This window comes from Homo sapiens, chromosome 14, assembly GCF_000001405.40.
Source record: "Homo sapiens chromosome 14, GRCh38.p14 Primary Assembly".
Lineage (NCBI taxonomy): Eukaryota > Metazoa > Chordata > Mammalia > Primates > Hominidae > Homo > Homo sapiens.
The window spans coordinates 76,092,668-76,667,630 of record NC_000014.9 but is presented as its reverse complement, the minus strand read 5'-3'; the positions used below and the strand labels follow the sequence as shown (position 1 = coordinate 76,667,630).

The window sequence follows — 574,963 nt, the reverse complement described above, 5'->3', positions numbered from 1 at the left end:
TAGATGGCAGAGCATGAATTCAAATCCAGTCCTCTCCCCTACTGACTCTACCTGCTTAACTCTCTGTGTACCTCCACTTCTGGGATGAACTGGGAGTATTCAGAGAAACATGCAACATTGAACAGGAATGCAAGTAATTTGGCCACTATAGGGCTGGTGCTTTACAAACAATATCCCACTCAATTCTTAGAACAACCCTTTGAGGTAGGAGTCGTCTCCCATTTTAGAGATGAGGAAATGGGAGAGTGATCTAATAACCTTCCCCAAGTCTCACAGTTAGCAAGTGACATAGCCAAGCCTAAAACTCAGGAGTTTCTGACTCCAAAGCACATACTTCTCTCATTAGCCCTTGAGGGCTTTATTACCAGCTTGTCTAAGTCTATTTGTGTTGCTATATAGTAGGAATACCTGAGGCTGGGTAATTTATTAAAAAAAAGAATTTATTTGGCTCACAGTTCTCGTGTCTAAAAGATTGGGTATCTGGTGAAAGCCTCAGGCTGCTTCCACTCGTGACAGCAGGTGAAGGGGAGCTGGCATGTGCAGAGATCACATGGTGAGAGAGGAAGCAAGAGAGAGAGGGGAGGCGCTAGGCTCTTTTCAGCAACCAGCTCCTACAAGAACAAACAGAGTGAGAACTCACTTATCCCCCACCCAGGGAGGGCATTAATCTATTCATGAAGGATTAACCCCTGTGACTAAAATGGCTCCCGTTAGGCCCCATCTCCAACACTGTGGATCAGATTTCAGCACGATATTTGGAGGAGACAAACATCCAAACTACACCACAACCATACGCAGCAGCAGTGTGACATTCTTTACAGGGATGGAGTCTTCAAGAATTTGTCCTCTCAGGGCACACTCCTGCTCACAGCCCCACATGCTAGATGAACCAGATGTTTCACCTGCCTGAGGGAGGGGCTGTGTGACCTTCCCAGCCCCTGATGAGGGACCCAGATGTTTGCACCAGGACTTTAGTTTCTGGGTCTTAGAAGAGGTGGGTGACAGCAGTTGCACAATCATATTCTCCATCCCCTATTAACAAAAGTTTGTTTGTGAAATTGTGAACTCTATGTGTTTTGTTTTTCTTTTCTCCGAGACACAGTCTTGCTGTCACCCAGGCTGGAGTGCAGTGGTGCAATCTTGGCTTGGTGCCAGCTCCGCCTCCCAGGTTCATGCCATTCTCCTGCCTCAGCCTCCCGAGTAGCTGGGACTACAGGCGCCCGCCACCACGCTCGGCTATTCTTTTTGTATTTTTTTAGTAGAGCCAGGGTTTCACCATGTTAGCCAGGATGGTCTCAATCTCCTGACCTTGTGATCCGGCTGCCTCAGCCTCCCAAAGTGCTGGGATTACAGGCGTGAGCCACCGTGCCCGGCCGTGAACTCTATGTGTTCTATGTGTATCCATTGATGATCATTTTTAGCGAGCAGTGTCAACAACTGTGTAGTCAATGACTGTGGGATCCCCCAACACAGCGAAGGTGGGACCCAACTGGCCCTCGGATTTCTGGAATTCGTTGCTGTTACTATTTAGGATCCTCTATGACTTGTTCTTTTTTTCTGCAAAAGATCAAATGGAGGCTGTTAATTAAGGCTGTTGCTTAACTAAGATGACAAAGTAAGCCCTTGGGAGGCAGGGCCATTTTACCCTTTGGGCAGGGATAATGATCAAGAGACTTATCTGGTAAGCACAGACCCTGACCAATTAAAATGGATACCAGAGGTAAACAAAAAGTACAATTATACTAGGGTGCACCAGCTGACCATTTGCTCTGTCTTTGGGTTCAAAGTTTTACAAGGTCCTATGAAAATGCCTAAGACTCAACAAAACAAAAGGAAATATGAATGTTAATAATGTTTTAATTAAATGTCTGTAAATCACAACATGTCAACTAGCTAATTGCAACTAAACTCAAGTAGTTAGGTATAAATTTGACTTAATGTAGGATAAGTGAGTCTTTGAATATGGTTGCTAGGCAGTGGAGTGGGGTGAGAATGCCTCGGGCTTGCAAAGACCCACAATCTGCCACGGAGGAGGGTCGAATGATTAAACAGTCACTCTCGAGTCAAAGCTCTCCTTTGGAATTCTGTTCTGCTTCTTCTGTTTTTCTTCGCATTGGTCCCCTTGCTGTTATCAGCAGGTAAGTAAATTCCCCATTTTCTGAATAGGGATGAGGGTACGTCAGTGGGGGTCGTAAGAGGGACACTGGACTGCAGTGAGAGATCTGGCTTCCTTCCCTGGATCAATCGATTCCTTCTCTGGATCATTTATGCTGCACGTGTTTTCTGAGCCATGCTCTGAGCTAGACCCTGGTGATATCACTAACCAACTGTGTGGCCAGAAAGGTTGTTTGACCTATTTAGACGTCAGTTTCTCCGCCTGTAAGATGAGGGACTAGGTGGTATTTCTGATTCTTCTTAGCTGATGTTGCCCAGAACTAGAATTCACGTAGGGGGCTATAGTGGAAACCACTGCACATTCTTATATTTTCAGGAAAGTAGATCACTCTTTGTATGGACAGCTGGGCCCAGGTGCTTAAGAGCTGCAGACCCAGGGACTGGGCCTAAGGATTTCCATTTGAGGGTAGTGGGTTGCTGAGGGCTCTTTGCTTTGCCTCTGCCAAGAGACTGCCACATCTTGCCTGATCAGGGGCCCTTTTCCCTTGGGAAGACACCTCCTCGGTCGCAGGGGAATGAGGGCTGATACTAAGGAAGGAGAAGTGTGGCACTGGGAGCCCGGCCTAACACAGCCATCCTGACTGTATCAGGAAATGGCCAGTGGGGAGTAGGGTGTGGCAGGACCTAAAGTGAACATTTATAATTTGAGAATCCTGGGAAGCCTTTCCTGAGGCTTATGAAACATGTGAAATTAACCTTTTTTTTTCTTTTTTTGGAGACAGAGTCTTGCTTTGTTGCCCAGGGTAGGGTACAGTGGTGCAGTCTTCACTCAGCAACTTCTGCCTCCTGGGTTCGAGTGATTCTTGTGCCTCAGCCTCTGGAGTAGCTGGGACTGCAGCCTCATACCACCATGCTTGGCTAATTTTTGTATTTTTAGTAGAGAAAAGATTTTACCATGTTGGCCAGGCTGGTCTTGAACTCCTGATTCCAGGTGATCCACTGGCCTAGGCCCCCCAAAGTGCCGAGATTACAGGCATGAGCCGACACACCCATCCTGAAATAGGTGAAATTAACTTTAATCATATATTTTTTGTAACTCAATATATCCAAATAATTATCATTTCAACTTGTAATCATATAAAATTATTGAAATATTTTTACATTCTTTACTTTTTCAAATGAAGTCTTTGAAATGTAGCTTGTATTTTATGTCTATGGTAAATCTCCATCCTGAGTAGCCGCATTTCAAGGGCCCAGTAGCCACAAGTAGCTTGTAGCCATCATCTTGGATAGGGCAGCTCTAAAGAATCCTTGGGGAAGCTTCAGGGAGGTTGTGAACACCTTGAAATTGGTGGCAAGTTTTTGTTTCTATGTGCATTGTGTGTGTGTGTGTGTGTGTGTGTGTGTGTGTGTGTGTGTGTGTAGCTTTATTAGATTTTCAAAGGCATCAGTGACCCCCCAAGGATTAAGATCCACTGATTGAATGGAAAAATTTCAAATTTCTCAGTGCCAAATCTTGTGATATCCCAAACTTGACCTTGCTGTGCTGGGTGGGGTACCCTGTTCACCAATTTCCAATACTCCTGGCTGGCTCTGAGTATGGAGTATGTACTTTGTGTACGAACACAGGGGTTTTCTAACCCCTGTGTGTGTGGGTCAGAAAACACGGTTTCCAGAAGAATGGGAAGGACATCCCAGGAGTTACTGGAATGCAAGGAAAGCCATCGCAGGCGAGAGGGGACATTTCTTGCCATTGGCAGACCAATATCATTCCGATAATCTGTTTTTTTTTTGTTGTTTTTTTTTTTGACAAGGTCTCACTCTGTCACCTAGGCTGGAGTGCAGTGGCACGATCTTGGCTCACTGCAACCTCTGCCTCCTGGGCTTAAGTGATCTTGCCGCCTGGGCCTCCCAAGTAGCTAGGACTACAGGCTCACGCCACCATGCCCGGCTAAGTTGTGTATTTTTAGTAGAGATGGGGTTTCACTCATGTTGCCCAGGCTGGTCTTGAACTCCTGAGCTCAAGCAATCCAACCACCTTGGCCTCCCCAAGTGCTGGGATTACAGGTGTGAGCCACCGTGCCTAGCCAGATCTGTGATTTAAGATGATTTTCCAGATCACCAAGGACATAGAAATAATGTTAAATTCAACATTATGAAAGATAGATGTAAAGGGAAGAACGTAGCTGGTTGAGAATGGTATGCAGGTGGGTTTCAAACCTCACTTGTTCTCTCTCTTAGACCCCCTCCCTCCAAACATAAACCTCAGCTTTTGAATCACATGAGATGACTTGAAAACAAAGTGACTTCTGAGTGGCCTTGACTCTCCTCATCCCTCGAGGGTGAGTTATTCCCAGAAGTTCTCTCAGAGAGAGGGTACACCTTCTACACCAGGGTTCTGAAACTGCTGTCCATGAATGGGCTTCATAGCATGTCGGCAGTGTTGCTGGCGGTGTACATGTCTGCAAGAAATTTTCTGGGGACAGAATTCTGAGATTTAATACATTGCCAAAGAGGTCTGTGACCCTTCATAGGGTCCAACCATCTGTCCACATCCTACAAGCAGGGAAGGTTAGCACAGTGTGTCTGGGTCTCCATTTCCCCTCTGTTGCCGGAGGGTCTCATGCAACTTCCCCAGGAGACCTTTTCTCCATGGAGAGCCAGGAAGAGAAGCCATCTGCCTGTCACCTGTGTGCTCAGTGAAATCATAAGAGCCTGTGAGCTCAGAACCCAGGCTGGAGCAAGAGAATGGCCTGCAGAGTCATCTCCAAACTCCTTATCCCGGTCTCCTGGGCCACTGGCCTTGTGTAATCCATATATATATATATATATATATTTTTTTTTTTTTTTTTTTAAAGAGAGAGTCTCACTAGGTTGCCCAGGCTGGAGTACAGTGGCGCAATCTCGGCTCACTGCAACCTCTGCCTCCCAGGTTCAAGAGATTCTCCTGCCTCAGCCTCCCAAGTAGCTGGGATTACAAGTGAGTGCCACCACACCCGACTAACTTTTGTATTTTTAGTAGAGATGGGGTTTCACCATGTTGACCAGGCTGGTTTTGAATTCCTAACCTCAAGGGATCCACCTGCCTCAGCTTCCCAAAGTGCTAGGATTACAGGCGTGAGCCACTGTGCCCAGCCTGTGATTGATAATCTTGATGCGGCTCCAATCTGGGGCTCTGTGGCCCACTAGCTCCACTATGCCTACTTGTTTTTAGCCTTGGGGCTTCCTGGGTGCCTGATATGAGCCCTTGTTCCAAGCAAAAGCATGAGGATAATGAAATTTTTTGTCAGCCCTTTCAGATGCAGATACAGAAAATGGGGACTTTGAACTCAGTTGTTCCCATTCTCTCATGTTACAGATGGGAAAACAGGCTGGAGTGGTGAAGGGACTTACCCAAGGACACACAGACGTTAAGCAGAATTCAGCTCTTCCCACGGCCCAATACTGCCTCTCCTGCTCTTTCAGCCCACAGTCTACCTGGTCCCCAGTGTCCTCAGATGGCTCAGGCAGGGTCATGCCTGATTAAGAACACTAGAGTGTAACAGACCTAGGCCCAAATCTCAGCTCAGCCATTCACTACTTGTGAGATCCTAGACAAATTATTTTTACTCCGAGCCTCAGTTTTCTCAGTCTGTAAAATGGGGATAATCAGACCTATGTCCTGAGCTTATTCTAAGGACTAGATTAGATAATGTATTAGAGCATTTGGCACAGGGCCTAGTGTGTAATAAGTGCTGAGTAGATTGTAGTTATTATTTAGGCCTCTCCTCCCCCATCCCCCAGCAAAATCCCTAAGGCATTGATCCTCTGAAAATGTCCACATTTATCTATCCTGGGTTTTATTCAGGGAAGACCTTGCTAGGTGACTGGCTGATGAGCACTGGGGGTCTATGGCTTGCCTGCTGTGTGTATCTTTCACTAGAGTGTGGGCTTGGGGAGGACACACATCACTCTTGTTTCCACTATGTGTCTCCAGAGACCAGCTCAGTGCCTGGCATAGAATAGATACCCAGTGGATGTCTGTTGAATGGACAAATATTCAACTGGTGGCCTTCAGTGTTGCAGTGGGCTGAATAAGGGGTCCCAAAGACATCAGGTCCTGATTTCTAAAACCTGTAAATGTTATCTCATAAAGAAAAGGGGTCTTTGCAGATGTGATGAGCGTTAAGGATCTTGAGACAGGGAGGTTATCCTGGATTATCTGGATGAACCTTCAGTGCAATCGTGTATCCTTATAAGAGGGAAGCAGAGGGAGACTGGAATACATGTGAGAGGAAAAGGTGATCTGAAGACAGAGCTGAGAGAAATTTGAAGACGCTGGCCTTCAAGCAATAGAGTGATGTGACTATAAGCCAAGGAGTGCTGACAGCCACCAGAAGTTGGATTCTCCCCTAGAGTCTCTGGAGGGATCATGGCCCTACTGACACCTTGACTTCATACTTTTGGTTTCCAGGGCAGTGGGAGGATACACTTCTGTTATTTTAAGCCACCAAGTTTCTGGTAATTTGTTACAGCAGCCCTAAAAAACTAATGCAAGTGTCTTTACCCAAAGAAGTTAGTAACATGGGAATTCCAGGGACTAGAGAGCCTTACATTTTCGAGGGTAGAACCAAGGAAGCTCAAAAATTCTTTAATTCTATGTTTCATTTTTTTCTCCTAGAGATAGTGCCCTCCCTCTGGGAAGCTGCTGACAAAGTCCAACAATATGGCTCAAATAAGAATCCAGAGGGCATGGATAGTTGAAGTGGACTCTCTCTCATGCATTAAAGAGAAACAACCAGATGACTTGTTAACTAAAGGGGAGGGTGATACTTAAATTAAGAAAGCTGAGCTGCATGAATTGATTTATTCATTCAACTGATATTTATTGAATACCTACTATGTGCCGGGCACTGTTCTAGGCCTCGAGGATGCAGAAGTGAGCAAGACGGGGGAAGAAGAGCTCCTGACATATGGAGCTTACATCCTAGTTGGGAGAGACAGGCACACACAAGCAAAACGAATGTTCACCCGTGACAGTGGCAGCTTGGGCAGCAGCAGTTCTCCCTATGAGATCTCTTTTGCCTCCAAAAGCTTCACCCATGGACAAGACACAAGCAATTTTCAACCGATGATCAATGCTCTTACCAAATGGCTGTTTCCCAGCATAGAGTCCACCCCACCAGGGCTCTGAAGGCATCCTCCTACACATAAACATCATTCTTCCCTCCCTCTCTTTCCTCCTGCCTCATCAGAATTGTTTGCAAACTTGTTTCTAGACCCTCTGATGAAGTTGAGAGAAACTGAGGCAAAATCCCCCATCACTAACTTTTTCAAGGATCCCTTAAAAAGTGAGGGGCAGAAACAGGAAGACTTTTGGGATTAAGGTATTTCTTTCCCAACTGGCATTTTGAAGTTTGTGAAATGTTTAGTATATTCAAAGCTATCAGAAAAGGCATTCAGAAAGAGGGGCTCTGGTTTTGTGTTTCTGGAAATTGACCTGAGAAATGTGAAGGGGTGATATATGGGAGAGGATACTCAGTGTTAGGACTGGGATACCAATGGTTAGAAGTGACAGAGTGACAGAAAGGCAGAGTCCAGTTCAATTTGAGAAAGAACTCCCTGACTGTCAGAGCAGTCGAATAATGGAATGCAGAGCTCAAACATGGCTAATGGCCGCTTGAGGGATTGTTAGACAGCAGTGAAGCTTCTGAAGGAGGAATTAACTAAGTGACCTTTATGGTCTCTTGCAACCCTGAGGAGGCTATGATTTAACTAAGCATTCCAGAAAATTGTAATATACTCAAGTTGAATGTGATATACTTGAAACTTCATGTGCCAAACAATATAGTATTAACATGTGAAGAAACTGACAGAAACAACAGTAGTGGGAAACTTTACCACATTTCTTTTTCTATAAAAGCAAATGAGAACATAACTATAATTGAGAAAATTTCTATACATTCTTAAAGGTTGAAATACAACAGACTACATCTTCTGTCCACAATGTAATAAACCCAGACATAAATAAGAAAAACTAAACAGTAGTGGATACCTTTTCATGTGTCCAATCTGTTCACAATAACGAATCCCTGTCCCTTCTCTTTCATAACTCCTCCCACATTTTGGTTTTCAGCAACAACTTAGTACAATATGATCGCACTTCCCTGGCCTTGACTGATTGACTTAAGATTGGACACCTGATCCAGATGGGCCAGACCTCCTTCCCTGAAAATCTGGAATTTGAGGCACAGAGATAGGAATATCATCTCTCAGGTGGCTGGACCTACAATATACAAATTTGAGAACTATCAGTGATTGTGATCTGCCATGTGAATTCAAGAAAGAAGAAACTGGTTGGCAAAAAACAAAACAAAACCCCAAACCACTATAGAAACAATGAAATAGGCCAGGCATGGTGGCTCACATCTGTAATCCCAGCACTTTGGGAGGCTGAGGCGCGTGGATCACCTAAGGTCAGGAGTTCAAGACCAGCCTGGCCAACATGGTGAAACCCTGTCTCTACTAAAAATAGAAAAATTGGCCGGGCTTGGTGGCGGGCACCTGTAGCTCCTGCTACTTGGGAGGCTGAGGCAGGAGAATCGCTTGAACCCGGGAGGTGGAGGTTGCAGTGAGCCAAGATCATGCCACTGCGCTGCAGCTTGGGTGACAGAGCTCGACTCCATCTCAAACAAACAAACAAACCCAGAAACAATGATTTAGATATGTAGGAGCGAGCAGAGATCAGAGAGAAGCTCCCAATGATTTACCAGTTGCTGATTTATGCCCTTTTAAGAGTCTCAATGCATTTTTGCTCTTGGAGTACACAAGGTCCTTATATCCTTATAACAATTCCCATCTTTCACTTAAGTCAATTGGGGTTATTTTCCTTGCAATCAGAGAATTCTGACTCATAAGACTAAACAAACTTCAAACCATTTGAAGATTTTAAAATTCTCTTTTAAACAACCCTTAGGTCAAGAATTAAGTCAAAGCTGAAGTTACAGAATGTTTAGAAAATCATTAACATGAAAGTAGTACAAACTGCAAACTAAGGGATGTAGTCAAAGCTATATTAAGAGGAAAATTCATAGCCTTAAAAACTTAGAGCATGGAGCTCTGGATCCAGATGACCTGTGTTAACATTCCTTTTCTATTAATTAAAAAATTATAATATATAATATGATAAAACATGAATACTGAAGCCATCTTTGAGGGATGGGCAGGATTGGGCTGCCTCAGGGCATTTTGGGGTTCTCAGGTTACACTGTAGAATAGAGACGGTGTATCCCAAGCACTTGACTGCCTTCTACTCTCTCCACAGACAGAGCTGTTCCTGGCTTGGGCTAATGGCAGGATGAGGTCTGGGTACCATCTGAGTATCTCAGTGCTAGTGCAGGACAGGAAAGCATAAGGCTACCTTGGTGTGGGGAGTGACTGCCTCCTCACTTGACTGAGGGGTTAATGAGGCAGGGGAAGGATTTCTGTGAGTTTTATTGGCTTGTGAGGCTAGAGGTTAAGAAAAGGAGACCACTAGACCTGAAACTATACCCCTTGCTTACTGATATCCCACATTCCCTGATCAGAAGGCAAATCATTTTTCTTTGCTGACTTCTGGGTTAACAGGGCTCCACACCTGAGGGTGTCAGTTACTTTCTTATTTTTGTAGGTGGAAGATGGATTGCTAACAACATGTGATTCTCAGATGGTGAGTGGGAGAAAAGGGCAACCATGTGGTCTGATAAGTTGTGGAATCCTTGTGAGGGGATGGGATCCCAGGAAGTGTGCATCTCATCACGGAGAGAATCAGTTATCTGGTAAGAACAGGAGGCAGGAAGGAGCACCTTGATCAGGCCTGGGCTCCTCTGAGGTCTGCCAGGTTCCTGCATTTTATTTTATATTTTATTTTATTTATTTTATTTTTTTTTTTATTTTTTAATTTAATTTAAATTAATTTAATTTTATATATTTTTTTTGGGTTAAACAGTGGAAAGTTTATTAGACAGTCTTTCTCTCTCCTTGCCAGAGAGAGAGAGAGAGAGAGAGAGAGAGAAAGGTCTGCAAAGGAAAAGGCAGTGTGTGCCAGGGCAGACTTTATAGGCAGGCTGGAGAAGGCAGTGTCTGATTTATGTTGGGCTCACAGATTGGTTCGATCAGGTATGACGTTTATATAGCACACGGGGAAGGCAAGTTGCCCCATCCTAATCTTACTATGCAAGTGGGCTTTCCAGTTGATCGCCACCATCTTGTTTGCTCTTTACACGTGGCTGACAGAGAAGGGAAGGTGGGGCCACCATCTTGAACATGTCTAGTTCCTAGTTCTTGCTGGCATTCACCTGTGCAAGCTCCCAGCTATGTCTGCAGCTAGACTTTACAGGCGGTTCTTTGTTAGAAAATGGTTTGCAGCTGCTTTTCATTAAATAGAAAAGCGTTACTGAGGACTCACATACCCTTACTATTTGCCTAAGTGATTTCTTCTTAACTCCTATATCATTCCTCCCTCTGGAGTGGTAACACTAACTGGTGTTAGGGGGTGTTCGGTGATGACTCTTCCTGGCTACTTCCTACTGAAAAGGGGCGTAATGTGGGGAACAGCACTTAGGGCTCCTCCTGGGGTTGATCTAAGGGTCCTCGGAAGAAAGGCGTGTTCATGCGTGGTTTGGTCTGCAGCACTGTTTGGAGTTTGATTGCTGTCAGCCATTCCAATGGGTTGTAACACTGGTTTGCCTCCACCAGATGTTGCATCACTTTTTGTTTCTTCCAAGCTGCAGCTCACCACTTGATTCACAGGAACAAGAACGGTGAGTAGATGGTTTCCAAATTCTGGAGGAACCAGGTAGAGAGAAACAAACATGCTCCAAATTTTGTTCACAGGAGTATACCTTACTCAATTATTAAAGGCCATAATTAGTTCAAAATAAGTTTCCTTGACTCACACCAATGATTCTACCTTCCATTCTCATCTCGATCCCTGATGAGAACACCCAACTGAAACAGCTACATTGTCTGGGGTATATACCATGGGGATCGTAGTCTCTTGCCAAGAAAGAATTCAGAACTTGGACAGATGTGGGTGGGTTAAGGAGCGGAAAGTTTAATAGACAGAAAAAAGGAGAGAGGAGAGCAGTTCCTTGCAAGAGAGAGACGACCAAAACCGGTGCCTGCATTTTAGCCTGTTGACCTTGAATTGGAAGGGGATGTTGTCCTGCTCTTTTCCCTCAGGAGCCAGGTGTGCTGTGCTCTGCAGAGTGTTTGGTTTTGTGAAGTTGAAAATCCAATACACTCAGAACAGTGTTGCCATGTCTAGATTCAGGATGTGTAATCTCCTCCTGGGTCCCATGGCAGCCATCTGGGTTGCCTGTCACCCTATCCTCTGTGGTATATTTTGGTCCTAACCACTATTAATCCATAATATCTTAATAGCAAACAAATTCATTCTTATCAATCATCTACCAAGTGCCAGGTGCTGAGGACACAGTGGTGAGCAAAGCAAAGTCCCTGCCTGTGTGGAATTTACATTTCTGTGTGGGAGGCAGGCAAGACAAGAGGACAAGCACAAACAATATTTCAGAGAGTGGTAAGTGCTCTAAATTTCAAAGCAGGGTAGGAGGCAGAGAATGATAGAGGAGGGGACAGTTTTAGGTCAGATGGGGACACTTGAGCGGAGACCTGAACAATCTGGAGAGAGCTTTGGAAGATCTGAGAGGAGTGTTCACCTCAAGGGGACAGCAAGTGCCAAGGTCCCAGGGCGGGAACTAGCTTTGCACAATGGTAAGAAAAGTGAATGAAGGGCAGAGAGGGAGTTGACACGGTCAGACTCTAACAGAACAGATCTGATAGAACTGGCTTTCAGTAAGGTAGGGAATGGATGTGCTTCCTTCACTTAACTATGTGGTTCTTAGCACTATAAACCCAGTGGACCAATTTAACCAAACGGCATTCTGAGATGAGCACTGGACTGAGTCAAGAAACTGACAGTCTAGTCTAGTTCAGCCACTATTTTGCTGTGTGACCTCAGGCAAGTCCCTTAACCTCTCTGTGCCTTAATTCCTCATCTATAATATTAGAAAAGCAGGGTCCCCTTGAGTTCCAAATCTCTGGAGTTTACAACCAGGTACTGTATTTCAAATGCAGACAACTAGGCAGTTGTTTGAGAGAGAAGTAGAAGAATAACCAGGAGGAGGGAGAGGAAAAGGAGGAGGAGGTAGAGACCCTTCCAGACTCTAACTTCCTTGCCTCTACAGACACCTGGTGGAATGTGGCATGTGAGAATATCTGCCAAGATACCAAAGGAGGCATTTTATAGAGAAGAGGTGAGGGTGCATTCCCTTACTGATCCCAGTGCCACACAGCAGTGCCAACAAGTCATTTGGGAAATAAGTAGAGTCTGAAACCCATGTCGTCATGAGGGCTTCCAGGAATAAATGAAAGAAATAATAAAAGAGCCAACCAGGAGAGACTTGGACATGCTCAGGGAAGAAGCTCTGGGAATTACATGTCTTTTAGGGCTTGGGATATTTTTTGCCAAATAACGAGAAAAGTGGAGAGGAGAAGCAAACAGGAAGATGGGCGAAAGTCCTGAGAGTGGGAGGAAAGCTTCCAGCAAGACCCCGCCCATGAAGGGAGCCAGCTGGAATGACTGTCGTCGAGGGCTAACGGGAAGCACATCCGGCAGGCTCAGGTCTAGCTCTCCTAGGTAAATGGCCCTCTTTGCCTCTTCTCATGAGACTGGCAATGCGTGCTTCAGCTGGTGATTTGTGGGCACAGCAACATTCCAGGGACAGCACAGGTGTGAGCCATTCTTTGGAGTTAAACACACCCAGGTCTGAATGGTAGCTCACCTGTGTGACCTTGGGCAAGTCATTTAACCCACTACATGGGGAAATACGGGATGCTGTTACTCACCTCTGGAGTTGGTATAGGAATTACGTTATAGGGAGTCAAAAGATAGTACCACCCTTCCCCACCTGGGTCTGAACCAATTCTTGAATAAGATAAAAGAGCCAGCATATGGAGGTCCCAAATCACCTTCCTTACAACAAAGGCCAGGTTGTATAACACGTAGCTTACCTCTACAGGCCAGGGGATTCCCTGACGTGTAGCCCCAGAGTTCACAGACCTACCTGGCCGCCAGGATCCCTGGATCTTCACAGCCCCTGTAAAGCTCATAGAGTGAGACAGTGAAGCCCCCAAAGGGGAGGAGGTGGTGGGAACAGGGAGGGCCGTGCATGCCCAGTTTCTCCTCCCAATTCCCCACTCAGATGCTTCTCCCTCTAAAGATGTACTGAGGTGAAGAGCCGGGAGTGTCTCAGCAGGCTGAGCTCGCTCCCCATGGAAGGAAACCACAGAAGCCGGGGAGTGAATTAAAAGATCATGTGAGGAAATCTAAATGATGTGCTCACCCCAGGGCCTGGTATCTGATAAGGACACAGTAAACAGTAGCTTTAAACATCTTCAGCCTGGCTTGGTTTACTCAATGCTTTCATGCAAATATTTATTGAGTGTGCACTTTGTGCAGAGTTTGTGCCAGCTACTAGAGAGGATACAGGAAAGCAGCCGATTCCAAGCTCTTAACTACCCCTACCATTCTGTTGCTGCTGTGACCATTGCTGCTCAAACTATTTCTTACTCCTGGCTAATGTTTATTAGTTGGATCCTACACATCAGGAACTCATGTCTGCTGCTTCTGTATATTATCTCATTTAATCCTCAAAATGACGCTAAGGAGTGGTTATGATTAGAATCTTACTTTGGGAGGCCGAGGTGGGCGGATCACGTGAGATCAGGAGTTCGAGACCAGCCTGGCCAACATGGTGAAACCCCGTCTCTACTAAAAAAAAAAAAAAAAAATTAGCCGGGTGTGGTGGCACACGCCTGTAATCCCAGCTACTTGGGAGGCTGAGGTACGAGAATTGCATGAGCCTGGGAGGCAGAGGTTGCAGTAAGCGGTGATCATGCCACTGCACTCCAGCCCGGGCAACAAAAGCAAAACTCCATCTCAAAAAAAAAAAAAAAAGAATCCTACTTTGCACTTGCAGAATGTGAGACTTTAGCAGTTGAGGTGTCTTGCTCACGGACTCGTTGAGGGTAAGTGCAGGGCAGGCCTGGAGCCGATGGATTATATAGCAAAGCAGGTCGATGTGAGGTGACCAGATTTGTCCCTTGGCAATTTCCTTAAGTGTCCACCGCACATCATAGGCAACAAGGGCTCAGAGGTTCCCAGGGGTGGCTTTGGAGTCCTGCAGCCTGGCTGCGAGCACGAGAGCCATGCAGGTGAGGTGGCAGATATTCAGCTCTTCAGGACATTTCCCCAACCATTTGGATGTGGCTTCACTTCCCCATGAAGGGCATAAACTTGGAAGACATAAAACAGCTCTAGGGGTGGGAATGAAAGTAAATTAGGCACAAATTCGAGAGGCAAAGGACCATTGCAGCAGTTTGGCAGGCCGAGGTAGGAGGATTGCTTGAGCCTAGGAGTTTGAGACCAGCCTGAGCAACACAGCGAAACCCCATCTCGACAAAAAAATTAGCTGGGCATGGTGGTGTGCGCCTGTAGTCCCAGCCACTCAGGAGTCTGAGGTGGGAGGATCGCTTGAGTCCGGCAGGCAGAGGTTGCAGGGAGATGAGATTGCACCACTGCACTCCAGCCTGGGTGACAGAGCCATACCCTTTCTCAAACAAAAACAAAAACAAAAACAAAAAAACAGGCAAAGGACCAGCTTTGAAACCAGCACTGCCTAAATGCAGCTGTGCTGTTCATTGTGAACTATGGGTTTTGGGTTGCACAGTTGCTTGATTGTCCCTTTAGTTAGTAGTGCTTTGGTTCCTTTCTCAAGGGCAGGGCCCTCATCCTCTTCTGATGTTCTCCCAAGCCAGCTTCTAGCCCTGCTGTGTTCAGGAGGGACTATTTGGGCAGTACAGCTCTGTTGCTTATGTGAGGTCAGACAGAGGCCTCCCCAAACATAGCTCTCTGAGCTTCCTGGGACCTGCACGTCCCTTTTGCTGTTGTACCACAAGGATCCACTCTTCTTCCTGGCTGGTGGGGGCTGGGGGTGGGGGAGTTTCTCAGTCCCAAAGCAGAAATGGCAGTGCCTGCATTGTCTGGGAAAGAATCACCTCCTGTTTGTGAGGTTTCCTGGGCTGCCCTCCCTACCCAATTTTCAATAATGTTGCTAACGAGCCAGAGAGAGGAACCAACATAATTCACAGTACACAGTTATTAAAATGAGCAGACCTGCACAAGAAGACACACACATAATGGGCGCTCTAGGTTGAAAAAAAACATACAAACTAACCAGGGCACAGAAGTAAGGGGGTCACAGTTCACTGTTCACTGTGTGTCTTAGATTCAGCTTCCTGAGGAGCAACTCAGAGACAGGGATTTGTAAGCAAATGGTTTAACTGGGAAATGGTCCCAGAGAGCACCATAGAGAGTGGTGAGCTTGAGAGAGAAGGAAAGGAAGCTGGTTACCACTGTAGGAAACTGGAGTTTAATCCTACTGGGGAACTCTGTAAACAGTGCAGAACATGAGTCTCAGCTCTGTCTCTCCAAAGAGTGAGGTAGCTGCGTGTTTATACACCAACTCCCACCAGCCACTGGTGGAGGGCCCCAGGCTGCCTTGAGTTTGTCTCGTGATGGGAGGTTCTGGTGTGCTTTCATGGCCAGAAAAACTTGTGGAAAGGGAGATACAGATGCTGGCTGGTGGAGGTCAGGCCAGCCTGCTCAGAAACAGTACATAGCCAAAGGGTATGGTTGGGGCACTGACAGCTTCTGCTAAATTGTGGGAACTGGTACCTTCCAGATGGTGAGTCATTCAATCCTCATTATAAGCTGATGAGGCAGGTGATGTCCACACTATAGAGATAGGGGAGCCAAGGGGCATACAGTTCTCATGTTTCTTGACTAGAGCATTGTTCTCTAGAGCATAGGATGTTTTTAGCATCCTGGACTTCTTCCGCTAAATGCCAGTGGCACCTTCCCATTCCTCAGTCATTGTGATAACTAATTAGCCATCCAAATTGAATAAAAAAATCCTCTCCCCTCCCAAATGCTGAGTGGAAAGGATCTTCTGTAAGGCAGGTGTTCCATTTAAATCACTTTACATTCTACCCTAGGGTCATGTTTATTGGTTAGATTGAGAATGAGCTAATCTGCAGCAACATAATTGTTGGAGCACCCTTTCCATGTTCTGTGGAATGGGAATTCTTAAACTGAACTCATGGGAGTGTCTGAGGACTGAGTAACAAACGTGTTTAGCACAGTGCCTGGGAGAAAGTAAGTGCTCAGACAACCTCAGCTGTTATTATTGGCTGAAGAGAGCTCTTTTTTTCAACAGCAATGCATTTCTTACCTGTTCCTCATTTCCTCCCCGCTCTCTCTTTTTCCCTGTGTTCCCTGCCCCCATGATACCCCTGTCCAAACTCCTTGAGACCTCTGGGCAGAAGAAGGAACTGATGCTTGCGTCTCTGTTTTCACAAAACAAAGCTGTAGTTATCAGGCCAGAATCATCTCTCAGCTGAGGCTGGAGCAGTCCAGAGAGGAAAAAAGGCCACATGTTGGGTAGAGATGCCATGCTGACAGCTGGGATTCAGCCCTGAGTGTTAGCGAGTGTTGTGTGGGTGCGTTCAGGGGAGCTGGAAGCTCAGTGTGCACAACATGTGCATGCCAGGCCATCCATCTGCACACTCATGAACAGCAATGTCTAAGTAGATGCAGCCTTCACAATCTTTTACCCAGACTTTTGTTTTCTTTGCTGCAAAGCCAGGTCTTTTATAAGCCTTTGGCCATGTTTGGCAATATTCATGTCATGCCTCTTCTAGAACCTGTTCAAGCCCATCACAACGTGTGCTGCCTCTCACTCCAATTTCCCTCTCCCCAAGCATCTTCACCCAGATGGGTTTAGGTTAAAATTGGTAACACTCCTGTGGTGTGTGGGGAAGGGGAAGACATGTGACCAGGGGAGGCCTGGGGCATAACGGCTACTTAAATTCTGCTAATGGAGTGATGGAAGTCCAGCAAGGATGGTGACTGCTTTCTTCCTCACCATAATCCCCATAAGTGTGCACTTTCTTGGGTACTGCATGGCGTGTAGTTGATGGAAGACTCAGCCCTGTAACTTTTGCCTGGGTCAGGCCTGAGTGCATGGGTGGAGGGGAGGGGTCAAGTTTATGAGTTGATTATGAACTGATTATAAGTAGAGCAGCCTCAGCCTGTTTTAGTGCTAGTGGCAACTCCAGGGTCATTCTCAACACTACACCAACGTCCATATCCTCAGGATAGATGAAAGGAGGTGCAAGACCACTATTAGCAGAATTGCTTTTGTGTGTAGGATGGTGGGAGCTAAGAGTGAGTGCATTTGATCTTTTCAAAGTGACACTGTCAAGCTCCTTAGTAGAATCCATAGTCCCAGAAGATGAGGCTTTATTTTGTTGTGCATCTTAGCATGAGAGCAATAACTAGAGTAATAGTAGGATTGAACATGGACTCACCATGTGGCAGGTGCCAAGAACACAGTATTCTGTTCTTCACCACGTATCCACAATATGAATAGCGCTGGTACTCATGTTCCCATTTTACAGATAAGGAAACAAACTCAGGGAAATCAAGGATTTGGCTGATAAGGCCACAGAACTATTAAGAAACACAGCAGGGATTAGAATCATCTTTTGGAAATACAGTTAGATCATAAAAATAAGACCTAGTATTCCATAGTACGGTAGGGAAATTATAGTTAACACTAATTTATTGTATTTTCAAAATGGCTAGAATAATTGCAATGTCCCTAACAAAAAAGATGAATGTTTGAGGTAATAGCTCAATTACTCTGATTTGACCATTACATTGTGTACATGTGTCAAAATATCACATGTACTTCCAAAATTTGCACAACTATTATGTAACAGTTTAAAAAGTTATAAAAGAATGATCTTTTAGACACCTAAGGCTCAGCACTGTTGATATTTGGGGATAGATCATTTTCTGTTTTGGGGGGTGTCCTGGGCATTGTAGGATGTTTAACCACAACCATGTCCCCCATCTGCTAGATGCCAGGATTACTTTCCCTATACCCACCAATTGCGAAAACCAGAGATGTCTCTCTCCAGACATTGCCTGGGTTGAGAACCACTAACCTAGTCCTTTCCATCTCACACTTCTAAAAAGAGCACGGTTGGAGAGTGGCCTTCAGCCTCTACCTCTGGGTCACATGCAAGGCCCAGTCTACTGGTTTCCCTTTCAGCCTCTCCTGACTCCACTCTTCACTAGGCCTGTGTCAATTAATTCATTCATTCATTCACTCATTTATTCAATGACTACTTATTAAGCATCTGTGCTGCACCAGGAGATAGAAATAAACCATAGAAGCTCCTGCCCTCCTGGAGCCTATATTCCAGTGAATATATAAACAGTTCATAATCAACTCATACACTTGACCCCCTCCCCTCCAACCTGTGCACTCAAGCCTGACTCAGGCAAAAGTTACAGAAAGTACCTAATAGATATTAATGTAGCTATGCTAACTCATGTCATTCTCACAGCAACCATTGTTATTTGCTTTTTTTTTTTTTTGAGACAGAGTCTTTCTGTCACTCAGCCTGGAGTGCAATGGCATGATCTCCGCTCCCTGCAACCTCCGTCTCCTGGATTCAAGTGATTCTCCAGCCTTAGCCTGCTGAGTAGCTGGGGCTTTAGGTGTGTGCCTCCATAACTAGCTAATTTTTGTATTTTTAGTAGAGACGGGGTTTCACCATGTTGGCCAGGCTGGTCTCGAACTCCTGACCTCAAGTGATCTACCCACCTCAGCCTCCCAAAGTGCTGGGGTTACAGGCATGAGCCACCACACCCGGCCCTGTTATTTGCATTTTATAGGTGACCAGTCCAAGACACAGAGAGGTTAAACAACTTGCTGGAGGTCACACAGCTGGGAAGCAGTGAAGTTGAGAGTGAAACCCGCGCTGTTGGGCCCCACACCCATGCACCTGACCACTGTACTCTCCTGCCTTTCCAAACCTGGGTCTTCATTCCACAGCCCCTTCCAACTGCTTTGGATATTGTCCCACATCTGTCCCAGTGACATTTTAGACTCATAGGTAAATCTAAACTTGCCATCTTTTACCTCAAATAGCTGTCCACCTTATCTCTCCCCATGGAATCATCATTGTTCCTGTCAACCAGGCTCAAAATCTTGGTGCCATCTAGAAATCATAACCTCCATTCCCCGTAACATCTCCATTCCCAGGCCCTGCTGGTTTTTAATACGAATCTCTCGTCTTCATCCCAATGACCCAGTGAGGCAAGACTATTGTATCTTCTCTTTGTAGATGAAGAAATGGAGGATGAAAGAGGTCACGCGCCTTGCCCAAGATCACACAACTACTAAAGGTTAGAACTTAACCATGTCCTCTGATCACGAAATTTGAACAAGGAACTAATTATTTCGTGTAAAAAAATCTTGTCTCTGCACCTACCTCAAGAGCTCCTAGAAGCAAAGGCCATGACAGTGCTACATCTGCATCTCTTATGTAGAGTCTAGCATTTGTGTTGACTGGAAGAACCAGAGCTATGAAGGCCAAAGTTAGAAAGATGTAACCCAAGATGTAACCCAGACTCAGCGTCCTAAGAGTTGATGCTCTGGAAGTCCACTAGGTGGCAATGTTTCCTCCATGTAGGAGGCCATCCCAAAGCCAAAGTGCAGGGTGCTACTGAGAGGCTAGGTTGAAAGTGACCACAGCATTTGGATTTGAGGTGGTTTCCAATGAGACACACACACACCATGTTTAGAATCTTGCTGGGCATTCAAACACTGATGAAATCTTGGGGACTGTTATTAGGCAGTGGTAGAGCATAGACAAGATTTGTTTTCTAGTCTAATCCTTGACATTACCGAACAAGATGACCCTCAGGGAGTCTCAAGCTCTCTCAGCTTTTATTTTTATCATCTGCAAAGTAGGGATAAGAATATATGCTTGCTTTCGGCTAGGCACGGTGTCTCACGCCTGTAATCCCAGCAATTTGGGAGGCCAAGGCAGGTGGATCACTTGAGGTCAGGAGTTCGAGACCAGCCTGGCCAACATGGCGAAACCTCGTCTCTACTAAAAACACAAAAAAATTAGCTGGGCATGGTGGCGCACACCAGTAGTCCCAACTACTCAGGAGGCTGAGACAGGAGAATCGCTTGAATCTGGGAGGCAGAGGTTGCAATGAGCCAAGATCACACCACTGCACTCCAGCCTGGTGACAGAGTGAGACTCCATCTCAAACAAAAACCCCAAAAAACCCCCAAAACACAAAAATTAGCCGGGTGTGGTGGCAGGCACCTGTAGTCCCAGCTACTCAGAAGCAGGAGAATCGCTTGAACCTGGGAGGTGGAGGCAGTAGTGAACCGAGATCACGCCACTGCATTCCAGCCTGGGTGACAGAATGAGACTCCATCTCAAAAAAAAAAAAAAAAAAAAAAAAAAAAATCTGCTTGCTTTCACTCACAGACAGGGCCATTATGAGGCTTAAGTTGAATACATGTGAAACTAGAGATGGCTTTACAGATGTAGTTTATTATAATTATGGATGTTATGAAATTAACTTACCCATTAGTTCAATAATTTATTTTGTAGAAAAGCATTACCTAAAATCTTGCTATTCAAAGTGTGGTCCACAGACCAGCAGAACTGGCATCACCCCAGAACTGGTTAGAGCTATAGAATGAGTCTGCTGTGGACTGAAAGTTTGTGCCCCGCCTCCAGCCAGGATTTCTATGTTGAAGCCTGAATCCCCAATATGATGGTGTTTGAAGTTGGGGTCTTTGGGAGGTGATTAGGTCATGAGGGTGGGATCCTCAGAATGGGATTAGTTCCCTTATAAGAGGAGACATGAGAGAGATGATCTCTGTTCTCTGCCACATGAGGATACAGCAAGAGGGTGGCTGCCTATAAGCCAGGAAGCAGGCCCTCTCCAGATATGGAATCTGCTAGCACCTTGATCTTGGACTTCCCAGCTTCCAGAACCATTAGAAATAAGTGTTGTTTCAGCCACACAGTCTGTGGTATCTGTTATAGTAGCCCAAACTGACTAAGGCAGAACCTCATCCTAGACCTTCTGAATTGTAACACTGTGCATTTTAACAAGATCTCGAGGTAATTTGTATGCACAGTAAAGTCTGATATTAGTTAGAAAATGATTAGTTTTAGCGAATTAATAAAATAGCAAGAAAAACAAGCTCTGGAGTTGCTTGGGTGTTAATACTGATTTTGTTCAATTCAGTGACCCCCATAATATGAAAAGTGGCTGCTATGATGAGCCTGAATCTTGTTAAGCAAATTGTTTGCAAAGCTTAAAAAATGTGTCTGTATCCAAGTTAGGTTCTAGCGGGTGACTTGAAGTTGAAACAAAACATTCCCATATTTCAATCAGTCAGGATAGACTAGGTTATGCTGCAGTAACAACCAACCTGGCATTTCAGAGGCTTTAAAAGCCCCGGGTGTGTGTGCATCACAGGTGGGTAGGCGGATTCTACTCAGTCCCTCAGGGGTCCAGGCTAGTAGAGCAGCCACCACCCCAAATACTGCAGCGAAGAGAGCTCTGGGGTGGGGGGTCTTGCACTGGCAATTACAGTTCAGCTCGTATTTAACACACAGCACTTCTCCCACAAGCCATTGGTCAAAACTAGTCCCTTGACCCCATCTGCCCACAGCAGGGCAGGAAGCGCAATCGTATCCTGTGCTTAGAAGGTAAAGAGATAGAGCTATTCGGTGAACAGCACTAATAACTGCTACAAAGGTTATCACTGAGTTGGTTGGAACAGCAGCTCCCAGAACTGGGTGTACAGAAAAATTGACTAGGGCTAGCTTGTAAAATGTACAATTCCAGAGCCCCACCGTAGGGACTCTGAATCAGAATCAAGGAATCAAGTGCACCAGGTGGTTCTGATGCACTCTCTCCACAGACCAGGCTTTGGAAGCCCCTGGCTTTGAGTCCTCCTATCCCTTGATCCCATATTGAAGTTTCCTAGCACGCCATAACAAATGACCCCAAACCTAGTGCCTTCAAACAGCAGATATGTCTTCTCTCCCAGCCTCTTTTGGCTGCCGGGGCCTCGGCACTCCTTGGCTTGTAGCTGTGTAACTCCCTTTTCTGCCTATCTTCACGTGGACTTCTGCTCTGTATGTCTGTGGCTTTTCTTTTTCTGTGGATTATAAGGGGCAATTGTCATTGGATTTAGGGCCCACCTGGGTAATCCAGGATGCTCTCATTTTACGATCCTTAATTACATCTGCAAAGGCCCTTTTTCCAGATAAGGTCACATTGGGGGAACATACCTTTTGAGGGGTGTCATTCAATCCACGACAAGCACTCACAGTCACAATGAATCCAGTCTTTGCCCCTTCTGTCTGAACAGCAAGGAGCGGGCTTTGAGAGCCTCACACCACAAGGGGTCAGGCAAGCCTCATGTTTCTGCGGCTTGGGGCCCTCGGCGCCCCGCAGTCCTTTCCCTGTTGGGAAATGCTCCATGCTCCCCTGGTGGGGGTCAGTCTGGGTGAGCTGCCAGCTGGGATCCCGGACCCAACAGCCGATTTTCTCCTCATCTTCCCACAAGAAATAGAGAGATTGCTTGCTAAGAAAGCACCTCCATTTGAGCAGCATGCTCTGAAATCATTGCAGGAACTTAGATATTTCAGCAGCCTCCGACCCATCCAGGACCTGTGTGCTGATGGCCTCCCCTGCCTCAGCTGTGAGGGCTGTGTTCTTGAAAGCTCCCAAGGTTGGAGAATTCCAGGTGGATGGTCATAAGACATTAGGAGGAAAATAGGTGTGGGCATTCAGGTAATCAGACGAACGCTTATTTTCATGTTCTCTAAAAGATGATAGTAATGACCACACATTAAATAGAACACTTCAATGTCATTTGACACATCTTGAATAATAATAATGGCTCCTCAACAATTATTTTTCATTTAAGTAATTCCTGTGCTCTTCAGAAACATTTTAGCGCGTTCAATGAGAGTTTAGACACGGATCTTGCTTGGCTTTTGAGATTAGGCCAAGGAAGGGGGACAGTGTTTTGTGTGTGTGCTTTGGCATTCAGGACCAAAGTGCTTGACATTTTACAACAAGGAGTCCCCAAGTCACCGTCCCTAGGTCATCACCTGGCACACCTGCGGTTTCTCTGCACGGATGGTTGCCGAGAGGCACGTGGAAGTGCGTCGGAGGGGACTCGAGTTTTTCTTGAGCATATTCGCAACAGAAGGGTGGGCTTGCTAGGAGCTTGGACCATCAGACCCTGGCCTTCTGGTCACACTGGCCCCATTGCCACAAGCTGTCAGCCGTGTAGTCACGTCCTCAGAGAGCCCAGCCCAAACAGCCACAGCCTGCATCTCCTTTTCATTGCACTCACTGTGAGGTCCCTCCGTGGCTAGATGGTTGTTTCAGTGTTTCCTTGGTTTCACGTTTGGCATTTTCCCTCCTGGGATGTTCCCGGGGGAACAGTGCCTTTTATATGCAACCCTCTGAGGGTGAGGCCTTGCCCATCCTCCTCTCTGCAGCTTCCCTGGTGCTTTGTAATGTCTAGCACTGAGTAGGTCTTTGATAAATGTTCTTAGGAAAAATGAGTGTCCGCTTGGTTGTGCCTGGAGCTGACCTTCAGGGAGACCTGCTTCTGTTTGTGCAGAAACATTTCCCTCTGGGAAAAGGAAATCTTCTGTTTATTACTGTGAAAGTTTCTTTTTGACCTGGGGACTTTTCAGAGCCTTCAATATGCAGGATGTGAATTATAATGGCCACGAGGGGAATTTAGCGTGGGAATATCAACCTTCTGTCTTCCCGGCTTGGAGCTGTTTTCCCAGAGAAGACCCAAGGCAGGCCCAGGTTCCATCCCCCTGTCTGGTTGTACTGGCCAGCGAGGGCTCCCCACTGGCTGGGGGACCCTTGTCTCTGCCCTGCCAAAGAGAAGTGGCATGAATTCTGGCAGAGCCCTGAACTCTGTGTTGCAGTGGCCATCTCCAAGCTGTGTCACGGTGAGCAAGTCACCTGGGCTCTTTGGGCCTGGGTTTCCTCACTTATTTCATTTAATCAACACATGTTTATTGAGTGCCTGTTAGGTGCTTGGCACGCCACTAGGAACTGGGGCTAAAATAGTGAGCAACGAAGACAGTCCTTCCTTCATGGAGCTCTCAGTGTGGTCAGGAAGAAAGACGCTTCCAAACAGCCCATGTACCAGTCTAAAGATGCAACCATGACGAGCTCCATGGAGAAGTCACAAATGGCATCTGAGATCCTGGGATGGGAAGAGTTGACCTAATGAGGGTGGAGAGCCATGTCAGGGAAGGCTGCTGGAGCTGGAATCCGAAGGCAGGGAAGAGCCACCCATGCACAGGAAACTGCACGGGAACTTCATGGGCTCAGGCAGTTTGGTGGGCGTGACTGTGGCAAAAGGATGCCAGTGGGTCTGGGGCAGAGACAGTGAGGAGGTGGGGAGCAGCAGAAGCCAGAGAGGAGGGCAGGAGAAGGCAAAGGAGGACCTTGTGGGCCACATTAGGGGGATGAGGCTTTACCCTGAATCTGTGGAAAGCCATTGATGTGTCTGATGTCTGTGCATGCAGGGGTGGGTGGCACAAAGCTGACACATGACCAGATTTGCATTTTGAGAAAGCACCGTTCTGGGCAATGGATTGAAGATGAACCAGAGTAGGCAGCAGTAGGCCAGACAGGAGGCTAGTGCTATCATTCAGACGGGAGAAGGTGGTCATGCAGAATCAGTCCTCGAATCTTTATTGAGCATCTACTACATGCCAGGTTTAGTGAGAAGGGAGATAGACAGTAAGTATAATAAATAAGTAAATACATTGCAAAGTATTATGTGCAATGGAAAAAGAAAAAGAAATTGAAGAGGGTAAGCAAGATTGGGAATCGGGATGGCTTGATGGCAGAGATCCTTAGAAGATAAAAATGGCGGTGCTCTATGAAGAAGGATCAGGTTGGGGGGATTAAGTGAGAGACAGTTGTCAAGGCCAATTCCTAGGTTTTTGGTTTGTGCAATTGAGGAATGGTTTAAAAAGAGTTGCCCAGGCGTGGTGGCTCATGCCTATAATCCTAGCACTTTGGGAGGTCGAGGCGGGCAGATTGCCTGAGGTCAGAAGTTTGAGACCAGCCTGGCCAACATGGTGAAACCCTGTCTCTACTAAAAATGCAAAAAAATTTAGCCAGGCATGGTGGCGGGCATCTGTAATCCCAGCTACTCGGGAGGCTGAGGCATGAGAATCACTTGAACCTGGGAGGCAGAGGTTGCAGTGAGTCGAGATCAGCCACTGCACTCCATCCAGCCTGGACAACAAGAATGAAAGTCTGTCCCAAAAAAAAAAAAAAAAAAAGAAAAGAAAAGAAAAGAAAGAAAAAGCATATTAGACCAAACATTACTCTTCTTTCTGATTCTGTAGTCCCATGGGCTCTGAGACAGTGACCCCATCACCTCACCTCAGCTGTTGCAGATGGGTCTGTAATCTTATCTCCACAACCCCAGAGGACTTCCTGCTTTGGAAGCCCCTGTCCTGGATTTGCCACATAAGGATGCGGGCGCTGTTGCTGTCTGCGTGTGGCAGGTCCACTCTGTGGTCCACTGGAGTTCCTGTTGTATCTCCATCAAACTCTCTCCCTGGGGTTGGTCACATTTGCCCCAGGAGAGTGCTTACTGATTAGGGCTCAATTAACATTCAGTATTGGTGCTACTCATTGCTGCCAGCATCCTCCGTGTAGCCCAGCCCTTACCACATCCTCCAGCCTACTCGGTGTCATCTGTCTCCTGAAGCAATTCTACCTTGACCCTCCTGGCTGGTGACCAAAGAATAAGGTGCTGCGGGGTAGGTTTCTTGAGTTGGGCTGGGAGGAGGGAGCAGGAGCTTTAGTAGCTGAACTCTAAGATCTGCCTATTTCCAGGGTCCTGGGCCACCTGGCAGGACTTCCCACAGCTGGCGATTTCCAGTAGAATCCCAGTGACAAGAGAGAGATGGGGTTGGCTGACCCCGAGACTTGAGTCTGAGTAGTCCCTGCTGTGCCCTCACTATAGAAAGGCTGAGGCTTCCTGTCAGGCTCCACCTTGGCACATGCCTGGCGTGGACAAAGAGATATGACAGAATAAAACCATAATTAACATGTATTAAATGCTTCCTATGTGCTGAAGAGCTTTCCATGGATTACTTCATTTAAACCTCAGAGCAACTCTGTGAGGTAAGTGCTATTAACATCATCTTTCTCATTTTAGAGGTGATGTAATCAGGCTTGTATAAGCTGCCCAAGGTCACAGAGCTAGCAAAGTACAGAGCTAGATTCACACCCAGGCCAGCTCTGCTCTGAACCACTGTGCTCCAGCAACTGATGGCTCAGCCTGGAGGTTACCCGACAGGGGATCCCAGTGTTTGGACTCAGTCCTGACTTTGCATTGCTTTATGCAGCAATTTGGAGCAAGTCCATCTGTTCATTCATTGATTCACCAAATATTGATTTAAGGCCTTCTATGCAAGGGCTGGGGGCAGTGAAATGATGTCATCTTGGAAGAGCTCCCAGTCTGGCTACTGAGACAGACACACAAGCACATCATCAGGGTTGTAGAGGGACAGGTGCTTTATGGAGCAGGAGAGGAGAAGGTGACAATGCTTGTCTGGTATGGGAGTGGGAGGTCTGGGAAGAGGACACGACTTTTGCAGAGGAGAAAGGCGTTTTCCAAGGCTTTCCAGGCAGACAGAACAGGGAGCGCAGAGCACTGGCCCTCGCTGGCCAGTACCCATGATGTTTCAGGGACTTCAGGCTGGCTCTGCGATTACAGCAGAATTTCCCAAAGTGTGGACCTTGGGCCACCTACATTAGAACGATTTGGGGTGTGGGAACATTGCAGGCTTCACCCCAGACCCACTGAATCAGAATCTCTAGCTGCTGGGGCCCAGAAATCTGCATTTCCTCAGTCCCTTCAGGGGATGCTAATGTGTAGGGAAGTCTGGGGTACGCAAGGAGAAGCAGGACAGCAGCCACTTCTGGGTTCATAACAGGGTTGGCAAGCTTTTGCTGGACAGGACCAGACAGTAAAGATTTTAGGCTTTGTGTACAAAGAGGAGAGTTGAAGATACATGCTAAACATAACCACTTACAAAAACAGGTGGTGGAGGGGGCTGGACTTGGCCCATTTTAGTTTGACCTTAACCTGCCCGCTCATGGTTTAGAAAGTTAACCATGTTAACTGGTGTGGGTGCAAGTGAAGACAGGGACATGAATGTCACACCTAGGGAAGCAACGGAAAGGTCTCAAGGGCCATAAAGCCCTAAGAGGGGCAGAGAAGGCTGAGAAATATGTCAGTGGAAGGAAGGACAGCGCTGGTCAAGAGCTTGGCAGGAAGGGGGCGGGCAGAGGAAGGAGGTAGCAACTTGTGCCTTGAGCACTTGAGTGGATGGGGATATTACTAGCTTACTATAGTAGCCTATGTAATAATTTATAAATGAGCTGTGTAATAACCCATATATAAACATAGTCAAGTGCTGAGCAGAGGCCCCATGGATTGAGAACTGGAAGGAAGCCATTGTATTTGGCCCTGTGAGGTAATTAATGACCTTTGTGGGAATAGTTTTTGGAAAGAAGTGAGAGCCAGATGTTGGTGGGTTCAAGAGGAACAGGCAGAGAAGAAATGGAACAGGTCAACCCAATGGGTCTCCCAAGTTCTGGCCTGGTGAGTCCGGCTCCGGTTTCCTTTGGCAGATAGTCACACGAGCCAACAGAAACCACACGATGTGGTCAGTGCTCTATTAAAGGCAGCTGCAAAGAAGTCCAATGAGGTAAATTACAGAACTGTGGATACTATTGTAAAATGCCACTGCCTTTAATCCTGAGCTTCCCAGCAACCATGGTAAAGAGGAAAACATGTTCCTATTGTCCAATATGTTATTCCTAAACTTCCATCATTCTTGAACAACTGTAACATTTTTGCCTTTCCTGTGGTTCTAGCAAAATTGTTACTTACTTGACATTTTAAAAAATCAATACAATTATTCAATTTAATTTAAAAATCTTAAAAACTTGATATTTTTGTAAACGGAAAACCACCATCACTAACCACAAATAGAGGATAATGACACAGATAAGTACATATCATTAAAATTAAGAATTCTTGTCTGTTAATATCACTAAAATAACTAAAATTAGTCTATAGGCTACTTACAATATGCCAGTTACATAGTGGGATAATAAAATAATGCATATAAGGTCAATTGAAGACCATCTTATTTGCTGGCATAAAATTCAAGGAAACATTTATTGCAAAAGACACAGAAATTCCAATCAAATGGATGTTTCTTATGAACCCCTGTAAAAGTTAAGGACATAAGATTTAATCTTAACACACTGAATACTTTTCTGTGGGCAGCTAAGAGAACAGCAGACAAGTATGTTTCTTCTGATGATCTAACCCAGGAGTCTGCAAACTTTTTCTGTTAAAGGGCCAGATATTAAGTAATTTATCCTTTGCAGGCCATATGGTCTTAGTTGCAACAACTCTATTCTGACTATATCGGGAAAGCAGCCATAGGCAATACATAAACAAATGGGTAGGGCTTTCTTTTTGTCTGAGATGGAGTCTCACTCTTGTCATCCAGGCTGGAGTGCAGTGGTGTGATCTCGACTCACTGCAACCTCTGTCTCCCGGGTTCAAATGATTCTCCTGCCTCAGCCTCCCGAGTAGCTAGGATTACAGCTGCCCACCACCACACCTGGCTAATTTTTGTATTTTTAGTAGAGACGGGGTTTCACCATGTTGGCCAGGTTGGTCTCAAACTCCTGACCTCAGATGATCCGCCCATCTCTGCCTCCCAAAGTGCTGAGATTACAGGCGTGAGCCACCGCGCCTGGCCTGTGTTTCAATAAAACTTAATTTATGGACGATGACATTGGAATTTCATATAATTTTCACAGTACAAAATATTATTCTCTTTTGATATTTTCAACCATTTAATAATGTAAAAACCAGCTTTAGCTCGTGGACTTTGCACAAACAGGTAGCGGGCTGCCTTTGGCCCCTGGGCCAGATGTTACTGAATCCTCAGTCAGGACTCGGAGAAGCTAGTGGAATGGAGAATGAATGTGTTCTTAACACTGTTCTCCTCTCTCCATCCCCAGTGCTGAAGGGCTTATACAGACTGGTGGCAAGGCCATATAAGCGATTGGCAGCAGAGTTAGGACTAGAACTCAGAATTTTCTTTTTTGGATTCTGTGCTCTTCCTTGTCTAGATGCTGTCTCCCAGGTAGAGGAAGCCTTTACTCTGTGCCTGGCTGATGTAGATAGAACCTCACTTAATCTCTTTGTAAATAGAACCTCACTTAATCTCCTGGCATCCTTTGTGTGGCATATGATCCCATTTTGCAAATGAGGAAACAGAGGTTTAAAGAGGTTAGGAATCAAAAACTTGCTAAGTCATGGAGCCAGAATTTATACCCAGATCTGTCTGATTGCAGAGACTTACTGTCTGCATTATAATTGTGTAGTCCCTTCCTGTTTCTTTGGGCACTTGGTCACATTGGAACAATGACTGCTAAGGAATTGCCTTGGCCAGGCGTGGTGCCTCATGCCTGTAATCTCAGCACTTTGAGAGGCTGAGGCAGGAAGACTGCTTGAGCCCAGGAGTTTAAGACCAGCCTAGGCAACATAGCGAGACCCCTGTCTCTCTCCATACACGCACACATAAAATTAGCTGGGCGTGGTGGCATGTACCTGTGGTGCCAACTATTCAGGAGGCTGAGGTGGGAGGATCACTGGAGCCCGGAGTGAACCACTGCACTCCAGTCTGGGTGACAGAACAAGACCCTGTCTCAAAAAAAAAAAAAAAAAAAAAGAATTGCCTTGACTTTGATGATGACTCTTTTGCCAGTCTTCTTCCTCTCACCCAGCTGAGCTCATCCCCCACAAGACTGCTTTTTATAAGTGAATGGCTTGTGGGAGAAGAAAGCATAGCTCCTACTTTTCAGAAGCAGATGGGCTCTGTGAAAGATGAGGAGAGGGCAGGGAACACACAAGGGAAGAAAGGCACTGCTTTTCCCCTGGATTCCATTTTTTTTTTTTGAAACGGAGCCTCGCTCTGTTGCCCAGGCTGGAGTGCAGTGGTGCAGTCTTGGCTCACTGCAACCTCTGCCTCCCAGGTTCAAGCAATTCTCTGCCTCAGCCTCCTGAGTAGCTGGGATTGCAGGCACCCGCCACCACACCTGGCTAATTTTTGTATTTTTAGTGGTGACGGGGTTTGACCATCTTGGCCAGGCTGGTCTTGAACTCCTGACCTCGTGATCCACTTGCCTTGGCCTCCCAAAGTGCTGGGATTACAGGCATGAGCCACAGCACCTGTCCTGGATTCCTTTTTAAAAAGAGGATTTTATTGAGGTATAATTGACATACAAAAATAACACATTTAAAATGTACAATTTGACAAGTTTTGACATATTTAAACACCACAATCTAGATAATAAACATATGCATTGTCACCCCCTAGTGCCCCTTTGTAATCACTCCTCACCCATTCCCCTCCTCACTCCATCTCCTGGCAACTGTTCATCTGCTTCTCATCACTAAATACTAGTTTGCCTTTTCCAGAATTTTTTGATCATTGAAATCATACCATACATATTCTTTTTTGTCTTATTCTTTCATCCAGCATAATTACTTTGTGATTCATCTTAGTATGCATCAATAACCAATTCCTTTTCATTGCTGTGTGGTATTCCACTATATGGATATACCAAATGTTTATCAATTCACCTGTTGATGACATTTGGGGATTTTGCAGTTTTTGGTTATTACAAATAAAGTGTCTATGAGCATTCACATATACATTTTGGTATTAACACATGTTTTTATTTCTTTTGTGCAAATATCTAGGAGTAGAATGGCTGGATCATTTATCAAGTATTTTTTTTTGTTTTTTATTTTAGAAAGTGCCAAACTGTTTTTCAAACTGGTTCTACCATTATATATGCCCACCAACAGTGTGTGGGAGTTCCACTTGTTCCACACTTGTTCCACATTTTTGTGAACATTTGATGTGCTCAGCCCTTCACATTTAGATATTCTAATACATACGTGGCTTTAACTTGCATTTTCTGATGACTGATAATGTTAAGCATCTTTTCATGTGTTTATTTGCCATTTTTATATCTTCTTTACTGAAACATCTGTTCAAATCTTTTGCCCATTTGAAAAATTGTGTTCTTTGTTTTCTTTTTATTGAGCTTTGAAAGGTCTTTGTTCTAGATACGTATCCTTTCTTTAATCTGTGGTTTTCTTTTTAATTATCTTAAGCTTATGATCACACATAATTTTAAAATTTGTGTGTATCTCCTCTACTTTAATCCTTTTAAGTTGGCAAAAGCACCACTTCCAATCACAAATATACAGCAGTTCTACAGTTTTATGTTTCTGAATGGGTGCGGTGGCTCATGCCTGTAATCTCAGCACTTTGGGAGGCCAAGGTGGGTGGATCACCTGAGGTCGGGAATTCAAGACCAGCCTGACCAACCTGCAGAAACCCCATCTCTACTAAAAATACAAAATTAGCTTGGCATGGTGGCATATGCTTGTAATTCCAGCTACTCAGGAGTCTGAGGCAGGAGAATAGTTTGAATCCAGGAGGTGGAGGTTGCAGTGAGCCGAGGTCGTGCCATTGCACTCCAGCCTGGGCAGCAAGAGCAAAACTCTGTCTCAAAAACAAAAACAAATAAAAAAACCCCCCCGACAATCCTAAATTATAACTTAGTTTGGCTTAGATTGTAAAAAATTAAAGAGTGAAGTTTCCTTTCCGTGCTACCTGCAGAGGGATCCATACGGCGTTGTTCTGGATTCCCGTCATAACTTAAAGGGAAACTTTCACAATGTCCGGAGCCCTTGATGTCCTGCAGATGAAGGAGGAGGATGTCCTTAAGTTCCTTGCAGCAGGAACCCACTTAGGTAGCACCAATCTTGACTTCCAGATGGAACAGTACATCTATAAAAGGAAAAGTGATGGCATCTATATCATAAATCTGAAGAGGACCTGGGAGAAGCTTCTCTGGCAGCTTGTGCTGTTGTTGCCATTGAAAACCCTGCTCATGTCAGTGTTAAATCCTCCAGGAATACTGGCCAGAGGGCTGTGCTGAAGTTTGCTGCTGCCACTGGAGCCACTCCAATTGCTGGCCGCTTCACTCCTGGAACCTTCACTAACGAGATCCAGGCAGCCTTCTGGGAGCCACGGCTTCTTGTGGTTACTGATCCCAGGGCTGACCACCAGCCTCTCACAGAGGCATCTTAAGTTAACCTACCTACCATTGCTCTGTGTAACACAGATTCTCCTCTGTGCTATGTGGACATTGCCATCCCATGCAACAGCAAGGGAGCTCACTCAGTGGGTTTGATGTGGTGGATGCTGGCTTGGGAAGTTCTGCGCATGCATGGCACCATTTCCCGTGAACACCCATGGGAGGTCATGCCTGATCTCTACTTCTACAGAGATCCTGGAGAGATTGAAAAAGAAGAGTAGGCTGCTGCTGAAAAGGCAGTGACCGAGGAGGAATTTCAGGGTGAATGGACTGCTCCAGCTCCTGAGTTCACTGCTACTCGGCCTGAGGTTGCAGACTGGTCTGAAGGTGTGCAGGTGCCCTCTGTGCCTATTCAGCAGTTCCCTACTGAAGACTGGAGCGCTCAGCCTGCCATAGAAGACTGGTCTGCAGCTCCCACTGCTCAGGCCACTGAATGGGTAGGAGCAACCACTGAATGGTCTTAAGCTGTTCTTGCATAGGCTCTTAAGCAACATGGAAAAATGGTTAATGGAAAATAAACATCAGTTTCTAAAAAAAAAAAAAAAAAAAAGAGTGAAGTTTAACTTGCTACTATTTTAAAAGCATGTGACCTTGTAGAGCATCTATAAAATGTGAGAAGTGTTAAATAATCTTTGATATTACACATAAACCACACTAAAATGCCTTTCAATAAGTAAAAAGAACCATTTTAAATACAGAGAATTCTAATTAGATTGGCACAGTTAAGGCCAAAAATATAAAGTAGACATTGCTCCCTTATTTATCTTCAACTCTTGCCTTTAAGAGGCAAATGAACACAAAACACAGGTGAATCTTGCTTGGTTCTGAGACAGTGAAGGAATTTCCCCAGTATTTAAATATATTCACATAACCAGTTATAGAAATCTAAATATAAAACCAATCTCCAGTGAGTTTTAAGATGGCATTCACCATCTTTGTGAAAAGTTGAACACTACTAATGAAGTCTAATCATATCTTTAGAAGGGGTAAACAGTGATAGCATTTACTGAATTGGAATTACTATTAACATTCAAAAACTGAACATACTCATTTAACCACAAGCCAGCCTTAGTTTTAAGTCAGGACTGCCCAACAGAATATTCTGTCAGTCATTCATGATCTGAATTCTGGTGTATGAGATCTATTATAGTCCACATAAAAAAGTCATGAAACATTTCTGTTTTGTAATTAATAAGGCAGTGACCCATTATTACTCAATAGTAGCTTTTTTGAGATAAGCTATCAAGTCTGCCCTTTCTGTCTTCTTCTTAATGCCGGCAAAGATCACTTTTGTTCCAGGGATGTACTTCTTGGGAGTCTCCAAATACTCCATCAGGGTATCCTCTCCCCACGTGATGCCTTTGTTCTTACTGGCATCTGTGTAAGAGAATACAGCAGCCTGACCTGTCTTCCGCCCGAAGAGACCATGGAGATTAGGCCTAGTCTTGTGCTGGCCTCACTTTTCCACAGTGTGGCACTGGGCACACTTCTGAACAAAAATCTTGCCTTTCTCAGCATCACTCATATTTAATTCTCTGTTTCATCGCTGGGGCAACGAAGGTTCCCATTCTGAAGCCGGACGTCCCACTCTCTAGATACATATCTTTTATCAGATATTAAGATCACAAATATTTTTTCCCAGCATGTGGCTTGCCTCTTCACTCTCTTAAAAGACTTTCATATGTAACTAACCTGCACATTGTGCACATGTACCCTAAAACTTAAAGTATAATAATTAAAAAAAAAAAAAGACTTTCAAAGACCAGAATTTTTTTTTTTTTTTTTTTTTTTTTTTTGAGATGGAGTCTCGCTCTCTTGCCCAGGCTGGATGCAGTGGTGTGATCTGGGCTCACTGCAGGCTCCGCCTCCCAGGTTCATGCCATTCTCCTGCCTCACCCTCCTGAGTAGCTGGGACCACAGGCGCCCGCCACTACTCCCGGTTAATTTTTTGTATTTTTTAGTAGAGACGGGGTTTCACCGTGTTCACCAGGATGGTCTCGATCTCCTGACCTTGTGATCCACCCACCTCGGCCTCCCAAAGTGCTGGGATTATAGGCATGAGCCATGGCGCCCGGCCCAGAAGTTTTAAATTTTGACAGATTCCAACATAATCTTTTATGGATTGTGCTTTTAATGTCTTACCTAAAAAATCTTTGCCTAACCCAAGATCACAAAAGCTTTTCACTTATGCGTTCTTTTAAAGTTTTATAGATTTAGGTTTAACATTTCATTCTATGATCAATTTTGAGTTTGTTTTTGTATATGGTGTAAGGTATATGTCGAAGTTCAACTTTTTCCATATGAATATTCAGTTGTTCCAGCAGCATTTGTTGAAAAGACTATACTCTTTCCGCTGAATTGCCTTTACGTCTTTTTCAAAAATCAGTTGATCATGTGTGTGGGTCTATTTCTGGATTCTCTATTCTATTTCGCAAATTTATTTGTCTATATTGATGCCAATATCATACTATTCTGATTACTGTAGCTTTATGATGAGCTATGAGATCAGGCTGTGTTAGTCCTCCAACTTTGTTCTGAAAGACTCCTCCAACCTTCCCTCTCCTCAGAAAACAAAGCTAGAGTTGATGTGAAGAGTTCTGGTTTTCCTTTTTTTTTTTTTTTGAGACGGAGTCTCACTCTGTCGCTCAGGCTGGAGTGCAGTGGCACGATCTCGGCTCACTGGAAGCTCCGCATCCTGGGTTCAAGCAATACTGTGCCTCAGTCTCCCGAGTAGCTGGGATTACAGGCGCCTGCCACCACAGGTGGCTAATTTTTTGTATTTTTAGTAGAGACGGGGTTTCACCATCTTGGCCAGGATGGTCTTGAACTCCTGACCGCGTGATCCACCTGCCTCAGCCTCCCAAAGTGCTGGGATTACAGGCATGAGCCACTGTGCCCGGCTTGGTCTTCCTTCTTTGCTTGGGCATTGAGTTGAGAGATTTTTTTAGGAGCAATCTTCCTCCATCCTCGACCATCTCTGCTAAGCTCCACTGGCTGTATTGGAGACACCTGAAACTCTAAGTTCTTGCCATACCACAGTCTCAGTCTATCTGAATGAAGTGGCCATGTCTTGTGCCTTGAGACCAAGGATCAGTTTCCAAGGAAAAGAAGACAAGTATACAGTGATCACAAGAGGGGCCCAGGAGGTAGCCTGGCACATGGCTGCCCTGCTCCGTGTTGGAATGTAGGAAACTGACTCAATTAGAATCTCTTTTGTGGAGTAAAAATGTGAGATAAAGACAGAATGAGGTCAGATGGCCATTTCTGAGAGGAAGCTGGATAGCCTGGTTATTTGAACTGTTCTGTCTGAAACATGCTGTGGTTCCCATTCTTTTCTCCCCAAATCTGCTCTTTGCTCAGAGGCCTCTGTTAAAGCCACCATCATACTTTTGCTGTACGAGCCAGAGTCATCATGGACACCTCTTACTCCTCCACTCCCATCACCAAGTTGGTCCCCAAGTGCTGTCACTTCAACCTTCTAACTTTCTCCCCAACCCATCCTCTTCTCTCTGTCTCCTTGGTAACCACCTGGCCTACCTGCTATTATCTTGCCCATGAATGACTTCAATGGCACCAACTGGTCTCTCAGCTTCCTCTCCGTTTACCACATGGCTCCCAGAGGAAATTTTTTTAATTAAACTTTTTATTTTGAGATAATTGTAGATTCACATGCAGTTGTGAGAAATGATACAAAGAGCTCCCATGTACCCTTCACCCTGTTTCCCTCAATAGTAACATCTTGCAAAACTACAGTATAATATCACTACCAGGATATCAACATTGATAAAATAAAAAACAGTTCTGGTGGCACATCGGTCCTTTGTTGTATGAGTTTTCTAGGCCTGCTGTAAGAAATGACCGTAAACGTGGTGGCTTAAGACAATAAGACATTTATTCTCACCGTTTTGGAGGCCAGAAGTCTGAAATCAAAGTGTTGGCAGGGCCATCCTCTCTCTGAAGGCTCTCGGGGAGAACCTTTCCTATCCCTTCCAGCTTTGGGTGGCTCCCGGCATTCCTTTGTTCATACCAGCATAACTCCAATCTCTGCCGGCATCTCCACCTCCTTTCTTCTCCCTGTCTCTCTGTGCATGTTCCCTTCTCTTTCTATAAGGATATCAGTCATTGGATTTAGGGCTCATCTTAATCTAGAAAGATCTCATCTTGAGATCCTTGTGTTAACTACATCTGCAAGCAAGGTCATATCTGAGGTTCTAGGTGGATGTGAATTTTGGGAGGATACTATTCAACCCATGACACTAGTATATTTGTTGGCCCGGGCTGCCATAACAAAATACCACAGACTGAGTGTCTTAAACAGTAGATATTTATTTCTCATAGTTCTGGAGGCTAGGAGTTCAAGTTCAGGGTGCTGGCTAATTCAGTTCCTGGTGAGGACCCTTTTCTGGCTCGCAGATGGCCACCTTCTCGCTGTGTTCTCACATGATGGAGAGGGAGAACGCTGGTGTGTCTTCCTCTTTAATAAAGGCACCAGCCCCATTGGATTAGGGCCCCACTATTATGACCCCTTTTAACCTTTGTCACCTACTCACAGACCCTGTCTCCAATAGAGGCATATTGGGGGTTAGGGCTTCTGCATATGAATTTCGGGGGTGGGGGGCACAAGCATTCAGTCCATAACAGCTCATGCTGCCCTTTTATAAGCCAAACTCTTCTCCTTCTATCTCACCCCATCTTTGACCACGGCAACCACTAATCTGTTCTCCATTTCTGTAATTTTGTCACTTGAAGAATGTTATATAAATGGAATCATACAGTATGGAATCTTTGGGGACTGGCTTTTTTTGCTAGCATAATTCCCAGAGGGATCTTTTTAAGATGCAAACCTGAGCACGTCACACCTCTGCTTCCAACCCTTTATTGCCCCTTGCTGTCCCTCTGCCCGGACCACACCCCCTCACCCAGCCCCTCACTCTTCCTCCTCTAGTCTCAGGTTAATGTCACCGAGGCTTCCTCTAGACATGCCGAAGACCACTGTCTTGTCCTCTCCCTTCCTAATGCCTGTAGTATTGGTAAATAGTTACTCAGTGTTGTCTTACTTTCCAGGAGGGAACCTGTCTTTCTTGTTCAGATTTTAATTCCTAGAGCTGAACGCTTGGTGTATAAAAGATATTTAATGAATGTGTGAATGAATACATGAATCAATAATGTAAGGTATCTAGCGTAGAAAATTATACCTAGGAGGTGCCCATGGTATGGCTAATGGAAGGATGGAAGGAAAGAAGGAAGGAAGACAGAAAGGGAGGCAGGGAGAGAGGGAGGGAAAGAGACATCTCCTGTATTCTGTAGCTTTAGAAACTCTGAGACTCAGAATAATAATATGGCCACAGAGATGCCACCCAAGCTGCGCTCTGTGAACTTTCCATGAACTCACCACAGAACGTTCTATTGGACAGCATTAATCTAGAGGGAATCATTCCTCTCCCATTCTCAGTTCACATGCTTGATGGTGTTGACTGCCCAAAGATGCATGGATGAACATGTGACCTGCAACCTGCCAATCAGGCCATTGCATGTGACTCAAGTCACAATCAGAAAAAACGTTGGGACTTTTGCTTACATGACCACAAAAAGACATTCTCTTTCCACTGATATGAACTGGGGTAGGGAGGTGGGGGAATTTAGGCGGGAGCTCTTGGCAGCCATTTTGTTCTGATACAGAACCAGAGAATGAAGCCGATAAAGAGGAAAGTGGAGCTGAGAATTAGGTCTTGATGATACTTCTCGAATCTTTAGATTGAAATTGTGCCTGAGGAGAGACAGTTAAATTCAGTGCACCAAATAAATTCCTTTTTTGTTTAAGACTTTTTTTTTTCCTACTTGAACTGACAGAACACTGATTAAACACACAGAGTAACCATTGTCAGTCACTTCCTCTTTTACCCTCAGGTTCCCTGTCTGAGAAGAGAGGAGGTTGAAATAAGTGGCTCACTTTAGTTTTTTTTTTTTTTTGAGACAGAGTGTCACTCTGTCACCCAGGCTGGAGTGCAGTGGCGCGATCTCGGCTCATTGCAACCTCCGCCTCCCAGGTTCAAGCGATTCTCCTGCCTCCTGAGTAGCAGGGACTACAGGCATGGGCCACAACGTGCAGCTAATTTTTGTATTTTTAGTAGAGATGGGGTTTCACCATGTTGGCCAGGCTGGTCTCAAACTCCTGACCTCGTGACCCACCAGCCTCTGCCTCCCAAAGTGCTGGGATTACAGGCGTGAGCCACCGCGCTTGGCTCACTTTAGTTCTTCAAACATATATTGAGCGTGCATTGCCAGGTATTTGTGCTTCGTACAGAATGGTGAATTAGATCCTGTCCTTCCCCTGTAAGAATTCACGAGTATAAACCTAATAGTAATATGCCATGAGAATTGCTTATGATTGACATGGAACCACAGAGGACATGCTTCATTCAGCCTTGGAGAAGAATTTACTGAGAAGGTCTCATGAAGCCTGGGTTTTGAAAAATGTAGGGTTTTTCCTAACAGAAAAATCAAGGGAAGGCATTTTAGTTAAGAAGAAAGTATGAGCAAAACTCCAAATTAAGAAAGCTCATGATCTGCTTGGAAAATAGTAGTTCTTTATTCTCAGAGCTGACATTATAAGAGTAGAAAGGATGGGCTACACCCTAGGAGAGGCTGGTGGGGCCTGGGTGCCATGGCCGTGCTTAAATGCCATGCTGGGGACTTTAGGCTTTCTCCTGTAGGAGAAATGCAAGCGGGGTAGTATGATGATCAGACTTGCATTTGGAAAGATTACCCTTGTGAGCAAGGAAGACAGATTGTGGGTGGAGAGAGACTGGAGGCAGAGTGGCTGGTTAGGAAGTTATTGCAATTGTTGCAGTGAACAATGACACAACTAAACTGTGCATTCCAGAGTAATTTGCAAAGTATTAGGTGCAGAATGGTAGATGCTCAAAACATGTTTGTGGAATAAACATTGATGAGTGATGGGGAGCATGTTATGGAAGAGGATGTCTTGATCATCTGAAGGTCATGAGTAGGGTGATGGATGGAGAGGGTAAAGAAGGGAATTGGAGGTGTCAAAGCCCACAGAGTCCAAATTAGGACACCACTGATATTTGCAAGTGCACTTCTAGTAGAGTGGAAGGGTGGGGATCTGAAGCAGTGCACTGGTTAGCAATGACAGCCAATGCAGTGGCTCTTAAAGGAGGGTGGGGGTTAGGAGAAGGAGAGAGGGCAGTAGAGGGAGTAGAAGAAAGTGGAGTGGTACAGCTGTTTCTTGTCTTCCAAGCCCCTGTTCTCTCACTTCTTACTTCCTAACAGAACCCCAGTTTTGTTAAGGTTTTTGTCCCACTCCAATGAAACCTTTTTGACTCAGAGTTGCCGGGATGGATGCTGATTAAGCCAATCTCAGCAATTCTATGCCTCTTTGCCATTGATTGGCTTAGGAACACTGGCTTAGGTCCATCAGTGCGGGGTGTTCCCCTGGCCACTGATTTATTGTCCAGGAATGGGCACTTGACTTCATGGTCCAATCAGACTGATCGAGGGAACAGTTTTTCTGAATAAGGAAATGTGTGGCCGTGATGCTGCTGGCCACCGTATAACCATCACGAGGGAAGCCATGTGAGGACAGAGTGCTGACCCTGCTCCTGACAGCCACTGGAGACTGCCTGAGACCCAGGCTTCTCACTAATGAGAGATAATACAGTTTACGATTGTTTAAAGCATTTTGGTTGGGTTTTTTGTTACACGCAGCTGTGGATTTTATTTTAGGGATGATGGATACTCAGGGTTAAGGGGGGAGATTCCAGAGAAGAGAAAGAGATTAAAGACACAAAATGGACAAAGAGGAGAAACAGGAGAGTTGATGGATCCAATTCCGAAAAGTGGGAGGCTGGGTGTGGTGGCTCATGCCTGTAATCCCAGCACTTTGGGAGGCCAAGGTGGCTGGATGACTTGAGGTCAGGAGTTCGAGATCAGCTGGGCCAGCATGGCAAAACCCTGTCTTTACTAAAAATAAAAAAATTAGCCGGGCATGGTGTGAGGCACCTGTAATTCCAGCTACTCAGGAGGCTGAGGCAGGAGAGGCAGAGGTTGCAGTGAGCCGAGATCGCACCACTGCACTCCAGCCTGGGCAACAGAGCTATATATCTATCTATCTATCTATATATATATAGATATATATATAGCTATTGCTACATATTAATAGATATATATAGCTATTGCTATATATTAAATAGCAGTACATATACAATACAAATAGCTATTGCTGTTTTTTTGTTTTTGAGATGGAGTCTTGCTCTGTTGCCCAGGCTGGAGTGCAGTGGTGTGATCTCTGCTCACTGCAATCTCTGCCTCCCAGGGTCAAGTGATTCTCCTGCCTCAGCCTTCCGATTAGCTGGGATTACCAATGCCCACCACCACACCAGGCTAATTTTTTGTATTTTGAGTAGAGATGGGGTTTCACCATGTCGGCCAGGCTGGTGTCGAAATCCCGACCTCAAGTGACCCTCCCACCTCGGCCTCCCAAAGTACTGAGATTACAGGTGTGAGCCACTGTGCCTGGCTGCTATTGCTGTTTTTGTTACATATTATTGTCGTTATCATTTTCCTCATCGTGAAGTGGATATCACAGGACGCCAGGAGACAAAACGAGTTCCGGGGTCTCACCCACTCCCTCTCTGTTCCCTTTGAGGTGCAATGCCAAGGGTTGCTGCTCAGGAATGACGGTCTGCAGCCCTGTGTCTGAAGGTGGGTTGTTGAGCTGTCTGAAGGGGGGTCCTGGGTCGGGAGCTGGACTGGCTCATTCAGTGATGGGTACATGCGGAAAAGTTTTTTGCACAGCCAAGCTCTTCAAGAACAACCGGGAAACCACTCAGTGTTAGGGCTGGAGAGGAAGGTGGGGAGTGGTTGCTCTGACCCTCTGTGTGTGGGGGAGGGGCAGGACAGGGTTGGGAGCTTGTGGTGTCATCCAGTCACTCCTCTTACCTCGTTTGGGACATGAGGGGCATGATTCTATTTATTCTTTTACAGAAACATAAAAAGATGTGAACATGAATCTAAAGAAAGTGGGGCTTTTAGCAGGAGATGTTTAGATACGCTTTCTCCTTCGTTGCCAATATTCAGCCCATCTCTGGGAAGGTACCCTTAGATCTTAGTGTGACTCTTATCTGCTTCTAGTGAAAAGAGAAAATCATTCCATAGCGGTGTCAGGTGGTCCCAGGCCCAGAATAGGATTCTCCCCAGGGATTTTCCTAAGAGCTTCTCCACCTGAGCACTGTGCCTGCAGAGGTGTGTAACTGTGGGCCACCCTGCTGCCTGGGGAGCATTTGAAGTAGCACAGAAGAGGCTCCAAGGGCCTAGATTTCCTAGAATTCAAAATTCTGAGGATGAGCCCAGGTCATCTGTGAGATGTCAGATGTCCTGCGTTGGGGAGACATTGTACTCCTTTGAATGGACTTCCGATTGAGCAACTCAGCCGCTGGAGGCGAGGGAACCACTTGCATGTGGTGGAAGCTACCACAGCTTGAGAATAATCCAGGGTGAAAATAAGGAGCCCCGGGGCACCATGGGAGTTCCTGGTTACTTGGGGTTGAGGCAATGGAAATCCCATTGTCCTAGGAGTTAGGAGACCCGGGTCTGTCTGGAAGAGACCCCGGATAAGCCACTTCACCTTTGTGGGATCTCGGTGATTTTGCTCAGTGGCCAACACACAATAGGTGCTCAGTTATGTTTGCAAAACCTCACTGATCTGTAAATAATGTCTGTCTGCTTATCTAAGAGTTTCGGTGGAATGATATATATATGGAAATGCTTAGAAATAAAAAGCACTGTGGAATCTTAAGGTGTTAGCCTAGTCATATCGGGGGAAGAAGGAAGGAAGGAACATTTCCTGGGGATCCACCGTGGTGCTGGGGCAGGTATTCCTACAGAGTGTTTCTCTGAATTCTTCCAGCAGTTATTCAAACTCAGGATGATTATTCCCATTCCTGCAGGTGGGTCCACTGAGCCTCAAAGGTAAAATAATTCTCTCCAGGTTTCATATCCTGTGAGGGGTCAGAGCTGGGGTTTGAGTCATTCTGCTTTAGGACATGCGGCTATTTCCAAGAGCCTGGCTTCAAGAGGGAGACGATATAGCCATTGGAGATAGAGATCACCCAGGCAGCGATATCAAGAATTCGAAGGCTGCCTGAGGCAGGGTGCGGTAGCTTACACCTATAATCCCAGCACTTTGGGAGACCGAGGTGGGTGGATCACTTGAGGTCAGGAGTTCCAGACCAGTCTGGGCAACATGGTGAAACCCATTTCTACAAAAAAAATTCAAAAATTAGCTGGACATGGTGGCGCATGCCTATAGTCCTAGCTACTTGGGAGGCTGAGTTGGGAGGGTCACCTGAGCCTGGGAGTTTGAGGGTGCAGTGAGCTATCATCACACCACTGCACTCCAGCCTGGGCTACAGAGTGAGACCCTGTCTTAGAAGGGTAAAAAAAAAAAAAAAAGAATTCAAAGCTAGGTGTAGGGGTGTGTGCCTATAATCCTAGCTACTCAGGAAGCCAAGGCAGGAGGATTGCTTGAGCCCAGGAGTTTGAGATCTGCGTGGGCAACATAGGAGAGGGCTGGGTACTGTGGTGTGTGCCAGCAATCCCAGCTGTATGGGAGGATTGCTTGAGCCCAGGAGTTCAAGAATAGCCTGTGCAACCTAGAGAGACCTCTTCTCTAAAAAAAATTAATAATTCAGAACCTGGGGGTGCCTAGAAAGGAGCTGGGCAGGCCCCAGAAAAGTGCAAGGACTGGTTGTAACTAGACAAGAGTGGCACAAACACTGAACACCTCCTCAGAGGCAGTTTATCCAGGCTACTGCCCACATCTTCCACCAGCCCAGAGCTGGGCTGGGCTGGACTGGGCTGGCTGCCCAAAGCCCTGCCCTCCTCACCTCTGCACTTGCCACCCCCAACCTGGCCTTTCTGATCACCTCCTCCTGCCTTTACCACTCCTGCTGAGTTCTGTCATTTGAGTCCCCTAATTTAATAGGTTTGTCTCATTATTTTGATTAATCATATTAACTCATGTTAATTAAGAGAGAGATTTAAGCATTGACAGAGGTTAATGGAATCAGCCCCTGTTCTTCTCTGGCTTTTGTTGGGGGTGCTGACAGGCGTTGGAGGAAGAAGAGGGACAAATGGGAAATGGAGCACCGGCAGGGAAAAGTCCGGGAAAATCCAGGGATTTTGCAGAGAATGAGAGGGAGAGAAAGGTATTGAGGAAATGATCAGTTACCAATCAGAGTTTCCTTCTAATTGAATGTCTGATTTTATTAATGATAGAATTTATAAAGGTCCTTAAGAAAAGAAAAGAATTTAGTCAGTTCAGCAGTTAACTGTGAAAATTAATGCAGAGGATATAAGTTAAAATGGCCATTTTATTTGTCTTCCTTTTTTTTTTTTCCTGGTGGTGGGGGATGAACCTGGGCCCATCACCTCTGAGGTCTTTTGCATTTCTGGGCTCTCTTTATTTGGCTCAGAAGAAGCAGGTAGATGGTTCCAGGGCCTCAACTTGACACTATTAAGGACAAAAACCACACCTATCTCTGTGAGGTCCTCTTTCCAGAGGAGGAAGCTGAGGCTCAGAGATGTTTGGTCACTTGTCCCAGGCTTCACAGCTTGAGAGCCGTGGCTCCAGGATTCCCACCAGGCCCCGACTCCCATGTCAGTGAGGTTGGTAATGACCGTGAGCCTTTTCTCCCAACTCTGGAAGCCAGTGTCCCCGCAATTGGCTTGTACGGTTGGGAGAAAACTTTGAGACCAGGAGTCACCTCTATCTGATCACAATGCCATCGGTTCTAGAGAAGAACTGTGACATCCTGGCATGGGACCCATTGGAAAGGACCTTCATGTGGAGAAGAAGGGAGGAGGGAGCAGCCGACGTGGCAGCACAGCTCTTGCCAGGTTGAGGTTTCCAGAGCTGGCCTCACCCCAGTGACGAGTGCCTCTCTCCTCATCTTCCAAGTTGTCTTGGGGATGAGAATTCCTGCTGTTGTGGGTTGAATTGTGTTCTTCCAAAAAGATATGCTGAAGTCCTAACCCCTGGTACCTGTGTGACTTTATCTGAAAACAGGGTCTTTGCAGGTGTAATCAAGTTAAAGTCATACTGAATTAGAGTGGCCCTAATCCAGTATGACTGGTGTCCTTATAAGAAGAGGAGAAAAGGCCGGGCTCGGTGGCTTATGCCTGTAATCCCAGCATTTTGGGAGGCTGAGATGAGCAGATCACCTGAGGTCGGGAATTCAAGACCAGCCTGGCCAATATGGTGAAACCCCGTCTCTACTAAAAATACAAGAAATTACCCAGGTGTGGTGGTGGGTGCCTGTAATCCCAGCTACTCGGGAGACTGAGGCAGAAGAATTGCTTGAACCCGGGAGGCAGAGGTTACAGTAAGCCAAGATCGTGCCACTGCACTCCAGCCTGGGCAACAGAGGGAAGACAACCATGTGAAGAGGGAGGCAGAGATTGGAGTGATGATGCTACAAGCCAAGCCAAGGAATGCCTGGGGCTACAAGAAGCTGGAAGAGATAAGAGAAGGCTCCCTTACTAGAGAGTTCAAAGAGCATAGCCCTACTGACACCTTGATTTTGGACTTCTAGCTTCTGGAAGTGTGAGAGGATACATTGCTGTCATTTTAAGCCACTTGGTTTGTGGTACTTTGTTACAGGAGCCCTAGGAAACGAATACACCTGCAAAGGCTTCACTGGGTCTGAAACTCCTTTACTTGCTGACTGGTGCTTCTTTAGCTTAGGTTTTGATCCCTATTAAAATGCAGCAAACAACTGGACATGGGGGCTCACGCCTGTTATCCCAGCACTCTGGGAGTCCGAGGCAGGAGGTTCACTTGAGGCCAGGAGTTTGAGACCAGTCTGGGCACCATAGTGAGACCACATCTCTACAAAAAATGAAAAATTAGCCAGGTATGATGGCATGTGCCTGTGGTCCCAGCCACTCAGGAGGCTGAGGCAGGAGGATTGCTTGAGCCCAGGAGGTCAAGGCTACAGTGAGCTATGATTGTGTCCCTGCACTACAACCTGGCCCACAGAGTCAGACCCTGTCTCTTCTTTTAAAAAAGCAGAAAATGTACTTTAGGTTGTTGTCTGTTCTTTACAGATAATTGGAAAGAGAGTGTGAGGTGCCTGGCATGTCTTGAGTGAGTGCCAACCTTGATCCAAGCTTGCCTTGGACAGTGTGTCCTGCACCCCTGACCCTATTGCTTGAACATCTAGATCCCAAACCTGTGAGTCTTTTTCCTGGGCCAATAATTTCAGAGTCCTATCTACTTTTTTCTTAGACCCTTGGGATGTACATAAATTCTCTATGGCTTGTAAACTAATTCTTACTAAGGTATCAGTGGCTCCCTGAGTCTACCATTACATATGAGAAGCTGCAGAGTTTACTTTAGGGGTTCTACTCCTTTCCCCTGCCACACTCATGGCAGACATCACTAAGAGGTCTCACAAGCTTTCTGTTAAGCCTGTGAGTGGCCTCAAAGTTCTGGACGCTAATTGATTAGTGTTAGTACTTCAAGATTCATTCATTCACTCAGTAAATGTTTGGGGAGTGATTACTAGTGACAACCTTGGTGCCAGGCACCGGAGATATAGTGGTGAACAACACAGATCACCCTGTAGTCTGGAGTAAACTTTTTGGGCCATTCCTGACTTAGTGAGAAGACCACTTACCTGGAATCAGAAATTCCACTGCCTGGACAATGCACTTGTCTGGTGTCAGTTTCATCATCTGTAAAATGAGGTTGAGCTAGATTACTTCCCATGTTTCTTTCCATATCTAAATTCAAAACTCTACATCTGAAAAGCAGACTGAAGACCTAGTATCTCAACCAACACCCACATCTCTGCTGGTTAGAGCTATAGGCAGATAGTGGTCATTTCGGAACAGCAGAGGCTTTTGGCAAAAACCTTCAACTGCATCCAGACAAAGCAGTGACTTCTCCACCTGGGGATGAGCTCCCTGAATCAGGCAGGCAGCCCCTTTCCTCAGAGGTGAGGGATAGGCACACAAGAGGGAACTCTGTGTATGAGGTGAACTTGGGGACAAATTAGTTCTCAGCTTCAACAAAATCAACTGAGCAGGTAGAACCAGAGAAGATACAATTTAGCAAAACCTTATGTGAAAAACATTTAGGGGCTGCTGCAATATGAAGCCATTAAGATCTTAACCTGCACTAACAGAAACAGTGTCCTAGATGAAGAAAGTGAGGGTCATTTGATCTCCTATGCAGTTCCTAGAATATTATCTTCATTTCTGAATCTCAGGTTTTAAAAGAAAAGGGTGGGCTGTGAGTTAACAATTAGGTGTCTTAATACAAGTATTTGTCACTTAACAGCCATTATTTCATTTTAATCCTAACAACAATGCAATAACCTAAGACAATTATCCCTTCACCCCTCCCCATTTCAAAGATGGGGAAATTGAAATTAAGCTAGTCCTCAAGGTCTCTTACCTATTTGGTGGTGGAGGCCGGACTGGAATTCAGGTTCATCTGACTCCAGAGCCCATGGTCTTTCTGTAGATAATCATGGCCTTGGGAATGTGAACAAGGAGGGATGTCAGACTTCAGCCTGGTCTTAAAGGCGAGAAAAGACAGAAAAAAGTGTGTGGGGTGAGGGTGGGGAGTGGGGAGGAGCAGGACATAGCAGGGAGAAAGGAAAGTGAGTAGAGGCTTAGAGATAAGAATCTAGGGCCAGGTGTGGTGGCTCACACCTATAATCCCAGCATTTTGGGAGGCTGAGGCAGGCAGATCATGAAGTCAGGGGTTTGAGACCAGCCTGACCAACATGGAGAAATCCTGTCTCTACTAAAGATACAAAAAATTAGCTGGGTGTGGTAGCACCCACCTGTAATCCCAGCTACTCGGGAGGCCGAGACAGGAGAATTGCTTGAACCCGGGTAGTGGAGGTTGCAGTGAGCAGAGATCACGCCATTGCACTCCAGCCTGGGTGACAGGGCAAGACTCCATCTCAAATTAAAAAAAAAAAAAGAATCTAGGAGGAGGTAAGAAGACTCACATTATTTGTGCATGGTAGAGGCAGTAGATAAGGGTGGGCAAGTTTTTGGTTTTGTTTTTTGAGATAGAGTATTGCTCTGTCACCCAGGCTGAAGTGCAGTGGTGTGATCTTGGCTCACTGAAACCTCAACCTCTCAGGCTCAAGTGATCTTCCCACCTCAGCCTCCTGAGTAGCTGGGACCACAGGTGTGCACCACCATACCTGGCTAAGTTTTTTTTAGAGACGGGGTTTTGCCATGTTGCCTAGGTTGGTCTCTACCTCCTGGGCTCAAGTGATCCACCTGACTCAGTCTCCCAAAGTGCTGGGATTATAGGCGTGAGCCACTGTGTCCGTCCAGTGGGTGGGTTTAGTCCAGATTACAGTAGGCTTAGAATGCTGGGTTAGGGACTATAGACTTTACCACATATATAATGGGAAGGTTGTAAAGATTGAATACTGCTTGGGGTTGGAGTGTCATAGTGAGGGCTGAGCTTCAGGAAGATTATTTATTGATCACATCTGTGGTGGGTAGGTAGGAGCAAAGAAGGGTACTACCCAGTAGGCTACGATAAGCAGAAAGTAATATGACAGAAATAAAAGAGATGGTTAAATTGCCCGTGCTTGCAATATTTCCTCCTCTCTTCATTTTCCAAGCAGGAATTATTCTTCCTGTAAACCATTAATTGTCTATTAAATAAATAAAACAGCTTTATATTTACCTAAATACCTACCATTTCCAGCAATCTTCAATTTCTCTCTATAGTTCTGAGTTTCCTTCTGGTATCATTTTCCTTTAGCCTGTAAAATTCCTTTGACTGTCCTTGCAGTGTAGGTAAGCTTTGTTTGGCTGAAAAAAATCTTTATTTGTTCTTTGTTTTTGAAAGCTATTTTCACTGGATGTAGAATTTGAACTCTAGGCTGGCAATTTTTGTTTTCTTTCAGCACTTAAATATGTCACACCATTGTCTTCTGACTTGCAGTGTTTTAAACAGGAAGTCTATCATCATTCTTATCTTTGTCCTCCTGTATGTAATAGATCTTTTTTGTCTGGCTGCTTTTAACATTTTTCTCTTTACTCCTGATTTTCAGATATTTGATTATAATGTGCTTTAGTGCTATTCATTGTGCTGTTCATTGTGTTTGCCCCACTTGGGGTTTACTTAGCTTCTTGGATTTGTGGGCATATAATTTCCATCACATTTGGAAATTTTCTTCAAATATGTTTTCCCCTCCCAATTTCTGGGATTTCAAGTATTTGCATATTAGACTGTAGCTGGTATTTTCCCACAGATCATTAAACTCTGTATGTGTATGTGTGTGTGTGTATATATATATTATATATAAAATGTATATTAGGACTTTTATTCTTTTTTAATTCTTAAATTTATTTACTTATTTATTTTTCGAAATGGAGTCTCACTCTGTCGCTTAGGCTGGAGTGCAGTAGCATGATCTTGGCTTACTGCAACCTCTGCCTCCTGAGTTCAAGTGATTCTTCTGCCTCAGGCTACGGCATAGCTGGGATTACAGGCACACATCACCATACCCGGCAAATTTTTGTATTTTTTAGTAGAGATGGGGTTTTACCATGTTGACCAGGCTGGTCTTGAACTCCTGACCTCAGGTGATCTGCCTGCCTCCTGAGTTCACGCCCAGGAGACATGTGAAACATACCTCCTACAACATGATGCCGCAGAACAGCTACTCTGATTTAGTATCTTTTTTGACTGAGTTACAGAGCACAGTTTCCAGGGTTGGGGATGTTAATCCTGCCTCCCTGCTTTGTCTCTGAGCCACTCATGATGCCTCCTGTGGGTTGAGGCATGAATAAGCCTTTTGCCAGGAAACTCAGGATGGTAAGGAAGCTGGTTGCCACCTTCCCCTCACGTTTCCAATGTAGAAACCATGATTTGGGGAAGATTTTTCACAGGCTTAGTGCCACACAGAATGTGGGGAGGGGCATCAAGATATGGAAAATTCCATTCTCTTACAGTCTGCTCTGAGTTTTTTTTTCACTTCTCTGTAGCCCCCCAGAAATGACTCATAATTCTGGGATATTGCTGGTAATAATCTCAGCACTGTATATTTGTTTCGGTTTTTCTGTTGTGGGGAGTGAAGTCAGCCTGTGTCTACACTGCCATTTTAGAACCAGAAGTCTCTAGAACCTTTATTCTTTATCTGCTTCAATTTGTGTAGTTTCTAATGCTATATGTTTAATTACTTAATTGCTATATATTTTCAATTTTTTATTTTTCAGTGTCTAATATGCTAAAAAGCCATTCAATAGATTTTTTATTTCAAATATTATATTTTTTAGTTCTAAATGTTCCATTTAATTCTTTTTCATATCTTTCATTTCTCTTCTCATTATATTCATGTTTTCCTTTAAATATTTGAGGATATTTATAATATATGTTTTTAGCTGTTTAAACGTTAAAGGTTTTGTCTGTTAATGGTTTGTTTCTTCATTTCTTTGTCTCTTTCTCTTGACTTTTTCTCTCCTTCCGGTTATTGGTCTCATTCTTGCTTCATTGAATGTCTTGTAATTTTTGGATGGGTGCTAGGCATTTTCGATGTTACATTATTGAATGTCTAGATTTTGTTGTCTTCCTTTAAAGAGAAAAAAAGTTTGTTTTAGTTGATTGTCACGTTTCTTTGAATCAACTTGATCCTTTTTAGGCTTCTTTTTAAGCTTTGTTAGGATGGGTGTAGAGTAGCCTTTACTTGAGACTGGTTTACCCATATTATTAAGGGATTACCCCATAGGGTCTTTAGGGAGACACTGAGGTCTCCCTGTTCTGGCTAGCTGGGAATTGACAACTCCCTGTACTATGTGATGAACAGTCTCAAGGAGGACTCTAAAGCATATTTCTGGAGTTCTTTCTCTGCATATTCCCTTATCTTTGATACTCTGCCCTTCAAATTCCAGCCACCTCAGCCTCCTTAAACTCAAATCTCAGTTTCCTGAATTCAGCAATATTGTTCTTTTTTGCTTGGATACTCTGTCTCTGCACTACGATCTGGAAAATAAATCCAAGCAGAAAACTGGAGTGATTGTTTTCTTTCTCATTCCTGTGAGTGTGTTATCTAAAGCCTGAAATTAGCTATTTCATATATTTTTAATTTTTTAACTGGTTTTTGGCAAGAGGATAAGTTGCATATAAGTTAATTCATTGTGGTCATCTAAGTCACTGAACCTACTTTTGTCATCTGTAAAATGGGTATAATGATCACCACTGACTTTGGAGAGTTGTTGTGAAGCTTAGAACCCCCTCTATGAACAATTGCTACATGAATGCTCTTTAACCTCATGACTTCCTAAAGCTGTCCATAGTTAGCCCCACATCTCTAGCTCTGCTTCTTCAGGGACTGGAAGTGAGAAACTTGCAATGTGGCAGAAAGCATTGTAGTTTCCATGAGGACTTTTGAGGGCCTCAACTTGGGCTCTAATGCAGAAATGTCTCTTAAACTTCAGGGTCCACATTGCTTCAGTTGACAAGAGATTACATGACCCATCTGTCTACTCTATCCAAATTTCCAGTTACTGCTAAGGGAATATAAAAGGAAAGCTGGGAAGAAAGACACTGCCTCATATGAAATGTCTTGTTATCATCTGTGCTACTGTGCTATAATAAGAAATATATATTTCTGTCTTTGTCTCTGGTTCCTGGTGCAGAGTTCCTAAGTGATAGAGGTAAGAGGAATGTCTTTTGTTTTCATAATAAGACCCTTTCAATCATGTTGAGTTTATGCTAATGAGGTGACTGTGTTGGAGGATGAGGACTGGTTGCCAGGGGAACCAACCGTGTGATTAAAGGGCTGGAACTTTCAGGTCCACTCCGTTGACCTCCAGGGAGAAGAGAGGGGCTGAAGATTGATAATCACCAATTATCAATGATTTAATCAATCATTCCTATATAATAAGGCCTCCATAAAAACCCTGAATAATGGGGTTCAGAGAACTTCCATGTTGCTGAAGTGAGATGCTGGGAGGATGGCATGCCTGGAGAGGGCATGGAAGCTCTGTGCCCCTTCCCCATGCCTTGCCCTATGCATCTCTTCCATTAGGCTGTTCCTGAGTTGTATCCTTTATACTAAACTGGTACTAAGTAGTGTTTCCCTGAATCCTGTGAGCTGTTACAGCAAATTATCAAATGTGAGGAGAGGATCATGGGAACCCCTGATTTATATTCAACTTAGGCAGAAGTGTGGGAACCCTGAAGACTTGCTGCTTGCAATTAGCCTTTGAAGTGGAGGCAGTCTTGTGGGACTGAGCCCTTGCCTGTGAGGTCTGTGCTAACTCCAGGTAGTTAGTGTAAGAATAGAGTTAAATTGTAGGATACCCAGTTGGTGTCTGCAAAGAACTGGAGAATTGCTTGGTGTAGATAACTCATACATTTGGTGTCAGAAGTGTTGACAGTGTAGAAAAACAGTGTTTTCCTTTATCATCCATTGCAGAAACAGAAGTGTGGTACTATTGTTTTATAGTCCTTGCCACTTCAAAGGACGAGTCTGTCTGGAAGACCCTCACAGCAGCCCCTAAGACAGTATTCGAGAATTCTTCCTCTATATGATACGTTTTAGGGCACAGATTTAGCCTCTTTCTTCCATCATAGTATCTGACTCCAAGTAGACGGTCAGAAAATGCCTGTGGAATTATGAATCATGCTTCTGCAGCTCTCTCAAGTGTCCCCACCCTTGCCTACTTTATCTTAAAGATGACTGTGTTCTCATGGACACAGGAAGGGGAACATCACACACCGGGGTGTGTCGTGGGGCGGGGGGAGGGGGGAGGGATAGCATTAGGAGATATACCTAATGCTAAATGACGAGTTAATGGGTGCAGCACACCAACATGGCACATGTATACGTATGTAACAAACCTGCACGTTGTGCACATGTACCCTAAAACTTAAAGTATAATAATAATAAAATAAAATAAAATAAAAAGATGACTGTGTTCTAAAACTTTCTGCCCACATCATAGCCTTTTACAGATAGTATGAAAGCATCTCCACATTGAAGAAAACCAGCACCAGCACATGGCAAAGTGCTTGCGAAGGATGGGGCAGAAGAAAGGAGCTGGTGACATTTTCAGTGGTTTCGTTTGCATCCATCAAGTGAAGACATGTGACTAGGTGTTGTTGCAGTCTGGTTTAATAGTTAGGAATATGAACCCAGAGGAGGCACTGAAGGTCTTTCGGCCCCGGCTGGACTTGTCATTGCATGTGTTGCTCTCCACTTTCCCTTCGTAGCACTTTTCAGTTTGTAATTGTAGCAGGATGATGTTCTCTTCTCCTGTACCTCTTCATCCCTGTGAGTATTAGCATTCATCCCATCCTCACTTGTGAGTATTAGCAAGAGAAAGCTCTGTCTTATAGTTGATTCACACTGAAGACTCTAAAAGGCAAACGCTCTGTCTTATAGTTGATTCACACTGAAGACTGTAAAAGGCAAATTCATCTCCTGTTGTGAGGTTCCACTTTCGCCTTCCAGATGGAGCAAGGAACTCTGGTGGGAAGTGATGGGGTGGAGTGGATAAGACAAGGGAACAAAGACAGGAGCCAGGAATAAGAGACACCCAGGGGCCCATCTAAGGTAGAGTTTGTGTGAGATGAAAGACAAGCTAATGGGGAAAGGGAATAAACATTTGGCAGCATTCTCTGAGTGTGTGTTTGGAATTAGTTAAATCAGTGGTTCTCAACCTTGATCATACATTTAATTCACCTGGGTATCTTTTATAAAATACTGATATCCTCCAAATATTCTGATTTGTTGGTCTGAGATGGAGCTTTGGCATCCATATTTTAAAAAACACCCAGGTGATTCTAAATGTAGCCATTATTGAGAATCACTGCACTAAATAGTAACATGGTTTTCTTTTGTCGCTATGGATTCCGAAAATCAGTCACGACTGGACCTTAGTGGCAAAATGTAGATTTTTGAGTGGAGGAGGGTGACTTGCAAATCACGAATGAGTGGAAAGAAGGCATATTTATGGCTGAGGTACCCCAAACTCCTGGGTTTACATTCCTGCCAAGAGCTTAGCACAGGGGGACCCGGGTTGAAGTCTTAGCTCTTTCACTTGTCAGCTGTGTAGCCTGGTCAAGTCACTTAATCTCTCTGAGCTTTACTTTCAGCATCAAAGAGAGAATAAAGGAATGGTCCAGCCAAGGAGGCAAGAGGGTGTGGATTCTGTAGCCAGGTTGTCCTGACACTTATAAGCCATGTAACCTGGGCAAATCCCTTAACCACTCTGAGACTATGTTTTTCTCACCTGTGAAATGAGGATAATAATACTCAAAGTGTTGTCATAGGAGTAAGTAGATTACTTTACGTAAAGCACTTAGAATAGTAACTGGCACATATCAGATGTTAGCCAGACAGTCAGTCATAATTTCCTGATTCCTGCTAGAACTACCCGGATGCATCTCCCTCCCTCTATGTCCCAACATGTTTGGGTAGAGAGCACTTCCTTTCTCTGGATTCCAGTAATTTATTTGTCTAGTTTTTCAAATAGGCAATTAATATATATTTACAAATTAAAAGTTATGGCTATGGAAATACTTGCTCAGTTGGCCTTGGAAGATCACCACATATTCTCAGAGTATTGGTTGTTTTGCCTTAATAGTGACGGTGGTGAACAAACAGCCTGCCATCTGAGAATGGGTGCTGCCAACCCTGGAGGCATTTTGTAGGTGTTTCCCTTCAAATGCGCTTCCCAACAAATGCACCTCTTCATTTTCTCTTTCATATGGGGAAGCTGAAGAGGATGCTACAGGGGAAGAATACTAGGAGCTACCTAAAAGCTACAAGGATGACAGCTCTGATGAATCCAGTGTTATAAAGGATGAGTACAAGAGAGACAGAGACGAGTGTTGTCATGGGATTGGTTACAGTTGCTTTCCTGAATACTTCCTCCATTATTCTGGTAACAACACCCTGATTTTCCTCTGGAAAACCACCCCCACCCCCGACCCCAGCTCCAGAGGAAGGAGACATGAATAAACCACAATTGGTAATCAGAATATTTCATCTTGCCTATCACAGTGACTGGCTCAAGGGTGGGCACATGACTCAAGTTCATCCAAGGAAACTCATTTTCATTTGGTTTAGTTTGGTTTGTAAGAACCTCTCTTGCCCCAGTGGTTGCTGTGCTGGTTTAATGTAAACCTGAACTCCCGGTGGCCATTTTTGCCACAACGTGGGGAAAGTCAGCTGTAAAAATACAGTCAACACAGGGAAACCAGAGGAAAGATTTGAAAATGGATGGGCAGAATGCTGACGATGAGGCTACAGTCCCGGATCCAGCTGTGCCTGAATGCTTTGTCGATAAGCCAATAAATTTCCTTTGGGCTTGAACTGCTTGAGTTGGATTTCTGTCATTTGCAACTGAAAGAGTTGTGATTACTAAGGTACCTCACAAAGGAAGAGCTATGGTGGGTGATTGGAAAGTGCACACAAATAGGGTCCAGAAGGCTGAAGACCAGGAAGGGATGAAGCTGATAGAAAACTAAATGCAACCCTTGTTTGTTCATTTAGCAATTGTGTTTTTAGGCCCTCATTCGGCAACAAGCAACAGAAACTCACTCAAATTTTCTTGAGAGAGAGAGAGCCCTGAGAGAATACAATGCAATTTCACAACACCTAAGCCCTTTTCTGCCACAGAGCCTTTGCATTTACTGTTTGCTTTGCCTAGAAGACTTTTCCTGCCAGCTCTTGACATAACTGACTCATTCTTACCGCTAATGTCCCAGGAAAAATTGTCTTCTTTTCAGTGAGTACCCTAACCCCTATCCAATGCAGGCCATCCTCATGCCCGCCTCTGATTACTCACCATCACATTTCCCTGTTTCTTTTCTTTTTATCACTTCTCATGATCTAAAATGACCTAGTCCATTTATTTTGTACCTATCAGTGGTCTGTCTTACACATTGGAACATAACCTCATGTGATGGCAACCTTGTCTCTTTGTGTCTGCTACTTTGTCTCCCTCATCCAGTACACTGCCCGGCACGTAGTGGGTCCTCAATAAATATTTGTGGAATGAACTAATGAACCAACAGCAGGGAGTGCAGCTGGACCTTCTGAGATACTGGAGCTGGCAAGTAGAATGCTGATGGGAATCAAAGCAGCCATGTTCTCTAGAGATTCTACACACACACACACACACACACACACACACACACACACACACACACTCACTCTCTCTCTCTCTCTCTCTCTCTGCTTCCTTCTTAGTGCTAATTCTTTTTCCTCTCCCTGCAGCCCAGCATTTTCCACGTCTCCCCATGCACAGTACCGTACACAGTAGAATCAGCCTCCCTAGGCAGCCTGACTTCACCTCTCCATTCTGGCATCCAGTTCGGCGTCTGAGCGGTGGCCGTGCCCCTTGCTTCTTTCCTCTCCTTAGCTGCTGTGCAGGGACGCACCGTTCAGATCTGGGGACTAGGGGAGTTTGCTCCACAAAACCTCGCTGGCCACCCAGGCTTGGCTAGTCACTGGGGCAAGTGGGAAGACTTCTCTGTAGACGTCTGGGAGATTCATGTGTGTTACCCAAGGGTGCATTCATGTGTGTTTCCCAACCCTTCCTGGAAGAGCTCCTCCTAGGAAGAGGACGAATAGGGGCTACCTCTGCTGGGCACCTCGTCTGAGGCAGACACTGCAGAGGAGCTGTGTTCTCACTTCTGTCCCCGTTCATCCTCGTAGTGATCCCACAGCCATGCCTGCTTAGCCCCACCGTATAGATGGTTGGTGTGAGGCTTTTTATGTTTTTGAGGGTGGTTTTTTAATGCAGGAAATAGTTATTTAGGGTTTTCAGTATTAATGTGCCATAAACCAACATTGTACTTTAAAAGTTATAATTTTTTGTAGGATTTTTTTCATTAAAAAAATTGTCCTTAAAAAAACGCCCACACAATCCATTTACCATCCTAACCATTTTCAAGTGTGCAGTTCAGTAGTGTTAAGCATATTCACATCGTCGTGCAGCAAAACACCAGCACTTTTTTATTTTGCAAAACTGCAACCCTGCACCCACTCAACTGCAACCCCGACCCATTCAACTCCCAGTTCTTCTTCCCTCCAGCTTCTGCTAACCACCATTCTACTTTCTGCCTCTATGAATCTGACTACCTTAGAGATGTCATTGAAGTGGAATCATCCAGTCTTTGTCTTTTTGTGACTGGCTTATTTCACTTAATGTAATGTCCTCAGTGTTCATCCATGTCATAACGTGTTGGAATCTTTTGGTAGGCTTTTAAGATCAGCTTACATTATTCTATTTGTAAGTCAGTTGATAAATCTTGTTACCCTCATTTTAGCAATGATTTTAAGGAGCCCTTGAATTCTATTTTGTCCCACTTAAAAATTCAGCTCATTAAATACTTTCAGGTATTTTAAACTCTATTTATAAATGTAACATATTTTATTTCCTTAAGTACTTTGATATCCTGACTTAATAAATAAAACCTTTTCAAGTACTGAAATAATTATCAAAAATTTATGAAATTAAAGTAATAAAGTGAGCATAAAGTTCTCTTAAATGTTCCAACACCATACAATGTAAAATCCCAAATCTTAATTCTTTAATTTCACATTGCAAATTAGAGTTGAAAGCTATTACTCTTAAAGGCCAAAATCCTTTAAACTTTCCAAGTATGTAGCACTTCAAAATTTTACAGATTCAGGCTGGGTGCAGTGGCTCATGCCTGTAATCCTAGCACTTTGGGAGGCTGAGGTGGGCGGATCACTTGAGGTCAGGAGTTCAAGACCAGCCTGGCCAACATGGTGAAACCCCATCTCTACTACAAATACAAAGATTAGCTAGGCACACTGGCATGTGCCTGTAATCCCAGCTACTCAGTAGGCTGAGGCAGGAGAATCGTTTGAACCCAGGAGGCAGAGGTTGCAGTGAGCCGAGATCACGCCATTGCACTCCAGCCTCAGGGACAAGGGTGAAACTCCATCTCAAAACAAAACAAAATTTTACAGATTCATTAATGCAAAAATATAGTTTTGATTCCCTTAAATGTGTCTCTATTTAATTGTAAATTTTCCTGTAGTTGAACAATGTATCTCTTGGAAGGCAATGACATCCAGTTAGCTAAGGTTACTGACAATGAAGTTATCACCAGGTCCATGCCCTTTTTGGGATACACTAAATCTTTTGATGGTTGCTATAATGTTTATGCTTCCGCAATTCAAAAGGGTTGGTGATGAAGTCTGTTACCTGTATATCCCCATCACGTGGATTCCAGGGAAACCTGCAGCTTCCAATTACGTGTTACAGGATTGCACCTTCTTTTCTTTCAAGTTTTGTGTATATCTTCTTTCCTAGGCAAGAACTTAATGTAATTCTGTATTCATTTTATATCCTTCCTCTCTCACTCTCTTTTTTATATATATATATATTTTATATATATTTATATGTATTTATATATATTTATATATATTTATATATATATTATATATATTTATATATATATTATATATATTTATATATGTTTTATATATATTTATATATATAAGTTCTAGGGTACATGTGCACAACATGCAGGTTTGTTACATATGTATACATGTGCCATGTTGGTGTGCTGTACCCGTTAACTCATCATTTACATTAGGTATTTCTCCTAATGCTATCCCTCCCCCGCCACCCACCCCGCAACAGGCCCCGGTGTGTGATGCTCCCCTTCCTGTGTCCAAGTGTTCTCATTGTTCAGTTCCCACCTATGAGTGAGAACATGCGATTTTTGGTTTTTTGTCCTTGCGATAGTTTGCTGAGAATGATGGTTTCCAGCTTCATCCATGTCCCTACAAAGGACATGAACTCATCATTTTTTATGGCTGCATAGTATTCCATGTTGTATATGTGCCACATTTTCTTAATCCACTCTATCATTGTTGGACATTTGGGTTGGTTTCAAGTCTTTGCTATTGTGAGTAGTGCCGCAGTAAACATACGTGTGCATGTGTCTTTTTAGCAGCATGATTTATATTCCTTTGGGTATATACCCAGTAATGGGATGGCTGGGTCAAATGGTATTTCTAGTTCTAGATCCCATATAGACCAATGGAACAGAACAGAGCCCTCAGAAATAATACCACACATCTACAACTATCTGATCTTTGACAAACCTGACAAAACCAAGAAATTGGGAAAGGATTCCCTATTTAACAAATGGTGCTGGGAAAACTGGCTAGCCATATGTAGAAAGCTGAAACTGGATCCTTTCCTTACACCTTATACAAAAATTAATTCAAGATGGATTAAAGACTTAAATGTTAGACCTAAAACCATAAAAACCCTAGAAGAAAACCTAGGCAATACCATTCAGGACATAGGCATGGGCAAGGTCATGTTTTTTTTTGTTTTGTTTTGTTTTTTTTCCAGACGGGGTCTTACTCTGTCACCCAGGCTGGAGTGCAGTGGTAAGATCATAGCTTATTCTAGCCCTGACTTCCTGGGCTCAAGTGATCCTCCCACTTCAGCCTCCTGAGAAGCTAGCACTACAGGCATGCCACCACACCTGGCTAATTTATTTAGTTATTTTTTGTTGAGATGGGGTCTCCTTGTGTTGCTGAGGTTAGTCTTGAACTCCTGGCCTCAAGAGATTCTCCTACCCTCAGCTCCTGAATAGTTGGGACTACAGGCACACACCACCATGCTCAGCTAATTTTTTAATTTTTTTAATTTTTTTTTTTTGTAGAGATGGGGGTCTCCCTATGTTGCCCTGGCTGGTCTCAAACTCCTGGCCTCAAACAGTCCTCCTGCCTTGACCTCCCAAAGTGCTAGGATTACAGGCGTGAGTCACTGTGTCTAGCGTCACATTTCTTGAGCCTCTACTAAGTGCCAGATGTTATGCCAAGGGCTGGTTACAATCAGAAGCAGATACAAAGTGTTCCCTGTCCACCTGGAGACTAAGGCAAGGCCTTGATGAGATGGTTATTCAAATCCCTCTACTAAAGAGTTCAGTTAAAGGGTATTTTTGTTTGTTTGTTTCACTGTCTACTCTCCTACTGAACTTAAATACACATACACTTGTACTCATTTCCTGCATCAAATGTGACTCTTCGACCCAAAATGCTCCTTAAGAAGTTTTTTCTTATAAAGTTCCTATGTATTATACCCTCAGATTTTAAGGGCTCATTCGTCAGATAGATAAACACGCACATGAAAGCATGCATGTGTATTCAAAAGGTCTCTTCATGGAAAATAAATGAGGAAGAAATGTCAAGGGAGCCGATCAAACTGGGTATCTTAGTATCTTTAGAGAGAATCCCAGCCACTGACTGCAGATAGATAAGGGAAGAGAAACGTAATGATAAAATAGAAAAGCCTGCAATATTTTACTCTGCTTAAAGCCAGGTGGTGAGTGTGGAATTCCTTTCTGGGGTGAAATTCCTTTATTCCATTTACAAGCCTCTCCACCCTGACATGTGTGTGCACACGTGTACCCAGCTTTGTGTGCGGGTGTCCTTGGTCCCTGGCGTGCACGTGGCTAGTCCTGTCGGCACGCAGCCTCCTGTTGATGTGGGCAGCATCTGCGATCTTCCTAGCCCATCCATATGCATGTGTGTCTATATCCCAGCAGCGGTCGGCATCATTCATTTCCAAAACCAGCATGCATTCATTTTCATAACTTTTTGTTCCATTACAATATTAATGGGACTATCAATGGGAAAGGACAAGAGAAGCATTTTTAATGTTTATCTGACAGTTGCAAATTTCACTTGAGGTTGTTTACTGGGATCTGATTGTTGGCAGAGAGGAGCAGGAGAGGCGGCAAGATTAATGGGATCACAGGAAGAGGAGATGTATTTATGGGCCTTCTGAACACCATCTAAGAGTAATAAAAAGTCCTGCCGCACCCTTCCCCAAGTGAGACTTAAGAAGTTTTAAAGGCTGAGAAATGAGGGATTGTTTTAATTAACTTCCATCTAATCCAAGTGGCCTGTTCAAAGTGAATCGTGCTGCATTTATGTCTCAGTCTATTAAAAATTAGATGGCCCCAGGGGCCAGGCGCGGTGGCTCACGCCTGTAATCCCAGCACTTTGGGAGGCCGAGGCGGGTGGATCACGAGGTCAGGAATTTGAGACCAGCCTGACCAACATGGTGAAACCCCATCTCTACTAAAAATACAAAAATTAGCCGGGTGTGGTGGTGCACGCCTGTAATCCCAGCTACTCAGGAGGCTGAGGCAGGAGAATCTCTTGAACCGGGGAGGCGGAGGTTGCAGTGAGCTGAGATCGTGCCATTGCTCTCCAGCCTGGGCAACAGAGCGAGACTGTCTCCAAAAAAAAAAAAATTAGACGGCTCTCTCCCATCTCCCATCTCTCCCCGCTCTCTCTCTCTCCCCCAGCCTCCACCCCCAAACCCCTGACCCTAGATTTCTATCACTTTGGCTTGCCCTATTTTTTCCCTCTTCCTTAAACAACTCCTGTGCAATCTCAGGGAGAGAGAATCTATCGATGGGGCCATCCATGGGGAGGATGGGAGAAAGGAGAAGCGGATGCCAGAGGTTGCTAGGGGAAGGGAGATGGGCACTAAACCTTGGACAGGAGAGAGGGGATTTGTGCTTCCCCTGAGGCCTTCCCTCTGCTCTTGTCTGCTTAGGCCTATACGTAACAGAGTAGTGGGTCCCAAGAACCCCTGAGAACTTATGGGGGAATAAAGGGATAGAGACGCATGGGTGGACCCATCCCCTTGCCTCCCAGGAAGAGATCTGGCTGTGGGAAGAGACCTTCCCAGGGACACTGGCTTCTCCCGAAAGCTATGGTATCCACTTGACCTCTGAGTCCTCCATCTGCCTAAAAAAGGGTTTCCAGTTAAAATACAGGATATCCAGTTACATTTCAATTTCAGGTCAGCAATGAATAGATACTTGTATAAATATGTCCCAAATATTGCATGGAACTTACTTATACTAAAAAAAATTCTTCATAGTTGATTTGAAATTAAAGTTTAACGGAGTGTCCTGTAGTTTTATTTGCTAAATTTGGCAACTCTATCCGAGAGAAAGTCCTCACCCACTGTAGTTATTATGATTCCAGATTCCGGCATTGCTTTGCCTATGCTTAGATCTTGAGCTACTAGTTACCATTACCTCTCCGACCTCAGTTTCTTCATCTCTTAAATGGGGATAACAATAGTAACAATATTACCTACTTCTAGGAATATGATGAGGATTAAATAAAATTAAATGCACCAAGTCCTTAGAACAGGGGTCATGGTGCCTGTTGCAACTACTTAACTCTGCCAAAGTTAGTGGGACAGTAGCTGGAGACAAAATGTAAACCAGTGAGTGTGGTTGTGTCCCAGCGAAACTCAAATTACAAACACAGGCAGCAGGCCTTATTTGCCCCCAGGCTGAAATTTGCTAAGCCTTGGCTTGAACACAGCATATCATTAAGTGCTTCTTAAGCATTGATCATTATTATTATTCTACATACTTGGGACTCTCCTGACCAGGGCTGGTAGGTAGCATTAATTGAGCAGCAACAAAAAGCTCTTCTTGCTTCTTAAAATACAGGTGTCATCTGCTTACTGATTCCTGAAATTTCACAGTTAGAGATTCAGTCTTGTGTCTACACAGCTCTGGAAGAAGTCACTCCTTAGGCTTTATCCCTTGGCGTGAGGACTATCAGGAGCACAGAGCAGGGTTTAGAGAGCGCTTAAGCTCGGCCAGCCCCACGGACGCAGAATCTGTCACTCATCCTCACATTCATTCCTGGAGGGGCTTGCTGGGATTATGTACATTTTACACCTGAGCAGGCTGGGGTTCCAGAGCATGAGTAACTCCTCCCGGGCCACCCAGGCAGTCAGGGCCAAAGCCGGCCACTGGCTCCTGCCCACAGTTCCTGGGCTTTGCAGGTCAGAGCCAGGCAGGGTCTGCACTCTCCTCGTTTTACCATTTACCAATGTGAAGATGGCTGCTTCTGATTTCTCGGGGACAGGGCTGCAGCATTAACGGTAGAATAAGTCCAAGGTCAGCAGGAAGGGATGAGAGAGATGCGGCCCGAGCAAGAAAATGGTCTTAGAAGAGGGGATAGAAAAATGGGAGGAAAAAAATTCAGAGAATTCTGCTTCACCCAGAGCTGTGCCACTCTCCAGCCTGTCTTCCTTGAACCAGGTGGTGCAGGGAGCGATTGTTTCACCACTTACCTTCCACCTCCAGGCACTGTCTGGAGGGCCAGGGCCCAGCACTGCCAGGTTCTTCTCCAGTCTACACCGCTGGAGCTGGGACAGGTGCACCCAGGTGTTCTACCTCTGCTCACCTCTCCCCAAATCATACTTGCCCAAAATTAAATGCGCCATCTGAAACTGCTGGTGCACACAAGAGGTCTGTGTGCTCCCTACTCCTCCCAAGCCGCACCTCCCACCCAAGCCCCATCTGAACTGGGAGAAGAAGGAGTCTTGATGTCCCCAAAGACATGGCTCCAGAGTCAGACTGGGCTGCCAGTGCCCAAACCAGCTGCAGGACCATGGGTGGACCTCTCCTTGCCTTGGCTTCTTCCTTTGTAAAACAAGGGTGAGAAAACATAATTCTGGAGCTACTGCAGGTTTTAAATAAGAGGATTGAGGCGGAGCCGGGTGGTGAACACATCAAGATGCTGGAAGGGTGGTGTGCCTGGAGAGGGCACGGATGCTTCGTGCACCATCTCCTCCTCCCTATACCTTGCTCTACACATCTCTTCCATGTGGCTGTTCCTGAGTTGTATCTTTTATAATAAACTAGTAAATGTAAGTAAGAGAGAGAGGTAAAGGAATTAACCTACTGCTGAGCACACAGCAGGAGCTGTAGGGCTGGTTCCATGCCCTTTCCTCTTTCACTATAGATGCCACCAGGGCAAGGACCTTACGCTAGGCATCTCCAAGCTTGCCGGCCAGATGCCTTAGCCCCCTGACTTGTTTCCCCACCCAGTAACCCAGCGGAACAAGAAGAGAGGGGTGGGAAAATCTTGTGGGCAGTTCTCCTCTCTGTCACTAATTAGCTATGTGGTCATAGTGATCACTCACTTTCCACCTCAGGTTTTCATCTTTCAAATGGTCATTAAAATATGTTCTCATTTAACAGTGACTCTCTGGAGTCGTTATGGAAGTTCCAACCAAAGCAGAGAGGGGTGAGCAAGTGAGAAATCTAGAATCAGACCTCAAGGTCACACCCACCTCCATCACAGTCCACACTGTGTGCCTCAGCAGCCTCCCGGGAGACACGGCTATAAAAACAGTGCCTAACTCTCAGCACCATGGCAAGGGTGACGCAATGTGTGCAGACAACTTGGTGCAGTGCCTACGAGGGCACTCTCTATGCTGTGTATGGTAGCTGTTATCACGGTTTCATTCATTCAGTTCCTGCCTGGAGACACTTACCACCGGCCAAGCTGTGAGCCAAGTGCATGGTTGTGAACAGAGCCAAGGCAATATCCAGGAGAGGCCCATGCTGTGCAGCTCTCAGACCTACCACCTTTGCATTGCATCTGCTTCAGCTGCCCACGCATCCTCACTGTTGCTTTCAAGCTAGTCCCTTCTCAGTCAGCTCTGGCCTGGACTCCTCAGCAGGAATCACCTCCCTCAAGACCCAGTCTCCTCTCTTGAAAGACTCCTTTGGTGACCAGTGGGTCACAGTCCTGTTTAGGAGAGGAATCCTCAGTGGGAGGTTCCTTTTTACCAAGCACCGCACTCTCCCTGGTAAACCTTCTTCATACCTTAACATCAGCAAGGACACCCACATCCCATTTTTCCTACACACTTCCCTACATCTGCAGTGCTTCACAGGTCATCTCTTGAAACCTTAGTCCCTCCACATCCCCTCAAACGCTGCCACCCCCGTCAATTTCTCCTTTGCCCAGATGCTAATAACATCAAGGGCAGAGTTCTAGTCCTGGCCAGTATCATCTCAGAAGAGAACAGATGGGGGCACGTTGGCTTTCCTTAATTTCTGTGTAAAGTCATGCACATAGGCATGCAATCAGGTTAAGAACAAAACCATCAGCTTAGGTGTAAACAATCTTCTAAATATATATGTGGGGTACTTAGCCCCAAATATACATAGGATCAAAAATTTCAGAGTTGGAAGGGACCTTAAGGATAGTCCTGGTCCCGCGCAATGGCTCAGGCCTGTAATCCCAGCACTTCGGGAGGCCAAGGCAAGTGGATCAGCTGAGGTCAGGAGTTCAAGTCTGGCCAACATGGTGAAACCCTGTCTCTACTAAAAATGCAAAAATTAGCTGGGCATCGTGTTGCATGCCTGTAATCCCAGCTACTCCGGAGGCTGAAGCAGGAGAATCACTCGAACCCTGGAGGCGGAGGTTGCAGTGAGCCAAGATTGCACCATTGCACTCCAGTCTGGGTGACAAGAGTGAAACTCTGTCTCAAAAAAAGAAAAAAAAAAAAAAGGGTAGTCCTGGTCCATTCTGCCCACCCAAAAAAATAAGGATATTGTCTGTAGTGCCCATCATGATCCCAGGACTTCTTCCAGCTTCCAGACCAACACACACAGAGCAGAGTACCTTGTGTTTGTCACTCAGTGCTGTTTACTTGGTGATTTTGGTGGGTCATTTGTCCTGCCTCATCATTAGAGGGTAATGTGCTTAGGGCAGGGTCTGGCCATTGACTCTCCCAAGACACTTAGGCCAGGCATTTTCCAAGGACAGGTGCTTACTTACCCTCTGACTGAGGCATAGATGGGCTAGAGGGGCTTGCAGGGCATGGGCCACTTCCACACCCCAGAGCCCTGCCTCTCAGCTGGAAATTGACCACAATGTATCCTCAGTGTCTGATATGGGTCTGTTAAGTTACTTCAATGGGCTAAGGAAGGATGGATGTTTCCTATGGAAAAAAATAAAAATAGGCCAAACTGAGCTACAAGTTTGGATCAACTTTGAGATAAAGAATAACATTTATTTGGCCAGGCACGGTGGCTCACGCCTGTAAATCCCAGAATTTGGGAGGCCAAGGCAGGTGGCTCACTTGAGGCCAGGAGTTCGGGACCAGCCTGGTCAACATGATGAAACCTCTTCTCTACAAAAAATACAAAAATTAGCTGGGTGTGGTGGCATGCACCTGTAATCCCAGCTACTCAGGAGACTGAGGCAGGAGAATTGCTTGAACCCAGGAGGCAGAGGTTGCAGTGAGCTGAGATGACACCACTGCACTGTAGCCTGGGTGACAGAGTGAGACTCCATCTCAAACAAATATATATATATTTTTCTTATAAAATGTACACATAAAAAGTGTTTAATAATAATAAAATAATAAAATGAACACCCCTGTATCTACTACCTGGCTTAAGAAATAGAATCACTATTATCATTAAAAACACCTCCCACCCCTACCTGTGTATGTGACATTCCTGATGTCATCTGAGCATCTCCACCTTGTGGATGTTTGTCTTAATCATTGATATGGTTTGGATCTGTGTCCCTGCCCAAATCTCATTGAAATTGTAATTCCCAGTGTTGGAGGTGGGGCCTGGTGGAAGATAACTGGATCCTGGGGACAGATTTTCTCCTTCGTACCATTCTCATGATAGTGAGTGAGTTCTCGTGAGATTTGATTGTTTAAAAGTATGTGACACCTCCCCCTTCTCTCTCTCCCTCCGCTCCTCCTCCTCCAGCCATGTAAGATATGCCTGCTTCCCCTTTGCCTTCTGCCGTGATTGAAAGCTTCCTGAGGCCTCCCCAGAAGGCAAGCAGATGCCAACATCATGCTTCCTGTACAGCCTGTGGAACTGTGAGTCAATTCAACCTTTTTTCTTTATAAATTACCCAGTCTCAGGTATTTCTTTACAGCAATGCCAGAATGGACTAATATAATTATTCCCTGATTTTTTTTTTACAATTTTATCACATATGTATGCATCCCAGAACAATATGTTGTTACTCATGCATGTTTTCAAACTTTATATAAGTAGCACCCTATTCATTGTATTTTTTCATAATTTGCTGTTTTTACTCAACATTACACTTTTGAGTTTTATCTACACTGATGTATGTAGCTATTGTTTCTTTGGATGTATAGTTGTATGGTTTTCATTATATGATTACAGCAACATTTATTTATCCATGTTGCTGCTGATAGACATTTGGATTTCCAGTTTTTGCTATTACGATCAATGTTGCTATGAAGATTCCTATTGTGTGCATCTCTAGGCACATATGCAAGTCTCTTTTCCATATGTACTGAGTAAAAGCGCTGGATAGTAAAGTGTGCATGTGTTCAGCCTTAGTAGGTATCACGGGATGGCTTTTCCAAAGTCATTATACCAAGTTATACATCTGCCAGCATCAATATCCTCATAATACTTCATGTTGTCGGACTTAAGTTTTTGCCAATTTCATGTATGTGAAATGGCATCTCCTTCTGGTTGTAATTTGCGTTTTGTTGATTATTTTTTTTTCTCTTATGCTTATTGACCATTTCGTGTTTCCTTTAATGTGTTTCCTTGGCCAATTGTTTTACTGGGTTGTTTTTTTCCTAAAGATTCATAGACCTTCTTTATGTACTCTGGATATCAATCCTCTATTAGTTGCCCATGTTAGGAATATCTTCTAGTTTGTGGCTTGTCTTCTCTTTCTCCCTGTGGTATCTTTTGGGGAACAAAAGATCTTGATTTTATTGGAGGCAAATGTATCAGTCATTTTCTTTATGGGTTCCACTCCTGTGTCTTAAGAAATCATTCCTTACATTGGGGTCATGTCGATAGTCTCCTATTTCCTCTATATTCTTCACTCTGGATGCCATCTTCTTGTAGGAAGATGTCCCTAAGGTCCCATCTCAGCCAGCGTAGCTCCTTCTCAGCTCCTCCCATTCTCAACTGCAGTGGTCGGTTGATTTGCATTCGCCCCGCTGGGCCAGGAACAGGGACTATATATCATTGAGTTCTAACTTTGCGACTCTTGCAATGCCTGGCACACAGTAGTCTATCCTCTCTATGGCTTCTTCATTTTTTGCCTTCTTAAAATCTCCTTTTGCTTTGGCTCTGCAGCAATGGATTCTCAACCATAGCTGCACAACTTGCCAGATCCCACCCCCAGACTTTCTGATTTAATCGTTTTGGGTGGGGCATCAATGTGTTTAAAAAGGCCTTAAGGGGATCTTGCATGCTGTCAGGGTTGAGAGCCGCTGCTCTGTAGTTTTGTGAAAAAGCCAGGCTCCAGCATCTGTCCTCTGAAGCAACTCACTTCTCATGCTCCCCTGGTCTCTTACCTCAGTCCCAATTCCAAATAACAAGCCAGGAGGGTAGGCTGCAGTAGCGGACAGCAGGCCTTAAAAGTCCCCAGAAGGTGACCTGCCAAGAGTCTGTGAGCCTCCAGCCATCGAGACCGCCATACTGGCGGTTTCAGTTGCCACTAACGGGAAATAGACGAATGGGAGGGCATGGGGAGGTTTGGAAAGGGGCGAGAAGGGAAAGGTGCCATCTGTGAGAAAGGCAGAGGGATAGAGGGAGAGGCAAAAGAAACACATTCTGGAAAGCGCCAAAGTTTGTGACAGGAATCTGCCTCCTTCCCCCTCCCTTTCCCATCTGTTTTGGAGAAATGTAAATGCTCCCGTGTTCCCAGGTGACTGGCCGGCGGGGAGCCTCTTTGGAATTCTGCAAACTGGCCATCTGTCATCCTGTAATAAATGATAGCTATAAAAGAAAGTGATTATGGGGCCGATAGGGGGAGAGGCATTTGTTTATATTCTTATAATATGTATCAGATTGAATAGAAATTATCACTTAAAATTGACAAATGGAGAGCAAGGTTCCTTGGAGAGGGAATCAGGGACACAGTGGCAGTGATGGGACCATGGGCGAACTTTATTTGACCAGGTGTCAGGGACCAGCTCAGCCCCAGAGGTTCACATGGTACGCCGGGCCCCTGAGGGTGGGGATCCAGCTTCCAGCCTTCTCCAAAGGTCTTGGGTGTGCACCTGGCAAATGTGGCTTGGCTGGTGCATAGGAGGGTCTTATGTCCCCTCCTGCCTGGGGAGGAAGCAGGGTCGCTCTAGGAGATCAGCACAAAGCTGGGTTTGTTTCAGTGGGGCTACTTGACCCTGCATCTCCTATGTATGGCCCCCCAACAAATAACTACCTTCTGTTTGATTTTTTCCCTTCCAGCTATGCTTTTCCAGTTTCTGGTGTGATGCCCACCAGCTGGGCCTCCCATCTTCTGACTTTGCCTTTCTTGCATCGCATTCTTGGCCCCTAGCTCACCTTGTTCCCTGCCCTTCTGGAGCAGCACGTTTGCTTTGAGAGTCCCGGGGGGCTCGCTTCCCTAACGTGTCCCCTGTATTTCCGTATTTCTGATGCTGCCTGGTTGCCTCCTTCACAGCCCAGGCCAGGGAGCATTCAGGGCTGACATCTTCCTAAGAAGCAGCAAAAGGCTTGAGGAGCTCAGCTGTCCCTTCACCTTATCCTTCTCACATGCCTTGGCTAAAACCTCTAGTCTCCTCTGCTCTAAAATAGGATACTTTTTCCTAGGTCTCAAAATAATAAAACTTGATGTTTATAGAGTCCTGATCAGGTTTTCATACCCCACAGGCTAGGCACAGAAGATCTTATTCTGTCTATCTTACAGCTGGAATAACTGAGCACCCGAGAGGAAAAGTCACATTTCCATGGTCGCACATTAGGGAGTGACAGAGTCACCTGCTGTTCATTCCTTGCAGTATCCTTTACTATTGACTAATGCCTCTAAGGCAATAAGCACGCTTATTTCAAATACTTTTCACATTCTCCCTCCATGTTGATTATTTGACTGTATTTTTAATATTTAAGCACAAAACACCTTTGTATATTAAGCAGATCTTTATGTATTAAATACATTTATATATATGCAATACTCAGCATTAGTCTTTTTTTTTTTTTTTTTTTTTTTTTTTTTAAGATAGAGTCTTGCCCTGTATCCCAGGCTGGAGTGCAGTGGCAAGATCTCAGCTCACTGCAACCTCTGCCTTGCAGGTTCAAGCGATTCTCCTGCCTCAGCCTCCTGAGTAGCTGAGATTACAGGTGTCTGCCATCATGCCTAGCTAATTTTTGTATTCTTAGTAGAGATGGGGTTTCACCATGTTGGCCAGGCTGGTCTCTTAACTCCTGACCAGGCAGGTGATCTGCCTGCCTCGGCCTCCCAAAGTGCTGGGATTACAGATATGTGCCACTGCACCTGGCCTCGCACTAGTCTTAATTGACGTCACTCCACTCATTTCAATTGTCTTAGTTAATTTCTAGTGGATTCCTCAGGAGGGATTCGTAAGGGTTTCTTACACGTTCAAAAGTTTGTCTGCAGCCTTTGTACTTGACTCAATTTGTGTGGATATAAAATCCTTCACTCGTTTCCTGGAATAGCTTTAATTTATTATTAAAAAAAATTTTTTTTTTTTGCAGAAAGCATTGCTGTTGAAAAATCTGATGACAATTTAATTTTCTTTCCGTAGGGGATTTTGTGGCAATCCTTTCCAGTCCCTCCTGTTTCAGAGAGGTGTGTGTTCCTGTACTGTCAGGAAGGGAATATGGGCAAGATGTCCTTGCTAGCTTTCTGCCCAAGACCTTGCTCTTTTGTTGTTTTTCTTGAGGGATACAAAATATGGGCTTTCACTTTCAGAGGCCTCTGTTTCCCTTCTCATATGACATGGTTTGGATCACTGTCCTGGCCCGAATCCCAGGTCATATTGTAATCCCTAGTGTTGGAAGTGGGGCCTGGTGGAAGATGATTGGATCATGGGCACAGTTTCTCCTGAATGGTTTAGCACCATTCCCTTCGTGCTATTCTCCTTGGTGCTGTTTTCATGATCATGAGTGAGTTCTCGTGAGATCTGGTTGTTTAAAAATGTATAGCACAGCCAGGTGCTGTGGCTCATGCCTGTAATCCCAGCACTTTGGGAGGCCGAGGTGGGCAGATTACTTGAGGCCAGGAGTTCAAGACCAGCCTGGCCAACATGGTGAAACCTTGTCTCTACTAAAAATACAAAAATTAGCTGAGCGTGGTGGCACACGTCTGTAATCCCAGCTACTCGGAGGGCTGAGGCAGGAGAATTGCTTGAACCTGGGCCGGAGGTTGCAGTGAGCCGAAATGGCATCACTGCACTCCAGCCTGGGTGACAGAGCGAGACTCTGTCTCAAAAAAAAAAAAAAAAAAAAAAGGAGCACCTCCCCTCTCTCTTCCTCCTGCACCAGCACCAGCCATCCTCCCCAGAACCTGAGCAGATGTCAGAATCATGCTTCCTGTACAGACTACAGAACCGTGAGCCAATTAAACCTCTTTTCTTCATAAATTACTCAGTCTCAGATATGTATTTATAGCAAGGCAAGAATGGACTAATACACTGTGTAACTTCAGCACTGTCCGACAGAACTCTGTGATAATGGGTTTGTTCTACATCTGCACGGTCCAGTGCAGCCACCATACAGCAGAAGCTAGTAGCCAAGCATTTGAAATGTGGCTGATGCAACTAAGAGACTCCATTTTAAAATGCAATTTTATTTTGTATTTATTTATTTATTTTTGACACAGAGTCTCGCTCTGTCACCCAGGAGTGCAGTGGCACCATCCCAACTCACTGCAACCTCCGCCTCCAGGGTTCAAGTAATTCTCCTGCCTCAGCCTCTTGAGTAGCTGGGATGACAGGCATGTGCCACCATGCCTGGCTAATTTTTTTATTTTTAGTAGAGATAGGGTTTTGCCATGTTGGCTAGGCTGGTCTCGAACTCCTGACCTCAGGTGATCTACCCACCTCAGCCTCCCAAAGTGCTGAGATTACAGGTGTGAACCACCCTGCCTGCCCTTAAAATTCAATTTTACTTTGGGAGGCCGAGACAGGCGGATCATGAGGTCAGGAGATCAAGACCATCCCGGCTAACACAATGAAACCCCATCTCTACTAAAAATACAAAAAAATTAGCCGGGCATAGTGATGGGCACCTGTAGTCCCAGCTACTTGGGAGGCTGAGGCAGGAGAATGGTGTGAACCCAGGAGGCGGAGCTTGCAGTGAGCCGAGATCGTGCCACTGCACTCCAGCCTGGCCGACAGAGTGAGACTCCGTCTCAAAACAAACAAACAAACAAAGATTCCATTTTAGTGAGGGCCATTGTTAGGTAGCCATATCTGGCCAGTGGCGGGGGGTGGGGGGCGGGGTGGGGCAGGGTTCCATATTGAGCAGTAGGGAGTTCTAGGTCTTTCTCTCCTTTGCTGTTACTCTCCCAGTCTGCAGTCTGAAGCCTTAGTTTGTAGTTCCTCCTCTGTGTGGGGTTTGTCCTGGAAAGAAGCCCTCACTGGTTAGTTTCAGGAGCTATCAGGTCCAGACTGCCTAGGGTGTCCTAACCTCAACTCTGGGTCTGCCGAGACCCCTCCCAGCTTCTCTGCTCCTCTTACGTTTTAGCCTGTCATGGTTCCAGTCAGCACTTCTGGGTGGTTTTGAGGGTCTCTGGGCTACTTCACCCACTCATATTTGGGGGTTCATGGGATTCCTCCTTCTGATTTTGTTGTACATAAGGATATTTTGTTTTTCTACCCTAGTTGCTCTGCCCATTTTCCTAGAAGGAAGATTCAAAGTCTATGGTGCCATTGGCGCCACTGTCCTATTTTTATTTTGAAGACCCTGCTGGTGTGTAGATCTCAGAAGTACAGGCATTCTTGTGGATTCTCTGCTGCTTAAGTTTCAGCACAAAAAGTCACATGTTACGAAGTGCTAAGTACGTGGGAGGCACCAAAAATATGTGTTAAATGAATGAAGGTTCTTAACCACATACAGTCAACGTTAGACATCTGAGCAGATTCTAATAGTGTAGCAGACACTCTGGCACACTGAGCAAAATTGGCAGAAATAGATCTCTTGTGCAATGATAATTCAATGGCCAGATCCACGTGGCAAGACAAGGGGATGGACTCCAGCTAGCTCTGTGCTGCCATTGGGCCTCCTCTATGCAGGTCAATGTACAGAAGAGCAACAATCCTCATAAAGCTGATTAACGGACCCCCAGCAATGGGGAGGAGGCAATGAATTTAGAACTTAGCCCTGGAAGAAAGTGAAAGGTATGATTTCAAGGGAAATATTTATTATGTGCATAACACAACAATGAAATTGTAGACTGAATAAGTGATTGATGAAATGAATAAGTCAAAGACTTGGGTAACATCTCTTGATGAGAAGGCAAGCTCTTGAACATGCTGGATATGGCTGTAGTCACCCTGACACTTCTCAGATTACTCTCTGGAATAGAAATAAACTCAGGGGCTCTTCTGGGCATTGACCCCCCAAATCTTATCCCTCTGAAGAAGTTTTCTCTATGCCTTCATCCTGAGCCTACTCAGTTTTGATCCCTCCTTGATGCCTTCTGCAGAGATAATGTTCTGTTTGTTTTGCCCTTCTATTAAAGAACTTTCTTTTATACGAAGAGCTTGTGGCTCTTCATATAAGAAAGAAAATATAAAAGAAAGTGGGGTTTTCCCTCTTCCCTTGGTTCTGGGGCTCTACCCAGCTCTGGAATCAAAGTGTCCTGCCAGAGAGTCAGATGCTTATTTTTCATTTTCAAATATCCTTGACTCAATGTCAACTAAAAAATCACTTTCAAAAAAATGTGCTTATGTTCCAGAGACCCAAAGAATGCACAGGGAAGTCGGGAGGCAGCAAAGTCTCCACCTCCACTGCCGGGGAGCCAGGACCCTCTTTGAGCTGGTGTCTGGAGGACCCTCTGCTGCCCTGGCCCAGTGCTTGCCTTTATTTGCCCCTCTGCCTTAGGCCCTGGCTCATCAGTAGGAAATCTCAGTGCTACCTGCTTTCCATCTGGTGTCCTTCCTTCAAGCACAGACACAGGCAGCTTCTGCTCAGCAGACCCCAGACCTAAGTCTTAGCAGGGAAAAGCCTCTTGGTGCCTCTCCTAGCTCCATGCCCTTTTCCTCTCATCTATTTCAAAAAGTCGGGATTGGGGAAGCAGTGAAGGAATCAGCTGCTTCTACTCTCAAGAAGAAAATAGCCTCACCCCATCTCCTGCAAAAGGAGTACTATCCAGCCTGTAATATTCAGGGTCCTCCGGAGAGTCAGAGCTGATAGGACATATACACAGAGAGAGAGAGAGAGAGATGAGAGGAGACTTACAAGCTGAATTAGCTTATGAAATTATGGAGGCTGATGAGCCCCACAACTGGCCGTCTGTGAGCTGGAGAACCAGGGAAGCCAGTTGCATGGCTCAGTCCAAGTACAAAGGCCAGAGACCCAGGGATGCCAATAGGGTAACTCTCAGTCCAGGGCCAAAGTGCTGAGAACCCAGGGGCCACTGGTAGAAGTCCCCAAATCCAAAGGCCAGAGAATCTGGAAGTGGGATGTTCAAGGGCAGGCAAAGAAAGGTGTCCCATCTCCAGACGAGAGAGAGAGTAAATTCTCATGTCCTCTGCCTTTTTGTTCCATCTCAGCCCTCAGCTGATTGGATGGTGTTTGTCTATATTGGGTGAGGGTGAATCTTCCTTACTTGGGCCACTGATTCAAATGCCAGTCTCTTCCAAAAACACCCTCATAGACATACCCAGAAATAAGGTCTTGCCAGCTATCTGGCTGTCCCTTAATCCAGGCAAGTTGATACCTAAAATGAACCATCACACAGCCCAAAGAGCAGACCATGAAGAGGTGAGAGCCCCACCCTCACTCTGAGCTTCACCAGCATGGCATACACACTGCATCCCAAGGGTCATGAGACATTCTGCTGGACACAGACCCATAGGAGACTTGTGGAGTTTGGGGATGAGAGTTGTTCCAGGGCCCTCCTTCAGCCTCATCCCGACCCAAAAGTGGCCATTCAACACTCCCCGAGGGACTTCTGTGTGGGCCAGGAGCATTTTGCCACCTTCAGAAGCATGAATCAAGCCTTGCAGGTGGGTGATACCAATATCCACCCACGTGACTGCGTGCTGCTGGTAGCCCTGGTTCTGATGGGTTTCTGGGGGCTTCTCTCTCTTAGACACAAAGGGACTTTGATGTCCAGGGGCGTTTGTCCTGAACTGGTTTCTAGAAGGCCTTTGTTCCCATTGCTTTGATGAGGACAATAAGACAATCACTGGCTGACTGGACTCACAGACAACCTGGTCAGGGGACAGGTTACGGGACCTAGGAGGTGACTCGGTGCCTTTCACACATGCTCCCATGACACCCCACCTTCCATAAGTCACCCATTTTGTGTGTTTTTCTTTTTTTTTTTTTTGAGACAGAGTTTCATTCTGTCACCCAGGCTGGAGTGCAGTGGTGTGATCTTGGCTCACTGCAACCACCATCTCCAGGGTTCAAGCAATTCCCATGCTTCCGCCTCCCGCGTAGCTGGGATTACAGGTGCATGCCACCACGCCCGGCTAATTTCTATATTTTTTAGTAGAGACGGGCTTTCACCATGTTGCCCAGGCTGGTGTCAAACTCCTGACCGCAAGTAATCTCCCCTCCTTGGCCTCCCAAAGTGCTGGGATTACAGGCATGAGCCACCATGCCCGGCCAAGTCACTCTTTTGGATCTACCAGTATACATTTCTCTAACTCTTCTAGAATCTATTTAACTTTAAAATTTGTGTCAGCTATATTTAGTTTGGCAGCAATTAATAGAAACTTGGAGCTATAGCAGTTTAAATAAGTTAATGGTTTGCTTTTCTCTCAGGCAAAACACTCGTGGAGACAGGAGGTCCAGGGCTTTTTGACAGCCCCACGATGTGGTTAGCGCCTCAGGCTCCTTCTGCCTTTCTGTTCTACCATTCTTAGTGCATGTGTCTGTCCTCAAGGGAAACTCAGGGCTGCAAGATGGCTGCTGCCGCTACAGTCATCATGCCCACCTTCCTGTCTTGAAGAAGAAAAGAAAGGAAGAGCTTGCCAGAGGAGTCAGACCCTTTTAAAAAGATTTCCTGAAGCCCCCCCAACAATAACTTCCTCTTACATCTCAGGAGCTGCCGCAACTGCAAAGAAGGCTAGGAAATGAACCGGGAGTATCGCCATCCTCAACAACATAGGGATTTTGTTGGCAAAGAATTATCTCATGGCACCTAAGCCTTACTGAGCACTTAGCTGACGTTGGATACTCTAAGCACCCCATATGCGTGACCTCATGGAACCCTCACAACAATGCCATGATGTGGGAACTATGATTACCCTATTTTTCATAACAGGAAGCCGAGCCATAAGGGTTTCAATCATGTTTCTAAATGACAGAGCCAGGATTTGGCTCTGAGCATGAGTTTTTCCCACACTCGGGCTATCTTCCACTTGAGCCCCATGCCCTCAGCCATCAGCTGACTGCTTAAATTCAGGTCCCCTGAACTGCCCCCATGGTCCCCAGCCCCCAACCTTGTCACTGTGGTGAAAGAGCTTGGTCTTTCAGCTCGGAGGTCCCCATTCAGAACCGTCCTTTGAGACCTGGGTGATTCCCCACCTCTGAGGCTCACCACCACCAGTGGTGCCTGGCACTTGTGAATTCCTGGTCCCCTAACCTGTCCCCTCCTATCTCTCTTCCATATGTCCCTGTCCCTCTTTCTATTATTCTGTTTTTCTCTTCCTCCCTCTCTTCTTTTCTTTCACAACATCCCTTTATCCTTTCTTTAAAATAAAAGAAACACAGTCTTCCGGCCAGGGCTTAGTTCTTATACTCTCACTTTCCTTCTGCCCCTCCCCTTCGCCACCCTTCTCCTTCTCTGGCCTCCCATTCCCCACACGGAGGCACCTCCCCCAACCCCCACTGACACACAGCCACCCCCGTGAGCACACGCTGTGGAGCAGGCCCAGAGGAAACCGCCAAGCCAGGGACATAAACATAATGGAGCTGGCACGGGCCCCTCTCCAGGGCTCGGCTTGGGAGTCACTCACTGTCACTAACAGGCCTACGTCCCCAACTGCCTTCATGATGCTTGGGAGGAGAGAGCCCAGAGTGAAGGGGACTTTTACTATCCTCAGAGGGAGCTTTGTTCCTGCTACAATCTTTTCTGCTCTGCTCTAGGCCGGCCAGCAGCTTGAAAGAGGTTTTGGTTTAAATGGGTCTCTCTCCTTCACTCAGCAAACATCAATTAATTAACCAGAATAGTCAACAGTACCAATAAAGAGCTTGCAGGACTGGCCTGTGGGGTGGAGGTGGCATCTTAGAAAACCATGCAGGGCAGCCCATTCTGCAATGGATGGGCTGAAGCCCCAGGGCTTGGTTTCCTGTCTCCCTCCCAACCCCCTCCTCTGCCTCTGACCCTTAGGCTGTGACTTTGGTGTAAAAGGAACTTGCTCTGTTACCAAACACATTTATGTAGCTGATCTTATTCATCTTCAGAACAACTCCAGTTTACCGATGAGGCAGTGCCCAAGTTCAAACAGCCATGAGCAGTGGAGCCACACTCCTGGATGATGAGGCCGTCCTGGTTTGCACAGACAACCTGCTTGTTTCAACAGGACCATGGAGGAGAGTAGAGGCCACCAGCCATATGCAGGGACCGTGCTCCGTTCCAGCTCTGCCATGGGAAGCTGTATGACCTTGCATGGCTGCCCAAAGCTCCTTTTGTCTTGCCCTGCCTCCCTCTATAAGTATGGAACGCGGCCGGGCGTGGCGGCTCACGCCTGTAATCCCAGCACTTTGGGAGGCCGAGGCAGGAGGCCGAGGCAGGAGATCAAGACCATCCTGGCCAACATGGTGAAACCCCGTCTCTACTAAGATACAAAAAATTATCCGGGCATGGTGGCATGCGGCTGTAGTCCCAGCTACTGGGCTGAGGCAGGGGAATTGCTTGAACCCGGGAGGTGAAGGTTGCAGTGAGCTGAGATTGCACCACTGCACTCCAGCCTGGTGACAGGGCAAGACTCCATCTTAAAAAAAAAAAATGGAATGCTGCACATTCACTTCCTCAGTCAGAGATGGCCCCATAACCCAGATGTCCCCAGTGGCAGGCAAAAGGTTTTTGTTTGGTTGGTTGGCTGGTTGGTTTTGGTTTTGGTTTTTTTTGAGATGAAGTCTCATTTTGTTGCCCAGGCTGGAGTGCAGTGGCGTGATCTCGGCTCTCTGCAACCTCCATCTCTTGGTTCAAGTGATTCTTGTGCCTTAGCCTCCTGAGTAGCTGGGATTACAGGTGTGCGCTGCCATGCCGCGTTAATTTTTGTATTTTTAGGCTGGGCATGGTGGCTCACGCCTGTAATCCCAGTACTTTGGGAGGCTGATGTGGGTGGATCACTGAGGTCAGGAGTTCGAGACCAGCCTGGCCAACATGATGAAACTCCGTCTCTTCTAAAAATACAAAAGTTAGCTGGGCATGGTGGCAGGCACCCATAATCCCAGCTATTGCAAGGGCTGAGGCAGGAGAATCACTTGAACCTGGAAGGCAGAGGTTCCAGTGAGCCGAGATCGCACCACTGCACTCCAGCCTGGGCAATAAGAGCAAAACTTTGTCTCAAAAAAAAAAAAAGAAAAAGATTTGTATTTTTAGTAGTTTAGGGGTTTCACCATGTTGGCCAGGCTGGTCTCGAACTCCTGGCCTCAAGTGATCCACCCACCTCAGCCTCCCAAAATGCTGGGATTACAGGTGTGAGCCACTGCACCCAGCCAAAAAGAAGTTTTTAGAAGTCCCCAGTGAAGGTTTGTTGTCCGGGATTTAAAAGGAGGGCTTTTTTGCCTATCCCCTTCTCTCCTGCTTTGCGTCATGGTATGAAGATATGACACTGGGAGCTGAGGCAGCCATCGTGTGAGCATGAGGTGGCGAGCTTGAGGACTGAAGCCAACATATTAGAGCACGTGAAGAGCCTGAGTCATGGAACCCTGCCTCCAGCTATCAGCTCCCCCTTCAGACTTCTTATTATGGGAGGAAAATACACCTTTACTTGTTGAAGTTTTTACAATGGGCAGAATGATGTCACCATTCCCAGAGATGTTCATGTTTTAATCCCTGGAATCTATGACTATGTTAGGTTATTTGGCAACAGGAAATAGTGGTAGCAGATACAATTAAGGTTGCTAATCAGCTGGATTTAAAATGAGGAGATTATCCTGGAGTGTCTGAATGGACCTATATAGATGTATCCCTCAAGACATATATATCTCTCAGAGAGAGAGAAAATTTATATTATTTTTTATTTTTTTATTTTTTTTGAGACGGAGTCTCACTCTGTCGCCCAGGCTGGAGTGCAGTGGTGTGATCTCGACTCACTGCAACCTCCTGGGTTGGAGCAATTCTCCTGCCTCAGCCTCCCGAGTAGCTGGGATTACAGGCACCTGCCACCATGCCTAGCTAATTTTTGTATTTTTAGTAGAGATGGGGTTTCACTACGTTGGCCAGGCTGGTCTTGAACTCCTAACCTCAGGTGATCCACCCACCTCGGCCTCCCAGAGTGCTCGGATTACAGGTGTGAACCACTGCATCAGGCCAAGAAAAATTTATTTTAAGGAATTGGCCCATGAGCCTGAAATTTGTAAAGCAGTCTGGCAGGCTGGAAATTCAGGGAATAGTCAATGTTGAAGTCTTGAGTGCAAAGTCTGCAGGCTGAAAATTCAGGCAGAAATTCTATATTGCAGTCTTGAGGCAGAACTGCTCCTACTTTGAAACCTCAGTCTTTTCTCAGCCTTCAACTGACTGCATCAAGACTCTCAGGTAATAGAGGGTCACCTGCTTTACTGAAAGTCTACTGATCTGAGGTGAGTGCAGTGGCACATGCCTGTAATAGAAGCTACTCGGGAGGCTAAAGCGGGAGGGTTGCTTGAGGCCAGGAGTTCGAGGCCACAGCGAGCCATGATCATACCACTACACACCAGCTGGGGCAACGGAGCAAGACTCTGACTCAAAAAAAAAAAAAGTTTAATTTAAGTGTTAATCACATCTAAAAACTACTTTTATAGCAACAGGCCAGGTGGGGTGGCTCATGCCTGTAATCCAGCACTTTGGAAGGCTGAGGGAGGTGAATCATTTGACACCAGGAGTTTGAGACCAGCCTGGCCAACATGGTGAAACCCCCCCCGCCCTACAAAAGATTAAAAAACCGGGCATGGTGGCCTGTCCCTGTGGTTCTAGCTACTTGGGAGGCTGAGACAGGAGGATCACCTGAGCTCAGGTGGCCAAGGCTGCAGTAAGCTGTGATCACACCACTGCACTCCAGCCTGGGCTACAGAGCGAGACTCTGTCTCAAGAATAAATAAATAAATAAATAAATAAATAAATAAATATTTTAAAAGCTACTTTATAGCAATAGCTAGACTAGTGTTTGACCAAACAACTAGGCACCATAGCCTTGCCACGTTGACACATAAAAGTAACCATCACAAGGGTCCCCAAACGTACAAGAGGGAGGCAAAAGAGTCAGTGTCACAGTGATTCTATGTGGCAAAGACTCGACCGGCATTGCAGGCTTTGAAGATGGAATGGGGCCATGAGCCAAGGAATGCAGGACACCACTAACAGCTGGAAAAGGAAAGAAAATGGTTTTCCCCTAGAGCTTCTAGAAAGCAACAAGCCCTGCTGATGCCTTGATTTTAGCCTTGTAAGACCTATTTGGACTTCTGACCTCCAGAACAGTAAGATGATAAATATGTGTTGTTTTAAGCCTCTAAACTTTATTATAGCAGCACAAGGAAATGAATACAGCCACTGTTTGTTCAGATTTTTTTCATGCACTTACAGCCAAAAGCATACCTAACATTCACTTGGTAATGTCACTTTATCTCTCTGAACTTTCAGTTCATCTCTGATGAATGGTAGGGGGTGAGGGGAGAGACTGAAGTTCTCTAGGCCTGTTTCTACCCTGCCTATGTCGGATCTAAATCTACCTGACTCAAGGGTGGTCTATTACTCCCTTACCAAGGTCCTCCTCTGCAGAACTGTATAAGTGGCACTCCAGGATGTTGGCCCTTCTTGCTAGCCATGGCCTTTGAGGCTCCCCAGACACATGCTAAGCACTTTAAGGAAAGGGGCCATGTCTTCTCTTTGTATCTTCTCACAGCAACCACTGCATGAATCAACTTTCTAGCATTCTCCTGTCACTAGCTGTGTGGCCTGGGACACATTACTTAACCTCTCTGGGCTGCAGGCTATTTGTCTCTAATAAGCAGATAATAGAAGTACCTGCCTCATAGGCTTATTATATAAGGAATAATTGAGATAATGAACGTGAAACATTTAGCACAGTACCTGACAACACACACTAAATAAATATTACTTTTAATGGTGATATTATTCACCACAATAAATATATTGAAAAGGCATTATTCTTGCCATTTTGCTATTAAGAAAACATATATTCAAAGAGGTCAGTTAATTTGCATGAGATTATGGAGCTCAAGAGGGCAAAGTTAGACTTGGAACCTAAATCTACCTGGTAAAATTAAAGGTAATAACACATGTAAAGTGCCTAGAACAGTGCCTGGCACATACCAGGCTCTCAGTAATGATAACTGTTATCGTATTTCTACTCCCTTAATTTATCTCTATTTATTCAATCGACACTTATTGCATGCCAACTACATATGTGTCAAATCCTGAACTAAGCAGGACGACTGCAAAGATAAAAGACAGAGACCCTGAGCTCAAGGCTATAACTACTGAGCTTGATATTCCTATAAATTACTGGCAAGAGTGCAGGACACCCACAAGGACAAGGATGGGGACAGCGGGGACCCCGTACTCTCTTCCCTCTCGTTACCCATCAGGGCTACTTTTCATTCCTTGCAATGGATTTTTCCCTTCCCATCTCCAGGCCTTGCTCACTTCCACTTCCTCACTGACCCCAGGAAGGCACCCACTCCTTCTCCCCTTGTCCGTTTCTGCTTTGGAAATCCCATCCACCCTTCAAAGCCCAACTTGAATCCCTGCCCAACCATAGCGGCTTCCTGGATGATCCTACCCAATTTTCCTTTGAACAACTCAGGGTGCACTATCCAGGGTGATCATCTAAGTATGTGATAATCAGCTGTCATGGGCGCTGGCTGGTCAGAATGAGCCCAGCTGCAAAGACCCATAAGGCTCCACCAGGCTCACCAGCTGCATGGCCACCCTTTGAGGCCACTCAGCTGACACTAGATGTTTGTGGCCTTGAACGAGAGGCATTTTTAAATTTTTTCATCTTTTTGTTCTTTATAACTAGATTGTAAGCTTCTTTGAGTTCCTCATAGCATCCGCCTTTATCATATGTATCTGTCAGGAATACTTGTAGATGCAAATAACAGAAAAATTATCAATGTTTTAGAAAAATAGAATGCTATTTTTCCCCAAAACAAGAATGCTGGGAGTAGATGACTTCTAGGGATTGTTCTGTGGCCCAGTGGCATCAGGACCAGCATTTCTGTGTGTCTCTTGGCCTTTCCCTCATGTTCAAAAACAGCTGCCAAAACTCCAAATAGAAGGAAAGAAACCGCGTTACCCATAGTGTCTGTCCCTTTAATTTGACTTCCCTCTTATCGTATTGCCTGCTTCAGCGTCACGGGACCAGCCCAGCCTCCACGGAGGTTGGTGTAATAGAACAAATGTTTATGTCCCCTCCAAACTCATATGTTGAAATTTTCACCCCTAAAGTGATGACATTAGGAGGCGGGGCCTTTTGGAGGTGACTGGGTCATGGGGGAGGAGCCCTCATGAGTGGGATTAGTGCCTTTGTAGGAGACCCCGGAGAGATCCCTCTCCCCTCCCACTGTGTGAGGATGCCATGGCCGTCTAGCGAGCGGACCCTCACCAGACACTGAATCCACTGGTGCCTTGATCTTGGACTTCCAGCCTTCGGACTGTGAGAAATAAACTCCTGTTGTTTATAAGCCCTGTTGTTTATAAGCCACTCAGTTTATAGTATTGTTTTAGCAGCCTGAATAAAACAAGAAAGTTGGAAATAGAAGTGTTTCCCTTTTCCAGTCTCTGAGGTGGTGGCAGGCTAGGAATGATGGGGCTGGGAGTGGGCATTATGTCAGGTGGCCAGCCAGCAGCGTCTGCCACACCACACCTGAATGAATGAATGAAGGAAGAAAGGAAGGCAGCAACCAATGAATGAATCAATGAATGAGTCCATCAATCAGCCTAAGAGAGGGTTCCACTTGGACAAGTCTAGGGTAGGAAGGAACCCAGGGATGTGGTCTTCAGAGCTCTATGTGGCCACTGGGTCCGGCCTGCACAGAGTTTCTCCCAAATCTCCCCCCAGCCCTCCTTCTTTCCCTTCTCCCAGCCCCTTTGTGGGCTTCCCTTAAGAGTGGAACCCCAATACAGCTGTTTACGGCCCTGAAGAGACAAGCAGGGCTCTGTCCCTCCTCTAGTTCCTGCCCCCATCCTGTCCATACAAGATTGATAATGAAACCAATACCTTTTACCAGCGTAATTTTCATATTTAATGAGCGTGACTCAAAAACTATTACATTAATTAGTCAAATCCCACAAACCGTTAATGGTGCACGCAGTAATTAATATTGTATTCAATTAAAAAATGACCTGTTTCGGGGGCTTCTCCCAGGTTGGGAGCATGGGGGCTGGGGTGTTTGCAGGCGTGCAGGGGCCTGTTTGCAGGCAGAAGCCCTCTGGTCCTGCTGCCCTTTCATTTCCCTTTCCTCTTCCCAGTGATACCTGGAGTGAGAATGCACCAGGAGAACGTGGGTGCTTCCCACCCGCCACCCTGGCCAGCCACTGGCTTCCCCTCTGTTTTGCCGCACTCCCCTCCACCTCTTCCCCCTCTGCTGAGCCGACAGCCTACTTGCTGTGATTTATGGGAGGGCCTGGCACAGGGCTCACGAACTGGAAAATTTCCAGTTTACACAAGAATTCCCTGAAAAATGAGCTTGCTTAATTTATTTCTTTCATTAACGAGTTCGAACTGTGAGATCATCTTTCTGAGGGCCCCTCCGGTGCCACCCGGCATTGTTCATACATCCTGACAAGCTGCTCCCTGGCCTCCCCTCCTGCCTGCTGGGCCAGTGGCCAGGGCCCCAGGGAGGGATGAGGGGCTGACCTCAGTTGGTGTCTGCCTGGTGGCCCAACCACTGGGACTGGGGCCTTTGGCCAATCAGGGATCCACTTTCCTTCCACCCTGTTAATAACTGGGATTGAAGCTCAAAGCTAAACCAACAGGAGCCAGAGGCTTGATGTTGGCTGGATGCACTTACAGAGGGCACGGCACTTTGCTAGGCCTGGGTGGCAGCAGCCAGGAGGAGTTTAAGTCAAAGTGCTCATCAACCGGGGACGTAAGATCCAAGGATGGAGACAGCACCGATAATCAGGACACAACTGGAGGACAAGGCCTAGGCCCTGCCCTCATGTGTGGCCTGGAACGAGAGTGTCCAGGGGCCCTCAACCCGCAGCTCTCCCACATCCCTCCCAACAGGACACCTAGCTCTCACCCTACACTTTGGCTCCCTCTCCCAAACAGCTGCCTCTGGGCCACCCATCAGGCCTGGGATGAGCTTGACCCACCTCCCAAGGGAAGGGCCAGGAAGGAGGCCCACATAAATTCTGGAAGCCACTTAGGGCCAAGTATACAGGGAATTCTGAGGATGTGGAATAGGGTCTACAGAAGAACACAGGCTTGGTTCCGGGAATCCTTGTGCCACAGGGAGGAGCTCTGCTATAGAAGAGGGACAGTGGAGATCCAGGGCAGAGGCTCCCTTGCCTGGGTTAAGGGCAGACCTTATGAGATTACGGTGGAAACAATTTGAAACAGCTGAAAGCCAATGGGGCAGCATGTCGTGTGGTTGGAGTACCTGGGCTTTGGAGCAGGACCACCTGGTTGGAATCCTGACTCTGCCATGTTCTTGCTGTGGAACTTTGGGCAAATTACCTACCCTCTCTATTCTCAGGGTCTTGATTTTAGGAGGAGGATAAAAAAAATTGATTCTTCATAGGGCTATTGAGAAGTTAAATATGTAGTGCACAGAGCCCTCTATCTGACACAGAGTAGGAATTAAATTAGTGTAAGTGATGACTACTGTATCAATGGCAGCATTATTAGATGATGTAATGACAGTGCTTTGCAAACATCCAGCCTTGTGATTGATGTTACAGACTCGGGGCACTTGGCTCTACCATTTGCTTGCTGTGGGATCTTGGGCAAAGCACATAACCTGCCTGAACCTCAATTTCCTCAACTGCAAAATAGAGATTATTATAACCACCTCATAGGATGTTGTGCAAATAGAGTGGAATAATGCATGTTAAGGGTCTAGCACATGGTAAGTCTTTAGACCAAGTCAGTTATTATTATCTATTAACAACTATTACCCCATCTAAATGTTTGGGATTCATCATGATTATCACCCTCCAAACAGATATTTTAGTGCTTCCTTTTCCACTCTAAAATAAAATCCATAATAATATAACCTGAGTAAATGCATAATTTAAAAATAATACTACAGATTCTAAATACAATATGAAGAAAAATAAAATAAGAGTAATTTACTTAAAAAACAATATGACTTTAAGTGTAACACTAAAAAAGTAATTTCTAACAAAACAATTTGTATTTTAACCTATAAATGATCAGGTATGATGGCACTAGAAGGCATAAAGGAGGAGTCTGTTGGTGAAATCTGAGTGAGGTCTATAGTCTAGTTAATTGCACTGCACCAATCAATTTCCTGATTTTGATAATGAGCTATAGGTATATAAGATACTTCCACTGGGGGAAGCTGGGTTATGAGTACATGGTACCTCCCTGTACTACTTTTGCAGCTTCTTGTGAGTCTATAATTATTTCATAATTTATAAGTGGATTTCTTAGCTACAAATGCAGACTAATATATACTGCCAAATGAGCAGCCAAATACGATGAATAGTGTTTCCATTGTGATTTCATTTTCTGAAATAGTGAACAATTCTTGGCAAGGTCATGAACAAAACAAAGTTCAGTTTTACCTTGATTTACAAGAGTTGAATTGCTGGAAAATTTGGTGATATTAAAACTCTACAAAAAACTGCTTTGTATTTTTATGTAAAAAAAGTGTTAAGCCAGACTCAGATCCCTCAGGTCAAGTTTGTCATACATATTAATGTCCAGTGAACATCCAAAATTCACATGAGCATTGGTGGTATAGTGGTGAGCATAGCTGCCTTCCAAAATTCACAAGAGACATGAAAGAACCTTTGTCATGTAGGATTATCCTGTGTGTTTGCCATCCTCCCTGGACACGCCCACTAAATGCTGTGGGGAAACACAATCACTGAAATTGCCCACCTCCCTGTCCCCCTTCTCAGAGGGAAGAAACTTCCACTGAGAGCCATTAATATATAGAGGGTTCTAGTCATCCTTCTCATTCCTAACATGGTGGGCACATTTAACACTCACTGTCTTGAATTTGGGCCCATAGTGGTAGGCTTCCCTTGTCCCTACCACTCTAGGAAATAGCTCTCATCCCTTCTTTCTGCAGAGCCTTCCTCAACTCTGTATTCCTTTAGCCTTGACCATGTCAGCATCACCCTTATAAATGAGCCTTTTGAAGCCAGGTGCCTGTAGCTGAACGCCTGGAGGCAGCCACCATCTTCCCAAGAGAGGACTGACTCATTCTCTCTGCCAGGTGCCAAGAGAGAGATGAGGCCTATCCACATTTCCAAGGGCCTTCCCTGTGAAGCCCAGTCCTGCACCTGCACCACACTGCTGCTCTTCAGCCAGCTCTCTAGAATTTGAAACCTGGGTAGGAGTTCCCACCATCCTACCCCCAACTAGTACATCTTCAAAGAATAAACTGCCCAATCAGCCTTCACATCTTCTTACTAATAAAAGGAAAACATGGAGCTAAAAAAATAATGACCCTTGGCAAACTGATATCAAACATAACCAAAAATGCTTAGTAGCTGTGTGAACTTGAACAAATCACGTAATCTCTCTGAGCCTTAATGTCCTCAAACTGTATAAGGGTCATGTAGAATAGTTTATATGAAAGAGCTCCGTAAAATGTAAAGATTATATTAATATGATTAATTGCTATCACTGTTATTGTTATTTGAGCCAGTTCAAATATTCATTTAAATATGCCAATGGATAAAAGAGCAGTGGGCGGGAACCCCAAGTTATAGGAACATAGAATGCATGCACTCTTCAAAACCATCATCTAGATCAGAGGTTGGCAAACCACAGCCTGTGGGAAAATCTGGCCCACAGTCTGTTTTTGTAAATAAAGTTTTATTGGAACACAGCCATACTCATTTGGCTACATATTGCCTAGGGGTGCTGCAACAGGAGAGTTCAGTAGTGTAACAGAGAGCATATGGCAGGCAAAGCCTAAAATATGTGTTACCTAGCCCTTTACAGAAAAAGTTTGGGGACCCCTGGTCTGCACAGTCAACAGAAGGATCTGTCTAAAAGCTCCAACCATGTTACAATCCACCTCTTCAACAGTACCCTGTTCAACAAGGAACATAGGCCAGGCTTCAGCCCACCCAGCCAGCCTCATCTTCCTGTTACAGACTTCATGCTTTAGAAAACCAAGCTTCTTTCTTGCAGTTTCCTTGCTCAGTGTTGTTTCTCATCCCATGCCTTTGCCAAGGACGTGAGGCTGGCTTGGGATGGTTCTGGCAGGTTGAGACCTAAGCTCCTTTTCTAGCCTCTGCTTGGATCTCTTAGCCCCATCCCAGGAGCCTTCAGCCCCTCTGTCCTTGAAACAGGAATACAGCATGAGGGTCCACTGCCTCCTCTTAGCCTGGGAAGGCCTGAAGGCGTGAGCATCACTCAGGAACTTGGCTCTGGAGTGTGTAAAGCCCCAGTTCCATGCCTGTCACCCAGGAAGCAGCAATAAATAGTCACTATTATTATCGCTTAGCACCCACTTTTGGGTCCTGCCAAGTTTCAGAGTGCTCCAACTTTCATGGGGCCCTTGACCTGCTGTGAGAATTTAAGGACCTGCTGTGAGAATTAACCATCTACCTGCTGCTCCAACCCATTCTCTCCTCTCTGGGAGAGGCAGGGATTTTTCTAAGGCAGGTGACACTATAATTTCAAGTGCTCTGTAATGACTTCTTAGTTACACAGACACTTAATAGAATTTCCTGAGATAGAGGTTGAGTCCACAGTAATTCTAGACCTCCTATTGACTTGAGTGTAATTGCTGCTAATAGACAAAGAGGTAATTACTGTGTGACCTGCCTTCTGGTTTGGAAGCAAACAGTCACACATGTTGTGCTGTTGGGGGCATCTGACAAGTGTTACTCTTGTGCCCAATTGTGCCCGACCGAGTCTCTGCCCTACTTGAAAAGACCCAGTGATCCAATCAATCACAGGACCGCTGAATCTCTGGCTGGCAAGGGATATTGAGGTCCTGTGGTAGGCAGGCTAAGGGTGCCTGAAGATGTTCATGTCCTAATCCCCTGAACCTGGGAATATGTTATGTTATATGAAAAAAGGGAATTAAGGTTGCAGATGGAATTAAGAATGTCAGTCAGCCGACCTTCAAATAGGAAGATTGTCTTGGGTCATCTGGGTGGGCCTAATATAATCATGAATGCGAAAGAGGGAGGCAGAAGAGGTCAGAATGATATGATATGAGAAGAACTAGACCCACCACTGCTGGCTTCGAAGGTGGAGAAAAGATCCACACGCCACAAAACGGGGTGGCCCCTATAAGCTGGAAAAGGAAAGAAAATGGATTCTCCCTGCGAGCTTCCACAAAGGACCACAGCCCTGCCACACCTTGATTTTAGTCCTGTGAACCTGATGTTGCATTTCTTTTTCCTTTTTTTTTTTTTTTTTTGAGATGGAGTCTCGCTCTGTTGCCCAGGCTGGAGTGCAGTGGCATGATCTTGGCTCACTGCAACCTCTGCCTCCTGGGTTCAAGTGATTCTCGTGCCTCAGCCTTCTGAGTAGCTGGGATCACAGGCGTGCGCCACCATGTCCGGCTAATTTTTGTATTTTCAGTAGAGACGGGGTTTTACCATATTGGTCTCAAACTTCTGGCCTCAAGTGATATATCCGCCTCGGCCTCCCAAAGTGCTGGGATTACAGGTGTGAGCCACCATGCTGGGTCTGATGATGCATTTCTAATTTACAGAACTATAAGGTAATAACCTGTGCCATTGGAAGCCACTGAGTTCATGGTCACTTGTTACAGCAGTTGTTGAGTACGATTGTCGGCCCCTCGTCTATTCCAGCCCCTTTTACCTGATACAGAAACCCCTCTGCAGTAAGCCTGATTTATGGCCATTTTCCAGCCTCTGCTTGAGGACTTCTGGTATGAGGAGCTCACTGCTCAGGACACAGCCTATCCGATATTGGTCGGATATCATTGTTGGAAAAGACTCCCCTTGTGGGTTCAAAATTCATCTCCCATAACTTTGAATCATTTGTTCTAGTTCTTCCTTGGGGACGCACAGACTTACACACTCACGTACATACACAAGTGCATTGAAGTTTCCCATGATGGCTCTTCACATATATGAAGAACTCCCCAGAGCCTGGCATGAAGAAAGCACCATAAACATTTGCTGATGGACAAATGAAAAAATGCAGCTCCTGCAGCTCCCCTGTGACAGTGTCATGAACTGGAGCTGACCTCTGTTATTTTTGTCCCCAGCTGTAGCGTCTACTCTCCCCTTTCTCCGCTAGCAACACCCAGATTCTCCTTGGGAAATGCCCTCCTTAGCTCTTCATTTGGCTTGGCTGACAAAGCATTGCACCCCTGTCCCGCCTCTGGCCACAGTGATGGATTCAGGGGTGGCACACAACTCAATCCCGGAAACTGGAACTGATGAGACTCAGTTCTTGGACTTTGGTGGGGAGAGGACCATTGAGAAAAGGGCCTGGCCGGGTGCAGTGGCTCACGCCTGTAATCCCAGCTCTCAGGGAGGCAGAGGCGGGAGGATAGCTTGAGCCCAGGAGTTCTAGACCTGCCTGGGCAATATAGAGAGACCCCGTTCTCCACAAAAAGGAAGAAAAAAAAAAAGACGAGAAAGGGGCCCTGTTCTAATGAGAGGCCCAGGAATCTGACTTTTAATAAGTACAAGTACTCCAGTTTCTTGTTTTGCACATCCTGCGGGTCGCATTTTGAGAAACATTGCATGGGGGTTGTTTATCTGGAATCTTAATCTGAACTCCACAAATGTAGACTCAAATACCAACCCTGAAGGTGGATTTTAACTCAGGACTTTATCAGGGCAAGAAGAGGATTATTGGAGAAGACCTAAACCCATATGAGAATAAACCATGGATAGGTTTGTTAAACATAAAACTATAGTGAATTAATCACCTCAACTTTTTTCAGTTCACCCTTTCACTTGGGGTCTGGTGAACCTGCTAAACAGTCAGGCCCACTCATGTGCTCGCTCTCTCTCTCTCTCTCTCTCGTTCTCTCTTTCTCTCTCTCTCTTAGCCCATGTGGACACCCAGATTACGGAGAACAAAGAGAAGCCTAATCTGAGGTTCCCTCCATTGCCTCACCCCCTTCCAGACTCAGAATAAGTGAAAGCCTTGTTCCCATGAATGCTCAGGGCCAAGGGGCTCTGGGGAGTCTCTTGGGGCACAGGCACTCTATCCTCACTGGAGAGGCCTGAGTGTTAGCAACCAGGCCTTTGGAAGTTCCCCAGGGTTCTGTGCCCTCTGAGGCCCAATCCAGATACCAGCCATTCTCTCTTCTGGTCTGAAGGACAAATGGGGAGCTGCCTCCAGAGGCTTGATTATAGTCTATAGTTTGGGACTGCCCTATGATCTCCTGGGATGTGTAGTTGGAATTAGCGGTGCTGTCCAGGCCCCTGCAGCCACCTCTCTAACAGAGCCAGGGCTTGGCACACAATTGGCTCTTAGAAATATATGTTGGATGTACGATTGAATGAGAGCAGATAGAGAGGGGGAGAGGGAAAATGGGAAGAGAACAGTTCTTTCAACTCCCACTTGGCTAGAATAAGGAGCTACTTTAATAAACTTCCCATCAAAATGGCATTGCTTGCATGATAACCAAGAAAGCAGAAACAATCCAAATGCCCATGAAATTCCCATGGATAAGTGGATGAACAAAATGTGGTATATCCACACCATGGAATATTATGCAGCCATAAAAAGGAATGAAGTTCTGATATGAGCTACAGTGTGGATGAACCTCAAAATGCTGGGTGGCAGAAGCCAGACACAAAAGGTCACCTGTTGCATGATTCCATTTATATGAAATATCTAGAATAGGTAAATCCATAGAGACAGCAGATTAGTGGTTGCCAGGGGAAGGCGGGGAGGGAGTAATGACAGTGAATGCTTAATGATCACGGGGTGTCCCTTGAAGGTGATAAAAATACTTGAAACTAGATAGAGATGATGGTGGCACAACATCGTGAATATACTAAGTGCCATTGAATTTTGTATACTTTCAAATGGTTAGTTTTATGATATGTGCATTTCACTTCAGTTTTTTTTATATTGCATGATATATTAATCTTGTCGCAGGGCTATCTGGCAGCCTTAATGCTATTTGGCATCCCATCCTCCAGCTGTGAGGGCTATTTCATTCTCAAGGACTCATTTTGCAGTTTGGGGGTCATTCCAGCACTGTACCCTCCCATGACCTTCCCCTCCACTTCTCCCCTGGTCTAAGGCATTGCTAGAATTTCACTTCCTGGTGGTTTCTCATTTGGGCTTCCTCCACCAGGCTATTGCTATCTCTGCTTCCCTGTTCCCTGCTCCTTTCAGTGGCCAAGCCTCAGTGGCCACCTGTCCTTTTCCCTGAGCCAGTCTCCATCCAGCACGGTTTCCTATGAACCTAGGAAGGTCAGGGGCTAACTGCCAATTCCATTCTGCTAGGGTTTTGGTGACGTCTGTAGCCAGGAATGGCTAGAATTTTGTTTTTGATTTCCTCTTCTGGCTGTCATCCAATTCCACTTCAAGTGTCAGCCATGGCTACTACAGTTTACCGGGTGCTGGTAGGGTGGGTCATTTCCCATTCAGAGGACTTATAACTATTCTAGAAGAGCTCTCAGCTCCTGCCTCTGCTGCTCCCATCACTGGGTCTCTCAGGTTATAAGCCTCTGCCGTTCGACTTTGTGGACTCCTTTTCCCAAGCTCCTCTCCTCTGCTCTTCTCTCTGATATCACACAGATGTGTGCAGAGATGGGCAGGCTGGCGTGGGCTCCTGCGCATGCACACAAGCTCCTCTGCAAAACCTCCCAACTGCAGCTCCACCTCCATGGCGTCAGGGGGTGTTGAGTGTAGTCTGGAGGACTCTCCCCCTCTACTCCAGAAGACAAAGCAGCTGTCCCTAGGGCTGGGGCTCAAACACAAGCTTGTCTTTTTTCAAATCACTTTAAATCACTGTGCCTCTATGTTATGGGTTGAATTGCATCCCCTAAAAAGATATGTTTAAGTCTCAATTCCTGGTCCCTGTGAATGAGAACTGATTTGAAAATTAGGGACCTTGCAGATGTAATAAAGTTAAGACGAGGTCATTAGGGCCGGGGGTGGTGGCTCACACCTGCAATCTCAGCACTTTGGGAGGCCGAAGCAGGGAGACCACTCGAGGTCAGGAGTTCGAGACCAGCCTGGCCAACATGGTGAAATCCCATCTCTACTAAAAATACAAAAATTAGCTGGGTGTGATGGCACATGCCTGTACTCCAGCTACTCAGGAGACTGAGGCAGGAGAATCACTTGAACCTGGGAGGCAAAGGTTACGGTGAGCCATGATCCAGCCACTGTACTTCAGCCTGGGTGACAGAGCCAGACTCCATCTCAAAAAAAAAAAAAAAAAAAAAAAAAAAAAAGATGAGGTCATTAGGGTGGGTCCTAAATCCAATCTGACCTGTGTCCTTGTAAGAAGAAGAAAATTTGGGTACAGATGCAACGAGAGAAGCAGAAATTGGAGTTAGGCTGCCACAAACCCAGGTCTACCTGGGGCTGCCGGAAGCCGGGAGAGGCAAGGAAGGATCCTCCCCTAGAGCTTCTGGAGGGAGTGTGGCCGCAGCTGCCTCACCTTGATTCAGAATTTTGGCCTCCAGAACTATGAGAGAACAGATTTCTGTTGTTTTAAGTCACTCGGTTTGTGACATTTCGTAACGACAGCCCTAGGAAACTAACATACTCCGCCTCCATAGAGAGCAGTAATAGACATGTTTTGAACACGGAAAATCCCTGCACACATGTCAGGGTAGAGTTGTTGAGGATCAGGAAGGTAAAGCCTGTGAAAGAAAAAGATTTGAAGTGTTAAGCACCGGTCACACATTATTATGAAATCATTATTCTATTATTGAGAAAACAGAACCAACTTCTGAGCATCCCACCTCCCCTCTGACTTGCGTGCACCTGATAATTTCTTAACCATTTGCATTCCTCCTTTTGTCAGTTCCCTTCTCCTGCTTCCCCTTTAATACCTTGCAAACATGAAGAAGAAACCGTCCCTGACAGCCCAGTTAGGGACAAGGGATAGGTTAGCCCAGCTCCGAGGCACGCTGCACACAGTTAATTTCCCCCGCCGGGGCTGGGAACCCCAGTCTCCGTCCCGGGCGTGCGTGTGCGCTCATGTGTGCCCCCGGAGCATAGGGAGAGAATCCAGTGATATTTCACACAAATGAGAAATGTTATTCTGCAGATTAAAGCCTCGCTGAGCCTGGTTTTGTCTTTATTTATGCTTTTCCATTTCCCTCTGTGCTGACATGGGTGCCCACGCCAGGGAGCACTGAAGGACGTAATTGGCGTGGTGAAGGATTGTTGAGTGGCCTGGACGCTCCCTTGCAGGGATGCCCCCCTTCTCTCCCCCATCTGTCACCATCTAATGTGACAAAGTTTTTATCGGGCATTGAGGCACAGGAGATTAAAAGTAAATACTGCAATCAGGAGGCAGCTGGGGAGAAAATGCAGCGCATTTCACAGTAAGCTGCACAGCTCATCAGGGTAGCCTTGTGGCTCCGTGAGGCGGGGGGTGGGGAGATGGGGGGATGGAGAACTCCAGGTTGGGGTGAATGCGGGGAGACACAGGCCTAAGCCGCTGTGCGTTCACTTTTTGGTAAGTAATAATAAAATCATGGCAGCTGCCATATATCAAATGCCTACTATGTGCCAGGCATTTGGACCAGGTGGTTTTTGAACATTTCCTGATGTAATCCTCAGGATGATAACTTACAGTTGGAATAACCTCCTCCTTTAATAGATGAAGAACCTGAAGGCCAGAGAGGTTAAGGAACATGTCCAAGGTCACACAGCTGATGAGCTGCCCAGGAAGCCCTCTCTCCTTCTCCTTTCTGCTCTCTTCTTCCCTGAACAGATACTGGGGTTTGGGTTTGCAAGATAAATTGCCACTGGAGAAACTGTGTTTTGTTGCATTTTCATTGCTATGTTGTACTAAACGACAAGCATCCTCCACTAATGAATTAATTCCATCTTATATTCATTCATTTGGCATACATGGTTTATGTTCTGCTTGCTTTTTCTATTCAGTATCTCTAGCACCCAGAGCATTGTCTAGTACATAGTAAGTGCTCAATAAATATTTGTTGAATGGCTGATTGATTTATTGAATAAATAAATATTAGTCAGGACCTCCTATGCCATTGGTACTCAAGTGTGGTCCCTAGACCAGCAGCATTGACATCCCTTGAGAGCTTGTTAGAAATGCAGAATCTCGGGTGACACCCTAGATCTGCTGAATCACATTCCCAGGTGATTCATGTGATGCTGAAGTTTGAGGAACACTGGCATGTATATAAGACCCCTTGTCCTGACGGCCCAAGCTTTCCTGCTTCGTGGGTGAAGGAGGTTGAATTTCACTTACCTCTGAGATAGTGCTTTATGCCACACATCATTAAATCCTATTGCTAAAATAACCAGCTTTAGATGGTTTTTCAGTGTAGACTGAATCAGCCATGGGTGGGCCCCTGCAAATCCTTCTCCTTTGGTCTCCCTTCCCCTTTCCTTTTTCTCCCTCTGCCCTCCCTACAGGTCTGGGTCTATGGTCCTGGCTGATAGCAGATCTTTGAATTCTTCAGACGGGGCTCTGTCCTTAGCTACTATGTTCTCTCTCGAAGACTTTGATCTCTTCTCATTGCAGAACCAGGTGGCCTTGGACTGACCCAGTTCTCCCCCCATTCCCCACAGTTTCTTGCTTGTAGTTCTCAAGAATAACTATGGCCGGGCGCAGTGGCTCACGCCTGTAATCCCAGTGCTTTGGAAGGCTGGGGTGGGTGAATCATGAGGTCAGGAGTTCGAGACCAGCCTGGCCAACATGGTGAAACCCCATCTCTACTAAAAATACAAAAAATTAGCTGGGTGTAGTTGTGGGCTCCTGTAATCCCAGCTACTCAGGAGGCTGAGGCAGGAGAATTGCTCGAACCCAGGAGGCAGAAGTTGCAGTGAGCTGAAATCGCGCCACTGCACGCCAGCCTGGGCAACAGAGTGAGACTCTGTTTCAAAAAAAAAAAAAAAAAAGAATAACTACAATGTGTTAGGAATGCAACATCCTGAGACACAGAGGGACTGCCCCACACAGGCTTTGAACCTCTCTCTCCTGTGGAAGCAGGATGTTCTCAATGCTTTAGTTCAGTGGGTGACATGACCCCAAGGTATATAACCCAGGGAGTAAAGACTCCATCCCCTGCAAGCCTTGTGTGGTGATGCATGCCTGCAGTCCCAAATACTGGAAGAGATGGGGATGGGGAGGCTGAGGTGGGAGGACTGCTTGAGCCCAGGAGTTCAAGGCTGCAGTGAGCTATGATAAAGCCACTGCACACCAGCCTGGGCAACAAACGAGACCCGGTCTCTAAAAGGAAAAAAAAAAAGACTCCATCCACCCCAGCCAGCTCTCTTGAGCCTTGGGAAGCTGGCTCACAATGGATCCTAGGCTGCTTCTGTCTCCTGCTGCCTATCTGTAAGCAATAAACCCACTTCACAGAACATGTTGGCTGTGAGTGTGTTCTTTCTCACCGGACTCAGGCATTGAAACTCTGCAGCCCAGGATGCAGTGGACAGAAGTGTTTGACTCCTACTCCCATTAATTGGCATAATGAGGATCTTGGCTGTGCCCCACACAGGGGAGGGCCTTGCTTGGGATTTGTTATTAATGAATCTGCTTCACACTCATGGGCAGGGACCAAGGGCGTGAAAAAGAAAGAAAACTTCATCCTCCCAAACAATGAGCCAAATAAGCCCTTACTTCTGTGGCCCATAGAAAAACAGATTCATGTTTTTATTTTAACTTCCATTGTCTAGCTAGGGAAATTGAGGCCCAGGAAGGAGAAGAATCCCCACATAGGCTGATGACACCAAACACTGAGTAGTATTCGGTCCTTAATAAGAAGATGCAGGCTGGGAGCAGTGGCTCAAATCTGTAATCCCAGCACTTTGGGAAACCGAGGTGGGAGAATCACTGGAGGCCAGGTGTTTGTGACCAGCCTGGGCAACATAGTGAGACCCCATTTCTACAAAAATAAAAAAATTAGCCAGGTGTGGTGGCGCACTGCTATAGCTATTTAGGAAGCTGAGGTGGGAGAATTGCTTGAGTATGGGAGGTCGAGGCTGCCGTGAACCATGATTGTGCTGTTGCATTTCAGCTTGGGTGACAGAGCAAGAATGGCATCTGTCTCAAAAAAAAAAAAAAAAGCAACCACTGAGCCAGATAATGCTTATAAGCTTACATGATAAGAGAACAGTTCCCCCATGTTGAGCCTGTGTGTTGTTCCTTACTTCCCACTTCAGATTTGTGTAGCCCCACTGCCTTGGGGACAAACAGACTTGGCTGTGATGCTAATCTCATTCTCTAGCCTGTAACATTGCCAGTCTCCATCTGCCAGCCTGGACAGAGGCTGCAAACTTGCATGATCCAGGAATTAGAGCAGGGGTGTCCAATCTTTTGGCCTTCCTGGGCCACACTGGAAAAAGAAGAATTGTCTTGGGCCACACATAAAATACATTAACACTAAGGATAGCTGATGAACTAAAAAAAAAAGAAAAGAAAAATATCACACACACAAAAAATCTCATAATGGTTTAAGAAAGTTTAAATTCATGTTGGGTTGCATTCAAAGCCTTGCTGGGCCACATGTGGCCCGCAGGCCACAGGTTGGACAAGCTTGATTGAGTCATACATAAAGCATTCAGTCGGCTACTTAGTAGCATTCATTATTACATTACCGCAATTATTTTATCATGAACTATAAATCTAAGTATACTTTTCTTATTTTAATATTTGCAAATTCAGAGTGCAACTTATAATACAATAAACACATTTGATAAATTGCATTTTTTTTTTTTTTTTTTTTTTTTTTTTTTTTTTTTTTGGAGATGAAGTCTCGCTCTTCTCCCCCAGGCTGGAGTGCGATGGTGAGATCTTGGCTCACTGCAACCTCCGCCTCCTGGGTTCAGGTGGTTCTCCTGCCTCAGCCTCCCGAGGAGCTGGGATTTTAGATGCCCGCCACCACGCCTGGCTAATTTTTGTATTTTTAGTAGAAACGGGGTTTCATCATGTTGGCCAGGCTGGTCTTGAACTCCTGACCTCAGGTGATCCACTGGTCTTGACCTCCCAAAGTGCTGGGATTACAGGCGTGAGCCACTGCGCCAGGCCCATTTATTTCTTTTAAACTTTCATTAGATTGATGGTGTGTGTTACAATTTGTGGCCTCTTAGAATTGAGGGAATATGACATTAAGGCTCTAACAGAATGGGACATGGCACAAGTACATTTTTGTTTGTTTGTTTGTTTTTTGGAGACCAAGTCTTGCTCTGTTGCCCAGGGTGGAGTGCAGTGGTGTGATCTCAACTCATTGCAACCTCCACCTCCCAGGTTCATGCAAATCTTGTGTCTCCGCCTCCCTAGTAGCTGGGATTACAGGCGCCCACCACCATGCCCGGCTAATTTTTTTATTTTTAGTGGAGAAGTGGTTTCTCCATGTTGGCCAGGCTGGTCTTGAACTCCTGACCTCAAGTGATCCACTCACCTTGGCCTCCCAAAGCACTGGGATTACAGGCATGAGCCACTGCACCCGGCCCACAGGTACATTTTGATAGATGATAGGAGGCTTAGGAAAAGTGGAAATGAGGATAAATAAATAATCACTGGGATAATAATAAATACTACTTATTGGGTGCTTATTTTATGCCAGTTATAAGTTTTCTCTAACTATTGAATAAGCTCACAAGGAAGATAACATGACTTTAGGCCGGGTGCGGTGGCTCACGCCTGTAATCCCAGCACTTCAGGAGGTCGAGGTGGGCAGATCACAAGGTCAGGAGATCGAGACCATCCTGGCCAACATGGCAAGACCCCGTCTTTACTAAAAATACAAAAATTAGCTGGGCGTGGTAGTGCGTGCCTGTAATCCCAGCTATTCAGGAGGCTGAGGCAGGAGAATTGCTTGAACCCAAGAGGGAGAGATTGCAGTGAGCCAAGATAGCATTGCTGCACTCCAGCCTGGGCAACAGAGGACAGAGCAAGACTCCGTCTCAAAAAAAAAAAAAGATAATGTGACTTTAATAATTTTAAACATTTGTATATTACAGTCTTCATCTTATGGCCTTTTTATTTAATAAACACTTTATTGAGATATAATCCCTATGCCATAAAATTCATTCTTTTAAAGAGTACAATTTAGCGGATTTTAGTATATTCACAGTTGTATCTATAGCCTTTTTAAATGTGAACTTCTTGTGGATCTGATCTTACTGCCTCTTATATCTGCCAACTTTCACTCATGGTGAATTATTTCCTTGTGGGTTTTGTAATTTTAGATTGTGAGTTCATCTTCAGTAAGGCTTTGCATGTGGAAATCCTACATCAATTGGATAGAAAATGTGTTCCTCTAGAGGGAGTATTGTATTTGCCCTTAGGTATAACTGGCCCTAGACTTCCTTTTGCTGTTGTTGTTGTTGTTAGTTGATTGGATTAGAGCTCCAAAACCACGGGAGTAGAGTAAATTTGAATTCCAAACCTATGGGAGGGAGACAGGGGTCATGGTTAGGAATTCCCAAAGACATTTTCCTGCACAGAGCCCAGGCCTGGATCAGGATTTCTCAATGACATTTTGTGCATTATTGACATCCTGGGCTGGGCATCTCTTTGTTGTGAGGAGCTGCCCCCTACATGGCAGGATGTTTAGCAGCATCTTTGGCCTCTACCCATTAGATGCCAGCAGTACCCTTCCCCTAAGTTGTGACAATCAGGTGTCTCTCTGCCCCCTAAGGGACATTGCCGAATGTCCCCTGTGGGGCAAAATTGCCCCTGGTTGAGAACCTCTGGTCTAGACAAACAAGCTTCCTCAATATTATGGAAAAAGAAAGAGACCTCAGCACGTTTCCATGCCATCAACCTGTGGCAGCCAGAGGATGTTTTCCTTATTTTCCCAGTTTTGCTAAGGTTGTAGCCTTTTAGGGGTTATGGATTTATGGGGTCTCAGTTCCAATTGCCCTCCCCTCACCTGGGGCCAGGGTCCTTAGGCAGGGGCTGGGGTAGGATGGGGAACATAGGGACAGCTCTTGTGCTTTGTGGTCCTGTTTCTGGTTTTCCTTTTTTATTTTTAGCTCCTATGGGTTTCTCTTACTTTCTTGGAAATTTGTTTATACATTTTTTGTTGTTGTTGAGATAGGGTCTCACTCTGTCACCCAAGCTGGAATGCAGTGGGATGACTGTAGCTCACTGCAGCCTTGAACTCCTAGGCTCAAGTGATCCTAATCCTCCTGTCTCAGCCACCTGAGTGTCTAGGACTATAACTGTAAGCCACCACACCTGGCTAATTTTTTTATTTTTATTTTTTGTAGATATGGAATCCTGTCATGTTGCCCAGGCTGGTCTTGAACTCCTGGCCTCAAGCATTCCTCCCATCTAGGCCTCTCAAAGTGCTAGAATTACAGGCATGAGCCATTGTGCCTGTCAGTTTATACATTTGGAAGACTGCCAGGTTACATTAAGCATTTCTGGGTATTTTGTAACAAGATGAATTTTAGGTCATCAAGTCTATAATATTGCTAGAATTGTGGATCCCTAGGTAGATATCATTATTGCCATACGGACATGAAGAAACTAAGACCAAAAGAGGTTGAGTGATTCAAAGACCACACAGCTGATAGGTGGCAAAGCTTGGATTTGAACCTAGGTCTGTCTGGTTTAAAAGTTAAGAGCTATGTAGAATCCAGTGGTTTGGGAATTGGAAGGCACATCCTATTACTGCTCTAACAAGACAAATTACCAAGAATGTAGTGGCTTAAGAAGTCTGCAAGGGGTTGGCAGGGCAGCATTCCTTCTGAAGGCTCTAAGGGAGAACCCATTGTCTTGCCTTTTCCAGCTTCTAGTGGCTGCCTGTAGTCATGGTTCCATGGTCCCTTCCTCGCTTCAACTTCTGCTGCTTCTGTTATTCTATCTTCTTCTCCAACTCTGACCCTCCTGCCTTTCTCTTATAAGGATGCTTGTGATCATACTGAATCCACTCAGATAATCCAGGATAATCTCTGTATCTCAAGACCCTTGATTTAATCACAACTCTGAAAACCCCTCTGCAATGTAGAGTGAGATATTTACAGCTTCTGGGGATTAAGACATGAACATTTGTAGGGGGGCGTCATTCAGCCTATCACAGAAAGGATCTAACAAATACAAATGTTCTTTAACTTACAATGCGGCATCAGAAATTGAAAATATTGGCCAGGCGCAGTGGCTCACGCCTGTAATCCCAGCACTTTGGGAGGCCAAGGCTGGGGGATCACAAGGTCAGGAGTTTGAGACCAGCCTGGCCAAAATTGTGAAACCCTGTCTCTACTAAAAATACAAAAATTAGCCTGGCGTGGTGGCACACACCTGTAATCCCAGCTACTCGGGAGGCTGAGGCAGGAGAATTGCTTGAGCCTGGGAGGCAGAGGTTGCAGTGAGCAGAGATGGCTCCACCACACTATAGCCTGGGTGACAGAGTGAGACTCCATCTAAAAAAAAAAAAAAGAAAAACAAGAAATGGAAAATACTGTAAGTTGAAAATGCATTTAATACACCTAACTTACCAAACATGTGAGGGTAAACGCTTAGGGACACACACACACACACACACACACACACACACACACACACACAGAGTCAAGCTGATTGTCCCAAGTTTATTAGCACAGAGACAACTTGGGGATTGTGTACGAGGGCCACCACATTTTCAGATCCCCTAGACGAGGATGAAGCCCCTGTGAACACAGACACTGCGACTGACCCACTGGCCACTGCCAAGAACACAAAGCCCCGCCCCCACATGCTGAGGCACCTGGGTCCATAGGTGCTCCTGTGGGCCGTGGGACCTGGGTGTCCTCACTTGGCTTCCTTTGACCAAGGGGAGAGACAAGCTTGTGACCACTGCAGAGACTCTGTGTGGACGTGTGCACAGCAGTTGGTGTGAATAAATGGTCAACGGTTCTCATTTCAACCAAAGTTCACTAACCTCCAGCTCTTTGCCAGGGAGTGGAGATGAATACATTCATTAATTGTTCAAGAAGTCCTTATTGGCTGGGCACAGTGGCTCACGCCTGTAATCCCAGCACTTTTGGAGGCCGAGGTGGGAGGATTGCTTGAGCCCAGGAGTTCAAGACCAGCCTGCGCAACACAGGGAGACTCTGTCTCTACAAAAAATACAAAAATTAGCCAGACATGGTGGCACTCACCTCCCCTGCATTCACCTCCCCTACGCTCACCTCCCCTGCACTTACCTCCCCTGCACTCACCTCCCCTGCACTCACCTCCCCTGCACTCACCTTCCCTGCACTCACTTTCCCTGCACTCACCTCCCCTGCACTCACTTTCCCTACACTCACTCTTTAGGTACTTACTGAAGAAGCCCTGACTCTGACGGAGGGCTGCTGGCTAGGAAGCAGGCTTGGTCTGCACAACGGTTAGGCTAGAAGTGCCAGGGAGCTCATGCCCCTGGGAGCAACCCTCAACTAATGTCCAGTGGGAACTTAAGATAATGCCTCAGCTCCTCTGTCCTCAGGCAGGAGTAGGACAATACTGGGACTTGTTCTGCACACTCTCCCAGGGTCCCCAGCATGACTGCACCCCAGGTGCCCACAGGGTGAGTTGCTCCCTGACATTCACTGCATCGCCTTCCTTCCCTTCCCTGTTTTCACTGTCCCGTGCCCCTTCAGGAGCTTCCTGTCCCAGAAACCACCTCATTCACATCCTCACTCAGGCTCTGCTTCTGGGGAACCCAGCCTAAGACAATCACTGAGTGGGGAGAAAGATGCCTGGTTCTTAGCCAAATGAGGATTTCTTTTTTAATATTTTAAAAAATTCATTTATTTATTTTTGGAGATAGGATCTTGCTCTATTGCCCAGGCTGGAGTTCAGTGTCACCATCATGGCTCACTGCAGGCTTGAACTCCTGGACTCAAGGGATCCTCCTGCTTCAGCCTCCCAAGTAGCTAGGACTACAGGTGCGACCACCACGCCTGGCTAATTTTTGTATTTTTTGTAGAGACAGAGTCTCCCTGTGTTGCGCAGGCTGGTCTTGAACTCCTGGGCTCAAGCAATCCTCCCACCTCGGCCTCCAAAGGTGCTGGGATTACAGGCGTGAGCCACTGTGCCCAGCCAGTAAGGACTTCTTGAACAATTAATGAATGTATTCATCTCCACTCCCTGGCAAAGAGCTGGAGGTTAGTGAACTTTGGTTGAAATGAGAACCGTTGACCATTTATTCACACCAACTGCTGTGCACACGTCCACACAGAGTCTCTGCAGTGGTCACAAGCTTGTCTCTCCCCTTGGTCAAAGGAAGCCAAGTGAGGACACCCAGGTCCCACGGCCCACAGGAGCACCTATGGACCCAGGTGCCTCAGCATGTGGGGGCGGGGCTTTGTGTTCTTGGCAGTGGCCAGTGGGTCAGTCCCAGTGTCTGTGTTCACAGGGGCTTCATCCTCGTCTAGGGGATCTGAAAATGTGGTGGCCCTCGTACACAATCCCCAAGTTGTCTCTGTGCTAATAAACTTGGGACAATCAGCTTGACTCTGTGTGTGTGTGTGTGTGTGTGTGTCCCTAAGCGTTTGTATGCTCGTATCTCGCACTTAGTGTCTGGTGTGTATATGTGTACCCGTGTTTTGTGCTTCAGTGTGTATTTGTGTGTGCGCAGTGGCTGCCTGTCATTATGCCGCTAATGGAAATACGGCCACGGATCGCAACTCTCAATTAGCTCCCGGGGCGATCTCTGTGACAGCCAGTTACCGAACAGCAAGGCCTAACGGAATGAATTAATTTGTAGTACACGGCAGTTAGAGTCACTGTGTTAGCCACAGGGACTCAACAGTCAGAGACCCTGATTAGAGGGGCTCGGACCATTTGGCAACAGAAGGTACCTGGGAGGCCTCTCCCCTGAGTTCCTGACCTAGGAAGGGGATCAGAGGAACATCAGGGACCTTAGCTGAGCTCAGGACCATGCAGCCATCAACCACTCCAGCCGGAGGGCTCTGGCTGGCACTTGGCCAGGCCAAAGGCCCAGGGTGTCAGGAGCTTGGGAGGTTGGTGAAGCCTTGTTCTCTCTCTCTCTCTCTCTCTCTCTCTCCTCTCTCTCTCTCTCCTCTCTCTCTCTCTCTCTCTCTCCTCTCTCTCTCTCTCCTCTCTCTCTCTCTCCTCTCTCTCTCCTCCTCTCTCTCTCTCTCCTCTCTCTCTCTCTCTCTCTCCTCTCTCTCTCTCTCTCCTCTCTCTCTCTCTCTCTCCTCTCTCTCTGTCTTCAAACTGAAACTTTGATTGGTTCATTTTGTTTGGAGTGGGGCCAGATCTCTTCAAGAATGGAGTCTTCAGGGGTCAGCTAGGGGGAGCCCTAGGGCGCCAGGGAAAGACAGAAGTCAACCATTTCTCCATGTATTTGTTAGGACTCTTTCTTTATTTTGAATTGAACTGCAATTCACATAACATGCAACTAACCATTCCGTGTACCATTCAGTGACATTTGATGCATTCACAATGTGGGCAACCACCACCTCTCTAGTTCCAAAACTTTTCCCTCACCCCAGAAGAACACACTGTACCCTTTGAGTGATCATTCCCCATTCCTCCTCCTCCCCCAGTCCCTCTGACACAACCACTCATCTACTTTCTGACTCTATGGATTTGCCTGTCCTGAAGTTGGTGTGTCAGTGTGGCTAGGCTTCAGTCCCCAGTTATTCAGCCAAGCACTAACTGAAAATGTGGTGGCCCTGGCAGCAAATCTCCCAGTTGTCTCTATGCAAACAAACTTGGGCAAATCAGCTTGAGTGTGTGTGTGAGTGTGTGTGTGTGTGTCTGAGCATTTGTGTGCACATGTGCACACGCTTAGTGTTATCACGAAGGTATTTTGTAAACATGCGTAAAGCCCACAATCCATTGACTTTAGGGGAGACAATTCTTGAAAATCTAGGTGGACCTGATTCAATCGGTTGAAAGATCTTAAAAGCAGAGCCAAAGCTTCCGTAAAGAAGAGATTTCTGCCTGTGGACAGCAGCGTCAGCCCACGCCTGAGAGTTCCAGCCCACCCTTTCTGATGCCTGCTCTGTGGATTCGAATTTGCCCTGCCAGCCCCACAATCACATACCCCAAGCCCTTCAATCTATCTATTTAACATAACTAGCTATCTGCCCACCTATTCTCTATCTATCTAACTACCTATCTATCTATATATAGAGAGATAAGAGATGGAGATATCATCCCCTATCTTGCTTGGAGCCCTACAAACTAACTGGCTCCTCTTTGTGCTCCTTCCCCCAAATGCAAGTACTTCCCAAAGTCCTTCCTTTGTTTGTTTCCTTCCTTGTAATAATACCATCCAGGCAGCTGGGCGTGGTGGCTCATGCCCGTAATCCCAGCACTATGGGAGGCCAAGCCGGGTGGATTACTTTAGGCCAGAGTTCGAGACGAGCCTGGCCAACATGGTGAAACCCTGTCTCTACTAAAAATTCAAAAATTAGCCAGGTGTGGTGGCAGGTGCCTGTAGTCCCAGCTACTTGGGAGGCTGAGGTGGAAGAATCGCTTGAGCCCAGGAGGCAGAGGTTGCAGTGGCCCGAGATCGTGCCACTGCACTCCAGCCTGGGCGACAGGGCAAGACTCCATCTCAAAAAAAGAAAAAAAAAATACCATCCAGGCACATAGCCCAGTAAATATTTAGCTGTCATTGTCATCATTGCTATCACCATTACAGAGTGCAAATGTTAAAGGAACACAGAATTCCATACTAATGAAAAGATTTATGCTTGACCAACAGAGTTCTGGGTGGGAGAGGGGCGAGACTGAATTGTTTCTTGTCACTGCCTGACAGGAGTTTGCCCCTGTTCTTCTGCTTTCAGTGGTGATAACACCATTGTTTTCTTCTCTAGGCAATAGAAGCATCACCTCTTTGTCCAGAATCCAGAAGGCTGGTAATTAAGTGTCGCATGTGAGTAATAAAATACAAGGAGACATTGGCCACACGGACCCCACTCTCATGCCCACGGGCAGATGACAGCTGTGTAGGTACAGGCAGCACGGGTAGCTCTGCTTGGCTGCCCTGGGTGAAGGTGTGTCTGTCCTCGGGCAGACTCAGAGGAGCAAGGAGGGGATCTGCCATGGCATCAAAGAGAATGACAACATCCCTCGGTCCCATTTTCTTCAGGTTTTGCTTTCTCACCTTCTTCCTTTATAATACCACCTAGCTTCTCCAAAGGGCAACATTTACCTGGTGCCTCCATTTCCTCCTTCCGGTCTGGCTTCCCCTCTCCTGCTTTACTGAGTCAAATTCTAAGACATTAACTAGAACCCAACAGCCACATCCAAGGGCTGCACCCAGTTTCTCAGCAGCCTTCACACCTCTCGGCCATGCCTGGCTCCTCCTTGGTGATACTTCTCTCCTGGGGCCTCTATGGCACTGTGCCCTCCTGGCTCTCCTTCTTCCTTGATCACTCTTGCCTCCTTCGCTGGCTCCTCTTTCTGCTCCTGCGCCCCAGTGCAGGCACTTCCCCAAGTTCCTTCTTTGTTTGTTTCCATCCCTTTCTACTGCCTCCTTTTGATGAGTCCACTGGCTCCCATAGCCTCAAAGAGTTCCTCAAGGCAGATGAATCTTCTGTATCCATCTCTATTTCCCCAGTTCCAGCTATGCAAAAATGTGTGTTGAACTGTGAATGGGACACTCATTGCCCCTGTATTGGTTGGGGTTCTCTAGAGGGACAGAACTAATAGGATAGATGTATATATGAAGGGGAGTTAATTAAGGAGTATTGACTGACACGATCACAAGGTGAAGTCCCACAATAGGCCGTCTGCAAGCTGTGGAGCTAGGAAGCCAGTCTGAGTCCCAAAACCTCAAAAGTAGGGAAGCCAACAGTGCAGCCTTCAGTCTGTGGCTTAAGGCCCGAGAGTCCTTGGCAAATCACTGCCATAAGTCCAAGAGTCCAAAAGCAGAAGAACTTGCAGTCTGATGTTCAAGGTCAGGAAGCATCTAACACCATAGAAAAATGGGGCCGGAAGACTCTGTGGGTCTGAGACAGGAGAATAGTGTCTGGAGGCAGGGAATCTATGGCTGATTCACGCTGACTGCCCAGAACTAAATCAAAGGAAAAAACTCAACTTTCCAAACCTAAGTAACAAAAGGACCAGAAGCTATTCCCTTTGCAAACCCTCCCCACATCTTTCTGCATGGCAGGTGGAAAATCGAAAGTATTTATGATTGGTTGCTTTCTGCAACCAATCAGACTGATTACGGGTCACTACTTCATTTGCATGGGGTGTACACCAAGTGGCCAGTGGGGAACCTCTAGGGGGTATTTGGACCCCAGAAGATTCTGTCTCGGGGCTCTGGAGCCGCTGCTCAGCCCACTCCCACCCTATGGAGTGTACTTTCGTTTTCAATAAATCTCTGCTCTTGTTGCTTCATTCTTTCCTTGCTTTGTTTGTGCCTTTTGTCCAATTCTTTGTTCAAGAAGCCAAGAAACTGGACACCCTCCACTATTAACACGTCTGCTCTTTCCAACTTCTTCTGGCCTGCTTTATTCTAGCTGTGCTGCCAGCTGATTAGATGGTGCCCACCTAGACTGAGTGTGGGTCTGCCTCTCCCAGTCCACTGACTCAAATGTTAATCTCCTTTGGCAACACCCTCACAGACACACCCAAGAACAGTACTTTGCATCCTTCAATCCAGTCAAGTTGACACTCAATTATTAACCATCACAGCCTTCTTCCCTCCTTTTACAAATATCCTCCAATTCCAGGTGTTGTTCTTGCTTTTCCAACCTAAACGTGCAGCCGGGATCCTCCTCCCTATGTTCACCTCTATGTCGCTTTCTTACTCAACAGCTCTCAATGAATGGTTGCCCTTTGCCCCATCAGCAAAATTAACACACTTTACTATGATATTTAGTGTCCTTGGTAATCTGAATATAACTACCTTTTCAGTCTTATTTTTCCACTACTCATTTGCCATAACTTGGATATATTCTAAGCCCCCAAACCACTACTCGCATATCCCACCTTTATAATTTTGTTCATTCCACCTGAAATGCCCTTCTCCTAAACTTAAAAAAAAATACCTTTTTTTTTTTTTTTTTTGCAGCTGGGTGCGATGGCTCACGCCTGTAATCCCAGCACTTTGGGAGGCCAAGGCGGGTGGATCACGAGGTCAAGAGATTGAGACCATCCTGGCCAACATGGTGAAACCCCGTCTCTACTAAAAATACAAAAAATTAGCCAGGCGTGGTGGCGGGTGCCTGTAGTCCCAGCTACTCGGGAGGCTGAGGCAGGAGAATCGCTTGAACCAGGGAGGCGGAGGTTGCAGTGAGCCGCAATTGCGCCATTGCACTCCAGCCTGGGCGACAGAGTGAGACTCTGTCTCAAAAAGAAAAAAAAGGAACTTTAAGACAGAGTCTCGCTCTGTCACCCAGGCTGGAGTGCCGTGGCACGATCTCACTGAAACCTCCTCTGCCTCCCGATTCAAGTGATTCTTGTGCCTCACTCGAGTAGCTGGGATTGCAGGTATGCGCCACCATGCTCGGCTAATTTTCGTGTTTTTGGTAGAGACGGGGTTTTGCCATGTTGTCCAGGCTGGTCTCACTCCTGGCCTCAAGTGATCCGCCTGCCTCGGCCTCCCAAAGTGCTGGGATTACAGGCATGAGTCACTGTGCCCGGCCAAAAAAGTAATTTTTTTCTGATGATACAATATATTGAAATGAAAATAAATAGACATAGCAGAGGTATCAGGGGCCAGGGGAAGAAAATAAATAGATGAGAAAATCTGTGGGCCTACTAATTCAGGGCAGGCTATTAGCCAGAAGATGCCCCCACCTTCTAGAATTCATACATATGGGGAAACCCAACTTTGGCTTGTAAGGCATTTCTTCATGTTACCAGAACCAATTTTCTTTTAACCCCAAATACTTCACTGTTTTTCCAAAGGACAAGGACATTCTCTTATGTAACCTTAGTATAGTTATCAAAATCAGAACATTTAATGTTAACAATTGGCTGGATGCAGTGGCTCATGCCTGTAATCCCAGCACTTTGGGAGGTCAAGATAAAAGAGGCCAAGATAGGTGGATCACTTGAGGTCAGGGGTTTGAGACCAGCCTGGACAACATGGTGAAACCCCATCTCTATTAAAAATACAAAACTTAGCCAGGCGCGGTGGCGGTCACCTGTAAGCCCAGCTACTCGGGAACCTGAGGCAAGTGAATTGCTTGAACCCAGGAGGTGGAAGTTGCAGTGAGCCAAGATCATGCCATTGCACTCCAGCTTGGGTGACAGAGCAAGACTCTGTCTCAAAACAAAAACAAAAATAAACTATTATTTAATCTGTAATCTATATTCAAATTTCATCAATGGTCCCTAAAGCAAGTTTCTTTTATAGCTGGTTTTCCTCTTCAGTCCAGGGTCCAATCCAGGATAACCTGGGGGCATTCAGCTGTCATGCTTCTTTTGGTCTTCTTTGATCTGGACAGCTCTCCAGCTTTCCCTTGCATTTCTTGACCTTCACATTACCGTTTAAGAGAGCAGACCAGTTATTTTGTAGAACATCCCTCAGTTTGGGCTTGTCTGATGTTTTTCCATGATGAGATTCAGTTTGTGCATTTGGATAGGGACACTGTTCTTCTCAGTGCCTCACGTCAGGAGGCACAAGATGCCAATTTAACCCAATATTGGTGATATTAACTTTAATCATTTGGTAAAAGTAATATGTGCCAGATTTCTGCATTGTAAAGTTACTATGCTTCCCTCTGTGATGAATACATAATTTGTGTTAAGGTACTCTAAAACTGAAAATAGCCTGTTCCTCATCAAACTTTAACCCACTGGTTTTAGCATCCATTGATGATTTTTGAACTCCATCATTCCATCTGTCTATACTACTTGGCATTCAGCTGTAAGGAAGAACCATCCCTTTTCCCCTGTCTACTTATTTACTTATTTATTTATATCAGTATGGATTTGGGGATTCTTATTTTATTCAGTGAGTTATTATTCTTTACTATTATTACTCACTTTGATGCTCATATTCCCCAGATTTGGCCAAAGGGACTCCTTCAAGTGGATCCCTGTGTCCCTCATGCTTTGAGCACAACTTCCTGTCTGGCACAACCAGAGGTTTTGGCCTCCTCTTTGACTTTTCTTTTCCCAGACCTGGAATCAGCTTTTTCTCCAAGAAGCCTTCTGGAACTTATTTGATTTCTGTTTTCTGGAGAGCAGTGGAGGTCCCCGAAAGGACAGCTGCCATGTCTATCCTCCTCATCATGTGGCCTAGTTGGCATGCACTTCAAGTTCTCTCAGGGCCTATATAGTTTTATAATTTACAGTAATAATAATCTTACTTGTTATCTACATCATCTCCATGTTTACCTTCTTGTATTTACTTCTTTTTCATTAAAGATTCAACAATACATAGGCACATGCACAGTTATATATATATGTGTATATATGTATATAAATATATATATATTTAATTTTTTTTGAGACAGAGCCTCACTCTGTCACCCAGCAGGCTGGAATGCAGTGGCATGATCTCAGCTCACTGCAGCCTCCTCCTCCTGGGTTCAAGCGATTCCCCTGCCTCAGCCTCCTGAGTAGCTGGGATTACAGGTACAGGCCACCACGCCAGGCTAGTTTTTGTATTTTGGGTAGAGACAGGGTTTCACCATGTTGGCCAGGCTGGTCTCAAACTCCTGACCTCAGGTGATCTGCCTGCCTCGGCCTCCCAAAGTGCTGGGATTACAGGCGTGAGCCACCAAACCCAGCCACAGTTATAGAAAGTAAAAACTACAGACCATAATACTGGAAGAATGGACACCACAGGCTTAGCCAAGGCTTTCCCCAGAGAGCCAGATGAAGAAGCAGTCCAGAAGGGGTCAGGGTCTTGCTGCAACCTCCAACTCTATGCTCAAGCAATCCTCCTGCCTCAGCCTCCTGAGTAGCTGGGACTACAAGCATGCACTGCCACACCTGGCCTTTTTTTTTTTTAGTAGAGATGGGGGTCTTTCTATGTTGACCAGGGTAGTCTTGAACTCCTGGTCTCAAGCTATCCTCCCACCTCGGCCTTCCAAAGCGCTGGGATTATATGCGTGAGCTACCATACCCAGCCTACCACTCTCTTGTTTTTGCAAATAAAGCTTTCTTGAAATACAACCACACCTTTGGTTTACTTATTATGGCTGGTTGCTTTCACCCTGCAAAAGGAGAGGTGAGTAGTTGTAACAGAGATCATGTGGCCCACAAAACCTAAAATATTTACTATCTGGAGTTATATGGTAAAAGTTTGCCAATTTCTGGTTTAGATGAACAGATGCTGAGAACGCAAATTTATAAGGGGAGCTAAACAGTAATGAAATAAATGAGAAATGAGAAACCTGGTGCCTGTTAATTCTGGCTCCCACATACTATTTAGAATAGCCTTGCTCCTCACATGAGGTGAGTTTATAGAGTCGACAGGTAAAGCAAAAATCACACACACACACACATGCATTCTAGAAAGTCTCCTGAAAAGTTAGCATGTTAGAGACTGATATACCATTTCTCACCGAGATTCCTGCACAGTCAGTTTTAGCAGCATCTACAAATCTGTGTTGAGGGTTTCGACAATGTACACATGCTACTACTATAGGCAGCATCACCGCTCCTGAAAACAGCAGGCTCTAATCTGCTGTGTAATCAACTGCAATTTTGAAACCAAATCACATATGGGCTAGCAGTGTTTACAGGGGATAAATTATTAAAAACCCTAGAATAGCATTTTCCAGAAGCTCTCTCATTTGGAAAATTGCAGAAGAAAATTGAAGTGGGAAATGTTTTGCCAACATGAAAGCTAGAGGGAAAAAGACACCCAACTTTTAAACCTATTCAACATAGAGATATATAGAGATTTTATATATCTATATTCTTGGGAACTACCTCAATTATTAGTGAGTGCCATAAGTACCACCCAACTATGAGTGGTTAAAGAACTGATTGGAAAGACTGCTCCAAATGTACTTGACATGCTCTCCTGTAATGAATACAGCGATGAGGCACCATTTCATACCCACTAGATCGGCAAAAACCATAAGTTGGACAACACCCAGTGATGATCAGGATATGGAGACTTGAGAACGCTTACACATTGCTGGTGGGAGGGAAGTTGATAAAACCACTTTGAAGAGCAATTTGAGAGGGACTAGTAAAGGTAAAATGCGCCCACCCCACCACCCAGTAATTTAGCTTCTGTTTAGCTAACCTAGAACAGCAATTCTGAACATGTGACCCCCAACCCCAGGAGGATTTCTGAGATGCTTCCAAGGACACCTGCAAGGTCAAAACTATTTTCAGAACAAAACTAGGAAACCAAGTGTGCTGGCTCACACCTGTAATCCCAGCACTTTGGGAAGCTGTGGCAGGAAGAGGATTGCTTGAGGTCAGGAGTTCGAGACCAGCCTAGCCAACATAGCGAGACCCCTGTCTCTCTCTATATAAATAAATAAATAAAAGAACAAACACTAAGATGTTATTTGTCTTTTCTGCTGTGACAACATTTGCACTGATGACGTTCAAGTGATAGTGCCTTAGCATGCAGCAAGGCAGTGGCCTTAACCTGCACCAATTGTCACTGTCATGCCCTTCAGTAAACAAAACAAAGACAAAAACCAGTTTTACTGAAGGATGTTCTTGATGGAGCAGTAGAATTTTTAAAATGTAGAAATCTCGACCCTGGTTACTTATTTTGAATGTTCTGCATGAGGAAATGGGAATTGCACGTAAACCCCTTCTGCTGAATACTCAAGAGGAAAGCACACGGGGGAATGTGTGTGTTGAAAGATGAACTAGCCCAGCGCGCTGGCTCACGCCTGCAATCCCAGCAATTTGGGAGGCCGAGGCAGGTGGATCACGAGGTCAAAAGTTCGAGACCAGCCTGGCCAACATGGTGAAACCTGGTCTTTACTAAAAATACAAAACTTAGCTGGGCATGATGGCACCCACCCGTAGTCCTAGCTACTCGGGAAGCTGAGGCAGGAGAATCACTTGAGCCTGGAAATCGGAGGTTGCAGTGAGCCAAGATCGTGCCACTGCACTCCAGCCTGGCGACAGAACGAGACTCTGTCTCAAAAAATAAAAAAAAGAAAGATGAACTGGCCACTTTTTTCACAGAACGTTATTTTTTCTTGAAAGAACAATGGACATACCGTGGTTATTCAAATTGGGGTATTTGGGAGATATTTTCTGAGAAAGGAAGAGAGCTTGTCAATTCAATGACAAAATTTGAGCTTTCAAATTGTGGGAAACTTGGACCTGCTGCCTCGTGAGCTTGACAGCTTCTCAATAGCTAAAGTTCTCCTGATAAAATCAAAGGTGCTATCAGGTAAGGCTGGCATGGTGGCTCACATCTGCAATCCCAGCACTCTGGGAGGCCAAGGCAGACCAGCCTGGGCAAAATGGTGAAACCCGTCTCTACTAAAAATACAAAAAATTAGCTGGGTGTGGTGGTGCACACCTGTGGTCCCAGCTACTTGGGAGGCTGAGGCAGGAGAATCGCTTGAGCCAGGAGGTGGAGGTTGCAGTGAGCTGAGATCCCGCCACTGAACTCCAGCCTAGGTGACAGAGTGAAACTCTGTCTTAAAAAAAATTAAAATTTTTTTTAAAAGGTGATGTTAGTGAATGCATTTTTTGTGTGTGTGATATTGTGTAGTAAAGTGTGCCAGCATCTGACAGATTTGCAGGACTGGGTGAACTAATATTTTCCAAATGATCAATGTAGGATGTTACAAAAATCACAGGTAAAAGATCTTTTCAAGGTACAAGATAGATCAATGCCTTTTAACGTAATAGAGCACAAAATGAGCACTAATATGGTTTCACATGTTACACTGCAACCAATCTTTAAGAAACTACCACTTGTTAAGTGAGTATTATCAAAAAATATCCACAATGATCTGAAAAGACTCTTAAGTTGCTTCTCTCCTTTCCAACTATGTAGCTTTGTGAGGCCAAATTTTCTTCATAGGCTTCGGCCAAAACAACATAGCACAGTAAACAGAGAGCTTTGTGAAAATGAAGAACAACACTGCTACCACTTATCTTACTAAATTTTTTTATTTTAAAGAAGTTACTTTTCATAACAATATGTTATTTATATTGACATGAAATAGATGTGTTGTTATTTCAAATAAATGAATAAAATTTTTAAAATTCTCAGTTGTAATTTCTAAACTGTTAACTATGGTATTTGTTGATAGATATAACTCCCTTCAACGAAAGTTCTTTGTGGCCTTCATTAATTGTTAAGAGTGTAAGGGAAGACCAGGTGTGGTGGCTCACACCTATAATCCCAGCACTTTGGGAGCCCAAGGCAGGCGGATCACCTGAGGTCAGGAGTTCAAGACCAACCTGGGCAACATGGCGAAACCCCATCTCTACTAAAAATACAAAAAATTAGCTAGATGTGGTGGAGGGCATTTGTAATCCCAGCTACTCCGGAGGTTGAGGCAGGAGAATGGATTGAACCCGGGAGGCAGAGGTTGCAGTGAGCTGAGATAGCATTCCAGCCTGGGCAACAAGAGTGAACTCGGTCTCAAAAAAAAAAAAAGAATGTAAAGGAATCCTGACATCAAAAGGTTTGATGAGTGCTGCCATAGAAATCAAACTCTCCCACAAATTCACAGGGAGATCTGCAGGAAACTCACCAGGACATTGTTTGAAATAATGGAAAAATGAGAGTAGAACTGTCCTGCAGTAGAAGAAAGGATTGATAAGCTGTAATTTAGTCATATAATGTCATAATAATTCACAACTGAAATAAATAAATCTATATGCATAAATATAAATAAATTTTTAAAAATCACAAGATTTAAAAAGTAAATTGCAAGAGACTATAATTTGATGCTATTTATATTAATATTAATTAATAAATTCATTTAATTGCATGACTGAAATTATTTATGGATATATGCACATATAATAAATATATTAAAACATGCCTGGAAATGATTGTTAACACCTTCAAGATAGTGATTTCTTTTTTTTTTTTTTTTTGAGACAGAGTCTCACTCTGTCATGCAGGCCGGAGTGCAGTGGTGTGATCTCGGCTCACTGTAACGTCTGCCTCCTGGGTTCAAGCGATTCTCCTGCCTCAGTCTCCCGAGTAGCTGAGATTACAGGCACCCACCACCACACCCAGCAAATTTTTCTATTTTTAATGGACACGAGGTTTCACCATGTTGGCCAGGCTGGTCACAACTCCTGACCTCAAGTGATCTGCCCGCCTCAGCCTCCCAAATTGCTGGGATTATAGGCGTGAGCCACCGCGCCTGGCAGATAGTGATTTCTTTCAGGACAAGTAGGCAAGAAAAATGTAAGAGAATATGGCTTAGACTATTTAAGTAGATTTACAACATTTCTTTTCTTTTCTTTTTTTTTTTTTTTTTTTTGAGACAGGGTCTAGCTCTGTTGCCCAGGCTGGAGTGCAGTGGTGCCATCATGGCTCACTGCAGTTGAACCTTCTCGGGCTCAAGCAATCCTCCCAGCTCAGTCTCTGAGTACCTGGGACTACAGGTACGTGGCACCACGCCCAGCTAATTTTTAATTTTTCATAGGGACGGGGTTTCACCATGTTGCCCGGACTGGTCTCAAACTTCTGGGCTCAAGCAATCCTCTTGTCTCAGCCTCCCAAAGTGCTGGAATTACAGGCATGAGCCACTGCACCCGGCCCCACAACATTTCTTAAAAACTAAACACCTAAAGTAAGTTAACGTAGGTACATAGGAATTTGTTTATATTGTTTTCTATAACCTTCCATATATTTCAATTATTTTGTAATTGAAAACAAAACATCTTCAGTGCTTGCTTATAAATTGCTTATTTTGAAACAGAGGATATACTGTTTTTGTTTTTGTTCAGTAAGTATCAGTTTCTCTCCACTCCCAATAAAGAAATATTGAATGTGTGCTTGAAGAATACCAGTGTAACCTGTTAATTCTTACTCTGCCTGGGATGCCCCGACATTTTCCTCTGGCCTTGTGATTAGGAAGTAGAATGTAGAGGAAGAATTTCAGTTTCTCTGTATTGTTTTAGTTTTTTTAGTACAATAAGTTTTATTCAGGAAAAAAAATTAACTAAGTGTCCATTGTGAAAATAGCAAAAAGTTATGTTCTTTTGCTTTCACATTTAGATAATGTTGGGACCACACTCTTCATCCCGCCATGTAAGCTGTTTTTTTCATATAACCTTTATTTTTCAATGTCATTAGTTAATCTTTGATACTGCTATTTTCATGGCTGCCTAAATCCCATTTTACAAGGTGCCATAAGTGCTAACAAATCTTTCTTTTATTTTTAGTCGCTTTGGCTGCTTCTAGTTTGGTCGTTTTGTTGTTATAAACAAAACTGTGATGAACGTCTTTGTACATCGTCTTCATCTTCACTTTTTACTATTTCCTGAAATCTTATTGTTACTCCCCTTGGGCAAAGAATTCAGCCTTCCTGAGCCCCAGGCAGGACCAAAGTGTTTCTTAGCAAGGGGTGATATATATTCCCCCAGGACACTTGGCAATGTCTGGAGACATTTTGGGTTGTCACACTGGAGGATGGAGGGGCAGGTGTTACTACTGGCATGCAGTGGATAGAGTCCAGAGATGCTGCTAAACATCCTACCATACACAGGACCTCCCAGAACAAAGAATTATCTGACCCAGAATGGCAACAGTACTGAGGTTGACAAATCCTGCAATAGAATCATCACTAAAGTTCCTTCCTGCCCTGGAAATTACCGGGGACTTCTGGAAGTACTCATTGTCTGAAAGGGGATGGAGGATGTGTCCTCACCAAGGATTAAGAGCTCTTGAGGTACATGGGCCTGGGGCATTTCCCAAACCGCTCTGACTCCTGCAGTCACCTCGGGCCTTTGTTAAACAAAAACTCTCCCTGGAGTGTCTGGGTTGTGGTGGCTCACATGCCTGTAATCCTAGCACTTTGGGAGGCCCAGGAGGGTGGATTGCCTGAGCTCGGGAGTTGGAGACCAGTCTGGGCAACATGGTGAAACCCTGTCTCTATTAAAAATATAAAAATTAGCCAGGAGTGGTGGCACCTGCCTGTAATCCCAGCTACTGGGGAGGCTGAGGCATGAGAATCACTTGAACCTGGGAGGTGGAGGTTGCGGTGAGCCAAGATCGAGCCACTGCACTCCAGCCTGGGCAACAGAGTAAGACTCTGTCTCAAATAAATAAATAAATAAATATAAAATAAAAAATAAAAATTCAGGATGGTATCCCAGGATTCTGTGCCTTTACCAAGTGCCCCAGGTGAATCTAAGGCAGGCCCTGGTTAGCGCTATGGCTCCCACTTGCCTGATCTTCAAAATCTCTTGGGAGCGGGGGTATTTCTAAAGCAAGGTTTGGAGTGACGTAAAAGAATCTGCATTGTTTTATTTTGGTTTGTTGGTTTGTTTTAAGCTCCAAAGGTGATTCTGATGAATCCAGCTTAGAAGCTTACATCAGCTTTGGAGGAGATCTGTGGGAGTTACCTGGGCGCCCCATTCACTCATTCATTCCTTCATTTATTTACAAGGTGATAGGATTAAAGAGATGACTTAGACATAGTGTCTGCTGTCAAGGACTCAAGATCTAATGGAGACATGGACCCATTAGCAGCTCGTTTACAATTCAACTGCCTGTGACAAAAGCAGGAACAAAATTTTTTGAGAGCACAGAGGAGGGAGGGGCCCACTGTTTCTGAGGGCTTCATGGAGGAGGCTGATCTTTGCAGTGGGTCTTAAAGGAACAAAAGGGAGATTTGAGGAGGAATCCTGTATTCTTGAGGGCAGAAACAGTGGAAAGAGGCCACAGGGCCACAAAAGCAGGGGAGAGAACTTGGCCCCTCTCGCACAGTTGGCATTTTCAAGAGAATCTGAAACTGGACAATGCAAATGGTAGGAAGTCTCACTTGTGCAAAAGTTTTGAAAGGAGGCAGATCCTACTTTATATCTATTCCTGGGGGAAAACTTGTCATGAATTCTGTGAGTTTGAAATTAGAAGCAGTTTGCAAGAATGCGGCACTCACATAAAAACGGGCCTGCCCAGAACTGAGCACCTACTGCATGCCAGGACCTGTGCTCTGGGATCCGAGGAGGCATAAGGCCCAGCCCCACCCTGGTGAGCTCACAGCCAGGTGGACATACATCCCCTGTCCTCCTCCTTTCCCACTCCTGCCTCTGATCTGAGTCAGGCTGGGAAAAGGGCAGCAGGAGGAAACCACCAGGAGTCTACCAAAGAGAGGCAGGAATGGGGTAGGCTGGACTGGGGCTAGATGGAGAGTGTGGTTTACCCAGGGACTTACAGTATCTTACAGCATCTGAAAGAGGGGTGGAGCTCCCTAGGGCAGAGGAGCTACAGTAGCCTGCTGCTGGAAGGCACAATTGTTCATTTCCTGTCCAAGGCTTGGCAATACCATTGCTCTTGTCCTCTGAGCACCACCTTTTTGTTGCTTAATTCAGTCAGTAGATAACTTTTTGAGCAGCTACTACACAGAGCCCTGTTCTATGCACAAGGGCCATATCAGTGAACAAAAGAGGTCCAAATCCCTGCCCTCAAGAACTTATATTTGTGTAGGAGGAGTTAGACCATAAAGAAAATAAATAGGTATAAAAGAATTAATTGGGCCAGGCGTGGTGACTCATGTCTGTAATCCCAGCACTTTGGGAGGCTGAGGTGGGCGGATCACCTGAGGTCAGGAGTTTGAGACCAGCCTGGCCAACATGATAAAACTCCATCTCTACTAAAAATACAACAATTAGCTGCGTGTGGTGGTGGGCGCCTGTAATCCCAGCTACTTGGGAGGCTTAGGCAGGAGAATCGCTTGAACCCAGGAGGCGGAGGTTGCAGTGAGCCAAGATCACACCACTGCACTCCAGCCTGGTTGACAGAGCAAGACTCCATCTCAAAAAAAAAAAAAAAAGAAAAAAGGAAAAAAAGAATCAATTGGGAGGCCATTAGGCTGAGATAGCTCCAAAGTGCCTTGGGTTCCTAAGTAAACAACTGAAACCCAACTCAAAGGGCCATAGCCCAAGAAAACACAAGTGAATAGACTAGGTACAGTGGCTCATGCCAGTAATCCTAGCACTCTGGGAGGCTGAGGCAGGAGGATCTTCTGAGGCCAGTTCAGGACCAGCCTGGACAACATAGTGAGACCCAGTCTCTACAAAAAAATAAAAATAAAAAATTTAAACATTAATAAAAAGAAAACACAAGCTTAACCAATCAGAAACTGCCAACAAACCTCTAACTAGAGAGTTTCACAATCAGAAACCAACTAATCTCTGAGATTTTCCACTTTAGTCATTCAAATCTTTTCTGTCCTGCTTCTGCAAATACTTTATAAAAGTTTTCACCTGGCTGGGCGCGATGGCTCACGCCTGTAATCCCAGCACTTTGGGAGGCTGAGGCGGGCAGATTATGAGGTCAGGAGTTCAACACCAGCCTGACCAACAAGGTGAAACCCCTTCTCTACTAAAAATACAAAATTAGCTGGGTGTGATGGCGGGCACCTGTAATCCCAGCTACTCAGGAGGCTGAGACAGGAGAATTGCTTGAACCTGGGAGGCAGAGGGTGCAGTGAGCCGAGATCACGCCACTGTACTCCAGCCTGGGTAACAGAGTGAGTCTCTGTCTCAAAAAAAAAAAAAAAAAAAAAAAACACAAAAGTTTTCACCTTGCACCCCCTCAGTGGAGCCCTGAACCACTTGGGGTCTAACGCAGACTGACTCATGAATCGCTGTTTGCTTCAATAAACTCTTTAAAATTGTAATGTGCCTGTTTGTCTTTTAGTACAGGCAGTTTCTACAGTGTAGTAGAAGGAGAAAAAGAAAGCCCAGGTGGGACAGGGGATGCTGGCTGGGGTGTGTGTGTGTGTGTGTGTGTGTGTGTGTGTGTGTGTGTGTATATACTTAGCTGCACAAATTAGGGAAAGCCTCACTCAGAAGATGACACTTGAGGATTTCTTTAAATCTCATGCAACTGTCTCCAGTCATATTTACACGTGTATGTTTGCATGAAGAGTTTTTTTGTTTTTGTTTTTGTTTTTGAGACAGAGTCTCACTTTGTCACCCCAGGTGGAGTGCAGTGGCACGATCTCAGCTTACTACAACCTCTGCCTCCTGGGTTCAAGCGATTCTCCTGCCGAGGCCTCCCAAGCAGCTGGCACTATAGGCATGTGCCAGAATGCCCGGCTAATTTTTGTATTTTTAGTAGAGACGGGGTTTCACCACGTTGACCAGGCTGGTTTCAAACTCCTGACCTCAGGTGATCCATCCGCCTCGGCCTCCCAAAGTGCTGGGATTACAGGTGTGAGTCACCATGCCTGGCCTGAAAGAGTATTTTCTCAGCAAGATTAGAAACTCCTCTAGAGGCAGAAACCATCTTGCCTGCCTCTTCCATTGTGTAGCAGAGTTGGGCTCCTCGTGAATATTTAAAAACATTTTCTGGATGAATGAATGAAAAAGAAATGAATGAATAAATAAAAATGGAATGAATGAAGAAAAAAAAAGTCTTGCCATCTTGAAATTGGGTGTCTCATCCCGCTGTTCCAGAATCTTTGCATTCGCTGCCCTGGCCCAGCCAGAGACCCTCCCTTTTACAGTGGGAAAAAACAAATGCATCTTGGGAAGAGGAAAACCCAGGGTGGGATGGGGCAGGAAGGGTTGGGCAGGGAGGGGAGGGGTGAGGTGGAGGACGTAGAGAGGAGAAGGAAGAGCAAGAAGAACCAGAAGGGGAGAAAACAAAAGATCAATAAGACCAGCCAGGAGGTGACAGCAGCCAGCCAGGGAGCACTCGTCCCTTGATTAGAATTCATGAACTCCCTTCTTACATTAAGTCTTTATATGACACCTGGCCTTTGATGCAAAGCTGGCTGCGAACATTAAAAATTAAAAGCCGAAGGTAGGCTACATCCATCTCTGATAGCTCAGCTCCCCTCCTATCTGAGGCCTGCACAAAGCTATTACACATTGATAAATTATTTTGGGTAATAGCCGAGATATTACATTGTTTCTGAGTGAAGCTAAAATCTCTCCCTGACACGGGCATTTATCAGGAGTGCCTTTCATCCTATTTATTATGGGCCAGATGAGCGTGGGGCTGTGGCCGGCTGGGGTGCTGGGCTGGGACCGTTTTCCCCCATCCCCTCCCTCTCCCTCTATCACTCCCTTGATGGGGTATTGATGGGGTTTGTGACAAGTTAATTATTAGCTAAAGATACGCAGATCACCGTAAAAGGGTCGGGCACCTGGGGAAGAGAGAAGTTCGGTTATTGAACAGTCAGATCCCTTCCAGGCCTGTTGTGCAGAAGCCTTAGTTCCAGGCCTGGGCCTGGTCCCACTTGGTAACCCTGAGTCCAGCCAATCAGAATTGCTGAAAGCCAGGCAGCCAGGCCCCACTCCGTGGTGTGTGCCTGTAATTCTGTAATCCCAGGTACTCAGGAGGCTGAGGTAAGAGGGTCGCTTGAACCCAGGAGTTTGAGACCAGTTGGGGCAACATAGTGAGACTCCATCTCTAAAAAAAAAAAAAAAAAAAAAAAAAAAAAAAAAAAATTATTTATAAAAAATGTCATTCGAGTTGATAAAAAAAGAATTGCTGAATATTTGTTCCATAAAAGGGTAGGGGTTAGGGGGCTTGGAGGGCTTAACCGCGCATACCAGCAACACACCCAGCAAAGGTGCATCCAGATCCTTAGTCTGCACTAGAAGCACGGCCTCCTGCTGCAGAGCCCAACACTGGTAATGTCTGCTCCTTCTGCCCTTCCTTCTCCTTCTCCAGCCTGCACACAATCACCCCAAACTCCGTGACAGTGTCCTCTGTACTGATGGTGTAAGGGAAAGAGGCAGCCTTTGGAACCTGGGTGTGCTCATTGGCTACTCGCTGAAACTGTCTCCATTTCCTCTTCATGTGATGGGGTGTGATGATAATGTCAGCCTCTAGGGGTCGCTGTTATAAAGTGTTTCCTCAGGATTGGCTGGGCATCCCTGTGGAGGCTCCTGGGTGGAGTGGGAGACTGGATTGACACGTGTGCACAGATGGAATGCCATGGAGTAGTAGCAGCTGTCAGGATTGGCTGCTTGGCGTGGGCTACTCAGGGGTCATCCATCCACAATCCCTTTTGGAAGAAGCATTCCTTCCAGAAATATTACAGACTGCCTTCTATCTTCTAGGCATGGTGCTAAGGGCTGAGTAGAGAATAATGAACGTAACAGATCTGGTTCCTGTTCCCCACCTGGGCACAGTCTAATGGAATGGGCCTCCTGTCCCCAAAAGAGAATCAAGTGCTCTGTATGATTTTTGTCCCCGGGGGTAGGTTCACTCATGGTAGGTCCAGCCCCGGATCTGAGTCATCTCCCACTCCCATGGAGTATTTGGCACATAGTGGGTGTCAACTAATATTTTTGGAATGAATGGATGGATGTTGGAATTAGGCAGTGTTGAGCCGCAGGTGGACAGGTGTATGCTTGCTGAGCCTCACGGAGGCTGGAGGTATGATTAGGGCCTTCTTTCTAGGAAAGAAAGGCTGTTGGCTTAGCTTGGGGGAACTGTCCATCTCCAAGCTCCAGCCAGGTAAAGAGACAACCCAGCAAAAAGGAAAGAAGTGTCCATTGTCACTGGATGTAAGCTAGGCAATGAAGTTCCCCATTGTTGCTGGCAGAGCCAGAGTGACTGTTCTCTTTTCTGGCATTTTTGCTTAATGACCAGACATCTGCAGAACCTGCCAACCAGCAGGAGGTGGAGGGGAAGGTCACCCCAGAGCATACCCCAACCCCGGACCCAGCTTCCTACTCTATGTGGGAGGTGGCCCAGAGTGGAGGGCAGGCAGGTGCTGGAGGAATCCTGGGAAGGGTTGGGCTCAGGTGTCATGCAGTCATGCTACATAAATCTGGCTGGCCATGTCTCTAGTCTGCACCCCTCTAGGGGCCCTCCCGAACTTGGGTGGGGCCTACTGCCTCTCAATTCTGGCTTCAGCCTTGGCTGCTGTCTTTCTAGTCTCCCGACTGCATCTCTGCCAACCAGGACCAGCCCTGCCCCACCCTGTCCCCAACCCTGCTTCCCAACGCCCAGCAAGGACGTCTGGACCTTGATGATGGGCATGGGACTTGGGCATCTCTGAGAGTGCCGGCCCCTGATTGGCTATGTTGTGGATTCAGCTGTCGGGCTGACTCAGCTCCTTCTTGATGGAGTGTTTTCTTGTTAAAAGAAGCATGAGTCTAAAACAGTAATTCCCAGACTCTGTGTGGGCTGTTCCCTTCTCCAGCCATCGCTGTCCACTGCTGAGAGTGGGCCTTGTTCAGCAAGTGTGATGAGGCAGATTAAAGACCAAGACCCTACTTTAAAAAGTTCAATATATACCCAGGAAGCAGAAGTTGCAGTGAGCCGAGATCGCACCATTGCACCCCTGCCTGGGCAACAGAGCAAGACTCCATCTCAATAAATAAATACATACGTACATACATACATTTTTAAAAAAAGTTTAATATATAAAACAAAATGAAAGGCCAACCGGGAAAGACCTTCTAGGATTAGCTCAATGACAGAGTGGTACACAATAATGATGACGATGATGATGATGACGATAGCAGCTAACACCTACTGAGTGTTCGCCATGTGCCAGGTACTATAATAAGCAATTTGTATTCAGTCTTGCATTTAATCCTCATAAAAACCCAGGAAGTTGGTATTACAGAGGCTCAGAGAGATCCGCAGTGAGGGTAGAGATGGGATTTGACCCTGGGTCTAACTCTACACCAAATGCTCTTAACTATTCACTGGAAAGGATATTTGTTGTTATTGTTGTTGTTGCTGTTTTTGAGATGTCACCCAGGCTGGAGTGCAGTGGTGCGATCTTGGCTCACTGCAACCTCTGCCTCCCAGGTTCAAGCGATTCTCCTGTCTCAGCCTCCTGAGTAGCTGGGGCTACAGGTGCACGCCGCCACGCCTGGCTAATTTTTTGTATTTTAGTAGAGGTGGGGTTTCACCGTGTTGCCCAGACTGATTTTGAATTCTTGAGCTCAGGCAATCCACCCATCTCGGCCTCCCAAAGTGCTAGGATTACAGGCGTGAGCAACCACGCTTGGCCTGTTGTTGTTGTTTTTGAGACGGAGTCTCGCTCTGTTGCCCTGGCTGGACTGCAGTGGTGCCATCTCTGTTCACTGCAACCTCCGCCTCCTGGGTTCAAGAAATTCTCGTGCCTCAGCCTCCCGAGTAGCTGGGATTACAGGCTCCTGCCACCATACCCGGCTGATTTTTGAGATTCTAGTAGAGAGGGGGTTTCACCATGTTGGCTAGGCTGGCCTTGAGCTCCTAACCTCAAGTGATCCGCCTGTCTCCACCTCCCAAAGTGCTGGGACTACAGGCATGAACCACCACACCTGGCCACTGGAAAGGATCTTAGTGACCAGCCACTCTATCTCTTCATTTTCTGTAGGAGGAAACTGAGGTCCAAAGAGGGAAACCTGTCACCTAGAATCAGTGGCAAAGCTGCAACTGGGTTCTAAGTGTCCTAATTCCAAATCTAAAGCTTTTCTCTGTGAACTAGAAACACAGCTCTCCTTTCCTCCCTCCTGTCCCTCCAAGGCCGAGGGAGATCATAAAGGCAGGGAGAAAGGGAACCCAGGGCCAGAAGAGCCGGGATCTGGATGTGAGCGAAACGATGCCAAACACATAGGCATAGGCTTGAGCCCCAGGGAGCTCAGGGGGGCTGGTTTTAAAGATAGGAGCAGGGGTCCGGAGCCAGCAGAGCAGCTGGAGATGGGGCACATGCAGGTTCCTGAGGGTCATGGTGGGTCAGGATCCAGAAAAGCAACGAAGACCACAACTAGGGGGCCTTGGTGTTTAGAAAACTTTGAAAAGAAGCTGAAGAACCAGGCATCTGCGGAGGCAGGAAAGACCCCAGGGCCTGAGACAGAGCCACCCAAGGAATGCAAGAGACCTAGGCAGGTGCTGGCAGCAAGCAAACAGAAATCGAGGGGGCATCGTGAGGCCCAGGGGTGAGATGAGTGTCCTTATGACCGACAGCAGAAAAAAATAGAGGCAGCCAAGCTGGAGGGACGGGGGCACTAACAAGACATGAGGACCTGGGGCCACTGCCTTGCACAACCTGCCCGAGTGTCTGCAGCAACCTGACTGAGAGCCAGCGGCCTGCCCTGGGGTGGTTTCTTGGTTCAGAGTTGATGGTGGGGGAAGGAAACAGAGGTCAAGAGTATCTTAGAAGTTTTTTCCAAGCATTTAATAAATATTTTTCCTTTGTGATAGTCACAAGTAACTTCTGTGAATATTTAAATTGTTTTAATAACTTTTTTTTTTTTTTTTGAGATGGAGTCTTGCTCTGTTGCCCAGGCTGGAGTGCAGTGGCATAATCTCGGCTCACTGCAACCTCTGCCTCCTGGGTTCAAGTGACTCTCATGTCTCAGCCTCCGAGTAGCTGGGATTATAGGCATGTGACACCATGCCTGCCTAATTTTTGCATTTTAGTAGAGACGGGGTTTCGTCATGTTGGTCAGGCTGGTCTCAAACTTGCCTCGGCCTTCCAGACTGCTGGGATTATAGGCATAAACCACCGTGCCCGGCCTGTTTTAATCACTTTTTCATCAGCCTTCTTCTTAAGGGAAATTTGTGTTGAGACCCGCGTGGGAGCTGGAATGTTTGAGGTTGTATTTTTAATAAAATACATAATAACAAAATAACAATAACAAAAATGTAAATAACAAAACAACAAAAATACATAATAAAAGGTAGAAATAATAAAAGGATGTAATATTTGTATACCTACACCTATGCCTAGTATTGCTCCCTTTCTGCACATTATAAATTTTTTTTTTTGAGATGGAGTCTCGCTCTGTCGGCTGGGCTGGAGTATAGTGGCTCACTGCAAGCTCCGCGTCCTGGGTTCACGCCATTCTCCTGCCTCAGCCTCCCAAGTAGCTGGGACTACAGGCGCCTACCACTGCGAGCAGCTAATTTTTTTGTATTTTTTTAGTAGAGATGGGGTTTCACCCTGTTAACCAGGATGGTCTCGATCTCCTGACCTCGTGATCTGCCAGCCTTGGCCTCCCAAAGTGCTGGGATTACAGGTGTGAGCCACCGCACCCGGCCTATACATTTGTTTATTTATTTTTATTTTTTATAGAGATGGGGTCTCTACATATGGGGTTTCTCTATGTTGCCCAGGCTGGTCTTGAACTCCTGGCTTCACGTGCTCTTCCTGCCTTGGCCTTTCAAAGTGCTAGCCATCATGCCCGGCCATTTATATTATAAATTTAAAACTAATATTTAAAAAATGTTGGTAAGGAGCGCTATATGGTATAGAAAGAACATGTTTACCTTGAATTTCCCTCTCATCGGGGCTTGCCAGCATCCTCAGAGGTCTTTCCACCTTTGGAAGGAATGCTGCACCCAGCTAGGAAGGGGTGTGTGTTCTCTACTTCACAGTGGTAGACAGCCCTGGAAAGACACTTCCCACATCAGATCGGCAAAGGAATTGTAATCATTTGGGATGCATAAGCAGGCCATGTTGCATCTAAAGTCTTCAATAATTCTGCACATTCCTAATCTGTGCAATATTTCAAGTGGCTGGGTTTTAGACTTGGCTATTTAGAGTTAATGCTGCTACGGGGGTGGGGCAGGGTGGGGGAGAGGGGGAAGTAAGGAGGAGGGGTGACGAATTTCTACAAACCCAGTGCCTCTGCACCCAGAACCTGGTAAGGGGGCAGTGGTCAGAGGGAAACAGAGAGAAAGATATCAAGTGTAGTAATCAGTATGAAAAATGGAGCCGCGGTTACTTTAAACAAGAGCTAATTCATCACAAGAACGAGTGGATAAGTAGCTGAGTTTCAGGCGTTCAGTAAGTTCCCCGTTCTGCTCCAAAAATTATTCCGCCCCTGTCTGCACGCTCCCATAAATCATCCCTTCTTCACATCAGCTCCGATTACCAATTACTCCTGCCTGTAACATGCATTCCTTGCCCAACCCCATCTGATGGGGCCCTGCCTTTTAATTTTACAAATGCTTTTTTTCCCCCACTTTACTTTCTTCTTTCTCCTTCAGTCCTTCCCCTCCCCCAGCCTTCCATTCTCTGGCTGTCTTCTCTTTTTCTGTCTTTGTCATCTCTCCTTTGCACAATGCCCCTCCTCTCTTTGCTTCAGCCCCTGGCCAACCTGGCCATTCGCAGTGGTGCTTTGGGAAGCGGAGTGAGGAACTGCCTTGGGCAGTGGTGGCACCTGGAGCACCTGGGAAAGATGTGAGAAGGGTGTACAGCTCTCCCCTTCCAAACTTGAGAGACATTTGTCCCCAGCCTGCTTCTTGGTCTGTAGGCTTGGACACAGTTTGAGTCTGGGGTTCTCCTAACCTGTTAGAAAGGGCATCCCATTCTCCCCAGAGGAAAGATTTCCACTCCCCCTGGCTCCTGGCATGACAACAATGGTCATAATAAATACTTATCATGAGAAGTACTGGCTGCTGACAATGTTTGAAGGACAAAGGTAGACAGTCTCTGCAGGGCTCTAAAAACTCCTTTAGAAGAGGCCCTGCCTTCCAGCCCAGCTTCTGCTGCTGACATAGAATCACTCAAACTTCAGTCGTTATTGTATCACTTGCACAATTATTGCCACATTTTGGTACCGTATTTTCTTAAAATCAACTTTAAATTAGCTCAGCTCTCAAAAACTTAACTTTGTTCTATGCAAAAATTCATGAACTCATGTGCTTAAACGGATAGTTACATTTTCCCCCATACCTATGGAAATAAATGCTGAGTTACTATACCAGTGAACTTAACTTTATACCAACTGAAATTGTCTTGAGATCTTCTATCGCACGTGTGTCATGCTTTGGCTAAAGCATCAGTCCCTCCTGCACACTCAGAGATGTGGCATGATGGGGACATGGGACCAAGATTCAGAAAGTGTCAGCAGCTCAGACTTGTGCAGACTTCACTGTGCCCTAGAAGCCCCAGGAGCCTGATAAGATGCCAGTTCCAGCCCTACCTTCAGGAACTCCGATTTGGGAGTTCTAGGATATGGCCCACGCCCGGAAACCTGGAGTTGGACACATACCCCCAGGTGTCTCTGACCATGCTTTGAGAAATACTGGTCTATCCTGGGCTTCAAACCTAATTTACTTGGTGACCTTAGGAAAATCACTTATTTTTCCATTTTGTAATTGCTTAAACTGGGAGAACCTTAACTGTTCTTCCTACCTCATAGAGGTCAGAGAAGGTCAAAACTTGACAAGCTAAGTAGCGGATGGATTTTGACAGGTGCCCAGTTCTGTTGAGATGGGACGCACAGGTGTGGCTTGTTTCCTTCAGCATCTGCGGGACAGAGATCCAGCTCCACCCATGGGTATTTGCATACTAGCCTTGCATCAGTACAGCCCATTGTTTTTTGTTTGTTTGTTTTAGACAGAGTCTTGCACTGTTGCCCAGGCTGGAATGCAGTGGCACGATCTCAGCTCACTGCAGCCTTTGCCTCCTGGGTTCAAGCAATTCTCATGCCTCAGCCTCCCGAGTAGCTGGGAGTATAGGAGTGCGCCACCATGCCTGGCTAATTTTTTTGTATTTTTAGTAGAGATGGGTTTGCACCATGTTGTCCAGGCTGGTCTTGAACTCCTGACTTCAGGTGATCCACCTGCCTCGGCCTCCCAAAGTGCTGGGATGATAGGTATGAGCCATCATGCCCAGCCCAGCCCCTTGTTTTGATTGGATTTGAAAATTAGATTCCTGCAGGTTTGAGAACCCCAAAGTGGATTCTAAGCCAGTTTCATGATTGCCATTTGCTATGGTTTGAATGTTTTTGCCCTCTCCAAAATTCATGTTGAAACTTGATCCCCAGTGCAACTGTATTGGAAAGTGTGGCCTTTGGGAAGTGATTGAGTCATGAAGGCTCTGCCCTCATGGATGAGATTGGGTGACCTTATGAAAGGGCTTGACAGAGGGAGTTAGCCTTTTCTTGCCCTTCTATCTTTCACGGTGTGAGGACAGTGTTCCTCCATTCTGGAGGATGCAGCATTCAAGGCACCATCTTAGAAGCAGAGACCAGACTCTCACTAGTCTACCTGCTGGTGCCGTGATGTTGGACTTCCCATTCTCCAGAACTGTGAGAAATAAATTTCTGTTCTTTATAAATGACCCAGTCTCGGGTACTTTGTTATGGCACCACTAACAAAACAGACTGAGACACCATTTAAATAGTGTGGGGGGTATAGATACATAAAAAGTCACCCAGAAGTCCAGGGTGGGAACTAGGGCACTGCAAGCAAAATATTTAGGGTGCAAAACTTAAGGATGCACTTCCTGTCGGAGGCTGGCCATGCACTTGCACAATCCTGAGAGTGAGGACCTCCTTAAATGTCATGGATGGGGTGTCTTGATCCTCTCAGTCCTGGCTCTGCAAAAGCCATAGCGTTGTTGGATCTAAATCCTCATAAGGCAAGGTGAAGGCAAGAGAAAGAACCAAGAGTCAACTGAACATCCAAAAGGAATGGCACTGTGCCCTGTGGGGCACACAGATGCCATATCTGGCAGTCTCACAAGCACCTGCAATGGAAACAGCATCAATATCAGTTTATACCTGAGGACATCCAGGCTTATAGAGGTTAGGAAAGAAGAGGAAAGGAAAAAATAAAGAAAGGAAAGGAAAAAAGAAAGGAAAGGAAAGGGGAAAGGGAAGTGAAGGGAAGGGGAAAGGGAAGGAAAGGAAAGGAAGGGAAAAGGGAAGGGGAGGGAAAAGGGAAGGGGAGGGGAGGGGAGGCAAAGGGAAGGGAAGGGAGGGGGAGGGGAAGGGAGGGAAGGCAAAGGGGAGGGGAGGGGAAGGGAGGGAAGGCAAAGGGTAGGGGAGGGAAGGAAAGGGAAGGAAAGGGGGAGGGAGGGGAGGGGAGGAAAGTGGAGGGAATGGCAGGGAAGGAAAAGGGAATGGAAAGAAAGGGAAGGGAAGGAAAAGGGAAGGGAGGGGAGGGGAGGGGAGAGAAGGGAAGGAAAAGGGAAGGGAGGGGAGGGGAGGGGAGAGAAGGGAAGGAAAAGGGAAGGGAGGGGAGGGGAGGGGAGAGAAGGGAAGGGAAAGGAAGGGAGGGGGAAGGGAGGGGAGGGGAGGGAAGGGAAGGGAAGGGAGGTTCTTTTTTTTCCACCAAGTAGTAGCATTGATTCCACTTCATGAATGAGGTCAGTGGAACCCAGAGCCTTTATATGTTTCCCATATATTTAATAATTTATTATTTTTAAATCACTCCTTGACAAAAAAATACTTTAGATCACGTATTCACTTAGATGACTACATCCATCCTTCAAACATGACTGAGTAGGCATCCAGTCAGGCACAGCAAAGAGTCAGATTTCTTTCTGGAATCATAGAAGCCAGTGGGAGAAAAGATTAGCTGGTGGCATGAATGAGATGGAGTAAGTAAAGAAAGGAGCGTCTGCTGCATGATCAAGGGGAGCGGGAATTATGCCAGAAAGCTTAAGCTGAAGGTGATTGTCAAAACTTCACAGGATTTAGCCCTGAGCTTCCCTGGTAAATACAGTAGCTGCCATCAACCAATAAAAAGCATCCCCGCCTGTGACCTGTCGGATGAGAGATGATCTCCCCAGCACTAAACTGAAAGCACACTTTGGTGCTGAGAATCTTTACATAAGGGGCACCGACAGCAGCAGTGCCAAGGAGAATAACGTAGTAATGAGAATAGCTGCCGTTTATTGCATAGGCACTTTCAAATGCTAATGTAATGCTCTCAAGTATACCACAAAGCAAGTCTTATTCTAACCTTCATTTTTTTTTAGAGTGGGAAACTGAGACTCAGAGACAGCAAGCAGCTTGGCCACAATCCCAGTCATTAAATGCCCGGTCTGATTGAAAGCAGATTTTCCCAAAGTGGCCAGTATCCCTTGGCTGCTCCATTTACAAGACCAGTGCCGCCGGTCACAGGATGAAAATCACCTCTTACTACTGACAGGATATATTAAATAAGTGACACAGACATTCCAGTTAATTAACTATGTTGCCCCCTGCCCTTTCATTCCATAATCAACCCTGTTATCTGGGGCCAAGTTTCCTAGTGTCTCCTATTTTATTAAAGTCCTTGCTTCCTGTATCTACAGAATCTCTATAGAGCTCTAGAGAGGCCTCCAACAAGGGAGGGGATACGGACTAGGAAGAGACATCATATCTGGGTGCCATGAGCACCCAGATTGAGTGAGACCTGGGTGAAACTGTCAGGAGCAGAAGTTCTCAAAGTGTGGTCCCATAGCGGCAGCAGCACCTGGTACCTCATTAGATATGCAATCCTCTGACCCTGTAGAAGTGGGTAAAACTATCCCAGACCTATTGAATTAGAAACTTGAGTAGGCCAGCAATTTCAGGTTTAACCAGCCCTCCAAGTGACTCTGATACATGCCAAAGCTTGATTACCGCTGGTTTAAGTTAGTAGTTTTCAACTGTGGCTGCACATTGGCGTCACCTGGGAAGCTTTAAGAACTACCAATGCCCAGGTCTTACCCCCAAAAATTGACATTATTATTGTTATTATTATTTAGACAGGGTCTCGCTCTGTCACCCAGGCTGGAGTGCAGTGGTAGGATCATGCCTCATTGTAGCCTCGACCTCTCAGGCTCCTGTTCTGTAGATCCTCCCACCTTAGCCTCCTAAATAGCTGGAACTGAGAGGTGACAGCGTGCTGGCAGTCCTCAGAGCCCTCGCTTGCTTTCGGCACCTCCTCTGCCTGGGCTCTCACTTTGGCAGCATTTGAGGAGCCCTTCAGCCCACCACTGCACTGTGGGAGCCCCTTTCTGGGCTGGCCAAGGCTGGAGCCCACTCCCTCAGCTTGCTGGGAGGTGTGGAGGGAGAGGCGCGAGCGGGAACCGGGGCTGCATGCAGCGCTTGTGGGCCAGCTGGAGTTCCGGGTGGGCGTGGGCTTGGCGGGCCCCGCACTCGGAGCAGCCGGCCAGCCCTGCTGGCCCCGGGCAATGAGGGACTTAGCATCTGGGCCAGCGGCTGCGGAGGGTGTACTGGGTCCCCCAGCAGTACCGGCCCACCTGCGCTGTGCTCGATTTCTCGCCGGGCCTTAGCTGCCTTCCCGCGGGGCAGCCCTCGGGACTGAAGCCTGCCATGCCTGAGCCTTCCCCCGCCTCCGTGGGTTCCTGTGCAGCCCGAGCCTCCCCGACGAGCGCCGCCCCCTGCTCCATGGCGCCCAGTCCCATCGACCGCCCAGGGGCTGGGGAGTGTGGGTGTAGGGCACCGGGACTGGCAGGCAGCTCCACCTGCAGCCCCGGTGCGGGATCCACTGGGTGAAGCCACTTGGGCTCCTGAGTCTGGGGGGGCCTTGGAGAACCTTTATGTCTAGCTCAGGGATTGTAAATACACCAATCGGTACTCTGTATCTAGCTCAAGGTTTGTAAACACACCAATCAACACCCTGTGTCTAGCTCAAGGTTTGTGAGTGCACCAATCGACACTCTGTATTTAGCTGCTCTGATGGGGCCTTGGAGAACCTTTGTGTAGATACTCTCTATCTAACTAATCTGATGGGGACGTGGAGAACCTTTATATCTAGCTCAGGGATTGTAAACGCACCAATCAGCACCCTGTCAAAACAGACCACTTGGCTCTACCAATCAGCAGGATGTGGGTGTGGCCAGATAAGAGAATAAAAGCAGGCTGCCCGAGCTAGCAGTGGCAACATGCTCTGGTACCGTTCCACGCTGTGGAAGCTTTGTTCTTTTGCTCTTTGCAATAGATCTTGCTGCTGCTCAGTCTTTCGGTCCACGCTGCTTTTATGAGCTTGTAACGCTCACCGCCAAGGTCTGTAGCTTCACTCCTGAGCCAGCGAGACCACGAACCCACCAGAGGAAGAAACTCGGAACACAAGTGAACATCAGAAGGGACAAACTCCAGACGCGCCACCTTAAGAACTGTAACACTCGCCGCGAGGGTCCGCGTCTTCATTCTTGAAGTCAGTGAGACCAAGAACCCACCAATTCCGGACACAGAACCACAGGCATGCGCCATCACTCCTGGCTAATTAAAAAAAAAAAATCGTCTGTAGAGATGGCGTCTCCCTGTGTTGCCCAGGCTGGAAGAATCTACTTTAGTGGGTTTGGGATATGACTCAGGCATTGGGATGTTTTTTAAAATTTCTTGGCTGATTCTAGACTGTAGCCAAGGTTGAGAAGCCCTGGTTTAGAAGCTCAGAGAACTCTAGACCTGACCCCAGCTCAGTCCCCCTGAGTGATAGGTGCCCCAGAATGGGCTCCCATGGGCTCAAGAGTTCAAAGTTGTCACTTTGCCCCTGAAATTCTTCTTGTTTTGAAGGCTTAGAATTAAGGCACTGGACATTGGGAAGTGCTGTGCAACCAAGGAAGAAACATGGAATTGGAAAGACTTTTTTTTTTTTTTTTTTTTTTTTTTTGAGACGGAGTTTCACTCTTTCGCCCAGGCTGGAGTGCAGTAGCATGATTTCGGCTCATTTCTTGAATGATTTATTCAACAGCCTCCCATAGTATCACCTCACTGCTAGATATTTACTGAGTGCTCACACCCCGACTCTGTTCCATGAGCTTTATATGTGTCTACTAGTTTAATCCTTACAAAATCCTTATGAGGCATTTGCATTTTACAGATGAGGAAACTGAGGCCAAGAGAGTAAATAATTTGCTCAGGATTTCATAGCTGCATGCAGCAGATTCAAATTCAAGCTGTCTGGCTTTGGAGCTTAATTTTTAACCACTCTACAAACCTCCTCCAACCAGTGTTCATGTCCACCAGAGGTACCTTCCTGCGGCACCCTCGGAATGGGGTTTGGCAGACACTGATTGTTGTTCACCTGGTGTCTATTCTCCATTTCCTCCCAACTAACAACACTGATTTTATTTAGGACTCCAATTTATCCCATTAAAAATACCTTCATACCTCTCTGTACCTAGAGTGACCATGTGAACTAGTTTTTTAGTTTCGCTCTTGTTGCCCAAGCTGGAGTGCAGTGGCGAAATCTCGGCTCATTGCAACCTCCGCCTCCTGGGTTCAAGCGATTGTGCTGCCTCAGCCTCCCAAGTAGCTGGGATTACAGGCGTGTGCCACCACACCCGGCTAATTTTTTGTATTTTTAGTAGAGACGGGGTTTCACCACGTTGGCCAGGCTGGTCTGAACTCCTGATGTCAGGTGATCCACCCACCTCAGCCTCCCAAAGTGCTGGGATTATGAGTGCCCGGCTGTGAACTAGTTTTAATTAAGGAGAAATAAGCTACAGGATGGTGCTTCCAGGGAGATTCCTTTTTTTTTTTTTTTTTTTTTTGAGACAGAGTATCACTCTGTCACCCAGGCTAGAGTGCAGTGGTGCAATCTCAGCTCACTGTAATCTCTGCCTCCCCGGTTAAGGCAATTCTTGTGCTTCAGCCTCTTGAGTAGCTGAGACTACAGGCACACACCACCATCCCCAGCTAATTTTTGTATTTTTAGTAGAGACAGGGTTTCACCATGTTGGCCAGGCTGGTCTTGAACTCCTGACCTGAAGTGATCCGCCTGCCTTGGCCTCCCAAAGTGCTGGGATTACAGGCATGAGCACCGCGCCTAGCCCAGGGAGACTACTATCCAGGAGGATTTCCAGCAAGTATAAATGGGAACAGGGTCAGCTAGCATGAGCCATTCTCTCTTTGCTGTTCCCTCATTCTTTCTGCCTGTAGCATGGTAGCAAAACCTGGAGGTGCAGCAGCCATCCTATAGACATGAGAATGAAGGTCGCCTGCTGAGAGAGTTAGACAGAGCCTGGGTTTCGATGACTTCCTCGAGTTGTTGCACCAGCTCTGGACGACTGTCCTCAGGACTCTTGGTACAAAAGGAAACTAAGCCTATAATTGGTTCAGTGACTGCATTTGGATTTCCATTAAATGCAGCCAAATGTCATATCTAATAAACACAGGGGATCACGCATTCTTCAAAGTTTGTGTTAATGGTCAGTCTCATAGCCCACCACTAGCAACAGCAGTGTCCTTAAACTTGGGTATAAATGGGAATCAGACAGGGCTTGGGGGCCCTGTACACAGTGACTAGGACCCACCTTCAGAGCTTTTGATTCAGTAGGACTGGGGCAGGACCTGGGAATTTGCTTTCATATTCTAGCAAGCTCCCAGGGGATGCTGATGTAGCTGGTGCAGGGACCACACTTTGAAAAAGACTGCCCTACAGCACGGGGCTCAAACAACTACTGACCCAAAGTGCATTTTCAGCCCTTTCCCTGATTCCCCTGACTCATTTCCCCAAGACACTATTCTCCAGCCACACCAGGCTGGAGGATGCCCCAAATACCCAACGTGCCCACACCTCCAAGGCTTTGCCCAGGTCAGTCCCTCACCTTGCAATGCTCATTCTTCCTGTTTTTCTGCAACCCAAACCCCATTTGTCCTTTAAAACTCAGGCTTCTTTTTCATGACATTTTCTCCAATGCCTCCGGAGAATGAAACTTTCTTCCTGCTGAGTCTCCCTGAGCTTTGCTTTTTATCTGTTCAAGCATCTCTTTCATTCTGCTTGGAATTATAGGCAGTTGTTTGCTTGGCTATCTCTCACCAGGATGAGAGCTCCATGTGGGCAGAGACCAGGTAATAGTATTCAGCTCTGTAATCATCCCCTCTTCAACCTGGCCCAATGCTATAAACATACAAGTTGCTCATAAATTAATGAATTACATGAGAACATTTAGATAGAAAAAAGTTTCTCCCCCAAATAAGCATAGTTAACATTTACTAAGTACTTCCTGTGTGCCAGAACCTAGTCTATATGCCGTGTCTCACTGCCATGAGGTTTTAAAGGAGGTTCTATTATCCTCCTATAGATGAGGAAACTAAGGCACAGGGAGTTTAAGTAACATCATATGTCTAAGAAGTGGTGAAGGTTGCTGAGCATGGTGGTTCATGCCTGTAATCCCAGCACTTTGGGAGGCCAAGGTGGGTGGATCACGAGGTCAGGAGTTCAAGACCAGCCTGGCCAACATGGTGAAACCCCATCTCTACTAAAAATACAAAAATTAGCCAGGCGTGGTGGCACATGCCTGTAATCCCAGCTACTCCAGAGGCTGAGGCAGGAGAATCGCTTGAACCTGGGAGGCGGAGGTTGCAGTGAGCCGAGATCACACCACTGCACTCCAGCCTGGGCAACAGACAAGACCCTGTCTTGGGTAAAAAAACAAAAAGTGGTGAAGGCAGGATTTGAACTGGAGCCCATGCATTTAGCCATGCATCAGCCTGCCCCTCAAGCACAGAATCCAGACCTGTCAGGTCAGGGACAAAGAAATATTAGCAAGAAAGGTGATCTATTCCTGAGTGACCAGGAGGCTAGTAAAATTAATCAGGGTCTTTAAGTGGCTGAGAAATGAACTACCTATTAAAACCTGTCTTTAATAAGAAAAATAAAGTTAGGAAATGGGTGCAATTAGTAAGTCATAATAAAAAACAGGTAAAGGGTCACTTAGAAAAATTAAATGCTAGAGAGATACATAAATCAAGGGGCCCTATGGCATGCAAACCGAAAGGTCTTGGCAGAATTAGCTAATGAACTTAAGAAACTCTTGACACCTACTTTCAAAAAGCGACGGCAAACAGGGAGATGGCTAGAGAGGGAAAAACGTGGGACTCAAAAAACAAGAAGAAAACCGATTCCAGCAATTTCCCTCCAGGGAAGCCGTAAGTTCCGTTTGTAGGCAAGCCATAGAACAAATTTTATGATTAAAAATTTACGATAAATTTTACAAGTAGAAAATCCAGTAAGCAGCTGGAGGGCAACAGAGACCTGAGCCATAAACGGAACTGGCAGGTTTACACAGAAGTCATGCCGGGAAACCATAATGCTTTTTTATTCTAACTAACTTGTAATATTAGTGGGAAGAGGGTCCACTGAAGATTTAGTGCTTTTTGATTTTAGAAAAGCCTTTGATTCAGTGTCTCATGAAATCTGACTGGCAAAATTAATTTAAATTGGCACAGACAGGGACCGTCTCAGGGATGGGGCTCGGCTGAAAGGCTATAAACACAGGCGTGATGAATGGGAGACGCAGACCAGAGGGGCAAGGGGGCAGGCCCGGGCCTGCTGCTGGGCGAGGTGAGATCAGCAGAAGCGGAAACCCGATCACATCGTCGGTCTCCATGAAGGTGAGGTTCATGGCTGGTCAATGAAATCTGCGTGTGTCATTTAGCCAGGGTGACACAAGGAGGAGAGGGTGGGAAACCCAAGAGATAATTATCGCCAGAAATTAGTGTGTGCTGTACGGCAGATGCCTGTGACCTGAAGAACCAGTCTACCGGACAAGAAAGCTAAGTCCAGGTTAGTGTACAGAAAAATACTGAAGAGATGGGGAGATACACAGGTGGCCAAAGCTGGAAGCAGGTGTAACAGAAAACCTGCTTTGAACAACTTATCTCACACGTAGGAATTAGACAGGTGGGGTTAGCTTCAGGCACAGAATGATCAAGGCCCTGGCTTAATCTCTTTGCCATTTTTTTGACCCTGTCCTCTCCGTCATGTTAGTACCTTCCCAAGGCTGGCTTTCCTCAAGATTGCCACCTTGTAGTGAGTTGAATGGTGGCCACCAAAAGATAGGCCCATGCCCTGGAACCTGTGAACTTGATCTTATTTGAAAAAAAGTGTCTTTGCAGCTGTATTAAGGATTTTGAGATGAGATCATCCTAGATTGACTGGGTGGGCCCTACATCCAATGGTAAGTGTCACTGTAACAGACAGGAGACACAGGCGCAGAGGAGAAGGCTGCAGGAAGACAGAGGCAGAGGAGGAAGTGATGCCTCCACAACTGAGGATTGCCTGGAGCCAGCAGAAGGTGGAAGGGAAGGAAGGAGTCACCCCTTGGGCCTTCAGAGGGAGCACAGCCCTGCCAGGACTTCGATGTTGGACTTCTGGTCTCCAGGACTGTAAGAGAATACATTTCTGTTATTTTAAGCCACCCAGTCTGTGGCAATTTGTTACAGAAGTCTCAGGAAACAAATACATGCCTGCTAGTGTGCTTCCTGTGGGTGAGCCGGCTGGCTTTGTGTGGTTCTCTGGTTAAGACTGAAGAAGTCAGGCCGGGCGTGGCGACTCGCACCTGTAATCCCAGCACTTTGGGAGACCGAGGCAGGCAGATCACCTGAGGTCAGGAGTTCGAGACCAGCCTGACCAACATGGAGAAACCCCATCTCTACTAAAAATACAAAATTAGCCAGGCATGGTGGCACATGCCTGTAACCCCAGCTACTCGGGAGGCTGAGACAGGAGAATTGCTTGAACCTGGGAGGTGGAGGTTGCGGTGAGCTGAGATCGCACCATTGCACTCCAGCCTGGGCAACAAGAGTGAAACTCCATCTCAAAAAAAAAAAAAAAAAAAGGGTGAAGAAGTCACTTTTCCGTAAGCCCCAAGCAAGCCACTCTCACAGCTCTCTGGCTAACATGGGCCCAGCCTGGTCCTTGAACCAGTCATGGACAAGGGATTCAGACCATAACACATGGCTTCCACTCCTCTTTCCGGTGGAATGGACAGTGCTCACTGGCTACCTTCTAGATAGGGAGCCTCCTAGCCTGTATCTCCCTGGAGGATGAGCTAGAGCAGAGACCCACCCAACCTGTGCCACCATACACGACGCACGGGTACTGTAAGGGAGAAAGGAACCTTCCTGTTTAAGCCACTGCGATTTGGGGCTTGTGACTCTAGTCTACATAACTAATGTGAGGGGAAGATCACTGGAGCTATCTGGAGGGACTGGCAGAATTTGACAGGAAGATATGCAAGATATTCCAGGTGGGCAGAACTGTAGGAGCAGGAAGGGGACAGGATGTTCAGGGAAAGGCGGTGGCTGCCCCTGCCGAAACAAGTGTCAGAAAGGAAGAGCCAGGCCAGCAAAGGAGGGGCCAAAGCACCCGAGGACAGAATCTGGATGTGAAGAGGAGGAAGGACGGGGGAGAAGAGAAATTTAGAAAGCTTTTGTCAAAATCCAAGCAAGGGCAGTGTGTGTGGTGGCTCACACCTGTAATCCCAGCACTCTGGGAGGCCGAGGCGGGTGGATCACTTGAGGTCAGGAGTTCAAGACCAGCCTGGCCAACATGGTGAAACCCCATCTCTACTAAAAATACAAAAATTAGCTGGGTGTGGTGGCGGGCGCCTGTAATCCCAGCTACTCTGGAGTCTGAGGCAGGAGAATCGCTTAAATCCGGGAGGTGTAGGTTGCAATGAGCCGAGATTGTGCCACTGCTCTCCAGCCTGGGCAATAGAGGGAGACTCTGCTAAAACAACAACAACAGCAAAACAAACAACAACAACAACAACAAAACTAGCAAGAATGACGAGGACCTGACCCCAAAGAGGGGCAGCGAAAACAATGATACTGGTGGTAGTGAGCACAGTAGTATAGTAATAGGTACCATTGATTAAAGCCTCGTTATGTGCCAAGGACTGTGCTGACTGCTTTATCTTCATATCCTAGTAGAAAGGAGAGATCAGGGCTAAGGCGCAGTGAACCAACATAGGCACAACTTAGGTGAGCACCGAACACCGAGGCCCAGGGCTTGGCTGGAGCACCTCTACTTTGCCTCAGTAGGTTTCCCACTGCACGCCGTGGCCTGCAGAGGAGGAGAGCTGCCCTAAACTCTAGTGATTTAGGCAGATCTAGTGTTCACTAGGCCGGTGACCCACTGGGGAGGAGATGGGTTCATTGTGGGGCAGGCCCAGACCCACAGGATCACAGTCCAGGCTGGTCACCCTCCTCTGTCCTGATAGGAGGTGGACAGCTCAGAGATGATGAGGAAGTGTACGCATCTCTGTCAAAGGGACTGGTGATCTGGTTGTGGCTCTGTTATACCAAACCTCCTTGGAAGCTCTAGACCCGGGGAGGTGGCACAAAAACTTCCTGGTCATCCTTCAAAGAACATTATTCCAGCTGGGCATGGTGGCTCATCTCTGTAATCCCAGTACTTTGGGAGGCAGAGGCAGGAGGATCACTTGAGCTCAGGAGTTCAAGACCAGCCTAGGCAAAGTAACAAGACCCTGTTTCGGCCGGGCACAGTGGCTCACACCTGTAGTCCCAGCACTTTGGGAGGCCAAGGCAGATGGATCACCTGAGGTCAGGAGTTCGAGACCAGCCTGGCCAATATGGCAAAACCCCGTCTCTACTAAAAATACAAAAATTAGCTGGGCGTGGTGGCACACGCCTGTAATCCCAGCTACTTGGGAGGCTGCTGAGGCAGAAGAATTGCTTGAACTTGGGAGGCAGAGGTTGCAGTGAGCCGAGATTGCGCCACTGCATTACAGCCTGAGCGACAGAGTGAGACTCCGTCTCAAAAACAACAACAAAAACAACAAAAAAAAACCCTGTTTTTACTAAAAATTAAAAAAAAATAACCAGGCATGATGGCACGTGCCCATAGTCCCAGCTACTCAGGAGGCTGAGGCAGGAGGATTGCTCGAACCCAGGAGATCAAGATCAAGGCTGCAGTGGGCTATGATCATGCCACTGCACCCCAGCCTGGTGACAGAGCAAGACTCTGTCTCAAAAAAAAAAAAAGTCCATTATTTCACGGAGATGGGAATGTATGGTTCCAGTGAGAGGCATAATTGTGAGCAAAAAAGGGGCTTTATTGGCTTCTGTCACTGGGAGGTCCTGGGCAGGTATGGGTTCAGGCTGAGCTAAGATTCTGATGTCGGAAATCCATCCCTCCCACCCTCTCTCAGTCCTTCCTGGTTTTGGTCTTTCCCTACTTGGTGGCAAGGCTGACCCTGGTAATTCCAGGCCTTCGTGGATTTTGCAGCCAGTGATCCCAGTGAAAAAGACTGTGCCACTTTCCCAGCAGTTTCAGCAAAAGTCCCAGTGATGACCCTCATTGGCACAGGTTGGGTCAGTGTCCATCTCAAGGACTGGGAGTAGGATCAGACCCACCAAAGGGCATGGTGAGAAAGTGGTATATTTTGGGTACTACCCAAAGACAGACACTGAGACAGGGTTTGAGGCCAACAGTTTCTTCGGGAGGTGATGCCAGAAAGCATCGGCAGAAGTAAGGAAGTGGAATGGGGAAGGGAGGGGAACAACAGAGGGTGAATTCATGAGCAGGTTATAATTTGGGCAACTGCCACTCAACTCCACTGAGGCCCCAAGGCCCTGGGACTTCGTGAAGAAGCAGCCTTGGAGCATTCAGTCACCAACAGTCCAATTTCCCTTTGGTTGAAAACTCCTCCTGCAGGCATTGGCTCTCCCTGCTTCTCACCTGCCCCACGCCTGTGGGCTGAGCATGCTTCCCTGGCCAGAGAGAGCCTTCAGGCAGGACCTTGCAGTAAGAGGTCATCAGGGTGTGTGGAAACCAAGTGCTGGAAGAAAATGGGCAGGCCACGGTGGTCCCCAAGGGAAAATAGGAGGCTGTTGTCAAAAGAATGGGACAGGACCGTAAGGCAGGCACAAAGAGCAGACATCCGCTTAAGCCACGCTCCTGACAGCATGCAGGATGGGGAAGCTGAACTCTGAACCTCACCCCCAAATTGGTGCATGTTTCTGGACAGCACAGCCATAAATTGCAACAGTTTTCCAACAAGGTCTGGTCTGATTTCAGGAATATTAGGAGCCATTTCTTTAAGGAATAACTTGATAAGACTGAAGATAACATCATCCCAAAGGATTAATACTAATGAAGGATGATCATAGATCCCGAAAAGTACATCACTAATGGTAGAATTTCAGGCTCCACAAGAGTTGTTCACTGGGGAGAGATTCTTGGGAAGAGGAGCCCCATCTAGCACTGATACCACACAGGGAGTCATCCTCTATGGCCAATTAGATGTCAAATGAAGGTCCACTGCTAATAATAACTATTACCGACCTCACCTGGGCCTTGTAATAATCCGTGAGGCAGGAAGAATAAGTATTATTCCCACTTTAGAGAAGAGAAAACAGAGGGTCAAAGAGGCTGCATGACAGAGGAAGGCTAATCTGCTTTATCTAACTCCAGTCAGACTCCCTGTTGCTGTCTCAGTGTGACCAAAGGCACTGGAAGGAAAGTAAGTCCTGGCTTGTGGAACTTAATCCCTCCAACTCATTCCTTTATTTTTGTTTTTAGTTTTTTATTTGTTTGTTTGTTTTGAGGCAGAATCTCTCTCTGTCACCCAGGCTGGAGTGCAGTTGTACAATCTGGGTTCACCGCAACCTCCACTTCCTGGGTTCAAGCGATTCTCCTGCCTCAGCCTCCCAAGTAGCTGGGACTATAGGTGTGTGCCAGCATGCCTGGCTAATTTTTGTATTTTTAGTAGAGATGGGGTTTCACCATGTTGGTCAGGCTGGTCTCGAACTCCTGGCCTCAAGTGATCTGCCCCCCTCAGTCTCCCAAAGTGTTGGGATTACAGGTGTGAGCCACGGTACCTGGCCCAACTCATTCCTTTAATACTTTCCCCGTGGTCCTAAACCTTCCCCCAAGTCCAGACCCCACACCTGGGCTGCTGTCAGAATGATAAGGGCAAGTGGTAAGGGTAAGTGGGAGGAGAACACAGGGCTTCTGGGAAGCACAGAAAAGACCCAAAAGAGCACTAAATAGTAATAATGACAACCCAGGCACTATGAAGGCAGAACGATGTCTCACAGAGGGGTGTGTGTGTGTGTGTGTGTGTGTGTGTGTGTGTGTGTGTGTGTGGTGTTTTTGTTTTTTTGAGACAAGGTCTCACTGTCACCCAGGCTGGAGCTGGAGTGCAGTGGCACAATCATGGCTCACTGCAGCCTTGATCGCCGGGGCTCAAGCCATCTTCCCACCTCAGCCTCCTGAGTAGCTGGGATTACAGGCATGCACTACCAGGCCCAGCTAATTTTTTTTTTTTTTTTTTTGGTAGAGACAAGCTCTTGCTATGTTGCCCAGGCTGGTGGCCAGCCTTCAGTGGCTGCTCACGAGCTGTCAGGAATCAGTCAGCTGCCTAAGTTAGATCTCTCGCTCCTGGCTGCTCTGATTCTGCCCTTGGGTGGGTTGCTATGATGTTCAATGTCCTCAGAAAAGAGCCCCAGGTTCCTGAGTTTTGTTAATGGGAGAAGAGATCAAAGAGGTTCCCTCAAAAGTTTGCAGTCAGATGATCCAGAGATGGTGGTGATGCCATGGAGAGGAGAACCAAGTGGAGAAAGAAGCCAGAGGCAAGAAAAGCAAAGTTCCCATACATTACAGTTTGTCAAGGCCTTGCTCTGCCTGGCACCTTCCTTCTCAGGTGCCCAGACTCAGCCTTGCCAGGTTTCATAGAGAAAACATCCCTGGGCCCCAGGATCCATGTGGTCCAGGCTGGTCTCCTATCAGTCAACTACTCCTGCCACTGCTCTGTCTCTCCTGGCCAGTCCTCTGCTCCCCGTCCTACTCAGACACCCCTCCCCAGCTTTCCCAGCCCCTGATCAGAATGCAGCATCACAATGGGCTGTTTTTAATCCTTGCTAGATCTCTTTTATTTTTTTTCTCCTTTGCTGGGCTTCCTGGGCTGTAATTTTTCCCTCTGTGTCATCCATCACAGACACAACGTTGCTTGTGCAAATTAAAATGCACCTCAGAATAATAGAAAAGGGGCTTTCTTTCCCCCCTCCTTTTCCTTCCCAGCAGCAACTCTTCAATACAAAACATTTGTCTCTGGGCAAGAGCAGGAGCATTAATTAACCCCATGTGTGCCACTGCCAGGCCCATATAGTCCCTGCAGCCACGTGCAGCCAGTGATCAGGGCTAGGGGGCAGCTGGAGAATGGCAGAGAATTGCATCCAGGGAATAAATTCTCCAGACTTTTCTTATCATGGGTCTGGAACTGTTTATCCATTGCCTCTTTAGTCCTCACTACAACCCTATGGGGCAGGGACTATTATTATCTTTATTTTTTAAATGCAGAAACTGCTGGTGGTTTAGTGACTTGCCCAGTTAGTCGATTTGCACACTGACTCCAAAATCCATACCCTACTTTTGCTACTCAAAGTGTGGTTACATGGACATAGCATCAGACCTACTGAATCAGAATCTGCATTTTAACAAAATACACAGGTGATTCATGTGTACATGTATACGTTCAAGTTTAAGATCTGCTCCCCATTCCCACCACCCTGATGTCCCCATCTTTACTGGTCAAGAAAGGTTCTTTCAGAAGCTACAGTGGGCTCAGCTCAAGCATCTCCTCCTCCATGAAGCCAGGCCCCAAAGAGACTTGACCAGGCCTTTTCTAGGTTGCTGTCTTCTCAAACTTCAAGTTTAGGGTACACGAGGCAAAATCATGGTAAGCATAATAGTATTACACTTATTTACCTACGTACTTGCTTCATCTGTCCATGCTGAGCTCCTTGGACCCTGAGATGTGCCTTATTTTGTCCTGTCTCTGCAGTGCCAGGACAGTGCCTGTCACCTAACCAAAAGGCTGGCACTGAACCTTTATGTTCCTGTATGTTAATGCTCCTAAAAATACACACACACACACACACACACACACACACACATATATACTCACACTTTTTTTCTAATTATAAAAGTCATGCAGTAGGACTTCTGCTTCTGGGAAGATGGAATAGACATACTTTTTTCTATTACTGCCAGTAAGTATAACTAGAAGGTCTGGAAAACAATCATAAGAAGAGGTGGAAAGAAGGAGGCAGATGGGCTAGAGATGTCAGGTCCCAAGGAACAACATGGAGGTGAGTTTTCTGGGTTCTCATTTTGCCTTGTATACCCTAAACTTGAAGCTTGAGAAGACAGCAACCCAGAAATATTGAGTGAAGATTTTATAAACCCCAAACAAAAGCCTGCTGTCTCTAGCCAAAGGATTGGGAAAGGGCAAATCTAGCAAGACGGAAAACTTAGATTATAACTGCTCTACTCCAGCCAAATACCACATGAAAAAAAATCTGAGTTTATATCCTCACCACCACCATCAAAGGCCAAGTGGGGAGCCTAGAGTTCCATTTTTGCTGGGTTATAAGGAGGCAGCCTAACCCCACCACCAGGGTGGTATCCAAGAAGACCGTGTAGGGAGCCAGGACTTTCATCCTCACCAGTTGGTAATGAGTTGGCAATGAGGCCCCTAACTCTATGGTGTCACTGGAGGCCACATAGAGAGTAGTAAGGAGGCACTCCTACTCTTCCAGCCAGAGATACCTGATACTTTCCAGAGAGGTATCAGGGGAGGCCCAATGAGAGGCAGAATTCCCACCCCCACTCAGAAGTAATGAGGAGTACTGTCTTGTACTCTCACCTGGCAGTAACAACAGAGTACTCCCTCTTCCCCTGCCAGAGGGGTGTCAGAAAAAAGTAGAAAAGATTTAAATGAGATCCAAAGTCTCCTAATATTTTGCCCACAATATCCAGATTTTAATAAAAAGTTATTATATCAAGATCCAAGAAGATTTAAAACTGAATAGAAAAAGACAATCAATAGTTGCCAATACCAAGATGACAGATGTTAGTACTAGCTGACAAAGACTTTAAAGCAACCATCATAAAAATGCTTCAACAAGCAACAGACACACTTGAAACAAATAAAAAAATAGGAAGCATCAGCTAAGAAATAGAAAATATCAGTAAAGTAATAGAAGATATAAAGAAGAACAAAGTGGAAATGTTAGAACTGACAAGTACAATAACAACAAAAACAACAACAACAAAACCCTCAATGGATGTGCTCAGTAGCAGAATAGAGAGGCCAGAGGAAATAATCAGTAAACTTGAAAATAGAACAATAGAAATAACCCAGTCATCACCCAATTTGAACAACAGAGAATAAAAAAACCTCAAAAAGATAAAGAGTATCAGGGACCTTGGGTCTATAACAAAAGAGCTAACATTTGTATCATGAGAATTCTAGAAGGAGAAAAGAAGGACGGCAAGGCTGAAAAAGTACTTGAAAAAATCATGGCTGGAAATTTCACAAATTTGGCAAAAGTCATAAACTTGCAGATTCAAAAAATTGAGCAAAGCTTAAACAGAATGAACCTAAAGAAATCTATATCAATATACAACATAGTCAAACTTCTGAAAACTAAAGATAGATAAAAAATTCTTGACAACAATAAGAGATCAATGACACCATATCTATAGGGGAAAACAATTTACATCACAGCAGATCTCTCATCAGAAACCAGTGTCACAACAGTTTTAAAGTGCTCAGAGAAAAGAACCATCAATCAAGAATCCGATACCCCCAACAACAAGAACAACCAAAAACCCTTCAGGAATGAAGGGGGGAAATGAAATCAAGACATTCTAAGATGGAAGGAAACTAAGATAATCTGTTGCCGTCAGACCTATCCTAAAAGAATGGCTAAAGGAAATTCTGTGAACAGAAAGAAGACAATAAAAGCAGAAACTCTGAAACATCAGGAAGAAAGAACACAGCAAGCAAAATTATGAGTAATACAATAGATGTTCCTTCTCCTCTTGGATTTTTCTAAATTATGAAGCAAAAATTATAACCCTGTCTAAATGGAGGTCTAAACATGTGCAGGAGAAATATTTAAGACTTGTTGGGTGCAATGGCTCATGCTTGTAATCTCTTCACTTTGGGAGGCTGAGGCAGGAAGATCACTTGAGCCCAGAAATTCAAGACTAGCCTGGGCAACATAGCGAGACCTTGTCTCTAATAATTAAAAAAGGAAATAAAATGGAAATATTGAAGACTATTACATAATAAAAAACGGAGGGTAAAGGAACATAAAGAGAGGTAAGGTTTCTACTCTTCATTTGAACAGATAAAATCATGACAGCAGAAGACTGTGATAGGTTATGCATATATAATGTAATGCCTACAGCAACCACTAACAAAACTACACAAAGTAATACACTAAAAAAATAGATAAATAAAAATGTCTAGCTAGGCATGGTGGCTCACGCCTATAATCTCTGCACTCTGGGAGGCTGAGGTGGGTGGATCACCTGAAGTCAGGAGTTCGAGACCAGCCTGACCAACCTAGTAAAACCCCATCTCTACTAAAAATGCAAAATTAGCTGGGCTTGGTGGTGCATGCCTGTAATCCCGGCTACTCAGGAGGTTGAGGCAGCAGAATCACTTGAACCCAGGAGGCAGCGGTCACAGTGAGCTGAGCTCGTGCCATTGCATGCCAGCCTGGGCAACAAGAGCAAAACTCCATCTCAAAAAAAAAAAAAAAAAAATTCTAAATGCTAAAAAGTATTCAGGTAACTCAGACAAAGTCAGGAAAGATAAATCAGAGAAACAAAGCACAGAGAGAACAAGCAGAAAACAAAAACTGAACCCCTATCATATCAATAATTACATTAAATATAGGTGGCCTACAGCACCACTTAAAAGACAGAGATTAGATAAGTGGATAAGAAAACATGACCCAACTATATGCTAGCTACAAGAAACTCACCTTAAATATAGTGATTTAAATAGGTTGAAAGTAAAAGGATGAAAAAGGTATGCCTTACAAATACTAATCTGAAGAAAGTAGAAGTGTGTCTGTATCAATATCAGATAAAGCAGGTTTCAGAGCAAAGAAAATTACCAGAGACAGAGAGGTATATTACATAATGATAAAAGAGTCAATTCTCCAAGAAGATATGGCAATTCTAAAAGTGTATGCATCAAATAACAGAGTTGCAAACTATGTAAAGCAAAAACTGATAAAACTGAAAAGAGAAATAGGGAAATTCATAATTATAGTTAAAAACTTTAATACCCAGGCTGGGCGTGGTGGCTTACACTTATAACCCCAGCACTTTGGGAGGCCAAGGTAGGAAGATTGCTTGAGGCCAGGAGTTTGAGACCAGCCTGGGCAACATAACAAGACCCAATCTCTACAATAAAATAAACAAAACAAACAAACTAAAACCTTCAATATCCCTCTCTCAATTGAACAACTAAACAGAAAACCAGCAAGGGTATGGAAGAACCCCACCATAAATCAACATACTCATATCAACCTTTATAGAACACATCACCTCACAAAGCAGAATACATATTATTTTCTTTTTTAAATTTTTTGTATTGTTTTTATTTTTATATTTTTAGAGATGGAGTCTCACTCTGTAGCCCAGGCTGGGGGTGCAGTGACATGACCATAGCTTGCTGTAACCTCTAACTCTTGGGCTCAAGTGATCCTTCCACCTCAGCCTCCTGAGTAGCTAGGACCACAGGTGTGTACCACCACTCCCAGCTAATTTTAAAAACTGTTTTTGTAGAGCTGGCATCTTACTACATTGCCCAATATGGTCTTGAACTCCTGGACTCAAGCAATCCTCCCACCTTGCACTGTGATTACAGACATGAGCCACCGCACCTGGCCACGTTATTTTCAAATGTCCAATGAACATATGTCAAGATAGATCATATCCTGAGACACAAATTAAATCTCAACAAATTTAAAAGAGTTTCAGAGTATGTTATCTGACTAAAATATAATCAAACTGGAAATCAATAAAAGAAAGATAATGGCAAAATTTCCAACTACTTGGAAACAAAGAAATATAATTCCAAATAATCCATGGATCAAAGAGGAAAGACTCCAGGCAGAAAATTGATCTGAATGAAAGTGAAACTACAGCATATTAAATTTTGTGGTATGTAGCTAAAGTCATGCTGAGAAGGAAACATAGAACATTAAATGCTTAGATTAGAAAAGAGGAAAAGTTTTCAATAATAATCTAAGTTTTCACCTTAAGATCCTAGAAAAATAAGATAAAAATAATCCCAAAGCAAGCAGAAAGAAGGAAATAATACAGATAAGAACAGAAATCAGTGAAATTAAAAACAGAAAAAAAATTAAATCAGTGAAAAAAGGAGCTGCCTCTTTGAAAATAATGAATAATATCAACAAACTGGGTGGGCATGGTGGCTCATGGCTGTAATCCCCCCCAGCACCTTAGGAGGTAGAGGCAGGAGGATCCCTTGAGGCCAGGAGTTTGAGATCAACCTGGGCAGCATAACGAGACCCTGTCTCTATTAAAAAAAACAAAAGCCTCTTTTGCCTCAAAAGAAGGAACAAGAAAACAAAAATAAGAAAGAAAAAAAAGAAAACAACTGACAATAAAAAATTATTGTACCAAGACTGACAGAAAAAAATCAGAAAAAAAATACAAATTACCAATATCAGGAGTGAAACAGGGTATGATACCATAACAGATGCTGCAGACCTCAAGAGAATGAGAATACTATGTACAACTCTACATACATAAATTTGACCCCTTAGATGAAATGAATCCATTCCTCAAAAAACACCAGCTACCACAATTAACCCAATATAAAATAATATGAATAGCCCTATAACTTTTGAGGAAATTGAATTTACAACTTAAAAACTCTCGAAATAGAAAACTCATGAAAGAAGGAAATAGAACCTTAATTTCCTCATCTGTAAAATAGGAATGATAGTTATAATATCATTTACCCTGCGGGGTTGCTCCTAAGATTAAATGAGCAAATGTCCAGGAGAGCACAATGTGTAAACCACATAAAAATTACTCTCCTCCTCTCTGATCTGTCCCCATCCCCACTGGCAACATTTGATGCCATGTTCTGGAACTGGCATGGAGAATCCAGTGACAAAATTGCCAGAGTGGTGTGGCCGTCATGGTCATCACCCAGCCAAGGTCTTCCCAGCCCCAGGGAAGGGAATAAAGTCAAGCACAACACCTTGAAGAAGCAAACGTAGCTTTTGTGTGGGAGGAAAGAAAAAATACAAGAGGAAAAGAGAAATGGAAATCACCATTATTCTTAATAATTACATGGAGCATTAGAATAATATGATTATTCAGTGGCATTCCAATTAGGCTTAATGAAGAATAATGGGAGTGAGAAAAGACCTGGAACATACAGTTTTATGTGGTATGCATCCCCCACCAGGCAGAGAAACACAAGGACCCCGGGGCTCAGAGACTGGAACAAGATGCACCCTGGGCTGGCTGGCGTTCACTCATAACTCCTGGCATCCACCTGTGACTCCTGGCGTGTGTTTGATGGGATTGGTTATCTAGGAAGCCATGCAGACACCCCTTGGCAAGGTTGTGGTGGGGATTAGCAGAGAGTACATTTTGTGAACTGTGAGTGGTATGGACCGTTGCTGTGGAAGGGAGGCTGGCAGGTGGCCCAGGTGTGGCATTGTGTGAGGTGTGACTCCCTCCCCACATGGGGTATATATACCTACCTACCTATATAAGGTATCTTGGAACACACAAATTAGGAATAAAGCAAGGGGTAAGAGGGGTCGGATTTAGTTGGTAAAGGCCTTGCAAGTTTTAGAAGTCCCAAATAACTGGTTCTATAGAAGACAGAGAGGAAAAAATACCTAGTCCCCCACCCTCCCCCCGGGTCCCACCACACTTTGCTGTCTGAGGGAGGGCTGGTTTGCCTTCATGGTGGTGAACTTACTATGAATTTCGTGGTTCTTGAAAGCATTTCTCTAGTGACTATTGACTGGACAGTGTTCCTGGTTACTGGTGTGATGGCCTCCCTCCCAACTCCCTCCCTCCCTCCCCCTTCCTTCCTTCCTTCCTTCATCCCTCCTTTCATCCCTCCCTCCCTCCCTCACTCGCTTCCTTCTTCCCTCGCTCCCTCCCTCCCTGCCTTATTTCTTCTGGGTGGGAGGAGAACTTGTCAGGTTGGGGTCAGCATGGGCAGTGAACTGAACCAGAATGAGGGAAAAGAAATAGAATATAATTTAGACTAAGCACTTGGAACCCTATGGACTGGGTGGGTGTGTCAGTTGAGACAGCCTAGGTTGTACTAGTTAAGAATCAGAGGCTTATTATAACAGGGTTTATTTCTCATTTATCCTAAATGTCATTCACTGGCAAGCTGGAGGCTCTACTAAGTGTTGTTGTCACTCTAAGACCCCATTTGACTGAGCTTCCACCATCTGGATTCTCGCACGTTGTGAAAGCAGAGGGACAGAGCGGGACAGAGAGCTCTGGTAATTAATTAAATGCTTCAGCCTCGAAGTGACACTTGCTACATCCACTCATAACTCAGTGACCAGAACGACCACATTGTCCCACCCAACCACAGGGTGTCCAGGGCAGGCAGTCCTACCACATGCCCACCAGGTGAGAAGTTAGAAATATTTTGAACAGCACTAATGAGGTTAAGAGTTTCCACAGGAGGCCCCCAAGCCCATTTGTCATGAGCTTTCCCAAGCCTGTAGCCATCGGCTACTCAATTGTCAAACACTTGCTAGGGGCCTATAGTTAGTTTGTCACTGGGTTGGGTACTGGAGAACAAAGATCAACAAGCTATAGCCCCTGGCCCTAAAGAGCTTAAGGATTCATGTAGCAGGTAGACGAGTAAACAAACAATTGGGATCCATCATTGTAAGTGCCATGACTAAGCAAAAGCAGGTGCTATGGGAACAACTGAGAAGTCTGGTCCAGCTTCTTGGAGGTGGTGATGCTTGAATGGATCCTGGGGATTGAGGAGGAGTGAGGCAGAAGAAGAAAGGGATGGGCATTCCAAGCAGAGAGAATGACATGTGCAAAGGCATGGAGGCAAGATACTTTCAGAAAAGAATAAAACATGGCTGGCATGCAGGATGGGGAATGCAATTGCTAAGAGAGGATGCTGGAGAGGTAGGAAGAGGCTAGGTCACAAAAGGCCTTACCTGTCATTCTAAAGACTGTGTTTGCAGTGGGAAGCCATCAGGGGCTTGAGCCACATTTTGGAAGCCACCCATTGGCTGTTGCATGAAAAAAAAATCACTTAGATGGGGCAAGACTGGAGATGGGGAGAACAGTTAGTAGATTGTGGCAGACAGTAATTCAGGTGAGAGATATCTGTGGTCTGACCCAGGCAGGGCAATGGCGAGGAATGCCAGTAGACAGAGGGGGTGGTATTAAGCTACCTATCAAGTAGACAGATTGATCCGTTGGACAGGATGAGCATGTTGTGAAAGACAGGCCTGAACTTGTGTCATGCTTTGTTTCTGTGCAAGTCAGCTCCATGTTGACTGCTTTAATTATTTTCTAGAACAAGGCAGGGCATAAAGCTATCATTCAAGCTGTCAGTACTTCCTATTTGCTGGCTCTGCATTAGACACAGAGGATTCAACACAAACAAAACCCAGCCCGTGCCTGGAGGAGCTCATAGTCTCAAGACATGTTCCTCACCTCAGTATACTGAAGAAGGACCAAGTGGCTGGGGGGAGGGTGGGGAGGACCTCTAGGTTTCTCTTACACAAGTGCTACTCAACTTCACTTATTCCAGCCTCACAGTCATGAAGTTCACCAATTCCGTGTCTCACCTGTATTGTTATTTATGTAATATCTTTCTTTAAACGAACTCACTTTTTTTTTTTTTTATTGAGACGGAGTCTCACTCTGTCACCCAGGCTGGAGTGCATGGCACGATCTCTAAACGAACTCACTTTTTAACCTTATGTGCCTACTTTAATCTCTTCCTAAGCAAAATAACTGATATCATATATTTGAATATGTTAGGGAATTTTTTTTTTTTTTTGAGTTGGAATCTTGCTCTGTCACCCCGGCTGAAGTACAGTGGCGCGATCACTGCAACCTCTGCCTCATGAGTTCAAGTAATTCTTCTGCCTCAACCTCCTGAGTAGCTGAGACTACAGGTGTGTGCCACCACGCCCAGCTAATTTTTGTATTTTTGGTAGAGACGGGGTTTCACCATATTGGCCAGGTTGGTCTCCTGACCTCGTGATCCACCCGCCTCAGCCTCCCAAAGTGCTGGGATTATGGGCATGAGCCACTGCGCCCAGCCCCTCCCTTCATCATTTTTATACCCAAATCCTTTTAGCACAGGTAAAGCCCTGACCTCCTGTCTTGTTCAAGTTCTTTTATTACCAGCTCCCCAAGGGTACAGACATTCAACAACACACTCGTTAAGGGTCCCTTGTGGACAAGGGCTGCTATATAAGCCCATGGAGGGCACCCAATGGCTATATCCTTACTGACTTGTTAAATACTGTTGGACAAACAGCGTTGGATCACGGGCAGTTACGGAGGTTATGTGAACTGCGGACCTATCTGCCTGCTGCTCCCCACGCTGGGATGGGGAGCATCATTCAGGTTACAGGTGCCTCACATGTCTGGGCGTGGGCACAGAGGAATTCACTTGGTGTGAAATGCTGGGAATCGCTGACGTACATGGCATGTTCTCAGGGGACCTCAGGGTTCTCAGAATTCTCCAAGGGATCCCCACTCTCTGGACACGTGTCTTTTTCTCACAGAAAACAGGCAGTGAAGCTCCACCATACTAGTCCCTGTTTTTCTACTAAAAGCCTCCCAGCTGGGAGGTAGCTTGGCCGACAAGCCTCTCGCATTGTCTAGAGACACTTTCTGGATTCACGATGCTAACAGAAAGCTATCAAGGTCATTAATGACAAGCACCAGGCATTCATGCTGGAGGAAAGGGGATTTTATTAGAGAGATGAACAATTTGACCTTAGAAAGGGCAGGAACCTGGGTAGCTAGGTAGCCAGAACCACAGCAGGTCCTTTAAGGAGCTGCCATCATGTGACCCTCTTCCTGAGTCTGTTTGGCAGAGTTTGCGTCCTAGCCCCACCCCATGTGTGTGGGGAGCAGCATGATTGGCAGCCTCTTTGCCACCAAGTGGAAAGGGAAGAGAGAAGTGAGTGCTGTTATCCTAAGGAAGGAAAGGGATGCTGCCCTCAGGAAAACCACAGATGTACATGCTGAGTTGCATAAAGAATAAGAGTGGGCCGAGCACCGTGGCTCAGGCCTGTAATCCCAGCATTTTGGGAGGCGGAGGCAGGCGGATCACTTGAGCTCAGGAATTCGAGACCTGCCTGGCCAACATGGCGAAACCCCGTCTCTACTAAAAATACAAAAATTAGCTGGGCCTGGTGGCTCATGCCTGTAAGCTCAGCTACTCGGGAGGCTGAGGCAGGAGGATCGTTTGAACCTGGGAGGTGGAGGTTGCAGTGAGACGACAGAGTGAGACTCACTCTCAAAAAAAAAAGAAATAACAGAGTGAAAAAATTAGAAGGTAACTTGAAGTCTATTTGGTCAACCCATTAAGTTAGGGATTAGGACATTCCTAACATTAAGTTAGGGATTAGGACCCAGAGAGGTTAAGTGACTGACTTGGCTCCTTGCCTCTTCAGTGGCAAAGCAGAGCCCCAAATTCAGGCGGGTTCCCTGACTCTCAGAGCAGGGCTTCTTCTTCATGCTCTATCTGCATTCAAAGCCAGAAATTATGCAACAGCTAAGTCTCTGTGATCTTCTCAGCACCCCCTGCCGGTGTGTTTCAGTTTGCTTCCTCTTAGAGCAGCATTAATATTTGAGTGCTCTATGAAAGAGGGTGGGACAAAACCTGCTAAATGTACATGGAAGCCAGCCCTGTCTGGTTGACCCGGGACACAGAAGGGACCCAGGGAGTCACACAAGACCACTGTTGGCCCAGAGAGGGGACGTTGAGAAGGACAGCTGGCTCATGTTGACTCCCCTCCCTCTAGCCAACCCCAGGGTACCATCTACCCACAGTTTCAGGAGACACCCCAAGGAAGATGAATTGTGCTGTTCACTGAGAGCAGAAGGGGACTAAGAACCCAAGCCTTTTCCAAAAGTAAGGCACTGTCTGGGGCCCATGACTTGCAATGTGCTGGCTTCATTGCTCTGACAACATGAAGGATGTTTGGTTTTGTTCCCAGCGCTGTTATCATTTATCTTCCTCTTGTAAGAGCTGGCACCCTCCGCCTGTTCCCTCTTCCTTCTCACTCTCTCCCAACTCCCACATTCAATCCAATCTCCCTATTTTCCTGATCCCCCTGCCACTGAGAGGAGCCCTCTTGTGTGTACCCCAGAGGAAACTCTCCCCTATTGGTTCCCAGAAGCCCAAGGGATACCCCTGTTGAACTCAACTCTTAAACATTTGCTGAGCAGTTCATCTGGGCAAAGTACTGTGCTTGAGGCTTTGGGTGGTAAAACAAACAAAAAAAAACATCAATAAGACAAGTTCTTGCCTTCAAGGAACCTGTCTTCCAGCAAAGAAACAACTATAGTGTCCTAGGCAGAGGGCATAAAACACAAAACAGAGTCACGCCCAGAGAGAACCGCACGTCAGGAAAGGCTGGGAAAGGGAGCGTAGAGGGCCTTTGAAAGAGCAGGGCAGCTGGGTGGAGGATGGAGGAAGACAGAGGCCTGGATGAGGAGTGAGTGGGGAAGAAGACAACAGAAACAACAAATATCTTGGGGAAAAAAAAACATGGCTGAGGACAGAAAGAGAGGAAGTCACAGCTGGAAGAGGAGCTACTGTATTTGAGCTGGTTTGAAGGTGAGAGGGAAGGAGCCAGTGGAATGGCAAGGCTGGAGCTACAAGAGAGAGGAAGTCACAGTGGAGCAAAGCTGGGGCCGGGATGGGTGAGGCAGGGTCGAGACAGAGGGAGGGCTGCCCCTGATGGACAGGGTTTGCCCAGAGCTCCGTACTGAGGCAGCCAAGACTGTGTCAATAGAGGTTTTGTAGCAATCATAGGCTGAGATAGAGTTGGCAGAGCAAGAATTTTATTGGAGTTGGGAGTCGGGGGTAGGGGGTTAACCAGTGAATGGTAAAAGGGAAGAAGCAGAATTGACCTGGGAAAGACTGGGCCACAGCCTGACACTCTCCCTGTCCAATCTGCTTTTGCAGGCGTTACTTCCTGTGTTCGCTTCCCAGGGCTTTGTAACAAATTACCACACCCTGAGTGGTTTCAAATCATAGAATAGAAACCTATTCTCTCACAGTTCAGGAGGCCAGAAGTTCAAAATCAAAATGTTGACAAGATTGGTTCCTTCTGGAGGTTCGGAAGCAGAATTGATTCCATGCTTCTTGCCTAGCTTCTTGAAATGGCTGGTGATCCTTGGCTTGGAGCTGTATCACTCCAGTCTCTGCCTCCATCTTCACATCTCCTTCTCTGTGTGTCTCTCCGTGTCTTCTCTTCTTACAAGGACACTAGTCCTGGGATTTAGAAATGTACCCTCGCCTGCAGCTGTGCCTTTGAAGGCAGCTCCATGTGGATGATTTAAATCTAGGATGACTTCATCTTGAGATCTTTAATCAATTATACCTGCAAAGACTCTATTTCCAAATAAAGTTACATTAGAAATTCTGGGTGGATGTGAATTTTGGGGGACATTATTCAACCCACTACACCCTCCCCCAATAAACGTCTTCCTAACTCCATCTCAGCATCTGCCTACCGGAGGGCCCAAACTGAACCCCTGGCAGACTGAGAACTGTAGGAATAAAAGCAGGTTTTTCCGCTGCTGGTATGGCCAAGAAATGGAAAGAGACAGGAGGTTTACTGATCTATTCATTTGATCAGCATGCATTTATTCCATATGGAAGATTCCAGAGTTGTGGTCTTGGTGGTAAAGTCTTAGGTGGCACTGAGGGTGTGAGGGCTGATGCAATAAACTGGAGTGGGCTATTGAGGGATTGGGGGAGCAGAAGAAGGGCTGAGGTGGGTCAGCAGCATGGCCCCCTCCAGAGGACACTCGGGACTTACCTGGTGGCCTGCACTCTTCTTGGCAGGTCTTGAGGAACCATGACTGGCCACCTCTGGGCTCTGTCTATTTCCCTCCTTGACCGTCGAGGAGAAGTAGACATTGTGTTGAGAGCAATCACCATCACCGTGATCAACAAACATACCAAAAGTATAAAACTTGGAAAGATGGGATAACAGATCAAAATAAAGGAAACTGGTAAACAAAGTCTCATCTTTGTACGTCCTCAGGAAATTGGGAACCTACCATGTACTGGAATAACTGCGGGGAACACGGCGAACTATGTGGCCACTATCCCTGGAAAGGCAAGACCTACACCTGAAACACAAGAGAATGCTGATGAGAAAACCCTTCCTTACCCCACTGGCATTTGGCTCCTTATATATTTTGATGCATGAAGTTATCCGTATTGTAAATGGATGGAGCCCTTAAAATTTGTGTCTGCAACTGAGAATTGCTTGAAAATTATCTTCTTCCTATTGGTTGGGTTATTAATTCATTACTGGGGAGAGGTAGCAATTTCCATGTAAGTTGCGACTGGTGGCTTAATATGGTCTTCAGAGACGTACCCTCACCTGCAGCTGTGCCTTTGAAGGCAGCTCCATGCCGATGCTTAGCACACTGAAGACGTCCCCACAGCTACTTCTGTGGAGACGGCTGCACAGAGCTTAGGAGAAGGTTCTGCGGGCTACCTGAAAATCAGGACCGCACTCACCTGTACTCTGGGTTGGCAGAAGACCTAATCGTGGATCGGTACTCAAGTGCAAAAAGCACTGTTCTGCCTAATTAATTCCTCTGCATTGACATTTTGTAGCATTCATGGAACTTTCTGGCATGTCCTGGTTCTGTAGAATGACAACTCTCTTGAAGTCCGGGTGATTTCTGTTCTTTGAGTGTGAAGTGAATTTGCAATTGAGGCAAAATAAAATATATAGGTGGTAAGGTTTTCAATCTTCTTCTATGCCCTCCAACCCACATTCTCTGCTAAAGAGGAGATTTTACTGACAGGATTAGCTTCTAGTCCTTCATGACATTTTCCAGTCAAGTCCTAGAAAATTATAGGTGTGTTTGGCAGGGATGGGTGGGTGTGGGTGGGGTGGTTGTGAGCATGTTGTATTGGCCCACCCTAAGCGCCCCTCACCACCAAAGATGTAGCCTCTGGAAGAGATTACTACCTGACTTGCCAAGTTATTCAATTCTGTCTCAGGCTCATGAATCCAACCTAAAGTTGATACACAGGAAGCAACCAGAGGACAGTTTGAGAGCTCAGAATCAGAGAACCTGCGAGTAGCTGAGAGTCTGTTTCCATTCCCAAAGAGTTGTGGGTAGAAGGGTACAGCTTGCCTCATATGGCCCAGAAAGCAGGACCAGGATGGAGGATGGAGTAAGATGGGAAGATATGAAAGGCAGAGAAGTGGACCCAATCCATTTTTTGATGATTAGACATATACAAAAAAATGGGAATGGATTGATCAGGGTGTATTGTTGGCCAGATTTAGCAAAAAACAAAACAAAACAAAAAAACAGGACACTCAGTTAAATTTGAATTTCAGATAAACAATAAATCATCCCATACTATATTTGGGACATATTTATACTAAAACATTATTCATTGTTTATCTGAAATTCAAATTTAACTGGGCATCTTGTATTTTATCTGGACACCCTCCCAGGACAATGAGTTTTTGTCACTGAAGGTGTCCAAGCCGAGTCTGGGACACAGGTGGAAGGCTGTTGCATGGGGATGAGTTGAGATCTCAAATAGCAGCTTGGGTTGAAGAGCCCCACTCCCAGTCAGGCAATCGATTTCACCTTTTTCCCAGTTGCAGAGTGTTCAGGTAAGGGGCATCCTCCTGCTCAGGGGAAGGGCTGTTAATTCACTGTCCATTTGAGTGTGAAGTGAATTTGCAACTGAGGCAACTAGGTCTATCAGCAACTTGTTTAGAGCTCTGTCCTCAGTCACCTACAGCAGCAGCTGGCATCCTGCATCCAAGAGCTGCTAGCCTGGGGATGATGCAGGTGTGGACCCCCCCAGGGCTGGACTCCCTCCCGCTTCAGCCCTTATCAAGCCTCTCTTGGGTGGTGAGCTGTTGCCTGCCCCTAGGCCGCTGGCTCCCTTGGCCTGTCATCACCCACACACACTCCATTAGGGGACTGGAGTGACTTACAGGGGCTCCTCTCCCCCAGGATCAGCATTTGCATAGGGTGATGGATGCTGAGATGTCATCAAAACACATTCGCACTTTGCATTTTAAACAAAGCAATTTCCAGAGGAAGCTGGGGGAGCTTTGTCTCCTTCCAGGAACAGTTCCTCTGAATCACATTGTCTTTCCTTTTGGCCAGCAGTTTCCACATCTGCCCTGAGGCCCTCCCCTCTGTTGGCCTCCTGTCCCTGCTTCCCCCCACCTAGTGACCTCAATGTGAAGCAGAGGGTAGCCTGAGACATAGAATAAAGGAAGTCACAGGTCCCTGGCCAAGACCAGGCAAGGACCACCCAGGCTTTCCTCTGTACCTGACACTGGTGTCTCCTTCCCATTCCCCATCCTGCAGGACACCCGTGACTAGGATAGGAGAGCAATCTTAGCCAGGACAAGCCCCCTATAAGGCATGGTTTGTGAGACACAGAACATCTGCTCCAAACATTCCTGCCCTGCAAACGTCTCCATGTCCCACGGTGCAAGCCAGGCGTTGCCTCCTAAGATCCTTCTGCGTTCTGTCTGGGAATATGGGATTCCTTCTGCCTAAGCTCTGACTTCTCATTCCGTACAGTTAAGACTTTTTCCTCTTAGTAAGTCTGAGCCTTCACTCCAGGGACCTCTAGGATGATGATAAAAATGTCACCATAATATAAGTGCCTAAGGTTCGGCTGAATTTTTTTCTCCAAAGACACGTGGAAAGGAATAAGGTAGGAGGATTTTTGTTCCCTGTAATGTAGTCTGAAGGCAGCAGCATCATCTCAGCTCAGTTACTTCTGCAGGGCATGTCTTTGGGTAAAGTCACTTAACCAGCAAACTGGCAGAGCAGTGCCTCCTCTGGTGGCTCCACTGTCACAGAGCACGGGAGCTGCTCGGCGCAGAAGTCTCCAAATGCATGCTTGCGTCTCCTCTCTCCCTTCCTGCCCTGATGGAGATGTTAGTAAGCTGACCTGGGCTGGGGACAAGCTGTGCCTGGCAGGGATGAGGGGCAGACATCTGTAGCTGGGGGAGGCTCCCGTGAGGCCATGGGTATCTTACAGTAAAAGGAGGGTTGGTGGGGAGCAAATACTTGTTAAGTGCCTACTATGCACCCAGTCTTTTAGACAACAATTGCATAGTCTGAAATATGACATGGTGGTTAGGAGAAGAGACATTAATTGAACTCATACAGATCTGGATTCAAATCTGACCTCTGTAACCTCAAGCAAGTAGAATAACCTTTCTGAGCGTTGGTCTCCCATAAAATGAAGGCAGTGGCATTTACAGTGGACACTCATTGTGAGGAATGAAGGGCCTAATATGTGTGAAGTGTCTGGGATATGGGAGCATCCACTAATGCTGCCCATTAGCATCCTCCCTTGGCGTGATCAGCTGCATTGCACAGATTGGGAGCGGAGGTGGCTGGCCCGTGGCCATGCAGCCAGTGAGTGGCAGGGCAGACTTCTGGGCCTCAGCTAGTCTGAATCTGAAACCCATGTTTCATCCCATAGCCAGTCCATGGACAACAAAACGCTTGACCCACTGTCTCCAGGTAGGGGAGACAGATCTGACCCTGTCACTCCCCTGCTTGAAACTCCGCAGGATTTCCCACTGCTCTTGCCATGTTGAGCAGTGTCCTCAATGATCTGGCCCTTGCAATTTCCAGCCTTCTCTTTTCTCCCTCATCCTCTGCCCCCGCTCAACCAATCAGGTGGTCTTCTTCCAGTTTGTTGGGCAGGCATGGAGCAGAGCAGCCTCTCTCTCTCTCTTTCTCCCCTGGACAGCATTTCTCTTCTTTCTTCCTGAAACACTGTTCCCTCCCTCACCTGGTTAACTCCACTCCTTCAGGACTTGGCCTCAACCTGCTGCCCCAGGGCTGATGTCCTTGGACAACTGTTCTTCACCATCCCTACCACTAAAGGCCAGGTTGGTGCCTGCCTCCATTAAAGTCTCTCTTATATTGCTAAAAGTCTCCTGTAATAAAATACACTCGTGAACCACTAGTTCAATGTTTACCTTCCCTGCTGGACTCTGAGCTCCCACCATACCCCGCAAATCTAGCCCTGTGCCAGATGATGAATGAATGAGAAATAGATAATGAGTCAAATGTCAAGGAAACACTGGAAGCCATTCTTCTAGAAGGGCCCCTGTGTTCCACCTAGAGGTCCAGGAAGCACAGTGTGGGGGCATCAACTCCTGTTATCAAGCTCTTCCCCCCAATGCCACCTGGGGCAAACATCCCATGCTCTGCATGGACAGTTTCTGTTCAGACTCAGCCTTCAGGTCCAAGGAGAGACTGCTCTGGTAGAATTAACTGGAAAAATTTAGGAGCATTGGAGGGGAGAGGGCACACCTTAGGTTGGAAAGGCCTTGCCTTGCTGGGTGCTTGCTGAAACAAGACTTAAAACAACTGCTTGGCCAGGCGTGGTGGCTCACGCCTGTAATCCCAGCACTTTGGGAGGCCGAGGCAGGCGGATCACGAGGTCTGGAGATCGAGACCATCCTGGCTAATACGGTGAAACGCTGTCTCTACTAAAAATACAAAAAAATTAGCCAGGCATGGTGGCGGGCGCCTGTAGTCCCGGCTACTCGGGAGGCTGAGGCAGGACAATGGCGTGAACCCCAGAGGCAGAGCTTGCAGTGAGCCAAGATCGCGCCACTGTACTCCAGCCTGGGTGACAGAGCGAGACTCGGTCTCAAAAAAATAAAAAATAAAAATAAATGAATAAATAAAACAACTGCTACAACCTTTGAGCCTGGAGGTGGGTCCCAGAGGGGCACATCCTGGTTCAGTAGAAGGACAATGCACACAGCAAAGCCTTGGGGCAGGCAAGGGCAGCTCTCTCAGGTTCACAGTTTCTGTTCTTGGAGTGTGAAGTGAATTTGCAACTGAGGTAAGATAAACGACATAGGTGGTGAGGTTTCCAGTCTTCCTCCATCACTCCCGCCCCATATCCTCTGCTGAAGAAGAGATTTTGCTCACTGGATCAGCCTCTAGCCCTTTAACCTGTGCAGGAAAATGGGAAAATGTTTAAGTGGCTACGCAGTCTGGATCAGGGATGGATCAGTGAGGGAGGGATGAGAAGAGGGGAGTAAAGACTTGTGGCACTTTCAGTTGTTTTGGGGTTTGCTGGGTTGTTGTTTCTTTGCAAGTGACTGGCTGGGCATTAAACATGGCATTGGGGTTTCACCTGGGACATGTATTAAATAGGGATCTTAAGAATGAGGTTGATAGGTTGTCCTGCCCTCTTGGTGCAGTGGGCAGTCCATCAGTGTGATAATCTGAAGAAAGGGGTTGATAGCTGGGTGCGGTGACTCACGCCTGTAATCCCAGCACTTTGGGAGGCTGAGGCGGGTGGATTGCTTGAGGTCAGGAGTTCGAGACCAGCCTGGCCAACATAGTGAAACCCATCTCTACTAAAAATACAAAAATTAACTGGACATGGTGGCAGGCGCCTGTAATCCCAGCTACTTGGGAGGCTGAGGCAGGAGAATTGCTTGAACCTAGGAAGCGGGGGTTGCAGTGAGCCAAGATTGTGCCACTGCACTCCAGCCTGGACAACAGAGAAAGACTCTGTCTCAAAGAAAAAGCAAAAGAAAAAAAGGGGTGGGGTGGAAGTACAGACCACATGACAGGTGGGCTGTTCTCAAGTGTTCCTGGGCCAGCCCAGGCACCTGGTTGGCCCCCTCCTTTTTGCCCACCCCTGTATTAGTCTTGCTCCAAGCTTGTCCTGTCTGCCTGTGGGAGGAGGGGATGGAAAGCTCTGCCTGTCCTTCTCCACCACAAGGGAAGTGGAAGAGACTCTTCAGTACCCAAGTGAAAGCCCTGGTGCCTTGTGGCTTGGTCCTGGTTTGTGACAGCTGACAATGGGATCTTTGCATAGGTGGGTGGGACATTTGGGCTGATAAGGGAGAGATGTCTGTAGAAGTGAGATCAATGGCCTGGAAAAAGTAAGTAGGAGAAAAGGTCTCAAAAGTCTCTTAGTTCTTCTCCCCCACCATTCTGCAGAGAAGGCTTCACTTCTGACCATCAGATGCTGGACTTCAAATGGCCAACCCCAGGAGCCTCTGCCCATCCCAGGCAAGGGGAGGAAGTAATGAGAGAAAACCCAGAGGTAGACCAGAAGTGTAGGGACAGACAATCAGGGACTGGGGCCACTTGGGGAGAGGAAGAAGAGGATGTGGAGTCACCTTTGTTCTTAGCACACTTCAACGGGGGCCTCTTAGGTCTGCCAAGAAGGGTCTCCACCTCTTTGAGACCTGAAGCCACAGGTGCTGCCTGGCTTCACAAAACAAAAAGTTGACATAGACAGGAACCAGGCTGGGGCAGACCGCAGGACCAGAGCAATCTCTCCTTGGACCTGAAGGCTGAGTCTGAACAGAAACTGTCCATGCAGAGCATGGGATGTTTGCCCCTGATAGAAGTGTCAGAGTAGAGTGAGGCCAGATGGGGTGCAGATGGCACTGGGGGGAAGAGCTTGGTTGGACCTGAGGGCTGAGTCTGAACAGAAGCTGCTCATGCAGTGTGTAGGATGTTTGCCTCTGATAGAAGTGTCAGGGTAGAGTGACGCCAGGTGGGGTGCAGAAGGCACTGGGGGGAAGAACTTGGTAACAGGAGTTGACGCCCCCACACTGTTTCCTGGAACTCTGGGTGGAACACAGGGGCCCTTCTAGAAGAATGGCTTCCAGTTTTTCCTTGATAATGCCCAGAGTACATCTAAATCAGGGTTTCTCAACTTCAGCACCACTGACATCTGGGGTGAGATAATTCTTTCAGTGGGGGGCTGTCCTGTGCCCTGTAGGATGTCTGGCAGCATCCCTGGCCTCCACCCCTGTAGCTATGCTCAGTGTGACAACAAAAGATGTCTCCAGACATTGCAAAATGTCCCCTGGGGGGAAAATTGCCCCCATTTGTGGACTCCTGGCCTAAATCTAGTCAAGCAGTTGTGTACTTGCCAGTCCAGCGAGCTTTTCAGCACCCCATACTGTTTTTGAAAAATCAAGGGTGAAGTTATAGTTCTGATTCTTCCAGCAAGGGTCTTTTCCCCAGAAGCTCCCTTTTGGGTTATTTTGCTCAGCTGACAAATAATGACATAAAAGGTGATCGCTAAGCTCCTTCTACTCCACAAATCTATGTTCACCGGATTAATTTACTTTATTGCCTGTGAGGACAGGTAGAGAACAATGGAGGGGTTGGCTGGGTGTGAGAAGGAATTCTCAGCTGGGAAAGACCACCAGTGCTACATCTGCTATTGGGGGAAGCACATTTCCTGTTTCCTGTTTAGCTGGTCCTATGGTCTAAGGCCTTTTTGGCGATACGTCTCCCCTGGACCTGTGACAGCATCTCACCCTTAACACGACTGATTCTCCCACCCAGTCCCCAAGCTTGCCCTCCCTCAGTCTTTCCCATCTCAGTGGATAACAACCTTACTCCTTCCAGTTTCTGCGGCCGAAATCTTTGGAATTACCCACATCTCCTTTCTTTCTCTCACATTCCACATTCAATTTATCAGCAAATCTGGTGGCTTCAAAGTAGATCTAGAACCTAAGCATTTCTTTTATTTTTATTTTTATTTATTTTTTTGAGACAGTCTTGCCGCGTCACCCAGGGTGGAGTGCGGTGATGCGATCTCGGCTCACTGCAACCTCCGCTTCCCAGCTCAAGCTATCCTCCATCTTCAGACTCTCGAGCTGCTGGGACCACAGGTGCAAGCCATCATGCCAGCTCATTTTTGTGTTTTTTTGTAGAGACAGGGTTTCACCATGTTGCTTAGGTCTCCAACTCCTGAGCTCAAAGTGACCCACTCACCTTGACATCCCAAGGTGCTAGGATTACAGGCATGAGCCACTGTGGCCAGCCCCCAGTGCGTCTTAACACCTGCTCTGAAACATCCCTGCTCCAAGCCACAGTCACCTCACCAGTGGTCTTCTAGCTGTTCTTCCTGCTTCCACCCTGTCCTCTTGGAGCGTGTTATTAACACAGCAGCCAAAAGAGGAGAGGGACAACCAAAGCCCCCATGACAAGTTTGGGGCAAAACTAAGATGGGGTGGGCACAAAGGTGGGGCCAGCCAGGTGCCTCTGGTGGCCCAGGAAGACTTGAGGATGACACACCTGTCCCATGTACTTCCACCCCGGCCCCATTCTCAAGACCACTATTTAAATACATGACCCGGATAAAACCCCAATGCCACGTTCGATGCCCAGCCAGACACTTTCAAAGAAACAACAGCCCAGCAAACCACAAAACAACTGAAAGTCCTATTAAAATGTGTGATCGTGTCACCCCTGTATTCAGACGCTTCCACTGGTTCCTCATGTAATCTCTTAGCCTGAGAGCCACACTTACTATGGCCTTGTGCCCCTTGTTCCCCAGGGCCTCCCCCATTCCATTTCGCCCACACTCCTTTCCTTGAAGCTTGCTGAATATGCCAAGCATAGTCTTACCCCAGGGCCTTTGCCCTGGCTGCTCTCTCTGCATGAAGAGCTTTCCCTCCATACACCCACAGAATCCTCACTTTCTTTAACTTTTATTGTTGAACGTAACATCCTCATTGAGACTGCTCTGACCACTCCCTTAAAACTTGTAGCCTCCTACCCATTTCTGATCACCCATACCTTGCTTCCCCCCAACTCACTTACACTATATACATTCTAACAAACTATATAATTTGGTTATTTGCTGTGCTTATTTTCTCTCTCTTCCTCCCAGTAGACTGTCTGCTCCATGAAGAATGAAGATGGATTTTGTTTGTTCTTGTTTCTCTTTTTTTTGAGGTGGAGTCTCACTCTGTCGCCCAGGCTGGAGTGCAGTGGTTTGATCTCAGCTCACTGCAACCTCCGCCTTCTGGGTTCAAGCGATTCTCCTGCCTGAGCCTCCCGAGTAGCTGGGCCTACAGATGCGTGCCACCATGCCTGGCTAATTTTTGTATTTTTAGTAGAGACGGGTTTTCACCATATTGGCCAGGTTGGTCTTAAACTCTTGACCTCGTGATCCACCCGCCTAGGCCTCCCAAAGTGCTGGGATTACAGGTGTGAGCCACCGTGCTCGGCCTTGTTTGTTCTCTTTATGGAGATAGTCTCCATGCCCAGGATAGGGCCTGGAATGGGTAGATCCTCAGCAAATATTTGTTGAATGAATGAATATTAGTTGAATTTTTCCCCTTTCTTTGAAGCTTCACTTTTTTGCTAACAAAAAAAAAAAAAAAAAAAGAGAGAGACTAGAGAATGAATGGAGATGGAGGTATGGATGAGGGTTAGGTCTTTGAAAATATGAGCTATTAGTTGGTCTGATCACAATTACATGTATAAATGGAAAAGGTAGCACAGAATATCCTAATATACAGATAATCAAATAAAGATTTTCATTTTGACTGCATTACGTGATATTATGGTTGACTTTCTTTCCTAATTACTTTTTTCTTAAGATAGCAACATAAATAGCAGCCGTGTGTGCATTCTTTTAAGGTGAATTACCTAAAAAGAATCTACAAATTGAGTACTTTCATTCCCACAAGTACATAATGCATATCATGCATGAAGGTGTTAAATGCAAAGATAACCATGTGGTTCTTATCTTCCAAGAGCTGCAGGAGACTCACAAACCTCTCACTGAAAGTTGACCAGACCCTGAGCTGTTCACGTATGTGGGTTCTGTGGGCATTATGGTTGGCTGTCTTCTAGACTTCTAGACTTCCAACCTACTCCTTTCCCACAGTGTGGCAGCTAGGCCATTGAGTGGAACTGATTCTACCCCAGGCTGGTCATGGGGATTCACTAAGGGATAGATACAAAACCCGGTGGAGTTCAGAAAGAAGTTCAGACATTTTCCATGGTTGCAGAAAGAGATTTTCTCTCTCCCACAAGGTGTGAAACAAAAAACTGGCAGCCTTCTTGCTACCAGGAAAGAGGCCAGCATAAGGATGAAACAAACACGCAGAAGAACTGGGGGAATCGGAAAAGCTGAACCATAACCCTATTGACTTTGTAAACCCCTGGATCAAACCCTGCCTGATGCCTACCCCACTTCCGGACTCACATATAAATCCAGTAAGCCAGTATAAGCTAAGGTAACTTTTACTTGAAACAAAAGGCATCTTGAAATGTCTTCTTTGATCTCTTTCAGGCCCTCCCCTCTGCTTCTCACTGGTCCTGAGTGTGTCCTGGAATAACATGTGGGCTGTGCTATCCGGTGTTGTGTGTGTCACAGATGCAATTCAAAATCCTAAGGTAATGAATTGGTTTTCATTCACATATATCTGATATCTCATTTCTCTGGCATTAATGAAAGTAATCGATTGCCTTACCATTAATATTAAAAGCATAAAAGCAACAGGGAGCTTCTCAGACCTGCAGCATACTTCTCCAGTTGCATTCCTGAGCTTTGCTGGTGAACATGTTTTAAAATGACACCATGGGACTTCCCAGGGAACACTAAGGCTGGGTTGCCTCTCCCAACGGCCTCTCCTAGCCTCAGCCTGAAACCCAAGGGCAGTGCTGTCTGGGGGACAGTCAGCCCAGAAAGACAATGTGTGAAGAAACTCAATAGTTCCTTTCCTTATTTATTAGATTCCAGATACATGGGACCAGGATGGAAGCATCCTAGGGCATTTGATTTACATGGGGGTTTCTGGGAGAACATATACAGAGGCAGAAAGACATACAAGTAGGTGATGCTGCAATGGGGAACTGCCATTTTAAAAAATATATACATCTTAAGAAGCCATTCCAGCCATATTATCATTATTAGAAAATAAAACAATCTTTCCACATAGTGCTTTTCTTTGGTGCTGTTCCGTGAGCATGGACTCTGGACCCTTCAGTCTTCTTGTCACAAGCTGGTCACCCTCCCCTGCCACTTCCATCTGCACAGAGGGAGGGCAGAGTCTATGGGGAAAGGAGGCCCCCCCCACCGACACAGGTGGGTGCAGGTTCCAGCTCCTCTAAGGCGCTGCCATGGCCTCCCGACTCTGCTGGAGTCTTGAGAGCCTCTTACTTGGTTCTTAAAGTGTGGCCCGAGGAAGTTCCCTATATGCAAAGATTGGTTTTCACACATGACGAGTTCACAAAGTGACAAAGCCAGTCTGGAAACTTTAGAACGTATAAGGACAAGGGGACCAAACAAAACCCAGCCATACCACCTTCTCCATGGTTGGATTTTCATGTTTTATTTCTTGGTTCATTTCAAATGACCTGTATCATGAGAGTACAGCTGAGACAGGCTGTTTCCTCTTTACAGATTTTCCAGAAATGGCAGGTTTAGGGTAAACTTGAGATCTGTTCCACTGGGGGAAGGTTCCCCTAAACTCTCCTCACTTCACCACCTTCCACTAAGTCAGTCCTCTCCCTTCCCCGGAGAGGGTCCTCATCTGGCCAGGATTCCAGCTAAGAAGTTGGCCCCTGAACTTCTTTTCTGAGTGTCCAATGGACCCCTTCAGTACCAGGAACTTTCCCATTGGATGGAGTTCCATTGTTACTGACACATTTCCTGTTGTGATCTGAGTTTTAAGTATAAAAGCAGCTTCCACCTCATGGACACCAACCATCAGGACTTCCGCCCCACTCTGCTAGAGGGGCTCTGAAGTGAGGTCACTCGCAGCAACACTAGATCCAGTGAGGTGCAGCTGCCTGGTGTGCAGAACACCCACTTGCTCCAAGCCAGATGTTACATGGTGAGCCAGAGATGCTTTCCCTAGAAAAGACAGACAGCAGATGCCAGCTGGGCATGATGCCCTGCCGCCTGGGTCCTCCAGCTTGAGCAGGAAGTGACAGAGCAGGGTGCTACCTCGGCCCCGCTGCAAGGACACAGCACAGTGAGAGACTGAGGGAGTCCCAAAGCACACACCCCAAGGTCTCTACTGTGAAGGTTTCTCCGGAGCAGAACCTCAGGGCAGAGCCTCTAAACACTGTGCTAGACTTGGTTTGTAGCTGGTGTTCCTTGATGCCAAGAAGGGGCCTTTGCCCCAAATGTGTGCCTCCACCCAAATGAGGGAAGATGGGCTGCATGGAGGGCTAGGGCCGCAGCATCCTGGGTAACGGCTCCAGTGCCTACTCATCAAGTGACTCAGACCCGATTCCCCACAGGCAAGGGGAGCCGGAGGGACACATCACTGGTCTGGGAGGGCTCTTGAAATCCTTAACATTTTCTGTGTGGGACACCATCAGAGAGCTGCTCTGCAGTTTGTGGATTTCAGCCAGCCCTCCCTCCTGTCTGGGATGACCTCAGCACGTCCCAGCCCAGAAGCCCAGGCCGGGAGGTTCCTGGGGTAGAGCCAAGGAGGTGGGACCAGGGCTTCTATGGAAAAGCTGCAGAAAGTTACCTGGCCTCCTGGTGTCCTAGTGCTGGGTGAGATCTGCCTGCCTCTCTCATTGAGGGGGGTTGGACTAGAAGGGCGTGGATTGGGGATCCCCGGGGAGTTGCTCTGATCCCTGCTTGTGAAGGCAGCTGATTGGAAGGGGCATTTTCCATCATGGCTTGACATTCTTTCATCCTTGGGAGATCCTCTAAGCTGCTCTTGGCCAACCTGTGAGCACAAATGGGTGTTCAGGGCTGCCCCTTGAGTTAGTGAAAACTTTCACGGCCATCCACAGAAATAGAGTGACCCACTGTCCCCGTGTGCCTGGGGTAGAGGAGTTTCCTGGGATAAAGAAACGTCCTGGACAAACCAAGACGGTTGGTTACCTGGCACAGCCAGGGGGACTGCAGGGGTCCTGCCAGAGAGCTGGCGTGCTCGCGGTGCCCAGGGGAGCTACACCAAACCTCTGGTAGCCCAAGTGTGGTAGGAGGGCACCCCTCCTGTGGCACTGGTACACTAGCCCTGTGGCATGATGCTGAGTGCAGGGAAGGGAAGCCAGGAAGGATGAGGCAGGCCACCCCGCTGAGTTCCCTCCCTTTGGGGCTCCCCTGCCTACTTATCTCAGCTGCTCGGCCTTTCTGTGCTTGGCAAAGATGAGTCTGGGCCTCTGTCCATCCTGTCCTGATCCTCCCCCCGGGGTGCTCTTGGATGGAGCCAGGCTCCTGAGCTTCTCACAGGCTCACTTGGCCTGGACCTGCCCTTCAGGGAGAGGGGGAAGGCAGGAAGAGGGAGAGGGTTCTTGGGAGGATGGTGTGGTCCCCGCTCTTCTCTGTGCCAGCGCGTTCCTGTCTACAGCCCCTGGAGTCGCTGTGGCTGGCTGAACCCACTGGGTGAGTGAGCTCTGAGGTAGGGTCAGGAAGTAGCGGGGGACTCCCGGGGGGAGGAGAAGAGGAGGAGGACAGGTGGACACCGGCGCGGTGGGTGACAGGCAGGGGGGTAGGCCCCGAGGGGTGGGGTGCCCAGGAAGCACTTGAGCTCTAGCCGCTGCTCTCCTGTGGGTACCCCCTGGCTGAAAGCTGAGTGGAAACTGTGGAAGGTATGGGGCCTCTTGACCGGCCCCAGAGGATCTCAGAGCAGGTAGGACCTCTGGAAGAAAGATACTGTTGTCCCTTGCGTACCTGCCCTCTGCGGAAGGAAAACCTCCAGGTGGTATCCAGCCTGAGCAGTGCCCACCCAGGCCACAGATGGGGGAGGGGGCAAGGGAGTTAGGAAATGCACATGCTGCCTCTTGGTGGCTCGGTGGAGGGGAGAGGGCACTTGCTCCAGTGGCCTCCACTCCTGAAGGGAGTCAGCCCTGGCCCAGGCCTCCGCACCGTCCATGGAGAAGGAAAGACATACCAAAGAAAAAGCCAGTTACAGTCGAGCCCCACACCCCTGCCCCCCCATCCCCGTCCCCCACCCCACTGCACCCGGGAGTCTGCACACAGCCAGGAGGTGAGAAACCCCCGCCTCTGGGACAGCTCAGAGCCATGATACAGGGGTTGAAGGTGGAGGCTGGTGGCTGTGGAGGTCTCCACCTCGGTCTGTCCGTTTGTCTGTCTGTAGGTGGGCATTGGTCCGTGTGCGGGGCCATCACACCTTGGCCTCCAGCATCTCCAGGAAGAGTTTGTGCATGGGCACTTTGCCCTGCAGTTTGACGCTATAGAAGTGCTGCACGGCCTTGGCGGCCGTCTGCCGCAGCAGCGGCAGTGTCAGCAGCAGCTTGCCCGTCCTCCAGGGCTCCTCATGGCGCTGGCTCAGCTCGTAGTCCTGCAGTGCCTCGTGCAGCAGGTCCTGCAGCTTCTGGACAGCCTCTAGATCCTCGATGTACATGGAATCTGCAGGCACAAGGACGAGCATTAGCAGGCTTGGCCAGGGAGTGCTGCCTGGTGTGGGGGCCATCTTGGGGTCCAGGAGGCAGCATGGAGGCAGGCAGGGGTATCTTCAGAACCCTCTCTTCACAGAGAGCCAATCTGAGGCCCAGAGAGGTCACAGAAGCTAATGACAGAGCTGGGACTCAAACCCAGGGAGAGACTGGCGTCTACAGGGGACATTTCTCAAGAGGTCACCAGGGGGTGGCAGCAGAGACCCTGGAGCCAGACTTGGAATCCTGTGTCCCTTACTTGCAGGCTGTGTGATTTTGGGCAAGTTATTAACTTCTCTGAGCCTCATTTTCCTCACTTGTAAAATGGGATAATAGCCATGCCTACCTCAAGGGCTTAAAGGAGTTAAACAGGTCAAGGGTTTATAACAGAACTTGTCACAAGTCAGTGCCCTGGTAGCGGTATCACCCCTACCACCGCCCCTAGCCCCATCACTACTATCACCATGACAACCACTGCAGCTGCCGCTGCCAGGCACCAGCTCCCCAAGTCTTCAGTGCAATCGCTAACCTGACAAAATTCTGGTTATAGGACACAGAATACAGGCACAGATATAGGGGCTGAGCACTGTGTCAAGGTGGCGGCATGAGGCACGGTGATGGAGGGAGCTATAGGGAGTTCTCTAAAATCTTGGGAAAGGTTTTGAACTTAGGCCATGACCTAGGGGTTCAAACAAAATTTACCTACATCCCAGCACGGCAGGGAGGCACCTGCTGACGGCCACGTTACAGCTGGGTCTAAGCCGGCTGTAAAACACAGGAGTGAGGACTCACAGGGTGGTGGTGAGGGTGACTGAAGCAGCACATTACCCAGAGCGTGATCAGCACCTGGTCAATGTCAGGTAGTGTTATTCCTGTGGGGACTCAGGCTGGGGGTGAGTGTCCTTGCAGGGCTGAGTCTTCACTGGCCCCACACCCAAGCCTCCTCCACATTTTTCTGCTCCCTGCTACCAAGGCAGTGAGCACTCCTTCGTCATCAGGTGGGAGATGAAGCAAGGCCCTAATCCTACACTCTCGGCCACTTACAGAGTGTGTACCTAACATGGCTGGGCATTGCCATGTGGGCTCCTGACTCCTGCCAGCTCCCTCTCCCCGCCCTCTCCATCCTCCCCCGACTCTCCCCAAGGAGGACAAAATTGGCAGCTGCCTTCGACCAAAAATGAAATAAAATAACATTGCAAGATTAATTTCTTTGCAATCCATCAGCCGGTCTGTATCGATGGCATTGATAAACTGTTAATTACAAAATCAATGGCTATGAATTTTTCCTGCTGTCAGGGAGCTTTGGGGATGGCTGGGATGTGGGGTAAACCGCAGCCAGCAGGCTCCCAGGGGGCCATGGTGTGGGGTCACAGTCTGCCTCTGATGTGCTTGGGCACTTCTGCCCAGCGTCAGCCCCCTGAGCCACTGGAGCCACACCTGAGTCATCCCGTGCACTGAGCCTCAGCAGTGGCACCCATGGTCGCCCTGAGGGCTGCTGCTAGGACACCTCAATGGTCTCCTGGCACCCATCCCTCCTCCAGCCAACACATTTTCTCTATGATGCCTGGGTGATCTTTCTCCCTCAAGGCTGAGGCAGGTCACTCCCGCACAACCCTTCCTGCCTCCCTGTACTGACCCCATCACAATCCAATCCCTTCACAGCCCTTGAGCTTCTGGTCTGACCCCAGCCTGCTTTTCTAGCCTCTCCCTGAAACTGGCCTGTTCTTTCCCCATTTCCTGCCTGGAGCTGATGGCCCCACTACAGAAGTTTACACTCCCTCTTCCCATCCTACCGAACCGTCTCTTGCTTTAAGACCCCACTCAGAGTCTACCTCCCCAGCTGAAAACAATTTACTCTTCCCTCCTTGAGCCCTTTACATGATCCTCTCTCATGTCAGGAATCACTGGCTCTTTCTGCCACATCCAGGCTCATGTCTTATCTCCCTTGGAAGCAGGAGCTACATCCAACTGGCTCCTCTTCCCCAGGCCACCCACTATACCCCACAGAGCCCAACAGAAACACAATGAGCTAGGAGGGATCTGTGCCAAGCACGGTGGCCACAGCCTTATGTGCGTCACTGCACATTCTTCACAATGAGCTGCTGTTCTCCCTATTTCACAGATGAGGAAACTGAGACTCACAAAGGTCAGGTTGCCAGACACTCAGCCAGCAGGTGGCAGAGGCAGGATTTGAACCCAGGTCTCACTGACCCTGAAGTACACGCTTTAAACCCAGCCTGCTCAAAGCATGGTACACAGACTGGTTCCTGCCTGCCCTCTGGAGGTTACTGGTCTGTGATAAGAAACTGAGAGTAAGCATTTAGAAACTTTATAGCACTTTGGAAGGATGATTTATATTTATGTCTGTTATATATAAAAATTTAAAAATTTGGCTCATGTTTTGTACATCTGGTTTTTAATTTCATTTTTTTAATAATTTATTTTTGTTGTATTTTACAAAATGATCTGTCCGTAATGGATTGAACATTTTGAAACATTTAAAAATGGGTCCTTCATCACAGGTACTTTGGCAAGCACTCCTTTAAATCATTACTTTATTTTATTTATTTATTTATTTCTGAGAAAGGGTCTCACTCTGTTGCCTAGGCTGGAAAACCATTACTTAAAAAAAAAAAAAAAAAAAGACTAGCCAGCCTGCTTTCTGAGCATCTACTTGATAGCAAGAGGGCCTCATGCTCAACCCCTCCGTGCTGGGAAGGAAGCATTCCCCTCATCAAGGACTGCGGCTCTCTGGAATAAGCAACGTGTGTTCCCTCTTGGGGGTCAGCCAAGGCCCTGAACATCACAAACTCCTCCTCCACCTCCAGCTTCTTATCCTGTGCACCAACTGCAGGATGGCTCTCTACATGTTGCTGGGGCAAGAAGTCCGGAGACCTGAAACCTCATACCATGCGACAAAGTGCACTCAGGCAAAGTCTGATGTCAACAGAAGTTCTGTTGATGCCAACAGAAGTTCGATATGGATTCATATTGACAAACCTCCACGGGTCCTCAGGTGGGGGTGTGTGTGTATGTCTATATACACATGGATGTGGCTGCATATGTGGGTATGTGCATGCACATATGTGTGTTCACATGTGTGTGTATGTGTGGGTGTGTATGTATGTGCATGTGTTTGTATGTATACATGTGCATGTGTGTATGTGTGCGGGTCCATGTGAGATCAAGGGAAGAGCAGCTGAAAGCTGGTGTGGTGTGGTCCGGTACTGAGGACCAAGTAAGAGTGGAGGAGACACTACCTCTTTACTCTCCTCTCCCAACACAGGCAAGATTGAGCTCTGTGTCTGGTGTAAGTTAGGAGAGCCCAGAATAGAGGGCTTGACCTCCAAGGCCTGGCCAGCCTTCCTGCACCTGGCTTTGTGCACCTGGCTTCCTCTGCTTTAACTGCTTTTGCTCCTCCTCCACCTGACAGAACCTCGAAGCCCTCTGCAATGCCTGGTTCAAATGCTCCCCTCTGTGTAGGTGAAGCACAGGGCCTTGATGCTATTTTGTATGATACGTCATTGTAGAAACATGTCATTATGCATTTGTCAAAACCTATAGAACAATACAACACAGTCGGCCGGGTGCAGTGACTCACGCCCGCAATCCCAGCACTGTGAGAGGCTGAGGTGGGTGGATCACCTGAGGTCGGGAGTTTGAGACCAGCCTGGCCAACATGGTGAAACCATGTCTCTACTAAAAATACAAAAATTAGCCGGGCGTGGTGGCAGGCGCCTGTAATCCCAGCTACTAAGGAGGCTGAGGCAAGAGAATCGCTTGAACCCAGGAGGCGGAGGTTGCAGTGGGCCGAGATTGCACCACTGCATTCCAGCCTGGGCAACAAGAGCAAAATTCTGTCTCAAAAAAAAAAAAAAAAGTTATTCTGTAAATCTAAAACTATACTTTAAAAAAACAGCATTAGGATTCTCTAACAAAGAATGCACTACAATTTTGGAATTCAATGTGTAAATATTCTCTGTGGACGTATGTAAAATTTTTAATATTATTTTGCATTCATTTATTGTTAATAAAAGATTTGAACTAAAAAAGTGGCATCCTTTTCTGTGTTAGATCAGGTTCCCTGGGAGCAGAGCCTGAGGCAAGGGTTTAGGTACAGACATTTACGGGGGGCATGTGTTCAGGAGAAAGGAAGTGGGGAGGCAGGAAGCACAGGGAAGGAGAAAGCAAGGCAAAGATGGGACCTCGGCTTCAGCCTGATCCCATGCAGGGCTCTGATCCGAACTTTTGTACCCATGTGGGTCCACCATTGCCTGGTGGTGCCAAGGAAAGGGCCACATAACCCTCTGGGCAAGGCAGAGGAGGGTAGGCCCTGCAAAGGGGTACCTCTGAACTGTTAGCAGCTAGGGGATGGATGCACTAACCCAGTAAAAGGGATCCAAGTGGGTCATCAACAGCACCCCCTGCATGCACCATGAAGCCATGTGCTAGGGCAACCAACTGTCCCAGTTTGCCAGGGACTGACGAGTTTCCTGGGATATGGGACTTTCAGTAAAAGCAGGACAGTATTGAGCAAACCAGTTGGTTACCCTGTGTGTACTGTCTGCATCTGGGAGCCAGTTCTCCCTTTTCCATATGCTAATAACACTTTGTATCCTCTATCATTAATAGTAATGATAATAATTAATATTTATTGAACATTTCCTCTAGGCCAGGCACCAGGCTGAGTGCTTTATTGTCAGTCAATCTTTAATACTCACAAAAGCACTTGGGGCTGGGCGTGGTGGCTCACACCTGTAATCCCCTCACTTTGGGATGCCAAGGCGGGTGGATCACTTGAGGCCAGGAGTTTGAGACCAGCCTGGGCAACATAGCGAAACCCCGTCTCTACTAAAAATACAAAAATTAGCTGAGTGTGGCGGTGCACGCATGTAGTCCCAGCTACTCGGAAGGCTGAGACACGAGAATCGCTTGAACCCGGGAGGCAGAGGTTGCAGTGAGCCGAGATTGCATCGCTGCACGCCAGCCCAGGCCACAGAGTGAGACTCTGTCTCAAAAAAAAATAAAATAAAATAAAGTGCTTGGAAGAGGTGCTCAGAATATCCCCACTGAACACACAAGGACACTGAGTTACCCAAGGTCATACTGCTAGGAAGTGTCAGAGATAGAATTTGAACTTGGGTCTATCTGACCCAGACCTGGGCAGTTAACTCTGCCACACACTGCTCTGCAACAGAATTATGTGTGTGATTCCTGGCATGTGTTCTCTTTAGGGAGGGTACCCTGTATTTATCCTTCTCCTGCAGCCCCCTGGCACCCAGCACCATTCCCTGAATAGTGTGGAAGCTCTCTAAGTGTGGATGTTGGTTACATTCAAGTTCACTTACTGGCATTACCCAACGCCTGCCTCTCTCCTCAGATAATCTAGCCAGAAGTTGGTGGATGCTAATGAAATGGAGTGAGTCCTCCTTTGTAACTCCAGCTTAAACCACTCAGTTGGGAAGGTTTTATCCTCCTGTGTTCAAGAAATTTGACTGAAAGATTCAAGGAGTGGGTATAGGTTCAGGTTGATTTTGGAATCAGAGGACCTTGGTTTGACTCTTAACTCTGACACTTTTTAACTGTGTGACCCTGGGTGATTTTCTTTACTTTTTCAGGTCTCAGTTTCCACATCTGTAAAATGGGGTTGCAACAATAAGAATTTTACTCTTGGGTTGTTTGTAAGAATTCAATAAACTCCTAGCTAATTTAATAAGTTGACGCTGAGCGTGGTGGCTCATACCTGTAGTGCCAACACTTTGGGAGGCTGAGGTGAGAGGATTGCTTGAGCCCAGGAGTTTGGGACCAACCTGGGCAACATAGTGAGACCCTATCTCCATAAAAAATAGAAATAAGAATTGGCCGGAATAATGGCACATGCCTGTAGTTCCAGCTACTCAGGAGGCTGAGGTGGGAGGATGGCTTGAGCCCAAAAGTTTGAGACTGCAGTGAGCTAGGATCAAGCCACAGCACTCCTACCTGGGCGACAGAACAAGACCCCGTCTATAATAAACAAATAAATAAATAATTGAGTGCTTTTTATGTGCCAAGCATGTTGCAAGCAATATAATTATGTATAAAGAAATCCTGTCAATAGCCTTGTAGAGTAGGGACTGTTTGGCTGCCCTCCTTTTACTGATGAAGAAACTGAGGCACAGAGTGAAGCAACTTGCCCAGTTGGTAGACGTGGGATTTGCTCCTTAGCAATGTGGCCTCAGAACCCATGTCCTTAGCCAGTGTGCCAGTCTGGATGTCTGAGGCTTAGGAAATGCTCAGCCAGTGTCAGCCTTCATCACCAGCTTTTTATCTGCAGGCCACCCCTTGGACAATCTTCAGTAATAAAAAGTTTCAGTGTTTTCCTTTCATCTCTATCCATGGCAGCCAGCCCTGCCCACAGGCCCCAGGGATGGGCTCATTAGGCCCATGCAGAGCCCTAGAAGCTCCCCTTCCAGGCCCCGCCGCCGCCCTTACCGGAGTTGGCGAGGGCCAGGGCCTTGAGCGTCACAAACTCCTCCTTCTCCACCTTGAGCTTCTTGTACCTGCGTACCAGCTGCAGGATGGCCCGGTAGAGCTCCAGCAGCCCCGCGAGGCGGGAGTGCTCCTCATCCATGATGTAGTCCTCAGCGTACACCAGCTTGTCGTCATAGGGCAGCGAGCGGTACACGATGCCCAGGATGAGGATTTCCATCCAGGCACTCTGCAGCAGGCTCATCTGGTCCCCCAGGGAGAGGCTTGAGAAGCCTGCAGGAAGAGGGGGCACAGAGGGCAGCAGCAGGTCAGGAGGGCGGACCAGGGGCCTCCCTGGGGCTCGCTGGGGGCAGAGGTTGCAGGGCGTGGCTGGTTGCGGGGTGTCCCTGGCACCCCTGGATCCTGCCCCCAGGCTTTCCCTGTGTAGCGTAAGACTCACTGTCCTCCCCTTGGGGAATGCCTCAGACTTGGAATTCACGGAAAAGACTTACAAAATGAGAGCTCAGTCAATGTTGACAGTTGTTGTTATCATTATGATTGTTAGCTCTATGGTATTTTCCAAACGTCTGTAGAGGCTTTTTGTTTAATTCAATGCATTTGTAGTTAAAGGAGTGACTGAGTACATACTGGAACCAGGAGGCAGCAGTACGTGCTCTCGGCCACTCTGGGGAGTTTCCAGGGCCCACTCTCTGCTCAAACCAGGGGAGGCTTTGGTATTTGAAAATGACACCTGATCCTTGATGCAGTCTCAGCTGTGCAGAGACCCACGGGCCTGACCAAGAACGAGGACGCAGCTGTTCAAAGCCACAGGGGAAGGCCCCAGTGACCATAGCCTGGGGCTGCTAAGAGATCAAGAGCCCCCGGGGTCAGGGGCACTTTCTCACAGGACAGCCTGCTCTCCCAGGGTCGGAGCCCCTCTTCCCGGGCCATAACTCTCTGCTTAACGATGACCCAGCAGGCCTGTTCCGGGAGCTTGGAATCATGCTAGTTCCCCCCTCCCTGCTATTTGAGGAGGCTGATTCCACAGTGAAAATAAAGTTGGGCATGGAGAAGGCTCCAGAACTGTGACACTGTCTTGCCCAGTGAACTGTGGGGATTGCCTGGGTTGAACCCTGACTCCCGCTTACTAGCTGTAGGCTGAACTTGTGAAAACCATGCAACTTCTCCAAACCTTAGCTTCCTCATCTAGGAAATAGTATAATAGTAGGGTCTACTTCAGAGAGTTGCTGTGAGGTCTAAATGAGACGATGATTCCAGAATATACAAAGTATTTACTGAGCTATTATTACTAATGATGAGATGAAAGTTCTCACTGCAGAACAATGATAATGTACTGGAATTGCATTATACATGCACTTAAATTAGGCAAAGTCAATTAACATCTTGATTTATAGGAGAGTAAGAGAGAGTAAGTAAATAAATAAGTCAGCTGATTTTCAAGCATCTTAACCACCAAACACAAGGCAGTAACTTCACTGGAGATTCAAACAGAAACTCAGTGATTGGTTCTAACACGGACATGCTGGATTTATTCAAAGAAGGAAGGGCATCCACAAAGTTGTTTGCACCATGCACTATGGGTAACTGACATGAAGGGATTTTTTTCAGGGGTAATTTTGCCTAGGAAGGACTTTCTACTTCATTTGCTGACTTAGACCCCATCCTTGGCTGGAAGCCACTTTCTGATGTGGGGTGCTGTGGGGGCGAAAAGAGAAGATGCATGTACAGTGCTGGGCACCTCTCCCGGCGCCATCAGCACTCAACATGCTAGGGTGCTGGTCATGGCTGTGGCTGTTGTTACTAAATATTGTTGTTGTTGTTGGCACACCATTGGCATCACTCACTTCTCCTCTCTGGACTTGCCTGGAGGCCTGGGTGGTCCTGAGCTTCTGGACCACCCAGCTCTTTGGCTTGTGTGGTCTCCCCCATCCATCTGCTGTCCTGTCTCCAAATGCCACTTCTTCCCTGGCTTCCACACAGGGCATGGCAGTTGAACCTTAGGGGTCACTCCTGGAGCTGAAGGTCCCTGACCAGGCAGACCACCCTTACCCTGTGAGCATTCTCCAAGTGAATTATCACAGTTCCCAAGACTGATCTATACAACTTGGGCCTCAGATCACCACTGGCTAATGGAATCCATGGGTGATCAACAAAAGAGCAGGAGTGATTACACCGACTGACACGGGGGAGCTTTGATTGATGCACCTTCTCAGGGGAGAGGCTGTGACAGGGGATCAGGGTGTGTGTGTGTGTGTGTGTGTGTGTGTGTGTGTGGTTGTCCAGATTCCCTGCATGGGAGAGGGTGTGTGGCTGCCTGTGGTGGCCGGGGGAGCTGGGAGGTAATAAAAGATAGATAGAAATGGACATCCAATTTCCCTTATCAGGTCTTTGAGTAGGAGAGAGGCCTTGGGCAACATTAATTAACAGATACCAATCAGCCAGCACCGGAGAGTGTGTTGGGGGGAGTGTTGGACAGCTCTAGGGAGGGGGTCTAAAAGCAGACAGACTGGAGGGGAGATGGAGGAGGAGGGCAGGGGTGAAATTAGCAGACAACTGAATTGGAAGGTGGTGGAGAGAGAGGATGAGGTAAGGACTAGGCTTCTGGAAACGCAGGGGAAAAGTCCCCTGTGCAGTGAATCCTGCAGGTACAATCATTAGGATGTTACTAGAATGCTTTTCTGCCCTTTGAGACATTCAGCAAAAACTTACAGAGCACCTACTAAGTGCCAGGCCTGTGCTAGGCACCGGGGACAGAATGGTGTGCTCAGTCCAGAACTGCTCCCTGCCTTCAACGGTTTACAGTGAAGGGGAAGACACACACCAAGGGGCACAAGTCAGCACAAAGTTGCAATATAAGAAGAGCTACAGCAAATGCAGGGCCCTGAGAGCACGCACTGGGGAAGGTGGGCCAAACAAGAGTCTGGGGAGGCTTTGTGGAAGGGGAGCCTTGAGGGCTGAGCTGTCAAGCAGGGTGGTGAGGGCACCTTTGATGAGGCACATGCCCAGGTGCCCCTGGATGGCCCATCCCAGCTCTGAGTTCCCAGGGTGCACAGACACTGAGCTGTTCCTTCCCCACCCCCACGACTGGGCACAGCAAAGAAGCTGCCCGACAAAACTTTGCAGCTAAAAGGAGAGAGAGAATGGACAAATGCCACAGGCTTTGACTCCCAGGAGACAAGAAAATGTGCCCACAGTACTTGGTTAGACCCTCTAAGATCTTTGGACTCAGGTTCAGGGTTAGCTGCCTTTGCCTATCTTGTAGGAGTCAGGCCCTGCCCTTGGGTGGTGGGAGGGAGACTGGACTTGGAAAGTTTTGTGCTGCCATGGGAGGATGTACCCGGGAGGCCTGTTCCCAAACCTCTGATAGGCTGCTTCGAGTTCTGGACTCAGCCCCTGATCACTCTCTTCCTCCCTGAACATTTTCAAAAAGCCCTGAAAATAGCTTTGATAATCCAAAGGTATACTCCAAGGCGCTGAATTGGTGATACAGCCTTCTTCATTTTGTGCAAGGAAGGGAGGGGGAGATATTTGACATCTTTTAACATCTGAATCTTTTCTAGTATTTGCAAAAAGAAACACCAGAAGGAAAATTGAGAAAGAAAAAGTGGTGACTTTTAGGAGGTCGGAATGGGAGGGGACAGGGATAGAGGTGAGACTTCTGTTACATACATTTGTGTCTACATTTGGCTTCTGAACCCAGTCAGTGCTTAAGATGCTTAAAAATAAAAGTAAGTCATAAATATAATTAAATTAAAAATAAAATAAAAGGCATGCTCCCTTCAACCTAGCAATTCTACTGCTAGAAATTTCTCCTAGTGGCCAGGCACGGTGGCTCACGCCTGTAATCCCAGAACTTTGGGGGCTGAGGTGGGAGGATCACATGAGCCCAGGAGTGTAATGCCAGCCTGGGCAACATGGCAAAACACCATCTCTACAAATAATTTAAAAATTAGCCGGACATGGTGGTGCATGCCTGTGATCTCTGCTACTTGGGAGGCTACAGCAGGAGGATCGCTTGAACCCAGGTGGTCAAAGCTCCAGTGAGCCAAGATCATGCCACTGCATTCCAGCCTGGGTGACAAAGCGAGATCCTGGCTCAAAAAGAAAAAAAAAGAAATTTATCCTAGAAAGAAAAGTATGAATAAAGACATAGAGATAAATGTAAAAGGGTATTAGATCACTGCTTGAAATGATTCAAAATAGAAAAAAAAAAAGGTAACTAATGTAATACATGTGATTATTACATAGATGTAATTTTTAGTTAAATGAATGTGCCAAATAAGTTAGAACTCTGTGTGGACGTGGAAAGACAGCCAAGGGGGCAAAAAGGGTGTAATCGTATGAGCACAGAGATCAGCTTCCTAACTCTGCTGTTCACTAGCTGTGACCCTGGCAAGTCTGCCTCTCAGTGCCTCGGTTTCCTCTTCTGTAAAATGGAAATCATAACAGCACTCACCTCATGGGGTTGTTCAGATTACATGAGCTGACATGTGGAACACTTAGAACCCTGCTTTGCCAGGTAAGTGCTACTATTTTGTATAATTAAATGGAAAAAGCAGGTGTAAAGCAGTGTTATGGTATAAGCCCATGGACTGGGGGACATACACAACCCCCACCCACACACACACCTCACACAGTGGTTGTATCTGCCCAGGAAATTCCCAGAAGGAAGGTTAGGATGGGGAATTTGGAACTCTTAATTTCGACCCATCTGTCCCATCTGATATCTTTACTAAAACCACAGATTCTTTTATTTAAAACCCAGAAGGAGCCCAGGCACTCCTCCCTGCCCTTCAGTAAAGCGCTTCCACCCCTGCCTCTCTCAGCTGGGCTGGGTCTCATTCTCAAGTTATTAGTAACTCTGGGACCAAGAGGCCCCTGAAGAGGCTACCGGGAGGGTCTGGGGGTGCCCCGTGCCCCTGGGAGTGCAGGGGTGTCCCTGTGCCGGGCTCACTGCAGGCAGCACTGCCTCATCAAGGCTCTCGGGCCTGCCCAGAGCTTCTGGCTCCTCATGCTCCCACTTGGAGCTCTGCTGCCCCAGGAAAATTGTTTTATCTGCACCAACTCATCTAATAACATTCAGGCTCTCCCCAAGCTCCCCATCCCCCCATCCGTGATTTGGCACCACAAGCTCCTAGAATTGAAGGGGGAAAAAAAAAAAGCACGTAATTTGTGGCAAGTGGAGTTCATAATCTGTTAATTTATGATCGTTTCTGTCGACCTGGAGGGCCATTAGCAGAGGTAATAAAGGGAGATGTAATTATAGGATCTGGGGCCACTTCAGACACAGCTGCTGTCACTCGGCAGCTCATATTTCATTGAGTCAGATGGGGGCTACCTGGGAGCAGTGCCGCTGAGGGACTTTTGTGAGGAGGCCTCTGGGGATGCCCTGCACATGGGAGCCTGGGCAGGGCAGGGTGGTGGAAACTCCCTGGGCAGGCTTTCCTGGCTGGCACAGGCATGAGGCTGCCGAGGGAGGCAGGATGGCAGGCTCGGGTCATTTGGAGGAGGCTGCAATTCATCAAGTGATTCCCCACTGCCTATTAAAGTCAGCTAGCTCTTGATCTCATGGAATAAGAAATGGACACTCTGAAGACTTGGGCTTGCCCTATGGGGAACCCAATACTTGGAACATTCAACTCAAGGTAAAAAACCTGCATTTGGGGTAGGACAATGTCAGACTGACTTGAACAATGGCTGGGATTCTGAGTGAACCAAGCTCCCCCTGGATGTCAGCCTTGTTCCAAATGGGATCCTTGGGGCAAAATAAATTCCTTGTCTCAGCCACAACTCCTATCAGGGGACCTCATGTGTAGTGACTTCTCAATATGTGCATGCAAAGCTAAGTGTGCAATGCCCTCTCGTGAGATGCGGTACCTTGCGTTTAAGGACACTGGCCTAAATTCTTCAGAGCTCTACTCCTGAGCAGCCTGCAGTGGCCAGTCCCCCTCTTTCTGTCTGTGCAGGAACTAGATGGACTGGAGCCAACACAGGCCCCAGGGTGGGCCCCAGCTTTTATCCTCCCTACTCAACCAGCTCTCTCTCTCTCTCTCTTTCTTTCTCTCTCTCTCTCTCTCTCTCTCTCTCTCTCTCAGGGATAGGGAGCCCATCTTCAGATGCATTTTCCATCTAATCTGAGATGGGATTAAGTTGATTAGTTTAAAAATATCAGGCACCTGGCCAGGCACGGTGGCTCACGCCTATAATCCCAGCACTTTGGGAGGCTGAGGTGGGTGGATCCCTTGAGGTCAGGAGTTTGAGACCAGCCTGGCCAACATGGTGAAACCCCATCTTTACTAAAGATAGAAAAAAAAATTAGCCAGGGGTGGTGGCACGTGCCTGTAGTCCCAGCTACTTGGGAGGCTGAGGCAAGAGAATCGCTTGAACCTGGGAGGAGATTGCAGTGAGCCGAGATCGCACCACTGCACTCCAGCCTAGGCAAGAGAGCGGAGACTCCATCTCAAAAAAAAAAAAAAAAAAAAAAAATCAGGCATTTGATTGTGTCATTGCCCTTAGTATGAGTTTACATGCAGTGGCAGGAGACTCCACTAATTAATTTTACCTTAAACACTGGAAGGTCAGGAGGCAAAGAATTCAGCATGCAGATTTATGCAAAATAGGCAAATTAGCATTTAAGATGGACAACTGAGCCCGTTTTTATTTTATTTTATTTTTTTACCAAAAAGAATCCGGCTTTGGACAAGGATAAATGAAGCCATGAAAGGAGGCTTTTATTACTATTAGCAACTACAACAGCGCTGGTAAGCGTCTCTGCCATTCACCCGGTGTACACACTAAGCGCGCTACATCCTCACAGCAATCCCGTGAAGGGGCTCTATCGTGATTCCCATTTTACAGACAAGGACACTGAAGCTCCGAAAAATTCAGTATCTTGCATAAGGCCAGTAAGGACAGAGCTGAGATGAAAGCCCAGGCTGCCTGATTCCAAAGTCTATGCCTTTAGCACTCACTCTGCTCTAGCCATGCCCTCTTGGTTGGTCACAGATGGGAGATGGAGCTGGGAGGTGGAAAGGCACAGAGAAAAATGAGTGCAGGGGAGACAGGGTCTCCTGGTCTTATCTACTTCCTCCGTGGTGTTGCAGGGGTGGGGTTGTGGAAGAAGGAAGCATTGACCCAGGGGACCACCAGGCGCCACTCGTGAGCCATTGCTAGGATGCAGGATCTGTTCAACCTGGAACAGGAGTGTGGGGCGGGGGCAGGGGTACCTGTACCCAATTTGGCCCTGGGTTAGTGGAGCAATCCAGGCTGAAGTGTCTTAAGCAGTGGCCTGACCCCACATCTGTGCTGAACCAGCACTGGGCAGATTCAAAAACTACTGAGTGTGTAATCCCCGAGAGGTTGAGCTCCTTAGTAAGGGCGTACCAGCCCAGATCCCTGGTCAGAATGCCCAGGGGCCACCAGGCAGTCCCTGCCAGCAGAGCCTCTGGGCCATCTGATGTCTCTGTGCGTCCCTGTCCACAGGAAGGCTCCTTCCTGCAACTTGGGCATGTAAGGTCTCACATGGAAGGACATTTTTTATTCTCTCAATCAACTGTGGGCCTTGGGCCAGACATGGTGGCTCTTGCCTATAATCCCAGCACTTTGGGAGGCTGAGGTGCGCAAATCACTTGAGGGCAGGAGTTCGAGACCAGCTTGGCCAACATGGCAAAACCCCGTCTCTACTAAAAATACAAAAAAATTAGCTGGGTGTGGTGGCAGGCACCTGTAATCCCAGCTACTGGGGAGGCTGAGGCCCGAGAATCACTTGAACCTGGGGGGCGAAGGTTGCAGTGAGCCGAGATCGCGCCATTACACTCCAGCCTGGGTAACAGAGCAAGACTCTGTCTCAAAAAACAAACAAACAAACAACTGTGGGTCTTGGTATCTAAAGTCTAGGTCACCTTTGCTGTATCGTCTGCTGTAATCACCTTTCAGAGCCATGACAAACCAAAAACGGATCTACAGACAGGAAGCTGACTTGTCCCATGTTCATGGTGGGTCATTACCAGAAGGATAAAAGGATGTTTCTACCACACTCTGAGTCAACTTATTAGAGTCTTAAAGGAGTTGAGGAATAAATTGCACAGAGAAAGGCCCCCAATGTGTATGTAATGTAGAATACATGGGTGTTGGTGTCTACAAAAATAAAAAAGCTCCCGCCATCTGCCCAGACCTAGAGAGGGTGAAAGCAGGGTTTGGGTCCACACACAGCGAAGAGAAGTCCACACAGCCTGAAACATGGAACACACACTTTCCGCACCAGAAAGGCCCTTAAAATCTCAGAAGCCAATCCAGAGACAGGCCTCCCTTAGAGATCAGGCGAATGGCAATAGTGGGCATGCAACTGATGCCAGCACATGCCAGACACTGTGCCGAACACTTCACACACAGGATCTCATTTCATGCTCACATCAAAGCTCACAAAGTGGGGGACTCTTGTATTCCCATTTGACAGAGAGGTCAGGTGGCCTACCTAGGGTTACTCAGCTAGTAAGCTGCAGACCCAGAATTGGAATCCCGATCTGATTCCCAAGGCCATGCTCTTCACTGCTCCATTCTGCTGCCTCCAATAGGAAGAGAGGGTCAGTCTTTCTTCTGTTGTTTTCTGGCATCCTTCCAATAAGGTCTACAAGAAAACCCTACTCTTTGCCCTTTAAGGGCTCAAGGAACTTGTTCTTTGAATATTACACTGATTGTAGATCCAAACATGGCCCCGCCTCGAATGATAACTAATTCTGAAGAGCCTGCAGCAGTGTATAAGCCTCACTGGGTCTTCTAACTACCTGTTCCTCTCCAATGCTACAAGGAGAGAAGAGGAGCTCAGAGAAACAGGCCTGCCAGGATTTCACAGGCCTTCTGGGGTCCAGGATCCGGGCATCAGAAGCACAGCCATTGGGTAGGCTGCGGAGATACCGGCTGAGAGTCCCTGGCCACACTCTCCCCTGGTCCCACATGCTCACCTGGGATGTGCTTGGCCCAGCCAATGATGACCACAAGCTCTCGGTCTGCCAGGTCACAGAGAGTGGTCAGGGCCTTGATGTCCCCCTCAGGCATACCAGGGGGAGGCATGGCATAGAGCTTGTCCGGCTCAGCCACCAGTAGGTATGAGACAATCTTGGTCACTGCAACAACCAAAGAGGGAAAGGTAAATGCTGGGAAAAGAGGAAAGGGGCCGGGGTGGAGGCTCAGATGGGTCAGGAAGCAAAGTTGGGTTCCTAAGAGCTCCAGGAAGGTCAAAGCGGCTATAATCTCCCCTCCTGTTCTGGCTCCATGAAGTTGCTGGTAGTGGTGATCTGGGCTGTTGAGAAATATCCCTCCAAGGGAAGTTGCCTGACGAATTCTCCAGGAGGAACCTGCAGAGCAACTTTGGGTGGGTGGCAAGGGGAGCATGTTCTGGACATTGGGGCCCGTGGCTTGTCAGGACCATGCTTCATTTGGAGCCACATTCTAAATGTGCCAGGCACTGATGTCACCTCCCCAAGATCCACATTGTCTCATGACCCAGTGGTGGGAAGATGATGTTTCCCTAAGGGATGCCTGATGTTCCAGGTACAGATGCTGGCAAAAGGGGCAGGGACTGCCCTGACACTCACATGGCTTTTTAGCAGGTGGAGAAATTTGTAAGCTCAGGTATGGGCTGCTCTCTGAGTCCAGCCGTCGCTTGTATTTCTGACGGCCTCCACGCACTCGATCAAGGCGCACACCTATTGGGGAGGAAAGGGAAAAGATCTCAGCAGTTGTTCAACATCACCAGGGTAGAAGCACTGACTTTGGAATTTCAGCACTGGCTGGGTCCTTCAGGGCCTTGCTCGGATGACCTTCGACAGCTGCCCCACGGCCAGCCTCAGGCCAGGTGGCTGGACAATCCTAAAATAATTGTCTAACAGTAATGGCGCATCCCGTTGCCCCAGGCCTGGTCCTGTCTCTCTGGATTCAGCATCCTTCTGAAATTCATCCCAAGCAACCCTCAGCCCTTGGTTCTCCTTATGTCAACAAAGGCACTCTACCAAGTGTTGGCGGAAGAAGTCACATTATGTTAGATCTGCTTTGAATCCAGGGAGGGTTAACTTGCCAACAAAAGAAAGGAATCCCGGTCATTCACAGGCACTTCAAGGGTTTTCAGACTTTTCACACAAGAAGCATCTGAGGAGGCGCTCATTACAAATGTCAATTTCTAGACCCCACTCTCTGAGGTTCTAGCATAAAGCTCTAGAGTCTGTCTTTACACAAGTCCCCAGGGGATGGGAATGCAACAGTTGGGCTGGCCACCTCTGGACTGGAAAATCAGTGCCTGGAAATATCTTGAAAGTAGGTTCAAAAGCAGCTGTGGCTACTCCACGTAGACAGCCACTTCCAGGAGTGAGAGTTTACCCTGGAGAGATCTGTCATTGTCACTGAATCCAACTTGCCTTCCGGAAGCCTGCCTCACCCACAGCTCCTGCTGCCTGGACAGACACATTGGTACCATTTCATGCCCCCCACCAGCAGATCGAAGGCACAGGGCCTCAGGTGGACACACAGCTCAGACTGGCTACCCACTGATGTGGCCTGGCCTGCAAGGATGAATCCCAACAAATTGGTTACAAAGTATGAACCAACACAAAAAGCACCAGAGAGCAGGTGCCCCAAGCATGGTGCTGGGGCCCTGTGGGGCCTGGAAGCCACTTCTGCCTTCTTGCTGTGGCTCTTCCAGGCCAGCCTCAGACAACGTTCCTTCTTGGAGTCCTTACCTTGAGCTCACTGAACAGCTCCCTTTTCCTGATCATGAAATGGGCCTTGACTGAAACACACAAGAAGTCAGACACGGAGACCAGAGTCCTCAGAGAAGAAAGCTGGGTTGCCACCTCAGCCTCTGCTGCGACAGGCCAGGTTCAACTTCTGTTCTTTTCCCCAAAGGCAGTGAGTATCACCCTCACAGAGCCCCAGTCAGTTGACCTTCAGGGCCCTTTCCCTTTTCTAATAAACTCTGGTACTTCCTAGATGGGGAGCAGAAGAAACAGAATCTTCCTTCCTGTCCCAGCCTTGTCCATCCTTCAGCCCCAGAGTGTTGGCTGCCAGTCCCCCGGATTCAGGCCTTTCTCCAGAACAGGCAAGGGGAAGTCAGAACAATGGTTACTTAATGGAATGATGATTTAGAGCCCATTCATGCCTGGGGCTATTTTCTGGCTGTTTCTTTGTTAGGATGTTCAGCTACTAAATTTCAGTCCCTGAGAAGAAGGAAGTTTCCTAGAGCAACTGAAAGCAAAATTACTTTGTTTACTGAATGAGTGGAGAAAACTCCTTTAAGTGCACATTGCCCTAAAGGAACTTTGGGATGCTAAGGACACTACCCCCCACCCCTCTGCTGCCCCAGGTGTTTTCAGTTCAGGACTCCAGCCCTGGAGGGCAAGGATGCTGTGAGTTCACTGAGTGAGCCCACAACTCCTCATTTTTGTCAGCAATGTCTTTTTCAACCCCACAACCTGGTGTATTTGTACCTGGTGCTAAACGTTTTTTAGTCGGGGAGAGGGGGAGTCTACTCAGCAGCCCACCCAGGCTTCCTGTTTAAAGGTAATTCCCCTGGTCAGGTGCGGTGGCTCACCCCTGTAATCCCAGCACTTTGGGAGGCCGTAGCCCTTGAGGTCAGGAGTTCAAGATCAGCCTAGCTACCATGGCGAAACCCCATCTCTACCAAAAATACAAAAATTAGCCAGGTGTGGTGGCACGTGCCTGTAATTCCAGCTACTCGGGTGGCTGAGGCACAAGGATCGCTTGAACCCAGGAGGTGGAGGTTGCAGTGAGCTGAGATTGCACCACTGCACTCCAGCCTGAGTAACAGAGTGAGACTCCATCTCAAAAGAAAATTTAAAAAATGTAATTCCCCTATTGGGAATACGGAAACTGTTGGAAGTCTGTGTCCCACCCCTCAATGGATATCTGAGAAGTACATGTTCTCCTTCTCTCTGCTCTCTGGAGGTCAAGGCATGGACCCGTGACACAGGCTCAGCCAAGTGCACCATCAAACGGAGGCACAAGGACAGAGCGAAGGTGAGGACTGATCAGACCAGCAGCGCCTCCCCAGCAGAGTGTAGGCAGCCCCTGGCCAGTATGTCCTGGCTACTGGGTTTCCTGCTCCTGGGCTCTCCAGGGATTCTCCTGGTTCTTGTCTGGTTTCTAAATGTACTCTTTGAACCTCCTGATAGGCTTCCAATAAACTCCCCTTCTGCCTAGAAGGTCAGGTTTTGTAACTGACATTTGTTGTTGACTTCTCCAGGAGCAGAATCTGAGACAAGGCTGTGCATGCGAGCAGTTTCCAAGGAGGGAAGAAAGCCAATAACAAATGTGTTCCTGAGGACAGTACTGCTGTGGGCAACTGAGGCTCCCAGCTACCGGCTGCTTTGGCGCTTCTTGCCTGCCTCCCAGGTCCAGGCTGAGCAGACTCTGGTGGCCAAAGAAAGCCTAGGCGTCAGATCAGCACACACACACACACGCACGCATGCACACGTACACACACACACACACAAACAGACAGTGCTGAGTAGGTGTGGGCAGGAGCAGTCTCCGCTGTCTTCCTCCTCAAGTGTGGTCTGCAGGCCAGCATCATCACCATCATTTGAGGCTTGTTAGATGCCTCAAAATCTCAGGCCTGGCCACAGAGGAATCAGACAAGGTGATTTGCACGGACAACAGAGTTTGAGGAGCACTGCACTAAGGCATCCTAGCAAACGCAGCTGTACCATCAACTTCTGCCTGTACCTTGGACCCTAAAGGGACAGCTAGATGCCATCCAGCTCCAGACCTGAACCTATGTGCTGCTAGCACTTTGGCTCACATTTGCTCCCTCACCCCCTGCAAGCCCCTTCAGTGACAGCATAAGGAGCAGACACAAACACAGGAAGGATGATTCTTCCTGTAAAAGTCTTTTGGGAAAAGTTCCCTGTCTAGAAAAGCTTTCTGACTCTATCCTGTGACATGTCTACATAGAAGCCTCCTCTGTTCACTATACCCAGGCCAAACCAAACCCTCCACCAAGTTCTGCTTCCCCTTGGAATGGTGACAGGACCGAAAGTGAAAACGGTCCACCTCATCCATAAGAGACAGTAAGGGCCCCCACTTACTGAGCACCTACTATATGCCAGGATCTTAAACATATACTCTCCTTGAGTCCAGGACAAGCCCCTTCCCCACTTTACTGACCTTCTCTCCTAGATACCACTGGAATGAACTCTCGCTTCCCATCCAGCCTGCTTCCCGGCAAGCAGCTGTCAATCAGAGTGAGGCATGCTCAACACAAAATAAAAAGAGGTGTCTGTCCCTCGGCAAGGCAAGGAGATGGGCAGCTGCCACCTCTGCCGATGTCTCCATCTGGGATGTTCTGTGTCCTGATATAGGGCCTGACCTTTCATGGATGTTCAGGAAAGACTTGATGAATACAGGGGTGGATGTACCTCTGTCCTCCTCATCCCCATGCCAGGCTGGGGGCTTCTTCATGGGCTCCCAGAGCACACTGGGCTTCCCCTACTGACTAGGCACCCGTTAAGGCCAGGGGCGGCTCACAGTCCTGCCCCAAAGTCTGTCATGGTACCCAAGATGCAGCATGTGCTTAGAAAATGGGATTATTATGGTTATTATCATCATCCTTATTATTACTGTTCCCCAGCATTGCATCCAAGTTTTTGGTAAATCACATGAATAATGATAATGATAACAGCATAATTTGTAAAGGACTCTCTGTATGTATTACCCTACTTAACCCACAAAAATATAAGGCAGGTGCTATTATCCTCATTTTACAAATAAGAAAAACTGAGGCTCAGAGAGATTCAGTGATTTCCCCAATAAAAGACCCAAGCTTTTTGCCATTCCATGGTATGACCTCCCAGCGCACAGCAAATGTTAAATTCTCCTCTAAATTTTCTCCTCCTGATCTTTACAGCATAGTGGTCAATGGCTCCAATCAATACGTGTATCAATTATCAGATTACGCTGTTAAAAAAACAGTAGCCTGTTGGGTTTAATTATGCACAAACTGACACCTGATGTGAAATGTGTCTGTTCCCCTTGCTTCCTGTCTGCTCTTCTGAGCCTGCCCTAAGCACAGCCCACAATCACTGCAGCCCATGGGCTCGATAATGAAGGTCCCATGCCCATCTCTGTCCCTTACGGGTTATTTCAGGTTATTTGGCCTTGGACAAGTGGGCTTCAGCTGCATCTTCAGGTCTGGGGAAGGAGGCGATGGTAAAACCAACTCTGCTCAAGGTAGATGGCTTTTGTGACAATTGTATGACTTAATGATGAGAAAATGCTTGGTAAGCTGGAAAGCAGTTCCAGTAGGCTGGGTGAGGCCATCTCTTCTACCACCCTCCTGCCAACCCATAGCACTTCAACATTCATCTGATACCTCACAGGCCACCTCATGCTGGTTTCCCTTTATACCCATCAGCTCTTCGATTCGATGGGTTCTTAGAGGACAGGACCCTGGCTTGCTCTATTTCTCCCCTGCTCTGGCACTGCCTCACACTCAGGACTTGCTAGGGCCATTTAGAGTGGGAGGGTCCTGTGACACAGACCTGTGCACCCCTAGCCTGGGGTTGGGGAAGATGGAACCCCACCAAAGTGAAGCGGCCTTCTCCTTTTTTTACTGTTTTTGAGACAGACTCTCACTCTGTGGCCCAGGCCGGACTGCAGTGGTGTGATCTCGGCTCACTGCAACCTCCGCCTCCCAGGTTCAAGCCATTCTCATGCCTCAGCCTCTCGAGTAGCTGGGACCACAGGTGCGTGCCACCACGGCAATGGGATGTCAGGTTAAGTCCATGGCAGGACTTCTGGAACGGTTTTGCTTTTCTGAGAAAAGGGACAGCCATGTTCAGTGCAGCTCTTTTGCCTTTCTCTTGCCCCAGCCTGGAAGGTGAAGCCTACAGGTGTGGCAACGACCTTGCAGCCATGACATGGCTGTCTGAGGACACCAAAGAACACCAGAGAAGAAAGAAAGAGCTGGAGCGCCCCTGCCGCCATGGCTGAGAACTTTGTGCAATACAGCAGCTGCGCATCTCCAGGCTTCTTGTAAGGTGGAAAAACCAACTTCATTTATCCATGCTTACGCTGCTAGCTATCAGGTTCTCCGTAACTTGCAGCAGAAAGCAATTTTCACTGACTGATACAATGGGCAATTACTTTTAAAATTAGGATGCTTAAGACTTACAAACACTAACTGGAAATAAACAAGAAGACTTGAACTTGAAATGAGAGTTGCCTTATTGTTTGTGTCCTTACATTAGTAAAATATCTAAAAGTAGACTCAGGAAACACATTAAAATACTAATTAACTTACAATTACTGTCTAGGATTATTAGATTTTATCATCTTATTGATAATTTTCTGAATGCAAAAAAGCATTAATAATGCTCAAATGTAAAGTGTCACATATTTCCAAATACTGCAATAAATACAGATCCTTTGTTTTAACCACCATTAACACCGTTTAATCCCTTAATGTGTACAGGTCAAAATTTTAATATTTCTGAGTGCTCCATGAATAGAAAAAAATTGATAATCCCTGGAATACATGACCCTGTGCAGACGGAGATCTTGAGTTGAGATCACACCATTTCACTCCAGCCTGGGCAACAGAGTGAGACTCCATCTAAAAAAAAAATTAATAAAAAAAAAAACCCACTTCACTCTTAAAGATTTTCTGCATCTTGACCATATCAATGTCAATTGACTGTATCAATGTCAATATCCTGGTTGTGATATTGTACTGTAGTTTTTTAAGATGTTACCATTAGGGGAAACTGGGTAAGCGATGCATGGCATCTCTCTGTATTATTTCTTACAACTGCATGTGAATCTGCAATTATCTCAAAATAAGAAGTTTAATTAAAAACTTAAAAAACAATGCTGCTGGAAAAGTAAAATGGTGTAACCATGTAGAACATAGTTTGATGGTTCCTCAAAAAGCTAGACAGAATTACCATATGATTCAGCAATCCCACTCTTAGGTATACACCCCCAAAAAAACTGAAAAGAGAAATCTGAACATACATCTGTGTAGTGTGGGGAAAAGAAGCAAATTTTTAAAAAATAAAAAGAAGGAATTTGAACAGACGCCTGTAGGACAATGTTCACTGCAGCATAATCACAATGGCCAAAAGGTGGAAACAACCCAAGTGTCCGTGGATAGATGAGTGGAGAAGCAAATGTGGTATATACATGAAATGTTACTTAGTCATAGAAAGGAATAAAGTTCTGATATATGCTATAACATGAATGCACTTTAAAAACACTACGCTAAGGAAAATAAACCAAAAGGACACCAAAGGACAAATATTATGTGATTCCACTTTTTCTTTCTTTCTTTTTTTTTTTTTTCGAGGCAAGGTCTTCCTCTGTTGCCCAGGCTGCAGTGCAGTGAGTCCATCACAGCTCGCTGCAACCTCAAACTACTGGGCTCCAGTGATCCTCCTGCCTCAGCCTCTCCAGGAGCTGGGACTACAAGTGTACACCACCACACCCCATTTTTTTTTAAGAGACAGGGTCTCACTCTATAGGCCAGGCTGGCTCTCTGCATCCTTGACCTCCCAGCCTCAAGAGATCTTTCCACCTCAGCCTCCCACGTAGCTGGGACCATAGGCACATGCCATGACACCCAGATAATTTTTTAAAAATTTTTTTGCAAAGATGGGGGTCTCACTATGTTGCCCAGGCTGGTCTCGAACTCCTGACCTCAAGCGATCCTTCTGCCTCAGCCTCCCAAAGTGCTGGGATTACAGGTATGAACCACTGTGCCTGGCCCCCTCCTTTCTTTTTTTTTTTGGTAGATGGGGGATCTCACTATGTTGCCCAGGCTGGACTTGAACTCCTGGTCTGATGGTGATTACATAATGGTTTGTTTTGTTTTGTTTTGTTTTGTTTTGTTTTGTTTGAGACAGGGTCGCAGTTTGTCACCCAGGCTAGAGTGCAGTGGCACGATCCTGGACTCAAGTGATCCTCCTGCCTCGGCCTCCTGAATAGCCGGGATTATGGGTACATGCCACCACACCTGGCTAATTTTTGTATATTTTGTAGAGATAGGGTTTCACCATGTTGGCCAGGCTAGTCTCAAACTCCTGAGCTTAAGCAATCCACCCTCTTCAGCCTCCCGAAATACTGGGATTACAGGCATGAGCCACAGTACATGGCCGGTGATTGCATAATATTGTGAATGTGTTTGATGTCACTGAATTGTACACTTAATTTCTAAAATGCCAAGTTGTACTTGACGTATATTTTGCCACAATTTACAAATATAGGAATACAAAACGCTATCAAACTGTATACTTTAAATGGGTGAACTATATTTCAATAAAGCTGTTAAAATTTTTTAAAAATATGTATCCTTTCTCAGGTTAGTGGAATTAACAACATAAAATATTGAAACGTAACAGAGTGCTTGGTACACAGTAGGCACTCAGTAGTAACTTCTTGCCTTTCATCTGCCTGTTGAAGGTCATAGAGTCTGGCTTGAACTGCCTTCCTCATGGAAGAGAGAAACACATCCCCACAGTTGTAACTACTGTCAGTCAGATGTATTAAACAAAATCCCTGAAGAAATTAAGGTTCAGAGAGGTTAAATATTGTGCCCAGGGCACACAGCCCCAACACTGGGACTCTCTGGAATATGCCAGTGGGTCTGATGGCTGCCTTTGTCCAACTTGAGAACAGAGGTTCCACCCTTGGCTGCAGTCATAACTGCTCCCACCTCCACCGGCCTCGTCACCAGGCTGGTGCCCCTCGTGCCTGTGGGGGCCAAGCCCACTTCCCAGCTCAGGGCACAAAAAATAGCAAAGAAGCTTCGGGGCCACTCTGGGACAGAAACTCCTTGAGAGGAGGGGAGCGGGGCTCCCCCTCTGCTGGCCTCTCCAATCCACTGCAGGCACGTCACAGCGTCCACAGCCGGCACCTTACACATCCGGGATTGGATACCCACTTGCTGACTTGATAAGATCAGGTTTCTGACATTTTTCTTAATGGAAGTAAAATAATTCCTTCTTCCCTCCACCTCCCTCCTTTCTTCTCATCTTCCCTGCCTAAGCTGGACAAGATCCCAGTCTTTCGGAAGTAAAAATAGCCGAGTGTGCAGGGTCAGCCGCAGCGGGGCCACTTTAAGCTTCTTTCTTTTACACCCGGGCACTAAAAATAGCCGGCTAAAGCTCTGCAAAGCGTGGCCCTGCACCTGGCCCTAAGCCTGTCCCAGGCGCTTCCCACATCATATTTCTCTTCCAACAGGAAAGGTTCAGACAGGGCAGGCGAGGGAAAGGCCTCTGCCCTCCCATCAGCTACTATCCAGGTCTGAGGTCAAGATCCCCACTGGCATTGCAAGGTTTTCATGACCAACACCCTTCTCTTCCCCTTATCCAGAACTTTCCCCCATCACCAAATTCAACATCCCTGGTTTATTAACGAAATAAGCAGCTTCATGGTTTACAAATCTATTTCATACCCGTATCTCATTTAAGCTGCCCAACAATGTTGAGGAGGAAGAATATACATGATTATGATTAGTTCCATGCAAGATCTGAAGCTCAGAAAGGTCAGGCGACTCGTTCAGGATCACACATCCAAGAAACGTCACAGGGAAATTTTGAACCTTGATTTTCAGATCTCCAAGTCCTATCTTCTTTGCCCTAAACTTGTGACGCCAGTCCCATATAACCTCAGAATGCCCTAGGAAGCCTTTGAACGGCACAGACTTTGAGGACTTACTCATTTAGAGGCTCTGAGTCAGTAGGTCTAGGGAGATGTCGAGGAATGAGTATTTTTCCAAAGCTCCTCTACTAATTCTAATTATGTGCCAGGTCTGGGGAGCACTGTGCTAAACCCGTTTTTTCAATACTTTTATGTGGCCAGTGTTCTTCCCAGGAAACTTGGGGGTGAACTCCCTGCCTGTAGGTTCTACCAAACTATAGCTGACCCATCTCCAGGAGGAGGAGAAAACCACCCAGAAGGTGATGTGGGTATCATGAGCCCCTGAGGTTCTGGAAGTTGTGTGGGCATGCTGATGGGCATTCCAGCCCAGTGCAATGCCCTGAACTCTCAGCCACAACCCTTGTATACACTGGACTTCCTTCAGCCACCTGTCCTGTGCGGGTTTCTGGGTGACAGGCAAGCTTGCCTTGCTGCCTCAGACACAATGGCTCATTTGGGCTGCCTCTTACCCCAGTGACACACCGTAAAGGCAGAGTGCCTCACACCTGACTTCCTAAAAGCTAAGAGAGAGAGCCTTGTAGCTAAACAGACATACATGACACCTAATATTCCAGGGCTTTTGCCAGCTGCTCTGTGGGCTCCGGGCACTGTGGTGGATAAGTGTTAGTGAGTGATGAGCTCTCAGAATTCTGCCTATTAAAGGAGTGTCTGCTATCATGCTGGGCTCCTCTAGACACTTCTTACCATGCCACCATGTCCCCAAGGGCATTTTGACAAAACTGTGTTACGCCTGCATTCCCAACTGCCAAGAAGTCTCCAAAACTGTACGCCTGACACAGAGAAGTTATTTCAGCCCAGCTTCCCTTTCCGTTCCTTTCTTTTTTCCCCTTTGAGAAAGGGCTACAGGCTTCACTACTGGCCAAGGCATCAACCGTGAGGTTCGAATAGGCTTCTTAGAAGGAATTCCACATAGCCAAGGAGACTAGATTCCACCCAGCTCTGTCATTAACTAGCTGTCTGGCCTTGGTCAAATCGCTGAAACTCAGTTGACCAGATCAGGCATGGCAAAGACTTATCACCTGTGCCCCTGCCTTCCATTTCTTAGTCTGTGGCAGACATTGCTAATCAATCATGGCACTCTTACCTGCTGATCCCAGACACTGCCTAAGAAGCCTTTCAATCATGCACTCCAGCTGAGTGCAACTAAAGGCAACTTGCCATCCTGGAGCCTGAATTAAGAACAACTGTGTTAGAGGCAGCCAGTGCAAACACGTCTGCAAATAAATAAATAAATAAGATAATGTCAGACTGAAAGAAGTTCAATGAAGAAGCATACAAGGGGATATGACAGCAAGTAATAGAGTGGATAGGGAGGCCTTTCTGAGAAGATAACATTTAACTTGAGGTCGGAAGGATAAGAAGGAGCCAGCTTTGGGGAGAGGATTCCAGGCAGAGGGAAGGCCCTGAAAGTCCTAAGATGGGAAACAGTTTGTCATGCTTGAGGGTCAAAAATAAGCCAGGGAGGCTGGAGCAGAGTGGGTAGGAGTGAACAGACAGGAAAGGAATGGTATGAGATGATACTGAAGAGGTAGGGAGTGGGTAGACCATGCAAGGTCTTGAAGACCAAAGCAAAGTGTTTGGATTGTATTTTAAGTGCTATGGAGAGCCACTGAGTGATGTAAAGCAAAATGACAGAATCTTACCAGTGCTTTAACAAGATCACTGCTAGGGGGATTAAACAGGACTAAGAGTGGAATCAGAAGTCCAGTTAGGAAACTGCCACAGTGGTCCAGGAAAAAACAATGCTTCCTTGGACCAGGGTCATGACCATGGAGATGAAGAAAAGTAGGAGAATCTGAAATACATTTTGGACATTGACCTGGGAGGAGTCAAGGATGACCTCCAGGTTTCTTTTGAGCAATAGGTGACTAGCATCACCATTCCTGAGATGGGAAAGACTGGAAGCAATAGAAGGAGGAATGGTTCAAACCTAGAGTTCCTCTCTAGACATGTTTAATCTGTGATGTCTCATAAAGGACACAAGTGGCAATGCCAATAGTGTGGTTAGATATTCAGGTCTAAAATATCTAGGGAAGAATTTGGGAGGCTGAAGCAGGAGGGTTGCTTTATGCCAGGGGTTCGAGACCAGCCTGGGCAATATAAGCAAGACCTTTGTCTCTACAAAAAAAATTTTTTAAATTAGCCCCACATGTTGGCACATGCCTGTAGACCAGCTACTTAGGAGGCTGAGGTGGGGAGGATCTCTTGAGCCCAATAGTTTGAGGTTACAGTGAGCTATGATCATGTCACTGCACTCCAGCCTGGGCCACAGAGCAATACCTTGTCTCTTTAAAAACAGCAACAATAACAAAATCCCCACAAAAAAACAATACTTGTATTTGAAAATATGTCATTCCCTTTTTCCATACCAACAACGTTTTAGCTGGGTACACAGCGTCCCAGATAATGGCTACAATTCCAAGACTCCCTGGCAGAAAAGTGTGGCCCTGGGCTGTGAGTGGGAAGAACAGATGTGTGCTACTTAGGGTCCAGCCCTTCACATGGAGCTTTTCCTCCTTCTAGATGTCTGTGAGATGGGAAGAACTGGGGTCCACAAGGGCAAGCCACATGCTAAGCTTGGCAGAGCTGCCAGCCAGTCTGGGATTGCCTGTGACCTTCTGACTGTTATGTAAGAAATGAGCGGGAATGAAACTGCTATCCTGCTTAGGCTTCTGGGTGGTTTTGGGGTTTGGTTTGGTTTGTGGAGGGAAAAAGGGAGTCTCCTTCTTTTAGAAGCCTAGCGTGGCCTGGAGCAGTAGCTCATGCCTATAATCCCAACACTTTGGGAGGCCAAGGCAGGTGGATCACCTGAGGTCAGGAGTTCAAGACTAGCCTGGGCCAACATGGTGAAACCCCATCTCTACTAAAATTACAAAAAATTAACCAGGCGTGGTGATGCATGCCTGTAATAGCAGCTACTCAGGAGGCTGAGGCAGGAGAATCTCTTGAACCTGGGAGGCAGGGGTTGCAGTGAGCCAAGATTGTGCCATTGCACTCCAGCCTGGGTGACAGAGCAAGACTCTGTCTCAAAAAAAAAAAAAAAAAAAAAGAAAAAAAAAAAAAACAACAAAAAACACAGCCTAGTCTTTACCTAATGTACTATATTATAAGTGTATTTCTGGATCTATTCAATGTTTACTTTTTAAAGAAGTTTTTTTAAAGAAAGGGGTGAATGGGACAAGAAAATGAACATAGCAAGTGCTGTCAATTCCTTTAGGAGGTTTTGTTGAGAAAGACAGTGGGATCAGGTAGCAATATCTAGATGGAGATGAAGGGACAAAATATAGTTGTGGATTTTTTTAAATTTAATTTTGTTTTTGGCTGGGCGTGGTGACCCACCCCTGTCATCCCAGCATTTTGAGGGGCTAAGGTGGGTTGATTGCTTGAGCCCAAGAGTTTGAGACCAGCCTGTCTCTTTTTTTAATGTGAAAAAAAATTTTTTTAACATTTTTTAAAAGTTAAAAAATAAATTTAATTTTGTCTTCATAATGGGAGAACAGAAGTGTACTTGTGTGCTAATGAAATGATCCAGTAGTGAGAGAGAATTCGATGATGCTGGAAGCAGAGAAGATACTATAGGAATGAAGTCCTTGGTAAGGGGTTGGGCATGGTAGCTCACTCCTGCAATCCCAGCACTTGGGGAGGCTGAGGCGGGCAGATCATTTGAGGTCAGGAGTTCACGAACAGCCTGACCAACATGGTGAAACCCTGTCTCTACTAAAAATACAAAAACTTAGCTGGGCATGGTGGCGCATGCCTATAATCTCAGCTACTTGGGAAGTTGAGGCAGGAGAATCGCTTGAACCTGGGAGGCAGAGGTTGCAGTGAACAGAGATGGCACCACTGCAGTCCAGCCAGGGCAACAGAGCGAGACTCCATCTCAGAAAAAAAAATAAATAAAGGAATGAAGTCCTTGGTAAAGAAGAGAGCGATTCAGAGCACAGAAGGGCAGGAGGGGGACCAGCGTTTGTCAGGATTGGGAATACCTCTATTCTACCAAGAAGAAGGCAGAAAACAGGTGCACAAACTGGTAGGTTTGTGGATTCAATGGTAGGAGGGTAAGATGTGTCCCATTTGACTTTCTATTTTTTCATGAAAATGTGAAGCAAGATTACAAGAGTAGGGAGTGAGGCTACAGGAGATTCAAAATTGCCTCTGGATCACAGAAGAATATCCATTTTGTACATGAAGAATATCTATCTCCAATCAACAATCAGACTTCACAGTATAACTCTAGGAGCTTTCCCTGAAGATTGGGAGCAAGATGAAGATAGGCACTATTATGATTCCCATTTTATGGAGGAGGAAAGGGAGGCTTACAGGGGTTTAAGTAACTGGCCCAAGGAGTCGATAAGTGGTGAAGATGAGGTTTAACCAGGCCTACGTGACCACCGTACCGTTATCCAAAAGCCTGCAGGGAACAGTAAGAACGATTTAGCACAGACAAGATCATCTCCTTCGTCTTCATTCAATCAACACTTCTCCAACCAGAGGTCATTGTGGCTGAGTGGCCCAAAGGCTTCAGGGTGCCTGGGAAGATCCTGTGAGCTGTCAGGTATGTGTGTGTGTGCGTGTTTGGGGGGTGGTGGTGTTGGGGGGGGGGCAGTGTGTGTAGAATGTAAAGTGGCTCGAAAGGGATGCAACACACATTGGCATTCTCAGGCTGTAGCTCAATACCATTCTATAAAGTGGTAAAGAGTTGGTTTGTTTCAAAACACTAATATATTTTGGAAAAGAAAAAGAATTTTTAAAGGCAAGTCATCTCTCTTGCTCTTTCTTCATTCACAGGGCCAGAAAAAAAGTGATATTTCTGGCATGGGCTAGAGGCAGAATACTCTATAAATACAAGGCCATTAAATCCCATGCAGTGGGAACCTGATCAGGGCCTCCTTTTAATTTCCTGACATGAGCTGGCCACTAACACAATTACCCAGAATCCCCGGAGGAGCCCTCCACCTTCCCAACAAGCACAAAGCAAGTGAGAGCATATTGCATGGATGTCGGCCCAGCTTTCACTGAAATCAAATATCTTTTAGAAAACACTTGGGGAAAGGCAGGCAGGGGCTGAGTGGGGGAGAAATGGAGCGGGCTTGGGAGGCCGGTCGCGTGAGGGAGGTGAGGTGAGGAGGAGGTGAAGTTGGCGGGGACAGGCTGTCTAGAGAGAATTGCTGATATCCCAGAGCTGTACTGAGGCCTCGGGGAGCCCCTTAGGAAATGCAGCTAGTGGTTTTCCAGAGTCAGTCCACACCCTAGCCAGGCTGCAAAGGCTGACTACCAGGGGAGCTGCCCATCCTGATTCTAGAACCCACAGTGGGGACCAGCCCAAGACAAGGCCGTCTTTTAAGATTCCCACCAACAAATCTAGGAAGAAAATCAGGGTGGCCAGACACCAGTCTGCCTCCCCAAACACAAGGGGCAGACTGATGAAAAGCTGAGTGTAAATGAGGTTGTCTTTGAATCAAACACTAGAATTTTTTTTTTTTTTTTTTTTTTGAGACAGAGGCTTGCACTGTCGCCCAGGCTGGAATGCAGTGACACAATCTCAGCTCACTGCAACCTCTGCCTCCTGGGTTCAAGCAATGCTCCTGCCTCAGTTTCCAGAGTAGCTGGGATTACATGCGCGTGCCACCACGCCCAGCTAATTTTTGTATTTTTAGTAGAGAAGGCATTTTACCATGTTGGCCAGGCTGGTCTCGAACTCCTGACCTCAGGTGATCTGCCCACCTTGGCCTCCCCAAGTGCTGGGATTACAGGCATGAGCCACCGCACCCAGCCTGAATCCAACACTGGAGTATTTTAACGCATCAAGGGAGCTGACATTGCAAAGCAATCCCATAGTGGATTCTGCCAAGAGGAGCTGTCCCATCTGTCCCAGGTCCCCACTTTGACCTGGTGAAGGAAAGCAGGTATCAACATCCCCGTTTTACAGTGAAGAAATGGAAGCAGGTGGGCGTGAGTAATAATATTAAACAGCAGCTGGGGGCAGTGGCTCACGCCTGTAATCCCAGCACTTTGGGAGGCTGAGGCGGGCAGATCACAAGGTTGAGACTGAGACCATCCTGGCCAACATGGTGAAACCCCATCTCTACTAAAAATACAAAAATTAGCTGGGCGTGGTGTTGCACACTTGTAGTCTCAGCTACCCAGGAGACTGAAGCAGGAGAATTGCTTGAACCCGGGAGGTGGAGGGTGTGGTGAGCCTAGATCGCGCCACTGCACTCCAGCCTGGCGACAGAGTGAGGCTTTTTTTTGTCTTTCTCAAAAGAAAAAAAAAAAATTACACGGGCAAAAATACCTAATAACCAGGGGCAGAACACAGGCCATCAACTCCTAACCCAGATTTTGTGTTCAGTTTTTAAAAGAGAAAAATTACCTTTTCTCTGAAAATACAGATTTTTATGTACTAGATTTGCTTAAAGCAAGATAGGCCTTTGGACAGCTCCTGTTTTCCATGGTCTGCTCTGGATGTTCCAGGGAGAAAGTCACAGGGACGTGGCCATAGGATCTGTCCCCAGCCACGTGAGGAATCTGAAAAGCTTAGATCCCTGAGCTGGCCACAGTCTTAAGAGAGAGGGAGAGCCAGAGGAAGCCCCAAGTCTGATTTCTTCTGTGGCTGTTGCTGGGCCCCCAAACTGGGAAACGATCTCTGATTATTTTACCTAAGAAAGGAAAAATCATAAAACACAAGGAGAATGTGGCTGGATGAGGGCGGGAGGGTGGTGTTCAGACGTGCAGGCGAGGGGAGCAGAGAGGGCGGAGGCACCCACATCTCTCCGTCTGCAGCCCTCCCCAAGCCCCTGGACCCCCAAAGCCCCCCAAGCAACAGAGGCCCACTATGGGACCCTAAAGCGGAGAGCAGCCCTGGGGAAGGTGAAGTTTGCCTTTTAGAGTCCCGTCAGAGTCTGAGGTGGGCGATGAGCCCACGCTGGTCTTGGGGGGCCTGGGCCTTGCCTGCAGAGCCAGGAGGGACACCCAAACAAAAGCCAAGCCAGGCAGCTGCCAAGAGCCCCCACCTGGCAGGGGCCCAGGCTGTTGAAGGAGGATGCTCCTCCCAAGGGGGTCGGTCCCCACGGAGCTTCAGATCCCAGGATCTCTCCAAGGCCCTGCAGGGGACAGAAACTAAACGTGGCTCCCTGCTTTGTCCGTACTCAGGAGCCTTTGTGTCATCTCCCCGCTCTTGGATCTGGACCTGCCAGCACTGGCGGGGAGTGGGGGAGGGAGCGTTCTAGTGGCTGTCCCTTCCTCCTTCAGGCAGAACTCCTTAAAGGGCCTTTTCGAGCCGAGCATGTCTGCCTGGGAGGCCCCAGCTGCCACCCTGGGTAAAGACCATCAACCAAAGGGCTATATTTGCAGCGGGGCAGGGGTGTCAACACTGAGGCTTCCCCTGAACATCCTCCCCACTTGAGGCAGCAGGGGTCTCATGCCCCTGTCCTCCCAGCACCCCCGATACCATCATCCTGGGACACACAGTGTCCACCTCGTTTCTCTGACAAGTGCCAGTCTGGATGTCTGAGTGGCCACCGGTCAATTGTGGGCCTCACCACCTCCCTCCCTGCCATCAGTGCACCCCTTCACCATCTCCTGCTTTCTGGGAAGCCACTAGAAAGTGCCCTTCTCTCTTCCCAGCACTGCATAGCCCCTAAAGAGACTCTGCTCAGTGTTACAAGATGGTCCAGGAATTGAGTGGGAGGTTCCCTCTCGACCTCCCCCATCCCTGTGCTGTGCCATGGGGAGCAGGCACTGAACAGGGCAAGGAAAGTTCCAGCCTCTGGGCCCAGCTCCCCTCAGATGAATGTGTGACTGAGGGTAGGAGTCATCTCACCCCAGCCCCTGTAGGGCTCCATTTTGTCACCTGTAAAATTCAGGGCTATATTGAAAACAATGAGGCTTCTGGCTGCTCTAAGTGCCGCGGATACTGTCAAGTAGGCAGGGAGGCTGCACGCTGTGACCAAGTGGCCCCTGGCCCCCTGCTTGACCTGCTGTTCTCACATCCAGCTCTGTATGTGAGAACAACAGGTCAAGCAGCTCTGTCTCTTGGGCTTAAGAGGAATGAATGAGTCTCCAAAGCTTAGAAACCCTCAGATTCCCAGCACCACACGGAGAGAAAGTCAAGAGACCAGCACTCAGGCATGCTTCTATGGGCCTTTTGCCTCAATTTTCCCATCTGTGAATACCAGGAGGCTCTGAAGGAGCAGAAAGGGCCCAACATAGGAGTCAGGGGACCCAGTTCAGCCACTAGTTTGGGTCATCCTATCCAGGAGCAAGACCAAAATTATATAGAGTCAAAAATGAACCAACAGACAGCCTTTCTGCGGGCTCGATGTAGCCCATTTTTAATCTGGAAAGGAGACTGTTTTTTCGGTTGAGCCCCTAACGAAGCAGCTGGCCTGTCTAAGAGCTGAGTGGTCCACTCCATCACAAAGGGGTTAAATGAAGCCCCGAATGAGGAGCATTTTAAAAGCCAGTGTGCCATGTCGACACAAAGGCCGCCGAGGGCCTGCTTCAAGAGCTTCTGTTTTATGGATACAGGTGCTGGGCTGAGCTGAGGTGAAGTGGGGGACCTGGAAATGGTAAACGGAAGTGGAAGGTCCAATTTCTATAGCACATGATGGTCCAAGTTGTATTGACAAAGCGTCTTAGGTCTGGGCCCTTATCTTCAGAGGGCCCTGGGAGAGGGGGTAGCAGGAGTGCCCTGGGGCTCCCAAGGCTGGGCTGGGCTTCCAGAAGCCCACTCCTAGCCTTCCCCCTCCAGGAAGGGTCTGGATTCCAAACCTGTCCCTTCGTTCTCTCTGTAGCCCCTTCTGATCACCCCCACACACCTCTTTTCCTGTTTCCTCCCACTTCTAGAAGGATTCCAGGCCCGGAGCTTAAAAGTTGATCTCTAAGAATTTTCACTGGCTCCCCTTGGAAGCTGGAGAAGCAGGGAAACACATACACTCACGACCCATCCCCAAAATGGTACTGAACAAGGTTCCTCAAACTGAAAACATCGGCTGGGCATAGTGGCTCATGCCTGTAATCCCAGCACTTTAGGAGGCTGAGGTGGGAGGACTGCCTGAGCCCAGGAGTTGGAGACCAACCTGAGCAACATGGCAAGACCTTGCCTCTATCAATAATATTTTAATATAAAAAAAGGAGCAAATCAGTAGAGAAAGTGAGGAAGAGGAGACCTGGAGCAGTTGTCCCAATGAGAGCTACGTGTCATTTCAAATTTTCTAGTAGTCACATTAACGAATAGATAAAAAGAGGCCGGGTGCGGTGGCTTACACCTGTAATCCCAGCACTTTGGGAGGCTGAGACGGGCAGATCACGAGGTCAGGAAATCGAGACCATCCTGGCTAACACCGTGAAACCCCGTCTCTACTAAAAATACAAAAAAATTAGCCGGGCGAGGTGGCGGGCGCCTGTAGTCCCAGCTACTCGGGAGGCTGAGGCATGAGAATGGCGTGAACCCAGGAGGCAGAGCTTGCAGTGAGCCGAGATTGCGCCACTGCACTCCAGCCTGGGTGACAGAGCAAGACTCCGTCTCCAAAAAAAAAAAAAAAAAACAAAGAAGCATGTGATGCTAATTTCACAATATGTTTTATTTAACATGTCCAGAAGATTAGCCTTTCTGCATGCAATCACATTTTTAAAAGGATCACCACCAGACTTTACACTGCCTTTTATGGTCCTATTAAGTCCTCTAAAGCAGGCATGTGTTGTACACTCAGCACACCTCTGTTTGGACCAGCACTCGGGAGCCACGTGTGGCTGGTGGTTGCCATATTAGACAGCACAGCTCTAGAGACAGAGGACGCAGGGAGAGAAAGGAGAGGGAAGGGAGAGGATGGGAAGAGAGGGAACAAGGAAGGGAGCAGCATTCCCAAGGCAAGAGCCATGTCCTGTCCACCCACCAGAAAACAAATGCCATTCTTCACAGGTGAAGGGAACATTATTTATCATTCCCGGACTTAATGTGTCTGTCCTTTTCACCCCCAAGCCCTTGAGGGTGCTAGGTGATATAACAGCCTCTTAAGCCTACCCCTCCTAGGGTAGACGTGGGATTTGCCCCTAAAGGAGGGCCTTCCCAGAGTGCCAGGCCCACTGGGGCCCAAGTGGGGTCAGGGGTTCGGAAGGATCCTTAATGAAGAAATTCCAATTCCCACCTCCCTAAAGGAGGAGAGCCATGCGGGCGCCGTGGCAGGCTGGCAGGGTGTGGGAGGAGATGGGCGCTCAGACTGGGTCTCACCCTGGGACACAGGTCCACAGCTTGTGGGTGTCTCACAGGGGACAAAAACTCCCCAGCAAGCAGAGCCTCACAGTGAACCCCGACTCGGTGGGGTCTCTTACCTTCCTTCAGCATCCCCACTTTGAGGCATTTCATGAAGCGGCAGGCCTGGCAGGACTTGCGCCTCCGTTTGGTGATCTCGCACTCGTTGGTGGCCGGGCAGCTGTACTCAATGTTCCCTGCAACCAGACACAGAGAGGGTTGCCGGGTGCTGGCCGCCCAGGGCCCCCACCTGCCAGCGCAGGGCTGGCTGGATGGGGATTTTAATTTGCCAGAGCTGCCACTCCCCCCTAGTGTTCTCAAAGCAGGTGCTCTGAGGTGCTTGTCAGAACATTTTGAACTCTTCCATATGGAGACTCCAGGTGGCAGGTCTGGGTGGACCAGGCAGCTACTTGGGGAAACACTCTCCAGAGGATGGCCACCCACAGTGTTGAAGCCACTTCTGGGCAGGGACATCAAAACTCACTAAGCTGGCCTTTTACTCCAGGAGGAGAACGCCCCCTATGCTGACCAGAACATTAGTGCAGACCACCACTACCACCACCACCACCACCACCACCACAGGCTCCTCCAGCCTCCAGCCTGGGACCCCAACATGTGGGAAAAGCCTCCTGGAAACTCTGCGTCCACCAGGATCAAGGCCCGGGTTCTGCATCCCACTGGAGGGGCCCAGGCCACCTGGCTTTGCTAACCTTGAGGATATACTTTCCTCTGACCAAGTTGAAATTTCTTCATCTTCAAAACAGTGAGATAATCTACTAAATGAAGAATTAACCAAGACCACATATGGACAACTGCTTTAAACACTATTCAATGCGAGGGGGTCATTTTATGAGCAGAGTTCATTCAGCGGAGGGAATCTGTGATAAATTTTTCAGGCCACTCCTTTCATGGGTTATAAGAATGGCTACCAGGCCGGGTACAGTGGCTCATGCCTGTAATCCCAGCACTTTGGGAAGCCGAGGTTGGTGGATCACCTGAGGTCAGGAGTTCGAGACCAGCCTGACCAATATGGTGAAATGCCGTCTCTACTAAAAATACAAAAAAATTAGCCAGGTGTGGTGGCATGTGCCTGTAATCCCAGCTACTCGGGAGGCTGAGATAGGAGAATTGCTTGAACCCGGGAGGTAGAGGTTGCAGTGAGCCGAGATCACGCCACTTCACTCCAGCATGGGTGACAGACCGAGACTCTGTCTCAAACAAAACAAAACAAAACAAAACAAAACAAAACAAAACAAAACAAAAGAATGGCTACCATAAACCCAACCCATGCTCTTTTAAGCTGTAGGCCCCACGAAGCCAAGACCTTGGGCTGCTCCCCAGTGTCCAGCAGCACTTAGCACAGCCCCCGCAATATAGAGACAGGCAGGTAGAATGCAGTGAATGACTGATCTACAGAGTCCCTCCCCTCCCAATAGCAATTCCATGAAAGAGAAAATAAGTACTAATACTATTCCCATTTTACAGATGAGTTTTCCAAGTGTTTCTATGCAGTGTGAACACAGAGGTCTTATTTAGGTTGAACTGACCTTCCAGCGCTCTTCCTGGGAGGGTTGACAGTCCAGTCAGGAGAGGCTGTGACTGCCTTTCTAATACAGGCATCTGACCTGCTGACTCTTATTAACGAATACGCATTGAGCACCTACAATGTGCCTGGTAATGGAGGGAAAGACGATGGGGGGAGAGCAGGTGGGGGAGGTAAAGAAATGCAATTGGAGTGGCCGGGCGCAGTGGCTCATGCCTGTAATCCAGCACTTTGGGAGGCAGAGGTAGGTGGATCACCTGAGGTATGGAGTTCGAGACCAGCCTGGCCAATACGGTGAAACCCTGTCTCTACTAAAAATACAAAAAAAAATTAGTTGGGCATAGGGGTGGGCACCTATAATCACAGCTACTCGGAAGGCTGAGGCAGGAGAATCACTTGAACCCATGAGGCGGAGGTTGCAGTGAGCCGAGATTGCGCCATTGCACTCCAGCCTGGGTGACAAGAGCAAAACTCCGTCTCAAAAAAAAATGTAACTGGAACGTACAAATGAAGAACAGCACATCACAGTACTGTTTTGGTATTGTGTCTCTTCGACTCCTGTCCCAAAGTGCTTGAGGTCAGCCTGAGCCAGGGTTTTCCAGAACAGAATCTCTCAACTAGAACACATCTCTCGTTCCAGCCCCACCTCCTGAGGGAGCAGGGAGGAGCTGGAGGCTTGCCTATCTGAATCCTCCACACCAAACCCTACCCACTTCAGAGGAATAGCAGCTAAGATTTATTGTGCACCTACTGTGTGCATAGTCTGCACAGCTCCCTCAGTCCTCACAACAGCCTCTGAAGGCACATCAGTGTCCCATTTCATAGACCAAGAAACTGAGGCTCTGGGAGCTGAAGCAGGTTACCCAAGGCCACACAGATCTCCTGTCCCACCCTGTATCTCACAAGGAGGATGGGGAAATTGGAAGTGCTGCCCCACTGAGGACAGGTGCCTGGTGCTGACCCAGCGGCTGAGGTCGCCTGGTGGGTAGTAGGGGAGAAGGGTGGCCTTGGGCTTCCCTGTGTCACCACCTCCCCACATGGGATATGGATGGAAACCTTTTCTATTGGATTTTCTGGAAACAAGCATGAACCATGTTCTACCATTAACAAAGTGCTTTGAGGTAGCAAAATTACTCAATGTGCCTAACTGTATTGAGTACTCACAAAGGCTCAGAGAGTATTCTCATCCCTTTTTACTGGTGAAGAAAACTATTTCCGGAGCACCTCAGAGATCTACAGGTGAAGGCTAGCTATCCTCCCTCCCTCTCTCCCCATCTCCCTCTCTCCCCCTCTCCCTCTCTCTCCCTGTCTCAAGTCCAGCAGGCACCACCTTTCTCCCCATCCCATTTCTTGCAGGGAGGGAGCTGGAGGTCATGCTCTGTGCTGGAGGATGGAAGGCGATGGGAAGGGGAAGGGATGAAGATTCTGTGTACCCCTACCTGCTTTTGTCTAGCCCTATTTCTTAGAGCATTCTGGCTTGGGTGGTTTCTTGGGGAATAATTTCAATATTCATGTAAGCCCGGTAAAATTCAAAAGACAAACAGAAAGGAGAAAAACACATATGAAAGCTAATTCATTCAAGCTTTTATCTTGGCTTAGAAGGCGCTGGAGGATTTGGCCCGTTCCCACCCAGGCCCACCCTCTCTCTGCAGCCTCAGCGTGCTGATTCCCTCCATTCGCTCTGCATAACTATCACTTTCTGGAACTCCATGGTCTCCTAGGTCGCCAGGCCTTTGCTTTGCAGCTTAGAACAGACTCTCTATGCTCCCTCCACCCTCTGTTTCTCCAGGTCCCACATGGGGAGGCGCTCCTTCTCCCTGCTGATAACCCATTAATGTCCCCTGTGTTGTATCTGTCTGCCTCCTCCACCTACTCCAGCTCCTCTCTAGTCCCACTGCCTGGGACACCCAGCCGCTCAATGCGCACACACGGGGAGCTCACACTGGCGAATGCTTGTCAGGGAGCAGCCACAGCTCTGCTTTACAGATCCCAAGGATTTCATGTTCCCAGCAACCCCGGAGGTAAACAGATTTTTCTCATCTGTAAGATAGAGGGGCTGGGTGTGGTGGCTCACGCCTGTAATCCCAGCACTTTGGGAGGCCCAGGCAGTCAGATCATCTGAGGTCAGGAGTTCAAGACCAGCCTGGCCAACATGGTGAAACCCTGTCTCTACTAAAAATACAAAACTTAGCCAGGTGTGGTGGTGCACACCTGTAGTCCCAGCTAGTCGGGAGGCTGAGGCAGAAGGATTGCTTGAACCCAGGAGCCAGAGGGAGCAGTGAGCCGAGATCGCGCCACTGCACTCCAGCCTGGGTGACAGAGCGAGACTCTGTCTCAAAAAAAAAAAAAAAAAAAAAAGGAGAGGGTGAACAGAATCCAGGGTATGGGACAGTAAGGACTGGGACCCAGCCCGTCAGCTCCAGCCTGCTCTGAGCCACTGTGCCAGGAGCTCACAGGGCTCTCCATGGGCTTCACACCTCCAGCTGCCTGGGACACCCTTTGCACACTCTTCACTTTTCCCATGCTTTGCTCTCAGCTGCTCAGCCAACCTGTCACTTTTTGAGGAAGGATAAGGCCACAGGCTGCTGCTCAGAGCAAGGAGTCAGGAAGTGTGTGTGCAGAGCTGGAACTGGTGCTCTCCCAGGACAAGAGGACCAAGTGCTAACAGCAAGTCCCCAACCAGGCTCTTCACCCTTTAGGGGTTGGCCTGCATGCATGTGTGTGTGTTTGTGTGTGTGTGTGTGTGTGTGTGTGTGTGTGTGTGTGTGTGTGTCAGAGAGAGAGACCTAATTATTTGTTTATTTTGGTTCCTTTCAATTTATTTTATGGCCCCAGCGGCTAGCTGCCAGCAAAGCCAGGCTGGCGGCCTTGCTTTGTAATTTTTTTAAGTGCCTCCTCGATAAAGTGATGAGATTAATTCATCAGAATTCCTGTGGTCTCTTGAGGCGGGCCTAGGAGCGTGTAGGAACAGGGATAGGACATTGGCAGCACACACACGTGCAGCTGAGGTGTGGCAGTTTTGGGGATGAGTTCTCTCAGGACAGGGACATGGCCAATGGTTAGCATAAATTCCAGGTTCTAACCTGGGAGTGTATTCAGTATAGACAGGTGCAGACTCCACTTTGGGCACATCACCTAACTTCTCTGAGCCTCAGTTTCCTAATCTGTAAAATGGGTACAGCCCCCATCTCATAAAGTTCTTATCTAAAAGTTCCCCAGATTCAGGCCAGGCGCAGTGGCTCACACTTCTAATCCCATCACTTTGGGTGGCCGAGGCAGTAGGATCACTTGAGGTCAGGAGTTTGAGACCAGTGTGGCCAACATGGTGAAACCCCGTCTCTACCAACAATATAAAAAAATTAGCCAGGCATGGTGGTGGGCATCTGTAATCTTAGCTATTCGGAAGGCTGAGGCAGGAGAATCGCTTAAACCCAGAAGGCAGAGGTTGCAGAGATCATGCCACTGCACTCCAGCCTGGGTGACAGAGCAAGATTCCGTCTCAAAAATAAATACATAAAAAATAAAAGTTCCCTAGATTCAGTGACAGAAAGCATACAAAGGTCTTAGTGAAGTGCAGGCACTGGCAAACAGGCCACCACGGCTGCTCTGCTTATTTTTATATTCAGGCAGATCTTACAGTAGGAGTGTCCAATCTTTTGGCTTCCCTGGGCCACATTGAAGAAGAATTGTCTTGGGCCATGCATAAAATATACTAACGATAACTGATGAGAAAAAAAAAAAAAAACTCATCCTGCTACAAGAAAGTTTATGAATTTGTGTTGGGCCGCATTCAAAGCCATCCTGGGCCACAGGTTGGACAAGATTGTCTTACAGGGTAGATACAACCAAAGGATTCCAGGATAAGTCTTTTCTAGGTGTTGGATCCGAGGCTAGCCACCAACTGTGATATTTGAGAACATTAAGGTCTGCCTCCGGTCCCTAGACCTCAGAGTGGATGCTGCCGGTGCCTGTGGGAAGGAGGCAGGCACTGGTAGAACCTGACCTGGACTTCTCCGTGACCTTAAGGCAGAGGGGTAACCACCACCATCAGCTCTCTTTGATCCTGTGCTTCCCGGAGAGAAGGAAATCCCAGGGTCATCCCCATCAGCTGTTCATGAACAGCTGCAGAGAGCAGGGCAGCCCTGCCACAGGCTCAGGAAGGGGGTTGCTAAGCTCGGACAAATAGCTCTCGGGGACCTGTGGGCTCAGAGGCTGCTGGCTAATGACAGAGCTCAAATGGTACCACTCTATTCAGCTGGTGTGAAAGGGCTGGGGTGATGGTCACTCAGTTCCACTCCCTTATTTACACACCTCTGGAGACAGGGACCATCCCTTTCATCTCTGCGTTGCCCAGGGCCCTCTGCTCTCCCGATCCTCCCCCTCACCCATGAGCTGGATGATCTCATTCATGCCACTGGCTTCCACTATCACGAAATTGGCAATGATCTGCAGCCAGTGCTCATGCCCTTATAGCTATCTGCCTGCTGATGTGTCTACCTGGAGGTCCCCTGGGCCCTCACCTTTCTCAAACTGAACCCATCCTCATCCAGCCTGTTCCTCTTACTGTATCCCTTGTCTCATCAAAGGGACGACTAGCCACCTGCAACCTGTCAGAAATGAAGGGGCCTCCTGGATTTTTCCATATCTACCCCTAAGATCCTTTTCATCCTACTTCCTGATACCTGCTCCCTCCCTCCCTTCTGCAACAGTCCTAGTTCCACACTCATCACCCCTTGCGACCATGGTCCTGCACTAGCCTGTCTCCATTTCCCTTTCCAATCTATCCTCCACACTGCCCCCTGGAGGTCAGTTAATAACTTTCCCAGACAAGTTTATGGGTTCTCTGGCCCATCATGGCACATGGAGCACACCTGTCTATGCGTCATCCCAAAAATCCAATAACTGGCAGGATGGGAGTGGGAACTGTCTCAGAGAATGAGGAAAGTAGAAACCTAGGTAGCTAAAGCAAGGGATCCAGATAAGAAATAAGCTAGCCACACTGCAGAACCTCAGAAAGTGTCAGGCATTGAAGACTCAAGATATAGCAGCAGCAGGAGCTACAAGACAAAGCAGCAATGGTGTCCAAATCCTGATGGACAATTCTTTTCTTTTCTTTCTTTTGTGTGTGTGTGTGTGTGTGTGTGTGTGTGTGTGTGTGTGCGAGTTTCGCTCTTGTTGCCCAGGCTGGAGTGCAGTGGTGTGATCTTGGCTCACTGCAACCTCCGCCTCACGGGTTCAAGCGATTCTCCTACTCAGCCTCCTGAGTAGCTGGGATTACAGGCGTGCACCACCAAGCCCAGCTAATTTTTGTATTTTTAGTAGAGACAGGAGTTCTCCAGGTTGGTCAGGCTGGTCTCGAACTCCTGACTTCAGGTGATCCACCCGCCTCAGCTTCCCAAAGTGCTGGGATTCCAGGCATGAACCACTGCACCCAGCTGAGAATAATTATTTTCAACTAGAATTCTGTACCAAGCCAAGACATGAATCTAATGTGAAGGTTGGAGGATGGAATAGAGGCATTTCCACATATACAAGGTATTGCCGATTTTACCTCTCCTATACCTTTTAAGGACGCCCATGAACTACATGCTTTCCCAAAGAAGGAAAGAACTAAAAAGAGGAAGAGGTAGGATCCAGAAAACAGGGAATACAACCCATGAGAAAAGTCAAGGACATGTCAAGAAGGAAATGGCAACAGGCAAAATAGAAAATTTTGTGATATTACCATATTGGGACAGCGGGATGATCGTGTGTGTGTGTTGGGATGGGTTGTGTAATTGGAGCTAACTCATCTTCCATAACAGCAAGTCAAGAAAGAAGGTAAAACTTGCTGTCAGCAAATATAGCTATAAGATCACAATATTACTAAATGATAGAAGAGAGTTTTTTTTAAATGGTTAACTCTGAATTAGAGTGGGAGGAGAATGGGTAGGGCCAGTGACTGTGATCCTTCATTATAAAACATATATATATATTTTTTTTGAGACAAAGTCTTGCTCTGTCGCCCAGGCTGGAGGACAGTGGCATAATCTTGGCTCACTGCAGCCTCCGCCTCCCAGGTTCAAGCAATTCTCCTGCCTCAGCCTCCCAAGTAGCTGGGATTACAGGCACCCGCCACCACACCTGGCTAATTTTTGTATTTTTAGTAGAGACGGGGTTTCACCATGTTGGCCAGGCTGGTCTCAAACTCCTCACCGTGTTGGCCAGGCTGGTCTCAAACTCCTCACCATGTTGGCCAGGCTGGTCTTGAACTCCTGGTGATCTGCCTGCCTTGGCCTCCCAAATTGCTGGGATTATAGGCATGAGCCACTGTGCCTGGCCTAAAAGTTATGTTTCTTTTATACTCTTTAAACTATTTGTATACCTTATTTTGAAAAGAATTAGAAATAAATTTAAAGTATAAATTTAAGAAATTCTCCAACTCTTGCCACCCAGAGCAGAGAACAAAATCTAAACTCCAGGGCAAAGCCTACCAGGCCTTTTATGATCTGACCATTTCCAAATTGTCCACCCTAATCCCCTCTCACTGAGGCCTCCAGTTTGTAGGCTCCAGCAGATCTGAACTGTCAGTAAGTATAATAGTTCATGGATCTCATGGAGCCCCCGGCCCTCCCATACCTCCCTCTACCTGAAACTCCTCATTTGGTCCTCCTGGCCAGCTCCTCCACATCCTTGGAGCCACAGCTCTCACATGGCCTCCTTGGTGACACTTTCTTCCCTTCTGCCCCAGATAGGCTCGCATGTTTCTCGCCACCACCCCATCCCCACACTCAAAGCAGCTACCTTAGTGTTTCATAATCACAGGTGTACCTGTGGGCCTCCCTTCTGAACTGTGTGCTTTTTGGGAATGGAGATTATTATGTTTTTCATTTCTGTATCTCAAGTACAGTATCTCAATCCTGGAAATCGATTAATATCTGTTGAATAGATAATGAATGCAAACGAATTGAAAGCAAGAGCCCCCACCCAGAGAATCCTAGAATTCCACAACAGTGACCTTTCAGCTACCAAATGCAATTGTCTCCTCTTGGTCTTTCTCCTCCTGGTCCTTCCTGAAGCAGCAGACACCCATTGCCACCCTCTTAAAACAGGCTATTTTGTTAGATTTCATCTCCCTTCTCTCTGCAGGGACTCTTGCAACATCTCTGACTATTTCTATGTGTATTTAATCAACTCTGGAGTACTTGCTTTCTTTTGTTTTTTTAGTCGCCTGGTTTGTAATGAACTAAGATGCTTTCAGTGGTAAGATGTACCATTATTTTACCCATCAGTCAAGAAAGAAAAAAGAATCCACCGATTAGGCTCACACCTGTAATCCAGGCACTTTGGGAGGCCACGGCCAGTGGATCACTTGAGCCCAGGTGTTCAAGACCAGCCTGGACAACATGGTGAAACCCCATCTCTACCAAAAATACAAAAAATTAGCCGAGTGTGGTGGCATGCCCCTGTGGTACCAGCTACTTTGGAGGCTCAAGGTGGGAGGATCACTTGAGCCCAGGGAGGTTGAAGGGAGGCTGAGGCGGCAGTGAGCAGAGATTGTGCCACTGCACTTCAGCCTGGGTGACAGAGCGAGACCCAGTCTCAAAAAAAAAAAAAAAAAAGAGCTTTTTTTCAGATTTGATTTGATCCCGTAGCCTTCTTACACATACATAAGAGAAAATACGAGAAAAACAGATTGGTTAAAATATTGCTAAAACATCTCAAACTCTTCTGAATCATTTTTGATCAGTCATTGTTTTCATGTTTTTTTCACAGAGTCATCCTCTCTACTATCAAGGGCTTTGTTAAGAAAGTGTTCACTGTTGTCTCAGGCCACTGGCCCCTACTCTGCAACTTTTGAGGTGCGTTTGAGTGCAGTGACAACCAGGGAACGGCTGTCACCTGGTCAATGGTAACTGTGACAGGCAGCCCAATTCAGAGATGTTACTTGGAGAAAATGTGCATCTTAGAACTGATGAAATATGGCACTCCTCAATCTCCTTTCAAGGCCCCTCCTATGCTCCTTCTGTTCCGCAGGGTCCCTCAACCCTTCTCCTTCTAAAGAGCTTTCTCTCGAACACCAGTTCTCAAATTTGAGCTTGAATGAAGCTCACCTGAAAGGCTAAATCAGATTGCTGGGCCTTGCCCCCCAGTCTCAGATTCAGTAGGTCTGGGGTGGGGCCCAAAATTTGCATTTCTAACAAGCTCCCAGGTGTAGCCTTTGCTGCTGGCCTGAGGGCCACACTTTGAGAACCACAGTCTTAGAGGCTCTCCTTAGACTTAAAACCCCACTCAAGATTTTGCTTCTGGGCTGTAATTCCAAACTCTCCAGGGTCTCTGTGAACTGATCAAACTCAATATGTCCAAAACTTTATCCATTATCTCATGCTCCTTCCCACCCTGACTCTCCCAGCTGACGAAATTGTTCCTTCTGGGTATTTATGTTTTCCCCCTAATGGCCTTGCCATCTCCCTAGTAGCCTAAATTAGAAATCTAAGAGTCCTCCTTCCCTTAGCATCCACAATCCAGTCACTATCCTTTTAATAATGAATCCACCTTTTTTTTTGTTTTGTTTTGTTTTTGTTTTGTTTTTTTTTTTGGAGACAGAGTCTCACTCTGTTGCCCAGGCTGGAGTGCAATGGCCTGATCTCGGCTCACTACAACCTCTGCCTCCCAGGTTCCAGCGATTCTCCAGCCTCAGCCTCCCAAGTAGCTGGGATTATAGCCACCACGCCTGGCTAATTTTTGTATTTTTAGTATAGACGGGGTTTCATCATGTTGGTCAGGCTGGTCTCAAACTCCTGACCTCAAGTAATCTACCCGCCTCTGCCTCCCATAGTGCTGGGATTACAAGTGTGAGCTACTGTGCCCAGCCTGAATCCACTTTTGAAAGTTCCTCAAGCCTAACTTCTCCTTCTAGCCCTTTTGCCCTGATCTTGGTTTGGACGGCCCTAACTGCACTGTTAAAATTGCTTCCTGTGGCCGGATGTAATGGCTCACACCTGTAATCCCAGCACTTCGGGAGGCCAAGGCAGGTGGCTCATGAGGTCAGGAATTTAAGACCAGCCTGGCCAACAGAGTGAAACCCCCTTTCTACTTAAAATACAAAAATTAGCCAGGTGTGGTGGCATGCACCTGTAGTCCCAGCTACTCGGGAGGCTGAGGCAGGAGAATCACTTGAACCCAGGCGGAGGTTGCAGTGACCCAAGACCATGACATTGCACTCCAGCCTGGGTGACAGAGTGAGACTCCATCTTGGGGGAAAAAAAAAAATTGCTTCCTGCTGGGCGCAGTGGCAGACGCCTGTAATCCCTGCACTTTGGCACTTTAGGAGGCCAAGGCAGGAGGGTCACGAGGTCAGGAGTTCAAGATCAGCCTGGCCAACACAGTGAAACCCTGTCTTTACTAAAAAAAAAAAAAAAAAAAAAAATTAGCTGGGCATGGTGGCCCACACCTGTAATCCCAGCTGCTGGGCAGGCTGAGGCAGAAGAATCGCTTGAACCCAGGAGAATCTGCAGTGAACCGAGATTGCACCACTGCACTCCAGCCTGGGCAACATAGCAAGACTCTGTCTCAAAAATAAATAAATAAAATAAAAATAAAATAAAATTGCTTCCTCACTGGGCTCCCAGCCCCTAGCCTCTCCTGCTTCCACATCATCGTTCCTATTGTTGCCTGAATTATCTTGCTGAAAGGAGATCTGATTAATTCCCTGCTCAGAAGCCTTCAATGACTTCCCATTGCCAAGCACAACTAACAAAACAAATACTATTTATTTCATGTGCCAGGCACTTAGTTACACCCTCACATGCATGTCTCATTTCATTTTTGCAATAACACTGTAGGGGCAGGAACTATTAACATTTTACTGATACGGACATTAAGGCTCAGGAAAACTAAGTCACTTGCCCAAGGTGATACAACTAAGAAATCGTGAAGCTGAGATTCTAAGCCTGGTTAAATAGCCCTCAAATCTTAAATATGACTCCTTACTTAACTGTTCCTTACCATGACCTGTGAAGCCTGGTGCACTCCAGTGCCATGCTGTTTTCCCAGCCCATCATCCACCACTGAGCCCCCTCCTCTCTTGCTGCCAAGCATGTTTACCTTCCACTTCTGAGAAAGTGTCCCTTCTTCCAGGAAGCCCTCCCTGCCCTCCAGAAGGTATAAACCTTCTCTGGACTCTATGTGTCACCTAAGTCACAGGCTGACCACATTCTGACTGGCATCCTGGCTGTGTCTCCAAAAAGAGGAATTGTGATTTGTTCTGTCATTTGCCAGTGCCCTACAGATAGCTAACATTTTGTGGGTTTAATGGACTCTTCTTGTAGAGATGAGGAAACTGAGGCCAGAGGAACTCAGTCCTTGCTTGCCCAAGGTCAGCCAGTTGGCTAGTGACTGGGCCGGGACCAGCACCTAGCTCCTGACTCCTGCCCTCTCCTGCTCTTGTCTCTGCACCCCTGTCTTGTGCCTCCCGGGATCCAGGATCCAGATCCGCCAGCTGCATTCTCCAGGACAAAAGACCTGGAGGCGACCCAAGGTGGAATAACCCATCAATCATCCCCCTTCCCCTCTCCTAGGGGAGTTTTCTTCCAAGCCTGCATCTGGGCCCCAGGTGAATGGAGGAAGCACTGTGCCAGGCCTCTTTCTTACTTGTTCCTTCTTGTTTTAAGTTAGAGACCCAGGAATTGCTCAAAAGACTCCCAGTGGCCTGTGCAAAGTTGGCCATCTACCCTGGGAACTCAAGGAGGAGTGCAGACTGGCTTTACCTAACCGTACAGCCCCTCATGGCCATGTATCACATGTTAGTCAACGGCTGCTACTCTACCTGGAAAAAAATCCAAGTGCACCCCTCACCATGGCCCCTAGACTTTGCCCATCCTCTCCAGCCCCTTCCACTTTGCCTTTGCTCACTGACACTAGCCATGTTGGCCCTCCTGCTGTCCTGAAACACACTGGCTTTTTCCTCTGCCTGGAACGCTGGTCCCAGGATTCCTTGATGAGCTTCAGCTTCCTTTAAAAGTCACCTTATTAGCACAACCTTCCCTAATCCTCCTTCTAAATGAGACCCCCCCCCTTTCTCAGTCACTCTCTGGTCTCATCATTGTTTTTTCTCCTTCATAACACCTGTCTCAGTCTGTCACCATGCTTCATTATTTATCATATTTATTGTCAGCTTTCCCCCTACAATGCAAGCCCACTAGGGTGGGGGCCATAGGAATGCTTGAGCCCAGGAATTCAAGACCAGTGTAGGCAACATAGAGAGACTCCGCTTTACAATTTTTTTAAAAAATAAATTAGCCGGGCATGGTGGTGCATGCCTGTAATTCCAGCTCCTCAGAAGGCTGAGGCAGAAGCCCAGGAGTTTGAGGCTACAGTAAGCCATGATCATGTCTCTGCACTGAGCCTGGGCAACAGAGCAAGACCCTGTCCCAAGGACCAAAAAAAAAAAAAAAAAGGAAAGAAAAAAAGAGAGAAAATTGCTTATGATTTGAGTCTTTACAAGTTCTCACATCAGAGGTGCTATTAAGTCAATCACTTTGTACTGAACAACAATCTAAAATTTGGGAAGACACATGGTCCTAAGAAGACCGCAATCAATGCTCCTTGCCTGAGTGAATCACTACAAAGGGAGTAAATAAAAACAAACTTTTTTTTCTTTTTTTTTTTGAGACTGAGTCTTGCTCCGTCACCCAGGCTGGAGTGCAGTGTGTGATCTTGGCTCACTGCAACTTCCGCCTCCCGGGTTCAAACAATTCTTGTACCTCAGCCTCCCAAGTAGCTGGGATTACAGGCATGTGCCACCATGCCAAGCTAAGTTTTGTGTTTTTAGTAGAGATGGGGTTTCGCCATGTTGGCCAGCTGGTCTTCAACTCCTGGCCTCAAGTGATCCACCCGCCTCGGCCTCCCAAAGTGCTGGAATTACAGGCATGAGCCACCATGCCTGGCCTGGGAGTAAAGAAATTTAACACAAATTTAGTTATTCCCAGGAAAATAATCTTACAAGTGTTGGGTGTCAAAAGCAGTATGTACCTGATACATTGTGGATATCCTGATCATAAGTCAACACAAATAAAAAAAGAACTCCCCTTATGGTGTAGGACGTATACTTATGGCTTAAAATAAAAAAACTTTAGGGATAGCAGCGCATACATTCTCATAAAATTTCAATTAACTGATGGAAATGAAGGCAGCACACTGAAACACTGTTAAATGACTCAAAAAACTCTAGAGAAGGAAAACAAAGACATTTGTATCAAAGATTCATTTGATAAGACTTCCTTCACAAAATATGTGTAGAAAAACAACTTTTCAAAAATAATATATTGTTTTCCATAAGGTAATTTAAAATATACAAGCGTAACTAAATAATATATTGTTATAAGCAGACATCTGACTATTTTACCTAGATCCCTTAAAGTTTACACATATGCAAACTGGCCCAACTTCTTCAGTTTGTCCTCCCTGGGAAATGGGAGATCACTTTGTTTGGGGATTGCATTGCATTTGGACACACTGAGAACCTTCTACATGCCAGGTACTGTGAGAGGACATGGGGTTAAGTGAAAATCGAAGTAAATGTGGGCTGGGCGCGGTGGCTCACGTCTGTAATCCCAGCACTTTGGGAGGACGAGGCTGGCAGATCATTTGAGACCAGGAGTTCGAGAGCAGTCTGGCCAACATGGTGAAACCCCGTCTCTACTAAAAAAAAAAAAATACAAAATTAGCCAGGCATGGTGGTGCGTGCCTGTAATCCCAGCTATTTGGGAGGTTGAGGCAGAAGAATCACTTGGACCTGGGAGGCGGAGGTTGCAGTGAGCCGAGATTGCGTCACTGCACTCCAGCCTGGGCAACAAGAGGGAGACTCGGTCTCAAAAAAAAAAAAAAAAAGGTAAGTAAATGTAACCCTGTGCCTTAGGAGCTTGTACTCTTCTTGGGGTATCAGACAAAAAAAATGGCAATAACCATACAGTGGGAGAAGGGTGGCGTGATGGGCGAACCTTTGCAGGGCATCCAGGAGGAATGAGAGGAGAGAATCAGAGAAGCCTTCCTGGAGGAAATGCCTACTAACTGGAGACCTAAGGGACACAAGCTGGGAGTAGAGGTTGGGAGTAGGTGCAACAGAGAGAAGAGTATATGCAAAGTCTAGAAATTGAAAGCATGGAATAAAATCTGGTAACTAGAAAACAGAGCAATCAGGGTGACCACAGCATGCAAAAGAGAGTGGCATGAGACGTGGGGCAATCCCAGAGGGCGTCCTTGGCCATGTTCTGGAGCTTTGATTCTCCCCACAAGAAAGAAGGGAGACATGGTCAGATGTGTGTTCAGGCTGGGAACGGCCGAGCCTGGCAGCAGGGAGAACAGGTAGGAAGCGGTGGGAGTCAGCGGTGGCCTGAGCTGAAGCAGGGGAAGGAAGACAAGCTGCTGGGTCAAGTGATCTGAAGGAGGGAGAATGAACAAGACTTGGCCACTGGGATGTTAGTTCGGGGTGGTAGGGGGGTGGGCGCTGGGACAGGAAGCAGAGTTAAAGGTAAGACCCAGGTGTCTGGCTTGAACATGGAGGGCTGATGCAGGCACTGTATTGGGAACACAAGGAGAAATGGTGATGGAAGGAAAACCGCTTCTGTTTAAGACTTCGTGCAACTGGGGTGCTTCTGGGGCATCCAAGTGGAAATGTTCATTAGGTGTGAAAGGAATGGAGCTTGGGGAAGAGGATGACAGCAAGACCTATGGAATTAGCATTCATCCTGATTTCAGAGACAACTGAAGCCATGGATATGAGAAGGAAGATGCTGGGCGCAGAAGCTGGGTCAAGAACTGAGAGGAGGAAGAGAGGAAGAACCAGGAAGCTGAAGGTAGAGGAGATATATATTTTACAAGATTGGAGATACTAGAGATAGTTGAATGTTAATGGAAAGAAGGAAGGAAGGAAGGAAGGAAGGAAGGAAGGAAGGAAGGAAGGAAGGAAGGAAGGAGACTTTAGAAAATGAGCAAGGGAAGACAAAGGAGAGGAGGTAATAGCCGAGAGGGTCTCAGGAGGAGGGAAGGAGGTAGGATTCAAAGCCAGAGAAGAGCTGAGCCTGGGGTAGGAGACATCTCTTCCAGCAGTGAGTGAGTTGCAAGAAATAGCTGCGGAATCAGTGAACGGAAGCAGCTGCGAACATGGAAGAGAGTGCATCGGTTTGGCGGCAGGAAGCTGAGGGAGTTCTAGTTTCTCAATAAAACAGGAGGCAGAGTCATTGCTGAGAGAGACACAGGGTGACAGGGTCAAGGTTATTACAAAGGTTTTCATTACGGTGGAGTCAGTGTCACTCAGCCCTAAGTCCCAGAAGCAGCTGACTTTTCCAGCCACAGAAAGTGGCTCCATCTCTCAGAGGCACTCCTCTTGCCTAAATTCAGGAACCTGATGTATAAGCTCAGGGATGCCATGCAAAGAGAGCACACATACAAGGAGAAATTGATCTGTCTGCCTGACCTGCAAATTCACTCCTTGCAGAAGACCTGCAGGGGAACTAGATCCTAACCAGAAAGATATTAATCAGATAAACGGAATGTTTAATCACATCAGGCTGTCCCTAGGCTAAGACTCCCTTTTCCTAGGAGTGGTGGCTTTGCCTAAGTATGTCTGTTTTTTCTATGCCTCCAGGGCTAGCCAATCCTTGTTAATTGGCATTTTTTTTTCTTTAGATATGCGAGTAAATGCAATCAGGTTGAGGTCTATCTCTTCTGACTTGGAGCCATTCTGTTCCTTCAGGAAGGTGCCTTCATCTGTCTATGAGCTCATCTATTCTCAGTGAGTGTCATCACAGCCCCCAGCGACAAAAACAAAAACAAAACAAAAAAAAAAAACGAACAACAGAAAAAAACCTCCCTTTCATAGCATAGAATTGGGCAGGGTTGGAATAAACACTAACATGCACTACTAGGAGTTGATTATAGGTCTCTGAGAGCCAGGAGACTGAATCTGCCTAGTTCAATGTAGTGCAGAGGAGTGTTTCAGGTTTTGTGGATCAGGCCGTCACTATTGCAACTACTCAGCTCTGCTGTTGTAACGCTCAAGCAGCCATAGACAATATACAAACAAATAGGTGTGGCTGTATTCCAACAAAACTTGATTTATACAACCAAGGGTGGCTGGCTTACAGGCCGTAGTTTGCCCATCTTCCCCCTCTTCCCTCCCCCGCCATTGTACTACCAGCCAAGCACATAGTGAGGGCTCAATAAAGATTGGTGGATTGGACGCAGTGGCTCACGCCTGTAATTCCAACACTTTGGGAGGCTGAGGTGGGTGGATCACTTGAGATCAAGAGTTGGAGACCAGCCTGGCCAACATGGTGAAACCCTGTCTCTACTGAAAATACAAAAATTAGCCGGGTGTGGTGGTACACGCCTGTAATCCCAGCTATCTTGGGAGGCTGTGGCAGGAGAATTGCTTAAGCCTGGGAGGCCGAGGTTGAAGTGAGCCAGGATCGCTCCACTGAACTCCAGCCTGGGTGACAGAGCGAGACTCTGTCTCAAAAAAAAAAAAAAAAAAGATTGGTGGAGAAGGAATGACTCGGTCTTAGTCTTTCTCCCTAAATCTATCATGACATCTTTGTTTCTGCAAAATTTCTTCCCATATTAGTACAACCATTGGATTGCGCAGAAGGAAGTGATCTAAGGAAGAGGCAGGGTGTGAGGTAACACGATTAACATGATTTTCAGAGCTTTTCTTTTCTTTCTTTCTTTCTTTCTTTTTTTTTTTTTTTTTTTGAGACGGAGTTTTGCTTTTGTTGCCCAGGCTGGAGTGCAATGGCAAGATCTCACTGCAACCTCTGCCTCCCGGGTTCAAGCAATTCTCCTGTCTCAGCCTCTCGAGTAGCTGGGATTACAGGCATGCGCCACCACACCCAGCTAATTTTTGTATTTTTTAGTAGAGACGGGGTTTGATCCTGTTGGCCAGGCTGGTCCTGAACACCTGATCTTAGGTAATCCACCTGCCTTGGCCTCCCAAAGTGCTGGGATTACAGGTGTGAGCCATCGCACCCGGCCGCTTTTTTTTTTTTTTAAAGAAACTCCAGCTCTGTTGCCCAGGCTGGAGTATAGTGGCAGGATCATAGCTCACTGCAGCCTCCAAACTCCTGGGCTCAAGCAATCCTCCCACTTCAGCCTCCCAAGAAGCAGGGATTACAGGCACGAGCCACCATACCCAGCTAATTTTTAAAAAATTTATTGTAGAGATGAGGGTCTCGCTTTGTTACACAAGCTGGGCTGGGCTGGAACTCCTGGCTTCAAGGGATCCTCCTGCCTCAGCCTCCCAAAGTGCTACCATTACAGGCAGGAGCCACCACACCTGGCCCAATTTTCAGAGCTTTCCAAGCATTTACAGGCACTCGTGAATGGCTCATTCCATGACTTAAGCCCTCTGTCCACACAATAGAACTTAAAAAAAATGACCTGAATATTAGGTGCTTAGGAGACTATGTCCTGGTTTGGAGCACAGTGCTACGCCTGTAGACTCATGGGCACTAAGCAGTAGATTGCAGCTACCTGGGCCAGGCGCAGTGGCTCCTCCCTCTAATCCTAAGCACTCTGAGAGGCTGAGGCAAGAGAATTGCTTGAGGCCAGGAGTTTGGGACCAGCCTGGGCAACATAGCAAGGCCTCATCTCTACAAAAACAAAACAAAAAAAAACCCACAACAGATTCCAGCTTCTTAGGGAAAGAACCACGTCCCTTTCTCTCCTGCTCCCCCTCTGCACCTTACTCAGAGAGGGACTCAAAGAATGCTCACTGAGTTCTGAGTTTGTCTCTGTGGTTGTCCAATTCTAGGTCATTTTTCTCCTGTCTGTACTTTTCCTAGTTTTCCAGATGTTCTACAGTTGCTACGTTTAGAAACAACAAAATCTGGCTGGGTATGGTGGCTCACGCCTATAATCCCAGCACTTTGGGAGGCCAAGGTGGGAGGATCACTTGAGGTCAGGAATTCGAGACCAGCCTGGCCAACATGACGAAACCCCGTCTCTACTAAAAATACAAAAATTAGTCGGGTGTGGTGGCACAGGCTTGTAATCCCAGCTTCTTGGGAAGCTGAGCTGGGAGGTGGAGGTTGCAGTGAGATCACTGCACTCCAGCCTGGGCAACAGAGCGAGACTCTGTCTCAAAAAAAAAAACAACAACAAAACCTAAATCTTTGTTAGAACAAAACCAAAGAGTTAATAAAATAACCACAGCAATCTGTCAGCCTTGAGTTTACTTTTCCCTGTCCTGAATATAAACCTCTTTCTGGTTACGAACTTGAAACTCTCCTTGTGGAAAGAGAAGAGGCTGCAGCAGTTCAGTTCCAACTGCACAAATGCTGCTGTTTGTCTTTTGACTTCTACGAAGAGATCATTATCCTATTCGCGGTAGCAAATAATTAAGACTATTTACGAATCTTTCATGTGGACTCCTGACTTGCTGAGAACATTCGCAGACACCTGGGCCTCTGTCAAGCATGCAGTAGGATTTCTGAGTTTACACACATTAACCTCTGCTTTCAAAAAATGTGATTCAAAACTCTCCAGCCCATCTAAGAACAACATGGTGAGAAGAAAATGTGACTGTCTTCTAACAAGCAATTCTTCAAAAACTGACCTCAAAGAGTCTAAAATAATGGCAACCTCTCCAAGACAACCTTCCAATTTAGAAAGAAAAATGTTGTTATCTTGGTAACTTCAGTTGACTTAAACATTTTGTGTTTGTCAAATATCTGATGATTTGTGTAAAAACCATCATACTGGAGGTTCTCATTCTTGGCTGAGGCAAGAGACAGCATCACCATGCAGTGCTTTTCAAATACAGAGATCCCAGGGCCTTCCCCCAGACTCAGACTCAGGGTGTATAAAGCGGGCAGAGACCAGGGTGCATTCATTTTTATGTCCTGGAGGCCAGCACAGTGCCTGATAAAGACGATGCTCAAAAAATATTTGCTTGACAAAGATGGTAAAGGGGTCCTTCTGGGATAGTTAAGAAAACTGAGGTCTGGGGTTTCAGGAAAACGTGCTCTACTGTTTTGCACTGCTAGAATTTTTTTTATCATGTTTATTTTTTTAAAAGGGCTCATTTAAGAAATAAATCACTTTATGACCGGGCGCGGTGGCTCATGCCTGTAATCCCAGCACTTTGGGAGGCTGAGGCGGGTGGATCACTTGAGGTCAGGAGTTTGAGACCAGCCTAGCCAACATGGTGAAACCACATCTCTACTAAAAATACAAAAAATTAGCCAGGTGTTGTGGCCAGCACCTGTAATCCCAGCTACTTGGGAGGCTGAGGCAGGAGAATCACTTGAACCCAGGAGGTGGAGGTTGCGGTGAGCCAAGATCATGCCACTGCACTCCAGCCTGGGTGACAGAGTGAGACTCTGTCTCAAAAAAAAAAAAAAAAGAAAAAAAAGAAAAGAAAAAAGAAATTTATAACTAAAATAGCTAAAATAATCTGAGTCCTGTTAGATCAAAACAATTATTGTTTTATTTAAATATATGTAGATTACAAAAGCTTATTCTATAAGATAAATGTGTCCGTTGTTTTCATAATAATATGTCTTAAATCACATTGTTAAAGTTAAAATAATAATTACAAACATTTGTTTGGCACTTACTAGGTGCTAGGCAATATTCTAAGTGCTTTATATATATTAACTCACGTAAGCTTCTTAACAGCTCTATAAGGTAGGAACAATATCTCACTTTTTATTTTTATTTTTTAAAGTTTTATTATTTTTTTTTGAGACGGGATCTTGCTCTGTTGCCCAGGCTGGAATGCAGTGGTGCCATCTCGGCTCACTGCACCCTCTGCCTCCTGGGTTTAAGGGATTCTCCTGCCTCAGCCTCCCAAGCAGCTGGGATTACAGGCACCTGCCACCATGCCTGGATAATTCTTGTATTTTTAGTAGAGACAGGGTTTCACCATGTTGGCCAGGCTGGTCTCCAACTCCTGAGCTCAGGCAATCCACCCTCCTCGGCTTCCTGAAATGCTGGGATTACAGGCGTGAGCCACCACGCCCAGCTGATATCTCACTTTTTAGATGAAGTAACTGAAGCACAGAGAGAAACAGGGAGCATGTCCAAGGTGCAGCTATAAGGGGACGATGGAACTCTCTGACCAGGAGCCCTGATGGTTAGCCAATGCACCACACCATCTCAACTCATATGTGGAAGTGGAAATATATCCAATCTTAATGTCTTCAATTGGTTTCATAAATAGATTGCCATCTGAAGAAACTTAAACACATAAATATTTGTTGAATAAACAGAATCATCCCGGGGAAGCTTAGCCTGCCTCTTCTAAAAGGGAAATGAATGGGGTAGGTACATTCTGGGGACAGTGAGGCAGGGCCCTGGAAAGGGATCTGATGCAGGGGCAGGATGGGTGGTTCCTGGGTGTTCTCCTGTCTGGTCTGCAGTTTCTGTGCCAGTTGGATGGCACCAGCTCATCGCAGTGACCTGCATGAGTAGAGATTTTGTCTATCCTATCACCAGCACCTACAGCCTGGCTTGGTGCTTTGTAGGTGCTCAACAGATACTTGACTAACTGAATGAAAGTGCTCTACCCAGGGCCTGACGCAATTAACAGTCACAGCTATCGGCGAGGCACGGTGGCTCAGGCCTGTAATCCCAGCACTTTGGGAGGCCAAAGTGGGCCCAAGTGGATCATTTGAGCCCAGGTGTTCGAGACCAGCCTGGGCTACATGGTGAGACTCCATCTCTATTAAAAATAAAATTAACTGGGTGTGGTGATGTGCACCAGTGGTCCCAGTGGTCTCTCTCTGCCATGAATTTGATAACAGCCCTGTGGGGGCAGGCCCACCATTCTCCCCAATTTATTCTCCCCAATTCACCTCGTGGTGACTTTACAGAGCGACCCACCAGGGTTCTTGCACGCCTTTTGTCAGAGTGATTGACTCTAGTACCCACAGAAAGAGGGTGCCACCACCATGGCCATTGGAATGTGACTCAGGTGATATGCAAATGTATTGATAAAAAGCTTATGGGTGTGGTGGCAGCGACTGTCGTTCTAGCTACTTGAGAAGCTGAGATGGTAGGATGGCTTGAGCCCAGGAGTTCAAGGCTGCAGTGTGCAATAATTGTGCCTATGAATAGCCACTGCACTCCAGCCTGGGCAACATAGCAAGACCCTTATCTCTCTCTCTTTTTGAGATGGAGTCTCACTCTGTCGCCCAGGCCTGAGTGCAGCGGCCCAATCTTGGCTCACTGCAACCTCCACCTCCCGGGTTCAAGCGATTCTCCTGTCTCAGCCTCCCTAGTAGCTGAGATTACAGGCATTTGACACTACACCCGGCTGATTTTTTGTTTGTTTGTTTGGTATTTTTAGTAGAGACGGGGGTTTCACCATGTTGGCCAGGCTAGTCTTGAACTCCTGACCTCAAGGCCCACCTTGGCCTCCCAAAGTGCTGGGATTACAGACTTAAGCCAGTGTGCCTGGCCCGAGACTCTCATCGAAAGAGAGAGAGAGAGAGAAAGAGAGAGAGAAAGAAAAAGAAAGAGAGTGAGAGAGAGAAAGGAAGGAAGGAAGGAAGGAAGGAAAGAAAATACAGGTCTTAAAAGATAGGTCAAACTGGGATCCAGACAGGATGGGTTGAGAGAGAGAGAGAGGAAGGGAGGAAGAAAGGAAGGAAGGAAGGAATGAAGGAAGGTCGGTCTTAAAAATAGGTTAAACTGGGATCCAGACAGGATGAGCTCCTGTCCTGATTCCAACAGGTCTGAGTCTTCTACAGTGAGAAAATACTCATATATTATTATTATTATTTTGAGACAGGGTCTTGCTCTGTCTTCCAGGCTGGAAGGCAGTGGTGCCATCACAGGTCACTGCAGCCTCAGCATCCCAAGTAGCTGGGACTAGAGGTGTGTGCCACCATGCATTAATTTAAAAATAATAATAATAATGATGGGGTCTTACTGTGTTGTCCAGGCTGGTCTCAACTCCTGGCTTGACCTATCCTCTGGCCTTGGCCTCCCAAAGTGCTGGGATTACAGGCATGAGTCACCACATCTGGCGTTTTACTTGTATAAGTAAGACAAAAACAAGGTGAGGGACGCTTTCTATGTCCCGTAAGTCTGGAATTGCAGGGCAAATTATATTTTTCCCCCGCACAAAATAAACTTTTTGAGGGACACACATTTGACAGTGTACTCCATACCAGTGAGAAGCACCCAGGGTTTGGCATTCCTGTGGATTTTCTTTTGGTTTTCTGGGGCTGTGCATGGGGGAGCTGAGGGGGTGGGGAACGCGTGTCATCTCAACAACAGTCTTGCAGCTGTCCAGTGCCAGAATGAGAAGCCCTGAGCAAGGGAAAAGGCGCCCCACAGAAGTACCGCTCCAACAGCGCCCAGAATTGGCAGTCTCTGGGAATTCCTAGGGCTTCTGCCAGACCCGCAGGCACGGCTGCCACCCCCAACCCTGCGCCCAGGCTCCTTGAGGCCCACCACGCACCTTGGATAGTCCTCTTGAAGAAGGCCTTGCAAGCCTCGCAGGAGGCCACGCCGTAGTGGTAGCCAGAGGCAATGTCCCCGCACACGAGGCACAGGCGCTTGGGGATGGCGTTGAGCATGTACTCGCACTTGATGGCCGAGTCCTCCATGATGCCGCTGGCACAGTCCTCGTAGCTCTTGCGGCATGGGGTGCCTCCCAGCCCGGCGCCTGCAAACATGGGTGGCGAGTCCAGACCGTTGGCGTGGGTGCCCAGGGCCAGGCCAAAGCCGCCGCTGGCGTCGGACGAGCCACTGGGGCTGTGGTGGCTGAGGGCATCGATGCCCGAGGACGGGCTGGACGGCTCAGTCTTGATGAAGGAGCCGCAGCTGGAGCCCAGGTGCCTGTCGTCCGAGGACATCCTGTTCAGCAGCCTGTGGACACAAATCGGGAAGTCAGCCCCAGCAAGGTGCTGTGGGTGTGGTGGGCGGGTCCAGCCCCGCAGGTAGGGTGGCTGGGAAGGGCTCTATGCTAAGGCTTTGGTGCGATAAAACAACGGTGGAGAAGGTCAGCTGGTCTCCCCTCGGCGCAGCCGGGAGCAAGTTTCTGGCATTACCTCCAAAACCTTCGGAGGCCTCAAAGAAACTTTATTTTGATCAATAAACTTCAGCGGACCAGGTGTGGTGGCTCACACCTGTAAATCCCAGCACTTTGAGAGGCTGAGCGGGGAGGATCATCGCTTGAAGCCAGGAGTTTGAGACCAGCCTGGGCAACATAGGGAGACCCCATCTGTTAAAAAAAAAAAAAATTAGCCTGGCATGATGGTGTATGCCTGTAGTCCCAGCTACTCAGGAGCTGAGGAGGGAGGATTGCTTGAGCCCAGGAGTTTAAGGCTGTAGTGAGCTATGATCGCACCCCTACGTTCCAGCATGGGTGGTAGAGCAACACCTTATCTCAAAAACAAACAAAAAATCTTCAGATTAGGCACCCTAGTGCTTTGCAAATTTCTAGTTTGAGGGTGACACAAGATGGAAACTAGTCAGCCAAAATGTTTGGCCAACCTTCCTGCATAACAATAATACACAAAGGCTACAAGTTTTTTTTTTTTTTTGAGATGGAGTCTCGCTCCGTCGCCTAGGCTGGAGTGCAATGGCCCAATCTCGGCTTACTGCAACCTCCACCTCCTGGGTTCAAGCGATTCTCCTGCCTCAGCCTCCGAAGTAGCTGGGATTACAGGCACCCGCCGTCATGCACAGCTAATTTTTGTATTTTTAATAGAGACATAGGATTTCACCATATTGACCAGTCTGGTCTCAATCTCCTGACCTTAGGTGATCCACCCGCCTCGGCCTCCCAAACTGTTGGGATTACAGGTGTGAGCCACTGCACCCAGCCAATGGCTACAATGTAACAGTCTTGGCAGTACAGCTTTGGCCCAGAGACTAAGTACAGTGACCTGGCTTGGAGCTTCCCTGGGACCCCTACCTTCACTAAGATCGGAACCAGAGGCAACAGGTTATTTGGCTGATTCAAGAAGGAATCCTGTGGCAAAGGTACCAGCCAGATTGGCTGCCCTTTGGGTTTTGCCACTGGTCCAGGCTTGGTACCAGAAGGCATGTCTGGAAGGTGGCTCCCAAACCCTCCCTCTCTCATTTCCCTTCCTAGACCCCGAGTAGCCAGCTTCTACCCAGCCTGCCTGTCCCCCAAGAGACATGTCTCCACTGGAAAGCTTGAGGGAGCATTCTAACCCCAACCCTGAGCATCCCCCAGCTATTTCTACCCACTGAGCCTCCCCACCCACCCACAAAGTCCAGGTGAATTACCAGTATGGCAAGATCACTGTGTGGGATAACAGAATGTTTCCTGTAAACCAAGCCCCTCCACCCCGGCCATGCTGGTGGAGGAGAAGGCGGGCAAGGGTGTTCCCCTCCCGTATCCCAGCTCCCAGGATGAAGGGAGAGGACTTGTTCTTCTCTCAACATGGACAAGAAAGACAGCTGAGCTCACACCTGGGAGATTAAGGTGTGTGTTCAGGGAAACCCAGCTGTGGGTCACATTCCAGCCAGGATTGGGTCTGAGGGTGGCCTGGGTGGTGTTGATCTGTCCCTGTCCTTGACAGGCTGCCTCACTCCCTGAGCCTCCCCCTATGGAGGTAGAGAGGAGGCTCATGCTTATGCCTGGAGCAGGTGAAAGGAAAAAGGGAAAGATCTTGCAGAGGAGCAAAGGATAGGGAGGTCATAGGACAGCCTGCCAATGGAAAGACGACTCTTGGGTGGCAGGGAGGGTCTGTCTCTCCCTCTTATCACACCCACAGAGCCCACTTGCATCTTGCAACCCATGGCCAAATAGCAATGCCACAAAATGTGTCTGTGCAACCTTATGATTGGGAGAGGCCTCCACTGTCCCTGGTCTCATTAATGATTAATACAAATTAAGCCCTCCTGGCTGGGCGTGGTGGCTCATGCCTGTAATCCCAGAACTTTGGGAGGCTGAGGTGGGTGGATCACGTGAGGTCAGGAGTTCAAGACCAGCCTGGCCAACATGGTGAAAGCCCGTCTCTACAAAAAATACAAAAATTATCCGGGCATGGTGGCGCCGGCCTGTAGTCCCAGCTACTCGGGAGGCTGAAGCACGAGAATCACTTGAACTTAAGAGGCAGAAGTTGCAGTGAGCCGAGATCGGGCTACTGCACTCTAGCCCGGGAGACAGAGCAAGACTCTGTCTCAAAAATTGATTAATTAATTAATTAGCCCCTCCTGAGGGGCTGCCATTGACTATGGCTGGAGTCAAGGAACTCACTTTCCCATAGACCAGAAGCTGGGAGCTACAGACACAAAGATAAAAGATAACATAAAGCTCCTACTCTCCAGAAGTTCACCAACTCCCAAAATGCAGTGTGTGAAGACAGAGACTCCTGGGTCTCTTCTGTTTCCTGTGGAATGTCCCTGAGTCCTCGGAGACACTCTCCTATAAGCCCCAGTCCCCTGGTTGAGAATCTCCTCCAGGCCCTTCTACATCTCTGTGATCATCTCCCTGGGCACTGCCACACACCTTCTTCCCAACCACCAGTGGAGTCCCCAGGAAAGACCATCAGCCTGGCAGGCCATCAGCTGCAGGGGCATGTGATGAGCCAACAGGGGCGCACCTTGCTCCTCAGGCACCCTTCCACGAGGCAGGCAGAATAGAGCTGACCACATCCTAACTTTTAATCCCCTCCTGCTTTCCTGATGGCTGCTTTAGGTTTTGCTTTTCACAGGAAGACCCTAGGGCACTGTGAAAAACCCTGCTGAGCAACACAGCTCCCAGATCCCAGGGGTCTTCAGCCCAAACCTTCCCCAGGCTGCAGAGGGCTCCAGAGATCTCAGGAGATACACTTGACATAAACAGTAATTACAGCAGCGATGATGTAGTGACCAAGTACTCTGTGTCACCTGTTTCAGATCTGTGCCTTGATGGATAAGAGGCATTTGCCCCAAGGAAAGTAAATGGAAAGCTCCCAGCCCCTCCCAGGAGAGGGCAGGCCACAGTTTTCCCAACTGCCTCCCTGCACCCGTCTCATGGCTGGACAACCCTGAAGGACACCAGAGCAGGCGGCGGTTTGCTCCCCAAGCCTTGGTTTCCTCTTCCGCTCCCCTCCTTGATTCAGAAGGGTGCAAAGCATCCTGCATCCTGCAGTGTCTGGGCCCCACCTCCAGGCCCTGGATGAAGACCCTCAGGGCTGAGAGGGAAGCAAAGAAGATGCTGGCCTCTATCAGGGTTGGTGAGGGAAACCCGCTATTAACTCTATCAGGGTTGGTGCGGGAAGCCCGTTATTAACTATCAGGGTTGGTACAGGAAGCCCGCTATTAATTTAGAGCCTGAGTCCCAACTCAGGAGGATCTAGTAATTTTAGTCCTCCAGCTTTCTCATTTCCATGTTTTTGTTTTGTTTTGTTTTTTGTTTTTGAGACGGAGTCTCACTGTGTCACCCAGCCTAGAATGCAATGGCGTGATCTCGGCTCACTGCAACCTCTGCTTCCTGGGTTCAAGTGATTCTCCTGCCTCAACCTCCTGAGAAGCTGGAATTACAGGCTCCCGCCACCACGACTGACTAATTTTTGTATTTTTAGTAGAGATGGGGGTTTCACCCTGTTGGCCAGGCTGGTCTCGAACTCCTGACTTCAGGTGATCCGCCTGCCTTGGCCTCCCAAAGTGCTGGGATTACAGGCGTGAGCCACCACACCCCGCCTCATTTCCATAACTATTATTTTGGCCTCCTCAGCATGCCTTTTCTAGGAACTGTCAATGTGTATTTTTTGCACCTACTATGTGCCAAGTGCTGGCCAGATAATGGGAACACGACAGGCACAGCTCACGATCTCAAGACGCTCATACTTTCATAGGAACAACAGACACTAAGCCAACACAAGTGCACAGAGTGCCAGAAAGGGCCCCGCGGGTGCCATGCTGATGGGGGCACTGCTGCGGTGCCTCTGGTCTTGCTTCATTCATTCTCTCATTCTTCATATTTTCACACTATATGAAGACCCCCAGAGGGCCACAGCTTCTTTTCTGGGTTGAAATTCCTTCCAGGCTCTTCTGCATGTTTTCCTCACTCTCAGGAGCTGCCCAGCTTCCCCTCTCAGAGGCTGGGCGATACTAGCGGCTGCCCATCAGGCCCCAGCTGCATGTGAGACACCTTCTTCCGTGCCATCTTATTTAATCCTCACAGCCTGTCCGCTCTGCCCTCCTATCCCCACCTTACAGAAGGAAAAGGCTGGAGCTCAGAGCCTGTCCCATTCACTTGAGTCCTCGGAGAAGGAAAAGGCTGGAGCTCAGAGCCTGTCCCATTCACTTGAGTCCTGGGAGAAGGAAAAGGCCGGAGCTCAGAGCCTATCCCATTCACTTGAGTCCTGGGAGAAGCTGCAGTCCGAACCTGACTGCAGGTCCACGTTCCTTGCTTCACAGCACTCTGCCTCTCTGCTACCAGGCCTGGGCAAGAGCTGCTCCAGGCAGGGACCTCATCTTTCCAATCCCCCAAAATGCAGACAATGTCTGACTGCCACCCAGAGTTCCAAACCCTGGAATCCTGTCACTGCTCTTTTTCTTTTTCTTTTTTCTTTTCTTTTTTTTTTTTGAGACAGAGTCTGGCTCTGTCGCCCAGGCTGGAGTGCAGGTGTGCGATCTTGGCTCACTGCAACCTCTGCCTCTTGGTTTGAAGCGATTTTCTTGCCTCAGCCTCCCGAGAGGCTGGGATTACAGGCGCGTGACTCCACGCCTGGCTAATTTTTGTATTCTGTTTTTTTTTGGTAGAGACAGGGGTTCGCTATGCTAGCCAGACTGGTTTTAAATTCCTGACCTCAAGTGATCCCCCGCCTTTACCTCCCAAAGTGCTAGGATTACAGGATGGGCCACCACCCCCAGCTTCGCTGTTATTTCTTAACCTATAAAGTGTCAGAATAGAGAACTCTCTGGAAGCAGAGGGGGAGAGAGGCACAGTGCTCTCTGGGCTGCCTGGTTCCTGATGCACCAGGCAGGGGGAAGAAAGTTGCTGGAGAGGCCAGACCCTCTGGGAGACCTGCCCACTCCCTCCATCTGTCCTTATCCCCCAGGACCTCATGTGTTCATTCATTCGAATGAAAAATTTAAAGGCAGGCCAGGTGCAGTGGCTCACGCCAGGCATGGTGGCACATGCCTGTAATCCCAGCTACTGGGGAGGCTGAGGTAGGCGAATTGCTTGAACACAGGAAGCAGAGGCTGCAGTGAGCCGAGATTGTGCCACTGCACTCCAGCCTGGGTGACAGAGACCCCGTCTCAAAAAAAAAAAAAAAAAATGTAAAGGCAGGACAGAGGGAAAGAAGTCCAAGAAGACAGAGAAGATGTAACCAGAGGTGTGGGAAAAGGAAAAAATAGAGCATGTCATGGAAATTGGATGAGCAGAGCCATCTAGAAGGGCGGTGGGCAGCAGATTCCATCCTATAAGGTCAGGTGGAGTGAGAGTGAGAAGGGGCAAGTATCCCTACACTTAGCAGTCAGGAAGTGTCTGGGGACATTCACCACAGCCAGGTTACTGCATGATGGGGACAGAAGCCTCATTGCAATGGCTGAAAGTAGTGAATGCAGACAATTCTTTCAGGAAAATTGGCCGTGAAGGGTAGAGGACTGGGCGGAGCAGGGGTGCCTTCATGAACACATTCAGGCAGCACCAGCTACCTTGTAAACAAAGCATGCCCTCCTGGACTTGGAGGCTGTGACGTGGGGAAGGAATGTTTTGTTACTGTTGTCAGTACTAATTGTCAGCTTCTTTGATGAGAAGGGGGCGTGTTGAGAATGTAAGGAATTTAAGACATTTAAAAATTAGGTATCGATACCTCCCAGTTGGCCCTGAGCAATCTCGGTCCTACTGCTGGTCCAGTGTCATTACCATCACCGCCCCCACTTCTCTCCCTGAAGTAGATCATGAATCATATGGCTACCCGATGTTAAATATTAGTGGTAGAGGGCAAAATCAACACTTAAAGGCTGAAGACACAAAATACGTGTCAGCTTTTTGCAAACTGTACTTCAATCTTCATCGGAGGCAGCTGAGGGGCTTGGTGAACAGGTGGCTTCCTAGACCTGATCCCACTGACGTCATATTTTGAAGAAGCGTCTCTACAGGCAGGGCCCAAGAAATCTACAGGGAGGTTTGGTTTGGTTTTGGTGGTGCAGCTGTGATTCTTAAGGGTGTTGATTCTTAAGGGTGTGATTCTTAAGGGTGGGGTCCTACTGGAAGAAGTGATGCCATCATGAGAGGATCTTGTAAGAGTTTGCAAGGAATCCAGCCGGGTGTGGTAGCTCATGCCTGTAATCTCAGCACTTTGGGAGGCTAAGGTGGGCAGATGACTTGAGGCCAGGAGTTCAAGACCAGCCTGGTCAACATGGCAAAAACCCATCTCTACTACAAATACAAAAATTAGCTGGGTATGGTGGCATGCGCCTGTAGTCCTAGCTACTGGGAGGCTGAAGCAGGAGAATCACTTGAACCCGGGAGGCGGAGGTTGCAGTGAGCTGAGACTGTGCCACTGCACTCCAGCCTGGGTGACAGGGCGAGACACCGTCTCAGAAAAAAAAAAAAAAAAAAAAGAGAGAGAGAAATAGCTTATTCAGTAAGAGTGAGAGGGAAGGTTGGCTGTACAGATGAGAAGTTTGTAGGTGGCAGAGGGGGGCATTGAGTGAGGCCCTCTTTACCCCCCAAACCCACCCACACCACCTCCACTCAGCCTGCAGTGACTCTGTGAAGTAGGAGGGACAGGGAGTGAAGGCAAGGGCCGGAGGGCAGGAGGACTAGGAGAAGGAGGGAAGTTTGCAATAGTAACTGTGGGACAAAGTGGGAGCAGAAATCTGGGACGCAAAGGTTCTCCAGGCCTCTTAACTCATGATGCTGGTGCAACAATGCAAGCGGGCCCCATCTCCAGCAGCTGAGACCTAGGCTTCCATCCTCGGCACTACTAACATCTGGGGCTGAGTGATTCCATGTGATGGGGCTGTCCCAGCACTGCTGGATGCTCAGGAGCACCCCCGGCCTCTACCCACTCAATGCCCGTAGCACCCTGCCCCCAAGTATGTGAGCCAAAACCTACAGACATTGCCAAATGTCTCCCTGGGAGCAAAACTGCTGAGAACCACTGACTTAGAAGTATGAGGGAAGAGGGTGGACAAGGGAGTGATGTCAGAAAGGACGGGATTGGGAGAAAATGGAGAGGCGGCAATGGTGGTCTCCGGGAGGCTGAGGCTGAGGTCCAGCAGGAGGAAGAAGCAAGAAAGCTGGAAGGTTGGGAGACGGCGTCTAGGCCTGAGACTGGCACTTCAGATTTCACAGGTGGCCATGGGGTGGTGGCCAAGCCGGTGTCTAGGAGGAGTAGCTGCTGCAGGATGAGGCAGGAGGCAGCTGACCCTTGTGTTCTGGGGAGGAGCGGGGAGTGTCAAGTCCATCATCTGTGGTTGGCTGGGACCCAGTTCCCCACTGGATCGATAACTATTGACTCTTCATGGGGAGGGAACAGACGCCCATCCAAGCAGCCTTTGAAAGGGCAGTAGTCAGTGGTCGAAGCCCCTTGGGGCATCATTTTCCCTTTGATTCATCTCCTAACTGGAGCTTAGCAAGCGCTGCCCTGGCCTCAATTTCACCCCCATCTGATTAAACGTGGCCTCCCTCGTGCCCCAACTCATCTCTGCCCTGGGCCTTCTCAGTAGCCAGCGTGGGACCCTGTTCCCTTCGCAGCCTGATCCCCAGGGGACACCGAGCTTGCTGGGGGGCTCTTCCTGCCTTGGCTGGACATTGCTCTGCTGGATTACAAAGCAGGTTGAAGATTTTCCTAATGCAGAGAGCAGGGGAATCTCAAAAGTTCTGAATGAAACTCAAATTGCTGAACTATTTTGCCTTAGACTTCTAGAGGAAGACAGATTTCAGGGTATCAACAAGAGATCATCATCGGTGTTTTGTTTTGTTTTTGTTTTGTTTGAGATGGAGTCTTGTTCTGTCATCCAGGCTGGAGTGCAGTAGCTCCATCTGGCTCACTGCAACCTCCACCTCTCAGCTTTAAGTGATTCTCCTGCCTCAGCCTCCTGAGTAGCTGGAACTACAGGCGTGTGCCCCCATGCCTGGCTAATTTTTGTATTTTTAGTAAAGACGGGTTTCACCATGTTGGGTAGGCTGGTATCGAACTCCTGACCTTGGGTAATTTGCCCTCCTCGGCCTTCCAAAATGTGGGATTACAGGCATGAGCCATCAGGCCCGGCCTCTCACTGTTTTTTACGCTGGAATCTCAAGGATCTTTCCCACACTAGGTGGCCTGCTGCTGGTCAGAGGGCAGCAGGCAGAGGAATGGACTGGCCTGATAAGCGTCCAGCTTGCTTTCCTCTATGGGGTAGAATCTACCCACCACACCCAAGAATCTGGGTCAGGCTGAAGGACGGCCCCCAGAGCCTCATCCCTGCTGGGGCCATGCATTTAAGAACTGGAACAAGCAGCTGGGCCACTTAATGGCTACAAGCCTGCATGCTGGTAGCAGACGTGCCAGTTCTATCCCTAATTGCTGCTGGCTTTGAGTAATCAGGTCATCCTCTCTGGACCTCAGGGTCCTCATCTGTAAAATGGGCTCAATCACAGCACCTCCTTCACAGAGTTGAGCAAGAGCCAATGAAGGCACAATGCTTAGAACAGCGCAGGTGACAAGCAGGCACTCAGTGGATGTTGCCTGAGGCTGTGATTCTTCTGAGAAAGTCCAGCAGTGGGCAGGCCTGTGGTTAAACCCAGCAAACCCCTTCCCTCATCCAAGGCCCCCAGACCTAGAATTGAGGATGATTCTTCAAGGAACTTGCCATAGACCAGGAGGGAAAGAAGCTGGCTGGGCAAATTAAGAGGATAAACAAAACTGACATGGGAATCCACTCCACAGAAGAAAAATGGTTTCTGAACACTTGAGAGATTCTTATGTACATTTCAATAATTAATTTGCTAACCAGGGGCCATCAAGAGCTATCCATTAAAGCAGATCCTCAGACCCTCCAGCAAGGCTTTATGAGTCACAAATCAGCCCCTCAGGCACCTAGAACTACTATACTGTAACTAAATTTCCTTTAAAATAGTATTAAAGATTGCAGAATGCCCCTAACAGGAGGGTAGGATGGGGAGGACCATGTGGCTAGATGCGAATTACTGTCAAGGTTCCAGTTTTCCTGTTGAATATGGATTCATGGGCACTTATTACATGGGAGGGAGGGTAGGGAAGGAAGAAAGGAAGGAAGGGAGGCAGACAGGAAGGCAGGAAGGCAGGAAGGCAGGCAGGAAGGAAGGAAGGAAGGGGCAAGTAGGCCAATGGTTAAGTGTTACGAACCAGCGATAATGAAGAATCCAATTCTGTGCACTGAGATCCATTAATTACACACACACACACACACACACATAAAACTTAAACTCAGATTTTTCATCAATTCAAATTGACCTTCCCTCTGAGTAATCTGAACTGCCTATTTTATTTTATTTTTATTTTTATTATTTTTTTGAGACAGAGTTTTACTCTTGTTGCCCAGGCTGGAGTGCAATGGCACTATCTCGGCTCACCACAACCACTACCTCCCGGGTTCAAGCGATTCTCTTGCCTCAGCCTCCTGAGTAGCTGGGATTACAGGCATGAGCCACCACACCCAGTTAATTTTGTATTTTTAGTAGAGACGGGGTTTCTCCATGTTGGTCAGGCTGGTCTGGAACTCCCAACCTCAGGTGATCCACCCGTCTTGGCCTCCCAAAGTGCTGGGATTACAGGCATGAGCCACTGCGCCCGGCCTGAACTGCCTATTTTATTAATAGATGGTGTTTTTTTTAATCACTCCTGTGTGATTGAATCTTGGGTATGTGTATCTTTCAGCTTTCAACAATAGGTAACACTTTTCTGGACACACACTTCAGCACAGCTGGAGTCACTGAATCATAAGTTCTCAGAGATTTTTCTGACTACCCTGGTGACTTTCAGATAATAAAACAGCCCTAAGAAACTAATGACTTGCTCAAACTTACTAACTAGAATGCCAGGCTGCTTTGGGGGAGGCTGGGGCTGATGGGGGCAATAGAGACACAGCAAGTGGTGACCTGTTCTGGAGGATGAGTTGACTTAGAAAGCAGCCCCCCAATACCCTCTATGTCCATGTTGCTAACACAGCCCCGTCTCTGTGGTGGTGCCATTTTATTTGGCCTCCTTGGGAATATTTTCCTAATGATTTCTTTCTCTTTCTCCCCTTGGGGGCCCTCTGGGACCCAGGGCTGCAGGATGACCCAAGAGCATGGTGGCTTCAGCGAGAGTTGCCTCCCTCTGCACGCTCTGGAGCTCAGGCAAAAATCTGTAATTAAGCATCTTGTCGTTAGAAAGATTAGTCAAAACCAGGCTGATCCCCGACAACTGATTGAAATCTCATTCCGCACAAATTACGGCATGGAAAATAATAATGGGTAATTAGTGCCTTTCAATCAGGGCTTTTTATCCATGATTTTCCAGGCTGCAGGCATCACAATGAGAAGAGAGAGGCTCTACCAAGGCAGGAAGAGACAATTGGAGGCAGAGTGGCTGCCCTGGGACAGCTGGGAGATCCCAGTTCACTGGCCAAGCCCAGCACACATGAGCTCAGGCTCACGGAGAGTGGCCACTGCTGGCTTTTTGAAACTTCAGCCCTCCCTTGGGTCCTCTCAGTCAAGTGTCCTTATGCAGGGCCCAATGGTACCTGGTAGCTCTCACTTTAGTCCACCTAGCCTTGGCCAGCTCTGGGCTCTGACCACCACAAAGGGGTGTGTTTGAGGGAAGGACATCGAAAATTCAGAATATGCCCCCAAACTCACCTCTAGTATCCTTCTTTTCAGTAGCTATTGGAGTTCTGACATCTGTAAATTTAGCTTAACTTTTCTTAAATCTGTTTTTATTTTCACTCTATATCAAGCAGTGATGTGGCATAAATATCCTACCTCATGGCTGGGTGCAGTGGCTCACACCTGTAATCCCAGCGCTTTGGGAGGCCAAGGTGGGCGGATCACCTGAGGTCGGGAGTTCGAGACCAGCCTGACCAACATGGAGAAACCCCGTCTCTACGAAAAATACAAAATTAGCCAGGCATGGTGGTGCATGCCTGTAATCCTGGCTACTCCAGAGGCTGAGGAAGGAGAATCACTTGAACCCAGGAGGCAGAGGTTGTGGTGAGCCAAGATTGCGCCATTGCACTCCAGCCTGGGCAACAGGATCAAAACTCCATCTCAAACATATATATAACCCAATTACTGTCATTGAACACACTCAGTAGCCTCCAGATGGCTTTAATCCTCATAGTAGCCATGGCGCTGGGCCAGAGAGCTTTGTGGTTAGAGCTGGACTGTTTGGGTTTGAATCCTAGCTCTGCCCCTTATGAATGGGGTTATTTAACCTCTAGATGCTTCAGTTTTGTCATCTGTAAAATGGGGATGTGAATTATAGTATTCATCGTAGTATTCATCTCACAAGATGGTCTTGGGAATTAGTGAGTTAATGCAGAAAAGAGCTTAGAACAATGCCTGGCATACAGGAAGTACTTAATAAATATTAAGAGTTGTTTTTAGCATCCCTATTTGGTAATGAGGAGACAGCTTCCATTTAGATTCTTTAAAATGTTTAATGCTAAAGCAAGTAAGACTGTCTTGCTCCCTCTCTCCTTCTGTCATTCATCCATCCATGCATCTTCCCACCCACCCATTTCATTATGTATTTGCATGCCTGTTACTTTCACTGACACAGTCCCTTTTCAGGCAAAGGGGTCCCATATTCAGGCACTGCTAGAACTGACTGCCAAGCACTAGCTTCTCTCCTGTGAAGGACGTCTGACCCCAACATACATTGCCTGTCTTTCTGTGCACATGCATGTACACGTACACACACATACACACACACACACACACACACACAGCTCCTGCAGAAATTGCCATATTCTTAGAGACATCCTATATCTGCCTTCCTGGCTCAGCTTATTGACCCAGGGTGTGCTCCTGATCCAAGCTGGGCCAGTGAGTCTCTCCCATTAGATTTTTGGTGTCAGGGCTGCCTCTCCAGGGACAGAGGCAGTAAGATGGACAGCTCAAGAGCTGAGCAAGGTCATTCTTCCCTCCCATGTGCAGTGAGAGAGAAGAATATCGAAGCTGGCAGCAGAGAGAAGGAACGGTTGAGGCAGAGAGTCCTAGAAGCCCCAGTTACTGTTGGCAATTCCTCCCATGCCCCTGCAGCATCTCTGTTCAGGTGAACGAGCATGGCCTGATTCCCTGACACTGTAGTTTACTCAAGGGGGCTTCTCGCACTTAAACAAAAGAGTAGCTCACACACTGTCACTCATTCAACTACCATTGTCTTTAAACAATTTTTTTGTTTGTTTGTTTTTTTGTAGCGACATGGTCTCCCCATGTTGCCCAGACTGGTCTTGAACTCCTGGGCTTAGAAAATCCTCCCACTTCAGCCTCCCAAATTGCTGGGATTACAGGTGTGATCCAGTGTGCCTGGCCTCAACTATTGTTCTCTGAATATCTACTGCATGCTTGACACTCTTGCAGCTCTGGGAATATGTTGGTGAGCAAGGTGAATGGGTCCCTGTCCTCAAGGAGAGACAATACCATAGTTCATTGACTCCGAGCTGTACCATTTTTCCACATTTTACCATCTTGGCAATCAGAATTCACCTGAAATCAATGGCATGTCTTAGTTTAATTTAATTAGTGGTTCCAGAAATCATGGTGTCCCTTGCAATAGATGATGTCATAAATTCAATGACATGTGATAAATAAGTGTAGCTGAGACTGCTAGGAGTTCACCAAAAGTTAATTAATTTTCTTGCTAGACACCAGGAGGACTACATTTCCCAGTCACCCTGGCAGTTGGCTATGGCCATATGACTGGGTCTTGGCCAATGGGATGTGGGCAAAGTAATATAAGCCACTCCCTTATCTGGCCCATAAAAATCTCCCACAGACTCCTGCCCTCCTTCCCCACTCCACTCCCTCCCCTCCTGTCTCCTATTCCTCTCTCTTCCCCCATCTTCAGGCCAGGGGGCTCCAAGACCCTGGGGGATAGCAGAGCCACAAATTAGCAGGAGCCTGGGCCCCTGAACACCTTGTGAAAGGCCACCTGCCAAACGCCCTCACCAAAATGTCCTCTGGGCAAGACCTGCTTCTGCCGTGTTAAGCAACTGAAGCACTGGGATTGTATGAAATAATGACAAGTGTCATCCCCCCTAACATGATAAGTAAACAGCCAAATAGTATCAATGCAGTTAGTGGTGAGTGCTATGAGAAACAGCAGGGAGGGCTGGGTGTGGTGGCTCACACCTGTAATCCCAGCACTTTGGGAGGCTGAGGCTCCCAAAATTAGCTGGGCGTGGTGGTGGGCACCTGTAATCCCAGCTACTCAGGAGGCTGAGGTAGGAGAATCACTTGAACCCAGGTGGTAGAGGTTGCAGTGAGCTGAGGCGGAGGTTGCAGAGATCACACCACTGCACTCCAGCCTGGGCAACAGAGTGAGACCCTGTCTCAAAAAACAAACAAAAAACCAGCAGGGAGGACACAGCGTGGTGGGTCAGGGGAGTGTCCAGATAGAGCTGCCAGAGAGGGCTTCTCTGAGGAAGTGACATTTAAGCAGATACCTGAAGAAAAGAGGGAGGGGCCGCACAGGGAAAGCTCTATGTTGGAGGGACAGCAGGGAAATCTGTTGCTGGAAGGGAGGAGGAGGGGGAGGAAGGAGGTGAGGAGGGAGGGGCAGGCAGAACCCCCACACAGCCAGGGGCGCTCAGGCAGGCCAGGACCTCAAAGGGCATCCAACCCACCCCCATTCGATGCTTGAGTCCCTTTCCCTGAATCCCAGCCATGTGGCTACCTGCCTTATAAAGACCCCAGTGATAGGGAGATCCCTAGTTCAGGAGGCAAATATTTACATCTTGCTCAGAATGCTAAAAATAAAAATAAAAATAAAAGGTTTTTTTGTGAAAAGTAAAAGTATTTCTTCCCTCTGAGCTTCCAGTTACAGTTTATACAACCCCACCCCTCATGACCTACAGAACAAGTCTAAGCCCTTCCATGAGATAGCCCTCCAGACTGCGGAAGGCAGCTCCTGCTCCCTGTGGATCCTCCCCTCTCCTCACCAGGGTCAACATCCCCTGCACTTCTGAGAATAACCCATCTGCTCTGTCTTCTCTTCTTAAAGAAGAGCATCAGGCCAGGCGCAGTGGCTCACACCTATAATGGGATTTACAGGTGTGAGCCTCAGGGAGGCTGAGGCGGGCAGATCGCTTGAGGTCAGGAGTTTGAGACCAGCCTGGCCAAGATGGTGAAACCCCATCTCTACTAAAAATATAAAAATTAGCCGGGCGTGGTGGTGCATGCCTGTAATCCCAGCTACTTCAGAGGCAGAGGCAGGAGAATCACTTGAACCTGGGAGGTGGAGGTTGCAGTGAGCCAAGATTGTGCCACTGCACTCCAGTCTGGGCAACAGAGTGACACTCTATCTCAAACAAACAAACAAACAAAAAAGAGCATTAGAACTGAGCACAGCTCTCCAGGTGAGCTCTGCCCAGTGCAGAGCAGAGCAGTACTGACACCTCCCTCATCCTAGACACTATACTTCTGCTTATACAACCCAGGATGGAATCAGCGTTTAAGGTGCTTGGCTTATGTTGCTGACCTCCACTCTGATCACACATGTGACTGAGCCTCACTGCTGCCCCCTGTGCATTCCCAAAGGACAGTGTGCAGGCCCACACAACGAAGGGGACGACACTTCTATCCACTCCCTGGTCATGGCCATGGCCCTTTCTACATAGCCTTGTGCACACCAGGACAGGATCAGGGTCCAAGAAAGGGGATCAGCCAGCGCCCCAGGAGCAGAACCCACATAGGAAGCTTAGGGCTCATCCTGACTCAATTTTTCAGTCTTTGTGCAAATGGGCAGCCTGGGCAGATGACAAAGAGGCATCTTAACTCAGGTGGACAGATGGAGACTGGCCACTGTAGCCAGCTGAGAACCCTGTTCTGATCTCTGTAACAACAACAGTGCTCACATATGGAGGGCTTGCTCTATGCTCGGGACAATGGTTAGTAAATCACTGATTCCTTGCAACAACTAGTTGAAGTACTATCATTTCCCTCATTTTGCAGAGGAGCAAACTGAGGCCCAGAGGCGCTAAATATCTCGGCAGGGACCACACAGCCAGAAAGTGCTGTCATGAGTTACATCATGAAGGGGTGTAAGTCACAACATTCCTCTGCTGAAGACAGCCAGGGGCTCCAGTGAAGCAGGAGTCCTTTCCACAGCTCAGAAGGCCTCAGGATCTGCCCCCCAACCTCTGTCATGCTATCTCCTGCCCACTCTCCCCCCAGGTCACTCCATCCCAGCCACACTGGCCTCCTGGCTGGTTCTTGACTACACCAATCACGCTCCCACCTCAGGGTCTTTGCTCCCCGTATATGATGGCAGAGGCTTTCTGTTTTCTTTCCTGTCCTACTCCAGTGTCTAGAATAGACACACAGTAGGTGCAGAATAAATATTTGTTGAATGAGTAAGGAGGGTTAGGTGGGATCTGAGGACCCCAGTCAAACAACCATTACAGTTTCCAGAGGCCTGCACTCCCTCAGGATGTGACAGTCACCGGTCTGAGTCACAGGACAGGATCAAGGTCCGAGAAGAGGAGTCCACCAGCGCCCCAGGAGCAGAACCCACAGAGCCCCTGGGGTCCAGTGGAGCCCACAAAAGTTCTTAAAGGATCCACCTTGCCATCAGTTTCGATCGAATTCTGATCATCCTGGTTTAAAGAGTCTATGAAAGGATGGCGCGGTGGCTCACGCCTGTAATCTCAGCAATTTGGGAAGCCAAAGTGAGCAGATCACTTGAGGTCAGAAGTTCGAGACCAGCCTGGCCAACATGGTGAAACCCTGTCTCTACTAAAAATACAAAAATTAGCCAGGTGTGGTGGCACACATCTGTAATCCCAGCTACTCAGGAGGCTGAGGTGTGAGAATTTCTTGAGCGCGGGAGGCAGAGGATGCAGTGAGCCGAGATTGAGCCACTATACTCCAGCCTGGGTGACAGAGTGAGACTCTCTCAAAAAAAAAAAAAAAAAAAAAGGTTATGAAAGATATATGCATTTTTCTTATTTTCTGATTTTGGTTGCTTTTTTGTAAGTACCCCAAGCTACTTAATGTGTTGGGTTGGCAACTTAGAGAGGCTAGTCTGAGAGCAACTCATTGAGACATCTGCTTTCAAAATGCTAAAAACTAAATTTTAACACAAAATCAATGTAATTCGTAAAGAAACTGTGGGAAGTGGGGCTGGAAAGGGGTTGCTTGACTTCAGAGCCAGAACCCCACTGTGTAAACAAAAATGTTTCACGGCCCCCTGCCCTTGAGAGAGGGAACTGACAGGGCCTGGGCATGAGGGCTCTGGGCCCAGCTCGCCTGTGTCGGAATCCCGGCCTGTCACTGACTCGCTGTGCAACTGTTGCCTGACCTCTCTAGGACTTGGTTTCCTCATCTGCAAAATGGGTAATATAGACATACGTACCTCACAGAATTATTCTGAGGAGTAAATGACCCAATAATGTGAAGCATTGGGCACCTGTACATTGTAAGTGCTCGAAAATATGTGCTGTTATCTCAGCAATCTTGGGTACAGGTCCTGGCAGCCACAGCAAGGGTGGTCCCTACCCACATAGTTCTCAGTCATCTCCTCTGTAAACTGAGTATAAGAAGGAAATGTCGGCCGGGTGTGGTGGCTCATGCCTGTAATCCCAGCACTTTGGGAGGCCGAGGCAGGCAGATCATGAGGTCAGGAGATCGAGACCATCCTGGCCAACATGGTGAAACCTTGTCTCTACTAAAATACAAAAAAAATTAGCTGGGTGTGGTGGCACGTGCCTGTAGTCCCAGCTACTTGGGAGGCTGAGGCAGGAGAATCGCTTGAACCCGGGAGGCGGAGGTTGCAGTGAGCTGAGATTGCGCCACTGTACTCCAGCCTGGCAACAGAGTGAGACTCCATCTCAAAAAAAAAAAAAAAAAAAAAAAGAAGGAAATGTGGCAAGGGCTGTGCGTGTGCGTGCCCACATTCTGTAAGGGAGAAGCAGAGGTAGGGGTCACTCCCAGGCTCCTTGGCTTTCTAATCCAGGCCTTTGAGGGAGGGGACTGTAGCCACCAGGACTGCCCTTGGCAAGACTGTCACTTATCACACTAGCTTCTCCAGACGGGGCATTTTGACTATTGATCTGATAAATAAACAGCCTGCTGGCTCGATCAAAATGTTATTTTGCATTTCAATTACTGCTCACTGATGCAACCTTCATCCTGCAAGATGCTGCTGGCAATGGCAGAGCCCTGCCACTGGCTGAAGAGGTAGAGCCACCCCCTACCAGCGCCCAACCACACCCTCCCTCCCTGGGTAGTGAGGGGTCCTTGTGGAAGACAGCAGTTCTCAGGGAGGGGAGGGAGGAGAGTGACAGGGGGACTGGAGGGGCAGCTGTGGCAGGCAGGAATTCCGGCTGCAGGTGAGCCAGACTGGGACACACCTAACCTAGCCTGTGCCCTCCAGGGACCTCAGTGCCCCTGCTGCTTTGTGGAGTGGCCTTGGGCATGTCATTACACTTCACTGCATCTTAGCTGCTGCATCAGTAAACTGGATCCAAGAAAAACTGCCCTACTCCACTTGGTTGTTGTAAGGGTACATGGAGTAAACAGATGTGCAAGCTCTTTGGAAGAAAAAGAGACACAAATGCTGCTATATTATATAACCGAATAACAATACTACATTTCCTTTCTTTTTAAGCACTTGCTATGTGCAAAGCGCTTTACATATATAAGCTTATTTACTCCTCAAAATAACTCTGGATTTTTCATCCTAATTTATACATGGGAAAATCAATCGAGGCACCAGACATTGTCAGGTGGGCCCCACACCTTCCATGCACATGGAAAGGCAAAGATTTGCCCTCTAAGCCATCCTGATGCCAATGTATGGGATTTTAACCACTCTGGGGTTACACATCTCTGGAGGGGTGACTCCAGACAGGGCTACTTCTTCCCTATCCTGGCCAGCCTAGCCTTTAAAGGTGGGCAGAAGAGAAACGGGCTCTGTCCTCCTCCGGCTGGATCCAGGCTGGGAGGAGGGGCAAGGCTGCTGACAGCTGGCAGGCCAAACAGACTATTTCCTGGACTGCCTGAGTACTGGGACCAGTGTTCCAAGGCCAGCACCGGGCCCCAAGGAACCAGAGGGTGACGGGTGAGTGCTTAGGGTGCTCAGTGAGACACTGCAGGGGTCTGAATACCTGGGCACACCTCACTGCAGGGGACAGGCAGAAGAGGTATCATTTAGAGCCAGAGGAATCAGCAGGGCCATGTCATCCATGTGCACAGGTGGGGTGTGTGAGGGTGGTCTGCAAGCTCTGAATTTAGAAACTTTGAGGTGGATGAAATGGGAACCCCTGATACAAAGGGCATGGTGGCCACCGGTTCCAGGGGACCCCTTTTTGAAAAGGACCGTCCATCCCTCCAACCTCTGTGTGTTTTGGTTGAATTGAAGGTAATTTTTGGCCATTTGGCCAAAGTGCCAAAATTACTTTGTTCCTCACAGTGCACTGACCTAAATGTGTTGCTCTCTGTCTCTCTCTCTCTCTCTCATACACAAACACACACACACACACACACACACACACACACACACTCACACCCTGTAGGAGAAGACCTATTAGCTCATGCACTTAGAACTGTGGCCTCCCAACTCTCCCATTAATGTCGGAACTGCAACTTTGTAGTTTACATTTCAAGTTTTAAAATATAATAAATAGCACGAGTGTCTTCTGAGTTCTTATTATGTTTGGTAGAAAGAGCCCAGTGACTAACTGATATGGTGTCTGCTCTGAAGCTGTGTGTCCTAGAGACAGCCACTTGCCCTGTCTGGCTTCAGTCATTCTTTGTCCCTTCCTGGAAAGCAGAGAGCCCTCACCATCTGCTGGGGGGGCCTGAAGATACATGAAACAGGAGGTAAGACAGTTGGCTCTCTGGCAGGAAGCTGGACCATTGGTCCTGAGATTTACCTGGGAAGCTGCCCGCTAGTCATGAGCCTTTTGCTCATTTGCTCATGCTGGTTTCACAGGTAACTCAAGGGTTAAAAATGAAATTACCTAGAGAAAAAAAGTCTACATTACAAAATGAAACACTCACTGTAATGCAATGGCCTGAGACCAATATGGTGTGTAAAGACTGAGAATCCATAACTCTAGCCTCTTGCCCCGTGAGTCAGACCCCTAGCCGAACCCCAGTCCTCCTGACCCATGAGACAGACCCTCTCCATCCCAGGATCCAGGGCTCTGGGCTTTCCTGCCCACATCCACCCCAGAGCTGCCTGCCCCCTCTGCCGGGCAGCTCAGGCCAGCCTAAACTGGAAGGGGCACAGGGTCTCATGGCCCATGTGCAAGTCTTGACTTTGCCCTTCTTTCCTCCATGACCTTCAGCAGGTTCTTGACCTTCTATGAGCCTACAGTAACCCATTTTACTACCATAACTCATGGAGTTATTGTGAGGATCAATATAGAATACGACCTTCAAAGTGCTTCCTGCCAAGTTGTCACAACCTCCCCGCCATCCTCACTCTGGCATTTCACAGCCCCAGCTCCTGTGAGAGGAAGTGAATGTCTTCAGGGTAATCAGTCTCACCAGGGGCTTACCCAGCAATGAAACTGAGAAGGAACCCCAAGTTCATGAGAATTTCCATGTCTTATCCCAGCTAACCCTCATGAGGCTCGGGGGTGAATATTCTCACCCCCAGGATAAGAATGAAGCATGGAAGATTTCCTTGTTCAATGTCACTTAGTGGGTAGGGGGCAAGGCCAGGACTGAACCCAGCACCGTGTCCCCCACCCTTGATTCCTGAGTTCGAAGCTCGATCTCAACATTTTGCAGACTCTCAGCCGTGTGCGGTGGCTCACTCCTGTAATCCCAGCAGTTTGGGAGACCGAGGCAGGAAGATCACCTGAGGTCAGGAGTTCGAGATCAGCCTGGCCAACATGGCGAAACCCCATCTCTACTAAAAATGTAAAAATTAGCCAGGCACAGTGGCACATGCCCATAGTCCCAGCTACTCAGGAGGCTGACACAGGAGAATCGTTTGAACCTGAGAGGCGAAGGTTGTAGTGAGCCGAGATCGTGCCATCGCACTCCAGGCAGGGTGACAGAGTGAAACCTCGTCTCAAAAAAAAAAAAAAGTTTACAGGCTCTCAACATCATGATTCCAGATAAAAATAGATAGTTGAAAAATGGAAAAGCAAAGTACCTGGCCAGCACTTCTAAAAACTCTCAAGGTTAGGCTGGATGCGGTGGCTCACACCTGTAATTCCAGCAGTTAGTTTGGAGGCCAAGGTGGGCGGATCACTTGAGGCCAGGAGTTTGAGACCAGCCTGGCCAACATGGCAAAACACTGTTTCTACTAAAAATAGAAAAATTAGCCAGGCATGGTGGCAGGCACCCGTAATCCTAGCTACTAGGGAGGCTGAGGCACGAGAATCACTTGAACCCAGGAGGTGGGAGGTTATAGTGAGCCGAGATCGCTCCACTGCACTCCAGCCTGGGCAACAGAGCAAGACTCCATCTCAAAACAAGCAAACAAACAATCAAACAAAAACTGTCAAGGTTATGAAAATTATGGAAAGTCTGAGAAACTGTCACAGACAAGGGGAGACTAAACAGACATGACAATTAAATGCAGTGTGGGATTCTGCATGGGATCCTGGAAGAGAAAAAGGACATCAATGGAAAAATAAATGAAATCTCAATAAAGTATGGAGGTTAGTTCATAGTAATGTACCAAGGTAAGTTTCTTAGTTGTGACAAATCTATCATGGTAACATAGGAAGCTAACAAAAGTGAAAACCAGATAAGGGTTATACAGGAGTCCTCTGCACTATCTTGGCAATTTTTCTGTAAAGCCAAAAAACAATTTCATTAAAAAGCTTTTTCAAAAGTGGAAAAAGGTCAGGCGCAGTGGCTCACGCCTGTAATCTCAGCACTTTGGGAGGTTGAGGTGGGTGGATCACCTGAGGTCAGGGGTTCAAGACCAGCCTGACAAACATGGTGAAACCCTGTCTTACTAAAAATACAAAAATTAGCCACGCATGGTGGCGGGCGTCTGTAATCCCAGCTAATCAGGAAGCTGAGGCAGGAGAATCACTTGAACCTGGGAGGCAGAGGTTGCAGTGGGCCAAGATTGTGTCTCTGCACTCCAGCCTGGGTGACAGAGCCAGACTCCATCCCCCACCAAAAAAAAAAAAAAAAAAAAAAAAGTATGTAAAAGCCCCACCTGGCTCTGCCTCTTGGAGGAGAGAGGAGGCGCTCACTTGGCCCACCGCCCACCTGTCCTCACGAGGCACCTGCTTCTCCAGTGGCTCCTCCCTTATGGCCAGGGACTACCTGTGTGATGCCTCGGGCCTCTGGGAAGGCTTGTTCTTTCTGCCTCTGCACCTTTGCACCACAGATCCACTGCCTGCCATGCCTTCAGCTCTTGTCACCAGAAGTCACACTATAGTTTTACCTGTCAAGAGCCAAAAAGATGAGCAAACACTTCCAACCAGTTATTTCGCTGCTACAGAATTACCCCAACATAGTCAAAAGTCACATGCTTGAAATATGCTTGAAATGCGTGTTCGCTGCAAACACACACATATGCACGCACACAGGCACACACAGACGCTGCAGGAAACAACATTGATGTTGATTAATAACACCACATCCACTGGGTTGAATTGTGGAATAATGGGAACTAGAAGACACCAGAGAAACACACTAGGAACAAAAGCCAGTCTCTTCCATGGCCTGCAAAGCCTGTGACCTGACCCCAGCCACCTTTCCAACTTCACATCCCACCTTCCCACATTCCACCCACACTGGTCTCCTGCTCTTCCCCAAGTGTGCCAAGGTCATCACCATCCCAGGGCCTTTGCACTGACTGCTCCCCCTACCTGGAGTACCCAGATACCCACACAGCTCACCTCATCATTAGTCAGGTCTCTGCTGAGATGTCACGTTTCAGGGAAGACACCCTGACCCCTATCGATACTCTACATCTTTTTCTTTCTTTCTTTTTTTGTTTTTGAGATGGAGTCTCACTCTATTGGCCAGCTTGGATTGTTGTGGCATGATCTCAGCTCACTGCAGCCTCCGCCTTCTGGGTTCAAGCGATTCTCCTGTCTCAGCCTCCTGAGCAGCTGGGATTACAGGTGCCCGCCACCATGCCCGGCTAATTTCATATACTCTACATCTTATCCTGCTTTACTTTCTTCACAGCCATTCTTAATATCTGACATTCTATTATTTGTTTTATTGCTTCTCCGTTTATCATCTGTCCACCTAAGGTTAAGTTCCCTGAAGGCAGGGTCTTGGACTAATTGTTTTATCTCAGAATCAAGACACATAGTAGGTGCTCGGTAAATATATGAGTCAATGAACAAAACCCAGAGATGGGCCAGGAATAGTGGCTCACACCTGAAATCCCAGCACTTTGGGAGGCCGAGGCGGGTGGATCACCTGAGGTCAGGAGTTCGAGACCAGCCTGGCCAACATGGTGAAACACCATCTCTACTAAAAATACAAAATTAGCCAGGTGTGGTGGTGGGTATCTGTAATCCTAGCTACTCAGGAGGCTGGGGCAGGAGAATTGCTTGAACCCAGAAGGTGGAGGTTGCAGTGAACCACGATCACGCCATTGCACTCTAGCCCGGGCGACAAGAGTGACACTCCATCTCAAAAAAAGAGAAAAGAACAAAAAAGCAGAGACGGGGGGAAAAAATGCTATAAGTAAAAAAATAGAGGCGGGGCGCAGGTTCATGCCTGTAATCCCAGCACTTTGGGAGACAAAGGCAGTCTGAACTGGAGTTTGAGACCAGCTTGGCCAACATGGCAAAAACCCATCTCTACAAAAATACAAAATTAGCTGGGTGTGGTGGTGGGCGCCTATAGCCCAGCTACTTGGAGGGCTGAGGCAGGAGGATCCCTTGATCCCAGGAGCCAAGAGGTTGCAGTGAGCTATGATCACACCACTGCACTCTAGCCTGTGTGACAGAGCCAAGACCATGTCTCAAAAAAAAAAAAAAAAAAAGGGAAAATGGTACATCACTCTAATTATGTAATGTAAAAAGGGTATGTATGGAAGATCATGTTCCAAAATGGACATAGAAGTGACATTTGGGAAATTAGCTGATTATTTTACCTTCAAATTATTTAATACTGTAATATGGTATGAAACTGTGTAAAGAGGATAAGGTTTGACATCATTCAAAGTCTACTTCTCCCTCGCTTGCTGTTGACTGTAGGCAAGCCACTTATCCTCTCTGAGCTTTGGGTGTTTTGTCTATAAAAGTGATATCATATCCTTTTACTTAGAGTGTTGCTGTGGGGATTAAAAAGAAAATGAAAAGAAAGTGCTTATCAGGCGCAGTGGCTCATGCCTGTAATCCCGGCACTTTGGGAGGCTGAAACAGGAGCACCATTTGAGCCCAAGAGTTTGAGACCAGCCTGGGCAATACAGTGAGACCCCCATCTCTATTTATTTACTAATTTTTTATTGATTTTTGAGATAGAGTCTCACTCTTTCGCCCAGTCTGGAGTGCAGTAGCATGATCTCAGCTCACTGTAAACTCCACCTTCCGGGTTCAAGTGATTCTTCTGTCTCAGCCTCCTGAGTAGCTGGGATTACAGGTGCAAACCACCACGCCTGGCTAATTTTTGTATTTTTAGTAGAGACAGGGTTTTACCACGTTGGCCAGGCTGGTCTCAAACTCCTGACCTCGTGATCTGCCCGTCTCGGCCTCCCAAAGTGCTGGGATTGCAGGAGTGAGCCACTGTGCCCGGCCATCCTATCTCTATTTGATATAAAAAGTTTTAAAACAATTTAAGTGCTTACCACTGTACTCAGCACATAGAGGTGGCTTCTATAAAGTTCACTCTCCACACCCCTAAAGTTTGTACAAGGTATTTTGTCTTGGACTGAATCCAAATGTCACCCCTCTACAACTGTTCGAATTAGGCATTCCCCTCTGAAACTCCACTGAGCTTGGAACACACTAAGTTAAAAATGCTGGAGTTAGCGTCTTGCCAGTCCCCAACCCCACCCCACTAGCTCCTAGAGGGCAGGGCTCTTGACTTGCTCACGTCTGGGTCCCCACAGCACCCTGAGAAGTGCTGGCCCAGAGGTAGCTGTGATATTGAATGGATGGGCGACTCACAAACCAAGGCTGGGGGCACTCAGGTGTAGAGTTTTCATAGAATTTAAAAGTGAGGGGATTCAGAGGCTCATTTACTTCAATCCCCTTCTTACAGATGAGGCCCTGAGAGGGCCGGGGACTTGCCTCAGGTCACTAGGCCTGGGAGGACCAGGCTCCCAGCCCACACAGCCACCACAAGCCACTGCACCTCCAGGCCACGGGCAGTCCACCTGGTGCCTCTCTGGGAAAAGGCACCGGAGGAGGAGAGGGTTACAGAGTATCTCCTTCCAATCAGCGATTGTGCTAATCAATCAACTCAATTAAATCTAGAATAGTTTTTTTTTTTTTTTTTTTTTTTTTAAGGAACAAACAAAAACAGCAGCAGAAAGTAATGACTAATAATCAAGTAAAATTTGATTATTTCTGTGCTGACTGGTTGGGGGAGTGGGGATCTGAGACAGGTCACTAGAGCAAGCGAAGAAAGTAAAGAGGCAGAGACTGCAAGCTCAGCAACACAGGGGACTGAGCTGGGGAGGAACCACAGGGGCACAACTCAGGGCCCTCCGAAATGAAAACCGCCATCAGACGCAGAAGGTACTGCGCCCAGGCACTGCTCTAAGTACCGAACACAGATTAACTCACTTCCTATTCACAGCAACCCTAAGGGGTCAGAACTATTATGATCTTGTTTTATAGATGAAGAAACTCGGGAGCAAAATAATTTGGTTAAGGTCACAGCTGGGGTGGAGCCAGGATTTATTTGAACCCCTGTGGTCTAACACCAGGGTTTTTGTGCTTCAGGGCATGCAGTATGCAGGGGCGGGGGGACGCTGCAGGGGCGGGGGGACGTTGCAGGGGCGGGGGGGACGGTGCAGGGGCGGGAGACGGTGCAGGGGCGGGAGACGGTGCAGGGGCGGGGACGGTGCAGGGGCGAGGGATGGTGCAGGGGCGGCGGACGGTGCAGGGGCGGGGACCGTGCAGGGGCAGGGGACGGTGCAGGGGCGGGGACGGTGCAGGGGCGGCGGACGGTGCAGGGGCGGCGGACGGTGCAGGGGCGGGGACGGTGCAGGGGCGAGGGATGGTGCAGGGGCGGCGGACGGTGCAGGGGCGGGAGACGGTGCAGGGGCAGGGGACGGTGCAGGGGCGGGGGACGGTGCAGGGGTGGGGATGGTGCAGGGGTGAGGATGGTACGGGGTGGGGGACGGTGCGGGGGCCGCCTCTGCTGCATGTGGCTGGGGATGAAACACCTGCTGCACATGAGAAGTTGTTACTATTCGCTTACTTATTTCATTTACTACACATCTACTGAGTCAAACACAACAGGGACCCTGCCCCTAAGCTCAGTAGCTCATGGCAGATACAAATAAGTGATCAATGACCATAAAGTCACTGGACAATGAAGGATCTCAAAGCAATACGATAGGGTCACACACACATTCATGGGACCTGCGAGTGCAGAGGAGTGTCTAACCCTCCTTAGTGTAAGGTAGTCAGGGAAGGCTTCCTGGAGGAGAAGTTTAGCCTACGTCTTGAAGGACAAGTAGGTGTTTGCCAGGCCAAGAAGGGAAGAGGGTGGGGAATGGCATTCTGGGCACTGGGACCAGTATGTGCAAGTCACAGAGATAGGGAACAGCAGTATACAGCCAAGGAACTGGAGTTGGTGTGGGAAGTCCGGGACACAGGTGTGTGGCCGGGGCCGGGGCACAGGAAGAAGCCAGGTGGGGGTCTGTCAGGAGACCAGCATGGACAGGTGGGCAGAGGCCAGCTAGAAGATTCAACACCAGGGGTTTCGACATCACCCTTTGAGGGGCAGGCTCATCACACCAACAGCACTGCGGTGCAGCTTTGCCTCACCTGACTGCCTGCGCCCAGCTCTTTGCAAACTGCCTGCACAGTCCTCTCCTGCAATGCTGGGTCTGGGTAGGGTGGTCACCGCTCACTTTCCTCATCAAAGAAACCCAAGGCTTCAAGAGGTAAAATGACCAGTTACTCAGCTGGCTTAGAACTCGAGCCTTCTTTTCTTTATTTTTCTAAAGGCACAAGCCACCATCCCTAGTTAATTTAATTTAATTTATTGTAGAGATAGGGTCTCCCTATGTTGCCCAGACTGGTGTTGAACTCCTGGGTTCAAGTGATCCTCCTGCCCCGGCCTCCTGAGTCATTTGGATTAGAGGCCTGAGCCACTGCAACTCGGGCCTTCTGCTTCACAATCCTGTCCTTATTTCCCCCACCCACCTTTCTTTGCAATACAAATGCATTAGCAAAGCCAGCTATTTAAAGGAACCCCGCAGCTAATCCTTATGTAAATGGAAAATCTTTCAGCAAAGCTAATAATCACTCCATAATCCAGCAGTTATATAATTCTGGATTTTATAGTACAGCATCCAAAGCTGAGGTATTCTGGTCCCTTCAAAACCTTCTTTGTTGGGGGAGGATGGGGTTGGCATGACGATCTGGTGAAAAGGTGTGGTTTGCAAGGAGGAGGAGGATGGAGGCTCCCAGGTCGACAGCCCAGTGGAGGAGCAGCTTCCAGCCAGGGTAGGGTGGGAGAGAGGTATAGGGTACTTGGTGGTGAGGGAGAGGTAGAGGGGTAAAGAAAGGGGCTCAGCCCACTGGTTCCCACAAGACTGAAACCACATCAGCCAGGTTGTTCCACATCTTCCAAATACCAAGAAACAAGAAAGGGAACTACCTCCACTCCTCAGAAGGGGAAACTGAGGTACTGAAGAACATGAAGCCACTCCATCTATTCCTGTACCCCAGGAGCATGCCCCAAACCCTGCGAACAGCTTGGGCTGCAATTGATGCCTCTGTTCTCAGTCTTCCTGATTTGATTTTTCGTCCTGTGAGGGCGGAGTCCGAGGTCTGTTCTTCTTTGTGTGCCCCGCAGCACAGAGCAGAATGCCAGGTAAACAGCAGGTTCTCAATAAATGTGAGTGGGAATACAAATGGACTCACTTTACAGAAATTAGATTCACAACAAGGATAAAGAAGAATCAAGATCTTGATTTAAAACTGGTAAAGAGACGGGAATAAAATGGGAAATCATATTTATTGAGCATCTTTTGTATACCTGACACTATGCTAATTGTATTTAAAATGATACCAGCTTATTACACAGATTGTTTAAAAATATTAAATATTAAATAATAGTGTGATGATAACAGAATAATACTATTCTTATAGTTGAGGCAAATTGCACAGAGCAGATGAGCAATGTACGAAAGCTTCTCTAGCTAGTGATACTACTAATCACTAATATTTATTGAGAGATTACCATGTACCAGGTACCATGCCATGGTATTATTCCACCCTCCAAAGAACCCTCCGAGGTTGATACTGTGATTATCTGTTATGAAGCTGGATGCTGCCACACAATTTGCAGCACGTGCTGCCACCAGCATCCTCCTTCCTGCAACACACACAGTGTCTAGTAGGAAGTGGGCAGAACTCAAGATCCAGATAAAGCAGGCGAGGATTCACTCAACACACTCCACCCCTCACTCTCATAAAGGGGTACTGAACTGAAGGAGACCGTAGTAAAGATGCCCTTGCAAGTTCACCTCCTGTTTTTTTTTTGGAAGATGGAGTCTTGCTTTGTTGTCCAGGCTGGAGTTCGGTGGCGCAATCTCAGCTCACTGCATCCTCTTTCTCCCAGATTCAAGTGATTCTCCTGCCTCGGCCTCCCGAGTAGCTGGGATTACAGGTGCCCGCCACCATGCCCGGCTAATTTTTGTATTTTTAGTAGAGATGGGGTTTCACCATGTTGATCAGGCTGGTCTTGAACTCCTGACCTCAGGTGATCTGCCTGCCTTGGCCTTCCATAGTGCTGGGATTGATTACAGGCGTGAGCCACCATGCCCAGCCTTGCATCCTGTTTTTAGGATGCTTGGGTATAAGTGGACAAAACGATAGCATATGGATGGACCCAAGAAGAAATGAATGGGCCAGGCGCGGTGGCTCTTGCCTGTAATCCCAGCACTTTGGGAGGCTGAAGCAGGCAGATCACCTGAGATCAGGAGTTCAAGACCAGACTGGTCAACAAGGCAAAACCCCGTCTCTGCGAAAAATACAAAAATTAGCCGGGCTTGGTGGCACTTGCCTGTAATCTCAGCTACTCGGGAGGCTGAGGCACAAGAATCACTTGAACCCAGAAGGGGGAGGTTGCAGTGAGCTGAGATTGCACCACTGCCCTCCAGTCTGGGTGACAGAGAGAGACTCTGTCTCAAAAAATAAAAAAATAAAAAAAAATAAGAAGAAAAGAGTTGGAGAAGTAAAAACTCAAATATTTGCTGTGTTTATAGCTCTGAACAGCCCCCTCTCTTTCTGGGAAAGGCACATAAGAGAGCATATGATTTCACAGAAAGACCCCAGGATATAAAGCCAGACCACCAGATCATTCACAATTTGGATCCTGGCCCTTCACCAGTGGGCACTTAACCAACCTGTGCCTCCATTCTCCATCTGTAAAATGGGAACACCAAGTTTCCTCTGCAGGTTTCTTGGAGGGATTAAGAAAGCTGTGTATGAGTGCACATGGACAATTTTTGAAAATATTGTAAGGTTCACAGAAAACTTGGTAACTGTGGCTACTTTTAGGGATTCTGTCTAGGGGACCAAGGATTAGGGGAGGAAAAATACCCTACCAGTCACTGCCTGCACTCTCATAGTGTTTGACATTTTTGTTACACATGTGAATGTATTACTTTTTTTTAAAAGACTGAAAAAATGAAACAAAATGTATATATAATGGCTCAAAAATGGTAAGCAATACACCAAGTCTTTGTTTGTTTGTTTGTTTGTTTTGAGACCTGTCTTGCTCTGTCGCCCAGGCTGGAGTGCAGTGGCATGAACTCAGCTCACTGCAACCTCCACCTCTTGGATTCAAGTGATTCTCCTGCCTCAGCCTCCTGAGTAGCTGGGAATACAGGCGTGTGCCACCATGCCTGGCTAGTTTTTGTATTTTTAGTAGAGACGGAGTTTCACCATGTTGGCCAGGGTGGTCTCAAACTCCTGACCTCAGGTGATCCACCCCCCTCAGCCTCTCAAAGTGCTGGCATTACAGGACTGAGCCACCAGGCCCAGCCTGGTCCTCTTAGAAGTTTGCTTCATTCTCCCGAATGGGGTAAAACCATGAGACATGCACAGCCTTGGCAATCGCATGTACGGTTTATACTCCAGGACCTGCACAGAAAACCCTTCCCTTCTTCATTTCCTCAGCCTTCCCACCATCTCCCATCCCCATCCCCCAAAAACCCTCTCCCCAAAGGAGCCCCCTCAGCTTGTTTGGCTAATGTATTTGCAAACCAAATTAGGGGGGCCCTGGCTCCCAGGGAGGTCCCCAAGCCAGTTGCTAGATGCAGGGAATTAGATACCATCTCATGCTCAAATCCGATTAGGTCCCACCCCCGCCCCCACCCCACATGCAAAAGCCCACTTTCTAATCAATTTTACAAAGGGCCCTCTGCAGATATACACTAATGGTATTGAGCTGAGATCTTTAAACCAAGTCTGCAAGAAGTCTGCAGAGATAAAATGTACATACTATATTAAGGAGGAAGACCGTCGCCACGGCATCCTTCCCCTCAAAGAGAGAGGGACTGGGGGGTGCAGGCAGAGTGTTCGCTACAGTCAAATAACATCCTTTCTCCAGCCTCAACTGCTCTTTCTCCTTTCAAACTTAACCCACCCTCCAACTCCTTCCCATTTAGGCTGCTTGTCATTTTAACTTTCACCCGCTGGAGGCCCAAAAAGAGATCCAAAAACTGATACATACTTTCTCTAATCCTTGGTCCTCTAGGCAGCCTCCCCAAAGGTAACCATTGTTAGCAAGTTTTCTGTGAATCTTGTAACTTTTTCACAGACATTCCATGTGCACTCATGCACAGCTTTCTTAATCTGTCCAAGAAACTGTCAGGGGAAGCCTGGGCGTTCCCATTTTACAGATGGAGAAGTGGAGGCTCAGGTTGGGTTAAGTGCCCATTGGTGAGTGGATTAACACCTGACTCTGCCACTCACTACCTGCATGGCCTTAAGCTCAGCCTCTCTGGGCCTCAGGCTGTGCAATTATAAAATGGGAGTGACAACAATAGGCCCTATCTCAAAGGTTAAAGAGATGATATGTGTAATATGTTCAGAACAATGCCTGGTTGAAATGAAGCGCTCAATGGAAGTGAGCTCTTACTTCTCCACATGGCCACATTACTCCTCATATATTTTGTAACATTCACACCTTTCATGTAGAATGCCTTTTCCTTTTCCTTCATGCAGGAGCTTTCCCTGGCCAGTTTCTCACTCTCTCCTCCTAGCTCCTCCAGCACCTTGCTCATTCAACCAAGATTTACTGAGTGCCTGCTGCATGCCAGCTCTATGCATTTGGGGGCTGCCCACTGCTCTATGTAGTGCTTATCTTTTTTTTTTTTTTTTTTTTTTTTTTTGAGACAGGGTCTCACTCTGTCACCCAGGCTGGAGTGCAGTGGTGTGATCTTGGTTCACTGCAGCCTTGACCTCCCAGGCTCAAGCAATCGCCCCACCACCTTAGCCTCCGGAGGAGCTGGGACCACAGGCATGCACCCCCATGCACCTGCACCTGGTTAATTTTTAAAAATTTTTTGTAGAGACAGAGTCTTGCCATGTTGCTTAGGCTGGTCTCAAACTCCTGGGCTCAAGTGACCCTTTTGCCTCGGCCTCCCAAGATGTTGGGATTACAGGCGTGAGCCACTGAGCCCAGCCTGGGACATCATTTAACAGTTAAGTTCTTTAAGGACAGATGGGAACTCCTTTCCTTCTTTGTGTCTTCGTAGAAGGTGCTGAATAATTTCTGTAGAATGAACATAAGCATGAATCAATGAGTGGGGCCAGATAGCCTGAGGTGACCGTGAACCTGGTCATGTGCACTTTTTTGGGGCCAAGACCTGAAGTCCTCTCAAACCCGCCTGTTGACTCAGGGCCCCGAGACTGTACTGCAGGTAGAAATAACTGGAGCCAGACACTGTGTCCTCAAAGACTGGCCAGTGCCTATGTGACCTGAGGTCTGTGTGCTGCCTGGTGTCTGTGCTAGGGCTGGGCTGCCAGGACCCGGCAGTCCCGTGTCAACAGTCACCCACCAGGTGGTTTGGCTATAAGAATTCACAGGCTGCCTGGCACAAGCAAATTAGGCTGAGAGGCTCTGTCTGGCTTTCAGGAAGCAAGCAAGCTAGCTGCCTCCCTCCACGTGGGTCTCACTGGCTTTGGCTGCTCAGCATCCCAGTGCCAGCACCTCTGTCCCCCTTTCCAAGGTCACCAGGCAGTAATGTGGTATTTCTGCCCTCCTAGAGGCACCCAGACCACTCCCACAAGACAGCATGGTCTGCATCAATGCTCAGCCACGAGGGTTTTGGACTGAGTGTGAATCGGCCATGTGGCCCTGCTGGCCCGACTGGACCCAACTTACCCTCTGAGCAGCCTGTGTGACCTGCAGCTCCCAAATCACTGGATCACCTCTGGCCTAAACAGAACAGATGGGAAAGCTAGAGTAAGATCGCACTTAGATACCAGACTCTGGTCCCTAAACCAAAGTCAAGGTCAGAGGATTTAGCCTGGTGGCTCTGCTCGATGCAGGCTCTTCGGCCCTCAAACATGGAGAGGGGCAACCCCCGACTCTGGAACCATGGGCTCTAGGGTCACATTGCATTGTGGCTCTACATTTGTGTCCCGCTCAGCAAAATGACTAAAAAGTGACAGCTAGTTGTCAGCAAAGTCTCCTCCCAGCATAGGCTGATGACCAGCAGCATCAGTATCACCCAAAGAGTTTGTTAAATTCAGATCGCTGGTCTCTGCCCCCAACCGACTGACTCAGAATTTCTGAGGATGAGCTTCTGCCTGCATTTTAAGGACTCCTAGAAAGAGAAAATGTGCTGTGACTCCTGGGGCCGACGGCACATCAGCTTATCCTTTGAAGACTGCATTTTCTCTCACCTGATTCTCCCAACAGCCACTGGAGGCAGGGAGGGCCAAGATTCATTTATTCATTTGTTCATTCATTGTGCCAACAACCACGCATTTATTGTGGAGCCTTTAGGTGCCAGACACTGGTGAATACAACACATTCCCTGCCCGCAGGAGGCGGATCAAGACAGAGCACGCACAAGTAAACAGACTAATCAATAACAGAGGACTCTCCCTACCCAATTAGTCTGTTTATTTGTCCACATGGCATTAATGGCTTCTTAGCACTACATCTTGTGTTAGACAAGGATGGGCAAGGATGGGGCACTGGTTTTTTGTTTGTTTGTTTGTTTGTTTTTTGACGAAGTCTTGCTCTTGTTGCCCAGGCTGGAGTGCAATGGCATGATCTTGGCTCACCGCAACCTCTGCCTCTGGGTTCAAGCAATTCTCCTGCTTCAGCCTCCCAAGTAGCTGGGATTACAGGTGCCTGCCATCATACCTGGCTAGTTTTTTGTATTTTTAGTAGAGACGGGGTTTCACTATGTTGTCTAGGCTGGTCTCTAACTCCTGACCTCGTGATCCACCTGCCTCAGTCTCCCAAAGTGCTGGGATTACAGGTGTGAGCCACTGCACCCAGCCGGGGCACTGTTTTAACCAATGTGACATTTGAGTAGAATCTTTAATGAAGAGAGGAAGGGAGCTAATGGGTATCTGGAGAGTTAGGGGAAGAGCTCCCCAGGCAATGGGGATTAAATGAACTAGATATCAGAAAACCATTGAGAACCAAGCCCTAACTCCCAGCCCCAACCCCACCTCCCACCCTCAGAGACCCTCAGAGACATCTCCAGTCAATGCTTCATTTTTCTCCAGTGTCCTCCCTTGCCTCTTCCTTACTCTGTAATTTCTTAGGGCCGGAGCAGGGGCGGTTTGTCCACTCAGCCCTGTAGGCACAGAGCTTCTGGCCTTTGAGTTTTTCCAAAGACCTTCAACATGCTTGAAATATGCAAATACATTTTTAATCCCCAAATATGAAAAGGAAAAATGCAAGATCAAAATGTTTAAATGTGTAATTAAATGTCCACAAAGCACAACCTAATGTCAACTTGCTTCATTAATGGTATATTCGTAAACATTTCATTATGTTAGAAAATAATTTATAGGTTAGATTTTCTTTCCCTTTTTCTGAGACAGGGTCTCACTCTGTCACCCAGGCTGGAGTGACGCGGCACAATCATAGCTCACTGTAACCTGAAACTCCTGAGCCTCATATTCCTTGGCTCAAGTGACTCTTGCCTCAGCCTTCCTAGTAGCTAAGACTACAGGTGCATGCCACCACACCTTTTTTTTTTTGAGACAGAGTCTCGCTCTGTTGCCAGGCTGGAGTGCAGTGGCGCGACCTCAGAGAGGCTTGGCAGGGAGAAGGGCTAAATCCTAAGGGTAGTTTGGCTACAGCAGGCCATGTGCAAATCCCGAGCTTTGTCCATTTTCCTTCTGTCTTTTCCTTTGTCCATTTTCCTGAGGTCTCACCAACAAGCCCCCTGGAAGCATTCTACCTCTTCTGATCATGCTCATGGACTTAAATGCCCAAGATAAACCACCCACACTACTTCCCAAGGCAACTTACAAGGAAACACTCCCATTATCGGTTCATCTGCCCTCTAGGTTCCAGGCCTTCTTCAGTTCTGGGAACCAGATGGGCACAGTGGCTCACACCTGTAACCCCAGCAGTTTGGGAGGCCGAAGCAGGCGTATTGCTAGAGGGCAGGAGTTTGAGACCAGCCTGGCCAACACAGCAAGAACCTGTCTCTACAAAAAAAAAATTAGCCGGGTGTAGTGGTAGTGGTGCAGTGGTGTGTGCCTGTAGTCCCAGCTACTTGGGAGGCTGAGGTGGGAGGATTGCCTCAGCCGAGGAGTTTCAAGTCTGCAGTGAGCTCTGATCACGCCACTGCACTCCAGCCTCAGTGACAGAGAGAGGCCCTATCTAAAAAACAATCAAACAAACAAAGACAAAAACAAAATCTGCGAGCCCATCCTTCCCAAACAGCTTCTGAGGTGTCAGGCTTAAAGTTCGTGTCTATGTAAATACACACAGGAGGGCAAAAACTCAGGAAATTGCTTTAGAAAACGATGCAACCAGAATGTCAACATCCAGCTGGGTCTGTCCCCTTCTGAGGGGCTTCCTGGGTCTCTCTGTCCCTGTTCTTTCATACTGAGCCCTCCTCTATAAGGGGAATGACCATTAGAGATAGTTTACTGCCCACAACAAAATACTGATCTGATTACCGTGCCCTATTTATCATCTCTGAGTTAAGGACCTCAGTGGCCAAAAAAACAGCTAATCTTCTTGGTTCCAAATGATTTTGTTGCTTTTAGAAAAAAAGTCAAAACCATCATTAAGTGTATTTTCAAAAGGCTGGGCTGGAGCTGTTGCCAGAGACGATTCTAAGCACTGGGAAGGGGAGGGAGAAAAGGAGGCAGAAACAATAAAGGAAGAGGAGACGGTGGAGGAAGAGGTGAAGGTGGCTGCAACGCTGACTGCCATTTCCCAAGGGGCTCTGCTGAAGGTGTAAATTCTAGGACATTAGCTAAGAGATCACAGCCCATGGTCTGGCCATTCATTCATTCACAATATTTATTAGATACCTCAAAGTTCTGGACACCATTTTGGCAGGGAAAAGGAAGTCCTTGACCTCAGGAAACTTTTATTCTGGTGGGAGAGACAGATAATTAATTATATTATATAATATTATATAAATAATATATATAAAGAATTTAAAAGTACTTTGTGATACAGGAATACATTTATGTGTGGTATGTATCTACACACACATATGCAGACACACTGTTTGTGGGCACTCCTATGGCTAGGTCCCTGGTGAGTACTGGTTGCTGAAGACACACGCACGCGCGCACACACACACACATACACATGAGACTCTTCCTTTCTGGAACACCCTAATGCAAAAATAGGATGCAACAACCTTGTTTGCACAGCAGATAGACAGAAAGCACACCAGATATTTGAGAGTATGTAGACTTGTCCAAGTCACACCAATGATTGGAGCACAAGAAGGTCCTGCTCCCAGCCGGGCATGGTGGCTCACGCCTGTAATCCCAGCACTTTGGGAGGCCGAGGTGGGTGGATCACCTGAAGTCAGGAGTTCGGGACCAGCCTGGCCAACGTGGTGAAACCCCATCTCTACTAAAACTACAAAAATTAGCCGGGCGTGGTGGAGGGTGCCTGTAATCCCAGGAGGCTGAGGCAGGAGAATCGTTTGAACCCAGGAGGCGGAGGTTGCAGTGAACTGAGATTGTGCCATTGCACTCCAGCCTGGGCAACAAGAGTGAAACTCTGTCTCAAAAAAAAAAAGATGGTCCTGCTCAGCAGGGTCTTACCACCTGTCACCACCTCCACCTCTCTGGCACTCTCAGGGACCACCTCTGAGGGCACCGGGGCCTCGTGCAGCAAGGAAATGTAGAGCTGAGCAGGGTCTCTCTGTCACCAACAAGGCAGATGATGGCTCAGAACACCCTGAGCTATGCTCTGCCTTTCCCTCTTCGACATGACCACATCTTACCCTCATGCAAAGTCTGTCTTCCCTAACAGTATTATACTTCCTCCCATTCCCTCATCTCTTCATTTTCCCTTTTGCCATCAAAAGGCATCCTATCAGTTAAGGACTTTCAGATAAACTGTTTGATTTCAAACCACATGCCTGGTGAGGCCTCTGTTTTGTTTTTGCCTATAGATTTCCCAGCCACACAGTGGGAATCAGGGTAGAGTGGTTAAGGGCATTGTTCTAGAGTCAGACAGGACTAGGTTCAAATCCTGATTTCCCACTTGTGAGAAAGTCACACAACTCTGTGCGTATTTCTTTATCTGTAAAATGAGACACTAGTTCCTAATGCAAAAAGTGGTTGAAAAGATTAAATGAGATCATGCATACAAAGCACTTAGCACTCAGCCAGTACCAAGTAAACACCCTCTAAGTGCAGCTGAATTACAAATTCTGGCTGGGTGTGGTGGCTTACACCTGTAATTCCAGCACTTTGGGAAGCCAAGGCAGGAAGATTGCTTGAGCCCAGGAGTTTGAAAGCTGCCTGGCCAATATGGGGAGACCCTGTCTCTACAAAAAACACAAAAGTTAGCCAGGTGTGATGGTGTATGCCTGTGGCCACATCACTGGACTCCAGCCCTCCAGCCTAGGTGACAGAGCAAGACCCTGTCTCCAGGAAAAAGAAAAAAAGAAAGAAAAAGAAAGAATTCCCAGAGCTGAGTGGGATGTCATGCCTGTAGTCCCAGCTACTTAGGAGGCTGAGGCAGGAGGGTAGCTTGAGGCCAGGAGTTCGAGGCCAGCCTGGGCAACATAGCGAGACCCGCATTTCAAAAAAAGAAAAGAAAAGAAAGAAAGAATTCCCAGAAAGTTCTCTCTTGAGTCCTTTCACTTTGGGATGCAGCTTGACCATGACAGTGCCTGGAAGCCTCAAAATGCACCACAGCCCCAGTCATGGACAGACCGCTTTCTTGCAGCTGGCACAGCAGTGTCTTTCTAATGTTACATCTCCAGGGTGGTGTTTCCCAATGGATAGTTCCCAGAGTCATGGGATTCAACAGGCATCATGGCCCTTCCCTCCTTCCCTCCTCCCCAGTCCCCACAAAGTACCATGGCCAAATAAATAAGGAAAACACTTGAGTGAACAAGTCAAATAGGTTTCTTGACTGCATTCTCAGAACCTTTACTACACTAAAATGCCCTGGAAGGCCGAAGACAGGGCCATGGTTTACAAGAATCTCCCAAACTCATGTGACTGCTATGATGGTTAATTTTGAGTGTCAACTTGACCGGGCCATGGAGTCTCCAGATATTTGGCCAAATATTATTCTGGGTATTTCCATGAGGGTGTTTTTGGATGAGATTAGCATTGAAATCAGCAAATTAAGTAAAGCAGGTTGCCCTGTGCAATCATCCAATCAGCTAGAGGCCTGAATAAAACAAAAAGACTGACCCTCTCCCAAGAGAAATAAAATCCTTCCTGCCCAATGGCCTTCAAATTGGGACATCAGCCTTCTCCCGCCTTTGGACTCAGACTGAAATATTGGCTCTTCCTGGGTCCCAAGTCTGCCTGCCTTTGGACTAGAATTACACTGTCAGCTCTCCTGGGTCTCCAGCTTGCTGACTTACCCTGCAGATTTTGGGACTTGTCGGCTTCCATAATCATGTAAGCTAATTCCTTATAATAAATCTCTTTATATACATAAATAAAGGATATATACACACACAGTCATCCATTGCTTAATAATGAAATGCATTGTTAGGAGATGTCATCATTGTGTGAACATCATAGAGTGTACTTGCACAAGCCTAGATGGCATAGCCTACTACACCCCTAGGCTGTATGGTAAAGCCTATTGCTCCTAGGCTATAAACCTGTACAGCATGTTACTGTACTAAATACTGTAGGTAATTGTAATACAATGGTATGTGTATATCTATACAAAGAAAAGGTGTAAAAAATGCAGTGTTATAATCTTATGAGACCCCATCATATATGCAGCCCATCATTAACTGAAATGTCATTATGTGGCACATGACTATACATCGTATTGGTTCTGTTTCTTTGGCGAACTCCCCAGGAAGCTGTTTCCCCTGAGAGTATCTTGCAGTACTAAAGTTCCACGAATGCTCAAGGAATGCTGCAGCTGAAGGTCAGAATCGAAGAGGGCTGGAGGCCTCCACTCCCCACCCACTGCCCAGAAATTGGGGCCACCATCAGCTGGGTGACACTGAGGTGTTCCCTGAAGTAATCTATCCTCACGGTCCCCATTCATCATGGTCTCTTTAATCTGAAGTCTTCCAGGCTGTAAAGACCAGCCAGCGTGGGGGATTTGGAAGGCTCACTCTTTCATGAATGACAACTCCCAGTCTGTTTCGAGGCTTCCTCTTTTGTTCCCTTTTCCTATGACACAGGATGTTTAGTGCCTTTTCTCGTCTCAACCCTCCCATATGAATATTGGACAGTGTAGGGCTCAGTAGTGGCCTGGGCCGGAGCTGTGATCACACCCGGGGTAAAACGGCAAAAGGAGCCCTTCTTCTCACACATGTGTCTGGCAACTCCCTGCAAGAGGCCAGAGCTCAGAGCACAATCAGGGAGAGCGAGAGGACCACACTCTCGGTGCTGCTTAAACCAGCGAAGAAATCTTATATCTCTGGACCTTAGAACCAGCTGCCCTCTGCACAGAGCAGAAGAGCAGAGCACCAATGGGAAGAGGAGAATTCCTGGGCTAAATGGAGCCCCACCCATAGGAGCCTGCCCGTTGGAGGATGGCGGATATAAACAGTTGTTCGTGTGTCTTCACTTTCTGTCCCCAGGTTCCCTACAGAGACTTAAGGCCCAGCTTGAGGACAGCTAGTTTCCAGTTTCTGGGTTCTAGGCCAGTGGTTCCCATCTTCCAACCACACAAGATAATTCCCACTCCCGTTCACCACCACCCAAACTGGGACCAATACAAAGTTGACGCTATTTGTCAAGTGAGAACATAAAACGTGGGAAAAGGCAACCTAGTACAAGCATCACATTATAAAAGAAAAACCATTTTCACATCCCAAATGAGGAAGACTCTAACCTGAGAATCAGGGACAGACTTCAATGGAAGCGGTTCCTTTTGGAAGGCTTCCGGCTCTTGTCATTTCCCTCATTTTGTTCAAATCTGCAACGGTCTTCAGATGGAAGTCCATCTGCCACTATTCAGAGTTCTCTGCCCTGTGCTCTTTCTCCCCAGATTATGTTCTCAGCTTGCTATTTTCTTATTCAAAACTTCTAAATCTCTACCTTTCCCAGAATGGCTTCTCTAGAAGTTTTCCCAGAAGGAAAATGTCAAAGGACGGCAGTACACGAAGTACCCAGTTGAAGGGCTCCCACTGCCAGGCTAATTCTCAAGAGCAGATGAGGTACCAGGAGCAGGAGGGGGTGTGTATCCTTCCTCCCTTCTGCCCCCAGCTAGACTCTTGCAAGCTCTGGCTCATTCGGCCCTCCCAGCCAAAGCAGCATGGGTTCTGTTGGGTAATTTGCAGGTTTGGCTGGTAAGATGAGAAAGGTATAGGCATCTTGCTGGGCCATTATTTATTCCGCATGGATCAGGGACTGAGCCTGACCTGAGACGGCCACAATTACCCCAGTTCCACTGGACACCTATATGACCTCCCACCGAGTTTGCTCCTTGAAACGGCAGCATCTGGTCAGGAGCAGCAGGGTGTGACTGTGAAGTCAGGAGACCAATTGTGACCAACCGGTATTTATACACCCTAGTGAGCGCTGTCCCCTTCCTCATGGTCACCCTGGGCATCTCTTCCCAATTCCCAGTGATGCTGGCTTTCGTCAAAGCATTTTTGGAGTTCCTCTTGGGAGCTGCCTTTCAGCCCAGATTATCTGAGAAATAGAGTCACATCCTCACTTTCTTTGTAATCAAAAATCTCTTTGCTCAGCTCTGTCACCCAGCTAATTCCCTAGACTTGCCTCCAAATGACCTTGGCTGCATTAAACATTAAATCCACCCGGAATGGAAGGAGACTTGCCATCAGCGAGCATATTCAAAGGGGATGATGTGGGCTCTGAGGGCATAACGAGGAGGAATGAGCGGCGGGGACATTGCTAGGAAGCCTCCTGGAGTGCACATCCAACCTGTGTTGGCTGTTTGATTTCACCTAGCCTAGCATTGATTCAGGGAGTTGGGATTCTCTTATCCTCATCAGGCAGATGAGAACATAGAGGTTCAGAGGCTAAGTGGCTTGTCTAAAGATCACAGAGCAATACCAGGGAACCCCTTGGACTCCGTCACAGGGAGCTTCCTGATGGATTGTCAAAAGCATAGGACTCCTTTAAATAAAGATATATACGCGCTGGTTAAAACACACGGCTGGCCAGCAAGCCACCCCCGTCTCCCTCATCACACAGCCACAGGAACCTTCCCTCCCAGACCATCCACATCTGCTGTTTGGACCCATCTGCAAAAAAGGCAGGCTGCAGCCAGGGGACAGGTGGTAATTTCAGTCCCCAGTGTACTGAGTTCAGCAAGACACTTGGGTCTCAGGGTCTCCATCAGGAAAATGAGGATTTAAAAAACCCCTAACCCACCTATGCAACTGCATCCTTTCTGTCACTTCCTACAGTCCCCTCAGCAGACAGAGAGGCTGAACCGAATCAAATGCAGGATGGTGGTGGTGAGTTGGGACTTAGGAGGCAGGCAGACCTAGGCTGGAGTCAGACTCCACTGTGTGCTAGCTCAGCAACCTGAGCAAGGCACACAGCCTCAGTTTCAACACTTGTAAAAGGAGGAGCAGAAGAGCTTCTACCTCACAGGGTTGTCACAAGGATTCTATCAGCATGTGTATCTGGGAACTGGAATGGTTGACCCCGAATGCAATGCCCAATGCCAACCAGCCTCTTACCCCATACGTATGCCCCCTTGACTACCTAGAGAGAGGCAATCCTCTCCTCTGACCCCTTCCCCCACAGCCCTACCCTCCTTCCACCCACTGCACCCTGCCAAGAAAGGGCACTGCCTCCCTACTCTAGGGAAATACAAATGAAAGGTGACAAGGTGGTAAGCAGCAAAGCAGAGACCACCCCATTTCCTAGCTGCCTTTGAACTCTGATGGGGGAAGCAATAACAAAAAGCGGACTCAGTTTCCAACAGAGAGAGAGATTGAAATATGGGGGAACTATTTGTCTTCTGCAGGTGTGTCCAGCACACTGGACTTTGGAGGTGGGTCTATGTTTAAATGCCAGCTTTGCCTTGTGTTAGATCTGTGACTTTGGGGGTGCTACTCAACCTCTCTGAGCTCCTATTTCCTCATCTGGAATATGAGGAAAATGCAAGTGCCTACTTTGCAGGACAGTTGTGAAATTCAAAAGTACTAACTGGGTAATGCACGATACACTGTGCCTGGCATATAGGAAATACTTCAATGCATGCCAGCTAGCAGGGCTATTGAACCAATTTTCCAACAAAGCACAAGCTGGCGTAGGAGGCACTGCCCCATGTTTAAAAGGCTAGACATAAAAAAGTGAGAGAATATCCAATGAGGCCCTGCATGTGCCCATCCTCTGTTCCCCACTGATATGAAACAAAGGGGTTTATTCAAAAGGGGAAAGTGTGCAACAGATAGTGCAAGCCCCTGGCTGCTGTTGTATCTTCTATAACCTTCCAAACAGGTCAACTTTGCATGCACATACCTCCTGCCACAGGCGACTTTCTGCTCAGGAGGTAGTGCATTTCTGAGTATCAAACCTCGAGGTTATTCAGAAGCCCCCTTTTTGCCCCAAATTATTATTCTTTTAAATGTTTTATTCTTTTTGAAAAATAGAGACAAGGTCTCGCTACATTGCCCAGGCTGGTCTCGAACTCCTGGTCTCAAACAATCCTCCTGCCTTGGCCTCTCAAAGTGCTGGGATTAGAAGCACGAGCCACCATGCCTGGCCTGCCCCAAATTATTTTGTCTCAATTTTTGCCCAAATTTTGTCCAATAAATCTATTTTGGAATTACTTTAAAGCCAGCAAGCCCAGCCTCCGTAAAGAAAATATGACTCTGTGACTGAAGCTGGGATTCCCAGGGTAAGGTCAAACTCCACACATTACTGACACCCTGGATGGGGTACCTGGCGCTTTGGCTGTTTTGCGTGGGTAGCATCAGAGGGCAGAGAAGGAAAGTCAGAGCGGTCACTCCAGGAGGTTCTGCTGCCCAGACTGGCCCTGGGGGACTGGCCTGCTGGGTGCCGTTGACTGGGGTCTTGGCCGCTAGGGGGTCCTGGGTCACCTCTACAAGCCCCCTCCTGAGGCATCTGTAAGATGGGGGGCTCAGGCCCCACAGGCAGCCTCTGGAGGTGCAAGTCTATCTGTGACCTGAATCCGAAGGCCCTGCCAAAGGAATAACAATGAGAAATGTCACCAGGCGCACTCTCTTTGATGTGTCCCGACTAGGGGAATTGGTGTCAGAAGACACACAGAAAAGCCAGATGGTATTTTCCAGGGTCATGGTCCACCATGGAATGAAGCCCAGGGCCCCTTTCATGTCCTTTCCCGAGTCAGTCCGTGCCCGGGCGGCTGGCGTGGGAGGAGAGGCCGCAGAGACACAAGATTAATGGCTTCCTGGGCAGGTGAGCAACCACCCACTCGGGTAGTCACGATCCTCCAGCGACTCCCTCGGCCTGGCTCCATGAGGCGTGAAGTGGAGAGAGAATCTAGTGGTGAGGCCAACCCTTGCCAACCCAGGCCGAGCCTGGCTGCTGCATCTACCGCCAGCGCTGGCTCCGGGAGTTGAGCCTCCGGAAGTTGAGCCTCCGGGCTAAGCCTCTGTCTGGGTTTGTCCTGCTGCAGGCAGAGGCACAGGCTTGGTAGCATGTGCACTGCAGGGGACCAGGGGAGCAGGTGGGCAGGGACCTGGAGCAGGGACAGAACCTGGTTTCTAGAGGACTGTGTGTCCAGAGAGCTGACTTCCAAGTTTTCATAAGGATCCTTTGTATTTCAATGTTTTTCTTAGAAAGGTTTATTAGTTTGCTGGCTTGTTTGCTCACACTTGGTTCCCTTAACTTACACATTAAAATTGTTTTCATTATAGAATATGTACATACAATCAAAAGAGTCAAAGTTAAAGGTAAAAATCTCTCCCAATACCAGGATTCTTAAGCCCATTCCCTACAGCTAACTCAAAGGACAGTTTTTTTTAATATCTCTTTCCCCAAGTTTCAAAAGCATATACCCAGCATTTAGAGCTTAAAAAGCCATACATGTGATTTTACTCTATCCACTGTCCAGCTACTTGATTTTTATTTTTACTCAACTCTATGTTGCCTGTATTTTTATCTCAGTCCACATGAACCTGTGAAGGCTGTTTTTTTGTTTTTTGTTTTTGTTTTTGTTTTTGTTTTTGTTTGATACGGAGTCTCACTCTGTCACCAGGTTGGAGTGCAGTGGCGTGATCTCGGTTCACTGCAACCTCTGCCTCCTGGGATCAAGCGATTCTCCTGCCTCAGCCTCCCGAGTAGCTGGGACTACAGGCACGCACCACCATGCCCAGCTAGTTTTTGTATTTTTAGTAAAGACGGGCTTTCACCATGTTGGCCAGAATTGTATCGAACTCTTGGCCTTGTGGTCCACTTGCCTCAGCTTCCCAAAGTGCTGAGATTACAGGCGTCAGCCACCATGCCCGGCTGAAGGCCTCTTTTTAATGCCAAAGCATTTCTCAACCCCGCCCCCCACCCCAAGTACCAAGTATCATAATCTTGGTACTTTTAGTCTTTATTAGGTGGAAAAATATATAATAACTCCTAATTAAATAATACTTTAAAATGAATTTATAATTTTCTTTTGAATGGTCATAGCCGTGTTTACAGAGAATGCTTGGGGCATCTCTGGTTTGTGAGGCTGACAGTACCCTGCATAAAAGCATTTTGCAAGCATTATTTTATTAAATTCTTCTGCAACCCTATAAGAGAAGGATTCTTATTCCCACTTTTCAGATGAGGCCAGCGTGCACAGGGAGGTTAGGTGACTTGCCCCAGGGTACACACCAAGGGAGAGTTGAGTTGTCAGCTGAATTCATACCTGTCTGACATCAAAGGTCCTGCTTGCTCTGCTGCACCACACAGGGGCTGTCTATTCCTTTATGTTCTTCTAGTGTGGGCCGTGAGTCCGGAGGGACTCCTTCCTCCACACGCCCCGCTGCAGCCCCCGGGGAGCCAGTGGTGTTCAGATCCATGGTAATATTGCCAGACCCTCAAGTGACCTCGGAGCAGGGATGGCCAGTTAGGTACTGACCTTGGACACAGGCTGGAGTAGCTGGGATGCTGCCTGACAGCAGGACGATGCATTCATATTTCTATGCCAGCCATGGAATGAGGCCCCGGGAAGACCAGCATGAGCCAGATAGTGCACATGGCTTAATTCTCAGGTAGCTCTTACCTCTCTATCTCCTCCTCCCACTGGGCGAGGGGCTGACTGTCGGAAACGGAGAGCTCCTACTGAGGTCACCAAGGGCAAAGAAGAGCCTACAGGGATGGCCCGGGGAGAGAAGTGGGCCCACATAGGGAGATGATGGCAGCAAAACCTGTGAAGGAGGCCACCTCGCCCAGACGGCCAGCTCATCTTCCCTCCTACCAGTTTTCCCTCTATCAAAATTATTTTTATCTTTTAATTTTCTTACATGGGAATGGTTCATGTCAGTCCGTCCAGCCATCCTCTGGCTCTGCGTGGCTCCTGCAGTCTCCTCGCCCTGCCCAGCCTGAGGTGGGTATGCAGTGACACTGGCACAGTGACATCACTGATCTGCACTGCCTGGCCCGAGGCTCACCATTTAGGTACTCAGAACCCCAAGGTCAAAGAGGCCCTCAACGCAGCTGACAGCAAACAATTTGCATCCACAAGATGCAAGACAGCTCTGGGTAAAGGTCAAGAGGCCAAGCCCTGGCTTTCCTTCTGCACCCAAGCTGCAGAACTGTAGCCAAGGCCCTCATCAGCTCAAGCCCTCAGTTTTCTCTTCTGTAAAATGAGGGCGCTGGAGCAAATGAGGCTCCCTCCCAGCCCCCACAAGGCTGCATCCTCTTTGGGGAGGAGAGTACCAGCCACATGAGGTGCTCAAGGGATACCAGGTGAATCTTCAGTACAAAAGGCCCAGAAAGAGGGAAGGAGGCAAAACATATGAGTAGCCACAAGATGCACTTTGCACAGCGCCTGGCTCATAGTGGGCAGTCAGAAGATGTTAGCAAATATTACTATTGTCGTGAGCATCAGCAAAGAGAAAAATAGAGGGAAACTGGCCTAGAACGACAGAGGCAGGGAAACAGGGCTAGAAAGAAAGAAGGATGGGGGAAAAGAAAAGAGCCCAGCATCAAAGAGAAGCTGGTTTTGCCTGGAGTGGCCAAGTCTACCTGACACAGGCACAATCTCTGATCTCATCCACATGGCCAGGAGCTGGAAGTACTAAAATTAGAATCCAAAGTGTTCTAGGCTGGGCACGGTGGCTCACGCCTGTAATACCAGCATTTTGGGAGGCTGAGGAGGGTAGATCACCTGAGGTCAGACCAGCCTGGCCAGTGTGGTGAAACTCTACTAAAAATACAAAAAAAAAAAAAAAAAAAATTAGCCAGGCATGTTGGTGCATGCCTGTAATCCCAGCTACTTGGGAGGCTGAGGCAGGAGATTCGCTTGAACCTGGGAGGTGAAGTTTGCAGTGTGCTGAGCTCGTGCCACTGCACTCCAGCCTGGGTGACAGAACGAGACTCTGTCTCAAAAAAAAGAATCCAAGGTGTTCTTACTGAGAAGACAGCAGCCGTGGAGTCCCTTGCCTCGGCCAGCCTGGGGACCCCAGGTCCTTCCGCCCTCAGAACAGTGCCTCTGATTCAAGTCTTGCAGGCATCTGCTGGACATGGGCACCTGCTTGGAAACACTTGCAGTTGCCGGCACCTGGCCACACTCTCCACCTGGGCACCGACCAGGGGACCTCTCTCCTGACTGCCAGGGGCCTCTGTGTTCTGTGACTGCTCTGATCCCAGGTAATGTTTTCTTCTTTGCAGTAAAGGTATTTCATGCAAAGTCTTGAAGTCATAAAATGTAAAATTTTTAACATAAAATACACTTATAGACCAAAAAACAGATCCATTGCCTGACCATATGTAACTATTTTTATTACTATTGTTGCCATGCAAAAGTAGCTGGCACAGAGGAAAGTCTTAGGAGGCTGCAGGGCATGGAGAGGAGTGTTGAGAGCAAGGTGGTGGGCAAGACTGCAAGTAGGGGCGTCTACTGGAGCTACGGAGGGAGCACTTCTCCAGGCAATAGGTCTCTAGGGAGGGCCCATCAGGTTTCCAACTATGGCCTCACAACAAGCCTACAGGGTCTCCTGCGAGAACTCTGCTGGCCAGGCATGGAGCTGGGTGGTCAAAGAATACACAAGGGAGATAAACCCACAAACCCAAGTCCAGGTGTGTTAGATCCTGGCTACAGCACCTTACAGACCAAAGCAGGCCTCCTTCTCTGCTATGCCCCAGATCCGCTATGCCCCAAAGGCTTTGCACAGGAAACTGGCCTCCAGTGCCTCCCTGCCCCACATGCCCGCACAGAGGCCCTCCCAGGGCTGGCCACAGGCCCTGGGTTCCAGCTCACACATGTGGACCACCCCCAAGTGGCTCTTCTCTGTGAAGGCCAGTGGCCACCCAGGGCTACTGACCCAGGGAGCAGCAAGGAGGTGGGCCTGCCCTTCCCTCTTCCTCATTCTTTCTTGGCAAATGGAAGCACTTCTCTTGGCACAGCATGAACAGATCCCAACACTGGCTCTTCCAGATGTCCTGACCCTCTCCACAGCCATACTGGGATGAGGCCCTGGTGGCAGCCCCCGAGCCACATGCCTGTCTCAGGGTCTGCGCTCCCCTTTCCTGAGCCCAGGGTCAGCTGAGTAGTTCTGCCTGAGACCACATTAATGTGTTGGGGAAAACATCAGGAGGGTGGGCCTGGCAAGACAGAGATCTGTGATAGAAACAGTGGGTTTTCTGGGCCCCTGGAATTCTGAGCTGTTTCAGGCAGACAGACTTGGACATGCATCCTGGCTCTTCAAGTGGATCCACTGCGCCACCTTGGGCAGTCACTCAGCTCCTCTGGACCTCTGTAAACGGGGGACAGGACTCCCTACGTAGGTATTACTGTAAAGATTAAAGGCATCAAATGCTAAAACAGCAGCTTCCTTCCCCTCCAAGTTGATAAATTCTAGCACTCCCAAAAATCTACTCACAGAGGCCCTTAGAGCCCAGGAACCCTGTGACACTGTTTCTCGGATATGCCCCTGCCTGCCAGGGCTGCTGGCTTACTCATACCCACACGCCACCCTGCACCTTGACTCTGGGAACACAGGGCCGCAGTGTCTCTGCTTCCACTGGCATCTTGAAATATCAGCAGCCAGGGCAGCGCCTGGAGGCCCCTCCCTGCCCCGGGGCCTGCTGAGAGCCATGGGGGACCCGCTAAGTACTGCAGTTACACAGAACAGAAAGCCTTCGAAGAGCTATCCGGCTCTAAATGCAGGCTGCAGGGATGTTGCCAGCAGAAAGAAACACAGAGTTCTTCAGAGAATCCAGACACAGGTTAGACAGGAAGTTGCTCCCAATGAATGAGTTGGAGCCTGGCAAGGTGGTTCCTCAGGCCCCTCTAGGCCCTCAACCCCTTGGATACTCACCCCCATGCCCCAGCTATGTGTGGCTTGTTGTGAATTAGAAAAACTAAGTTCAGACCCCACCCACCTCCTCAACCAGGCACTCTTGGACAGTGAACAACCTGTACAACTGAACAGGTAACCCACTAGTGGTGCACCCCAAAGCACAAATTTTCTCAAAATGTATCTAAACTTCTACCTCACATTTACTGAAGGCTCCTCCATGACTGACTCTGTGCTGCAGACGAATCAGAACCAGATGGGCCCTTGAGGAGCTCAGGGTAAAGTGAAAGACTCCCATAGTGAGGTGGGAAGGAAGGGCTTCACTCTCAACGCTGCCTTCTCCTCGGCAAGGCCGCTCCAAAGGGCATTTGTCTACAGACCAGGGATTCAAAGAACAGAAGCAGACCCCAGCAATGAGCTGCAGCTTCTGGCCTGTACAGCATGCAGATGTACGCATTGCCAGCGGTCTGTGGGCTTGTAGTGCACTTGCCATCGGAAAAGGGCTGGGCTGGGAACTGTGTGTATCTGAGTCACTGAACTGCCCCTCCTGATGGCAAAGGTCTGAACCTGAAGCAATTTCCAGGTAACAGAGAGATTAAGTGTGAATCCTCATTCCAGGGGCCTGGGTTGGCTGGGACCCAGGAAACCTGCCACGGAGGAGTCTAGAAAAGCCCAAACGCACTCTTGCTCTTTCCTGGCCTCTGCTGTCCTGGAGGCTGCAGACCAAATCTTACCTTCCCGCTTTCCTGTAGCATCCCAAGAAACCACAATGCAGCCAATGTAACCTCAACTGTGTGATCCAACTCGGGATTGGCCAGGAATATTTTCTCCACTTCCAAAGCCAGAGGAGCCCTTGCTTTCATGGGCATGACCGCACAGCCCAGCATTTCCAGAGAGGGCAGCTGCCTCCTCGCAAGGTCCTGGGGCCCCGCTGCAGCCACACACAGAGCCTCCCTTCATGCTGCAGCTTGGCTGTTCTTGGCATCTGCTTCATTCCTCTCCTGACCTCACCTGTGCCTGCCTCACCTGTTCAACCATGTGCTGCTGTGGCCTCATTTCCTCAAAGGGCCTGGGGCACAATCCTCTCATGGCCTGGAGGCTTCAGCATACCTCTCCATCAGCGCCTTTCCCCTTGGAAAATTCATGGTTTTTACTTCCCGCACTTAGCTCCTCAAGTTAAACCCTACGCACAGGGGTCCTGTAGGGAAAGGACATGAACCTTATGCTCTAGAAATAAAACTTACATTCCTCTACCTGGCACGTCATCTGTTTCCGTAGAATTTGGATAGGGGCATCACTGGAGCAATGAGAAGAAATACTAAAAAGAACTAATATTTATTGAGCACCTACTGTGTACTAGTTTCTGCTATAAGTACCTTATATTTATCTTTTTTTGTTTGTTTGTTTTTGTTTTTTTGAGACTGAGTCTTGCTTTATTTTCCAGGCTGGAGTGCAGTGGCGCAATCTTGGCTCATTGCAATCTCCACCTCCTGGGTTCAAGTGATCCTCCTGCCTCAGCCTCCCAAGGAGGTGGGATTACAGGTGCCCACCACCACGCCTGGCTGATTTTTGTATTTTTAATAGAGATGGGGTTTCACCATGTTGGCCAGGCTGGTCTCAAACTGCTGACCTCAAATGATCTGCCCACCTCAGCCTCCCAAAGTGCTGGGATTACAGGCGTGAGCCACCGCACTCAGCCATGTTTATCAACTTTTAATCTTTACAGCAATCTAACGTGGAAGATCACAGCAGAAGAGGAATCTGAGATACAGAGAGATTGAGTCATTTATCTGGGGTCACAGAGCTGGGATGTGACGGAGCCAGTGCAGTGGTGTGGTAATAAATGTTTAATGGCCAGCTGGGGGACGGCGGATCTGTAGCATTTGCCAATTTCCGTGGTGTAAATACTCCCATCATGGCTGTTCTCAAACTACCAGTGTGTCATCATGGAATGCAGGCTTGGGAAGAGACAGGCAGCAGCTCAGCATCGCATGGTTTTTCCACCATACATTAGGTGTAAATTGATGGCAAGAACGTAAAGTGAAATGTACTAAGATATGAGGAAGTGAGGAGTGGTATCTATTACCTTTGTTTTTAATACAATGTATTTAATTATAAGTTTATACCATTTAATTTTTAATAATGATTGTGTTTGACCATCAGCCCACAAAACTGCTGAATATTTAACAGTGAGCTCTCCTGAGCTGGTTTGAGCTGGTTCCAGCACACCATTGGGACCAGGATTTCAATTCAGTTAGTCTGGAGCTAGGGTTTTCCCTCTTAACCCCAACACTGCATTGCCTCCCAGAAGGATATAATGCTCCCCAAGCCAGAGCTGCCTCCATGGCTCAACCAGGGCAAAAATGTGGCAGAACCAGTGCTCTCCTGGTTACCTCTTCCCAGGCCCTTCTTTCTGCCTCTTTTCCCCCAAGGGCTCCCCTTTAACTACTTCCAATCCCCTCAGGTTAGCTCAACCAACATTTATTAAACACCCACTCTGTGTCACTGGGGACACAGAGATGACCTTGGACTCTAGGACCTCATGATCTAGGAGAAAAAATAAGCAAATATTCAAATCCAACAGATTGTAAACCAGTCAGGGGCATGAGACAGAGAACAGCTGCAAGGAGAAAGACTAATTCCCCCAGGGAGAAGTCAGGGATGCCTCCACACAGAGGGGGATACCTGAGCAGGGTTTTAAAGGATAAATAGAAGTTTGCTAAGCAGACCAGGGTTGGGGGAAGCAATACAAGAATGACTAGATCTGAGGTGTATACATAGGTAAAAGTTTTCCAGATGTAGGAGGGGACTCAACAATGAAGAGCAGGAGGGAAGAACTGAAGATACGCTCCATATCTTGGCTTGGTGGGGGGTGCCTGCCTAAAGAGACATGAGGATAAGCAGGTTTAGAGTGTGATGCTGTCTTTGATTTTGCACGTGCTGCTGTGTGGTGCCTGCGGGAATCCAAGACGGGCACCAAGGTAGGGCACTGAGACTCAGACTTGGGAGCTGTTGGAGAATGGGCGATAAGAGAATGATGGGAAGGCAAGGAACAGGAGAAAATGCAAGCTGAGAAGAGGGAAGTCGGCTTCAAAATATGTTTATGATAGACTCTAGGAGAGGCATGGAGGGGGTCAAACCACTGAGTGGCCTCCAGAGGCTGGGCATGGGCCCTTGGACGATGATGTCAGGAAGACCAAAAGTTCCTTCCTACAGCTTTCTCCTGTGCCGAGGACAAGGATGGAAGCTGACCTGGGGGATGAGAGGTCTGACTCTGTGCAGCAATTCTTCCACCTTATTTTTTTCAGAACCAAGACATGGGTCTTGGTCTTTTCCCCCTCCACCACCACCTTAAACTTTGCCCAAGTGTTAGATCTACACAAGGTGTTCTGAAGGCAGGAGTTAGAAAGCTGAAATTCTAGGCCGGGTGCAGTGGCTCACGCCTGTAATCCCAGCACTTTGGGAGGCTGAGGCAGATGGATCACGAGGTCAGGAGATCAGAACCATCCTGGCTAACAGGATGAACAGTGAAGCCCCTTCTCTACTAAAAATACAAAAAATTAGCCAGGCATGGTGGCAGGCGCCTATAGTCCCAGCTACTTGGGAGGCCGAGGCAGGAGAACGGCGTGAACCTGGGAGGCAGAGCGCGCAGTGAGCCGAGATTGCGCCACTGCACTCCAGCCTGGGCCACAGAGTGAGACTCCATCTCAAAAAAAAAAAAAAAAAAAAAGAATGAAAGAAAGCTGAAATTCTAGATGCAATGAGCGACACATAACATCGGGGTGAGGAGTGCAGGCACACACCCAGACAGCCTCTGTGCAAATCCCAGCTTTGTCAGCTGTGTGACCTTGGGCAAATGACTTAACGTCTCTGTACCTCAGTTTCTTTACCTGTGAAATGGGGGATGATAATAATACCTACTTCCTAGGATTGTTGTGAGGAAGTGATGATTTCATACATGAAATATTCTTAGGACAAAGCCTGACACACAGTAAATGCTCAATAAATGTCAATTACTACAACTATTACTATTACAATCGCCCATCTCTGGCCTTACACTTTATATTTAGCTCTCCTATCCCCCCTCAGACACTTTTCTTACATCAAATCCTAAAATGATTCCCCAGAGAATTAGGTGGCTTGGAGAAGAGCATCTGAACACCAGTATCTGGCTCTGAAAATGGTGCTGGCTGCACGGCTTCTGCATATTCAGCAGCTGGAGGTCATTCCTCAAACTGAATCAGACCTGAGCACTTTCCAGCCCGTCTGGAGGTCAGGCAAGCCACGGAGGCAGTGAGTGTGTGGTGTGTAGGTGTGCATGCATGCATGGTGGGGCTTGGGAGGAATACCACACTACAAGGCAGCTGCAGTGCTAAATTGCATGGAGCAGGGCTCGGAAAGGTGAAAACCAGAGCTGCTTTCTAAAGCCAGGGTCCTGAGCTCACCCCTGAGCTTCTGAAGGCTCACCCCCTGGGATTCTCCATACACCCCACCAAGGGAAGGCTCTGTTGCAGAACTGTCACCCATGGGGTGCAGTGCCAGTGAGTGCCTGTAGGGGGCTCTAGAGCTCTTCCATTCCCCGTACCCGGGGCTGTGAGGGCATCAGGCTTAAAACAATGGTTGTGTTTACCAAGGCTGTGCGACTGTGCTGTTCTGAGAGGTGAATGAGGGGAAGCTGGGGTCCGCTGGTACCCTGTTGGCGAGACCCGGTTCATCCATGCTCTCAACTAGCTCTGCTTCAGGTTTGGAGTCCTAACCCTCCCTGATCCACCACCTAACACTGATTTGGGCTGCTTCCCCTCAGCCTCCTGGGAGACCCTCACAAGGGTCAGCCTCCTGTCCTTGTGTGGGGAGGTAGGGAGAGCTGCTGCTTTGGCCTCCAGGGTGGGGCAAGGGTAACTTCCAGTTTCTGGGGTCTCAGGTTCTGGCAGTCCAGCACCCCAACCCGTTTGTCAGGGAAACATCAGGCACAGACAGGTTCCCAAAAAGACTTGACTTACCCTGTTCCTCCCTAAGGCAAAATTCAGTAGCCCTGGGTGCTGTTAGGAGACCTCATTCAGCAGATTTATTTACTTAATTGTAACTCTATCAATATATCTGGTCGAGGGAACTTACCCACTGCCATATCTAAGGGCACGGCCAGCCTAACACATTCATATTGGTAAAATGTTAAAGATGGTCATTTGGAGGCAGAGGCAGGCAGATCACCTGAAGTCAGGAGTTTGAGACCAACCTGGCCAACATGGTGAAACCCCGTCTCTACTAAAAATACAAAATAATTAGTACCCAGGTGTGGTGGCACACACCTGTAGTCCCAGCTACTCAGGAGGCTGAGGCAGGAGAATCGCTTGAACCCGGGAGGCAGAGGTTACAGTGAGCCGAGATCGTGTCACTGCACTCCAGACTGGGTGACAGAGTGAGACTCTGTCGCAAAAAAAAAAAAAAAAAAAATTAAAAAACCGAACCTAGAATTAATCTTTCGGGCTTGGTCAAAAGCAGAAAAAAAATAAGAGCAATGTGTTTCTTATCAGACTATTTTAAGAAAAACAGTCATGGGTAGATAGGGTTGCCAGATTTAACAAGCATTGCATAGGATTTACTTATACAAAAAAAGATACTCACATTTATGTAAAATTCACATTTAACTGGGTATCCTGTATTTTACTGGACAGCCCTACTGAAAATATAGGGATTCGTTCAGAGGAAAATTTCCTATTCATCCTCTCCATCCCAAACTGTAATTCCTTCTTTAATCCCCTTGTGTTACATATTGACACGCGAGCCATATTGATCACATTAAACAAAGTAGTCAGTTCAAGCACCCCAGTCTCACTGTAGGGAAGACTATAATTGTGAGATTATGTCAAAGGAATAAAAAGTAATGCCCCAAAGATAACATCAAAAAATTAATAACACTGGACATTTAATGCACACCTACTATATGCCTGGTGCTTGTCCTCTGACTAAATCTTCAAAACAACCCTGGGAGGTAGATACTATTAGTGGAAACTGAAAAGAGAATCTACACATCTAATTTCTGTAGTTCTGGGAAAAGCATGTAAATTTCTGGTCAATTACTTCCTGAGAAAGAAAGGGGAGGGAAACCAAGAAGGACTCCATCCCATCAACAAATGGGCTTATTCATAATGCAAAGGCCAGGTCAGTTGCTATTTGGTTATATGCCACTTACACAGGAAACTGTCTTAATTTCAGTGAATTATCACTGGCTTGGAGTACGGGATGGTGGGAGAGCAGTGGGTAGGAACCCCGTAACAGTCAGCAGTAAGCTGGCCTTAACAACTGAGGAAGATGTGTTATACTCAGGATAATCAACAGCTCATTTGCCATGAATAAAGGCATCGCTCAAGCCACCCCCAAACACTCGGTGACAGTGACACACAGATTCCAAATGTTCTCTGTAAGAAAAAACACCCTTTCTCCTAATCCTTCTTAAACTCAACAAGACTGATTGGTTTTTATTATTCATGAATTAATTTTTTACTCAGGGTCCAACAAGGGAATTGAAGATATAAAATTTCTCACCGATTGAGGGGGAAAGCAGATCTCAACCTAAGCAGCACAGCCAGAGTCTTGCTTGCATTCCTTGGGGGTGGAATGATTTGTTTGTAAAATCAGTTAATAATCAATTAATAATCCAAAGCTTTGAGGTTTGGTTGTTTTTTTTTTTTTTTCCTGAGGAAAAGAAACTATGAGTAAGAACATGAATAAGAATATTGAGATGGAAAAAAAATACAGACAGCTATGGGACCCTGGAATATTAGGTGAAGCAGAGCTGCTTCTTCGTTCCACGATACATATACAAAAAAGGAAATGAGAGAGGAAATAACAGAAGCATTGATGGATTCTAAAGTAACGCACAGATGAGCATGGTCTGTAGGTGAGCAGGCTTCAGGTCTGGGAGTCGCCATGAAGCATCACAAGAAGGGACATGGAAATTCAGAGAGGTCAGTTCCCTGATGACCTCCCTCTAATCACCTCCATAGTGCAGGTTGAGGTACTCAGGAGCAGGGACAACGGCCTCATAGAAGCCAAATGGCCAAGAAGGCGATCAAGGGTGGAGAGATGACTTTGCCTCTCTCTTCACACAGTTCTTCTCCCAGATATTCACATGCGCCAAGTCATAACCCCCCCTTGTCCTCTCTGTGCCTTTGGTCTGCAAACCTGTCATGAGAATGCAGCCAGAGGAACCAAGGAGCAAGGGGAAACTGGGAGGCAGAGCATGGCACGGGGCATAGAAGCCGGCAGTAGTGGGGTCAAACTTGGCACAGCATCACTTACAAGAAACACTTCTCCCATCTTCGTTCAAAGGCAAAGCACCCAGCTTTTCTCAGGGGGGCCAGGTGGTTAACACCGTATTCTCCTCTACCTGCCTGTTCGTATTCAGAGACCAGGCAGTTTTTGCTCCTGGGTGAATTCAGACACGCAAACCTGCAGCCTTTGCATGTTTATGTTTGCACGAAGATATTTATGTTTGGGAGCAAGAAACGGTCACCCTCATCCAGCTACTATGAGAAAAATGGTTACGAGAATTGCTTTGCGCTTTTTGGGAAGAAAAAGGTACAAGCTGTGATTACTGTAATCACAATTATTATAACCATCACATTAAAATTGCTACTATTTCTGTAAAAGCAGTGTTCTTTCTGCCAAAGCTTGTTAGCTTGACTGCTTAGGTAGACAATGTCAACAAACCCAAGAGACAAATGACAAAGAGTGAAGCTAAAAGTAAGAGGATAAATACTGCGCTCTGCATGCTGAAGTCCTGTTTCACCATCAAAAGGAAATGTTTTCTGCTGATCGATTAGGAAGACAAAAACAAAAGCATACAACAGCTCATTTACTGTGCATCACCAAGATCCCAAACTAGGGTTCCAAGCATAGGCGGTGAGATGAGGGGAGGGATTTAAAAATTGGTTTTGCATAAAGTTTAGTGCTTCTTCATATCCTCACCCATACCTGCAGCCCCTATCACCACGCGCCTCAGATAACAAACAGACCACCTGAAATTTGTCTGTAAACAGCAGGTCTACACCCTTCTTGTTTTTTTCACCAAAACGTGAGCCAGCCAGCGGCCATGAATAAAGGTATTGATGGCTGAATCAGAACAGGGGGGCCAATTATAGGCATTCTGCTTTGGGACTTTACCCAACTAATCATGCTCAGCACCTCTGAACAGCTCAGCCAGCCATACAGACACACACACACTCACACTCAGGCAGACCACACACCTACACTCCTTCCTCCAAAACAGTCAAGGAGGGACAAAAGGACAAGGGCAAACTACAGCAAGCTGGAATAAAAATAGAGGGGAAAAAATGAAGACAAAGGAAAATGCTAAATTGTAAAACACGAGAGAAATCTCATCTAAAAGATCACGCTTCTTCACCCCTTCCATCCTCTCCTATAGCATTTCCTTACACCTGTATTTCCTTGTTCTTTGCCCTTCAGAAACCAAGAACACATCAAAAGGCCAATGATTCTCAAAGACCCTTTATCAGGCATCATTTTTAAAGCATAAGCCAGATGAAAATGCCAAAAAAAAAACCAATAAAAATTTCAAAATGAATTAACAAAAAGAATAAAACATAAAAACTAATTTATGAACTCAAGCCAATTCAAGCCATTAAAAATAAAAGAACCAAGTTAAAACCACATTTGGTATTTGGGGTTTTTAAACTCATCGTTTCCTTGATAGAAAAGATTGAATTCAATTTGACACTTCACATTCGTACAGTTTTAAATGCAGGATTTTGGTAAACACCAATGGTCAGGCACAAGGCTGACTGCCCCTATAATTGGTAGGAGAGGTCTCTGATACGATTTTAAATAAAAATTGATCACATTTGAAATCAGAAGATAAAAACAAAGGCTTGTTGGAGTTTGTTTAACTGCCTTCTGACCTCTGAATGAAATGACATTGAGAAATATAATAAAATTTTCCAGAAAACCATTCCCTGAAAAGGTTCAGTCCCGGGGATGCTGAATGACAATATTGAATAGAGTATTTTAAAGTCCTAAGGAACAAAGGAAAGACATTTTTTTTTTAAAAAAGAAACTTTCAGACCAAAATGTGTATAGGTTTAAAAGCACAGCAAAATGAAATGAAAAAATTCTATCTCTGAGCCCCAGGAAAACTTTTGTTTTAGATTTATACAATTTTAACTCAAACTCAGACAATTCTGAATTTAAAACATTTGGCCAATAATTTTTTTCCACCTAGTCCAACTCCATAGTGAACATCCCATGGGCTGATTAACCAGTATGATTTTCCTTGATTTAAGAAAAGAGTTGACTCTTTAAGCCACAACCTGTCAATGGCTATTTCCAGGGAGAGAAGGGGAAGTCGGGAACCTGGAACAGAATGGCCCAAATTCTCCTCTGAGTGTGGCCATCTGTTATCCTGGAGAAGGGCAGGACTTCCTTCTCTCCCTCTCTGGGGTCTGCCCCACCCCTACCCAGGCCAGAAAATTGCAGAGAGGCTCTTAAGACTGAAATCCTCTGGGCAAACCAGAGGGACAGCCACCTAGCAGGTGCCCCTGCAGTCCCCTTTGCACCATGGACGAACCAATCCCAAGGCACGGCAGCCCCTGCTGGAATGTGGTCACAGCCAGACCTCAGCCCAGCCAAGGGGTATAGCAGTCAGCAGGAACATGTTTAAATAGCAGAGACCCCTGTCCACTGTCACCCCATCTTAAAGGGGACTACCCACCGGAACACATTCACACATGTGCACACACAGGTTTCCCACGGTGGAAACTCTCTTGGGGTGGACACGGCTTTTGATGTTTCGAGGTTCAGAAACATCCTCTACAACAGGGGCTTTATTGGCAGCACAGAAGGGCTTGACACTCTGTTAAGCAATGACTTATAAAGAAAGGTCCTGTTAGGACCCTTGATGATATTAATCCTGATCAGTACAGAAGGGCACCTTAGAGAGGCAAATACAAGTACACTCATAGGAGGGAGGGAAAAGACCGTGCAGCTCCATGTTCCCCACTTGTCTGGTGTTTTTGTGTCCTTTTGTTGGATGGTTAACTGGTGAGGTCTCTGTTCTCAGAAACAAATTGAGCCTGTGCTCTCCTATGACCAGGCTCCCTACCCAAAGCAGTCCAGCTCTGTGGAACACCTGCTCAGAGTCCAGGAGCCAGCGAACAGTCACCTCCCCAAAGCTGGCTCTGAGAAGAAGCTGATGAGATGGGTGAATACAAGCTACTGCCCGCTGAGCCCAGGAGCACCAGATGGAAGTCACAATGAGTCCCTTTAGAGCCACAGAACTGACCAGCATGCACTCACAGTCCTTCCGTCACATCCTTCCAGTATGGCCAGGAACACGAGAGAAGAAATGGCCCAGCACAGCCTGCTGCCCAGGGTGACAGTGTCTCAAGAGGCAAAGGTCACTAGCCCAGTGCCCTGGGGAAGAAAAAATCCTCCCAACTACGGATCTCTCCCAGTCATTGCCCTGACAACCCCTCCACGGAAGGTGTCTGGTCCCAGGACAGCCCTGCCATTATTAGAGAAGGTCAGCAGCCTCACCAGTGGCAGGAGGCAGGCTGGCCCGGTGAGGGTTAATCTGCCGGGCCAGCCATTACAGGGGTCACCGTGAAGTGCAGAGAAGTTGAGCCTCCCAGTCCCCCAGAGCTGGTCTGCTAATTACATTTGCAATTATAAACACCACAACCTCCCCGCGCAGGGACGAAGCCATACCAGCTGACGGGGCTAAAAGGATATAATCCCACCCCACCCATGCCAGGGGACAGGGGACATCAGGGCCACCCAAAGCCTATGGGCCTCTCCTCTGAGGGAAGACCATGTCTGTGACTGTCCCCAGAGGTCTAAGGCTGCTGGGGCTGAGGAAGGGGAAACTCACCAGAGACAGAGACCAATCAGGGGTCACCAGTGCATACATGCTAAAAACGTCTTTGATTTATCTCTAGAAATCGGTGAAAGCCTTCAAGGGCAAACAGGCAGGATGTTCAGGAAGATTCCGGGCCAGATTTGGCTAGTTCCAGCCCATTCTTAATTTGTACTCTCCTGGCTTCCTGGGGTCCTTCCTTAGACCCTGCACTGGCAGCACCTCTAGGGGCTGTAGTGTCACTGGAGGACCCCAGAGGTTGAACATTCAAGTCAAGCTGGGGCTCCCCACCCCAGTAACATTCAGTCAAGAGCCACCAGACTCTACGACAGAAGCTCCCAGGGGAGCTGTGCGGCATCCTCGCTAATTCTGGGCAGAGCTCCTGCTCAGCAGGAAGAGCATTACGAGGGTCTCACTTCAGAAAGAAATGGACAGAGACTCGATGATGGCCGGTAGGTGTTGGGGAACACCAGAATGGAGGCAGTCAAGGTGTGGTGTGGGCTTTACTTTGAAGGAGGACATTATGGTCTAAATATCTGCTATCTCTTCCCTTAAATTTGGAACCAAAAAGAATTTTAATCATTTTTAAGAAGTCGCTTAAAGGACTTGGGGAGACAAGTTCTAGAGAAGGGCGCTGCAGAGTCAGGCCAAAAGCATCCTGTTTCTTGCTTGTCTACTGTCTTCGAATTCTGTCTCCTTCTGAATCCTATGCATTCATGGCCAACTCCACCGCCCTCCCCAATGTACATGCTCCCTCAATGTCTCTCTGTCACACGCATCCTTCCTCCGGCCCATCAGAAGTAGGCAGATCTTTGCTCAAAAGAAACAAGGCATTCAGCAGAGGGCTGAGGAAGGGGACAAACTTTCTCAATGAGTTTAGATTATCTTTAAAAACCACTTGGCAAAATGTCCAGTTATCAGGAATATGAATGGAGCACACGCAGGACAAAGTTATAAGGGCCCCCGAGCTAGGGCCAGGGGTGCTCTGAGAAGGCAGGGTGTGACATGAAATCTCTGTCACCGCCACCTCCTTTGAAGTGCTTTCCCCGAAAGTCCCCTCTGCCCCTCCTCTCCCAGACTAAATGGAATATTTATTGATTACTCCAAATCAATAGAATAAAAAGATTCCTGTTTTGTGGCCAGGTTGTTTCTCTGTGCTTTTTTTTTTTTTTTTTGGAACAGATCTTTTTCATATGTCCTCATTATCAGCAAAATAAAGGATTGTTTCTAAAATGAAAAGGGTTGGGGGAAGTAACAAACTCCAAGAGGAAATTTCCAGTGATGTCAGGATCTCACTGAGCTGGAAAGGGCCTTACCCGGGACCGGGGCCCTCCAGCGTTGACCTAATGTCTCCTCCCAGTTCATCGCCTTCAGGCCTGAACACCTCCCACCTCCTATCACCCATCCTCTTCCATGGCAGCGCACACCTCCAGAAGGCTGACAGGCACATAAAGGTTTATTTCCTAGAGCCCCTCCCTTGGAAAACCGAGACTGATGTCCTCACTCTGATTTATTTTTAAATGTACCATTAAAAATTAATTTCCCCCTTTGTTTTTCTCCGGGTCACTGACTCTGAATTACCATGTGGCATTTTTCCTACGTGTGAACCCACATATTTTACCTTCAGGACAATTTGTTCTTTGTTTCTTTAACAACAGCAAAGTGGTCATCGGACGGTGGGGAAGATAGCCCCCCTTGCTCTCTGGACTGTTTGCCGTGGGTCTCCAGCTGGTCCAGTCATGGACCCATTTGTACACAGGCACACACAGGCGAGCACGCTGCCTCCCACTCTGGGTGATTATATATGTACATAAAATATTGATTAGAATGGGTAATGGAGTCACCTACAGGATTGGCTACAGGAAAATGAAAATGAAGGAGAGCAAGGTAGGAAGGTACGTATGTTTCTCTCTGTGTGTGTTCATTTCTCACCTGGGAAAGTGAGAATGATTCTACAGCATTAACAAATGCTCTCTATGTGTTAGAAGCAAAAGGGAGGACCAGAGAGTTCCTCCTCCCTCAACTCTAGTCCCTGTGCCCTTGGGTTTTCTCAAGTCTGGGAATGTCAGCCAATCCACAGGGGTCAAAACAGTGAGCAGAGCATACACGAACCCACTTACTGTATGTTCCCTGGGAAATGCCGGCACTATAATGAATGGCTTTGTCCTACTATCCTTCTACCAAACCAAAGAATCCAGTCCCCTGCTCTGTTACTTTACTACCCATGGCTCTAAAGCTGTGTCACAAAGCCATGGGGTAGAGGTCAGAAAGATGTCTCCCCAGACACCAGCCCCAGACCTCCACAAGCTCGTCCTTGAAATGATGCCCCTCTGCGCCACAGCACATGCAGACCCTCCCTAGGCGGCACATATATGTATAAGAGGCCAGCTCATCAATGCCTGGGCTGCTGCCCAGTGGGTCCTGGGCTTTGAGAAATGACATCTGACAGGGGTGCTCAATTCCTCGGTGGAGACAGCAGGTATATTTTTGGCTTTTCCTGTGCCCCATGGAGGGACAAGCTAATTCTTTGCAAAAAAAAACCGGAAAGGGTTGGGGATCTAAACCTCTGTCAGGCTTAGTTTATAAATGATTTCTATCTCAAACCTTTCCCAGACCCCCAGGACCTCAGCTCCCTGACTTCCTTCTGCTGCTTCCCTGACATTGCCTTTTTGCCCATATTTCTCCTCAAACTCCAGTCAGGGCTGCCGTCAACTCGATGAATTACCCAGCTGTTAAAGCCTCCATCTCACTCCTTGCTTTCCTGGTAAGCATAATCAAAGAATGTACTTCCTTCATACGAATTTTCATATTTATTGACTATGACTTGAGCCAGGGACAAATACATAAGTATTTCGTGCTCAACTAAAGAAGTCACCTCTGGAGAGAGGGAGCCTTAATAATTTAAATATCCAATATTTGTCATACTTGATCATTTTATGTAAGGAAATGCTCCACAAGCACCAAATACTGTCCACAGCCTCACTAACCTCAGGTGCTCCCACCCCATCCCCACCCCAGCTAGAATCTAACCTTTAAAAGGAATGAAAGCCACTTTTCAAGCTGATGGAAATCGGAATCCATTATTATTAAGGATTCCTCTCCCAGACCAGCGCCTTCTGCCGACATTCTGGTGGCATCTAAAAGGCCCTCTGCCCCAGGGTGGAGTGGGGAAAATCCCCAAACTAGAAGCAGGAACAGTCTGGTCAACAACACAAGCCATGCTGTGGACAGCTGCCCTCTCTCTCAAGCGGGGTGCACCGTGGTGGAGGTGCTCCATGCAGCCAGGAGAGGGGTTAGGTACTTCCTGGGACCCCACATGATCCAGAGTATTTATTTTAGAGATGTAGTCGTGGTTCTTGGGGGGAGGGGGAGAGCGAGTGGTACACAAATGAAAGCACGGTGGAACTGGAGAAACGCTGACTTGGAGAATTTAGTTTGCGTCAGAAAAAAAAGAGGAAGACGAGCACAAAGTTAAGCAGGAAAGCTGTCCGTAAGAACCTAGAGTTTTATGTATTATTATTATTAAGCCTTCCGAGGGACCACTTTGCACGCGCACACAACCTGCCTCCGGGACACCCGCCGGGGGCGCCGTGGGGTGCGCAGCGCCCAAGGGGAGACCCGGGCAGGTACCCGAGCAGGTGGAGCGGCGACCGTGGAGGGTGTCGGGAGGGAAACCGTAGGTGGATAGAGTGGGATCCCCGAGAGCCCGGACATGACACGCGGGTTGACCACCCGCTGCTTAGGCGATCAGTTCACTTTCCCACTCTGCGCTCTTGGCGCGCTGCCCCGGGGCTGGAGACCCGCGGTTTCTGAGAGTCGCTTCTCGCGGCGCCGGCTGCCGCCCGCGCCCACGCCGCTCGGATAACCCCAGGTTCTGGCACCGCGAGCGCAAAGCCGCCTCGGAGCAGGGAAATGGTGCCCTTCTGTTCCGCTGGTCACAGCCTCCCCCAAAGCCGAGAACGAACTTTGCCTACGACGCAGCGCTGGGCCCGCATCCCCCGGGCGCCCTGGATCCGCCGCGCCACGTGCGCACCCTCGGGGCGCCCCACGGAGACCGCGAGGCGAGAGCGGCACTGGCCGCCTGCAGTTTCCAAACCGCCGCGGCACGTTCGATTTTCTCTCTCTTGCCGGGATCATTTTTGGTCCCCAGGATGGAAATAATAAAACAAAGCGCCCGCGGGAAAGGCTTTCTCTGACGGGACAGGACATCCTTGCAACCACATCCCTGCACCTGTTCTGGGCTTCTGCCTCCCTTCTTGCTCCATTCCACAAAAACTCAAATATTTTCTCACCCCGGAGCAAGATCAGAGAGGAGAGAGAAAGGGAGAAAGTGCATGAGAAAGCGCCACTCTTGCCTGAAAGTGTGGATTTGTAAAAGGGGGTGCGGGAAAAAGTTAGAGGAGGGTTTATGCCCTAGAAAGAAACCCAGAAGTGTGCGGCTTTTCCCCTCCTTCGTCCCCCAAGTGCCCCCCCGAAGTCCCTTCCACTTTTACACAAGAATGTGCAGAAAAGGAACTGCGATCCCCAGGACAGAGACTGCCAGACGGGCAGAAGGACAGACAGACCGAGAAGCAGGGCACCTACTGGTTGTGGTAGCCGAGGGGGTCCGGGATGCAGAGTTCGGACACGTCCATCAGTCCCGTTTTAGCATTCCCAGTTGGTAGAGAAAGACGGCGGGGAAATCACGCGGAAGAGCGAGTGAAGGGCACGGGCAAGGTGCGAGCCCGGGCAGGGCACAGTGAGCGCGAGAACGCAGAGTGGGAGGAGGCGGCCGCGGCGGGGGAGAGGGAGGCAGAGAGCCGTGCGCGCACAGCCCAGCTCTCCACTCATCCGCACGCTCCGGAGAGAGCGGGCAGAGGGGATGCGAAGCCGTGGAGGAGGCTGGGGCACAAGAGACTTGGAGCCCACTAACCCTACTGTAGCTTTAAGGCTGGGAGACTGATGTATAGTTTGGCTCCTATTGGCTATCTCTCAGGGGCTGGACTTAAAGTGACAGAATCAAGCTGGGGTGGGGGGAGGGGGTGAGACAGAGAGACTTCATGGAATGAGACGCTCAGCGCGCGAGGTCCCCACCTCCTGAGCAGTAGGAGTACTGGGTGTTAGAGCCCTAAGGCCTGCCTTCTCGCAGTTAAAGGGGGGTGGGGGGGAATGTCCAACCGCCAGGTGGGTCTGGGGTGGGGGGAGATTTATTGCTTACATACCCCCCGGGCCACCCCTATCCCATCTTTTAACTGGCAGGTCTAGCAAACTCACCTCTCAGCCTTTCTGGAATGGATCTGTTTTCCAAATTAAAAATGAGTCACATTTCTCCACCCACGCACCAAAGAGAAGAGGCAGCCTCAAACCCTGCGCTGTGTGCGCAAAAGTGCAAAGGGTCAGGCCAGCAGGTGAGGCACAGCAAGAAGGCAGGAGAGAAACAGATTCCCTTCCCAGTTCTCATCACCTGGGCCAGTCAGTTCTGCACCACTCTCATATGGCTAGATGCAGGGTGCGCATCTATAAAACGTTCTCTCAATGTATGAAGTGATGCTCTAGTCATTGGCAGCTCTCTGAAATGTACCCAGGACACAGACATGAGCAAATAAATTCCTGTCTGCTTAGGAAAATACAATCGTGGTGAAAATGATCAACTTACCCGCCACATCCACTCCAAGGCACAAGTACACACTTTGAAATACACACCTGAATCCCCAGCTACAAACGCACCTGCATCCCCGTCCGCTGCTCCCTCAGTGAACCCGAATATTATGGGATGCCACTGTACCAAAATGAGCTGTAAGTCATGCCCCAGCCCTGCTTCTGGGTTTTTCATCTTTTGAGATGCACCAGCCACAGGGATAATAATCAATTTGATGATTCAAATGAGTGTGGGGAGGGGGGTAGGTATAGAATTATTTAAAAGGGGGGAAAAGCCCTCAGGAGACACCACCACCTTATTCTCCTATATTCTGCAGAAGACAATGAGCAGTAGGGGGGAAGACATAATTTTATCATCAAAATAATGTCTAAATGGAGTGTAACTGCAGGCAATGTTCAAGCACTTCAGGAATAAAGGCAGGGAGGGTTGTGAGAAACCCCAGGAGGGGCCAGCCGCCTGGGCAGGGGCTGGGAGAGTGGGCAGAAGGATCGCAGATGATTTTTGACTTGGATAAATGTGCTCGTGCAGGTTGGGAAACAGAGCTGAGATTTTTCATATGTGCTGAAGTGGAGGAACAAGTGGGATTCTCTGGGCGCAAGGCTCAGGAAGGCATCTCACAGAGAGATGGATGAAGATGTCTCCTCTGTCAGTAGCCCCCCAGCAGCCCCCGATTTTTAAAAATCACATAGGTACTTCATCAGAGACAGAAAGAGGGGTGCAGGGATGCTTCCCTTGAGCCTGGCTTCTATATGACCATCATCTCTCACCAGGACCTCAGTGACTGGTTTTTCGGCATCCTTTCTGCCCTGCTGAAATCCATTCTCCAGGCACACAGCAGCCAGGGAGCGATTTGTAAAATGCACATCCAATGTCCCGTTGTTGCAATTAGGAAAAAGGCCCCAGTCCTTGGCCTCCAAGGAAGGCATCCTATGACAGCTTCCTGCAGGTCCCTCTGTTCCTCTCCACAGCCCCTGCTGCTTTCCCTCTGGGCCCCAGTCTTTACATCTGCCACCTAGAAGGCCCCACCTTCCATATAGTGCCAGAATCTTCTGTGGTTCCTTTGCTTTGGGTAGTTTATCACAGTTTGCAATTGTCTGTGTACTGGCATGAGTGATAATTCCCTCCTCCACCCTTCCCTCACTAGACTGTAAGCTCCATGGGAGTAGGGACCATGTCTCTTTTTGTTCACCAGAGAATCTCTAGCATCTAAAGTTGCCTGATACATAACAGTTGCTTGATGAAGATTTTGCTGAATGAATGGTTAACCTGTAGGAGTTTGGAGTGGGGTGCCACAGCCTGCTGAGTGACAGGCCGCTGCCCAGGAAGAAGGTGAGGCAGTGATGGGTTGTCTGGGGCCCCTTGACTCCTTACTCTGTGTGGGTGCACCGTTTTTAACTGGAAACAAGACACACTTGGTAGAAATAAGGTCCTCTTCATGGTCTGAAAAGAAAGACCACATCACAGCCCAGAGCAATGGATTCAAAGCCACTGGGAGCAAATGAGGAGAAAGTGGGGTCTGCATTGGTTAGAACACTAGGCTAATGCTTGCCTACTATTATTCTCTGCCTCTAAGGTTCAGGCATGAAGGTGAACCAGAGCCTTATCTCTGGGCACTAGCTGATTGTCCTCCAGGCAGGAATGAACTCCTAGAGACCTAGGCCTTCTCAGCCTTCCTCTGCCTGAGCCTCCTCTCACACAGCCCTGGGGCCAAGTTCTTTCTCATTTCCTTTCTGACTCTGCAAGAGGAGAGATGAGGGCCAGCCGCCGGGACACCCTAGTGGCATGATCCAACTTGGCAGGCCCAGGCTCCTCCTGTGATTCTCCAGACAAACTTGCCTAGGTCCCACACTGTGCATGGGGCCCACATTTTTCCCATTCTGCCCTCAGCCAACTCACGGAGGATGGATTCCTTCCCAAAGCCAGGGTTAGGCTCCATGCCTCTGGCTGGAGAGGCAGCAGTATGGGACAGTAAAGGACTCTGGGATCGGGTCCTGACTCCTCCATGTGACCTTGCCAAAGTCATCTCTTCTCCAGAAAACAGAGGCTGTACAGGGGTGGAGTGGGGTGGGCAGGGTTCTTGGCTTTCTTCAGTCCTAAAATGCAGTCAACAAATCATGATTTATTTTACTGCTCACCTAGAGGAGGGGCTGTTTGTAATCCATGCTCAGCAAGAGCTCTAAGCCACCCCTTCACTACCCTCCACCCCAGTACTAGTACCCCCAGGTAGGCAAGTCAGCCAAAAGGAAAGTGGACAAAAGCTATTAGATGCAGTAAATGTGGAGGATGTAAGATGACAGCAGCTCACGTTGTTTTTGTGACAAATGCCTTTAAATTGATATTCATTACATTCACAGCACCTTATGGCTAGGAGGGACTCAGAGAACCATTTAGAACCATCATCAGATTTGACAAAGGAAATTTGTAAATTTCTCTATGTGGTGAAGTGACCTACCCAAGGTCACACAGAGAATATCTGGCAAAGCATTCCATCTGTGGTCACTGAATTTCTACTTATTCAATTCCTAAATCTTAAAAGACAAGTTTTTCTTTTCTTTTCTTTCTTTTTGAGACAGGGTCCAGCTCTGTCGCCCAGGCTAGAGTGCAGTGGCATGATCTCAGCTCATTGCAACCTCTGTTTCCTGGGCTCAAGCCATCCTCTCACCTCAGCCTCCCGAGTAGGTGGGACTACAGGCACCCACCAGCACACCTGGCTAGTTTTTGTATTTTTAGTAGAGATGGAGTTTCACCATGTTGCCCAGGCTGGTCTAGAACTCCTTGCCTCTTGTGATCTGCCTGAGTTGGCCTCCCAAAGTGCTGGAATTATAGGCATGAGCCACCATGACCCGCCACTCTGCTTTTCCTACTCCCTCCCTCCCTGAGTTTGAGCTCTTCCCTAAGAAAAATGATGACAAACAAGAACTGTCCAATACAACACGCTCCACACACTCTTTACCTGGTGGACAGAGGGGACACAGGCTTCTGTGTCCTCACCCTTCCCCCAGTGGGTTTCCTGGGAGGGAAAAAGGAAGCACTGGTTTGTGGATGCCGATGTCATAGGCTGCTGTCCTACAGTAAGCAATGCTCCAGGTGGCAGATAATTAGGAAAAATTTTCACACACAGCCTAGCCCACTCTGTCCCCCATGCCTCTATTTCCCTGGGTACAAAAAGCACTGAGTATGTCAGAGATCTAGACAAACACAGGTTCCCACTAACCACCCGCCCTTTCCCACCCCAGCCTGCCTAAGTCCTCAGGGTATGCCATCCTACTCCAAGGCCCAGATCTCAAGGGTCACTAGAGCAGTCTCGTCATGATATATGCAGTCTAACCCAGCACAGCAACTCTTGCCAGAGGTCGGGTGAAAATCTCCACTCTTAATGGAATCCAGTCTTGGTAGTATCTTCCCTCTCTTGAGGCAGCCTCCCCAGACACCAGCCATTTTTGCACAAATGAGGCAGCAGCAAGCAGTGTCTCTTAGGTCCTCAAATCCCCTCCCTGCCATATGCTCCCCTAGGACCAACAATAGGAGGATACTTCCTCCACCTTTCAAGCCAGGCAACTTAGCAGAAGCTGGTGGAGCCAGCTTGGTCCCCAGGAGAGTAGAGGACTTGACGGCTTCCTCACTAAAAGACAAGACCCAACAGGCATTTTTGGAGAATCTGCCACATGCTCTCTAAATCCAGTGAGTGTAGGAATGCTAACTGTTTGTTTATGCCATCCCTGTCCCTCACCCATCCCCATTTTCCTGAAGCCAAGCTTCCAGGTGGGAATGATACCTTCAGAAACACCCACAGTATGTAGCCACTTCTTACCACCAGCCCAGGAAGGGGAGGATGCCTCCGTGGAATGGTCTGAGTTGCAAGCCAAGCTCATTTCTCTTCCACCCCAGGGTGAGGGCTAGGGCAGGTGTGTCCAGGAAGAGCTTCCATTGCCAGTCCACAGTGACTAAGGTGGGCCTGGCCTAGACAGTGAGCCTAACCTGCGCATCTCTGAGGACAGTGCTCCATGGGCTCCCGGCCAGGGGAAATGTCCCTGACCACACCTCTCTGCGGACCTGCTGTCTTCTTACATGCTTGAATTTGGGGGTGTGGAGTTATATCCCTGAGTGATGGTCAGCAGACTGCTAGCCCATTGGCTGGCACTGGTCCCAAGGATCATAATTAACTGATAACGCTAATACAATGTGAGTTTGTGCTCTCATAATAGTCTCCTGCTGACAGATAAATGCTGCGGAAACATGATGGCTTTTCCTGAAGCCGTAATGGGCCATTACTGGGGCAAGAAGGCTCATGTCCTATTAGCACTGCTGCCACGACACCAAGGATAAAATATGAAGGGGGCATCTTGAGTGGATAAATGCTTGGGTGCCCTCCCACCACTGGCGTCATCCATTTCGTTATCTGAAATCCCTACCAGGGGTCTTGGAATAACTTCCAGATATTTCAAAGCTCCATTCGTTTTTCTTTTTTCTGAGCCTCAAGATCCATTCTCACCACCACAGCTGATTGATATATTAAAGTTCTCTCTTTACCATAGATTCTTTCTTCCTGTAGGCCCTATACAAGATGGTAGCTGCAGTGAGCAGGCAGGTTGGAGGATGAGGAAAGTGAGATTTGTCTCTCCATAGAAACAAAAAATCTTTTTTTTTCCTACCAACTACCAGGAGAATAGGAGCACATTATGACTGTAATAGCTTTATCCCTTGCCAAATTTCTAAGGGAGAAAAAGAGGAGTAGGAGAAGCACAAAGAGAAAATGAAGGAGGAGAAGGGAGATCAGGGGGAGAGAAAGAATACCATACCTCGATAGTACCTGGTAGCTAAGAGGCATTGAACAATTAGCTGTTGACTGAATGAATGACCTGTCTCATTAAATATTTTCCATTACAGTGGATTGTGGAGTTTTTTCTTATAACAAAGAAACTTGACCTTATTTTTGTCCGTGTCACATATTACATTATCGTTCAGTTTCTTGTGACTTTGGCGACAATTTTTTTTTTTTGAGACAGAGTTTCACTCTTGTCGCCCAGACTGGAGTACAATGGCGTGATCTCAGTTCACTGCAACCTCCGTCTCCCGAGTTCAAGTAATTCTCCTGCCTCAGCCTCCCAAGTAGCTGGGATTACAGGTGCCCACCACCACACCTGGCTAACTTTTGTGTTTTTTTTTTTTTTTAGCAGGGATGGGGTTTTGCCATGTTACCCAGGCTGGTCTCGAACTCCTGACCTCAGGTAATCCATCCTTAGCCTCCCAAAGTGCTGGGATTACAGGTGTGAGCCACCATGCCTGGCTTTGGCAACAATTTGAGCATACATAGTTGATTACAAATAGTAATGCAAGCAATTTGTTTCTAGGGTCTCATCACTGGTAGAAGAAAAAGTTCTCTTTGGCTGATGATAGTTTTAACTGCAAAAATCCCATGGTCAGCAATGGCCACAGAAAGAATAAACAGTTTCTTTGCAAACTCACAGATTATGCCTCCATTTTCATGTCTATTCTAAAAGATAACTATTTTAGAGAAACCACAAAATATGGGAAACTTTCGGAAAATTAATTCTAAAGCAGCACACACACTTGTATTGTTGTTAAGTGCAAACAAAGAAACATGTTGACAGAGCCTGTCTCCCTAGTATGAATGACAGAAAATTCAACATTGGGGACATTCAAAGGTGTTTTTATTTCCTAATGGCTCAATTAAGGTAGAACTTCATTGTACCCAATTATTTTTTGGAATAAAATGCATTTTATTTTTGCTCTAGTAAAATGTTTTGTGGAGAGAAAAAAAACCAGCAAATGCTTCCAGGTTTTAGGAAAAATCAAACATCGAGGCCGGGCGTGGTGGCTCGTGCCTATAATCCCAGCATTTTGGGAGGCCGAAGCAGGTGGATCACCTGAGCTCAGGAGTTTGAGACCACCCTGGGCAACATGGCGAGACCTTGTCTTTACAGAAAATACAAAAATTGGCCACACACTGTGGTGTGTGCCTGTAGTCCCAGCTACTCGGGAGGCTTAGCAGGAGAATTGCTTGAGCCTGGGAGGCAAAGGTTGCAGTGAGCCAAGATCATGCCACTGCACTCCAGCCTAGGTGACAGAGCTAGATCTTGTCTCAAAAAAAAAAAACCTCAAAGAAAAGAAAAAATCAAAGATCAGTGTTTTCTAAAGTGTAGACCTATAGAAAACATGGTTAAGATGACAGCTTTTTTTTTTTTCTTTTTTTTGAGATGTTGCCAGGCTGGAGTGCAGTGGCACCATCTCAGCTCACTGCAACCTCTGACTCCCTGGTTCAAGCGATTCTCCTGCCTCAGCCTCCTGAGTAGCTGGGATTACAGGGACGCACCACCGCACCCAGCTAATTTTTGTATTTTTAGTAGAGACGGGACTTCACCATGTTGGTCAGGCTGGTCTCAAACTCCTTACCTCAGGTGATCCACCCACCTCGGCCTCCCAGAGTGCTGGGATTACAGGCGTGAGCCACCACGACCAGCCAAGATGACAGCTTTTAACTGTGTTTTTACACGAGAAAAGTGCTGGCTGACCATTACCTTCACAGATGTATACTGTAATTAAAACAGTCCCATTGGTGAACTCTCCACCACTCTGAATGATGTAATTATGAATGGGTCAGTACAATTCTACATGAAGGCTCGAGCTTCATAGCATGGCCATCCATAACATCTTTATTCTTCATAAACAACTGGGAACACCAAGCTTCAATAGAATTCCTGACTTGGGAGGGTTTGCCTTTCCAAGAAGGACAAGACAAAGCAGCAAGGGAAACTACAGAGGAATCAGAGAGTTTAGAAAAATGGGTAAAAGGCAGTCACCACTACAAGATTTAATATGGATAAACACCAGTAATACACTTGTCAGCAGTGACCCTCAGCTGAGCCACAGACTGTAGGATCGCTGGTTGGAGAGCAGTGATGCAGAGAGACACCTGGGGTCAGAACCGATAGCACATTAAACATGGGCATCCAGCTTCATGGCATGATAAACACTGCTTTGGGGTAATTCTACCAAGCCCAGCAGAGCAGGGAGCAGTAATAATTCCTCTTTACTCTCCCTTCCTGAAGCCACAGAGGGCGTTTTACACTCACCTCTGAGGCACTTGCTTTGAAAGCATACTGGGGCCGGGCTCAGTGGCTCATGCCTGTAATCCCAGCACTTTGGGAGGCTGAGGAGGGCAGATCACAAGGTCAGGAGATTGAGACGATCCTGGTTAACACGGTGAAACCCCGTCTCTACTAAAAATACAAAAAAAAAAAAAAAAAAAAGGAAAAATTAGCCGGGCATGGTGTCACGCACCTGCAGTCCCAGCTACTGAGGAGGCTGAAGCAGGAGAATCACTTGAACCCAGGAGGAGGGGACTTCAGTGAGCTGAGATAGCACCACTGCACTCCAGGCTGGGTGACAGAGCGAGACTCCGTCTCAAAAAAAAAAAAAAAAAAAAAGCAAACTGGAAGGGTGTTGTGGAAAGGACTTGAAGAAAGGTGGAGGGGGACAAAGGCCTTCTGCAGGGTGTCTGAGCACCACAAGGAGGGGGAGAAACATGGGACAAGGAGGGATGGGTTGTCCCTGCCCATGGAAGGGCAAACACTTAGGTGCTGACCCTGTACCACACACAAGCTGTTGGCTCGGGTTCCCTGGACTGCCTTCTTATTTTGTCTCTCTTAGTCAGCTTCCCTCTCAGGTGAAATCTCACCTCTACTCCCAGTGCCTAAGATCTGGCTTGCTGAGAAGCCAGATGATGGCACCCAGAAGTTCAGGAGGGCAGCTCCCCAAATTTCTCCCTCTTTCTCCCACTCTGTGTACTGCTTCGTGGCGTGATTTTTTTTTTTTTTTTTGAGACAGGATCGCCCCCTGTCACCCAGGCTGGAGTGCAGTAGCACGATCATGGCTCACTGCAGCCTTGACTTCCCAGGCTCAAACAATCCTCCTGCCTCAGCCTCCTGGAGAGCTGGGACTACAGGTGTGTGCCACCACATCCAGCTAATTTTTTAAAATTTTTTGTAGAGACAGGGTCTCACTATGTTGCCCAGGGTAGTCTTGAACTCCTGTGCTCGAGTGATCCTACCACCTTGGCCTCCCAAAATACTGGGATTACAGGCATGAGCCACTACTGTGCCCAGTCAATTTTTTTTTTCTTTATAAGCTTTCCAGAAAATGCATGCAACCTGCTAAGCCTCTGAGGCTGGATGCAGTGGTGGCCAGCACAGCACACATCATCATGTCTCACTGCCTGGCATCTCCCCTCCCCTTACTTCCCTTTTGCCACCACCTCCATTCCCTGGGCTTGCATCTCCCAAATGAAGTACCAGTAACTTAATGCTCGCCCCAGGTCTCTGTTTTCTAGACGACCAGGGCTAAGTCAAACAGCCAGTCCGCAAATCGCTTAGGGTCACTGACTTTCTTTCCATTTAATTATTGTATTATTTACGAACCCCCTCTTTGGTTAGGAAGGGGGCACACAGTGAGTACAGTGATTGATGGATGACTATCTGTACTCAGCACCCAGTTACAGACTCACTGTTTTGCAGAGCCCCACACAGGTCCTGCCCTGCACCATCCACCCACCCACCTACTTCAACACTCTAGTTCCGGTTCAGCTGCCAGGATGTTCAGGTTAATGGTGTCATCTAAAGCCAAGCGGTAGAACCATCTGGCCCAGTATCCCTTCTCCACTGGCTTGCTCTCCTCCCACCACACCTGAGAGGCCAAGTACATATTGTGCTCTTTCTTTGCCCTGGTTTTCTCCACAAGGAGTCTGCTACTTCCCGGGGCGACCATCTCCCCTTCACGTGCACACACATCCAACAATAGCTCTAAGTTGCTTTTGTCTTCCAGCAATGGGAGGGTCAAGTGACGGTAGCTTAAAGGGTAAGAGTCTATTATATCACACAGCAAATTTTCCAGAGGCAGGTAGTTCCATTTTTTTCTTCTGCCGTCCTTAACATACTGGCTTTCACCTTCAACTTGTTCTCCCATTGTTGAAGGCCGGTTTTGGTGGGCCTGAGCATCCTACTTCCTCACCCAGCTGTGTCCAAATCCAGGAAAGAGGTGAATGTATTTGTGTGTTCGTGTTGAGGGATATGTCGCTCCTTATTTCTTTAGTTTGTTTTTTTGTTTATTTCTGTGTTTTGATTTGAATTTAATGTGAAGAAAATCTTTTACAGGAGTTTCTCTTTCCCACCCCAGCAACTTATCCTCACTTCTTATTGGCCAGACTCCAGTCACGTGTTCACCCCCAAACCAATCACTGTCAAAGGAGAAATAGTCCACCATGACTGGTTTAAAATACGATCACTCCCTGAAGGTAGGGGAGAGGCTTGCTTTTCCTGAGAACGCTGGCATTTAATAACAAGCAAATCCACTTCTGTTGTAAGCGGAGGCAGGAATGGCTCTTGAGTTGGCAACCAATAGTCTGCTACACCTTGAGGTGTACCATGTGCAGGGTGGTGGAAGGAGACCGGATGTCAGCGAGCAATAAGAGAGGCATTTTCTGTACAGAATGGAAAAGCAAGACTTACACCGACTAAAAGTCAGAGTGTTTTTAATTATCATCTTGCTCCAGCTAGTCAAAATGATGTCAATGATAAAATACTCCTCTCCAAGAAAATCTTTTGTTGGTCTAAGTTCTAAACAATTTTTGCAGTTGCTGTTGAGTCTTAATAATATATGTAAGCTTCAAATTAGCAAGTTTTTGTTACCTATTATTTAATACAAATTGCATTCCACCTGGAAGTTAAAAAGTCAGACACACACACACTACACAAATGTTTCCAGAGTAAATTCCTAATGGTTCAGAATGGTTCAAGCTCGCTTAGGCACACTTTGTGTCTCAGCCCCTGAAGTACTACATACCCCTGCGTTCAAACAATAGATTCAGTGGGGGGCTTGTTTGTTTGTTTGTTTGTTTGTTTTGGAGACAGGATCTTGTTCTGTCACCCAGGCTAGTGTGCAGTGGCGTGAACACATCTCACTGGAGCCTTAATCTCCTGGGCTCAAGTGATCTTCCCACCTCAGCCTCCCGTGTAGCTGGGACCACAGGTGTGCACCACCACATCCAACTACTTTTTTAAAATTTTTTTGTAGAGACAAGGGTCTCACTTTGTTGCCAAGGCTGGCCTTGAACTCCTGGACTCAAGTAATCCACCTGCCTAGGCCTCCCACAGTGCTGGGATGACAGGCGTGAGCCACCATGCCAGCCTTAGCACAGTGATTCTAAAAACAAAGAACTCAAGTTACTTCACTCTGGTTATTCTGTGACCACTTGGCATTTTTATTTGCATTTAAAATTGAGAACAATGAAACAAATCCCGAACTATGAGATGTAATTCTTGGTAGGATCACATATTAGTTCATACATAACAAATTTCAATGAATTTAAATAATACCTTTAAAATAGAAATGTATTCTTCGTTCCGAACAGCTTATCGTTTGTTTTTAAATTAATCGACAGATCAGGAAAGTTCACGATTATTATTACTACATGATTGTTACCAAGAATAATTTTGTTGTATAGAGAAGGGCAGTTGCTCAAAATGATCCAATCTGGTGTCACATGCTTGAGGTCCCTCCCAGCCATGTCCTGCTACCCTTCCTTTACCCCAGTTATTCTTTGTCTCTTCCTGCCCCCAAGTTGGGTTGGTGATTCTGAGAAACAGAAAAAGGCAACTGTCCACATGTCCTTAGGGCATTTTTTTTTTTTTGAGACAGGATCTCGCTCTGTTGCCCAGGATGGAGTGCAGTGGTGTGATCTCACCTCACTGCACCCTCTGCCTCCCAGGTTCAAGCAATTTTCCCATCTCAGCCTCCCAAGTAACTGGGATTACAGGCATGCACCACCACACCTCGCTAATTTTTGCATTTCTTTTAGTAGAGATGGGTTTTCACCATGTTGGCCAAGCTGGTCTTGAACTCCTGATCTCAGGTGATCCACCCACCTCGGCCTCCCAAAGTGCTGGGATTACAGGCGTGAGCCACTGCGCCTGGCCCCTTAGGACATTTTTAAGAGAATGCATCCCCAAACAGATCAGTAGTAACCATCACCAAACCCCTGAAAGTGTCCAGAAGCCCCCTCAGCATCCTCATCATTTGCCCATCTACTCTACCTTTCTCTAATCAAATCATGCTGCCTTTTATCAAATATCAGCAATAAAGACAGAAACTCTATTTCTTATTCAATCATATGGTTGGTTCCTCTCTTTTGGGCAATCACTGTAAAAACCATAGCATTTTCACTTTCGGCCCCTTCTTCACTGTACCTGTGGAGTAAGCCAACTAGAGCATCAATCTCAGACTCAATGACCAGGGGCAGCAGGAGGCAGAGAGGAAGCTGGCAGTTGCTGCACACCTACTCTGTGCTGGGAACCTGGCTGTGTTCTGCCACTTAGTCCCATTTCAGGGAAGCCAAGCCCACCTCTCATCTGAGCTGGGTGTCATCACTCCTTTTATTTACTGAGGAGAAAATTGAAGCTCTGGGGATAAGATTCTCAAGGCCAGAAAACAGTCTGGGATTAGAACCCAAGTCTAGCTCACCCCAAACCTGTCCTCTCTGTCAATTCTACTACGTTACTTCAACAGAGTCCATCCCAGTGCAGCATGCTGTCACTAAAGAAAGGGCGTTTGTGAGTAGGCCTGGAAACCTAAGCACTGTAGATAACTGGGGAAATATGTGCGTAGGTCCAACCAATTGATGGATAAGAGGACTTTAGGAACAACTCCTTTTGGGAGGCCAGTGTGGGCCAGCCCTCTCCTCACTGTCCATGTATTTAGAAAGACGTGTCCATTCCCAGTAGAAAAGTTCTTTCCAATTGGAATGAGGTGTGCTCTCAGCGCTGAATGGAGAAAATGAGAAAAGGAATATAACATTGGGGAAGAAACCAATTGATTTTATGGAATGATGCCAAAGGGTCCATTTTAACTTTCTATGACATGGAGAAGATGAAGGGCAGCCGGAACAAGAAGGAGGAGGTGAAGAAAAGGAAGACCGTCCACTGCCAAGCAAAATTTCCCCATGAGGACCAATTTGCTTGGTTGGAGCAGGTCCAAATGGGCAGCAGTTCTGAAGCCAGCTAGGTGCACTTGAAGGATTTCTGCAAACACACCCAAGAAATTAGGAGGTCCCCTTTGGAGGTAAAATAAATTCCTCAGCAAAATAAAGAGGGCTTGTTACACCATATTCCTTCCTCTTCCAGTTTGAAAGGCCATAATGAGACCAAATATGTGGTTTTATTTTCGTTTCTTCCAACATCAACCAATGCACAATTCCTCTCATTCCTTGGATTCTCAACCTAGCCATTCAACCAAGGAGATGCACTTCTTGCTGTCACCATCAAAGGATAGGGTAGAGGATGGGTCTTTATGGAGACTTAGTTCCTCAACAACTCTGCAAATGACCAGGCACTTGGCTTCTGTGGGAGAGTGACTCACCCACAAACAGAAATGTTTTTGCCTAATGGGTCTCAAAAGCATCATCTTAAAGAAATGGCTTTCAAACTTTAAAAAAGAGCCCTGAGTAGTCATTCTTCAGTTGAAACTGTACATAGAAACTTGCTGTAGAAAGCAACAAAAAACCTAGGCAAGCGGGAAGAAGGGATCACCCCATTCCCACTCAGTCCTTCACCCCCACCCCCAGGAAGCCCAGGAAACATCTTTGTGGCACTCCTAGGTCTCCCCGGAGCATGCGTTGGAAATGAAAACAGCATCTCTAGAATCAGTTGTTCTCTAAAGGAATCAAATGAATAAAGAAGCATCACGACTACAAATCAGACCCATGCCTAGAATAACAACCCTTCTGGAGGCTCTGGTGCTGTGTCAAAGGAGGCCATAGTTAAAAGTTAGCAACTGCCCAAACACCCTTGTTTCCTGTTCGGTGTCCTTTGCTACCAGGATGAGGCTGGCAGGTCTTGCAGCAACCTTGCAAGCCAGGACCAAACTCATCCTCATGGGTAGAGTGGCTTGGTAGAACTCAAACAGCATCATGATACACTGATGGATTTCAAATCAGGTATGAAGCCGGTTGCTAGGGATGTTGATGTTGGTAAATAAGAGCACTGGCTTTGGAGTATGGCAGACCCAAGCTCGAATCCTTGCTGTGCCCTTCATTAGCAATGTGACCCTGAGACAATCTGTGACCTCGCTGCCCATGTTTCCACAGTCTCTAAAATGGCTTGCTGCAGGGTAGTGTGTGTAAAGAAAGCACTTTGCACCGTGCCTAGCACGTAGCAGACATTCAACAGACACTAGTTACACCCACTCCTTTCCCAAGTGGAAGTCCTGACCTTAACTCTGGAGAAGGGGAGCCTGTCTCTCAGTCATCTTCTTCCCTGTAACCATCCAGCACCCACACTGTGCTCAGATTTGGTAAGACTCAGCCCCAGACTCAGGGCAGAGCACAGCTGAGGCATTAACCCGTGGCTGACCTTGTTACTGTGACAGCTCATAAGGCTCCTATTCCCAAGCTGCCCTCTCTGCTCCATCTCATCCCCAGAGCCTGGAGGACCAAACATATCTTCCCAAATGTGACTGCAGCACGGCACCTGAGAGCCCAGTCATGCTGTGCCCACCTTCCCTGGAGTTCCCCAACCACATAACCCAATGCCTGATCCATCATGGCGAGCCATAGAGTCCCCAACAATGTCAGGGCTAAGGCCACATAGTTAGGACCATCCATGAGAGATGCCCATGGGTTGGTTTTGAGTCTTCACTGTGATTCAGACATGGAGTTTCACAGTTCAAAAGAACACCCCACTGTTACTTGAGTCCTTCAACAGGTGTAAAAAGAACAGCCATTCCTTCAGCCTCTGAGACTTACTCCAGCCTTGGAAATCTTCCCTTCTCCTACACATTTTTCAGTAACACCAGGTGTTGCTGAGATAACTCTCAGAAGTATGTATACTACTTCGATTTCTTAGTCTTGGGGGAAGAGTCATCAATATGTAACAATCCAAACACTAGCTTTTTCTGCTCCAAAGGAAACTTTGGAGGTAATGGAGAGATAATGGCTATTTAATCTCTCACAATTGAGCTCACCTCACCTCACTGCTGTGGCAGAGGGGAGCTGACTACCTTGGGGTCCCCTTTACATCCCAGCCTCCCATCATAAGGGACATCTCAAGGCAGCCACCTTGAATGGCATCAACAGTCCAGGTGGATAAGCACATGAGTCGTAGACCCCACCTGCCAGGCCACTGGGCAGCCGAGTCATCTCGATGTGCTGGGACCATCTCCAATGTAGGATGGTCTCAATATAATGAACACAGGGGCAGCTTCTCAAATGTATTCTTTCATGATTCTACCACCAGCAATGTGAGAAAGCTCCCTGTCCAACACCTGCAGGAGGCACCAGGTAGAAGTACCTCCAACCAGGGTGGAAGCCATGTGTTAGGTGCATGGGTATAAGATGTCTTGCCATTTCAAAGCCCTGCCTGAATATTGTCTCATGGATCTTGTTAGCTCACAGTCAGAGGCAGAATAATCCCTCCTCTCTGTCTGGCCGGGGGGAAATGAGTAAGGTCAATCTATGTCATTGGAGCTAAGGATGGAACAACCCAGAAAGGTAGACAGGTGTGTGCAGACTTGGAGCAGTAGGGCAGAGCAACAGGCCTCTTTATCTATCAACTGTTAAGTCTTGTTACATTCAGTGCTAGCTAATGGAGGGAGCCCTCTGATAAAGCAGTCTGCAAGGCAATGGACTTGGGGTTATATCTGCCCCAACAAATATAACAACACATGCTTAAAGAGAGAGGGAGCCTCTCTCCTACATTGCCACCTCTGCTTATGGGAAAGGGAGGAGAAGTCTGTTGGTCAGTGTCCAGGGTATTCTCAGGGTCATGTTCTACTGGCGGTAGGGCCACTAGGTGTTGAAGGTTTGCATACTTGCCCAGTGCTCTCTCTTGCCTACTTGATTTCATGGGTTCTAGCCTGCTACAGCAAAGTTGGCCTCTTCATATGCTGTCTCTCTGTCTCTGTCTCTCTCTGTCTCTCTCTCTCCCTCTCCCTCTCCTTCCAGTTCACCTGTCTACAACTAACCAGATCCCTGCTCTGCTCCGGAGACCCAAGTATCTTGGAGTTCATGGAGAGGGAGGAAATCCAGTGGTTCCACTAGGAACCCTAGAAAGGTGCATGGCTGTACCAGGATGTGCCCACACAGGATGGGATTATCAGCCTCCATACAACACGCTGGACTCAGAGCAGAGCAATGTGACAGTGCACTGGGGACACAGTCAGCCAGCAGGGCACTCTCCACCTGCCATGCTCACTCAGAGAGGGAGGAAGAGAAGTCCCTGGCACAGGCATCCCACTGAGAGGCATCAGAGCACTTGGGCAATTGAAAACTAGACCCTGGCAACCTGACTTTAGCCTTATTTCTTTTCTTTTTCTATTATGCCCCTTTACAGAAGTCAGAAAATAAGGAGAGGTGGAGTCCTGATGATCCTGGATCCAACCATACCTGAAGACAGGATCTGCCCAGACATAACAGATACGTGAGCCTTTGGGGCTTCTGCTGTGTCAGTTGCTTTTCTTTCACTCCCAAGAGTCCCAGCAAATACGAGTCACATCGCCTTGCCTCCTGGGTGTTTTCCTTCACTTTGTTTCCTCTTCCTCCCTTCTCATGCTTACCTTCCGAGAAGACTGCCTCCTGCACGAACCCTTCCCACAAGCCCTCTGCTTTCCCTGGCCTGCCCATTCCAACAGCCCTGGGATTCTGCCTCCTCCCTGTGGGCCACTTCCTCAGGTGGTTCCAAGAGGAGGTTACTGTGTACCCATCGGGGTCTGTCTGGGCAAGAGCACTGGCTCTGGACCTGGGCTTCAACCCTGACTCCCCCATGTATCGGCTGTGGGCTTCTGGGGAGCTACTCTACTCAACTCTCTGGGCAATGGGGATACTGATAGGACTGACCTAATAGGGTGCTTCTGCGAATGAAATGAGACAAGGCAGATAAAAGTTCTCAGCATAGTGCCTGGCATAGAGTAATTGCTCAATAAATGTTATTTATTGTTTTTTCACCCCTATAAAAGGCAGTCACTTGTGTTTAAAGATATAATGCCAATAGTTCTAATTTGTGCATTTCCTCACCCTTGAATGGGTTTCTCTCTATGTACCTTTCATACCTGACGACAGCAATACCAGCTTCAGCTAGAGTTTTTGGAAGACATCAGTAGGGTCAGTTAAAATCAATTCATTCTGCACAGATCATAGTGCCAGATGATCATAGGAACTGATGTCCTCTGGATGTTAGAATTATTATTATCGAAACTTAACACCAGCTTCGGTTTTGCAGAAGGAAGAACATGTGGCGATGTTTCTCAGCAATGGTCTTCCCCTACCAACATGCTTGGTATTCTAGAAGGTTATTTCAGGGCAGTGGTTCTCAATGTGGGTTCCACAAAGCCAGCAGCGCCAGTATCACCTGGGAAAGTATTAGAAATGCATATTCTCGGGTCCCACCACAGACTTGCCGGGTGGGGACCAGCAATCTGTGTTTTCACAAGCGCTCAAGTCATGGAGAAGATTCTCAAGCATGGGAGCCACTAATTTAGAAGTTTTACAGATTCTACATGTTTTAAGCTCTTAAGTCTGTCTTCTTACTATCCATATCTTCAGCTTCAAACAATCTCAGAAAACAGGGCTTTTAAAAACAGTCATTACTAATTTTTAACAAGAAAACATTTTAGAAGGGAAATCTATTAGCCATAGATGGTGCAGATTGCAGTTCACAGTGTGTTTTAGTGAACGCAAGGTGATCACCATGTCTTACTTTTTTCTTATTTTTTCTTTTGTCAACTTTTTATTGAAGTACAGTATACATACAGAAGTGTTCGCATATCCTAAGCATACAGTTAACTGAATTTTCATTAAATGAACATATCTATGTACCCAGCACGCCGATGAGAAAATCAAACCCTGCAGCACCCCAGCTCATGCTTCCTCCTAATCCCACCCCTGCCCCATCCATTGCCATTTTTTTCTTTTTCTTTTCTTTTCTTTCTTTCTTTCTTTCTTTCTTTCTTTCTTTCTTTCTTTCTTTCTTTCTTTCTTTCTTTCTTTCTTTCTTTCTTTCTTTCTTTCTTTTTTTTTTTTTTTGAGACAGAGTCTTGCTCCGTATCCCAGGCTGGAGTGCAGTGGCGCAATCTTGGCTCACTGAAACCTCCACCTCCCAGGTTCAAGCGATTCTCCTGCCTCAGCCTCCCGAGTAGCTGGGATTACAGGCGCCCGCCACCACGCCTGGATAATTTTTGTATTTTTAGTAGAGACGGGGTTTTGCCATGTTGGCCAGGCTGGTCTCGAACTCCTGACCTCATGTGATCTGCCCGCCTCAGCCTTCCAAAGTGCTGGGATTACAGGCGAGAGCCACCGTGCCCAGCCTGCAATTTTTTTTTTAAATTGCAGGAATATTTCAAACAGGCAATTTATTTTAAAGAAAGTTACTATCCTAGTCACCTCACTTACACCAAAATTATTTCAGTGTTGCTCATTCCCTTCTGCACATATATTTTATGTAGTTTTGTATTTTATCCTGTTAGAATGTCCCTGTTCCATGTTGTTACATAATTTTCATAAACACTATTTAAAACGATCCCAGCTTAATGTGTGGCTCATACCTGTAATCCCAGCTACTCGGGAGGCCAAGGTGAGAGGATCACCTGAGACCAGGCATTTGAGACCGACCTGGGCAATGTAGCAAGATCCCCAGCTCTAAAAGATGTTTGTAAAATTTAGCCAAGCATGGTGGTGCATGCCATAGTACCAGCTACTTGGAAGACTGAGGCAGAAGAATCATTTGAGTCCAGGAGATCAAGGCTACAGTGAGCTGTGATCATGCCTCTGCTCTCCAGTCTAGGCAGGGAGCGAGACCCCCATCTCTATAAATAAATAAACACTTATATACATACATAAAAGAAAGAAAATGACCCCACATTGTACCATCATATCAAAGTGTCAATTAACCATCATTCCCCCATATGTAGGCTGCTTCTATTCTGCAATGAACCTCCTCATGTCTCATGCATCCTTTTTCTTCTCTGGAATTATTTCCTTAGAATCAGCTGTCCGAGGAGAAATGACTAAGTCAAAGGCTCTGAATGTTTTATTAGGGCTCTTTATTATTTGCACTGTTTGTAAAAAATGTGAATCCCATCTTGGGTAATACTTTTGTGCATTTCTGAGCTCCTCCTTGCACCTTAAAATTTCTGGATATAGATTCTTCTCTCTCATGCCCCGTGAACCCAGAAAAATACTTCTGGTGGCACTGGGCAGGAGTGGTGGATGCTAGTAGATTATCCCTCATTGGGGAGGAGTGGCGGATACTAGTAGATTATCCTCCATTAGCTGGGCTATAGCTTGGCAGGGGCACCAGCAGGAGCCCACACCCTCCCCCAGGGGGTGCATGTGGAGGAGAGGGGGTTCAGGGAGAGAGTCAACCTTCCCTGAGGATCCTCAGAGGAGCTCCTAGTGGCCATCAAAGGCCCAACAAGGCCCCTTTCCCTCCTCAGGAGAGATGGAAATCATGGGGGACAGACAGTGAGGGAGCATAAAGTTGGACAAGAGAATAAGAGTGAGTTAAAACCCACAGGAGAATCCAGCCTCGCAGAACAATTGCAGGACCATGCGCTGATGGGGCTGGACAGGAGTGATTATTTATTCATGCATTGCTTGTTCTCCATTTCCTAAGGGACCTGCCCCCTCCCCTTGAAAGGCAGGCAGCACCAAGAGGATAGGATGAGTCTGGAGTTAGCACAGAGTGGGGAGGTCTAAAAAGAGGGTGCACACATGGGGCCATGTGAGGTCAGTGGGGTCACGTGAGGTTGGTGGGGCCACATGGCCATGGGCCAGAAGGGCAGGCTGGGGCTAGAAGGAATCAGACTGTGGGTTTCAATGACAATGTTCGTTCTGTCATCCTAGAGTCAGGATAACATAGAGCACAGGCTTTGGGGCTAGAGTCTCTGGGGTAGTCGTATAATCTGAGCAAGTCTCTGTCGCAGTCTCCTTATCTGTAAAATGGGAGAGAGAGAGTACCAGCCTCCTAGAGTGATTGTGAGATTAAATGGGTTCATAGGAGAAAACACTTAGACAAGCACATCCCATAAACCTGCTCCTCCCTGCACCACAATGTAGGAGTCAATGCTTTGCTGTAGACACAGCCAGGCAGAGAAAGGGTAAGGAGGGTCAGCCTGTGCTCTCTGCACCATCACTCATGAACCCAGAAAATGCCCAGAGAGAAACCCTAGCCCCTTCTCTGACTCTTCCACCCATTCATTCACCGATCCATTTGTGGTGATGATGAGAAAGGGCTGTGGAGCAGGTCATGTCAATGACAGCCATTCCTTCAACTTCTACCTCCAGCTCCCCATGGCTCCCTCTGGGCATTGCAAGGAAGAAGCAAGTTCCAACCTCCACTTGGCTGGAGCCCAGAGAGTCCCCTGCAGCCCCTCAAGGTTGGGGGGAAGAGATTGCGGAAGAGGGTCATCTGATCCTCTGCACACCAGACACCTGGGGCCAGGGTGGGGTGAGAGAGAATACTATTCACCATGCCTCATTTTCTGATTGGAGCAGGAGGCTGAGGGTGCAGCAGGAAAGTGTTGATGAGGAAGATGGGGAACTAACATCGAATGATTCCCTCCTATGTGTTGGACCCTGTGCTGGGTGCTCTGATGTATACAGTCTCACATATACATATATTATCCCCACTTTACAGAGAAGAAAACTGAGGCTCAGAGAAGTTAGGCAGCTTGGCCACCCTTGAGCATTTATTACTGCCCAGCATTGTACTGTCCAGTGAGGGGGACCCAGACAGGACAGAATATCTGATTTTTCTTTTTAAGTGGTGTCCATTAGAGCAGGAGAAATGACTGGCCTGGGAAAGTCTTGCAAATGATCCACATTGATACAAGCTAGAGTGCTCAGTGACATGGCTTGGATGGAGTACTGTGGGGACGTGGCAGACGAAACAAGTGACTTGGGCCCAAGAGGGAGTGGTGAGGCTTGGGCTGAGTCTTGAAAGTTGGGAACCATGTGGATGGGCAATGGGGAGTGAGGGAAACATGAGTGGTGAAAGGGAGAAGGGCGTGGTAAAAGTCTGCCAGGGTCCTTAACACACACAAACTCAGTATTTCGGGTCCCAAGCTGCCCTATAGAGCAGCATCCCCAGCCCTGGTAGCTGTCCCTATCTTTGTCCTTAACTTCTCTGAGCCCTACTTGGGTCTCTACCGCCTCTGGCCACCTGGCCCCGGCTTCAGACTGCAAGGAAGGCTGCCTGGAAAAGACCCATCCGAGGAGGAAGGTATACCCAAAGGGTGACATCTTTCCAGGGGAGACCCTAGAGAATAAAACAAACACGGATTTCAAATTCTCTCCTCCTTGGCCCGTGCAGATAAAGCCCAGGACCGGCCGGGCATGGTGGCTCATGCCTGTAATCCCAGCAATCTGGGAGGCTGAGGTGGGTGGATCACCTGAGGTCAGGAGTTCGAGACCAGCCTGGCCAACATGGTGAACGTTCATCTCTACTAAAAATACAAAAAATTAGCCGGGCGTGGTGGTGGATGCCTATAATTCCAGCTACTCAGGAGGCTGAGGCAGGAGAATCTCTTGAACCCAGGTGGTGGAGGTTGCAGTGAGCTGAGATCGAGCCATTGCACTCCAGCCTGGGCAACAAGAGCAAAACTCATTTCAAAGAAAAAAAAAAAAAAAAAGCCCAGGACCTACCTACACAAATGAGGCACACTCTTCCACCCCCGAGACCCCATGGGTTCTTGTGGGTCAGCCCCTCACCTTATTCTGGTCCCTCAGAAGCCTTTGGCCTAAGACACTGAGCACAGAACAAGGGACTGTGGTAAGAGTGTCTCCCATTTGGGTCACAATGTTGGATGAATCCCTCACCCCCGGGACCTCAGCCTTTACATCTGTAAAATGGGACTAATGCACTTGTCCTCCCCCTTCAGAGTGCAATGGTGAGATAGGTCCCTGGAAAAAGGCTGCTGCTATGTGAGCCTGGCTTCATCGCAGGAGCACTTGCCATGTCCCTGGCATCGTACTAGGCAGTGGAGAGAGCAAATATGAACAGAAAACAGCCTCTGCTGTCAGCAGCCCCACAGCCCAGTGGTAGGGGCAAGCAAGTAACACTAATGACAGGCACATGGAGAGGTGAGGGTGGAAGTGTGGGTGGGGGGGGGGGCGGGTAGAGGACCCTGGGGGCCAAGGAAGGGCTCACAGAGGAGTTGGCCAAGCAGATTTCCCGGGGGTGAGGAAGGGCATTCCAGATGGAGAGGTCAGGGTATGTGGATGCAAAGCAAGGGAGCAGGACCAGCCACACAAAGCTCAGCAGGGAGGCAGCAGGACCCAGCGGGGCTGACATAGGCTTGGAGTCAGGCTGCTAGGGTTCAAACCCCTGCAATGTGTGACCTTTTAGTTTTCTTTTCTTTTCTTTATTTTTATTTTGAGACAGGGTCTCGCTCTGTTGCCCAGGCTGGAGTTCCATGGCTCCACCATAGCTGACTGCAGCCTCAGCTTCCTGGGCTCGTGATCCTCCGGGTTCAGCCTCCTGAGTAGCTGGACCACAAGTACACACCACCACATCTGGATAATTTTTAATTTTTTTGTAACTAACATAGTGAGACATAGCGTCTCACTATGTTGCCCAGGCTGGTCTCAAACCCCTGGGCTCAAGCGATCCTCCTGCCTTGGCCTCCTGAAGTGCTGGGATTACAGGCATGAGCCACCACACCCAGCCCTTACAATCTGTGATCTTGGACAAGTCACTAATCGCTCTGTGCCTCAGTTTCCTCATAGGCTCTCCTGTACTTATAGTTTCTTCTCTTGTCCAGATAAAATGAGTTATATGCACAAAGCACTTAGAACAGTGCCTGGCACATGCTTAGCGGTTCATAAATGATGATGATGATGAAGTGATGGGGCTGGAAGGCCTAAATAAACCCACACAGAGGCAGGCAGGGCGGGAACTGTAATCCCCGAGTCTTAGGGGATGGTAATGGCTGGCGAACCCAAGACATACAGGGTGAACCTTAAGTCAGGCGGATTTGCAGAGATGAGGGCCTTTCAGCTGCCCATCGGTTTCAACAGCACATCAGAGAAAAAAGTGGTGGGGTTGGGGACTGTAAAAACAGCTGTCTCCTAGCTAAACTCCCTCCTTTGAGGTTAGAACCAGGAGGGCAAGCCCTGAAACCTCACCAAGATAAGGGGGTGCTGCCCTCTCCCCAGCTCTATCCAGGGGCTGTTTCAACTCCCGGACTCTCCGGGACAATGGCACGCTCGTGAGAGAGGCCGCAGAGCGAGGCAGCTTTTCTCACAAGAGCAATGGAGAGAGAGAAAGCCAAGGTCTAGGGTGCCTCAGAGGGCAAAGGTCCGTGGCCACGGGACGTGCCTGTGCCTACCCGGCGACCCTGCGCGCGGCCCGCAGGAGCGCGGCGATTCGGGGCCGTGTGCCACCAGAGGGCGCGCTGGATCTCAGAGTGTGCGGAGCGCTCAGCGAGGGGCGCGCGGTGGGAACTAGGAAGGGCGGACGGTGCTCGCCTGTGTGCGCGTGGGGGCGGAGGGAAAGAGGGGAGAGAGCCCGCGTTCCCAGAAAGCCCGGAGTTCGAGGGTTAGGGCTTTCCAATCAGCTAGCTCAGAGCAACCGGGGCCGAGGACATAGAAAAGTTACACTAGTAATATCAAACTTACACAATACTCACCATGTGCCAGGCACTGTTATCCAATCCTCACCAGAAAGCCAGATGTTATTATTGTCTCCACTTTATAGTCAGAGAAACTTGAGCTTCCCTGCGCCAGAGGTCCCACACCTGGCTGGGGCTAAACCTGGGATTTGAAGGCCCAGGGTCTGGCTCCAGGGCCTGTGCCCCCAACCGGTGCCCTGTAATAATACTTCTCTAGTAATCTAGTCTCCCAGGTCCGCTTGAGGCTTGATCACTTTCTCACTAGCAGCTCCCTGGTTAAGGTAGCTCAACCCTTTCCTGCAGAAGAGTTGAGTAGATACGTTCCCGCTTGCTAGGCTGGCATCACTACTGCAGCTGCCCCAAACCTCAAAGACTGCTCAGTGGCCGCCAACAGGTTCTGATTTAATTAACATGTACTGAACACTTACTGCATGCTGGGAACTGAGTTAAGGCATTTACATAGGTTCTTATGCAATGCTCCCAATGATGTGTAAATTACGTGTACTTGTTCTGATTCTCATTTTACACACGAAAAAAGTCAGGCGGGTAAAGGAGGGTAAGTGGTTTTCCTGAGTCACACAGTTCACTCCAGCCTGTGGAGCTCCAACCACCATATTCACTTATCCATTCATTCAACAAATCTACTCTGTGCCAGGCACTGACTCAACAGCGAACAGGACACTTAAAAACCTGTTCACTTGCTTTCTTGGAGTTTGCTTTTTTTTTTTTTTTTTTTTTTTAAGAGACTGGGTCTCACTCTGTCTCCCAGGCTCGAGTGCAGTAGTGCCATCATAGTTCCCTGCAGCCTTGAACTCCTGGGCCCCAGTGATCCTCCCGCCTCAGCCACCCAAGTAGCTGTGACTACAGGCATGAACCACTGCACCCAGTGAAGTTTATACTCTTCATCAGCTATAGAGAGTCCCCCACTGACATTCACCCAGTCCTTGTTTCTTGTTGGTTTATGAGAAGAGGTGAGAAGAGGTCATATGCTCTGAACAGAAAGGAAAACAAGCTTTTTGCATATGGTGGCATACATGAGATAATATTCCTTCACCTTCACCCAGAAGGTGGTATACTGATGGCTGTTATGGGTTGAATTGCATCCCTCGAAAAGATATGCTGAAGTCCTCACCCCCAGTACCTGAGAATGTGACCTTATTTAGAAATATGGTCATTGCAGATGTCAAGTTAAGATGAGGCCATACTGGAGCAGGGCAAGCCCTAACCCAATGCAACCAGTGGCCCTATAAGAAGAGGAGAAGACATGGGGATGACACAGACATGTTACAACAGAGGAGACTGAAGTGCTGCAGCTCCAAGCCAGGAACACCAGTGACTGCCAGCAACCACCATAAGTGAGGAAGACGTAGGAAGAATCCTCCCCAGGGTTTTATAGGGGGCATGGCACTGCCCATACCTTGATCTTGGACTTCTAACCTTCAGAACAGTGAGACAATACATTTATTTATTTTTAAGCCACTCAGTGTGTGGTACTTTGGTATAGCTGCCCTAGGAAACCACTCTAATGATATTAACTTTAATTCTTTTCCATTCATGGGGATGGTGTGCTCCCTCATCCAGGTTCTTTTTCTCACTCCAGCCCCACAGTGGCCAGGGTTGGGGGAATACTGAGGTGATGCACAGGTGCAAAGCTCACCGGCCTCAATGACATCTACCCCCAACCTGTGGTCTCAGCATCACCATCCTCTACCTGACTGAATAGACCCATGGTTACCAGTCAAGATGACAAAGGTGTATTCATCTGGCAGAGGCAAGGCAGACAGCAGGCAGGTGTGCCCAGGGCCCCTGTACCTCACCTGCCAGCCTCACTCAGCACTGCCAAAGCCTCATGTCACTGATGTACTGCCTGTTGATTCCTGCCGAAGGACAGGGCAGAGGGAGAAGCTGCGTCCTGCTAGTCCATCAAGCTGTGTCCAGGTGGTCCATGGTGGCATCAGGTAGAGGCCATCAGCCTTGTGGGGAGTCATGCCTGACCCGGTCTCTCTCCCTCAACAATCACCCCCTAAAGTGCCTCGATACAGCTGTCATTGTACCTGGCTCATCAGAGGGCTTCAGGCTCTGGGAGACAGAATATTGATTTGCTTGGCTTAGGATATTCTGGTTTGAAAATAAACAAAGTGCCAAATCTGAAAACTGGGGAGTGACTCAGTCCCTCATTGTGAAGTTACAGACACTAGTGGCTTCTGCCGTCCTGGTAGGTTGGGGCCCTGGCAACAGTCACTTTGAGTCTCCTGGGCAGCCATGCAAGTGTTTCTCAAACCCCTTCAGCTTGCTGACATTTTTCTGGATGTACAAACATTCGCAGGCATATGTCCTGTCTCTCTAGGAAGGTAGCAAACTTCTCGAGGGCAAGGGCTGTTTTGAATTGTTCTGTGTCCAGCACAGTGTTTTCTATGATCAAAGGAAGCTAGGCACATGGTCCGCCCTACCCACACCCCTGGCTGGCTTGAGGGCGGACATGCTTTAGTGAGAAGTAGAGGTTCCTTCTGGATTGTCCAGCCCAGCTTATGTGGGAGGGAGAGGAGCAGAGATTCAGGGCAGTTGCTCCATGTAGGTGTAGAGGAGCCCTTCATGGGAACCTCCCCCAGGATGGGAATTTCAGAAGTTGGGGCAGGTTGGTGGGTGGCAGCAAGGGAGTAGAGGAAGAAAAGAACGCTCCAGTATCACTCACTAAAAGAATACTTGTCTCCCACAGGAACAGGTACCCAAGAAAAGGAGTGTGAGGTGGCAGAGAGAATAGTAAGCCTGATGAATCTTACTGAATGTAAGCCTGGTTTTCATTAGACCCACCCCAGGCACATGGACCCTACTTCCCCAGTAGTGCAGCAGTATTTTCCTAGCTGCAAAGGCTCTTTCCTTTTCCTGAGTCTTTCCTTCCCTTTTTCCCTTCTCTATTCATTCATCACTAAACAAATCTTTAATGAGCACGCACTCAGAGTCAGGCACTGTTCCAGGTGCTGGGGACCCAGCAGGGAAAAACCAGACAAAATGACCTGCCTCTACGGAATTTACGTTCTAGTGGACGAGGATGCTCTCTGCTTTCCTTTTTCTCATCCTTCTCTTACCACCCACTAGGCTATTGGTAGTTCAGATAAACCCCAACTAGAGAGTCCAAATCTCATTCATTCATTCATTCTAGAGCTGTCCATTAAGTGCCTAGGATGTGCCAGGCACCATTCTAGACCCTGGAGATCTTGAGCATCTCGCAGGAGGCCACACCTTCTTGGGTTAAGGACAGTCTAAAAGAATTACCCCTCCCTTCCCAGACCAGTGCATCCCTCTGGACACAGAGATGTTGCAGGAAACTCTTGATTATTTGTGGATATTGCGTACAGAATGTAGATTGAGTTAGGTGTGAGCCACTGAGATCTTGCCTTTCCCTTTGTTGCCTCCTTTCGTGATCCCCGCTTTGCACCCTTTGGAGCCCAGGAGACCACAGAGGGAGCCCTGGCATGCACTGGGCCCCATTCCTGATGGGAGCTGTCTCCCGCCATAGCAGCTCAGCCACTCCGGACTCCAGCTGCCCCGCCAGCCCTCGCTGCTTTAATTAACTCTGTCCGGATGCGCTGACTCACTCATTGGCTCTGTGACCCCCCTGGTCACAGAGGACACCTCCTCAGACACAATTACATTTGAGGATGAAGCATTTCCTCTGGGCACAGAACAAGCTAGTGAAAGCTTTTCTGGGGGAGTGGGAAGGGGGGCCTGCTTGGAGATGACTCACGAGCAGGCCTTGAAGTTAGTGGCATCCCACAGGGTAGGTGTGTCTCATTCAAATGCTATATGCCCTACAGGCCTTATTACTCCGTGGAAGTTTCTGTTCTTGGGGGGAGAAAGAGGATGCACCCACCTTCCTAGGCAAAAGGGGACTTAACACCTGCATCAACACGGGGTATATCAGTAACTATGCGCAGTGTCCCCAAAGCCCCGGGTGGCACCCCAAAACCCCGCAATCACCCATATTTATTTAACACAGTCTATGCACTTGCCCAGACACAAAGGAAATAAATAAAATATGATCCCTCAGCCTAGATTTGAGAAGAAGAATCAAAGACTCTAAGCTCTATAGCATCCCTGTGAGACAGGTATTCTCAGTCCCATTTTATGGACTAGGAAATTGAGGCTTGGAGAGACTGAGTGACCTGTTTTCTCAGGAACTGCACTGGCTTTAAGAATTCAGTTGGCTAAGGATGATTCTGAGGTCTTGCACAGGTGAGCAGGAGGACAGCCCAGAAAAATTGAAGTCTGGTCCTCTTTCCTGACTTACATTTTAGACACAAGGAAAGAATACTAAGAAACCAGCCTGTGTGGGTATGACGGAAACAATATTCACGTTGGAAAACCTCCTGTTGTCCTGTAAGTACAGCCTCTTGCAAGTCTATGGAAACTAACAGTCTCAAGCCCCAGACACCCACCACAGGGCTGGGTCTGGTGCTGAGCCTGGGGGAAAGGTTATCAGTGTTTCCTTTGTGGACATCTGACATCTCTCTTTAAATTGAAGTGAAGGAATTTGCATTTTAATGATGATTTTACCAGGTTTGTGCCACCTTGAAGTGGCTAATAATTATTAGGTTGGTGCAAAAGTTATTGAGGTTTTTGCCATTGAAAGTAATGGCAAAACTCACAATTACTTTTGCACCAACTTAATGAAGGATACTGAACAAAAGAAATTCATTGGGAAGTGTGGTAGGTATTTAGTTTAAAACATACTCAGATGTCATTCTTATGACATCTGTAGGGACACAGCCATCTATCCAGCATCCACCTATCCATCCAAGTATTTCCTGACCATTTGTCACATATAGAAAGAACAGTGAATTAGACACACATGGTCTGTGCCCTCAGGTAGGAGAAAGGAAGTGGCTGCTGCCCATTGGTGATCTGACTGGTTGGTGACTCAGTGGGGTGAGGAGTCTCCTGAACTGTTTGCTCAGAGTCCTTGACCTCAAGGTGAGTGTAATAGAGATGCTCTGGACCTTGGGGTCAGGCAGAACTGGATTGGAGTCCAGGCTCCATCACTTACTAGCTGTACAACTTTGGACAAATTACTTAACCCCTCTGAGCTTTGGGTTCTTTATATGCAAAATGAAGAGATACCTACCTGGAAGAGTTGTTGGGCAGATTAAGTGAGCTATTTCAGTGTCTATGACATGCACTGTTGCAGGCACTGGCTTTAGCGTCCATAATAGTAGCTTAGAGTATTGGGCCCCCCATTCTGTGCTAAGTGTTACCCATTTAATTCTCATTTAGTTTTCTCGGTGTGTGTGTGTGACACACACACACACACACACTTCATGAGCAAATACTGTCCCCATTTTATTGGTGCGGAAACTAAGACTCAGGGAACATGTAACCAGCTCAGGATTGCATAAGTACTAAGAGACCTGGCTGGGATTTGAACCACATCTCTCTGCCTCCAGAGTCCATGCACAATAGTAATCTTTTCCCACTACCCACATACATAGGCATAGGCTGATAGCTCACAGCCTAGTCTAGGGTCTGGACTCCTCCTTCAGCCCACAGACAGTAACCCTGAGGTGGATGAGGAAAGATGACATCTGAAGGCATCAGTCTCCCTACAGGGTGATATAGGGAGACTGCTTGTTTCCAAGAGGCCAGGGTAAGGGACAAAGGTGTCAGAGAAACCTCACTTCCTGCTACAGCCCCCATAGTGGCATCTGGGTCCCAGCCTTGGCCTGGCTCTGCGGGCAGTGTTTGCATAAGCACGTGCCTGTGAGCATGTGTGTTGGGGGTGATGTTATTCACAGCTGCTGGCCGACAGTAAATAAGACAGTGGGGCTTGATTCATGAGCTCTGACAGGAAATCTATAGCATGTGGTGTCTATAATCCACAGACTACGGCGTGGCAAAATGAAAGAACAGCAGTCCAATTACAGAATCCTGGTGGATCCTGGGCACACCTCTCAGACCTTGCAGGACTCTGGCTTGGCTTGGCTGGGGATGGCCTGTCTGGAGCAGCTGGGGCAGATGCTCCCGTGGTCTGGGCATGTGGGGGAGCAGCCCCCAGAAGCAGCTCCCAGTTGAGGTGCCTGGGCACAGCCGGGCTGCCTGAGGGATGGGAAGGAGGGGCATGGAGGCTGGCACTCCCAGCCAGAAATCCAGGCTCAGGTCAGCTCACCCAGCACCAAGCCCCCATGGTGTCTTGAGGCCTAGCCCCAGGGGAGTCCCTCCAGCAGACAAAAGCAACCTGCAGACCCCTATGCTCTCTGCCTCCTGCTTTCAAACCCAGGACACTAAGGGTGTTGCCCTGGGTGAGCCAGGGATGGGTGCCCCGGGTGGAAGTCATTTCAGGGTCTGGCCTTTGGGGATTTAGAGAAGGCTGGGCTGTAGGCGTCTCAGCCGATCAGAGGGGTTAGCATTCCCACTTAGGACACATAGCAGTTCCCCACCAAGTATTACAGAAGTTGGAGGAGCAGCTTTCCTTCACCTTAAGGGCAGGATCTGCATGGATTCCATCTTTTTAGCCCTGACCATGTACTGGGTTGAATAGTATATCCTCAAAATCCATGTCCACTCTGTGAATGCGGGCTTATTTACAAATAGGATCTTTGCCTGTGTAATCAAGATGAGGTCATGTGAGATTAAAGCGGGCCCTAATGATATGTCTACAGGCCAAGAAACACCAAGCGTTTCCGGCAACCACCGGATACCAGGAGAGAGGCATGGACAGATCCTTCCTCAAATGGCCCTGCCAGCACCTTGATTTTGGACTTCTGGCCTCCAGAACTGCAAAAGAATCCATTTCTGTTGTTTGAAGCTACCTGGTGTGTGGCAATTTGTGACAGCAGCCCTGGGAAAGCAAGACACACAGCCTGGCACACAGTACCTACCTAAAAAACAAACGTGAGACAGAGCCCGGAAGGTCTGAATTCAAGTCTTGGCTTTATTAATTGGGTCTCTCTGATCTTATTCAAGCTACTCTGCAACTCCTCCTCTACAGAGCAGCCAGGGCAAGTGTTGAAAAGCACAACACTTTTCCTCTGGGTGGATACCCAGTAGTGGGACTGCTGGATCAAATTGGTGGTTCTACTTTTAGTTCTTTCACGAATCTCCACACTGTTTTCCATAGTGGCTGTACTAGTGTACATTCCCACCAGCAGTGTGGAAGTGTTCCTGATCACAGCATCCATGCCAACATCTACTGTTTTTTGATTTTTTGATTACGGCCATTCTTGCAGGAGTAAGGTATAGTATCGCATTGTGGTTTTGATTTGCATTTCCCTGATCTTTAGTGATGTTGAGCATTTTTTCATGTTTGTTGGCCATTTGTGTATCTTCTTTTGAGAATTGTCTATTCATGTCCTTAGCCCACTTTTTTGATGGGATTGTTTGTTTTTTTCTTACTGGTTTGTTTGAGTTCGTTGTAGATTCTGGATATTAGTCCTTTGTCAGATGAATAGATTGTGAAGATTTTCTCCCACTCTGTGGGTTGTCTGTTTACTCTGCTGACTGTTCCTTTTACTGTGCAAAAGCTCTTTAGTTTAGTTAGGTCCCAGCTATTTATCTTTGTTTCTATTGCATTTGCTTTTGGGTTTTTCGTCATGAAATCTTTACCTAAGCGAATGTCTAGAAGGGTTTTTCCAAAGTATCCGCTAGAATTTTTATAGTTTCAAGTCTTAGAAGTCATTATTTGAAAAAGATACTTGCACATTCATGTTTATAGTAGCACAATAGCAAAATCATGGAACCAACCCAAATGCCCATCAATCAACGAGTAGATAAAGGAACTGTAGTATATATATGATGGAATACTACTCAGCCATAAAAAGGAATGAATTAACATCATTTGCAGTGACCTGGATGAGATTGGACACTATTATTCTTTTTTTTTTTTTTTGAGATGGAGTCTCTGTCACCCAGGCTGGAGTGCAGTGGCACCGTCTCAGCTCACTGCAACTTCCGCCTCCTAGGTTCACACCATTCTCCTGCCTCAGCTTCCCAAGTAAGTGGGACTACAGGTGCCCACCACCATGCCTGGCTAATTTTTTGAATTTTTAGTAGAGACAGGGTTTTGCCATGTTGGCCAGGCTGGTCTTGAACTCCTGACCTCAGGTGATCCACCTGTCTCAGCCTCCCAAAGTGCTGGGATTGCAGGCATGAGCCACCACGCCCAGCCTGGAGACTATTATTCCAAGCGAAGTAACTCAGGAATGGAAAACCAAACATCATATGTTCTCACTGATATGTGGGATCTAAGCTATGAGGATGCAAAGGCATAAGAATGATACAATGGAGTTTGGGGGCTTGTGGGGAAGAGTGGGAGGGGGGCAAGGGGTAAAAGACAACAAATATGGTGCAGTGTGTACTGCTTGAGTGATGGGTGCACCAGGATCTCACAAATCACCACTAAAGAATTTATTCATGTAACCAAATACCACCTGTACCCCCGTAACTTGTGGAAAAATAAAATAATTAAAAATAAATAAAAGCACAACACTAATAACAATAGTGAATATTTTGAGCACATAACACATGCCAGGCATTATTCTAAGTCTTTTACAGAATTAAATTTATTCCATCCTCACAATCACCCTCTGAGGTTAGTACTGTTACTGATCTCATTTTACAGATGAGAAAACTGAGCCCAGAGAAGTAATGAAATATTTCTGAAGCTAATAATTATTGCCGCAGGCACCATTCAAATCCAGGCAGTCTAATCCTCATATTCAGTCTATCTCCCACTATATTTGACATCACTCCCTACCTAAAATCATCCAGTGACTTCACATTACACTTAAATTAAAATGTCTTACCATTACCTACAAGGGTTTGCCTGATTTGTCTCTGATCTAGCCTACCTCTCTAAATTTCTGTAGTTCATGGCTGAAAATTCTTTACTCCTCCTCCTACAAATTAATGATTTTATTTCTGTCCCCTTGAATTTGGGCTGGCCCTAGTAACTAGCTTAATCAACAGAATGAAGTGGAAACGATGATGCATAATTTCCAAGGCTAGGTCAGAAGAAGCCATGCAGCTTGGAACATTTGCTCTTGGAACCTAATCACCATGCTATGAGGAAGCCCAAGCAGCCCCGTGGAGGGGCCCACGTGGAGAAGAACTGAGGCCCCTGGCTGACAGTCCCCTCGACTGAGCTCCCAGTCAACAACCAGCACCACCTGCTACACATGTGAGTGGGCATCACCTCCAGCTCCAGCTGAGCCACCCCAGCTTGATACTGCAAGGTGTGGTGACAAGTCACTCTCCCCAAGCCCTGCCCACATTTCAGATTTGTTAGCAAAAGAAAGGATTGTTGATATTTTAAGACACTAAGTTTGAGGGAGGTGGTTACACTTGTTGGATTCGAATCCAAACAGTCTGACTTCAGAGTCCATGTTCTCAAACACTGATTGGCATCATGCCATCACTCCCCTACTTAAAACCATCCCATGACTTTATGCCATACCTAGAATAAACCACCAACTCCTTGCCAGGATGTACAAGGCCCTGCTTAATCTGTCTCTCCAACAACTTCTTGGACCACCCTCCCTCTCACTTGGCTCAGTTCATCTCTGTTCCTCTAACATTCTGAAGACCCGGACTTTTGTATCCACTGTTCCTTCTGCCTGGGCTGCTCTTGGCAATGACTGAATCTTCCTCACTTCTCAGGCCTGAGGTCAGAAGTTCTGAGAGGCCCTCCCTGAATGCCCTGTCTAGGGGATCTTCTGGATCCCTTCATCTCCCCTGTCCACTCCATCACCTTGTTCATTTCCTTCACTGCAGTTTAGTCTAATTTGTAATGATCTCATTCTTTGCTTACTCGATCCCTGCCCATTTTTCTACTGGAACATAAAAGGCTTGAAAGCAGGAACGTGGCTGTCAAGTTCACTGCTGTGATCCCAGGACCTGTCACAATGCCTGGCATGGAGTAGATGCTCAACAAGAATTTTCTAAACAAACAAAAAAGTCAGTTATTATTTGTCAAGTTCCTATAAGGAATCATGCCAGGAGATGTGCTAAGTGGTCAACATCCAACAACCCTGTGGCATGGACCTTACTATTCCCACTTTACAGATGGGGAAATCAAAGCTCATGCGGACCAAATTCAAACCAGAAGTCTTTGGCTCCATAGCCTATAACCTTAAGCAGACAGCCACGCCCGTTCCTCTCTTTGCCTGTCTGAGCTTCAGGCTCCTCACCTGAACGAGTGGAGATGACCACAGCAGCTGCAAGTGGGAGCACCAGCATCAGCATCATGACAGGTGTCAGGTGGAAGAATGCCCTTACTGTAATCAGCAATATTTCCCTGGTCTTGGAGTGGTCTGAGGGCTCAGTGGGCTTTGCCTACAGGCTTGCTTAGGGCTCTCACCAAGTTCCCTGTTGCCCCTCACTTTTGCCCATGCTGTTCCTTCTTTCCTGCCAGAATGCCACCTCTTCTGAAAGGTGTGTCTGATTTAGAGAGCCAGAGGGAGAAGGCTGCTCACCCCTGGGAAAGCCTCCTGCCACTCAGGACCATTGTGCTGACTCCTTCCTGGGAACTCTCACAATGCCACCCAGTGGGGCCCTTTGTTATTCTCTAATAGGGCCTGTGTGTTAGCCCCGTTGCCCCAAATACGCTCTGATGTCTTTGAGGTGAGACTTCACCTTATCCTTCTCTGTATACCCGCATCACTGCTGCCACCACCTGCCCTCCCATGTCCCAACCTGCCTAGCATTCTGAAGTTCCTCCCTGGGGTCCCCATCAGCCCAACTCCAGGCCATGGCCTCACTGGGCAATCTCAGGGACATGTGGACTCTTGCCAGAGTACCACCTCCAACTCCTCACCATTCTCCAGCAGGTTTTACGCTGCCAGCCTGGAGAAGGACAAGCATGAATTTGCCAAAGCTTTATGTGAGAATTCTTATCCAGATGCATCCTCAGGTATTCTCATGCCTCCAGTGCCCAGCCTTACTCACTTCCCTCCAGGTAGTTTAAAGAATACCAACTGGACACCAAAGCTAGGGTCAAATTCTGGCTCCCAGAGACAGTGGGTGGGCTTATTAATTTGCTAACTTCTCTGAGCAGGGATTGAGCTATCCAACTAGCAAGACTGCCTTGATCAATTTAATGATCATCAAGAACAGCACATACTTTTGTTTCCCCACTCTATTCCCTGGAGACCTCATGGCCCATCTTCCCTAGGAAACTTGGCCTGAGACCCTGGAGGCCAGGAGCACTAAAGGCTTTCAGGCCAAGTCTCAAGAGAAATGTCAGCCCGCAGGGCCTGGGGACAAGAGTTCTGAGGGAGGCAGGAGAGCCGGGTGAAACCTGAGGGCTTCCAGGAGGCCACAGGGAGGGGAGTACATGAACTGTTTGCTGAAGCCCCCGCCAGTGAGGTGTGAATGTTGAGGTATCTCTGAAAGTGGTCACAATGTGGTGGCTGGGGAGGGGACGAGGACAGCAGGACATAAGGCCCCCAGGCCGAGAACCAGCTGAGGGAGAGCTGGGGGCTGTCTGGGCAACGTGGCTGGGCACTCAGCGAAGACTGTGCAGGCTTCTCTTCTGAGAAACGCCAGGACCTAGGAGAGGGGAGAAGGGAGCCCAGAGGGAGGAGACTCAGTCCATGAAGACAGGAAGGAGCAAGAGAAAATCCCATTTGCAGGAGGCTGGAGCACACAGATTAGAGGGGGCTTGGGGAAACCCTGTCTCGACCCACCTTCTGGGCAGCTACTTGGGTGCAGGGGCAGGCTGAGTCTCGGTACTTCACATGCCCCTTCTCCAACCCTGGGAGGAGGGATGATTACATCTATTCTGCTCATGAGGAAACTGAGGCTCAGAGAGAACCAATGATCGAGCTCACTCAGTTCATAACAGAGAGAGCAGACATTGCAGTTCAGCTCCACTGCAGAAGCATATTCCTCTTCCATCACCTCCAAGCCAGAGCCCCTCACCCATGACAGAGTTTGCCAACCTGCTGCATTGTGCCTTGTCTACAAAGTCCAGATTTGTCCTCCCTCATGGTTTGTCAACACAGCTAAGCAGGAAATTCACACCAGAAAGGCACAGACTTTGTATTTAGCCTTTGATGATACTGAATTGCTCCTCATTCCTTCAATAAAGCCATTCACCTGATGGACAAGGAAGGAAGAAAGGTGGGGATGGGGAGAACGCACATTCCTGCACACACCTCATTTCAGTTCCCGGCCACAGCAATCCTACCAGGAGGTAGAACCGTCTCCATGTGGCAGTGAAGTCAACCGAGCCCAGAGAGGCTAAGTCACTTGTCTAAAGTCACATAAGCTGGCTGACATGAAGCCACGGAACCGAACCATAGGATTCAAGCCTAGGTCTTCCTGGCTCTTTCAACAATGCCATTAAAAACTCTGAGTAAAAAGAAAACTCAGATGTGAAGAAAAGAAAGAAATGTGTGTCAGGAGCATGGGCCGGGGGCACAGGGGTGCTCACATCTGTCCGTCTCCTGACCCAGCCACTTTCTGCGCCTCGTTCCAGTCATCACTCTGAGGGGTGTTATCTGAGGCCATATCCCCAGCCCCTGGGCATAGAGTTAGAGCGATTCCCTCCAGGTTGTCTAGGAAGGACACTTTGCTTAGGTGAATGGCCACTCTCTGGGCCCTGCTGTCCTTTTCCGGCCTCCTGGGCTCCCCACCCTGCCCCCCAATTGTTATCTGTCAGTACACAGTAATTAGAGATGTGGCATGCTTGATAAAGATTGCCGCCTGCCCCGAGATGGAACTGCCCTCTCGGACGTGTCTAATTAAAGTCCTGATTGATAAGATGAAGAAATCCCACCCGGATGGATGTGTCCCGGCCTCTCCCTCCTCTGTGCACTCAGCCCCTTCATTATGGGTGACGAGGGAGAGAGATATAAAGCACCCCAGGAAATGCTTCTACAAACCAATCAATATGTCCTTTTGTGCGATGTGACGGGGCACGCGGCATAGCCTTTTGAACCATTCCTGGGGCCATAGAGGCAGCCAGGCAGCTGGGAGAGCCCCCTGCCCCGGGCTTGTGAGTGTGGGGGGCTGCTCTTCTACCCCAGCCTGGGTCGGCTCCAGGAGGCCAGACCAAGGCGAGTCTGGCCTGTTCTTTCACCCAGGCTGCTTTCTCTGTCCAGAGAATTGTGGGATTCTGGGGCTCCTTGCAGAGCACGCACATGTCCACACAGCTGTACAGGGGCCTGTCTGGACATGGTACAGTACACGTCCATAAGCAGCCTAAAGCTGGGTGGGTATGAATACACACATCTGAGGTGGAGCCCGGAAGCTCATGGGGCCCCAAGAGGTGCAGGTGGAAGGGGTAGAGACAATGGTAATGACGATGGCTACCATTCATGGGCACTGACCATGTGCCTGGCCCTTTGTTAAGTGCGTTCATTATCTTATTTCATCCTCACAACAAATCCTACAAAGTAAGTGATGGTAGTATCCCCGTTATGGAGATGGAGAAACTGAGGCATGGGGAGGTTAGGTCACAGAACCGTAAGCGTGGAGGACCTGACGATTTCAAGTGGAGTCGATGCTGATTTCCGTGATGCCACACAGCAGAGGCTCAGAGCAGCTGCACCCACTAGGGTGTGCCATTCTTGGATATGATATACACATTATTTAAAAGATTTTTTAGGGCCCTAGAAAGATACATAATAAATTCATGATACTCATCACTGGGAAAGAGGAGAAAATAACTGGAAGATGGGGCACAAAAAATCAAATGTTCATTTTTTTATCAAAACATGAGACACAGGTAACAACATATTATCCATGGTCCCTTTGAGGTGCATGCTATTTTTCTTTTTCAGGGGGTTAAGGGGACGGAATCTAGCTTTGTTGCCCAGGCTAGAGTGCAATGGCACAATCTTGGCTCACTGCAACCTCCACCTCCCTGGTTCAAGAGATTCTCCTGCCTCAGTCTCCCGAGTAGCTGGGATTACAGGCCACCACACCCAGCTAATTTTTTGTGTGTTTTTAGTAGAGACCAGGTTTCACCATGTTGGCCAGACTGGTCTCAAACTCCTGACCTCAAGTGATCCACCCAGCTTGGCCTCCCAAAGTGGTGGGATTACAGGCATGAGCCACCACACCTGGCCTGCTATTTTCTATTCTTTAAAAAAAGAAAACCTATTTCCTAAAGGAACACAAAATAAGCTATACCCCTCTCTTCGAAAGGAGGGGAGAATATGTGTCCTATAAATATGCCACAATTTCATACCCAGCTTTGCCAGGGACAGGCAGCCTGGAGTTGAGATGTACCATCTGGCTAAGGAGAAGATGCAGGCAGCTGTGAGGAACCATCTTTGATGAATAACAGATGTCCATGGTTTTGGTGCCCCAGTAGCTCACCCGGCTCTCCTGGCTGGCAGGGCTGGCACGGAGGTGCTAGCTGGGGCAGAGAGGCTGGGCAGCAGGCTCCCCTCAGGCACTCTCCCCTCCAGCAGCCAGGGTGCCTGGGTGCTCGCTCCATGCCCACCCGGGCTGGAGCCAGGGCCAGGGCTTGATGGAATGACATACTGCTGTACTAGCTAATAAATAGAAGTAATTTGATTAGCTTTCTCTAACTGGTGATAAGATCCTGACAAACCCTTTTTAATGCGTTTCTGGAGCAGGATGAAATTGTTTCATTCGGAGAGTAGGGCCCCCTGGGAGTCGCCTTGAAGCTCCTTTAGTGAGAGGTAAAAATATGCCAATCATTAATGAGGGGAGAATTGCAGAGACTTTAATGCAATCAGAAAGAGGGGCCCCGAGGCAGCTCGGGAATAAAACCTGCCCTTAAATCAGAGACAGGCGGCTGCAGGAAGGAAGGAGGAGGCGATGTAAGCTTGCATGGAAAGCAGAAGCTACAGGCCCCATCGGGCAAGACAGCTGCAGCCCCGGAGCTTGTGTCCACACAAAACCCTACACCGTGTCAGGGACTCCTACCTGAGGCCGTGGCAGTAGGAGTAGGATTGGGCAAAGGAGGCAGTGTTCATAGAGGGTGTGCTCTCAGCACAGTCCCCCTCAGAACAAGGACCAGGATCTCATGAGTTCCTAGAAAAGTTGGTAATCGACCAAAGCCTCCTTCCTAGGACAACTGTGGGAACCACAGTTTTGAGAAGCCCTTTGCTGGAGCAAAGAGAAAGATTATTTCCAAGGTGAAAGCTTGCTGATGAAGCTTCAGGTGAACAGTCAAGCACCCGCCCTTCCCCATCCAGCCCCCGCCCACACACACCTACCCATTGCTCATTTTCTAGAAGGTTCTATGGATTCCACCTACAGCACCATACAAGGTGAGAGGAAGTCACGATGTATGAGTGGACCCGTCTTTTTCTGAAATTCCCTTGATCTGGAGGCAGGAGTTGAACAAACAGGAGCACCTACCACCACGAATGCTTCCTACCTTCCTACCTAACACCTCTATTGCATCCTGCAACACCCACGGCAGCTCCAAGGGGAAAGTCCTCTACCTCTGCCAAGTTAGATGTCAGATCTGCCTTCCCACATCATGGGACAGGATGCCTCAGCCCCAGGAGAGTCTCGGCCACTGCAAGTGACTTCTGTCTCTCACTGGCACCTTTAATCAGCAGCATCCCAAGTTGTCCATGCCTAGATTCACTCTCTCTGCATCTCCTTCTATGCTTCTCCTCATCCACGCCACGCCAGCCACTGGCCTGGCTGTGCCTTGAACACCCCTAGTCCGTTCCTACCTCAGGGCCTTTGCACTTGCTACATGTACCCTCTGCTTGAATCTCTTCTCTGGGATTGTACAGGGCTGGCTCTCTCCCTCACCTCCTGCAGGGATAGTGAAGGGCGGTGGAGATCGCCCTGGCTTCCTTCCTTTACTAGTTCTCTACGGCACTTGCCTGTTTAATACACTAAATGTGTTCACGATCTTGGCTATTTTGTCTGCCTCCTCCATCCCCCACCCCCATAAATGTAAGATACACTGAAATAGAGACTTTTGTCTGTCTTGTTCACTAATGTATCCCGCACCTAGCACATGCTAATACATTTGCTGGAATGCGTGAGTGAGTGAAGAGTGGGTATCGCCCCCCAGGCAGATGCCCCCAGGGAACTGCAGCTCCTGCAGTTGAGCTTTCAGTGGCTTCCTCTCACTCCTGCTTTTGCCCTGGGGATCCTGGGGAGAAGTGCAGACTGCTGGTTTCTGTCACCCCAGCAGGAAAGACAATAGAAGGAAGGAAGCAGGAGGTCCCAGCCATGAAGAGGGTGTCAGGGACCAGGGGGTCTGAAAGCCCAGGAATCAGGGTCTGGTTAGTTTCAAGGACTGCAGTGGGGCAGGTGCAGAGGCAAGGTCATGGGCCTTTCTGCCCCTTCATCCAAGACCAGCCATCTGCTGCCTGCTCTCTATTAAACCATGTAAAACCATGCTCAGGAAGTCAGCCTGGGGCTGTGGACACACAGGGCCAGGAGAACCACTCAGCCAAGACTTGGTCTTGAGCCCTTGGGCCAGTCATCGCTGAGCCTTGGTTCCTTTGGCTGAAACATGAAAGAGGTGCAGGAGAGGACTTCTAAGGACCCTCAGCACTGACATTCCATGATTCCTGGAGGATGTGGACAGCCTGGACCTACCTGGCAATGGCTCCCTGTCAACTAAAAGGCAGCGAGATTTTGCAGATTGGGTGAAAAGGGATCTTTCTGACCTGCTTTCCACATGGTAAGAGGAAGCCACAGGATGACACGGCGTGTTTACAGCACAGACTCTGGGGCCAGAGTGTTTGGGTTTATATCCCAGCTCTGCCCGTTATTTGCTGTGCAATCTTGGATAAATGACTTCACATCCCTGTGCCTCATTTTCCCCTTTGTTAAAACAGGTTGAATAATAGAAGCTATTCTGGGGTTGTTGTGACAATTACATAAGATTATATTAACTACGCCAGCAAAGTGCTTAGCACCGGGCGCATCATGAGCATTCAGTGAATGCTGGTTGGTGTGATTAACTTATGACACCTGAAACCAGAGCTTGCAGAATCAGGACAGGGGACAGCCCAGCAGGTAAAAGTCCAACTTAGGAATCAACTTCAAAAACACAAAGCCATGGTGAGGGGCGGGAAGAGAATGGCATAGTCAGAGAATTCGCCAACTTAGAACCCACCAACCAGCAATCATTGAGCACCCACTGTGTACAAGACACAAGGGAGGATCTCAAAAGAAACATGGAGCACCTGCTGGTTTGTTTCCTTTTCACCTAACTGTACACTCTGTGAAAGCAGGGACCATGTCTGTCTTCGCTACCACTGCAACCACAGCATCCAGTGCCTGGCACATAGTAGCTCCTTTATAAATGTTGGTTAAATAAATAACATGTGTACATTAAATTGTACTGGCCCCTACAGCTTCTTCTGTGACCCCTGATACACCACTGTCCATACAGTGGCTTCCAGTTTGCCTTCCCCACCAGACTGAGCCAGCCAGACACAGTGCCTGGTATATACTGGGTACATACTGGCTCAGAGATTGGGTGGATGAACAGAGGGTTGGTCAGAGGGCAGCAGAGGTGCCAAGGCAGTGGTGCAGACAATGAGTAATGTTGGCGGAAAAGAGCCTGGGAGATTGGCTAATGGAGATTCAAGGATATCAGTGAAGGAGAGCATTCCAAATGGACTCAGTGCAAAGCGAGTTGCCAAACAGGGTGGGCCAGGACCCAGTGGTGGTGAACTAAGGGGAACCAATAGGGAACTACGGCGCCCTTCATCAGAGAGGGGCTGGCCAATCACCAGGTACTACCAAGGTGAGGCCGGCCCAGAAGGCTGGTTCAGGAATACACCCACATGCCTGATAGAGTCTCAGAGAATGAAGAGTCACCTCGGGCCTAGGAGTCACCTCCATACCCACAGGGCCCCCATCACCACGTGGCTCCCTGTCCCTGCTGCAGACCAGCTGAAACCCTAAGGAGATGGTCAGATCTCTGGTATCCCCAGTTTCTACCAGCCCTAGCTGATGGCACCCAAGTGTTTCTGGTTCCCCCAACCCAGCAGCCCCACTTTGGGAAAGGAGACGGCCCAAAGAAAATGGCTTGTACAGCACAGGAGGGTCAGAGGCTGGGCCACAGCTACAAACTCTCTGAAGTTGGGGAGACATCTTTAATGTCTTCGGGGCCAGCCACCCCTCCCCACATCAGATCCTTTAGGGAGGCCAGCCAGCAGGGGCTGCCTTGCTGCAAATGACTCCCTTTGTCATTCTGTTTTGTTATGATTAAAAATGCATGTCGCAGGCGAGGCCCTGGAGTGGAACCCGGTTGAAAATTGAATCATTAATATTCCCCCTCCAGCTGATGCCCTGTGCTTCCCAGGCGGCTGTGAGCGCGAGGCTGCAACAGTTTTGGAGTCAGAGCAAGATGAGGAAGACGGAGGGGTACACTGGGCCCTCCGCCCAGGATTCGTACCCCATCCCTTCACCTGGGAACAGGTGTCAAGGTCTCGGCCCTTAGAGTTCTCTCTCCAGAGTATATTCTCGAGCTCTGCGCATGTTGCTGAAAAGGAAACTGCGATCTTGGAGGCTGGACATGATGATCAGGTGCCCCACTGGCCTCCTCCGTCCCCCTCGCCACCCACCCAGGCCCCTCTGGCTTCCTGCTCTTCATTCTGCTGGTTTCTGCCTGGACTGTTCGTCCTTCAGAGATTTATTATTCTTATTTTTATAATTCTTATTAATAGCTAACATTTAGCTAGCACTTTCTACCTGCCAGGCACTATTTCAGCCCTGTACGTTTAGGAGCTTCTATAGTTCTCCTAACAACTCCAAGGTAGGGCTTCTATTCCTGCCCCATTTTACAGATGGGGAAACTAAGGCACAGAGCAATTCAGCAGCTTATCTGAGGTCACACAGCTAGCAAGTGGCTGCAGAGTTTGTGCTCCTAACCTCTAGACTTGCACAGTCAAACATGGTAGCCGAGGGCCGCAGTTGACACTGAGCACGTGAAATGCAGCCAGTCTACACTGGGAAGTACTGGAAGTGTAAAATAAATACCAGACTTCAAACACTTAGCACAAGAAAAAGAAGGTAAAGTATTTCGGTGATAATTTTTTTAATATTACCTATATGTCGAAATGATAATATTTTGATATATTGGGTTAAATAAAATATATTATTAAAACTGATTTCAACTGTTTCTTTTGACTTAAAAAAATGTAGCCTAGTACAGTGGCTCATGCCTGTAATCCCAACACTTTGGGAAGCAAAGACAGGAGGATTGCTTGAACTCAGGAGTTTGAGACCAGCCTGGGCAACACAGCGAAACTTTGTCTCCACTGACAACAACAAAATATATATAATATATATTTATATATGATATATTTATATATGATATACTTATATATCATATATAAATATATATATGATATAAATATATCATATATAAATATATATATGATATAAATATATCATATATATAAAATATATAATATATAAATATATCATATATATAAAATATATAATATATAAATATATCATATATATAAAATATATAATATATAAATATATCATATATATAAAATATATAATATATAAATATATCATATATATAAAATATATAATATATAAATATATCATATATATAAAATATATAATATATAATATATATATAGTATATATAATATATATTATATATAATATATAATATATAATATATAATATATATATTATATATTATATATTATATATAATATATAATATAAATAATATATATAATATATAATATATAATATATAATATATAATATATAATATATATAATATATAATATATAAATATATAATATATATAATGTAAATATATAATATATAGATATATAATATATATAATGTAAATATATAATATATAAGTATATAATATATAAATATATATAATATATAAGTATATAATATATAAATATATAATATATAAAAAAATATATTATATATAAATATATAATATATAAATATATAATATATAAATATATAAATATATAATATATAAATATATTATATATTTATATATAATATATAATATATATTATATATTTATATATAATATATAAATATATAATATATAAATATATATAATATATAAATATATATAATATATAAATATATAAATATATAATATATAAATATATATAATATATATTTATATAATATATAAATATATATAATATATATTTATATAATATATAAATATATAATATATAATATATAAATATATAATATATAAATATATAAATATATATTATATAAATATATATTATATTGTATATATTTATATATTATATACAAATACATATATAAATATATATTTATATATTATATATATATAGAATATATATATATATGGTGGTGCACCCTGTAGGCCCAGCTACTCAGGAGGCGGAGGCAGAAGGATGGCTTGAGCCCAGGAGATAGAGGCTGCAGTGAGCTTTGATTGTGCCACTGCACTCCAGCCTTTTTGAGACCCTGTCTCAAAAATTTTAAAAGTGTGGCTACTAGAAAGTTTAAAATTACACACGTGGCTTGCATTGCATTTCCACTGGACAGAACTGCTCCAGCCCACGCAGATTCTAACTTGGTTCCCTGCAGGTCCCTCGGGTGGATGGAGGCTTACATGTCACCTCTGCAGGGAGGGCTTCTCCATCCCAAGAGAGAGGCAACTCCAATCATCCTCTCCTTTATTGGTGTAGCATCAGATTCTCCCACCAAGCACATAATAAATGCTTCATAAATATTTGTTGAAAGGCTGTTGTAAAATGATCTGTAAATTGGGGTTGGGGAGGGGACAGAAAGCTGGCTCCATGGTTTTCTTAAGCTAGGATGAGAGCTAACACCAAAGCCACAAAGTTCTCAGGAAATGACCATTGAGATGACTGGGCGCTGGGCACCTGGACTTCTATTAACTCAGTTCTTTGGGCCAGACCAAGATCGGGGCTGGGGGACTCCTGATGAGCAAAGCCAGGCACGTGGCCACCCTCCTGGCACAGGTGCAGGGACCAGAATGCTGCCACAGGGCCTCCCAACCCAAACCAAGCAGAAAGAGGCAGGGCTGAGCTGGAACAGGGCTGGGCCTTGGCCTCCTGGTCACTGCTGCCAGGGTGATGTCGAGATCTCCAAATTAGCTAGCCCCCTGGACAAGAGGACAGGCAGCTGCATATCCCCAGCTCTCTGTTGTCCTTCAAGCAGAGAACCTTAGATAGTCCATATTCGGCCTTCTCCATTCCATTTCCCAGATGGGAGAAAAATGGGTAAAGGAAGGAAGTGAAGCTCTGATAGCCTCTCCCCCAACCACACACACTTCCTCCCTCTCACGTCTTTAAGAGCAGGAGCGAACACATCAGGAGCCCTCACTACACGAGCCAGCGCTGTGCTGTGCATGCCACCCGTGTTAGTTCATGTGAGGCAGCTACTTTTATCATCCCCATTTTACAGATGAGGAAACTGAGGCACAAAGGTGAATTCACAGATGGGGCCAGGATTTGACTCTAGGTCTTCTGATTCTGGAGCCACAACCATTACCACTGGCCGGTCTTCACCAGGCACTCAGGCCAGGGAAATGCCCAGAACTCAGAGAAAAGCTGCCAGGAGTCATGCCAGGGCTGGTCAGAAGTCATTTCTAATGTCCACAGCAAGTGTCACATGGCCGGGATTTGGGACGGCAGCTTCAGGGGAGAGGGAGGAGTATGGGGAGGCGATCCCTTCCTCTTTGGCCATCTGGTAGGTTCCTATCTTGGCCATCTCCCCCAAGTTCCAGTGTGAGCAAGGACAGGCTGTCCCCAGAAACCGAGGGCTTACCTAACTGACCCCATCTCTCCAGGGCAGGGCAATGCCATCTGCAGGCTGTCTAGCAGGGGTTGCTACTGCTATTGATTTGGGGGTACAAGAGATGAAGACCGAGTCTCCAGCCTGCCACTCAGCTTTTCCGTGGCCAGCCCCACCCTGCATTCCCAGATTCTCCCAGGACTCCTCAGCATACCCCTGCCCCCATCCCCCAGACCTGCCTCCCTTTGTCCTCAAGCCCAGGATTCACCCTGAGCCTTTGCTCACAAGGTTTCCTCCACCAGGGACAGCGCCCTTGCTTCCTCCATACCTGTGTTTTGTTTCTGATGGGGGCTCAGCTGGAGTCCTAAAGCTTCCCGAAGCCCCCTGGCGACCCAGCCACCACGATCCTCGATCCTCCCTTCCTCGATTCTTAGTCTACTTGCACACCAGCTGCCAGGGAGGGGTCCCGACCTCTTACTCCAGGAAGTGGTCAGGGCAAGTACACCAGGACAGAGTGCGGGGGCAACCAGGGCCAGCGGCCATGATGGCCTCTTTTTAGGGGTATTCATAGCCACCTTCGTGGTTAGTTCCTGCTTTGGGTTGGGGGGTCTTTGAGTTGTCACCTATATGGCTCTGCCAACAACAGTGCAGGGATGCTTCTTGGACACTCTAACTGGAGCCCCTCTGCCACTGTGTCAGGCGGGATGAAAACGTAGGTCCAGGAGTTCGTGGGATTTGGTCCTGGGAAGACAGCAGCCTGGCTCCCGGGACCCCATCCCACATCACTGACCCTAAGATTTATTCGGGAGCCAGCCCCTTGGGCCCCAGAGGGTAAACGCTGCCCTGCTTCCTAGATCCCAGAGCCTCCCTCAGAACCAGGGCCCATCCTGGCCTGCGGTGGGGAATGGGTACACAGAGAGAGGGAGGGCTCCCTGCTGGCCGGCAAGGAGGGCCGCGAACAGGTGTGTCCGTCATTCGCTCTTCTGCCTCCTACCCCTTGGCCCCAGACCCTCACCCACCCCACCCTCAGCCACACTCATCCCTTCCCTCTTCCCCTCCCTCCCTCCCCCACCCACACCTCCCCAAGGACAAGCAAAGTTATTACAATAATGAATTAGCCAGCCCGCTTACTGCCGCCACTGGCGAAGACAATTATCCCCCCCGCACATCCCTAGCCGCTGCTCGGCTCCCTCGTAAAGACAGGCTTTTGGGGCCGCTTTGTGCTTTGATTGGAAATGAAGAGATTGCTAATTAGGGAACACCTGCTGGGACCCGGGCTGGCAGGAACAACGGCAGGACGGACTGAGCGGCCATTGCAGGCAGGGCAGCGTGTGCATGTGAGTGTGCGCCCGGGTCTGTGTGTGCCCACAAGGGTGGTGGGGGGAGTTGAGAGGAGAAAAGAGAGCCCGCGCTACATGGGCACCTCGGTGATTTAATACAGCTCCCTGCCACCCCACCGCGGAGCCGTAAACAAAACCCAGACATTTTATGGAGCTTTTCACCTTTTAAAGGATGCTAATTTGTTTATGGGCGGCTATAATTCTGCTTGTGTTTGCATAGGTCAGTGCCTGGAGTGTGCTGTGCATCTTTCTGCTGTGCACAGCTGTTTCCAGCTGGGCCAGCCGGCATTGGGATTCACGGAACCTCCCAGCTCCCTGCAGAGGGACGGGAATGGGGAACTGGCACACAGAGAGAACCTGCTGGCCCTGGGACTGCCTGGTAGCAGTGTTGGGGACATAAGGTCAAAGGGAGTTAAACCTGAGATTGACTCGATTATTTATTTATTCTAGGGCTGGGAACCTCCCACTTCTCCTTGTTCTCTCCTGGGCCCTGGGAAGACAAGTTCTCGAGTGACCCCTTTCCCAGAATGTGATCCAATTTGACACTGGAGTTACTGGTGTGTGGTGGCCAAACGGGTACCCAATTGCTTTTTCCTAAATACCATAAAATACTGGCTGCCAAGCCCCTTCCCTTCTCTTACCCTCCCACTCCCATAACCATGCTGACATTCAGCTCCCTTCACAACCTGGTTTTTCAGCCCCTGCTCTCTTTTGAACTGGACTCCACAAAACCGTATTGAGCAACTACTCTGTGCACCAGAGATCAAACACACACAGCTCTTGGGGGCATTCCTTTGAATATTTGCAACATAGTTCCTGCCTCAAGAGATCTCAGTCCTGGAGGGAAGACAGACACAGCAGTGCATAACTGGGACTCAGGGGCTACTGCAGACGGGGCACAGAGTGCATGCGTGGACCAGAGCAGGGGAGATGATGTCTGCAAGAGGAGGCATGAGGAGGCTTCTCTGAGAAGGGGAGAATCTAGCAGAGTCATGAAGGGTCTGTGTGAGCCAGGACACAGGGATGCAGCCCAGCCTGGCCCTCATTCAGGAAAACAGGGTGTTGCCGCATAGCTGGTGCATGGGACTCAAGGGCAGTGGAAGGACAAGAGGACAGTGGAGGTGGGTGTGAGCCCTGGGAGGTGTGTGGGGCGGGGGTGGGGCAAGAAGGGCCCTGGCCTTAGATGAACGGTGGCACCTACACATAGGCACATATGCACATTTTTAAAGGCTGCCTGCGGCACTTGTGTGTGGATTGGGGGCATTGATAGAGTCCCCCAGAAGCTGATGGTCCTGGTCCCCGACTCAGGGGGACTAAGGGACCTCCCAGCCAGTATATCTCATTCCTAGGCCAACTCTAACTGCTTCCTCTCTTTCCTGTATCTTCCTACATTTGAAGTTTCTAAAACACACAGTAGAGCTTTTGCTAAAATGCACACAGTGTCCCAGCAACTCTGCAGTTCACCCCAGGAGGTGAGGACCCTCCTTGCTGAGGTCCTATATTGGCATGAGTACTGGACTGAGGGTGCTCTGACCACCGGCCTCAGTTTCTCATCCTATAAAATGGGGAAGTACTCCTTACTTGTTTGAGGTCTCCTCTGTAGCTCTGGTAGAAATGATCTCATAGTTCCACAAAGCATTGCATGGGGCTGAAGTGCAGTACAAGGTCAAAAGCACAGGTATGGCCGGGCACAGTGGCTCACGCCTGTAACCCCAGCACTTTGGGAGGCCGAGGTGGGTGAATCACCTGGCGTCAGGAGTTCGAGACCAGCCTGGCCAACATGGTGAAACCTCGTCTCTACTTAAAAAAAAAAAAATTACGAAAATTAGCCAGGTGTGGTGGCACGTGCCTATAATCCCAGTTACTCGGGAGGCTGAGACAGGAGAATTGCTTGAACCTGGGAGACGGAGGTTGCAGTGAGCCAAGATCACACCACTGCACAACTCCAGCCTGGGCTACAGAGTGAGACTCTGTCTCAGCAACAACAACAACAAAAAGCACAGGCATTAGGGTAAGAAATGGTTCAACTTCCAGTGCCGCCATTCAACAGCCGTAAGCCATAGGCTACTCATTTAACTCCCCAGGGCCCATCTTTCTCCTCTGGGGGAATTATAGTATGCACTTCCTTGGGTTGCTGAGCCTGAGAAGGGAAGACAGGAGAGAGCGCAGTGCCTGGCTCATCATCATCATCATCATCATCATCATCATTATCATCATCACAAGCTGAATACCTTTCCGGGAAGTCAGGCTAGAAAACCTACCACCTCACATAGTGTCAAATATCCTTTCAGTAGAATTTAACAAGCATCTCTATCTTCTGAGACACTTGTCCAATTTTCCCCTTGGACTCACATGAGCATAGACACTTTTCAGGAGTTTCCAGGCGTGTCAGAGAGAAATGGGGAAGCTGGCCAAGCCCCAGGAGGTAGAGACCAGTGGCTCAGCCCACCCCCACGTGGGTCCCCAGCCCTGGGTGACACGCAGGCAGCTGCATATGCAAGAGACACCAGGACACCAGGCCTCTTGGTTGAGAATCCCTTGGCAACCATTGGCACAGGCTGGGCAATGTGAGCTGCTGGTAGTGAAGGACAGTGGGCCACTTGCCCAGCAGCCAGGAAGGCCCCCAAGAGAGACACAAACACAAGCCCCTGAGGGGTGGAAGGCACAGCTGCGAGGTCACCCGGCCCAGGCCTAGGCTCTCCCAGCCCTGGAAGCTGCCAAAAACTGGGCATGGGGTCCCGAGGCTGTGCTGGTGCTGGGCCCAGGCGTGGCTGCTCTAGCAGATGGTGGCCTATGCACCCTGGAGCCCTCCCTATGCCCAGGGATCTAAACATATGAAGTCTGGAAAAAGCAGCTGGCAAGAAGGGTGCTTTTTTCCCCTTCTCTGTGCAGGGCACAGCCAGAGAAGAAAGCCAAGTGGCCTTCAAAGGTGCAACTGGGTCCTGAAATTGGGAGAGGAGGAGGGAGTCGTGCAGCCCCAACGTCTTCCAAAGCAAACCCCTTTCCTACCCTCTACCCACTTCTACAGCCAAACTCTTGAGTCAGCAAAGTTCTAGATTAGACTGACCTTGTTACCACCAACACTCTTCTCACTCAATGCTTTTGTGTCCACAAACGCCAGCAACACTCACTGTCCATGAACTTTAGCTACCAGAGGAGCTGGTGCTTCCGTATGGCTCATCTACTTTAGTCCTTAGAGTAGCCCCACAAGATTGGATTTTATTGTTCCCTTTGCACAGACAAGAAAACTGAAGTGCAAAGAGGCAGATTAACTCGCCAGGGATCCCAAAGCTAAGAAGCAGCAGAGCCACAATATGAACCCAGATTTGTCCAAGTCCAAAGTCTGGACTTTTACCATCCCCTATGCTGTCCTCAGGCCATCAGCTGTCCATGTGTAGGTTCCTTCACTTCAGCACTGGGACATCATTGCATCTTGAGTTTCTTTCTTTCTTTACCTTTTTTTTTCCCTTAGTTTCAGCAGTGCCCAGCACAGAGCAAGTGTTAAAAACACACTTGGGCATGGCATTCTGAGCAGGTATACAAGAAACCACTGGGCAGCCACAGGCACTCAGGCTGGCACAGAGAGAACGCATGGGTCCCTGAGCACAGATATGATTGCAGTCAGTGGTGGATGCCGGGCATGTGGAGTGAGGGTGCTTTACTCTTAGCCTTTATATCACTAGGGAGGCTTCAGGGAGGAGGTGTCTCAAACATAGAGAAAATGTGATGTGGCATAGGGCTGGGGGGCTGCAGCCTGTGGGTGTGCAGCACAGGCGGGCGATGAGAAGAGGAGGCTGAGTGCAGTAGAGGAATTCACTCAGGGAGACACTCAAGCCCTTGGGACCTGGGATGAGCTGGGCCGTCTAGAGTTACTGCGGGCCAGCGCGCCCTCATGGCCCTGACCTCCCCCTTCAGCCACTCCAGTGTTCCTAGAATTAGGTATCCAAGCCCTACTTGTTTAGTGGCAAGATAACATGAGCTATAAGAGGCAACCAGGCTTGAGTTTGAAACTTGTCTTTGCCATTGCCTAGGTCTGCAGCCTCCTCAGGTAGGCTGAGGAGCTACCTGTTCAGAGGTACCTGTTTGTACCTCTGTTCCCTGAGCTACAAACTGGAGATACCACCTACTTCAAAGGCTTGCCATGGAGATCAGATGCATTAATACGAGAAGAACTTGGCCCAGGACTCTAAACGTGGTCCTTCAGCAATATAAGTTTCCCTTCTCCGTGTGCTTGCCTTCCTTACACACCCCGTCTCCTTTCCCTTGAGGCAGCCAGACAGACGACAACCAATTAAAGCCAGCAGACAACCCCTCCCTTTCTCTCCCCACTCCTGCCCTAACTAATTTGATATTTCAAACTCCAAAAGAATAAGAATTTATCTTCCGTATTTTTCCCACGCAGAGCCAGGCACGTGGACATTTATAAAAAGTGTTGCTTGTGGCTGGGTGCAGTGGCTCACGCCTGTAATCCCAGCACTTTGGGAGGCCAAGGTGGGCGGATCACCTGAGGTCAGGAGACCTCCACCAACATGGTGAAACCCTGTTTCTACCAAAAATACAAAAATTAGCTAGGCGTGGTGGCACACAGCTGTAATCCCAGCTACTCGGGAGGCTGAGGCAGGAGAATCCCTTGAACCTGGGAGGCGGAGGTTGCAGTGAGCCAAGATTGAGCCACTGCACTCCAGGCTGGGTGACAGAAAGACTCTGTCTCAAAAAAAAAAAAAAAAAAAAAGAAAAAGAAAAAGAAAAGAAAGTGCCGCTTTGTAACAGGTGATGCCTGCATTCCCTATCCTGGCCTTTTGCTGAAGGCAAATCAAAGGCCAAAAGACTTCCCTGTAGGAAGGCAATTGTAGGGAGCTCCTAATTCCATCAAAAGGACCTGGAGGGAAGCTGCTGTCCTTAGAAGAGAAAGAGGCGATTTCTTACTTTGTGTACAGCCCTCCACCAAGCGTACGTATGTGGCAGTGAGTGATTCCCCTTCCTCTGCCTTTGCTGAGCCCAAACTAGCAGAGAGAAAGAGAGATGTAACCCAAGCTCCAGACACTGATGGTCTTCAGAATCCCTGTCTTTGTAGCCTAGAAGCTTCAACACCCAGGGTCCTGGTTCTCTTTGATGAGTTCTACCATGGGCTCAACCTGGAGAGAGATGGAAGCTCATGGTCACATTCTCGAGGGACCCCCACAGAGAGGGAGGGGATGAGGACAACACTAGGGCACCAGCTCCCATCGTCTCTCTGTCCTAGATGCTGTTGGTGCTCTGCTCAGATCCCTCTGGCCAGTGATGCTCCCATCCCCAGCTGCTAACAGCTGCAGCCTTCTCCTGAGAATCACCCATGACCCACAGGAGCCCTCATGGGGTCCAGAAGGGCCTAGGAGTCTACTCCCTCCCTGCCGGGGCAGCTCTCAGCCAATGACTGATTGACTTGGGGTTGGAACTGACCAGTCTGTGCCTCAAGGTGGGACAACTCTGCAGCGTCATTTATGCTCCTGGATAGGCTGAGGCTAGACCTTGGCTGAGTCCACAGCTTTGCTTAGCTTCCTGCCGCCCTATTTTTCCTTCTTCAGTCCCTTACAGGATTCCCCAGAGAGCACTCCCTCAACACAGCTCTTGCCCAGAATGCCCATTTCAGGCTCTGCCCCTGGAGACTCCGACCTAAGTTAGTCTCCTCCCCTACCTCTCAGAAGTCTTCCCCAAACAGCCAGGGTGACAATGGAACCCAAGAACAAGGCAATGCCAAACATCACCAGGCAGAGATACTTACATGCCTTCGTCAGATGAAGAAGCACCAGTTATGCAGCAGACTCGCCCACTCTGGGGGAAATTCCAGCCCCTGAACCTGCAATGGCCCCAGAAACCAGAGAGAACAGCATTGGCCTCCTCTGGGTCACTCCCATCTGGAGAACCAGCGCCTTGGTCAAGGCCACCACTCGGGAAGTTGACAGATCCCACGCAATTCACCCTAATATGCTGTCACCCTGCAGCTGAGAACCCAGGGGCCTCTATCAGGAGCAACTACTGTCACATCCAACACACCTCCCCTCCCCAGCATGGGAACTTGAGTGGGCTCCTTATGAAAAGAAAGACCAGACCAGGTGCAGTGGCTCATACCTGTAATCTGAACACTTTGGGAGGCTGAGGTGGGAGAATTGCTTGAGCCCAGGAGTTCAAGACAAGCCTGGGCAAAAAAGTGATGACCTGTCTCTCCAAAAATTAAAAAAATTAGCCAGGCATAGTGGTACATGCCTGTAGTCCCAGCTACTCAAGAAGCCAAGGCAGGAGAATTGCTTGAGCCCAAGAGGTCAATGCTGCAGTCAGCCATGTTCCTACCACTCCACTCCAGCCTGGGCAACAGAGTGAGACCCTCTCTCAAAAGAAAAAAAAAAAAAAAAGAGAAAGAGAGAGAGAGAGACCAAAAACTGGGGACTCTAAGAATGCCAGACAAGATAGAAAAAAAATGTCCCCAAAGAATGTGAATGCTCTAGAGACAAAAAATCTCTCTGTTGGGTCATCTAACTTCGGTGATCTGAGGTTTTCAATGTGACACTGTGGCATAGAGAAAAGGAGGAAGTGCTGAACATTGGAAATCACATCAGGGACTTCTAAACATATGCTAGCATCCCCCAGACGCCCCCCACCCACTGCATTCAGAAGGGAGACTACAGGCTGTGGGAGCCCCTGGACAGAAAGTGAAGCCAGCAGAAAGGCAGAAACCTGATGAACCTGTGTCCACGGAAGGTCACGGGCAGATAGAGGATAAACACTTTGTCCCAAACAGTGAGCGCATGCTGGACTCCATCCAAGGTAGGGAGATGTTATAACTCTCCTCAGCAATGTGATTAGCATCCCAAGAGCCAAGGTGGGCGGATTGCGTGGAGATAAAGGTCACAGGAGAGTGGGCGAGGAGGCCAGCTGCCCAAGGCGGTAGAATCAGCATCGGCAGAAGACCCCACTGCCCACGTCTCACTCCCTCAATGAGAAAGCCTGGCAGTGGAGTAAGCTTGGGACAGCCCACATGGAGGGATGAACATGTTCGTGTCCCCCAAGGGGTTAAGATGATATTGGTGGTGGGAGAGGTGATGGACTACCAGGTTCAGGTCTCAAGAAAGATGACCTGTGGAAAGAGTATGGTGGGGAAAAACACAAGATGTGAAACACAATGGAATGAAAACATTGTCTATGGGATGGTGAAGGGAGGCTAGAAGGTCAGAAGTAGGGCAGGAGATGGGGCCAGGAAGGTGTGGACGTGATAAGGTAGGGGAAAATGAGCACGTGCTTTCGGAAAGAGCTCCTGGCGACGCAGCCACTTTGAAAGTCTAAACCTGCAGATTAGGTCTGCATTCTCCAACATGGTTCCCGGCTCCTCAGCAGAGATTTTTAGAAACTGACTTATGGAAAAGCAAGGCTGTTAGCAGTTCCAAAGGAAAGCTAAGACTGATTAACAGAGGGCTGACCTGGCAGACGTGTCTGTGTTGTCATCTTTACAAGGACACAGGGACTTGGGGAATCAAAGCTAGAGTATCAGGACCTCTCTTTCACATGGGTCTGTGAAGGGGGACTCTCAAACCTTTTTAAAGAAAATACATAAAAAGATGAAAACTTTGAAAATGTTGAACTGAGTTCAATATACATGTAAATGATACAAAAGGGTATTCACGTGGTTGCCTGTTTGCACTCAGCCCCGTTGCCTATTGTAGAAGGTGACATTCTATGGTACTATTTGCTGCCTGGGTGGCCTTAAGCAAGATCCTTAACCTCAGAGCCTCAGTTTCCTCTTTTGTATAATGGGAAGAATATATTTTTTTTTTTTTTGAGACGGAGTCCCGCTCTTTAGCCCAGGCCGGATTGCAGTGGCACAATCTCGGCTCACTGCAAGCTCCGCCTCCCAGGTTCACGCCATTCTCCTGCCTCAGCCTCCCGAATGGGAAGAATCTTAATACCATCTTTCAGTTGTTCCAAGGATAAGTGAGATAAACTGTAGGAAGTTTCCAGCACAGAACAGGCTCTCAAAAAATGCCTCTTTCCTTCTCCCACACACAGAAGAGTAATACAGGGGAGGCACACTTGAAAAAGTCAAGAACCAGGCAAGCACTAGACAACAAGGTAAGGAAACAATAAAGAAATGTCTTAGGGAAATGTCATGATTAGGTATCGGGTAAGGGTACAGTTAACACAAGGAGAGATTATTGTCTAGGTGAAAACATACAATCTTTCACAATATAGAGCAAAAGAGAGATACTGAAGAATTCTTAAAGCTTTAAAGTCATAATATGGTTCAACCCCAGTGTGAAAACTGCTGGTTAAAGAAAATACGAGATTTTAGGGGACAGAGAACAAGGCATGACCCCAGGCTCAGTATGGAAATGACAAAGACCCGAGATTACCTGGACTGTGAAAGTCCAACTGTTAAGAACCATTCTTCTGGGAAATTTGGGTGGAAGACTATAGGGAAGGCCTGAGATCAAGGGTTCAATATATAAAGGAATCACTTCATACATTTTATAAAATGGCAAAGGCAAAAATGGAAAGGGGCACAGAGACCAATAGAGTTAAGGACTTACGGGAGAATATGTAAGAAATAAGTTAGACACAGTAAAAAGAATTGTCGCACAGCAATTAATGATAAAATCGAGGCCATTTAGTAAAAAATAAGAAAAAATCTTTATAAGGAAGCACAGAGGGACCCAGAAAATGGATGAGGGATACTTTGTGCTCTGAGGCCTCTTTATTTAGCGAGTCTCCAAATGTAATATCTTTAAATTAATAGAGTATGATGGAGAGAGGGGAAAAGCCAGAAACAGGCAGTAGAATGGGCATGGAGAGAAGTAAGGCTGGCATTCAGGAAACAATGTCATTCCTCCAAGGTGTTTTCAGGGCTTTGTTTGGGGCAGCTCAGTTTACATATTATTGCTAACATATTCTCCAGTTCACACCATGAAGGCACCAACCACCACCCCTGACCCATGAGGGAGGGCCTCAAGGGAGGAAACCAAAACCGCTAAGCACCATCAGCCAGGCTTGTGGCATTTCTGGAAACAGCCAAGTCGACACTGGGCTGTGGGGGTTGGCATCTACTTTTGTATCATTTCTCTCATTAGTACATCCAAAGCGTGTCAAGTGCCTGCCGTGTCCAGGCACGGTGCTGGGAGATGGGCCCACCATGCCCTGCCTACAGAGTCCTTAATTCTGGAGGGGAAACAGACAGGCAAACAGCTGTCATACAACATGATCACTGCCCAGGGGGGCACAGGAGAAGGTCAGGACTGAACAGAACAGTCCTTGGAGGTCATCTGGTCTACCGATTTCTTTTACAGAAGAAGAAACAGAGGCCAAAAGAGATGAAGTGGCTCGTAGAAAGCCATCAGGCAGAGGCTTATAGAAGCTAATGTAAATGCTTGCTCAATATGCTGCTACAAAATCAGTTTTATTTCTGTAAGCACTTTGGTAGCCTCTGAGATAGTGTCCTACGGCATCAGTAGAGTGTCATATTTCAAAGTAATATTTCTGATATTTTTAGCAAATAGATTCCACAGGTTTAATAACAATGCATCCACTTGCCCTCTCTCTGGCCTCATTACCCACCTTAAATGATTAGGCAAATTCATCCCAAAAATAAGTGGGGAAACTGAGGAAGCCAAAGCATGCTTGGCAGTTGAGTACAGATGATATCCCAATGAGCATATATCCATTTTCTCCTGAAGTTGGTGTTTCATTCCCATGCATGTCTTATGGTTGATCCCTAGGCTATATATGGCATATATTGCAAGTTTTAAAATCTTATATAAATGGTATCATCGTGTCTCTAGGAATTTTCTTAACTCCCTTCCCTTAGCCATGCTGCTGACTGCCCCGGTCCACCAAGACTATCCATTAGGTTAACACTGGCTCTGTTTTGAAGCTTCCATCATAAAGGGCAGAGATCCGAGTGAAGATTGTGCCGAAGAAAGACACCACCACCAACCATGTTTCTACTAATCAAGAGTAAAGTTTGAACTTGCGGGGACTCATATCCATCTTGTGGTCTTTTCCCCTGGGCTAAAAGTGGTGCTTGATACCCACTGGTTTCCAAAGGAGAAACAGCATATGGGATTCTAAAGGCAGAAAAACTCAAGAGTCATTACATGAGTGTGTTCTCAATTGAGTGCCCTAGAGTAAATAGTAATTACATGTTCCTTCAAGATTACTATTAGCCTGAGATGGGGAAAGAAGAGTCATGGATGGCTGACCACAATACTCCTTCCTAATGTGCACACGTGTGCACAAACACCCAGGCTGGTCACAAGTCTGGATTTGGAATTTTCCCCAAGAACCTGATGTTAGTTCTCCAAGTCCCTTGAAATATACAAATGGCACCCCTCAGAGGCATGAGAAATTGCCCATGCTTATTCCTATTCTTCTTTCCTTGCAAAGTACTCCCCAAAGATGCACCATCAAATATGTGGCAAACAAGCAACCCCACTTTAGCTATGCTACGCAGGGAAGAGGAATTGGCCCTGTGCAGAGATGACACTCCAGTGGTTCTGAATGCTTAGGACAGCAAAGACAAGCCATGTTAAATGGCATCCCACCTTCACATCTGGACTGCAGCAGCCTGTGGATGTTTTAGGTTATGGAGAGCAGATTTCCATGAGAGGAAAAAGGCTTGGCCAGGTCACCCCAAAGCCCAGACAGGCAATGGAAGGATGCTCACTTGGTCATCGGATATGGGAGTGGAGTCCCCTTCAGCAGAGAATTGTAAAGGATGAGAGCATGTTTTAAACCACCTGTAGATGCTTGTGCACACATGTGCACATTAGGGGTATTGTGGTCAGCCATCCGTGACTCAATATAGCATCTTCTGCTATACTGGCAAGCTGTCCGGGGGACTCTGGGAGGAATGTAGGAACTTTGAAAGTTTCCTCTTTCTTGGCCTTTCTGGCACCAGGCCCTGCAAAATGATGATAACAGCCAAAATGTCATCATCCTCACCCACAGCAGTGGCTTTGAGGGTTTATTATCCAGCAGGTACTATTCAAGGGACTTACACAGGGCTCCTTTAATTCTCGCAACAACTCAGTGAAGGAGGTGTTCTTATAACCCATATTTTACAGATGAGGAAACTGAGTGTGAAGTGGAGAGGCTGGGACAGTTGCCCAAGGTCACAACTGTTACAACGTGGATAAGGCTCTAGTAGCTTGGCGCTGAAGCCTGCTTTTCACCAAAACTGTTTCATGGAGGTCACCATTAGGGGGAATCATTTAGTCTAAAACTGGCAAGCACTTCCAGTTTTAAAGGAATGTTTATCCTCTGATTTTTATTTTGCTTCACACCAGTGCTGGGAGACACTCAGAGGAGGTGTCAGCCCCACTCGGCAGGTGAAGGAATTAAGCTACAGTGAAGTTAAGAACTTGCAGAGGTCACCCCGTTTGGCAACTCCCCTCCCAAACCTCAACTGTGCTCCTCGCTTCCAACTCTGCTAAAGGACTTTTAGCAAACCTGGAGCCCAGGTGTTGGGCCTCTCCAGACACGTACAAGCCTAGGTGCGACTGCTGGGGTGGAAGACTGGGGAAGGAGGAAAATTAAAGCCACAGAGGTACAAAACTAGGGTCTCTACAAATTAAAGCCAAAATTTAAAATGCAGAGTTTGGAAACTTGTTTTTGAAAAAGGAACCCTGACAGTTTTCCACTAACCCCTAGAGGTGCTTATAGACAGGGGAAGGTGAGGACAGAAAACAAACCAAGGAGAATGATGCTAAAGCCACACAGCACAAGAAAAGCCACATCTGGGCCCAAGGCCTTGGATGAGAGGAACACAGGCTGGATAACCTATCTTACTGGTGATATTAGGAGAACAATGGCCTGGGTTCATCATCTAAAAATGTAAACTTATAGAGCTGGAGAGCCTAAGAGATCTCTCCCAGTGGCTCATTTTATAATTAAGGAAACTGTGGTCCTGAAAGCATCAGCACCTGAATTACCAGCAATCCTGAGGTTGGAACTGGGCTGGACCGCCTGGTACCCGCCTCCTTCCACAGCACACTGGGCCATCCTTCCGACTACCGGAGCCCGCGGGCGGAAGCGGTCTCCAACACTGGGCCTCTTTCCAGTTGACTTTATTTTTTAACTTTTTATTTCAAAATAATGACAGATTCACAGGGAGTAGCAAAGAAAATCTATGAGGAGGCCCTAGGCACCCTTCATTGTGCCTTCCCCCAGCTGACCTGTGTGCATATAAAGTCCACAATTTTAATATAACCCCAGATGCACATGGGATGATAGGTTCCTTCCTGAGACCGACTTAGGAGCAAACAATCCATTTCTTTCTCATATCTTATCCTACCATTGTTGCCGTAAACCCTAAAACACACACACACACACACACACACACACACACACACACACACACACAGAGCCTAATCAGCAATAATTTTACTCCTGAATATTGCTAGAAAGATCACTAAGCCAAGCTAATCAATTGTCTTAGCCAGCCACTTGTCCCCAAGAGATGCCTAGACTTTTCATTGCTGTCATTTAACCCTCAGCAGCCTGAGTTTTTATCCCCTGTCTTCCAAACGAGAGCAGAAAAACTGTTGTGGGAAGAATCCCGTACCCAAAATGATGTTCATAACTTGACACCTTTCAAAAGCCTTGTCTGTGCTAATGGAAGCAGACACTTTGGAAAACTTCAGAAGGAAGGTCTTCCTCTCATGTGTACCACCCGGGACCAGAGTGGTTAAAGCAAGAAGAGGAGCACAGGGGGCCCTACAGAGTTTGAACAGCTAGAGGAAGCAGGTATGGCTCAGAAAGGGGAGAGGAGAGAGCATGACAAATGAGGGAAATATTCACAGGAGAGATACCAGTTTAGCAATTAAATTTGACATCGACTTAGACAAAGCTTCTTCACTGAACAGAATAAAATTCCTGGGAAGATTTGTGCACATATGATAAAAGACTCATCTCATTTTTTTTTCCTGGACAGAGGAACATGAAAGCAGGAGAGAGGGACAGAGAGGAGAGAAGGATAGGGGCAAGGACCATGATCAATGAGTCACGAGCTGACCTAGTAGTGAAAGCAGGTGGACATCCATAGCATCAAATCCCTCCTGCTGTGATGAAGTGACTAGAAGTGGCCCCATGAAGAAAGAACTTCTGCAATTCACTCTGCATGTGTTTACTGAACACATACTATGTGCCAGGCACTGCACTAGGCACTGGGGAATTTCAAAGGTGAATAATGAGGCAAAAAGGGAGATAGTGACTACTACTAATTGTACTACTACTATGACTACTACCAACTGCTAGGAGCAGGAGCAGAGGGGAGGGAGTGAGGATATGGGACACTTTGTAAGTTTGGATGGCACTGGGATTCATATTCCAGTCCCCTGCTTCAATCAGGAAACAATGGCTTAACAGTGAGCAAAGAAAAGGAAGAGAGAGCATTGCCTGGCCGCATCGTGAGTCCCTGCATGGGAACAAGGAGTACTGAGGGTCTCAGGACTGCAGACATCCCACGAGAGGACACCTCTTGCAGGAACTCCAGTGATGGAGTTTGGATTCATTTGTCAAGTGATCGTGTCAAGAGGGAGGAGGCCAAAGCAGTCACCAGCTGCCCTATAAAAGCAGCCCTGTTGGTTGCACAGCCAGGACTGGTCTGGCCTGCTCTGTAGGCAGAGCCTAAACTGCCCTCTGAGAATGTGGGGTGGAGGGGGTGCAGCAGTGACTTGGAGACCCAAGAACAAAAGTGCTCACTGGAATGTGAGCCAGGGCCAAGAAACTTAAGAAAATTCTCTTTCTACAGAGGGAAAAGAGTCACAGCTTCCTCTGACTGAGGAGTGATGCCCAAAGCCCAGGTCACATCCTCTGCTCTCCCATAGTGGTTTAAACAGTGCTGTAAGGTCCTGGGTTCTTCTCAGGTTAGAGGGCTTCCTCATGGAATAGCCCACTGGAGGATGAAGCTGCATGTCTTGCTGACACAGAGCTCTGCATGGCCAACTTTCAGGAAAAATATCCCCTTAGTGGAAGGTGTGGGAGCCTGTCTTTAATGGTGTGACATGATGTGTGCAGAAGCGAGTGCTCCGTGCTGAACAAATAAAAGTGTCAACACCTATTGGGCCCAGGGCTAAGCACTTCACGTGCGTTTCATCTTCCCAACAACCCTATGAGGTTGATCCTATTGTTATCCCCATTTTGCAGATGGGAAAAGTGAGACCCTGAGGGGTTTCGTAACTCAAGTCTCATAACTGAGAAAGGTGAGCGCCAGGATTTGAACCCTGGCTGTCTGACTTGGAAGGCGCATGCTTAACTGCAGCTCTCTACTGTCCGTAGAGCACGGGTCAGGGCAAGAGGGCAGGAATTATCAACGATGAGGCAGGCTAACAAAGAGAAATGAAGCATGGACTCTCCTCGGTGGAGCTCCTGGCCTAATGAGGGAGACACAGAAGCATAGCACAGGGGGTGAATGCAGTCATGGAGGGAGACCAGGCGAGGACCTCGAAAGCCCCAGGAAAAGGGAGAAGGTGCCCCAGAAGAGCTGATCTAGACGTGTTATAGATGCCACCTTGACTTGAAAGGAGAAATACAAGACTCACAGGGCACTGAGCTTGAAGCACTAAAGAAAGAACAGTGCCCAAGTACAGGCGAAATAAAAAGCCAGGGGATGCTGTAGAAAAAAAGTTGGCACCCTGGTGCCTCTGCTGACCTCATGAAACAGGGAAAAAAGGCCCACGTGAAACAAATAGAAACTGCTCACTTGGTTGGTGGCAGAAAAAAGGATGTGTGTTCACAGAGCATGCAGAATCCCCTTGTATCAGGGATTCCTGCCCTCCCTTTCCAAGCTGAAGAAGGAAATCTCTCTCCAGGGGAGCCAGGGCCTGTTTCGGCAGCCATATGGCTCTGACTTTCCCTGGAGTAGGAGGGGAGAGAGAGGCCAGAATGCTTGCCGGGACTTAGACTTCTGACCTCAGCTTGGCCTTGACATTGCTCGACCTTGGCCAAGTTGCTTCTCTGGCTGGAGACCAGAGAGTTCTTCACCTGCCTTTACCTGGGAACAGTGAGCCAGGCGGACTTTGAGGGCCTCACGTGAAGAAAGCCAGCAGGAGAACCAAGGGATTCAGACCCAAACACATCACAGTGGGAAAAGGGTCCTGTGGAGATGTTAATTGGTGTGCTAAAGGGGAAGACTGAGCCCTCGGCACTCCAGGGGCATGACCAAAGTGGGAGAGAATCCATTTCTCTGGCCCCACCAGACGACACAGGAGCTCCCTAGCTGCTAGCAAATTGAGCCATACTCCTATCTCTATGTTCTCACCTCCGAACTGGAGCAGGAGAAGCGATCTGGGGAGTTGAAGGCACACAGCCCCTCCAGGCCCTTAGCAAACTGAGGGGTGCATCAGCTGTAGGGGGATTGGAAGGGACACTCTTTTCTGAGCAAATCAGCTGACTTCAGCTTCAGAGCTTGCACCACAGTTGCCATTTTTGCTTTGTGGAATGACTCCCCTCTCTCCAGCTCCACACTGCCTTCCACTTTGCAAGCACAGAAGTTGTACAGAAGCCTGAAAATGCTGATGGCTTAACTGGTTTAATTTTTTTTTTCCCAACAGCCCTGAGGGGTTTTAACTCTTTCCTCCTGCAGAAACCCTGCTTTTGGAGTTGAATGTTTAAACTCTCACTGGGAGACTCATAAATATTCGGAGTCACTCTCTCCCTCTCTGTTTGATTAGGAAATGAGCCTTTAACTCAATGTAATCCCCAAGCCATTAACAAAAAAGCCCTCCACCGCTCCACTATTAGAATTTCACTCTTAACCCGCTGAGGATTGAATTAGATTAACATAACTACCCACAATCTGAGTTTATTTTCTGTGCCAGATAGAAATGTGTTTTCAAGAAAGGCGAAAAGGGGGAGGGAAAGCAGGAGGGACAGAAAGAGTGGGAGGATAATGAAATGTAAAAATAGAGATAAGAAAAAGATGGACAGATATACTGTAGAAGTGAAGTGATAGGGAAAAAGCTGCTCGTGGTCTTTGGTTTTAAAATCCTGCCAGCTGCCATTTTAATTGATGGGGTATTTGGAGAGGCCTCAACTATGTAAAATCGTTTGAATTAGGGGAGCACTTTCCAGGTATTTGTGATTCCCTCTTCCTGCACCTGAGCCTGCTGCATTCCAAAGCACCTGCTCATTGCCCCCACTGTCCCCAATTTGGGAGGAGGTCAGGACTGGATTCCTATGTGTTCGAGGGCGGTGGGGGGAACCCATAAAACAACAGTGCATGCACACAGGAAACTGCTCATTTACATTCAGAGAAATAAACAATGACAAGGATGGAATGGTTAGATTTTGCAGACATGAAGTCACAGACAGCCCCGTGACCAATTGCATTTAAGAAATCAGTTTGAAAAAAAAAATGAATTTGATGGGAGCTCAAACCACATAAAATTAATAGTTATTGAAGCAGAAACTAAGTAATCAGAGGCTGTCTCATGCAAATACACTGAAGTTTCCCTGAACTGCATCTCTATAACTAAGCCCGATGGGCCAAACCACACCCTGAACTTGAGGATGAAAGCCAGGCCCTCTATCACACGGTCAGACAAGCCCCTATCTCACCTGAAAGGATCTACACGTAGCCCAGGGAAGAGGCAGTTTTTAGCTAAATGTCCCAACAAAATATTCTTCTGTCTGACCATTAAGGCTCTGAGAACACAGGACTTGCTCAGGAATGCGGGACTCTCTCCCACTGCATTTAATCCTGACACACTGGGCCTGCACAGTGGGCCAGGCAGGCTCCAGTGTGCAGGTTGGGGAGGGGAGGTAGAATTTGTTCTTGTACTAAAAGGCATTTTTAAAAGCCACATTTTTTCTCAAAAGCCATTGAGATCTGAAAGTCCTAGAAGTTCAGCTTTGCCAATAGCAATCTTCTCTGATTTCTGAATGCAATGTCTCAATCACTTCATTCACTTGAGCTTTAATTAACAATAATCCACCAAATCCCACTTCAGCATTATGGTGAAAAAACCTTAGCAGGACATATTTACCAAAATAGAGGCCCTCATAATAGGAAGAATAATAATGCTATATGTATAAGACACTTTAACTCCTAGTTGGCGTTTGTCCCCCTCTGGAGTTCTTAGACTTCACCGTCTATACTAGATCTTAAATAGTGACATTTACCCCCTTGTACGCCATACTCCTTGTTCTGAATTTCTCCACTACTGAATGCGGTCTTACTGGCTGAACATGGGACGTTTGCCTTCTAATTTCTCATTGCTTCCTGATCCCCACTCTCCCGTCCAAAATAATGAATGAATGGATTAAAGATATTAATAACCCTAAACAAAATACAGCTGAAAACATGGAACCAGAAAAAGGAAAGTTAAAGTTTCAGAACAGTCAAAATAAAAATGATATCAAATTGCTTCTCTAAACATACGTGTGTATATCCATATTTATTTAACTTTCATCGAGTTAGATGAAACTAACTGGTTTCATGCTGGTAAAACTATTTTTGTTTGTAATCAATCAAAAATAATACAGGCATATCTGCTTTGTTTAATGCTTTTAAATTGTTGGAAAGATTGTTTCTTTGTAGGATATTGTTCTCCCAAACAAATCAAGGAGTCCTCAGTCATATAGCATATGGTATCCATTGGATAAATAGAAACTCATGGTTAAAAAAAAAAAAAGGTACATTTAAAAAGTTGTACTTAAGTATAAATTAGGCATCATTACTTTTTTTTTTTTTTTTTTCAAAATGTAGGGCTACTTTTCCTTTGTAAATTCTATAAAGCAAATCTTCCCAAGTACAGGATTTCGGGTGAATACTATTCAATATCCAGAAACTAAAGTCCCAAACGTTGCACGGGAAGCTCGTGGCAGGTAAGCCCCGTGGACACAGGACTGTGGCCGGGAAGGCCCCATCTAGAGCCGCCCGAGGTGCACTCAGAGCCGGCACACTATTCGAATTGTCTGAAACAAGCACAGCTTTGACAAGCCTCACGATATTAAGTTTCTTCCTTTGCGAAGGATGCAGAGCAAAGCAGTCAACAGCCCTCCCTCCACACCTGGCTTTGGCCTGGGACTCTTCCTCCCAGTCCCCAGCCAAGTTCCCTTTCAGGATTAAGAAAATACACCAAATGAGGGAGCCAATGACAGCCTGTAAGGCAGGACAAATCCTCAGCTCTCATCGTGACTTCTCAAAGCAAACTTGCTCCGCGGAGGGGAGAGGGAAAATCATTTACTTTAAGGTGCTATAGAAAACTGGTCATCGGGACTGTGGGGAGTCTCCCTGAACCTGGAAGCTCCCAGGTTGAAACCAAAACTTCCAGGAGCTCCCATCATTACCTGTCCTGTGGGCACTGGGTCTTCTTGGGTAACCTTCCCCAGCTTGCCCTACACCGGAGCTGCCAGCAAATAAAAGTTTTCACGCTGGGCGACATCGCTACCCTGCTGAGCTGCATGTAAACTTTCCCTTGCCCTTCTGATGTACTTACTTTTTTCTCAGTGAAAACAAACAAAAATCAAAGGGAACTCACTGCTTCCAAATGAGTTTGTGTCACCGTCCCACCTAGCCATCCAGAGACCCTCTGACCTTCCTGTGACAGTCTAAGAAAGGCAACGTTTTCCTCTCGGCCACACAGGGATGCTTTAGAGTGCGGAAAACCAGGATGAAAGAACAGGCATGGGGAGATATTTTTATCCATTGAGAGAGAGAGAGAGAGAGAGAGAGAGAGAGAGAGAGAGAGAAAGGGGACAGAAAAGGACCCGCAGAGTCTGGGGAGGAGAAAGGGAGAAGTTGGGTTACTCACATGCTTGGGGCTGGCGTGGAGGACGAGGACTGGGCTGGGGTGGAATGTGCGGCCCCTCAGGTGCTTTCAGTTGCTGATAACTCGTTGCTCCGCTCCTCCGGTACCAGCTGACAGTCCCCTGTCTGTGTCTCTTTGTGACTAAGGACACAGTACTCCCAACCTATAAATAGATCCCGACTCCGTGATTGATATAACAGGCAGCTGACAAAAAAAAAAAAAAAAAAAAAAAAGTCTCACAACCATAACCAGGTCTTAAACAAAACAGCAAAAAGCTCTAGACTTCCAACTCCACCCAGCCCCATGCAGACTCCACAGCCACTGATGGACGCAGGAAAGTGTGGAAGAAAAATACACCATGAAGGGGAGGAGGAACTGGGGGAGGGCAAGTGAAAAGGGGGGATGTGTAAGACAATGACTTCTCTAGTGGTGTGCGGCCGTCACTTGGGGTCACAGGGGAGCTGGTGACTGATGGTCGGCAGAAAGCAAGGGGAGGAGCCAGGGCAGGAGGTCCTGACCTGGAGAAGGAGAGCCGCCCCCCTCCGGATCCTGAGCCCGTGGCCCTGTCAGGGCCCGAGTCAAAGTCCTGACTTGGGAGCATTCGTCAGCTCAAGTGCTTTCCACGAAAGTTTCCATTCCTCCTGCCAAATTAGGAGGCAGGGAGGGAATTCAGCTTTCCCAGCTCAGGGGCCAGGCAGGCTTCTTGGGGGCCATGCAGAAGGCTCCTGGAGGGTGAGAGAGGAAGTGCAGTTGCCTGGTGAGGCCAGGTCTTTGAAGAGGCCAAGAGATGGCGTTCCCAACAGAAGAACGGCCTGAAGTTGAAAGGCCCTGGGGGTGTTAATGTCTCTGCTTTCTCCAGAAAGATTTAGGACGTCAAGTCGTCTGAAAAGATTTCCTTTTTGGAGAACAAGCCCCGCTCTTTGGGGTACCGGAGGGTCTCTAAGAAGCACTGCCTGTCCCAGTTTCTACAAAGTTGGGGCCGCCTCTCTGGGATAGGCCAGTCCAGCTCTGAAAGCTGAGCCAAGGGGCTGTTTCTGGAAGTTGGAAGAATCATGGTGAAACGGCACAAGTATGGGCTGTTCAACAATTAACCAGGTGAGCATGCATTACCCCAGGGGGCTTCCCATCTGCCATCTGGAGACCCACTTGCTTTGACTACACAGGGTCACCTGTCTTGATTTTCTGGATTTCTTGTGCATGCTAAATGAGGCAGAATTTCAGGTGAGTTTCCCCTTCAAGAGGGGTCATAGGATGAACCCCTTGCTGGTATGGATAAGGGACAGGTACTTCATAATCCCTAAAACTTCCTGATCCCCAATTTTTAAAAGAAATGAAGTTGAACCTCCTCTTCATGTTAGATCTAATCCTTTACTCTCCAGGTTATCAGAAACTATGAGGATGGGGTGGTATCTAAGCTGTTGAAGTCAAAAACCTATTAAACGTGTAGGGCCTCCAATCTTTCCACCAGTAGCCTGCCATTGCAATATGAGCTCCAAGAAGGTAAAGACTATGTGTTTGTCTCATTCATCATCACATCCCCATAATACCTGATCTGTAGCAAGACCCTCCTGAGTATGGATTGATTGACTGACTAATTGAATGAAAGAGTGATACTTAAGATACTGTCATTTGAGCCACTCCTTTGGACTAAGTAAGATACTCTCTAGAAATGTCTGTATCATAAGAGTGTCCCTAGGAAGGCCCAGAACTGGGAGTGAGACTTCAGGCAGATATAGTCAAACTGCTGTATTTTCACTCGCAGTTTTATCTGAGAACCACTGCCCTTCTGAGTACCAGGCCAGTGATGCCAGTGGTCAGCCACCAGGCACTCCTGTCTACTCAGGCCTGGCCACACACAGGGTTCCCTGCAAGTTTAGTTGCTGGAAAAGCAGATAACCCTGCAGAGACAGGGCTCTAGAGAGACTCCCATTCTGATGACTGGGGCTATAGCCACTTACACGCACATTCACCACCAGGCTCCTTCCCAGGGAAAAACCTTTCTCTTCTGATGCAAACTGAGGACTTCCCTCCATGATTTTCTTTCTCCTCCAACTCTTACCGAGCCCTCGCTGATCTCTGGCAGACATCCTGCAGCCCCTCCTAGGGCTTCCACAGCCCCCTAGCACAGCACCCTGTCTGTAGGAAGGGGTCAGTGTTTGGGTTGAACCCAGCCACCCCTCTCCCTAGGAAGCCCCTGTGGCACCTTTGTTTTGGCTTTTTATCTCAAGGTCGACCTCTGTATCATCTCACAGTCTGGTTCTCAACTCTGCCAACTGAACCAAGCCTTGGTGTCTGCCCCCTTGAAGCTGGCCTGGGGGCAGCAGGGGTCTGCTGGGACCAGCTGATAACCAGCGGCATTTCTCTCTGCTCACAGGGGCTCTCTCGAATGGCAGGTCATCATCTTAGGAGACCCCAGGCTTTTGCTTGCAGGAGACTCATCATGGCCTCACTTTCTCATCATAAAACCTCTCCAGCTTCAAGGGCCAGGCCTGCTAGTCCACTCGGAGCAGATGCACATCCGGACACACACCTCTGAGCCTGTCAGATGGGGCTGTTAAGCACAGGCTCTGGATCGGAACTCCCTGGGTTGGAATCTTGCCTCTTCCGCTTGTTATTGGGAAACTCTAGAAAAATTCCTTAGTATGTCTGTGCTTCAGTTTCCTCATCTGCAATGTGGGAATTCTAAGTGTCTATCTCATAGGATTGTCATGAGGACAAAATGACTCAACACAAAAGGATGCTTAGAATAATGCCTGGCCCATCCAGTGTCCTGCCTACCTGAGCCACATCACTCGATCTTGCCTTGGTTCTTCCCAAAAAACGGGAAGCGGCACTGGCAGGGCAAGTACCCCACGGCAAGGCGTGCTCTGGCCACAGAGCTGGCCAGAGGTCAGAGGTCAGGAAGAGAAGACCGCATGGGGACTTTTGGAGTTTTAGTGTGCCAGCCCAAAAGCAGGTGTAGAGAAGAACAGGAAGACCCAGAGGATTCCAAATCTGTCCCGGTTGCTGCACCTATCACAAAGGGCCAGGTTCATAATACACTCACTCCTCCCTACCCTGCTCCATTCTTTTTCCCCAGAGATGCCCTGGTGTCCCGGCACAGTTGAATATTCCACCTTTAGGCTGCCACTCAGCAGCTGGCCAGAACATGGCATTTAAAAAAAATGATCCAAATATCACTGCAACTTCAATTATTCCAGAGATGCTCTGCCCACCTGGTGTATTCTGGTGTCCCAGAACAGTTATATGTTCCACCCTGAGGCTACTACCACTCAGCAGTTGACCAGAACATGACATTTTTGAAAAAATCCAAATATCTCAGCAACCCCAGTTATTCAATGAGATTATGAGTTCTGCCTCCTCCTTCAAAGGTGATTCCAACTTTTCTAGAATTTCTTGAGTTTTCCTTCCTAATCCCTCCTTTTCAAAATTTTTTAGTGTGCAATATATACTTTTTCCTTTTTTCTTTTACAGATGGGATCTCGCTATGTTGCCCAGGCTAGTCTCAAGCTCCTGGGCTCCAGTGATCTTCCTGCCTCAGCCTCCCAAGTAGCTGGGACTACAGGCACATGCCACCATGCCAGCTGTCTTTTTCTTAATACTGTAAATTCATATGACATAAAATTCACTATTAATTTTTTTTATTGCACTGATAGGCTCTGAATTGTTCTGGAAATTTTATGGAATTAGATAGCTGGAATGCTCGCATAACATAGTAAATATACTAAAGCCCACTGGAAAAAAAATTTAATTGACACATAATAACTGTACATACATACAACATATAATAATCAAATCAGAGTATTTAGCATTTCTATAATCTTGAACATTCATTGTTTCTTCGTGGTGAGAACATTCAAGATCCTTTCTTCTAGCTATTTTGAAATATACCATCCAATATTGTTAGCTGTAACCATCTTTCTGTGCAATAGCACACCAGAACTTATTTCGCTTATTTAACTGAGACACTGTACCACTAACCAGTTGCTCCCCATCCACCCTTCCCACTCCTTTCCCCAGCCTCTGGTAACCACTATTTTACTCTCTACTTCTAAGAGGTCAGCTTTTTTAGATTCTGCATATGAGCAAATTCACCATTTTAAAGTATGCAGTTGAGTGGCGTTAAGCACACTCACAATGCTGCACACTGTGCAAACTATCACCACTGTTTAGTTCCGGAACATTTCATCACTCCCAAAGAGATCCCCGTACACATTAAGCAGGCACCTTCCATTCCCCCATTAGTCTGCTAGGGCTGCCATAGCAAAAGACCTCAGACTTGGTGGCTTAAACAAAAGGCATTTATTTCTCCTTAACATATGCATTTTGGAAACCCTAGCTTCCAGCAACCACATATCTGCTTTCTGCCTCTATGGATTTGCCTATTCTGTATATTTCATATAAACAACATCACACAATAAGCGGTCCCTTCCTAAACTCTTTACCGTGTGTCTATTCTGTAGAAACAAGGAGGCTGACCTTGCAGTACTTTTTGTTTTGCGTGGTCTGCCAGCCCCTTCGCCTACATCCAGCCCAGTTCTTAACCCCTAGGTCTGGGGGTGAGCCTCCCAGCCTAAGAAGTCAATGACCATTTGTGAACACGTGTTACGTACTAGCTGCTTCGCCCGGATTTTCTTGTCACATCCTCGGCACACCCCCACAGGGAGAATTATTACTTCTCGTATTAGTCTGCAAGGGCTGCAGAATAAAGTCGCCAAAACTGGGGGGCCTAAAACAACAGAAATGTATTGGCTCGTAGTTCTGGAGGCTGGAAGTCTGGGATTAAGGTGTCAGCAGGGTTGGTTCCTTCTGAGGGCTGTGAGGGAGAATCTGTTCCAGGTCTCGCTCTTAGCTTCTGGTGGTTGGCTGGCAGTCTTTGGGGTTCCTTGGCTTGTAGATGCACCATCATCCCAATTTCTGCCTTCAGCTTCACAGTACCTTAGCCCTGTGTGTGTTTCTGCCTCTGTGTCCAAATTTCCCCTTTTTATAAGGACACCAGTCATTGGAGGAGGGCCCACCCTAGTGACTTCATCTTAACTTGATCATCTGCAAAGACCTTATTTCCAAAGGTCACCTTCACAGGAACTGGGAGCCAGGACTTAAACATCATTGTGGGAGACACAGCTCAACCTAGAAGATCCCCTTGTACAGAGGAAGCAACTGAAAGTTCAGGAGGTCTGGCCCCTGGAATGAGACAGAGCTGTGTGTCACCACACAGAAAAGACACAGGCAGAGGGAGGTGGGCCCTTGACGGCTCCTCTCCGGCCGCAGGGATGTGTGCACCTCCACTGGCTCAGTGCCACCGGGCTCCATTTGGCTCACTCCAGCATCATTAGTCCCGGCACATCAAGGTGACTTTACATTGTTTACAAGGGCCACTGAAAGTGCAGTCATCCCCCTCCCACACTGTCTTATCAATTCATTTACTTTTCCGAATTCCCTAACATAGACCGCCAGCCAGGAGGGGTGGGCAAGGACCTGCAGTCCAGGAAGGGCCTGCCTCCACTTTATCTGGAAAGAAAAATCTATCTGCTTGGGGAGAGACCTAAATACAACACACCGGTGTGGCTAGGCCATTAATCATCTCTCGCCAGGACACAGGAGACCAGGAAGCAGCATTGTGGGCACGCTGGCTTTAAACTCAAGGACGAGGAAGCTCTGGGGACACTGCTGGGCGCACCATTTCCAGAGGGCATTCTACAGGTGTGTCAGGTGGAGATCACACAGTTTGATGCTGGTGACATCTTGCATGGGAAGAGGAGGCAGAAAGGGCAGATTGATGTCCCCAAAGGGTTCCCCAAAAGCAGGTGCTCACGCTGAAGTAAATACCCACTACCTGGTGGAAGCAGAATGCCTTTTGACCAGGAACCCATTTGCTGGGGAACTCTCCATGCCCAGCAGTTTGGCACATGCCTACAATCCCCTAGGGGATGGTGTATTCTTCTTAGAGGAAGGGGAGCTGCCAGAACAGGGACTCATGGAATAACAGGAGACCTAAGTCGACAAATCAAAGGCCCCCAGGCCCAGACTCCCTCTCCCCATTTCCACCACTTCCTTACTCCAGGAGACCCGCCCTGCTGCCCAGCCAGACTGCATGGCATCCCATAAACACGCTGTCCCAGCTAGGTGTGTTCCTGGCTCCACTGCCTCCCTTCTGTCTTATTTAATTTCTATTCATTCTTCAGGGCCCAGCTTAAGTGTGACATCTCACCTGTCCACTCCCTGTCCACAGCAGCCGTCACCTCAAATCTCCTCCCACCACCACCAACACGTCTCATCTGAGTGTATGTCACATCTCACATCACCTTGAGTAGTGTGCTGTCTTCTCACCTGTGTTTGTCTCAAGCTACAAAAAGGCAGTAATAATGGAACAACTGCTGTCATTCATTGAGCACTGTTGTGTGCTAAGTTCTGTGGAAAGCACCTGATCTACATCGCCTTATTTAAACCTTACAACTACCCTGATGGTCAGTAATTATTTTCTCCAGTTCATCAGCTGGGAAACTGGTAAGCCAAGTGGGCGAGTGACTTGCCCACTTCGGACAGTGGGTAGATGGTAGAGTTAGGACCAACCTCTGCCTGGCATGAAAGCCCGTGCTCATAGCCTTTCTGCTATGGCCCCCCACCCAAGTGGGGGGTACACAGTGACACTTCCTCATGGTGTTAGTGAACTAAAGCAATAGGATTTCCACCAAGAACGTAGCTGGAAGGGAATGCACAAAGAGAGATGGGTTTGCACTGGCTGGATGCACCCCGTGGGACATTTCCAGGGCTCAGCGCATATCTGTCATGGTTTGAGTCTTTTCCTCTGGCTGAGTAAGAGAAAGATCTTAGAACCTAATGACTGCTGGGAGATTTCCCAGTTATCAGATAGACCCCATGGGGAATAGTTAGATCTCCCTAGTCTTTCCTTCTGGATGGGATTTAAAGCAGGCAAAGAGAGGTGAGGGGCAGGAGAAGGACAAGGGAGGAAAGTTTAGGAAGTCTCAGAGCTGGGTGTGGACAAAGCTCGTGCTGGCCATGGATTCCAGCAGCTCTTCCCAGGCCTATGTCTTGTTCCTTATAAACTGGGGATAGGGAGACTGATGTCAAATCTGCTCTGTAAAATGGGAGGTTGAAAATACCTGTACAATCCTCATCAGCAAAAAACACGCTATTATTCTGCAGTTTTTCAGAGCTATCACTAGTATACTTTGGTCAAAAGCAGCCAGAATCTCACTGTGGCCAACTTAAGCAGAAATAGAATTTATTGAAATGATATAAGTCATTCATATTTTAAAAAGTCCCCTAAAGTCTGTCTGGGTGCGGTGGCTCAAGCCTGTAATCCCAGCACTTTGGGAAGCTGAAGTGGGTACTTAAGGTCAAGAGTTCAAGACTAGCCTGGCCAACACGGTGAAACCCTGTCTCTACTAAAAATATGAAATTAGCCAGGTGTGGTAGTGGGCGCCCGTAATCCTAGCTACCTGGGAGACTGAGGCAGGAGAATCACTTGAACCTGGGAAGCGGTGGTTGCAGTGAGCTGAGATTGCGCAACTGCACTCCAGCCTGGGTGACAGAGCAAGGCTTCATCTCAAAAACGAACAAACAAACAACAACAACAATAACAAAAGGAAAGACTGAGGAAACGAGGGTGGCTCCAGGGGTCTGAGAACAGAATGTGGTGGGTGGCTTCTTTAGGACACAGTCACTGGAATGAATGAGCTCCAAGCAACTGCCAACCCTGCTTCCTTCTGCTCAAAGGCCAAAAGCCCCAGGAAAGACAATGACCAGCTCAGCCTGGGTCATGTGATCACCTTGGGTGGTGAGGAGTTCGGAGAGGTTGACAGCTCACCAGGACTACGCACAATGGGAGAAAAGTAATTCCCCAGAAAGAGACTAGGGTCCTGTCACCTCTCCAAAAGGAAATGGATACTGGTACTCAAACTTTAAAAGTAGAAATTTTGCTGGGCCCAGTGGTTCATACCTGTAATCCCAGCACTTTGGGAGGCCGAGGCAGGTGGATCACAAGGTCAGGAGATCGAGACCATCCTGGCTAACATGGTGAAACCCTGTCTCTACTAGAAATACAAAAATTAACCGGGTGCGGAGGTGGGCGCCTGTAGTCCCAGCTACTCGGGAGGCTGAGGCAGGAGAATGGAGTGAACCCAGGAGGTAGAGCTTGCAGTGAGCCGAGATCCCGCCACTGCACTCCAGGATGGAGGACAGAGCAAGACTCCGTTTCTAAAAATAAATAAATAAATAAATAAATAAAAGTAGAAATTGTTCAGGACTCTCAGGAATATGAATTTACCAAATTGAAAAAAATCTCTGGGGATTTTGAGCCTTTTAAGGGATAGAGAGATTGATGGCAGCCCTCTACCATATCTCAGATAAGTTTCTGTTCTTCCTCCTGCCCCAAGATACCGGCTCCATCCAGCCCTGCAGCTAGCCCCTCTCCAGGACTCCATCCTATCAGTTCTCCCCTCCCACTCTCCCATCATTGATTCTCTCCAATGACTCCTTCCACAAAACTTATTGAAATGCTTTAAAGTCCACTCTATTCAAAATCAAAACAAAACAAAACTGCACTGTGTTGGACCCTGCCTTCCCCTCAGTCTATTTCCCTTCATTGTGCAATGTCACCCCCCTGGACCATGGATCTTTTAGATTCTTATTTAAGTCTCCCTTCTACATGTGGCCACGTTCATAACCAGGTAACTGCATTAAATGCAGGGTGCTCAAAACCAGATTTATCATCTTCTTCTATAAACACACTCTTCTGCCTGTGTTCCCTCTTAACTAACAGTACCATCATCCATCTCATTCCCCAAACTGGAAGCCTCCAAGTCATCCTTAACTCCTCTGTCTCCCTCCACATCTAATTAGCCACCAAGTCTAATCACCAGGATATGGTCAAATTTGAACTCATTCCTTCCCTCCTAGCAGGTGTGAGGTGATATTGTGGTTCTGATTTGCATTTCCCTGATTATTAGTGTTGTTTAGCCTCTTTTCACGTATTGTTGGCTATCTGTATATCTTCTTTAGAGAAGTGTCTACTCAAGTCCTTTGCCCATTTTAAAATCAAGTTATTGGCGGGCAAGGTGGCTCATGCCTGTAATTCCAGCACTTTGTGAGGCGGAGGTGGGGAATCACCTAAGGTCAGGAGTTTGAGACCAGCCTGGCCAGCATGGTAAAACCCCGTTCCTAATAATAATACCAAAAAATTAGCTGGGCGTGGTGGCTCATGCTTGTAATCCCACCTACTTGGAAGGCTGAGGCAGGAGAATCTCTTGAACCCAGGAGGCAGAGTTTGCAGTGATCCATTGCACTCCAGCATGAGAGACAAGAATGAAACTCTGTCTCAAAAATCAATCAATCAATCAATCAAACAAGTTATTTGTTCTTGTTTCAGCTGTTGAGTTGTAGGAGTTTCTTGGGTATTCTGGATAGTAATCCCTTATCGGATATATGGTCTGCAAATAGTTTCTCCCACTCTACAGGTTGCCTTTTCACTCTGTTGATTGTTTACTTCGCTGCATGGATTTTTAGTTTGATATGATCCTACGTGTCTAATTTTGCTTTTGTTGCCTGTGCTTTTGGTGTCAAATCCAAGAAATCATTGCCAATTTTTTCTCCTATGTTTTCTTTTGGAGATTTACAGTTCCAGATCTTGCATTTAAATCTTTAATCGATGTTGAGTTGATTTTTGAGTATAGTGTAAGATAAGCATTCAATTTCATTCTTTTTCATATGCAAATCCAGTTTTCTCAACACCAGTTGTTGAAAGGATTGTCTTGTCCACATGTATTTTTGGACCCTTGTTAAGGATGAGTTGACCATACATACATGCATTTATTTCTGGGCTATCTATTCTATGCTATACCATGGTTTATATGTCTGTTTTTATGCCAGTACCACACCATACTGTTTTAATTTCTATAGATTTGTAGTATATTTTGAAATCAGGAAGTGTGATGCCTCCAGTTTTGTTCTTCTTGCTCAAGGTTGCTTTAGTTATTTGGGGTCTTTTGTGGTACCATATGAATTTTAGATTGTTTCTTCTATTTCTGTAAAAAATGCCATTGAGATTTTTGATAGGGATTGCATCAATACTGTAGATAGCTATGGATATATGGATATTTTTAACAATATTAAGTCTTCCAATCCATGACTACAGGATGGATTTCCATGTATTCGTGTCTTCCTTAATTTGTTTCATCAATGATTTGTACTTTTATTTTGAGACTGAGTCTCTTTCACCCAGGCTGGAGTGCAGTGGCATGATCTCAGTTCACTGCAACCTCTGCCTCCCTGTCTCAGTGATTCTCCTGCCTCAGCCTCCTGAGTAGCTGGGATTACAGGCTTGCACCACCACACCTGGCTAATTTTTGTATTTTTAGTAGAGATGGGGTTTCACCATGTTGGTCAGGCTGGTCTTGAAGTCCTGGCCTCAAATGATCTGCCCACCTTGGCCTCCCGAAGTGCTGGAATTACAGGCGTGAACCACCGCATCAGGCCAATGATTTGTAGTTTGTTTTTTTTTTTTTTTGAGATGGAGTCTCGCTCTGTCGCCCAGGCTGGAGTGCAGTGGCGCGATCTCCGCTCACTGCAAGCTCTGCCTCCTGGGTTCACGCCATTCTCCTGCCTCAGCCTCCCAAGTAGCTGGGACTACAGGTGCCCGCCACCACGCCTGGCTAATTTTTTGTATTTTTAGTAGACACGGGGTTTCACCACGTTAGCCAGGGTGGTCTCGATCTCCTGAACTTGTGATCCGCCCGCTTCAGCCTCCCAAAGATGATTTGTACTTTTTAGTGCACGGGTCTTTCACCTCCTTGGCTAAGTTTATCCCTAAGTATTTTATTCTTTTTGAAGCTATTGTAAATGTGATTGCTTTCTTAATTTCCTTTTCAGATAGTTTGTTGTTAGGATATAGAATCGCAACTAATTAAGCCAGGTGTGGCGGCTCCAGTCTATAATTCTAGCATTTTGGGAGGCTAAGGAAGGCAGATAGCCTGAGTCCCAGAGTTTGAGACCAGCTTGGGCAACATAGCCAAGCCCTGTCTCTACAAAAACTACAAAAAATTAGACAGATGTAGTGGCATACGCCTGTGGTCCCAAGCTACTTGGGAGGCTGAAGTAGGAGAATTGCTTGAGCCTGGGAGGCAGAGATTGCTGTCAGCCAAGATTGCACCACTGCACTCCAGTCTGGATGACAGAGTAAGACCCTGTCAAAAAAAAAAAAGAAGAAGAAGAAGAAGAAGAAGAAGAAAGAGAGGAAGGAAGGAAGGAGAGAGAGAGAGAGAGAGAGAGAGAGAGAGAGAGGAGAGAGAGAGAGAGAGAAAGAAAGAAAGAAAGAAAGAAAGAAAGAAAGAAAGAAAGAAAGAAAGAAAGAAGGAAAGAAAGAAGGAAGGAAGGAAGGAAAGAAGGAAAGAAAGAAAGAAAGAAAGAAAGAAAGAAAGAAAGAAAGAAAAAAAAAAGAAAGAAAGGCAACTGATTTTTGTATGTTAATCTTGTATCTTGAAACTTTATTAATTCTAACAGATTTGGGAGGATTTTTCTGTATATATTATGTCATCTGCAGAGATAACTTTGCTTCTTCCTTTCTGATTTCTATGCTTTTTGTCTCTTTTACTTGCCTAACTGCTCTGGCTAGGACTTCCAGTACTATGTTGAGCCAAGTGGTGAGAGTGGGCATCCTTGTCTTGTTAATTTTCTTGTTTAAAAATATCCAATGGTTCTTCATTTTCCATGGGATAAAATCCAAGTCCTTTGCTTTTCATAATTCAGATCTAACTCATATTCCTGGTCACATCTCTCGCCGCCCCCGGCACATGGTACTGTCTCCCTTGCACCACTGTGTTCTCTTTCATCCCTCTGCCTGAAATACACCATCGGCCTTCAAAACCCAGCTCCAGTGTCACCTCCTCTAGGAGCCTTTCCCTACTTCAGCCACTCCTCCCTCTGAACTCCTACAGGATTGTGGGACACACTCTCCTAGAACACATATCACACAGTACTGTAAAGATTTGTTCACACGTCAGTCTCCATCCCTGGGATGTAGCTCCTGGAGAATGAGGACTTGCTTTTTTCTTGTTTTTACCATCCTCTACCAACCAGTGCCTATCCCAGTTCCTGGCATTCACTAGGTGATCTATAAATGTTTGTTGAATGAATGAATGACAACGAATTAGGAAACATAGAGTAAATGGGTGAAGAGCAGGGTAAGAGATCAACATAGGATGAGTGAGAAATGGTCTGCAGGGTGTCAGATGAGAACGTTGTGCACTGCACAACTCCAGGAAGCACCATTCATATGGCAGTGCGTATGAATTTCCTAGAATTGGGCAGATCACAATGTGGGCAGGTACGTGCAGCAGCCCCATAGAAAGAACTGACTTAGGAAGGGATAGACCCTCTTCCAGGAGAAAAAGAACCAGCCACCAGTTAATATTTGAGTTGGAAGAGGCTTTTGGAGAAGAGAACGTAGATGGAAATGATAAAAGAGGCATTTGAGCAAGTGCAGCAGACATCATGGGTTGCGTTGTAGTCTTCCGGTTTTCCTGGCTGGCTGGGCCAATTACTGTAGACATTAAAAATACCAGGGGTTTCCCCAGCTTCCCTTATAGTTAGAGGTTTCCATGTGTCCCAGTCAAACAATGAGACTTAAGGGGGAGTTTGCTGGGGTGGAAGGGGAAGGCATTTGGGCAATATTTTCCTCCATGATAGAAAGAGAGACAGGGCAGGGGAAAGAGCCTCAGAAGCCATAGTGCAACCATAAAAAAGAAACTTGCAGAGGAAAAGCCAACATGCCGAGGACAGCAGAGCACAAGGATGGAAAATATGTGGGACCATGGCTCTCTGGTGACCCGCTGGGCCAAGAAACCAACCCTGGAATCACCTACTTCTTGTTATAGAAGACGATGCATGTTTCTATTTCTTAAATCACTATTTCCTTTTCATAGTCTCTCTGTTACTTGCATCCCAAAGCATTCTAACTGATAAACTAGGTGTGGTGCTACATATGGCAAATGGTGCTACATATGGCCCAGAGCCAATTAATATGAACTGCATGTAAACCAGTAGAAAAGCCCTGAGACCCCACAGGTTATGAATCTTAAAATGCAGCCGGGAGAGGTGGCTCACATCTGTAATCTCAGCACTTTGGGAGGTGAGGTGGGCAGATCACCTGAGTCCAGGAATTTGAGAGCAGCCTGGCCAACATGGTGAAACTCCATCTCTACTAAAAATACAAAAATCAGCAGGCCGTGGTGGCACATGACTGTAATCCCAGCTGCTTGGGAGGCTGAGGCAGGAGAATCAGTTGAACCTGGGAGGCAGAGGTTGCAGTGAGCCGAGATTGTGCCACTGCACTCCAGCTTGGGTGACAGAGACTCCATCTCAAAAAAAAAAAAAAAAAAAAAGAATCCCTAAAATGCAAACATTGGTAGAATAATGTCAATGGTGTGAATTCCATTTCACACTTTCAGTTATTCCATTTCTCTCTCTGTAATAAGTTGGCACCATTTTCCCTTTTATTTATTTTTTGAGATGGAGTCTTGCTCTGTCCCCCAGGCTCTGCAGTGACAGAATCTCGGCTGTCTGCAACCTCCACCTCCCAGGTTCAAGCGATTCTTGTGCCTCAGCCTCCTGAGTAGCTGGGATTACAGGCACGTGCCACCACATCCAGCTAATTTTTATATTTTTAGTAGATATGAGGTTTTACCATGTTGGCCAGGCTGGTCTTGAATTCCTGAACTCAAGGAATCCACCCACCTTGGCCTCCCAAAGTGCTGGGATTACAGCCATGAGCCATTGCCCCTGGCCACCGTCTTCCTTAAACCCCAAGCCCCACTTCCAAAAAATTATTGTCAGTCTTTGGGCTAGAAGAAAACCTGCCCATTTTGCAGCACTTTACACAATGATTCCCCATTGTTTCAGTCACAGTAGCCCCTGGGCATATGGGACAAGGTGAGGAAACACCCAGGGGACAAGTGTCAGCAATGAAGATGTCCTTTGTCTGTGAATCAGTTGGGCTGCAGGAGAGAGTTTCTTGGGGAGCTTCTTTTGCACCTGAGCACGTGTTATGTGCCAGGCACTGTTCTAAGCACTTTACATGTTCACTCATCTGATCCTCACAGCAGCCCCTGAAGTGGAGATACCATTATCATCCCATCTTACTGATTAAGAAACTGAGGCAGTGGGAGGTCCTGTAGCATTTCCACCTTGAAAGAGGCAGAGCTGGCATAGAAACCAAGTCAGTCCAGCTCCAGACCTACGTTTTCCCCCACAATCTGTTCAGTGATGGTGGCAACTGCCTTCTGGTTTTATGGTGATTAATCCGTGCCTCTCCAGGGAGAACCCTAGAGCTTTGGAAGGAGCAGACAGCCCTCTGTCTTGGTTTGCTTTGCTTGCATGTAAGGACTCTGCCGCCCTTCTGTTGGTTAACTCAAGGATGCAAATTTTCTAACTGGGCTTCCCTTCCAGCACTGACACACGGGAATGGGGGTAAGGAGTCACCATCTACCGCCTCGAGGACTACATGAGGCTGACTTAATACATAACTTGGAACTCCATAATCTAACCTCGTACATTGCTTGGTATTTGCCTTCGGTAGATTCAGAGGTAATTAAATTACCGTACAAGCAACTTTCAAGTCTGAGGAAAAGACTTGAACTAAAAGTAAAGCCTTACTAATTCAGACAAATGGGGGAGGCATGAAGGAAAACAAGAAGGAACTGTAGCTTTCCTTTCAAAAGAAACACATTTTTTACATTTCTAGCACTTACAATAAATCACACTAAACATTAATAGCAGCCAAATGGCGTTCTTGCTGAGTTTGGGTGAATGAATAAATAAAACTAATTTTAATTAGCATATCCCTTGTATACAAATATCTTCTATTAATATACTTTTGAAAGCTTGTTGTTTGAAGGTTAAACATTCATTCACACATCCAACAGGCAGCGTGGAGTATCATCACAGAGAATCTACGATGTGCTACTGTGTGCTCTCTGCTAGAAACTGAAGGTAAGGAGATCAACAAGATTCAGACAGTATATCCTGGAAGAAGCTACAGACTAAGGAAAGATATATGCACAAATAAATAATGATACAATATGCTAGGAATATATTTATTAGGAATATATAGACAATGTACTGAGTGACTACAATTACGGAACAACTGACTCAGAGGAGGTAAAGGAAGGATTCACTGGGAAGGTAATCTTTGAGCTGGGTTTTGAAGGATGAATAACAGTCTGCCAGGAAGAGAAAAAGAGGAAATCAAGGGTGGCTGCAAGACAAGGGGCCAGAGTCATTCAGGGGTCTAGTGATAATGCTCCAAGGTGGCTAATCATCATTCGTAGGAGCTACGGCTGAAGTGTCACAAATTGTGACTTGTTGAATAGAAGCTTTTAATTTGATAATATAATGCAGAAAACATTTTAAATACAGAAACACTTTTAATACAGAAAAGCGCAAAAGGTAATGCTCATGTACTTGCCACCAGAATGAACAAATGTTATTCTTACGTCATTAGCTATGATTTTTTTTTTCCCCCAGAAATAAGACTTTGTGGCCAAGCGCAGTGGCTCATGCCTGTAATCCCAGCACTTTGGGAGGCTGAGGTGGGAGGATTGCCTGAGGCCAGCAGGTTGAGGCTGTGTGAGCTGAGATTGTGCCATTGCACTCCAGCTTAGGTGACAGAACAAGACCTTATCTTAAAAACTAAAACAAAAGCTTTGCATCATTAAGACACTGGCACTGCACCTCTGGTGTTCTGTCACCTTCTCTAGAGCTCCCTCCCTAACTGCCCTCTCCAGAGCAGACCCCTCTCCTTTCCTCTCTGGCGGGGCCTCTGTTTTTTCCTTATGGCATCTCCCACTGTGTGAGGTCACCTTGTGGTTTGCTGATGTGTCCTGTACCGTAAGGTCATCTCCATAGAAGAGATGCCTGGAAGGTCTTAGTCACTGTGGGGCTCCTCCATGCCTGCTGCATGTTTGGTGCTGATTTAATATGTGTAGAAGAAAGGAAGGAGGCCAGGCGCAGTGGCTCATGCCTGTGATCCCAGCACTTTGGGAGGCTGAAGCAGGTGGATCACCTGAGGTCAGGAGTTCGAGACCAGCCTGGCCAACGTGGTGAAACCCTGTCTCTACTAAAAATATAAAAATTAGCCAGGTGTGGTGGTGGGCACCTGTAATCCCAGCTACTCGGGAGGCTGAGGCCAGAGAATCACTTGAACCCAGGAGGCGGAGTTTGCAGTGAGCCGAGATGGCGCCATCACACTCCAGCCTGGGCAACAAGAGCAAAACTCTGTCTCAAAAAATTAAAGGAAAGAAGGAAAGGAGGGAGGGAAAAGGGAAAAGGGAAGAAGGGAGAGCTTGTAGGTTAGTGTGAACTCTTCTAGGAGGCAGAAATAGAATCTTCAAATGAAGGGACTGTAGCAAACAAGGGAGAATAATTCCATTGAATTCCACAAATATGTATTGAGCCTTACCAAGGTGCAGGGCTCTGTGGGAGGCACAGGGCAGGCTCATGACCTCCAGGAGTAACTGAGGCTCCTAAGAGCTCAGCCACCAGCTGACCCTGGGTTGGGGGTGATTCGGAGAGTGTTTGGCAGATTTGGGAACTCTGGGTCAGACTCCTAGGGCCAGAGACCAGGGTGTCAAAGCCTTTGTCAGTCACTATGGATCCAGAGGTGGGTAGGCTGGTGGCAGGTCTGACCTGGGCCTGAAACTTCACATTGTAACCAAGGCGACCAAGCAAGGTGAAAATGTTACAGGCAAATAGAAGAAATTGACATTCGGGGAAGGTGACAAGTTACACATTAAACCAGGGAGTGGGAGAAGGCAGAACCTCCCCCACAGCATAGCTCACAAGCCCTGCCTTTGTGCTCAGCATGGAGAATGAAGTCTCTCCCTTTCAGATATTAGCAGTTCCCTTCCTTGTATTTCTGGGAGGAGGCTTTGGGCTGGGAGTGTGACGACTTGGTATTAATAGAAGGTGATTCAGGAAGAAGAGTGAGCCCTGGCCCTTTCTCCTGAGAAATCCCCTTCCTTGACCACCTCACAGATACCATTCATTGAGTAAGTGTTTATTGAGCATCTGCTGTGAGCCAGGCATTGAGCTAAGGACCAGGGATACAGAGATGAATAAACCACTCTCACTGTTCTTAAGAAGGCAAATACATAAAAGGCAAAATATATACAGCACAGTAAATGCTAAGGCACAGGTAGGACCAAATGCCTTGGGTGGTGGGGTGTTTGACTGGAGTTGTTGGAATAGAATGTATGAGGAGGTGGGGTATTTGAGCTGGGCTTTGAGAGTGTAGAGGAGATTGCCAGGCATAGAGATGGGTAAGAGCATTTTCCAAGTAGTTATTTTAAAAGCATAAAAGGCCCTGGGGATGGACAGAGAAGGAATGGGAGGGGGAGGAAGTGGCAGGAACTAGTCCCTGGGCCTCAGATGCTCCACCTTGCCTGGACCTTGCCTGGCAGGTTCCTTCTCATTCAGAGCTCAGGCTCATGGTTCCCTCAGAGCAGCCTTACCTAACAACCCACCTATTTGTGTGTCTATAATTTACCTCAACACAGCTCAGCATGTAAGCGTGATGTTCTGTGTGTGCCATGCAGGTTAAGCTGTAACCCAGGGGCTGCCGGGACTCCCATCAGGAATGCATAGTGCAGGGCCAGGGTTGGTAATTAGTGGGGAGGCCCGTGGTCGGGGCGCCTCCTATTTGTGTCTAGATCCATGAACAACACATGGTTAAGCAGCATGGTGAAAGTCAGAGACTGATTTTGATGGGTAGCGGTCTGTGAACTATCACTGAGGGGAGTTCTCATGTGAGATTTTCTTTCTTTAAAGGTTTTTGAGATAGGGTCTCACTCTATCACCCAGGCTGGAATGCAGTGGCACCATCACGGCTCACTGCAGCCTCAACTTCCCGGGCTCAGGTGATCCTCCTACCTCAGCCTCCCAGGTAGTTGGGACTACAGGCTCGAGCCACCACACCTGGCTAATTTTTTGTATATTTATGTAGAGACTGGGTTTCACCATGTTGGCCAGGGTGGTCCGACTGCCTAACCATGTCCCCCCACACCGGTGTCTCTTCTCTTTTCTGCGCGTTTTCTCTGCCGCTACTGGAGCTTGCTCTGCCCAAAGCAGGTACCACCAGGAGGGTGAATGCCGCCGGGGGAATCCTCAGCCAATGGGCATGTGGGTCATTAGTGCAATGCCCCAGGCTCCCGGTCCTTTGGTGAAAAGACTCCAAAGTTTGCTCTACCCTCAGGCCCAGCTGCCCACAGCAGTAACATGCTCCTTAGCACACATTTTGCTGTCTTTTCTCTCTCCCCGGTTTTACTTTTCCTACCTCCTCACTGTCCTTTCTGAAATCATTTCCCACATAGAACATCTGTACCGAAGGGTTTGTCTTAGAGTCTGCTTATGGAGAAACCTAACTAAGACAATACCTGGGCTAGCTAAAATGTTGTGGAGATATTCTCTCTCCCTTGCACGCTCAGAGTGTAAGAATCCAGTGGGATCTGTGGGCTTTACTCACTGGGTGAGGCTCAGAGCCAGAACCCAACATGGTTCAATAACCAGCCAGCAGTGGATTCTGGAAAATTCTGGTTACCAGTGGGCTATACGGTACTAAGAATCCCACCTCTGGAATCTTGGTGTTTGCCTGAATGGACCCTCCAAGCAAAGAGCACTTGGAGTACCTAAAAGGGCAGAAAGGCGGGACTTCTCTGAGCCTCCAAAACACGTTGTGTGACTGTTTTTGTGCTTGCCTACCAGTAGAAAGTTAGTTCATAAATTTCTCTACGAGGACATAGTTTGGTCTGTGACTTGCTCCTTTTATAACATGATTATAAGAGGTTGTAGGGAAGTAGCTAATCCTCATTCTCTTCAAACTCCTCGAACATCTCAGCTGTGAGATTTCAGGCTTGGGACCCTGGTGGATAATAACACCCTCAACTAAGGCAGAGATGGGGGTTCGCTCCCTGCAGTGAGCTCAAGCGCCAGCCTGACCTTCAGGGCTGAGTTATACCCACAGATCTTTGTCTCCCCTCAAGCTGCCTTGTATTGTAGTTCCCAGAAAACAGCCTGGACCAAACGCAAGGGCAGGAGAGAAGGAACCTGCTTCTTCTGTTTCTGAAGGTGCCCCCTTCTCTTGGCACGTTTTTCCCCCTTTGGCTGAGTCTTTGTTAGAGAAGCCAACTCTCTAACTGTGAAGTACAGGAAAAATATAAAGTCATAAGATGGACAGGTCAGAAACCTTAGCCTCTTCTTGGAAATGTGTGGTCTAAAGCTGCCTTTGGCTCACACTGTGTGGCTACTGTTGAATTGTTTATGTGCCTGGTTGAGACAACCCCTACGTGTGCACTGGATCCCCTGGTACCCTTTGCCCAACCAAAGTCATTGCTCAAGTAATTCTCCCTTTCTCTCTGCATCACTGATTTCTCCCTTCTCATACCATCTCAAACATCATAGCAAACATGCTGTTATTTCCCCAGTTTTGTTTGTCTGTTTGCTTGTTTGTTTGGGGTTTTTTTTGCAAGGGGTGGTGGGAGGGGACAGGGTCTCACTCTGTTGCCCAGGCTAGAGTGCAGTGGTGTGATCATGGCTCACTGCAGCCTTGAACACTCGGGGTCAAGCAATCCTCCCACCCACATAACTTGCTCACTGACCTCCTTAGTAACTGGAACTACAAGTGTGCACTACCACACTTGGCTAATTTTAAATTTTTTTGTAGAGATGGCATCTCACTATGCTGCCCAACTAGTCTCAAACTCCTGGCCTCAAGCCATCCTCCTACCTTGACCTCCCAAAACGTTGAGATTGCAGGCATGAGCCACCATGCCTGGCCTATTTCTCCAGTTTTTTTTTTTGAGACGGAGTCTTGCTCTGTCGCCCAGTCTGGAGTACAGTGGCACGATCTCAGCTCACTGCAAGCTCCGCCTCTCAGGTTCATGCAATTCTCCTACCTCAGCCTCCCCAATAGCTGGGACTACAGGCACCCACCACCACGCCAGGCTAATTTTTTTTTATTTTTAGTAGAGACGGGGTTTCACCGTGTTAGCCAGGATGGTCTCGATCTCCTGACCTCGTGACCCACCCGCCTCGGCCTCGCAAAGTGCTGGGATTACAGGCGTGAGCCACCGCGCCTGGCTATTTCTCCAGTTTTATAAAGTTCTGACCTCTCTTTCCAATGCAGTTTCTACCCCCTCTTCTTTGTCTACTTTATTGCAAAACTTCTTGGAAGAGTTGACCATACTCACTGTCTCCAATTTCTCTCCTGACAACCTCCTGTACATAACAGGCTTTCCTTCCTACCACGACACCAAACAGCTGTTATCAGAATCACCCATGGCCTCCACATCACTAATTCCAGTGGTCAGTTCCCCATCCTAACCTAATTGGGCCTCTCTGCAACACACTTGCCATAGCTGATCACTCCCTCCTGGGTATCACACTCTTCTCATTCTCCTGCTCCAGCTCTGGAGGCTGCTTCCTAATCTCCTTTGCTGGTTTCTCCTTATCTCCTGAACCTCTAAGAGCTGCAAAAGCCTGGAGATCAGTCCTGAGCCTTACCTCTTCTCTACCTACATGTATTCTCCTGGCCATCTCCTCAGGGATTGTAGCTTTAAATCCTTGCTATTGGCTGAGGCTCCTAAAGTTACATTCCCAGCCCAGTTCTCTTCCTCAAATATCATATTTTTATATCCAGTCATCTGATTCCACTCGAATGTCTAATAAACATTTCAAATTATGTCCAAGTTTTAGCTTCTGCTATCCCCATTCCTGCTTCCTGGAAACCTGCTGTTCTCATCTTAGTCAACGGTTTTTCAGTCTTCCAATTGCTCAGGCCAAAACCCTTGGAGTATCTTTGACTCTCCTCATTCTCACCCCATATGCAATCCTAGCACTTCTTCTTTTACACCCCGGTACAAGCTCTTCCCTACCTAGATTACTGCCTTCTAACGGGGCCCCTTGCTTCTGCCATTGTCCTCCCTCTTTCTAGTCACCATACAGTGACCAGAATGAACCTGCTAAATTGGAAGTTGGTCACGTCACTGCTATGCTTCAAACCCTTCCAGGGCTTCGCATCTCATGTAGACTAAAAGCTAAAGTCCTTTCAGGGAGCTCCAAGGTCCTCCATATATTGTCCCCATTTCCTCTCTGACTTTTTTTTTTTTTTTTTAAGACAGTAAGATAGAGTCTCACTCTGTCACCCAGGCTGGAGTGCAGTGGCACGATCACTGCTCACTGCAACCTCTGCCTCCTGGGCCCAAGCGATTCCTGTGCCTCAGCCTCCAAAGGAGCTGTGATTACAGGTGTGCACCACCACATATGGCTAATTTTTCTTTTTTTTTTTGTAATTTTAGTAGAGACGGGATTTCATCATGTTTGTCAGGCTGCTCTCAAACTCCTGACCTCAAGCTATCCTGACCTCAAGCCTCAGCCTCCCAAACTGCTGGGGTTACAGGTGTGAGCCATCGTGCCTGGCCCTCTCTGACCTATCTTCTACCATGCTCTCATCATTTACCTGCTGCAGCCACACTGGCCTCCTTGTTCTTCCTTCAACTCACTGGCTGTGCCCCTGCCTCGTGGCTTTTGCATTTACTGTTCCCTGTGCCTAGAATGTTCTTCCCCAGATACCCACATAACTTGTTCACTCACATCCATCAGGCCTTCATGCATACGAGACCTTCCCAGTGAGACTTTTCCTGCATATCCTATGCAAAATTATAACTCATTCCCCTAAACATTTCTATTTCTCTTTCTTATTTTCCCTAACACTTTTCATTTTGTCACACACTATATATTTTACTTAGTTATTTTGCTAATTGTCTATCTCTCCCACTGAAATATAAACACCACATTTTTGCTTTTTATTTATTACTATATCCCCAGCCCCTAAACAATGTCTGAAGCATAGTAGAAATTCAATAAATATTGTTCAGAAAATGTATGAATTCTAATCCTGGCTCAGAACCTAAACAACAGTTCTAGAGATTCTAAAAAAGAATATTGGGCCAGGTGTGCTGGCTCACGCCTGTAATCACAGCACTTTGGGAGGCTGAGGCAGGAGGATCGCTTGAGCCCAGGAGTTTGAGACCAGCCTGGGCAGCAAGGCAAGACCCTGTCTCTACAAAAAAAAAAGTCAAAAATTAGCTGGGTGTAAGGTGACCTGTTCCTGTAGTCCCAGATACCTGGGAGGCTGAGGCAGGCGAATCACTTGAGCCCAAGAAGCTGAGGCTGCAGTGAGCCATGATCACACCACTGCATTCCAGCCTGGGCAACAGAGTGAGACCCTGTCTCCAAAAAAAAAAAAAAAAAAGGAATATTGGTTATAGTCTGCTTCTCACTATAATAGAGTAGCTTGTATTCCACCAATGTTTCCACCAAGAATAAACAGAAAAGATGGATGAAACCCAAAACTGCTGGAAGGTATCGAAGAGCTTTCAAAACAGCTGAACATTGAAGACGGAGCTTGAAAATATCTCAAGCTCCCTCTTAGAAACTTTAGAAGACTACACCCTAAGAGGAAGGAACATCAAGGGTAGGCCAAGCCTTAATAAGTCTAAACCCACTTTGAATCATCTTAATCCTTGATGGCACTGAGGTGGTCTGCCCTGCTCTACCTGCCTTCCAGAGGAAAGAGTGAACCCTTTCTCGAGGGAGATAACATTTGATCACTCCCTCTATGACTGTTCTTATGCAAATCTGGTGTTCAATAAATTCTCCTGGCATACAAAAGAGGACAAAGCCAATAGAAACAGAGCTACTGATGACAGAGATATTTGCATTATTAGGCATGAACTTTTAAATAAATATAATGAAAATCTTCCAGAAAATAACTGACAAGATGGAGAAGTTCATCTCAGAATTGGAATTTATTAATTCTACCATTGAATAATACAATAACGAATTAAGAATTCGATACCTGGATTTAATAGCATAATAGACAAAAATGAAGAAAGGATTATTTTACGGGTAGATAGATCAGTTGGAAAAAAAATCAGACTAAAACACAAAGAAAAAACATGCAAAATATAAAAAGAGAGCAAAGGTGCACGAGAAATGGTGAAATGTTCTCAAACATGTGTCTCTGGAGTCCTAGAAGTGGAGAAGAGCCATAATTCATGGAAGCAATAAAAAAACAAAGACCTGGAATTTTCAAAATTGACAAATGACATCAAACCAAATATTCAAGAAGCACTGCAAACCCCAAGAAGGATAAATACAGAAGAAATCACATCCAAGCACATCCTAGTAAAACTTCTGAAAATTAAAGACAAAGGAATTTTAAAAGCAGTCATAGTAAAAATAAAAAAAATACATCTCCCTAAAAGGAGCAACAAGAAGTCTGACAGCTGACTTCTGAACATAAATGATGGAAACCAGAAGGCAAGAAATGGCATCTTTAAAGTGCTTAAAGAAAAGAAAGCCAACCTGGAATACTCAGTGAAAATATACTTCAAAAGTAAAAGTAACGTAATTACATTTTCAGAGAAACAAAAATAAATATTCCATTGTGGCTGGACCCACATTAAAAGGAACACTAAAGATAGCTCTTCTCAGGCAAGACAAAAATGATCCCATATGTGAACATAAAAATACAGGAAATAATTATGAAAAATGAAAAGGGCCTATATATGGATAAGTCTAAAAGAATATTGAATATAATATTCAATTACATTGAATATAATATTCAATTATATTGAATATTATATTCAATTATATTGAATATTATATTCAATTATATTGAATATTATATTCAATTATATTGAATATATATTGATATATTCAATATATTGAAAGGGAAGAAAAGGAAATAATGGATATTAGAGTAGAAATTATTTAAATAGAAAATAAATGTATATAAGAGGAAAACAACAAGCTGAAAATCGGTTCTCAGAAAAGACTAATAAACAGGAATGAAAAGAGAAACACGGTTGCAGAGCCTACAAACTTAAAAAAAAGATAAGAGACTATCATAACTTTGTGTGGGTATAGTTAAAAATATTAATGAAATGAACAAATTTCTTTAAAAATCTTAAAATGGACATATGAAAAAACAGAAAATATGAATAGTTATCTTTATATATTAAAATATTTAAATCTGTAATTTACATCTCAGATGGCTTCATTGGCGAATGCTTCCAAACATTTAGGGAAAAAAATGGCACCTATTGTACCCAAACTTCCAGAGAATGGAAAAAGAGAGAACACTTCCCAGCTTGTTATTTGTGGGGAATATAATCTGGTCAGCATAATCAGATATAAAATATGATAAGGAAATTATAGAAAAGGAAAAATATAGGTCCATATCCCTCACAAATATAAATGCTAGCCAATCAAACCTAGAGTTGTATAAAAATGAAATATAGGCCAATCAAACCCAGAGTTATATAAAAAGGAAAATACATCACAACTACTTAGAGTTATTATAGGAAATCAAGGTTTTTTTTATCATTCAAAAATCAATATAATTCACTATATTTGCAGAAAAGACAGAAACATACAGTCATTTTAACAGATGCAGAAAAAATTTTTGATAAAATTTATTACCCATGATTTTAAAACAACTCTTAGCAAACTAAGAATAAATTAGAACTTCATTATTTTAAAAAAGGCTATTTATGAAAAACCCACAATAAACCTCACTTTCGCAATAACTGTAAATTATTAAAAGCCTTCTTTTCTCCTACCCATGAAGTTGAGAATGAGACAAAAATGTCCACAGATATCACTTCTGTTGAACATTGTGCTGGGATGCTAGCCAGAGCAGTTAGGCAAAGAAAAGAAATTAAAAGTTTAAGAATTAGAAATGAGGAAATAAAATAGTCACTATTTGCAGGCAGCATAATTATCTATGTGGAAAATTTGTAAAAAATAAATAAATGATTAGAATTAATAAGTGAACTTAGTAAAAGCCCTGGATATAAGTTAAAACACAAAAATGAATTATACCCTTACATACCAGAACCAATTAGAAAATATAATTTAAAAAAATATACAATTTACAATAGCATTTTAGAAATCTCATACCTGAAAAAATATATATATAATAAAAGATGCACAAAAACACTTACATAAAAATTATGAAAAGTTACTGAGAGAAAATAAAACCCAAATAAGTGAAGGGATATACAATGTTCATGAATTATAAGACTCAATATTGTAAAGAGATAAATTGTACATGAATTGATCTATATATTCAATGTAATCCTACTCAGATCCCCAGCAGTTTTTTAGAGAAATTAACAAGTTGATTCTAAAATTTATATGGAAATGCAAAGACTCAATAAAAAACAGGTAATCTTGAAGTAGAAAAATAAAACTTGAGGACTTATAGCAAATGGTAAGAATGTATAAAGCTCTCATTCAAACAGTATGGTGTTGGTGCAAAGACAGAGAACTAGATTAATGGAACAGAATAGAGAAACAGACCCACACACATAGGGTTATTTGATTTATCATAATTGTGTCCCTGCAGTGAAGTGGGAAACAGTTGCCTTTTCAATATATGGAACTGGGTCAATTGGATATTCATTCACAGAAATTATTTCCAGGTTGAAAAACTAAATGTGGAAGGTAAAAAGTGAAGCTCTTTCAAGAAAACATAGAGGAATATTTCAATTATCTTTGGGTAAGCAAAGATGTCTTAAATGGGTCATAGGAAGCACTCACGTAAAGAAAAATATTGATAAATTGGCATTAAAAATAAGAGCTTCTGTTCATCAAAAGACACCCATAAGAGAGTAAAAAAGCAACCACAGATTGGAAGAATATATTTGCAAAACTCATCTCTGACAAAGAGACTTATATCCAGAGTAGATGAAGAATTCACACAAATCTGTAAGGAAAAAATATAACCAACCAAATTTTAAAATGAGAAAAAGACTTAAACAGGCATTTCACAAAAAAAAATTCAGATGGCCAATAAGCACATAAAAAAGATGCTCAATGTGAGTTGTCATCAGGGAAATACAAATTGACCACAATGAGATACTATTCCACATCTACCAGAATGCTAAAATTAAAATTCATCAAGCTATGTACGTGTGCTTTGTACATTTTCTGTATGCAGATTTCCAAAAAATTAACTTCAAAAATAGCTACATATTAATTTTGATTTTTTGTTATTTTTGTCAACTGTATTAAGGCATAATTTACATACAGTAAAATGCATCCATTCTAAGAGTACAGCTTGATGGATCTAGACCAGGGATCAGCAAACTGTGGCCCTTGAGACAAATCCAGCTATACCCATTTGTTTAAATATTGTTTACAAAATTAAGTAGTTGCAACAGAGATCATATGGTCCTCTAAAATATTAACACCCAGCTTATTACACAATCAAGATATGGAATGTTTCTTTCACCCCCAAAAAACTCCTTCCTGCCCCTTTGCCCAGATCTACTCCTGGCCCCAGCAACCACTTTGTTTGTGATATTCTAGATTAGTTTTGCCTTTCCTGGAATTTTATAGAAATGTAATCATAGAGTATATACTTTTCTGGCCCAACTTAATTCATTTGGTGTAATGTTTTTGAGATTCATTCATGCTGTCGTGTGTCTGTAGTTCAGCCCTTTTTATTGTTGAGTGTTATTCCAAGATATTGTCATATCATAATAACAATTACCTATTCACTGGTTGGTGGACATTTGGGATTGTTTCTAGTTTTCAGCTATTACAAGTAAAGTTGTTATGAACACTTATGTACAAATCTTTGCATGGACATATGTGCTTATTTATCTTGAGTAAATAAAAGTGGAATTGCTGGGTTGTATAGTAAACGTATGTTTAACTTTATAAGAAACTAGCTAACAATTTTCCAAAGTGGTTGACCATTTTGCATTCCCAGCAGCGATGTATGCAACTTTTAATTGTTCTAAATCCTCATCAGTACTTGGTATTAGCAATCTTTTCAATTTTAGCTGTTCTAATGGGTATGTGGTAGGATCTTGTGGTTTTAACCTGCATTTGCCTAATTAATGATATGCTTTATTGTGTGCCTATCAGCCATTTGTATATCTTTTTTGTCTGTTCAAATCTTTTGTCCATTTTAAAATCAGGTTGTTTTTCTTATTGAGCTGTGAGACTTCTTTATGTATTCTTGGTATAAGTCAGGATGTGTGTGTGTGTGAGAGTGTGTGTGTGTGTGCGTGTGTGTGTGTGAGTGTGTGTGTGCGTGTGAGTGCGTGTCTGTGTGTGGAGAGAGAGTACATTTCTTGCAAGACATGGCTTGAGTTTTCATTTTCTTAATAGCATCTGTATTTGTTTCCTATTGATGCTGTGACAAATCGCCACAAATTTACTGACTAAAAGCAACACGAATTTATTATTTTATAGTTCTGGAGGTCGGAAGTCAATTTCATGGAGCTAAAATTAGGTGTTGGCAGGACAGTGTTCCTTCGGAGGCTCAAGGGGAAAATTCATTTCCTTGCCTTTTCTAGCTTCTAGAGGCTTTCTGCATTTTTTTGACTGGTGGCTCCGCATCACTCCAACCTCTGCTTCTGTCATCACATCTACTCTGACCCTCCTCCCTCCCTCCTTAAAAGGACCCTTGTAACTACACTGGGCCCACTTGGGTAATTCAGGAAAATCTCCCTATCTCAAGATCCTTAATTTGATCACATCTGAAAAGTCTGTTACCATGTAAGGTAATATATGCACAGTTCCCAGGATTAGGACATGGACATCTCTGGGAGGCCATTATTCAGCCTGCTACACTGTCTTTCAATGAACAAAAGTTTAAGGTTTTTTTTTTCTTTTATTAGTCAGGTTTCTCCAGAGAAACAGAATCATCAGGAGATATACAGAGATATGAAAAGATATTTATTATAATGAATTGGCTCACATGATGATGGAGGCTGACAAGTCACAAGATCTGCAGAGTGAGTCGGCAAGCTGGAGAGCCGGGAGAGCTGACAGTATAGTTCTGGACAACTCTAAAGGCCTGAGAATCAGGAAAGCTGATGGTATAGTTCCAGTGCAAAGCTGGCAGGCTCAAGACTCAGGAAGAGCCAGTGTTTTAGTTCAAGTCCAAGGGCAGGAAAAAGTTGACAGCCCAGCTCAAATGCCATCAGGCAGGAGGAATCCTCTCTTACTCAAAGGAATGTCAGCCTTTTCGTTCTAGTCAGGCCTTCAACTGATTAGACGAGGCCCACCCACATTAGGGAGAGCACTCAGCTTTATCCAGCCTACCAAGTTAAATGTTAATTCCATCCAAAAACACCCTCACAGAAACACCCAGAATGATGTTTCACCAAATGTATGGGCACCTGTGACCCAGTCAAGTTGACACATAATATTACTTGTCCCAAGGCCTATGATCCATTTTGAGTTGAATTCTGTGTGTTGTGATAAGTAAGAAGAATTAAGGCTTTTTGTTTTTTTGGGTTTTTGGGGTTTCTTCCAAATGGATATCCAACTTTTTCAGCATCATTTGTTGAAAAGACTAACCTTTCCTCGTGGAAAACCTCAGTAGCTTGGTCGAAAATCAATTGACCATACATGTCTATGGATCTACATTTAAACTCTCCATTCTGTTCCATTCATTAATATGCCTATCCTTATGCCAATACTTTATTGCTGTAGCTTTATAGTATCTCTTGAAGTCTGGTAGTATAAATCTTCCAACTTTGCATTTTTTCAAAATTGTTTTGGCTATTATGAGGTCTTTGCATTTCAATATAAATTTTAGAATACATTTGTCAATTTCAGTTTTTTAAAAGCCTACTGATGTTTTCATTGGGATTGCATTAAATCTATGGATCGATTGGGGGAAAATTGGTATCTTTGATTTTAGTGCTTTTCCAATTTTTTTTGTTGTGATAAAATGCATGCAAAGTTTACCATCTTAATCCTTTTTAAATTACACATCAGTGGTATTAAGTACATTCACAATATTGTACAAACATCACCACCATCCATCTTCATAATGCTTTTCATTTTGCAAAACTGAAACTCTGTACTCACTAAACAAAAACGCCCCATTTTCCTCTCCCCACATTCCCTGGATCATCATTCTCTTTTCTGCTCAATGAGTTTGACTACTCTAAGTACTTCATATAAATGGAATCATACAATATTTGTCTTTTTGTGACTTGCTTATTTCACCAAAAATAACATCCTTGAGGTTTATCCATATTGTAATGTATGTTAGAATTTCATTTTTAAAGGCTGAATAATATTCCATTGTGTGTGTGTATATGTATATATATGTATACACTATATTTTGCATATCCATTCATCTATCAATGTACAATGGACAATGGGTGAGTTGCTTCCCCATTTTGGCTATTGTGAAGAATGAACATGGGTGTACAAAGATCTCTTTGAGACCCTGCTTTCAATTATTTTGGGTACATACCCAGAAGTAGAATTGTGGATCATATGGTAATTATATTTTTAATTTTTTGAGGAATTGCCATACTGTTTTCCAGAGTGACTGTATCATTTACATCCCCATTGACAGTGATAGTAGCCATCCTAATACCGATAGGTATGAGGTGGTATCTCATTGTAGTTTTGATTTGCATTTCCCTAATGATTAGTGTTGTTGAACACCTTTTCATGTGTTTATTGGCCATTTATATCTCCTTTGGAGAAATGCCTATTCAAGTCTTTTGCCCATTTTTTAATTGAATGGCTTGTTTTGTTATTGTTGAGTTTTATGAGTTCTCTATATATTCTGGATATTAACCCCTTATCAGATTAGATACATGACTTGCAAGTATTTCCAACTTGGGTTCTTTTGTTTTTTTTTTTTAGAGATGGGATCTTGCTATGTTGCCCAGGCTGGTCTCGAACTCCTGGCCTCAAGCAATCCACCCGCCTTGGCCTCCCAAACTGCTGGGATTACAGGCATGAGCCACCATGCCCAGCCTAATTTGGGTTCTTTTTTTAAAGTAAGATTCTAACTGTTAATAAACTGAGGAACCTCATTGTCCATGATATTCACAATAAATGATAATAAAAAGAAAAACAGCTGTAATTTATCGAACCCCGGGCTGGTACAGGTACTCTAAATATATTATTTTACTTAATAATCCTAGTAACACCATGAGATGTCATGCCATTCTCAAAATGTATAGGTGAAGACTCTGATACTCTGAGAGGTTAAGTAACTGGCCTGAGGTTACCATGTTAACAAGTGGTGGAACTGGGATTTGAACCTAGGCTTTCCTGACTCCAAAATCCACACCTTTTTGTCAAAAATACTCTGGCTACTTCACATTATGTTCCTCTATCCCTGCCTCCTCCTGCCCTGACCTCAACTTCTACCTACTTGACTCCCTAATTAACATTTACTAAGCACCTATTGTGTGTACTTTGTGCTGGGTTAGGTGATTTATGCATCTCATCTCTTCCCTCAGAGAGCTAGACGTTCATGTATGTCTATGTACCCTCACATGTACACACAGGTCTGCCTCCCCTGCAAAAGTCCCCATGTTGGGGGTAAGGTTCAGCCCACCATCAACTCTGCTACGAAGGCAGGGCAAGCTGGGGGCAGCTCCTAACCATGCCCACCCCACTCTCCTAAGCATGCCCATCCCACTCTCCTGGCCAGCCCTAGGCCTCTGAGATTTCAGGGACTTCTCACTCAGCTCATCTGTCTGGCTGATCATTGTAGAAGAGGTTGCAGATTTCCATCTTTGGATGAATGGTTTGATCCTTTTCTCTCGCTCTCAATAAATAAGCAAACTTGCACAAAGCAATTGAGATGAATGGCAGAGGACCCATCTCTAACTGTGGGAAACCAGCACTGCTATTTTTAGGTAACCCACTTGCTCTGCGATCTCACCCCTCTGTGGATAGATTTCTTCTGCTCACACAGGATCGGCTCCGAGGAAGCAGGTTTTCCGGGACACTCTTTCATTCCCAGCCACTCTGGTGTATCTGGCCATCCCATCCCCTAGCATCCCCATCCCCAAGACCCCAAGCTTGGGTCTGGCTTTCAAAGGTCTGAGATCAACAGTAGCAGTACCTTAATTCTGACCTCCATCTGCAGCAGTAGCAACACCTTCTGTGTGAAGTCTCTGCTCATTTAATGATCAGAGGGAACTTGGATACACAAGGGTAAAAGAGCATCTTGGTCAAACTGTCCTCTTTTGCCCATACTTAGCATGGAATAGTTAGACACCCTAGTCCTTCAGTGGGGTGTCTAGTGTCAGCATTAGAAATTAGGGAAACATTTAGGGGCAGGCTGGATGCAAGCCATGAAACGTCTGTCAGACATTCACTCCCTCATTCAGCAAACATGCATGGGACACTCACTACTAGGTTCATGGTACAATATGCAATACAGGGGACAGGAAGGAGCATAGGACACAGTCCTTGGCCCCAAGAACACACAGGCTGGTGCATAGGCTACAAATAGCTACTGTAACAACAGGATGAGCACTGCAAGAGGGGACATGAGGAAAGCAAAAATAAATGTCACTGAAGAACAGGACACACCAAGAGGGAGCTTCACCCCAGAGAGCCGTGGGCACCAGGTGGTCCAATTCCAATTACAAGGAAAGAGTGGAAGGAGGGGGATGGATTCCCCAGGAGAGGACATGGCTGAAGGCCACTTCACACCCAGCTGATTTCACCTGCCTGGTCTCCAGTGAAGACAGAATGTAAGGAAAAAGGCCAACTCCACCTAGGCATGATGGAGATGCCTTGGTCAGGATGTCAGTGGAATAGGCTGTACAACTCTCCTTTGAGGGGTGTCTACAAATACGATGGATGCTCATCAGTTTGACATGGTTCAAATTCAGTTCTGGCTAAAGACAGGGAACTAGATGATGATGTCCTCTCAAGGTCACTACCAGATCTCAAAACCTCAGACCTCAGGGAAAATGATGGTGCCCCTCTTGCCATACAGTTAAGACTCCTGCATGTGACTTAGTAAAGAACATGCCTTGAGAACTTCAGGGTAGAACTAGGAAACAGGCAAAGGAACAAGAAAGAAGAGAATGTGTATATGGTCGAATGTGCATTATCGGTGGAGTAGTGGTGAAGGGTAGTGAGGCTGGAGTCAGGCAGACCTTGGTTCAAAACTCAGCTCTACCACTTCTTACTTGCTGTGTGACCATGGGCAAGTTATGAAACCTCTCTGAGCCCCCCCAAGTTCCTTATCTGTAAAAAAGCCTAAATGGTCTTCCCCATAGTTGTGAGAACAAATGATGCAAATGTGTATGAATCACCTAACCTCCTGTCCCATGCTTGTTGAGCGGATGGATGAAAGAAGTGCTTAGGAAAAGCCTGGCAGAAAGTAAACACTCAATAAACACACACCATCATTATTAGCATCATCCAAATCCCTGCCCTACCTGCACCTGTCCCACCACTGCTCATGTTTTCCTATCATTTGTAGAAAACAATAAAATACAAGCACAAACACAGGTCTTGGCCCTGGGCTGTCTGTTAACCAGCACATTGCTTCTCTTCTGTTGTCTTCCTGTTTGCATCCAGTTCTTCCACAATCCCAGCCAACAATTTTCTAAAATGAACAGAGAGGATCCTGGTCTATTCTTCTAACTCTGCCTCCATTCTTCTCCCCTCCTCCCCCTTTTATTTTGGCCCAGGAACATGTCCCCAGCATGTCAACAGCAGTGGGAAGTAACCTAATTAGTAGTTATTTGATAGACTGCCCACCCTCCTGTCCCACTGGCAATCCAGCAGCCTTGTTCTGCAGACAGGAAAATATTTCCTTGCTAATTAATCTGAGCACAGGGATTTGAGTTTGGACCAAGGCAGGGAAATCCATCTCCAGGAGTCTTGCTCAATTGCATCTGTTTCTCCTACAATCATTTCCTTCCCTCTGACTCCCCCCTGCTCCAACCTACCCCTCTCCAATCTCATCTTCTACCTTTATTAAGGCTGGTTACCCTGATGACTTTCCGCATGCCCCCTACGGCTGCTCTTACGAAGAGGTTGCTCTCCCAGGACGCACTTCGAGTTGGCTCCTCCAGCACTAGGCGCTGCCTGAGGCTAGGCAAGTTCATGCTCCTAGGCTTGTAGCACGTGAGGCACCAATGGCCTGGTCTGTTCCACTCCCAGGCCCCATCAGAATAGCACACACCTCACCGCAGTGCCCCCTGCCCCGGCACATCACACTCCCAAACAAATACAGACATCTCACTGTCGTTTTTAAATAAGGTTCAGCTGCTGTCCCTGGGCCCTGCCCTGGTCCTCTGTAGAATCATCTATTTGCATCCAAGGAAGCTCCTAAGAAAGGGGCAACTGTACACACAATTCCACGTGCTTTTCCTCCCTGGCAGCGAGACCTGGGTGCTGCGTATGTCTCCAGGACACACACTGAACACCGGCAGTTGGAATGGGGTCTTGGGTGTTGACGGGAGACTGAGAAGGAAAAGAGGCTTATCCATGATGAAGGAATGATGGTTTCATTTCTGTTGGATGAGCTTAGGATCAATGGAAAGAAAGCTGTCTTTGCCTGATACTAACTTTTTAGACAAATATGAAGATTTCAGCGAGAGAGAGAGATTGGTTGTAATTGGTAGATATTCTATTGTTATTGTTTGTCCAGCATACCCTTTGTCTGATAACTTCTCTCCAGTTTTGCTCTGGCGAGCGCTGCCACATCCATTACTTGCAGCCTTGGAGGCACCGCCAATCACATGACTCATCCTGGGCCAATCTCTCCTTAGGCGGTGAGTGTAAAGTTGGATACCCAAAGGCTGAAAACAGCCAAGCATCCCCACATCTTCAGCCGCCTTGGCTCCTTTATGAGGGTTGGCCTTTCTGTGAGCTCTGCCACCCTTCCAATACATTCCAGTTTTGCTTAGGTCGGCTCAGTCAGTTTCTGTTTCTTGCAACCAGACAACAATGGAGCTGGTGATACAATGCCTTGGACAGTCTAACCTTTGCCTTACCAGCTTCTCCTTTCTATCTCCTAAGTCCAGGTCTGGGAAATTTTGTTTAGTGAGGAGTCGGGCAATTTTTTAATGAAATTGCAGTATAAGGGGCTGAAGGTGAATGTTCTTCCCTTTGAAGTCCCTGGATCTCTTCCTTCTCAGACTATTTCTCAGAAATGTTCTCCACTTCACTTGGGAAACATCTCCAACACCGTAAGAGTTTTTTCTCTCTGACTATATCCTTCCTGTGCCCAGGCAATGCCCCCAGTCTGAGCCAATCATTACAGAGCAAAAGATCAGGACCTGACTGGATGGTCGGTGATACTCAAATCCACCCAACTTCATTGAATGTAGTGGTGCATGTCTATAGTGCCAGCTACTCTGCAGGCTAAGGCAGGAGGATCACTTGAGCCCAGGAATTTGAGACCAACCTAGGCAACATAGTGAGACCCCACCTCTAGAAAAAAATTTTTTTTAATTAGCTGGGCATGGTGGTGTGCACCCGTAGATCCAGCTACTTCGGAGGCTAAAGTGGGAGGATTACTTGAGCCCAGGAATTGGAGGCTACAGTGAGCTACGATTGTACCACTGCACTCCAGCCTGGGCAACAGAGTGAGATCCTGTCTCAAAAAAAAAAATTCACCCAACTTTTAAAGGACAGCTGGGAGGAAAAAGAGACTGAACCTTGTGGTAGATGTGGATCCTTCCAGATCCAGCTATCCTTCAGTACCTAAATCTGCATAAGCCACAGGGAGGCCAGCTACTTCATCTACCGGCCTTTTAAAGGAGGCACAGAGCTCCCCCAAAGATATTAATTGTAGGAGGCAGATAACGCAATCTAAACCCAACTTGAAAGTGGTAATATTTTCTCAAGTATCAAGGCATCTTACCTTTCTACCCAGATGGTGCTTTCTATGATTTGAACATAACATTTATCTTCTTTGTTGCTCCATATGGGTCCTACCCTTATAACAAATGCACTACGTTGGCCTTAATGTTGATTTCCCTCATTATTCAAGGATGGTCCCTGGACTCCACTAAATTCTAAGGGTTCCATAGCCTTCCTCTGAGAGAGTTGGCCAATTCTTGCAAAACTAAAGAAAGTTATTTATTAAAAAGAAGGAATAATGTCCTAATGACAAATTTATGATGTCCCCATTTCCTCAGAGCCATAGCAGAATTCCACTGTTTACAGAGCACATGAATAAATCCAGATTGGCTCCATTTGTTTCCAATGTTAGTGAGGTAGCACGAAGATTATGATCCTGTTGGAAGCAAAGTCCTTCCAGCCACTGAGGAAGGGCCATGTTATATACCACGTGGGGCTACCTTGACTTGGAAGCATTTCTTGAGAACACTACTGGGGATTACTGTTATCTATTCTGGGCCCAAGACTCCCCTGATGACACCACATTTCTTATGAAAGAAGAGCTCTCTCTCCACCTACCAGCCACCTAAAGAATAAAGCTCCTCTAGACCCAAAGAACATACTCATGTTTCTCTTGGACAGGGCTAAGTTAATCCCAAAGGAGAAGTGACATTTTCCAAATGGTATTTACTAATCTCTATTGACCAAGGCCTGTAATCTCAGCACTTTGGGAGGCCAAGGCGGGTGGATCACTTGGATCACTGGAGGTTAGGAGTTTGAGACCAGCCTGGCCAACATGGTGAAACCTCATCTCTACTTAAATAAATAAATTAGCCAGGTGTGGTGGCGGGCACCTATAATCCCAGCTACTTGGGAGGCTGAGGCAGAAGAACCGCTTGAATCCGGGAGGCAGAGGTTGCAGTGAGCCGAGATCGCACCACTGTACTCCAGCCTGGGCGACAGAGCGAGACTCCACCTCAAAAAAAAAAAAAAAAAAAAAAAAAAAACAAATAACAACAACAAAAATTCTCTTGACCAAGACACTACTTTCTTTAATCTCATCCTAAATCTGTCTGAAAAAGCCATGCAAGCTCACTTGTCTCTTTCAAATATGACTTGGGAACCTGAGTGGTTCAATCCCAAAGGCCTCCCCATCCACCATATAGCAACATGGCCAAGAGCACAGGCACTGGAGTCCAACTGCCTAGGTCTAAATCCTGGCTGGGCTATTACTTGTTGCACTGGTTATCTATTGCTGCATAAGAAATTATCCCAAACCCAGCAGCTTAAGACAAGACTCCTTGTTGGAGTGTGCACAATCTGTATATTGAGGGTAGCAATAGTACCTACTTTACAAGGATGTATGTGGATTAAGTGAGATCATGCAAGTAGGGTACTTTGTGCAGTTTCCACTACATAGGAGGGACTCAATATACAGAGATGCTACAGATGAGATCAACCTAAACCCTGGGCCCCTTTAGGAGCCACAGTTTCTGTGGCTCCGGGAATCTGGGACTAGCTGAGCTGGGTCCTCTGGTTTAGCATCTCTCACAAGGCTACAGCCAATGTATGGCCCAGGGTTGCAGTCATCTCAGACTTCCAAACTCACTCACATGGTTGGTGGCAGGATTCAGTTCCTCATGGGCTGCTGATGGGAGGCTGTCCTCAGTTCCTTGAGGCCTCTCCAGAGGACAACTGACATGGTAGGTCCCTTCACCAGAGCAAACAATCTAAAGGAGCTAGGGAGAGAGAGTATGAGCAAGACAAATGTCACGGGCTTTTGCCCTAATCTCAGAAGTGACATGCCGCACTTTGATCTATTCTATCCATTAGAAGCAAGTCACTAGGCACAGCCCACACACAGGGAGCGGGAACTGCATGTGGATGTGAATACCAGAGGCAAGAACCTTAAGGGCAGCTTAGAGGCTGCTGACCACACCAGTCATGTGACTTTGGCAAGTTATCTCACCTCCCAGTGCCTCAGTTTCCCCATCTGTAAAATGGGAATGTTAATAATTAATAGCAATTAGCCTCCAGGGATAGTGTGTGGGTTAAATACATGAATTCCAGTAAAGAACTTGGAAACATGCCAGGGAAGAGTGCATGTTCAATACATCTTTGCAATTACAAGTATTTACAGGAGGGGAGAAATAACAAAGGTGATTTGAGATCCTGGCATGCACCCACTAAACTAAGTCCCAGCCTGGTTTGCTACTGCAGAAAATATTCCAGTACCACAAAGAGAGAGGGGGAAGTGGGGCTGGAAGCAGGAGGAGATGCAGGCAGACAGGTCATCAGGATGTGTGATGCGAAAGGTGGGGAAAGGAACCTGGCAGGCCAGGGCTGTTCCAGGAGCCCAGGTCTTTGTCTCCTAAAGAGGCCCAGGGTTTAGGTTGATCTCATCTGTAGCATCTACATATATTGAGTCCCTCCTATGTAGTGGAAACTGCACAAAGTACCCTACTTGCATGATCTCATTTAATCTACACACATCCTTGTAAAGTAGGTACTATTGCTACCCTCAATATACAGATAGTGCACACTCCAACAAGGAGGATTATAAATTGTAATTTACTGACAAAAAAAATGGAAGCTCAGAGAGGTTAAGAAACTTGCCTGGGGTCACACAGCTTTGGAGTAGCAGAACAGGGAGTCAATTGAAGTCTGTCTGACTCAGGGCCCAACCTTGAATCCACCAGGCTAACAGGCAGGGACCAGGCAGAGAACCGAAAACAGAGCATGCACTCCTAGTGTCTCCATTCATTCTTACTCTGACCCCCACTCTCCAGCCTCCCCAATGTGAGAAACAGGCTCTCGGGCTTCTCCAGAGCTGCACATGCTGTTTCTCAGCCTCGCCTCCCCATCCTTACAACCCAAATGTGAGCCTTGATGGGGTCCAGCCTCTAGCCTGCCTGACTCACCCTCTCCAGCTCTTTGCATCATTATGTCTGCGATAGACTACATGTTTATCCCCCCAGAATTCTTGTGTTGGAACCCTAAGCCCCAGAAGGATGATATTTGGAGATGGTGTCTTCATGAGGGTAGAGCCTTCCTGATGGGATTAGTGCCCTTAGAAGAAGAGATACAAGAGCACACTCTCTCTGTGTGTGCATGTGTGTGGGTGTGTGTCCCTTCTCTCTCTCTTCCTCTCTGTCTCACTCCCTCTCTCTCTGTCTCCCTCTCTGTCTGTCTCTTTCTCTTACTCTCTCTGTCTCTTTCCCTCCCTTATCTCTCTCTCCCTCTCTCTCTGCCTTTCTGTTTCTCTCTCTGTCCACTCCCTCTCTCTATCTCTCTCTCCCTCTCTCTCTCTTTCTCTCTGTCTCACTCCCTATCTCTTTCTCTGTCTCTCTCTCTCTTCCTCTCTCTGTCCCTCTCTCTCTCTCCCCTCCCCCCTCTCTCTGCCTCTTTCTGTGTGTCTCTCTGTCTCTCTGTATGTCTCTCTATATGTCTCTCTGTGTCTCTGTCTCTCTGTGTCTCTCTGTCTCTATTTCTCTCTGTCTGTCTCTCTCCCTCTCTCTTTCTCTCTCTCTGTTTCACTCCCTCTCTCTCCCTCTCTATGTGTCTCTGACTCTCTCTCTTTCTCTCTGTCTCACTCCCTCTCTCTCTGTGTATGTGTCTCTAACTCTCTCTCTTCCTCTCTCTTCCTCTCTCTCTCTGTCTCTCTCTTTCTGTCCCTCTCTCTACCCCTCTCTCCCTCTGCCTCTCTCTCTGTATGTCTCTGTATGTCTCTCTGTCTCTCTCTGTGTGTCTGTCTGTCTGTCTCTCTCTCTCTTTCTCTCTCCCAGGTGAGGACATGAGAGAGCAGCCATGTGCAAGCCAGGAGGAGGAGGCCCTCCCCAGAATCCAACGAAGTTAGCACTCTGATCTCCGACTCCCAGCCTCCAGCACTGTAGAGAAATGTATTTAAGCCCCCTAGTCTATAGTATTTGTTATGGCAGCCTGAGCCAACTAAGACAGTCATAACAGAAATAGAGCAACCTTAACACCATCATTGCAATCCCATCCTGCTCCTTTAGATTTCTTACAGTTGTCACCGTCTGACACCAAGTGCTTTCCAAAGTCACCTTTCTTCTCCACCTTTGTATTAAACCCTTTTCTTCAGATCATATTCATCTATCTTGAGCTCAGGAGCTGGCCTCGCTGACCCCTAATTCTTATGACACCACGAAGATCCTCCTTCCCACAAACCACTACTTCTAGATCCATATCATGGAGTCCCAGGCCACCCTAAAGAGATGCCCACTGTCCTGAGTGACCAGTGGCCCCCTCCAGGAGAAAAAGATTTTTCTCTGCCCATCACCAGGATGGAAGAGAAAGCCAGAGGCCCAGAGGAGAGACAAGAGAAAGATGGAGACCGAGGTGTAGACTCGAGGGGAGAGAGCGTGCTCTAGGGGGGCTATAAATTCCCTTCTAATTCCAAATAATTCCGATTACACGGATGAGTAGTTTTCAATCAGGAAGATAATCTCAGAGATAGATGGCAGGATAATTGTTCGTAGCGCCGACGTAAATATTGTGTCGTTTCTATTAATCTCCGCGAATCGGCTGTCAGAGGTGTCACTCATTCATCACAACAAATTAAAAATAGAATTTTAAGAGAGAAAGTCACGCCTGGGGGTGGGGTGGGAGAGGCTGGGCTCGCTTCAGGAACTGTGAATAAGAGGGGGAGGTGTCGCCTGCAAGCTGTTGCCAGAAATAAATCTGGCTTCCCAATTTAATATATTTATTTATGAAAGCAAATGGTAACGAGGGCTGTAGATCTCTATTAACTTCCCTGTAAGAGTGTGCACACATGTGAGCATGTGCGTGCACATGCATTGATGCAGAATGCCATACTAAGCCAAAGCATGGGCTGCCACTCTGCTAACATTGCCCTGGGGTGAAGCATCCTCAGCCCCATCTGGACCATGGAGCATGGACCTCCCAGGGGCAGGTCACCTGTATTCTGCACACCCCAGCCTTTCCCAGCCAGTGAGGGGTGATGGTGGGCAGGTCTAGGCATTGAGACCCCCCTTCATATTAGAGATCTGAGATCATTTTAAAGATCAGAGATGGGCTCACTTCAGCAGCACATATACTAAAGATCAGAGAGAAGCAGTAACTGGACTCACACTGGTGTTTCTGAAACTGCTGGCGATTTTCTGTAATGCCGTGGCCTTGCAGGGTTATACAGGCACCGAGGAACATAAATCCAGAGTAAAGATGCTTTAGAGCGACATCTGAGTGACAAGAGTAGGAGCTCATTTCTTTGTCTCTCTCTTATTTCAATTCCTTGAGGGCTGAGGTTCCTCCATGAGAAGGCACCCTTTCCCAGGATCCTCCCCCACCCAGTCCCCCCTCCATGCCTACCCACCCATGGTGGCAGATGCAATAGACAACACGGGTTTTGCCACTGGTTTGGAGATCCTAGCACGCACCCATTAACCTAAGTCCCTCCTGCTTTGCTGCTGCAGAAAATATTTCAGTGCCTCTGTTCTCTGCTCTGGGTATATTAGATCAGCTCCAGTCTTTGTATATGTAGCTATTTATAACAATCGTCACCCACACATACTTCCAAAATGGATTTCTCAAAGAAATTGCAATTTCTCAAATTGCATACCATTTCTATTGCCTACAATGGCAGTGTGTTTAAGGTCCGTGAGCATTAGTCCCTGGTCCCCAACACTGAGCCTATTGTCTGGCACCACACTCAATCCACTCATGTTTGTTGAATGAGTGAGTGAGTAAGAGGGTGGGTGGATCAATGGATGGGAATCAGGGTGAAACTAAAATGAGGTGGCTTCGGAAAGTTAGGAATACATTGAGTGCCCAGAAATACATAAGTGAATTCCCATATAACTGCTTGAGGTGGGCAGAGAATTTGGAGTTATGCTTTCCAGAAACAAAGCAAAGAAGGAAATTCCCTTCCTTACAAGATTCACAATGTTCCTAAGCGTTGCTCAGCTGTTCCACAGAAGCCCAATTAAAGTCAGAAATTTCTCCCGAGGTCTCATCAAGTGGGCACCATGGATAAGGCAAGTCCCAAGGTCTTGTAGGTCTTTTCTCTTGGTTTCACTGGTTTCCTCAGGGAGGAGTCTTCGTTCTCCAACTTGACTTACGTAAATCCAACTGTTGAAGCTCCAGGAGCCAAGTGGGGAAAGGAATAAAGGAACTGATTTTCAGTGTAGAAACTCACTTAATGCTCCTATTTTCAATATGGAATCCCTGCCTTCAGCCATGTCTAGAATTGAGAGTCCAGAGCCTTTCTGGCTCAATTTCTCCAGAAAATAAATCTCTTTCCTTTCTCTGTGGTAGAGGAGGGGAAATCAGTAGCCCGCATTGTGGAGAGGGAGGAAGGAGGGTATAGGGCTTCTAACAGCTACTTTTCTGAATTTAAACCTGTCCTTTTTATTTTAGTCCCATCTAGCTTGTTTCTCTTCTCTTCTCTTCGCTTCTTTTCTCTTCTTCTCTTCTTTGAGACAAGGTCTCGCTGGAGTGCAGTGGCGCTATCTCGGCTCACTGCAACTTACGCTTTCCAGGCACAAGTGATCCTTCTACCTCAGCTCCCTGAGCAGTTGGGACTACAGGCATGTGCCTCCACACCCAGCTAATTTTTGTATTTTTGTAGAGATGGAGTTTTGCCATGTTGCCCAGGCTGGTCTCAAACTCCTGGGCTGAAATGATCCGCCCACCTCAGCCTCCCAAAGTGCTGGGATTACAGGCGTGAGCCACCGCGCCTATCCTCTCATTTTCAAGGGACCCGGTGCCTCTAATACCTCAGCCTTGCTGGGGTCCCAGAACTTCCTGTAACCTGCTTTGGGGTTCCGCTCTCACTCCCTCACACCCCTACCTCCGCCCCACTCCTGACTTCAGCTTTAGCTTTCCTTGGTTAGCCAGGTCAGCAACTCTTGTTCATTTGGTTTCCAACTTCCAATATTTAATTGCTATCATCTCCTTTTCATTTCTAATATTTAATTGCTATCGTCTTCTTTCATTTTCTTTATCCTTATGGGCCCGTGCCTTTTAAAATCCATTTATCATACTTTAGCTGGTTTGGGGAAGGGATGACAATAAATGCGTGTATTTCAATTTGCCATAGTTGATTCTGCATCTCAGCAGCCTTCAGATAATAAACATGCTTGTGTATTTCCTACAACCAATGTGGCAGAGCCAGCACTGTGGGTCCGCCATCCTGTTCTCTCTTGTTAGGCACTCGGGAGAACACACTTCTCAGACTCCCTTATGGACAGGTTGGGATCATGTCGCTGAATTCCCGTGAATGGAGTGTACCAGGGAATTCTGCGCATTTGCCCTCAAATCCCTCTCATCCTCAGGAATGAAAGAAAAACACTCAGGGACAGCTGTGTGCCAGCAGGGAGCAGCCTGGATCTCTGGGTCTCTTCTGGAGGAGACCCCCCCACCGACTCACCTTGCACTGTGAGGTGAACACGAAGTCAACCGGTGTTTAACCCCTGCGTTTCACTTAAACCTCTGTGTTTAAGCCAACTGTGTTTAACCCCTGAGATTGAAGGTTTACTTGTTGTCTCATCATGGTCTGGAATATTCTAACGAATACAACTGCTTTTTATAGCGTATCTCCATAAAAGCCAAGGGCATATTCCCAGAATAGTTGTCTAGGGGAGCAAAGCAGTATAGTGAGAGTACACAGCTTTCGGTGGTTCCAGCATGGCCTCGGGTGCACGCTGGAATATCCGGAGGAACTATCCGGGTGTAAACGCTCCATACAGTCCTCCATGTGAATTACTTTTTGAAATCAAAATTCTTATGAGTTGGCCAGTTAAGTCTTTGGGGTTATATTCCTTAGCAAGCATTTGTAATACAGATACTGTGTTTTCATTAAGTGTGGAAACATGGCTTTGAAAATGAGCCAGATGAGAAACGGAATTAACATGCTCTTAGGAAAATGAAGCTGCTGGCCCGTACTCCGCATGAACAGAAGGACGGCTGTGGGACCTCTAGAAAACAGCGGTGTTCCTCCAACGACAGTTCTAGAATTCCTCTAAGACGAGCACAGGAAGGTGGAGGTTCCAAGGTGGACGGTTAGAGTGGACATCTGGGATTTATCTGCCAGACAGTTATTCTCTTTCCTCTGGTAAGAAGCTCTAATTTTCCTTGAAGACCTCCTCTTTTCTTTCTATCAATGTTGGTAGAGTGGGGCTGACCGCCCCCGGCCCCGGCTCCCCGACATGCCCCCTCCCCCGCCCGCCGGGGCACGTGACCAGCTCTGGCCAATCAGCTTGCTGTGTTCTCCGGGCCACAACGATCCGCGCAGGAGGAGCGTGAGGTCTCAGGAACTTAAAGAGAATGAACCCTGGGGATTTTGTTGAAACTATTTGTAAAGACAGCCAACTGCTACCATTTACGTTTCCCCTGGGGTTGTTAGGCTGAATGGACGCGGACCTGGGGCTGCTGAAAACCCTGTTGTCTCCAGGAGGGGAGCAGTTTCCTGGAAATGAAACTCGTCCAGAGGAACGTAGGGCCTAGAGGTAAACGGGGCTCTTTCAGCCCCCGCTGGCTCATGGTAAATCCCAACTACATTTCAGGATTGGGGAATAAAAATGAAGAGCTGGAATAAGAAGAAAGAAAGTAGGGGCACTGGGCACCACGTGGCCCCTATGTTTTCCCTCTCCAGCATAATTCAACTCCTCTTGGCTATGAATATCTGTAGAAGCCCCACGTCTCCATTATGCCTCTGGCTGGCGGGAGGTTTTGTTTGTTTGTTTGTTTTAACCAGACTCCTTGGCATTCAGAGAGAACATTCAGGAAATGTATTGTGGAGGCAGACCATTAAAAACATGCACCTGGGCCGGGCGTGGTGGCTCACGCCTGTAATCTCAGCACTTTGGGAGGCCAAGGCGGAAGGATGGCTTGAGCTTCGGAGTTTGAGACCAGCCTGAGCAACATAGTGAGACCCCCATCTCTATTAAAAAATACAAAAATTAGCCCGGCATGGTGGTGCGTGCCTGTAGTCCCAGCTACTTGGGAGGCTGAGGCACGAGAATCACTTGAATCCAGTAGGTGGAGGTTGCAGTGAGCCAAGATTGTGCCACTGTACTCCCCCCTGCGCAACAGAGCAAGACTGTCTCAAAACAACAAACAACAGAATAAAACCATGCACCTGGTACAAGGAGTGAAGTTAACATCTCAAAAACCCTCAAACCCTGTAATTTTCCTGGTAGCTAAGATGCTTGATATCTCTTGGTATCTCTCTCTCCCTTTCCTTTCCTTTCCTTTCCTTTCCTTTCCTTTCCTTTCCTTTCCTTTCCTTTCCTTTCCTTTCCTTTCCTTTCCTTTCCTTTCCCTTCCCCTCCCCTCCCCTCCCCTCCCCTCCCCTCCCTTCCCCTCCCCTCCCCTCCGCTCCCCTCCCCTCCCCTCTCCTTTCCTCCCTCCCTTCCCTTTTGAGACGGAGTCTTGCTTTGTCGCCCAGGCTGGAGTGCAACGGCAAGATCTCGGTTCACTGCAACCTCAGCCTCCCAGGTTCAAGCGATTCTCCTGCCTCAGCCTCTCGAGTAACTGGGATTACAGGCACTCACCACCACACCCAGCTAATTTTTGTATTTTTAGTAGAGACAAGGTTTCACCATGTTAGCCAGGCCGGTTTCAAACTCCTGATCTCAGGTGATCCACCCGCCTCGGCCCCCCAAAGTGCTGGGATTACAGGCGTGAGCCACCGTACCCAGCCCTCTCCTCTCTTTCTAAATCAAGACACTTCTACTACCACAAAAACAAAAACAAACAAAAAGACAGGAGCAGTAGTAATGACTGCCAACTGCTACCATTTACATTTCTTGAGTGCTCACTGTGAATCAGGCCCCTAATTCTCACAGTGAGCCTGTGAAGTAGGTATCATCCTCCCCATTTTATAGATGAAGAAACAGACTCAATAGTTAAGTAATTTCCCAAAGCTAGGAAGTGGTATAATGGAGATTTTTTAAATAGCTTTATTGAGGTATAATTTACACATCATAAAATGTAGCCATTGTAAGTGTATTCCAATGATTTTTAGTGAGTTTACAAAGCTGTGCAACCCTTGCCACCATCTAGTTCTAGAACATTCCCATCATCTTAAAAAGATCTTTTGTCTATTTGTAGTCTCTCCTTGTCCTCCTTCTCTAGCCGCAGGCAGCCACTAATCTACTTTCTGTATTGATATGGTTTGGATCTGTGTCCTGTCCAAATCTCATGTCGAATTGTAATCCCCAACATTGGAAGTGGGGTCTGGTGGGAGGTGATTGGATCACGGGGGTGAATTTCCCTTGGGTGCTGTTCTCTTGATAGTGAGTGAGTTGTCATGAGATCTGGTCATTTAAAAGTGTGTGGCACCTGCCCCTTCTCTGTCTCTTCCTCCTGCTTCCCCTTCACCTTCCACCATGACTGAAAATTTCCTGAGGCCTCCCCAGAAGTCACTACACTTCCTATACAGCCTGCAGAGCTGTGAGCCAGTTAAACCTCTTTTCTTTATAAATTACACAGTCTCGGATATTTCTTTATAGCAATTTAAGAATGGACTAATACATGTATCTATAGATTTGCCTTTTTGGATATTTCATATAAATGGAAGCATACAACATGTATCTGCGTGGTTTGCATCTGACTCCTTTCACTTAGTTCATAAAGTTTTGAAGTTCATCCATGCTGTAGCAGGTATCCGCACTTCATTCCTGTTTATGGGTACATAGTAGTCCATTGTATGGACATGCGACATTGTATTTATGCATTCATTAGTTGATGGACATTTGGGTTATTTCCACTTTTTGGCTATTATGAATAACGCTGCCATGAACATTTGCATACATGTCTTTGTGTGGACAGAAGTTTTCATTTCTCTTCGGTATACACCCAGCAGTGAATTGCTGGGTCATAGTTAGAATTTCAGCCCTGGTCTGACCCCAAAGCCTCAACTCACTACCTTTTGTTCACTCCCTTCCTCATCCCTTAAGGTCAGTCTCCAGCAGCTCAAACCCTTAGCCAGGACATTCCCTTCCACTCCTCACTCTACCCCTACCTAGGGAAATATTGTCGTTTCCACCAAGTGACACACTGAGAAGATGAATGCCAGTGATGGGTCCATGGAAGAAAACTACCCTCTTTAAAGGCACAGGCAGGGAGAAGAGGGACTGCAGCAGAGGCACCTGGGGTCCCAGCTGCTTTCAGCAGCAGCTTCAGGCTCCTAGGATGTCCCAGCACAGATGCCACTTGTCCTCTGGCCTCCACCCTGGTCAAGAAGTAGAGTGATGACAGGTTCCTCTCACCACGTAGCTTCCTCTATGCCTTCCAAATGGAAGTGACACTTTGAGGCTGGCAAAAAACGTTGGGGTGGTTGGAGGGGATAGAATGGGGGAGATGACAGACACCTGCTGTCAAGGGCTGTCACAACAGAACTGACGGTAGCCATGCCTCCTCAGGTCAGGTTCGGAGCCAACACTGCTGCTTTCCCCACACAGCGACCAGCTCTCAATGGAGTCTTTGATGAGCAGCCCGCATTTGGCATCGTGGTGTCTGGCCTGCAGGGAGGACCCGGGGGATGTAAGCTCTGGGAGAGACCAGCATGGGTGCTGGGGCAGAGGCAGAGAGGGAGCTGCAGAAGAGAATTGTCTGTCTTTCCACCAGACTGTAAGCTTCTTGAGGGCAGGGACTGTGTCTGCCTACCATACTACAGGAGCAGCACAGCGTCTGGCACATGGCATAGCAGCTGCTTAGGAAATACTGGTGGAGCAAAAGAATGGGTGAAGAAATGAACAATTATTGGAACAGCTTCATCAGAGGCAAGTTGCAGAAGTTCAGTGGTGGAGGTGGCTATTAACCAAATAATTATGGCCATCTTCTAGATAGTTGGAGATGTTCTAGCCTCTGGGTAGGATGTTTCTTCAGGGCACATGTAAAATGAGAAGAGTGAGGTGGAAGGATCTTCTCTGCTCACAGCCCCTGAAGTGAAAATAGCAGTGCAGCCTGGGGCACCACCAAAATGCAGGCCTCTCTGCTGCTCCTGCTGCCACTGTTTGGCCTGGGTGGCTTGAGCACCTACCAGCCCTCACCTTTCCTCCATCCTCCCTCCTCTGCCTGTCCTTAGCCAGCAGCAGCCGGACCACCTGTACGGGAGCAGCCAGCATGTGGCAGAGGAGGTTTCATGCCACCTCTTGCCATCAGGGAAGACCTGCCTTGAGAAGCTGCTCACTGAGGGCCCTGGGAGATGCTAATGACCATAAAGAGTCATCCAGATGCAGAGGTGATGACAGTCTGTTGCCCTCTGTCTGCCACTGCATTTTAGAATAACCTTCCCTTCCTACGAATCCAGATCTAAAAGGTGCGGCAGTGTTTTAAGGCTTCCTTTAGAACTTCTAGCTATAAACCCCAGATCTGAATCAGACCACAATGCAATTACAGGGCCTCTCTGAACCTCAGTTTCTTCATATGCGTAATGGGAACAATAATACCTACTATACCCAGTTGTTGTGAAGGTTAAATGGGTTGACATAGGTGATGTGCCAGGCATAATGCCCAACTGTATGAACACCTGCCCTTCCATGCCATGCAAGGCTGACCTTTCTCCAGGATCTGAGACAATGATACTCACTCACTCAACACTCATACTTCCACCCCACCATAGCCTCACCCCAACATAGAACCTACAACCCATTCTCCTTGGCATTTATGCCTCTCCCAAAACTCAGTCACTGTGCATCCATTGCCTGGTATTTTTGCTTTATTTCTGGAACCCCATCCCTTTCCCACATTTAGTGTCAGGTGCCAGTGCGGTTTACAACACCAATGCTTGCAACTCCTTCATGCTGATGCTGTAAATCCAAACTTCATCTCTCCCCAGGAGCATCTTCCAATCAGCCTTGGCCATCACATGGTCATTACTATTTCTGCAGTTTCTCAGGAGCATTGCATGATGCTACACTAACAGTCATTAATGAGAGGAATACGTCTTTGTGAAGTCGGCAGGCAGCTCTCCCAGAACTCAAATGGTATCCCTTCGGGTGATTCTGCATTTTTAAAAAATAACAGTGAATGGCTATTTTTCCAAATATCAAAGTGGAAGAGGCTGAGGCATTGTGCCGTGCTCTGAGAGTCTTTGTCCCTCCATCACCTTGAGAGAAGACTTGGCTTAATAGGCTCCTGCATTTTTGAGGCTAGGTTTACGAAGTGATGAGGTCTCCTGTCAAGAAGTTAGACATCTTTCATTCCTCAAAACTGACCCTAAGTAGTGGGATTGTCACTTTGTTGACTCTCCAGCATATAATCCCCTTCCTGTTACCATCCCAATATGGGAAATCCCACTGATGCCTTCTTGGGGGTAGAGAGTGTCCGCCCACCATCATGGGGAATTCCCCCATGGGGTGACATCTTAGGGAAAGGGAGCACTTGGTCATCATTAAGGAAGTTAAAGAGTCCGTTTTTGACCCTTCCCGCTCATTCCAAAAGTGGGCAGGAATATGACTCCAAATCAGCCCATCAGACACCACTGGATGCCACTGAGGCTTATCATGTAAGATAGCAAAGCCACGCGCAGATGAGGCTCCATCTTTCTGCTGCTCCTCTTTCTGATACAAGCTAGAATAAAGGCACATAAAACACAACTTCTCTATGACCCAACAATTCCACTCCTAGGTATTTCCCAAGATAAATGGAAAACACATGTCTATGAAAGACTCCGATACAAATGTTCATAGCAGCCCCAAACCAGAAACTACCCAAATGTTCACCAACTAAAACTGGGTAAGGAAATGGTGGTATATCCATACCATGGAATTCCATTCAACAATAAAAAGGAACAAACTACTGGACACATGCAACAAATTGGATGACTCCCATAAACATTAGGTGAGTGATAGAAGCCAGACCCAAAACATAAGTAGTGTATGATTCCATTTACGTAAAGTCTAAGACCAGACAAAGCTAACCTAGGATGTTAGAAGTCAGAACACGGTGAGCATTGTCTCAGTGCAGTGGGGGCAGGGGAATGATTAGAAAGGGGAACCAAAAGAACTTTCTGGAGGTATGAAAATGTCCCATGTCTTTTTAGGTGGCAATTTCATAGATGTATACATTGCTACAATCCATTGTGCTGAACTTAAGATCTGTGCATTTGACTGTATATAATTATACCTGAATTTTTTTTTAATGTCAGTTAAAAAGAAAAACTGAATAAAGGCTGGAAACTGCTCTTCCCTGGGGTTTAGAATGCCACCCATTCATTTAGAATGCCACAGGACACCCTGTCTCCCCCCCCACCACCACCACCACCAAGGTGTGGCAGCCCTACAGGTAACACCTGGCACTCCCCAGACCTGCTCTCTGCCCCCAGCAAATCCAGTTATCCTCAGCTTCCAGCTTTGTCACCCATCCCCACCTGGGGATAGAATCGATAGAGTTATCTCTGCAGGCTTCTAGCTGAGAAGAAAGAGACTAAAGAAACCACAGGAACTCCCGGGCTTTGGTTACAGTTGTTCCGTTTAAGCTGCCCATCTGTCAGGACCACACACCACAGAGGCAGCCCCAAAGGGTGAAAAAGCTAACTCAGGTCTTCTGGTCCAGCGCATCCCTCCGGGAAAGAGAAAGACCTATTTGTTTTGGCCTAAACTGAAGAAGGCAGCTGAAATTCCAGCTGCCTACAGAGAAGCACTCGATGAAGCCCTTGGAATGTAAGTGCGGTTGCTAGGATTGGGGGGAGGAGAGCTCTTTTCTAAGAGGCCTTGTAGTGTAGGATAGGAGAAAAAAACACAAGCATTGAGGCAGAGACCTTCAGATCCCAGCTGTGCTACTTAACCAGGTGTGTGACCAGGACCAGGGGACAGCCTTTCTGTGGCTTCCTCATCTACCAGTTCAGGGGGTGGGAGGGATGTTGGGGAGAGGGTATACAAAGGTAAGTGCCAAAAGTCGCTACACTCAACCCCCTAACCTGAGCAAGCCACATGGTATGATAAAGATTCTTGCAAACTGTGTGCTGTTTGCACAAAGTGATAGACATATGTAAAGTGACATGGGGGTGCGTGTGCATTGCCTTTGTGTAAAAATGAATAGGTAAAGTCCTCACCTTTCTTTGTATCTCAGGCTCAATGTCAGTTCCTTGGAGAGGCCTCCCCAGACCCCTCACAAACCCTTAAATGTCCCCTCCCATATTCTCTCTCAAGTAGTTATCCCAAGTGATTTTTTTTTTTTTGAGACAGGGTCTCACTCTGTTGCCCAGGCTGGAGTGCAGTGAGGCAATCACAGCTCACTGCAGCTTTGCCTTCCAGGGAGCAAGCAATCCTCAGCCTCACGAGTAGCTGGGCCTACAGGTGCATGCCACCAGGCCAGGCTAATTTTGGGGTTTTTTGATAGAGACAAGGTCTCACTATGTTGCCCAGGCTGATTTTGAACTACTGGTCTCAAGTGATCCTCTTGCCTCAGCTTTCCAAAGTGTTGGGATTACAGGTGTGAGCCACCGCTCCTGGCCCAAGTGATTTTTTTTTTTTTTGAGACAGAGTCTCGCTCTGTCACCAGGTTGGAGTGCAGTGGCGCAATCTCGGCTCACTGCAACCTCCACCTCCCAGGTTCAAGCGATTCTCCTGCCTCAGCCTCCTGAGTAGCTGGGACTACAGGTGTCCGCCACCATGCCCAGCTAATTTTTGTATTTTTAGTAGAGATGGGGTTTCACCATGTTGGCCAGGCTGGTCTCGATCTCCTGACCTCGTGATCTGCCTACCTCAGCCTCTCAAAGTGCTGGAATTACAGGCGTGAGCCACCGGGCCTGGCCTCAAGTGATTACTATATATCCACTTGCAGTCATTTATTTTGTGTCTCCCTCACTCACTAGGTTACTAACTCCACAAAGGCAGGGACTGTCTGCTGTCTTAACCCACTATTTTCATTAAACACGTAACACAGTGCATGGCACAGAGTGGCTGTTCAGCAATTATTTGTGAGTGAACAAATTCATATCCATAGTAAAAATGGTTTGAAGCTTATTATGTGGGGCTTCCCCACATGCCTAAATCTGGAATGTGAGAAAACCTGGTAGGTAGAACTATCTTGCTAAAGATATGAAATGTTTCTGCATAAAGACATGTGTTCATAGAGATTATCATTAAAGTGAAACCCACAGAACTTTATTCCCAGTTGGGATCCAGCAGTAAGCTAGCATCTGACAAAAGCATTATTTTTTATTCAAATAACCTGTATCTATAAGTGGCACCTGCCCATAACAGAGCCTATGCTTTTTTTTCTTTTAAAAACTCAATAAATCATTCCTGATATTTTTAATGGAGATTAAATTAAATTAATACTATCAGCTTTTTTTAATGCAGTTCACATTTTCAACATCTATTTTAAAGTAGCTTGAGGTCTGTAAAATCCAGTGCTTTGAAATGGTCTGGGGTTTCATGGTTAATTTCCATATTAATTTAAGCTATAAACATGATTAGGAAGTAAATCTGCTGCCAAATAATATATATAAATGCATTCTGAAATCAAAGGTGCATTTGGGGTTATCAATGGATGTAGATTTCTATGCCAAAGAAGCCCTCAATTAATATAGGGGGATGTAAAACTACTCCATTTTTACTAGTTAAATTTTTATGGAGGTCAGCTTTGGAAGTTTCATGCCACCCTATTAATCAGCAATTTCACTTTCTTAAAATCATCCCTATGACTCACTTCTTCTGAGAAGCCTTTTCTAAGCCCGCTTCAAGGAAAGCAAACTCAGAAGTAACCCTTGACCTGCCGACCCCAGAAACTCGCCCTCAGAGTACCTACCATCTCTCGGAATCGAGCATATGGAACATCCCCAAACAAAAAGCGAGCTTACCTCTGCTCACCAATGTCTTTGCTATAAGCTGGGCAGCCCTTGTCCAGCCAAGCTCTTCAGCCTTGAGTCAATAATGCCTGACATTTTTAATTTTTGAGCATATACAGTGTGTAGGGCACTGTCCTGACACCTTTTGGTAGATTATCTCAGTTCTATGAGGTCAATCTCTGTTTAGCTCCATTTTACACATAAAGAAACTGAAGACCAGAGAGGTTAAATAACTGCCCAAGGCCACACAGCAGCTAAGTGGACAGCTAGGCAGACCACCTCCAGGCTGTTCTTTTAATCACTCCACTCTACTACAATGAGCTGAGCAATCTCTGAATTTAGTGTTTTTAGTATTTGGAAGTCTGGAAAGATATCTGCAAAGAAGAGGAACAAAGAGAAGATTGGAAGGAGCCAGGTGGACCTGCCTTCACTCATACAGTGAAACTCCAGTCTTGGAAGGCAGAAATGGGAGCTAGCAAGAGAGTCCCCCAGGAGAGCCACATACACCCAGGCTATGCAGTAGGAAGTCAACTGCACCTGCTACATCTACCGAACTGCTATCTCTACATCTATCTCCATTTCTTCCTCCTGTGCCCTTTGCTGTCTCCTCCCAGAATCTCTGTTGACACAGCCTCTGCCCTCAAGCCTGAGCCTTACCTGCCTCCCTAGCCTCCGCACCTGAAGCTTAACACACCCTGCAGCATGCCCAAGGCACAGCTAACTATAATCAGCCTCTAGCCCTATAATGGTGGAGGTCTTGTGATTTCCTGCAGCTGTGCCAGTTGTTGAGAATGCCAGCAGCTGAATCCCTTCATGGAAGATGCTGAGAGAGACAGTATAGTGGAGGAAAGGATGTGAGTTTTGCAGTCAGATCAGTACTTGAATCGAGATCTCAACTTATCAGTTACTTGACTGGACATGCCCTCCCTGAGACGCCATTTCTTTATTGCAAAAATGAAAATAATAAAACCTACCTCTTGGGGCCAAGTGTGGATCAGCATGATGCACTTGGAAAGTAACTGGAATAAATATTCCTTGTTTTCCTTGTCCTGCATCCTGTCCTCTTTCTACGGCAATGCCTTGGCTTTTCCGTGGGGGACCACTGCCCCCCTCTTGGTCAATGTGGTCTGATTAGGTGACTCTACTTTTCCTCTGAGGTGGGAGGATGCCTTAGCCAAATCAGGCCCAGTAGAATCTCAGTGATTGGTTCAGTGATGAACACTTGACCAAGTCTGGGCCAATGAGAATTGGCCTCAGAACTCTTCCTGGTACCATTGGGATAGAAGCCTCCTGTTCCCTGGAGCAGCCCCGTGGCTGAAATATGAGCCAAGGGCTGTGGCAGCCATCTTGCCACAACAATGGAAGGGGAGCTTAGAATGATTTCAACATTGAAGAAAATGGGGCTGAGGGAGGGAGAGAGCAAGGCCCTAGACAACTTGTGATACCTGGATCCGGCTGTAACAATTTGATCAACTCCCACTTTTCAGATGCCAGAGGTGATAAATTCTCTCTTTGGCTTTCTTCACTGTGAGATGGCTACTGTTATGGGCTAAAATGGGTGTCCCTCCTCCTCAACAAATTCACGTGTTAAAGCCCTAATGTCCAGTACGCAGAACGTGACTGTATTTGGAGATAGGTCCTTTAAGGAAGGGATGAGGTTGTTGACATGAGACTATTAGGGTGTGCCCTAATCCAATCTGACTGGTGTCCTTATAAGAAGAGGAAATTAGATGCACACACAGCAGAGACTCACAGAAATATACAATGCAAGGACACAGTGAGAAGGCAGCCGTATGCAAGCTAAGGAGGCCTCAGAAGAAACTAAACCCACCAATGCCTTGATCTTGGGCTTTTAACCTCCAGTACTGTGAGAAAATAAATTTCTATTGCTTAAGCCACCCGGTTGGTGGTAATCTGCTCTGGCAGCTAGTAACTAACACAGCTCCCAGGGGACACTTGACTAATACAGCTTTCTTTTCCTGCAATCTAAGGGAGAACCGTAAATGGCAACTTTTCAATACTGGATAGGAACACACCAAGGGTTTCAGAGATGGGAGGGAATAGGGTGCTGAAGTAGTCAGAAAGGGCTTCGTGGCGGGTGAGTGGGAGTAAAACCCAGGCTGGGCTTTAAAGAATCAGTAGAGAAGATAAAGGCATCTAAGTAGAAGGAACGACCCATGTGGGAAATAAGATAACTAAGCCAGCTGACCCAGCCGGATAGTGGCTGAAGGAGAAAAGGAAAACTGGATAAATGTTGAAGGGCCAAATTATGGAAAGTCTTCTCAAGTCCACAGTGGGGAGTTTGAAATGTACGTTGTAAAGGACAAGAATTCATTGTTGGTGTTGGGGCAGGGGAGTCACAACTTGAAGGTGGTGTTTAAGGAAGCTTAGCTGACTACAGAGACAGGGAGAGAGCAAAATCAGGGAAGTCATCTCTGAAACATTGGATTCCTGTCAGGTTCCCATTGGGAGATGGGGAGGAGATGACCCACCAGTCTGCTTGAGACGAGGTCCTCCTTCCGAGCAAAGGAGCAGTCTCAGTGGGTGTTGGGGAGGCTGATGGGAGGCTTTGAGGTTAGATTTGGTGACAGCTTTAGTTTATTAATGTTCTCTGCCCTTCCCCCAAGGAAGACAGCTGGATGCTATCATCATTGTGAAGGGGATCCAGCTAACCTACTCCACCACTGCTGTCCCACCTCTAACATCCATCTCTGTCACAGCTTCCCAGCTCCACTAACCGCCGTGGCCTTTTGCCTAATGCAGACATTCAGATCTTACTATCCCAGCAAAACCCTGGTAGGTCCAAAGCACCCTCCAAGCCCAGCCCCATCCTGGGAGAGGAATAAAGTCACCTTCTTTCTACCCTCACAGGGCCTTCCATGATGGCAAATCCACAGAAACCAGTACTAGAGGCCCTTTCATCCAACAAGTATTTGCATATATTATGTGCCAAGCACTGTGATAGGCACGAAGGATACAAAGATGAAATTAAAGTAAGACTCAAGTGGAATTCCACAGCAATTAAGATAGTATGGAATTGTCACGAGGATAGGCAAATAGACCAATGGAACAAGATAGAGTCCAGAAACAGACCCACACATATATGGCCTATTGATTTACAACAAAAGTGACATTGCAGAGCAGTGGGGAAAGGATGGTCTTCTGAATAAATGATACGGGGTCAACTCAATATCAGTAAGAAAGGTAAAAAGAAAATAAGATGATTCCTACCTTATGCCATATACAAAAATCAATCCCTAGTGGACTACAGATCTATAAAGAAAAACAAAACAATAAAGCTTCCAGAAGATAGCACAAAAGCACTACCCATAAAGGAAGAGATAGATAAATTTAACTTCATTAAAATTAAGAATTTCAGTCCATCAAAAGACACTATCAAGAGAATCAAAAGCAAGCAACATAATAAGAGAAGATTGTTTGCCAAACATGTAACCAGCATAGGATTTGTATTCAGAATACATAACTCCCAAAGATTAGTTGTTTTTTTTTTTTTTTTTTAAAGGCAAACACACACATAAAAATGGGCAAGAGATTTGAACTGGCACTTCAAAAAGGAGATTCCAAAGATTCAGTAAACATATGAAACTGTTGACCTCATTACTAATTGGTGAGATGCAAATTAAGGTCAGAATGAATTACCTTAAAAACCTGTCAATCCCCAGTGTCAGTGAGCTGTGAAGCAACAGTTACTGTCATACACTTCTGGTGGGAAGGTAAATTATAAAATATAGGAATATACTTTGACCCAGAAAGACCACTCCTAGGTTTCTCTCCAAGAGAAAGAACTATGTGTACAGGAAGACCAAGAGACATGGACAACAGTGTTGATGGTAGTACTCTTTATAATAAACAAAAGCAAGAGATTATCCAAATGTCCATCAACAATAGATTACATAAATACATTTGGTATGCTCCCACGATGTAGTGCTATACTGGATTAGGCCATTCTTGCATTACTATAAGAAAAACCTGAAACTGGGTAATTTATAAAGAAAAGAGGTTTAATTGACTCATGGTTCCATAGGCTGTACAGAAAGCATGATACTGGCCATCTACTTGGCTTCTGGGGAGGCCTCAGGAACCTTATAGTCATGGCGGAAGGTGAAAGGGGAGCATGCATGTCACATGGCAAAAGCAGGAGCAAGAGAGTGAGTGGGGAGGTGCTACGAACTTTTAAATGACCAGATCTTACAAGAAGTCACTCACTATCATGAGATCAGTGCCAAAGAGATGGTGCCAAATCATTCATGAGAAACACCCTCATGATCCAACCACCTCCCACCAGGCTCCACCTCCAATATTGTGGATTACATTTCAATATGAGATTTGGGCAGGGACACACAACCAAACTATATCATATACCAAAATGAAAATACACAAATTACAGCTACATGTCACACATGGATAAATCTCACAAATCTAAGCAATAGATAGAACTAACTGTAGGGCTAGAGTTCATGGGAGCTGTTCCTGGAAGGGAAGAAGAGGGCTAAGAATTGACAGGGGGTCTGGGAGGATTTTCTGGAATGCTGGCAATGTCTGGGCAATGAATACACAGGTGTTTTGTTGTATAATAATCCGTTGCACTTTATACTGTATGTTTTGTGCAGTTTTATGTCGTTAAAGTGAACTAAAAATGGTCTGAGAAGGACTCCATACTTCTATATTTCAGTCCTTGTGGATGAACTGCGACCTAACTTAATAGGTAGACAGGATTGAAAACCTAACTTAGGAGTATGCACCTGTAACAATAGCTGAGTCTTGGCCAATCCCAGCCGCCATACTTCAACCACTCATACACTGCTGAGCGTTCAAACTGTGTTCAAATAAGGCAAATGCCAACCTGTAACCAATCCAGCTGTTTCTGTACCTCACTTCTGATTTCTGTATGTCACTTCCCTTATTTTGATCTATAAATTTGTTCTGACCAGGAGGCGTCCCCGGAGTCTCTCTGAATCTGCTGTGATTCTGGGGGCTACCCGAATCACAAATCATTCATTGCTCAATTAAACTCCTTTAAATTTAATCTAGCCCAGCTGCAGCTGCAGTTTTTCTTTTAATAATGTATATGTGCTATACTTTACAATATTTTTAAAGTCAACAAAAATTGTGGTGTATGCCATCAACCAGTTAACAGCTGAATTGGGGAAAGAGAAAAGAAAACAGGCATTCATGACACAATGAAATCAATGCTATGATGAGCCTGTCCCAGCTCTGCCGCAACCTACTCATGTGGTAGCAAGTGACTTAAACTCTCTCAGCCTTCTTTTCTTCTTGTATAAAATGGGAATGATAACCATACCGGTCTCATGGGTCTGTGAGAATTAAATGAGGTAACAGAAGTAATACAGCTAGAATATACATTGTATATGGTAATCAATCAATCTTTTTGTTAGCTATTACTATCATCATTATTAGTACCACCACTACTAGTACTACCAGTAAGAGAACAATCATTACTAGTATCACCTCCACTAGTACTACCACCACCAGTAGTACCACTTTCACTACAACTACCACAAGAACTCAAGGAGGAGAGAGTGGAGTTCCCTGCATCTCTTACATCTGCTCTTTACCACTCTCCAGCCAGCTGGTGTCCCTGGGAAGATGGAAGAGGAAACCATTGAGTTACTTTCCCCTCTCTTCCCCCAGGGTCTTCAAATCAGCCATAGCAATCAATTCTCAATTCTCAATCACTTCTCACATTTTGCTCAAAAGCTGGCAAAGGAAACACTAGAGCCACTACCAATGCCCAGGTTCTCTTACCATGCCAGTGCCCTGTATACAGCAGGTGCTCACTATATGCTTATTGAATGCATGTAGACTAAGGGGATGAGGATAAATGAGAAAGTGGGTGAGTGAGCAGAGCCAGCTGAGTAGCACGAAGGAACCCCATGTGTTATCAACAACCATCAACAGAAACGGAGGCACCACCTGTCCTTGAGCCTTCTCCTTTTCTATCCTCGTGGCCAGATTCCTGGCCCTCCTCTGCTTCTCATCCTGCTCAAACCTACTGGCCACCCAGACTAGAGGCCACGCAGTGACCTGCTGAGCCACCTACTGCTCAGATGGCAATGTAACAGAGTCGCTATTTATCTTTGTTACTGCTGTGAGTGTCCAAGAAAAAACAGCCTCAAAGATCACGTCTGTTAGGATAACCTATTGATTTGTGTCACGTTTCTCCCAATCCCCATTTTATTGTTGTTCAAGACGGGGTCAGGGTAGGTCAAAAATAACTCTTTCCAATGGAGGCAACAGACTGAGAAATTCTAACAGGAATTTAAAATTCTCTAAAAGACATGGGCCAGGGAGGCAATGGAAGAGTGAAGTGTCCCAACCCCAAATTAGAGACTGTGGGAGGGAGGGTCCGAATGAGGTCTGCAACAGACAAGCTTAGGGAGAAAAGGAAAAATTAGGAAGATAGAATGGATTTGCATCTTAGGATCAACACCCATTGCAAGCTTTTAGAAGATGTTTAAAACTTAGTTTTTCATACTGGCCAAACCAGTTTGCTGAATATAGTCTAAGTGTTAGCCAGTGATCCTATGATCAAGGAAGAGGTAGGTACTTCATTAAAATTAAGAACTTCAGTCCATTAAAGTTTGTAGCTCTCTATGTTTAGAGCTAGGAAAGCCCACTCATTTGCGAAATACTTCATCTATAGTAGGGGTCGGCTGTATCCACCTGCAACCAAATCCAGCCACTGGCTGTTTGTAAATAAAGTTTTATTGGAACTCAGTCATGCCCATTTATTTACCCATTTATCTACGGCTGTTTTGCTACAACAGTAGAGTTGAATTGTGGTGATAAGGGAAAATATGATCTGCAAAGACTTAAATATTTACTATCTGGCAATTACAGAAAAGTTTGCTGATCCAAGGTCTATAGGATCTAAGTAAATTCTCACAACCTCATTTTACATAAGGAAGGTTTAACTCATAAGGGTTAAATAAACTTGGTCAAGATCAGGTTCAAGGATGGTATTGAGATTGGAATACATGTCTGCTTGATGCAAAAATTTTACCTGAGATGTGTGCTACTTTCTACAGGAGAAGATATTATGATCACTCTCAGTAATATTACCTACAAAAGTCAAACACCTATACAAATCACGTCTATACCAGTCAAATTTGGCCCAAAGGCTGTCCAAACCCTACTGTTTTGCCAAAATGTCATTCTGTGGAGAAGTTTTTGAGGTGAAGATACCATCTTAGGTTTAGAAATAATTTGGTTCTACTGAGATTTCAGGGCAATGCCATTCATCATAAAGTTAACTTACCATCCATTTCATCTTGAGAACTCCTACTTGCTCCTTAGCTTTCACCAACAATGACCAGCTGGATGAGAAACAAATACAAAATCTCTTATTGGAAGCTAAGATGAGGCATGAAAAAGCAATGCCAAGGCACAATCTATAGCAATTTGGGATAAAACCCAAGGATTCTATGACTTTGTCTTTCATCTTCACTCCCTTTCCTGGCAATACAGTCATTCCCTAAGACACTGGGCAAGGCTGGTACAATATTCAGGGTGAGGGAGGTGGGAAGTTGTAGAAATATTCGGAATGCAATGCTCTCCAAAATGTCTCTGATTCTTGTGTCACTCACGGGAAAAACTCACTGTGATCAGAACGAAAAGAGGAAATACGCTAATGCTTGATTTCAGGAGAAAATAGTCACTACATAAGACAGGGTGAAGAGACAAATACAGAGGGACTTGGAAAGGACATGACATCAGCATCTCTAGAGGGATTGTTTAAGGACAGTTAGAGGGACACCTCATAGAAATGTGATTTTCGAGCAGCTACTAGTTCCCTGGAACTCCAATGTAAGACCCTGGTCCCAGGTGCCTTGTAGATCTGTACTTTTGGAGTGATATTGTACCACATTGTGAGCAGCCTGACAGCAGCATGGTCATGAAGCTTGAAAAGAATGATGCCTGGGAATTGCAGAAGGATCTCAAAAGGTAAAGAATAGACAACCACGAGGGCATTTCACTGGGTGATGTGGAATAAAGTCCACCAAAGCAAATGATGGTCGGCTCCCCATCACTGGCAACCCTAATTCTGAAGCGAAATAGCTTTAGGAATGTGACTCTTCCAGAGTCAACCTGGGGACCCCAATAGATACCAATCTTACCTATCTTTGAAGTAGGATGCCCCAGGTTAAACCAGCTTTTTTTCAGCTGACCCAAACTTCCTGACTCTCTTCCTACAACTCAATTCCTCCCTTGGATAATCCTGGGGCCAGGCTTCTCTTCCCACCTCCTATTGAGCTTGACTGTGTGCACACCCCATCTTCCCCATGCAGCTGCCCCAGTGCAGGATCGCTTGCTGGAGAGCAGCACTGGCTGCAGACACAAGATCAGTTCCCAGGTCCACCTCTGCCCCTGTTGCAACCCCAGAGAAAGCTTAGTTACAGCAGTGGGAAAGCCAGGAAGACCCAGGCATGGGCAAAGGCATGACACTGATTAAAAACACACAAGGAAAGACAAAGGGATGAGATAGTGAAAACATCATTGAAAACAATCTCAATTTACTTTGTTTCTTCAAACTTCCAACCTTACTACTAAAAGGAAACTAAGAGAAACAAACCAAATACACATTCAAGATGGAAAATGATATGCATCTTTCATCTCAAACCTAACCCTGTTTTTGCTCCCCCTTGAGACATCTCTTTCTAATGGAAGAAATTAAACCCCGTGAGTCTTTAAATGCTGCTGGGGGTGAGCATATTCAGGTCAGAAGCAGCGCTGGTCCCAGGCAGAGGCACCTCAGGAGTTAACCAGGGGTATTTATTTACAGGTTAAAGAGGCAAGCTCCAGAGTGAACGGCTGCGTTGAGGCGATGCTGAGTGTAAGCTAACAAGACGCTCTCTCCAGTGGCATTCTGGGCGATTACTCCCGAGCACCCAGCCATACCAAAATCAATAAACAATTTCAGCACAGCCCAGGGAACTTTGCCACACTTAATAAAAGTCTCCAGCTGCAGTTATGGCTTCATTTCACCTTAACGTCTTCTTTAACTGTCCCTTCTTTTCAAGATCAATTAGAGGTACATGCAAAGAGAATAAAGAAATACACATGCAAGTGCACACACACACACACACACACATACACATACCAGAAGCAAACAAGGTCAAAACTAGCTATATGGGCCAGTGGGCTCTCCCCTCTCCACTCATAATTTCTACTTTAAGATGACCCACAGTAAGTCAGTCTGTGGGGTGCAGTTGGGTTTGCGGAGAAAGAAGGAGGGAGGTGAGGGATTAGTCCACATTGCCCAAGTACAGATGACTACTCCAATATGAAAGGCACCCTTACTAGATTTCCAAGGATCTCTTCCTCTCCGAAAAGCACCCATGATTTTTTGCTTTTGGCTATTTCGTTACCCCTGGAATATCCACTTAAGAATGGATCAAAATAGGGAGAGAAAACGAGGCCAAAATATGTTAATGTTATTGTTAATGCCTTCAGTTAAAGGGCTGAGAGGCGTTGCTTGGGGTAAACAGGCTGGAGGGAAAAGAAGAGACACAATTTAACCTGTTAGCTAAAGTGACGTGTAGTGCTGGGTTGTCTGTGTGTTTCATTGTCTCAGATCCCTTAGAAGCCCATCAGAACACTGGGTCTGGAACTGGGACTAGCGCTTGCCTAACTGACCAGTCTCATCAGCCATTTTCCAGCCCTGATTGAATATGTGACAAATATAAATGAAAATCTGTTTGATTTTGTAATAAATGGTCCCAGTGTGTGTTACAGCCGCTACATCTGAAAGTTCATTCTATATGCACATCTCTACATGCACAAACTCTGCCCTCTCACTTTAGAAAATTACCGGACTCTGGAAGATGAACTGCTCACCCTTTTAGGAAGTCAATAACACTAAATAATTCATAATCTTTCTTGGATTCTTTACCAGTAAATAGTGTGGTCAGAAACAAGTAGAAAGCTCCGTCTGCAGGAAGCACAAAGGTGGCTGGGCACGGTGGCTCACGCCTGTAATCCCAGCACTTTGGGAGGCCGAGGGGGCAGATTACCTGAGATCAGGAGTTTGAGACCAGTCTGGTCAACGTGGTGAAACCCCGTCTCTACTAAAAATACAAAAATTAGCCACGTGTGGTGGTGGGCGCCTGTAGTCCCAACTACTCGGAAGGCTGAGGGAGGAGAATCGCTTGAACTCAGGAGACGGAGGTTGCAGTGAGCCGAGATCGTGCCATTGCATTCCAGTCTGGGCAACAGAGCAAGACTCCATCTCAAAAAAAATTTTTTTTTAAAGCACAAAAGTAAAGACCTTCTGTGAACAAACACACTTTAGCAAAACAGGAGTCACTCAGATAACAGGAAGAGATATGATATTAGGACATTTGAGTGAAAATGGAAATGGTGATGTCCCCTCCCCTTCCTTCCCCCTTTTCCAACTGTCACCAGCTCTACAAGAGTAAGCTCCAAGAGCAACTCTTGCGAGCCGCCTTCCTTCCGGTGGAAAAGACCTTCAGGAAGAGACACTGGCTTTGATTGCATAATTGTGGCTCCTCTCTTTCCCTGTATTCCAAAGGCACCCTTACCATTGGACAGGCGAAATGAGCACGTGGAGAGTAAGGGGAAGCCTTTTACCATGGGCCTTAGTCCCAGAGTCCTCTCTGCTTCCAGGCGCGTCAGTTCCTTCGCCCTGACTCTCTGAGCTACAGTCGTTCTCCAGTTTTCCGAGGACTTGCCTCCAGTCACCGTGGCCGCTGCATCCTCTACTCAATTCTCCACCTTCTTTCTCCAACTCTAAACATTCTCATTCTCACCTGCCTTTCCCAGCAGACTCTTCAATCTTACCAAGTATATCTTCCATCAAGCTTTGGAACACCCCAGGGCATTTGGGAGGAGAGAAGGCCTTAGAGAAGTAATTATAGCAAAGTTCCCAAGTCCTCCTGCCAGCCTAGAAAGTGGCTCTGTTTAAAAGATCCATTTATATGGGGTAGAAAGAATAATTGTGAGGCATTTGGCAACTTTGAATGCCATTATAAGAGGTTGGAATGCTAAAAATCAGAGTTTGGTAGAACACCACAGAAATAAAGCCGATGTTCTAAATTTGTTTATTTTTATTTCAAGACCAAACTAGACATGTCAACAAGTGAATCATAGAGTTGCCCATGCACTAGGCATCTCCTCAGGTTCCGGTGCCTTTTATCGCTCACTCGGCATGACAGGTCCACGACCAAGTTAACACATTAGGCAGGAAATCCTAAAGCTACCGGTAGCTAACATAGAACAAGCCACAGGTACACCTACCTTTCTAAAACTCAGTCAATAAACACATTTGTAAAAATATTCCACAAAATGAAGACTGATCTGCAGCTTCCAGCAGAAAAACACAACTACAAAGGTGTGTGTTCTTATGCCTTCCTCATGCCTCTATCCTATTTAATATTTTCATGGTGAGCATTCTGTCCTTTGATATCCTACAGGAGCTCAGGATGTGCAAGTATCTTTATACGCAACCTTCACAAGCAGAGAAACACTCGTTTAAAAAATAATCAACTGGGAATCTGGTTAGAGTAAGGCTTAGCTACTGAGGACTACGAAAGGCAAAGTGGAGATTAGTACAAAATACATTAGCTGGCTGGAAATGGAAGGTAATTGGACACCTGGGTGTCTGAAGACCTCCTTTATTTTGAGAAATACGTAAGACTTGCAGGACAGCAAACCTTCAAGTGGTGATTCAAATGGTCTAATTCACCAAATTCACAAATGACAAGATCTATTCTTTGTATGTTTTCTGATCTCTCTATGGTTCTGTATATCACACAGAGCTTTGAAATATATATTTGGAACCACACAACATACATAGAAACTGACTTCAGCTATAAATCAATTCGTGGCTTACTGATTACTTTTTAAAGGAAATTATCTGAAAATTAAGTGAAAATCAGTCACAAGAGATGACTGAAAATCTTTTTGTGATAAAAGAAAAGACTAGAAATAATCAGACAATGGGCTGACCTGGACTTACCCAACCCAGGCTACCTCCAACACCCGCCATCATCCCGCACCATAACATATGTCATATACCACATATCAGTTGATCACTGCACACCCTCCTCTCAACTAAACCCACTCAGCGGCTAATACTTGGGGCTCTGTATTGCCAAGACTAGTACTTCACTCTGTGGTTACTCCTTCAGGGCATGCCCTATTAACTCATCCCATCCATCCCAAGACCTGCAGGAAGATTGAAACATCTGCACTAAAGGCATTAGGGGCTTGACTCTTACAACATTCTATTAGTGAGGGACTCTGATTCTCAGTGTCCTACTGTTGAGCTGTGTTGACTCCCTGTTGGGCCAAGAAGTAGCATGAGTCCTTTCTTGGTTCTTCAGGGCAAATGATGAACAACTACAAGGACTTTTTTTTTTCCACATGACAAAGAGGTTCATGCTAGTAACCTCCTGAGAAGGTTAAGGATTACTGAAATTCATATTCATAAGCTTGCATTAGCACATTCCCAGAGTTCACTAGGAACTTCTACTCTAGGGTCTCCAAAGCCATCTGGCATCTGTGCAGTCCTTGGCCAAACGGCACAGCCACTCCTGAAAATGCTTGCTCAGAGGCAGGATTCCCCCAGCTTTCCAAAAGGACAGTCCTACCAAGTGCATCTTCAGTCACCAGTGTTCTCTTAGAGTCAGTCAGGTTTTCAAGCGTTGTCATTTTTCCCTTTGAATTGTGAATTACTGTTGGCTTCGCTTCAAAAATATCAGCTTAGTTTGTTATGAATCCTGTAATGTCTTCTGATGCCTATTTGCAGATCTACTTGGTAGAGTTTCCAAGCCTTTCTCCAATTACTTGACTTAAAGACCTGTATTTTTGCTATTCAAATGGTAATCATTCATACCTCTCATGGTAAAAGATATATTCATGACCCCCTCACCACCATCACCCTTAACACACACACACACACACACACACACACACACACACACACACACACACACACAAAATTTCCTTATACAGAGACCCGGGGCTGCAATCACTGAGCTCTTTTTTTCCATTAGAAACTGCAAACAGGTAGGTGATCAGCCAAAGTCATGGATTCTAGACCCTTCCACGAGCACACGGGGTTCTGGGACATCAACATTTAATAGCAGAGATATAACATCTGTGGGAAATTATATATTTCTTAGTGGCATCAAATTTTCCCATGAAGTCAATCAAGATTAAAGAAAATGGCAGTACACATTTTAGAGTCCTCCTGTGATTAAAAAAAATTCCCCAATACTGTAATGTTTTCTTTTATAGAAATTCTGAAAGTTGTTCCAGTCTTGTGAGACAGTTCACAGAAGAGCTGTGCCCGTATCATGCGCAGCCCAAGTCCTTTCTAAAGGTTGAATGAGGAAAAAGTGTGCAGGAAAAGGGAGTTTGTTGAAAACTAAATGATCTAAGAAAATCAATATTGCATCTAAGACCCTTAGCCTGGCAGTTGTACTGGACGATCCTCTCTCCAAAAGTCTTGTTCTCTGCACCAAGCACTCTAACAGGCTCATCTCTCCCCCATTCTCCATGAAGAAGGATGACCTCTTTCTTCAGTAACACCCTTTTCTTACAAAGGCTTGCTTCTATTTTGTCAACTACCACAAGACGTAAGTTGGAGCAACTTCCAGAATTCAGACCAAAGGCAACTGAAATTCACCTGTAGATGAGCCAAATCTCAGATGGGAATGGAAGTCCCCAGCCATTCCCCCACCAACTTCACACCTTTCAGCCCCAGCATAGCCTGTTTGATTGTTGACTTGCTAGGGTTGTTGTTATATTTGAGCTATTATACACAACACGGGGATTTATTTATATATGTGTATACATACACGCATGCATTTACAAACATGTATACGTGTGTATATATGTACACTCTTTGTTACATCCTTTGTCAGGTACTCACTATGTGCAAAGTATTTTCTTAGGGTAAAAAGAGACAAGAGGGTAAGAAATGTGAGTGTGTGTGTAGAAATCCAAAGATGAATAAAAAGGCAACACCTGAAAAACCATTTGGCAATATGCATACCAAAACTGAACAAATGCCTAGCCTATGACCCATCAATCCAGCCCCTTGCTCTGCGTACATAAACTCACCAAAAGAATGCACAGGAGCATTCCTAGCAACACTATTTGTAATAGCCCCAAACTGGAAACAAACAGTTCATTAATGGTAGACAGAACATCTAATTGTGGTATATTTATACAATGGAATAATGTATCTCAATGAGAATGAGCAAATTACTGACACATACAACAGATTGGGTGAATCTCACAGACATGATAATGAGCAAAAGAAGCCAGACCAAAAGAGTACATGCCGTGTGCTTCCATTAGCGTGAAGTTTAAAAACAGGCAAACCTGATCTATGTCTTTACAAGTACAGAAAGTGGTTATCCTTGGAAGGGGATAGTGTCTAAAAGCGGGGCAGGTAGAAGAATGGCTTTTGTGTGCTGGTAATGTTCTATTTCTTGATCTGGGTGCTATTTATATATTTGTGCTGCTTTGTGAACATTCACCAAACCAAACTCTAAGGTTACGTATTTTTCAGTATGTGCAACTTACTTCAATCAAAATACAATCACTACCCTTCAGATTATAACTGGATACAAAGAAAAATGAGCACAAGGATAACTTTAATAAATTTAAAAACTATCACCAGGGTTTTTAGCTAATTAGAACACTTTTCAGCTTCAAGTAACAGCAAAATCAACTTAACTGGCTTAATCTAGAACAGCTAAGAAAGGGCTTCACATACTATGAAGTCCAGGGCAATAACAGGATTGACTAACTCACGGTCCAACAAAATCTAGCAACACTGGTTCTTTCTTTTTCCTTTTTTTTTTTTTTTTGAGATAGAGTCTCGCTCTGTTGCCCAGGCTGGAGTACAGTGGCACAATCTCAGCTCACTGCAACCTCCTCCTCCCAGGTTCAAGTGATTCTCCTGCCTCAGCCTCCTGAGTAGCTGGGATTATAGGCATGTGCCACCACGCCCAGCTAATTTTTGTATTTTTTAGTAGAGACGGGGTTTCACCATGTTGGCCAGGCTGGTCTCAAACTCCTGACCTCATGATCTGCCCGCCTCTGTCTCCCAAAGTGCTCAGATTACAGGTGTGAGCCACAGCACCTGGCCAAGAACTCTGGTTCTTTCTATCTTCTGCTCATCCGTCCACCCATCCTTGGGCTACCTCCCTTTGATTTATAAGGTGGCTGCCATGATTCTAAAAATCATATCTATGCAGATAATATTCAGCAGTACTCTTTCTTCCATAATATCTTTCTAAAAGCCTTTCCCAGGATGCTATGCTCTTGTCTAGCAAACATCTCCTCATAATTCATTGGCCAGAAATATATCACATGACCACTCCTGCACCAGTCATTGCCAAGGGAATTGGGGCCACTATGAATGACTTCAACTAAACAGGATTTGACCTGACTCAAAATAGGGATGACCACCCAAACTAAACCAGGGATCTGCCATCAAGAAGCAAAGGGGGAAAGGCTATTGGGTGAGCAATAAGCAGGCACACAAAGTATAATGTGGGTTTGGATGAAGAGAGGAGCATCTGGCTGAGAAACTCAAAAATGATGTCATGGGGAAGGTGGATTTTGGGATAGGACCTGGAGGATGCAAGGATTTTATAAAGTGGAGACGGGACCTGGGGTATAATTTCAGGCTGGCTGGCCAAGGTGTGAAAGTCTGACAGGTGTTCAGGGCACAGCAAATATTAGTCCAGTTGGGTCTGTTTAGGGCTATATGTAGGAGCATCTTGGGCGCTTAACTGTGGAGTGAGCACTTAATTTGAGGTACTAAAATCACTGAAAGTTTCTTAGAAGGAATGTCACCTGTACAGAGACTTAGCAGTGGTGGTATAAAGGTTTGTTTTATTGTAATGTATTAGTTATCAATTACCGTGTAACAAATTATCCCACCTTAGTGGCTTAAATTAACAAATTTTAATTATCTCAAAATTTCTGTGGGTCAAGAATTTGGGAGTCACTTACCTGGGCCGTTCTGTCTCATGGTCTTTCATGAGGTTGTAGTGAAGGTGTTTTCCAGGTTTGCAGATGTGACTGGGACTGAGGGATCCAATTCCGAGGTGGCTCACTCAAGGGCTGCTGAAAGGAGGCTTTAGATCTTTGTCACATGGGTCTCACCATAAAGCTGCTTGATCTTTTTTTTTTTTTTTTCTTTTTTGAGATGCAGTTTCACTCTTGTTGTCCAGGCTGGAGTGCAGTGGCACAGTCTCAGCTCACTGCAACCTCTGCCTCCTGGGTTCAAGCAATTCTCCTGCCTCAGCCTCCCAAGTAGCTGGGATTACAGACACCTGCCACCACACCCAGCTAGTTTTTGTATTTTTAGTAGAGATGGGGTTTCACCATGTTGGGCAGGCTGGTCTTGAACTCCTGACCTCAGGTGATCTACCTGCCTTGGCCTCCCAAAGTGCTAGGATTACAGGCATGAGCCACTGCACTTGGCCTTGGCTGCTTGATCTTCCTCACAACATGGCAGATGTTTCCTCCAGAGTGAGTGATACCAGGAAGTGGAAAAAGAGGAAACTACAATGTCTTCTATGACTTCCCTTCAGAAGTTATCAAGTTTTGGGTAAAATATGACTTCTGCCATATTCTGTTCATTATAAGAGAGACTCAGTAGAACCTACACACAAGGGATAGGAAATTAAGTACCACCTTTCAAAAGGAGGAATATCAAAGAATTTGTGAACATATTTTTTTTCTTCCCCAACTTGCACCAGCCCACAACCACCCCAGCCCCTGGTAACCACCATTCTACTCTGTATTTTCATGAAAGCAATCCCCCTAGATTCTACAGATGAATAAGTTTGTGTAGTATTTGTCTTTCTGTGCCTGGCTTATTTCACTTAATATAATATCCTCCAACTTCATCCATGTTGTTGCAAGTGACAAGATTTCTTTCTTTTGTATGGCTGAATGGTATTTCATTGTGTATATATACCACATTTTCTTTATCCATTAATCCTTTGATAGACACTTAGGTTAAGTCCATATCTTGGCTATTATGAATAGTGCTGCAGTAAACATGAGAGTGCAGATATCTCTTCAACATACTGACTGCATTTCCTGTGAATATATTCCCAGTAGTGAGACTGCTGGATCATATGGTAATTTTATTTTTAATTGTTTGAGAAACTTTCATACTGTTTTCCATAATGGCTGTACTAACTTACATTCCCACCAGCAGTGTGCAGGGGTTCATATTGATAATTATCATTTTGATAATAGCCATCCTAACAGGTGTGAGGTGATATCTCATGGTTTTCATTTATACAGGCTTTGGTTACATGGTCTAGATGATCATGGTTAGTGGTTAGTGGTGCTTTCTGATATTTTAGTGCACCTGTCACCAAAGCAGTGTACACTATACCCAATATGTAGTCTTTTATCCCTCACCCTGTTCCAACCTTCCCCCTCAAGTCCCCAAAGTCCATTATATCATTCTTATACCTTTGCATTCTCATAGTTTAGCTCCTGCTTATAAGTGAGAACATACAATATTTGGTTTTCCATTCCTGAGTTAATTCACTTAGAATAATGGCCTCCCGCTCCATCCAAGTTGCTGCAAAAGACATTATTTCATTCCTTTTTATGTCTGAGTAGTAGTCCATGGTGTATATATACCGCATTTTCTTTATCCACTCCTTGACTGGTGGGCACTTAGGCTAGCTCCTTACCTTTGCAATTGCAAATTTTGCTGCTATAAACATGCGTGTGCATGTGTCTTTTTCATATAATGACTCCTTTTCCTTTGGGTATATACTCAGTAGTGGCATTGCTGAATTGAATGCTAGATATACTTTTAGTTCTTTAAGGAGGCTCCACACTGTTTTCTATAGTGGTTGTACCAATTTACATTCCCAACAGCAGTGTAAAAGTATTCCCTTTTTGCCACATCCATGCCAACATCTATTGTTTTTTGACTTTTTAATTATGGCCATTCTTGTAGGAGTAAGGTGGTATCTCATTGTGGTTTTAATTCGCATCTGCCTAATGAAGAGTGATGTTGAGCATTTTTTCATACAGTTGTTGGCTGTTTATATATCTTCTTTTGAGAAATGTATTCATGTCCTTTGCCCACTTTTTGATGGGATGATTTGGGGGGTTTTTTGGTGATTTGAGTTCCTTGTAGATTCCAGATACTAGTCCTTTGTTGGATCCATAGTTTGTGAATATTTTCTCCCACTCTGTGGGTTGTTCATTTACACTGCTAATTATTTCTTTTGCTGTGCATAAGCTTTTTAGTTTAGTTAGGTCCATTTATTTATTTTTATTTTTGTTGCACTTGCTTTTGGGGGGTTAGCCATGAATTTTTTGCCTAAACCAATGTCCAAAAGAGTTTTTCTGATGTTATTATCTAGAATTTTTATTGTCTCAGATCTTAGATTTAAGTCTTTGATCCATGCTGAGTTGATTTTTCTATAAGGTGAGAGATGGGGATCCAGTTTCATTCTTCTACATGTGGCTTTCCAGTTTTCCCAGCACCATTTATTGAATAGGGTGTCCTTTCCCCAATTTATGTTTTTGTATGCTTTGTCAAAGATCCGTTGGATATAAGTATTTGGCTTTATTTCTCGGCTCTCTATTCTGTTCCATTGGTCTATATGCCTATTTTTATACCAGTATCATGCTGTTTTGGTAACTATAGCCTTGTAGTGTAATTTGAGATCAGGTAGTATGTTGCCTCCAGATTTGTTCTTTTTGCTTAGTATTACTTTGGCTATGCAGGATCATTTTTGTTCCATATGAATTTTAGAATTGTTTTATCTAGTTCTGTGAAGAATGATATTATTTTGATGAGAACTGTATCGAATCCATAGATTGCTTTGGGCAGTGTAGTCATTTTCACAATATTGATTCTTCTCATCCATGAGCATGGGAAGTGTTTCCATTTGTTTATATCATCTATGATTTCAGTGTGTCATAGTTTTCCTTGTAGAGATCTTTCACTTCCTTGGTTAAGTATATTCCTAAGTCAGGGGCTGGGCACGGTGGCTCACGCCTATAATCCCAACACTTTGGGAGGCTGAGGCAGGCAGATCACTTGAGGTCAGGAGTTTGAGACCAGCCTGGGCAACATGGTGAAACCTGGTCTCTACTAAAAATACAAAAATTAGCCAGGTGTGGTGGCGCATGCCTGTAGTTCAGCTACTCAGGAGGCTGAGGCATGAAAATCACTTGAATCCAGGAGGTGGAGGTTGCAGTGAGCCGAGATTGTGCCACTGCACTCCAGCAGTGTCTCAACAGAGTCTCGTTCTCTCACTCAGGCTGGAGTGCAGTGGCACAATATATATTAAAAATTAAAAAAATATATATATATTCCTAAGTATTTTAATTTTTTGCAGCTGTCATAAAAGAGATTGAGTTCTTAATTTGATTCTCAGCTTGGTCATTGTTGGTGTATAGCAGTGCTACTGATTTGTGTACATTGATTTTGTATCCTGAGACTTCACTGAATTCATTTATCAGATCTAAGAGCTTTTTGGATGAGTCTTTAGGGTTTTCTAGGTATATGATCACATCATTGGCTGACAGCAACAATTTGACTTCCTGTTTTCCAATTTGGATGCCCTTTATTTCTTTCTCTTGTCTGATTGCTCTGGCTAGGACTTCCAGCACTATGTTGAATAGAAGTGGTGAAAGCGGGCATCCTTGTCTTGTTCCAGTTCTCAGAAGGAATGCTTTCAACTGTATATGTGAACATATTTTAAAACCACAACAAGTGGATACTGATGTTCTGCTGTCAGCTTACCTGGCACATGTAAAGCCACAGAAGACATACCAGCAAAGGTGGCAAAGCACTTCTGGGAATGCCTGGTATTATGCAGCTATGAAATCTTGTTCCCTGTCCTCCCTAAACCCTTTTGGGTTGGTGATGTAGCCACACTCTGGCCAAAATGGATGCTCACTAGCAAGAACTTTTAGTTTCAGGTGAAAGAGTTGGGAAAGGAGCTTTCACCCAGCAAATCAGATCTTCAGCCAGCCTGTACTGACATACCTGTATTTGTCACACAGGATAATGTTTATCTCTCTAATTTTCAGAACATTATCAGGCATCTGAGAAGTACCACCTGGTTGATTGTAACACATAGTACTTTGCCCAAATGAAAATCGTGGAAAAATTCAACACTGGTCAGTATAGAATGCGCATGCTCGTAAAGTCTAAATATTTGCTTCCTCATGACTCCCACGTGAGTTGCTTAGGTAGATTTCTGGCTTGGGTTCAGAATGAAACTAAAAGTACAAAGAGCATCTTTGTCTGGCTCAGGATGTTCTCATTTTTTAATGAGATGGGAGCTCCCAAATGGACCACAACTGGTTGTCCAACCTAGGATGGTTTAAGGGAAAGGAAAGGAAGTTTCTTTAGAACAGTGGTTCTCCATGATACCAAGACTGACAGCAACAGCGACACTGAGACCAACAGCAGCACACCACCTAGAACCCTGTTAGAAATGCAAATTCTCAGTCCCACCTGGACCTATGAAATCAGCAGCTCTAGGGTGAGGCCCAGCAATCTGTGTTTTAACAAACTTTTAAGGAGATTCTAAAACATGCTTGAGTTTGAGAAACACTGCTTTAAAAAAAAGTCCTACCCGCAGCTTATTGCATGTAATTTAATCATAACTCAGTAAAGTAGCTCGGCTGGATACTTTCACTTATTCTTGTTCATGCATAAACACACCAGCACAGAAATCGCACAGACAGATCCAGACACAGGACACACATAGCACAATGAATGGCATAGACAACTGTTCATAGAGTAAGTACCAGAGCCCAAACTCCCTGACCCCTGAAAGTGGAAAATGTGTAGTGTCCTTTCAAGAAGGGTAAGGATTGGGCACAATGGCTCATGCCTGTAATCCCAGCCCTTTGGGAGGCCAACGCAGGCAGATCCGTTGAGCCCATGAGTTCGAGACCAGCCTGGGCAACATGGTGAAACCCCAACTTTACAAAAAATACAAAAATTAGCCAGGCATGCACCTACAGTCCCAGCTACTTGGGAGGCTGAGAAGGGAGGATCACTTGAACCTGGGAGGTAGAGGTTGCAGTGAACACCACTGCATTCCAGCCTGGGTGACACAGCGAGTCCCTGTCTCAAACAAAAGAAAGAAGGGTGAGGAAGAGAATGGGAAAGGGGAGAGACAGAGCAGAGAAATAGGAGAGGGAGGAGGAAGAAAAAGGACAAAATACAGCGTGTTTTCAAACATGATTTCATAAGACACAAAGTCTTTCTAAAGACAATCAGAATTCAAATGCCAGTGATCTTCACAGGAATCTTAATAAGAAAGTTAAAAATTTTTAATAATTGTATGGCTCATAAAACTCATCATGATTGAGGGTGTTGCTCACATCCTTAAAAGAATAAGCATCCCACCAGAGATGCATCTGGCACTTCAGAACTTTCTCCCAAACAACTCGTTTGCTTTTATCTCATGGACACTGTGAAGGGAATTGTTGATTATGTTTCCTTCTTTCAAGAAAACGCAGAATCAAATTAGCAAGTGAATATCAATCAGCCTTTTGTATGAGAGCCTCACGTGGCTTTGCCTCACATTTCCTGCCTTTATTTCCCCTGCCTGGGTGTCCTCCTTTGCTGCACATTTGTGCTTTTGTCAGACATTTCAAATCCTTTTAGGAATGAGGCTGGCAATAAGGAAATACGGAGAAAGGCTCTTTCCCCAAGCAAACTGGAAACCTGGGAGGAAGGGCAGTCAAGGCATGACAGCCATGGGTCCAGTCGGGTGGAGAAGCCCAAGGGGGCTCACTGATGCTGTAGGCAGTGCCTGCGGGGCAGCTTCTTTGCCTCTGGTGGAGGGTGAGTGAACAAGCCTGAAGGCAGGAGCAGAAAGGGGAAGGACAACTATTAGTGACTGAAAAGCTCTTTGCTCAAGTTGTTTCCTGGGGTTAGGAAAAGGCAGTAGGGAGAAGGAATCTGTGTTTTCTTGTTTTTTTTTGTTGTTGCTGTTTTTGTTTTTGTTTTTTTTGTTTGTTTTTTCCGAGACGGAGTTTCGATCTGTTGCCCAGGCTGGAGTGCAGCGGTGCAATCTCAGCTCACTGCAATCTCCACCTCTCGGGTTCAAGAGATTCCCCTGCTTCAGCCTCCTGAGTAACTGGGATTACAGGTGCCCACTACCACACCCGGCTAATTTTTGTATTTTTAGTAAAGACAGGATTTCACCACATTGGCCAGGCTGGCCTCAAACTCCTGACCTCAGGTGATCCACCCACCTTGGCCTCCCAAAGTGCTAGGATTACAGACGTGAGCCACAGCGCCCAGTAGAATCTGTGTCTTATAAGATGGGCTGATCTCTGTCTTCCTTAGCATTCTCGCTTTGAGACTAATCAGTATCCACACAGGATTGGCCAGCCTGATGCAGGCACCACGGATCCAAGCATTCCTCCCTGTTGGTGTAATGCACCAGGCACAGATCCAGACCACCCTGGTTCCACTCTGCTCAGAGTTCCCAGAGAGATGGGCCAGTGGCATCAGCACAGATGATTAGAGCACCTGTTCAGGTCTGGTGCAAAACCTGAGAAAATACTTGTTTTGATATCCTATCTGGTTTGGAATGGGTAGAAGGGTATTTTCCTTGGATAGCTATGTTGGAGGGACTTATTCCAGCTCTAAGGTGGTCTGATTGGACGGAACCTGGGAATCAACCACAAGCAGGGGTGTTTGGAGCTGCCCTTTCCACCAGCCAGCAGTGCCTCCCAGAAAAACTTCCATAAGCCGCTCCATCAGGACTGCAGTGCCAACCTTGACCAGTCACTTCTGAGTCCAGTTACATCCATAATGACATTTCTCCACTGCCCCCTTCACCCCCAGAGCATGACAGATGAGGGGCTTCACGGAACGAGTCCCCGAGCTGTGATGGGAATCTGTCTCGCTCCACTACAGAAAAAAATATATATCCCTGAACAGCTGTGAGGAATTCTTTCATTAGTCATCTGCATCTTACCGCTAGTCTTCGCTTCCTCTTTTTACAATAAAAACTGAAAACAGATTAAATGTCATATTCTGACAATGATTGTTTTCAAACACCCAGGCTAGGAAAGGGGAGGTGACAGAGAGAACATTAGAGAGAGAACAGAGGGTTTGTGAAGCCATGGGCCATGGAGACAAAAAGGGAGAACTGTCCCTGCACGGTGGGAGGGCACCAGGGAGTGTCCCAGGGTGGACAGATCTGCACAGTGACCACACAGGCTCAGCTCAAGACTGAATGCTTATGTTCTAAAGCTTTTTGTTGGGAGCAATTTACAACCATTGAGAAATCAGACTGGAGAAGCTATGTGGAGAGGAGAAAGTAAATTACACCATAAACAGAAATACTCACAGGTCAAAGAAAGTGCAGATAGACACCGAAAGATCATATGCTCAGCGTTGTCCACATTGGAGAAGAAACTGCAGGGTCTTTTGAGAAGGTATACACCCTTTGGCAGGTCTCACATGAAGATGCTTGCCTCTCCAGAAAGTCACCCTAAGGCCAGTGTGGGCAGGCTGCAAGGAGATCATGGGGGAAGGTGAGAGGGGGTAAAGCAACTGTCAGAGAATGCCACAATCAGCCTGGCTGGAGGAAGGGCCTGACCAACTCAATTAGTGCTGATGTGGGTCACAAAACCACCTCAGAAACAATGGATAGTGAAGTTCAACCATCTGGTCAATGGCTGGAGGACTCATTCAGCTAAAAGCACAGTGTCTGATCAGGTCTTAACTAGCCTTCATATTTAGTCATTGTATTAGTCCATTTTTACACTGCTAATAAAAACATACCCAAGACTGGGTAATGTGTAAAGAAAAAGAGTTTTAATGGATTCATAGTTCCACATGGCTGGGGAAGCCTCACAATCATGGCAGAAGGCAAAGGAGAAGCAAAGGCGTGTCTTGCATGGCAGCAGGCAAGAGAGCTTGTCCAGGTGAACTCCCATTTATAAAACCATAAGATCTCATGAGACTTATTCGAGTTAAGCCTACCACAAGAACAGTATGGGGAAAACTGTCCCATGATTCAATTATCTCCACCTTGCCCCACCCTTAACATGTGGAAAGTATTACAATTCAAGGTGAGATTTGGGTGGGGACACAGCCAAACCATATCAGTCATTCAATTCAATATAGTTTGGTGAATGTCTACTGTATTCATTTTCTTTTTTTCTTTTTTTTTTTTTTTTGAGACAGAGTTTCGCTCTTGTTGCCCAGTCTGGAGTGCAACGGCGTGATCTCAGCTCACCGCAACCTCCGCCTCCTGGGTTCAAGCAATTCTCCTGCCTCAGCCTCCCAAGTAGCTGGGATTACAGGCATGCACCACCACACCCTGCTAATTTTGTATTTTTAGTAGAGACAGGGTTTCTCCATGTTGGCCAGGCTGGTCTCAAACTCCTGACCTCAGGTGATCTGCTGGCCTCGGCCTCCCAAAGTGCTGGGATTACAGGCGTGAGCCACCACTCCTGGCCTACTGTATTCATTTTCTATGCTGCTTAACTACCACAAACTTAGCAGTTCTAAATAACACACACTCTTTATCTACAGTTTCTGCAGGTCAGAAGTTTACACACAGGTTGGCTGGTTTCTCTGTTGAAGGGTTTCACCAGCTGCTATCCAGGTGACAGCTCGGGCTGCAGTCTCATCAGAGGCTCAACTGAGGAAAGATCTGCTCCAAGCTTCTTCAGGTTGTTGGCAGAATTTATTTCCTTGTGGCTGTCAGACTGAGGGTTTCAGTTTCTTGCTGGAGTCTACCCTCAGCTCTTAGAGACTGCTGACAGTTCCTTGCCACTTGGGCTTCTCCAATATGGCCATTTATTTCATGGAAGCTTGTTCCTTCAAAGCCAGTAACAGGGAGAGGGACAGAGAGAGAGTGATAACAAGACAGACTCTTCTATAACATAACCATGGGCATAACATCTCATCACCTTTGCCACATCCTATTGGCTAGAGGCAAGCCACAGCCAAGGGGATGGGATTACACAAAGCTGTAGACCCCAAGAGGTAGGAATCATGGGACACCTTAAAGTCTGTCTGCCACACCTGCTGTTTTAGGCAACAGAGATACAACAGTGAACAATAAGCCATGTCTTAGAGGAAAGCAGCTGGAGAGAAAGAGACAGAGAGAGAGGGAATCCATAGATTAAAGAATTAAAGGACATATATTACATTAAAAGACATATCTATGAATCTCCATGAATCTCAATATCTGGTCCTCATTTGGATCCTAATTTATTTTTTATTTTTTAGAGACAGGTTCTTGCTCTGTTGCCCAGGTTGGAGTGCAGTGGCACAATCAGAGCTCATTGCAGGCTCAAACTCCTGGGCTCAAGTGATCCTCCTGCCTCAGCCTCCTAGGTATCTAGGACTGCAGGTGTGTCCACTGCACATGGCTAATTTTTCCTTTTTCTTATTTTTGTAGAGAGAAGGTCTTGCTATGTTGCCTAGACTAGTCCCAAACTCCTGTCCTCAAGTGATCCTCCTGCCTTGGGCTCCCAAAGTGGTGGGATTACAGGGATGAGCCACAACACCTGGCCTGGACCCTAATTGTTTTTAATGTAAAAAAACCCTATTATTTATGAAACAATTGGAAATTTCAATACTAACTGGGTATATGATGACATTAAGGACTTATCGTTAATTTTTAAAGTATGATCATTGCGTTTGTGAATCTTTAATGAAGAGTCCTTATCTTTTAGAAATTCATACTGAAATATTAAAGATAAAATTATGTGTCCAGGAGATTTTCTTCAAAAACACTATGACAGTGGGAGAAGAAGGTGGGGCTGCGGATGAGGTAGAATTCCCAGGAGTTGATTGACGGTTGTGGGGCTGGGATGATGGGCGTGTGGGAATTCATCAAACCGTTCTATCAACTTTTATGGGTGTTCAAGATTCTCCACAAGAAAAACCTTTAAAGATGGGCAAGTATTTTCCCTCATTTGTAATCAGAAAGGCAAATGACAATCATTTGAAACCACCACTTTGTATCTATCAAATTGCCAGAATTTTTTAAAAATGACAATGCCCATTGCATGTGAGGCTGTGATAAAACAGATGCTCTGATACCTGCTGCGTGGGGGTGGAGAGGAATGGAAAACAAATTGGTCTCGTCTTGGGAAGCATTTTGGCAATATGTATCAACAATCTTTAAAATATTTATATCCTTCGCTCCAATAATTCCACTCCCAATAATTTACCCTAAGAATTGACCCTCAAAATGGAAAATGCTTCTGCACAAAGATATTTGTCATAGGGTGTGTAGTAAAGAATCCGCCTTACCCAAAAAGCAGTCTGGCCTTTGTACTCTGCTGCAGGAAGGTGAGCTTTTGGACCTTGGGATGTCCTGCCTGGTAAGAGTGCCTTTGTTTGCCTGGGGCCTTGGCCACTGGACAGTTTAACAGTGATTTATGATGGGGACATTGGGCCATGCAGTATCCATTTTACCTCTGGAGGGGCTGGAGACTAAAGAGCAGCTGCACGGGCAGTCAACTATGGAGCCCCAACAAAAACTCAGGATGCCAAGGCTCGAGTGAGCTTCCCTGGTTGCCAATATTCCATGTGCATTGTTACATATCAGTGCTGGGAAAAGGACACTTCCCAGGACTCCATGGGTAAAGGAAAACTGGAAACTCCATGCCTGCAACCTTCCTGGACTCTGCCAATTGCATCTCTTTCCTTGGCTGGTTTTAATTTGTGCCCTTTAGCTGTAATAACCCATAACCGTGAATCTAACAGCTATCAGTGAGTTCTGCGAGTCTTTCTAGTGAATTATCAAACCCCAGAATGGTTTTTGGAACGCCCCCGGACTTGCAATTGGTGTCACAAGTGAGGGTGGTCTTGTGCATTGTGCTCCCGCTAACCTCGAACAGAGTTATTTATAAAAGAAAAACGGGCCGGGGGCAGTGGCGGGCAACTGTAATCCAAACTACTCAGGAGGCTGAGGCAGGAGAATCGCTTGAACCCAGGAGGCAGAGGTTGCAGTGAGCCGAGATGGCGCCATTGCGCTCCAGCCTGGAAGACAGAGTGAGACTCTGTCTCAAGAAAAAAAAAGCCTGGGAACAACTGTAATGTTCAATAAGAGGAACACTGTGTGTTTGATACAGCCATTAAATATAGCACTTATAAAAATATATATTAACATGAAAGCCTGGTGCAGTGTCTCACACCTGTAATCTCAGCATTTTGGGAGGCCGAGGAAGGAGGATGGCTTGAGCCCAAGAGTTCAACACCAGCCTAGGCAATATGGTGAGACCCTGTTGCTACAAAAAATACAAAAATTAGCTGGGCGTGGTGGCGCACACCTATAGTCCCAGCTACTTGGAGGGCTGAAGCAGGAAGATTGCTTGAGCCTGCAGTGAGGCTGCAGTGAGGCTGCAGTGAGGCTGCAGTGAGATGTGTTTGCCCCACTGCACTCTATCCTGGTGACAAAGTGAGACCCTGTTTTATATATATATATTTATATGGGAGGATGGCTATGTAACACATCAAACACAAAATGTTGGAGGCATAGTATAATTACTATATACATGTAGAATTCAAAATACATGTAGAATAACATCCACAGAAATTATAACAAAATGCCAATGAGTAGCTGTTTGGGAGTGGTAATATTATATGATTTTATTTTTGCATTTTCTACTTCTGTATATTTTTCAAATGGTCTACAATACGCTAATATGTGTAGCTTAGTTTGATAACCAGAAGAGTGTGTGTGTGTGTGTGTGTGTGTGTGTATGTGTTTAGTTTCTAATTTTAGCCATACTAGGGGTGATTCCATAGCATAAAGGAAGATGGTTCATGACTAGAAACTCCTCAAAACCTCAAATCTGGCTCTGTCACTAAAAATGTCACCAAAAGGAAAGAAAGAGAGATGGAATGTAAGGAAATCTAGGCAGCTGCAGAAGGAACTCTGATGGGCACCACTAAAAAGGGGGAAGGACAAATATAAAGGATGGGAAGAAGAAACAAAGTGAGGACCTACAGAGAAGGTCACATGAAGCCCTGAGCAGGGCGACAGGCAGCACTAGGAAAGAGACGGTCGTGATGACGGATGATGTGAGTCTATAACAGGGGCTTCAGCCTGGCAAACCCTTTGAATCACTCCCCGGTCAGTACCAACAGTGAGGGCTTCGTTCCTTGAGGGAGGCAAGGAGGTCTTGAGTTGATACTATACACAAAACACTTTCCTAAATATTGCCTCTATTCTCACGGGCTTCTGTTATTGGCAGAATGGAATGTGAATGAATAAATAAGCGGACTTTTGGTTAAAGAGTGTCAGAAGGCTGAAGCCAGCAATGAGTTGAGACTTGCAAAAAGAGCCCAGGGCATCACAAATGGCTCCTGCTTTTTAAAGTTAAGTTTAGGGCAAGTATAAAAAAACATGGCACAGGCCACTATTTAGGATCAGTAATGATTATCAGAAAGAAGGCAGAAGCCCTCCACCCCTAATTTACTTGTCGCTTCTGTCAAATAAAGTCTTTTACCATGAAACGGGTAATACAAATGTTGGTAAGAGGGAATTAAAGCTCCAAGTGCAGAGATGATAAAAAGTGCACCTGTTCTCTAGCCACGCTAATGAATTAAAGTTGATTACTTCGAAGAATTGCTTTCCAGATGTTGATAACCCTTGCAAATGGCACTGGTAAACTGGCAATGATCTTGGAAGCAACCAAGAGAACAGAAGATTTTAGAAGATGAGGATTGGTGCTCTTATAACAAACTACATCCTAGACATAATGCATTGCATTTTATTAAGTATTTTTACACAAATTCTTGTTTGTTCTTCCCAACAAACAAGTACGGTTGGGCCAACTGAGAGGATCAATGTGACCACAAGTAAGGCCCCACCCAGAGGCTTGCAGGTATGATCAGTGGGATGGATAAAATTATTCCATCTATTCTACAGTTGAGGAAGCTGAGGCCCAAGTTAGACTCACCAAAGGTCCCACCGAGAATTCATTCTGCAAATACAGGAGCTACTCATCACCCCCAAGCAAGAGTCTCAGATCCTAAATAACTTCTGAGCACCTAGAAAACAAAGTGGTGATCACGGTGATGCTGCATGGGTTCATTTACAACACACACATGCTACATCCAATTGACATCACTTCTGTCTTTGCCATATTAGACTCTTGGATGTGGTCCATCTGTGTTTCAGCAAAGGGCTTCTTACTCCCCTTCTGTGTCAGGCCCAAGGCTAGGCTGTCCCTTAATGGATGGTGGAAGAATGAGGTGCCCACCAGGAAACCCAGAGAGCTGTGTCAGCGAGGCTAACGTGAGTCAAGGCAGACCAGCCTCAGAGCCTGGTTACTATTGAAACCTGCACTTTGTTTTATATTGAGAATGATATTGCTATAGGCAATAGACTATAACTCTCATACATTGAAGGGAAACTGGACTTACCTGGGAAAAGGCTGGAGAACTCACGAAACTGACGGGAAGGTGGAGGAGCCAGGCAAGGGTGGCCAGAGCTGTCTTGTCAGGGCACTCTCGCTGGAATACAGGCCTCCGAGTGTTGTCTCAGGGCAGGGGGGCTGTCCTTCTACCACCTAATCAAGATTGAAAGTTCAGGACAGTGAGTCCCACTGCATAGCTTTAGAAATTATGCCTACCCATCGAGCTTGGAGAAAGGAGGGAGAGAGATGTCATTAAACCTCATGACATGAGAGTGGAGGAGGGCAGATTCTCCAAAGAAAATCAGGGTTATTGCTGGAAATAAGGCAAGTGAGCCACCTTATTGACACTTACGCAGGGCCCATAGCGTAGAGGGCAGCTTCTCGGGAGAACGAGCCTCTGCTTCCAGGGCCCATATTAACATGTGGAGGGACTAATGCGAGAAAAACACCAGAAAATAGATTTTGGTAAAGTACAAGAAAACACTTTCTAAGAGTTGAGCTTTCTGACAAACATGAGCAATTATAGGAGCCAGCAGTGATGTTCAGACAATCATTGGGTTTACCTGCAAAGTTATAGTGAACTCACATATCAGATGAGGAATGGGACTGGGCCACAGAGTTTAGTCCCTGTCAATTCTGAATTTCTTATTCTATCATGAAACAGTGAATGCATGGCCTGGTTTGACAGCAAGAGCAGCATGTAGCATATGAGGGAATATCAATCCTTTACAAAACTCAGAAATTAAAGTTCACTCACGCCACTCCTAAGCTGCCATATTTCATAGTCAGCCTAGCTCCTGACACAGGGGTTCAAAGAAATTGAAGTCTTGTTTTTCTTGATGCCCATGGAGAGCTTGCAGTCACCTGGCTGTGGGCTGCAGCCCTGTGGATGGAAAGCATGTCTGAGTCAGTGCCTCTGTCAGGAGACAGATGGAAGCGGCCACATGACCCCTGGTCCCACATCCATTCCACCAAATGGAGAGACATGACAAGCCTCTTATTTTCAGGACACAGCATCATTGATTATTCCCTGTTAATGCTTCCCTGTCGATGGTGGGCAGGGACTAGAGGGAAATGGAAGGATGTGATATCCAGGCCCCCCAAAGGGAAAATCAATGTGATATGGTTTGATATTTCATCCTAGGATAACCTCTTTCTCTGAGCTCCAACCCACAGGCCACTGTTTCTCTCTCCACCAACTCCACCAGACACTGTCACATCCTTTCACAGTCACCAAAGGACACAGAGGGAGGAGACAGATGAGGAGTGGGCACCAAAAATGATGAAACTCTGCTTTTGTTTTCTTTTAGGAATTTATAGCAACGAAACAGTCTACGGGCTGTGCTGAGACTTCCTAAGCAGTTTCAGATCAGAAGGGAAGAGCCTACTAAGTCAGCTGAAGAAACCCTTGTCTGACTTATTACAGATGCAACCCACAGAACGCTAATCTCAAAGGATGACCTTGGAAAACCGACAACCTAGAAACTGCCTGCCCCCTGGCACAATGCGGAAAGTTACAAGTTCAGAGCAAGAGGTAAAGACTTGTAATGCAGGGAGGTGAGAGGGAGAAAGCAACCTCTTTCTTTGTGTACACACACACGCGCGCGCACGCACACACACACACATCAAACACCAAGTATTTATGTTCCCCCTTCCCCCAAAGGAATCCAACATTCAAAACAAAACTCTTATGAATCTTGTATGTAACAGAAAGGGGAATTTTTGTTCCTTCTGGGGTTTCAGGGTAAAGAGGAAACAATACCACTTTATTATCTTTTAAATGGCGATGCGAAACAATAATATCCAGATACCTAAAGCTATGCGCACCCTTTGGTTCCAGACAAGCCGTCTTGTTAGCATTTAACCTCATCAGTGCTGTAGCCACACAGATCCGGAAACTGTGTTAGTTTATTTCGCAGTGTTGCTTCTGGAAAGCTCCAGGTTGTCCACTGCTATTTCCCTTTCACATAGGAGTTGCGCTGGGAGAAGTGAGTAGATGGTTTTCCCTGCTTTCCTTGCTCCCTGAGGACAGGAATCAGGGACTGAGCCCTCTGCCTGGGAGAGGCTGGACCAGGTGACCTGCAACGGGCTTTTCCAACTCTGATTCTACGTAGGATTCCTGTGGTGCAGACTCACGGGGCTGAGCCAAGGAGTCTGTTTTCTGCCTGTTGGGGGAATTGGGCAACTCATGTTTTACATACCTATGCAGTGTGGATATCAATCCTATGGAGTTCTTGTAAGTAGTACTTTATCCAATGCATTCATAAATGTATAGGATTATATCTGTGTTACTCACAGGAGCTACTGTTTAATATCTTAAACGAAAAGCATATGTCTTCACAGGAGCATGATTCATTTCGTGTTACGCAATTCACAAATGACCTGCAAGGATGCTGCCACTGAAGCTGTGGGTTGCAAACATCCTACACAGTGTTGCTGCACACCCCTGGATTCGTCTCTCCACAAGGAATCAACTTCATACTTTGGGTTCTACCCCATCGGCTGGTCACAATCATTCCTGCCTGAGTCCCTCCCCCCTGGACTCTGGTACTCCACTGGTCTCATTTCCCTGCAGCCTGGGGTCTTTCCTCCACTCCACACTGGCCAGTCAGGGGCTCAGGCCTTTTGAGGTTAGGAGAAGAGGGAGAAACACCACACCAGTGATATCGTGTAGGAGGGTGAGTATCCTAATCAGAACAGATGCCGGCCAGAAGACTCAGGGTCAGAATCCCAGTGTATCTGATGCTGTGGAAGTTTCTTTTCAAACAACGTGGAGAATATACATGGCCTGACAGCCTATTTGAAAAGAAAATGCCATGGGCCCTCAAGGATCCCCAAATTGCAGGAGGGCTGGAGCTCTCAGACAGTCCAGGAGGGAGGCACCCTGTGCAATACTTCCTGCTGAGGCCCTGGGCTTAAAGCAGAGCTGGGATTGCACATGCCCTCCGCTCAGCTCTCAGACATCCCCTTACACTCAGAAACACCTCTCCATGCTCACACACTTTTTTGGGCTTTCATTTGCCTTGTTTTATTGAATACAATACACTTCCAGAAAAATGCACAATCATAAGTGTACAGCTCCGTGTACACTCTCTTTTACAAACAGAACTCTCTTAGTTTATTTTGTGCTGCTATAACAGAACACCTGAGACTGGGTCGTTTACAAAGAAGAGAGATTTACTTTTCACAGTTCTGGAGGCTGGGAAGTCCAAGATCAAGGCATCAGAATCTGATGAGAACCTTCTTGCTGCATCCTCACACAGCGGATGGTGGAAGGGGGTGAACCCACGCCCACGAGCCCTTTTTATAGCGTCATTAATTCATTCATAAGCCTTCATGACCTAAACACCTCCAGTTAGGTCCCACCTCCCAACACGGTGGCATTGGGGATGAAGTTTCCAACACACACATTTTGGAGGGACACATTCAGGATATAGCAAGAACACATCCTCTAAACAAAGACATAGAACATGACCACAGTTTCCACAGGCCCTTTTTCTCCCTCCAGTTACTACTCACATCTACAGCAAGCACAATCCTGATTTGTAACAGCAAAGTTCAGTTTTGCTTCTTCTTAACCCTATATAAATGGAATCATACAATGTATTCTCATCTTTGACTTCTTTTGCTCAGCGCTGTAATTCTGAGATTCATACGTGTTGCTGCATACAGTTTGTTAATCCTCATTTCTGTACAGTGTTCTATTCTATGAATATAACACAACTTATGAATTCATTACCCTGTTGATGGGTGTTGGTATCATTTCCAGTTTTCACTGTTATATGTAGTACTGTTATGTACATATGTTTTGATGCATATATGTATGTGTATGTATGTTTCTATGGGGTTTGTACTTTAGAGTGGAATTTCTGGTAGATTGGGTTTGTGTATGTTCAGCTTTAATAAACATTGTCAAATAACTTTCTAAAGTGGTTGTACGAATTTACTCCCTGACAGTAGTTTATGAGAGTGTTCGTTGCTCCGTATCCTTACTTAGTAGTTGGTGTTATCTTTCTAATTTTAGACCTTCTGTTGAGTATGTAGTAATATCGCATTGGGTTTTAATTTGCATTTCATGGATGACTAATGATGTTTAAGCACTTTTTGATGTATCTATTGGCCATTCAGATATTCTCTTTTGTGATGTTTTCTTCAAGTCATTTGCCCATAATTTCATTGGATCATCTGTTTGTTTTCATTGATTTGTAATACTTTTAAAAATAGATTCTGAATGCAAGTCCTTTGTCAAATATTTGTGTTGCAGGTATAATCTCCTATTTTGTGGCTTGCTTTTTTACTAATGGGGTCTTTTGATAAATAGAACATTTCAACTTTAATATAATCCAATAATTATAGTAATCATTTTCTTTCTCTTTCTAGGTAGTGCTTTTGATATTTTATTTTTTAAATCTTTACCTACTTCAAGTAAATGAAGACACTTTCCTTTTTTTAACCATAATATTTACTTTTTTACACTTTCATCTTTATTATGCAATCTATATGGACTTGGTTTTTTTCAAGTTGTGGAAATAGGGATCAAGATGTATATTACCTGTGAATATCCAACTGAGTCAGCACCATATATTGAACGGGTCATCCCTTCCTTGCTGCACTACATCATTACCTTTGTCCTCAGTTAAGTGACTATGTGTGTGGATCAGCTTCTAGACTCTGTTCTGTTTCACTGTTTTATTTGTTTATTCTTGCACCAATACCACATGGTATTAATTACTGTAACTTTATAAGAAGTCTTGATAGCTAGCAGTGTGTCTTCCAGCTGTGTTCTTTAAACACTCTCTTCTCTATTCTTGGTCTCTAATGTTTCCATGTTTCAGAATCAGCTTAATTTCCCCCAAGAAATCTGCTGTGATTTTGACTGGAATTGCATTAACTCTGTAGACCAGTTGGAAAATAACTGACATCTTTACAATATTGAGGCTTTCAATTCATGAATACAGCAGATCTCTCCATTTATTTAGACCTTCTTTATTTTTCCTCTGTAATGCTTTCCATGTAAAGATTTTTTCTCATCTTTCATTAGATTTATTCTCAGTTTATGTCTTCGATGCTATTGTAAATATTTTTAAATTTCATTTTTGAACTGAATATTGCAGATATATAAAAATATCATTGATTTTTGTAGAGTAAACGTGAATCCAGTAGCCTTGCCAAATTTACTTATTTCTAATAAATTTAATTGACCATAGATTCTTTTGGATGTTCTACATAAACAATCATATGCTTTGCAGTCTGTAACTTCTTTTCCTTGCCTTATTGCAATGGTTAAGATCTCTAGTACAATGTTTAATAGAAATAGTATTAGGAAATATTCCTAATCTCAAGGTGAAAGCTTTTAATATTTCACTATTAACTATGATATTTCCTGTAAGATTTTTACTGATCTTTACCAATTTAAAGATGTTTCCTTCTATTCCTAGTGTGTTAAGTGTTCACTATGAATAAGTATTTGATTTTATCAAATGCTTTTTCTGCATCATTCTATTGAGATATTTTTTCTGCCTTACGATGCTAATGTAGTGAAATACACTAATATTTAAATGGAAACATAATTCGTATATCTTGAAAGTCATCATTTTAAAGAGTACAATTCAGTGGTTTTTAGTATATTCACAAAGTTGTGCAATGATTACCATATAACTCCGGAACATTTTCATCACTGCAGAAAGAAACCTCATACCTACTAGCAGTCCTTCCCCATTCCCCTTTTCCCATTGGCAGCTACTAATCTACTGCCTGTCTGCAATATCTGTCTCTATGGATTTGCCTATTCTGAACATTTCATGTAAGTGGAATATGGCCTTTTCTGTCTGGTGTTTTTCAATTAGCATAATATTCTCAAAGTTAATCCATGTTGCCACATGAATCAGTACTTCAGTCTTTTCATGGCAGAATGATGTTTTATTGTACAGATATACCACATTTTGTTTACCATTCATCAGTTGATAGGTACTTGGGTGGTTTTCACTTTTAGTTTATTGTAAATAAGGCTAAAATGAACATTTGTGTACAAGCTTTTGGGGGTACATAAGTTTTTAACTGTCTAGGAATGGGTGTAAAGTGGCATCTTGTAGTTTCAGTGTTTCTTCAGTGACTAATGATGTTGAGCATCTTTTCGTGTGCTTGTTGGCCATGCCTACATCTTCTCTGGAGAAATGCTTACTCGAGTCTTTTTGCCCATTTTTAAATTGGATTGTTTACCTTTTGGTTGTTGAGTCATAAGAGTTCTTTATATATTCTGGATATCAGACCCTTATCCAATATATGATTTGCAAATATTTTCTCCCATTCTGTGGTCGTCGTTTCATCTTCTTGACAGTGTCTTTTTGAAGCAAAAAATTTTAAATTTTGATAAAGGCTTATTTATCTATTTTTTCTTCAGTTGCTTGTGCATGTGGTGTCATATCTAATAAACCATTACCTCATCCAAGGTCATGAAGATTTATGCATTTGTTTTCTTCTAAATGTTTTCTAGTTTTAGCCCTTATGTGTAGGTCTTTGATATGTTTTTAGTTAATTTTGCATATTGTATAAAGAGGGATCCAACTTCATTATTTCGCATGTGGATATCCAGTTGTCCCAGATAGTTTGTTGAAAATAAATCCAGTTGAATGGGTTGAAAACACTGATTTTGTGATGTTAAGCCAAAATCTTGCATTCCTAAAATAAATAATTCACTGAACTTTACTTTCTAATATTTTCTTTAAGATATTTATAAGTATGTTCATTAGATATAGTGGCCTATAATTTTCCTTTCTTGTAATGAACCTGCCACCCTTTGGTATTAAAATTATGGTAGCCTCAAAGTGAATTGGGAATTATTTTTCTTTTTGTATTATTTCAAACAGTTTGTATAAGACTAGTGTCAATTCTTTAAATGTTTAAAAGAATTTGCTGGTGAAGAAAAAAATCTGGACTGGGGATTTTTTTGTGGGAAAGTTATAGTTACAGATTCAACTTTTTTTTCTTTCTTTTTTTTTTTTTTTTTGAACACAGTCTCACTCTGTTGCCCAGGCTGGAGTGCAGTGGTGCGATCTCGGCTCACTGCAATCTTCACCTCCTAGGTTCAAGCGATTCTCATGCCTCAGCCTCCTGAGTAGCTAGGATTACAGGAGCATGCCACCACGACCAGCTAATTTTTGTATTTTAGTAGAGATGGGGTCTCACCATGTTGGCCAGGCTGGTCTTGAGCTCCTGACCTTAAGTGATCCACCTGCCTCAGTCTCCCAAAGTGCTGGGATTACAGGCGTGGGCCACTGTGCCCAGCCCAGATTCAACTTCTTAAACAGATATAAACAATTCAAATTTTCTATTTATTCTTTTGGGTTTGTTGTTGTTACAGGGTCTCACTCCGGTTGTCCAGGCTGGAGTGCAGTGGCAGCATCTCAGCTCATTGCAGCCTTGACCTCCCTGGCTCAGGTGATTCCCCCACCTCAGCCTCCTGAGTAGCTGGGATTACAGGTGCACGCCACCACGCTCAGCTAATTATTTGTATTTTTAGTAGAGACGGGGTTTTACATGTTGGCCAGGCTGGTCTTGAACTCCTGGACTTAAATGATCCATCCACCCTGGCCTCCCAAAGAACTAGGATTACAGGCACGAGCCACCATGCCCAGCCTTCTATTTACTCTTGAGCTGGTAAATTGTATTTTCCTAGAAATTCCATTTCATGAGGATTTTCTGATTTGCTGACAGAAAGTTCTTCATATTACATTCTTAGAATATGAAGGTTTGGGGTTTTAAAAAATCCCAGGCTTTTTCTGGGGTTTTATATTGGTAATCTGTGCCTTTTTTCTATTTTTAAAATAGAGTTTAGAGTAGTTTTGGATTCACAGCTAAATTGAGCAGGAGTACAGAGAATTCCCATATACCTTCTTCCCCCACACATGCACAGCCTTCCTCACCAGAGTGATACATTTGTTACAATCAACACATTATCATAAAACAGTTACACATCTTTATCATCCAAAGTCCATAGTTGATACACTAATGTTCACTATTAGTGTTATACATTCTATGGGTTTTGATAAATGTATAATGGCATTTATCCATTATTGTAGTATCATACAGAGTATTTTCACTGCCCTAAAAATCTTCTGTGCTCTGCCTATTCACCTCTCCTTCCCATCTAACCCTTGGCAACAATTCATCTTTTTACTGTCCCCATAATTTTGCCTGTTCATATAGATGATATCATACTGTAGGTAGCCTTTTCAGATTGGCTTCTTTCACTTAGCAATATGCATTTAAATTTCCTCTATTTCTTTTCATGGCTGGATAGATCATTTCTTTTTAGAGTTAAATAATATTCCATTGCCTGCATGTACCAGATTGTTTATCCATTTACCTGCTGAAAGACATCTTGGGCAATTACAAATAAATCTGCTATAAACATCTGTGTGCAGTCTTTCTGTGGACATAGTTTTCAGCTCATTTGGATAAATACCAGGAAGCATCATTGCTAGATTGTATGGTAAGAGCATGCTTAGTTTTGCAAGAAACTGCCAAACCGTCTTTCATCATAGCTGTGCCATTTTTCATGCCCATTAGCTAATTCCCATTAGCGTTCCTGTTGCTCCACATGCTCACCAGCATTTGGTGTTGTCAGTGTTTTGGAAAATCACCATTGTAATAGGTATGTCATGGCATCTCATTATTATTTTATTCTGATGAGCATCTTTTCATATGCTTATTTTCCATCTGTATATCTTCTTTGGTGAGGTGTCTGTTCAGATCTTTTGTCCACTTTTTAATTTAGGGCTTTTTTTTTTTTCTTATTGCTGAGTTTTAAGAGTTCTTTTTACAGTTTGGATAACAGTCCTTTATCAGATGTGTCTTTTGCAAACATTTTATCCCAGCCTGGGGCTTATGTTCTCATTTTTTTGACTTTTTTTTTTTTAAATCAGTCTTGCTAGAGGTTTATCAATATTATTAGTCTTTTCAGAGAACCAATCTCTGGGTTTGTTGCTATCCTTTTTCTACTTTTTGAGATGCGTACTTAGACTGACTTTTAGCCTTTTTTATGCAAGTTTTGATGTCATTTAAAAATTGCCATATAGTTCCAAATATTGTCTAACATCTACTGCAATTTATTTTTGAACTATCAATAATTTAGAATTGTAATGTTTAATTTCTAAATATTTCAGGCTCTGCTGGGGTTTTTAAAAAATTGATTTTTAGAGTAATTTCACTTTGGTCAGAGAACATATTTTAGGTGATTTACCCTTTGGAATTTGTTGGGACTTACTTTAAAGACCAGCATATGATAAATTCTGGTAAAAATTCAATGGGTGCTTGGAAAGAATACCTCTTCTGACACTGCTGGTTATAGTATTCTATGGACATTAATTAGGTTAAATTTATTATTCATTTTATTGTAATCATCCATATTATTAATCACTACTTGTACTATCAGGTACTTCTAGGTCTGTAATTTTGTTTTCTATATTTTGAAGCTATATTATTAGTTGCATTAAAATACAAACTCTATCTTTCTGGTAGATTTATCTTTTTATCTCTATGAAATGTTCCTTTGTGTCCTTAGTAATGCTTCTTGACTTACATTTATCTCAACTGATATTTGTATAGCTATATCAGCCTTTTCTTGGTTGGTGTGTTTTTTATCATCCTTTTACTTTCAATTTTTCTCTTAACACTCAAAGTATGCCTCTTGAAAGCCAGATATAGTTAGGTTTTTAAAATATTTACCCATGTGTTAGGCAGCCTCTTTAAGATGACCTCAAATGACCAACCTCCTGGTATTAAAGCCTTGTGTAATTGCCTTCCTTGTGTGAGGACTGAAGCTGACTAACCTCTGGTGAATTCTAATGGTTAGTCCTGCTCATGCAAAAGTTGTCAGATTCAAAATGGAGTCACTTGTGTCAAACCCTGACAACGTGGAGCCAGGGAAGGCTATGAAAGGAGGGATTTCATGCACGATTTGCCTGATAACAGAAACGAATCAAAGCTTACCAACTTAAGTCACACAAGGACAGCAGGGCAGCTAATCACTTTTCTAAGAACACTTGCCTGACACATTGACTCATATGCAAGGCCAATCAAACAAAACATAATTTTAAGATCACAAATTTCACCCAATAACTGCCACCACTCACAAATCAGCACTTGCCAGCTCCCAAAAGACACTATCCCCTCCAATGACTTTCTTTCAGAACGACTTGTATAACCTCCTCTTTCCCCAGTAAAACCCTAACCTTTTCCTTTTCTCTGGACATACTGGAGGACACCTGGGTCTGTCTGTATGTATGACCTGGATTGCAATCCCACATCTTGTGTATTACTCCCCAATAAAACCTTTTTACTTAGAGATTCATCTTTCTATACATTTTTATGTTGACATACGTTATTTCACATGTATAGATACAATTGTATCTGTAGGACAAATTCCTAGGATTGCTGGGTTTAAAAATGTAATGAACCTTTGTAATTTTAATAAGATACTGCCAACTCTTTATACTTGGCACTAGTTTATACAATGTATGAGAGCATCTATTTAACTACACATTTGCCATTATAGCGTGTTAACAAACTTTATTATTTTTGGTAGGTGAAAAACTTCTATTATTAAGCATTTTCGTATGCTTCAAAGTCATTTGTATTTTCTCTTCTATTACATGTCTCTGTTAATCTCCTTTGCCCATTTTTATACTGGATTGCTAATGTGTTTTCCTTTTTATTGATAGGGACTCTTTCTATTTTAGATAACTTAGGCCCTCATCTTGGCAGAGTTACACATTTCTTGCCCAAGTTCTCATTTGCATTTGCTTATGGTGCTACTGCCATGATGAAATGTTTTCTCTCTGTGAAGTCTAATCCAGCAATCTTTTCTTTTATGGCTTCTGGGTTTTGTGTCATACTTAGAAAGGCCTTCCCCAGTCTTAGGTTATAAAATAACTTTCCTTTTTTTTTTTTTTTTTGTACTTTTAGAAAAATTATTATTTTTTACGTTTAAATCTTTAGACTGTCTGTAATTTGTCCTGGTATAAGAGGTGAAGTATAGATCCAACTTAACTTTTTTCACCAGAGCCCTACCTAGGAGTTCCCACCCCATTTGCTGACTAATCTTTTTTCCACTGATTGAAAAGCCATCTTTATCATATTCTCAATTCTCGTAAGTATTTAGATCTATTTTTGAACTGTTCTGTTCCACTCATCTGTATGACTACTCACAAATTATTACTACTCTGTTTTAATTGCTGTAGATGTATAAATTTTAATATCTAGTAGTCTCCCTCTATCTTTTTTTAATATGAACTTTAGAATTAATTTATATAATTTTTTTCAATTCTATTGGTATTTTTATTGAAGATCACATTACATTTGTAAATCGAGAGAAGTGATATCTTTATGATGCTGCGTATTTCTATGAGAGAACGTGGTGTATCTTCCCGTTTGTTTGGGTCTTGTTTCATCTCTCATTAGCATTTTAACATTTTCTACAAATAATATTTCTTGTGTTTATTCCTATGTTATCATTTATGTTTTGTGCTATTACAACATGGGTCTTTTCTTCCCTTAGAGCTTGAAATTAGACATTGTATCTATAAAAGCTATTGATTTCTGAAAATTAATTTATTAAATTCTTATTTTGTAAGGTCTGGTTAGTCTTCTTTAGTTTCTAAGTAAAAAACTCAGTATCATCTTAAAATTATAATTTTCTCTTCTCTTCTAATTTCTGTATCTTTAATTTCTTTCACTTAATTGTTTCGCCTAAGTCTTACAGAACATTTTTAAATAATAGTGATAATTAGTGGACATCTTTTTCTTGTTCCTGACTTCAATGAAATTGCTTCTGGTATTCTCAATTAAGCATGACGCAGGCTTTGGATGAGATAAATATATTTTATCACATTAAGGAAACACCCAGCTATTCCTAATATTAAATGATCCTTGCATTCCTGAAATAAGCCTCATTTAGCCATGGTAAATTAGTCTTTCATCTAGAGCCAGTCTGACTGGGTTCAAATCCTGGCACCATTACTTCTTAGCTTTTTGTGTTCAAGCATAATACTTCACATCTTTATGACTCAGTTTCTTTGTCTCTTAAATGGGGATGATGAGAATATCTACTCATTAGGTTGCTGTGAAAATCAATCGACTATATGGAAAGTTGAGCATCTTTTCACGTTTGAGAGACATTTGCATTTTTTCTGTCAACTGTCTGCTCATATCTCTTCTACAGTGGTCTACAGGAGATTCTCTATTTTTATGTTTATAAATTAGGAGTATTAGCCTTTAATCTGTGATGTAAGTTGCAACCATGTTTCTGGGTTATCACTTGTATTTTAGTTTGCTTACTGTGTATATGCATGCAAGGTTTTTTTTTCAACAGTCAAATATATCTCCTCTTATTGCATCTAAATTTTTAGTAGTATTTAGTGTGGAAGAGTACATTATTGGTCCCAAAACTTTCCATTGTCTATATCCCCATCCTTTGCCATGTGGATTTACATTCCCTTCTACCAAAGGAGTGGGGTATATTTTTGTACTGGTCCAAGGAGATGAAGGACACTTAGAGCAGAGGTGCCCCAGCTGAGTTCAGTCGCATTATTATGCAATAGCTAACCCAGGTTACAAAGCATGGGTCCACAGTCTTTTTTAAATAAAAGTTTGGATAGCAAATATTTTAGAGTTTACGACCACATAAAGTCTCTGTTCCATGGTCTCCTCTTTTGTTATTGAACACTTTAAAGGTGGCAGAAAAAACAAAACAAAACACCGTTCTTAGCTTGCAGCAGTCCAAAACTAGGCCTTGGGCCAGTCAGATTTGGCCTACAGGCTATGTGGCTTGCTGACCCCTGTCACAGAGGAATTCATCTTTTTTTTTCCAGTAGTTGTATAGTTTAAATTGTACAATTAAATCTCTCATCAATTTGAAAATTATCCTGGCATAGTGTGAGAAACAGATCCACTTTTTCCTGTATAGCTATATATTTATATGTAGCTATATAACTATATCCAGTTATCTCAACACCCTTCATTTTTATAATCCATCTTTTCCCCCACTGACTTAGGGCACCACCTTTATTGTATCCTGAACTTTCATATGCAATTGGGCCTGTTTCAGAATTTTCTATATCGTTCCATTAATCTATGCATGCACCTATACCACACTTTCAGAGTTGTGTTTTATGTTTTAATATGTAGTGGGACTAGCCCTCCTCCTACCAAGTGCTCTCTTAAAAGGTTTTCCTCGGGCTGCTCTTGTTCATTTGTTCTTCCAAATGAACTTTACAATCAATGTGTCAAGCTCCAGAAAAAAAACTGATGGCATTGTGGGGGTCCCATAAAATCTTTCTGCAGAGTACACAGGCCCAGATTTTAAACTACTTATTAAATTTGTTTAATGTTACAAAACTAATCAAGCATTCTATTTCCCCTGAATGAGTTTTGAGAAATTATTTTCCCTAGGAATTTTGTCTAAGCTTTCAAATATATTGGCTTAAGTTGTTCATATTCATAACTTTATCTATGAGAGTTATCTGATACCTGGATTGAAGGCTCATTCCTCCAGAGAGAATTTGTGGTTGCTTCTAGTAGTTATCTGGGGTTACAACTGGCTTGGGTCTACTGTAAATTAAATTTCCTCATGCAGTATTTTGCAACATACAAGTAGCATAAATTTGAGGCCCAACTCTCTATGTAAGGGACAACTTGTTAAACATTTTTAGGTTGGTGAGACAGGAACAGCTTTTCCTCCACCCAGGGCCAAGGTCAAGAAAGGCAATTTTCCTTGCTGTTATTTCTGCTTGGTGGCTTATTTAGTGTTTACCTTTACACAGTAAGGGTAGCACTTGGAGGGTCCCCACTTTGTGGGAGATCTCAGATTAAACTTCCTGCCTTGAGCAGGCCCTGCTTTACCTCCTGCATCCATCTCAGTCAGCACAACAGAGGCTCAGGGTAATCAGGGCTTACCCTGATCTTCAAGGTAAAAGATGGCTTTTGTCTTACTTGCTTTCCCAGGTTTAAGCTTTCATGTCATTTTTTTTAATTTTTATTTTATTTTTTTAATTATACTTTAAGTTTTAGGGTACATGTGCACATTGTGCAGGTTACATATGTATACATGTGCCATGCTGGTGCGCTGCACCCACTAACTCGTCATCTAGCATTAGGTATATCTCCCGATGCCATCCCTCCCCCCTCCCCCCACCCCACCACAGTCCCCAGAGTGTGATATTCCCCTTCCTGTGTCCATGTGTTCTCATTGTTCAATTCCCACCTATGAGTGAGAATATGTGGTGTTTGGTTTTTTGTTCTTGCGATAGTTTACTGAGAATGATGATTTCCAATTTCATCCATGTCCCTACAAAGGACATGAACTCCTCATTTTTTATGGCTGCATAGTATTCCATGGTGTATATGTGCCACATTTTCTTAATCCAGTCTATCATTGTTGGACATTTGGGTTGGTTCCAAGTCTTTGCTATTGTGAATAATGCCGCAATAAACATACGTGTGTATGTGTCTTTATAGCAGCATGATTTATAGTCATTTGGGTATATACCCAGTAATGGGATGGCTGGGTCAAATGGTATTTCTAGTTCTAGATCCCTGAGGAATCGCCACACTGACTTCCATAATGGTTGAACTAGTTTACAGTCCCACCAACAGTGTAAAAGTGTTCCTATTTCTCCACATCTTCTCCAGCACCTGTTGTTTCCTGACTTTTTAATGATTGCCATTCTAACTGGTGTGAGATGGTATCTCATTGTGGTTTTGATTTGCATTTCTCTGATGGCCAGTGATGATGAGCATTTTTTCATGTGTTTTTTGGCTGCATAAATGTCTGTCATTTTTTACTTCTATAGATTTTTTTCATTTCTTATTATTATTCTGGGTGTTTAGAAATAATTTTTGGTTTTTTTGTTTGTTTTTCTAGAGGAGCAATGATAAAACTAACTTCAAAAGTAAAAGAATTCTGTACGGATGCTCAGTACCTGGGTAACAGGTCATTCATACCCCAAACCTCAGCATCACGCAATATACCCAGGTAACAAACCTGCACATGCACCCCTCAAATCTAAAATAAAAGTTGAAAAAGAGAAAAAAAAACCTTTCCCATGCATTTCATGGTTTTAGGGCTTAGATTATACTAAGCTAAGAAGATAAAACTGACTGACCTTTGGCTGCAAAACAAAAAGAGTTTGTTACTGACTGCTATGGTATAAATGTTTGTGTCCCCCGAAAACAGGTGGAAATCCTAACCCCCAAAGTGTTGGCATTGAAGACAGGGCCTTTGGGAGGTCACTAGATTAGGAGGGTGGAGCCCTAGTGATTGGGATTTATGCCCTTATAAAAGAGACCCCAGAGAGCTAACTAGTTCCCTTCACCATGTGAGGACACAATTAGAAGGTGCCATCTATGAACCTGAAGGCAAGCTCTCACCAGACATTGAATCAGCCAGCACCCTGATCTTGGACTTCCCAGACTGTGAAACCATAAGAAATAAATTTCTGTTGTTTATTTTTTTAAAAAAATTAGGTAAGGTAGCAAGATATATTAGCATACAAAATCAGTAGCTTTTATATAGAGAGCAATAACCAGTTAGAAGACATAATGGCAGAGGAAATCTCATTTACTAGCAAATAAATTAAATACTTAGGGATAAGCTTAGCAAGAAATGCACAAAACCTACACAAGGATAATTTTAAAACACTGCTAAAAGGCACAAAATAGACTTGAATAAATGGAAATACATCTCCTATTCTTGGATAGGATGACACCACATTTTAAAGATGTTAGTTCTCTCTAAATCAGTTAATATCATATAATATCAATAAAATACCAATGTACCTTAAAAAATGAATTTAGACAAGTTGATACTAAAGTTCACATGGAAAAACAAACATGTATGAATAGCCAGAAGCACAATAGGAAAAATTATAAGGGGGACTAGCCTTGCCAGTTGTTAAAACATACTATAAAGTCTCTATAATTAAAACAGTGTGGTACCATGCACAAGTAGACCAGTGGAACAGAAAACCCAGAAAGACCCAAGTACATATGGATCCTGGATTGAATACCGAACCAGAAAAACAACATTACTGGGAAAACAGCTACAATTCAAATAAAGTATGTAGTTAATAGGATTGTGCCAATGTTAATTTCCTAGTTTCAATAATTGTACCATTGGTATGTAAGTTAACATTAGAAGAAGCTGAGAGAAGGGCACACAGGAAATCTATTTTTGCAGATTTTCTGTTAAGTCTAAAATTATTTTTTTTAAAAAAGGTTTTGGATCAAGAGCCCCTGAGAATGTGAAGAGGGGGCTCTGTGTCAGGCTAACATGGAACACCAGAGGGAATAAATCGCCACTGCTCACATTCCCTGAGCTGGCCTCACTTTATCTCTGGCTGGTGAGCTTTTGCTTGGATTCTATAAAATACACGTCTTTACAATAAATTCCATTCCATGCTTTAAAATGTAAAATAAAAAATTGGTGTTACAAAAAGTTTCTGTTAATTCTCCAAATGCATTTCTTTGTTTTCATTGGGTCTTTAAAAGTATTTAGTCTGTCATGCTAATTGAAATACTTACTTCATTTCTTCTATGACAATTGTTATATTAGATTTCTTTTGATGTCATTTTTTGGCAAACTATACCTTCCTGGAAAATTATCCATTTAATCCAAGTTTTTAAATTGTTTGCATACAGTTGAGCAAAGAATATTTTATGACTCTTACCTATTCAATACTTGGTAATTCTTATTTTGTGTTTGTCTTCTCTTGTAATGTTAGCTAAAATGTTACATATTTTACTACATATTTTAAAAATTAGCTTTGTTTCCTCATTTTTCTAATTAATTTTTCTTGATTCTTTTAGCCTGCCTTTAAAAGATTCCTTTTCCTAATATTTTGAGTTATATGACATTTATCTTATTTTTTAATACATAAATTTTAGGGCAATGAATTTTCCTCTGAGCACTGTTTTATTTGTATCTCAGAGGAACAAGTTTATATTTTAGATATGAAATGTTTTTTTAATACTTTGCATTTCCTAATCAACCCAAGAATAGTTGAAGAGCTTAAAAACATTTTGGATTGCAGATGAGCAGTGTTTTCTGGCTTTAATTTATTGCATTTTTTTTTCTGACCACCTATCCTCAAATTCTAAGTTTATTGCATTTTTATCAGCAAATGCCATCTGTTGTTCCTTTTTTCCGTTCTGAAACTTATGTTTTCTGTACGCTCTAATACACAGTCAAATGGGGAAATGTTTCATGGATACTTTGAAGTGTAGTTACCACTTTTAGGGTAAAGTCTAATATGCATCAACTAGATCTTCTGTATCTTATTTAAATCATCCCATGTCCTAGTTTTTTATCCACTTGATCTGTCATGAATTGACAGAATTGAATTAAAATATCCAACTAACATTGTATTTGTTTCTTCCTGTGTCTCCTATGGTTTCCAATACATAAATGGTTTTCCATTATTTGGTACACAGATATCTAGAAACATTATCTCGTGAGTCACACCCTTTAGCATTATGTCGTGGTTTTTTTTGGTTTTTTTTTTTCCGGTTCCTTTTCCCTAAGTTCAACCTTGCCTGATATGCAGACTACAACTCATTTTCTTGTTTGTGTTTGCTTGGTTTACTTTTGCTCAACCTTTCTGAATCTTATAACATGAAATTAGTGTTTGCTGACATTTTTGCCTTTTATCTACAGATAAGTTTACTTTTATTAATATGACAGGTACATTTGTTCCTATTCTATGGTTTTAGACATCTTTCATTTTTGTGATTTGTTTGGTTGTGCATACATGTTTTTTCTCATAATTAGCAGTCTGAATTTTTCTTCTAGTGATAATCTCTTTAATCATATTTTCATATGATCCCCATAATCCTCTATTTCACTAGTCAATATACCTTAATTCTCTACTATGAGCAATGAAAAATTAGTAATTTACCTGTCCTCCCTATACTATTTTAATAATGGAACATAAGTCACTTTCTTATTTCTATGTACAAAAGCTAGACTGCATCGCCTAATTTAAAATGCTGGTCAGTCAGAAGCTGTTCAGGAAAAATGTTGGCCCAAAACTCATAATTATTTCACTTTTATGCAGTTTCAAAAGATTTAGCTAACTTTATTTATAGCACGGTATTAATGAGACCAAAATCATGGGATCAGAACTTAGTGTGAGCCAGCAGATTGGTTTTATCCCATGGGCACTTCCTGTAGGCTTAAAATATCAATGATTGCTAAGGTGTTCAGTCCAAAAGGTGTAAATAGATCAACACAAATTTATTGTCACTACTGAGAAACAAAGCCCAAAAAACTTAACTGGTAGTTGAACAACTTTGACACTGAAGAACAGTACAAGGAACTAAGACCATCACATTGTGCATTAAACTCTACTAAGTCGGTGGTTCAAGGGGAATAACCTCAGACTGGTATCATGCTAGAACATGTAATGGAATCAGTCAGCCATGATTCCAAATACACCATTACTTCCAATTCAGTTTAACCTAGTTTTAACATGTCAGTAGCTCCTACCAATAAGTGGGCCTAGCTATATTTCCCACGGAAGGTGATCAAGGCAATGCAAATCTGTTCACATCTCAGTTCCAGCTTTGTATGCACAATGGGCCAGTTGCAGTAGGGTTTCCACGAATGCACCCTGAGCTTAGCAGAGGAATACGGCAATAGTTCTCCAACTCAACAAGTAAGCCAGTATACACAGGACCCTTCACTTCCTGGCTCTTGCCTTTCTCTCTTTGTTCCTCTGTAAGCTTTACATGTGGGCCATACTAAAACACTTGCAGTGCTCTGAATAAACCATGCTTTTACCCTTGGAGGGCTTCATCCACTCTTCTTAACTCCTGCTTATCCTTCAGGATTTCTTTCAATGTTTTTTTTTACTTCTTCCACTGCCCAGTTTGAGTTAAAGTGCCCTCCTCCTTGCTGCCAAAATACCCTGTCATTCTTATTTCATTCTACATTGTAATACTTTTTTTCTGGTCTCTTCCGCAGAAGACCATGAACATCATGAGAGCAGGAATGCCTTTCTTCTCTGTATACCCAGCTCCTAGCAGAGTGCTTGGCATAAGATGTGTTCCATACACATCTAATGAATGAAGGGGCATTTCTAAAAGCCAAGACTGTTAAGGCAGCTTTTGCTAACAGTCAAAAGAAATGTTTACCAAGGTGTTGAAAACAGTCTATCACTAACATTAACATCTCAGAACACATATCCCCCTCACTTAGGAATCAGTTGTGCCTTGGTACAGAAAGGATAATACCTTCTTATTGCCACAGGTTTGCAAGATCTGCAAAATTTCATTGACTTTTCTCTTGCTCTGGTCACTCTCAAGAACAAAACTAGGTTGTTATAAGAGGATGTCACAGAAACCGGCTATCTCCTTTCAATCATGTACGCACAGAGAAGGGATGAGCCCATTCACAGTTGCCTGGTAGAGAAACAGCCCACCAGGACAAACAAGTCAATAAAGAGGTCTCATCAGACACTGGCCCATGGCCCAGTGGCCCACAGCTTATGCATATGTACATGCCCTCCAACAGTTCAGTTTGTAAAAAGAGGCAGCAGAGGTATTGATTGGGAACAGACACTCTTTAACATCAGACTTGAATCTGAATCTTGACTGACACTTAATAGATATGTGACTCGAGCAAGTTTGTCTGTAACTGTAAGTGTATTTCATTGTTTTAAAATGGAGATAAAAGTACCTACCTTTAGAGTTGTTGAATAAGTGAGATGTTGCTTCCAAATGGCAGACCACCAAATACATATTTGCCATTATTATTATTAGGTACTCTGGACAGGGGCCTAATAGTTTCAAGGATAGTATATCTAAGGAGCCCAGGAGTATCCTGCTTTAGGGCAGTTACCCTCTTCCCTAAGAGGTCCCTGAGGAGGACTTCGCTTCATCAGTGTTCAGTAAATGTTTGTTCAATCAGTGACTGGGGCAATGGTTCTGGTGGACCTTTGTTATTCTTATTGGCTGTCCAGCATCTGAAGTACCTTCCCATGTGTGAGGAAGCTCAACTTTCCAGATAACCTCATTCTGACTTCCTAGCCAGGACACAGGCATATGACTACTAATCAGATCCACCTACCCCATATTTTGAATCAGAAACTAGTGATTCAAAGACATCAGGAACACACAGGGTCACATCTGATGAAAGTGGAACCCCAAGTTTCACTGTATTCATAGGGCTAGTGCTGATGCCCCAATAAAAAGTTCTTTGATAAAAATCAACATGAAGTTCAAGGCCAAAAAGGCTTGAGGAAGCCAAATTAAAAAATTAACCAGCAGCAGAAAGCCACAGATTAAAGACAGCATTAGGTGGAGGAGCCCCTTTTGGGCACAGGCCCCCTTACCAGTCCAAGACCCGGAAGAGGAGAAAGCAGAAGAGGGAACACAGTCCAGGCCATCTTTTCATAAATAGCAACTCATAAGTAAACAGGAGTGACCCACCTTAGAATCTCACTAATCTAATTAGCAATTCCTCCTACCTCACTGGGCTTGGAGGAGGAACAAGGGAGGTGAGAGAAGGACCAGAGACCTTTAATATGCTTTCCTAGAAGCCTGCAGTAATAAATGTGAATGCTCCACTCTAATCTGTGCTTTTAAGTTGGTGCATTAAGGTGGTATGGCAAAGGAACTCACTGGCATACAGGTGTTCACTGAAATAACGGAGGTGGCGGCAGAGACCGGCATCCAGTCTGTGCTAGACTGACCTACCAAACAACTCCACAGAAACTGAGAAAGAGCAAAGAAGTGGCAGAAAAATCAGGAAAGTAGGGTCAGGAAAGGGAGCATTCCAAAGAAGGAAGTGGTTATATAGCATCAGTGTCATAAAAATCAACCTATGGGCTAAATTTTAATAGTAGAAGTCACTGGTGGGTGAATCCAGCAAGAACAGTTTTAATGGTAGCAAGGGTAGCAGCCAGGTTTTAGAGTGGTGGTTCTCAGCCTCAGCTACATTTCTTTTTAAAGACTGAAACCCATCCCCACCTCCCCATGCTGATTTAACTGGTCTGTGGTCCAGTCCAGGAATTAGGACTTTTTAAAACTTCCCAGGTGACCCTAACATGCAGCCAGGGTTAAAAACCACTGCCTCGGTAGACTGCAGAATGGACAGAGTGCAGATAAGGGCAGTATACCTTAGTGGTACTCAGGCTTTCAAAGGGTTGAGGAAAGGTCTTTTGTTTGAAGGAAGGAGTATCTGAACATGTTTAAATGCAAAGCTGTATGTGCCAGGAGTGTGAGGCTGTAGCTAGATCAAGTCATTTATCAAGGGAGAGGTCCTAGGGCACAGGAAAAGGGGTTCGTCTTGGGCAGGACAGGCACTGGCAAGAAGGTAAGGAAGCGTGTGTGTGTGTGGGTGTCTAAGTGGGAAGTTCTGCCCGAGGCTGTTATGTGGTGGGGGAGGGCTGAGATTAACTGCTAAGATTGAGAGAAGGTGGGGGTAAAAGGGTTTAGAATGGCCAGTTTGCAATAAGCTGCTGACAACAGGAGGGAGTTTGACATCAATACTGAGAGCAATTCAAATCGTTACCATGACTTTGGGGTGGCATCAGTTTGCATGGTCGTGAGATTTTTTTTCATGGCCACTTGAGGAAGCAAGGTGTAGGACCCATACATAATGAAATGCATTGATTTTGAGTCAAAGTCACGAAGGCCATCTTTAAGTTCTCTGATATTTTCTTTCCCCTTTCAATTAAAAACATTTGATTGAGGGGTCAGCAAGGGTCAGAACTTTTAGGGAAAGAAAACATTAACTTATATAATTTACATCTTAAAGCCTTCTAACTTTTTAGTCTCACACCTTGATAATATCTAGTAACACTAACATTTTTGGCCAGAGGTAGTTTTAACTGGTCTTCAAGATGGAAAAGAAGTGTGGTGTTTTAAAAGACTGCAAAAATTGAAATGAGAGCTTAACAGCCTACAGACATGAGCATCTGAGGAAATGAGAACTCCTAGTACACCTTTGCAAACACAATGAACTCTTTAGCTATGCATATTCCCTGAAAAGACAGAACTTGGATTTCTGGGCTCTGGCAACCAGTTAGGACCCAGCCCAATTAATAAAGGTAAAATATGAAGAAAAAATGGCCATGGTTTCTTTTCAAAGCCTTAAGATTAGAGTACCATATTCTGAAATGCTGAATCCACGAGTCAGACAATAACAACAACCAAAAAGCATGACATCGCTATTGGTCTCCAACCCCTGCAAAATTGCTAGCTGAAATCTAAAAAAAGAAAACACGGTGTGATTAAGTGGGATCACAGAAAATTGATTTTTACATGCTCTGAAGTACTGAGATTCAGTCCTAGCAAGAGATTACCAATAACTCAACAGGTATTTATTACACATCTATGTACCCAAGGTGTTTTTTTCTTCCAATTTTTTTTTTCATTTTTATGAGCCGTACTTTAAATGATTCATCATTATCATGCTGGAAAATACATGATACTTTCCCTTGAAACTAAGATCTAATGAACAAATATGGTAAACTCATACCTTACACAAATCCTATTTTTACTGCCAATTGTGAAAAATGACTATCATTCGTAGACTAACAATTCATTGATCTATTTTTATCAATTTTTATTTTATTATCTATTTTTTGATACAGGGTCTTGCTCTGTCACCCAGGCTGGAGTGCAGTGGCCAGATCATGGCTCACTGCACCCTCAACCTCCTGGGCTTGAGTGATCCTCCTGCCTCTGCCTCCCAAGTAGCTGGGACCACAGGCATGCACCACCACAGCCAGCTAATTTTTAAAATTTTTTGTAGAGACAAGGTCTCACTGTGTTGCATAGGCTGGTCTTCAACTCCTGCAATAAAGCAATCCTCCCGCCCTGGCCTCCCAAAGTGTTGGGATTATGGGCGTGAGTCACCACACCCAGGCTTTATCCATTTTCAAAAGGTTATTTCCATCCACCTAAACATAGCCCTTGATAGCATCCTTTGTCAATTCTTCAAAAAGATCTTTCAGGAGCTTGTAGGGGAAAAAAAAAATATGAGAAATAAAGACATTAACAGTTTCTGCAAAGAATTATACAAAAAAAATCTCTTTACTTATGGAGGGAATATGAGAGCACCTCAGAGCTTAGGAGGAGACCAGTCCATTAAAACATCTTTTTAACCGTGGCAAAGCCTATGGTTCTCAAACTTGAGCATGCACCAAAGACCCCTGGAGGGCTTGTTGAAGACTGCTGGGCCTTGCGCTGGGAGTTTCGGATTCAGTAGGTCTGGTGAGGGCAAGATGTGCTGATGCTGTTGGCCTAGGGACCACACATTGAGAATTCCTGCTCTGGGCATCTCCCTTTCTCTCCCCATTGCTTCCCACTTCTCCACCTTGCCAAGATTGCTTCTTTGCTGAATGTCTTCATGACATGCCCCATTCTTCAACACTGTACTTTAAAAATTTTTTATTCCCTAAATCTGGCAATTTTACCAAGCATTTATGATGTCTACTCGCAGTGACAGAAAAATTTCTTCTTTTGGCCATAGTTTGTTTTGCTGGACTTGTTAAAAACCCTGTAGGTCCATACTCTTCAACAATACTTCTCATCTTCCTTCTTTTTGATGTTGCTGTTTCCGGGCATTTGATGTTCATCTTTTGGAGACGTTAACACAGGAGAAAGCATCTCTCTACCACTTGCATTTAGTTCTGAGTGATGGAACTCACCATTTTCCTCACCCTTTCCCTCTGTACCAGTTTTCTTCTAAGGGGCGAAATTGTTGCCAGTGACAGTAACTCTGTGACCTTTCACAACAGGAGTGGGAGATCAGGAAATACTGACAAATAAAATTGGCAGCTCAAGCACTAGCAGAGGGAAGCAGCTGACAAGAGCTAACTGCTTTTACCATCCCTCCAACCATCGCATGAACCATGACGTCCTCCAAGCCATGCCTCCAACTAGACTGCATCCACAGCTGCTACAGTAAGCCACTCTGCTCTCAGCCCAGCTCAGATAGGTTCACAAGACATATAGGGCACTGAACACAGCTTCTAACGCTGAGATTTTTACATAGTCTTCTCCCCAGGGGGAAAAACCTGTGTGGCTCAGAATCACAGTAATGAAGCCAAAATGAAACAAAGACCTGAAATCAATCATGCATCACCACCAGGAGCCTTCGCCTGGAGCCAAAGTGGAGAACCCATCGCATCAGCAATGACTGTGCCAGCCTAGTTCCTTTGTCTCAACACTCTGTATCTTTTTCAATTCCAAGTGACTTTAATGATAACTCTGCAGCAACAGAACTTCCCAGGCTATATTACAGGTATACAGATACAGCTACAGTGTCTCTAACTACAACATGCAAGGCTATTATCAATCTATTTGGAAGTCATAACTAGTCGCTTGTCCAGGGTGTTGTGCTTTACTTAACAAAGGATGCTACAAGCATCACAGACTAAGAAGATTTATTTCAGCTTTTGGCCATTTTGCTACAAAAATAGCCTTGTTAGTACCCTATTTCATAGCCCAGCAATGTCCTCTTCAATTCTGAATCGCATTTGATTTCTAAACAATTCAAGGCTAAATGTGGCCTATTTTCCAACCACATACCACTCAGTAAAAATTATACTCAGCCCCCTCCAAATCTGGTACCAGGTAAACAAGCTACTAATTTCTTTTTATTATTTCTTACCAAGAGGCAACACAAGGCTGGGCATGGTGGCTCGCACCTATTATTACAACACCTGGGGAGGCTGAGGCAGGAAGATTGCTTGAGGTTAGGAGTTCAAGACCAGCATAGGCAACAGAGCAAGACCCCATCTCTCCAAAAACTTAAAAAATTAGCCAGGCATGGTGGCACACTTCCATAGTCCTCACAACTCAGGAGGCTGAGGCAGGAGGATGGCTTGAGCTTATGAGTTCAAGGTTACAGTGAGCTATGAACACATCACTGCACTCTAACCTGAGTGACAGATCAAGAACCTGTCTCTAGGAAACAACAACAACAACAACAACAACAAAAGGCAACACAGGAGTTTTGTTCCTTTAAAATACTGCATCTGAAAAAAATCTAAAATTCCTTTAAACTCGTAATTAAAACTAACTTTTTATTATGATCCTCACAGAAGCAGATAATGTTCTGACTTCTGCCCATCGTGGAAAACACACTAAACTAGGATTCAGACAGGCCATTTGTGTAGCCAGCTGGGAAAAATCAGAACCCTGAAATAAATAACAACTGTTTAACTCAGCTTTAGTTATTACTTTTGAGCAGATCAAATACATGAGCTCAAGGATCATCCTCAAAGTAAGTCATAGTTCAGAGTTTTTTCAACACTGATTACAAAACCTCATTTTTGAAACTACGTAACTTCTTTGAAAGATAACAGATTTTTCTTAACTTACGACATTATACACTGTGCCGCATATAAAGAAACTTTAAGATTCAAAATACACTCATTTCTAAGGCTATCCTCTGGAACTGGTTAATACAGAAAGCAAGCAGAATACACTGATTAATAATTCCTTAAACATGCACGTACAGCACCTTAAAATGAGGAGCACAATTTACAACCCTGTGTTGGAAAGTATTTGTGTGCTTAATATTCTGTTCTCTCAGGCAACTAATTTTCTCCCCATTTATTACAGGTAGATGTTGCATTCTTGGGTAATCCCTGTTGAAAGTATTCAAAATGTGTAGAAAAGCATGCCCAAGAAAGATAATAAATATTCATGGTATACTGTTTCATAAATAAGCATCTCAGACTGACTCAGGTCTATCACTGAAAAACAAGAGATTATAACCCAGGGCAGAGAAAATCTGAAAGTCTGGGATTCTAGTCCTGGCTTAGTTATGTGATTTGGAGCAAGTCACTCAACTCTGTGGCTGTTTTCATCTCCTTAAAATGGCATGACTTCGTAGAGATGTTTGAAATGTAAATAATGTTGTATATAAAAATTATTTTTAATCATAGGTAGAAAGGCAGACTATTAGGAAACAAGTTATATAGAAAAAATGTGGGAACACCTTGGCCACCTGACCTTTGGAGGTTTTCACTAATAGGCCATGATCATGGGACCAATCACTGCATGAGTCATAGAGCTTGACACAAACAAAAAATTACGTCCACAGATTTCTCTCAAACCCAACCAAGTATGTTAAAAATATATGCCACGGGTCACTATGGTGACAATGCACATGACAACAAAATCTAACCTCATCACTAGAACAATTCAGTGGTACGATTTTATATTCAACAGACATTACATTTTCTATACTTCTACGGGTGCAGCCCACAGGGAAGGGAAGTGCAGCCTGGGAAGTCCCTGTAAGCACACACACTGCTGCATGAGAGCCAGGGGTGACTCAGAGGCATGCTGGGCCAGCTTCAGCACTCTCCCATCCCATCATCTCCACTCCTGTAAGCACACACACTGCTGCATGAGAACCAGAGGCAACTAAGAGGCATGCTGGGCCGGCTTCAGCACTCTCCCACACTACTGCATGAGAACCAGGGGTGGAACATCCCTGTGAGCACACACACACTGCTGCGTGAGAACCAGAGGCGACTCACAGGTCTGCTGGGCTGGTTTCAGCACTTTCCCGTCCCATCATCTACACCTGCTCTCCCTCTACCATATTCCTGATTATGAACAATTGATATGTTCTCAGTCTTAAAGTGCCATGTAAACTTAGCTTCAAGTCCCCTTTTCCAACTAGATTCATGCCCACCCACCTCCCTTTGATAAAGAAATCTGGAGTTTCCATTGATAAGGACTATAATTTTAAAAGCAACCCGTCATTACACTTCGTATGGGAAACAGGGGCAATCGCACTTTGGGGGAAGGAGGTGCTGCCCCATTCAGCACCTATTTAAGACAGAAAATAAGCAGATGCATGAGTGGGAGTCCCTCTACAATGTGACCAGAGCAGGGAGCACTTCACCAAGAGCTTCTATGTATTTCAGAGTAAACGCACTCATTGGTATAAAAAAAAGAGCCCTTCTGTCAGCTAGGCCCCTGAATGAATGACAGACACTCCTGATAATATTTTCTAGAAAGCGTGGCTTCTCTCCAGCAGCTCCAGGCCATCACTTATTTCTCATTTTGACAAAGTAGCATCCAACTTCAGGCACGACTGTATATATAACTCCACATGCAGCTGAGCCATCATAAACACGCCAAGTATAAAGGCATGTCAAAAAGACATTTTACTTCCCCAAAGCATGGCCCCAAGAAGCCATTATTATAATAGAGTATGAATTTCTGCTGCAGGTTATTAGCCTATAATACTAACAATAAAGTCCTGCTTAGGACATAAAGGCTTACACTGGGACATGAAGTAGTAAGACACAATCCACTGACTATTTTAAATTTGCTGTACACCTAAACCATCTTCTCCATTATACCAATCTGTGTGTGTGTGTGTGTGTGTGTGTGTATACACACGTCCTCTTTCAGTAGAACATAAACTCTGAAGATGAGGTAAAATACAATACAGCTGCTGCTGCTGATGAGCTGTCTGAGTTTCTGCAGACAATCTGCAAAAAAATGGAAGTTCTCAAGGCCCAGTTGCTGGTGTCTCTTTTGAGGCCCCAAAACTTGGTTGATTTATCTTATTGGCACTCTGCATGAATCAAGAGTAGGCTCAAAGGCAAGCCTTATCTCCTGCGAACACAATTCCATACAGGTCTCAACTCAATATTTAAATTTGTTTGGAACTGGCTACAAATTTGGAACTTCCTCAAATGATATTAAAAGCTCTACACAAAAGGTATGCAGAAGCAGTTACTGGTTTTTCAAGAACAAAGACAACTGCAAAAAAGCAACAGTTCTGTAAATGGAGCTGTAGTAAATGTTGAGACAGCAATAACAAGGTAACAAATAGAGCAGAGGATGACCTTTTTGTAAAAAATTGCTGCCTCAATATTTCACTATTTAAAAAAAAGATTCCCACAACATGATCTTCTGAGAGAAAGAATCCACTGCTGTGTTTGAAAGAGGAGTTGGTTCTGGTGGTGAAAGGACTGGGAATGTCGATTAAGATATGCAAGACTATCTAACACAAAGTCCAACATTTGCTTCAGCAACACCCAGTCAGCTCCTGGAGGGTGAAGTCCTGCTCTCTAGCTGTATCCAGGGCTCTTTTCTTGTGGCATTTTAAAAAATGTAGCAGTAGTTGCGTCTGTGGCTTTCTCTGCTGCAGAGGTCCTCACCAACCACTCAGAGCTGGGTGATTTGGGGGCTTGTGATGCTGGTGTGGTTGGCTCCACTGCATCCATGTGAACTAGTAAGGTTACAACAGAGAGGAGCAAAACATCAAGGGGAGATAAATTAGAATAAGACAAATTAGAATGAGAGATACTTAGAAAAAAAATTTTCTTAATCCTTATACTTCATGTCCTAGTAACCCAAGTGGCCACGTAAGGTATCTCTTTCTTCTCTACAAAAAAGTAAAGACAAGATTTAAATAAGATAGTATTTCCTAATCTGAGAAAATGGGTTCAACTGAACAAATAAATTCAGTAGCACGCATTCATAATGTAGTAAAAATCACTTATTACGTACTTATGTGTGTATTGCTTAAACAATGAATACTCATGATCTTGTTAATGCAAACCCTTACTCATAGATGCTCATAGAGATGACTCATAGTGATCTCCACTTTCTAGATCAGGGAGCTAAGGTATACAGAGATCAGATAAATTGTTCAGGGATAAAACAGAGCTGGTTAAATATCAAGATTCAAGCACACATACTGGACTCTAAACCCCACGCTCTTCCTGCCACAACCCATGCCTCCGATAGGGCAGTGTTACCAATAAATATATACCATACAACAAGGAAAATGGTAGAAAAAGAGCACAATCAGGCCCAATATTTTTCAATAAGATCACTAAAGACATTCTGGACAGGAGACATGGCTTGTGCAGGGCTGTCTTGTATACTTCAGAACACTTACCGATCTGGATCCTATCTGCTGAATGCCAGGAACACTCCCCAGTCATTGTGACAAACAAACATTTACTTCACATTTCCAAATGCCCCTGAGTGGAGTGGCACAAACCACCATCATCTCTACCCACTCTGCTGAGAACAAATATATACTAAAATATGGCAAAATCTAGGGAAGTTTGGATTTTACCGTCACCCAATAATTCCAGTCCCAGAAACGTAACCTAAAACAGTAATTTTCAAATTGTGGATCACAAAATCAATTTAGTGGGTCATGGCCATTACTTTTTTTACTCAATGAAAAAAATAGAAAGTATCGGCATGTACCCAAGATTTATTTCAGATTTACATGTACAACCAACGCACATATTCAAACATGAATTTCTTATTGTGGGCTAATGTAAAAATATCTTGAAAGCTGTTACTCTATATACAAGAGTTTCTTGAGGGCAACAGCTTTCAAACATTTTGGAACGTCACCACAGCAGCAGGAAATACATTTGACAACTCAAATCTCTCTCTTTTTCTCTCTCATACACACACACTCACAACAAACTCAGGCACATATACTCACTCATATTTAACTGGTAATAAATTTCAAAAAACTGTACCTACATGGTCACCAAACTGCAGTGAAAAAAGCACTACCCTAGAAAAACTTTTTTGCTATTTTTTATTATAGTAAAATATACATAAAATTTGCTATCTTATCCATTTTTAACTGTACAGTTCAGTCGCATTAAGTACATTCACACTGTTGTATAACTGTCACCACTATTTATCACCAGGACTTTTTCATCATCTCAAATGGAAACTCTGTACCCATTAAACAATAACTCCCCCCATTTCCCTCTTCCCCTAGCCCCTGGCAACCACTATGTTCCTTTCTGTTTGTATGAAGTTGACTATTCTAGTAGCTTATAAAAGTGGAATCACACAATATTTCTCCTTTTGTGTCTAACTTATTTGACTTAGCAAATGTCTTCATCCAATTTGTAGCACATGGCAGAGTTTCATTCTGAATAAGAAAGGCTTTCAAGCTACATAATATTCCATTGTATATATACGGCAAATTGTGTTCATCCATTCATCCAGCAATGGACATGTGATTTGTTTCCACCTTGACGACTGTGAATAATGCTGCTGTAAACAAAGGTATGCAAAAATCTATTTTGAGTCTCTGCTTTTCATTCTTTTGGGTATATGCACAGAAACAGAACTGCTGGATCATATGGTAGTTTTGTGTTTAACTTTTTGAGGAACTGTTTTTTTACATGCTGTTTTCCACAGCAATGCATGATTTTACCTTCCCACAAGCACTACACAAGGGTTCCAATTTCTCCACATCTGCACCAACACCTGATGTTCTCTGTTTTTTGATATAGCCATCCTAATGAGCAGGAAGTGGCCTAAAAGAATGTTTGCACTTGTTCTCTCAGAGAACAGTGCAGTATTTTCCATAATAGCATAAAACAGGAATACAATCCAAATGTTCATCAAGAACATTTAATTATAACATATTAATCATATTCATACAATAGAATACCACATACATGGCAGTTGAAACATAGATTTTGGCAGGACAAAGCATAATTGAATCTCAAAAACAGAACCCGGTGAAAGCTGCAACATAAAATATGACATACTTTGATTTCATATACACAAGGTTCAAAAACACAAAACTGGACAATGTATTGCTTGAAGATACATATGTCTGCTAAAACTACTTGAAAAAAACAAAAGAATGACAAACGATAAAAAACAATCAGAATAACTTTTACCTCTGAGGAGAGCAGGGAGAAGATTTTTAAAGATTTTAACTTTTTAAAACTTTTAAACCTTTTATAAAAGAAAATTTTAACTTTTTCTTAAAGTGAATGGTAGGTACGTGGATATTTGCTGTATTTTATTTACTCCTTACATATCTGCTATAAATGTTCTTTTATACCCCTTCAATATTTACTAAGAAACATGTTTAATTTTAAAAAACATTTAAACTTTAAAAAGACACAGTGGGCAATAAGAATTTGCCCTATGACTCCTGAGAAAAGGGACATCCTAAAATGGAACTACTGAATCCAACCATGTGGTTACAATATATTAGGAATCACTCTGTTTCAACTTTAAGATTCTATTAATTTATTCTTACAACAAATAACCAGTGGGTTTATTCTATGGGCTAGGTATTCATTTAGATGCTAGGGGTACAGTAGTGAACAAAACAGATAAGCAGTCCTGCTCTTGTGAATGCATCTGACAATACATTTGACAATTCAAATCTCTCTCTCTCGCTCTCATATCACTGACCTAGTATTTGAAACCTGATGTAACTAATTAACAGATTAACTATTAGGTACCCTTCTGAATGATACTCTAAGCACACATATCCTATCCCAGAAAGAGAAAGGTCAGAAAAAGTTTTTGGGATAGCTAAAATATACTCACACAAATAGCTGGGTTCTCAACAGAATTTCTGATCACCTCAATTCCGCTTTATCAAAAGGCATGTGTTTACTTTTTAAAGGATTGGAATCTGCACACCAATGGCTCTGATCTACCATTCTGATGAAGAAAATCATTTCAAGAAAACGAAGCCTGGTTTTCATCTGGGTTTATTATGTTTTTTACAGCTACTTGGTCTCAAATTTTGGAGAAGATAATCTTTTTTTTCTTTTCTGACTACTTTCTTTAAGAGCATATTCAGCTAGTTCACTTCAGCATGAGGGAGACACTTGCAGGGAAATCCCTGTTCTGGTGTATCAAGTCTGAGAAGCAGGTTAGCATGCTTGCTCACTAAGATCCAGGGTGTGGTTCTGTGCACTAGACACCTGCATGCTAGAAAGCCGTAAAGGAGGGAGAATGAAGATACAAAGAAAATAAAGGTGCTACACTTTCAAGATGGGTCTATTTAACAACCTATGGTCATTTACAGTCTTTTTCCTTGGCCTTTTGTTACTATTAGTACAAAAAGGCAAGGAAGACATGCTGTTTCTTCCTGCTCTTCACCTCTCTAGCCTTATTAATATCTTTAAATTCAGTCAATTGCAACTCAAAACTTTCTACCACTGGGGGAGGGGAAAAAGGGAAAAGATTTGTGGCTGCATGTTTAAGAAAGAAGCTGAATTCATCACAGTGACAGGGGAGAGTGTTGGCAGAGATCTGAGCTATTTATTCTTTTAGGAAAATCCTATAAAGAATGACACAAGGAAGCCTCTATCTGCAGTCTTGTTCATCACACTGGTGAAGAGTCCGATAACAGATGTATGCCGTAGCGTGATTTAGTGCTAGGAGCTGGCCCCTGATGTGTATTAATACAGCGGCAAAGCGGAACCCACCTCTCTTCATCACTCATTCCTATAAAAGAGGTGGAATCCGAGATGGCCCGATGTTAGGCAGAGCAAGCCCATTTGTTCTACTGACTGATGGCTCAGACTCAGGCTATGTCCTTCACCTCCATGGGGCACTCAGGTTGTGGGCAGAAAAAAAGAAAATGCTCAGTGAAGCAGGGCTTAGTCAACAAGTGAGGAAAGGAGCTGGGCTCAGGAGGGGAAATGCTTAATGCTCAAGTCTTGTTTAATACCCACCCCCACACACGTACACTTCCCAACCTGAAAATGGAACAAGGATTTTAAACTCTTTCCAGTGGTTCCTCTCTTATAAACAATTAAAAGCTAAAAATAAAAGCTAGATATTAAGGAGAAAAAAAGAACAAAAAGATGAAAGAGGGGTGGTTTTCTTTTAATGCTTCCAATACCATAGACTGAATGAGGATCTGAGTTTTGATGCACAGTCATAGTCTAGACTTGATCTTGTTTTATATAAAAAGAAGAACATCTGCAGGACAGCTCTAGAGTCACAAGGAAACCGGTCTGATCTTGGCTCTGCAATTTATCAACCATGTGGCCTCAGGGAAGTGATTTAAGCCTTGGTTTTCTCATGTGTAAATTGGGAATAAAAACAGCATCTACCTTATAAGGCTGTTGCAAAGATTAGGTGAAATAATGTTTACAAAGTGTTCAGCTCAGGGCCTGGCCATGTGGAAAGCACTGAAAAAAAAGTACTATAATCATCAGACCTGTAATGAAGATTGTCCAGTATGAACCACCATAAAGCAGACTTTCCAAACAGAAGCACAAAGAGGACAATTTCACAGTTCACCAAAACTTACTAAGTTAAGGTAGAGGATAGGGCTCCCTCCCCATCTGTGTGAGGTTTACTCTCTATTCAGCTATCAACTGTTCTGATTTATATAATAGGTAGTATTTTCTAAAGAAAATAAAATATTCAATGGTATATTCAATATCCAGTTTTCTCACTGAAATATTAATAAATACATAACTCTCCCCTTTTTTTCATTGAAGGATAACATACACACAGTGAAGGACATCAACCCTAAGTGCACAGCTCCAGATTCTACCTATGTAAGCAGCCACACACCCCCACCAAGTTCATCATATGGAGCATTGCCAACAGCCCAGAGGGTTTCTTTGTGCCCTCTCTTGGTCACTGCCCCCCACCAAAGAGAAGCACTATTTTGGCTTCTACCAATTAGTGTTAGTTTTGTTAAAAAAAAAAAAAAAAAAAACTGAAAAGTTTTAGCCTAAAAAATTGTTTTTAATTAGGAATGTCATGACCAGTAAAATATTAGCATTCTACTTATAAAAGCAGTAAGAATGTACTGTACTGTATGCAAAATAAGAAAGTAAATAACCCTGTGTGACTGCCTGACTGAACTGCCACTTCACCTGGACTTTCATTAACATGGACCTAATTTCCTGTCTGCTAAAACAAAAGCTCAGATGACTGGAGATTGCTGATAGTGGAATATAGGGTTTCAAACTCTAGATAGCCATGTAACAGTGAAAAAGCACAGACTTCAGAGTCAGCAAGAACTAGGCTAATTATTTCTTGTAGTCTCAGTTTTCCCATGTAAAGTGGGAATAAAATGACCTACACTATCACAAACATTACATGAAAAGGTATACAAAACACATAATTTAGTGCCTGGCACACGGTACATGCTCAATAAATGATAACTGCATGTAATCACCTGCACTGGGGCTAGACAAAGATGCTGTGGCCACTGGTTTCCGCTTCCTCTTGATGTCACGTGAACATGGTGGTCCCCAGTGTACATTTGCCTGTCTGCAGATGTAAGAAGAAGAAAAATGGTTTGAACTTTTTAATTCTTATTGTAAGACATTACATGTAGCCCAGATTAAATCCTTAACCTATTACAGACATAAACAAAATGGGCACCATCTTTTGCCATTAAGCATTGGGACAACATTATTCAGAATTAATAATAACTCACTCTTTATCCACAATACACACCCATTCTAAACTTTTTACCTGATTTCAGTGTAGCAGACATTCAAGATTAATTTCAATAAATATGTGTTGCATTACATGCTTATTTTTATACAATTATTTTTCATAAAAACTATAACCACAATTGCTCTAAACTCACTAATGAAATACTTACTCCCAAGAGGTAATACATTGAAAAGTTTAATGCTGCATGAACACAGATATTTGCATAGAATTTTAATAGGAAGTTCAACCTCCTGTCATGTAAATCTGAATTTTTAATACTGTCTACATCACAAGTTAAGTAAGTTTAGTTTCTGTGACTTTTAAAAATATTAATTATGCTTTTTATTTTACAGGTAAAAAAATAAAAATATTAATTATGTGACAATATGTTCCTTCATCTGAATACTCAGCTTATTTTAAAAGCAAACGATTCTGTGAAAGACAATGGGATTAACACTGAACTACGTGGTATGCTATTTTAGTTCACCACTGTTCCCCAAGAATGTATTGTACTGTATGCAAATTAAGAAGTAAAATAAAAATCTTTACGTATGTGAAGATTTTGTCCCTCTCAAACTAGACAGATCCTGCCTCTGATTAAAGACCAAAATGAGTCTCACCTTTACACAAAGTGTTCCTTGAACATTTGGGGCCTCATCTACCATGAAGCAATGTTTAACTGGTGTGCATATATCTTGCTTCTCTAATGAAACAAGAAGGCTTAATCTCTTTGAGATTAAGAACAGGGATCTTGAGAACAGAAACTTTATTTACACTTCTTTGATAATTTTCCAATGATCTACCAACCTTGGCTCAAGGCACACAGGCGATCCTCATTAGCTGTTGATTAAAACTGCTATGAATGAATAAAAGTTCTAAAAATCAAATGGCCACTTGAACACTTAAAAGTGATTAAAATAGTAAATTTTATATTATGTACATTTTACCACAATTTTAAAAAACTAGCCAAAGTAAATAACATATAAAATTATACCAGATAAACTCCTAATCAGTAGTCCCAGCTGAGGATTAAGACCCTTAGTAGTCTTAAAACTGGAACCTCAGACAAACCTAAGAAAACCTGGTTAGCAAGGCAACAAGGCAGCTGTTGAATGGACAAATTTTTTGACTCAGAAAGTCCCCAAAATAACTTGCACAGTTGAAAAGGGTGCATGCATGCGTGCACGCAAGCATGAGCGTGCACACACACACACACACACACTTTCATGTCTCTAAATAGCAAAAGCTTAAGAGTCAATTCAATTTATAAATAGGAAAATATAAGAATTTGACTAAAATCCTAAGAAATTCTTTAGGAATGCAAAGAATGCTACAGGCTGAGATTTATAATACAAAGCCAGTGGTTTGGAAAATTCCATCCAAAGCACCTTTTATTGATCACTCTGTCCTGTACAGAAAATTAAGTCAAATACCTCATGAATAATTAATTCTGAAAGCTCAAATAGTTAATTCTAAATAGCTAATTATCAATGTGTAAAGTAGGGAAAACGCTTCCTTTTTCATACCTTGCATAAATCCTGGGAACAAGTCTAAGCAGCATGCTGATTTAATAATAAATTAACACAGGTGACAACATCAAAGGGAGACAGGACTTCAGTCTGAACGGAGTGGTGGTAATTCCCTTTGAAGTCCAGACACAAGCAGAAAATAAAGTGACACTACAAAATTGTGTTTCTCCTCAAAACAGAGAAATGTAGAACACATAGAGCATCCATCTTTTCCACAAACATAAGACTTGAGTACATACCCAAACTGAGACTATCCAAGCACTCTGATCTTATTCAATCATCCTTATCCTCAGGCATGATTCAGAAGGAGAAACAAAGTCAAACAAAGGCTAACAGTGTATAGTCATGCTTCTTTCCTCTTTATCTGAAGCTCATTAAAGGAACCTCCAAAGCTTTTCAGAAAAAATGTTAACACCACTGATTCAAGCTAAACCATGTTACTGTTAGACATCAGGATGGTGGCACTCTACAGCAGTGGTGAGGGGGAAGACAGGCAGAGAAAGAGGCACAGGGAGCTTCTGGGGTTCTTTCTGATAACTCTCTTTTTCTTCATCTGGATGCTTGTTACTTGACTGTAACTTTGTGACTGTTTATCAAGTGTATATTTCTTTGTACTCTTCCCTGTATGTTTATCCTTCAATAAAAAGTTAATTTAAAACATTGCTTCTTCAAGATCACAGTTTACAATATGCTGAGTTTCATGAGACAGATGCAAAATGAGAAGCATAAGTACTCAAGAAGTATATTAAGATACTAATTCTTGGAGTATCAACTTGAGCTGAACTACACAAATACTGCCTTTTATTTGCCCCCATCCATCATTTTCACCATTTTGCGTGTTTGATATATGTCAGTAACATGGGAAAAGGCCCATATTATCAACTCTTTTATGGATCTAGTCAGTACTACTTATCTCACACTTTCGAGGAATGACAGTGTCATTTTGGAATTTAAAAAAAAAAACCATTTATACACTAAAATGTTAAAGTTTTTAACAACTTTTAATGGAAATGCTTATTTACTTTAGCAAACTGAGAATAAGTATTACTTACCTATTATTACGCACACAGGTTATTATACCACAACATCTTAGGGTGCTATTGTGGGTTCAATGGCTCAGGTGGTCCTTCCACCACCACCCTGCTCCTCTAGGCGATATTGTTAAGCCTTCAGGTCAATTGTCTCTACATTAAGTGACCCTTGACTGCTATGCCTCCAGCATATTACTTCTCTCTGTGGTAAATGGTCTACTTCTACCACCCCATTCCTACCTCTAACTGTTGCCTTGAATATCTTAAATCCTTCAGATTTTGTAAATTCCTCTGGTTATAACAGGAAAGAACTGAAGACTTTCTAAGGAAATCAAGTAAAGAAACTTGTTAAGTGAATTATTTTATTGTAAAAGTATATACTTTTGTGGACTATTTCCTTTCTACTAAGCAGTTTTGTTGCTTCTTTCATTGTTCACTAAATTTTTACTGAGCACCTACTCTTGCCAAGCACTGTACTAAACACTAGGGATATAGTGATAAACAAGAGACAATCTCTGCCTTGATGGATCTTATAGCCAAGTCCTATCTGCAGCTGCACAGCTTTTCAGGTTACAGAATATGAATAACAAAGAAACTAGGGTATCAATGAAGAGAAGGTATGTTCGTTTTTAAAACTCAGTTTAAATGATCCTTCCCTCTTAAAACATTTCTCTTAAGACCCATTTCAAGGTTGGAGAGCTATTTCATAGGAGGTAGAATAACATCATATCTTCGCTGTCAGTATATGAGGACATTTTTCTCTATGTCCCTTCCTAGACAAGATTTGGGGAGGGAAGAAGAGAAATGATCAAACTGTTATAACAGGACAGTAAGACATTTTGCTTCTTCCTTGGTTTTAAGTGAACATTAGTACTGCTAGAGTTTACAGCTTGGGAAAATCTATTTTTCTATGTGAAGTCCCCATCTGCTTGGAAAGAACCCTAGAGGACAAAGAAGGAAGAGGACCCAGAACAAGCCTGCTACACAATGGAATACTATTCAGGCGTTTAAAAAAAAAAAAAAAAAAGAGTAAGTCCTGTCATTCACAGCAACATGGATGGAACTAGAGGACATTAGGTTAAGTGAAAACAAGCCAGGAACAGAAAGTTAAACACATTGAGTTCTCACTCATAAGTGGAAGCTTAAAAAAGTTGATCTCATAGAAGTAAAAAGTAGAACAGAGGATACTTCAGGCTGGGGTAGGGGAAGGAAGGGATAGAGAAGGATTTGTTAAAAGATATAAACTTATAGCTAGATAGGAGGAATAAATTCTAGCATTCTATAGTACTGTAAGGTGACTATAGTTAACAATTGTATATTACACAGTTTCAAATAGCTAGAAGGAAGATATTGAATGCTTCTAACAAAAAGAAATGATAAATGTTTGAGCAGATGGATATGCTAATGACCCTGATTTGATCACTATTGTATGTATTGAAATGCCACTGTGTACCCCATAAATATGTATAGTCATTATGTGTCAGTTTTTTAAAATAAAATAAAATTTTAAAAAGAAGAGGAAGAAAAAGAGAACAAGCCTGGGGAAAAGAAGGAAGTTGGGTGCTTAGAGCAAGAGGATTTAGAGGCAGGAAATGGAAGCTGTCATGTGGCACGGCACATTCAGAATATTAGCACAGCCCTGCTCAGAAGTGAAGAATATTACATGTGGGGTTGGCAGGGCTGCCTGTATTATTTTGGGGAACCTTACCATGTGGGTAAGGCAACTGCTACAGCTTCGGCTTCCTATTGACAAGACAGTTCCAGTTTTTTGTTCATCCCCAAATTCCAGATCATCAATTGCAGACATAAAAAATTAAAGAAGGGAAGGAAAAATAAGGAGGTTGACCACTTCCCCAACCCCATTTTCATTTAGGGGTACTTAACAACCACTTGACTCCTTTTCTTTTTAATGTGTTATTTATTTAATGTGTGTTATTTTACTTTGAAAGCATCACTGTTTACTCTCAAAATGGAAACTAAAAGAGGGACAAAAGCACAAATGCAGTAACAACAAGGATAGAGAGTCTGAACTTCCCTTTCTCACCAACACAGAGACCCTCCCTACAAGTAGAAAGGTTGAAAGAGTAACGAGATATTTCAGAACTCTTTTTCAAGTGTAGTATATGGTTGTTCTTGGGTTGCAAACCATGTAATACGTTAAGGGAAGTGATCTTTCAATTAGGCACATTGTATAAAAGGCTAAGTATAAGTTAAAGTCTCCACCAAGTTAAAACTTCATTCTCAACTGGAGTGGCAAATGGTTATCCGAATTATATAAGGAGCTTTTACTAAATACACATGTCCCTATCAAGATCCTAATTCAGTAGGCTGGGGAGGAGTGGGAGCAGAATCAGTAACATATTTATTTTGAAATTTTTCCCTGGGTAATTCTGATAAGCACCTACCTACTTCGAAAATTACTGAGTTGAAAAATCTACCAAATTCCCAGAGCCAACCTAGTCAATAATAGAGATCTAAGTATTCAACCTAAAGAATAATAGAATGATTAAATGAATATAAATTTAGATAAAAATACTGTTCCCCAGTATATATGCAATTAGAGAAAAGACAGGCTATGCCTGTTCTGTTTCATCTGATCAGGGCCTCAGGGACAATCTTCACTCAGGCCAGCGAAACCTGGGGTATACGCTTCTTTCATAGTGTAAGTGTGGGATCAGTACTTCCCCTAAGAGTGTCATAGTTTCCCCACTGTGGTGGTATTTGCCAGGGCAGAGTTGGAAGAATGAGCACTAAAAGCAAAAAATTTTTATTTTTAAATAAGAATTTAAAAAAAATTCTTATCTCAGAAAAAGTCATTAAATTGTTATTACAAGTGTGAAGGTGAATGCTGAAATTAACAATTAATGGAAAGAGGATTCTTTCTATCCAAGCATAAACACAACATTTCTATTTTCTTTTTTACTGCAGGTAACTGAAAGATCAGGTGAGTTGTTAAAACTGCAGTGTTACTTAGGAAACCGGGCAGATCACTATGTCCTTGGGGCAGGAATGTACTTTTAGGGAAAAAAAAATACTTTGAGAAATACATGCATGTTTAATAGAACCAATGTTGGCAAAAAATAACTGAAGTGACTGCGTTAGATTTGGAACAAAGATCTTTAGAGTCACTCCTAAGGAGAGAAAACAGTCTGTCTGCGAATGGCAAGCTAGTTTAAGGAATAGTTCACCTTCAAAAATCACTCATTTTTAAAGTTAATGAAAAGTTCATCTTTTTATATAGAATAAAAATCCTCAAAAAACTGGGTATAGAAGGAACATACCTCAACACAATAAAAGCCATATATGACAGGCCCACAGCTAGTATCATACTGAATGGGGAAAAACTGAAAGGCCTCTCTTCTAAGATATGGAACATGATAAGGATGCCCACCTTCACCACTGTTACTCAATTTAGGACTGGAAGTCCTAGCTAGAGTAATCAGACAAGAGAAAGAAATAAAGGGCATCCAAACCGAAAAGGAAGACATCAAAGTATCCTTGTTTGTAGATGATATGAACTTATATTTGGAAAAACCTAAAGACTACCACAAAACTGTCAGTAGTGATAAACAAGTTCAGTAAAGTTGCAAGATAAAAAATCAACACAAAAAATTCAGTAGCATTTCTATATGCCAAGAGTGAACAATCTGAAAAACAAATTTAAAAATTAACCCCATTTATAGTGGCCACAAATAAAATTAAATACCTAGGAATTAACTTACAGAAATAAAAGATCTCTATAATGAAAAATATAAAACATGGATGAAAGAAATTGAAGAAGACACCAAAAAAACTGAGAGATATTCCATGTTCATGGATTGAAAGAATCAATATTGTTAAAATGTCCATACTAGCCAAACCAATCTACAGATTCAATGCAATCCCTATCAAAATACCAGTGACATTCTTCACAGAGATAGGAAAAAGAATCCAAAAATTTATATGCAGCCACAAGAGACCCAGAACAGCCAAAGCTATCCTAAACAAAAAGAACAAAACTGAAGGAACCACACTACCTGGCTTCAAATTATACTACAGAGCTATAGTAACTGAAATAGCATTGTACTGGCATAAAAACAGACACATAGACCAATGGAACAGAATAGAGAACCCAGAAACAAATCCACACATGCAGAGTGACCTCATTTTCAGCAAAGGTGCCAAGAACATATACTGGGGAAAAGACAGTCTCTTCAATAAATGGTGCAGGGAAAACTGGATATCCATATGCAGAAGAATGAAACTAGACCCCTATCTCTCACCATATACAAAAATCAAATCAAGTAGATTAAAGACTTAAATCTGAAATCTCAAACTATGAAACTACTATAAGAAAACATTGGGAAAAATCTCCAGGACATTCGTCTGGGCAAAAATTTTTTGAGTAATACCCCACAATCACAACAACCAAGGCAAAAATGGACAAATGGGATCACATTGAGTTAAAAACCTTCTGCACAGCAAAGGAAACAATCAACAAAGTGAATAAACAACCCGCAGAATGGGAGAAAATATCTGCAAACTACCCATTTGACAAAGGGTTAATAATTAGAATATATAAGGAGCTCAAACAACCCTGTAGAAAAAAAATCTAATAATCCAATCAAAAAAGATTTGAACAGATATTTCTCAAAAGACATACAAGTGGCAAACAGGCATATGAAAAGATGCTCAATATCACTGATCATCAGAAAAATGCAAATCAAAACTACAATGAGACATCATCTGACCCCAGTTAAAATGGCTTACATCCAAAATACAACTAATAATGCTGGTGAGGATGTGGTGAAAAGGTAATCTTCGTACACTGTTGGTGGGAATGTAAATTAGTACAACCACTATGCAGAATAGTTTGGAGGTTCCTCAAAAAAACTAAAAATAGAGCTACCATATGATCCAGCAATCTCACTATTGGGTAAATACCCAAAAGAAAGGAAATCAGTATATCAAAGAGATATCTGCACCCCCAGGTTTGCTGCAGCCCTGTTCACAATAGCCAAAATTCGGAAGCAACCTAAGTGTTCATCAACTGATGATGGATAAAGAAAATGTGGTGCATATACACAATGCAGTACTATTCAGCCATAAAAAAGAATGAGATCCTGTTATTTGCAACAACATGGATGGAAATGGAGATAATTATATTAAGTAAGATAGACCAGGCACAGAAAGACAAAAATCACATGTTCTCACTTATTTGTGGGATCTAAAAATCAAAACAATTGAACTAATGGAGATAAAGAGTAGAAGGAGGGTTACCAGAGGCTGGGAAGGGTAATGAGGGTGGTGGGGAATGTGGATGGTTAATATGTATAAAAAAATTGAAAGAATGAATAAGATCTACTATTTGATAGCACAACAGGGTGGCTACAGTCAATAATAATCTAACTGTACATTTTTAAATAAAAGTAAAATTGGTTTGTTTGTAACACAAAGAATAAATGCTTGAGGGGATGGATACCCCATTCTCCATGATGTGATTATTACGCATTACATGCCTATATCAAACCATCTCATGTACCCCATAAGTATATACACCTACTACAAACCCACAAAAATTAAAAATTAGAAAGTTAATAAAATTCAATGTAAAAATGGTATTTGTTTTCTATACTTTTTCTTTAACACAAGTAACACCAGGAAAAAATTTGATATTTCTAGGGACCAAAGTTCATATATATATTCCAATTATTCTGCTTAATTACTAATCTATTCACCTCAATTATTTTTAACAAAAATGTATGGAGGCCTACCCAATGTAACATACTATGCTGGATGTGCAGAGGGAGATAAAAGATGACTGAGCTGAGGTCCTGTCCCCAGGAGCTCACAACACAGTAGGAAGGCCAATTCCTAAAGAAAGAATTAATACTCCGAGACACTGAGTTGTAATCAGAGAACAAGTAAGTGCTAGGGTAAAAGGAGAAAAAGGAGGATTAAATCTAGAGATTTAATCCCTAGATTAAATGTGAGACTCCTTTCTCACATGTGATTTTACCTTTAAGGTTTACTGACATTTATTAAGCAGTCAGGAGGGGAAATATTTTCATAGACTTGCACCTGGGAAAAGATCTAGGCCTATGGCACTAGGAGCAGATAGGAAGAAAAGAAAAAAAAAAAACACTTCACAATTATCATAGGAAACAGAGGAGGCTTATCTAACAGGAAGCGATCCTAGCAATTCCACTAATGATTTTCACTTAAATCTAACCCTCAGTAGTCTGTGACAAACTGCTCACTGGCACCTGAAAATTCTCCCTAATCTAATTCCCTTAGCTGGGCTAAAGTAGGCATATCTATGAAGCTGTTTCATGCCGCCCATAAGAGCCAAATCATTTCACATCAGTTGGAAAGATGGGTATCTTACAATGGAAAAACAGAGAGAGAGAAAATGCTTTCATCATTCCACTTAGGCAGTAAGATGCCAGCCAGCTGAGAGCCACTGTCAACGAGACCCTCCAATAGAGGACAAAAGATTCAAGAACTGTGTACTATACAATGGGCAATTCCAATAGGCTTGGGCAGCCTTATAGACAATACTATAGCAGAAACTGCTTCACACATGTGGCTGAAACTGAGGCATTAAAGAGGTGAGAAAGCAACACTGTGCTTCACAGCATCAACAGATACAGGACTAATAAAAGGTTCCTTCCCCCAAGCCCTGAGGTAAAACCTCAGGCTGTTTATTATGGCTCCAAAGGTCAAAATTAATAGCATGAAGTGAGTCTTCTTCTTACTCTTTGAAACTCCTTGTCAAGTGGCACAGCCAGCTGGGCACACAACTCTGATATGCAGATCATAACGTTTGTGAACAGATAAAATGAATTACAAATGAGCTCAGCCTATCCTATTTCAACTCTCTAATGGGCAGGAAGGTCTCTCTCTCTTTTTTTTTAACCCCAACTCTGTCCAAATGCCTCCTCTTATAGACCATTTGAGGTCATTTAAGCACCTCAAGAATCAGTATTACATCTAATTAGCAAATGACTCTGGAAGCCAACTCAAAGTTTTTAAAATTGCAATTATCCTAAGGATGGGGTAGGGCAGTAACTACATAACAAAAATAATATTGGTTACCAGGATGCTCAATATTTACATATATTATTTCATTTTGGTCCCCATTCAACCAATTTAAAAAGTATTGATATTTCCATTTTAAAGATGTAGAAATTGAGGTATGGGAAGATTAAGTCATTTGCCTGGGTAAAGCCCGGATTCTCGCCCAGGTCTGCCTGACACTAATATCTACACTCTTAATCTCCTACCACCTATGCCAATGGACTATGAAGAAAGTAGAAGCTATGAAACTTTTCATCCATTCATTAAGAAACACGTATAACATTTGCATACCAGGCTGATATCTGCCATCCTTACCACAACTAAAAATAAGATTTCTCAAAGAAAAAACAGTTTATTTACAAAGGAAGCTGACCTATATGAAAAGAAGATATCAGTGCTTTGCTATTTCAGAGCTTAAAGAAAGAATAAATTAAAATGGTAATGCTTGACCAAATTATCTTCCAAAATAAAGGAAAGGTCACTAAAAGTTGACCTTTCCTTTGAGTTGGAGAAAACTAAAACACTGCCATGAAAAGTTTTTGCACTCAAAAACTGCAACTGGTGATTGATGAATCACATAGATGCAACTGACCTGTATGTAGCAATTGATAAATCCTAGCTATCATTTTCTTTGGTAATAATAGTAAGAAAAACTATCCTTCACAATCAACAAATCTCTCATTTTGGGAAAAACTGCTTGCAGCACTAGTCTTCTTATTACAAGTTTGTGACTGTGCCCTTAACAATACCACTGCCTCTACCAGAACGCCAATCACACCATCTGCTGTTTGGGCAGCAGCAATTCTTAACACCAATACCAGGTATCACACCTTTAACAGCAAATCCCAATACTAGCAACCAAAACAACCAAACCAAAACACTTGGTTTATGGATTTCATCTACACACCCAGCCAACAATCCAACTATCCATATATCCACCTGACAAAACTCTGCCCCTGATCCATTTATTAAGAACTATGTGCTGGGCACCGTGCAGATACTAACACTCTTCTCTACCTGCAGTAGGTTCTCCAAAGCTAAGAGAAGTCCAGAGGTCTACCTCCCGTAAGGAATGGTGCATACCATACCAAAGTACAGAGTTTGCACCAATTATGAAAGGGGAGACCCTATTAAGCAAATTACAAAGCACCAGTCACAAAACCATATGCATTTAGGACAACAGTTCTTAACCCTGGCTGGCATATTAATCACCTAGGGAGCTTTAAAATAATGCCAATGTCTAGGCCTTATCCCAGACCAATTAAATCAGAATCTCTGGAAGTGGGGCCCAGCACGGATATATTTTCTTAAAGCTTCTTAGGTGATTCCAACTTGCAGCCAGGGTTGAAAACCACCAAGTTAACTATTTCCAGAGTGCTATTCCTGAAATCCACAAATCTATTAGATGGTACAAAGACCACAAAACTCTCCCTCCCATCCACTGCACCTGTCATCTGGGCTGTATTATAACGCTACATCAATAAAATGTTATTTTAATATTATGGTCCAATTATTTATTTGTTTATAGCAATGAAATATTAAACAAGAGAGGATTTTAGGTCATGCACCATCCTCCCAATGCCCCCCGCCCCCACCTATTCTGAGAACCAGAAGGGCATATGGTTCTAGCAGGGAGGAAACTGTTGAAAAGCCCTTGCTCTTGCTTAGGAGAATGGAATTGGCAGTGTCCAGGCAAGAAGCAGCCTCAGCTCAGTAACCTGACAGGAGGGAACCTTCATAGTTCAGGCATGATTATCAAACTCTTTGTGCTCTTAAAGGAGAGTAATTATAGGCATGTGAAAAAAGGGAAGCACTCCCTGAGGAACTCTTCCTCACATGCTTCCCAAGAGGCAGTAGGGCCATTAAAAATTCCATGATGAAGAGGAAAAACAGCCTGGGAACAGCCAGGAGGCAATACAGCAAATTAATACACCAGCCCTCCTCGGGGAAAGCTGTGATAAAACAGGAAACACTTCTCTCTTTGCAAAATAAAATTATACCACTAATGATAACATTGTCGCCACACACACACACACACACACACACACACACACACACACACACCATGCTAATGATGCATGTGAAATTTCCAATGCTGCCCAGGTGCTTTGAAAGAAATGTTTCCCTACTACAAATAAAATGGGACAAGAAAAAGACACAATTTCCACTGGAAACAGTTTTTAGTATAGTCATTCACCTGCCTCTTCCCTGCCACTACTCCTTCACACTCCTCCTTGGTGCCAGGCTTTTGCTAAATGATCCACTCTTTGCAAAGCCTACTGCCCAGTTCTGAATCCAATCTCATCAGTCTGCCACACTGGAGCTAGACGGTTCCATCTTCACTAACCCCTTGCTGGGGAGGAACGATTACAAAGGAGTGACCAGTTGCCCTGAGAGCTCAGTATGTCATCATTCACATTTTCTAAAAATTGCATAGAAGTCACTTGCGCTGATCATTTCCCATGAAGCAGTGGTTGCCAAGCTTTATTGAGGTGCACCCTCATGAGTAAAAAATCTGAAAAAAAATTATGTATGTAGTACATATACATAAAATATAAATACGTGCTACTAGACACATATGTATAATTTAAAACAAAAAAAATTTTGCTATAATTTTTTTGCTATAAATAAATGTAAGTTTAAAAATTTTCTTTCCCTTTCCCAAAGAACCTTCATGTATGCAACCCACTTGGTATCTACTGCCCTGGGTATGACGTCTAGAAGTAAGGACAAAGACGATGCATGATTGTCCACATTCTCTTTCCTTTGCTTTCAGCAATGGTCTAAAACAATAAGCAATATTACCCTAGAGCTGAGCATACCAGAAGCATAGTAGAGACTTCCTCAGGTTTCCAAGTTCAGCCACAAACACTGCCAGGCAAAAGAGTGAAGACAGTGGTATGGATAATGAGATACACAAAGAAACAAGAAGCTGATGCCTAGTCCAGCCACAGGATAAGGCTTTTAAAGGAAACAGGAAACCTGACAAAAGTACGAATACTGATCTCAGCACAGCACAGCTCTAGGTAGCAGAGGTAAAGAGAGGAGGGAAAGTAATCCACTTTCAGCATTCTGACATGATATCATGCTACTCAAATCATTTTCCCAAACAGTATACACAGACATTATTTTATTTGGTATTAAGACAAAAAGCTAAAGGACTGTTTTCCTATGGATTAAAATCCTGTTGTCTTCTATGACAGCTTGAGCACAACCACCTCTAAAAAGATCTCCCTGAGCCTTGACATTAGGGGCCCCTCCTCTGTGCTTTTTCAAACCTTTATTGTAGTTGTCAACTTCCATACCTGACTTTCCCATGAGAATGTAAGCTCCTTGAGGGCAGTATCTAAACAAAGAGCTGGCTCATAGTAGGGTTCCAGCAAACGCTGAATGAATTAATGATGAATAAACATCATGCTACTGAAGGAAAGGCCTTACTACTAATAGTTTATATCATTCCACAATTTTCCACATTCTTTTCTTTTTTTTTTTTTTTTTTTTTGAGACAGGGTCTCACTCTGTCATCCAGGCTAGAGTGCAGTGGCATCATCACAGCTCACTACAACCTTGACCTCCTGAGCTCAAGTGATCCTCCCACCTCAGCCTCCCAAGTAGCTGAGACTACAGGTGTACATCACCAGACACAAATGATTTAAAAAAAAAAAATTTTGTAGAAACAAGGTCTCACTCTGGTTCAACATTCTTTTTTTTTTTTTTTTTTTTTCTTTTCTGAGACGGGGTCTCGCTCTGTCCCCCAGGCTGGAGTGCAGTGGCGCGATCTCAGCTCACTGCAAGCTCCGCCTCCCGGGTTCACGCCATTCTCCTGCCTCAGGCTCCTGAGCAGCTGGGACTACAGGCACCCGCCAGCACACCTGGCTAATTTTTTGTATTTTTAGTAGAGACAGGTTTTCACCGTGTTAGCCAGGATGGTCTCGATCTCCTGACCTCATGATCCGCCCACCTCGGCCTCCCAAAGTGCTGGGATTACAGGCGTGAGCCACCGCGCCCGGCAGTTCAACATTCTTAATAACACCATTTGTGATGGTCTCTCTTTTCAAAAGACATTCCATACAGAAATACCACTTCTTCAGTAGAAAGACCTGGCAGTAGGTTATGGTGCAAAATTTATTATTATAGCCCATAGTAGAAGTTCTAACTGTATCCATGAAAGTAACTTCTTTGTGCAGCCTGAACCTCAAAAGCTATGAACATAACCATTTAAGAACTTATTAGGAATAAAAAAGAGTCATCAGAACCTTGGAAAGAAATTCTTTGTGCCACCAGAAACAGTACAACTTCTAGGGTCCAGCCTATTAGCTACTCTTTTCTGCATAACAGCCCTGTAGGGGGTGCTACAATTAAAACCATATTTACTTCCCATGTCACCTAAAAGAATTTATATTTGTAAGGAGTCACTCGTTTGACTAATATATGTTAATGCCTAACAAGTCCCAGATACTGTGTTAGGTGTTATGAAGTTATCAGGGAACAAGACAACATCCCAGTACTTTGAAGCTTATATTCTAGTGGGAGAGACTGAGGGATAAAGTGAAAAAGAAAAAAATTAAAAAAGAAAAACCAAACCAACTAAAATAAACTAATAAGCAAATCCAATTCAGACTGTGATAGAGCCATAAAGGAAACAAACAGATAACGAGCAGGAAGTGCTGGAGGTGGCCCCTTAGACGGGATGGTCTGAGTGGTCCTCCTTGACGAGGTGGCACCTGAGCTGAGACAAGCAGCAGCTCAAAGACAGTTTTCCAGTCAAAGGGAAGAAGTGCAAAGTTTCAGCGGCAGGAAAGGACTGCTGCAATTTTTGAAGAACAAAACAGAACTCCCTAGTACTGCTGGATCTCTCTCCCACAGAGGGAGAAAATTATACGAAAGGAGGCTGTACATGTAGGGAGAAGTCAGATTATGCAGGGTATTGCAGGCTCATGGCAAGGAACATTAATAATGTTGTTTGAAGATGGGGCTTTTAGCAGCAGAAATAAAATGAAATATGAGCCAGAAGACTTAGGTCAAAGTTGAGACTTAATCACATACTAGCCTTGGACCACAGGAAAGATACTTCACTGCTCTGCCTCAGTTTCTACATCTGTAAAACATCTATTTACCTCAAAAGATTGTCAGGATCAAATTGGATACTGTACACAAGCATACTCTATAATTTGAGGGGTAATAGAAAGGAATATAGTATTGTCCAGAAGCAAATAACCGCTACTAAAAGACAATTACCTGGCAGAGCAGTGTGCTGGTGAACACCTTCGGTGAGAAGCATCGGCAAGAACATCCAGGGAGTAAAGGGGAGACAGGGGATTGAACTGCAGGAATGAATAAGACTATTTTAGTAAGGCTTACATGAAACGGACCTGATCCTAAAGGGTAACCTACATTTGATTACTTTTCCCCTTTGACTATCCAACTCTTGTTATACCAAACACAGGCACTGTTCAGTAAAGTCACACATATTTCATAGTTTGCCTATGAATGTACCAAACCTGATCTAGCACACCTCGGAAAAAAAAAGCTATTCCTTATTAAACAACAATTTTTCAAAAACTTCTGACATACAATAGTCACTTAAATGGCAGAAGACAGTTTTTTCCACATGATATAACAGGAACTTGTGCCTGCTGATTATCAACTATGTATCAGCCCTTGTTCCCAAGAAGATTAGCATGAAATTACCTTTTCATTTCCTTATCCTGGCAAATGTTTCCAAGAATAACCGGTTGACACATAACAGCAGCATAGTATTGTGGAAAGAGAACTAGACTAAGAATCAGAACACCTTTTAGTTCCAATCTACCACTGAGATACTGGGTGTTAAAAATTACATAACCTCTGAGCTTTACTATCCTTATCTGTTAAATGAATATATCACTATCTGTCTTACCTAATCACTCCATCACCTAGGCTGGAGTGCAGTGGTGTGATCTCAGCTCACTGCAACCTCCACCTCCCGAGTTCAAAAAATTCTCCTGCCTCAGCCTCCCAAGTAGCTGGGATTACAGGCGCCTACCACCACACCCAGCTAATTTTTTTTTTTTTTTTGTATTTTTAGTAGAGACAGGGTTTCGCCATGTTGGCCAGGCTGGTCTCGAACCCCTGACCTCAGGTGATCCACCTGCCTCAGCCTCCCAAAGTGCTGGGATTACAAGCATGAGCCACTGTGCCAGGCCTGCCCTACCTATTTTACAGGGTTATTATGAGGGCTAAATGAAATATTGCTTTCAGAGTATAATTTCAGTTTCTCATCTGCAAAACATCTATTTGACTTCAAAAGGTGGCTGTGAGGATCAAAGGAGATCCCTCACTTTATGTTTGCTAGCTTTCTTTGGACTTTTCCCACAACATAACAGTCCTCTCTAAAAAGTTTAGAACTTAATACCCTCTGACATACAAAGACTGGAAGAACCCGGAATGATAACTTCAAACTTGTTTTATGAGAATACAAACTAAGCAACTGTTCTATCTGCCACAGAGGTTCCAATCTTGGTTCTATTAGCTGTATCACTTTGGGCAAATAGTTTGAATCTTACAGATCTCCAGTTCGTCATTTGCAAATAACGGATCTGGATCAGGTGACTGCCACAGGTCCCCTTCTGCCTTTGGATCCTCTGATGCAAACATGATTAGTGCTCTAGCTTAGTGTTCCCCAAACTGCAGTCTCTCACATACCACCTTCATGACTTTCCTTATCTGCCTACAACCTGTACTACTGTTTACTTATTATTTTTCCTCATATCAATTATTTTTGCTCAGCTTTGTCCTTACTATATTTCCGTGAAATAACAGGCTTGATACCATAATTACATCTTTTCCAATGTACACTATAATACATAACTTAAAAATTGGGCATCTATATGCCATCTAAAATCATCTCATACATATACACCAGTTATGTCTTCTACCACTCTAGTTCATTTTGAAACAGCAAATTCATAATGAAGATTCCAAGTCTAAAATGTGGATCGTGTATATCAACTCAGTAAGCTACTAAGTTGTTAAAAAAAAAAAACAAAAAAACCCACAACAAACAGGAAGCCTACAACTTTTCACCTGTCAGTGTTCATCTATTTTACAACTAATCACCAAGATAATGCAATCCTCCAAAAAAATCACAAAGCTTCACACATAAAGAAACATATCGATAACCACTGTGAGTTAATTTTTAAATTGTGAGCCCTCCACATGGGCCTAAATATGCCAAGGGGCCCCTCAGGGGGTAGCCAGGGAAAAGACTAAGAAGGAGAGGCTCTAAGGCAGGGGTCCCCAACCCCGGGGCCGCACAGCAGGAGGTGAGCTGTCAGCAAGCAGCTGCTCCCCATCGTGGGCATTACCGCCTGAGCTCTACCTCCTGTCAGATCAACAGCCACATTAGATTCTTATAGGAGTGCAAACCCTACTGTGAACCGAGCATGAGAGGGACCTAGGTTGTGCACACCTTATGAAAGCCTAATGCCTGATGATCTGTCATTGTTTCCCATCACCCCCAGGTGGGACTGTGTAGTTGCAGGAGCACAAGCTACATTATGACCAGTTGTATAATTATTTCATTATATATTACAATGTAATAACAACAGAAATAAAGTACACAATAAATGTAATGCATTTGAATCATCCCAAAACCACCCCCCTCACCACGCCCCCAACCCGGGTCCATGGAAAAACTGTCTTCTACAAAAATGGTTCCTGGTGACATAAGGTTGGGGACCACTGCTCTAAGGCTTTGACCCCACTTCACCCAAAGCAGCTCTACCTTCTGCTCCATACGTTTAGGCTTCAACATAGTACTTCTCAACGCAGGATTCTGATGTTGAACTAAACCATATGCAAATCAGATTCATTCTGCTTTCTTACTGCAAAGTTCAAAACTAAAATAAAAACAGGATTCCTATGAAATATATGCTACAAGAAACTAATGATCACAGTTGAACCTACAAAGAGGAATTAGCTGCAGTTTTTACCAGTAAGTGTTGGATACTCTTAGAAAACGGTTCTCCAAGAAAATCAAAATAACAAGAAAGAGGAAACCTTACCTCATGTGCACAAGCAGAAATGTGAGGAAAATCAGAAGCCAACGCTTTATTCTTTCTAAAGAAAAGGAAACCAAATGATAAAATAAAGATGACAAAGAAAAATGATCTTACCTGATTTCGTTCTCTTTTCCCAGCTGATGGTAACCAGAAACTAAAGAGAGGGAGAGAATAACAGGAAAGAAAACAATAAAAGAAGTGATAGGAAAATTACAGAAGGGAGAAGAAGATAAGATGTTGGAATAATTAAGTAAAGACAAAGAAGGGAATAGAGAAAAGATGTAATCAGAGGAGGAGAAAGAGATTAAATGTATGTGAATGTTTTGCAAAAACAAAAACAAAAAAAAACCTCTTCAAAGGAAAAAGGCTTGTAATGGAATGTAAAAGACTGAACAACAGAAATAAACCCAAGATTACACTGTGACACCAATGATCTCTCAGCTGTGCAGTGACAAGAGTCTCAACTCATGAAGGGCATAAACCACACCCACATCTTTATTTTCTATGTAAAATTAGCCCGAGTTGGATGTGTATAGGATCATAACTGGGTACTGACCATGATGCATACAAGATATATGAAAGAACCAACCATTTTAGGGGACAAGGCTGTCACAAGAATTGGCAGAATTATTTTCCTGTAGCTACATACAGGCTTCCTACAGCACTCACCACAGTAATTAGAACAAAAAGATATTTCACAGGTTGGGCGCAGCGGCTCACACCTGTAATCCCAACACTTTAGGAGGCCAAGGTGTGCAAATCGCTTGAGCCCAGGAGTTCAAGACCAGCCTGAACAACATGGCTAAACTCTGTCTCTACAAAAAATACAAAAATTAGACAGGCGCAGCAGCATGCGCCTGTAGTCCCAACTACTCAAGAGGCCAAAGTGGGAGGATTGCTTGAGCCTAGGAGGCAGAGGTTGCAGTGAGCCATGACTCTGCCACTGCACTCCAGCCTGGGCGTCAGAGCCAGACCCTGTCTCAAAAAAACAGATATTTCCCTATGAAAAGGTCTAAAAATGGGAAGAGAATATAGGAGGATAGAGGCAATCATCCATTTTGGAAAAAAAAAAATTTAGGGACAGAAAAATTAGTTTAAAATAAACATCTTTACTGGAGGCTACTAATGCAGCATCTGTAGGTATAAAAAAACAATACAGTGAAACTAGTCTAGAAAGGAAAAGAAAATCACTGCCACAGGTTTAGGATGTTGCCATATTTAACTGTTACAACGTACAAATCTTTAAGATCTCTTTGAACTCTGAAGCCTGATTTCTAAGTTGCTCCATAAAACTCCCCTCTGCCTCCTCCTCCAAGGAGCAGACTAGCACAGCCAGTAAATACATAAGCACTTACTCTTTCTGCCGAGGGTCACTAATGATATGGCTTATCCTCTCAGTCCCCAAAGTGTTTATGCTGGTCTCCTAAAAAGAAAAGGCAGACAAGAGTATCATCCAACCACAGAAACAAACATATAAAGTACAATATCAATCTTTCCCATAACTGTGCCAGCTAAGGCAACCTCAAAAGGCACATGTTAAAAGTCAATCTTAAAATAAAACAGCAACTATACTTCTTTTTATTGGAATCCATCTTAAAAGTATTACATGTTACCCTACATTTATTATTCTCCAGTGATCCAAAAGTCTTTATAAATACATCATAGACACTGTTCACCATATATGGTATTTTAATAAGTACTATACCTCCTGTAACTACTGAAGTATATAGGAGTAAAAATCCTTTTTTAGAAAATTCAACAGTAGCCAATTTTTAACAGGCCAACACACCAAGCTTCCTAGAGAGCTACGTGATTTGATTATAGTTCCAACAGCCTTCATCCTGGGACATTACCAAATCCTCACTGGTAAAATGTAAATATCTGCTGACTAAATATAAATACATCAAGAGAATTTTGTGACTTGCAAAAATTGTTACTCTGTACTTTGTCCCTCAAACATCATCTCATGAAATAAAAATAGAAATTTGTATAAAATTGATTCCTAAATTCAGGGTTCTCAAGATTATAGTGTAAAAGCTTACCCATAACACCACAAAGAGTTCAGAAACGAACCATTTCCAAAAAATTGGAAAACGGCAATTCACTCTTCATTTAACTTGAGTACATTCACAATGCTTACCTACCATGGCACCTGGGAAAGCATACCAACACACATCTGAGTAACTGTTGTGTTGAGAGAACACAAGTCACGGGCGTGAATGCCAAGAACATCAAGGCTGTTCTTCAAACACATTTGTGTCTATATTCATCTATGTGTGTGGACCGTGCTAAACATCAGGCTACACATTTCAGCAGAACTGGCTGTAGAAAAATTACTCTGAGGTCAGAGTCCGGGCGGTAGTGGAGTTAAATGAGAAGTTTTCATATACTATATTCTTCATGTTCTGCATTTCTTATAGCTATGCCTCCTGGTCACAGACAGACATGGTAGGGGGGCCAAGGGAAAAGATGGGTGAAAAATGAGCTATTTGTTACAGCAGAAAAATTATTAACTTAAAGTGCCGTAATGTTTAAATTTACAGTTTATTACTGTGTAAATTACAAGCAGTACTTTGTGTAATTAGCAGCTCACTGGCAGGGAGCTGTGAATGAAACTCATTATTTATGATTACAATTTAGAAAAGCAGAAGAGAGATGGGGGAGGGGGAAGAAGGGGGGCAGAGCGGTGACCTCTTCTAGAAATGATAAATATCCCTTTAAGGTGATGAAGATGAATTAAACAAGTAAATATTATCCTATTCATTTGAAATCATTAAAGGCACATCCAACAGGCCCTCACTCCCTTCCAGGCAAGCTAAAGGGAAACCTTCAAGATAAAGTGACTTGTTTCCATGGAAGTGGATGGCTCTTATTTTATAAGAGCTGAAAGAAAGTAACACAGGTGGCAGGGGGAACATTATCTGTCAAGCCTAAACAATAAAAGTAAAACCTCTCCTTCTTCCACCCCATGTACTGCTATTCTGCTAGCTATCCCTGTTAACAATAAGCTCCCAAAACAGAAAAAGCAGCGTTTTGTCTGTAAAATGAGTAATTTGAAAGGTATCAGTTTTCCAATAATCAAATGTCTTCTAATTCAAGATTTGAACTTGAGGCCGGGCACGGTGGCTCATGCCTGTAATCCCAGAACTTTGGGAGGCCGAGGCGGGTGGATCACCTGAGGTCAGGGGTTTGAGACCAGCCTAGCCAACATGGTAAAACCCCATCTGTACTAAAAATACAAAAAAATTAGCCAGGCATGGTGGGGCGCCTGTAATCCCAGCTACTTGGGAGGCTGAGGCAGGAGAATTGCTTGAACCTGGAAGGCAGGAAGTTACAGTGAGCCGAGATCGCACCATTGCATTCCAGCCTAGGTCACAGAGCGAGATTCCATCTCAAAAAAAAAAAAAAGATTTGAACTTGAATTTAAAGATAAAAAGAAATAAGAATCTTGGGCTCGTCTGGAAATAAACAGTCTCATTTCTTTTGCATGCTTAAAACTTCAGAAAACTGTTCCCTGGTCAGACTATAAAACAGTATCCCCTTAAGGGAAGCCAGACTGTGGCACATATTGTGCCACCTAGCAGGCATTCTAAATGCTTACCAAGTGAACAAACAAATTAATGCTCTCAATGCCTCTCCCTTCCTTATTCTTTGCCCACCACCATCTTCTCTGACTGAGGATGAGCCCTGTCTTAATTTATTCCTCAATCTCAAAGTAGAGTAAAAAATAAAATTCAATAAAAATGTAAAAAGATAAAAGTAGACCTGGGTTCAAATCTCTATTCTACCATTCCTATCTGGGTAACATCAGACATTCCTTAACTTCTTCGAACCTAAGTTTTCCTCATCTGCTGAAGGTGCTTGCCCTTGTAGGTTGCTGGAAGGATTAAATGAGCTGAGTCCCTAGTACCATCCCTGGCAAAGGCAGAACTGAATAAACAGCAGATAGTTCTCCCTCATGGCCAAGGAGGGGCTCTTGAAACTCAGTAACAGTTTTGTTTTTTTTTTTTAATGAATTCTAGGATGAAAGACCAAAATTAGGAAAGAACAAAGATGCATTCATGAATTCAAGAGGAGTCATAAAGAAGCCAAGAGTATTTTAACTTACACAATAATAACATAACATTAATCAAAAGTTACAGAAGACACAGCTCAGGCTTGTAGGTTTACAGGCAATAGACACTGTAATGACAGTGTTTTTTTTTTTTGTCAGTACTTCTATATGAATTACGTTTCATCTTTTATTTGTATATCCATTCACATTCTACATAATGTTCACTCTTGTAAACTCCCAACACATTCCAGTTGGCTCCATTAACTTCAGGGAGTTCTGTAGCACCTCTGATTGTTAATAGGATACACAACTCCCATAGGGAATATTATCTCCCCACTGAGCCAAGCTAACTGTGAGAGGTATCACCTTCCCAACCAGCCTTCTTCGCCCCTTTCTGAGGCATCGAGCTGCAGCTCCAGGTAGACGATTCAAGCGAGTATGGTACCCTAAAAAAAGAAGGAAGGCCTCAGATACCGAATGCAGAAAATCCATATGCAATCCTATGTTTCTAGTACACTGAAGGCTTTACCCCCAGGATCTTAATAGATTGACCTTTAAACTAGCATCACAGAGCTATTTGCCAAGGATTTATTATTCCCAGGTCTTTGTCACTAGCAGTATGATCACAGGCATGCCATTTACCTTTGACCTAGGCATCCTCCATCTATAAAAGAGGGATAATCACTCAGTCCTACCTTACTGGGCTGTTTTGAAGACCCAATGAAATAGCAAGCAGAAGGGACTTTATAAACTGAAAACACCACACAAACATAAGGTACTATTAATAATTTTTAATTTAAAATTAAATGTTAGTTTGTACGTCAAAAACATTCTAATTCATGACATAATGGGGAAAATAGCACGTGTCGGATAACCCAATTTTTCTCACTGCTGCATGTGTTCTACACAAGGAAAGAACAACTGGAGGAAACCACACCAAAATGTTATTAATGAGATTGTCTCTGGATATGAGATTATAGGCCATTTTAAGTTTCTTCTCACTATTCTTGCTTGTTTGTATATATTTTAAGTGGTCCATTAGAAACTTTTAGAAATGTTCATCAAAATGTTCAATAAAGCAATGTGTGCCTCAGCTAGTCTTTACCAAGCACCAACTGCTGGTTCGCCATGACAAAAATTCACCATGACAAACAAAAATTCACCATGACAAAATCCTACATAATACAAGTTTACATCTCGTAGTGTGATTCTGATCACCCACAGATGTTCAACAAACTCTTGGCAACTGATTAACTGGTTGATTATGGGTTACTGGGAACCCTAGAATCATAAATTTATAGTGCTAAAAGAAATGGTTTTGTCCAATGTCACATATCGTAAGTGATGACCCTGTCATCCCAGGAAAATGCAGTGACTATCACAGAGCTTGGTAGACAGTATCAGAGTATTAGCACCACATTTCCATCTCTCTGTCCTAGGTTCTTTCCACCCACTTTGCTACATCATAATTGAAGAAAAAGCAAAGGGAAAAGGAAACATATTTGTGTTAAAGTCCCAATAGGGTCATTAAAATAAAACTACTTAAATTATTTTAAAAGCATCCGTTTTAAAAACACCATTATATGTGAATACTCTTACTGAAAATAAGAATATGTATGTGAATGTTCTTATTGAAATCTGTTCTCTTCCAAAATCCGATACTCAATAACCTCTTAGTTTCACATCAGGATAAGCAGCTGTCACTAAATCTGGCACAAACGGCAATGGCAAGCTGAAGGAATCTCCTGATAATATATATGTCCCAGGAGTTTCCATGGATTAGTTTAGGAAGGAATGGAGAGAACCTTAAGCTTTGAGACTTACTTTGACTCCTCTAGAAAATCCTTGAGCTAGCTCCAAAATTCAGATAGTTAATGTGTGATTGAAGGCATGAGTATGCTTGCTAGGGGGTGATTGCTCTGCCCAAGGAGAACCATAAAAGCATTAAGTTCTTGGTCTCCTCAGAACTCACCTCTTTGAGCTGGCCGAGAAGGTAAAAGGAATGTGGAATCTGAAAATTTATCCAATCCAGAATCCATTCTTTCTACTTCAGAACAATGATCAGGAGCCCACTTGGGCAGAAGATTAGGGACAGTGAATCCTGGGACACATTCTCCTTCATAGAACCAATCACTCTGTTCGTCATCACCTAAAGTAAAGACATCATATCATAAGCTAGAATTTTAAACAAGGTCTGAGAAAAACAAATGGGAGGGATGATTTCTTAGTGCCATAGTTTTGATCATCCTTTTTTTTTTTTTTCCTTTTTGAGACAGAGTCTTGCTCTGTCACCCAGGCTGGAATGCAGTGGCGTAATCACATGTTCAGGCAATCCTCCCATCTCAGCCTCCCAAGTGGCTGGAACCACAGGCTCATGCCACTATGCCTGGCTATTTTTTTATTTTTTTGGGGATGGATTCTTGTTCTGTTGCCTAGGCTGGAGTGCAGTGGCGTGATCTTGGTTCACTGTAACCTCCGCCTCCCCTCCCGGGTTCAAGCAATTCTCTCTGACTCAGCCTCCTGAGTAGCTGGCATTACAAGCGCCCGCCACCATGCCTGGCTAATTTTTGTATTTTTTTAGTAGAGACGGGGTTTTGCCATGTTGGCCACGCTGGTCTTGGACTCCTGACCTCAACTGATCCACCCGCCTCGGCCTCCCAAAGTGCTGGGATTACAGGCGTGAGCCACCGCGCCCAGTCTTTTTTTTTTTTTTTAATTCTCTGTAGAAACTGGGTCTCCTTATGTTGCCCAGGCTGCTCTTGAACTCCTGGGCTCAAGCAATCCTCCCACCCACCTCAGCCTCTCAAAGTGCTGGAATTACAGGCTGATTATACTTTTAAATAAATCAAGGCATTGTTCTGGTCCTTCTTGATTCATTTTACAATGAAAACTGGAACACCAACCTGGTTTCACATAAATGTCATACTGTGTTAGACTGGACCGCTTTAATAGCTAAAAATAAATAAATAAAGCTACCACTCACTAAACCCTTACAACCTACCAGGATCCATGCTAAAAATCTGTAAATATGTCATCTCTTCCAAGCCCTACACTAACTCCAACTTACAAACAAGGCAACTAAAGCCTAGAGAAGTCAAGGTCAATTTAGTAAACAATGAAGCCAGGATCTGAACCCAAAGCCTGACTAACTCAAAAGCCTGAGATCTTTATTACAAAAACAAACTGCCTCCCCTATACCATTCTCAGTGGTATAAACTTGGAGGTTCAAAACCCATAAATGTTTCTCAATTCAAAGCTAGCTATACCTGAGGGATTTCTTGCTATATTTGCCTTTATCATAAAAGGTGAATAAAGAATATATGTCCATACTTCATTTATCGTTGGTATCTCATTAATGGGACAGAAATCATCTTGACACTAGAAATCCAAGCTACTGCGGAAAAAAAAAATAACCACAGCAACAAATAACATAATCCCCTAAGGCTTTTCAATAAGTTATACCATTTTCCCAAGGCCATTTGTTAATTAACAGCAAAGTCACAACCAGATCCATATATCCAGACTGTTGGTAGTACAAACTTCTTTCTACTGGCTATAGTGATAGTATCTCAGTTTCCACTAGAGTTTATTCCTGCCAACAAAGAATAGATAATTGTATGTCTGCCACCACATACCCCTTGCAAAATAGCAAAATTGAAGGAAATTATTACAAGAATATCTAAAGAGTTCATAATGTAGTCAGTCTCTAATGTACACTGGATTCCAGACAAGTTGCTCAGAAATGTCAATCCCATGAAGTATGAGATTCATGGGTCATTAACACGCAGGATAATAACTCTTAAATCACTGTGGAGATCTCCAAAATGGGCAATGAAAACTGCATTCTGGTGAAAAGCAGGAGATATTACAACTAAGAAAGTTACTCAAAGTGTTCCCTTATAAAAACACACCACAAACAGCTGTCTCTCTTACAGTAGTTCTCAACTTTGAGCATGCATCTGAAGCAGCAGGAGGGCTTGTTAAAACATGGACTGCTGAGCCCTTACTCCAGAGTTTCTGATTCTAGTCTGGGCAAGACCAAAAATGTGTATTTCTAACAAGTTCCCTCATGATGCCAAGCTGGCCTGGGGACCACGTTTTGAGAACCGCTACTCTAAAAGCATCTCACGAAACCAGATACATAGATGAACTGAATACAGGCATTAGTGTATAATAACTAGTTTCTCTGTACTTCAATATATTAATTCTTTTCTTATTCATAAGCATTCCTTAGGCCATTTATTGAAATAGTATATTTAATTAGGCCATGTTTTCTGACGACAAATGGCAAACTATAATGGAATTTTTTTGGTTCTCAAGCAGTCATTCAAGATTTTTAATAATACAAAAAGGGACTCCCTGAACTAGAAGGAACGTTGTGAGACCACATAGACCAGCAGTCTTCAATCAGGGTTCACTAAGATGCCTGATAGAGGAGCTCCTTAAAAGAGCGCTGCCAGGGAATAAGCAAGAAGCTAGGTGGATCGGGCTCCTGACCTCTGGCTCCTCTAGAATTTTGCTTTAAACCAAATAGGCTTAGTTGTTTTACAATCTGAGAATCTATGTTCGATTTTGTTTGGGGGAAAAAAAGGAGAGTTTTCCCCTTAATTGGATTATAAATAATTATTTATTAAACATTTACTATATGCCAGGAACATGCTAGGTACTGTGGTTGCACATAATAAGTCCTGCCTTGAAAAGCCTCAAGGGAAAAGACTCGTACCTACAAACAATAACATAATCTAGTGAGTAGTAAAAGAAACAGTAAGTATAATACAAGGAGCCACAGAGAACAAAGGAGAAAGGGCTATTGGCCAGAACCCCCTCAGCAAACACATGGCACATTTAAATGGGGTCATTGCAGAGATGTAATGAAGTGACTATTCACAAAGGTGGAGACAGTACTAACAAGGAACCCCACAAGGGGATAGTGAAGCACATCAGGTGGAGCCAGCACAGCAGGAGGCCCTTACCATTCCTAGACTTGGAGTGGCAAGGGAAAGAATGGTTATCAGAACCCAAAGAACTGTGGTTATAAAAGAAGGCTGCCAAACAAGAGTGGTGGCCCTCAGCAGAGGAACACAACCACTGCCAACCAGCAATCCAACAGAAAAGGTGTCAGGGAAAGCAATAATCTAATGTGGTAGACTGCATTAGCATTTCCAAGTACTCTCTATAGCAGAATCATCCATCCATGACGTTTGCTCTTTGCCATTGGATTCCACAGTACCTTCCCTTTTAGGAAGAGCACACTTACTCATCCTACTGACTCTGGGCTTGGTCATATGACTTGCTTTACGTAGTAGAAAATTAACAGATATGATTCAAGCAAAGGCTTTAAATATGTACTTGTGGTCTAGCCTGGTCACCTGGCATTTACATCCTCTGCCATAGGAAGTCCATGCCGCCTATCATCATTGCTCCTCCACCCTAGGTCCCAAAATACAATACACTGAGTAGATGTAAACCTAACTTGAAGCCTGTAGACCAGTGGAGCCCAGGCAAGATCAGTGGAACCACAGACAACTCACAGCCCCATAGCAAGAAATGAGTATGGTAAACTGTGAGAAGCCACTAAAATTTGGGGGCTGTTAAGCAGCATTACCACAATAAATACTTGACTAATATATCCAATATCACTCACCTCCCTCCCTTTGGTCTTCTGTTGATGCCTCCTATAGGCCAACCCCAACAAGAAATTGAAACCAAGAAGACCCACTGATATAGTTCATAAATATGCCCTTGCAGGGGCAAGAGGAAAACTGTGTCTTGGTAGATGACCAGTCATTCAAGGAAGATGAGGATGAGATTTCAGGCAGAAAGACCAGCATAAACAAAGGCAGAGAAGCAAGAAATCCCATAGCTTTACGTTGAGAACGCTAAGCATCAATGTCACCAGAATGTGTGAAGCTGAAGCAGAGAAAGAGAGGAAAGCTAGGTGTACAGAACATTCTATAATCTCTCGTGATAAACTAAGGAATCCTTATCAGTGAAAAGGCTTTCCAAAGGCCCGAAAATCTAATCTGCTGTAACAGGTCCACACTTTCTTCCATCTCTATACTTATGCATCATAGCCTTTAAGAGGTGCATTTTGATATTCTTAGCACTGTAGAAAAGCAAAGAAAAAGAGCAAATATTGGTAACTCTGAATAGTATATATAACTCATTCATGGAAACTCATCAGACTTTCCTGGTATAATAAAATCAAAACTCTAGTTACAGCCTACCTGTACACACACACACATAATCTCTAATGACACCTAATTCCCTCAGAATCTAAAAGATAGAAATGTACTCACAACAACCTCCATTACAGTAGGAAGCTCAACAACTCCAGGAGGATAAACTGCCTCTATGCCTACAACTTCGAGGCATGAACAAGATGCTGGCCCCACAGTCCTTCTCCAAAAATCAGGACTTGGATGCTAAGTCTCACAGCCCCAGTATCTCTTCAGTTACTGGGGAGCCTACTTGGATCAACCTAGACATGTAGCCACTACGTCTGTCCTTTAATTGCTTAACCCGTGGAGAAAAATTATTGGACTTCGGAGTGAGAAGAGACTTTAGAAATCCCTAAATCCCTTATTTAGATTAAGAAAACCACAGTCCAAAAAGGCTACATAAAATTTTTATTGGCATGTGGCCCCACACAAGTCTAGAGGACAAACATTTTCTAAAATACCCTTATATATAGGCAAAGTTTTAAATTAGTGTTTAGGTAGTAAAAATAAAGAACTGGTAATTAACTATACCAGCCTTATTCACAGGACTCTATACTCCAGTTTTACTTTGAGGAAGATGATGTTTTATATAATATATTCACCTAGGACACTATAATCATTTATAAATAAGGCTACAAAAGTGACAAGATTTTCTCTATATGAAAATAATGTCTTAACACCTAAAAAAAGACAGTAACACATGAACCTATTTCTTTATTCTAATAAAAAGAAACTTCCCAATGTCCCAGGCTCAACACTCTGACCACCTAGACCAATGATTCCCAAGTCTGATCTACTGGCATAAGAATCACTTCAGGTGCTTGTGAAAAATGCAGATTCCAGGGGCCAACTCTAGACCTATTTGATTTCTAGGAGCTCAGGACTGTGCAGTTTTAACAGTTCCCTAGGTGACTCTCATATGCCTTAAAGTTTGAGAACCACTGCCATAGACAGTCACCATATTCTCCATGAGTCACTCCTATGATTATTCAAATATTTCCATAAACACGGAACCAAGGTCCCAAAGCTGGGATCGACATTACCTTGTCGCCCTTCATCATTGGTAAAGAGCCCAGTGTCACTGCTGCTACACACACTGCTGGTTTCACTGTAAAAAGAGTAAAACACAAGAGAACTCATCAGCTCCAGTCAAAAACAAAGCACTGTACACTTATTTTGGTTTTCAAGCTTCCCTAATTTCACTCCAACCTGTTAGTCAATCAGATATGTAAATTTCATCAGGAAGCTACAAAGTTTTATTTTCCTCCCCAAACAAAAGAAATATAAGAGGAGAATTCTAAAATTTTCACTTATATTTTAAAGTACTAAAAAAATCTAAAGTCACTTTGTTAGTTTAGGACTAGAAAGCTATTAAAGCTCAAAGACGTAATCTCAACCTAGTTTGGTATATTCAACAACACAAATTTACAAATTTACCAAACAATTTTATTCTCAAATATTGCCAACTATCAGTTTCAAATGAAGCTATGTAATTTTAAGACATCTAGCATCTTTCAAGTTTTCCCCCATCTACAAAGAAGTAAACAAAAATCCATGAACAAGAAAAAAATATGACAAAACTTATGTTTTCTGAATTTACTGTCCTCCTTCATATCGAGCAGATACACAAAACTCATTCTGAAAAAAGGAACTAAAGTTAAAAACAAAAATATAAAAACAAACTTAATTTGAACTCATTGAAATATAACTTTTGTCCCACGAAATTCTGCCCAGTTTCATTTTCTGAGCTATTGCTCACAGTTGATTTTGTTTCTTCTCATGGTGTGCTTCTAAATTTGATTTATCTGGTTCAAGAAAAACTTCTCAATCCTCTACAGTATTAGCTATTTCTTTGATTGGGATTATTTCCTTCCAAGAGAGTCAAAAATTTTTTTTTCACCTACTCTAGAAGATGCAAGAAACCAAAGCAAGGAAGAAGCATTTTCACCATGCTGTAGAAAACACAGGCTTGGCAAAATCCCAATCTATATTCCTGGATCAAAAATCTGAAAATATTTTGTATTTTGCAACATTTCCAAATGTCCTTCCAACACTAAATCTTAAAAATGCCAATTAAATTAAGGAGCAATGCTTTCCTCACTCAAGCTTGTCTCTGAATACCAGATGCAAAAGATCTGTCACAGAAATAGTCAACAAACAAATCCTATTTCTTTTTTTTTTTTAAGTTCTGGGATACATGCACAGAATGTGCAGGTTTGTTACACAGGTATACATGTGCCATAATGGAACAAACCCTATTTCTTCTTTTTTTTTTTTTTTGAGATGGAGTTTCGCTCATTGCCCAGGCTGGAGTGCTGTGGTGCGATCTCGGCTCACTATAACCTCCACCACCCAGGTTCAAGCAATTCTCCTACCTCAGCCTCCCAAGTAGCTGGGATTACAGGCGCGCACCACCACACCCAGCTAATTTTTGTATTTTTAGTAGAAACAGGGTTTCACCATGTTGGTCAGGCTGGTCTCGAACTCCTGACCTCATGATCCGCCCACCATGGCCTCCCAAAGTGCTGAGATTACAGGCATGAGCCACCGCACCCAGCCCAAACCCTATTTCTTTATAGATTCTTTCATTTTATTCTCTTATGTGCTTAGTATAAGTTGGGCCTCCAACTGTATTACCTAATTATTATAACATTGCTAGAAAGGCAACTGAACCACATCCAACTGAAACAACAGAGTTAGTGTAAAGAAAGTCATCTTAACCTGCAGCTCCAAAGGCTTTTGCTCCCAACATTTTACTAGGAAATTCTTCATCACTTAGATTCTGCAAGTAACATTTTGCTTTCCTTGTTTTTTCACATCTCTCTATCTAACCTTCCCACCAGAGCCTCTTTGAAAGCAGAGGCACCCTAGGTAAGCCAGATGATTGGACATGGCATCTACTTTCTGACAAGTATATTATCATAGGAATCAAGCCTAATAAAAGACTATGGAACCCTCTTGTCCACTGTTAGCTAAACGCTGTAAACTTGGTACTGACTTGAAAATGCTTTCATCTCAACTGCTTTTCTTTCCAAGTTCTGAAGATGAACTGTTTGCCTTTCAAGGTACAATTAAAGGGTATGGTTTTCAAACTAGCAAAAATTCTCAGTTTTAAAACTATAGATCAATAGTTTTTTATTCTATATTCTTTTTTTTATATTTGTATATTCTATCTATAGATCAGTGTTTTGGTTGTATTATGTTCTGTAATTTGAAACTCATACTTACTGGTAAAAGCAGAGTCAATAAAGTAAAGACCCAATCTCAGTACCAGAAACATCAAGAACTACGGTTCTCAACTAGACACAATTTTGCAGCCCCCGTCCCAATTTGGCAATATCCAAAAACATTTTTGATACTCATGATTTGAAGCAGAGAAGGAGGAGTTGGTGAACTACTGATATTTAGTGAGTGGAGGCCAGGGATGCTGCTCAGCATCCTGCAATGCACAGCACAGCCCCACAACAGAGAATTATCTGGCCCAAAATGCCAGTAGTGCCTAAGTTGAGAACCCTGATCTATGGTGATGAACAAAGCAGAGGGCTGGGAGAGGTAGGGCGTCCCATTTAGGGAAACTACTTGAGAAGAGAGGAGCCTGTGCACGTTAGCTGGATGCAGCAGTCAACATCCCATAGAAGCAACAATACCACTTCCTTGCCAGGGCTGGGCCAGGGCCTCAAATGATCTGAAGCCTCCAGATCCAGAAACAATCAGAAGGCAGCCGGACCTTCAGACAAACTGGTAGAACTGAAACTACTCAAGAGTCGTACAGTTCACCCTTCCTTGCCTAACCGGGGCAGAAAGAAGATCCAGTAACCATGGAAGAGAATGATCTGGCCAGGGAAAAAAAATATCTTGCTCATCTCAATGTCCCCAGTGCCTAACATAGCACCTGGCACATATCAGACATTCAGTGAATGTTACGTAAATAGAATGAACTTGTTCTAGACACCTCTGTTGCCTGCCCTTATATGGCCTTGCGGCATGTCACTTCAACTCTTTAGTTCTGTTTCCCTACATGTAAAATGTGGATGGATTATTGAGGATGTGATAGTATGAGGCATGTGACCCCGCTTTGTGAACTCTAAAGCAATACACAAATGCAAATGATGAAAGATTAGAAAGCTACTTCTAGGGTACCAAGTCTGTGTCTAAATATTATTTTAGAGGTTAATAGTACTAATTTCCTCACTGACAACCTTCTCATTAGAACAGCACTCTAAATTTTATAAGATGCAAACCTATCTTCATTTTAAATGGAAAAACAAAATGTGGCCTATGAAATCTATTATTTTTCCTGTACTGGGATTCATCCAAAAGAGAGGAGGCACTACTCTCAGCCAAGATCTACAAGTGCCTCAGGAAGGGGTTTGATACTTGAACTGAGTTTATTCAGAAAATTATTAATACAGAAGGCTATTATTAATGATACCAAAAATATCACTCACTGAGTTCTACTGCAGGCCAGGTAATATACTAAGCACTTTATATTAATTATTATGCTGCTTCTACCCCCAAACTCCACAAGGTGAATACATCAACCTCATGTTACAAATGGAAAGGGGCTTAGAGAAAGTATGCAAGTTACCCAAGATCACACAGCAAGTAAGCATCAGAGCCAGGGTAGTGTATGCCTAAAGCCCATGCGTTCACTGAAGGGCCACTACAACACAGATGGTGCAGATACTCATCTCATTTACTAAAGTCAATCCTATGTTTCTCTATGCAGAAGATACCTTTGAATTTCAGGACTGTTCATTCTCCTGAAGATGCAAACAGATTAATTGAGCTAGGGAAGAAGTGTTCCTTTGCTTTTAGCTACTTAAAACTTTCAGGCACAGCTGAAACTGTAGCTGTGCCTTGACTACTATCCCTTATCAGCAAATAATATATCATATATGCTGAACCCTAAGAAAACTAATTATAAACTCACTTTGGAAAGAAGCTCTCCTCCTTAATGCTGTATCTTGAATTTAAGTAACACTCATTTTCAGCATACTGACATAAAATACACCAAAATATACTCTCAGGGACCCATACCTCACTTGCCCTTATGGTTCCTGAATGATCTTCCTTTGAAATCAAAGTAAAAACATCCTCTTAATGAGTTCAGGGGAAATATCAGTCTGAGAATACTATTCCTGACTTTAGCATCATACAAGGCTAGGAAAAAAAAGTTTCAGAAAGCCAGTAGTCATCTGTGGTAATTAACCAGACTCCCAAGATGACTCCCAATTACCCAGCCTCCTATTAATGCACACCCCGGTGTAGTACTTCTCACACTGCACCAGGATGGTCTGTATAACTGATCGCACACGGCAGAAGCAATAGGTTGCCACTTCTGCAATTAGGTTATACGAGACTGTGGCTTTCATCTTGGGCCCTCTTTCTGACTCTCCCCACCCCTCTCAGATCACTTACTCAACGGAAAGCCAACTACCATGTCCTACAGATGCGGATGGGCATGCGGAGAGGCCCATGTGAAAAGGGACTGAGACTCTAAGTCCAATAGCTTTATGAGGAAATGAGCTCTGCCAACAGCCATGTGAGTGAGCTTGGAAGCAAATCCTTCAGCCCTAGTCGAGCCTTGAGAGAACTGAGGTCCCTGCCAACAGTTAGACTATAACCTCGTGAGAAGACTGAACCAGAACCATCCAGCTAAGTCACTCTCAGATTCCAAGCGATAAAGTATTCATTGTTTAGAGCTCATAAGTTTTTTTTTGTTTATTTTTTTTGAGACGGAGTCTCGCTCTGTCACCCAGGCTGGAGTGCAGTGACGCGATCTCGGCTCACTGCAACCTCTGCCTCCCAGGTTCAGGCAATTCTCCTGTCTCAGCCTCCCAAGTAGCTAGGATTACAGGCCTGTGCTACCACGCCTGGCTAATTTTCATATTTTTAGTAGAAACAAGGTTTCACCACATTGGTCAGGCTGGTCTCAAACTCCTGATCTTAGGTGATCCACCCGCCTAGGCCTCCCAAAGTGCTAGGATTACAGGCATGAGCCACCGCACCCGTCCTAGAGCTAGTAAGTTTTAGGGCAATTTTTTCTGCAGCAACAGATAATACAGAATCTTTATAAACTCTTTGTTGAAATTAATTCCCTTCTTCCTAAACAGTAGCTTCTAGTTTCAACAAAATAAACCCCTCTGAATTCCCAAAATTGCCAGGGGGAGCAGGGGGTGGGAAAAAAGCACAGCACACCCTCTGATCTGAGAGCTTGCTAATTCTTTCATACTCCTAACCACAGAAGACTGTAAAGTGAGAACTGAAAGAGTAACTTATACCTGTTCCAATTATAATAAGGAGGTACAGAATTACTTTATCACCTACAATCAAAAGTTGGTATTAATAAATTACCATCTGGGTTTGTTTCTCCCCATTTAAGAGCTTATTAACCAAGTAGCTTAATAAGAGGTGTTTTTTGCATCTAATTAATAGATATCTTAAAGTTTATGGCTTACATCGTCATTCTAAAAAACTTTTCTTAGTAAATAATAATGCACTTAACAAAAATAAAAGTTGTTTCAGAATTTAGAAAAACGTGGAAAAAAGTCACTCTTAGATCTACTGCCCAAAGGTATTTTTGTTCTATCGTTTTCCAGTTTTTTTCCAGGGTAGAGGTGGCACACTGGTAACCCTTTGTAATCAGACTTCTGAATCTAGTAGTAAACAAGACTGAGGGAGAGGTTATTCAGAGAAATATCTCACATCAGTTCTGAAATTATTCCTATAAGTAATGAGAATATATAATAAAAGAATTTCTTTTTCAGTTTCATTCAGACAGTGCCATGAAAGGCAGCAACCTCCGCAGGTTGACAGGTTCGATACTGTGACTAGTACAATCAGGTATACTTTGCAGAGACAGAATTTTCCTCAGGACTCTGCTATTGAGCTGGGGGCTGTGCCTCAGAGAAGTCCACCCATCCTTTCAAGACTTCCCTTTTCTTAGAGCTAACAGTGATTCATCTTCAGGTAGATGGAACGTCTTCTCACAGTAAATTTTTAAAGAACATGGATTCTGGGGCCTGCATATCTAAGAATGTCTGAGCCACTGCACCCAGTCTTCAACCCCTTTTAAGATTTTTCTTTCCTTAGTCTTGAGCATATGTGAAAAAAAGAAAAACTAAAATAAAATATTTTTTTAAAATCTCCGTCTCAGTAGAAGTCTCTTCTCATTAATTTTCGCTTTTAATCTTAAGACTTAATTTTTCAACTCAAGAACACTTTTTTCTCTTCAGTTGTATCTTCTTCTCCAGCACTTTGGTTTCTTCCCTGGGAATATTTACATACTCACAGACTTGGTCTCTTTGTTTAGAGCTACTAAGTTTTAGGGCGATTTTTTTCTGTAGCAATAGAGAATACAGATGGCCTATTGCCAAGATTTCCTCAAACTACAAGGCTGATAGAACCACACTTGACAATGAAATGGAGGCCCACGTTAGAAGTGCTGAGCCTGCCCTGAAGGTAGATAGCAAGCCCCTGCATCCTTTCTCTACAGTCACCTTGCAGTTCAGAAATGCAAGGCCAGTTTCAGTCAGAAAATCAGGCAGCTACAGGTTGAGGCAGGGTGTGGTTCTATCCTTCTCTTCCCATTGAGCATCATTCAGTTTCTTTTTTCTTTTTTTTTGAGACAGAGTCTCGCTCTGTCGCCCAGGCTCGAGTGCACTCAAGTGCAGTGGTGTGATCTCGGCTCACTGCAAGCTCCGCCTCCCGGGTTCACACCATTCTCCCGCCTCAGCCTCCTGAGTAGCTGGGACTACAGGCGTCCACCACCACGCCAAGGCTAATTTTTTTGTATTTTTAGTAGAGTCGGGGTTTCACCATGTTAGCCAGGATGGTCTCGATCTCCTAACCTTGTGATCCACCTGCCTCGGCCTCCCAAAGTGCCGGGATTACAGGCGTGAGCCACCACGCCCGGCCTGAGTATCTTTCAGTTTCTATTTGGTGGCTCTAACTCCCAGAATACACTTGGATAGGGAAGCTTAGTGTTTTCTGTGTGTATTTGTGTTTGAGGGTAGGAAGCAGTTATAGGGTATTGAGTCCTAGAAAGTATAGTCTTCAAGAACAAAGATTCCAGTTGACATGGGCAGAGAAGTGCATTCTGGAGACAGTACATTCTGGAGACTGCAGTGTTTTCTACACCTTCATTTACGGCACACTCCTGGAATGGGGTCAGAATCAAGCAGTGAGGGTTAGATGATCCTATCTCAGTCCAGCATAGCTGTATGAGATAAAAGCCTCCCAGTAGCACTGGGAGCACTGGGCTAGGGGCTCTGCATATTCTCTTGGCCAGCTGTAGATCTGAGAATGGCAGTTACCTATGTCCACGGGAGTAGAGAAGGGGACCAAGGGTAATCTATGCACCCTTGCTGGCAAATACCAAGAGGCCTTTGAACAAATTCTGCGAAATAAGAGAAAAGGGAATATCATTCTAAAAGTTGAGAGAAAGAATGAATCTTTGAAGATGACTGCCAGTGGGAACCACAAGAATTCAAGTGGGCAGTTGAGGCTACTTACCAGTTAAGACATTACAATGGTGGGAAGTAGACTGTGACTGAAAAGAATCGCAGCATCTCAGTGTTACAAGGGATCTCAGAAGCCTTCAGTTCAACCTTCTCAACTCCACAGCAACTAAGTAAGCGGTCATCAAGCCCATGTTTGAATCCCCCCACCTGATCTAGAAGTTATTACGCATTACATGGTGAAACAATTCACTTCATTTTTACAGAGTCCTAATTTTTAGAATCTTATTTTTTAACCGCAGCAACATTTAACACTCTGTACTCTCTATCCCTGAGTTCTGTCCTGTGGAGCCACACAGAACAATCCCAATATTTCTTTTAAGAGGTAGACTCTTTTACGAGATGGATGTTTCTTTCAAGAGATAGACCTTCAAGTACAATAGTATCATATCGACCTCCCAAGCTGTGTGTTTTAGTTGTCCCTAAGGATACTAGCAGAACTGTGAATATACCCACATAAGCACACTATGCTAGCTATTCGAGAATCTCACATGCAATACTACCAACTGCAACAATGGTAAATATATTCTTGGTCAGCATCCCTACTTACAGAATAGAAAACAGAACACCCCCACCTACCATACATATTCTTTTACACAGCTCCAGGAAACCCTGATTAATGACCTCCACTTGCAAAGGAGGCTACTTACCTTAACCATGAAATAATGAATGCTATTGATCCAACAAGCTACTGCTATAGAGTGTTATTGATCACCCAATCTTTGGTTAAAATGGTCCTCATTTAGCAATTTCACTGTCACAAACACCTGGAGCAAAGCACACTCATAATTAAAGAGTTTGGGGGAGTTAAAGTGAGAGGTGATGGACAGAGATCTCAGCTTTCTCCCACTTATTCTTGCTTCTGAGCTATTGTTTGTATCAGAAGGGATATTGATTTTCTATAAAAATAAGAAAACAAGAGGCACCAAAGGGCCGCAGAAGGTCAGCCTGGGCTGGAGAAGGAGTGGGTAGGTTTAGCACTCTATCTCTGTCACTTGCCTTCCAAGAGAGGAGAATATTTTCTTTCCTGTGAGATCAGCCTCTAATACATCACCTTAGGAAGGCTCCTGAATGTGACCTCTGGCCATCACCCAACCAATTCACTTATGAAAAAAAAAAGAAGCTAAACTATATTCAAGGGGAACAAACAAATGATGTGTTAGTAAAGAATAGAGCAAAATTAGGCTACAGTCACCTAATAGCTAATAGCTATTAATAGTTGCTATACAGACAATTTAAATAAAGATCAGTAGAAAATAATTTTACAGTAGTTGTTCTGCTTTAGAATACTCACAAACACACATACACAGAAAAATATTAAAATAATAGTTTGATCTCTATGCAAGCAGAAAAAAACTACTATACTATAACCATTTTTAGTTCCTCAAAACTTGTGAGGGATTGGCTGGTGTAATATTAAAGGAAGACCAGAAACAGAAAAGCAAACAAATATTGATGAAGTCTATACTCCATGTTTAGGTCGCAAAGAGTGAGTTTAAGGAAATTAGAAATAAGCTGATTGAGACACACATTTTCAAATCTAAAACATCTAATACATGCTTTAGAAAAAAAAAACGCTACCATTGACTAGGCTAAGCTAAGCTTAACAATCAACTTCATCTTAATAATCTTACAATGTGGATCATTACTCTGACAACCCTCAATACCACTGCTAAAAAGTAAAATTCTACATTTTGATCTGTATGTGAATAAACAGTGGCACATCCAAGTAGATTTATGAAAGGGTAACCAAGAAGATTCTTGAAAGTATTTCTTTTAAAAATGCAGGGAAAAAATAAAGTAGAAAATTATTGACAGAATCAACTCATCAAGACAGTATAATATCCAAATCATATACTATTATCTCCTTACACTCTAATGCCAGCCCTTTTTAAAGGTGTGCCTAACAATTAAGGGAGATTTTAGTTCCACTCTCCTCTTGAAGAGAGGCTGAACACAACATTCAGTCAAAGAGTAAGAATCACCCCCTTTCCCCACAGAATGGATTCAGGGGGAAAAAATACAAAGCACTTCTGTTTGTAACTACAAATGAATCGAGACAAGTCAAGGGGAATTTAGAACTCCTAAATAACTAGAAGATTTTAAAGAACTTTCCTCAATGCCGTGTGTGCCACCACTCCGCCCATTATTCCTTCACAGCTACAACCCTTTAGCATCTACATATTGAAAGAACTCTGAAGTGAGGGGCCAGGATAATAGCCCAAATGGGTGAATGAGTTCTCCTCAATTTGAAAAGAGTAAGAATTTCATAAGAATTCCCATCCACTTAAGTTATCCAGACTCTCAGATAACGAGAATTTACATTATTACATCCTGACTAGAATGTGCAATAGATGTGTCTGGAGTAAGAAGGAACAGAAAAGAGTGAAGCATCTCATGCTAGAAAACAGGCTCTGCATCTGGAGCCATACTTGGGCTGTTAGAGCAGACAGAGTTAACAGTCGCTCTCTCACATACAATTATGTCGTAGTTTAACAAGAAATTAAGGGGAAGAAACATACACAAAGCTACTATCCCAAAAGGCTACTTTTAAAATCACCATTCTCAATACTAAGAAGACTTCTATTTGGTATATATGCTCAATATTAAAACAAACTTGAATGTCTCAATAGAGGGTTTCAATAGTGTGAAAGGCTACAAGTTGACTAAGCATTTCTTGTTTGATTAAAAATAGTCTGATGAGGGAAAAATACCTTTATAATCCAAATATATACATATAAATTCTGCAAATAGACCTTAGAAGGAATGAGGCATTAGAGGAAAATTAGGAAAGTCAAATTATGAGCCTATCTCAATATAGTCTGCAGACTGGCAAATATAAAGTTAATAAGAAAAAGTTTAAAAGCTGGATTAAAAACCACTCAAGAAAGGTACAGGTATACAGACCTAAACAGTTTTTCCTGTTACTGACACAGCCTCACCTCAGTGTTCCTAAGATTAATGTCTTTGTTTTTAAGCTAAACTTCAGAAAGGTCATATGTTCTACAGTTGGGAAAGTTAAATTGAGACAGAACAACTCAAAGGGCAGCACAACATGGTGGTTAAGAATGAGCTTTGGAATCAGGCTTGATTCCCAGTTTTGGCACTGGGTGATCTTAGGCAAATTATCTAAGCTCTTATAACCTCAACTTCCCTTCTGTAAATACAAATAGTGGTATCCACCATATAGTGGAATTGTGAACATTAAATAAGAGTATATGCTAAGTCCATAGTACAGTGCCTGGCCCATAGTTGAGTGCTTAATAAATGCCAACTAATATTAACAATAATAGAATACACTGGTTCTCAACTGGGAGTACTCAATCCACCTAGGGATCACCCCTGGAGGCCTTTGGGTTGATACAATGAAAAGGGGGTGTGAATAATGCAGAGATGCTAAATATTCTGCAATGCACCATAAAGAATTGTCCCATCCAAAACACCAATGGCATCCTCACTATTAAGAAAAAGATAACCACAGATTAATATTAATAACATTAAAGTATCAAGCTGGGGGGTATCAATGTTCCTAGGACTATCTGAGATGTAAAAAATAAAAAGTCACCAAAACTACACTTACATTTTTAAACATGTACCCATTAGAGACAAATTTTTCTGGCTTGATCACATCTGATGTAAGACTAATGGGACTCGGTACTGTTATTTTCAAAGCCCACCATGTGTTCAGACAATTTGAATGTCAGCCATAAAAAAATAAATTCAATATAATCAAACCACAAGTAGCAGAAAACAGAATTATAGCCAAAAAGCATCTAAAGCCATGATTCTTAATGAGGACAGGCAACTTAATGGAACATTTATAAACTCCGTATACCTGGCGCTAGCATATTCTCTCTCACACACACACACCAGCCTCTGCTGAGACCTGAGTTCTAAACAACAATATTTATGTATAAACTGTATGGCATAATAAGCAGCAAATTGTTTTTTAAAATAAAATTATTAGTTTTGCATTTGAGGTACGCGTTTTAAACAGTTTTTAGAAACAACTGTGTTTCTATTACATATAGCCTTCCTGACAGAGGGAAATAGACTCATGAATGGTACCTTAAAAAGCTAAACTACTGATTGATTCAAGGAAGGCTTCAAAGTCAATACTAGAGTGGCTGGTTTGAAAGAAGGTAGAACCCACTAAGACCATGGATGTGCACTTTGGGAAAAATTAACCAGGAAAATCTTTGACTTAGTAAGGGAGATCTCACCATTCTGACATGTTCTCATCAGAGCCCTGTTTTTGTTCATCTGTTTCACACTCCATCCTTTCTTTCCTTCCTGTTTTGCTTAGGAAAGTCCTATTTTCTGCTGATTCACACAATCCGTGGCCTGATGAGGTCCAGGGAGTATTCTCCTTCCAGCGGGACAGACGCTGCTTCTTAGCAGACTTGAACCTGCAGCCTCTCTCATAGCTCCAATCTGACACCTTCAGCTTCTGCTGAAGGCTAGCAGCCACCTCTGATGTCACTCGCTTCACCTTCCGCCTGCGCCTGAGTGGTCGACAAGGTGCATTTTCAGTAAAGGAGTCAGATTCATGCCAAGAATGTTGCTTACTCTTGACAATGGCATTGAGAGCTGGGTGTCGTTTGGCTACCATTGTGTCATCAGAGTCACTAAAATTGGTCACCGGAGCCACTTCTCGACAGTCCTTAGTGGCCTCATCCAGACTTGACTCAGAGGCCTCGCTGTAGCAGCAGGTATGCTCTGCCAGGTGAGTGAAGTCAGAACGACGCTTCCGACCTCGGCGTTTCCGAAGCTGCCGCCTCTGCTGTCGGGGGCTCAGCGCCATCTCCTCCCACAGTTCACCAAGCTTATTCTGCTCAGATGTCTGCTCCAAGGCTGAGGCTAAGTCGTGTACCAGCTCATCCATGAGGCCACATCTGCCAAAAGGAAGTTTAGGAAAAAAAGAAAGAAAGAAAAGAAAAAGAAAAAGAAAGCCTGAAAAAGGATCTGTTGTTTTGGAATAATTTGATGAAACAGATCATGGTAGTCCACAGTTCTGCCTGTCTAAACAAAATAAGTCACCTTTCATCTGGCTACACTTAGATTCTGTTCCTACCACTTCCTTAAGTCACTAAAAATAGATGTTTTGTCCCTTGTTAAATGCCTGAAGTCAACATATTCTTAAGCACAAAAACCTACTAACCAGAAGACAACTGGGACAGGACCCAAAACAAATTCGGGGGACTAGATCCTTCTCTCTTTTCCCCAATTAAACTTGTCATTGAATTACCTAATGATGAGATCCAGAAAGATTAGAGACTGTCTCACTAGACAGGAACAGAAAAACATACAACTTCAAAATCACACTAGAGTTGTGGAAACACAGAGTAGCACATGGTCTCATCGAGGTATTGAGAATGAATGAAAAACTGTTCTTTGGCCTGGGGTCACTGCTGACAATGACCATGGCAGAAAGAAACAGAAAGACAACTTAGTGACACCATTTAAGGAAGAATGCAGTTTTCGTGATCCAAGAAATTGTAGTGACCCAGGTTTGAAGTCAGAATGGAGAAGAGACTAAGTTTGCGCCCATTCTGGTACCAACTACCACCTGGAAGCTACCAGGTATAGAACCTTATACAGTATGTCATATATTTTTGAATAATTAACAATTTTTAAGCCCCTCTCCTACCCTCCAGAAAATAAATGTTGGTCCTAGTTATGTGCTTCAGTGCCACACAATCACAGAAAACTAGGATACAATAGCAGCTGAAATGACAGGGATAGGGTGAAGTTTCTAAGATTTCTGGCCAAACTGCTTTCCAAAATTTCTTATTTTTCTGTTCATCCTCAAACCAAACATCACACTTCAGGGGTCACTTCAGAGACAAACATTTCAAGAAATGACAGTAGTAGGAGCAATCTTCAAAATTCCCCCTTAAGGGGAAATATTTAATTTGTACAGCATCTAATTAAATACATATTAAATTTTTAGCACTTTTCTCTTGCCTCTATGCCCAAAGTATTTCAAGATCAGCTTAAAATTCTAAGTGGTGCCACTCTCTGACCATATTCCCATTCATTCAGTTTTCACTTTGCAAAGGGCTTTCTAAAACCTATTTTCATGCTGTGCCTATGCCAATGAACTTAAAGACAGGAAAACAGTCCTCTGGCTTATCTGCCACACCTGTAGGAGCAATAGTGACACCTACTTCCAAAACTACCATACAAACGAAGCTTCTCAAAGTGTCCAAAAGCACATACATTTAAACAAGACCAAGTTCTTTTAAGCATTAAGAAGTGGTTTATCAACACCTGTGAAAAGAAGGGGAAAAAATGGGAAAAAAAAAAGTGGATTAAAATGCCATGATTGAGGTTTGGGAGACAACTGTCCCTAAGACCAAAATAAAGAAACAAGTGGGAACAGCATGTCAAAATCTACTTCCCTAATAAAGAATTACTGCTTTAAAAACTCAGGCAACAAAAATACAAAAAACAAAAACAAAAGAACAAATAAAAACCTCAGGCAGAACAGCACAAACTTGAACATGGAACGAAGTCATCAAACAACTTGCAGTCGAATGCCTGTGCAGAATCCTTTCCTGCCTCAAAGCCTGTAATTCCAACAGTAGTGACAAAAGAACCCTAGAACTCCCCATCTCCAGTCGCGGATGCACACTCTCGAGAGGACCCGGCGGCCAGGCACGCACCCGGGCAGAGATGAGGCTGAGTCACGCACAGGAAGGAACGGGTAGCTGGTGGACAGCAAGTAAGAAGAGAGACAGGAGCAGGGTGGAAGTGAGGGGCGGAGTAGGAGGTGGGAGAGGCAGGAGGCAACTGCTCATTTGGGCTCACGAGGGGCGGGGATCGGCTCTTCTAGGGCAGAAACTGCCAAAATGCAAGTCTTGGCGACTGAGCTCCCTCCGGGATCGGGGGTCGCAACATGGCCACATATATGACAAAAACTGTGTTTCGAAGGACTCTCCACCACGCCCCGGCCCGTCCCTGAGGGCTGGGGCGACCATGGCTCGGGACACCAAGCCCTCAGGCTGCAGCCCGCCCCAGAGAGGCAGAAAGAAGAAAGGGGAAGAGGGGGCTGTGGCCCCGGAGACGGCCCGACCCACATCCCCAGGGATGGGGACAAGGGCCCTGAAAAGCAAGGCCCCACCACCCTCACCCTCCGGCCGTCTGCCGCAGCCCCAAGACGCCCTTAGCCGCTCAGCCGCGGCTTGGCGCTCCGATCCCCTCTGGTACTAGCCCCCAGGACCCCAACACTCTCAACCCATTCCTCCCCCTCACCAGCTGCCGCAGCCACCTCCAACGGCCGCCGCTTTTTGGGCCGACTCTCACCGCCGGGGCTTCCCTCTCTGACCTCATTTCCGGTCTGGGCCGGAGGGGTGGGGCGGTGGCGAGTGGGAGGGGCTGGCTGCACGATTGGGCCCCTGACCCAGTGCTTCCGCCCGTGGCCACACCCACTTCCGCCCCGCGGTGGGCGGAGCCACAGGAAGCCAGGAGATGGGGCAGGGGACAAGGAGGGGTGTTGAATAGGGTCTGGCCGGGAAAGGGCGTCTCAGGGGTTGAGGTGCCCCACGTGGGGAAAGACCCCTGCATGCTGGCCTCATCTTCCTTAGGGGCTTCCAGAAATTGGGCGCTAGGCAGGGATGTCAGCTTATCTCTTGCTTTCTGACCTTTTTAATGGGTCTGTGAAGTTGAGGGGAAATGGATCTTAATGACGTCTACCCTGTGAGCTGGTACAACCTTTGGAAGAGGTTGTTTTGCACTGAGTTACTCAGAACATTTCAAATTGCCTTGAGCAATAAAACAAGTGATATTGGATTATAACTCAAAGTACAAAAGAAATATTCATGAGCCCATGCCGATATAAGTGATTGAATAAATTAACGAATGAGGAAGAAGAGATAAATCCCCCACAGAAGAATCTCAAATAACTTATGTAGACAGCCATCCTGCAGCATAACTTCTGCCTCCTTAAATGTGGGCTGTGCATAGTGACTTCCTTCCCAAAAGTACAACATCTGTAAAGGGGAAAATGAGTGATTTTACAGGGGAGAAACCTGGCAAACAGTAATTCAGCCAGGTGATCAAGACTATGTGCTAAATCATGTTGATAGTATGTGGAATGATATATGATGAGAATGGCACTTTATGGTACTTTCCTTCCAAATCTCATAACCCAGTCTAATTATAAGAAAAAAAAATCAGACAAACCCGAATTGAGGGACATTCTGCAGAGTGCATGACCAGTATTCTTCAAAATTGTTAAGATCAGCAAAGGCAAGGGAAGTCTAAGAAACTCAGAGCCAAGAGGAGCCTAAGGAGGCATGACAATGTAATATGGTGTCCTGGGTGTGACGCTGCAATTGAAAAAAGAACATTAGGTAAAAACTAAGGAAATCTGGATAAAGTATCAACTTTAGTTAATCATAATGTATCGGGCCGGGTGAGGTGGCTCACGCCTGTAATCCCAGCACTTTGGGAGGCCGAGGCAGGCGGATCACCTGAGGTTGGGGGATTGAGACCATCCTGGCTAACAGGGTGAAAACCTGTCTCTGCTAAAAATACAAAAATTACATGGGCATGGTGGCACGTGCCTGTAATCCCAGCTACTCGGGAGGCTGAGGCAGGAGAATCACTTGCACCTGGGAGGCGGAGGTTGCAGTGAGCCAAGATCGCACCATTGCACTCCAGCCTGGTCTACAAGAGTGAAACTCCGTCTCAAAATAATAATAATAATAATAACGTATCAATATTGGTTGCAATTGTGAGATGTGTTATACTTCTGTAAGAGTGAATAGCCTGGTGTGGTGGCTCACACCTGTAATTCCAGCACTTTGGGAGGTTGAGGTGGGCGGATCACCTGAGGTCAGGATTTCGAGATCAGCCTGGCCAACATGGTGAAACCCCGTCTCTACTAAAAATACAAAAAATTAGCCAGGTGTGGTGGCACATGCCTGTAGTCCCAGTCCCTACTCAGGAGGCTAAGGCAAGAGCATCGCCTGAGCCCAGGAGGCGGAGGTTGCAGTGAGCAGAGATCGAGCCACTGCACTCCAGCCTGGGCGACAGAGTGAGACTCAGCCGTCACAAAAAAAAAAAAAAAAAGTGAATAATAGGAGAAAGTGTGAATTACACAGAAACTGTAACAATCTTCATAATTTTTATCTAAACCCAAAATTATCCTAAAATAAAAAAGTTTATTTAAAAATATGCACATACCTTGGACCCTGAAATTTTGCCCCAAAGAATTGTATTCTAAGGAAAAATTGGAAATGGGCGCAAAAATGTTAAATATAGGTAAATCATCTCTGCAGCATTTCTGAGGGAGAGATGAGGAAACTAGAAAAAGCCAGAAGTTCTACAACAGGGGTTAGTTAACTAAATTATGGTACATCTATGGGTGGAATATCTTGCAACTTTTAAAAATTAATGTTGCAAAAGAATATTTAATGACATGAAAAGCCATCGACTTATGATTGTGTACATTTCTGCATGACTGTTATACTTCAATAAAAAGATTACTCTAAAAATGTAGAGTATGATTCCCATACAAAGGAAATTAAATCTATACTCGCAAAGGAATATGACCAGAAGAAGCCACCATACAATATCCGAAATGGTTTCATTATCAATGATTATATCTCCTATCTATTGTTTTTTGTGGATTTTCAGAATGTTCTATAGGTGAAAAAAAGTCAAGGTAGGAGACAAAGATAGCTGAGGTTTTGAGCTAGGGCAACTAAGACAATGGTCAGTGCCATCTGCACAGCTAGAGAAGTCAAGAAGATAAACGGGTTTAGTGGAAAGATGATTAATTCCATTTTGGACATGCTGAATCTGTGACTCCCACAGGACAGAAATATGGAAATGTTCAACAGGTGTCCACAGCCTTAGGCCTCTTTTCTGCATAAGTGAAAATTCTCTCCCACAAATCACATCTGTTCCCACGGTGTTGATTGCCTGCATCAGCACTGAAAGCTCCCAAATTTCTTGAAATCCAACTTATATTTTCATTTTTCTACTAGATAGCTCCACTTGTTCACCTCACCAGCATTTCCAATTTAAAATGTCAAAAATAGGCCAGGCGTAGTGGCTCACGCCTGTAATCCCAGCACTTTGGGAGGCTGAGGCGGGTGGATCACTTCAGGTCAGGAGTTTGAGACTAGCCTGGCCAACATGGTGAAACCCCGTCCCTACTAAAAATACAAAAAATTAGGCAAGTGTGGTGGTGGGCGCCTGTAATCCTAGCTACTGGAAAGGCTGAGGCAAGAGGATCACTTCATTCCAGGAGGCAGAGGTTGTAGTGAGCTGAGAGCACACTGCTGCACTCCAGCCTGGTGACAGGAGTGAAACCGTGTCTCAAAAATAAATAAGTAAATATAATAAAATGTCAAAAATAAAGCTTAGTTTCTTCCACAGTTTCTTTCTTCCTTCCTTCCTTTCTTCCCTCTCTCCTTTCCTTTTTTTTTTTTTTTTTTTTCCCAGACAGGGTCTCTGTGAAATGAAAGACAGAGTGAGACCATGTCTCAAAAAAAAAAAAAATTGGAAATGGGCTCAAAAATGTTAGATACAGGTTAAATTCTTCTCTGCAGCATTTCTGAGGGAGGATTGAGGAAAGTAGAAAAAGTCAGAAATTCTACAACAGGGATTAGTTAACTAAATGATGGTACACCTACGGACAGAACACTGCAGTGGCATGATCATTACCTCACTGCAGCCTTGACCTCCTGTGCTCAAGTAATATTCCCACCTCAGCACCCTAAATAGCTGGGACTACAGACACATGCCACCATGCCCAGCTAATTTTTAAATTTTTAGTAGAGAGATAGGGTCTCCACTATGTTGCCCAGGCTGGTCTCAAACTCCTACCATCAAGTGATCCTCCTGCCCCAGCCTCCTAGAGTGCTGGGATTACAGGTGTGAGCCACCTTGTCCAGCCTCTTCCATAGTTTCTATCAAACCTGCCCCTTCTCCACTGTTCACTCTTTGGAAAATATCGCCACCATCATGCAGTTACCCAGGTGAGAAGCTTCAAACCCATTTTTAGTTCTTGTTTCTTTCTTTTACCCCTTTATCTAGCAAAGTGCTAAGCCCCGTAGATTGCACTCCTGCAGTAGTCTTGCATTTGTCCTCCCTCATTGGTTTTTGCTCTGCCATTGGCCTCATCTGGGCAGGTAACCACTCTTCTGGGTGATGCAGCAGCTGCCTTACTGGTCTTCCCACTTGCAGTCTCTCCCCCCAAAATGCCATCCTCTACCCAGGCACCAGAGTGAGTTTCCTAAAACACAATTTTAGTGGTGTCATTTCATCCATCTTCCACTACCTCCTGCATCATGCTTGAGCACACCATATCACTTGCTAGTTCTAGAACACCCTTGGGATCTGGGGTGATTTAAAGGCTCAATTCCAATGTCACCTCAAGAAAGACACTTACCCTTGCTTGCCCACTCCTTTGGCTCTCATTCTGAGCACTTGCCGGTAGCTTTATGACCACACTCTCTTCCTTCAACCTGAACTAGAGCCAATTATGTGCAAGTTTGCCTCCCCAACTAAGTCACTCATTCAACAAATATTTACTAAGCGTCTACAATATGCCTGGCCCTGTGCTTATATGTATATAACTATGTGAACCAAACCAAAGCCTACTGCATTGCCCTGAAGACCCTGTCCTATTCATTGTATTCTCATCAGTGCCTAGCACAGTGCCTTACACATGGTAGGTGCTCCATAGTTATTGTTGGTTAAAAATTAAATGAATACTTGTTTACTAAATGCTGGGTCAGGGACATTAGAAGTGCTTGTCTCAGTCCCATGAGAAAATTGTAATGAAACTTCCGCCTTCATGGGATGGTGGAAGCCATGGGCAGAATCACATAATGAAAGAGGGTGGTGAGAGAAGTGGCCTGTTGTGGAAGAAGAGGACAGCTCCAAAAAGACTGAAAGCATCTGAAGAGAACCTGTGTCTAAAAGCCAGAGGAGAGAGAGTTTTAAGAAAATGAAGAAGAAAAGGAAGTTTGAAGATGAGCAGTTCTGAGGAAATGCCACCACACTTGGCAACTGAGGAGGTCACTGATGGTAATAAGGCCTGAGCAGGCTGCAAGCAGGCAGCAGTGGAGGAGGGGGAAGGAGGTGAAGGGTGAAGCCCTAACTGCCTGACTGTGTCCAGAGCTAGAAGCTTCACTTCTTTGAGCCTTTGCTTCCCTATCTGCAATATGGAGACAATATTTGTACATATCTATCTCTTGGATGGAGATGAAATGAAATAATGAATGTAAAGCATTTAGTACACAGCCCAACACAAATTAACTGCTCCAAAAGTATTAGTAGTTACTGAAAAGAGGGGAGTAGTCAACAGAAGTTTCCCTTTTTTGACCATCAAACGTAGTCGAATGAGGAAATTCCCAGCTGAAAAAGAATCTGCACATGGAAGGAAATAATAGGCTTCTCTCACCTCTTTCCTCCCCACAAAAATGTATATATATTTTTTGAGATAGAATCTCACTCTGTCACCCAGGCTGGAATGCAGTGGCACGATCATGGCTCACTGCAGCCTCGACTTCCCTTGGGCTGAGGTCATCCTCCCACCACAGCCTCCTGAGTAGCTGGGACTACAGGTACGCGCCACCAGGCCGGGCTAATTTTTGTACTTTTTGTTTGTTTACGTGTTTGGGGTTTGCTTTTTGTTTGTTTTTTTTTGTTTCGAGACAGTCTCATTCTGTCACCCAGGCTGGAGTGCAGTGGTGTGATCTCAGCTCACTGCAACCTCCGCCTCCTGGGTTAAAGCGATTCTTGTGCCTCAGCCTCCCTAGTAGCTGGGATTACAGGCACACACCACCACACCCAGCTACTTTTTGTATTTTTCAGTAGAGACAGGGTTTTGCATGTTGGTCAGGCTGATCTAGAACTCCTGACCTCAAGTGATCTGCCTACCTTGGCCTCCCACAGTGGTGGGATTACAGGCGTGAGCCACCGCGCTTGGCTGTTTTTGTACTTTTTGTAGAGACAGGATTTCACCGTGTTGCCCAGGCTGATCTCAAACTCCTGGGCTTAAGAGATTTGCCCACCTCGGCTCCCAAAGTGCTAGGATTACAGGCATGAGCCACTGTGCCCAGCCAAATATATTTTTTAAACAAATAATTAATAATAAATAAAAAATCTTCCACTGCTGATTTATTACATTCCCTGCACTTATAATAAACCTAAAGTCCTCACTATGGCCTGCACAGTCAGGTATGATGTGGGCCCTGCCTGCCTCTGGTCTTGACTCTCTTCCCTGTGCCCACAGTACCAACCCACCATGCTCTTTTTCCACCTTCCCCAGGGCCTTGACATGCTGTCCTGCACCTGAGAGCATCATTGAGGCCTTGGCTAAAATATCACCTCCACAGAGAGGACTTTTCTAATAGGATCTAAAGTACTTTCTATCTCATCGTCCATTCTGTGCAGCTATAACAAAATACCATAGACTGGGTGATTTATAAAGAGCAAAAATGTATTTTCTCATAGCTTCTGGAGTCTGGGAAATCCAAGATCAAGGTGCTGGCAGGTTTGGTGGTCTGATGAGGTTCACTCTTTGCTTCAAAGATGGTGCCCCGTTTCTGCATCCTTTGGAAGGGAGGAATGCTGTGTCCTCACATGATGAAAGGCAGAAGGGCAAGTGAGCCAACACTCTGTAAAACCTCTTTTATATGAGCCTTAATTCCATTCATGAGGGGAGAAGCCCGCATGACCAATTACCTCTTAAATACTCCACTTCTTAATAAAATCACATTGGCCATTAAGTTCTAACACCTGAATTTTGGAAGATACATTTAAACCATAGCACCTGGTATATTTCCCTTATGGCACTTATTATAGTCCAACTTCATCCTATTTCTTTGGTACTTATTTGTTTGTACTCTGTTGCCTCCCACCAGGATGTAAGTTTCATAAGAATAAGGACGGTATCTGTCCTTTCACCTTTGTATCCCCCTGGAACCTACAACAGTGCCTGTCACATAGTAGGTGCTCAATAAACATTTGATGAATGAATGGATTCCTCATCCTCTCTCCATAATTTATTTCCATTTTCCCCTTTTCCTGGCTCAGATCTTCTCTGAACAGATCCAAGACATCTGGAAATCTTTCCAGAAAGTTTTTCCAGCAGCCACTGGAGAGATGTTACTAACAGAAACAGTGTCCACCAAGGAGGACAGGAAGTGTTAGCATATACTTGGAAAGTGAGTGACACCTGGCAACTTGTCCGCCTCCCCTACCCCTGGTACTCCTGGTGCCTTCTCCTTGGGATTATAGGAACCTTCCCTGGAGGCAGGAATGCAGGAGTGGGGAGATGCTGAGCACTCCTTGGCAGCAGTGATAACAGAAACACATCTCCTGTAAAGCACACCAAGAGGGGGACAGTGAGGGGTTGTGCTGGGACCCAGGGCAGCAGCCAAGGAGCAGGTGGCAGTAGACAGAGGTTCGCCAACTCCTCCCTTGCCACGCCTCCCATGCTCTCTCACTTACCCTCCTCAACTCTGTTGAATTTAGGGATTTTGTTGAAGTAGCATTTACTAAAAGCTTACTGTAGTCCAAGAATCATGCTGAAGACTAGATTCAGTATTTCATTTAATCCTCTCAATAACCGTTTTGATATTCATGGCTATAGCACCTATAATAAAGGACAGATTAACAAAAGCAAAGCATACAAATTTATTTAAGATAAGTTTTACCTGACACAAGAGCATTCAGAAATGAAGACATTAAAAAACAGGGAAACTGTATTTTTATGGACACTCATTCAGATGTATGATTGCAGAAAAAAGGATATGATCTAATGGTAATAAACTCGGAGAAACTTAGCAAAGCCCATTTATTCAGATTCTTTTTGGTGTCTTTGCATCTTTGAGGATAGGGACATTCTTCTTCTCCAGGTATAGGGAGGATGCCTCTGGAATGAGGGTCCTATGACCTATTTTCAGGGAAGGTCAACTTGGTTTTATGGCCCATTACAGGGGAAAGGAAGTGAGAGAAATTCTTTTTAGTTTCTATGGGCTGTTTCTGCTATTTCTTCTATGGCAAAAGTGCTATATTTAGGAGTAGTGTGTCCTGAACCTCACCAATTTTCATATGTTTTACTTTTACATATGGCAGAAATCCTGCAATACATTTATATTTCTTTTCTTAAACAGTCAATTATTACCGAAAGAGATTTTTTTAAAGAAAAGATATTTTACAGTTTCATAAATACCACTTTTGGTGCTTTTCATTCCTTTGTATATCTCATGATCTCTATTTGGTATGATTTTCTGTCTGAAACTTTTTTTTAACATTTCATGTAGTTCTTGTACATTTGTGATAATTCTGTCAGCTTTGGTTTCTTGTAAAGTCTTTATAATTGTCTTCATTTTTGAAAAACGTCTTTGCTGGGTATAGAATTCTATGTTGACAATGTTTTTCTTTCAGGACAGTCATATGCTACATGATGACGTTTTGGTCAATGATGGACTGCATATACAATGGTGGTTTCATAAGAATATAATACTGCATTTTTATTGTATTTTTTCTATATTTGGACATGGTTAGATACACATATACCATTTTGTTACAACTGTCTACAGCATTCAGTACAGTAACATGTTGTACAGGTTTCAGCCTAGGAGCACAGGCTATCCGTCAATGTGTTGCAGGCTATACCACCTAGGCTTGTATTACTAGGTTCTATAATGTTTGTACAACAAAATCACCGAACGACGCATTTCTCAGAATCTATCCCTATTGTTAAGTAACATGTGACTGCACTTTAAAGATGTTGCTCTGCTGTCTTCTGGCTCACATTATTACAAAGATTAAGTCTGTTTTTCTTCTTATCTTTTTTCCTCTATACATAATGTCTTTGTACTCTTGCTGCTGTTAAAATTTCCTCTTTGGCCAGACACGGTGGCTCATGCCTGTAATCCCAACACTTTGGGAGGCCGAGGTGGGTGGATCACCTGAGGTCAAGAGTTCGAGACCAGCCTGGCCAACATGGTGAAATCCCATCTCTATTAAAAAATATGAAAATTAGCTGGGCGTGGTGGCACGTGCCTGTAATCCCAACTAATTGGGAGGCAGAGACAGCAGAATTGCTTGAACCCAGGAGGTGGAGGTTGCAATGAGCCGAGATTGCACCACTGCACTCCGGCCTGGGTGACAGAGCAAGACTCCATCTCAAAAGAAAAAAAAAAGATTTCCTCTTTATCACTAGCTTCAAGCAATTTGTTTATAATGTGAGTTGGTGTCATTTTCATAATGTTTCATAATGTTTCTTGTCCTTGGAATCATTGAGCTTTTTAATCTGTGGGTTTATAGTTTTCATGCTTTTTGCTATTATTTCTTAAAATATTTTTCTTCTCCCACTTTTTATCTATGGGCATACCTTGTTTTATTGTGTTTCGCTGTTTGTTTGTTTTTTTTTTTTTACAAATTAAAGGTTTGTGGCAACCCTGTAAACCCCGTATTGAGCAAGTCTATCAGCACTGTTTTTCCAACAGCATGTGCTCACTTTATGTCTCTGTGTCACATTTTGGTCATTCTCACAATATTGCAAATGTTTCATTATTATTATATCTGTTGTGGTGATCTTTGATCAGTGGCCTTTGGTATAACTATTATAACTGTTTTGAGACACCATGAGTTGTGACCATGTAAGATGGCAAACTTAATCAATAAATGTTGTTTCTGTTCTGACTGCTCCACTGACTGGCCATTCCCCTGTCTCTCTCCCTCTTCTCAAGCTTCCTGATATGTTGCCCAGGCTGGACTCAAATTCCTGGGCTCAAGTGATCCTCCTGTCTTAGCCTCCTGAGTAGCTGGGACTTTAGGCATGCCCCACCACACCCAGCAGCAATAAAATATTTTATAATTAAGGTATGTACATTGCATTTTTAAATATAATGCTATTGCAAACTTAATAAACTACACTATAGTATAAACAAAAGTTTTTTAGCCAACATGTCCAGCCAACAAAACTTTTATATGCACGGCCAGGCGCAGTGGCTCACGCCTTTAATCCCAGCACTTTGGGAGGCTGAGGTGAGCAGATTGGGCTCAGGAGTTCAAGACCGGCCAGCACAACATGGTGAAACCCTGCTGCTACAAAACAGAAATATTAGCCAGGCATGGTGATACACGCCTGTGGCCTTAGCCACTCAGGAGGCTGAAGTGGGAGAATCTCTTGAGCCCAGGAGGCTGAGGCTGAGCTGTGACCATGCCACTGCACTCCAGTCTCAGAGACAGAGTGAGACCCTGTCTTAAAAAAACAAATAAAACAAAACAAAAACAAGCAAACAAACAAACATTTATATGCACTGAGAGATCAAAAAAATTATGTGACTCTACTGAAATATTAGTTTCATTGCGGTGGTCTGGAACTGAAACCACAATATCTCCAATGTATGGCTATGTTTCTGGAACTCCAATTACACATATATTAGGTCGCTTTAAGTTGTTCATCTGCCCTTCCTTCCTTCCTTATTGTTTTTCTTTTTTGTTTTTTAGGGATTTTTTTTCTCTGTTTCATTTTAGATAGTTTATACTGCTGTATCTTCAAAGTCACCAGCCTTTTCTTCCACAGTGTATAACCTGTTATTTATCACATCCAATACATTTTTCCATCTCAGACATTGTAGTCATATAGAAGTTAGATTTGGAGTTTTTTTGTTTTTGTTTTTTTGAGACAGAGTTTCACTCTTGTTGCCCAGGCTGGAGTGCAATGGCATGATCTCGGCTTACCACAGCCTCCACCTCCCCGGTTCAAGTGATTCTCCTGCCTCAGCCTCCTGAGTAGCTGGGATTACAGGCATGTGCCACGAAGCCCAGCTAATTTTGTATTTTTAGTAGAGACAGGGTTTCTCCATGTTGGACAGGCTGATCTTGAACTCCTGACCTCAGGTGATCCACCCACCTCTGCCTCCCAAAGTGCTGGGATTACAGGCGTGAGCCACCGCACCCAGATTTTGGAGCTTTTTCATATCTTCCCTGTCTCTCCTTAGTATGCTCATGGATTTTTCTACCTTATTAAACATATAAAATATAGTTATAATTGTTATAATTTAATTTTCTACAAGTCAATCATCTACTGGTCCTACTAGTAGACTACTAATCTTGACTACTAGTTCTGTCATCTGTGTGATTTCTGGGTCTGCTTTATTGATTGATTTATCCGTATAAGTGTATTTTCCTGCTTCTCTGTGTCTCATAATTTTTATTGTTTTCCAGATATTATTAATTTTACCTTGTAGGATTCTGGAAATTTTTGTATTCCTTTAATTGTTTAGGTGCGAGGGTAAACACAGTCCCTGTTATTCTATTAATGCCTAAAGTGAAAGTCTTAGGTCTTGTAGTACACTGAGAGTCTTTTACTGGCTGGAACAACTGGGGTAAGGATTGGGAAATTGCTCCAATTCAGCAAGTTCTGGGCCTTTTATATTCCCTCTAAATTATGTTAATAAACTGGTAATTTTCTTCTTCAGCTCATCTTTCTCCTAGTACCTTATCAAATTCAGTTAGTAAGAGCCGTTTCATCCTTTCAGCCTTCTACCTGGAAATCTCATTGCTCAAATTCACAAGTTCATTAAGTACTTCTATCTTCCGAATTACCACAGACAACAGTTTGACCTATTATTTCGTTAGACATAATATGGGTCACCTTCTTTTCTAGCCTACTATAGTAATTTCCCTTCCTTCCTTCCTTCCTTCTTTTCTTTCTTTTTCTTTTTTTCTTTCTGAGACAGGGTCTCACTCTATGAATGGCATGATCACAGTTCACTGCAGCCTTGACCTCCTGGACTCAAGAGATCCTCCCCCCTCAGCCTCCTGAGTAGAGTAGCTAGGACTACAGGTGTATACCACTGTGCCTGGCTAATTTTTTATTTATTGTGGAGGCGGGGTCTCGCTATGTTGTCCAGGCTGGTCTCAAACTCTTGGGCTCAAGCAATCCCCCCACCTCGGCCTCTCAAAGTGTTGGGATTACTGTGCCTAGCCAGTTTCTTTATCATCTTTTCTAGCCTCTACTTGCTTTCTAATCCCAAAGCTAGTACTATATGTGTTAGAGCTGGTTTTGGTTTTGGTTTGGTTTATAGCAATGCCTGATTTCTAGGCATCAATTTAATGCTTCATAACAAGTCACCCTAAAATTTAGTTGCTTGAAACAGCACTCACTTATGACTTCTCGTAAGTTCATATGCTGGCTGGCAAGTTCTCCTCATCTGGCCTAGGCTTGGCTGATCTTAGCTGGGCTTGCTCCTGCATCTGCAGTCAGCTGGGGACTGGATGTTCTAGGATGTCCTGGTCTGGGACAACTTAACTGTCTTCCTCATGTCTCCCACATGCCTGAGATAGATGGCATAGTCATGTTCTCATGACCAGAGGCCAGCCCTAGTATATTCTCATAACCGTTGTAGGATTCTAAGAGAGGAGGCAGAAACACACAGCACTTCTTCTAGTCTCTGCTTGACTCAACCTTGTAACTGACATTGGCCAAAGCAAGTCAAGCGGCCAAGCCCAGAGTCAGTATGGAAATGCAGTAGCAAGAGGCGTAGATACACAGAGGCATGAAAAATCAGGGACGTTCACACAGTGTCTACTCCACCTGTGAAGTGGGTATTAGAATTAATATCATCATCCCCATTTTACAGATGGGAAACTGAGGCACCGCGAAGTTAAATGTCTTGCCCAAGATCTTAGCAAGGGGGTAGCTTTGAACCCAGGTGATGTGGCTCTGGAGTCCCTATGCTTTCAAGCACAGCGCTCTACCTTCCTCTGGGGACAGGCCCAGGGCATTCCAGGAGCCTCCAACCCATCTGGAAAATGGGTCATGCAGCCTCCTCTTGGAGCCCTCCAAGAAGGGCAAGCTCACCACCTGCCTGCCTCAGCCATTGCCCTCAGAGACAAAAGCCAAAGAAAGATCGGCAAGGTCTGGCTGCGAGCGGTCACCGGAGGAGGCCCCTGCCAGTCCCTGCCTCCCAGCCCTTAAGTGCCTGTGGCCGCAAAGTGAAGCCTTTCAGGGGTTAAAGGCAAGGAAGAGAGAAACAAAAGAAGGAATAAAGTCAAGAAATGTGCCATGAAGCTTCTTGCCGCGCAAAGCAGAGAAAGTCATTTCCAACTTCTTTCATCTCGTAGATGAAGCCACTAAATAAAGGGGCAAAGCGGCGAACACAAGGGCTTTTAATCTGTCTCATCTCCTTCATAATAACTGCAAATTTTCCCTGGGCCCCTGGGAGTGAGCCTCTTCCCTGCGCTCGGCCTTATCTCCCCCTCCACATTTCGCCGGCGCCGCGCCGCCCCCCGCGCGCGCTGCCCGGGCCGTCCCGGCGAGGCCTGGGGGAGCCTGCGCTCCCCGCCGCATTGTTCGGGCCGGCCCGGGGCGCGGAGGAGGGATGAAGGCCAGTCAAAGGGAAGCGGGCGCGCCGCGGCTTCATTAACGTCGGCCTTTCAGCGGCGCGCATATCAGAGCTAGGCCTTTTCACAGGCGCTAATTAGCAATTTGGAGCCTTCCCCCCTCTGGAGAGGCGCCTTCAATCTAACAAGTGGGAACGGCGCTGCGCTCCCTTTTTTCTTGCGCTTAATATTTATTGTTTTCCATTTTCTCCGTCGCCCTCGCTTCCCCCTCCCACCCTGCCGCATTGTCCAGCTGACCGCCACCAGATAAGGCCTTGGGGAGGGGGCAGGGGAGGGGGCATCATTAATCACTCTTTTAATTCTTGGCTAATGATAACTTTCTCGCACGGAGAGAAGTTAATCTTTCCTGGATGTGGAGAGGAAGGGAGAGTTGGGACGGAGCCGGGGTGGGTCAACACAGAAGGATGGCGATGATGGAAGGGGCCAGTCTAATTCTTCCTCCTCCCACCCCATTCCCCAACTTTCCCCCCCTGACCTGTTGGCATTACAACTAGATACGCTCGTTCTTCCTGCCCCGCTATCCAGCAGCAACCTTTCCCCCAAATCTGACGTATTCATCAAAGCTCAGCTCAGATACCCCCTCCTCCGTGAAGCCAACCCTGATTGTCCGGGCTGAATCTCTCTAAAATCCTATAGCGCTCTTCACACACTGTGATTATGGCGAATTCTGCCCATGCTGTGGTGGCTTATAAGTCAAGTGTAGAGACTACCAAATCTTTAAAACGTCTGTATCCTCCCTAGGACCGGTGTACAGTAAATGTTTGTGGAATCAATGGATCAACACATTTCTGACTACCACAACAGTACAGGCTTTTTTTAAAAAAAGGAAAAAGTAAAAATGGCTCACCCCTGTAATCCCAGCACTTTGGGAGGCCGAGGCAGGTGGATCACGAGATCAGGAGTTCAAGACCAGCCTGGCCAAGGTGGTGAAACCCCCTTTCTACTAAAACTACAAAAAAAAAATTAACCAGGCGCGGTGGCAGGCACCTGTAATCCCAGCTACTCCGGAGGCTGAGGCAGCAGAATCGTTCGAACCAGGAGGCGGAGGTTGCAGTGAGCCGAGATGGCGCCACTGCACTCCAGCCTAGGTGACAGAGTGAGACTCCATCTCAAAAAAATATATATATATTGCCAGACGTTTAAATAGCATTTGCCCTTGCTGCATGGCACACACTGTTCTAAGCACTTACTAATATTCACTCACTGAATCCTCATAACAACCCTGATCGGTAGATGTGGCTCCTGTTGTACAGATGAGGAAACCAAGACACAGAGAGGGTTAGTAACTTGCCTATGATCACAGAGCTGTGAAGCAGCAGAGCTGGATTCAAACTCAGGCTTTCGGGCTTTAGAGTCTGTGTTCTTAAGCCCATTGTGCTGGGATATGATCTTGGCTTCCACACGGGACTCTGCTTCTCTACCTGGGTGGTGGAGTGGGCTGGGAGGGAGGCCCATGCCAGGAGTGCAGGCCGGTGCAGAAGGGTTGGTAAAGATGGCAGATAAGCCAGGCCCTCACCTGAAAAGCCCACACAACAGTCAGACCTGACACCTGGTGTTTGGCACTTGGCCACAAAGAGAGCCCTATCAATAGTGGCCTAAGCCCTGGGCCCAGACCATGGCCAAGACCCCCTGCATAACCTGATCTCCCTTCTCACCGCAGGCCCATGCCACTCATTTCGAGACAACAGGATCAAAATTCCCAACAAACTCTGGGTTCTGTATGCAGAAGTGAGTTGAGTGGAGTGCCCTGGAGAGGGAGGGAGGGCAGGAGAGCCCCCGAAAATCCCCTCCGAATTATAAACATATCCTCTTTAAGTACATTTCTAAGGATAACATTTGTATTACTCTGTCCTGTGCCTGCAGATAGAGCCTGCTTATCTCCTGCATCTCGCTCCTTTCTCTCCACTCTGCTGGGAGCCGTCCCTATCTGAAGCCACACTGGCAATCCGCTTCCCTGCAATTGTTTCGATCGAGGGGAAAAATTAATTTCTGCCTATCGTTAATTGAGAGAATTGTGTGGAGGGCGAGGGAAAGGGAGGGGGAAGGAGAGGAAGGAAGGAGGCGGAGGGGAGCAATCGTGTTATTAACCGTGTCCCTTTCATAAGCAAATATTCTGATTGCCATCAGTGAGATGAGAGGCTTATTAATGCAGGAAGCAGAGAGGTGATTAGAGAACTTTCAAGAGCTATTGAGCTAAGCGGGAGGGAGGGTTGCAGGGATCTGGAGGCTGTGGGAATTTGGGAAGGACTGGGTTGGGGGAAAAGCCACTGGCCTTGTAGATGGGCTTTCCTGCCCCTTCTCAGCCCCTCTCCCCAGGACTCACTTTCAAACAGTCCCCAACACTCACAGCTAGAGTTGGGAAGAATGCAAAAAAGTGAGTGAAAACTTCGCAAAAGTCACTTCTCCAGGTCAAATTTTCTAGCCCCCAAATATGTTTGTCTAAGAGACTGCATGTGTGGTTTTTAAAAGTAATCAATGTTATTTATTTATTTATTAGAAATGGGATCTTGCTGTATTGCCCAGATTGGACTCAAACCCCTCCTGGGCGCAAGTCATCCTCCTGCCTCAGCCTCCTGAGGACCTGGAACTACACGTGTGGGCCACCATCTCTCGCTCGATGTGTTTGTTTTAATTATGGGATTGTACTCCCTGATTTACCAGTCCCCACCAGTTCCTGTTTACTGCCCCCATCCTGCCTCACTTGTTTATGTCCCTGCCTGGTCTGTGACATCCTTTGTGTGTGCAGCTCAGTCAGGCTGGGGCTGCAGAGCTCAGAACTGCTGGAGGCGGTTGGGGATTGAGAGGGAGGAGACGGTGAGAGGAGATGGGCACGTGGGATGGTGCCAAGGGTGGATGTTGTTGGTACCCACCTCACATTCTCCCCAACCACTTCTGATTTCAGCCATAGCTATGCTGGTCAGTGCCATGGGAACGTGTTCCAACCCAATTCGCCTCAAACAGGACCTCATATTTCTCTCAAGCTTTCTGCCCCAGGAACTTCTCCAAGGAGAAGGTGCTCAGCCCTCCAACACACCCCCCTCCACACACACACACCAAGCATGGTGCAGAAGTCTGGGTGAGTTTATGCCCCCTGAGCCAATCGGGGACAGACGTCTGTGAATAAATACCCTGGAAAAGTAACTCTGGGGGCCATTCTGTGTCCAGCTCAGAGGGCCTGGTGGAGTCGAGCCCCACTGCCTGCAGCAGCTCTCTTGAGAGCACACTCTTTCACTGGCAACTGTATCGGCCTCACTTTCCCCATCCTCACTCCTGCTACCTGTTGCCACCTCTCAAACTATCTGTACCCAAGTCTGCTCAGTTCTGCTTCCAGGGGAACACAAACTGAGACACTAGCCATATGTGTCTCTAGTACAAAGGGCAGGAGATGGTCACAAGGGAGACTGGCAAGCACTACATTAGAGAATGGCTATGGATGGTTCTGGGCGGCAGCAGGTGCTAGAGACAAAGGCATATGCTGGGGCAGAAGAGCCAAGATCAGGAGCCAAGGAGAGTAGGGAAGCCACAGGTTGAGCTCAGGTGCTGAGACAAAACCACATATGAGCCAGAGATGACAACTCCTGGAAACTGACGCTCTGTTGGGGAAAGCTGCGTAGGCAGCCCTGTGGTGGCACAGCCACAGCAGCATGGCCAGCTTCCTGGGTTGTGGCCAGACACTACATCTGGGCTCAGGGTGCTCCAGACACTAAATGGCCATCTCTAGGTGCTTCCAAATCTTCCTGACCTCTCCCAGCTGTGGACCTGAGAAATTCTCCAAGACAAACAGAAACCATGCCCAGTTCTTCTTCACACCCAGCTCTTCTAGCTCCCAGAATACTTCCCAATGTCTGTTTTCAAAGTAAGGTGCTCCCAGCTGGAGGCACAAAAGAGACAGAAGCAGAGGAATATGAGGGAGAGAGAGCTGGTGCAGAACTCAAGGGAAGGGGGCTGTGGTTATCCTGTCCCCCAAACCTCATACCCAAAGGACAACTGGCTTCTCCTCCAAGAACCAAATGTTCCCTCCCAATATATCCAGACTCCAAAAATAGGAGCGCGACCAGCAGAGGCACCAAGACCAAAAGGAGGCCTGGGAAAAATTAGGAAAGAAGAAAAGAAAGAAAGAAAAGGAAAAAAGGGAGAGAAAAGAGCGGGAGAGGCACTTGGAGATTTTCAGAACAATCTCCATTCTTTACGGTGCTTTCTGTTTAAAAAAAAAAAATGAAAAAGGAATGATGGAGAAGGGGAGAGAGTCGGACAAGTTTAATGATGTGTGTTCAAAGCTCAGATTGGAAAAATGACAGAGAAAAGCAGCCTGTTTCAGCATTAATAAATTGTTCTCTGCCGTAAGAGGCGCCTGTCGCGGCATTAATACAGGCCCCTAATACACGGGTCAGGGTTAAGTAATTCTCTCCGGCAACTTAAGCGAATAATGAAGCTGGCAGCGGCCAGTGGTGCAGTGGGAGAGATGGTCTATGCCGCCGGCACTTTGTCTTCATTTATTATGCCAGCGGCAGCATGGACGGGAAGCCTCCGCTGAGGAGATATCGCTTCATTTCGGCAAGGTAATGAAAGCCGGGTTGGGGGGAGGATAAACCAATTTGCCGGCTGACACTGGGAGAAGTGATTTGCGGACTCAAGAAGGGGAGAGGAGGGCCCATGCACAAGGAGGCACAAGGCTAAGCCATGGTGGGCCAAGGCCCTTCCACAGGCAGAGGCTGGGCAGGGGCACCCCAGTGGGGTGAGTGGAACAAAGCTAAGGGAAGAAGGGGGTAAAGTGGAAGACCCAGGTGAGTGGAAAAATGAACGGAGAACAGAGCAAAGGAAAGAAAGGTCACAGATATATGGTATCTGGGGGTAACGGATGGCTGAGGCTGGGAAAAGGGGCATTGTGGGAAAGAAAAGAAACTGAGGCAGAAGCTGAGAGTACAAGAAAAGACCAAGGCTAGTGGGGCAGAGAAAGTTGGATGGGGATTGCAGGGAGAAAGTAAGTATAGGCTGGCTGATAACAAGGTTGAAATATCTGGAGGTAAACTGTTTTTGAATGGGGAGTCTGAAGTTTGCTGAGAACATTCCAGTGGTCATACAGTTTGGCGATTATGTCCTTTATGAACAGCTCTGGCCAGTTGGCCATCAGAACCACCTCTGTTCTGGAGAACAGAAGCTGTTCTCCAGTGATGTCCTCAGGTGGCAACTTAAATTTGGGGGCTGATGGTCTGAGCTTGTGTTACTGTGGGAGTAGGAGGTGCAGTCTCTTCCTTCTGATCAGAATCGCTCACGGAAGGAGGTCCCCCAGTTATACCTTAGAAGTGGAAGGAAACCCTCTCCTGGGTCATGTGTCCAGGTGAGTCTCCCCTGCAGTTGAGTACCTCCCTCCAGCAGTCTGGCCTAATTAGTTGTCATTCTTTGTGCCAAGTCTAATTTCTTGTCCTGAGTAACAAGAAGTAAGAGCAGGACTGGTGGCTCCTGCCAGTCCTCTCATAATGTTGGTAACCATGTCTTGTGTGCAATTCAAGGTCACATCTGAACCAGGCGCCACACCCATAGAGGCAGACATAACCCCAGTGAAGTGGGTTGGGTTACGTAACTGCCCTGTTACTTTCTCCAGCACTGGCACCTTTCTTTCTTCCCTTCAGCACCAAGACTTTTGGACAGCTCCACTGAGAGCGCCAGCAAATTAAACAGGCTTTCTACCCTTATTATCACGTTTTCAAGTTCCCTAAGACCCATTCCTACCCCTTCCTCCTAAGATTAAGATGAGCAGATCCTCAGCACTCAATAAATGGAGAAGAATCTCAATCTCCTCTTCCCCACCTTCCCCTTGCCAGTGTGCTTCTCTCCTTCTTAGTCTACACCCACCCCTGCACACGTTTGTAAGCATATGCACACGCACGTGTGTGCATGCACACACTCTCTCTCTCTCATTCCCAAGTAATGCTGCCACTTTTCTCCCCTGATGTGGGTTAAGGATTTCCAATAAGAACCAAGTATTTGAAGCTTAATACTGCAGTCTCCAGAGGAGCCAGGCCAATTTCACACTAATCTAACCCATGAAGGGAGAGAGCAACGGAAGCAAAAATTACATCAAAGAGAAGTTAATGCTGAGAAGCAGGCGACATAAAAAGGAGCTACTTTCAGTTTCAAAGGACTACACCAATCTGGATTAAGAGATCAGCCTACCGAATGCCTGTATCACCATTGCTGTGTCCGGGCACCAGGCAGAATGAAACCATGTCCTCAGGGGCCACTCTGAATGGGGTCAGAGGAGAAAAATGAGGTTTCCACCCTGACTCCACATTCATTGACATAGTACATGCTCTGGGCTGGGGGCTTTTGGGAAAATAAGTTAAAGAAATATAGGAGAAAAGACTAGAAGAAAGCACATCAAAATGCTAGCTTTGTATTTAGGGGATTTTCCCCTCTTTCTATTGCTCCATATTTTCTGGAATGAAGTTTTCTTACTTTCATGGTGACAAAAGTAAAATAGATGTTCAAACAGCAATGGGACCTCAATGTGCTTTCCTCCATCTGGAATGTATATCTCTAGGCATTTTCCTTGGCACAGCACTTAGCACAGTTATGTTTATAGGTGAAAAAGCACTTTATAAATGACTGTGCAGAGGATTATGATGGTGTGGTCAGCGATGGAAAGTGATGGGGGAGCTGCAGTTTCATTCAGTAATTCTAAGACAGTGGCAGATGGCAACCTGAGAAGTTCTAAATGCTTCAATTCTCCCCCTTTTCAGGATGTGGAGGCTCAGTGCTGCTAAACCCCCAGCACTCTGCTACAGCCAAACTGAATGCCATTTGTTGAATGAGCAAAGAAATGAACGAAAGAAAAAGCGACGATCTTTTCCATTTCATCTGACCACCGACAGTATTGCTCCAAAGTAGTTTGACTCCATCCTTCCTTTTGCACAAGGCCCCACTGCTCCCTCCCAAACAGATGACCTGGAGACCAGGAAAGAATTCTTGTCAAGCTCCCAGACAAAGGTTGCTCAAACAGCCAATACCCCTTGCCCCGAGAGACCACCAATCTGTCTCCATCTGCTGACTGCTGGGCTTCTTCCAAATCCTTGAGCCTGAAGTCCACTGACCTGGGGGAATGACCCACAAGACAGAGAGAAGTGGAGGGACATCAAGAATGATGGGCCCAGCCTGTGGTGCCTCTGGGGAGGAGCTGCTTGTCATCCCATTTTAAGTGGAGCTGAAGGGAGACCGGCCTCCTGCCCACCCCTCCTCTTGCCCACCCGAGGCGGCAGCCTGACAAGTGTAAATCCCAGAATGAATGGAGGCGCCCGGCCCGTGGAGCCGGTGTCTCCGCGGGCATCTCCGCGCTGATTGACTTGTCGCCTCTGCGAGGCTGACTCTATCAGCTCCTCGGCTCCTCCAATTCCAGGTGTGATTTAGTTTGGAGATGAGAGGTGACAGTTAACATTGGTACTCGTCACTGTAGATCAGACCGCAGTCACGCTGTCTTCCCCCTCCCCAGCCCGCCCCCTCCCTCCTCCGAGGCGCCAGGGTCAGCGCTCCCGCCCAGCCCACCGACGGGCAAGCGAGGCTCCCTTCCACAGTCTGCATTCCCCAGGGCTTCCTCAATGCCAACACCTTCCTCCGGCCTGACCGTCACTGTTTCCCAAAAGCCCAGGCATCCTTGGCTTCCCTGGAATCCCCGGATGGTTTTTCTTTCTGTCTTCTCTCTCCTGGTTAGCCTAGCCTCTGAGCAACCTCAGTCTCCGCTGGCTCCCTGCACAGGATCCCCTGCAGGGGCCAGAGGGATGTTCACTGGGCAACGTGTCCTCACCAAATGCAGAGTTTGGAAGAGATGCGAGTGGATGAGAGCCAGGGTGAGCTGGATCCAGCACTGCTCTGTACATTGTAGAATAAACTTGTGCAACCACCACTCAGATCAAGATATAGAGCAGTTCCAACACCCCAGAAGTGTCCAGTGTCCAAGGGAGGCTTTTGGGGGTCAAAAACTTGTCAAAGGAAGACTTGGGTGAGATACGAGCAAAACTTCTCAGGCCATGAAGGACCCAGAAGGTGGGTGGGAAAGGGGGAGAGTTCCCTGGATAAAGAGCTACTCTTTTCTAGGCTTCTGGAAAGTGAACTGTTGAGTGAGAGGAGGGATTTTAGCTGTGGCACTGTCAGAGGGTTCTCTAGAGATGCTTCAGGGGTCACTGATGAGGGTCTCTAGGCGGTGGAGTGGGCAGCCTCAGTGGTTCCACCTATGTCTGTGTCATTCACTGGGCTTCTCTGCAGGATTTCATTTGAAAGAAAAGTTCTGTGGTGGAAATACTCTCTGCTCTCCTTGTTGTGCCACATGGCCTCTGTTGCACTAACATATATAGATTCTATGACCACTGTCTCTCCCTGCAGACCCTTCTTCACTCCTTCCCACTTTCACTGAGCCTCACACTGTGCTGGGAATAAAGCTGTCACCTTCTCAACAGAGCACATTCTCTACTGCCAGCCCACACACACTCCAATTCTGACTCCAGGCTTATCTGCCTTGGAGCTGCTGAGAGGAACCCAGATTCCTGCCTTTGGGTTCCCTATCTCCTTGAGAAACTGCTGGAGGGAGGGGCTGCAGGAGTTTTCCTGGGCACAGGTAGAAAAACAGAGAAGGGAGGGAACCTTGGTTAGGTTCATTCTCTTTGTTACAGTTTGAATGTGTCTCCTCCAAAATTCAGGTGTTGCCAATGTGACAGCAGTAGCTAGTGCGGCCTTTAGGGAGTGATTAGGGCAGGAGGGCTCCTGCCTTGTCAATGGGATTAGCCGCCTTTATAAAGAGGCTTGGTGAAGGGAGTTGGTTTCTCTCTTGCCCCACCCACCTGCCTTCTACCTTGTGAGGGCACAGCATGAAGGCCCTCACCAGACAGATGCTGATGCCTTGATCTGGGCCTTATCCTCCGGCACTGTGAGAAATAAATGTCTGGTGTTTAAGGCACCCAGGCCATGGCATGTTGTTATGGCAGCCCAAATGGGCTAAGACATCAGGCTTGTCTAATTTTGAGGTCTACACTATAGAAAACCACATTCCCCGATTGATTTTTTCCCGTTTTAATATTAAAATTTAATTATAAAAGTAATAGTAAAATAAATTATCATTTAAAAAATAAAACATAAATGATAATGTTTGACCAACCTTGAGTCTTGGTCTCTTCCTGTTCTCCCAGAGGTTATCACTGTGAGCAAGTTGGTGCGTAACCTTCCAATGATTTTTCTATGTCCTTACATACATATGTGCATACCCTGTAGAAAAAGACATATTATTATGCTGCAGTGATATTTTGTTCTTACATAAATGGCTTTCTATGTGTTGTTTGACTTTCTTTTTTTTTTTTCTTTTTGAGACGGAGTCTCACTCTGTTGCCCAGGCTGGAGTGCAGTGGCACGATCTCAGCTCACTGCAACGTCTGCCTCCTGGGTTCAAGCAATTCTCCTGCCTCAGCTTCCCCAGTAGCTGGGATTACAGGTGTGCGCCACCATGACTGGCTAATTTTTGTATTTTCAGTAGAGACAGGGTTTCGCCATGTTGGCCAGGCTGGTCTCAAACTCCTTACCTCAAGTGATCTGCCCTCCTTGGCCTCCCAAAGTGCTGGGATTACAGGCGTGAGCCACCACGCCCAGCCTGCAACTGACTTTCTTTGCTCAGAATTCTGTTTACCACTGCATGGTTTTCGCTCTATTTGGGGCTAAGCCATCCCTATTAATGGACTTAGGCTGTTCCCGGTTTATTGCTATCACAGTGCAGTGGCAACTATGATAGCAATAAACATATCTGTGTTGTCTTGTGTGCTTGTGCACGTGGTTCTCTAGGACAGACACCCATAAGTGACATTGTTGGATCACAGGAATACATGGTTTTAACTTTAATTGTCCTTCCAAACAATCCCTTCAGAGAGGATTTACAGTTTACAGTACCACCAGCAACGTATGAAAGTATTACTTCCTCACACTCTTGACAATACTTGATGATACCATACTTTTAAAATTTTACTTACTTGATGGGTGGAAAATGCTGCCTACTTTAACTTTTCTGTTTTTTCTTTTTTTTTCCTTGAGACAGAGTCTCACTCTGTTGCCCAGGCTGGAGTGCAGTGGTACGATCTCGGCTCACTGCAAGCTCCACCTCCTGGGTTCACGCCATTCTCCTGCCTCAGCCTCCCAAGTAGCTAGGACTACAGGTGTCTGCCACCACACCGGGCTATTTTTTTTTTTTTTTTTTTTTTGTATTTTTGGTAGAGACAGGGTTTCACCGTGTTAGCCAGGATGGTCTCGATCTCCTGACCTTGTGATCCGCCAGCCTCAGCCTCCCAAAGTGCTGGGATGACAGGCATGAGCCACCGTGCCCGGCCAACTTTTCTGTTTTTAATTCTCCTGTGATTACTTATGCAAAGGGGTCCCTAGTATAATTCCCGTGGAAGAAAAGTGGAGAGATAGAGCAACCCCTGGTGTTTATTCAGGCAAACTGGGTAAAATTATAACAGCTGACATTTACTGAGCACAGCCCTGTGTAGATTGTTTAGCACATGTCTGGGAGGCAGGTGTACTTGGGTTTGAATCTTGGTCTTGCCACTTTCTAACTGTGTGACACTGCATGAGTCATTAACCTTTATGAGTCCTGGGTCCCCCTCTATTAAATGGGGATGATAATAGTAGCCACCTCATAGGATTATTGGAAGAATTAAAAGAGTTAGTATTTTATATGGTTTGGCTATGTCCCCACCCAAATCTCATCTTGCATTGTAGATCACATGTTGTGGGAGGGACGTGGTGGGAGGTAATTGATTCATGGAGGCATGTCTTTCCCATGCTGTTCTCATGATAGTGAGTAAGTCTCACAAGATCTGATGGTTTTATAAAGGGGAGCTCCCCTGCACACGCTCTCTTGCCTGCCACCATGTAGGATGCGACTTTGCTCCTCATTCACCTTCCACCATGATTGTGAGGCCTCCCCAGCCATGTGGAACTGTGACTCAATTAAACCTCTTTCCTTTATAAATTACTCAGTCTCAGGTATGACTCTATTAGCAGTGTGAGCACAGACTAATACAGTATTTTTAAAGTTTTTAAGTGCCCATCGTAGTGCATATTTGTATTTGTAGGTAATTACAAATATATGTCAGCATCTGTGTTCTTTATGTATATTGATTCATTTGAGTCCCCCATCAGTTTTGATGCAATAAATACTCTTGTTAATCCCACTTTATGGAAAAAGAAACTGGGGCAAAAAAAAAGTTTGAAAAACTAGTCCAAGGTCACACAACCATACGGGCAGACCTAGGATTTGAACTCAGGTCATTCAGCACCATTTAATCACTGCACTATGCGTTGTTAAAGGGGAAAAGAGGGAGCCAGATTTCATATTTTGTGGTAAATGTGAAAAGTGGGATAAACCTCTTAGCTGTCTCAGAAAAGCACTAGGAAGAGGCCATCATAACCCCAGCCTTGTACAGCATGTGCCAGGCTTTGAGACATACTTCCCTCCATCCTTGCTAGTCTTGGAGTCCGGAGTCCAAAAGCCTTGTGTCTGCACCCCAGCTCCACCACTTCATTGCTCTGTAAACTCAGGCAAGCCTCCCACCCAGGAGAGCCTTCCTGTCTTCCTTGGTTAAAATGCAGGCAGGGTCTCCTTGAGGATTAAAAGCAACAATGCCTGCAAAAGCCCTGCATAGAACAGGGGCCCCCACAACCCTTACTGTAGTTCTTGCCTTGGACTCCTGCCATTTTCAGATTTTACCTCTTCCCAATTCTCTCTTTTCAAAGCTCATATGGTCATGAGGAAGAACTAGGAACAGTGGTGCCCCAAGGGTGGGACAGTGAGTGCAGTCTGCCCCAGGAACTGGCAATAAGGGGATCCATTGCCTTAAGGACCTTAAAAAAATTATAATACCAACTGAAAGTCAGTCTTCTTTTTATTATTACCATTTGCTAGTAATTCTAAACCATGACAGTGATAAAATTCTCCTCCCTGAAAAAATATTTTGTTACTCTAAGTTCTAAATGCCTGCAGTCAGGGTGGGGCATTACCCCCCAACCTATCCTTGGTACACCCCTAGGCAGGAATTCTATTTGGTACAGGTGCATCTACTCCAGAAAGAGATCCTACCCCTGGACCCTAGCAGGAGGCAAAGAGCAGAGGGAGGAATGGGTCTAGGGATCACAGATAAGAAGAATCCATTACTGCATAGCAAACCATCCCAAAACACATGGTTTACAACAACCGCCATTTTATCACATATGATTCTGTGGGTTGGCAGGGCAGGGCAGGGCTCAGTTGGGATGGCTCATCTCTGCTCCATGTGGCTTGACTGGGCTTAGTGTGTGGCTTACGATTTGGGCTTGAAGATCCCCAGTGGTCTCCTTCTCATGCCTGCCCTCTTCCCTTGGGATGGCTGAAACACTGGGACTCCTCTTTCCTCACAGTCTTTCATCCTCCAGGTCTTTTCTCGCCATATGACTTCTCTAGTAGGATGACCCAGACCTCTTTATATGGAGACTTAGAACTCCAAGAAAGAAAGCAGAAGTTGTAAGGCTTCTTCAGACTAGGCATAACCTTCAGACCTTGCACAACTTCACTTTGGCTGCAAGTCATAGGTCAGTTCCGATTCACCGTGGGAGGAAACCACACGAGAGTGTAAATTCAGAGAGGTGTGACCCATCCGCCCCACCCAGCTACCTCCTGAGCTTACCCCATCTGTGCCTTCCCCAATAGTTTTCCTCAGATCTAATTGATACTTAACAGTAACAGCAGTAACCTGTGCTTCCTGTGTCCCAGGCTTTGTGCAGAGGGCTTTGGGGAACATCTCATTGAATGGAGGGTGCTGCTCTCCAGTGAGGCCACAGATGCTGCTGGGTCCCTTGGTGCTCTAACTTCACCTGTGAGGCCCAGTACACAAAGCCCATTCCAGCAGGTCTTCTGCACCTCTCGGCATCACTACCCTCCTCCTCTCTCTAAGCTGCACCTAAGTGTGTATATCTATTATAAGAAGGGGGAGAACAGCCCCGCAGTATGTCACAGGAGTGATAATTACATCCCAAACTCCCATCATGCCGTCTGCTGCTGACCTCTCACCCTTCCTCTCTTTTAATCACCCCTCAGCTTCACTCACTCTGACAGAGCAGCAGCACAGGCCCTGTGACCTGTCAGCCCCGAGACATGACTTATAGGGCCTTGCAGGTGGACAAAGGGAAGGGAGATAGGCCACATAAATCTCCCGAGAGAATAAAAGAGAGTAATGGAGAGCATTCCCCAGGCCTGCGCTAGCAGATTCCCGTGGTCTTGTTATTTGGCGCAGAGTTACGGTGATGAGGAAGTGGCCCAGGCTGACATGTGGGTCCCAATCAACCTTGCCAAAGCCGGCAGCCTCTACAGGAGTTCCAATGTCACGTCCACTCCAATGTCCCTGGGGAGGGTGGAATGGGGAAGGGCAGCAGGACCACAGATGCTGGCTCTTAGGCGGCTTTACTGTATCACGGAGGGGAGGGAAGGAAGGAGAACCAGCCTTAGGCAAAGCAATCCCTGGCCTAGCCCCTCCTTGGATGGGATTCTCTGAAGAGCTCAATCAGGAACTTCTTCCAAGTAGGAGACAGGGCAGGAGAATCAGGCATGGGTGTGATGCTTCCTACATGTTGAGAAGCCAGCTGGACTGAGGGCACTGATGAGGATGATGTCACATGTTGTCTGTAGCACTCATCGGGGCCTTTCTCTAAGCTTCACTAATTAGGATGAAGACACCTGTCTCCACCAAGGTGCAGGACAAAGAATGGAATGCTGTTGGCCTAGAACCCTGGCCTGGGTAGTCATATCACCCTTCTGTGGGTGTACCCTTGAGTTGGCATGAGTTGATTATCCTTAAACACACTCGTTTGCAAGACACCAGCAGGCTTCCAAGTGCTTCTTTACCTACTCCCTGAGTCTAACTCAGGAGGTGCAAACCAGGGCCCATAAGCCAAACATAGCCCCACAGGTGTCTGTCAATATTTGATCTGCATTGGTTTTATCAGATTAGAATGAGCAGATCTTCAGACAGGGCAAGCTATCAACACTCCGTGCCCCAAGCTATCAACACTCCGTGAGACACCTGCCATCTCACCCTCCCTCCCAGCTCCAGTCATTGACATCACCCACCTCTTCTCCACAAGAAACATGACCCCAAGGAAGCCCCTGCAGCCCAGGCCTGGCTTCTGGGTGGTCTCATTCAGCCCTTCATTCTTCTTGCATCTCCTTTTCCACCTCACCCCCTCTTACCAGCCTCTTACATCTGTCTGCCCCATGCATTAACTTCCTCAAACCATTTATAGCTTTTACTGCTTTTGAGCCTCACAATAACCCCCAGCAGACAGCACTCCCTGCACCTGGGCAGATGGAGAGTGAGTCTGAAGGGTTAACTGGCTTGCTTCAGCCCATGGAGCTGGCTAGTGAAAGAAAGGGATAGAACCCAGAGATTCTGATTCTAGATCTGTCTCTTCCCACCAGAACCGTCTATGGAATCATGATCCCCACCACACCCAGCTACAAACTTATAGTTGAATCATCATATCTCAGAGTTCAAGGACCACAGGGTCCCACTCTCTACCATACACACAAGCGACCTTCATGATAACCTCTACATGGGGTGTCACAGCACCTGCTGGCGCCCTGTTCTTAGAAAACTCTTTCTCACCTCTCTGGAGCCCAGTTGTGAGGTTCCATCTCTGTTCCCACTGGCTCTGGGGATACACAAGGACAAGTCTCATCCTGTGCAAGTCACTTTACTTTTAAGAATTTGAAGCCCTTTTGTCGGTCCAGACAGGCTCAGCTGCTGTGCCAGTCAGAGTCACAGGGGCCAAAAGCCAACTTAAAAAGGGAACTTAGTGCTCATGAAACTGGGAAAATCCAGAGTTAGGGACTGGGGCATTGCAAGGGTGTAAACAACTTTTCCAGAAACTGCTCCCCTTTCTTGGCCCCTGCCCTCCTCTGCATTGACCCTATTCTCAGGCAGACACTCCTAATGTGGTAGGTAGCCCTGGGAGACCCAGCCTAAATCCCGCCAGCTCACCAAACACAGCAGGAAGAGAACTCCTATTTCCCAGTAAATCCAGCGGAAGCCATGGGTAGGGCTCTCTTTGGCTTGCCTTAGGTTAGGTGTCTACCCCTGAACCAATCCCTGTGGCCAGGAAGTCACAACTCTCTGAGTAGCCAGGCCTGGATCATGTGTCCATCCCCTGGGGTTGACCACACTCATATGACACGGAAAGAGGGCTGGAGTGGATCCCCTAAGGGAAATCATGCAGCTATTTCCAGAACAAAGGGGAATGGAATTCGAGTCAAAACGACCACTGCCCATTGTAGTTCCCATGGTTTTGAGGCCCGTCCCATCCTGGCGATTCTTTCTGACCATTCTCTAATGTGTTAGTCTTTCTCTGTGGAGTGTCGTTCAGATACTAGAACCCAATATCTCATGTGTGCTGTCAACAGCAAAGACTGGGGCCTGGGTCTACCCACTCCACCCCCGGGCACCCCATTTCATCACAGAAACAAGTATCCCAGTTGATATGATGCGACCGCACTGCAGCTTTGACTCCCTGAACCCACAGGCAACTAACACACACCCATGTCTTCCTTCCCGTGTGCTGCAGTTAGCCACCATCTCTTTTTCTGTGTTTTTACAGTACGGTTTTTAAAACAAGGGTGAATGGCTTTATATGTAACCCTATTCAATTTCAGCTTGATGGTTTCAGCTGCCTCATTCCGGCCCACTGGAATCATCTAACACAGGACAGCTTTGGCAGTCCTAAAATTGTGGTCAAAATGCCAGATGCTTCCTATCCAAGTCTTTTATTTTATATATTTTATTTTATTTTATTTTTGAGACAGAGTCTCACTCTGTCACCCAGTCTGGAGTGCAGTGGAGCAATCTTGGCTCACTGCAACCTCTGCCTCCTGGGTTCAAGCGATTCTCCTGCCTCAGCTCCAGAGAAGCTGGGATTACAGGCACGCACCACCATGCCCGGCTAATTTTTGTATTTTTAGTACAGTCGGGGTTTCACCACATTGGCCAGGTTGGTCTCAAACTCCTGACCTCAGGTGATCCACCGGCCTCGGCCTCCCAAAGTGCTGGGATTACAGGTGTGAGCCACTATACCCAGCCCCAAGCCTTTGATTTTAAAAATGGGTTGAACAGGACAGGGTTAAGAGCAGAGTCCTGTGGTTTGCCTCTAGACACTTCATCTAGGCTCACATCAATCCAATGATCAGCCCTCTTTAGTGAGAATAATAATAGCACCTATCTCATAAGATGGATGTGACAATTAAATGAGTTAATATTTGTAAAGCTCTTAGGCTTAGCACATAACAAGTAATATGAAAGCATTTGGTAAACAAACTGGGACTTGATAGATCAAGAGCTATGAACTGAGGCCGGGCGCGGTGGCTCACGCCTGTAATCCCAGCACTTTGGGAGGCCGAGGCGGGTAGATACGAGGTCAGGAGATCAAGACCATCCTGGCTAACACGGAGAAACCCCGTCTCTACCAAAAATACAAAAATTAGCCAGGCGTGGTGGCCGGCGCCTGTAGTCCCAGCTACTCAGGAGGCTGAGGCAGGAGAATGGTGTGAATCTGGGAGGCGGAGCTTGCAGTGAGCCAAGATTGCACCACTGCACTCCAGCCTGGGCAACAGAGTGAGACTCTCTCTCAAGGAAAAAAAAAAAAAAAAAGAGCTGCGAACTGAAACTGTTATTATTTAACCCACATTTCTGTATGAGGCCCCAAGTCCATTATGATAGATTTTATCAAACACTTCAAAATATAAGAATATGAAGTCTCTGACATTCCCCTCATCAATCTTATGAAACAGGAAAGTGAGGCTTGGCTGGGATGAGCAATGCAGGCCCGTTGTGACCCACATACTTTTCTATGAGCTCCAAAGCCATCTATTTGATAAGCACACTGTTCTGAAACTGCCTGTGGAGCATCTGTCTTACGGATCAAGAATATGTGGCACCACCTATTAGGAATTTGGAAAAACATAGTATTAGTGGCTCTCTCTTTGGGGTCAAAGTCATGACTCAATCAAAATGAGTAAATTCAGTTCTCTTAAGGCCGAAAGCAACATTCCCCAGTCAGGACCCTTCCCTAGATCACTCACCAAGCTGGGCCTTGGTCTCTAGCAGTAGATGAAGGGCCTGGTATCAGTTTACAATACTGTGACTTACTTGCAAGTAACAAGTACAAGTAGCACTGACTTAGCCATAGTGGCTCAACCACAAGGATTTGTGCATGCTGAATACCAAGAAGTCCAGAGGCAGCAGGTCTTAGGCTTGGTTTGGCAGTTCAAGCATATAACAAGGACCTTTGTGCTTGTTTCTGTTTCGCCATCCTAAGCAGCTGGTTTGTGCCCCATAGTCACAAGCCAACTGCTGCAGGTCTAAGCCTCATGGCCTTCCAAAGAAAGGGGAAAGATCAGAACCAGTGAATTCTTCTCTCTAAACTTTTCTGTTGAGAAACAAAATATCTCTTCTAGAAACCCCCAGTAGACTTGCATCATTAGTTAATATATCATTAGCCAGAAGAAGTTCACACAACTTCCCCTAACTACTTGGGTGGCTAGAAACGAGAGTATCTAGGCCAATTTGTAAGTGGTAGCGAGGGAGAAATGGGCTAGGAATGGCTGCTAGGTGGCCAACATGCAAGGCCCACTGCAGTGTCCTTGGCAAGATTGTAGTCTTGGTCCGAGACCCACCAAAGATCAGCTGAGCTCCAGGGCTGAGGCAGCAGATGTGAGCCCTGGAAGGAACCTTGAATTCATCTTGCCTAAGGCCCACATTTGGCCACAGTAAAACAGAGGCCCAAAGAGAAAAGGCTTGTCCAAGGCCACACTGCTAGTTAGAGTTGAACATTGTCTTTATCTGGAAATGAGGATAATAATATGTATTAGTCAGGTAGGGGTTCTTTAGAGAAACAGAACCAACAGGAGCTTTCTATATCTATATCTACGGGAAGAGAGAGAGAGACAGAGAGAGAGAGAGAGATTTTATTGATTTTAAGGAATTAACTTATGCAATTGTGGGGGTTGGCAAGTCTGAAACCTGTAGGGCAGATTAGCAAGTTGGAGTTTCAGGTAAGAGTTGATGTTGCAGTCTCGAGTCTGAATTCTGCAGGGCAGCAGGCTGAAAACTCAGGCAGGATTTCTATGTGGTAGTTTTGAGAATTTCTTCTTCAGGAAACCCCAGTCTTAAGGCCTTCACCTGATTGGATGAGGTCCATCCACATTATGGACAGCAATCTGCATTACTCAAAGTCCACTGATTTAAATGTTAATCACGTCTTAATACATAGCTTCACAGCAACATCCAGACTGGTGCTTGACCAAACAACTGGGCACTATAGCCTTGCCAAGTTGACACATGAAATTAACCATCACAGAATAGTACTTGTCTCAGGAGGTTGTTATGATGATCAAATGAGTTGATGCTTGTACAGCTCTCAGAACAAGGCCTGGCACAGAATCAGTACTATTAAAGTGTTTCCTAAATAAATAAATATGTCAACAAGCTAACAAAAAACAGGGACTGGAACCAGGCCTTCTACCACTATGGTTTCCAAACTGGGTACCAAGGTGCCCCTGGGCACTACAGCGCACACACAGAGGTACTTAGGATATTTTAAATTTTCCAGGCAAACACAGCAATACTCAATAGCCATTGAACACCACAGGCCCTACTAGCTCAAGGCAGTTCACAGCTTTAATATTAGATCTTGATACATTTTTTTCAGTGATACCATATCTTTGAGAAGGTGGGTTTTTGGTGGCCGTTGTGATAAAAATCAACATGGAACCCAAAATGAGGGTGGCGGTGTCCAATCTGAGAGGTTGTGTCTCAACAGATTCACGCATCCCATTGCTATGTAATTACAGTAAAGAATAAAATTAGGAGCCAGGCACGGTGGCTCACGCCTGTAATCCGAGCACTTTGGGAGGCCGAGACAGGTGGATCACAAGGTCAGGAGATCAAGACCATCCTGGCTAACACATGGTGAAACCCTGTCTCTACTAAAAATACAAAAAAATTAGCTGGGCATGGTGGTGGACGCCTGTAGTCCCAGCTACTCAGGAGGCTGAGGCAAGAGAATGGCATGAACCCGGGAGGCAGAGCTTGCAGTGAGGCAAGAAAATGGCATGAACCCGGGAGGCAGAGCTTGCAGTGAGCCAAGAGCATGCCACTGCACTCCAACCTGGGTGACAGAGCGAGACTCCGTCTCAAAAAAAAGCATTAAATTAAATTCAATTAAATTATTTTTTAAAAATCAAGCTCAGTTGGGCTCAGCTGCTCATGCCTGTAATCCTAGCACTTTGGGAGGCCGAGGTGGGTGGATCGCTTGAGCCCAGGAGTTCAAGACCAGCCTGGGCAGCATGGAGAAACCTTGTCTCTATTAAAAATACAAAAATTAGCTAGGTGTGGTGGCACGTGCCTGTAGTCCCAGCTACTCGGGAGGCTGAAGTGGGAGGATCACTTGAGCCTGGGAGGTCGAGGTTGCAGTGAGCTGAGATCACACCACTGCACTCCAGCCTGGGCAACAAAGTGAGACCCTGTCTCCAAAAAAAAAAAAAAATCAAGCCCAAACCTGGGTGGTGGGGTCCCTTTCCCTCCCTCAGGCACATGTGGATACTGTTTTTTCAAAGGGCTAATTAGTTGTTATGAATACTTGAGTTGTTTGGACCTAGTTACTTAAAATAATAATAATAATAATAATGTTCGGGCATTTCTTTTATTTTTCTTTTTCAGACAGGGTCTTGCTCTGTCGCCCAGGCTGGAGTTGCAGCCACATAATCATAGCTCACTGCAGCCTCGACCTCCCTGGCCCAAGCAATCCTCCCACCTTGGCCTCTCAAAATGCTGGGATTACAGGTGTGAGCCACCGCCCCCAGCCAGGAGTTTCTTTAGACTTAGGGCACCATGAAAAAATTACCGTGATGCAAAGAACTGGGAAAGTTTGAGATCCTCTGTTGTTTATTCTACTCTACAACACTTGTCCTTAATGTACATTAACCCCGTCCACACCCAGATATCCTGAAAGACAACAGGAAGGGCAAGGTCCAAGGGGCTTCACTTAGCCAGTGGTTGAACACAGGTCTGTGGGATGCCTTTATGCAGCAGACTCTGTTCTCTGTGCTTGAGACAGAGCAGTGAGTGAGACTGAATTGGCACCCTTCTTCATGGAGCTTCCCTCAGTGGGATGGAAAGAACCAATCAGCCTTGGCTGGTTGGCATCCACGTGTGCCCTAGATAGGGGAAGGGACCCCCACCACCCAGGTTTGGGCTTGACTTTTTTTTTTTTTTTTTTTTTTTGAGACAGGGTCTCACTCTGTCACCCAGGCTGGAGTGCAATGGTGTGATCTCAGTTCAGCTCACTGCAACCTCGACCAACCCAAGGCTGGTTGGGGCAGGTGTGGTGCTACTTTAGATTGAGCTGCAACTGCAAGATCCCTAGGGAGGACAGAACATTCCAGGCAGAATAAAAGTCTGGCCTGCCTCCGGTGACATCAGGAGAAGTAGGGCCAGCAGGCCCAGGGAAGCAAGCTCCAACCCCGGACTCCCTCGCCCTCTCCGGGACAGCACTCAGATGTCGAGCAGAGTCCCCTCCTGCATCCCTTTGCTGGCCCCAACCCCCACCTCGAACAGGGTCAGGCTCAGCAGAAGCTCAATTCTGTCTGGGAAAGGGGGTGCCATGCAGTTCTGCGGTAAGAGAGGGAGACAGACAACCCCTCCCTCCTCAGCCTCACCAGCTGGGCCTGTGCCTCTGCAAAGCTGCAGTGCACAGCCCCCCTACCCTCCCCGCATCTGCCGTTTAACGATGATGGAAGTTGCTGTCAGTGTGTGGCGACAGTAATAAACACTCTTCTTAATAACACAGGGTGTACCTCTTATTAAAATGAATGGACTCCCACGGCGCAGCCTGGGGCCGCATGGCTGGCAGCCAGCCGGGGACAGCAGCCCTCAACTGGAGCAGTTTATCTGCTGTAATTACTGGCAGGACAACACAGTGGAGGGTTCTGGTGATGGGCTGGGAATGATTCAAGGCCCAGGGCATGCTCAGAGACATACCCACACACCTGGAGTTGCTCACACCACTCTCCAGAAGGACCTCAGTATCCCCCCAGTCCTCAGACCAAGAACATAACTACCCATATCCAAGAGGCACATACACACCTATCCAGACACACACACACGTCTGGAGTTGACACAGGAATGCTCTGATGGGACTCATGTATGCCTGATGTGGCAAAATAGCAGGAAGATGAACAAGGCCCCTCGTGCTGCCATGCCCTCGAGGGTGGCCCAGTGCCATAGGTTATATGCATAAATGCAGGCAGGTGTGTGTGAGGGCAAGGTCCTAGAACTCAGAGAGCGCAGGCAGAGGTGCACGGGGAAGTGCCAGGAACAAGGTGATGATGCACTCGATGGTATTGGCGATCTGGGAGACACGGTCCCTAGAGACCTTGTGTGTTTGTGACATAAAGTAATGGGCAATTAGGTGCCCCCATTATATGGTCTCAAGACACCATGGCATTTAACAAAATTACAATTCATCATTTTGTGATTCCTTATTTAGTCCATGGAAGGAGGGTACAAATGGATGAGTGGGTGAATTAGTGAATTCACAAAAAGTCTTGCAGGGGAACCTGATGACGTGAGAGGGCCTTTCTGAGAAGTCTGAGATTCACACACAAACACCCATACTCACGCACAGATACATACACATACACACACAAACACATACACATGTAGACATGCACACAATGCATGGACGTACACATGCACGGGTGCACACACGCACATGCACAGACAGACACACAGTGCCCACAGATACCTGCCCAGGCACACACACGTTCATCCACCCACATCTGACAAACCCCTTTATCTGGCTGGCTCCGTCGCGATGCTAGAAACAAACACACTGTCCTCAGCTCAGGCAGGTGACCTGAGACTCACCGTCAGAGACCTGCTTTTGAAGGTATGTTTCCTCTCTGGAAGTGAGAAAAGGTGTTTTGTGAGGACTCAAGATGAAGGGACATGGGGGTCCCATGGCCTGCTTTCCTTTTGGCTTCGATTCAGGCCTCTGGCTGCCCAGCCTGCCCATGATGCTGCTGAGGCCTCTTCAGGCAGAGGCCCTGCCCTGCCTTCCCGGAGCCCAGTGAGTGTGTCCAAACGTGGAGTTTCCTTGTTCACAGGGAGCCAGAGATTCTTCAGGACTCTCCATGAGGAGGGGCCTCCCACAAGGCAATGGTTTCCAGCTCCCTCCATGGAACCCAGAGCTTTCCAGAATTCCTGTCTGAGGAGGCAGAGTGTGTCTGTGCGTGTGCGTGCGTGTGTGCGTGTGCACACGCATGTGTGTGTGTGTGTGCATGCATGCATATGCGATGGGGACAGGACTGGGCTCCTTGCTCCCCAGTTGTGCAACTCTCCTTTTCCAACACAACACTGGAGCTATGCAAAAGAATTTCTCAAAGGGTGCTGCTGCTTAAAAATATGTAAAAATTGAAAAACACCAGACTAGCTGGATAACAACCCCAAGGCACATCTTGCTCATCTCAGTCCATGCTGGGCAACATCAGAAGCCAGGAAGAGGAGGTTTTTGACCCACGAAATGCTAATAAAATCTCTGATTTCAAGCTGTCAGTAAGCACTTCCTCTGTGCCAAACCTGGGCTATGTTCTTTAAAGAGGTCATGTCATCTAATGCCCACATCAGCCCTATTACAATTTCCATTTTATAAAGGAACTCAGGCAAGTTAGGCACTTTGCCTAAGGCCACATAGAGAGTAATTAATAGCACCAGGATTTACACCCAGGCCATCTGACCCTAGAGCCCAAGTTCCCCATCAGTACATAACACTGTCCTTGGAGGTAGCAAATGCATGAACTTGACCTCATGAGCCCCACCTATAACCTGCAACCTGTTGAGTTCATTAGCCTGGTATTCTCGGAAATTATTGCTTAAAACTGAAGCTGTTGAGTGAGAGGGATGCTCTCACACTGACCTCCTAGCACGTGATGGGCGCAATGTCAGGGGAGCTAGTCCCACACCTACCTGGCCCATCGGGGCTGGACTTCTGCTTCCAGCTGTGATCACTAGCTTGTATCTGGCCAACCAAGCCTCCAGGAGAAACTAGTAAAGCTGGATCTAAAACCAGAAAATATGCAACATGGATAAACCTTAAGGATATTGGGCTAAGTGAAACAAGCCAGTCACAAAAAGATAAATACAATACTGTATTATTAGAGTATATGAGATATGTATAGTAGTCAAATTTACAGAGTTTCTGCTTTGCAAGATGAAAAAGTCCTGGAGACTGGTTGCACAACAATGTGAATACACTTAATATAACTGAATTGTACACTTAAAAATGGGTAAGATGATAAATTTTGTGTTGTGTATTTTGTCAAAGTTAAAAAAAAAAAAAAAGAAAAGAAAACCCGAAAACAAAAAGCAACACCCACTTGAAGGCAGCAGAGAGCTACTATAGGAGCAAGGACTGGAAGGGCCAAGGCCCCAGAGAAAAAGGAAGCACAGAGGGGTGAGCCTGACATTTAGATCTGCTCTTCCACTAAGGCATTTGCTGATTCATAAGCAGGCTCTTTCCTGAAGGGGCTGAGTTCACCCATTGCCCCTGCACAAGAGCAAATGGAATGAAGGGGTTTGGAACAGTTAAGCCTCCAGGAAGTGTCCCCAGAGAGGGTTTTGGAGTTGCTGGTGTGGGCAATCTGAATGACAAAGCTCCGACATCTCTCTGCATCTCTGCTGCAGCCACCACACACCCTGCAGCCTTACCCAGCAGGCTGGGCCCTCCCCAGACATCCCATACCCATGGACAGGTCAGCCTGTGACGGAAGATGGAACTGCATTCGCCATTCCCCTTGTCCTCTTCCTCTTCTTCCCTCCTTCGTCCTTCCCCACAATTTCTCAGGAGGGGCTCACCCTTCTCATGAGCCACAGCTCTGGTTCCTCTGGCTTTGTACTTCTGCTACACTTAACTTGACCCCAAACCACATGAAGCTCTCAGCTCCAAGTCAGCACAGGACCAGCTCAAACACACAATTTCATCACAGCTCAGGTGGCTCCAGCACCAGCCTTTGTGGCTAGGTGATGAGGAGGCAGGAGACACGTGGTGGAGACACTCTAATAATCATCGAATGATGCACAGTTGGCGCACACAGTGTGAGAAGGATTTTATGTCCATTATCTCATTTCATGCTCACATTAGGGTGATAGAGTATTGCCCCACTTTACAGATGAGGAAACTGAGGCCCTGAAATAGTTCACGAGTTGCCCAAGGTCTCAAGATGGTAACCATGAGCCATGCTGCTTCTGCTGCTGCTGGAGGAGCTTGCTCCTGATCCCCTAGGGTTCCCTCCCATGAGAAAACAGAAGAGCAAGTGGCTCCATTTGGGATGAGGGATAGGGACTCTAGTGACCTCTGTTGTACCTTCAGGCAGCTGTGATGTATGGAGTGGTGAAGTGGCTGGGCAACACCACTGCCATCCCAGCTTCCCAGATGAGAGCCCAAACAACTGGGCCCATTGGACCCTGGGTCAGCGGGAGCAATGTCTGCTTCTAGAGATGTCCAATAGACGATTTGGCCACTGGGCCATCTGTGATGGCCCTCACTTTGGGCCCCTCCAACATTTGTGTTCCAGTGGCTTCAAGGGAAACCTTGAACGACACAGTTTTGAAGGAGGATATGGGCTGTGGTCAAGAAAGAGACAGTCTCACCTACATTGCATTGACGACCTTGATAATAATAACAAAGGCACTGCCTGTTGAGTACCCCCTACGAACCAGGTATCTGCTATGATCTTGTACATTCTTTGTTGCTAGAATTGAGATTCACGGACCAGCGGACCAGCAGCGTCGACATCACCTGGGAGCTCATTAGAAATGCAGGACCTCAGGCTCCACCCAAGACCTGTTGAGTCAGAATCTGCATTTTAAACAAGATTCCTGTTGATTCGCATGCATGGTGAGGTTTGAGAAGCACGGCTTTCCTGCTTGTTTCTATCAGTCCTTAGTTCAACATTCCCAGGAAGTGGTTTTCTTTCCTTCAGATTTTACAACTGACAAAACAGACCCAGAGAGGTAGAAATGGTTGTCAGAGATCACACAGGCAGGAAATGGCTGTGTTGGGAGAACTGGCATTCAAACCCAGGGCAGTATGGCTTCCAAACCAAAAGAAGCGCTGGCAGTGTTATATGAGCTGAGTCTCGGATTCTAAGCTTTTGCTTCCATTGTTTGCTGTCTCCTCCCTCAGGCTACTCCCTGGAAGTCCCCTGAAGCTCCCTTGGGGATAGAACAAGAATAAGGGCGGAAGGACCCCAGCTCATTTGGGTACTGCAGCCCCTTATGGGAGGCGCTGGGAAGGCAGCCACTCAGGATGCCCCCAGGAGAAAGACTCTCTTGCTGCCCTCTCCTGCAGCTCCCCAGTCTGGGCCTCCGACATGATCCCAGACAGCCAGGGAGCAGCCAAGAACCTGCTGGAAAAAGTCAGCTCCCAACGAGCCTGAGGCATCTGCGTACCTGCCTGGGGACCTGGGCGGGAATGTGTCCCGCAGCCCCTCCCTCGGGAAGCAAGAAAGCTGTGCTCTTCCCTGCCAGCAGCATCTCTGCCCGTGGGGCTGCAGCACACGACATGTCTCATTTCGAACCCCTCAATCTTTCCCATTAGCTAAGATTGCAGGTTCAGAGCACAAACATCGTCGCCTGTCACTGCCGATGCACGTCAGCCATCAGCCAGGAATGGTCTCGTCTCCTTCAATCCATCATGCAGGGTTTCTATCGCTCTTGCTACAAGACCACTCTGTGAGCCCTTCCCCCAGCTCCAGGCCCGGGGGACGTGCTGCATCACAAGGTGGCAGAGATGAGGAGGCAGGAGCGAGGGGTAGAGCACTGTGATCGTCACCTGGGGCAGGGGCCTCTCAGGAGGTGAGCCCCTGAAGAGCCCATGCTAGACCACAGAGCAGAGGAAGCAGATGAGGAAGAGGAGGGAGCCAAGGCCCCCACCCTCCCAAGGCCTGGGGTCTATATATGTCTGCTACCTCCGAAGATATATTAATGTTATGGGATCTCTGGGGTGTCGATTTTTCTGACAGGAAACCTCTGGGGCTGTGGCGCCTTTGCCCGAGTTCTTGTCCTGTGTCCAGGAAGAATGAGATGATGCGCAGACAAACGAAGGGTGAAGAAGAGTTTTATGTAGTGTTAGAACAGCTCAGAGGAGTGGGTAGCTCCTTTCTGTAGGCAGGTTGTCCAGTCAAGTGTTCAGCTCTTAGCAGAGAGAAGGCTCTGGAGAGGGTGGCTCCTCTCTGAAGGCAAGTCATTTGGATGTCTCTGAAGGTCTCTGAAGCTCTCAGCAGAGAGGGTAGCTCCTCTCTGCTGGTGGGTTGTCCCTGCAGCTCTCATTGGGGAGGGTATCCCTCTCTGCAGCTGGCCAACCCATCCCGTCATCTCTCTGCCCTCTTCATCCTCTGGCCAACGCCTGCCCTGCTCTGGCTGAGCCCAGGGCTTTTATGGACCTCAGAGGGGAGGAAGTATGTGCCAGTTGGTCCACTGATGGCCACGAGTGGGCCAGAAGAGGCACCACGAGCCCCCACTGCAGTCCTCGGGAAGTCGGCAGCCCGGCTCCCAGGCTTCAGGCCCTCCCTGGCCTGAAGGTGGGGCCTTATTGGGGACCCATCCCCTTCCACCCAGGAATCAATCTGCCTCCCGCTGCCATTCATGGCCCCCCAGGCTTGGCCCAAACCCCTGCTCCAAGAATGGAGCAGGGGCCAGGAGTGGAGAGAGGCCAAGCCGCAGGAAAAGACATCCCTGAGCCTGCAGGGATTGGGAGGGTCCTTCCTGGAGCCCCCAGGGTACACCTGGGTCCTGCACCTGGCAGGGTGGCCACAGCTGGGCCCTGGAGCTCCTGCCCCACCAACTTGGAAGGGGCAGGGCTCCCACTTGTCCCTGGCCCCTGCCTGCTTCCTAGAGCAGGAGGCCCAGGTCTGCAGCCACCACCACTGCACCCAGGAAGGCAGATCCTGCCTGTTCCCAGCTCCCCCAAGAGCACACGGAGGGAGGCTCAGATCCACAGCTGCAGTTTGGGCAGCTATAGCCCCACCCAGTAGGGCGGGGCTCCTGCCTGCTCCATAGAGCAGGAGGCCTGGGTCTGCAGTAGCAGTTTGGGCGGCTGCAGCACCACGGGGACCTACTGTCCCAACTCAGAAGGAGTGGGGTTCCCACCAGCTCCATGGAGTGCACAGCCCCAGCCACGCAGCTGGGTGTGATGGCAGCAGCCACTGCCATCATTAATAGTTACTATTTTTAGAATTGCAGATCCCAGGGCTTCACCCCCTGGCCATTCTGACTCAGCAGCAGCTAGGTTGGGACTGGGAATCTGCATTTTTTGAGACTGAGTCTGGCTCTGTTGCCCAGGCTGGAGTGCAGCGGTGCAATCTCGGCTCACTACAAGCGAATCTCCTGCCTTAGCATCCCGGGTAGCTGGGATTACAAGCACCCACCACCACACCCGGTTAATTTTTGTTTTTAGTAGAAACAGGGTTTTACCACGTTGGCCAGGCTGGTCTCGAACTCCTGATCTCAAATGATCGGCCCGCCCTGGCCTCCCAAAGTGCTGGGATTACAGGCGTCAGCCACTGCGCACGGCTGGAATCTGCATTTTAACAAGGCTCCTCCAGGAGTATCTGAGGCAGTTGGTCCCTGAACCCCAAAGCTGAAGAACTTTGCTGATGGAGCACTGGATCAGTTAGGTTAGGCTAAGTGGCACTGTCATAACAAACAGCCTCCAAATCTCAGTGGCTTAAAACAGTCACCATTCATTTATGTTCAGGCCCCAAGGCCAATCCAAGGAGGGTCTGTCCACTGTGGTTACCCAGAGACCCCAGCTGATAGCACTCCATCTTGACCACAAGTCTGTGATGGCCAGCTGTCGAGGAGCAGAGCTGGAGGGCCTCACATCAGCAAATAAAGACACCAGCATGGGAGCCACCTGAGCACTTCTACCCACAACCCACCGGCTGGAACTAATCACAGGACCTGCCTAACTTCGAGGGGCTGGAGAAAGACTATCTTCCCATATGCCAGGAAAGAGAGAGGGATGGGATATGGGTGAATGGCTGGAATGCCTGCTGCACACACTAAGGCCACAGGCCATACCATGCCTGGTGAAAGCAGACCCACTGGCTGCGGTAGGCAGAAACACAGTGGAGGCCCGGCCCACTCCCCACTTCACAGCACTGGATAGTCTTCTGAGCTCATTCGCATGCATTAGCTCGTTACTGATTCTCACTGCAGCAAAATTGTTTACAAATGTGTATTACTTAGATTATATTCACTTAGCTTTCAGGGCAGCTAAGTGGATACTAGCCCAAGGCCACACAGTTAGTTAAAAGGAAGGACTAACTTAGTACCCAGGCGTTCGGGCTCTGAATCCAGGGCTTTTCCAGTTAGGTTCAGGCCAAGGCAGGGCCAGGACAGCTGGTTGCCTTGAACTTTGTGTTTGTGAGCTTGGGCTGGGCTTCCCCCAGTGAGCTGGGTCCCTGTACCCTTGGAATTCTTGCGTTTGGTCTGTGCAGGTACAACCCTGTGCCCTAAATCCTATGATGCTGGAGGCAGCCCAAGAGATACTTGCCTTTCTTTCTCCTCCACCTACCAGGAAAAGGGAGTGTCCATTGGTCCCCAGCCACTAGTGATCTCTCCATCAGGACTTAGCCCACCTCCCCGAGGCTGCAGGCAGAACACATGCCAACATTAAATTTCAAGGGCAGTGGGGAACACAGGTGAAGCAAATGAGTGATGTGTCTGGGCTTAAGTGGGGTTGCCATGGGGTGTTAGGGAAGAGCACTGGAAGGAGGTTGGGGCTGGGGACAGGGACTTTTCCAATCTTTGAGAAGTTAAAGGGATGAAAAGTTAGTCTAAGTTGACTCTACTTTTACCTTGTGGTTGTATAACGTAGGCTAGAAGGGGCTGGTGAAAACAGGACAATCTGGTACACAGCGCACATTCTCGAGTGTTCCTAGGGCTCCAGGAAACTGCTGAGGCCCTCTTCGTGCAGGGCTGAGCTAGGCAGGTTGCCCCTGGCCTGGAGCGGGACTGCCATAGGCATGAACTGGGGCACTCACCACCCCGCCTGCACAGTGAGGAGTCTCTTATGAACACACGCAGTGGAATGTGGTCACTTCTGTAGTTTTCATCTTAAAAGAGGTTTGCACCCCCCAACACATGCTTTTTATTTCCTCCTAGAAAAATGCAATGCGGAGACTCTGGGGTTTCCAAATCCACAGAGAAGGCTAGGCTATCCCTAGCCACTCGTGCCCTTCAACCTCAAATGGAATTTCCCCTTTTCTGCCTTTACTGGGTATCCCCACTCCCACCTGATTGTCAAGAGTGGAGTCTGAAGAGAAGTGAGGCTGGGCCTGCTGACTCCACATCAAGGTACTCACAGGGTGTCTGGCCTCAGGTCATGAAACTGCACAGACACTGGACAGGGTGTGTGCTATTTGTCCTCTCCAAAGCTCATGTTGAAATCTGACCCGCAGTGTTGCAGCTGGCGCCAATGGGAGGTGTTTGGTTGATCGGGGTGCGTCCCTCATGAATGGATTGGTGCCAGTTCTCTGTAATGGGTGAGTTCTTGCCCTAATATTTCTTGCCAGAGCTCTCCCAAGGAGAGCTGGTTGTTAAAAAAAAAAAAAAAAAGAACCTGGCATCTCTCCCCTTTCTCTCTTGCTTCCTCGATCTCTGCACACACTGGCTCCCCTTCCCCTTCCGCCGTGAGTGGAAGCAGCCTGTGGCCCTCACCAGAAGTAGATCCTGGCACCATGCTGCCTGTACAGCCTGCAGAACTGTGAGCCAAATAAACCTCTTTTTTTTCTTTCTCTTTTATCACTGCTTCAGTCAAGGGAAACCTCTTTTTTTAATAAATTACCCAGCCTCAGGTATTCCTTTATAGCAACACAAATGGACTATGACTGTGGGGGTACAGATTTCTAGTCCAGAGACCTGGGGTAGCGTCCCTGGCATAGCTATTTCCTACTTATGAAGTCATTGTAAATTTGTTATTCTCACTGACGTCCTTACCTATAAAGTAGAACAACAATAACTCTATTTTCTAAGCCTTTTCAGTTCATTCCTCCGACAGATACTTATTGAGCACCTACCTAGTATGTGCCAGACACAATTCTAGGGGCTGGGAGCACAAGAGAGGGCAGGACAGACAGGACTTCAGTTCTTGTGCTCACAGGGCTTTAGTAACGAGTAGACAATAGCCAAGTAAACAAAGGGGTAATTACAGTTGTGGTAGGTGCCATGAGGAGATAACCATGATGACAAAATAAAGGGTAAGGAGTTGGAGCTGGGAGGTGGCTCATTTAAATTAAGAGGTCAGAGAATCTCTCTCTGAGGTGGCAAGATCTGTGCTCCAACTAAAGGTGCCTGTGAAGATCAGGGGCAGTGCATCCAGGCTGAAGGAAGTGCAAAGTCCCTGTGGCAGGAAAGGGCTTGGCAGGCACAGTGGGTGATCAATGGGATTGGGATTGGGAGAAACAGAATGCCAAATGAGACCACCCCAGGAGGGAGGTGAGCCCTGATCCAACACAGGTCTCACAGAGTCTGCTTAGGAACTAGTAGGTGGAAATTGGGGTCTCCTGCCCTCAAACCTGTCTCCCTGCCCCTGCAGCTGGCTCAGGAAGAAGTTGGAAGTGTTAAGTAGAGTCCCGGGATGGCCAGGCTGCCCTGGGACCACAGGAACCCTGCCACCTGCACCCAGGCAAGCTCAGATGCTTGGTCTGAAGTGGCTTATAGGAAGGGAACAGCTCAGCCCCCTTGGGAAAGGGTGGTGGCTCTCACCTGAACTCCACAGGAGGAGATACCTCAGGTCCTGACAGGACCTCTGTGCATCTTGGTGCATGGGCTTGTGGGGTGGTCTGCTCCCACACCCAGCCTACCTTCTTTCACAGTCACCTGCTCTGGATCTCTGTGGCTCCCAGCTCTGGTATCCCCTTCCCAGGTCACTCTCTTCATTACCATTCTCTGAAGCCATTTCCCTCCCATGGTGGGCAGGAACACCAGATCCCTTCCATGCTCAGGAGCAGAGCTTCCAGATCAAAAGCCAGGCCTGCATCTGGCCAGCCTGGGTGCCCTAACACACAGTCAGTGGGATCAAGTGTTTGCAATCCATACTTTCTGGGAAGGTCTGGGAAATACTTTGTCTACAAAGGGAGCAGGGCCCTGATTAAAGACAAAAGGTTGAGCATGGCTCTGGCCCGTAGGTAAGGAGGATGGTTCTGTACATTGAAGGGCCAGTCTGCACAGGCCCAGGTGCCAGCCTCCCAGATTACCATTGCCCAGTCATCATTCTTGGCCCTGGAGGTCAGAGAGGCAGGCCAGAGAAGAGATCTCAGGTGAAGTGCAGTGGGACCCGGAGGAGGTCTTTGATGGGCAGTTCCCCCTCCCCCATCCTAGGGCGCCATAGCCTGAGGAAGACATTCTGACCTGGGGGTGACCAGACTCTTTCCTCTGCAACTCTTGCCACTCTGCTGGGATTTCCACAGCCCTGAATGTCCTCTACAAGCTTGGCCTTGATCTTTCCCTTGCCCTAACTCTGGTTCTGATTTGCAGGGTCTTCTAGAGTGGAGACTAAATCTTACAGGACTTCTAGGTCTCTTTGGGGCCTTTCACAGTGCCTGGCATGCTGGAATCAGCCCCCCAACCCCCATGGAGTGACAGTGACAGGGAGGATTCTCTCCGGCTGGTCAAGTCTGGGGAGAGGGTGGTTGCTGTGATCATATTTTGGGAAGGGAGGGGGGCAATTTATGAGACCTCTAACATTTCTGGGGCTTGAAAACACGACAAAATGTCTTCTGATGATTTCTCAGTTGGAAACATCTTCCTCCCCAGCTGACAATGACCAGGAGGCCAGGGAATGAGGCATATGTCAGGCCATTCCCAGGCTGGAAGCTTAAGCTACCGTTCACTCATGCAACAAATTTGTATCTAGCAACTACGATATGCACTTCCAGGGACAGGGAGATAAAGTGAACAGAATAGACAAAAATCCCTGCTCTTATGAGGATGGTATTCTACTGGGGGAGTCAACTAATAAATAAAAAGGAAAATATCCAGTAACAATAGGTGTCATACACAAGTTTTTAATGGAATGAGGTGACAGTGAGTGACTGGATGACTGTGGTAGCCTGGGTGGTCAGGGAATCTGAAGGAAAAAAAGTGGGCTTAGGAAAGTCAAGGGAATAACATTCCAGATAAAGGAATGGGCTAGTGCAAAGGCCCTGGGGTGGGAAGATGCTTGGCATGTTGGAGAAACAGATGTCAAGTAACAGTGTCTTGCATTTCTTGATTGCTTATGATGTGCCAGGCAATGTCCTAAGCCCTTTCGATCTCATTTAATTTTCATAACAACCCTACAGAGTAGGGGCTTTATCATCCCCATTTCATAGATGGCAAGAATGAGACAGAAAAAGGTTGTCCAAGGTCACACAACTGATAAATGGCAGAGCTGAGATTCAGAGGCTATGCTCTTGACCACCATGTAGGGCAGCCCAAGGTAAGAGCAGCCCTGCAGAAATAGATTTGGGAGCCTTCAGCATAGATGGTATTGGAAGTGCCAGGACTGGACGAGGAGACGTTCAGGTTGATGCACAGAGAGGGGAGGGAGAAGAGAGAGCTGCGGTCTGAACCCTGGGCATCCCAGCATTCAGACAGGGAGCAGAGCCTGCGAAGGAGCAACCAAGGAGGTGGAGGGAAACCACAGCAGGGGTTGTCATGGAAACCAAGGAGAAGGTCATTTCAGGAAGAAGGGGAGGTCCGTGGTCACCTGTGTCAAATGCTACAGAGAATTAGCTGGGTGTGGTGGCATGCGCCTGTGGTCTCAGCTATCTGGGAGGCTGAGGTGGGAAGATCACTTGAGCCCAGGAGTTCAAGGCTGCAGTGAGCCAAGATTGCACCCCTGCACTCCAGCCTGCGTGACAGAACGAGACCCTGTCTCAAACAACAACAACAACAACAAATGCTGCAGAGAGGCAAAATAAGGTGGAAACAGAGAAGTGACCATTGGACTTGGCATCAAGCGGGTCACTAGTGACATAGAGGGGAGCAGTTTCAATGGAATGGCGGGGTCAGAAACACCACTGGAATGGGCTGACAGAAGAATGTGAGAAAAGCACTTGGAGAGAGCACTTGCAGCTGGCTCTGAGGTGGAGTGAAAGGAACACTCCCGGACCAGGAGTCCAGAGACTTCCCCATGCACTAGCTCTGCCGTCTGAGTCTCAGCTTCCTCATCTGTAAAATGGGGCTGACGATCATACCTACTTCACAGGACTACAGTGAGGAATCAAGTGAAAGATAGGAAAATGCTTTGATAACCGAAGATCCCTGCAAAGACACAAGATATTTTAGGGCTCTCGAATGACTTCCTTCACATAGGAGTCACGATTCGCTCCCCTCCCTCTTCTCTGCTTTAACCATCTGTCTCTCCAATCTGAAATCTGTTCCATCTGACCCCTAGCTGACCAGAGCCTTCCCTCTCCCTCTGTCCTGCTGCAGCCTCCTCCTCCCAACCCTGGCTTGGCTCTGGGGGGCTCAGTGGAATATGCAAATGTCTCCCCAACCAGCTGGTGTCTGCCTCCCAGAAACACATGTTCCTAAGCCTCTCTGCCTCACCAGGGAGGGGGAACCAGAGCCTCTGCCCATGCCACAGCCCAGAGAGGACATATTACCGAGCAAGGAACAACACAGCAAGCAGATGGGGAAGGACTGCTAGGCGCTGGGGAGGAAGGCAGGAGAGGAGCAGGTGAGCGGGTGTGGGGCAGGGCGGGCGTGCATGAGGGGCTGGAGCATCAGGCAGTGCCTGCACGCCACAGGGCACACTGTCCACCAGGACGCGTTCATCTCTACTGGGCCATCTTTGGGGCTTCTTGGCACAATTTTGAGACCCCTGCCTCCAAAGTCTATTAGGTTTGCAAAATTAGCCTTGCCCACATCAAAAATATTTATATTATAAAATACTTAAGACCTATACAAAGGTTTCTAGAATAATATGAAGGACTCACACATCCACCCTCCAGGATACACTTTTCCCCCAAATTCAGGTGAAGGACCTTGTGTGCCCCTCTCCAGGTCAGTCCCCTCCCCTCCACCTGGGGGAAGCACTACCCCAAATTCATGAATTCAGTGTTCATCATCCCTGTATAGTTTTTTTTTTTTTTTTTAGACAGAGTCTTGCTCTGTAGCCCAGGCTGGAGTGCAGTGACATGATCTTGGCTCACTGCAACCTCCACCTCCTGGGTTCAAGCAATTCTCCTGCCTCAGCCTTCTGAGTAGCTGAGATTACAGGCGCCTGCCTCCATGCCTGGCTAATTTTTGTATTTTAGTGGAGACGGGGTTTCACCATGTTGGCCAGGCTGGTCTCAAACTCCTAACCTCAAGTGATCCGCCCGCCTTAGCCTCCCAAAATGCTCGGATTACAGGCGAGAGCCACCACGCCTGGCCCATTCCTGTATATTTCTTTAGACTTTTACCATAAAGGAATGTATCCTAAACAATACACGGAATTGCCTGGCATGTTTCACGTTTCTGTGTAAATGGCCACCACGTGGTTTATCTTCTTTTGCAACTTGCTTTCTTAGCTCCCTGTGGTATTTATGGGATTCAAGCGTGTTGACAGTTCACTCATTTTCACTGCCATCTTGCCCTTATGTTTCATAGCACCTCTTTCTCCAGACAGAGAGCACTTAGCCTATGGCCTTGACCTTCTGATCCCCCTGACCCTCAGCCCAGACACAGATTCCAGGGGAAATTTGGCACAAAATCTCAGGCTAAGACTCGGCCTTATAAAATTTTTTTTGGCAGCTGATGGTACCATGAAGGCCCTTGGGCCCGTGGGATCTCTGTGCGGGGAGGTCCAGTAGAAATCTCTGCTTCTGCGCGGTAGGCCTGAAATAATAAGCTGGCTAGAACAGGGCTTTTAATAATAGTCATCATCATCACCATCATCATCATGATCATCGTCACTCATAGAGCACATGCTGTGCACCAGGTGCCACTCCAAGCACGTTACGTGCTTTGACCCATTTCATGCTCACACAATCCCAAGGCGTAGATGCTATTATTTTCTTCATTTTCCAAGTGAGAAAACTGAGGCACAGAATGTTGAAGTGACTCACCCAAGTCAGCAGTTACCCAGTACCAGGACTTGAACCTGCTTTCACCCAAACAGTGTGACCCCAGGGCACACCCCCAAGTTTCACCACGTCCCGCTCCAGTCACCCAGGTAGTGGTCACCTCTGGGCCCTGGTATGGGTGCCTCCTGCAGGCTGCAGGCTTCCAGGCCCAAGGACATGGGTAGCTTGGTGCCACAGGAGCCCCATAAGAGCCTCAGGAACAGACAATAATGGAGCAAAGATGTAGAGGTACAAAGTCCTTCATCCCAGCCCCAGGGCAGGCTGCCGTGAGCCCGGCTTCCAGAGAACAGTGCAGAACAGGGAGGAGGCTGGGTGGGGGGCGGGGTTCCGAGGACAGCCTTGGAATGGAGCTGTTTAGATGCAATGGGTCTAACTGCTTTTTGGGGGAAATAGGTGGATAGAATGGGAGGGAATTGAAATTTTCAGACTGGATGGTGCCTAAGATCTCTTCCGTCTCTCAAGTTATGTGACCCTAAAGCAGAGGTGGGTAAATGCTTTCTATGAAAGCCCAGAAAAGGCATATTTAGGTATTGAGGATTCTACAGTCTCTGTCATGACTGCTGAACTCTGCTGTTGTGGCGGCGGAGGCCCATGGACCAAAGGTAAACCAATGGGTGAGGCTCCATGCCAATAAAGCTCTACTATGAACACAGAAATGTGAATGCCATGTAATTTCACTTGTCGTGAAATATTATTTTTTGATTTTTTTTCCTCAATCATTGAAAAATGTGAGCCTTTCTTAGCTCGCAGGCCACATGAAGTTGGGCAGTGGGCCAGATTTGGCCCATGGGCTGTAGTTTGCCAGCCCCTGTTCTAGAAGGAAAGGCCTGGATGGAGAGTCTAGAAGCCCTGGGTTACAGCTCTGCCATTTTCAAGCTGTGCATTTGTGAGCAAGAACTTAACCTCTCTAAACCCCACTTTCTCCTTTGTACAGTGGAGATATCACCATCTACTTCCCCTTCCTCCTGCCCCAGCATGGAGGAACTAAAATGAAAAGATTCGAGAGTGTATCCATCAGCTCTTGGCAGCAGAGGCTGTTCTCCGGAATGTTAGCAGCTCGTGATTTCCCCGCCCGCCCCCCAACACCACAAAGCCCTTGCAAGCTTAAAAGTCCAGGACTCTGTTTATCCCCTTTCCACCCTTTGCTGCTGTGCTCCTCCTCTGTCCCCAGCCCGGGGGTACCTCTGCTCCCCAGAGTCTGCTCCTCTGATGGTCTAAGCCATCCACCTACAAAAGCCCAGGAGGAGTGTGCTCCACCCACCACCTGGGATGCTGTGTCCATAGGCCTTGCCCTGAAAGGGATGTGTGCCCTGTGCCAAGGCCTTAGGCAGGGAGGAAGTCACACTGTGCACACCAAACATCCAGACTTTGAAAAGCTCTTCATTCATGCCCCCTTTCTGTAGTTCTTTGTTCAGAAATATTACTGACTGGATGGTTCCCAGATTCCAGGTCACTGGTTGTCAGGATTCTGGCTTATGCAAGGACTGAGAGCCCCCTTGTGTCACCAAGGCAGGACACTTTTTCTCATCAATGGCGAAAGGGGAAGAGGCTTAAGAATGGAAGGAAGAGACGGAAGTTGGGCATCACAGGGCTGTTAGCACCCCATGACCAGGGCCTGGTGGTGGGCAGCCCTGGGCCTTGGAGAAAGAGCCACGGGTAAAGACCAGCATGCAAGTTCCCTTCCCTGGGTCATTCAGGCTCTGGCCCCACCAGGAAGGGAAGCAGCTAGGGCCCCTCTCTTTGCTGCATTTCAAGCACACATTATGCATGTCCAGACAAGAGAGGGAAGGGCCTGCAGGGCAAGAGGCATCCCAGCCCAGTGTCTCCCTGCACCTCATTCTCTGTACTAGTTTGCTAGGGCTGCCCTAACAAAGCACCACAGACGGGTCCTTTAACAGCAGAAATGTATGTTCTCACAGTTCTGAAGGCTAGAGGTCCAAGATCAAGGTGTTGACAGGGCTGGTTTTTCCTGAGGCCTCTCTTGGCTTGCAGATGGCCGCCTTCTCGCTGTGTCCTCACACGGTCTTTCCTCTGTGTACACGCAGCCCTTGTGTCTCCTTGGTATGCGAATTTCCTCTTCTTATAAGGACATCAGTCAGATTGGATGAGGGCCCATCTCCATGACCTCATTTTAACTTAATTACCTCTTTAAAGGCCCTGTCTCCAAATATAGTCACATTCTGGGGTACTGGGGGTTAGAGCATCAACAATATGAATTATGGGGGTAGGGGCGCAATTCAGCCTGTAACACCATCTCTCCACTTCCAAGACAGCCCCCCACTCCGTGATGATGTGTGGGCACGGGGAAGCCCTTGAGATCTCAGTTCCGTGGAGTCTTGCAGACAGAAAGGGGCAGCATCCTAAGGGAAGGGGGGGAATGTTTTTGGTGGTTGAGAGAGTGCGGCTCTAGGTGTGCTTAGTGCGGGGGGTTGGCAGGAGAGTGGGGGTGTGTCTGTGTAAAAGTGGTACACTCCTTAAGGACCCAAACATGAGTATCAGTGATTCTGGGGAATAGTGGGCTGCAGGGCTCCCATGGAGCACCTATGAAAGCATGCATGCCCACAGCCTGGAAGCTGCAGCTACACCCTGCGGGGCAGCCCCCTCCACCCTAGCTCTGGGGCTGGCATTACTGAGTAGTGGCAGTGTTCCAAGCTCTTGATCCAAAGAGTCTCTCTGCAGCATGTCTGAAATCACGGCGTCCATCTCCTGGGCTCCTGTAGCCTCACGCCACGGTCACCCTCAGCTCCCGTGGGGTATGTGCATGGAGACGAGTGGCAGGTGTGCAGAGCACAGTGGGTGAGGGCGCCCAGCACGAAGGTTTCTCACACCACCTTCATCTCAGCTAGCAACTCGGCCCACCCCAACCCGCACCCCCTCTCCTGCCCCTGCCACGTGGAGAGAACTTTCTCCAACTTGTGTGCTTCCTCCTCTACCCACCCCTGCCCACCCCTCGCATGTTCCTTCTTCCCTCCCTGGCAGACCCAGGGAGGGTGCGGGCAGGCTGGGAGCTGGCTCACACGCCGCCTCTCCCTTTGTGCGTACCTCCTGGTATGATTATTAAACGCAAATTACAAAAGACGTGACCCAACCGATCTTTATTTCTTCTTTCAACAAGTGTTGCCTGCAGGGCCCTGATTCCAAATTCCGTTTCAATTATCCTGGCCATTTTAGACACAAAGCGGCTGGTGTTTGTAATTACCAGTGAGGAAGAAGGCAGAGAGAGGAAGTCCAGCAGCCCCAGCTCAGGCTGTTTTCCTCTTCAGTCTCAACTTTCATTGGCAGCGATTAAAGGCACCCGGAGCAAAAGATGAGATGCTCGAACGTGCCCATTACCATGTTACCAGATGCCCCTGGGGACCAGGTTACAGACTCGCAAGCCCTGGGCTCTCCGTCCCCCAAAACACAAATCTCTGGGGCTCCCCTGGTGACAGAATGAGCCAGACAAGCCCCCTGCCCCACTGCTTCTCCAAGGTGGGAGCACCCTGGCTGTTCCCAGAGAGGCAAAAAAGCAAGAGCATGGACTATCCTCACTTCTGATCACTCATTCTGGGGGGAAGGAGCTTCAAGTGTGTTCCCCCTTGTCCATGGGCTGTGGGGACACAGCAGGAGCAGCTTCATGAAGTAGAGAAGGAAATCAACATCATGCCCATCTGGAGCATGGAGCTGACATCTTGCTTCCCATTGTGCCCAGGCTGGTGCCACCCACACAGGGTATGGGATGCAAAGCCCAGATTTTAGAGTCCGGGAGGTCTGCATAGACTCAGCCTGCCACTTACTAGTCAGATGACCTTGACAAGTTATGTGACCTTGTTAAGCCTTCCTCAGGGTTGTCATCTGTGAAACAGGAGTAGTCATGGTGCCTACACCTCGCAGGCTGCTGTGAGGATTAAATCACATTTGCTGTGGAGCCTCAGCACAGCGCCTGGCACATGGTGGTGTGCAGGAAATCCTAGATGCTGGAGTTATGGCCCGATCAATGAAGATGGCCCAGCTGCTCCAGCCAAAGCCACAGGTGCCCCTTGCCTCCCACCCAGCCACCTCGCTCCCTCCTGGATGCCAGGACCTTGGGAGAGGCCTTGGGGGCAGGCCAAATGCTAGGTCTAAAGCCCGCTGCTGGCCCCCTCACCCCCACGGAGGGGCTGCTGAGCACAGCCCCCGGCCACGCCAGGCCAACGGGAGGGGCAATTTACAGCCACGCTTAGCAAGGGCCGGGCGAGCCATTTGTCACGCCGAGCTCGGGCACCTTGTTCTACCTGTGTTGAGTGTGTTTTATTGGTGTTGAGCAGAGTGAGGCCGGAGCGGAGTCGGGGATAGGAAACCCACTCAAGTGAAAAATGAGGAAAGCCAAATGGGATAGAGAAGAGTGAAATGGGGAGAAACAGCAGGGAAGGAGGTGAAGGGGCGGATTGTAAAACACAAGACAAATGTGTGCAGCAGCCCTGGGGTTACCGGAGAGAGGGGCTGGCGGCTGCTGCACCTGCCGGGCTCTGTCGCTGCACCCCACTGAGGGCTCCCGGAGGCGCCGCGTGCAGCTGCGATGGCAGGTAGGTGGGAGAGCATCCAGGAAGCCATGGTGCTGCGGGCCCCAGGCTGGGGTAGCCCCTGTTCCTCCAGGCAGCGGGGTCCAAAGAAAAAGGATTTTAAAAAGAAAAGCAAAGCCATGCCTGGGCCTTCTGATCCCCTCATCTTTTCCCCCTTTTTCTCTCTCTCCCTGGCTTACTCCGGAACAAGGAGGCCAGAGCGGATCTGCTGAGGATTTCACACCCTTCCCTTATTGTCCCTTAGCGCAGAAGTTTCAGGTCGAAACTCAGGAAACGAGACTGTAGTGAGGCAGATATAGAGATCTCCCTATTAGGAACAAGAAATGAAGGAGAGACGGGAGAAGCCGAGGAAGAGAGAGAGGGAGAGAGAAAGGGGGAGGGAGAGGCAGATAGAGAGACAGACCCTTGGCTTTGTGCTGGCAACAAGCCACTAAAGGTGCATTTTTAATTAAATTTATACAAAATGTGTCAGTTTTATCTCTAGGTTTCAAACTTGACTCTTTTCTATCAAAGAGAGGTATTGATCTCCATTGCCCCGGAGCTACCTGACTGAATTAAACAGAATAAATAGGAGGAGGAGGCCTGAAAGGACTCAGAAACAACTGCAGAGAGGCAAAATCTAATGGCTGTGCAGTCATTTGCTGCAATTAAAAAACAAAACCATTTAGAGGGTCTGTTAACACCTTGGAGTCAGAAAACTCTCGCTTCAAAAAAAAAAAAAAAAAAAAAGGCTCCAAACAGCTCCCAGGCAAAACATTTTAATTGCTATAAATCCTTCCATCTTTGGCTGGCACTTGTGTATCTGCGCATCTTCCTGCAGCACCCAGACGCACACACACACACAGCTTCCATCCCACGGCGCCCCCATCCGTGTCAGCCTGGAGCTCTCTGGTCCTTTGTACTGACAGCCTGGCCCAGACAGCATTCAGCTCCAGATACACGCTCGGGCCTAATGGGTTGGTTTTCTCACTCTCTAGGCAAGTTACTGTGCTTCTCTCTGCCTCAGTTTCCTCATCTGCACAAGGGGGAAAATAATACACACTCCACAGGGCTTTTGCAAGGATGAAGTGCTCTATTAAAGGGCTTTGTGCAGTGTCTGGAACAGAGTAAATGTGCAGTAAATGGTAGTTTAAAGAAATAAACTTCTATTCACAGAGTCTGATTCTGTTCTCCTGAAGGTGGTTGACTTTGTGTGAATGATGACGATGGCACCCCTCCCTGGATCATGCCAGCAGCTCCTCTGAGGATTTTACCCATTATGTTTTCCTATTTGCAGCACTTCCACTATAAGACTCTGAGTGATGACTCTTGAGCCCCATGACTTTCCATTTTGTCTCTTATGACGTCAGAAATGGACGTGCCAATCACACAAGAGATGGCAGAGTGAGGCCGGGCACAATGTCTCATGAATGTAATCTCAGCACTTTGGGAGGCCGAGGTGGGTGGATCACAAGGTCAGAAGTTCAAGACCAGCTTGGTCAACATGGTGAAACCCCATCTCTACTAAAAATACAAAAAATTAGCCGGGTGTGGTGATGCACGTCTGTAATCCCAGCTACTCAAGAGGCTGAGGCAGGAAAATTGCTTGAACCTGGGAGGCGGAGGTTGCAGTGAGCTGAGATTGCGCCATTGTACTCTAGCCTGGGTGACAGATGCAAGATTCTGTCTCAAAAAAAAAAAAAAAAAAAAAAAAGAGACGGCAGAGTGATGGACAGGCTGCCAAGGTGGTGGTCTGTTCTGTGGCTCTCTTGCTTTTGCCTGAATCTCAGCCAGGGCAGACAGCCTACACTTAGAAGGGCCTTGTGCTTGGTTTCATGCTCTGCTGCCTATGATTTCAAATTCTTAATCATTTTTGAACAAGGGGCCCTGCATTTTCATTTTTCACTAGGTCGGACAGATTATGTAGCTTGTGCCAACTTCAGTGTATCCCTGCGTCACCCCCTTGGATTCCCTTGGTACTTATCTCTGTCAAGCACCACCATATTCCCAGCTGCTCAAAACCATGGAGGCATCTTTACTTTCTCTCTTTCACTGCTCCTAGCATCACTAAGACTGGGTTGTCTCTCAAAACCACATGTTGAATCCATATCCCTCCCTTCCCTTTGTAGTCCTGAGCAGCCCCGGCTCAGTCCCTGAAGACTGTAATCAGTTTCCTCTGCCGAGGTCTCTTCTTTAATCCAATCAGAACAAGACCCCCTTTGGCCTGGCCAGTGTCCATCACTAGGCCAAGGTCAGCCCACGAACACAGTGACAATGTGGTCCTTGCACTGGCAGTGGCAGCACCAGCTGGGTGTTTATTAGGAATGTAGATTCATGACCGCTCCCCAGACGAACCTACTGAATTAGAAGCACTGAGGGTGAGGCCCAGTCATCTGGGTTTTAGTAGGCCGTCCTGGTGATTCTGGAACTTACTGAGGTTTGAGAAGCATTGCTTTTCAATGGGTACTGGTTATCAGCCACTCCTGGCTCCCCAGGCCTCTGGACCCAATGTGGCTGCTCCGGGGATTCCTGCCCATTCCCTCGTGCCCCTCCTGGAGGGTGGCCATCACTCCTCTGCCTATCGGGAGAGCTGATCAGTCCCATCTCCACATGGGCCGCAGTGGACTGACCAGCACTGCTTAATTAAATGGGGAAAAGATCAGGTCAGTGCCAGATAAGCACGCAGGATTAAAACAGACAAAAAGAATGGACAAGGGGGACCTGTCAGCACCCTGGCCTGTCTGGAGTGATTATTAATAATGATAAGCAGGAGAGTGGGAATAATAAAGGAATAATGAGCTGGTTCTGAAAGTGACAGGAGATGAAATCTGATAAAGAGCTGAGCCCTGGGTGCCTGTTGCCCTGGGGCGCAGTGGGGAACCTGTGGGAGAGGCTCTGGCCAGGCAGAGGAAAGGGCCTTCTTCTTTCAGGGAGGCTGAAGTCCCAGGAGGCCTATTTGACCAGGGCCTCAATGAACCTACATTCACTCTCTTTTCTCCAGAAGACCAGGGGACTGTCAGTCCCCACAGGTTCATGAAAATCACCTGTGGGCCTGTGTTCAAAATGCAGATTCCCAGGCCCCACCCCAGAGATTCTGATTCCCTAGGTCTAGGGTGGAAGACAGGCATCTGCATTTTGTAAGCTCCCCCTAGGGGATCTGGTGCAGGTGGTCTGTAAACTGCTTTGAGAAACACTGATCTTACGCCAGGGAGGGTATTCGACCTGGAGCACGGGCCTATTTCATGTCCAGATCATTCAGAAAATACATGTGGCAGCAGCTGGCAAAGGACAGACAGTAGGAGGGTGGGGAGGGGTGAACCTGTGCCTCCTACGTGAGCTCTACAAAGGAGGGCAAAAGTGCCACCTGCGTACAGGGAGGAGTCGCGCACCAGAATTGGCCTTGCTTGTCAAGCCTTGGTCACCTGGCATTGGCGCTGACAGACATTACCACTGCCATCTCCTTTGACCAGTGGTCACAAACTCAAAATGTCCACAGAAACCACAGGAAGAGAACAGGCAGGGAATGGGGGAGCTGGAGAGACAGCCTAAGCCCTGTCCCAGGGTCTCCAGTCAGTGCCATGAGGGAAAGTAGGCTTGGCATTGCCAGATCTTTCAAACTAGCAGAGGTCTTCTTGTTTTTACCGTGAGCCAACAGTTTGCAACCTCTCTGCCTTAGACAAAGGTTCTCGAATGGGGTAGGGCTTTGGGAAGGCGCTTATTTAAAATGCATAGTCTCAGGTCTTTCCTGCCGTCAGACTCTAACCCAGTAGGTCAAGGGGCCCAGGAACCTGTATGTTTAATAAGCCCTGCAGGTGCTTCAGATGCAGGTGGACCAGGGCCAGGTGGCTACCTCTGAGAAACCCTTCCTGGCAGGTGTTGCCATTTTGCCTCTAGACTCAAGGAAAACAACTTAGTGGCCCACTTAAAGGTGGTCAGAAGGAAAACCTGATGTCCTTGGTGCAAGGTGAGACTCCCTGGGTTCAGTGCTCCCTTTATGCAAAGTCAATGGGCAGAGCTTCCAAGGGGCAGAGCCACCCGGCATTGACCATGGATGTGTGTTCCTCACTGAGGGAGACCCCAGAGGAGGGACAGAACTTTGCTGCACCCCAAGTCAGGAAGAGGATCCAGCAGATCACCAACAGAAACACAAAACAGGGACGGACACTACTCACTCATCTGGTGCTTCTTGAGGATGGAATGAGAAAGGCCTGGGCTTAAGCCTCAGTTTCTCTTCTCTCTGAAATGGGCATGATTGCAGTACCCACCTCACAATTGAGAAGACTGAGTGGGATAATGTACAGAAAGCATTTTGCACGTTGCCTGACAACTGGTAAGAGCTTCAGACATGTTCGTTAGTATTATTATTGGAGGTTGGTAACATGCAGGAAGACATAGCTAACAAGGGCACTGCAGGGATGAAGGAAGACACAGCTAACACGGGCCCTGCAGGGACTTTACTCTTAGTCTTAACCACGTGCAAAGCCATCTAGGTGAATAGCACCTAACACGGTGTCTGGCCACAGAGCACTTCCCAATATGCATTAAAAACAAATGCTCAAAGGGCCCTCAGGAGATACCAACCCTGATTTTCCTTCTAAGTCCAAATATGACACCCCACCCCAAATACAGACTGGCTTAGCTCTTCAAGCCAGGCCTCCTTGCTCCGGCATGGGCCACTGTGTCCTCCCCACGTGGTCTAGCCCCTCTGGCTCCCCCTCACCCCCATTGCCTTGGAAAAACCATCCCAGAAGACGAGTGCTCCCTCTGCCACTTTCTTACCCAGCAGGTCATTAGAAAAGAGTCAAACAGACGCCTGTCCTTCCAGCATGCTGAAAGGCTAGCTCTGAGCCTGCACAGCGCCCTGGCCTGGGGTCTTGGCTGAGGGGCACTGCCTGAGGGGGCACTGGAGGCCCCTGTGCCTCCTGATCTAGCTCTCAGGGGCTCAGGGGATGCTGCAGTCTGGCAGAAAGAATTTGGAGGTGAGCCAGTGCTGGGCTGGAACAGGGTCCCTGCCAGGTTGTCATGAGAAGGCGGTGGAAGGAAGCAGGCTCAATCTGAACGGTCATCCCTGGTGGGGGTTAACGAGGAAACCGAATTGTGGATGGGGAATCTATGGCGTAAAGTGCACCACTGAAAAGAATGAGTAGAGAGTCACCGACAGAACAAGGAGAGAGGCACCGACAGAACGAGGAGAGAGGCACCGACAGAACGAGGAGAGAGGCACCGACAGAACGAGAAGAGAGGCACCGACAGAACGAGAAGAGAGGCACCGATGGGAAAGTTCTGCAAGGTGTGCTGGCAAGAGGAAAAAGCAAGTTACAGGCCATACTTGCAGAGTGGCTCCAATTACATAAAGAAAGCCAAGCTCCTGGTCTCTATTTGTCCACCTATGTGTACATCAGTGCCCTGAATTATCTGAAAGGGCACACCCTGCTCACCTCTGGGGAGGGCTGTGGAATGGGTGGGGGCAGAGCAGAGTGAAAAGGGATTTTTAATATATTTAAATATATAGCTTTACATTTAGTGAATATGCATTAATTGTTTAAATAAAGATGATATTTAAAAAATAGGATTGTGTGACCTTTAAAAGGGGTATTATTATTATTATTTTTTTTAAAGATCTGGCATCAAAAGTTCTTATATCCTCCAGGTCAAAAATACGATTGCAATGCAAAAGATGGCACATCCTGCTCTCTCGGGGTGATGGACTTTTTAAACAGCCTGGGGCCCTCAAGTTTCCCTGTGTCCTCCCTAATCTGGGCTCAACAAACCTGCACTTCCACAAGAATGTCAAAAACAGCTCCCAAATGCCTGTGTTTTACTTCAAATTGGACCATCTGCTCTCTCCAATAGTCAAATCTGCTAGATTTTCCTTTCCAAATGTAATCATGGAAAACAAAACTGAAGATGAAATTGAAAGGCTAGCTCTGAGCCTGCACAGTGCCCTGCCCTGGGGTCTTGGCTGAGGGGCACTCCTTGGGGGGCATTGAAGGCCCCTCTGCTTCCTGACCTAGCTCTCAGGGGGTTGGGGAATGCTGCAAAATGCCAGAGACGGTGGGGGACAGACAGGAGCTCCCCAACTCACCCACCTGAGATGGTGAGGGCTGATGGGGGAAAATCTTTATAGTCTGGTTCATTGGGGTATGAATCACATACAATAAAAATCATCCTTTTTTGGCCACGTGCAAAAAAGTAATCCCAGTACTTTGGGAGGCCGAGGTGGACGGGGCAGATCACTTGATGCCAGGAGTTCAAGACCAACCTGGCCAACATGGCAAAACCCCATCTCTATTAAAAATACAAAAATTAGCCAGACGTGGTCACAAACGCCTGTAATCCCAGCTACTTCGGAGGCTGAGGCAGGAGGAACCCAGAAGCTGGAGGTTGCAGTGAGCCAAGATCGTGCCATTGCACTTCAGCCTGGGTAACAGAGCAAAACTCTG

At 45.9% G+C, this 574,963-nt stretch overlaps 2 protein-coding genes, 2 long non-coding RNA genes and 2 pseudogenes across 35 annotated transcripts, besides 32 other annotated features; 3 read left to right on the top strand and 3 right to left on the bottom strand.

The window, feature by feature from the left end:
- Nucleotides 19,611-19,905: an enhancer, noted in NCBI's record as "tiled region #13289; K562 Activating DNase matched - State 12:CtcfO". NCBI's record gives its function as "activates a minimal TATA promoter and a strong SV40 promoter by Sharpr-MPRA in K562 cells {active_cell/tissue: K562}" and the evidence as "EXISTENCE:reporter gene assay evidence [ECO:0000049][PMID:27701403]".
- On the top strand, nucleotides 31,894-32,926 carry RPSAP3 (ribosomal protein SA pseudogene 3; annotated as a pseudogene).
- Nucleotides 33,303-33,985, bottom strand: CYCSP1 (CYCS pseudogene 1; annotated as a pseudogene).
- Nucleotides 38,139-38,339: a silencer, noted in NCBI's record as "peak2203 fragment used in MPRA reporter construct". NCBI's record gives its function as "represses an SCP1 promoter by STARR-seq MPRAs in K562 erythroleukemia cells {active_cell/tissue: K562}" and the evidence as "EXISTENCE:reporter gene assay evidence [ECO:0000049][PMID:32103011]".
- Nucleotides 54,456-55,036: an enhancer, noted in NCBI's record as "OCT4-NANOG hESC enhancer chr14:77078938-77079518 (GRCh37/hg19 assembly coordinates)". NCBI's record gives its function as "activates a minimal SCP1, AML or CMV promoter by ChIP-STARR-seq in naive H9 embryonic stem cells {active_cell/tissue: H9 hESC(naive)}" and the evidence as "EXISTENCE:reporter gene assay evidence [ECO:0000049][PMID:30033119]".
- Nucleotides 71,549-76,966, top strand: LOC105370576 (uncharacterized). 2 transcript variants are annotated; one of them, XR_944042.2, is made up of 4 exons: nucleotides 71,549-71,679; nucleotides 71,921-72,436; nucleotides 72,997-74,269; nucleotides 75,036-76,966. It is a non-coding gene; the product is annotated as an uncharacterized LOC105370576 (long non-coding RNA). The 2 variants fall into 2 exon arrangements; XR_944041.2 differs by having other exon boundaries at nucleotides 71,921-74,269.
- Nucleotides 82,991-83,285: a silencer, noted in NCBI's record as "tiled region #14992; K562 Repressive non-DNase unmatched - State 22:ReprW". NCBI's record gives its function as "represses a minimal TATA promoter and a strong SV40 promoter by Sharpr-MPRA in K562 cells {active_cell/tissue: K562}" and the evidence as "EXISTENCE:reporter gene assay evidence [ECO:0000049][PMID:27701403]".
- Nucleotides 102,204-102,703: an enhancer, noted in NCBI's record as "H3K4me1 hESC enhancer chr14:77031271-77031770 (GRCh37/hg19 assembly coordinates)". NCBI's record gives its function as "activates a minimal SCP1, AML or CMV promoter by ChIP-STARR-seq in primed H9 embryonic stem cells {active_cell/tissue: H9 hESC(primed)}" and the evidence as "EXISTENCE:reporter gene assay evidence [ECO:0000049][PMID:30033119]".
- Nucleotides 115,251-115,762: an enhancer, noted in NCBI's record as "NANOG-H3K27ac hESC enhancer chr14:77018212-77018723 (GRCh37/hg19 assembly coordinates)". NCBI's record gives its function as "activates a minimal SCP1, AML or CMV promoter by ChIP-STARR-seq in primed H9 embryonic stem cells {active_cell/tissue: H9 hESC(primed)}" and the evidence as "EXISTENCE:reporter gene assay evidence [ECO:0000049][PMID:30033119]".
- Nucleotides 115,763-116,275: an enhancer, noted in NCBI's record as "NANOG-H3K27ac hESC enhancer chr14:77017699-77018211 (GRCh37/hg19 assembly coordinates)". NCBI's record gives its function as "activates a minimal SCP1, AML or CMV promoter by ChIP-STARR-seq in naive and primed H9 embryonic stem cells {active_cell/tissue: H9 hESC(naive and primed)}" and the evidence as "EXISTENCE:reporter gene assay evidence [ECO:0000049][PMID:30033119]".
- Nucleotides 116,276-116,788: an enhancer, noted in NCBI's record as "NANOG-H3K27ac hESC enhancer chr14:77017186-77017698 (GRCh37/hg19 assembly coordinates)". NCBI's record gives its function as "activates a minimal SCP1, AML or CMV promoter by ChIP-STARR-seq in naive H9 embryonic stem cells {active_cell/tissue: H9 hESC(naive)}" and the evidence as "EXISTENCE:reporter gene assay evidence [ECO:0000049][PMID:30033119]".
- Nucleotides 121,138-121,637: an enhancer, noted in NCBI's record as "H3K4me1 hESC enhancer chr14:77012337-77012836 (GRCh37/hg19 assembly coordinates)". NCBI's record gives its function as "activates a minimal SCP1, AML or CMV promoter by ChIP-STARR-seq in naive H9 embryonic stem cells {active_cell/tissue: H9 hESC(naive)}" and the evidence as "EXISTENCE:reporter gene assay evidence [ECO:0000049][PMID:30033119]".
- Nucleotides 165,794-356,854, bottom strand: ESRRB (estrogen related receptor beta). 9 transcript variants are annotated; one of them, NM_004452.4, is made up of 11 exons: nucleotides 296,045-296,360; nucleotides 263,172-263,235; nucleotides 260,035-260,088; nucleotides 227,881-228,290; nucleotides 204,970-205,086; nucleotides 185,505-185,615; nucleotides 184,872-185,033; nucleotides 175,915-176,184; nucleotides 169,179-169,417; nucleotides 167,565-167,768; nucleotides 165,794-166,936 (listed from the first exon to the last, which is right to left on the bottom strand). In NM_004452.4, exons 4-11 carry the CDS (start codon nucleotides 228,275-228,277, stop codon nucleotides 166,910-166,912), a joined length of 1,527 nt encoding a protein of 508 aa, NP_004443.3. In that variant the 5' UTR covers nucleotides 228,278-228,290; nucleotides 260,035-260,088; nucleotides 263,172-263,235; nucleotides 296,045-296,360; the 3' UTR covers nucleotides 165,794-166,909. The 9 variants fall into 9 exon arrangements, with proteins under 9 accessions (NP_004443.3, XP_011534852.1, XP_047287035.1 ...); XM_011536550.3 differs by lacking the exon at nucleotides 296,045-296,360 and adding an exon at nucleotides 270,186-270,655 and having other exon boundaries at nucleotides 165,794-167,768; XM_047431079.1 differs by lacking the exons at nucleotides 263,172-263,235; nucleotides 296,045-296,360 and adding an exon at nucleotides 356,715-356,854 and having other exon boundaries at nucleotides 165,794-167,768.
- Nucleotides 167,112-167,651: an enhancer, noted in NCBI's record as "H3K27ac-H3K4me1 hESC enhancer chr14:76966323-76966862 (GRCh37/hg19 assembly coordinates)". NCBI's record gives its function as "activates a minimal SCP1, AML or CMV promoter by ChIP-STARR-seq in primed H9 embryonic stem cells {active_cell/tissue: H9 hESC(primed)}" and the evidence as "EXISTENCE:reporter gene assay evidence [ECO:0000049][PMID:30033119]".
- Nucleotides 180,587-181,087: an enhancer, noted in NCBI's record as "H3K4me1 hESC enhancer chr14:76952887-76953387 (GRCh37/hg19 assembly coordinates)". NCBI's record gives its function as "activates a minimal SCP1, AML or CMV promoter by ChIP-STARR-seq in primed H9 embryonic stem cells {active_cell/tissue: H9 hESC(primed)}" and the evidence as "EXISTENCE:reporter gene assay evidence [ECO:0000049][PMID:30033119]".
- Nucleotides 193,749-193,818: an enhancer, noted in NCBI's record as "active region_8770". NCBI's record gives its function as "activates an Ori minimal core promoter by ATAC-STARR-seq in GM12878 lymphoblastoid cells {active_cell/tissue: GM12878}" and the evidence as "EXISTENCE:reporter gene assay evidence [ECO:0000049][PMID:35858748]".
- Nucleotides 193,829-193,878: an enhancer, noted in NCBI's record as "active region_8769". NCBI's record gives its function as "activates an Ori minimal core promoter by ATAC-STARR-seq in GM12878 lymphoblastoid cells {active_cell/tissue: GM12878}" and the evidence as "EXISTENCE:reporter gene assay evidence [ECO:0000049][PMID:35858748]".
- Nucleotides 280,331-280,430: a silencer, noted in NCBI's record as "silent region_5956". NCBI's record gives its function as "represses an Ori minimal core promoter by ATAC-STARR-seq in GM12878 lymphoblastoid cells {active_cell/tissue: GM12878}" and the evidence as "EXISTENCE:reporter gene assay evidence [ECO:0000049][PMID:35858748]".
- Nucleotides 280,630-281,130: an enhancer, noted in NCBI's record as "H3K27ac hESC enhancer chr14:76852844-76853344 (GRCh37/hg19 assembly coordinates)". NCBI's record gives its function as "activates a minimal SCP1, AML or CMV promoter by ChIP-STARR-seq in primed H9 embryonic stem cells {active_cell/tissue: H9 hESC(primed)}" and the evidence as "EXISTENCE:reporter gene assay evidence [ECO:0000049][PMID:30033119]".
- Nucleotides 314,395-314,584: an enhancer, noted in NCBI's record as "active region_8768". NCBI's record gives its function as "activates an Ori minimal core promoter by ATAC-STARR-seq in GM12878 lymphoblastoid cells {active_cell/tissue: GM12878}" and the evidence as "EXISTENCE:reporter gene assay evidence [ECO:0000049][PMID:35858748]".
- Nucleotides 325,813-326,313: an enhancer, noted in NCBI's record as "H3K27ac hESC enhancer chr14:76807661-76808161 (GRCh37/hg19 assembly coordinates)". NCBI's record gives its function as "activates a minimal SCP1, AML or CMV promoter by ChIP-STARR-seq in naive H9 embryonic stem cells {active_cell/tissue: H9 hESC(naive)}" and the evidence as "EXISTENCE:reporter gene assay evidence [ECO:0000049][PMID:30033119]".
- Nucleotides 326,314-326,814: an enhancer, noted in NCBI's record as "H3K27ac hESC enhancer chr14:76807160-76807660 (GRCh37/hg19 assembly coordinates)". NCBI's record gives its function as "activates a minimal SCP1, AML or CMV promoter by ChIP-STARR-seq in naive H9 embryonic stem cells {active_cell/tissue: H9 hESC(naive)}" and the evidence as "EXISTENCE:reporter gene assay evidence [ECO:0000049][PMID:30033119]".
- Nucleotides 332,646-333,145: an enhancer, noted in NCBI's record as "H3K4me1 hESC enhancer chr14:76800829-76801328 (GRCh37/hg19 assembly coordinates)". NCBI's record gives its function as "activates a minimal SCP1, AML or CMV promoter by ChIP-STARR-seq in primed H9 embryonic stem cells {active_cell/tissue: H9 hESC(primed)}" and the evidence as "EXISTENCE:reporter gene assay evidence [ECO:0000049][PMID:30033119]".
- Nucleotides 336,639-337,159: an enhancer, noted in NCBI's record as "H3K4me1 hESC enhancer chr14:76796815-76797335 (GRCh37/hg19 assembly coordinates)". NCBI's record gives its function as "activates a minimal SCP1, AML or CMV promoter by ChIP-STARR-seq in primed H9 embryonic stem cells {active_cell/tissue: H9 hESC(primed)}" and the evidence as "EXISTENCE:reporter gene assay evidence [ECO:0000049][PMID:30033119]".
- Nucleotides 337,160-337,682: an enhancer, noted in NCBI's record as "H3K27ac-H3K4me1 hESC enhancer chr14:76796292-76796814 (GRCh37/hg19 assembly coordinates)". NCBI's record gives its function as "activates a minimal SCP1, AML or CMV promoter by ChIP-STARR-seq in primed H9 embryonic stem cells {active_cell/tissue: H9 hESC(primed)}" and the evidence as "EXISTENCE:reporter gene assay evidence [ECO:0000049][PMID:30033119]".
- Nucleotides 337,683-338,204: an enhancer, noted in NCBI's record as "H3K27ac-H3K4me1 hESC enhancer chr14:76795770-76796291 (GRCh37/hg19 assembly coordinates)". NCBI's record gives its function as "activates a minimal SCP1, AML or CMV promoter by ChIP-STARR-seq in primed H9 embryonic stem cells {active_cell/tissue: H9 hESC(primed)}" and the evidence as "EXISTENCE:reporter gene assay evidence [ECO:0000049][PMID:30033119]".
- Nucleotides 357,196-357,809: an enhancer, noted in NCBI's record as "H3K4me1 hESC enhancer chr14:76776165-76776778 (GRCh37/hg19 assembly coordinates)". NCBI's record gives its function as "activates a minimal SCP1, AML or CMV promoter by ChIP-STARR-seq in naive H9 embryonic stem cells {active_cell/tissue: H9 hESC(naive)}" and the evidence as "EXISTENCE:reporter gene assay evidence [ECO:0000049][PMID:30033119]".
- On the top strand, nucleotides 357,212-440,318 carry LOC105370575 (uncharacterized). Of its 2 annotated transcripts, XR_001750833.3 has the most exons (4): nucleotides 357,212-357,806; nucleotides 371,651-371,717; nucleotides 438,981-439,204; nucleotides 440,014-440,318. It is a non-coding gene; the product is annotated as an uncharacterized LOC105370575 (long non-coding RNA). The 2 variants fall into 2 exon arrangements; XR_007064271.1 differs by lacking the exons at nucleotides 357,212-357,806; nucleotides 371,651-371,717 and adding an exon at nucleotides 434,907-435,016.
- Nucleotides 362,904-363,057: a silencer, noted in NCBI's record as "fragment chr14:76770917-76771070 (GRCh37/hg19 assembly coordinates)". NCBI's record gives its function as "represses an EF-1alpha promoter that drives an FKBP-Casp9 reporter gene in an ReSE screen in phorbol 12-myristate 13-acetate-treated (for megakaryocytic differentiation) K562 erythroleukemia cells {active_cell/tissue: K562(+PMA)}" and the evidence as "EXISTENCE:reporter gene assay evidence [ECO:0000049][PMID:32094911]".
- Nucleotides 399,611-399,905: an enhancer, noted in NCBI's record as "tiled region #6100; HepG2 Activating non-DNase unmatched - State 24:Quies, and K562 Activating non-DNase unmatched - State 23:Low". NCBI's record gives its function as "activates a minimal TATA promoter and a strong SV40 promoter by Sharpr-MPRA in HepG2 and K562 cells {active_cell/tissue: HepG2 | K562}" and the evidence as "EXISTENCE:reporter gene assay evidence [ECO:0000049][PMID:27701403]".
- Nucleotides 432,076-515,709, bottom strand: GPATCH2L (G-patch domain containing 2 like). 22 transcript variants are annotated; one of them, XR_007064029.1, is made up of 12 exons: nucleotides 515,640-515,709; nucleotides 514,862-515,095; nucleotides 512,606-513,277; nucleotides 500,904-500,968; nucleotides 495,612-495,788; nucleotides 494,006-494,085; nucleotides 490,941-491,008; nucleotides 489,700-489,739; nucleotides 486,782-486,867; nucleotides 471,659-471,753; nucleotides 437,678-437,823; nucleotides 432,076-437,302 (listed from the first exon to the last, which is right to left on the bottom strand). XR_007064029.1 is itself a non-coding variant. In XM_047431559.1 (11 exons), the coding sequence occupies exons 2-11, from the start codon at nucleotides 514,888-514,890 to the stop codon at nucleotides 437,795-437,797; spliced, it is 1,356 nt and encodes a 451-aa protein (XP_047287515.1). In that variant the 5' UTR covers nucleotides 514,891-515,095; nucleotides 515,640-515,709; the 3' UTR covers nucleotides 432,076-437,794. The 22 variants fall into 22 exon arrangements, 17 of the variants coding, with proteins under 17 accessions (XP_047287515.1, XP_016876917.1, XP_016876916.1 ...); XR_007064030.1 differs by lacking the exons at nucleotides 486,782-486,867; nucleotides 489,700-489,739 and adding an exon at nucleotides 489,589-489,643; XM_047431559.1 differs by lacking the exon at nucleotides 489,700-489,739 and adding an exon at nucleotides 489,589-489,643 and having other exon boundaries at nucleotides 432,076-437,823.
- Nucleotides 463,908-464,337: an enhancer, noted in NCBI's record as "active region_8767". NCBI's record gives its function as "activates an Ori minimal core promoter by ATAC-STARR-seq in GM12878 lymphoblastoid cells {active_cell/tissue: GM12878}" and the evidence as "EXISTENCE:reporter gene assay evidence [ECO:0000049][PMID:35858748]".
- Nucleotides 477,165-477,254: an enhancer, noted in NCBI's record as "active region_8766". NCBI's record gives its function as "activates an Ori minimal core promoter by ATAC-STARR-seq in GM12878 lymphoblastoid cells {active_cell/tissue: GM12878}" and the evidence as "EXISTENCE:reporter gene assay evidence [ECO:0000049][PMID:35858748]".
- Nucleotides 528,392-529,120: an enhancer, noted in NCBI's record as "OCT4-NANOG-H3K27ac-H3K4me1 hESC enhancer chr14:76604854-76605582 (GRCh37/hg19 assembly coordinates)". NCBI's record gives its function as "activates a minimal SCP1, AML or CMV promoter by ChIP-STARR-seq in naive H9 embryonic stem cells {active_cell/tissue: H9 hESC(naive)}" and the evidence as "EXISTENCE:reporter gene assay evidence [ECO:0000049][PMID:30033119]".
- Nucleotides 535,530-536,029: an enhancer, noted in NCBI's record as "H3K4me1 hESC enhancer chr14:76597945-76598444 (GRCh37/hg19 assembly coordinates)". NCBI's record gives its function as "activates a minimal SCP1, AML or CMV promoter by ChIP-STARR-seq in naive H9 embryonic stem cells {active_cell/tissue: H9 hESC(naive)}" and the evidence as "EXISTENCE:reporter gene assay evidence [ECO:0000049][PMID:30033119]".
- Nucleotides 550,483-551,309: an enhancer, noted in NCBI's record as "H3K27ac-H3K4me1 hESC enhancer chr14:76582665-76583491 (GRCh37/hg19 assembly coordinates)". NCBI's record gives its function as "activates a minimal SCP1, AML or CMV promoter by ChIP-STARR-seq in naive H9 embryonic stem cells {active_cell/tissue: H9 hESC(naive)}" and the evidence as "EXISTENCE:reporter gene assay evidence [ECO:0000049][PMID:30033119]".
- Nucleotides 552,290-552,791: an enhancer, noted in NCBI's record as "OCT4-NANOG hESC enhancer chr14:76581183-76581684 (GRCh37/hg19 assembly coordinates)". NCBI's record gives its function as "activates a minimal SCP1, AML or CMV promoter by ChIP-STARR-seq in naive H9 embryonic stem cells {active_cell/tissue: H9 hESC(naive)}" and the evidence as "EXISTENCE:reporter gene assay evidence [ECO:0000049][PMID:30033119]".
- Nucleotides 554,550-555,081: an enhancer, noted in NCBI's record as "H3K27ac-H3K4me1 hESC enhancer chr14:76578893-76579424 (GRCh37/hg19 assembly coordinates)". NCBI's record gives its function as "activates a minimal SCP1, AML or CMV promoter by ChIP-STARR-seq in primed H9 embryonic stem cells {active_cell/tissue: H9 hESC(primed)}" and the evidence as "EXISTENCE:reporter gene assay evidence [ECO:0000049][PMID:30033119]".

Excerpts from the sequence above, each read along its gene's own strand:
- ESRRB (XM_011536547.3), bottom strand. The coding sequence starts at position 291,229 with ATGGACGTGTCCGAACTCTGCATCCCGGACCCCCTCGGCTACCACAAC. Across the intron at positions 228,291-291,179 it reads CCCCTCGGCTACCACAACCA|GCTGCTGAACAGGATGTCCT; the intron begins GTAGGTGCCCTG and ends TTGTGTCCACAG. Across the intron at positions 169,418-175,914 it reads CCTGGCCCTCGCCAACTCCG|ATTCCATGTACATCGAGGAT; the intron begins GTAAGGGCGGCG and ends TTGTGCCTGCAG.
- GPATCH2L (XM_017021427.2), bottom strand. The coding sequence starts at position 514,890 with ATGTTCAAGTTTGTGCTGTTCTGCCTGAG. Across the intron at positions 513,278-514,861 it reads TTTGTGCTGTTCTGCCTGAG|ATGTGGCCTCATGGATGAGC; the intron begins GTTTTTATTTGT and ends TCCTTTTGGCAG. Across the intron at positions 486,868-489,588 it reads TTTCTGCTTGTGCACATGAG|TTCAATCCCCTGTCTCCCCT; the intron begins GTAAGGTTTCCT and ends TCATTCCTGCAG.